This window comes from Lutra lutra, chromosome 4 (assembly GCF_902655055.1).
Source record: "Lutra lutra chromosome 4, mLutLut1.2, whole genome shotgun sequence".
Lineage (NCBI taxonomy): Eukaryota > Metazoa > Chordata > Mammalia > Carnivora > Mustelidae > Lutra > Lutra lutra.
Window position 1 is genome coordinate 65,239,838 of NC_062281.1, and position 537,082 is coordinate 65,776,919.

At 37.9% G+C, this 537,082-nt stretch overlaps 1 protein-coding gene, 1 long non-coding RNA gene and 3 pseudogenes across 7 annotated transcripts; 3 read left to right on the top strand and 2 right to left on the bottom strand.

The window, feature by feature from the left end:
- Window positions 1–19,390: 19,390 nt before the first annotated feature.
- Window positions 19,391–326,485, bottom strand: LOC125097754 (phosphatidylinositol 3,4,5-trisphosphate-dependent Rac exchanger 2 protein). Of its 6 annotated transcripts, XM_047725748.1 has the most exons (40): window positions 325,815–326,485; window positions 260,355–260,426; window positions 258,903–259,025; window positions 256,416–256,520; window positions 249,586–249,687; window positions 245,837–245,998; window positions 227,391–227,524; window positions 222,091–222,194; window positions 213,363–213,512; window positions 210,931–211,075; window positions 206,282–206,382; window positions 198,989–199,092; window positions 198,252–198,301; window positions 195,296–195,371; window positions 192,202–192,274; window positions 189,160–189,302; window positions 188,963–189,055; window positions 186,853–187,001; window positions 181,492–181,577; window positions 173,662–173,798; window positions 170,889–171,006; window positions 168,757–168,941; window positions 166,393–166,554; window positions 155,834–156,053; window positions 155,079–155,286; window positions 148,070–148,249; window positions 145,310–145,404; window positions 144,457–144,539; window positions 143,567–143,657; window positions 142,530–142,658; window positions 135,771–135,812; window positions 122,074–122,291; window positions 114,948–115,050; window positions 110,580–110,723; window positions 101,942–102,056; window positions 70,434–70,500; window positions 69,989–70,179; window positions 37,089–37,191; window positions 30,721–30,788; window positions 19,391–25,221 (listed from the first exon to the last, which is right to left on the bottom strand). In XM_047725748.1, the coding sequence occupies exons 1-40, from the start codon at window positions 325,953–325,955 to the stop codon at window positions 25,176–25,178; spliced, it is 4,818 nt and encodes a 1,605-aa protein (XP_047581704.1). In that variant the 5' UTR covers window positions 325,956–326,485; the 3' UTR covers window positions 19,391–25,175. The 6 variants fall into 6 exon arrangements, with proteins under 6 accessions (XP_047581704.1, XP_047581705.1, XP_047581706.1 ...); XM_047725749.1 differs by lacking the exon at window positions 256,416–256,520; XM_047725750.1 differs by lacking the exons at window positions 260,355–260,426; window positions 325,815–326,485 and adding an exon at window positions 267,774–267,894.
- LOC125099401 (uncharacterized) lies at window positions 21,245–21,414 on the bottom strand (annotated as a pseudogene).
- Window positions 326,486–379,762: 53,277 nt separating the features above from the next.
- LOC125097271 (SLAIN motif-containing protein 2-like) lies at window positions 379,763–387,260 on the top strand (annotated as a pseudogene).
- A 17,520-nt stretch (window positions 387,261–404,780) lies between these two features.
- Window positions 404,781–405,454, top strand: LOC125097759 (selenoprotein H-like; annotated as a pseudogene).
- Window positions 405,455–465,791: 60,337 nt separating this feature from the next.
- Window positions 465,792–488,628, top strand: LOC125097761 (uncharacterized). Its single transcript, XR_007126603.1, has 3 exons — window positions 465,792–465,915; window positions 466,828–466,918; window positions 488,445–488,628. It is a non-coding gene; the product is annotated as an uncharacterized LOC125097761 (long non-coding RNA).
- Window positions 488,629–537,082: the final 48,454 nt, after the last annotated feature.

Consider the following 537,082-nt stretch of genomic DNA (forward strand, 5'->3'; position numbering starts at 1 on the left):
GCATGAAGCAGTTAGGCTCTTCTGTATAAACAGATAACTGGGACAAGATGTGATAGATCTTATGTGTATAAACAAATGTGTATAAAGAAATAAAATAATATGGATGCAGAAACAGAATATTCTGTATGCTGATGAGAGGGAAGAAAGTACTGGGAAATCTATGGGTAGCTTGGTCCACACTCTCTAAAATAAACAATAAAGTTACTGACAAAGGGGCAGCCTCTGTAGTTGCTGATCCTTTCTTCACTCTGCTCCAAGGCTTCTGAAGGCAAAAATAAACAATACCTCACTACGATGCTGCCAATCTTTTTTTAAGAATCCCAGAAACAGAAATTTTGTGTAAAATAGCATCCGCAAAGTATTTCAAATGAAAAAGACATGGGCTCTGTTGCCCAACCCTTCCTTCCTTCAAAACATTCTCCTTGGGAAGGGACAAAGAAAATAAGCTCTATTTTAAAACTCTACCCATTTAGGCTTCCCTGGCTGGCTTCTGCTAGAGCAGAATTTGGTGTCACTTGGTTGAGACAGGTGGTTATTTGCTCCTGGCCAAAGAAATTACAGCTCAATCCAAGCCAATTACTACTAATGATGTCTTTATGTATGGAAGTATATATGCATTTGTTCTCATTTTTCTATTCACCTGGGAAACATAAAATATCCCACGGGTCAAAAGTTCTAATAAAAATAGAACTAGATGGTGGTTTCCCAAAATAAATGGGGTGGGGGTTGGAGAGAGAACATGGCCTCTTGAACCCTGTAGTTACACTTCCTAAGAGTGGAAATCTGAAATGGCTTGAGTTGCTCTCTTGAACTTGTCTCAGAGGAACTGCAGCATTGTTCTGAGGCACAGGAAGTGTTTTCTGGTTGCTTCAGAAATAATGGGAATGAAAACTTGCCTGTGGTTCAGTGCCCACAACATTTTCAGCACCACAGTGAACAAGCATCTATCAAGGCACCATCTGTGAAAAACATAACCATTCACAGGAGTGCCAATCCGACCGCAGGCAGCTGCCTCTGGCCTGCCGCATCATTGTCTTTCTGGGGAACAGCCAGCTCCCTGGACGACATCCCTTAAGTAACCTGGAACTTAGTTTCCATTTCCACATGATGCAGGAAATGTTTTCCATTGATTTCCATTGATTTCAATTCCAAAACTAAATGATGCTTGATACTATTGATGCTATTATAATTGGGGGTAGGGGTGGGGGGAATGGTTACATTTAAGTGTGGTAAGAAATTATATATGCTAGAAATAAATAGGAGAGGAGGGGCTGCCTGGGGGGTTCAGTCGATTAAGCGTGGGACCCTTGATTTCGGCTAAGGTCATGATCTCAGGATCATGAGATGGAGCCCTGTGTTGGGCTCGTGGTCAGGGGTTGTCTGCTTGGGAATCTATCTCCCTCTCCTTCTGACCCCACCCCCACCCCTCCTACCCTGCTCTCTTTCTCTCTCTCTCTCTAATAAATAAATAAATCTTAAAAAAAAAAAAAGAAAGAAATGGGGATGGAGCTTTTGGGCACAGAAATCTTTCAGGGTTTAAATGGCAGCAAAATCTACAAAAAGGGAATGGAATATAATTCATCCCTCAAAGCCAAAAGCTTCGCAGAAAGTTGGGGTAATGATGGCATTGATGAGAAAATAAAAGTAGGATGCCACTTTGCTTGAAACATCAGAAACTGGCAAGGGCTTCACATGGTGTCATAAAGTATTGGAGAGACACTATTCAAATCAGTTAGAAACTGCATAACTGTGGGTCTCAGTTGTGTGGATTGGAGCCCATTATGATATGGACAGTAAACAGAAATGCTGTAAAAATGGAATAGAAACTTCAGACACCCCAAATAATGTGAAAACAAATCACAAATGCATAAATGAGACGGCAAAGGAAGAGGGAAATCGAGGGAATACTATATATACTTTGCTGAGTTAGTATTAAATTGTGTATTATGCTGATTACATTTTCTAGAGTTCTATGCCGATGGCATTCGATACTTGTGTAAGGAGGGATACTTACCACCAGGTCATAGTGCAAGATCACAAAATTTAGAATCTTGGCTCTTGGTTCCAAACAAGAAGGGGAGCATTTGGCAAAACATATAAAAGGCAAAAGAGGGGCGCCTGGGTGGCTCAGTGGTTAAAGCCTCTGCCTTCAGCTCAGGTCATGGTCCCAGGGTCCTGGGATGGAGTCAGGGAGCCTGCCTCCTCCTCTCTCTCTCTCTGCCTGCCTCTCTGCCTACTTGTAATCTGTCTGTGAAATAAACAAATAAAAATCTTAAAAAAAAGGCAAAAGATTTCCTATCATATATGTCATAATTATTGAATGTGTTCTTAAGAATTATGAAAAAATAGATTAATCAGAAATCTCTCATAAATAACTTGTTGTCAATGTATGCCAGTTCTAGCACCAAGATAAGTTTCTTTATTTTACCTTCTTTTCCATTTCTGTACTCATTTCCCCAAGTCAGCTTTTGACTATTTCTCTCCACAATTACTGCTTTTGAACTGAGCAACCTTGGCCTTGCTGCTACATGAATATTTCTGAAAATGTGTATCTTAAAAGCAAACCGGTTTCACGATACAGCATGCAATGTATCCAATTAAAAAAAAAAAGCAGAAATAGACCCATAAATACAGAGAATAAAGTAATGGTTGCCAGAGGGGAGGGGCAGGGGTTGGGCAAAATAGGTAAGGGGAGGTGAAACAGGCCTCCAGTTATAAAATAAATAAGACATGGGGGGGTGAAAGGTACAGTCAATGGTATTATAATAGGGTCGAATGGTGATAGATGGTAGCTACACTTGTAGGGAGCACAGCATAAATGTAGGGAGAAGTTCAGGTCTACTATGTTGTAGATCTGAAACAAATTTAACATTGTATATCAATTATACTTCAAAAAATTTTTTCAATTAAACATTTTTTATACAGAAAAGAATGAAAAATAAAAAACAAGATGCTTTTTGGTCTATTTGTCGTAAATGAACTTGCTAGATTGGACTTGCTAGATTCAAAGGGACCTTGCTCATCGCCATGTTCTAACCCTCACTAGACTTTGTCTCTCCTTTTGGCTTGCGCTTCACTCTTTGGATTTGATTGCATATTCTGTTTTTCCAGCTTTATTCCAAGCATTCCCCAGTAGAGCTCCCAGATTATCTCAGCAAGAAAGACTGGTGTGGGCTTGTGGGAGAACTTCAGAGTGACCACCACAGGTGTTCTGCCTTTTTAGCTACTATGATTTGCTCCCTGATCTCTTAAATCCATGTACGTGGTTATGGGAAACACAGGTTATTATCAGAATAATAAGTCTTGAGGTAAATGCAAATAATTCCAATTGTTCTACAAAACTTCATTAATGATTGGACATTTATCTATTGGCAATTTGTACACACTTGGGCATGTATGATTATTACTATATTTTAATACTCTGTGTCCAGAAAATTTTATATATAAAATATGTATTATGAATTGGAAGTACTATGATGTCATTTGACTTATGAGAAACCATTTGAAAGTTAATTAAATATTAATACATTGCTGTAAGCTAGATGAAGCATATAATTTTACATATATAAATATATAATAAAATTCACAATTTCATTAATATATTATATATAAATATGTATGTGTAAAATATATAATATAATTATGTAGATGTAATAAAATAATTCATTTAATAAATATTCTATATTTTGATTTTTTAAATAAATTCAGTGAGTAACCTTTCCTGTTTTCATTGCTACATTTTTATTATATGGGGCATTTTTATGAGTGAAATGGAAAAAAGAGAAAAGGCTGCAACTGCAAATTAGTATAACTCAATTGATACAAAGAGTTACCATCTGTGGATGCATGCAGTGTTGCTGGACTGGGTGTTTTATATACATTTGCCATTTATTCCTTACAAGCACCATTGGGTGCCCCATATGCCTCTGTTTCTCAGATGGGAGAAGTTAACAGTTAATTTTCCCAAGTTTAGGCAGCTTAGTAAATAAATGAACAGAGATTTAAACCTTCTAAACACAAATCCTACGCCCTTACCCAATGCTGAATCTTTATTTGTTTGCATAATTGTTTTTAAGGCCAAACTTGGAAATATATTTCATAATAGCTAAGCTCATCTCTTCATAAAAGAGGTTAAATGAGGATGGTGCTTTATTGGATTTAAATGACCTCTTTCTGTAGTAATAAACTGTTGTAAAGATCCTGATATATTACTGCAGGATTTTTATTGGAAAAAGTATTTCATGATTACAGCTTCATGGAGCAAATAATTCTTGGATAAAACCAGACTTTAGAAAAGAATTGTCTCCAAAAAGCACATCAATCCTAGTGCATTTCTTAGCTTTGGGTCTGGAAAAACACATGCCTAAGATACCCCAAAGACTTCAAAATAAATAGCATTGTAAGAGGGAGTAGGAAAAGGAGAATGTATTATATAAATTTTCATGTCAAGTATCAAATGATTTGATTCAATGACATTTGAATTTGTGTCATCAAAATGCTAACTCCAATGGGCTTTAACATATCAACTTTGCTGAGAGTTGATAGAAATTAGAACTGATTTTTGTTAAGTTGTTAAGTTAACTGACATTATAAAAACAGAATCTGAGGGGCGCCTGGGTGGCTCAGTGGGTTAAAGCCTCTGCCTTCGGCTCAGGTCATGATCTCAGGGTCCTGGGATCGAGCCCCACATCGGGCTCTCTGCTCAGCGGGGAGCCTGCTTCCCTCTCTCTCTCTCTCTCTGCCTATCTCTCTGCCTACTTGTGATCTCTGTCTGTCAAATAAACAAATAAAATCTTAAAAAAAAAACCAGAATCTGAGTAAAGCATAGAGGTAAACTGAGGTTAATTCAAGAATATTCCATGTTTGCTGAGTTTTCTATTGGAATTTTCATTCACACTATTAAAAAATGTGGTAACTAAAGATGTGCAGTCTAGGAAGGAAACGTTGCAGTGTTTTCTTTTTTCAAATTACCTACCTAGAGGAAATTTTTCTAATTATCAAAGTAGAGGAAATAACTGCATCTAGAAGAATTAGGTCAAAATGATTAAGAATAGGTGGAAGGAAGCATATAAATTAAATTCAGGAAAAATTTCTGTATGAGATAAAGGGTGTTTAACTTTATATATATAAAGTATATTTAACACTTTTAATGGAAATATTTTAAAATGGGTCAGAATTTTGGCTACCATAAGTTTTTTGGATACAATTGAACTTTGGAAGGCAGAAATCCATCCTATTTGGTGGTCGAGGACCTTTCCTGACCCAGACCCTTATTTCATCTCACTAAGATGTTCTAGTTTGTTCTTGCGAAAGCTCATCTTAAAGGCGGTGAAGGGTAGGGGTAGGGAGATGTCTGTCAGTCAGCTTACAAGATGGAAGAGCACAACCTCTTCAGATTGCTCTTGAAAGCAGATAGGAGGACAGGTCAAATGTGTCCACCTCAGGCTTCATTTCCCAGAGGAGGGATGGACTTACTCCTTTTTGGTGGGTATCATATACCTACTGACATTCATATACTGTCTAACAAATCATCTTCGAAGGGCTTGCACTCAAGTGACTTCATTCTCAACATGTTCACAGGCATGATTGGATGGGTCTTGTCCTGCTTCATCACACCCAGTCATGTTATCACAAGGAGATACCCTTGGAACTGTTTAAGGAATTCTTGCCAGATATGGCAGTACTCTGGTTCCTGTATGTATGGCTTTCCATGGCTACAGGAAGTCCTAGTAGCCTGTGAAACCAACACGCTGAAGGACAATTTAGCTTCTCTTTCCACACTCCGGACTTCCCCTTCTATCATGGAGGGTCAATTTGGCTTCCACTCCAGCTCCATGCTGAGCATGGAGACCAGACATGAATTCTAACTGGGATAAACCTGTGAACTCTAGCTGATTTAGCTAATGCCACCCCTGACCCTGCCTGGTAATCTTCAAATAAGGTGCCACTCCTTTTCCAATAAGCCTATTGTGTGGTCATAGAAAAACCCTGAGGGAGATTGTGGTGGCTCAGCCCAGGTGATGCTACCTCTCCACCTAAAGCTGCTGAGCTTTTAAGTCAGGAATTCAGGTCCAGGACAGAGACTGTTGTCTGGACTCAGGTATAAATGAGCACCCCTGCCTGCATCAACAGGGAAACATCTCTTCAACCAGGTTCTAGTAAGAGTTTTGAGATCAGCTGATAACACCAAGGCCTTTATCCCTGCCACCTTTCACCACTATGATAGGTCCAAGCCTTTCCATCCCCTTCACAGTTCTGAATTGTCATCCTAGACCTTGGGTTCCCAAGCCCATCTTTGTTCTTTTGACCCCCTGACTATGTCTTTCTATTTCCTTCCATTGTGCCCACCTTACACCCTCAAACCCCCTTGTCTTAGACTCACACCGAAAGCCCACCATAAGTGTAATCTGACTCTTCTTCAATCCAACTGCCTTACCTTGCCTCTCCTCCACACATCATCATCCTGGAGCAGGTGGTTTTATTCCTTATGCTTGCCACTACCACTTCTAAATATTTTCTTGTTCCTCCTCCATCCCAATGCTTTCAGATGGATTATTGCAGTTGTTATTGGGTTTCACTTCCCTTTTGTTTCCCAAATGGGTAAAAATTACCCATGTTCTTTGAAAATGTTGGCATTAAGGCTTAAAGTTTTGATTTGACTCTTATTCCCCTTATCATCCTAGATGACTTAAATAATGATGGGAGCATTCAATCAAAATTATGGCCTCACGGTCACTTGCTTTTTTCTGTTTCCTTCAGCTCCCACTCCTATGACTATACCCTAAACCTTCCATCCCCCTTTCTGACATTCACATTTCAGTATCCCACTCCCTAGGAAACTTCACTGGTTGTCTCCCCTCACTCCCAATGAATTCTTTAGCCTTACTGAGATTGTCAGTTCCCTTTCCCCCACTGGTCAGCAACCTTCTGGCTTTCTGTCTTTTTCTATGTTGCCCCTACCCTTAGTTACAATTGTCATTAATTCTATTTTCCGTGTCAGATTTTAGCCTTTGATGAATCCAACCATTTTGACTTTTCTTATTATATACTTCAACAGGTTAATCTTGATAAAGAAACTCACAGCTTAAAATTTATAGCCTCCTCCCTCTGGGTTCTCATCAAACATTGAACATAGAATCAGAAGCTGTCTAATCACACGTTTCACGTATTATTTTTTTAAATTATCTTATTTTATTAAAGTTTGGCTAAGCTTGAATGAATAAATTGATGTTCTATTTGTGGATTTTCACGAATACTGTTTGTGAGGTCTTTCAAATTGTAAGTATACTTTTGTATTTGAAAATGAAGAGATGCCAGGCTCTATTTGGTATACTATTTCCTAGACCAGGGATGGTAAACACACTTGTTCTGCATGATAATTTCAATTGCTTGGAGTGCCAGTAACCCATTTGTACTGGTTTCTGGACATATGGCCCACAATTTGATGGTAGGAGTTACACATCAAGGGTTAGTGAAGGCAGATATTCGCAGCCTAGAACAGTCTTCCAAGCAGTATCTGGCTGAAGTTGATTCAACCTTTAGGTTTCAGATTAAATATGACATCTTCAAAGACTCACACTCCAGACTGCATTAGCTGTTCTTGTCATATGCTTTTTTAGCATAGCTGTTAAATAGTCTCTCTTCCCCCAAAAGACTATAAGTTTCCCTAAAGAACCTTGCCTACCCTACTCACCATTGTATCTTATGGTAGGATAGTGTCTGGCACTAAGTAAGTGCTTAATATATGCTTGCTGAATAAATAAACAGTATGGTTCCAATCTGCATATTCAAACCTGTTCTCTACCTGTTCTTCCTATCCTAATCAAACTAGACCACTTGTTATTCCTCTAAAGTCTCCACATTTCCCAATTTTGATACCTATAGACTTATTGTGGATTGGATGGCTCCCCCAGGAATGCAAACTCAACATGACTGATTTCCATTGTGTATCCTTCATTGTTTATTCTCACCTTCTCTAGGAAGCATTTCTTCATCTTCTCTTCCCATTTGGGATTCCTGAACATTGATCACTTTCTTTTATATAGTTTTAGAACTATACAGAAGATATCTTAAACTTAATTTGATCCAACTCTCTGATTCAACATATGAGAAAACAGGGCCCCAAAACATGTAGGGTCTTTCCCGGGGTGACTCTACTCAGTAGAGGACCTCAGCCTACAAGTCAAGTCTCTTGTGTTCTTTCCCCTGGACAATGTTGCCTTCCTGAGGTCATGGTCAACTTCACCATTACCAGCTGTGGATTCTAACTCACCTGATGGATGTATGGATATGCTAGTAAATATAAATGATGATAATGGGGATACTTAGAATTTTTAAAAAGTGGCCAAACTTTCTATAAAAAATTAATTCTGCTTTCTCCCTCTCTGTTTCTCTCTCTCTCTCTCTCTTTAGCTATCTCTCTATATTTACTCACATAAATATATATACATAAATATATATATTTATAAATTAGGGTATTTGTATATCAGAAATGTTTACAGCAAAATGCATCTGTGTTAATGATTATAATATTTGAAGAACATTGCTCAATGTCATGCAATTCAGATGCTGATTCTAGATTTTTTTAAAAAGAGTGTTTAAAGCAGATTCCATCATGGTGATATTAATCTCTAAAGAGACGATTTCTTCCAAACAAAACTACAGCTTTTACAGTGAAAGCATTTAACAAAGGTTGAAGAGAGTTTTTGTAGCAGTATATTTTCTCTATGACCCTACAGTGCCTTCCTGGTCCCCATTACTACCTTGCTGCCTGCTCTATTTTTGGTTTTACTTGTTAACATGTCTTGTTGTTCATATGTCATTATTAGCAAAGATTGATTCAGGGCCCCTTACAGAAGAGAACATAATGACCATAGTCAATGCAACATTGTTCTACCAGAGCTACACTTTCTTATATTTTCTGAACATCTTAGCATAAACCCTGTCTGTTGTTCCTTGTTAACTACAACTAGCAAAATCATACTCACCTTTCAAGGCCCAGACAAGTTCATGACTGACTCAGAATTCCTCTGTAAATCAGTCAGCAGTGATTGCTCCACCTGCCACATCCTAGGAGATGAATGAACCCTTGCACTGGGAACAGTATGAATAAGCATAAATATTTTCAGATAGGCAGAACCTACTTTTGTTGCTACCTCTTGTACTGGAACTTAACTATGCAGAAAAAATAGAAGAAATACTGCTAATACTGTATAACTAGAGCTCTAAAATGAGCAGGGTTGATAGTCTGGACGTTTTTGATAAACAGGCAGTTAGAAACTAGCTGCCACTGGATGAAATTCTAGACTAAGAATTCTTAAAGTTTGGATTTCCTGAAAACACCCCTCATCCAGGAATAAGTAAGGATAAAAGTTACTCTTTCAGAAGCTGACAGAAAAATGAAAGTACCACAAAAAAAAAAAAAAAAAGAGAGAGAGAGAGAGAGAGAGAAAAGGGTTTTATTATAGCAAAGGAGTATGTATTTAGTGCTGCTGTGTGCCAGGAATGACTTTAAGTATTTTAGTCAATTTATATAATCATACTGTGAAAGTGGCCAAAGTATCTGGTTAGCTGGTGGTACAGACTGCTGGCCAATAATTCGCATCAAATGTATATATGTATGTTTGTTCTTTCCACTATTCCACAGTTTCTGTGTGAAGATGCAAAATAGACTATTTTCCTAAAGGACCAACAAATATGGGCAATATGGGAACTGTTGTGGTAACATGCAAGGCTTTTCCTGTGTGTCTGGCCCTGACCAAGTAGATCTGTGTCTTAGTCTTTTTAGGGTGCTTTAACAAAATGCCACAGAATGCATGGCTTAGAACCAGCAAAAATGTATTTCTCACAGGTCTGGAGACTGAGACGTCCAAGATCAAGGAGGCAACAGATTCAATGCCTGGTAAGTGTTGGCCTCCTGGTTCATAGATGGCCATCTTCTCACTCTGTCCTCACATGGCAGAAGGAGCAAGAAAGCTCTCTGAGTCTCTTTGATAAGGGCACTAATCCCATCCATGAGGGCTCCACCCTCATGACCTAGTCACCTCCCTAAGGCCCCCACCTCCACATACCATCCTATTGGGGATTAGGTTTCAACATAAGAATTTTGGAGAGACACATTCAGTTACATAACAAACTACTCTAACACAAGCCCGTCAGCTGGCCTGAAAGGAGAGAGTTGAGATAATTTCACAATTCAAAAATAAAAATTGCAGTGAGTTTTTGTTATTGATTTATAACCCCAACACTATTATTAAGCATAAAATTATATTATATTATAAGCATAAAAGGAAATTAAAATTTGATTCTAACAGCAAATATAAAATTTGGGAATTAAGAGTTATTACATGAGGGCGCCTGGGTGGCTCAGCGGGTTAAGCCGCTGCCTTCGGCTCAGGTCATGATCTCAGGGTTCTGGGATCGAGCCCCGCATCGGGCTCTCTGCTCAGCGGAGAACCTGCTTCCTCCTCTCTCTCTCTGCCTGCCTCTCTGCTTGTGATCTCTGTCTCTGTCAAATAAATAAAAAAAAAAATCTTTAAAAAAAAAAAGAGTTATTACATGAAATAACATGCACAAGATACAAAACCTTATTTGATGTGATTTTAACTCTGAAAGGCCTAAAGTTTTCATATAAAATATTGGTTTAGGACAAGTGGGCACTGAGCACATTTTATAAGTATAAGACTCTAAGGACCATGCAGTAGGTTAGTAACCATCTTCTAGCCCTGAGAAAGGACTTCATTTAAATTCATCCCAATCAGCTTTTCCTCTGGGCTCTTCAAGGTTTCTAGAAAGAGGGAAAGAAAGAAAAGTCTTTATCTTCCTTTGGTGGAGTGTTGGGTGTATTTGATAAAGACTCAGAAATGAAATTTTTTTTTTTTATCATTTGGACAAGAAAGGCTTTTGGGGGGGTATTGCCACTACTCCCGATAGTTTCTTACTTGTGATGCATTTTTAGTGTTTTCAAATTCTCTACCATCTGGTTTGCTTTGCGCACTGTACGGAGCAGTCAGCCCTTGCTGGCTGTTCATCCCCAACCCCACTCAGCAGCACAAAGTGAAGATGCTGTGTGTTACAGTTCTTCCAGGGCCATTAAGGCCTCAGATGTCAAAACATCAGTAGGCAGGATATAAAAGACAGGGTTACTACCGCCTGCTGGGCACCCCACACTCAGCCAGGATCAGCAACATTCCTTCTGTCAATCATAGAATTAGCACCACCTTAAATATAGAAAATCTCCTTATACATCTCTTTTCTGAGATTTTCCATTGTCTTTATGTTTAAACATAATAATAATGATGATTTTGGAAATGGAGGCATGATTCAACTTTAACATTTCAAATGGTTCCTATGAACATTGGCAGGAATTTGCCTGCATGCAGTCAATGTTCCATGTTTTCAGTTTTCTCGAACAGCTGACTTTTTTCAACCATTCCCTTAACTAATGTCCATATAAATGCTCATATAAGATATTCCAGATAACTTTTCACGCTGCCTCTTCCCTACAGGTGAATCAGGCATCATTTGTTGTCTGCTGCCCTAGGCTCAGACGGCTGATAACTCTGTTCCATGATCTCATAGACTTTGATGAAATGGTCCCGGGAAAAATGAAACTTGATGACAGTCTTTTCCCTTTTCTCCTTTGGTTGAAGAATAAAGTGACAGTGGGTTAAAGTTTCTCTATAAGATGCTTGAAATGTATCCGAGAGGCTTGAGAAAACTGCAGGCAATGCCTCTTTCATGTTTTCGTGATTTATAACGTCAGATGCGAAAACACTGTGTAATGGCTTTTCATCTTTCACTCAGAGTGCACAAGATACATTTCTTTCTGGAGTTTGGTGTTAAAGTTAAAATTCAAGGCCACTCTTACTTTTTAACTTATGCAGTGAATTGCTACCCTGGTAATAATCGTCAAGTACTGTTTTTTTATCCTATTCCAAAAGCAATGGTCAAGGATAAGTTCAGAATTACACACTCCATCCCTGGTTTACATATGAATTCAAAATAGTGTGCCAAAGACCTTCTTTACTGTTTACTTTTTTTAAAAAATATTTTATTTATTTATTTGACAGACAGAGATCACAAGTAGGCAGAGAGACAGGCAGAGAGAGAGGAGGAAGCAGGCTCCCCACTGAGCAGAGAGCCCGATGCGGGGCTCGATCCCAGGACCCTGGGATCATGACCTGAACCGAAGGCAGAGGCATTAACCCACTGAGCCACCCAGGCGCCCCTACTGTTTACTTTTTAAGAATGCTTTCATTCTGGAGACAAAAATGTGTGTCATTTAAATGTATTAATCTGCATCATTTAGATAGCCATATTGTCATTTTTAACATTTAGAGGATGTCTGATACAAACATGGAGGTCATTTCCGGATCATCAGTCTGCCAAATATATACTGGGACTCCTGTACCCATTTTCCCACAAAACATGGTCTCTACCAAGGTTAACATCACACTGGAAACTTAGAGTTGAGTAATGTATCTCTAAGGGTCAAAGCCAAATAAAAGAAGTCCAAGACATGTGTATTTACATACCCTAATTGTGAAAAACATTTTACCTAATAGCTCCATGGGGGGGGGCCCAACAAAACAAAACCTAAGCATTTTCTTTCTCAATAGAGAATTGTCCAATGATCCCTTGCCTACAAGCTGGAAAACAAAAAAACTCACTTTGCATAATCTCTTTTTTTCCAAGATTTCATTTATGTATTTATTTATTTAGAGTGTGAGCACAAGCAGGGGGAGGAACAGAGAGAGAGGGACAAGCAGACTCCACACTGAGCCTAAGCCCGACCTAAGGCTGGATCCACAGCCCTGAAATCTTGCATGACCTGAGCAGATATCAAGTCAGAGGCTCAACTAACTGAACCACCCAGGTGCCCCTACACAGCCCCTTATTCAAACTATAGGTCCAGCTCTCTCCTTTTCCTTTTCTACCAATTTTATTTTTATCTTTATTTTTTTTTAAAGATTTTATTTATTTTGTGGGGAGAGGGAGAGAGAGTTTCAAGCCGACTCCAGCTCAGAAACCCCTGGGCCCTATGAGCAACTGGATCTCCCCACCCTCAGATCATGACCTCAACCAAAACCAAGAGTCTCATGCTCAACTGACTGTACCACCCAGGTGCCCTTCTTTTCTATCAATTTTACTAAAAAAAAAAATCATTTATAGTTGCATTGTTTTCCTCATCTGCTCCATACATAACCTACTATAACCTGGCTTCTAGACCAAGTATCTCTTTTAAAAATAACTACTACCGGGGCACCTGGGTGACTCAGTAGGTTAAAGCCTCTGCCTTCAGCTCAGGTCATGATCCCAGGGTCCTGGGATCAAGCCCCGAATCGGGCCTTCTGCTCAGCAGGGAGCCTGTTTCCCCCCTCTCTCTCTGCCTGCCTCTCTGCCTACTTGTGATCTCTCTCTGTGTCAAATAAATAAGATCTTTAAAAAAGAAAAAAGCTAACTACTACTACTATCACGTTCTTATATTAGGTTTAAAAGACCAGGAAATTCACATAAGTGGAAATACCCTGATAAACACGTCAACGCAAGATAAAGCATGTAATTAAAATTGGCACATGAATATTCTAGTACTACTCCTGTGGCCATCTGTTGTTTTTGCCTGCCCAGGATTCATTCCTGTTTCTGGTAATATCACTCTGATTTCCTTTTGGGAATCCTCTGACAACAACTTCTCTTAATCAGGAGACAGAGGATGTAATCCTTGCCCATGACAGTAAAGCATCTACTTAGCTCTAGGGATTAGTTTAGGGGAAGTCACATGACTCTGACTAGACCAATAAGAAGCAAGCAGGAGTTTTGAGGCAACTTTTGGTAAGTTCTCTTCTACTGGTATTGGTAAACTATGAAATAAAAGCTTAGTGATGTTGGTCACCGGTTTGCGGTCATTAAAGTAGAGCTGGTCTGAGAAAGGAGCTAAAACAGAGGAAAGCTAAGTCGAGAGGTAATGAGAAATTTCTGATGACATTATTTTAACCCTGGGAATTGGTCCTGCCCCACAGATCCACCTACAGCATTTATCAGCTTTGCTTCACCTTTTTTATGTTCTGTTTTGGCATTAAAACCAGTCAGGCTTTGGTTTCTATTACTTATATGGAAAGAGCTGGACTAACACAAATATCATCTAGTGTTGGTAATGATGCCAGGCACTAGGTGCTCTTGGTGTCATTGTTAATTGCTATAATTAAAAAAAATACATATACTTCTTGATCTTACAAAAAATCTTGTAAGATGTTTGCAACTAAAGACAAAGGAAAAGCAAAAAAGTAAGTAAATAAAAGTAATTCAAGGGCCGAATGCCCTTTTCATTTCTTATCATACTCATGATCCTTGAATCATTTGACAATTCCCTTTTTGAGCTCTTATTTTCATGACTTGCATGACCACCCAATTTCTTGAATCTCCTCCCAACCACTTCAAATATTTCTTTTGGATTTAATTCACAGCCTCTTTTCTTTTGCTTAAATGTTAGTGTTCCAGAATTTTATCCTCAGCTCTCCATAAGTCAACTGTCCAAGCTAGAAACTTTGGCAACATCCTTAATTCTTTTCTTTAATTTACTTCCCTACATCGTATGGATGAACAAATCTTGCTAATTTATTCCTCAAATATTTCTCAAAATTCCCCTCTTCTCTGTTATTGCTGATACTCTTTTGTTAAGAATTCCATCATTTCTCCTTTAGACCAGAATTCTCAAACCCAAGTGTGCAAAAGAACCACCTGTAAAGTCTATTAAAAATGAAGTCCCTGGGGTGCCTGGGTAGCTCAGTCGGTTAAGCGTCTGCCTCAGCTCAGGTCATGATCTAAGGGTCCTGATATGGAGCCCCACATTGAGCTCCATGCTAAGTGGGGACACTGCTTCTTGCTCTCCCTCTGCTGTTCCCACTGCTCAGCTCTCTCACTTGAGCTCTTCTCTCGCTTAAATAAAAATCAATCAATTAATTAATTAATTTAAAAAAAGAAAGAAATCCCTGAGCATTAACCTTCCAGAGATTCTGATGAATATGGCCTGAGAATCCCACTCTGAGAAAAACTACTTTTGTCATTGTAACAGCCTTCTAACTGCACTGATGTATATGTTAACTCTTTTGATCATCTCATTTGTTTACCTGCTTGAAAATTTCCAAATATTCACCGCAGCCCACAAGATAAACTACAAACTCCTTAACAGGGAACACCATGCTTTCCAATGCAGCTAACCCCTCTAATCTCATCTCTCTCTTCCCCAAATAAGCCATCTGTCTGAAGAAAACATCTCTGTCGTCATTCCTCCTACTTTTGTCTTTTTTCTTTTTTATAGCTCTTATTTATTTGTTTGACACAGAGAGAGGGAACACAAGCAGGGGAGTGGGAGAGGGAGAAGCAGCTTTCCCGCTGAGCAGGGAGCCTGATGTGGGGCTTAATCCCAGGACCCTATGATCATGACCTGAGCTGAAGGCAGATGCTTAACGACTGAGCCACCCAGGTGACCCTCCTCCTACTTTTATCTTAGTTCAACCTCATACAAATAATATTCTATTACCTAGTGAACATTAGAGTGCTTCCAGGTGCCAAGCTCAGTGTTAAATCCTTAACCTCTGTTACTTCATTTAATTCATGCTATTGCCCTGTGAAGTAAGTGGTATTGTTATTACAATTTTACAGCTCTGGGAGTCTGAGGGTCAAAGAAGTAACTTTCCATGGTTACAGAGGTAGTAAGGGCTGGAGTGGGCCTCTAAATCAGAGCCCTAGATTGTATATCTGGCCATGGGTTTGCCACATATCTAAAATATGAGCTGCTCAAGGGCAACAGAGTGGGTGCTCAATTTGAGCCGTTGACTCTCTGAATGAATGGATGCTGGAAGGGAAGAATAATAAAGATGGGAATCACTATATTTATTAGCCACTTTCTTAAAATGTGATTTCATTTTCCTTACTGATACTCCTTCGGGAGCTTGAGGAAGAAACTGGATATAAAGGTGATGTTGCAGAATGTTCTCCAGCTGTGTGTATGGATCCATACACACAGTTTGACAAACTGTACCACACACATCGTGACAGTAACTATTAACGGAGATGATGCTGAAAACGTAACGTTTATAGAGAGAGAGAGTGCATGCATGTGTGCACACACAAGTGGGGACCAGTGAGCAGAGGGAGGGGGAGAGAGAGAATCTTAAATAGGCTCCATGCCCAGTGTGGAACATGATGTGGGGCTCGATCTCATGACGCCGAGATCATGACCTAAGCCGAAATCAAGAGTTGGACACTCAACCAACTGAGCCACCTGGGCACCCAATAAGGCTACCTTTCAACTACCATTTGAAAGTCATCTAAAACTCATTCTATATTTTCAATAGAAATTTTTGAGATTGTTGTAGATTCACATGCAGTTCTGAGAAATAATTCAGAGAAATCTCACATTTATCCAGTTTCCTTGAAAAATAATATCTTGAAAAAGATAAGAGTTTTACAACCAGGATATCAACATTAATATTGTCAAGTGGGAGAAGTCTCCATCATCACAAAGATCACTCTTGTTGACTATGAATAGACATACCCACTTCCTTCTTTCCTGCTCTCTAATCTGTTCTCCATTTCTATAATTACACCATTTCAAGAATGCTATGTAAATGGAATCATACAGTATGAAACCTTTTGCAACTGGCTATTTGCAGAATTCTTTACATGTTCTAAGACACTAATTTGTCTGATATGTAGTTTGCAACTATTTTCTCCTAGTCTGTAACTTGTCTTTTTTGTCTTCACATAGGGCTTAAAACAGAAAAAAAGTTTTAAATTTCAATAAGGACTCATTTATCAACTTTTTCTTTTATGGATCATGCTTTTTGTGTCAAGACCCAGAACTCTATCTAGCCCCAGATCCGGAGAATTTTCTTTTATATTTTTTTCTAAGATATTTGTAATTTTATGTTTTACATTTGAGCCCATGATCTTTTTTGAGTTAATTTTTGTATGAGGTGTAATGTTGGGTTCAAGGATCATTTTTATGCCAATGCTGTCCAGTTGTCCTAGCACCACTGGGTGAAAAGTCTACCCTTCTTCCATTGAACTGTTTTTGCAATTTTGTGAAGAAAATGTCAATCTATGATTACCTTGAAATAAAATTTTAACAAAATAAAATTGTTTGTAGGTGATGAAAATGTTTTGGAATTAGCTAGACTGACTGCTTCATGACACTGTGAATATGCTAAATGTCAGTGAATTGTGTACTTCACAATGGCTGATTGGATGCTATGTGAATTTCACTTCAATCTTAAAAAGCGGGGGGAAAAAAAGCTTATCCTCACTAACCTTCCAACTAACATTTTATGCAATTCAAATAAGTTTTTCAAAGGACATATAAAAGTCTCTTCTCATATCATCATCGAACTTATTTTCTCTATGTTTGTTTACAGTTTCCATATCCCCATCACTAAAGTGAGGTAACATCCTCATGTCTAACCTCTGAGGCAAACAGTTTGAACAGTGAATCCACATGTGGACAATTAGAGCAGCAGCAGTTTTTGTGGACCTAATATTTCCTGGCAATCAATCCCAAACGTCCTTACTTATTCTTTGACCATCTTTTATACCCTCACTTGTCTTCATCCTTCTGAACTAATGTGCCCTACACAGAACACTCTATTATATCAAGTGGTGACCACTGCCTTTTTTCTTGGAGTGCACAGCCCTGGAATAATATATTTTATTACTTTTCTGACAAAGAGTTCACAGATTTCTCCTAAATAAACACAACATAGTGAGTCAAGGGCAGGGAGTCTAAGAACTCTGTGACTTGCTACATTCTAGACAGTCTTATGCTGAAACTTCCTCCATGTATCCTCTTTTTTTTTTTTTAAGATTTTATTTATTATTTATTTGACAGAGAGAAATCACAAGTAGACAGAGAGGCAGGCAGGCAGAGAGAGAGAGAGAGAGAGAGAGAGAGAAGCAGGCTCCCTGTCGAGCAGAGAGCCCGATGCGGGACTGGATCCCAGGACCCTGAGATCATGACCTGAGCCGAAGGCAGCGGCTTAACCCACTGAGCCACCCAGGCGCCCCCTCCATGTATCCTCTTTAATTAATAGTGAAGGGGCCCACACTTACCTCTGGAAAATTCCTGATCTCAAGGAATCTTGAGGTGACTTGGACATTCATATTATCAAGACCTACTTTCAAACAATCAGTGAGATATTTGTATTACTGCATTCGGATCATATTCAAATGACCAATCAATGTCAGTCTGGGAAACTCTAAACTTAGCATATTTCAAAATACTTTCCATGAAGAGAAAAGAGTGAAGAGTGAGAATCTCAACTGACTGAGCCACCCAGGCTCCACATCAAGTCTTTAATAAAATATGTCCTACTCTCTAATAAGTTTGGAAAACATAGCATAGCATCCCTCTCGACCAAAGGCATGATTTTCTTAAGTGTATTAAAAGGTGAGAGAAATTCCATGATAAAAACACCTGTTTAATTCCATGTGTCTTAAGCATATTTTGACTACAAAATACTTTGTGTATGTCTCAATAGCATCTCTAGAATACCAGTGTCTGGAATGTTGTCCTAAAACAAATTGCCTGTGCTTGCTGATTCCATATTTTTCTTATTACTATATGAAGTTCTGCAATCAGGGAATACCAGCAATCTCCAAAAAGTAAAATCTAGTTATTGATTTTTGTTTCCTTCAATGATTATTTCTTTTGACTTTTCTGAAGTCGCCCCCACAATCAACAACATATACATTTTTCAAACTCCTCATGGGATTTCCTAATTCTCCTTCTTTTCCTCCTCCTAATCCTTCCCCTCCACCTCTCCCCATCTCTCCCTCCCCTCCTCCTCCTCCTCCTTCTTCTTCTTTAAGTAAACTCCACTCTCAATAGGATGCCTTCAACTCCCCTAACTCAGGACCCTGAGGTCAATGGTTGCATGCTCCACTGACTGAGCCAGCCAGGTGCCCCTATGATGCTCTATCATTGTTGTAAACTAGAGATATCAAGTTCTTTAACTGCAAAGTTTGGGAATTATGTGCATTTAGAACACCCTCGACAACTAGGACTTGGGCTTATACATAATATGTACTGAATAAATCTTGAACAATTGGCTGGTTAATTCTAAGAAACTGCCCAAGTCTTGTATCCCCCATGAAGCTTTCCTATGCTGTGGCCTTTATTAAACTTCTTTTCCTGTCCCCTTCCTAGCAGTTACTGTCTCTATAACTTACCTTGGCCCATGTTTGTAGATTTGTTTCGTATGTATATGAAGTTTCTCCTATGGAGGCTTGTGATCTCTTAAAGGGGAGAAAGTCTGTGTTTCATGGATTTTTGTCTCCCAAACAGGTGAGAACATAATAGAAATTGGTTAAATAAATTTAAATGCAAAGTAGCTGGTATAGTCTTACTACATTTCACTTTATTATTATTGACATTAATGATACAATGCTATTATTCTAGTCTTTTATGCAAACAAAATTAAATGATATAAAATACATAATACACTTCGACCATTTTAACCATTCACAAAATACTGAATGATTGAAACTATGTTACATGTATCTTTTACAAAGGAAAAATTGACTCCTATAATAACACACTAAGATGAAATTTATCATTATATTTTGGATGTTATACAATGTTAAATATGAATATATTCAAGAGAATTACTATTTATAGAACAAACTTCATATTTTACTATTTAAAATAGTAAAATGATAGTAAAATACTTTACTATTTAAAATAGTGAAATGTAAATTATATTCAAATACATAAAGGAACTTACTCTCAACTGAATACTTATAAAAATATTTTTTAAGCAAAAGCTATGATCTACTCTTACTTGGCAGTTACAAAAATATATATTCATCTGAAACTCTAATAAATTTGCTTGAGGCATTAGATATTCAAATTTAAATGTGTCTTCTAAAGCATTTTGCCAACTTAGTATTCTTGATTTCATACAATATATATACCTACAAGGTATTAGAATAGGTTTGCCTTACACATCATGTCATTTCAAGTAAAAGACACAAGCGACCACTAACATAAAAGAGATACCGCAACGACTTTCGAATCAAACAGAACCAATGCATCAATGAGGCCCACTGACTGTGCCTCGTACAAAGTAAATTCTTGAATATATTTGTGGAGTGAATACATGAATGGAGGACATTTCTTCTGTTATCTGCATGCAAAAGTATCCAAAGTTTTCTATTTCCAGTAGAAATATCATTTGAAAATTCAGTAACTTTATTTTTCATCAGCTACTTCTTGGATGGCAAAGGTAGGTAAATTGGCTCCAGACTGAGTAGGACAGTACTGTCAGTGATCAGAAGATGGCCTACCAGGTGTGCTGACTGTGAATTTAGACAAATCTAATGTCTATAGAACAAACATTTCATATATTGAACAGCCCCATATTTCATCTCTTCATCCAAAACAAGACATGAGAACCTAAGTAATTTCTATAATGTATATCACAAGAACAAAAAGTAGCAAATATATGTATATAGAAACATATATAGAGATACAGTATCTCTATATCTATCTATCTTGGTAGACTTCAGATGTCTCTTCTCAGTGAGAAAAGCAAGCTATCCTGAGTTAAGTAGGCCATGTGTCTATGGAACAATGAGAGAATGCATAGGCCATACTTCTACAATCTTCCATACGTGCACAATGTGGCGATATGAATGCTGAGATCAATGTTAAAAGCAAAGGTTTGAAGCAGTAAAAAAAAAATTTAAAACCAAAGACTAACTGTGATAACAATTATAGAATTACAGCACCTAAGAAGACTGTGGCCACTATAAGTAAAAGGAATTAGTCTGAGTCCATTATTGGCTCAGACTCCTCTCATAACTTCCCCTACCTCTTCTGCCTCATGTAGGGTGAAAGTTTTCTGAGGCTTATCACTAAAACTTCAAAAATCTGAGTGCATACGGAATATTTTTCTTAATCGAACTTCAGATCATTCTAAACCATTGCAAAAGCTTTTGCCTTTATACTTCAGTAGAACAACTAACAACTCATTCAGCAAACTGGCAATTATGTCTTTTTATGTGTACGTGTGTTTATATATATACATTAATGAAATAACTACTGTTGGCTGTAAGAAAGTAAACTGTAATTATAATTAAACTATAATTTAGTACATTAATTCACTTAAAAATAAGTCTTTAAGAATTAAACATAGTTTCTAAAAATTCAGAAGCAATTTAATCACATACAAAACATTAGTTTCCATATTAGTAAATACCACTAGTGAAGAAAATTTAAAAATAACCTGTGAAGTAAAATGACTTAGAGTAGGGTTATTTATTTTAAACTTTAATATTATGTTTTGTTTTTTTAATTAGCAATAATCGCGCCTCGGATAAACCTCATTGGCTACGATACTGCCACTGCGCAAAGCTATGTTTTGTTTTTTTAAATACAAGTGAATAAAAATATGTCCTTGTAATCTGCCCTAAATCATGCTACACAGGAAAAGATCTATATGAACTAATCAGGGAATACTTTAGTACTAAATACAAACACATCATTTTCAAATACATTAACTAAATGCTTTCATATCCCTAAAAATTATTTTTTTCCTAAAAGTTGTTTGTGCACAGAGGGCTAAAAATAGTTTTTCTTTCTTTTTAAAAATGTTTTATTTTTAAGTAATCTCTACACCCAAAGTGGGGTTTGAACTCACAACCCAGAAGTCAAGAGTCAAATACTCTACAAGTTGAGCCAGCCAGGTGCCCCCAAAAGAATTTGTTTTCTTAAATTAGTTAATATCTGCTCAGGATTTTTTTTAACTATTCATTGTCTTGGCTTTTATAGCTAGTGCCAAGGATAATATCATTTCATACTGAACTTAGTTAACTATCACAAAATTTAAATCAATAGAGTCAGAACCAGTATCATTACAATATCATATATATTATACTATCACAAGAAATTAGCCCATTTTAAAATTAAACATTGTTGGGGCAAGAAGAGTGACCACTGAATGCATAGGAAATTTAAGCCATTCAATGGATGTGATTTAAAGAGACAGAAAATACTGTGAGACATCTAAGATTAGGATATTTGTTCATAAAATAAAGCTTACCTCCTAAATTCAACTTTTTATAGCCAATATAAGTAAAAGTCATACAGAAATTCTTTGTTTCTTTTTTGTTAAACAGTAATGGAAATATGTATAAAACTCTAGTCTCTCCAAATTGCTCATTCTGTTAATACTATAAAAAGTTTGGTAATATTTAATATTAGATAACTTTACAAGATATGATGGAATATTTCAGATGTATTGACAATAGATTACTGGTTAGCTATTATATTCGGGTTAGAGCCCATATTAAGGACCAAAATTTCTATGCATGACCTTCCCTTTTAGGGGAAGAGAGGCAAATATCCAAGCGCAGAACTCAGAAGAACTGTTAGTAGGCTTTAGCAATGTTTAAAGAAGTTACAGAGGAGTATGTGAGTGGTTAAGGGGAGGAATATGTGACCATGTAGGTAAACCCATTCTAAAAACTCAAGGCTGGTTAAAAGTTCAATGTTGCGTAGAGGAACATTATGATATTCAAAAATTGTCTTTATTCATTCATTCATTGGACATTTTTAAATTGTTATGACTGTTTTGGAATCACAGCAAATTTTATAGGATATACTTTTTCCAAATTTCAAAACATATCTAAAACTGTTATCTTCAGTGATGAGGAATCTATTTTTTCAGACTGCAACAGCATTGCAATTGCCTCAAAATATGTATCCAAAATGGTAAATGTCTAAGAAATCCTATGATTTACACATACTAAAGACCTCTTTCATGTTTCCATCCATTTTTCCCTCAATATAAAGTGCATAGTTAAATGGCAACATGTGTCACATAACTCCAGCTTTATTAACAACTAATTGGTACTATTCTTCTATTAGTAAGGAGAAGGAGCTTAATGTATGAAGGAGGCAGTCTTGCTGGGTTTAAATCCTGCTTCTACCACTTGTCAGTCACATGGCTGACTTGGGAGAGTCACTGGGCTCTTCTTTGCTTTGGTTCCTCAACTGCAAAATGGGGTGATGTCGTTGTGACGATTAGTGAAGCAATAACAAGATGGGGTAAAGCATGTAGAGGTATTGCCTGGCATATAGTAATCGCTTGACTGTTAGCTATAGTTTTTATTATAATAAGAAAAAAATAACAGTGACTGATGATAATATAAATCACTACTAACTTTCGAGCATTTAGTAAGTACCAAGCACTCTGATAGATGGTACATTGCACCCTTAAAATATTAACCACATCTTATTATACAAAGATTAGATCCTTAAAGATATGCTAATTTATGTATAACATAATAGCAGATAATTTACCCCATGAAACATAGCAAAGTATGGCCAAAGTGTTTAAGTGACCTCTTCATTGTTCTACTGAGAAATAAGGCTTCCAGCATGGTGATTAGAAAACAGTAATGACATTATGAACAACAGTTGCTAGTTGATCAGTTTTGCTCCCTCCTTAGACTGCATTGATGTCATCAATTTTTCAATATGGGAAAATCACAAGATACTAATATCCTGGGCCTTTGGGATCAGTTGTTAATAATATCCAGAATGTTAAATCCCTAGAAGTTAAGATATACTTAATCTAGATATTTGTGTTAAGGTCCTATTTCCATTAAATGCAAAGTGTTCAACTTTTTCTTTGGAAACTTTGGAGTTTGTTTCTTTACTTCTCATTATATATATGGACTTAAGGCAAAAATCTTAAGTGCTTCTGTGACAAAGGACAATTTTTATCAGCTTGACCAGTATATGAATACCTCATACATATGTAACACGGGAGTTTTGTTATTCAATACACAACTGCTAGCAGTGAAGGTTTTTAATGATCATTTGAAATCATTCTCAAATTTCATAAATTAAAATTCAATAATGGTCTGTATATACTTTAGTTATTAAAAGCATTTCACATACTAAATTAGTCTAAATCCATATAATTATCACAATCACAGTAAGGGCATTTTAATTGCTTTGAAAATTATAGATTCAAAACCAATATAACCATATTCATTATGCTAAAAAACAATGTTATTTTATCAACATAGAGATAATAAACATTACACATACTTTAGAATGAAAATAGAACACACCTTGTGCTTCCACATGTTATCAAGGTCTCTAATAGACCTTGTAAAGTTCAACAAATAAAGCTTTATTTTCATATGTTATACACATACCTTGATAGAGGAATTCTCAGCATAGTATATTCTATTACGAGTCTCAGATCTCATATTAAAGCCTTCCTAAAATTGAGAAATTTTAGGTATCTTTCTAAAATAAAGGTTGAATTTTTAAGTGGGCTTAAGTTTCCTCCTTTACCCTACTTACCCTTCCTATACCCTTCTAAACCTGTCTGGTCCGCACTGCTCTCCACCCGTGGCCATCGGGGGCACAGCCCCAGTGCACAAGGAAGTCATGCCATTACAGAGACCAGGGAGAGTGCCAGACTACTGGAACCATCCACAAGCACAAAGCATACCTAGAAGGGGCTGGAAGAAAGTCTTGGTAAAGCTTCCATCTGCTCTCCTCTCTTTTACTGAGAAATAAACCCTTAGGAGAAAGAGTAGAACATGCTCTTCACCTCGCACACATGAACTACTTTCTGTGACGCAGGTGAGGGACTGAATCCCTATGACAGCACCCAGCCTCCACTTTCTGTAACATTTCTGTATAAGGATTTGGAAAGCGTGTCCATATTTCTTCAGTGAAAGGCTTCTTCAAGTGGAAATGTCCATGATTACATGATCCCATTTAGAGAAGTTGAAAACAAACACAATCAAATAATTCTAATAAATGGGAAAGGAGGCACAATGGTTCATTGTCCAACTCTGATTTTTTTTTTTTATAAATTTGAGGGATGAATTTTACCCTAAAAATGAACACTGAGTGTCAATACATACAGAGATGAGTTGGTGAAGCTTCAAATTGTCCAAATGACCTCCGATCTGTGGCCAGCACAAATATCCAAGTACAAGTCGAACACTGGTTAGTTACTCCATGGTGAAGGATTTAGAGAAAAAAAAAAAAAAGGCTATTTCCTTATCTTGAATGGAGAATGTGTAGCCAGCATGTCCTCTGTCTGGTTTGCAGAAGCTTCTGCTTGTTGGTTCCTTGGAGATTCTCTTCATTCTTCTCCCATGGGGGGAGGCGGCTCGCACAGCTTGTAGATCCTAGAAAAGGCATGGAAGAGTGTGACACGGGCCTGGCATATCACCATTATCTGAGATGTTTTTCCCTGGAGGAAAAGGATACTGACAATGATTTCTTGGCCCAGGAATCATGATCATATTGTCTACTTTACTAAAAATCACATATGAATTAGCAAACTCCCAAACTTCGGATCTATTATTCAGAAAACCCCAATGTGTCTTCGTTGCTCGAGATGACCAGCGATGGAGCAGTGCTCCCTTCTCCACACCAGCTGCTTCTGGTCCAGGGCTGCCAACCCCGACTGCTCACCTTGCTGGCAGCAAAATTGATTCTCTCAATTCTAGGAGACGATATTATTATGATAATTACCATCGTGTCTATTATGATTAATTTGTAGCAAAGCAGCACCTGCTCAGAAGGGTATGCTGATTTCCTGATCCATTTTCAAAAGCTGCTTCATTTTGTACCATCTCTTCGGTGCAGTCAGTTGTGAGTTGGGCTGATGTGGCAGAGTCCTGAGGACTGACTCTCCCAGGCACCCTTATCTGGTGTTTCCTGGGGAATACTTGCCCAGCTCTGCCCATCCTTCCTCTCATCTGTCAGCAGAATCAGGTGGAGATTCAAGTGGGTCAAGGCATCTAGTTGAGCTGGTGGAGATGCCTGGAAGTGCTCCTTCTTGGCATCCCATATCTCGGTGTCAGAGGTCACTCAGCATGAAGGCAAGAAGGGGTTGGGGGGAACTGAACTAGGACTGTAGAAGCTCCAGAGCTCCCCATTCTCCCGAATGGTTGTATCACAGCTCCAGAATGAAATTAAGGGGAACATAAATGCTGCAGGACAGCCAGTGACCAGGCAGGGCAAACCCATTATTGAAGGTGTAGGCTGAGTGAAGATCCGGGGACTAAGCTGGCTGGGTATCCGACTACAGACACGTCCACTCCTATAGTTCCGCGGGCATGCTGGCCCTGCTTCAGAGCTTCGTCTGTGATCTAAATGTCCCAGGTACAGGTGTCAACTTTGCTCCTTTTAAAAAGTACTCCAAACTCAGGGGTAGCTATGGTGATAAACTTCTTTTATAGATTAAATCGGACAAAATTTACATGAGTTGTTGACAAACTCAGCAAATTATGTTTCCTCTTCCTTCCCCACTTAATCCCATGCTAATTCTAAATCAAAGTGGGGAAAAGACTAAAAAAGGGCAAATATTGAGTTAGAAACCTAGCTAACAAAATAAACTGTCCATGTTTGGAAACACTCAGAAAAAGTAACTGCCTTTGGAGATTTGCAAAATGTATTTCAAGTCTGAAAGGTGCTTAATACTCTATATGTCACCTCCACGGAAGAAAATGAATACTGAAATAAGGACATCTCACATCAGAAGAGCTTTTTTTCATCCTTCCCAGAGAAAAGAATACATTAAATTGGGCTGATATAGTTCAAAGCTGCCTTTGCAGTTGAAAAATACGGTGTTGCTTCAAAATGCATTCTCAGCACTGGAATAATAGAATGATCAGAAAGTTCTTTTCCTCTTTAATTTCTATCCTTTCATTTCCCTGACAGCGCTGCCTAATGAGTGGAAAGGCAGTGGCCTTACTCAGGTAGAACAGAAACCGTAAGCTGGGTAGCGAATGTCCTACCCCCGTGAGATCTGGGCTGCGCCATTACCTTGCACTGCACGTTTCCACATAATGGAGCTAATGCCACTGGGTAGACGAGTCTTTGAAATGTCTGCCTTACAAATTGGCAAAAAGGCTACTCCCTGTGATCACCTAATGAAATAATAGCTCTGGCTACTGTAGAGCTGGGCAGATTCAGCTTCTGTGAGGTTTCTTGGAAGTGACTCAGGGTTATTTGAGTTCAGACACATTTGTAATGGAAATTGTGGGGCTTGGGGAATTTAGAACAGGCAGATGAAGTTGGGAAGCAAAATGTAATAGTTAAGAGCTGGACTTTAACCCTGCACTGAGGCGTTTGTTTTTCTGGCAGCTAAACCGTTAGGTAATGGGAGGCCTGGTTTTGCCCAACATTTTAGGACACTTGTCCTATTCTCATTCCACTCATGCACACCAGAGCCCCTGCATGAAAAGGTTTGTTCCTGGCTCCACTTTCTTCTTTTCCTGTTTGGGCTCTGGTGCCATCTTGGAGTTGGTATTTCCAGCCCAGTCCCCAACTGCCGGAAGTAGAACTTTCAAACTTCAATCTATAGATCATGCCCTTCACCTTTCTACACGGCATAAATAAAAGCTGTGTTAAGGGAGACCGCAAAGCAAATGCCTCTTTTGAAGGCTAGAGTGTCAATAATCATCTGTCCCAAGGCAATTCTCCCTATCTTACAGATGAGAAAACTGTCTCAGGGAAAATAAATAACCGGGCTAACCACAGTCACAAACAGGAGCTGGGACTCAAAACTATGTTTTTCACTTGTAACCTCTACAGGATGCTGCTTCACAATTAAACAAATAAAGACAATCAAGCTATCATAGCACAGTAGTTTCCAGGTTTTATGACATAATAGAAAACAAGACCAGTGTGCCATTACATCTAAAATGTAATATTTGGTCTTTGATGAAGATTAAGTTTATTCCTCTGAAGATGCAACACATGACAGTGAGGGGGACGAACATGCTTAGTACTGCCCACAGAGACATCTCCCTGTAGGTGTCCCACTGATCCTGAGTCCCAATATTAGTGAGATGAGCTCAGCCTCTTTACCCTATACTTTGCTTCTTTTTCTCAGTGAATAGAACCATTTGCCCCTTGTCACCCAAATCAAAGATTTGGTGGTCATTCTAGAATCTTCCTTTTTCCTAACCTCCTTCATCCAATTAGTGTCAAAGACTATTAATTTTGTCTCCTAAATATCTCTTGAGCCATCCTCTCCTTTTCAACCTTAATGCCATGACGATCTCCTCTCAAGCACCTGCCTTGTCTTAGCTGTCCTCAGATGGATCTTCTTAATGGTGCCAGAGATAAATTTGAAATTTTAAATCTTCCAGACAGGAAGGTTGCATTTTAATGCCTCCCTATTGTCTTCAAGCGAAATCAGAGCTCTCAGTATCTCACACATGTCTCTTCCTGACACAGCCCCTGCCTGTGCCTCTAGCCTCACCTTGCATCATTCTTAAATAACATTCAACCAGCAGTCACAGAGATTTGGGTGTAGTTCCCAGAGCAAGATGTGCTCTTCAGGCTGGTGTGACTGCATCATCTGTGGAGGACATCTATTCCATGCTGACTGGGCCAGGATCACTCTGCAACCTCCCTTCTGTCTTTAGGCTGAGTTTTATGCCCCTTCTCTGTTTCTCATGGCAAGCTGTGCCTATGTCTGCCACAGTACTTTGGATACTGTCCTCATTTTATTCAGTTGTCTCTCTACTGCACCCCACTGACTAGTGGAAGGGACTAAGTCTTTATTTCTAGCTTTGAACACAGTGTCTGACATCTACAAACATATGGGGAAAAAAATCCAACATATTGTTGACTGAGTGAATTTTAAGGAGTGAATGGGGAAAGGAAAACTATGGGAGAGATCGGTAAGGGATTTGAACCAAATATTATCTCAGGCAGAGATAGCAAACTCTATCTCTTCCATGAAGATATTTCCAGAAATATGACCCCAGACTTGTCCATGGGTGGCCTGTCCTTGAGAGCCAGATTTGCTCTTCGATTTGGTATCTTTGGGCAGGAATCCCAGTTCCCAGCTGGGTGGGATCTTTGGCCCTCTGGGCCCTCAGGAGTCTCTCCACACCCCCTCATAGTATGCTTCTCACATTCTGCCTTTCCTTCCAGTTATGTTTGACCCTTTCATCTCTTTACCTGAAATATCTTTGAGGGTTGGAACTGTTTCTATCTCATGTTTATGTTCTCCACGGGGCATACAGGGTGCTATGCATCTCTCAAGTCCTCAATAAATATTTGTAGAATGAGAGAAAGAATAAATAGAATGAAATTTAAAAATTACTCTAGATTTCTGCCTTGGAATTATTACTCTCTTGTAAAAAATGTCAACTTTACAGCTGGCATATTTTGTTGTGTTTCAGTTCAAGTGTTTTAAAATAAAGAAAAATAAAGAAAATAAAGAAAAAAGTGAGTTCATCAGGTTCCTTTCTTGTATTCAGTTTGTGTACTGGCTTATTGATCAGGATGCTGAAGTCTTATCTTAAGCCCCCTGTTTATTAGTGTTTATAAGCTCTAGCTAAGGAGACCTTGCTAAGCCGTTCTCTTGTTTTGTTATTGGGATTTCAACACTTCCCTGGGTCAGTTATCCAAATATACCATGTCTGCTCAAGGTGTTAGAGAGAGAATGACTATGTGAAATGATTCTTTAGAAATAAAGTCTTTTTAACCTAATCAAGTATGAAAGATAACATTAACAAAACTGGAGGATTAGAGTCAGGAGTCAGCACTAAAAATAAACACAATTAGAACATGAGTGCTCCATCCATTTTCAGGGGGAAAATATGTTTTCCCTTTTCAAAGCACTTCCACCACCCACATACTTTTTTAGAATGAAATGTAACTTCATAAATGCTACAGTCATCATTCTCACTCTGGTAACTGCTTTGTAAATGGAAACAAAGAATGTCTTATCTGAGAGGGTGTTTGGAAGAGCCTACTTTTTGTTAAAATGCCAATGTATAAAAACAATCAAATGTAAAAGAAATCATTTAATACTATCCCACTTCAAGAGAGATGGCTAATGTCACCAGGGAAATGAAATTAACATTTTTATGATGGCTGTTCCCATGTTCATTTATTCTAAAGGTGGATTCAAGTCCTTTCTTTTGATGATATGTGAACTATGAATATTTGTATGATCCCAAAGAAAAAGCTCATTCATTCATTTTTTTCATTCATACATTCTTGAAATCAAATATTCAATGTCTACTATATAGCACTATGATGAACAGGGAATAAAACCCAAAAAACATATTTCCTGCCTCCAAAAAATTCATATTTACGCTGGGCAAGGAGTCGTGGAACAATATTTTGTAACACAATATGATAAGGGCTAAAATAGACCAATACAAGATGATAAGAGAGCACAAAGAGGGAGAATACTCATCCAAGATGTTGAAGAGGAAAGAACATCTAAGCTGGTTAAGAAGTTTTTCATACAGACACAGATGGGAGAAGCAATCATGCCCAAAGTAATGGCATGTGCAGGCATAGAAACAGAAATGCAAATGGCATTGTGTTGGTTCACTACAGTTGGAATACAAATTTCAATAGCACCTGTGTGGACTTCTGTCTTCGAATTCATGATGGAATTTGCAACACAGAATAATGTCAAGACTTCTACCTGTTACCTCTAAGTTTGCTTCCCTTAAAGTTCTGAATTCAGAGATCATCGAAGCCTAGTCACATTTTAGCCAGAGTGTTTACAAGGCCAGTTTGCATGTTTACAATCGGGACTGCACTAGACAATGTGCTGGGACAGGTGCGTTAGCTGTGAGTGATGCTGCCTGGGAAATGGTGGCCAGCCCTTTGCCAAAGAGCAGACCTGGGGAGTCACTTACCTTGGAGCAGACTGTGGGGTTCGGTCTCTGATTCCCAAATTCTTTGCTGTGTTCTGAACTCTTGCTCCCTGAAAGAAGCAAGGAAAAAATTTTTTTTAGCTCTACACGGTATTAGTAATTATTTAACATACCATTAACATTTGAGCCTAGAGTACTTATTTCCACATCACACTTAACACCAAGAGAAACTAGACGAAGCAGAAGAGAGAAATCATCATCTGAATATTTTCATAACTAACGCTTTTAGGAATCAAAATATGCTGATACATTGTTCCAAAGGATTGATACTTATTTCAGTAGCCGTCCGAATCATTCAAAATATATTTAATCACAGCTTCCTGTTCATTATCTCAGCTAGGTCTTTATTCCTAGAAGTAAGCGATACTTCAGAGGTTGAAGATAAGAAATGAGCAGGACACAAATACCTGCTGTGTCCCCACTTTCGTGGAACAGAAATCAGTTCTATCTCACTCGTGCACCTGTTTTGTCCTTAAGCTGAATAATTAGCTATTTTAAACTTCACAGTATTTATCAAGAAAACATTTTCTTAAATAGTGCTAAAGTAATTTCAGGACAAGCCATGGGCATAAGGGTCTCTGAAATGTAAGAATTCTGCCTCAAAGTTTAAAGTTCAAAGACAATGTGCTTCCCAACCTGTCAAGTTCATGAATGAAGCTATCATCATTGCTCAGTTACTAATAGGAATCAGTTACTACATAGAACCAAACATCAGGGTTAGGGGCTGAGAAAAGATGAAAGAGAGTAGTTTAAAAAGAACTCTGAAACTCTCTCTCCTGTTCCCAAATTTCTGAGCTGTGGGAAGGAGAGAAAGAAAAGAAGAAAAGGAAGAAAGCAAAACAAAACCCGTTTTCTTAAGATGGACCCAGTAAAGGAAAGCAGATAGGGAAAAGGGGTGGGGGTGGAAGAAAGAAAAATGGAAAGGAAATTAGGAATCACAATTCAACAGTTAAAACAATTAACTATTTTGTAGTATTTTTCAACTTTGAGAAAAGTTATAAAAGCAGAACAGAGAGTTTTCACTTTATAATATGAAGACCAAAACCAGGGAATCAACGTTAGTACAATGCAGCGTCTTATTCAAATTTCACCATTTCCCACACTTGTGTCCCCTTCTTATTCCAGGATCCAATCCAGATCCCCTACTGCATTTTGTTTTCTTGTCTCCTTGGTCCTCTGATCTACAGCACTTCCTCGGGTTCTCTTTGTCTTCCATGACCTTAATATTTTTGATGAGTACTGGTCATTATTTTGTAGGATATTTCTCAATTTGGGTTTGTCAGATCCTTCCTCATGATTAGAGGACATACACTTTGGGCAAGAAGTGATTTGGTGCCTTCTCAGTGCATGAAATCACTGACATTGACTGTTATAGGATGGCTTTACCTCTTATCATTGAGGTTGAATCATTGCTAGATTCAAGTGGTGTATGTCAGATTTTTCCACTGTACAGCTTCTACTTCTCTTTTTGTAGTTAATAACTTGGAGAAGATACTATGAGACTATGCACATATTGTTTCTCTTCAAACTTTGCTCACTGGCTTTAATCTCCATTGATGTATCTTGCTGCAACAATGATAATATAGCATTTAGGAAGGAAAGCTTCTATGAATAAGAGTCCTCTGTTCTTCCCAAAGCCATTATCTACTTATTCAAGTGTTTATTTAAATCAACATGAATTTATAAATATTTATTTTATTCTGAGTTAGTATCCAATATTTCTATTATTAATACTTTTTAAAAATTCAAATTATTGCAGATCGACCACTAGGAACTCCTTCAGGTGGCTTCTCATGTCCTACTGAAAGAATCACAATCATTTTTGAATACTTGTTTATTTTTTGGTACCTCGGGATGTTCCAGGCTCATCTTCTCTGTCTCAGCTGGAAGTTAACCACTTCTCCAAGCATCCTTGGTTCTTTTTAATGGAGAATTATATTTGGAACCCAAGATCTGGACACTGGGTATGTTCATTGCTACTACTGGCATGTAAGTGCTTCTAGGTCTTTGCAGTAGACAGGGCTAGGGTGACTAGGGCAAGCATACTCAGACGTCTATAGTTTTTTCTACATCTATGTATATCTGTGTGTGTGTGTCCATCAGTTCAAACTACTACCTCTGATTCAATCCCATGCCACAGGGTTCATTCTGGATTACAGCCTTCTCCCTTTCCCTATTTGTAACTTTCTTTTCTGACAGTAAGAAACTTTATTCTCATTATTTACAATATATTTACTTATCTATATGAGCCTAATATACCCATAAATAAGTTTTAGAACTTCTGAATCATATCCCTGTGAGAAATAGCTTTGCTATAGTATTTTTATATGATTGTTTTTGTCTTTGGTCCCATAATATTCCATTAAATAATCTAACGAAAGACTTTTGCTTTCTTAAAAGGTTGCAAATAAATTGATGCTTATCATGCTGAACAATTACTGGCATATTCCATAATGAATTCAACTATATAATTCATCATATACTCAACATGCCAGATACTTGTACTTAAAAAAAAAAAAAAGATTTATTTATTTATTTGAGAGAAAAAGAGGGGGGGATGAGAGTGCGTGCATGCACAGAGGGACAGAGGGAGAGAGAAACTTAAGCAGACACCACGCTGAGCACAAAGCCTGATGCGGGGCTCAATTTCATGACCTTGAGATCATGACCTAAGCTGAAACCAAGAGTTGGATGCTTAAGTGACTGCACCACTCAGGTGCCCTGATACTTTCATCTTTACACCCTTGCTCAAGCTCATGTTGCTCCCTCTACCTAAATACCCTCTCTCTCCTATTTCCTACCTGCCCACATCACATTCATCCCCACAGGTTCAAATCAAATACCATCTTGGGCAGTAATTAATTGGTCCTTCATTGTGTCAGGTACTCTTCTAAGTATATTGAGTGTATTGCTTTATTAATCCTCACACCACTATGAGGTAAGTGCTATTATTATCTTTGTTTTAGTAATGAGGAAACTAAGTAAGAGGGAGGCTTGGAATCTTGTCCCATATGATACAGACAGTAAACACTGGAGCTTGGACTAAAACTGAAGTTGTTTAAACTCAAGAATCCATGCTATTAAGCCACTATCATATTATAACTTGTGGCATGAAGGCTTTTCCTGATTATCTTAGTTAAAACTAATTCATTGCTCACATGTCATTTTGCATTTACTCTCTGCTAGGAACTATTCTGGAAACCTGTGACGCCAGAACAAAATATACTCAGTGTCCCAGCCATTGAGGGGCTCACAGTCTAGTCACTCATTTATTCCTGTCTTCTGGCCTAAAACACTGAGGTCGAATACCACTTGTCTGTTGGTGCCTGTGTCATGATGATTTGCCCCCATGTGGCCACCATGAGATAGGGCAAGAATCACATCTTCCTTAGTCTGTTACTGGTGCCCAATATAATGCCCTGATATTGTAGGTAAGGAGACAGAATTCTTTGAAATTCCAGTTTTATTAAAAAGGTCAAAACATTTTTGAGATTGGCTTCCACCAAGTAATACTTGGAATGTATAATTTGTAGGATAGAAAGCTTTGTCTCTAATGTCAATGAGAACTTTTCCCTCAAGCCTTTTATTAATGAGATCCGTTGGTTATGTAAAAGTACTGCTTAGGATTATGACAATCGTTATCAAAAAGGGGCATGGGATCCCGCCTGCTATCTTTTAGCTTTCCTTCTAACAACTCAACCAGGGCATTCAACAAATCTATGAAAAGGACACATACAAAATCTGTACATGAAAATAATACTGCAGTCAGAAGAATAAATCGTGCTAAAGGGCTTCTTCTTCCTAAAAAGGAAACTAAAGATCTTAGAGAATCTTATTCATTAACCTAGAAAATATCCCAACCATTCAGTTTCCAGAGAGTTATATCTAAATGGCTGAAAGGCAAAGGGAACAGAAAAGTTAGATCTTTGATTCCCACAAGTGTTCTAACTACTCAGATCACAGGCAGGGAAAAGTTGGCTTGCTGAGTGGATCCCAGCCGCTAATCCCATCGCCTGTACCAACTAAACCCTGGGGAGAAGATGAGCAACGGAGGGAACACTGCAAAACTCTCTGTGCACCAGGTTAGCCCGGTTTCTCCATCGAGAGGGGCCCCAGGCTCTCTGATCCTTCATGAAGAAGTCAGAAATCAGTTCTTTGTCTCCAAGCCACTTGGAGCAGAGAAACATGTAACAAAGGAGAGAAGCTATCTATTCTGAATGTATTTATTATAAAAATATGGACGGGAGAAGAAGTGATAAACACTGAAAAGCAGGGAAGTTTAGAAATCAACCAGGATTTGATAAGAAACTTCCTAACTTTTCAGTTGCCTTAATATATACTAATAATATACTAATAATACTAATAATATATGTAAATATCATATGTACATTGTATCCTCAGAAGGGTTTGCACCAGTTAAACAAGTCATTAAGGCTTAAAAATGATTTTTACTTTCCCTCTCTATTTTATCTATCTCTGTTTTCAGTTGTGAGAACTTAAAGGTTTTGATTATTGGAGTCAATGTAGCATGAATGTATATCTAGCCAATCCATCATTACTCCTATACTAGATTATTCTAAAACAGGCTAATACCAGTCTCTTAGTCTTGCCATAAACTATGATTTTTGAGATGGTTCCTTCAACTCTTATTGTAAACTTACTCTAACAGCAATAGAATGAAACAGAATGCTTAGTCTCTTTCTGTATTTTTGGCATTCCAAACCCAACCTGATAGGGATAATCGCAAGTTTACCTTGATCTACTTTTTTTAAAACCAAATTTGTATATCCACCCAAAAAAATCCTTCCAAAATCTGCTGGCCTTTGTGTCTGCATTTGCCCTTTCCCAGCTGAACCACCGTGTGTCCTGTGCTTCTTGTGGATCTAACATTTACTTAGCAAATTCCTCTTGGACCTTGTGAGATCTTGGTTTTCAGTCTCTAGCTTCAGGGTTCCCAGCTGGGAACCTGAAGCCTGAAGCTACAATGTATCTCCACTTGTTGTACCTTATTTCTGAATTGCAGACCCTAAACTGGTACTGGCCTCATGACTGTTTCCATGGATTTCTTTTTCTTTCTTTCTTTCCATTCAGTATTATAATCTTGGGAGCAAACCCACAGGAAGTTATCTGTTTGTGTAAGAGTTATACACTAAGTACTGAGTAAATAAAGCAGTTTTAACTACAAAAGCATATCTTAAAAACTAAGTTACTTGGGGTGCCTGGGTGGCGCAGTTTGTTAAGCATCTCTTGGTTTCATCTCAGGTCCTGATCTCAGGGTTGTGGGATGGGCTTTGAGTTGAACTGGGCTTGAGCTCAGCCGGGAGTATGCCTGAGACTCTCTCTCTCTCTCCTTTCCCTCTGCCCCTCCCCCCACGTGTGCCCATGCTCTCTCTCCTTCTCGAAAATAAATAAATCTTTAAAAACAAACAAACAAACAAACAAAGTCACTCACTATCACTGGGCAATTCAAACTAAGTGAGTAAGTAGAGAGATTTGTTAAATTAATTTCTGTGGTAACCTGAGAAAAATGTGACAGAAGAAAATATAAAATTGATCTTTCCGACTTCTTTTGCTTTTCTACTAAGTTGTGTTTTTCTATTAGATTAAATACATTTTCCTAATCAATCAACAAATTGGAGGTTAGTGTATTTTTCTTATCTTTTAAAAGAATTTTATGAGTTAAAAACCAAACTGGCCTATTTCAAATACCACTGGGTATTAGGCCAAAAGTTCATTCTCTTGATAAGAGAGTATATTCTCACCTATAAATACTTCAGTGAACTAAAGACATTCCTAAAATTGCTATTCATCCTCTGAAGGAAAATCTGAGGTATGTGTTTTATCTTCAGAATAGTGCACAAGTTTCTTAGCATGGCTTGGCATTCCCTCTGGGAGCTCCAGGAGCAAGCAGGGTCCTCAATTCTTTCCTCTTCCTTGTCTCCACCCTCTTCCTCAATGTATTTCCAGAGCCTTAGTAAATCACCTGCAATGCCCCGAAAGTGCCATGCACCCTTGACTTCATCCTTTACATAAACCCCAAATCCACTCCTGCCTGATACATCTGGTCAACCCCTTTCCTCCTTCAGGTTACCTCTTCAGACATCTCTTTTTGCAGCTTGGCTACATTTCTTGGAGAACCTTCATATAGATGTCTGTACTGCTTTCATCCCTGGGAGTGTTTCTTGTCCATACTTACCCTCTGAGCCCGGAAAAATGTCCCTCAAATCCAGGCACCCTTGAGACACCTGATAAATGCTGATTATTCTGACGAAAATTGAGAAATCCTGATTAAAAGGAAGCTTCAAATCCAGGTCTTGTAAAACAGTCCCTATACGGGGCATGAGACTTACCTGCTTCCGCATCACGTCAGTGGCCTGCATGATGTAGCGGGGAGGCAGCCCGTGGCTTCGGGCCAGAATGATGGCCTGCTCCAGGGTCACGCTCAGAGTGCACCTGTGTGCAAAAGCAAAAGCAAGTCAAATGTCTCGGGCTCCCATTAAGCACTTCAAGACAGTTTGGGTTACTAATGAAGAGGGGCAGAATATACTCCTCCTACTCTGCTTCCTCAGAGTTACTCATTTTTCTTTGGGTATCCCCCCCCAGGTAGTCATAAGTTTATATGTTAATAAACCTCTGTTTTTCTCTTATTAATCTGTTTTTTTTTTTTTTTTTTTTTTACTATTAGGGTCTCAGCTAAGAACTCAGAAGGATAGAGGGAAACTTACTTTCCCTCCCCTACCCTAATTGCATAATCAAAAAGCGCCAGCCAAAATGGAAGCGGCTAGACAATGAACCAGATTTTTCTACATAGAACACCTGTTTTTGTTTTGGTTTTAAGCAGGATCCACACCCAGCGTGGAGCCCAATGTAGGGCTTGAACTCATGACCCTGAGATCAAGACCCTGATCTGAGTACAAGAGTCGGGTGTTCAACCGACTGAGCCACCCAGGGATCCCTAGAACATCTGTTTAAAAAGAGATTATAGAGCTAGATGATGGGGTCCTAAATTAACTATTTAAATCTAACAAACTCATAATGAACTATGTTTTTTTTTTTTTTTTTAAAGATTTTATTTATTTATTTGACAGAGAGAGATCACAAGTAGACGGAGAGGCAGGCAGAGAGAGAGAGAGAGGGAAGCAGGCTTCTTGCTGAGCAGAGAGCCCGATGTGGGACTCGATCCCAGGACCCTGAGATCATGACCTGAGCCGAAGGCAGCGGCTTAACCCACTGAGCCACCCAGGCGCCCCATGAACTATGTTTATGAAAGAGATTATATACATACAGTTAAACAGAATTATAATAAAATCTATTATCAGATATTATTCTTTACTGGTGTTTCATGTAATTTAAAAGAAGAGACTTCTTAATATTTTTCATACATGTCTGAATGATAGTTAATAAATCTATACCCATTTATGCCCAATAACTTAGAAAAATAAACAGTGAAATTAATATTCATTATGATCAAAATTGATATTTTAAGGGATGCCTGGGTGGCTCAGTAGGTTAAGCGTCTGCCTTCAGCTCAAGTCATGATCCCAGGGTCCTGGGATGGAGTTCCTTATCAGGCTCCTTGATCAGCAGGGAGTCTGCTTCTCCCTCTGCCTCTGTCTGCTGCTCCCCCAGCTTGTGTTCACGCTCTCTCTCTCTGACAAAGGAATAAATAAAAAATAAAATCTTAAAAAAAAAAAAAGAATTGGTATTTTAAAAAGTATGTTTCCTGGACCTAATCTGAAAGACTGTAAAAATTTTAAAAGGAACTTTTAATTAATAATACAGGAATGTGATGCCCAGAGCAACCGTGAGAAAATTCAGAATTCAGCCCCTGAATTCAGGGATTGGCGAGCCTTCATCCTTTGCCTTCCCTTTCAAGGCATTTCCTTTATGTCCTTTCACATTTTTTTTTTTTTCTCTTTGGCAGTTCTTAGATCCTATTTATTTGCTAACATTATCAGGTGCTAGTCTTTGAATTGCTTTTTAGGGACCCTTTACATACATTTCACTAAAATGTTCATTACTTTTTGATGTTTTGTGTAAAATTCATATGAGCAGATTTTGTTTTATTTTACTTTTCCATTTATGGGTATTTTGATTGTCTTTTTTCCTGTTTCTGCATTTACCTACCTGTAGTTTGGTGTTTTTTTACACATGTATTTATCTAGGTCTGTCCAGTTTTTCCTTGCAAATGAAAGGTCTGGAGACCTTCTACCTGAGGAATAGCTAACTCACCTATCCTGGGTTAGTAGTTGGACTACAGAAGTCCAACATGCTTGCCACATTTTGATACTGATGAGTTAAGAAAAAGAGGGTAAGGGGCTTTAAACATTACTGCTTAAATTTTGGAAAGACCCTGATAATGTGTAATTGTATTATTATGCATCATTGGAATCTAAGGAGAAACGTGTTAAGTTTCATTGGCTGTTCATAGACCTGACAAGCATTAACATGACACAAAACTCCTTAAAAAGCATTAGTAAAACGTAGTCAGATGTGCTGAATATTACAATTAGCTTTTGGTAGTATGTGATATTTACAAGTATTAGTGTATGAGTCTGATAACAATAGATACTTGTCGTTTTACATGCTCTCACATGTCCAAGAGAGCCAAGGAGTACAGCTGACAGTTCACGCTGAAAAAAATCAATTTTTCACAAAGCATTTAATTGTCAGTTTACTTGACAGACCATAACATTTTTTTTCCTCCTTACTATCTCCTCTACTCCAATTTTAGGTCCTTATTGATTCTAACATTTTAATCAATAACCCTCATTACACTGGCTGAATGACACTAAGAAAAAAATCTTTATCTTTTTCTAATCAAACTGAAATATGTCTGTTCTTCTAGATAAAACATGACTTGCCCTCATCTGCTTATAACACTGACTTGTGAAGAATATTTAACAAGCAGCCCATAATTTTTATCCATTTTTAAAATCTTTTTAAACGGATTTATTTCTCCCTCCTTCGGGCTGTAATAAACAACAGTAGAGTAGCAAATTATCTGCCAGAGACTTTAAAAGAGTTTACTGTAATCTCCTGATCAATCAGTGTGGCCAGCACCATGCTCTCTGAGAAGGTACCTCAAAGTGTCATTTTTTAAAACCAATCACGCACATATCACCTAATGGAAAAATCTTCCTTATAATGGATGTATGCTTTCTTTCACTACCATGTCCAAAACAGACAGCTTTGTCTATCATATCTGCCCGTCCATACTAACCACTGTGTATGTTTCAATTAGGTCCTAAGATTCATTCAAAAATTTTATAAAAAGTGAAACATTTCCTCTCCCTCATATCAGGGAGATCATATGATAGTTGTCTTTCTCCGATTGACTTATTTCGCTAAGCATGATACCCTCTAGTTCCATCCACGTCGTCGCAAATGGCAAGATTTCATTTCTTTTGATGGCTGCATAGTATTCCATTGTGTATATATACCACATCTTCTTTATCCATTCGTCTGTTGATGGACATCTAGGTTCTTTCCATAGTTTGGCTATTGTAGACATTGCTGCTATAAACATTCGGGTGCACGTGCCCCTTCGGATCACTATGTTTGTATCTTTAGGGTAAATACTCAGCAGTGCAATTGCTGGGTCATAGTTCTATTTTCAACATTTTGAGGAACCTCCATGCTGTTTTCCAGAGTGGTTGCACCAGCTTGCATTCCCACCAACAGTGTAGGAGGGTTCCCCTTTCTCCGCATCCTCGCCAGCATCTGTCATTTCCTGACTTGTTCATTTTAGCCAATCTGACTGGTGTGAGGTGATATCTCATTGTGGTTTTGATTTGTACTTCCCTGATGCCTAGTGATATGGAGCACTTTTTCATGTGTCTGTTGGCCATCTGGATGTCTTCTTTGCAGAAATGTCTGTTCATGTCTTCTGCCCATTAATTGGATTATTTGTTCTTTGGGTATTGAGTTTGCTAAGTTCTTTATAGATTTTGGACACTAGCCCTTTATCTGATATGTCATTTGCAAATATCTTCTCCCATTCTGTCAGTTGTTTTTTGGTTTTGTTAACTGTTTCCTTTGCTGTGCAAAAGCTTTTGATCTTGATAAAATCCCAAAAGTTCATTTTTGCCCTTGCTTCCCTTGCCTTTGGTGATGTTCCTAGGAAGATGTTGCTGCGGCTGAGGTCGAAGAGGTTGTTGCCTGTGTTCTCCTCAAGGATTTTGATGGATTCCTTTCTCACATTGAGATCCTTCATCCATTTTGAGATGCAACATGGGGGGTTAAGGGGGTAGGAGAAGAGTAAATGAAACAAGATGGGATTGGGAGGGAGACAAACCATGAGTGACTCTTAATCTCACAAAGCAAACTGGGGGTTGATGGGGGGAGGGGGGTTGGGAGGGGGGTGGGATTATGGACACTGGGGAGGGTATGTGCTATGGTGAGTGCTGTGAAGTGTGTAAACCTGGTGATTCACAGATCTGTACCCCTGGGGATAAAAATATATTATATGTTTATAAAAAATAAAATTAACAAAAATTAAAAAAAAAAAAGTGAAACATTCAGAGGCACTCGGGCGGCCCAGTTGGTTGAGCACCTGCCTTTGGTTCCGGTCATGATCCCAGGATCTTGAGATGGAGCCCCACATTGGGCTCCCTGCTCAGAGGGGAGTCTGCTTCTTCTCCCTCTGCCACCAATCCCACACATACTCTCTTTCTCTCTCACTCGCTCCTTTTCTCTCTCTCAAATATATTTAAAAAAAAAATCTTTAAAAAAGTGTATTTAAAAAGATACAACAAGGTCAATGTGGGAAATACTGCCTGAGTTTGATTCACAATTTGTCCAATTGAGGCCTACTTTTTCCATCATGGCATCACAGGAGTCCATTTTCCTGGATTAGGCATGTGGGACAAAGCCCAGCAGTAAGCCCGCAACTTTGCTGTTAATATATTCACTATAAGCCTCGTAGCTTTCTCTCTTCTCTCAGCTTTATCAATCTGAATGTCAACTGGGAAAATTCAGCATTTGCAAGAAGCATTTTGATTCTAGCATTCTCAGAAAGATTCCAGATCCAGAGAGTGGCACAGGGTTTTTCAATGGTGCATAAGTGGATACTCAGAGTCAGGTTTTACAAGAGATCATTTCGTTTTATAGGTACTTTGGTGATTACCACTGAGACAGCTCTGCTGACTCTGGGCAAGAGAATGAAGGAGCATTAGGACGGCTAGGAATCCTAGGCACATCTGTTGAGTACAAGAGTTCTTATCTGACTCACAGATTTCCTTTCTAGCTCTATCTGTTTTCACATTAGGAAGTTGAATTAAAATTCAAAGAAATCTATATTTTGGCCCCATCCTGGAAAATACAGGCCTTCACTCTTTAGCTCCTTCTAGCTATAGTGTCATTTTAAAAATTTGGACAGCCTTTTCCCTGGGAGTCACAAAAATGAAAAAATAAAGGTCACAGAGTAGACTTTGTTCTTCCTAAAAGACAAATATAACATATACACTGAAGAAAGTTGCTCCATAATTTGAGCAGTAAGAGTGACAGTGCTGCTTGGGGTATACTCCTGAGAAAATGTACTTGACAGGGCTATAAAATTATGCAGAAACTGTGAATTTCCCCACAGAAAGAAAAAGGAAAGGGTCAATATATCTGTGCTTATAATGAATAAATCTTCTTGACATACTGTGTGTTAAGAATAGATCCCACATGACATCAGAGATTTAGCACATTTTTAATATGATAAATGTAACCTGTGGTCAAGGGGTCCGATTTAATTTGAAAGGCACTTTGATTTAACTGTGGCATGGAAGAATCACAAAGAAGTAACTTTTGTTCATTCATTCACTGAACAATAATTTTTGAGTGTCTTCTTTGCACCTACAGGTGCCATGAGATGCTGAAAGAAGGAGATTGGCTATCAAGCTAAAAACGGTTGGGAATCAGTTTTCCTCACTCGTACGGATCCCTAGCACATTGTTCACAGAGTCACATGCTTTTGTAAATTTGCAGAAACAGAATGTTTTAACTGCAAATGGTTATGACTGCTGTCTTCACTGTGTCTACCGCAACTTCCCTCTGTCGTGTTCTGCAGTGTTCAAATGGCCAGGATTATTTCTGGAACTGAGCTAAAGGACATAGTATTATGGAGCACTTAGACTAGGCTGACTAGAACCTATGTATGTGATTCACAGTTACTTCCATTTCTAATTAGGTTATTATAGTCTCCTGGTGCAGAAATGGAGTCCAGAGTATTCGTACCACCCATTGTGCAAACTCACTTCCCTAATGTTGAAAAGGAGGAGCTGGGCCCAAGGTTGTAATGCAGTGTTCATATCCTGGGACACGCAGGGCTGTCTGTGGTGGAGGGAAAACCAGGCTAGAAATGTGTAGAGACAGAAGCTAGTCTGTGGAATATTCTTCCAAATATCATGGTTCACATGCTATAGAACTTTTTGGAGTTCTCATTTCTGACAATTTAAAAGTTTATAAGCGATTATAGCAACAGTGTTGAAATTAAAAGGCTTTTCTTTTATTTTTTAAAGATTTTATTTATTTATTTGACAGACAGAGATCACAAGTAGGCAGAGGCAGGCAGAGAGAGAGGGGGAAGCAGGCTCCCTGCTGAGCAGAGAGCCTGATGCAGGGCTTGATCCCAGGACCCTGGGATCATGACCTGAGCTGAAGGCAGAGGCTTTAACCCACTGAGCCACCCAGGTGCCCCTAAAAGGCTGTTCTAATCAATAATTTTTCTTTAAAAATTTGATCAGCCATGCTAGAGAAAAAATACTAAATTATTTTCCCATTCTCTCTATAGAAGATTATATCACAAGATTATTATACATTGAAGAGGCAGTCTGAAGAGTCTGTTACCAAAAACTGTAGAGGAAAAAAGTACAGAGGTGGGTCAGGCAATCAAGTAATAAAAACAGTGTTTTGCCTTTCAGATTTTATAATGCTTGTGGTACTTGTTAGCACTTTAAACCTTGTAATTTTTTTTGTATTCCAAATAAATATTAAGTTTCACTTCTATTTTGTTTCAGAAATTTTCTATTCTTTTTCTTGAAAAGGGCACTTAACTTCAGATCCCCAAATCTTTATCCACTCCAATGTGATACACTGGGGATACAACAGTAAACAGAAAAAAAAAATTTGATCTGGAGATCAAATTTCAGGGGGAAGAAGAAAGAAAATAAGAAGCAAATACATATACCAAGTGGCAATAAGTTATTCAGAAATGTGAAAATTTTAAGGGAATAGAAAGTGAATTGGGTGCAATGTCAGAGGGAGATGCTGTTATCAGAAAGACCATTTCAGGGAGAGGAAGTGCAAATGCCCTGAGGTTAATGCATGTTCTGTCTGCCGAAAAGCAAGTGTGGAGCTCAGTGTGCAGGAGCACATGGAGAGGAGAAGGAGATGAAGTTAGAGAAGCAGTCTAGGCCCCAAGATGTATGGCCTTGCAGGTCAGAGTTTAGGACTAAGTGAGTCCTTCATTTATTTCCTTGGCTGATGTGAAAAAAATTTCAACATTTACATTATGTGATGTAAAACAACAATTTGTTAAGCAAATTATCAAACTAATTTACTAACTATGAATCCTTAATATGCTATCAATACTATATTCAAAGCATCTTCAGTTGCTCTCCAGGCAGCATTTGCAAAAGCAAACTTTTCATCCTGATGTTTAAGGATTTCTATCAACTAGTCTCCCATGCTCCACTTCATCTTCCCAGCACCCCAGCTATATTCCAACCCTCCCCAGAACTCCGTTCTGCTTGTGGTCAACATCTTGGTACCACTGCATAAATCTTTCTACAAGTAAGGAATGCCTGTCCACTTTTGGAGTGTCTTTCAAAATACCACAACCTTTCTGAATGTAGAATAGTAGTTGACAACATGGGTATCCCAACCAGAGGTACTGGGATTTGAGGACGCCTTGTAGGGCTTGGGCCAGGTTACCTCTACTCTCTGACTCATTTTCTCATCTATGAAATGACAAAAGCTGGCATACTGGCTGCATAAAGTGCTATAAGAATTACCAGAAGTGGCATGTGTGATCACTTAGCCATGCCTACAGTAATGCTGTTCCCAGCCCTCTTTGCTCCTGAGCTCACACTGTAAGTTCGCCTACATGTGCTCATTATATGCAACATATTACTTGGAAAATCAGAGGAATGTGAGCTTTCATAAATCCTATTTCCCAAACCCCGCTGTATTTTAACTATTTACAGAAGCTCTTTCTGCTTTTTATTTAAAAAGAAAAAGATGTTCATTAAAATGACCTTGATTAATTTTTATAAAATTTTATGATTTTATTAATTTTATAAAACAATGATGTTATATGGTTATGATAAGTTCATGAAGTTAATGATAAACTATTATGAGTATCTCCTTTATACACTGGGGTTTAGTGGAAGTAGGTTCACCTGACTATAATTTGGTACTTGTTAATATGCTTCTTTGTGATTTTTATTTCATATGGTTGTCCCAACTGATTCTAGACCTCAGATATCAATTTTATTTTACATGTCAAACTGTAGAGTAAAGGGTAAGGGATAGTATGTGAAAGAGCCTCCTGTTGGCCAGTCCAATTTCCAGATGGCAAGGTACAAAAGATCAGCATCCAAACCTCTCTGCCAACTAAGTCTCATTGGAGAGACAAACCTTATTTTCCTAAATTACTTTAAATGCAACATATTGTATTTTGACAATTTATTAACTCATGTCTATTACACTATATTTAGTTCACCTTTTAAGACTTCAAATCTGGAAGCAAGTTACATTAGTTGTTTTTTTAAAAGAAAAATGCTAGTCCTCTTTAAGATGAGTCATGACATTTCTATAGTAAATTACATTAAAGAGTCTCAAAACCGAAGGATATTCTACATATTTGGCCATTTACCATGATTCCATATAAAAACATCAATTTTATTCTCAGTTACCTTTTTTAAAAAAAATTTTTGGGTTTTAAAATCCCCAATTACCTTTTAAAACCTTCAGAGCTCTAATGCTTCATTTAATGTTGATTCAAATTGTACTGAACAAGGAAGCCAATTTCCCAAGGGTTGAAATGCATTAAATTGAGCCCTTGGGGACATGTATCACATCACCCCTTTTGGGCCACAAGGGTGACACAGTAACTCACAGGGAAACTGATGTGGGAAACCAGAACCACGTGAGGTTTATGGCTTCGAGCTCTGTTTTCTTTCTTTTTTTTTTTTTTTTAAAGATTTTATCCATCCATCAGAGAGAGAGATCACAAGTAGGCAGAGAGGCAGGCAGAGAGAAAGGAAGGGAAGCAGGCTCCCCGCTGAGCAGCGAGCCCAACGCGGGACTGATCCAGGACCCCGGGATCATGACCCGAGCCAAAGGCAGCGGCTCAACCCACCGAGCCACCCAGGCGCCCCCGAGCTCTGTTTTCTGAGAGTGGATTTATTTGCTGAGACTCTTAGTTCACAGTCAGGACTCTGCTGTTTTCCTTAGTAGCTAGTCATTACATTGTTCTCTTTCGGGAGTGATCCCAAACTTTTCTTTTACTAGTGCAGAAGGGTCATTCAGATTTGACACAACACTAGTGTGATGAAGAGCTCTGAATTTGCAGCCACAACAATTTGCCATAAACTAACACAATGTCGATGATTAAGTGAGAAATATTAAAGTAGAAAATGCAACGTTTAGCAAGGGATGGTTTGTTATTTATTTCCCCATATTTGTAAAATTGAGGCTAAACATTATTTTGAAAATTTCTATTGTACCCCCCAATAATGTTACATATTTAATTACAATGGAAAACTATCCTCCAAACAAGACCCACTGGAGTCACTGGATTTAGGGATACGTGTTGAGACTTCAAAGGCTTCTTGAGTAGTGACTGTAACTTCTTACTGCAAAAATAGTAGAATTGGGGCACTTGGAGAAGTATATTCTCTTTTTTTTGTTTGCTCCTGCAGTATAATTAGCAGAATAATTTCTTGTTCGAAAAAAATAGGATATATGGGAAACACATACCCACATCTAAAGGCATGCATGGGGGTGGCGGTCTTCTGAGTTTAAGGGACCATATGTCAAACTACAGTTTTGACCAGTTTTGCAAATGGTGACATTAGACATGACACTTAACCATCTATAGAAACTGCCTAACTACTGAAACTCTTCTGAAACCTTTGCATCGGTATGAAGCTTGAGTTGATTTTGTACTAGAGAAATATAAAGTGAAGCAAATATCACACAATTCTGAAATCAGTGAGTTTTGTCCTGATGCAGAATTCTACATAATAATTGGAGTCTGATTTTGTGTGTGTGTGTGTTTTTTTTTTTTTAACCTCTGGACTTCCCAGTGTACCACCTCATTTTCACCATCCTTTGTAACTCTGATGATGCCAGTCAGTCATGGGAAGGAGAGGGAGAACATTCCCTTAGGGCAAATGTGTCCCTCAAGTCTCTATAGAAGAACATCCCGAGGAACCTATTATTTTGGTTATATTCTTCACTTGAGCTGTAAGTCTTATTATGGTTATAGGTGTGTACATCTAGTTTTACAGATTGACATTTTTAAAACATGAAATAATTTCCCCCTTTTCTACAGGTCTTCTTTTTTTCTCCTTTAATTAAAAGCCAGACCCATTATACTTGTGCAAGTGACTGTCACAAACAAGTGATTAGGACTCTAATCATCTGTGGTTCTCTGAGATACTCTGCTAAGCTGATTACCTGGGCGGCATTCGAATTTCGCAGAGAAATAATGACTATTTCAATCTCAAGAGAATGGAGTAGGTGAAGTAAACTGGAACACAGCAGGGACTGCTGCTCTTTGCACACTCACAGAAGCTTTTTTTTTTTTTTAAAGATTTTATTTATTTATTTGACAGAGATCACAAGTAGGCAGAGAGGCAGGCAGAGACGGGGAGACAGGCTCCCTGCCGAGCAGAGAGCCCCATGCGGGGCTCGATCCCAAGACCCTGGGACCATGACCTGAGCTGAAGGCAGAGGCTTTAACCCACTGAGCCACCCAGGCACCCCTCACAGAAGCTTTTTATGATAGATGGAAGGCTCTGCTGATCGCCCGATTTTATGCACTCCACAGCATCAGCTGAACTTCTGTCCTGGGTAGCCTAAAGCAGATTAGTTTCAACAATCTTTGAACTAAAGCTACATTTCTTCTTGTTGGAAAAATATAAATGATTCTGCTCAGTTTCCAAGTGACTTTCCTTCTTTGTGCTTTTCTCATGCTCCCCGCCTTATTCAGCTATAATAAAACAAGCAGTTGTGGAAAAATACCCAAGTCTCTCCATGGACAGTGGCCCTCGTAAGAAAGTAGTTAGAAGAAATAAGATGTAGAAATTATCTAATTCCTTAAAGTTGTCTTGTGAAATGATATTTTTAGTATCTTCAATGTTCTTATTTTTACAAAACCTTCCCAGAGTTGAGTGTGGTCAAGATTAAAATCACTGCTTTCCTAAAATCTGTGTCTAGTTATTTATGATTTACCCACTGCTTCACCTCCAGACTGAGAAATGTTATATGCCCCCAGGCGGTCACACTAAATTCATCCATTATAAGAGATGAATATTTTGTACAGTTCCACCTGTTAACGTACCTAAGTCTAGGACCTTTCATGCTAATTTAATTTCCTATTTCTTTCTGTGTCATAAATCTCTCCTCTCTAGGAGCACCACTAATATCTCTCGCCTATTTTGGTACAACCTCTCTCTGACTCTCCTAGTCTTGCCTCTTCCTAGTGTTTTCACCCCTTCACAAAGGTGATCACTTAAGCTAGAGGAAAAAACAACTTTGACAATGGCAAGGCCTCTGGTATCTTGTAGGTCCTCTTTTGCATATGAAAATTCCTTTGAAACCTCCCTTTTTCCTTCCATCCCCCTCCCAACTTGTAGGTATATAATGGGCCATATCTCTTGACCCCGGTGAAGCTCTTTCTGCCCACGGGTCCTGTCCCCTTGCTTTAATAAACCACCTTTTGCTACCTGCCCCCCCCCCCCACAAAAAAACAAATGCAGATGAAAGGGGCTCTTGGGTGGCTCAGCATCCGACCGTTGATTTAGGCTCAGGTCGTGATCTCAGGGTCCTGAAATTGAGCCTTGCTTTAGGCTTTGCACTTAGCTCAGAGTCTGCTTGAATTTTTTTCTCTCTCTCTCCCTGCCCTTCCCCCCACCCCTGCTCACCCTGCTCTCTCACAGTCCTCAAATAAATAAAATCTTTAAAAAAATGCAAATGAGAATGCAAACATTCAAATGCTTCCCACTTCTTAACATGCAATACAAAATGTTCACAATATCACAATACGGTGCCTGGTTTTCCTTCTTCATTCTTCCACTCTACTATGTACAGTTCTCTGAAATCACCCATAGTTCTCACGTAGTTCTCACGTGCTGCTTCCTCATGGACATGATCTCAGAATCCTTGATCTGTGTCACACATCACTCCTCTCACCATGCCGTACCATAGTTGTGGGAAAGGTGTAGAGCTAAAGAACATAGGCATTGCAGGTAAACTTCCCAATTTGGAGCTTGGATTTGCTAAAACTGTGGGAACTTGGATGAGTTACTTAAGCTCCTGAAACTGTTTCCTCAGTTGATTTTCATCATATACACACCTCAGAGTGTTGTTTCCAGGATTATATGAAATAATCCATATCTAGTACTTAACACAGAGCATAGCATGTAGTATATTCTTAAACAAATGTTACCAATTTTTATTAATATTACTACTGCTACCACTGCCACCATCGGTAGGCTGAACTGGTATCTAAACCCACAGTTGCTTTCCTAGACCCTATGTACTTCCCAGGATTCTGTAAGCGTTCCATACATACTTACTGAAAAAAAAAATTACATGAATTCTTAATGTGTGCCAATGGTATTATATATACTCCTCAAAGGTAAGATTCATTTCTTTATATTTTGTATTTGCTCAATGTACTGTATGTGTTTGTTCAAGAAGTGTTCACTGCTCAAATAAACTTGTTGAAGTAATAAATGTAATATAAGGACAATAAATATTAGTAAAAACATAATCACGGATTCCCTTATGGCTTATAAATAGCATATGGCTTTTCTATGAAAAATGGCTTGCACTTCTCTTTCTCTGGGTGTAACCGCAGCTCATACCATGTCTTTTGATTAACAACTCTGGATGAGTTTTGGTAGTACTTGGAAAATATATGTCACAGCATTTCCAATTAATTATTCTTATATTAATTCATTAATTATTTTTTAAAAAATTTAAAAGGATTTTATTTATTTGTCAGAGAGAGAGAGAGCACAAGCAGGGAGAGCGGCAGGCAGAGGGAGGAGCAGACTCCCTGCTGAGCAGGGTGCTGGATGTGGGACTCAATCCCAGGACCCTGAGATCATAACCTGAGCCAAAAGCAGACTCTTTACTGACTGAGCCACTCAGGCATCCCAAATTCGTTAATTATTAATTACTTTCATCAAAATTGTCCAGTTATCATTTATCAATATTTTCTGGGTTCAGAAGAAAACCTCTGAAACCCTAACAGAATGAGTTCTTTCACATGCTCAATGTTATATATTCTTCCTCTCTATTGTGCTTAGAAACTTATAAACCTATTACTTGAGTCATTTCATATAAAAAGTCAATCCTCTGACCATCTTTCTCCTATTGTCATCACTAAAGAGAAGCAGTGCTCCATTGTATGGCTGTCTGGTTTCCAAGGTGGTTCTTTGTCAAGACACCCCCCACTTTTAAAAAAAAAATTTATTTATTTATTTGAGAGAGAGAGAGAGAGAAAAACAGATACCTCACTGAGCAGCAGCCCAATATGGGACTCGATCCCAAGACCCTGAGATCATGACCTGAGCCAAAGGCAGACACTTAACCGACTTGAGCTGTCAGTTGGACATTGTACTGTAAGTGCAGTGACCCAAGGACTCTCTCATCTCTCTGGTTTGGCACAGCACAGTGCATGTCACACAGTGATGCTCCATGGTTTCTTGTTCCCCCCAGTGAATGAATGAATAAACAAGTGCTAGCACCTGATTCTTTTCAAGTCCTAAATATTTGTCTCTATTCTAACACACACTCTTGGTTTTTGACACCAGGAAAGAAAACTTCCTGTCCTTGAATTCAAGGGCATCCTGTTCAACTGCTCTTGAATGATTTTCTATAAGCTACCCAAGGAGGATTCTAAAAATAAGCTCTAATAGGGCCCAGTGTTTTGTGTATTCTATTTCTTACAGATCAGAGGAGTTAACTCTTGTATTTCTCATACTCCTCTTTCATGTAATGGTGACTCATTATTGTTACTTTTTTCTAGCTCTGTTGAGATATAATGGACATATAAGCTTTTGCAAGTTTAAGGTATATAACAGGTTCATTTGTTAGACTTATATGTTCAAAATCATTACTGCAGTAGGGTTTGGTAATACCTGTATCACATCACAAAATTAACCACTTCTTTTTTGTGGTGAGAACATTTAAGATCTACTTTGCAACTACTGTGCTTTTTGAAAGAGTTCTTACAAGATCTCCCCTACATTAGTAGGAATGAGCTAATTACTTTAAACAGATGCATTTCATATTTCTAACTCCATAATGAGAAGACGAATTCACTATCAGAAACACAGAGTAAGAAAGAAAAACTCAGTGTTTTGCAGTATACGCTTTCACACACATTGCTCATTTATTCCTTATGCCATCTTTTTCAGAAAGAAATCATTATAAAGTCTCCGAGAGACCAGATGATGTAATCACGGTCACACAGCAAGTAAGTAACAGGATTCAAAACCATTTTTCTGATTCAAAATCCAGGGCTCTTTCCATCATACCAAAAACACATCATGTGGATTACTGCATTTAGAAAATTCCAGCTCCCCACATCCATAATTCAACAATCACAGTCTTGGTCTCAGCGTTTATACTTTAAATGCATTGTTTTGGTAGAGATTAATTCAGCCAGCCCAAACTGCTTCACTATGAATGTACACCCCATAATATGAAAATACATTCATGATTAAAAAGGATTTAGATTTGAAGCTTGCTAAGCAAGTATATCACTTGTACAGCCATCAAGCAGGAAAAATAAATTGAAGGGAGACTGCACGCCTTCTCTACTACAGATTTGCATTTTTCTGTATAAAACGCACTGTTCTCTGTAAAGCATGTTCATTCCTGCCATGATCTCATTTATTCTGGCTTCTAATTACTTTTAAGTACTGAGCACAGAGCGCCAATGTGGAAAGTCTATTGATGCCTGGAATGAAGCACCTGAATGAAGAAACTAATTGTTTAACGTTGTTTCTTTTCCCGGCTCCCTTTTATTACCTTATCCCGAGGAAGAATTGTATAGCTGAGGGCTGATGCAATACGTTACATTCTGCTCAATTCCCCAGGTGGATGCTATGGTTCACCACACACATAAAGTCTCTGGAAAATTAATATGGAAAGGCCCGCTGCTGTCCTATTGATCTTTCCTACCTTGATCACCCTTAGCCAAGTGTTTGTGACAAATGGAAAGCTTAAGAAAATTGCCACAAGTCTACAGGGGTTTCCAAAACCTAACGCCTATGTCCTTGTTCCCCTGTAACAGAGAAGGCACTTTTTCAAATGAAACACATACATACGTTCACATGAAAAAAAAGCCAACAGGTATTTGTTTTCAGCAAATTCACTCATCTGATACACACACACACATCTAATAAGATATTAAATATTTACATTCTCTATATAAGAAAATGTGAGTGACAATCTAACAAGTGTTGCAATCCAAAAGCCCATAATCGCTCAGCCAAGTGTCCAGGAGATTTTCTAGAAATAACCTCTGGATGTCTATTGATGCTTTCAAGATTATTGTTTGACTCTGGTCAAACGGGCAGTACTGATGAAATCTTCCCACAACCATTCGGGGTTTCTAGGTGTCCCAGCCTGAGAGAGTTGAAAGACAAAGTGTTAATGAGCATTTGAAAAGAAGGCAAAAGGACAGCAGGCAGAGAGGGGCACTGTGCAAAACCACCGAACAGAATGCAGAAGAGATGGGCAACAGCTGGAGCGGGATCCTGGCAGCAGAAGCACAGCCAAATTGAATACTCCACTAACTCCATATATCTTAAGGCAAAAAAGCAATCGAGCTTAAGGGGCACATTTTCAGTGCTGCACAGGGAATTAGCCATGAAAGTCCCATTAAAGATAATGGGACTTTCTATTGCAACTTTCAATACATTCTCTGAAAGTTCTTGGCATATACCTTTAAGCCTAGGCTTAAAAATCAACTACCAGGCAAAATATTCCACATCCTTCATTCCTTTGCAGTCAAGCCCATTAAGGTGTGTTTTTCTCGGACATGGTTTTTCCATTGCTAAGGTTAGTATAGAGGCAATCACGCGGATGGCTAATGAGCACTTAGACACATGAGGATGTATTTGCTATGCTAAAAATGTGTATGATATGAAACATCTGTGTGTGAGTTAGGACCTTAATTACCATAGCCACCAGGTTTGAATCTGCTTTTCTGCATTTTAAATGTTTCAGCCTGGACTGTTTCATCAATGTATTTCATTTCTGTTTTGTGTTGAAGGATTTAACTGCATAGTTTGGGTATCTTTCCCAGCTGCCCAAAGTTCTCCAACACTCCCTCTCTAGTCCCATCTCCTCTAGTTTGCTGTCTGCCTTTTGTCCTTACTCCGTAGATCCTTTGATGACACCAACTCTTGAGGGGGTCCAGCATGTGATTTTCATCTATTTCCCCAATTCTCTGATGCTCTATATAACTATTTTCTCTTTGACCTGTTTACCTGAGTCATTGAATAAAGCTTTGTTTCAGAAAGTTTCATAACGTTCTAAAGGATCCTTCCTTCAGTGTTTTATTCTGAGGCTCCTTCTTGGTTGTTCCTCTTAATCAGGGCTCACAGAGGATGGGCGGTGGAGAACCAGAGAAGATTAAGACGCCACACACGTTCCCTGGTGATCATTTCTCAATGTCCATGGTTGGCAGCTGAGTATTCTTTTCTCACACCTCTGCCCCTTTTCCTGGAATATCTCTTCCCTGTTCCTAACACCTGAAGTATATTCCCAGAAAATTCTTAGTAATGTTTTAAACCTGCTCTCTGGGAAGCCTTCTCTGACATAGTCCCCTTCTCCAATCTCCCTGTACTCATACATACTCCCTATTCTCAAGAGTCACCCCACCTCTTTTGGAACACAACCTGGATCCTCGCCAATGTGACTGGGCATGTGTCGGATCCTGTGAGAAAACTCCAGGAGATGGAGGGCAAAAGTCTCCCTGGGCTGGCGCCCGGAAGACACATGGGAGGATCCCCGGAGTGCTTTCCTGTCCTCCATCTGATAAGTGTGAAGAATCATTAACTTGCTCTCAGCGTTTGAAGCTAAGAGATAATCGTTGTTGTTCACCTGTCACTTGCCTGTAGCCCATACCCTGCACGTAGCTCACATCTCAAACACAGTTCACATCCTGAAAATAAGTACATATTTCTTTCTATAAGTCACTGTAACCGGATCTTGTAAAGTATAAACGAAGTGAAATAAAGTCGTCTACTGATCATCAGTCAGTAGTCCCCTCATCATTTCGACTCCAGTCACCAGGATCCCCACCTCACGAAGGTGACAAGTGACACCTGAACAGGGACTTGAAACTGATGAACTGTCATCCAGTGATCCAGACACCCTCACAGAAGGAGTAAGTGAGAACGATGGGGAAGAATCAAAGTCGTGCCCAGCCTTTTCTAGCATTATTAATAAAACACTTTTTATCTCGGGGAGGCACTCAAATATCCAGACGTCAATTAAGAACTTGCTTGGAGGCTATCTGTGAATATAATCCTTGGTTTCCTGGTGAAGGAACCTTGGAAGAGGCAATTTGGGAGCACGCATGCCATAATATGGAAAAGGCTTATAGACAAGGTGAAAAAACTCCTGTGGAGTTTTGGGTTACATGGGTGTTGGTAAAAACAGTAATTTTAATCTTGGAGGGGAACGTTAAGGAAGAGGATCTTAAGGCTGAAACAGCCGCCTCTCTGCATATGTATGAGTTAGATGATGAAACAACCTGACAAATTCAACCTGAAAGTAAAAAATATTTTTCGGTGAAAACGACAAACGCCATGTTTCTCCTTTGGCCACCGCACCTCTGATTCCCTCCCAAGATGAGGATGAGGAAATAGCAGCAGACCTCTTTGGGGATGAGGAAGATGACACTGGGTTGGATGAGAATTTATGCACATTACAGTTAAGACCAACAAAACCTAGAAAACACAATTCTATTTCTACACTGTCTGGCCTCCATGAGCTGCACTTAGTTTTCCCTGTAACTTTCCATACTAATGGGCCAAATACTTGAAGCCGATGGAGACTGTAAGGGAATTTAAAAAGGCATGTTCTGTGTACGGGCCTACTTCTCCTTTTGTTATGAATATTTATCCATTTGGAGCAATAACACCCACTGGATTCCTTATGATTTTCAACTCATAGCCAAAATGGTACTAACTTCTGAATTTCTACAGTGGAAAATGTGGCTTTCTGAGAAGGCACATGAAAAGGTTAGGAACTTAGGTCAGACAGGGAATGTCGCAGCTGTCACTTATGATACGCTCACGGGAACAGGAGCTTGGACGACTTCTAATCATCAAACTCGTAACATTCCTCCTGCAGCCCTTCCCCACGTACTTGAAGTGGCCCTACAGCCTGGCAAAAAATTAATTTGGGTACCAATTATATTGCCAGTTACAAAAATACAAAAAGGGCCTAAAGAGCCACACGTTGATTTTATCGGCAGGTTAAAAGAATCATTGGAAAAGCAGGTAAGAGAACAAATTCAGGAAATACTCTTAAGACAACTAGCGTATGATCGTGTTAATGAAGACTGCCAGGCCCTGATATGACCTCTTAGAGAATCTGGCAATGTCATGGATTATTTAAAGGCTTGTCGCAATGTAGGATTCTTTAAACATCAGGCCCGAATAACAGCATTAAAAACCATGGCTGTTCAAAAACAATTACAAACAAAATGTTTTAACTGTGGACAAACAGGACATATAAAAAAGCAGTGTCACCTCCCTCCCTATTTGGTTGCTCCCTCTCCTGCCAATCGCCTGAATAAATCCAAGATTCAACCCCCTACTGTTGGTCCCTACTGTCGAAGAAGCAAACATTGGGCTAAAGAATGTAAGTCAAAAACCGATAAAGATGGAAATCCTTTGGGGAGCCCTCATCAGGGAAACTCCCTAAGGGGCCAACCCCAGGGCCCAATAAATGTGGGGCCACGGAACTATCCTATTCAGTTTGTACCCAGTAATGACTCTCAGTAACGGACTTAATCTCTACTACACAGGGGAGCGCTGCTCTTGATATCCCTCTCCCTAAGGCTGGCTTAATACATCCATCTCAATGTCCTTATAAATTGTCAACAAACCTATATGGACCTATACCCCTAAAGTCTCCTGCTTGGATGAAGCAGTGTAACTATGAAAGGAGTTACACTACATACAGGAGTTATCAACTCCAATTACTATGGTGAGATTCAAATTATGGTTTCTGTCACTGTTCCATGGACCTTTTCAGTAGGTGAACGTGTTGCCCAACTTTTGTTACTTCCCTATATTATGCCTACTGAATCTTCAAACTTCAGGGAAGGAGGATTCTGCAGTACTAATAATAATATTCATTTTTCTAAGAAACTATTTGAAGGAAATTGACCTCAAATGAAGCTTTCTATTAAGGGATAAATATGTGAAGGGATTTTAGATTCTGGAGCAGATATCTCTATTATTTCTTGTCAATGTTGGCCATGCCAATGGCCTACAGTGCCTGCTGTTATGCCCTTGAAGGTCTTGGCTATGTAATTACTCAACAATTGAGACAAAGCAGCTGACCTCTGCCCCATAGGGGCCCAGAGGGATTACAAGGTCATATTCAACCTTACATTGCCCTCGTACCCATTAATCTCCAGGGACGAGATCTTTTACAACAATGGGATGCTGAAATTCACATACCTACATCCTCACTTGTAAAAAAACATGATGAAAAACATGGGGCATATTCCTGGGAAAGGCTTAGGTAAAAATTTACAAAGGGTGCCTGAACCTATAGATCTTAACCCAATAATACTTATGCTGGGCTGGGTTTTATATAGGGGCCATTGGGGTTGATAAAGCCCCTTCACCAATTCCAATCACCTGGAAAAGTAACAAGCCTATTTGGACCCCTAAATGGCCCCTCACATTAGAAAAACTGAAGGCTCTAAAAGGCTTAGTTCAAGAACAATTAGAAAAAGTACATATCGAACCTTCTTTTTCTCCTTGGAATTCTCCAATTTTTGTTATAAAGAAAAGGTCAGGCAAATGGAGATTATTAATAAATCTCCGTAATATTAATGCTGCAATGGTAACTATGGGTGCATTACAGCTAGGACTTCCTGCTCCCTCTTGTATGCCTATAAATGACCTTCAGTAGTTTTGGATTTACAAGACTGCTTTTACACTATTCCTATCCACCCCTCAGACAAAAAGCATTTTGCGTTTTCAATTCCAACAGTAAATCAACAGGAACCTTTACAAAGATTTCAATGTAAAGTTCTTCCCCAAGGCACAACTAACTCTCCTACAAAGTGCCAATATTTTGTAGGAAAAATTCTTGAGCCCACTTGACAGTTATATCCCACATGTTATATTATCCGTTACATGGATGATACCATACTAGCAGCCCCAACTCCAGAGGTCTTACATCAATTGTTTTCAAATACACAATAGTACCAACAACAGGCTGGTCTTATAATAGCTCCTGAAAAGGTACAATTTACTCCACCCTTCTTCTATTTAAATCGTATTATAGAACATACCACCATTTGTCCTCAAAAGTTTTCCATTCATAGAGATACTTTAAGTACTCTAAATGATTTTCAAAAATTATTAGATATTAATTGGTTATGCCCAATGTTGGGAATTCCTACACATCAACTTACAAATCTATTTGCCACTCTTGAGGGAGACCTTAACCTTGATAGTCCTCGAAGCTTTACACCACAGGCTGAACAGGAACTTCAATTCCTTGACAAACGCCTTCATCAAATGTTCCTGCGTCCATATGATCCTACATTCCCTTTACTGTTACTTCTGTTCCCTACTCCCCATTCACCTAGGGGGTGACAGCTCAACAAGACTCTCCTTTAGAATGGATCTACTTGAAACACCAAGCTCCTAAGGTTTTAACTGCATATGTTAACCTCCTTGCAGATCTCATTATTCTTGGCCAAACCAGATGTCTTCAAATATAAGGATATGACCCTCACATTATCATTCTTCCTATTTCTATAAAACATTTTTCTTCCCTATTCCCTATGAATGATCATCTTCTTAATGGTTTAGCAGGATACTCTGGAACCATTGGAAACCATTACCCTGCTGGTATATTATGGGATTTCCTAAAAAAGACATCATTTATAATTTCTAATGTCTGTAAAACTAGTCCAACTCCAGGCATTCCCATGTATTATATTGACGGCTCCTCTACTGGAAAAGGGGGCATACATGGACCTGGCTTAAACTTCTCAATTCAAAGCGAGTATTCATCAGCACAATAAGCAGAAATATTCATTCTTACTGCTCTATAAACTCGTATATCTTCTGCACTTTATTGTCTCTGATTCTGCTTATGTAGTTGGTCTCTTTCCCGCCATTGAAACAGCTTAGATACCTACAACACAAAAACACTGTTACACCTTCTCACAAAACTACAGTCCCTTGAACAATCACATTCCCATCCTCTCTATGTCACCCATATTAGGGCCCATTCTTCTCTCCCAGGACCCATGGCAGAAGATATCCTGACCTGATATCCCCCAATCAGATATCCTGACATGTCCTATTTTCACATCACCTGCAGATGAACACCCGGTTTTACATACTAATGCTAATTGACTGCATAACCGTTACCTCATTCCACTTCAAAGGGCACCTAACATTGTTCAATCCTGTCCTATCTGTGCACCTTTGAACTGTCGCCCACACCCTTCAGGAGCCAATCCTCGTGGCTCCCAAGCCAACAAACTATGGCAGATGGATGTAACTCATTTCGATCTCTTCCCTCGTCAACCTTATTTACATGTTGTTATTGATACATTTTCTAAAATTTCTTCGGGCAGTTCCTCAATCCTCCAAGTCCTTAACTGCTGTCCGTTCTACTCTATTGCAATGTTTTAGTGTTATGGGGGTCCCTACTACCACAAAAACTGGTAATGCACCGGCTTACATAATTACTGAATTTACTGCCTTTTGTTCTGATCGACAGATTCATCATACTACAGGTATACCTTATAACCCACAAGGACAAGGTATAGTTGAACGAGCTCATCATACACTAAAACTGCAATTATTAAAAAGCAAAAAAGGGGGAACCCCCAAGTCTGTTTTAGCACTCTCTTTATTTACTCTTAATTTTTTGAATTTACCCCAAGGTGATGTTCAGACAGCAGCAGAAAAACACTTCTCACAATCACAGCAATCCCTTGAAGCATCTATTCCTATTAAGGTTCAAATCTTTTAATGAATGGCTCCCTGGCCTCCTATTAAGGAAAGGCCGAGCATCTGCTCTTATTTCCTCAGATTCCAGTGATGGACCCTCCGAAACACCATGGCTTCCTCTTTGGCTCATCAGGCCCCAGAAGACCCATGACCCAGCAGATAACCACTGCACCCTCGATCTCTAGAGAAGGATCTGGAGACACAAGAGACAAGGATGTCACTCACAAGATGCGTGTGCCCTCCCTTCTTAACAAGAGACCGCAGGTGACCATATCAGTGTAAGACTGATCCACCCATGTGAGGTCAGATTAAGGCTCTGTCAGCTAAAGGGGAAGCAGTTTTACCATCTACCCAAAGCACAGACTCCTGAGAATTTGTTTTTGGCTATGGTTGCTCTCCTGACCTGTACATCAGCGGTAAGCGGAAATTATATATATCTTGGGCATGGATACCTCATCCACCACTCTTATGCTTGGTTGAGTGGAGTGGAAAGGCGTCTATAATATACACAAATGATTCTATACATATGCCCTCTCCTTGGATGCAGGAGGGGCCAAAACATCCTCACGATGAAGGTACCCCTTTCAACATTTCTCTAGGATATAAAATACATCTTATAGGGTACTGTCTCCTCAAACAATGAGTGAACAAACAACAGGCGTTTAGCTTGGAATTGGCTCTTAAGATGTTGCAATTAAAAAACAAAAAAATGGGGAACTGTTGGGACACAACCCAGATCCTCACCCATGTGGCTGGGGTTGTGTCAGATTCTGTGAGAAAACTCCCGGAGATGGAGAGCAAAAGTTTCCCTGGGCGGGTGCCGGGAATAGATATGGAAGGATCCCCAGAGTGCTTTCCTGTCCGCCTTTAGAATAGATGGATCTGATAAGTGTGAAGAATCATTAACTTGCTCTCCTCGTTTGAAGCTAAGAGATAATCCTTGTTGTTCACTTGTTGTTTGCCGGTAGCCCATGCCCTCCACATAGCTCACATCTCACACGCAGTTCACACCCTGTAAACAAGTACATCTTTGTATACGTCACTGTATCCTGTTTGGATCTTGTAAAATATAGAAGAAGTGACTGTAAGAAATAAAGTCACCTACTGATCTCAGTCAGTAGTCCCCTCATCATTTCAGTTCCAATCACCAGGATCCCCACCACCTCTGGAAGGTGACACATCTCTGTATTTCCATAGCCGCTTCTCTGTGTGTGTGTGTGTGTGTGTGTGTGTGTGTGTGTGTGTACCCACTTATATTATGTCCATTTATGCATATATATACCTTTAGTTCTTGCTGACTATAAATCTGTCAAAGGACATCCCCATAGAAGACACCAAGGACATCCAAACTCAATATGAAACAGATAAATCCACATTCCTCTCCACCATGCCCCCAAACAATGCATATTGTCCCTGTGGCAACCCCCATCCCCACCACCTTCCCAAGCTGGATGTGGGAATCATCAAAATCTCTCCCTCTCCCCCTTTCCTCTATTTCTCACCTATTATCTAAGTTCTGTTACTTGGCATTTCATGCTATTCACATCTCCCCTTTCTCTTCTACCTTCTGCCAATGCCTCAGTTTGGGACCTCCTCATTTCTGCTTGTACTATTGTGAAGTTGCAGCTATCTCCCTATCTCCATCCTTTTCCCATCACAGACCATGACAGCCATCTTTAAAAAAAAAAATAACTCTAGGGCGCTTGGGTGGCTTAGCCTGTTAAGCATCTGCCTTGGGTTCAGATCATGATCCCAGAATCCTGGGATCGAGTCCTGCATCTGACTCTCAGCTCAGTGTGGGGTCTGCTTCTCCCTCTGCCCCCCCCACTTATAAATGAATAGGGGATAAAATCTTTTTTAAAAAGATTTTATTTACTTATTTGCTAGAGAGAGAATGAGAGACCACAAGCAGGGGGAGCGCTAGGCTGAGGGAGAATTAGACTTCTGGCTGAGCCAGGAGCCAGATGTGGGACTGGATCCCAGGATCCCGGGATCATGACCTGAGCTGAAGGCAGACACTTAACCCGCTGAGCCACCCAGACATTCCTGAATAGATAAAAATCTTTAAAAAATCTAATCAAATATTATTTTGCTAAAAACCCTTCATTGGCTTCCTGGGGCCCCAGGGAGTGAGTCCCAAATCCTTAACCTAGTAATCAGGACCTTCCATTCTTCTGGTTTCATCTCCCCACCATGCCCTTTCTCACTTCATTGCCCAGAAGTAGTAAACTCCTTATTGTGACCACCCCCATGTAGTACGCTGTTACCCATCTCAGAGCTGTATTTTCATCCCTTTCCTTTCCACTGAGCAATCCTCCTTCATTTCCTTCACCTGCTAAGCATGAGTCATGCTTTAAAACCTACAACAGGTGTAACCTTACATCCTTCCAGCTTAACAGGATTTCAATCTCACACCTCTGTATTCCTCCAGACGATGTTAGGTGACCTACCACCGATTTAAGTTTAACATCATAAAGGCAGAAATTGCCACTTCCTTCTGTCAACTTTCTCCACGCCACCTGCTCCAGGTTCATACAGAGATACCTGTATTTCTTCCTCGGGAGGACAGAAATTTTGGCTTATGACATTAGAGTGGTTATAAAATCACTAACCTTGAAGCCCTCAGGAACACATCCCGGAAAGTGACTGGCATTTTATTTTGCTTTAAATATAATTTTGGAGGTTTAGGAAAAACAATAACTTCAGCTTATTTGAAATAAATTTTGAAGAATCATGCTCTCTTTAACCATTTGTATAGTAGATTTTTATATTTAACACTTTTAAATAGCTAAATACAAATAAAATTTAGTAACACAAATACCTAAATTTTACTAATATGCTCGAATAGTAAAATTGGGTTTGGCAAATACTGATGAAATTTAACTAATAATTATGTATTTAGATTATTTTTATCAGTGTTCCTGGCTGGCTCAGGCAGTTGGTAGAGCACACAACGCTCGATCTTGGGGTTGTGAGTTCAAACCCCACATTGGGTGTAGAGCTTATATTAAATTATTTTTTAAAAAATTCACTCTTCTAGATTATTTTTATCAAGATATGTTTAATGTATTATGATTACCGAGTCTTCCCCAGTTTTTTTTTTTTTAAAGATTTTATTTATTTGTCAGAGAGAGAGGGAGAGAGAGCAGGCACAGGCAGACAGAATGGCAGGCAGAGGCAGAGGGAGAAGCAGGCTCCTGCTGAGCAAGGAGCCCGATGCAGGACTCTGGAATCATGACCTGAGCCGAAGGCAGCTGCTTAACCAACTGAGCCACCCAGGCGTCCCCTTCCCCAGTTTTAATGATGGAAGATAATCATGTATAAGCTCTCGTTTTTATGTACAGAAATTAAGGCGGGTCAGGCCAATATCATGTGGTAATTGGAGGTCAGAACTAGAAATCACTGCAATAAGTCACTCTCATAATTACTGTCTTATTCTTCTTTCACACTAATCTAATTTGAAGAGAACAATGGGCATTTTAAAATTACAGAATAATTTAATATACTAATTTATTAAGGTTCATATCAAGTACAAAGAAAAGTCTGAGTAACAAAACAAAAATATATGCAAATCTGACCCAGCTCTAAGGTAAAGAATTTTTATAAAAGATAAAGAGAGATAAAGAATGAAACTTCTATCATATTTGAAATACTTGAATTTCTTAAAATCTTAAGAGAAAATACCTGTATTATTTTTCTGTTTTTTTTAAATAGTTTTTTTTTTAAAGATTTTATTTATTTATTTGACAGAGAGAGATCACAAGTAGGCAGAGAGGCAGGTAGAGAGAGAGGAGGAAGTAGGCTCCCTGCCGAGCAGAGAGCCGGATGCGGGGCTCGATCCCAGGACCCTGAGATCATGACCCGAGCCGAAGGCAGCGGCTTAACCCACTGAGCCACCCAGGCGCCCCTATTTATCTGGTTTTTAAAATTAGGATAATTTTGTATAAATTGTGGAGGTTTATTTGCCTATTTTACACATCAGCATAATTTGAAATTCTGGGTTTGTTTTTTTCTTGTTTTCCCCCCAGTTTTACTGAGGTTTAATAGACAATAAAAAATTGTGTATGTTCAAGATATATAATTTGATGATTTTATAGATATATATTTACATATGCATATACATTATGAAATATTCATCCAAACACACAATTAAACACACAATTAACACACTCAAAATTTTCTTTTTCTTTTTCCTCTTTTTTTTTTGGTGGTGAAAACACTTAAGATCTACCCTTCTCACAAATGTCCAAATACACACAACAGTGTTTTTACTTACAGTCACACTGTTGTATATTAGATCTTCAGAACTTATTCTTCTTGCATAATTGAAACTCTGGATCCCTTGACCAACATCTCCCCATTTTCCCCTCCTACCTGCCCACACTAACCACGATTCTATCCTCTGCTCCTATGAGTTTGGGAGAGTAATAAAGATTTATACTTATATCCTATCATGAGTAGAATATATTTTATCTTTCTCCCAGAGCTCCATCCTAATAGATTCTGATTTTTTCTCTTCTAAAGAGTAGAGCACAATTTTATATTTTTGTATTTGTTTGTTTTGATACATTAATGATTTTATTAGATTTCAAACAAATGAGAACAATTGAATTGATAAGATAAAATTGTAACTGTTAAAATAATAACTGCAGCTATATTTAATGGCGATTTTAAATGTCATTTCTGTCATTGCTACTACTACCTTTATATAAGAAAGTAGTGTTTTAGACTAATGTGCTTCAGATTCCTACAGAGCATAATTTTAGAACTTCTTGTTGGGATCATGATCCGTAGACCATGAGCCAGCAGAAATGTTTTTCCTGGAGATTTAAAATTCAAATATTTCTACTCACCTTGTTATTGAATCTCTCGAGTCATTTTTGAACAAAAGAGAAATGGGTATGGTTGAAACCAACATTTGTTTATTACAGTAATTTTTTTTCTGTCTGATACCTAGACTCTAATGTACAGATGAAATCCCCAGAATAAATCTACTCATTTTACTTGATGTTTTCACCACACAATGGAAAAAGATGCAGCTTTATCATCTGCCCTATTAAGACTCTGATTACCTAAGTCAGGTTACCTTGAGTGCCCCACTTCTCTAAGATTCTGCATTCCTGAAGCTGGGCCTATTTGTCAATTTGTCCTTTGATGTCACGGTTATGACAGAATAAAATATTGCTAAGAAAGTCCTTCAAAGTTCAAATAAAAGTGGTTTCTAAAATTGCTAATTGATAGTCACCTGAAAAAAAAGTTTGTTTGCTTTTTTTAAAGTGGTTGGGGCGCCTGGGTGGCTCACTGGGTTAAGCCTCTGCCTTTGCTCAGGTCATGATCTCAGGGTCCTGGAATCGAGCCCTGAATCAGGCTCTCTGCTCGGCAGGGAGCCTGCTTCCTCCCTCTCTCTCTGCCTGCCTCTAGGCCTACTTGTTATCTCTGTCTCTGTTAAATAAATTTAAAAAATCTAAAAAAAATTGCTTATATGTTCATCTTCATTTGAAATAAAAACTGTTGGATGAACCAAACTAGTAATAGATTTCTCTTCAGTTTTTATATTTTAACTCCAAGATTTCATTTTCCTAAGAAATGATTATAGTCATACTTTGGGTCCTAGACTGTGGTCACAGGATGGATTATGTAAGTGCTTGTTAGGGAAGGGGAAGAGAGGACTGACTGAAGATTCAAGGACCACTGGTAATATCGTCAAGTGTGAAAATACGTCTCAATGTTCCCACAACCAACGAAGGAATGCATCTTGGGAACAGACCCTGCTTAAGTTAGAAGTTACACATTTTTGTGGCCCTTGAGTTCTAAAACTTTATATATGTTAAAACTAATTTCTACAAGTTATTAAAAAAAAGAGAGAGAAGTCTAACACTGTAATACACAGATAATAGCTAGCTTTATGTTTATCAATATGTTTTTAAAGAATGAGAACAGGTAGGCCTTGCCACAGATTGGTTCCTTCTCACCCCCGTGCAGGGTTCTTCCCCCTCCCGCCCACCTCCCCTAACCCCATGCAGGTTTCTAATCAGAAGACAAGACACTGACTAAGGCTGGTTATTGGAGAATCCCTGACGCAGTGTGAACTTCCTGGTGCTGCTGGTCTCAAATTCCACTAGAGGAGTGAACACGAGGTACGAGGTACATTAAAAACACAGCCCATTGTTTCCTGGAAGACATCTGTCCTCACAACAAAGCATGAAGACAAAGTGTAATTTATATGTACAGATCTCCAAGGTTTGGGTTCAAAGACATCACAGGGTGGGTTAAACACGAGACCTATGCTCACCTCACACACCTTCCAGTGAGGTCGTACCAAGGTTCTGACATCACTAAAAACCAACTACTAAAAAATACTGAGAGTATGAGGACAAAAACTCCTTGGACCAAGTCCTTAGAAGGAAAACCTGTGATCCCAGATTGCCTGCCCTTACTAGAAGTTTCTTTGACATATCCTTTCAGGTAACCCCTGGAAAATTCCACCCACTCGTTCCTAGTGGCAAAGGAAGCAGAAGTTAATGTGGTGGGAAGAAAACAACATCTTTGTTTTGGGACACAGAAAGACTCATGATTCAGGTTTCGAAACATTTGCAGTAGACTGATGTATTCTGGTTAAAGACAAAGAGTTGGCTGTTAAGCTGGGGTGGGAATAAAGAACTACGGCAGAATGAAATACCACGTTGAATGGAAGGATGCTGCAGGGTGAAATAAAAGGGAAATTGAGAATCCCTGTTTGCATGCTTTTGGATTGCCTGCAACCAGCAGCTGGCAGGAGTACAAGAGAGAACTTGAAAAGTCACAGGCCGATTCAATATTTTTTTAGTTCAGTTTGGCAGAAACCAATTCTGTCTATAAAGCATATATCCAGACAGTGTATGGAATAAATCTTTGAAAAGGAAATTCAAAAAAACTATTCAATTCCAATGTTTGTATTTGTTAATCGCAGAACTATAAACTAAAGCACTAGTGACATATCATTGTACATCTAGGAGAGAAGCACCATAGATAAATGGATTCAAGAACCCTCTGCAGACCAGGAAAGGGAGAAAATGCTACACAGCCTTCTAACCTGCTGGTTGTGTAGTCCATGAGGACAATCCTTTCGAGAACCTGAACAAGATACATTATTGACCACAAAGGTTTGAACTCCTTGACATAGTAATTCTAACTGGAGGATATTTTTGTTTTTCTTTTAACTTAATGGAAAATAAAATTGAAATCTGAACAGCTACATAATGAAATCAGCCTCTCTTGCAAGACTTTCAGGCAATGGACAAGGAAGATAAACCACTAACGTGATAATTTCATAAACTACGGCATAGCAACTGCTTGGATTAACCATGTAACTAATGAAAATGATAATGAGAAAGTTTATGTGTACATTTTGAAAATACAGACAGTTGTTATGAGCATAAAGCAGGTTGTTGAACTCTATTTACTAATAAAACCAGGTTCAAATGTGCGTTGTTTGATGGAAGTGGCAAGAGAAGACAGAAAATGAACATGAAAGAAGTCATGTCAGGGTAAGACATTATATAAAAATGTTTCATTTGCTAAGCTACCTTTAATATCAAGTTTACATTGTTTAAAAGGCAAAAACCTGTTTTTAAGAAGAGACAGTCCTATTCTCGCACCGTCCAATAGCAACGAAGATAAGGGATACAAGTGAATTAACAGTGTGGGCTGGGAAGTTCATCAGTAGAATTGTAATACATACAAAGGATTTCCCGAGGGAAAAGAATTTAATAAAAACAAAGACAGGCTAAATGCTATGAGAAGATTTTAATAATTCATCCTGAATTCTATTCCTACTAATCTTGCATTCACTGCTGTATGCAGCTCTGCCATCCAATTCAGGTTGGCATTAAAACATCTAGACATTAATGCTAATTAATCTGCCTTTTCATTCTGAAAAACCACATTCTTCTCTTTAATATCAAACATATGCAGAATCATTCAATACTCTAAAAACATTTTAGATTCTCTGTTTATTTTGCAAATAAAATCAGAAAAGGCAGGAAATTGTCTAACATTGATTTCTTGACCATTTCTTGTATTGATTTTAAACCTAAATTGTAAAAGTGGTATGTGTAATATTTATTCTGATTCACACTGTGAACTTCCCTTTTTCAGAACCTGAAGGCAAGCCTCCATGTTCAATGCTAAGTGCAGGTGTGGATCTACTTGGGTTTCTCTCTAGCTGTCTGAATTGTAATTATGGAAGAATTATTTTAAGAACAGTCTTTATGTGAGATTTCCAAACCCAATATAAGTTAGCACATTTTATTGTCATGAAAAATGTAAGCATAGCCTTTACTGAGAGATTAAAAGATAATATTAAACTCCCATTTTATTCTGCATAACAGAAAAATAAATCTGTACCATTTTCAACTAGTGTTAACTTTAAATTCAGCATTTGTCATGGAGTATTTGTGGCTATACCTCAGTAAATGTTTGAAATGAACTAACTAAAGCTACATTTATTTTGAACAGTAGAAATGGAAAAAATCAAACTACTTTGAAATTTCAACATTCCTTGTGGTCTCAACACACCAACCAGTGATTATGGTAATTATAAAACAGCTGTGGGCCATCAATCTATTTCTCCCAGGAAACATTTGTCAGGTTCTAAAACTGCTCATGGGGTAGCAGAGAGAATAACTGGGACAACCTGATCATGGTTCTAGGATTGAATGCAGATTTAATTGCATTTACTTTCAGCAAATTAATGTTGAGGTAAGAGGGTATGCTTGTAGTTTCGAAGTCTGAAGTGCCCCCTTCGTGGTCATGGTGTATCCAGTCCTCAGAAAGCTATGCTCTTGCACCAGGGTGAGATAAGAACAAATATAATCAAGGAAATGACACTTGACTGAGGCCACGATGGCCTCGATGCCGTTCCTTGAGCTGCCACATTTGCACTGCTGCTCCCTAAGATAGAATGTTCTTTCTCTGAGATATTTGCATAAATATCACTCCTTCATTTCACACAAGTCTCTGATAAAATCCCTTGTTAGATGGTGCTACCCCCCCTTCTACCCCTTTGACTTCTGTTCTTTTTTCTATTTATTCCATTTACCACATTACATATGTATTTATTTACATTATCATCTGTTACCCCCAACAGGATGCACTCTGTTTGAGAACAGAGACTTTAATTTTTCAATCCTGTACCTCCAGCAACTAGACCAGGGCTGGCACATAATTGGTGCTCAATGCATATTTATTGAGTGAATGAATAATGAATACATAAATGAGTGAATGAATAAGTGGGAACAGAAGAAGTGAACACGAGTTGATCAGAAGGGAGTGATCACTTCTCTGCTAGTAAACAAATTATGAAACAATATTTTATTCATTTGGTTGCAGACAATATTTTCAATTAAGCTTATTACAGCTTGCAATAGAGCACAGAGTAGTACACAGCCATTAAAATAAAGGAGAAAATTCTGTATATTTTGTCAACCACAGAATATAATACTCCTTTCAGAGAAATAAGGTCTTGCCATACTTTGTAAGCAAGAACATGCTGTGTAGGACTAGAATCCAGGCATACCAAATCAAAATGGAATTTTACAGATGAGAACCTGCTGCCTCAGATAATTTTTCTCCCTCTTTTTACCTCTTCACCCTGACGCATCAAAACCCAGTTCAAACATCAACTTCTTTAGGGAAAAGTTTACCCATCTCAGAGATCTGTTTTCCATCTGCACCTTGGTTTTTAGCTGTAACTTTCTGAGGTCATTTACATTTTCTTGCAGTGGAGGTCTGTTTATTCTTATTCTGTTATCTTATTATATCTTCTTCTTATTTTTTGTTATCTGTTGTTCATACTGTCATGCCATATTTATGCCTCTAACATGAGCATCATTGCTTTATGATGTTACACAGCTAATAGTCCAACGCAGTCCTTTACACAGGTCCAGTACCAAGTAAATCTGACTAAACAATAACACCAATCTCAAAATCTAACTGGCCCAGTTCCAGGAAGAGACTATGGTGGGTGACAGGACACTATTTGCCTACTCAGATTACAATGAGGACCACATTCTGCTTTATGGTTTCACTTCCTTGTGAAAATGGTGAGGTGACAGAGGAGGAGCATGTGGTCACGGGGAAGGACCTGACACGGGCTCCTCCACCCCCATTTTGTAGCTGATGCAGCTGTATGAGTACCTAAGCCTACCTTGGCCACCCCAGACTGAGCACAGCTGCCTAAGAAAACCCACCTGCACTGGACCGATCTAAGATTTCCTCTTCCATTTCCAGGAATGTATATTGTGTGGGCTTCTGGACCTAATTTTGCCAAAAGTAGAAAGGCAGTGGTAACTTCAAGGCAGCACCCACCTCACAATCACTGGATACAGAAACCCAAACCAGCAAAGATGGAAGGTCCATGAAGTAAAGTGAAAAAAGTTTTGTTTAGCTACTTGCCAGCTCCTACCTGGCAAGTTCCTACAATGAAGATAATGGATGTACAAATTTGTACCTAAAGTATAAATATCTTGTAATATAAATGCCAGGGTCATAAGATTCTGGGCAGATAAGCTACAGTGATATAAATGTGGGATTGCATTCATTTGTATGAATCACCAGTCACCAAACATAAAACTGAAGCCAGAAAACACAGTGTCACCATGATCTGATTTCCTAAATCTTATTCCAAATACATCCAAGTCCTCTGAATGTTTCCAGTTACCATTTCCTGTAACCAAAACGTAAGCAAGAACCTCCAAACGAAATCGGGCCCGAGATAGGCCGACATGGCAGGGCAGGTGACATACCTGTGCACGCCGCTGTTACACATGATGATGTGGCAGGCCCCCAGCCGGGAGCACAGCTCCGAGGACACGGACAGCAGCCCCACCCCCGATGCACTGCAGGCTGTGTTTGCGCAGGCCGCCGTGCGCTTGGATCTGATAAACGAGGCTACCAGCCGATAAAGTTCATCCAGAGCATTGAGAGGCCTCATTAGCTGCAGAAAAAAAGCGACGAACATAAAGCTCCACACATCCCGTAGGAAGAAATGCTTGTCGATGAGCTACAGTCCACCATCGTTAAAATGTTTAATGAAGAGTCTAAAATATCTTCCTCGTGGAGGTAACAGCTTTGGAGGCTACAAATATTTGTCTAAGAACTACACATTATCTAAGAACAACAGTGGAAAAAAATAAATAAGGGAGTTCTGTGAATGGCAAAGCATCAACAAATGCAATAATCTCTTTTTACCTTATCTACATAGGCAGCTTTGGATGTGGAGTTGGGTGGTGAGTTTGACTTGTCCAAGTAGAAGGCCCTGTAAGAAACCAAGGAATAGATGATCATTTATTGCTAGAAACACTAAAATGCATAAAGATGTGCAAGTTTCACTGATTTCCTTTTGAAAACAAATGAATAAACAAGTTGCACACTAGTATGGGTGGGAGTGCAAAAAAAGTCAATAGTCTTCTATTAGTAGAAAATGCCTAATGAGGCACCTGGGTGGCTCAGTCAGTTGAGCATCTGACTCAATTTCAGCTCAGGTCATGGTCTCAGGGTTGTGAGATGGAGCCCCTGCTTCCAGCTCTGAATTCAGCAGGGAGTCTGCTTGAGATTCTTTCTCTCCCTCTCCCTCTACCCTACCCACCCACATGCCTCCCACATGCTCTCTCTCAAATAAATCTTAAAAAATTAAAAAAAGATGCTTAGAGAAATAAGTCAATCGGAGAAAGACAACTATCATATGATCTCCCTGATATGAGGGAGAGGAGATGCAACATGGGGGGTTAAGGGGGTAGGAGAAGAATAAATGTAACAAGATGGGATTGGGAGGGAGACAAACCATAAGTGACTCTTAATCTCACAAAACAAACTGAGGGTTGATGGGTGGAGGGGGATTGGGAGAGGGGGGATGGGGTTATGGATATTGGGGAGGGTATGTGCTATGGTGAGTGCTGTGAAGTGTGTAAACCTGGCGATTCACAGACCTGTACCCCTGGGGATAAAAATATATGTTTATAAAAAATAAAATTAAAAAAAAAATTAAAAAAAAAAAAAAAAGAAAAGAACTAAAGCTACCACCAGCTCCATTATACACTGTGTGGTCTCAGAGACATTACTTAATTTGTGTATGCCTCAATTTCCTCTTTTGTAATTTGGGGATAACATTATCTTCTACTTCACAAGCCTGCTAAGAAGATTAAATGAGTTAATGCAAATAAAACCTTGAGAATAGTACATAGCACAGAGTAAGTGCTCACTAATATTTTCCATAATTAATATTATCACAAAAGTTGAAGAGATAATATTTTCTTGTGACTATTGGTGAACATCATATAGTTTTCATTCATTGGGCAAGATTATAAAAGTAATACTCAAAAAACTAATTTTAAACCGAGTATGGAGGTGAATTCTTTCATTTACTAAGCTAGGCTCAGATTGGAAGTTAGACCCTCTTCAAGCATACTCTTTCTCTTTGTCACCAGGATGTAATGTGGCACCAAGTATTTTAAATACCGGAAATTGAATCTTAGTGACCTGCAATAATTAAACGCAATTTCCAAAGAATTTTGCTGAGTTTTGCTTAGCTCTTGGCTCAATACTAAGCTGAAATTGTAAGGAAATGACCCCTGAAGACAGGATACACTTAGGTTAAATTTCATCTACTATTTATTTTTGATGAAGTGAAATTATTTTCAAGATGTGAACACTTAGTATCAATGTACCAAAATAAGTTCCACAGTATTAGAATGATTATCAGACAAGATATTAGAATAAAACTGATTAGGCTGATGTTTTGGAGCACCATTTAGAACCTCAAAATACCATCCGGTTATTATCAAATGCATGAGTGGTAGTGGGCAAAATCAGTGAGAGAGACCTTTATGTCCAGAGTCCCCTTCTATGCATGCATGCACACGTGCACACTCATACATGGCTATTCCCATTAGCACTATCCCTAGTAACAATGTTTGTTTTTGTCTTTTTAAGATAAAGTAGCATGGCTTAATCAATTTTTACACATTAAATTAGGAAAACTTTAGGAGTCACTTCCAAAATGAAAATCAGGCTCAGTCTTACTGAGAATTAGCTTATCTCTCAAATACAAACTCAAACAAGAACAAAAACTTAAAAACAGTTCTGCATCCAAAGTTGGGTTATTATTCCTTATATTCATTTGAACTCCTAAAAATTTCCACATACCATCTTGGAACAAAGGTGGTGCCTCAAATCTGAAACCCACAGAGATACCTTGACCAGATGTTCCCATGCCTTTCCTCAAGTGTGCTTGGTAGAAAAATCAATAGGGTAGAAAAGAGCACACGAGTTCATGGAAAATTATTCCCTCAGTCTAAATCCCACAGCTACCTGTTGCTACTGAGCACATAAGGCTGCCAGGAGTATGAGGACTCCAGTCACCCCAGGCAGTGTTCTGCTCGCAAGGACTGGGTTATGGTGGCATAAACAATTCTCAGGTGGAACATCATTCAAACACCAAGAAAACATCGTTTCATTCAGCTGGCAGAATCAATATCTACTAAAAGCACTGGACCAAGAGCAAAATCAAAGGCATCTGAGACATTTTAAAATTTTTGACATCTTCTCCAGTATCAGAAAGAGACAGCAAACAGGATTGCTGGTATGAGAAGAGGAAATGAGCCAGACTTGCGTGAGGTACAAAAACATGCAATGGGGCTGGGGTGAAGTTAGAATGAATGAGCGACTGAGAGAGGTCAGAGGGGCAGAGTCTGTAGGCAGGGACTTAACAGATCCTGACAAAGACTTTGGGTTTTTTAAACCTTATTGCTATGCATAAATATTCATGTTCTCCTGAAAGTTCTGAGTGTCTTTTCATTTCAGTTACACACGTACACATTTAGGCTAATACTATGAAGTATGAAAATTCAGGTATGCACCACCATGTTTTAACAGATCCTGGCACTTGGCACTTTTGCTTCACCTTTTAAAGAAATAAACATTATAGATACAGGTGAGCCCCTTCTTGCTCACCCTTCTCCACTCCCACTTTTGCTCTGAACTCTCCCTTCCTAAGGTAAATACCACCCAGAAGCTGGCATTTCCCACTCCCATGCTTTACAAGGTCACCCACACAGTTGGCCCATGTGGACTGTCAGACCAAAAAACAGCTATGATCATTCTTCCACATCCTTGTTCCCATTGATGTCATGAGAAATTCAACCTTTGGTCTTTTTATTTTCAATCTGTATTTATTTTTGGGCCATATTTCTTCTTCTTCTCTTGCATTTTGCATTTTTCTTTTGTGTAGTCTTAACTTCCTTTACATAGAAATTAGTTATTACTTTTTATAGCAAGAGTTAAATTTGGTGACATTTAGAAGTTGCTGTTCCTCTTTACTATTTTTTTTTAATCCACACATTTTTTTTCTAGGCTTGCTTCCTCAAAATATTCGGTTTTTAAAAGTTGGATATTCTATTACTATGTTTGATCAATGTATCAGTGGTATATGGTGGCATTAAATTCTAGAATCCAAATTATAGGACATTTTCCCCCTCAATAATGCTCTTGGTGTCTGCTCTCAATCTAGATGCCTTTGCTTTGGGGCTAGTCTGTATTTTTTCTTCGATGGGCAAAGATTTTCTTTTTATCCTCAATGTTCTGAGGTTTTACCTCAAGTGTTCAGGCACTGATTTATTGTTGTTTATCCAGATAGGTTCTCAGAGTGTCCTTTCAATGTGAGGAGTCTTGTCTTCAATTCTAAAATAATCTCAGCTATTATTTCTTCCCATAATCTGAAGTTCTCTCTCTCTCATTCTCTCTCTTTCTTTCCTCGTACGTACACTTTTAAAGTCTTATTTTCCCGTGACTGCATTTTAGGTGATTCCCTAAGTAATAGCTTCCAAATTGAAAAGAAAAAAAAATCTGTCATTGTCAAGTCTAGAGTTTATACTTTCTTTTTCTAAATTTAATTTTATTTTCAGTGTTCCAAAATTCGTTGTTTATGCAGCACAACCAGTGCTCCATGCAATACTTGCCCTCCATAATACCCACCACCAGGCTCATCCAACCTCCCACCCCCTCCCCTCCAAAATCCACAGTTTGTTTCTCAGAGCCCATAGTCTCTCATGATTTGTCTCCCCTTCTGATTTCCCCCAACTCATTTCTCCTCTCCATCTCCCAATGTCCTCCATGTTATTCCTTATGTAGAGTTTATACTTTCTACTGGGAATTTTATTTCAATGGCTGTCTTTCATTTCCGAGATTTCTGCCTATTCTTATTTCATTTCCACCACCAACAGGTAAACTTCCCATGAGGATATAAACTATGTGGATATGATTTTTATTTACTTGGGTTCATTCCTGCATCTCTGGCACCCATAAGAGTGTGCAGACCACAGTATAATCTTAAAAAAATATTTGTAAATAAATAAAGCATTAGATCATGACTGTTTTTATTTCAGGATTTTCTACCTTTTTACAGATGCCAATCCTTTGTTTATATTTTGAATATCCAAAATATGCTCTCTCAGGCTGTTTCAATATTTTAATTTCTTCCAGTAAAATCTATTCTCAATGGTTGACTTCATTGGCTCTTTCCTAGTGTAAGGCTTTTTCTCATGTGCTTTGGATTTTATTTTATTTTATTTTATTTTGTTTTCAGGTTCATTTGAAGTCAGGAGATTGTTTTAAATTTAGTTTTATTTAGCTTTTTGATATACCTCCAACCCCCATCTCTCATTATCCTTCTCTTACAAATGATTTTGTGCTCATTTGGTGCCCAGAACCACCTAGACATAATCAGTTTCATATTGGTAATTCAAGTATTACATTGTGCTGGCATCTGGACTATTACAATTAACATTCCTGAACCAATGAGTGATCGGATTCAAGCCCCAGTTTATTGGCGGTGCTGCCTTCTTCCTGCCATATGACCCATTCTTGGCATCAAAAGATATAGCCTAAAGTAGTGGCAGCAGGTTTGCTCAGAAGAAGAGTCCTCCTCTACATCCTGGCTTCAACCTATAAGGCCAGCTCTGGATCTCCACTCAGTGTAGAAGGATTTCAATCTCGTATTAACCTGGAAGTAGTCATACCGGCCCTTCTGGCCACCTTGAGAGGCCTCAGCATAGCTCACTACTCATCACTTGCATTTTCTTTTGATTTGTGGGCCACTGAGATGATAAATCATGAGCTCCGCTGTGACTTTGACTTTTTCTGACTTTGCATTTTACCTAGCAGTGCTATACGCTTGGAAAGAAGGTGGTGCTTCAAAGCCAGAACTCGTAGAGGTACCTTGATGAGATGTCCTCAGGCCTTTCCCTCAAGTGTGCTTGGCAGAGAAAGTAAAACAAGTAAAAGAAGTGCCCAAGTTCAGGGACAAATTATTTAGTCTCCCAGGGTCTCAAGTACCTTGTTTTTACAATGTATATTAAAATTGCCTAATATATACATATATATATATATATATGTATATATATATATATATATAGCATAATGTCGAATATTAATCAAAATGAGAAGTACTCAGTACTGTGGTAAGCAAATCGGATGCATTCAATAGTTAATAATAACTGCTATTCAAGTGCACACAGTGGGAGGCATCCTCTGGAGCATTTTTAAGGCATAGCAAGGAATAAAAATAAGACCCAAACTTTCTTCTTTCCCTTAAGTCCACCTGTGATATTTTCTGATACACATAAAAAATGAAAATTTAAGTAGGTACTTGGAAACTACATAATTCCATGATCAGGGCACAAACAGTGGTTCAGTTCTAAAAAGAAATGAATCTTTCTTTAGGTTAAAGAAGACTGTCAGGGCCCATGCGTGGCTCCGTTGGTTAAGCATCTACCTGCCTTCATTCAGCTCAGGTCATGATCCCGGTAGTCCTGGGATCGAGCCTCGCATAGGGCTCCCTGCTCAGTGGGGTGTCTGCTTCTCCCTCTGCCCCTCACTCTGCTCATGCTCTCTCTCTCTCAAATAAATAAATAAAATCTTAAAAAAACAAAAAACAAAAAACCTGACTTGGCAGAAATCTTAAAATTTCCAATGGGGCAAAATCGTTGAAGGAAAAAAAAAAACAAAACAAAAGAGATTTTATGAAGAGAGCCCGTTGAAAAATAACCTTTATAAATTTAAAATGTATACATGCCCATATCAAGTGAAACCTTACGGAAACAATTTAGTCTTTTCCAAGTTGCTATATAGCAAAACTAAAATAGAAAAAGCATCTAATTATATAACTGCACCCTTCAAAACACTCTTAGAAGATAAATGCCTCCTACAAATACAGAATTACATGTATTTACTGATGCAGACTTGTACAAATAGTTAATATTTGTTAATCCATGATTAAAGAAAGCAAGAAATCATTACAAAATAGATCTGTGTGCTGATGAAGTCTAGAGGAGATAACCATGGAATACAGCCACTTTGTTAGTCTTAAGAAGTTTGCCTAGCCAACATATATTTTAAGTCAACCAATTATTTGTTAGAATTAAAATTTAGACTTGAGGGGCGCCTGGGTGGCTCAGTGGGTTAAGCCTCTGCCTTCAGCTCAGGTCATGATCCCAGTGTCCTGGGATCGAGCCCCACATCGGGCTCTCTGCTCCGCAGGGAGCCTGCCTCCACCTCTCTCTCTCTGCCTGCCTCTCTGCCTACTTGTGATCTCTGTCTGTCAAATAAATAAATAAAATCTTTAAAAAAAAATTTAAAATTTAGACTTGAGGTTGCAACTAATTTTAGGTACTCGCTATCAGAAAAAAGTCTGTTCAGCCACCTACTTTACCATCCCTAAGGTTTACAGGTATTTACAGAACTTCAGTATTTTTCAGAATATGACGAACTGTTCACAGGAAATAAATTTCTAATGCACTTCCCTTAATTATGAAAGTCTTACAATGCCCCCTAATCAAAATTTATGAGCAAGTTAATGGCAAAATTGGAAAAATGCCCAAACTGACCATAGTTTATTATGCTTCTGAGGTTAGTAAGAATGAAGTCATGGTCCTTTGTCTCATACAGCAAATCTTATTAAGACCGTTTTGCAACTGCTGCCACTACTTCATAGTGGCTGGACAGTCAGTTTCCTTTCAGGCTAGCATACATCAAACTTGGTTGTCACCTTTGTAAATTAACTCTGCCATATAAAATTGATACATTATGATAATATTTTTTCATTTAGTCCCTGTAGAATAAAATACCAATGAAAGGGGTGATAATGTCATAAGTTATAATATGTAGTGATATAAATATATCCAAATCAAATAACTACAGTGAAACTAATCTTGGGCATTTATCTCATACAATCTAATAGTGGAGACAGGTACACAGGTATCTATAATGAAAGGTAGATCTAACTGACAGGTAAGTTTAAAGGTGAAAAATGGGGGCGCCTGGGTGGCTCAGTGGGTTGGGCCACTGCCTTCGGCTCGGGTCATGATTTCAGGGTCTTGAGATCGAGCCCCGTGTCGGGCTCTCTGCTCAGCGGGGGGCCTGCTTCCTCCTCTCTCTCTGCCTGCCTCTCTGCCTGCTTGTGATCTCTCTCTGTCAAATAAATAGATAAAATCTTTAAAAAAAATAAATAAAGGTGAAAAATGTTATTGGGATACACTTGCATGAGGAAGAAGCAAGCCCATATAAATTAGAATATGCCATAAGCGTTGGACTTTGACAGATGGATGGGATTCTGGACAGGTCAAAATAGGAAAGCAGCATTTCAAATGGAGGCAACACCATGAACAGCGGAACAGATAGAGAAGTGGGTGGAGCCAATCTGGCTGAAGAGCAGGTTCATATAAGGGAGAGAGAGAGAATGTTGTGCAAGTAGGCTGGTTCCATACTGTGAGGAAATTAAATACCGAGCTAAAGAATTATAATTCATTTGTTAAACAGTGGAGAGAAGCACAACACAGTATACACTTAGCTATCATTAAAAAAGTAAAAATAGGGGCGCCTGGGTGGCTCAGTGGGTTAAAGCCTCTGCCTTCGACTCAGGTCATGATCCCAGTGTCCTGGGATCGAGCCCCGCATCAGGCTCTCTGCTCAGCGGAGAGCCTGCTTCCTCCTCTCTCTCTCTGCCTGCCTCTCTGCCTACTTGTGTTCTCTGTCAAATAAAAATAAATAAATAAAATCTTTAAAAAAAAAAGTAAAAATAAATGGAAAGAAATATGTGACACATGAGATTTGAAAATTTAGGGAATTCAGAGCTGCAAGAAATCCTAGAAGAGAAAGAATTATTTGGCATTCAAAATAAGATCATGGTAATGAAAATAGGAAACTGATGATTGCCACAAGAGAAAAACAATGAATTTGGGGGAACACTGAGATTATTTATGTAGAGTTATGCAGGTTAATATACTAATTAAAAAAATCAGGAAAGTGTTTTCTCAGCTGGGTAAAGAATTAAGATCATAGCTCTATAGAGTCAGGCAGGTACTTCAAAGGGTCAGGTTTACACACAAAGAGAGACAATGCAACAGCTTAATGTAAAATATTTAAACCTGCTATTTTTGTCATAAGGGATTTAAACCAGTGACAAAGAATGTCACATTCTTCTCATCTGGTACCTTTTTTCCCAGCTTTTTCTGGGCATGTTGGAGGATATCCAATCCAAGAGAGATTGATTAAGGCATAAGAGCCACTGGTGCTTTATAAATAAGGAGGAACATCTACAGTATTCAGCTCAGCTCTCTGTTATTTTCCTGTTTTTTCTCCAGATCATTGCCTATAAGATCACTATTTATAATAATTTATGAAAATTTCTTACTTGGGCAGACTCATCTATACTGCTTATAACATCATGTCCTATCCCCAAATATTCTAAACTGTATAAGTTAGCTTTTGGATTTTAGCAATTACTCTGCATTTCAAAAAAGCAACTATAACAGTATTTGTTTGGTTACCGGTATTAGTCATTGGTATAGTTAGATCTATCATTATTACAATGGCATGACAGTTGGCTACAGCTGTGACTGGGTGTCTAATGAGAATTATTGTTAAGTCGCATTGGCCTACCGTAGCACTTAAATCAGAAAAAAAAATCCACAGAAAATATTATTGAAAGAGCTTATTTCTTGTAAAAAGGAAAATCACCAGAGAGGTTCAATCTGTGCCCATGGATGGGTAAAAAAATACATGATGAATAAGTAGGTGGGAAATAAGGTGGGAAAATATTAATTTGTGTCTCTATCCTACCCCTATTTGCCTTCCATGACCACAAACTTTAGCCCTGGAATGTGTTTTACTAAAAGAAATATGAAGAGAAGTCCCAGATAATGAGATAAATTTGGATTTGCTTGGATAAATCTGTCTTCTCGCTTGTCAAAAATGGAGCCCCCAAGGTTATAGTCCTTATATAACTTCCCATGTCAATAAACAGCTTAATTTCTAACTTCAGTGTTGGGAAAAAGATTCCTGGAAGGCTAACAAAACAATCCTCATGACCACACAGGGCAAGACTTTCTCACATTAAAAAAAAAAAAAAGGACTTCATTGATGCCCTGGACAGAGAATTATGGTGTCAGAGGTAGTGGGGCTATGCCACATTGCTTTTTATTGCTGTCAACACACTCCTATCCCTCTTTTCCTTTGACACCTTCAATCACTGACTTCCAATTTTTAAAACTGGAAAAACTTCCAATTTATAAAATTAAAATCCAATTGTCTATTTTCCAAACATTCTTCTACTGCATTCTGATTTTTGCTCCTCTTTTCATGAGTCTGAAAGGGTGATGTTTCTTTCTTACACCTACAACATACATATATCATCAGGGACTTAAAATGCTGCGTGTGTACATATTTTCTAACGGTGACACCATACTCTGCTACTACAGGACACAATCTCTGTGGAAATGGACAGAAAAAGTCAATCTCCAAAAAGGAAAACCTTTCCAAAAATAAAGTTTATATTAAAAACAAAACATCTCATTACATCAGGAAAAACAGTAGAGTCAAGTAATATTTCTATTTTTAAACTAAGTCTACTTAATTTGACAACAGATACGTCTCAAGAAAGTTTGGCACCTCAATATTAAAGGATAATTTTTAGATTTAAAATCATAAGTCTTTTTAGGTTTAAAGTCATAAAAGTCTCAACTGAGACTTGACAGAAGTTGAAGTTGAAGTTGACAGATCAGCTTCTCCTCCTCCAGATCTTTCTCTGTATTCCTTATTTGACTCTACCTGGCCTTCAAAATTACCTTTCTAGAGCACAGAGATGAATATTTTATTACCTTGCTTAAAGTAATTCAGATTTACCCAGTACCCAAAACCTACAATTTGGGCCTTCAAGACCTCCCCTAGCAATCTACCAACAGACTTCCCTTCCTATCTCTCATCTCTCTCTTTGCCCTGTCATGTTCATACTGGATTCTCCCAACACACCATCCACCCACAAGAAAACTGCCACACCTTTTCTCATATTATACTATCTGCCTGGAACCTCTTTTCACCTCTGCTGCTTGGTAAGATTCTGTTGATATTTAAAACCCTGCTCAAATATGACATCTTCTTGAAAATTTCCCAAGTGAAAAACATTTATCTCACTACACGGCACCGGGTTACACTCATTCTATCATCTTTGCTAAATTACATACTCTCAGAGAGCAGAGAACCATTTTTTATAAATTTGTCACCCTGGGGTGACTGGGTGGCTCAATCTGTTAAGTGTGTGACTTAGACCCCAGTCATAATCTTGGGGTCTAGGATCAAGTCCCGTGTCCAGGGAATCTGCTTGTCCTTCTCCCTCTGCCCTTCCCCCTGCTCCTGTTCTCACTCTCCAAAATAAATAAATAAATAAATGAATAAAATCTTAAAAAAAACTTGTAATCCCATAACCAAAGATAGTGCCTGACATACACACAAAATTTGTCATCCCATAACCAAAGACAGTGCATCTATACTTGGTATAGTATTGAACTAAATTGAACTCTATTTCATTTGAGCTATAAAGGAGTTGGAGTTAGCATACTTTCAACCAAACAATCAAATAGATATCTGACTTAAAAGAGGAAAAGAAATATCTTAAATTTTTTTTAAGATTTATTTATTTATTTGGGGGGGGGAAGGGGCAGAAGGAGAGAAAGAGAGAATCTCAAGCAGACTCCTGGTTGAGTGTGGAGTCTGACATGGGGCTCGTTCACATGATTCATGAGATCATGACCTGAGCCCAAATCACAAACTGGACACTCAACCAATGGAGCCACCCAGGTGCTCCAAGAAATATATTAAATGTCTTAATTTATAGATAAAATGATATTATGTACATTTTAAGAAGGATTATTTGCAGAAAAGATTCTTCCTAAGCTTAGAAATATTAGGCTACATCTCAATTAACACTGAAAAGCAACACTTAAAGGAAAGTATTTAACAGTCATTGGAACCTATAATTAAAGAGGAAGGGTGTTTCAGTGATCCATCCTCAGTGAGAGACAGCTATGATCAAGAGAAAAATATACACTGGGTCCCCTGCAAGACTCACACACAGTAGTGTTGTTTTACCTCTAAATGACTAGCAAAAAGGATCCAGCAAAATACTTGCTCAGTTATAAAGAAGAAAAGATGAAAATAAATATGGATGAAGCACAATTACATTGAGTTTTAAATGTCTAATTCTTAGCTTTTATACTTTTTTTTAAATACTAGAATCCATAAAAAGGCTGTGCTTCCCTTTATTTTTCAAGGCCCTTACTACAGTACTTAACACAGAGCCAGTCACTCAATATTAGCTAACATCATAATAGAGCTGTTATTCATTCTTCAGAATTTTTAAATTATATATATATATATATATACATATACATATATATTTAAGGCATACACTATGATGATCTGATATAGACATATATAGGGAAATAATTACTACAATCAAGGTAATTAACATATCATCTCCTCAGTTACCATTTTTTAATAAGTGATGAATGAGCCTAAAACTTATTATTTACTCTCTACTAAGCATATTCCCTTTGTTCAACATAGTATTATTAAGTACAGACACATGTCCACACATTATTTCTTCTTCCTTTTCTTCTCCTTCTAGATTCCATATATTCTAGATTTCTGTAATTCTTTTTGACCTATTTCTCTTTGCATAATGTTCTCCGGTTCACCCCACTCTCTTCTGACATGCAAGGTCTCTGATGAGATATCCACTGTACTCATGGGCATCTTGTACATGAGAAATATTATTTCTCCTGTTGTTTTAAAATTCCTCGTTGTCTTTGACTTTAGATATTTTTATTTTAATGTATCTTGGAGAAGATCTTTTTTGTATTGAAACTTCTGGAAGGCCTATGTGCTTCATAACCTTGGATGTCCAAATCTCTCCCTGGACTTGAAGTTCTCAGCAACCTCTTTAAATAAGCTTTCTGACCTTTTCTCCATCTCTTTTCCTTCTGGGACCCCAGTAATGTGCAGGTTGTTTCTCTTAGTGGTATCCTATAATTCATGTTGGCTCTCTTCACTCTTTTGCATCTTTTTTTTTTTTTTTTTTTTTTGGCTTTGTTTTCTTTTTGTTCCCCTAACTGGATAATTTCAAATGTCCTGTTTTTGAGTGCACTGTTTTGTTTTGTTTTTGTTTTTGTTTTCCCTGCTTGGTCGAATCTGCTGTGGAAGCTCTCTATTAAATTCCAGTTAAGTCATTGCATTCTTCAACTCTAGGGTTTCTGTTTTTGTTTTTTTTTTTGTTTTGTTTTTTAATGGTTTTTATTTCTTTTTTGAACATCTTATTTTGTTCATGTATTGCTTTCCTAATTTAGTTGTCTGTGTTTGCTTGCACTGTGATTCACTGAATTTCTTCAAGAGAATTCTGAATTTTCTGTCCAACAGTTTATAGATCTCCATTATTTAGGGTCAGTTATTGGAGTTTTATTAATTTACTTCTGTGGTGCCATACTTCTTTGATTATTCAAGATCCTTATGGTCTTGGTGTCTGTGCATTTGAAGAAGTAGACAACTCTTCCAGTCTTTATAAACTGCCTTCAGCAGGGAAAACTTTTTACCAGCTAGACCATCCAGAGATTCTAGGGTAAGAGGGGACATCTGGTAGGGTCCATGGATGAATAAGTCTGATGCCTTGGTCAGCAGGCAGGCAGGCTTGGTGCTTGGGTCCACAGGGTTCCACAGGAGCCCACCTGGAGCCTGAGGTCATGGGGATTGGTCTGGCACTGATGTAGGCCTGATTCTTGGGATTATGGTGAAGTTGGGTGCTCACATCACTCTTTTTACTCCATGGGGAGTGTGTATCTCTTTATCCTGGGTTAGCCAGGTTTAAGGGAGGGCTGATGGGGGTAATATAATGCATATCTTCTTATTTCCGTGATCCACGCAGGTGCTATAATCCTTCACCTAGTATCTTTTGCTCCTGTTAAGGTTTTGTTCATGGATATTTGTTCAAATTAATGTTTCTGTAAGTGGAGGGACACTGGAAACTACTGTACCATCATCTTGCTGGTATCACTTCCCATTATTATCATTATTTAAGACCCATGTTGAACATCACCTCCTCTCTCATACTTCCTCAGTATCTTCAGAGTCAAAGGCGCTTCCATATCTCCAGCACCTAGTATCTTCCCTAATGTTGATATCTATTGTTGTGTACTGCGAGGATTTGTTTACATGTTTCTTTCGTCCCAACTACTAGCACCTTGAAGACAGAGCCAATGTACAGTTTATCTTTATTACTCAATTACCTTGCATAGCACCACCCACAACTATGAGTGTTCAATATATTTTGGTACAGTAAATAAACTTCCTAAGGTACCTAAATTAAATTTCCTAAATTTATTGATAAGTGACAGCTCTAAATCATTTCCAAAGAAAATGGGTCTTCTTTCAAAAAAAGGAAGTGTGTGTCAGAAAGAATTGGAAATCATCTATCATGAATGGTAACTACTGGTCAAGAAAAAATTGCCAAGCATAAGTTTCCTCCATTACAAAAATATATATATATACTCACTATTTTGTTTAAGAACCTTATAATAGGAAAAAGACAACTGTACGAAAAAGACTGCCCCATCTTCAACTTCCAAAGTACATAATTAAAATCATTTGAGGCAGTGTGGAACTGTTACTGACTTCTAAGATATTAAGGCAGACAACTATTCAGACGTGAGTCTCCTCTTACAAATAACTGTAGACATCTGCTTCAGAGAGAAGGGGTGGGAAAAGGTAATAAAACTAGAAGTATGGATACACAGAAATTAGAAAGACGTCATTAGCAGAATATGGTAAGTGAAAAATGCATTAATTAATTAAAGCTCCCTTGGGACTGTCTTTTTGTTAATTTCATTCCTCAGATGCGCAAAATGATCAAAGGTAAGTTTTAAAGAACTATTTGGAATTGAATATAATCTCCATGAGGGCAGGGACTACATCATTTCACTTATGACTTGCACCTGAAACACTGACTGACCCAAAGCAGTTGCTCAGTAAATATTTTTTAAATGAAGCATAAGTAAATAATAAAAATGAGGATCAGTTTTGTTTAACAAGGAGGACTCTCATGCACTACTGAGTCCTTCCCACAAAGAACAGTAAGTTCGATCAACTTCATTCTTAACTAGATGAACTAATGAGAATAAATTTGCACTGACTCTTAACCTTTTAGATACTGTCTGATAACCTCCTTCCTCTTCCATTTAAATTTCTCCTAAAGAAGTCTCATTTGCTAATCCCACTTCCAAACCTGCAACCCACTCCCCTCAGTTGATTGTAGCCAGACCTCTACCCATCACCCTTTACAAATCGTTCTGCCTAAGGATGTCAATGACAATGACTTTATACTGTCCAATCCCAGACATTGTTTTCTCAATCTCTTCTTATATAGGAGTCACCCTCAATTATCTATTCACTAAGTCTTTTAACATTAGCCTTGTGCTTTGTTGGTTTTCACACATTCACTTAAGCTTGCCTTTTCTGCCTCCCTCCATGCACTTGTCTTCCTTACCTATTCCTCCAACACCTGTTTTCTGTCCTACCTCACTATTCTCACTCTGAACACTCTCTTTAGTCTTTTTTTTCCTCCAAGATACCCAAATATGCACATCTCTAAACTCCAGATTGTGTGTTTCTTCATTTGATCAATAAGCAATAATCATAATTTATTTATTTGTTCAATAGACAATAATAATAAATAATAAGATGGGTACAGTGGCAGGTATTGTGGATAAAAGGGTGAAAATAAGACAATTATTTACTTGCAAAGAAGCTACATTTGAGAGAGGACAATAAACAGGTAATTACTGTCAGCATGATAAGTGATCTAAAATAAAAAGGTCTAGCAGAGTGCTAAAGTGAACATTATGACAAGTGGCCCTTAGGCAAAGGGAATGAAGGGTCTTTATAGCATAAGGAGAATCTTAAGAGTGGAAAAAAAGAATAGTCCATTCAGGCCATGGAATTTAAATCTGTAGAAAGCTACTTATCTTCTGGAGAGAAGGGAAGACATGACAAATGGTCTTTCTCCCTAATCTCCCAACTGCCATTGGGAGATTACTCAGCAGATATAAGCAGTAGTTGAATGAATAAATGAAAGAAAATAAAAGGAAGGATAGAAAAGAAAGAAAAGGAAAAGAGGGTAAAGAAAGGAGGAGGAGATGGATAAGACAGACGAGAGAGAGGGTAGGTGTGAGGGAGAAGGGAAAGAGAGAGAGGGAGGTAGAGAGAGACAGCTCTATCCCTTATTTGTCATGGATCTGCTATGTTGTATTAAATAGAAGAGAAGAAGTAAATGATGTGAAACTTAGAAGACCTCCCTCTTGTCCTTATTGTTGATAAACTTACTGTAAATCTCCCTAAATCTTCTGAAAACGTTATGGCATTTAGGGACTTGAGAGTAAAAACAACAACAAATCAAAACAACTCATCCTACATTATGGTTTTCTGTACATAAGAGAAATGTGTGGTCAGTACTTTCACTCAGTTACTTCGAAAATATTTTTTGAACATCTTTTGGGGTATAAAGCAGTGTTCCATGTTTTAGTGATAGATCCATGAAAAGGTTCCTTTAGAAACTTGCATTCTGGTACACATGAGGTGTGAACTTGTCTTTCCTTCCCTGGTAGGGTCTGAAGGACCTGACTACAGCAGGCCTTCTTTATGGGAAAACAGAAGCTCTCAACGCTGGCTCTTCCTATATCTGCTTCTCTAATATAGTCCAACCCTGGCCCCAGTGTTGACTTCAGCAACATTTCTTCACCCAGACACAAGGCAAGCTTACTCTCCTTCCTTCGGAATCTGCCCTCAGCTCCCTTTTCAGTTCTCATCCTTGTTTAGGGAGCACACACAAACATATGAAAGGCCAAAGCTACATCTCGCACTAGTAACTATTTATTTGAAATCCCAGCCTATGTCTTCTAGCTCAGTGCTGCTCAAAATGTGGTCTGAAGACTAAAGTAAATAATTTGTCAAGAAAAAGTTAGAAATTGTGTAGCAGTTTATATGGTATCAACATCCAAAGCATTTAAAAGCACTTGTTTTATTGAACAAGGTACAGACTAGTACAGTGCAGTAAGTCACATGTGCTGTGAGTCACAAAACAATCATGCACAGGAGGGCCCCACTGCACTAAGTGATATTTGAAGGTTAGTTGGTCAGTTATGAACCAAAAGTGTATAAAAATTGAATACAAACATAGGAATTTGTTTTTATTTAAAACCCATCACCTCTACAGTCATTTTATTAATCAGAATTTTTTAAATTGATGGTTTAACATCATCTAAATTAGAAAAATAAAACTGGTAATATTTATCCATAATTTATAGGTGACAATATAATTTCATTGGATTTTTGTTAAGAAATTGCTCTTGACTTTTTCCTTCCCTTCCCATCAACATATCTCAGTAAGATTTGTTTTCTTCTATTATATGAGTTATTAAAACAGGCATGGAGAGAGTTTAAGTGTACATCTCCCCCTGCAAACTATACTGACATCCTAACCTAGATAAGTTACTAAGCAAGAAACTAGCTCATTTCTCCTATTAAAAGCTTTAAATATTGGTATACACAGTGTTGTTCAAAGTATACATAAAGAATTGAATATGGGGAATCACAATTTCACTCATAATTTGTATTTATTTACTTATTTAAAAATATTTACTTATTTTATTTAGAGAGAGAGTAGGGGGGAAGAGGAGAAGGAGAGAGAGAATCTCAAGCAGACTCCACACTGAGCACAGAGTCTGATGCAGGGCTCAATCTCACAACCCTGAGATCAGGACCTGAGCTGAAATTAAAGTTGGAAGCTTAACTGCCTGAGTCACCCAGTCATCCCTCATAAATTTTATCTTTGAGTGCAGAATAAGATGAATGGCTTTAATGACAATCTTTCATTAATTGCCTAAAGAATCTGGTAGTATTCATGATGCTGCGAAGCAGAGCTGAATGCCACTATGTTCCATTTAGCTTTTATTTCCACAGTGTACAAAAAAGTTCCTGCTCCTAGGGGCGCCTGGGTGGCTCAGTGGGTTAAGCCTCTGCATTCGGCTCGGGTCATGATCTCAGGGTCCTGGGATCGAGCCCCACATTGGGCTCTCTGCTCCACAGGGAGCCTGCCTCTCTGCCTAGTTGTGATTTCTCTCTGTCAAAAAAATATTAAATAAAAAAAAAAAAAAAGCTCCTGCTCCTAGTACTCTCATTTAAGGTGCTTCGAAGTGTTCTGCTACCTTATCCATAGTGGAGCTGGGCAGCCATCTTTTCTGCCTTTGGGCTAAATCCAGGACTGGAAGCACAGTGAGGGCTATACATCCTCTGGATAGTTTTCCACCATCATCTCTTATCCTCTTAGCTTTCTGGTATGAAATCAAACACAGTATCTGGCTTATTCTCAGGATTATTTCTGTGCACAAATAAGGATCTTCTAGCTCCATTTTGCATAGTTTTTTAGGCAAGTTCCCTCTCTGTCTCACTGGAAGATAGTTCCCCATTGCCACTGGGCAATGAGGTTAGCTGTCCCAACACACAAAGACCTTGGAGAAACCAATGTGTTTTCTTCCACGAACACCCATCTTCAGATACAAGTTTTCATGATTTGTTACTCTTCACATTAAGCAAATATTGAAGATTGTACGCACCTCCTCTCAGCTAATACTCACAGCAGCTTATGAAGCATCACTAGCTCCAGTGGACAAATAAGGAAATCAAGGCTCACAGTTATTAAGAATTTCACCTAAGTTGTACAACTAGTCAAGGTAAGAGCGGGGAATGGAATCCAGGTTTGACTGACTCTCCATCCTCTGGTGTAATAATGAAGCAGGCAATTCCAGATCAATAGTGCTTTGTTTCTTCTTATTCATTTTACTGTAGAAATCCCATATTTACAAACAAACTGAAATTTTTTCCCCTGACCTAAATCCACCTGGTCTGTTAAGAATGTTTCTGCTTTTTCTCATTTGGCCCATAAGAAATGCGAATGTCATTAGATCTACTAAAAATGCTTCTCCATAAGACTAGCAAGGGATTTGTTCATCTATTATCCTCCATTGTGTTTTCTGAATGTGTCTAATTTTACATCTGAGTTCACTAATATCTCAAGTAGGTGAAGTTCAAAGCTTTCACAAACTGAAGCACATCTAAGAGGCTTTTAACTTACTAATGTATACATAATTATATAAAATATGCTATGAATGGAATAGAACTGTGGGCTTTTAATCATACATGACTAAAATATTAATATTTGAATAGGCAAAGGAAAATATTCTAAGTTAGGTATTATTCTATCCTAAGTTGAGTATTATCCTATTTAATATTTAATTATAATGTATCATTACATAATTTTAATTATATAGTATTATATGTAATGTTACATGGTACATATTTCAATACTTAATTTTGGAATTTGATGCAAAGAACATGGCCGATAATCCATTTTGATGCCTTTTAAAATGTATGCAGATGATTTCTCCTTCTCTGACAGTGTGTAATATTCGATGCGGTACATTCATTACAAAGACAAAAATACATTAGTGAGTTTGATTCACAGCCAAACTCTAGAGAGATACTTTCTTTTGTTTTCAAGTAACAGTGAGATTCAACAATTTTAGTCCCTTTTGCCTTTTTCTTCTGCTCTGGTCTTTGTCGGATCTTCTTCTCTAGTTCTACAGCTGTGGAAACCTCCCTTTTCAGAGAAAACAAACCAGAATTCTTCTGTGTCCTTTAAAACACTTCAAAATTCTCCTTTTTTTCAAAGAAGATTTCACGTGTTTGTGTTGTACACAACTATTCTTCCATAGTAAGTAATTAAAATTCCATTAAATCATTTTCCCAAGCCACACCCAGGATTACTGGGATCATTTGTTACTTTGGAGAAGCAGTGGAACACTGTAACAAAAGCATACATTTTAGAGCTGGAAATAAGTTTGAGCCTTTGCCCCTCATTGCCAGTTGCCTGACTTGGAGCAATTCACTTCACCTCTCTGTATATGTGGCACTATCACCTGGGAAATCTCATGTATGATTTTGGTTTCATCTATTTACCTCTATATGAGTGTCTCCAGCCTACTGCATAGAGCCTCCTGAATGTAAATGCTCCATCTGAAATCCAGTTCAATTCCGTATGTTGCCACTCCCCATCCTGAAGACCCTTCTTCTCTTGTTCCCTCACTATATCAGACAATGATCCAGGTGTTCAATCCAGTGGGTCTCCTTTTCCCTCCATATGTATTCAATGAGGGAGACTTTCCAGATATTTCTAAAATCTATGCCTTCCTCTCCATCTTCATTTTTGTCTTCTCAGGGTTATTATCCCTTGCCAGAATGATCTTAGTAGCTTCCTAACCAGTCTCTCTGACTCTAGTCTTGTTCTCACCCCTAATTTGCCCCCACTGGTATCACCAAAGTGCTCAGTTTAAAATGCAAACTTCCCTCCCCCCAACCCCGGCATTGTGGTCTCCCTCCTGCCCACCACCCCTGCTTCCTTTTTGCCCGCCTCCTGTATTGCCCTATGTGTTTCTGCAGGTCTTTGCTCATAATGTTCCCTCCTCATGAGATAGCTTCTCTCCCCTTCTTCTCCTGGCCCACTGGCCATCATGTGTCAGAGCATCCCATCCCGAGCTCCTCGGTCTTCCCTAGGTGTTCTTCTTCTGTGTTTCTGGGCATCCTGTTACCTCCACCATGGTGTTAGTAGGGTATTTTGAAATAGCCTGTTTACCACATTCACTCTTCCTCTCCTTTCAGATTCTCAAGGACGTACTGCCTGATTTATCTCTGTATTTCTCATGCTATATCACATTCCTGCATTTGCATATAAGGGTGCAATAAATATTGTTGAACCATGAAGAACATACTCAAAACAGAATGGGAATGGCTAGGAAGATTCTTTCATCATTGACATTACAAGTCCATACCATTCTCCAAATATTATGTTGAAGTCATCATGATGTAGGTCAGGAACCCATTGCTGTTTATATTGTTTCCTAGCTGGGTTGCCTCAGCTTTTGACACATACAAACATTTATTAGTCATCTATTAACAGATAACTTATCAGCAATGATAAAAGAAAAATACAAGGGAAAAAGAGAAACAAACACATAAAAAGAATAAAATGCATGATATGATAAATGTTAGAGGTGTACAAGGAAATATAAAGAAAAAGACTAATTTATGGGAGCTGGTGAGACCTTTTGGGGCATGAATTTGGGGGTGTGTCAGGAAAAATGGAGAAGAAATGGCCAAAACAGCTTAGCTAATTAGAGTCATTCTGGCTGATTTTCTTCCTGTATGACCGACAGAATGACACAAATTTGAATCTGTAGAAGACAGAACTTTGCCCTCAGTTGAAGTTGGGTGGTCCATGTTACTAGACAGCTAATTTTATAAACATAATGTTCTGTGCTTCACACAAATAATGATCTTTAGTGAATCTACCTAAAATTCTTTTAAGTCATGGTTATGTCTTTTGAATCAAAAGTTCTAGACCCAAGCTAAATTTCCTGACTGGTATTGGGGCAAAGTTTCCACGGTACATCTGACAGACAAAAGAAGTTTGAAATGTCAGCAAAAAGGCAATGAACAAAAGGAATAGGAAACAATTCACAGAAGAGCTTGACTAAGATGACTTGAATATAATTTTTTAAGACTGTCCTTGTGATGAGCTAGAAACGTCAGCAGAGTTAAAAATAAAAATCAATCTTGTTTCCATAAGCACTGACAATTTTTCCTCACAGAGTATATTTCCCTGATTCTTCAGGGTATGCTTTGTGACACTTCTAGCTCTCATTTATTCCAAAGGAAATTCTAAGCAAAAAGAACTTTGATCTTCCCTTTGCTTTGATGAAAACAATAGCTTTTTTTTTTTTAAATTTTATTTATTTATTTGACAGAGAGAGATCACAAGTAGACAGAGAGGTAGGCAGAGAGAGAGGGAAGCAGGCTCCCCACTGAGCAGAGAGCCCGATGCGGGACTCGATCCCAGGACCCTGAGATCATGACCTGAGCCGAAGGCAGCGGCTTAACCCACTGAGCCACCCAGGTGCCCCACAATAGCTTTTTTTTTACTTTGAGATAGAGGCAATTTTCTTCAAAGGTTTTTTTTTTTTCTTTTCTTTAAAAGATGATTTTGTTTTATCTTTCTGCTTTCACTACTAACCTGCATCTTTTTTATTAATATTTTTATTAACATATGATGCATTATTTGCCCCAAGGGTACAGGTCTGTGAATAGTCGGACTTACACATTTCACAGCACTCACCATATCACATACCCTCCCTAATGTCCATAACCCAACTACGCTCTCCATACCAATTCCTCCTACAGAAACCCTCAGTTTCTTTTGTGAGATTAAAAGTCTCCCGGGTGGCTCAGGTCATGATCTCAGGTTCCTGGGATCAGGCCCCACATCTGGCTCTCTGCTCAGTGGGGAGCCTGCTTCCCCCCTCTCTCTCTGCCTGCCTGTCTGCCTACTTGTGATCTCTGTTTGTCAAATAAATAAATAAATAAATAAATAAATTCATACATACATACATACATACATAAATCTTAAAAAAAAAAAAGAGTCTCTTATGGTTTGTGTCCCTCCCGATCCCATCTTGTTTCATTTTTTCCTTCCCTACCCCGTAAACCTCCCACCCTGCCTCTCAAATTCCTCATATCAGGGAGATAAAAGATTGTTTTAAAGATGATCTGCTTCTCCTTGTCAATCAGAATATCTATTCATCCTTGATAAATATTATCACAATGAAAGATTTATCACAAAAATGTGAAAACACATAATTAATTTGAATCACATTTGCTGTCCTTATTTAAAACCTGCATTAAAAATTCCCTTAAAGTAACATAAAAATAAATATTAGACATAATTACAGCTTCTCAAGAACAAATGAATTCATCTGAATGCAGACAAGAGTAAGTACAGTCCAGATAAATTAAAGACTACATGCATAAATGTATATGCAGCCACATCTCAGTCTCAGAAAGCAATGGTGGCAATGTTTAATAGAATTACAGTATTTCTCAAATAAAGAAGATATATGTTGTTCTGAAAGTGTCATTATAATTTCAACTTTATCGGATCTTGTCCCATGTGAAATTTATGAACCTTTGCTACACTGATAATTTTCTTGAGAGAGAGGTATCCAACAGAGTCAGCATCTGTACCCTTCAAATAGGACTTAATCTTCTGGATATAAAAAGAAATAGCCTGGATACTGGAATAAATTCAATGAAATGCTAATAGCACAAAAATAGAAGAATCATTACATTGCAGTTAACCTGATTTCCAATTCAATTCAACTATTTTTATGGTACTTACTACGTACCAAGCACAGTGGAGAACTAGGGTCTGGTTGCCCTCATATGTACTGAGCAAGACAGGTAAATAACACTCAAGTCCAAGTAAAACAAACGAAATCAAAGAAATTATTAAGTCTTAAAAAAGAAAGTAATTAATTTCAGCTAAGGCTATAACTGAAGGCTTCCTGCAGGAAGATAAATTTGAGATGGATCTTAAATAATTATACTCTTTCAGCACATGGAAAGAGCTGAAGCATGCCCTGGGTGACAGCTGGCTTAAAGAAATTGAGGAAGAACTGTTAGTGAAGGAAGTATAGGAAGGATTCTGTTCACACATCTGTCTCACGCCCCTCTTCCTCTTGAATTCTAGTCAACTCACACTTTATAATTTCTCCTTTCCCCTTTAGGATTTTTACACATGCTCTTCCCTCTGCTAGGAAATACCCCTTCTGCACACCTTCATCTCCCATTCCCTGTCCCTTAAACACTGCAAGCCCATGCAAGCCCATCTCCTTCAGATCTCTGCATAAATGTCACTCCCTCAAAGCATTCATTCCCAAAACCTTCAACAGTCTTCCCATCCCACCCCCAATTAAGATTGATCCCCTTCTTACACACCTACATAGTACCTTACACATTCTCTACATACATTTTTCACATATTGTTGTAAATTATTAGTAAAATTTTTGTTTAATATTTATCATAACCCACAGGCAAAATTTTCCTGTGTGACAGCATCATCTTGTGTATTGCAATGGCCCCAATGTGAAGTGTGATCCCTGGTGTTTGGTGAGCATGCAGGGTTTATTTCTCTTTTTCTTTTTTTTATTTAAACTTTATTTTTCCAGTGTTCCAAGATTCATTGTTTATGCATCACACCCAGTGCTCCATGCAACATGTGCCCTCCATAATACCTGCTACCAGGTAGGTATTACCTACTCCTCACCCCCCTCCAAAACCCTCAGTTTGTTTCCCAGAGTGAATAAATATCAGTATCCAGCAGTTCCTTTAGATTTACACTGTGTGAGAATTTGGCACTTAAGTATAACTTGTATTCTGTAAATGTTAAATCCTTTATATAATTCATGTATAGAAAAGGATTCGAGAAATTTTTAAGCCTTATAAATGAATTCAAGTTTTTTGTAGACTTAGATGTTTTTCTCTTGCTATTGAAGAATCACTTCTAATATAAAACAAAATTTACAACCTGGAAACTCTGTGTTCCTGGTTTGAAAACAGAAAGAGATTGAATACACACATTGAGTTTACAGCTTGTCTTACAGAAACAGAAATATGGATGCATCTTAAAATATAAAAAAAAAATGAAACTCAGCTGAAGGACAGAATGAGAAACAAACATAAAACTGCTATAGAGGAGATAAATATGCATCTGGAATGTTTACAGTTAATTAAAAAAATCGCATCATTTAATAACTCAAAAAGCTGCAGCTTTATAAAGAAAACAATTGGAGGACAAAGGCATTATTTATATTCTTTTTAATGTTCTCTCTGTCTAGTTCTATCTCCTTCTCCCTCTCTTATTGTCTCTCTCTCTCAGATTTCATTAAATCCATCCTCTTGTTGATTTAAGGTAGCTTTCACAGTTCCTCATCAATAGAACAACCAAAATATGCCATTTCAAGCTTGGACATACTGTTTGCCATCCAAGTAAGGACTAGAAAAGAGTATTTTTATGGACTGAAGACTCTGAGGGAAGACAGAAACAGGAGTGGGGGTATGATCTCACAAGAGGAGACGGATGCAAAGGCTCAGGTCCTGGTGTTCTATTTTTCTTATGCTGTTTGATAGCTGTACTTAAAGACAAAAAATGGCAGTGAATCCATGCCACCCTTGATATCTATCTTATGCCAGGAGAACATAGTCACTGACATTTCTCTTCCTCAGAAGTAGAAAGAGATGACACATTTCATGGAGGTGCTATCATGGGAATACCCAAACACAGGCATACTTCTGGCTAGACATTTCTCAGTTGAAAAAATGGTTCAAAATATATGCCTCTGAGATTGGTATCTGTATAGCATTTCTTGTTAACAAAGATAAGATTTCCATCTTCCTTCTGCTTGTTATATAAACTACATTTTGGCTTTTAAAAAACTTTCTTTAAAGAAAATTCTGTATCCACAAGGGTATACCTTAAGAGAATATATGCTTTGAATATTTTATTGGTTTATTTCTGTAAAGAGATGGATTTATATTTAGATATCCAAAATTATAAACCCTAAAAAATTCAGTATGAAGTTATCACTTCACAAAAATAATAAATGATCTCAATAACTAATATACAACTTGCTTCCTTTAATTTTTCTGTTATATTTTACTGTTGACTTTATACTGAAAATAATATTTAAAAAATAACCATCTAGACCCCTCAAACTGAAAGGAGTATTTTAATACACAGGATACTGTTCCCATTTACATTACATTTTGTCTCACTGATCACCATGCAGTGTTATTTTTTTGCCAATAGGCAGGATACATTAAAATCAAAGGGTGTGGTAATGATAAATTACAACCATGTAGGGCAGGAAAAAATGATGCTAATGGGAAAGATGGCTCATGGCCAGAAGGAATAAAAAGGAAAGCCTGAGGTAGAGGATAGAGAATAAAATTGCATGAGGATGGTGAAGGTAGGTAATAAGAATGCCCCTTCTCCTAAATTTCTGGATTAGAAAATCTGAGTTAAACACTTGACAAGCAATTACTTTTTTTTTCCTTCTCCAAATTTTTATTTAAGTTCCAGTTAATTAATATACAGTGTAATATTAATTTCAAGTATAGAATTTAGTGATTCATCACTTACATGCAATACCCAGTGCTCATCACAAATGCTCTCCTTAAAGCCCACGACCTTAACCCATCCCCCTGCCCACTTTCCTTGCAGTAACCATCAGTTTGTTCTCCAGAGTTAAGAGCCTATTTCTTGGTTTGCCTCTTTTTTTCCCTGCTATGTTCATTTGTTTTGTTTCTTAAATTCCACATGTAAGTGAAATCATATGGCAGTTGTCTTTTTTTTTTTTTTTAAAGATTTTATTTATTTATTTGACAGACAGAGGTCACAAGTAGGCAGAGAGGCAGGCAGAGAGAGAGGAAGGGAAGCAGGCTCCCTGCCGAGCAGAGAGCCCGATGCGGGGCTCGATCCCAGGACCCTGAGACCATGACCTGAGCCGAAGGCAGAGGCTTTAACCCACTGAGCCACCCAGGCGCCCAGCAGTTGTCTTTTTTGACTGACTTATTTCACTTAGCATAATACTCTCTAGCTCTAACCACATCATTGCAAATGGCAAGAGTTCATTCTTGTTTTTAATGGCTAAGTAATATTCCATTGAATATATATACCACATCTTTATCCATTCATTGGTCAATGGACATTTGGGCTCTTTCCATAATTTGGCTATTGTTGGTAATGGTGCAATACACATTAGAGTGCATGTATCCCTTTGAATAAATATTTTTGTTCCTTTGGGTAAATACTTAATAATGCAATTGCTGGATCATAACATAGTTCTATTTTTAACTTTTTGAGGAACTGTCATACTTTTTTCCAGAGTGGCTGCACCAGTTTTGCATTCCTACCAAGAATGTAAGAGGTTCCCCTTTCTCCACATCCTTGCCAATATCTTGTTTTCTGTGTTGTTAATTTTAGCCATTCTGACTGGAGAGGTGATATCTCATTGTAGTTTTGATTTGTATTTCCCTGATGATAAGTGATGCTGAGCATCTTCTCATGTATCTATTAACCATCTGTATGTCTTCTTTGGAGAAATGTCTATTCATGTCTTCTGCCCATTTCTTGATTGGATTATTTGGTTTTTTTTGGGGGGGTTGAGTTTCTAAGTTCTAATACTAACACTTTATCAGATATGTCATTTGCAAATAACTTCTCCCATTTCATCAGTTGCCTCACTGGATTTGAGGAAGCATAGAAGACATCAGGGAGACCCTTCCATGGTATTATTTCTTAATAATCAAGAACTTTGTCTGATTTGGCATAGGATGGTATATTTTAGGCAGAGCTGTTAAACATTTCTGCTGGCTGAAACTCGTTCATTGGGGGTAACAGCTAAACCAGAGTGTCTTCAGGCAACCAGTGTCAGGGCTATGATGCATATGGCAAAGACTCCCCAGATGTACTGCATGGTCTGTATTTCGACAGAGACTGGAAGAAGAGTTGTCAGACCAGCCAGCTGGTCTCAGCTCACTTAATGAAAACTTCAGCCATTTTGGGTGTTATTTGCAGTAGAAGATACAAATGGACAATGTGTAAGATACAAATGGACAACAATAATTTAACAAAAACTTTCCAATAGCTTCTGCATTGTACTTACAATAAAATCTATACCACCTATAATGGCCTACAGACCTATATAACCAAGTGTCTACAAATATCTCTCAACATGCATTATCCTTAATGTCTAGAATCCTCTTGGCCTTCTTCGTCTTCCTTAAAAATGATAAGCTTATTCTCATGACTTATGTACATCAGTTCACTGTTTTGGGAAAGAACTTCCCCCCAATTTTGGCAAGGCTGTCTCCTTTTGATTCAGTCTTTTCTCCAAATACCACTTAATAATTAAGTCATTGTTAACCACCTCCTCTAAATAACCAGTCTACTGGTATGATAACTTGTTTTAGTTTTTCTTCATTGCACTTTTCACCATCAACAATAATTTGTTTATAGATTTATTTATTTGTTCTTTCCCTGTTTTTCTTAATTTCATAGAAATGGAAAATTCATGAGCACACTGAATCAATGAATAACTGATGGCCCAAAATCAGGGCAATTGTCTGACACTTTCGTAACAGATAACATACTTTCAGTATATTATGTTCACTCCAGTAACTAAGATGGCCTAACATAGTACAAAAAATATAGATTCTAAAGAGAAAAAAGTCTGTAATTTAAATCCTGGTTTTACTAATTATCTGGGTAAGTTTGTGTAAGTTTCCCTTCAAGTGGAGATGATAATATGAAACTCACTGGTTTGTTAAATAATCCAGATTACTCACCTAGCATTATGACTGACTTGATATGTTCTTAAAAACTGATAGATATTATAACTGTCATCATCTTTTAAGTAGCAAATTATTTCCAACTATTTGCTGTTCTGGAGAAATCTCTATAACTAGAATGGAATCCATTGTTCCCTCTTGTCCAGCATCCTTACTTTGCACATTTTGTGATAGCCCACTGATCTGTGGTGCTAAGCCTACCCAAGAATGGGCACATGAGTTGGATCAGGCTAATGAGTGCCTCCTCAGGTCTTTTGCTGGAATTCTCCATGGAGGGGTAATGGGGTTAGACACTTTGTCTTCTTTGAATCCAACACTGGTCTTCACTGACCATCTCTACTCAAATGTGAAACAACCTTGCCTAAAAATGAATCCCACAGAGAGGAAAGAAGTACCAAGTGACAAGGAAAGAAAGGGATTCTTGACATCCATACCCTCGGATCCAACTTTGCCTAATGCAGACACACCCCTGGATATACATGTTATATATGCTTTGAGTTTGGTTTCTGAAATTTGTAATCTAAAGAATGTTTTCTATTAAAACACTAGTTCATTTATTTACGTTTTTTAGTCTCTTTTAAGGCTGAACGGCTAAGAAGGCCTTTTCTGAGGTCTAATTAGCAAATAAATTGACACCCAGAATGAAGTGGTTTTCTGTGAAAGTGTTAAAAAAACAAAAAAAAAAAAACAAAAACCAACTCTGGGCTATGAAGAGCTAGAGACACCTGAGAGCTATTTTTCTACAATGGATAGTAAAAGGCCCTTTAAAGAAATGGTCACTGTTGGCTTGTAGCCCCTCAGACCAAGAATAGATGGCCTAAAAGCAGTTTCAGAATATTTGTGGTTACACAGTAACAGGATTAATTAAGGAAGAAATTAACATCCTATTCAAGAAGTAAGCAGGAAGAAAGGCATTACTGGAAGTAAAGAGGAAAATAATTGTCTTCCTGTGTAAAGGAAATTAAATATGCAACAAGTAGTATACAGAGCAGCTAATTACTGACAAGGATACTAATTTTTACTGAGGAGTTTATTGCTTTTCAAAATATTTCTCCGGAAAAGATACATTAAAATGTTTTCTTATGTGAAGAAGATAGCATGCATTAGTATAATGCCATTTTTTTCTTAATAAAGAATCTTAAACATCTTATCAGGTATCTGTTATATATGAGTATCTATTATATTTCTGCTTTAAAAAATATCCAGGGGTGTGAATGCTAGGTTACATCCCTATTTCTGTTATACCTAAATAATTTGATGCAAATGATCATACATTTTGGAGAACATCTAATGCAAAATACTTTGATAGACACCACAGGAAACACCAAGATAAAAGTATTCCTCATCTTCTTCTTTTTTTTTTTTTAAGTATCCCTCATCTTAAGGAGCTTATCATAGAATAAAGAAGATGAGAAATCGGTACACATAACTATATCCTCAGGGAGAAAAGCTAAATTCTGTAGTAGCCATAAATGAAGTAAAATGAGAGACTGGCACAGTGATTGGACATTCACTTAGCCTAGTGCAGTGGCTCTGAAATTTGAGCGTGCATGAGAACCACCTGGAAAGCTTGTTACCATACAGATTGCTGGGCTCACCCCAGAGTTTTTTTTTTTTTTTTTTTTTTTTTTTTTTTAAGAAGTTTGCAGATGGCATTGACCTGCTAGTCTGGGGATCATCCTTTGAGAGCTCCAGGACCTAGGGAATTGATTTGCAATACGTGCCACACATCAGAATCTTCTAGGGGACTTCTAGAGAACCTAATGGATTCTTTTTAAATTACTTACAGATTTTAGCTTTTATTTTTAAAAGAAAAATGTTCTTGTTCTACCCTAAGCCTTAATAATTCAAAAGTACTATTGTGACATTTTTCGGTTTGCCCACCGTATGGGTAAACTCCGAAGATAAATTAATTCCTAAAATTCTTGATATGGGGAGATTTTGCTTCTTGTATCTCATCCCAGCCCAACAGTAAAAAAAAAATATTTTATGAAGAAGACTATACTAGAGCTGGACACTGAATCATATGAATAGCACTTTTATAAACTGCTGGAGAGAAAGGACACGGATGCTAGGTGGACAGTGAAAAGTCATGGGAGAAGGAAACTATGGTGCATGACTAGAAATGAGAGTAGAGCATGGCTGGAGCATAGGTGGAGAAAAGAAATCTCAGATCAAGTCATGAAAAATATTTTTTTTTTTTTAAAGAGTCATTTATTTATTTGTCTCAGAGAGAGTGCAGGCGTGCACATGAGAGCGTGAGTGGAGAGAGGTGGGGTAGAGGGAGTGGGAGAAAGCAGACTCCCCACTGAGTGATGAGGGAGGGACGGAGGGGGGGGTTCCCAACCCAGGACCCTGAAATCATGACCTGAACTAAAATAAAAAATCCAAGGCTTAACAGATTGAGCCAGCCAGGTGGCCCCAAGTCCTGAAAAATTCTGACTGCCATGCTAAGAAGGTCTTGACTCCCTTTTGGGGCAATAAGAAATCACCATATCCTGTGAGCCAGAGAGTGACATAGTAAGATATGACTTAAAATTATTATCTGGAAGCAAAATCCTGAGTAGTTTAAAACAACGCTGGGTGGTACCGACAGGAGATGGTTAGGATGTGACAGCAGTGGTCTAGACTTTTTGACCATTTAGACCAATGGTCAAACTGGGCTCTGGGAATGTGTTCTCAGGGCCCATGTGTTCTATACAAATGTTTTAATTTTGTGTCTTTATTTCAAAGATAGCCTAAGAATGTATTTGATCAGTTAACAAAAGCCAAGGTTGTCTTTTGTGATGATGGTCTTCAACTGAAGATTTTCACAAGACTGAGCTTAAGCTTATTTAGTCAGTGTTTCTTAGTCAGTGGACACACTAAGAATTCAAGATTAACTTTTTGGTTTTCCCTGTGAAAGAAGTCAGTACATTATATACCTTTGGGAAATACTGATCTGGACTAGGTAATAAAATGGGCATAGTCCAAGGTCCAAGAGACATTTTAGTCAGATTCATCAGGATCTCCAACCGACATTTTAGGAGGAAGAGAAAATGGGAAATCAAAAAGATATTGGGGGCTTTGAGCCTGAGAGTTTCACAAGTGATGAAATGGTGGAACAGAATAAAACATGAAGGAAAAGGGACAGGTTTGTGTGAGGCAGGAGGAGAAAGACAAAGCATCTGTAGTGAAAGAAAGCCTATTGGTCACAACTATGAGATCCAGCACCTCCCCGTATATACAGGAATTTTAGGAATTAATTTATACTCAGAGTTTAGTCATATTGTGGACAAAACTGACAAATGTCACAATAGTTAATTTTGAATTATTAAGGCTTAAGGTAGAACGAGAAATTTTTCTTTTAAAAATAGAAACTATAAACTGTAAGTAATTTAAAAAGATGACCTGCTTACAGAATAATTCATAAGGTAGGAGGGAGATATATATGCTAATAATTTGTCGAAAATTAAAACTTTGAATTATAAGACATTTTCCTTTCACTTACTGTATATAATTTTCCCTGCCATGATCATTCTGCCAATACACTATCTTTAGAGAGAAAAAACAGCAAAATCCAAACATTAATGTATGTATTTGAAAGTAGATATTTTTCCAATACCAAGTACATGCTGTGTCATATCTTCTGTGTTAACCATATTCTTCTCTCTATGTCAAGGTGCCGGTGTTTAATGGCATATAAAGGAACCTATTTTATTTATCCTTAATCCACCGTAACCTCTTGGGGATACCTAAAAAATATCCATGCTTTCTGTACCCCTGGAGATGGTGTAATAAATATTTAATGTTTGATCTTCTTCAGCAATTAAGACAATAGCACAAAAATTTCCAAACATTTTTTCTATTTTATTTTTAAAAAGTGTACTCATTAGAATATTTGAAATATTAAACCCTAAATAAAAAGACTTTGTATCAAAAAAAATCATCATCCATCATTTAATAATGAGTATGTCAAAAACATAATTCATCTTGTCCCTGACAAAATATAAAAGCTTATTTTTTAAAAACATTGAAAAATTACATACCTGAGCTTTTGGTTGTATTGTTTGACTTTTTCCAATGAGGCTGCATTTATCTGGGCTTGAAATTCTTCCACTGAAACACTGTCTCTATAATAATATCCTTCCATGCTTTCCAGTGCTGTGTAAAGAATTAAATGTTCTCTTTCACATGGTCTCGTAACTCAATTTCTCATTTAGTGTAATCTTATTGATTATTAATAAATGTATTTAAAACACTGAATATGACCACACATGCAAGAAACAATCTATCACCAGTCCAGAAATAAATGAAAATCATTCCTCTGTTCTCAAAATAAATATCAAACATTTTGTGATTATATCTAAGTAGGCAAAGGTAATTTCTAATTTAAACTGTCTTCTATTTTGGGGGCACCTGGGTGGCTCAGTGGGTTAAAGCCTCTGCCTTCGGCTCAGGTTATGATCCCAGGGTCCTGGGATCGAGCCCTGCATCAGGCTCTCTGCTCGGCAGGGAGCCTGCTTCCCTCTCTCTCTCTTTGCCTGCCTTTCTGCCTACTTGTGATCTCTGTCAAATAAATAAATAACATCTTTTAAAAAAATAAAAAATAAACTGTCTTCTATTTTTAATGTGTATATATACACATATACATACATATATTAGATATATACATACATACGTATGGGAGGAAGAACTGTGTATCAACATACATAAGAATAAAAAAGAATAAAAAAGTTGAAATTGCTGCTTTCTATGTATACATACATTCCCTTGTAGCCACAGTTAAATTATGAAATATGAGTATAATAAATTTAAAGTATAATCTTAGAATATTACCCTTATTATAATTCTTAATTTAGTTGAAAATAAACAAGTGTAAACATATATATAACTTCCCATTAATTTTAAACATCTTTTGATTGAAATGGATTTCCTTCTTAACTAACATCTTTGGTTAAGTATTTCTTTTTCCTTCAAACTTTATGTGATGGTACTTTTAACCTTTTGGAGAGGAAATGAATTACATGAAGTGCCTAGAAATACAAGATCTCTTATGGAGAGGTTGCCTGCAACAGGAATGGCAATGAAGCCTATTTGGAAATGTAAATTATTTCCCCTTGAAATTATTGCCACTAATAAGTATCAATTTTCAGCAGACTATTTCAAAATTGATAAAAAAAATTAATCTTGTTTCAAAACTATTAAATGCAATAGCTTCTAAACTAATAAGTTTCTTCAAATTGACAGAAACTTCATTTTAGGGGCAAAAATAGAAAAGTCATTGCTAATTTTTTTTATTATTTCCAGTTTTTACTTAAATTCCAGTTAGTTAACATATAGTGGTTTCAGGAGTAGAATTTGGTGATTCATCACTTACATAAAAGCACCCAGTGCTTATCACAAGCTCATTACTAATATTTGTTGTGCTGCTTTCTTAACTAGTCAGATTTCTATAGCACTGAAGAAACAAACAACCTTTTAGAGTATTGCTCAATTTGAAATAAAAAAATGGCATTGGCTTATAATTGAGAAAACCATTATGGAAAATTAGAGAGATGCTTACTACATTTACTTCAGTACATGATATCAAATTTGTGGGTTTGTTTCAAGGATTGTTTGTTTATTCCTTATGACTTCTGCATTAATTAGAATATTTGCAACTGGTTTAGCAAGCTTCTGGTCCTGAATACATACAAGAAACAAAAGGAATTCTTCCTGATAAAACAATCCTCAAATAAATGCTACATTCACTTTCATTAATGAGCTGTTATTTGTGAGAGGCAAATATTCAGAGGATACAGTGTATCAATAGTCATCCTTCAATGTGAATTCCTCTTACTAGTTGTAAAGCTAATAATGAAAGTCCTTGCATTGGAGTAAAACCACCACTTCCGCTCCTTAGGCATGTTAATTAAAATCCAGGGTCTTCAGGTTCCTCATTTGTGAAATGGAAAATAAGAGTACCTACTAATTATGATTCTTGGGAAATAATTAAATCAAATAACAGCATTAAGAGACCCATTACTCCTCTTTCCATTTATTGAGTGTGTTTTATATATGCCCAATGCCCTACAGGCATTATCTAATTCAATTTCCAGGAGATAAAGAATATGTGTAAGTCTGCTTAGCCAAACAGGAAGTTCTGGGAACTAAAAAGGAGAGTCAATACAAAGATACTTCAGTTTGTAATTTAAAATCATAAAGACCAGATAAATTCCAGGAAGGAGCTACAGGGCAATCCGGGGTGAGGGGTGGGGTGGGGATTGGGGTGGGGACAGACAGGAAAACACCTGGGTCTAATTTTTATAAAAGTCTTGTTGACCTAGTTTTGGCCAAAATATCCAGTCCTGCTCTAAAAGCTTGTTGCCATACAAAAACAAACTGACATTTTTATGACATTCCTTGACAATATTTCCAAATTAACAGCAATTAAAATACAAATTACATAGAAATTTTTTTAAATGGGGAAAATGTCTAACAATCAGCAAAATGTTATGGTGCATGTGTTGGGTTGTGAGGAAATGAACAAAAACATGAAAGATGAGTTCTATATTTAAAAGTAAACTGTGTGGCAAAGAAGAGGAAAGAGAACAACATTCCTGATCTTAGAAAGTGGGAAAATATTTCACCAAATTCAATTTCTACACTGAGTGAAAGTAGGTTAAAATATATAATGTCCAAATTTCCAAGTTTGGCTCTCAGCATTTTCTTGTCTAGTTTCCTTATTTCTCATCCGGATAATATTATCTCATCCAGATAATAGATAATAGTGTTAAAATATATAATAACGTCCAAATTTCCAAGTTTGGCTCTCAGCATTTTCTTGTCTAGTTTCCTTATTTCTCATCCAGATAATATTATCTCATCCAGATAATAGGTAATAGTGTTAAAATATATAATAACGTCCAAATTTCCAAGTTTGGCTCTCAGCATTTTCTTGTCTAGTTTCCTTATTTCTCATCCATATAATATCATCCAAATGATAGATATTATCATTCAGATAATATCTTTATTCAGATAAAAGTAGTATTGACATTATTGGTTGCATATAAATATTTAATAGCATTTAATTAAAAGCAATATTGAAAATACAATGAATTTCTTTGCTTGTTTTCCTTCTACCACTTTTGAATTTGAGGGAATAAATCACCCCAACAAATGTAGGTAGTCAGTGAAAAAAAAACAAAACAAAACAATGACTATTAGAGGAAAGTAAAGGTTAAATTATTCTAAGACTGAAAATGAGTTGCATTTCCTCTTAATCAAAATACCATTTCAAGGTTTTTCCAAGAAAGGGATTGATCAGAAAAAATATAGATATCTACAGAATAATTTTAAGAGGAGTTTCAATCAACTAACACTCTTTACTGATAGCATGGCAACACTTAAATGGTTAAATAAAACAAAACGTCTGCACTGGTCACGACTGGTCAGAATTCAGAAGTGGTCATAATTTCTGTGACGAAAACAAGCTTTATCAATCCCAATGTGACCAGTATGTGGGAAAAGTTGTTCTGCCTTTGGAAGAGGGGTGGGTTCATGTGTTCATAGACTGAGGCTAACATTTAGGAAATCTCAATTCTGGGAACTGTTCCTTCTTTTTTAAAAAGCTATTTAATGCTTCAATTTCAAATACTGTATAAAACCCCATGGGAAAACCAAGGGCTTCATCTTTTAAAGAACCTAGAGTTTTTGCAAAATCTCGAAATGAAAAATAAATTCTCAAATGAAGGAACCTTAGAAAATGGCAATGTTTATCTCAAAATGTTCCCTTCTGTTTAAAAGAGAAAATGCCCTATACTGGGATTTTTTAAAAATTTTAAAAAATAATAGAAGAGAAAATGCTCAAGTTTCTGGTCAATTTTAATTATTCTCTGAAAATAAAAAGACAGCTTATAAAAAGACAAGAGTTAGGATTTATCATTTGTGGTGCCAGCTTTTTTCATAAGTGCTGAAAAACAAATATACACAAAAGTGTGTTTGTGGACAAAGGACCAGCATTGCATGTACTAGTTAGTGTAGGGAAAACCACCATAAGAGACCCAGGGAACAGGTGCTTAACAATACTTGACAAAGAAGGGATGCCATATTCGAGGAAACAGTACAACTAAAATCAAAGACCTTTAATGATGCCACATCCCTAATGGGTAGAATACGTGGGTCCAGGAACCAAGGGTGGAAGCCAGAAAGGTCCCTGCTTAACCTCTGTTGAGGACCTAATTGTGTCCTCCAAAAAGATCTAACAAATGACCTAACCTCGGGTGGGTGCAAATGTGACTTAGGTTTTATAAAGGGTCTTTGCAGAGACATCAACTTAAAATGAGGTCAAACTGGAGTAGGGTGGGCCCAAATCCAAGGACTTCTGTTCTCCTAAGAAGAGCGAAATCTGGACAGAGATACAGAGACACACACACAGAGCGAGGAAGGTCATGTGAAGATAGAAGCAGAGACTATAATTATGTTGTCACAAGCCAAGGAATGCCAAGGACTGCAGGAAAGCACCAGCAGCTAGAAGGTAAGGAAGGATTCCTCCTTAGAGCCTTCCAAGGGAGCACACGGCCTTTGTGCATCTTGATTTCAGATTTTTAGCCTCCAGAACGATGATAGGATACATTTCTGTTGTTTTAAGCCACCCAGTTTGTGGTAGTTTGTTGTGGCAGCTCTAAGAACCTAAAAAATATCAGTGCCAATGCCTCACTTGGGGATGTGTGCTTTCCATCCCTGAAATTCTGGCTCTATGGGTTTAAAAGGTACTGATCACCAAAGAGGCACACTTTCCCTAGGAGACGAGGCAGGGGTCCCTCTGAACGTAAGTTATCCTTGCCATGGGGGCACTGGAGGCCCCTGTGCCAAGGCACTTAGGGGGTGTAATCACCGTCTTGGCAAGGCTAGTGGACCCCGGTCTTCATAAGGAAGTAGGACTATTGTTACATAATGTGGGCAGGAAGGAACAGGTTTGACATGCAGTGAATCCACTCAGGTTCCTCTTGGTACTTCCTCTTCCAGATTTGATGGTAAATGGACAAAGCAGCAACCCTGTCTTGAGAAGGGCAGAATAAACAGGGGGATCAGGCTCCTTGGGGACGCAGGTTTTAGTCATGCCACTGAGACTGGAAGGTTCAGGCTGAGAGCAAGGCTGATTTAAACAAATACAGAAGAGAGAAGATGTACGGCAGCATGGGCTATGACTTGCCCCCTTACCGTGCTTCTTCTAGATGATCTCCCCAGGAAGGGAGCCATCGGAGTCATGAAGGAGATGCTTTTAGTCTTGACTTGAATGGAGCTAAAGTTACAAGGTGTGGACCATGGCATGTCGCCAGTTTGGATCTCCTTCCAGAAAGGAGGGCTTATTGTCCAGCTGTTAGGATTCCCAGAAGATATCTCTCGGCTGTCAGTGCTTTGGGGCATCTTCAGTCTTTGCTGAAGAAAACTTTCCCACCCAAATCACCTCTCCTAGGGGCAGCCAGCATCCTAATGACCTAATGAGGTCAAAGTGAAAACACCCAGCCCCCTTGCCCTGGCTGCTCCAAATCTACAAGTGTCAAGCTTTTGTGCAACGGATTAATCTAATTAAGTGAAGATTAACTGGATAATTGCACAGTGTTTCCTAATCCACACTGACCTGTGCTTTCTCACTCCTGGTGGATGTTAGCGTCACCTGCAAAACTTCTGAAATATACTGGTTTCTTGGTCTTATGTCCTAGAGATTCTGACCTAATCAGTTTGGTTTGGGACCAAGTATGGGTATTTTCGAAGACCTCCCCCAGGATGATTAATGTGCAGCCAGTATTGAGAACCACTGAGACAGCCTGAAAATGAGTCCATGGGGAGTAGGTGGAGGAAGAGGCCCAGAGTATCTATCCTCCTTACTCCCATTTTCAGTTTATACTGACCTGCTTTATCTCACCAAGGGCTTGGGGATCCCAATGAGGTTAATTCCCTGACCTGTAGCAAGCACTGACAGAGACTGCTTTCATCTGTCAGTGATTTTCACGTTCTAGCATTTTGATCATGATCTGTGCTGCCTTTCCTGTCTGCCTGCTTCTGTGATTTTTACCTCATCAATCTGTACTCGTTCCGTTTGCCTAGATTCCTGCTCTCCTGTAGGTCTGGCCTTCAGAGACACATGTTTCCTAAAGCATAACCTACTTGCCACCGGCACTGGGATTCCTGATCTCACTGCTGGCGCCATCTCTGTGGGCACCCCTCCACACCCCCCAAATTCCCACACCCTCCTATGTGGACGGGTCCATTTTGGCAAGAAAAATGGGAAGAAAGCAGTGTATTTGCTTCCTGTTCTAAGTATGTGGTCCAACAACTTTATAAGGGCTGACATAAATAATTTTCCCAGGGGACTTTCAAATTCATCTCATTTTCTATTTTTTTTTTAATTTGCCAGCAAAGATGCATGTACATATGTACGCCTAAAACTGAAACCCTTTGAGTAAACGTTCATCTCCAGAATAGACACCATTTGGAGTCTCTTCATTTACCACCATGTTCAGTTACCAGATGGTAATCTCTACTCCAGCTAAGGCTCACTTTTCTGGGCTTCTCTCAATCTGAAGAGTAGTAAGAGTGAGTAATAATGAGTCCTCCTGGGAGTCTGGGTGAGTGCAGAGGAACTTCTGCAACCCCTCTACGGAAGCAGCCTTATCACTGCCACGGTGCTAATGAGACAAGCTGTTTCCCAGTCATGTTTCCCTCTTTGTGACCTCGACTGCAGAAATCTTTCTGTTGTGGCTTTTTCACATTTTATTGCTGTGTGACTATTAAAACCTAATGTTATCTACAGTTTTTCTTTACATTTGATAAACTGATATTGTATTCATTAAAATAATATACAGTTAGGGATTTTTTTAATTAGCTTTAGCCACAATTATAACATAGAGGTTATTTGGAAAATACTCTTCCTTTTCCTATGAACATTTGCTGCTGGGTATGAATATTTAGCTATTTATGGCTGATGTGTCACAAATGTAATAATTTTTTTGGAAAAGATGCAGAATGCCATCTGTCATCTCAGTCATGATTTCAAAGACAGAATTTTTAAATAGGGGAATAAAGGAAAGGAAGTGAAGAATCTTTAATAACCCTAAACTCTGGTTAAACCCTATAAAAGTTAATATTCCAGACCAGCATCCTTTCCGGTCTTCTAAAACTATCTCTCTGTGTAATGGCTTTTAACATATTTTAGGCTAAACTGTTCTCCTAACATAGCTCCAAAGGTCTATTTTTGCTGTTTCCTTTTTTTTTTTTCATTCCTTTACAGACTCTTGTATTATCTATATGGACCCTACCAGAGTCCTGCAAAGAAAAATGAAAATAACTTCTAATAACTCCTAAGATCTCTGCACCTTACATTTTCTTCTTCCGAAATGTATTCTTACAAATATCTGAGGTAGTCATTGTTTTTAAACCATGGCAATCGAAGGAAGGGAAATTTATCTTTTAGAATTATAGTAATATGCATATGGTATAAGCATTTTCACTTGGCAGTGGATTTTGATTTCATAAGCTTGTCTGTTCTTCAGTTACAGAGGTTAATTTTATTCCTCTACTCTTCTCATTTTTTTATTAGAATATAAAAATTCCACAGCAAAGGGACGCCTGGGTGGCTCAGTTGGTTAAGCAGCTGCCTTTGGCTCAGGTCATGATCCCAGCGTCCTGGGATCGAGTCCCACATCAGGCTCCTTGCTTGTCAGGGAGCCTGCTTCTGCCTCTGCCTGCCATTCTGTCTGTCTGTGCTCGCTCTCTCTCCCTCACTCTCTCTCTGACAAATAAATAAATAAAATCTTAAAAAAAAAAAAAAATTCCACAGCAAAACCAATGCACTTCTTGAAAACTCCACAGAAGAAAATATGAAATGCTCCGTGGAATTGCTCAGAGAAATTGATATAATCTTGTGACCACAGCATGAGTTAAAAAAAAAAAAAAAAGAAATAAAAAAAGAAATCATAGGCCAGAAGAAACTACACTAGAATAATCCAGACTTTCGATCAGCTTGAGGCTGCGTTTGTGACCCCAGAAATAAAAAAGATCCAGGACCTTCCCTTGGAAACCAGTTCACCACAAGAATCTTCCTACCCATGTTAAACTCAATTTCTTCTATTGCATTAAAATTCATTGTTCATTTTCCAAAACAAAATTTTTTTATTTACAAAAGGAATCTATTTTTACTAACCAAAAATGGCATAATACAGGAAAACTCAAACAATAAATAAATCATCAATTTAGTCACCCAGTGATCCCGAAAACACTTTGTGTATGTTAAGTATATTTAAGATAATGGATTGCATTATTTATAACAGAAATTCTTTTTTGTAACCTGCATGTGTATATTGTCAAATTTTTTCTATCTAGTAAAATATCTTTAACCACATAATTTTAATGACTGTCCCATAATTTATTTAAGCCAAATTAATTTATCTTTACTATTTCAACCACTCAGGTCATGTTTCCCCATTATAAATACAGTTACAGTCCTACTTAATAAACATTTAAACCTTATATTATTGTTTTCTTAATAAACATTCCCAGAAGTAAATATATTACCTAGATACTATGAAGGAATTTTTGAATTAATGGAAAAAAATCCCCACGATGATAACAATTACATGTATTTTTTAAAAATCAAGAGATAAAATAGTTTAAGTACACGTGTAAAAAAAGAAAACAGGTTACCTTGTGCAAAAAGAACGGGATGAATTTTAAACCCTCCTCCATTTTTCAAACGTTGAGGCAGTTGTTCAAAATGGTAACCATCAATGTAGAAGTAAACCTTCAGAGCCTGCCGGCTTCCCTCTACTTGATACGTAAGAGGAATATCTAAAATGACATTTAATGTTATATTACTTCCAAAAATCAGGATATGTTATAAAGTACATTTGCTAACTTTTTAAAAAATCTTGAAAATCACTAGAAACTAATACATTAAAAGTACCCATGTTTGTCACGTTCAGGTTAGGCAAACTTTCTGTTCAGTGGAAAAGTGTTAAATCAGATTCCTATTAGCTAAAGCAACAGATTTATTACTGTACTGTATATAAAATTCTACAATAGGAAACTTTGTTATACTTTGACACTCCAGATGTCTCACTTAACTAAATGAGAAGTTTAGTTACACATGGTTTGGAATCAGAATCTCCCAAGGCATCTGCCTCATTCATATTTTAGTCAAAATGAGTCCGTGGGGGTACGATTCCTAAGTAGTGTACAAGAAATTGGGTACATAGCAACCATTACCAAAATTAGCATGGGTTTTCCAAGTTCCATTCTCTGAGCACCAGATCAAAAGTGTATTACCTCTGTTGATGTCCTGCAGTCATTAGAAATTATCTGTCGAAATTCCTTGTTTTCACAAAGATCCTAAATTTAATCACCCAAAAACAAAAAATAAAAAAAAAACAACCCAAGAAGCAACCAACCCGCGAAGCTACAATGCTGTAGGAGTATTTCACAGTGCTATCACAAATCCTTTTCATTTTATGTCATTTATCCATGGCAAATAATTTCCAGTTCATTAAAAAAAAGAATGCAAAATCTTCCTAAAAAGCTAGAATAGTTCTATTAACCAGTTAAAAATTAAGGCAAAAATATAGTAGACATTTAATACATGTTCTTGACTCAATATTTATTAGTTCTAACCTGCTTCTTAAATAAAATTATTTGTAAAAGCAGAGTTCAAGTTTAAATACCATTAATGAGCAGAGATTCCAGGTTTCTTATTAAATGTAGCTAATTAGGTCTATCAATAGCAGAGGTATTGTATTAACATCTACAAGTCAGGGAGGTATGAAGGATTTGGGTTTAGAAAAGAGAACACATTTCTCAGTTGAAGAGTTGGAAATTAACTGGATTTTAATGATTGGGAAAATCCCATTTTTCCCTGGCTCTATAATAAAGATAAAGGATATGGACACTGAAGAAAATCCTGATGTGTACATAACTAAGTATTTGTATCTTTTAGTTCCCTTTTTCATGCAATATCTTTCATTTTTATTTCAATTTTTAAAATTCCATTCCTTTACTTTTTGACACCAAAGTGGCCAATCTCTGTTATCAAATGGATAATGTTTTTGAAAGGAAAATAATAATGCAGCAGTTGGAGTTCTGCATTGTAGGACTAACAAAGAACATATAAAGATGCTCTACTAGGACCTAAGGAACTGAAAATGACCCAACATTATCAAGCATATTAAATTTAAAATGAAGTTAAATCTAAGAGTGAAAGAATGAAGACTTTCTCTCAAAGTAATTGGCATACTTATAAAAACGCACAATAACGTGGAGCTGAAAATTGTTGCCTTTTATTTGTGGAAATTCATATGCTATGAAAAACAAACTTGATTATTAGGACTGTGTAATGATTAAAGGCTTCAAAAACATTATCGCATGAGGAAAAGTTCTCTGGTTCCACCTTACAGAGAGATTCATTCTGGAGAGGAGTTTCAACATCCCATCCCTGTAAGCATGGCCCTCCATCACTGAGTGGGCCCATGAGTTTGAAGTTAAGTCTCTAAGAAGTAGTCAGTTCCCTTTACCTAAATTGTTCTTCCTTGACTCTCCGCAGGGTTGGGTCTTGCTGGCCCTTTGGATTTCAGCATAAAAGCAACTCCTGCTGAGAGCCCTTCCTTGTGGACCCCTTAAAGGTCACCAACTTACCCTTATTCATTATGCATTGCTTATTTCCTGCATAGGATTTAGTTAGCATGATCCTAATCACCTTTGTTGTTGATTCCTCATTTGTTTTCTCCCAAGTAGGTTGTGAGCTTCCTGAAGATAGGGACATACCTGTCCTATTCACCATGACATCAGCAGTTTCAGGCATAATGCCTAGCCCATAAGAAAAGAGTGGAAGCTCAAAAAATGTTAATTCCCTTAGTTATTACAGTAAAATTGCCTGTATCACCACAACAGGGGGGAGATCTGCTATCATATTATTCTCCAAAAACATGAAGACTGTCCATAAAATATATTTAGTTTTATACAACCTAATCATTTAGCTCACTTACTCCGCCTTCACTAAGCACATAATATGGCATAGGAAAGATCTCTTACTTTCCCTAGACGGTAATGGGTTACATTGCCCACTTTGTGTCTCTACTAGTTTCTAAGTTGCAAAAGCAGGGTGTTTACTTAGTCACTACTATAACTTCAGAACTTAGTTTGGTGTGGTGTATGTACTGAGTAATTATTTCTTCACAGAAGATAAAATGTCTTAAATCCAGACAATTGAGTTCTACCTGCTTGGCATGCCACATTTCTTCAGAATCTCATTATTTTTTAATGCAAAAATATGACTATGAGAAATGCTAAATACAGCTTTTGAAAAACAACACAGAGTAATAAAGTAAGGAGGATTGATTCAAGTATTTACTGAATGCTACCACAAACCTCACACAATGCCGGAGACTTTTGAATACATTATCTTATTTAAGCCCCATGGGTCTAGGAAAGCTTGTACTCTCATGTTTGTGGATGAGAAGAGCACAGGGTTGGAACTCAAGTTTCTTATCTTCAATATCATTCTTCATATTAGAAATATGAGAATAAAGAAGAACCTTTCCCAGCCCTGAAGAAACTCACATCTTCTACCTTATGTAATACAGACCCTCACCCCTACGAAAAAACAAGAAACAGAAAAACAACAAACTGCTAAAGATTTTTTGCATTGATAGATACATTTTAAACCTATTCATGATAATGTTGAAATGGTAGATACATGATGATAACTTGCAGCAAAGATATAGAGATTAAAGCCTACGTATTGTTATTTCTCTGAACGTATGCTTCTAAAATATTCCATTTGTGAGACTTAATGATGGCAAACAGCAAAATTGAAGGGATACTTTTCAATCCTTCAATTCCACTCATCAAGTAACTTCTTTGCAACATTAGTTACAACTCTGTTCTGTTGAAATTCTCTCCTTTATTGCTTACACCTGTTTTTCCTTCCATTTTTATAACTGTAAAACCATTTTGCCTACTGATTGTATATACTTAATTAATATTTGTTCATTAATTTCCTTGAAAAAAAAATTGCCTTTTTTATTCCAGGCACTCTCTTGGGTGCTGGAGATATGACAGCAAACAAGACGGGAATGGTTTTGCCACCCTGGAAACCATACATGATGAATAAACAAATCAAGACAGTTAATATAATTGTATTTATACATGTTAAAATTTGACACTCAGATATAATGATTATGTCTTTCTTGGCTGGTTTAGATCTAAATTTATACAATGTGAACATAACTTTTATTTCTTCTCCTTCTCCTTGGCCCTAACTACTTATATTCATTGCCTGCTAATACATTCTCTATAGGATCAGCTGGAATAAGGAAGGAAACTCAATTCAGTCAGCTTTGCTATATAATTGTTATATATTTGCATAAAAGTCTTGGAAGGCATTGAGTTTATCCACTAATAGAGCCAGAAATATTAGGGCAGTCCTTTTATTTTAAAAAATTGACATGAGAAAAGCAGCACAAAGGACAAATATTCTATGATCCCTCTTATGTAAAGTACTCTAGGCACCTGCATAGAGACAGAAGGCAGAACAGAGGTTACCATGGACTGGTGGAGGAAGAATGGGAAGTTATTCTGTAATAAGTATGGGGTTTCTGTTCAAGGATGAAAAAGTTTTGGAGATTGGTGGTGGAAAAGGTTGTACAACATTGTGAAGGTACTTAATGCCACAAAATTGTACACTGAAAATTGGTTAAATGGTAAACTTTGTTATTTATATATTTTATTTTAAGAAAAAAATCTTGACTAGCACAAAATTTTGATGCACACACTCAAGAAAACTTTTGGAAGCCAAACTAATAGATAAAAACAGAGTTTAATATTACCTATGGATTTAAATTATATATATTTTCTAACACTCCCCTAGTTGGCGATTATTAGTTATTTTACCCAAAATATAATATTCTGTTTAAAATAATTTTAATAATATATCAAATATATTAATATCAAAGTTATGCCATATGTTGTTGTTTAATGCCAAAAATATTCTATGAAACACCTGTGAACCATTTAACTACTTACTTGCAACCAGTGGTTCCTCTTCTGATGGTTTAAAGTAAAAAGAAACTTTTTCCAAATCAAATAGCGCAACCAGTGTATCTTCTAGCATTGCTTGTTCATCTGTCTGAAGGAAAAGGAAATAATACATGATATGGTAGAACTGTATAGGATAGAACATAACATCACATCACATCACCAAAACTTAAGTAGCTTCACTTGTGTTTTGTTTACATGCAAACCAAATTACCAACACTTATCTAAGAATTTACTGCCTAAAATGAAATCAACAAATCCCTCAAAGTTACAAGTCTCTTTTATAGTTTTAGATTCTTCCTTTTCTAGATTATCTAAATGGTTCTATACAATTTTTTGGTCTATTTTGTAGCTAGGTTCAAACCATACTGATTTTTAACATTTACTCGTGTGTACACAATAAACATCTATCTGCCTCTAAACTTCTATAATCTTAAAAATGTAAGAGCTAAAAGGCAAGAATATCATTTTATTGAAAAGCTACAGTACACAGTTGCCATCCTGTTTTACAATAATAAAAGTAATTTGCATGTATGCAATGATTTTTCTTCCAAAAGTCTTGGGGACAAGAATCGTTTTTATCTTACTTGCCTTTATAGGGCCTTAATCTAAAATCCTGTGACTATGCAGTTTGGTTCGTTTTAATCACTGCTTTCATTCTAATGGCATATTATTTACAGCTGAGGCAAGTAAGGGCCAGATGTGGTAACAAGGTCAGTGTATGTCTCAACAATATCATTTTTGTAGTACTATATTCTGGCCTTCCTATTAGCAGTTATGTGCATGATGAAAGAATAATTAGCTTTATCATGTACAGCTTATCTTTTAAACATTTAAACATTTGTTTTCTTAAGAATATCAATGATCCTTTTAAATAATGATTTTTAACATGATTTATACACATTTTTTTTTTTTTTTTAAAGTAAGCTCTAACCCCAGTGTGGAGTCCAACACAGGGCTTGGACTCATGACTCTAAGATAAGACCTGAACTGAGATCAAGACTTGGAAGCTTAACCAACAGAGGTGCCTATGTGCACCACTTTATATGCATTTTTAAAAGTTGCTGTAAGCTTATAGCCATATTTTTCAGGCAGCACGAACAGAGGGTGAAGGAGATAGTAAAGAATGTCCATTGTATGAAAAAGGATCCACAAGGCAACTCCAGATCCCAAAGATCTATAGCATGGAGACCAAAAAGTTAAGAGAATCAACTCCTTTGTCCCTTGGTTTGGTACTATTGTGATGTATGGTATACAGTAAGTGCTGGATAAATGTTTAGCAAACTTATTTTTTAAAGTCCTTTGAAGTAGAAAGAGTATGCCATGAATCTAGAATCAGAAGGACAGGACTGAAGAATCAGCATTTTCCCAATTAAGAAGAATACACACAAGGAAGAAATGACCCAAACAGGTCAGCTACTGATTGCTATAGTGCAAGCCATGATGCTTCAGCAGATGTGGCTAAAGTGATACCCAAGTGATAACAGACTGTGCTCAGAGTTCAGGGACATACACACTGCTGACGCCTGCAGCTCCCAGAGAACCTTCCACATTCGTAGGAGGCTTTTATGCACTTGTTACAGAGGCAGAAGAAAAATACAGGTTTCTTTGACTTTCTTTTTTAAAGCAAACTTTGGATTTTTTATCAACTCTTTAAATGAAGTTATGGGTTTCAAAAGACTAAGAAAAAAACAGTTTCTTGAGATCTAATTCACATATTATAAGATTCGCCATTTACAGTGCATAGCATAGAGGTTTTTAGTACATTCACAGAGTTGTGCAACTATCACCATAATCTAATTTTATAACATTTGTACCACCCTACAAAGGAACTCCATACATCAGCATTTACTCCCCACATCCTTTTCCCTACTCGTTAGTGCCAGGCAACCATTAGTCTACTTTTAATCTCTGAAATTTGCCTGTTTCACACATAATAATGGACTCAGATAATATGTGGTATTTTGCAACTGGCTTACTTCATTCATATACACACAAATATTACTGAGCCATAAAAAAGATGAGATCTCGCCATTTGTGACAACACGGATGGATCTAGAGGGTATAATGCTAGGTGAAATAAGAATGAGAAAGACAAATACCATATGATTTCACTCAGATGTGGAATCTAAAGAACAAAACAAATGATTAAACAAACAAAAGACAGAATCAGATCTATAAATACCACAATGAACTGACAATTGCCAAAGGGAAGGATGGGTGAAATGGATAAAAGGGAGTGGGAGATGCAGGCTTCCAGCTGTGGAATGAGTAAGTCATGGGAATAAAAGGCACAACATAAAGAAAAATAAGTAAATAAAAAGCACAGCATAGGGAATATAATTAATGATACTGTAATGGTGTTGTGTGGTGACAGATGGTAGCTACACTTGTGAGCATAGCATAACATATAGAAAAGTTGAATCACTATGTTGTATATCTGAAACTAACGTCACATTGTGGGCCAACCGTATTCAAATTAAAAACTATATATATGAAATTTTAAAAAATGGCTGCCCTATTTTACATTCCTACCTGCAATGTACAAAAGGGTTATAATTTCTCCTTACCAACACTTGTGATTATCTTTTGAATGACAGCTATCCCCCTCACAAGTGTCATAATATCTCACTGAAGTTTTTTTTTTTAAATAAACATATATTTTTATCCCCAGGGGTACAGGTCTGTGAATCGCCAGGTTTACACACTTCACAGCATTCACCATAGCACATACCCTCCCCAATGTCCATAACCCCACCCCCCCTTCTCCCAATCCCCCTCCCCCTAGCAACCCTCAGTTTGTTTTGTGAGATTAAGAGTCACTTATGGTTTGTCTCCCTCCCAATACCATCTTGTTTCATTTATTCTTCTCTTACCCCCTTAACCCCCCATGTTGCATCTCCACTTCCTCATATCAGGGAGATCATATGATAGTTGTCTTTCTCTGATTGACTTATTTCGCTAAGCATGATACCCTCTAGTTCCATCCACGTCGTCGCAAATGGCAAGATTTCATTTCTTTTGATGGCTTAAGTTGCATTTCCCCAAGGACTAACAATGTTGGTCACCTTTTCATGTGCTTTTTGGCCATTTTATATTTTCTTTGGAGAAATACTATTCAAATCCTTTGTGTGCTTTTTTTCCATATTTTATATGTTTATTGATAAGTCTGTAAACTTTATTATCTGTAAGCTTTTAGATCCTAAAATACACAGCTGAACAATTTTAGGGCATACAGCTACATTTCCAGTATTCCAAGGATATCTGAATATGTTTGCCCATTCTTTTTTAAATTTCTTAACAGCTTTATAGAGATATCATTTACATACCAAGCAATTTACCCAAAGTGTACAATCTCATGGCTAGGGGTGTATATTCACAAGTTTGTGCAATCATCATAACATTCCATTTTATTTTTTAATTTTTTTAAAAGATTTTAGGGGCACCTGGGTGGCTCAGTGGGTTAAGCATCTGCCTTCACCTCAGGTCATGATCTCAGGGTCCTGGGATCAAGTCCCATATCGGGCTCTCTGCTTGGCAGGGAGCCTGCTTCCTCCTTTCTCTCTCTGCCTGCCTCTCTGCCTACTTGTGATCTCTCTCTGTCAAATAAATAAATAAAAATCTTTAAATAAATAAATAAACATTATTTATTTATTTATTTATTTATTTATTTATTTAAGAGAGAGAATATGGGAGAGAGAGAGAGAGCATGAGAGCAGAGAATGTCAGAGATAGAAGCAGAATCCCCACTGAGCAGGGAGCCTGATGTGGGACTCAATCCTGGGACTCCAGGATTGTGATCTGAGCTGAAGGCAGTTGCTTAACCAACGGAGTCACCCAGACACTGCACATTCCATTTTAAAACATTTTCATCACCCCAAAAAAGAAACCCCGCAGCAACATCTTCCTAGGAACATCACTAAAGGCAAGGGAAGCAAGGGCAAAAATGAACTATTGGGATTTTATCAAGATCAAAAGCTTTTGCACAGCAAAGGAAACAGTCAACAAAACCAAAAGACAACTGAAGGAATTGGAGAAGATATTTGCAAATGACATATCAGATAAAGGGCTAGTGTCCAAAATCTATAAAGAACTTAGCAAACTCAACACCCAAAGAACAAATAATCCAATCAAGAAATGGGCAGAGGACATGAACAGACATTTCTGCAAAGAAGACATCCAGATGGCCAACACACATGAAAAAGTGCTCCATATCACTTGGCATCAGGGAAATACAAATCAAAACCACAATGAGATATCACCTCACACTAGTCAGAATGGCTAAAATGAACAAGTCAGGAAATGACAGATGCTGGCGAGGATGCGGAGAAAGGGGAACCCTCTTACACTGTTGGTGGGAATGCAAGCTGGTGCAACCACTCTGGAAAACAGCATGGAGGTTCCTCAAAATGTTGAAAATAGAACTACCCTATGACCCAGCAATTGCACTACTGGGTATTTACCCTAAAGATACAAACATAGTGATCCGAAGGGGCGCGTGCACCCGAATGTTTATAGCAGCAATGTCTACAATAGCCAAACTATGGAAAGAACCTAGATGTCCATCAACAGACGAATGGATAAAGAAGATGTGGTATATATACACAATGGAATACTATAGAGCCTTCAAAAGAAATGAAATCTTGCCATTTGCGACGACGTGGATGGAACTAGAGGGTATCATGCTTAGCGAAATAAGTCAATTGGAGAAAGACAACTATCATATGATCTCCCTGATATGAGGGAGAGGAGATGCAACATGGGGTGTTAAGGGGGTAGGAGAAGAGTAAATGAAACAAGATGGGATTGGGAGGGAGACAAACCATAAGTGACTCTTAATCTCACAAAACAAACTGAGGGTTGATGGGGGGAGGGGAGTTGGGGGGGTGGGGTTATGGACATTGGGGAGGGTATGTGCTATGGTGAGTGCTGTGAAATGTGTAAACCTGGCGATTCACAGACCTGTACCCCTGGGGATAAAAATATATTATATGTTTAAAAAAATAAAATTTATTAAAAAAAAAAAAAAAAGAAACCCTACATCCACTGGGAGTCATTCCCATTCCCCTTTCACTCCAAACCCCCTCAGCCCTAGTCAATTGCTACTCCACTTCCTGTCTCTCTGAATTACCTTGTTGTGGACATTGCATATAAATGGAATCATTCATATTTGACTTTTTTCACTTAGCATGTTTTCAAGATTAATCCATCTGTTATAGCATTCCTTTGTTCCTTTTTATTACCAAATAATATTCCATTCTATTTGCCCATTTTTCATAAGCGCTTCTGTTTTTTGTTTTCATAATGTTGCTTTCAGCACTTGACTGAATTGAGTGGTTCTTATGTCTCCCATCTGTGTACCCTTTAATTATTCTGTTGATTATTTCTGTAGGAGTCTTTTATTTTTTAAGATTTTATTTATTTATTTGACAGACAGAGATCACAAGTAGGCAGAAAGGCAGGCAGATAGAGAGGGGGAAGCAGGCTCCCTGCTGAGCAGAGAACCTAATGTGGGGCTCGATCCCAGAATCCTGGGATCACGACCTGATCAGAAGGCAGAGGCTTTAACCCACTGAGCCATCCAGGTGCCCCAGGAGTCTTTTTAATTGAATTGTCTTTCTATTGTTTTAAGTTTTAAGAATTCCTTTGAGAGTATGGATATAAGTCACTTATCAGATATATAAACTACAAATTTTTTCTCCCATTCCTTGGGATTTCAAACAAAATTAAGTTTAAAAGTACCAGCGATTGATTAAACAATGGTGGTTTTAAGGTAGGAGTAGAATAGGAATGAAGCCACATTCATTCACTCATTCAACAGGCACTTCATGCTACCATGTGTTATGTGGTCTTCCTATCTTATGTAATTTCTATTTGGTAAGAAATGATTAATTAATATATTTTTAAAATTTTTAAACTTTTCCCAAAGTGCCTTATTTCAAAAGTTTCATTAGTTAAACCTTTCATAGTTTTATTAGCAGCCAAATAAGAAACTGATCACCCACATGGGATACATGAGTCTTTTCAAAAGAAACTGTTTCAGGATGCCTGGGTGGCTCAGTCATTAAGTGTCTGCCTTCAGCTCAGTTCATGATCCCAAAGTCCTGGGATCAAACCCCGCATTGAGCCCCTGCATGGGATTCCCTGCTCAGTGGGAGGCCTGCTTCTCCGTCTCCCACTCTCCCTGCTTATGTTCCCTCTCTCGATGTCTATTTCTCGGTCAAATAAGTAAAAACCTTAAAAAACAATTTCTTTGAAGTACATGGAGGTGAACTTCCTTACCTTTTATGATTGTGCAATACTGCAATTACTTCCCTATCTTCATTATCATTGTAGAAAAGCATTTTGATATGTAAAGTCACATACATCTGCTTAAAAACTCAACCATTACTTGGTAGCCACATGTTCTATATGTAATTTAATGGGTGACACAGCATCTCATGTTTAAAATCACGATTCTATTTAAGGAGTACCTTAAGTTTATACACGAGAGAACATATTTGCCTTTAAACATCGTGACAACCATCAGAACCACAGAAAGGATATCTTAAAAGACAACTTTTATTTATCAAATACTTTGAGATACTTTCTTCATAGGCACTGTGGGAAGTGGATATGTAAATACGGAATATTCTTATATTTAACAGGACAAACATGCCTACAAAGAAAGGAAATAAAATCGTTGAACATAGCAAATTTTAAACAGACTGTCAGACAGTATGGCAGACAGGTTGTCCGATCTTGTCTATCAAGCACATTCCTGATATCAACCTCAGTGGGAGTTTGGGTTTCATGCCAGGCTGTTTCTTCTGGCCTGGAAATAAGGAACCACAGCAGAAAGACCCTCTTCCCTCTGATGATCTTTCTGAGTTCGTGCTTAGGGATACAGAAATTAGTAACAGATGGAGGCTTTCTCAGCTTTCGGAAGCCGGAGAATAAATAAAAGTCAGGAAAGAAGGAATACCTTCTATATACTTACCCAACTGTATTTGCTCATAGCAAAATACATTCTTCTCAAGTAGCTGACCGACTGCTAACACATAATGAATAACCACTTCTTATTTGGGAATATGTTACAATGTATGTTCCTGTGGGAGGCACTGGGATTCCTTACCAGGTTTGGCGACAGGAGCGACTGAAAGTGAAAAAGAACACCCGCATTTGCTATCTGGTCCAGCCACCTTCTGCTGGCTTCCCCCGTGTCCATCTCATTGTCTTTGCTGTTGTCAAACATCTGGTTTAATGCTGCCATGAGTTGCTCAGAGAAGGCACACACGGTGGCCACAAGACTCTGGCAGAAAACCATGTCTCTTCGGAGCTGTGTTTCACTGTCTGTAAGCCAGGAGGACATAAAGACAGCTTTGAAAAATGTCACAGGTAAATAAAACCAGACCATTAAGCATTTATAGTTTTTGTTATTTCATCCTTTCACCAAACTCAAACCATGTGAAAAATGTCAATTTCAACCCCACTAATGAGCACAAACACTTGAGCAAATATGCTTTATAGAAAACATTAAACACCAAAAAATGTAAAAAAAAATTAACTTTTTCTTAACTAGTATTGTGATTTTAATTTTTGCGATCATTAAATTATTTTATAAAACCCAAGGGAAAAAATAAGGCTTTATTTAGTATTTTTTGATGGAACACAATTTGTGTTTGTTGAATGATACTTCCTAAAGGAAACTCGAAGTCTAATTTTTCAGTTGTTGGCAATGAACTACATTATTAATACTAACTTTTTAAAAATGACCTAACAAACGTACTCGAATATTAAGTGACATGCACATGGGGAAACAGTACTGATGTCCGATTATAACAATAACCAAATCTGTATTTCTTGGATTTAGCTATTAAACTACATGAGTTATAAACATGCCCAGGTTATAAATTTTTATATTTCTTTGAAATAAGGAGTGTATTTACAGTTTTAACATACACCAATTTTCACCTGGGTTTGTATTCTGCAATTGCCTGTTTTTTGTTTTTTTTTTTTTTTTAATCCCTAGGGGTACAGGTCTGTGAATCGCCAGGTTAACACACTTCACAGCACTCACCATAGCACATACCCTCCCCAATGTCCATAACCCCACCCCCCCTCTCCCTGCCCCACTCCCCCCCAACAACCCTCAGTTTGTTTTGTGAGATTAAGAGTCTCTTATGGTTTGTCTCCCTCCCAATCCTATCTTGTTTCATTTACTCTTCTCCTACCCCCTTAACCCCCCATGTTGCATCTCCTCTCCCTCATATCACGGAGATCATATGATAGTTGTCTTTCTCCAATTGACTTATTTCGCTAAGCATGATACCCTCTACTTCCATCCATGTCGTCGCAAATGGCAAGATTTCATTTCTTTTGATGGCTGCATAGTATTCCATTGTGTATATATACCACATCTTCTTTATCCATTCGTCTGTAGATGGACATCTAGGTTCTTTCCATAGTTGGGCTATTGTAGACATTGCTGCTATAAACATTTGGGTGCACGTGCCCCTTCGGATCACTATGTTTGTATCTTTAGGGTAAATACTCAGCAGTGCAATTGCTGGGTCATAGGGTAGTTCTATTTTCAACATTTTGAGGAACCTCCATGCTGTTTTCCAGAGTGGTTGCACCAGCTTGCATTCCCACCAACAGTGTAAGAGGGTTCCCCTTTCTCCGCATCCTCGCCAGCATCTGTCATTTCCTGACTTGTTCATTTTAGCCAATCTGACTGGTGTGAGGTGATATCTCATTGTGGTTTTGATTTGTATTTCCCTGATGCCTAGTGATATGGAGCACTTTTTCATGTGTGTTGGCCATCTGGATGTCTTCTTTGCAGAAATGTCTGTTCATGTCTTCTGCCCATTAATTGGATTATTTGTTCCTTGGGTATTCAGTTTGCTAAGTTCTTTATAGATTTTGGACACTAGCCCTTTATCTGATATATCATTTGCAAATATCTTCTCCCATTCTGTCAGCTGTCTTTTGGTTTTGTTCACTGTTTCATTTGCTGTGCAAAAGCTTTTGATCTTGATGAAATCCCAATAGTTCATTTTTGCCCTTGCTTCCCTTGCCTTTGGCGATGTTCCTAGGAAGATGTTGCTGCGGCTGACGTCGAAGAGGTTGCTGCCTGTGTTCTCCTCGAGGATTTTGATGGATTCCTTTCTCACATTGAGATCCTTCATCCATTTTGAGTCTATTTTCGTGTGTGGTGTAAGGAAATGATCCAATTTCATTTTTCTGCATGTGGCTGTCCAATTTTCCCAACACCATTTATTGAAGAGGCTGTCTTTGTTCCATTGGACATTCTTTCCTGCTTTGTTGAAGATGAGTTGACCATAGAGTTGAGGGTCCATTTCTGGGCTCTCTATTCTGTTCCATTGATCTATGTGTCTGTTTTTGTGCCAGTACCATGCTGTCTTGATGATGACAGCTTTGTACTAGAGCTTGAAGTCCGGAATTGTGATGCCACCGACTTTGGCTTTCTTTTTCAATATTCCTTTGGCTATTCGAGGTCTTTTCTGGTTCCATATAAATTTTAGGATTATTTGTTCCATTTCTTTGAAAAAAATGGATGGTACTTTGATAGGAATTGCATTAAATGTGTAGATTGCTTTAGGTAGCATAGACATTTTGACAATATTTATTCTTCCAATCCAGGAGCATGGAACATTTTTCCATTTCTTTGTGTCTTCCTCAATTTCCTTCATGAGTACTTCATAGTTTTCTGTGTATAGATTCTTTGTCTCTTTGGTTAGGTTTATTCTTAAGTATCTTATAGTTTTGGGTGCAATTGTGAATGGGATGGACTCCTTAATTTCTTTTTCTTCTGTCTTGTTGTTGGTGTAGAGAAATATAACTGATTTCTGTGCATTGATTTTATATCCTGACACTTTACTGAATTCTTGTACAAGTTCTAGCAGTTTTGGAGTGGAGTCTTTTGGGTTTCCCACATATAGTATCATATCATCTGCAAAGAGTGATAGTTTGACTTCTTCTTTGCCGATTTGGATGCCTTTAATTTCCTTTTGTTTTCTGATTGCTGAGGCTAGGACTTCTAGTACTATGTTGAATAGCAGTGGTGATAACGGACATCCCTGCCGTGTTCTGACCTTAGCAGAAAAGCTTTCAGTTTTTCTCCACTGAGAATGATATTTGCGGTGGGTTTTTCATAGATGGCTTTGATAATATTGAGGTATGTGCCCTCTATCCCTACACTTTGAAGAGTTTTGATCAGGAAGGGATGCTGTACTTTGTCAAATGCTTTTTCAGCATCTATGGAGAGTATCATATGGTTCTTGTTCTTTCTTTTATTAATGTGTTGTAACACATTGATTGATTTGCGGATGTTGAACCAACCTTGCAGCCCTGGAATAAATCCCACTTGGTCGTGGTGAATAATCCTTTTAATGTACTGTTGAATCCTACTGGCTAGTACTTTGGCGAGAATTTTTGCATTTGTGTTCATCAAGGATATTGGTCTGTAGTTCTCTTTTTTGATGGAATGCTTGTCTGGTTTTGGGATCAAGGTGATGCTGGCCTCATAAAATGAGTTTGGAAGTTTTCCTTCTATTTCTATTTTTTGGAACAGTTTCAGGAGAATAGGAATTAGTTCTTCTTTAAATGTTTGGTAGAATTCCCCCGGGAAGCCATCTGGCTTTTATTTTATTTGTTTGGAGATTTTTGATGACTGTTTCAATCTCCTTACTGGTTATGGGTCTGTTCAGGCTTTCTATTTATTCCTGGTTCAGTTGTGGTAGTTTATATGTCTCTAGGAATGCATCCATTTCTTCCAGATTGTCAAATTTGTTGGCGTAGAGTTGCTCATAGTATGTTCTTAAAATTGTCTGTATTTCTTTGGTGTTCGTTGTGATCTCTCCTCTTTCATTCATGATTTTATTTATTTGGGTCCTTTCTCTTTTCTTTTTGAAAGTCTGGCCAGGGATTTATCAATCTTATTAATTTTTTCAAAGAACCAGCTCCTAGTTCGTTTATTTGTTCTATTGTTTTTTTGGTTTCTATTTCATTGATTTCTGCTCTGATCTTTATGATTTCTCTTCTCCTGCTGGGTTTAGGGTTTCTTTGTTGTTCTTTCTCCAGCTCCTTTAGGTGTAGGGTTAGGTTGTGTACCTGAGACCTTTCTTGTTTCTTGAGAAAGGCTTGTACCGCTATATATTTTCCTCTCAGGACTGCCTTTGTTGTGTCCCACAGATTTTGAACCATTGTGTTTTCATTATCATTTGTTTCCATGAATTTTTTCAATTCTTCTTTAATTTCCTGGTTGACCCATTCATTCTTTAGAAGGATGCTGTTTAGTCTCCATGTATTTGGGTTCTTTCCAAATTTCCTCTTGTGATTGAGTTCTAGCTTTAGAGCATTGTGGTCTGAAAATATGCAGGGAATGATTCCAATCTTTTGATAACGGTTGAGACCTGATTTAGGACCAAGAATGTGATCTATTCTGGAGAATGTTCCATGTGCATTAGAGAAGAATGTGTATTCTGTTGCTATGGGATGAAATGTTCTGAATATATCTGTGATGTCCATCTGGTCCATTGTGTCATTTAAGGCCTTGATTTCCTTGTTGATCTTTTGCTTGGATGATCTGTCCATTTCAGTGAGGGGAGTGTTAAAATCCCCTACTATTATTGTATTATTGTCGATGTGTTTCTTTGATTTTGTTATTAATTGGTTTATATAGTTGGCTGCTCCCACGTTAGGGGCATAGATATTTAAAATTGTTAGATCTTCTTGTTGGACAGTTCCTTTGAGTATGATATAGTGTCCTTCCTCATCTCTTATTATAGTCTTTGGCTTAAAATCTAATTGATCTGATATAAGGATTGCCACTCCTGCTTTCTTCTGATGTCCATTAGCATGGTAAATTCTTTTCCATCCCCTCACTTTAAACCTGGAGGTGTCTTCGGGTTTAAGATGATTTTCTTGTTGGCAACATATAGATGGGTTTTGTTTTTTTATCCATTCTGATACCCTGTGTCTTTTGATTGGGGCATTTAGCCCATTAACATTCAGGGTAAGTATTGAGAGATATGAATTTAGTGCCATTGTATTGCCTGTAAGGTGACTGTTATTGTATATTGTCTCTGTTTCTTTCTGATCTACTACTTTGAGTGTCTCTCTTTGCTTAGAGGACCCCTTTCAATATTTCCTGTAGAGCTGGTTTGGTATTTGCAAATTCTTTCAGTTTTTGTTTGTCCTGGAAGCTTTTAATCTCTCCTCCTATTTTCAATGATAGCCTAGCTGGATATAGTATTCTTGGCTGCATGTTTTTCTCATTTAGTGCTCTGAATATATCATGCCAGCTCTTTCTGGCCTGCCAGGTCTCTGTGGATAAGTCTGCTGCCAATCTAATATTTTTACCATTGTACATTACAGACTTCTTTCCCCAGGCTGCTTTCAGGATCTTTTCTTTGTCACTAAGACTTGTAAATTTTACTATTAGGTGACGGGGTGTGGACCTATTCTTATTGATTTTGAGGGGGGTTCTCTGAACCTCCTGGATTTTGATGCCTGTTCCCTTTGCCATATTGGGGAAATTCTCTCCAATAATTCTCTCCAATATACCTTCTGCTCCCCTCTCTGTTTCCTCTTCTTCTGGAATCCCAATTATTCTAATGTTGTTTCGTCTTATGGTGTCACTTATCTCTCGAATTCTCCCCTTGTGGTCCAGTAGCTGTTTGTCCCTCTTTTGCTCAGTTTCTTTATTCTCTGTCATTTGGTCTTCTATATCACTAATTCTTTCTTCTGCCTCATTTATCCTAGCAGTGAGAGCCTCCATTTTTGATTGCACCTCATTAATAGCTTTTTTGATTTCAACTTGGTTAGATTTTAGGTCTTTTATTTCTCCAGAAAGGGCTTTTTTATCTCCCGAGAGGGTTGCTTTAATATCTTCCATGCCTTTTTCGAGCCCGGCTAGAACCTTGAGAATCGTCATTCTGAACTCTATATCTGACATATTACCAATGTCTGTATTGATTAGGTCCCTAGCCTTTGGTACTGCCTCTTGTTCTTTTTTTTGTGGTGAATTTTTCCGCCTTGTCATTTTGTCCAGATAAGAGTATATGAAGGAGCAAGTAAAATACTAAAAGGGTGGCAACAACCCCAGGAAAATATGCTTTAGCCAAATCAGAAGAGATCCCAAATCGTGAGGGGGGAGAAAGGGGATAAAAAGGGGTTCAGAAAGAAAAAAAAAAAGAAACAATTAAAAAAAGAAAACTGATAAAGAAAAAATATAAAAAGGAAAATATATATATATATATATATATATTAGATAAACTAAAAAACGTTAAAAAAGAAAACGGTAAAAGTTAAAAAAATTTAGCAGAAGAGAAAAAAAAATTGAAAAAGAAAAAAAAAATTAAATTAACTGCAAGGCTAAAGAATCATGGGGAGAAAGCCATGAGTTCCGTGCTTTGCTTTCTCCTCCTCTGGAATTCCGCTGCTCTCCTTGGTATTGAAACTGCACTCCTTGGTAGGTGAACTTGGTCCTGGCTGGGTTTCTTGCTGATCTTCTGGGGGAGGGGCCTGTTGTAGTGATTCTCAAGTGTCTTTGCCCCAGTGGAGTTGCACCGCCCTTACTCGGGGCGGGCTGAGTAATCCGCTTGGGTTTGCTGGGTTTGCTTTCGGGAGCTTTTGTTCCTTGAGCGCTTTCCGTAGATTTCCGGAGGGCGGGAATGAAGATGGCAGCCTCCCGGTCTCCGGCCCGGAGGAGCCGAGAGCCCGGGGCCCCACTCCTCAGTGTGCCCTCAGAGAACAGCGCCGAATTACTCCCTTCACCCTGGCCTCCGGCTGCGCTCCGATCTGACCGAGTCTGCGACCGGTTCAAGGTAACCCCGAGCTTAGAGCTCACTCCTCGGTTCTGTCTCTGTAGCCGGCTTCCCAGTTCTAATATCTGTAAGCTCTGCGACACTCAGACACCCCCGATCCTTCTGTGACCCTGCGGGACCTGAGGCCGCGCTGACCCCGCCTGGGCTTCACCCCGGTTAAGCCTTTGGAGCCATGTCCCTCAGCAGAACAGACTTTTAAAAGTCCTGTTTTGTGTTCCGTTGCTCCGCCGCTTGCCGGGAGCCGGCCCCTCCCCCCACGGTCTATCTTCCCGTCGCTTTGGATTCACTTCTCCGCCTGTCCTACCTTTCAGAAAGTGGTTGATTTTCTGTTTCTAGAGTTGTTGTTCTTCTTCTCTTCGATCTCCCGTTGGATTTGTAGGTGTTTGCAATCTTTAGATAAGCTATTTAGCTGATCTCCCGCTACCTGACATAGTCTCAGCCTGCTACTTCTCCTCCATCTTGACTCCTCCCCCTGCAATTGCCTGTATTTTTGATTGACCCACAGAGAAGACGTATTTACCCTATGAATGGCCACTCCTGGGCCACAGCTTTCTCAAGTGGAAAGAAGTTTGCCTTTGATGGTTTTGATTTGTATTTCCCTGATGCCGAGTGATATGGAGCACTTTTTCATGTGTCTGTTGGCCATCTGGATGTCTTCTTTGCAGAAATGTCTGTTCATGTCCTCTGCCCATTTCTTGATTGGATTATTTGTTCTTTGGGTGTTGAGTTTGCTAAGTTCTTTATAGATTTTGGACACTAGCCCTTTATCTGATATGTCATTTGCAAATATCTTCTCCCATTCTGTCAGTTGTCTTTTGGTTTTGTTCACTGTTTCCTTTGCTGTGCAAAAGCTTTTGATCTTGATAAAATCCCAAAAGTTCATTTTTGCCCTTGCTTCCCTTGCCTTTGGTGATGTTCCTAGGAAGATGTTGCTGCGGCTGACGTCGAAGAGGTTGCTGCCTGTGTTCTCCTCGAGGATTTTGATGGATTCCTTTCTCACATTGAGATCCTTCATCCATTTTGAGTCTATTTTCGTGTGTGGTGTAAGGAAATGATCCAATTTCATTTTTCTGCATGTGGCTGTCCAATTTTCCCAACACCATTTATTGAAGAGGCTGTCTTTGTTCCATTGGACATTCTTTCCTGCTTTGTCGAAGATGAGTTGACCATAGAGTTGAGGGTCCATTTCTGGGCTCTCTATTCTGTTCCATTGATCTATGTGTCTGTTTTTGTGCCAGTACCATGCTGTCTTGATAATGACAGCTTTGTAATAGAGCTTGAAGTCCGGAATTGTGATGCCACCAACTTTGGCTTTCTTTTTCAATATTCCTTTGGCTATTCGAGGTCTTTTCTGGTAGCAACATGGACGGGACTGGAAGAGATTATGCTGAGTGAAGTAAGTCAAGCAGAGAGAGTCAATTATCATATGGTTTCACTTATTTGTGGAGCATAACAAATAGCATGGAGGACAAGGGGAGATGGAGAGGAGAAGGGAGTTGAGGGAAATTGGAAGGGGAGGTGAACCATGAGAGACTATGGACTCTGAAAAACGATCTGAGAATTTTGAAGGGGTGGGAGGTTGGGGGCACCAGGTGGTGGGTATTGTAGAGGGCACAGATTGCATGGAGCACTGGGTGTGGTGCAAAAATAATGAATACTGTTATGCTGAAAAAAAAAAAAAAAAAAAAAAAAAAAAAGAAGTTTGCCTTTGAAAACCTGATCACAGAGATTCACCTTTTTGAGTTTTTGGATATATACAAACTCTATAAACTCTATAAATGTCAAGCCATACATTCTGTACACTGAAAAATCACTTGTACTAGATAAACAACAAAAGCAAAAATGTTCATTCTCTCAAAAGTGTACTGAATATTTCAAGGGCTCAGAATTTTCTGAAATGAAGCACTGTCAATATTAGTTCATAGACATATTAATTCATAGACATAAATGTTGCCATAAGTTTTTGCTTTATTGATAAAAAGGCATAATTTTTAAATTGTTTACTAAGAACAATGAACATATGTCTTTAATAACCATCAAAAGCATGTGAATACATACTGTAATTGCTGTGTTGCCTAGTTTCACTGTTAGTAAAAGCTACTCTGAAAACTTTATTAGAAAAAGGATTAAATTTTAAAACATTTAATTTTATAATGAATATTCATTTATTACATTGATGTATACAAACTTGTTGCTTTCCTTGGTCAAAATGGTCCAAATATGGCAACTCCATATGGTTCAACTTATTAATTTAGTCAATAACATGTGTTAGTCATTTCCCTTAAGTAATTATATACTATGGCCTCATTCAAATAGACGGAAAATAGCATTTTACAGGTAACTGTAAAACACCTAAAGTAGGAAAAATCTTTGCCCAATTCTTGATTAAGAAAAAAGCAAAACACCTATTTTTTGTTGTATACAATTTCTAACAAAGTATAGACATTCCATAACAGTTTATTGAATTAATTAATGAAAACAATGAACCAGTATAGCAACTAACAAACAAAGTAAGTGAAATGAAAATGTATGAGCTCATTCTCTGACTTCTTGAAATGTCTGGATTTAGTTTGACCTAAAAGGGTAATTCACATAGCTTGTTAACCCAAATGTTTAGCTGCGGTGCTGAGATTCAAACAGAAACTAAATAAAACTGTCCTGTATCTTTCTTACACAGTCTTGCTTTGGGTTCCATTGTTCTATAGCAAAGCAGAAAATCTAGGGAAATTTAAAAAATACTTCAATAGTTTTGGCAGAAATACGCCCACTTATAACCTGAGAATAATTTCATAACCAAAACTGAATTGGAAAGAAATGCCTTCTATCAAGAATGGAAAGCCAAAGTCTATAGGAGGAAGGATCCAGTTCCACTGAAAAACTTTAGATCACAAGGGTTAGTAACTTTGCCACTAGTAGAAATAATTATTTTCAAATCACTTTTGAGAAGAAATGCCCACATTTCTTCCCTTTTTTTAGCCTTAGAAAGAATACATAAATGTTTATTCTACATTCCACTACTATATTCTATATGCATCTTAAGCCCAATAGAATTTTCATTCAACCTCATTATCAAGTCAGAAGTGATCACACAAAAGTTTTATTTCTCTATTACTTCAAACTCTTCACGCTGAATACACCACAGGAATTAAACATGGCACCAATTACTGGGGATTTGAAGGTATCCAAGTTGAGGCTTGGGACATGTGTATGCTCACAGAATTTGATACACAAGATGCTCTGGGCCACACTGCCATTTAAATTTCAAATCAACATATTTTCGAATAAAAAATACTTTATAACTCCTTACTACTTTATGAGGTGATTTTCAGTTACACTTTCCTATTTCCCACAGAGTAAATGACTTGTTTGCATAGACTTCAATAGACCCATCATACTGAGTTTTTCAAGTAACTCTGTACACATTATCACCTCCCAGGGAGTAAAAGTAAAAAACTCAGAGTGGCAGAAAGGGGTCTATACAATCTATCCTCAAGTTATGCTGACAGCTTATAAATACATTACTTCCCTTCATTTACCCCCCACACCAACAATGATCTTCCCAGGCTTGTTATGAGAATATAATAAAACAACGTATCTGAAAGTAGCCAGAAACCTGGCTGTACAGACCTCTCCTCTTGGAGCTGCACACCACCGCTCAGGTTCCTCAAATGCTAGATGCCCTTATAAATGCTATTATAGCTCACACTTTTGTCCCTATGGAGGCCCTCTGGCTATGTGTGGGTACTTTCCCATTCTCTCCACCAACAAACTTTAAATCATCCTTCCACATTTCGGCTATCATGGACTTGCCGCTATGAACATTGGGGTGCATGTGCACTTTCTTTTCACTGCATCTGTATCTTTGGGGTAAATACCTCGTAGTGCAATTGCTGGGCCATAGGATAGCTCTATTTTTAAAATCTTGTGGAACCTCCATGCTGTTTTCCAGAGTGGCTGCAACAGCCTGCATTCCCACCAACAGTGAGGGTTCCCCTTTCTCCACATCCTTAACAACATTTGTTGTTCCCTGTTTTGTTAATTTTTGCCATTCTAACTGGAGTAATGTGGTACGTCATTGTGGTTTTGATTTGTATTTCCTTGATGGCTAGTGATGTTGAGCATTTTTTCATGTGTCTGTTGGCCATTTGTATGTCTTCTTTGGAGAAGTTCATGTCTTCTGCCTATTTTTTGACTGGGTTATTTGTTTTTTGAGTGTTGATTTTGAGAAGCTCCTTATAGATCTTGGATATCAGCCCTTTATCTGTAATGGGAATATGCTAAGTGAAGTAAGTCAAGCAGAGAAAGATAATTATCATATGGTTTCACTCCTGTGTGGAACATAACCAATAACATAGGGAACCATAGAGGAAGGGAGGGAAAACTGACGGAAGAGAAATCAGAGAGGAAGATGAACTATGAGAGACCGGGGACCCCAGGAAACAAACTGAGGTTTTCAGAGGGGAGGAGGGGTGAGGGATGCGATAACAGGGTGATGGATATTAAGGAGGGCACATGTTGTGATGAGCAGAGGGTGTTAGATGCAACTAATGAATTATTGAACACTACATTAAAACTAATGATGTACTATTCAGTGGCTAACTGAACGTAATAAAATAAATCGTTCTCAAGAGTCGACTCCTAGAACTACTGGGAACTCACTGAACTATTGAAATATTATATTCCCTTGCAAAATTTCCTCTCTCCTTCCGTAGGTATCATGGACTTCCTGCTCTGCCATCAGGGGCCTGAGGACCTCCCTCTACTAGATGGCTAATTACTCAGCATTGTGAAAGTTTGTTTACATGTTTGGGTTCCCCAAGAGACCATCAGCACATCAAGGACAGAGGAAGGGGCATATAGTGTGAATGGCGCTCATGCACCTAGAGACATATAATCTGCTTTCATCTACTCATTCCACTCATTTTAAATCATATAATCCTAGGTATCAGATTCTTTTATAGAGTATGGGTTATTTCTACTCAGTCCTGCAATAAACATAAATGAGATACAAAGATAAAGCACTTAGTTAGCAAGTGAAATTGCACAGCATTGTTATTCTTTTCTCCAGCATCTAGCAGGGTACCTGGCACTGAGTGGGGCTCAGTTCTATTGCTGACCAGGGAAGGAACCATAGGATGAATAAAGACACCAAAATAAGCAAACTCTCAAGAAAAACTGACAAGTCTTAATTACACAGCTGTTCGAAATTCACGAGTGTCTGTCCTTCCTCAAAACTATTCTCATTCCTCATTTTTATCAATAAGAACTACGACAGGATCAACAACAGCTGCTTTCAGCTTCTAGCAAAAGAAGAAAGGCAGGGAGAGCTGTTTTTTGGTTACAGTTTGTTTATTGTTTATTGTTTTTGCAGAGTTAGAATTCTCTTGTAGCGGGAATACACTCAAAAGAAATGGATGTTTAACTTATCAAAGGCTTCTGTCTCATTCCAGTATTTAAGCCCCTACTCAAACTCACTGTCTACAAGCATGTTTTAAAATAGTAATACTTCATTTTCTCTCCCTGGTTTAAAAAGCTCAAATTCCATAGCTGGTCTAAAAAGAATGAGATGGTTTCTAGGCACACAAGTAATCACAGTCATTATCCTAAGACTGTAGGGAAAAGAAAACAATAATAGAAAAATAACAACAAAGAAATAAAAGAGAGATTAGAGAGAGAGAAGGATAGGAATAAACATGAATTAAAAATATTTAGCAGGGGCACCTGGGTGGCTCAGTGGGTTAAGCCTCTGCCTTCGGCTCAGGTCGTGATCTCAGGGTCCTGGAATCAAGCCCCACATTGGGCTCTCTGCTCTGCAGGGAGCCTGCTTCCTCCTCTCTCTCTGCCTCCCTCTCTGCCTATTTGTGATCTCTCTCTCTGTCAAATAAATAAGTAAAATCTTTAAAAAATATATTTAGCAGACACAATCTACCCTTTTCAAGTGGCGAGCATAACTCTGCAGCCAACAATATGGAGTAATTGGGCTACATTCTGGTGCCATCCTATATTACAGAGGGGAAAAAAGAGTGAGTAAATAAAGTAAGAAAAAGGAGGCTTCTGGCAGGAATAGAAAAATAAAATTGAAATCAAAATAAAGATCTATAAGAATAGCTGTTTGAATATGAATGAATAAAGCAATGCATTCCAGGACCACTTCTAGAATTGGCATAACTAAGTTTGAATTTCATCTGCCATCCACTACTTATGCCTTTACTCAATCAAGCATCTAATTAATCTTCCAGATACTCAAAAATATGTGTTGAATGAATACCATTTCTCCTTATTATTATTAATTGGCCTAAATGTTAATTTCTTCATTTTTAAACCTGTGGAAAGATAATAACATTCTCATAGAGTGATTGTGAGGACCCAAGGAAATCCATAAATATGAAGTCTATCAACTGGTTAGTTATTAGTGAAACTTAAAAAAGTAAGACACTTTTGTTTATTATTATTACTCAGTCAAAAAACAACACAACTACTTGTTTAATTAAAACAAAAACCAGCCAACAAACAAACAAAAAAGCCCTGGTTAACTTGACTTAGTCATTCACTTTTAATTTAAAATTTCCAGGTTTGGTAGATTATAAAAGACTCCTCCTTTCAAAGTACAGGTCTGCTTTTCTATCCCTTGAATCTGAGCCCACCTACAGCCTTGATCATAAACAAAAGTTAGACATAGTTTGACAATAAATCCCATGTACAATTCGCTTTACCAAAACCTGCTTTCCTTCTCCTTTTTAATTATATTCTGTATAAACATATACTTATATAAGTTTCCACTTTGTACCTATAATTGAAGATGAGCATGTTTTTATGCTTTTATTAAAATTAAGCATTTTCTTAAATCTTTGCCAGACTTTAGAGAAAGTAGGGATTGTATTTCCATCTAATTTGTTGAAAGCACTGCCTTGATATCATGAGACTTCTAAGGTCATGGACCACAATAATTTCAAATCATAAAAATAATGAAAAATAGTACCTGAATATTCAAGAAGAGCCAGGAGTATCCTACACTTGACCTCTGCAGAAAAAAAAAAATAACAGTTAGTTAGTCTTTTTCTCCCACTAGCACCACATTTTAACTGTGCAGTAAAAATTAGCACAATCTTACTATATTAGATAATAAAAATCCCATTTACTTGACATGCTGTTCTTCCTATCTACCTATATAAATTCTATCCATCGCTCTAGATGTTACAATTTCTTACAGTTCTGATTTAAATTAGCTTGTGCAACACAATTCAAATTGTGCTATATTTGTTAAGTCACCCTTAACTGCTGTAGTGTGCATGGTGTTCTCTAAACTCCTATAGCGATTATGGTCTTGATTAATAAGTTCTCAAACAGCATTTTTTCTTAGTTACTTACACTTCTGAAGATTATATATGCATTTAATAATCTTTATATATAATTATACATATCATATTATTCATTACATATGATAATAAATTATATGTAATTATACAGATTATACTTACAGATTATATAGTGTGTGCATGTGTATATATGTGTAATATGTACAGTGCATATCTATCTATATCTATATATATATATAAAATCTCTCTCTCTAGACTTCCTTTCCTACCTATCTCTATGTCAAGAACCACCCTAAAGAGCAGAACAATACTAAATAGTTTCAAATACTGTTCTCCCCAGCCCATCTCCAAACAAGGGCAATCACAACTGCTTATTGTGTATTAGCTTCATACTCATTACTTTACTTCTAATTGGTAAATAGTTTACTCTCAATGAGTAAATACAAAAACATACAGAGCTTCTTCATGTCCCCCAGATTATGGGAAGTTAAAAAAAGTTTAAGTTGCATCCTATTCCAAACAGGTTCACAATAGAGTCAGAGTGACAAAATTACCTGATAAGAAGTACAGGAGATATTTGAGAGGTTATTACATTTTAAAAGTGATAACACGAGAACAAGAGAATTTCAGAGGCAGAAAAGTATCCTGGACGAAGATTCCACAAGACACATCTGCTACAGTCATCCCCCTTTATTTATGAGGGACATTCCAAGACTCCCCCACCCCAGTGGGTGCCTGAAACAATGGGTAGTACCAAGCCCAGTATACACTATGGTTTTTCCTGTACATCCATATACCTATAACAAAATTTAATTTACAGATTAGGCCCAGTAAGAGATTAACAAGAACTAATAATAAAATAGAACAATTATAATAATACACTGTATTAAAGTTATGTGAATCTGGTCTCTCTCTCTCAAAATATCTTATTGTACCATACTTTTCCTTCTTGTGATGATGTGAAATGATAAAACACCTCTGCGATGAGATGAAGTGAAGGAAATGATGTAGGCATCATGATGTAGAGTTAGGCTGTGACTGACCTTCTAAGTCAAAAAGAGGATCATCTGCTTCTGGACTGTGGCTGACTAAGAGTAACTTAGTCAAGGAAACCAAGGAAAGCAAAACATAGGATAGTGTGGTATATCCGTACCAGCTTTGTGGTCTTCAGAAAATGGCTCAACCATAGTTGACCCTTGAACAACACAGGTTTGAACTGCATGGTTCCACTCATACATGGAATTTTTTCAGTCAATACAGTATAGTACTGTAAATGTATTTTTCTTTTCATGATTTTTTAAACACTTTCTTCTCTCTAGCTTTCTTTATTGAAAGAATATATGATACATGTACTGTACAAAATATGTATTAACTGATTATGTTATCAGTTAGGCTCTGGTCAGCAGTAAGCTATTAGTAGTGAGGTTTTGGGGGAGTTAGAAGCTATATGCAGACTGATTGTGCAGGAAGTCAGTGCCCCTAACCTTCATGCTGTTCAATGGTCAACCATACTTTGAGTTTCAAGGTGCTCATTTATAAATGATGATAACACCTATCTTATCTATTTTATAGGCCTGTGTAGGAAAAATAAACAGGGATATATATTAAAAGCCTTGAGAAATTCTTTAACATGCTGTGTATCTGTGAAGCACTGCTATTATTCTAATCTGAATCCAGCTAAAAAATTGGTATAGAATTCTGTGTCTTGAAAAATTTTTTTTAATTTTATCTATTCATCTGAGAGACAGAGATCACAAGTAAATGTTTTTAAACATTTTTTAAAGTTACAGTGTCAAGGGAATAGGTTCATATCCTAAAAGTGGGGAAGAGTGCTAGCAAGAGAGTACAGTAAAGAAAGAATACCAAATATCCAACAATCTAGCATAGAAAAGATTTTATTATATCATTTAGAGACTGAAATTGGGATACAATTAGAAAGCCTCATTTAAAAATTGGATCCAACACCAGAATGATGAGTTTAGACTTAGCTAACAAAAATCATGTAAGGTTCTGGGCAGGGTTCTAAAATGAACATAATATTTTAGGAAGTTGAATATAGTATATAGTAATATATAAATCAGAAAAGATAGAGATGGGGGATTATCCAGAAAACTGTTCCAATTACTGCAGTAAGAAGAAAAAGGGGGAAATTCGAGACTTTTGATTAAAAAAAATGGAAGAAGTTCTTTGGGATATCTGGGACAAAGGTAGAGGAAAAAAAATGAAAAAAAAAAGTTGCTGAAACAATGGGAGATTTTGAAAAAAGAGTACAACTTTTGTAGGGGACAAGAATTGAAAATGTGTTTACTAATAAACATTTGACTTTAAGGGGATGGTGGGTCTAATTCTGTCACAAATTCCAGTGTGTGTTTTTCCCTCATACCACCCAGCAATTGTCTAATACTATCTGGGTATCCTACAATTCAACTCAGTTCTGGCATTATCTACCTGGAGATAGCATCAGATCTCACAGAGTAAGGGCTCAGTTCCACAAGACTGCCCCCGGCCCCAACACACACACACTTCATGTGCCAACTGCAAATCCTGGCTGCCACCTATGCTTCTGACTAATTGGCTGCAGATTGGTGGTTTCAGTGACTCTCTCTTGGGTTTGATTAATTGGCTAGAGTGGCTCACAGAACTTTGAGAAACATTTATCTACTAAATCACCTGTTTATTATAAAAGGATATAGTTCAGGAGCCAGATGGAAGAGATGCACTGGGTAAGGTATGGGGAAATGGTGCAGCACTTCCATGCTCTCTGAAAGCACCACTCTTCTAGAACTAACCCTGAAGCTCTCTGAACTTGTGGAGGTTTCATTACATAGGCATGATTGATTAAATCATTGGTCATTGGTGTCTGAACTCAATCTCCAACCCCTCTCTGCTCCCAGAAGTTGGGAGTGGTGTTCAAAGTTCCAACTCTCTAATCACATGGTTGGCTTCCTTGGCAAATCAGCTCCCATCCTTAGAAGTTTTCCAAAAGTCACCTCACGGGCATAACAAAAGACACCTTTCTAGCTCTCATCATAAGAAATTCCAAGAGTTTTAGGAAATCTGAGCAAGGAAAGGGGACAAAGACCAAATATATATTTCTTATATAAATCCCAGTATCACTGTGTGCTAATCATGTAAAAACATCTTCAGTTGGCTGATAATCTGAGACCATAATTTAGTGTAGAGATGAAGTAGGAGGCAGGCATCACCTTAGTGCTTAGTGACACGACAAAATTAATCTATCCCCCACTTAGTCCACTGTGTTTTCTGCTCTCTTCTGCCCTGTTTGGCAAACTATGATTTGAACACATGAATGATACAGTGTGATGCAGCTTAGGAATGGTATTGTAACAGTGTTCCCTATATAAAGATCATAGGATTATTATATTCTGATATATACTTGATAGGATATTTTGAAATCAGAGATGAACAAATGATGAGGTTCAGAACATGCTACCCCAAAATATGGCAATTTGGCATACTGAAAATTTTAAGCTGAAGGAACTTGATAAACAGCAGGTGTATGGAGGACTCTCTGATCTCCCCCTACTCCCTTGAAGCTGGTCATAAAACCCTCTTGTGAGAAGTGCCCTCCCAATCCCAGAGGAAAGGAGCATCCTTATTTCCAAAGACAGAGGGACACTGAGAAGAACAGGCCTTGTTAAGTTTCTCCAGTTTGCTACCTTTAGTGCATACCCTTTCATCCTATCACATTTTTCCAAAGCATTCTACTCTTTATCAAACCTAGTGTAAAAGCACTCAGGTTTAACTATTTCTTCTGGAATTCATTTCCTTACAAAGTCTCCTGTATCATATAAAACATATTAAATAAATTTATATGTGTTTCCCTAGTTAATTTGTCTTTTGTCTGACTGACCTATAGGGCCCAGCCAAAGAACCTAGTAGGGTAGAAGGGGGAAAAATTACTTTTTTCCTCCCTTACAGAAACATGAGAATGGGGTTATCCATGCTGTATAATAAACCATGAAATTCTGGCAAGGTGACATTATATTGAATTTCTAGCCAAGACCTAACCCTTAGGTTAAATGATCCCCTATATAAAGACAATTGGGAAATAGAATGAAAAGTACTTTAAGTTGAATAGAATAAATTCATAATGAATCAGTGAGGTTACATCTTGTTACACATAACAAGCAGTTGATTACAAGAATCTCAATGCTGCTGCTTCCATTCTGTATAACAGGACCAGACAACAAACAGACGAGCAGGAAATGACAGCTTGACCTCTTTCTTGACAGTCCATTGGACTGAACTAGTGATTAATCATTCTTTAAAGATTCACTTAACATGGTGAGAATCACAGAACTTAGCCAAAGAAGTGCATCTCACTAAAACTTGCAAACAGGGATATAACTTAAATTCTGCAAAGAGCCCTTCCCACACCATTCACTGGAAGACAGTCAGCACACCCAACCATACTCAACCAGTTGTTGAGCTCCCCTGACCAAGACTGGCACCCATATTCACGACACACATCAATCAATATATGTAAATAGTTATCATTCCTATAGCTGCTTCATGTGATATGAGTGAGGTATTGAGGTTATAAAAGCAGAACTTATGATGAAAATGTTAAGATTTTTAAAATGAACACCATTAAAATTAAGCTTTTTATCTTGCATTAGATAAAGTTTATATCTTAAAGATAAAGCTCCTCAAAAAACAAAACAAGAAAAGGTTTAAAGATTTCTCTGTTTTAACTGATATTGCATTTACTCTGAAAACAACTATAATGTAAAAAAAGAAATCCTCAAAGATGATGAGAACAAATGCATTAAATATTTTTAAAGATTTTATTTAAATTCAAGTTAGTTAACACATAGTATATTATTAGTTTCAGGGGTAGAGAGAACAAGTGCATTTAGATTCATGAATTATAATTTCTAGGAGTATTATGATACTGGCATTTATGCTGCAAAAAGAAAAAAGAAAACAAAAACCTTCTACTCAGTAAAATACGTTTGAATTCCTTAAACCAAACAGTCTTTAAAAGATGTATTTATCATTTCTGCTACTCATTACTTTGGGAGGTTTTAAATTCAGACTTTTCATCAAATATGATGTTATAATCTGCCACAAATAACCATTATATGTAGCTATAAAATAAAAATGTAGCCAAGAAATACAGCTGTCAAAAACAAAAGATTTTATCGCACAATAGAACTGCTGTGATTTATTTGGAGCTTTCCATATCTGTACAAACCTTTCCTCCACTGAACTCTAAATGAGTATCTAAGCTGTTATATTTGAGTATATTTCTAGGCAGAAGACTTAGTAATCACAGAACATATACACATCTTTTTCATTTGGTAAATGAAGAAACTGAGGCCCAAAGGAGTTATGCCACAGGCCCAGACTCTATCAGATTTAAGAGCTGTCTTTTGTCAGCAACTTTCTCTAACTTTCTCTACACAACTTTCTCTAACTCTCTCTAGCAGTGACTGGGGGATATGCTGTAATTCTGCTGAGTGTTATTTACCATATGCAATTGACATTCGAAGACTGAGGAATAAAAATGTAAACATAGGCATATACTTATTTATTGTGGAGGTTTCTCAACCTTAGCACTATTGACATTTTGGGCCAAATAATTCTTTGTCATGAGGGACTGTACTGTACATTGCAGAACATTTGTCAGCATCTCTGGCCTCTACATGTTGGATGCCAAGAGCACCCCCACAATGGTGACAACCGAAAATATCTCCAGACGTCGCCAACCGCTGGTCTGATGTTGGGAAGAAAATCACCAAATTAAGCATTTAAAAAAAACTTAAACAAATTTCTCATTTCATCTTTTCTACCATACTTGTTTTGGAAATGCTCAGAATTTTCTACAACCTGACCCTAAACCACACGTAATCAGATGCACTAGAGCTGTCCTGAAATGTCCTATCTCCAACTGCAGGTATCAGTCACAGGAATGTTGAGTAAACAATGTCATGAGAGTTAATAACAATAAACTTAGACAAATATGAAAAAGAAACTTATAAACCAATGACATGACCTATCTTATTATTTTGATTCTTGCAAGTTCACAATTAACTTTTTAGACTTCCTATAAAACTTAGCTGCGTGACTTTGGTGAATCTTTAGAAATTTTGCTGATATTGTTTCATATTTTAAAATATGAAACTCTTCACATTCCATGTCCTCCCAAGTATGAGCCCTTATTTTATTCACCGAGAATATTCTTCGTGATACAGTGTACATCGTTTAGATCCTTGGAACATAAGGCTCTATAATCCTATTCCTCCTTTTGCTTCCTCCCTCCCTCACCCTTTCCAGGTCTTTGATTTTCCTCATAACATGAAATACTGCAAAAAAGTAATCAAGGTATTACTGAACTTTTGGTTTTAAATCATTATTGCTAATGCTATGCAATATTCTTTGCTTTTCGTCCTGACCTTCAACAAATTTTCTGATGTTCTGAGCAAGATTCCGGACGCTGCTGGGAAGATTCCAAGGGTCTTGCTTGATGTGAAGTCTTAACCTTTTTGGACAACTCAACTTTGGTTCCATTTCCTGCTGAAATTCTAAATAAATACAGAAGTCTCTTTTAAGTTTCAACCATTTACCAAACAGTTAACAAATCTGTGAGCTTCAGAATCATCTTTCATTCCTGTTGTCCTGGGTTATTAGCACGGTGGTACTTTCTCTAATTATATTTCAGGAGAAAATTGGTTAAATCTAAAAAAGAAAGTCTAACCTTATTATTTTCTTACAAACATTTAAACAAAGGAGCAAATTTAGATAAAAACTCTCTTTTCAATGTCTGAAACTAGATGTCAGAAAGTGGCAGCTCTAAAGCTTATTCTGTTTGGCTATTCTTTTTGTCAAAGCTCATTCCTGAAACCCCTTCCCCCAACAATGAATGGGCTACAACCAAGTAGGCATGCTGGTTTCAGCAAAAGCTGCAACACTTCACACTTATGCGACACTTACATTTCTTCAATTAACTCATTCCTATTTATTCTAGTCCCTATAGGCATTGCACATTTTAAATTTGCAAATAAATTTAAAACATCCTATACTGACTTTTTATCTATATTCCAAAGTTATTAAAATAGAATTAATATGAAGGGGATTATGAAACATGAGTAGCCATTTTCTTCTTACACTATGCCTTTACTTCATGACTGTATTATTTCCCACCTTTGTTTCCCAATTGTTTCTCATAGTGACTTTTTATTTCAAAAAATTTGTTACTAATTAAATATTTATTTTTTAAACATTATTTATTTATTTATTTGATAGAAAGCGATCACAAGTAGGCAGAGAGGCAGGCAGAGAGAGAGAGGGGGAAGCGGGCTCCCTGCAGAGCAGAGAGCCCGATGCGGGGCTTAATCCCAGGACCCTGGGATCATGACTTGAGCTGAAAGCAGAGGCTTTAAGCCACTGAGCCACCCAGGCGCCCCTCTAATAGTGAATTTTTAAACCTTACCTTGTAATCCTTGACCTGGTGTGAGGTACTTGGTTTGCTCAAAGGCCCTTATAACAGCTTGCCCTTTTAGGAGATTGGTAATTGAATCCACCTACCATAACAGCAGAGATTTCTGAAAGTTACATACTTCTCATAATACATAATAAATGTATTTCTAAGCGTAAATCTTATAAAGTATTTTTTTCTTTTTCTTTTTTTTTTTTAAAGATTTTATTTATTTATTTGACAGACAGAGATCACAAGTAGGCAGAGAAGCAGGCAGAGAGAGAGAGAGGAGGAAGCAGGCTCCCTGCTGAGCAGAGAGCCCGATGTGGGGCTCGATCCCAGAACCCTGGGATCATGACCTGAGCCAAAAGCAGAGGCTTTAAACCACTGAGCCACCCAGGCGCCCCTAAAGTATTTTTTTTCTTAAAGCCATAATTATTTTTGAAATCACATGATGCTTGCAAAATCCATGTTTAAATAAAATATTGGAATAAACTCACTGACAACAATTGCAATATTTCTTATTATCCCACCATATATTAATATAAGATATAAATATGCTCAACATATTCATTTCACAAAAGAAGATTTCTAGGGTTATTTTTAAAAACCCTAAAAGACATCATAATGTTTTTCAAAGCAGTAAAATCTTCTACTCTATGAATTTGGTTATTGATATAAATTTTCTTAAAAATGCAAAACACCAACACAAACACCAAGAGAATCTTGTGCTTCTTGAAATTAGGAATAAAGTCAAGCAAGAAATGTCATGAAGAATTCTGAAAACCTACAGAGAAGCAAAGTAAAAAAAAAAAAAAAAGAAGCTTTTTTTACTATGTCTGAAAAAGGGATTCCCAACAGTCTGATGTGTGGGAAAAGAAGACTTCTAGTTGTCCCAATCATACCTGGCTGAAAAGATGCTCAAGACAGCTATGTATCTTGTCCTGCTTATCATGAGAAATGCGAACACTGAGGGGAAGTTCATCACCTAGAAATAAAAAATAAGTCACCCATCTTTGTTTAACATACTAAAATATTTTAATATAAATACACCAAAAAAAAAAATTAAACACGTAGTCTTATTCCATCATGTTCTTATGATCAGATAAAGAATTCCAAAAGATTTAATAGCAGTTAGGATGTCAGATGATTGCTCTTTGAAACAGAGGTGGAAGCAGAGTGCCTCACAGGAGAAAACACTCTATACCCTATGTCAATGATTTTGTCAAATAGTACAATTCCTAACGGCTAAATAGTTGAAACAAACTACGTATTTCAAAATGAAGAAGTGTCCTAACTGGGTGAAAAGTCTCTGTTCTTAACATACCCCAGATAAGACATTTGTAAGATATTTCTCTCAGTCAGTGTTTTCATCATTCCCCTCCCTGTGCATCTACTATCTCAGAAGTCCTCAGGTTCAAACCCCTCCACCTCCTCACACAGTCAACACCACCTCATGTTTTAGGATAACCTGTTTCCTGTGTACCTAGCTTCCCTCATAGTACCGCAGAAAATCCTAAAATATATATTAAGATCAGACTTTGGACTTGTTTCTTTCGTCTCTTTTTAATTCACTCTGTTCACCACAGGATTGGGACGTTGATGTCACCCAGAATGTGTGGCGGCCAAGGACAACTGATCCAAGGTGAAAACGCATGTCGATCACACACTGTCATCCCCAAAAGCACAAGATACAGACACACTGTATCTCCCTGAGGACAGGCAGCAGAAAAGGTCACATGCCTCCACCAAACGCACCTGAGTCCATTTCATCGCTGTGGAAGTAGGAGCTGCACTGGCTGCTGCAGATGCTGGTGAAGGAGGCTATGGAATTCCTGTTGCTGTTGCAGTCACTGGGGAGAAGGAGGAACACAACATGTCGTCAATTTCAGAGTGAATTTGCTGAGCAGAGAGCCTGATGCGGGACTCAATCCCAGGACCCTGAGATCATGACTTGAACTGAAGGCAGAGGCTTTAACCACTGAGCCACCCAGGCGCCCCTATCTTACGGTTTAAAAAATTTTGAATTCAATTGTATTTCAAAATCTCTTAAGCCGTGTAGACTGATCCTGAATGAATTTTTTTTTTAAAATCTGTAGTTAGAAAACTAGGAGTCGGGGTGCCTGGGTGGCTCGGTGGGTTAAAGTTTCTGCCTTCGGCTCAGGTCATGATCCCAGAGTCCTGGGATGGAGCTCCGCATAGGGCTCTCTGCTCAGCAGGGAGCCTGCCCCGCCCCGCCGCCGCCCTCCACCTCGTCCTCTGCCTCTCTGACTGCTTGCGATCTCTGTCAAAGAAAGAAAGAAAGAAAAAGAAAACTAGGAGTCAAAGTGCACTTAAAATTCGTCATTATCTATTTGAGGCGGTGTGTCCGAGTTAACGTGCTCATAAAGACAAGGTCCTGTTTGGTGATCTCTGCCTTTGGAGTTTTTCTGGTAGCTTTAAATTATGACTCATCAGCTGCTCTCTGAGCTTTCTGGGAGAGGATGGCACCCTGTCTCCACCCCAGAGCTCAGCACTGGCCGCCACATCTGGTAAGGGCTCGATAATGGTCAAAGTGGAAGGAAAGAATGGGTAAAAGCTTTGTGTGTGAATATGGACACATTATAAGATTTCAGAAAGAGTATCAGAGATGGAATATTTTTTCCCCCTCAGAATCAGTAAGAAGCACTTATTTAACTTTAAATTTATATTTAAAATTTCTAGTTTAGCCTAGAGGGAGACTCGGAGGGTAATTTTAATTATCTGAGAACTAGAAATTGAAGTAAGAAATATTTTTAGATCTGTAATTTCTCACTGGAGAAAAACCACAGGTTCCTATTAGTCTACTGGTATCCTTTGAAGCTAAAAGTAAAGGAAATGGTCAAGATGGTTAATCTGTGTTATATACTATTAAATCTCTAGGAATAATTAACTTATGTATTTGTTAAAATCCTTTTCATGTAGAAATTAGGATAGTAAGGTGGTTAAGAGAGAAACTGTGAGCCGGCCCACCTGGTTTCACATGTATATTACGTAACTCCTGTGGCCTCAGTTTCTTCACATGTAAAATGGGGTTAATGTCAGCATGTACCATGTAGGACTGTGTTGGGAATTATGTGTTGGGAATTAAAATGTTTTTAACATTAGCTATTTGTGCTAAACATCTCCGAGGAGAATAGCTTTAATGGTAATTACTTAGTATTTTCTCACTGTAAAATACTGTATAATAAATAACAGTGAGTAAGAGAGTTTTTGCCCTTGATTAAAGTAAATAAGACAGGAGGCACACAGGGGTGCAGTCCACTGGGCATAAGACTCTTGGTTTAGGCTCAGGTCATGATCTTAGGGTCATGAGACTGCCATCGTTGGAAGGATGATGGTAGGCAGATGACAACAGACTTTGGAGGGAAGCTGTTACAGGTTGATTGCATCTCCCCCTAAAATCCACAGGTAGAAGTCTGACACCCAGGACCCAGAAATACAATCTTGTTTGGATTGAGGATTTTTACAGAAATAATTTAGTTAAAATGAAGTCATTATGGTGGGCCCAAATTCAGTATGACTGGTGACTTCCTGAGAAGGGGAAATGTGACCACAGGGAAACACTTAAGAGGGAAAGGACAAGAAGACACAGCAAGAAGATGGCCATATACAACCAAGGCAAGAGGCCCAGATCTGATCCTTCCTCCACAGACCTCAGAAAAAAACAGCACTGCTGACACCATGATCATGGACTTCTGGCCCCAGAACTGTCGGATAATGAATAAATAAACGTCTGCTGTTTAAGCCACCCAGTCCTTGGTACTTTGTTACAGCAATCAAATCAAGATTGTACAAAGTGTGCAAGAGAGGGGCACCTGGTGTCTGAGCTGGTTAAGCATCTGCCTTTGGCTTAGTTTGTGATCCCAGGGTCCTGGAATCGAGCACCACTTCGGGCTCCCTGTTCAATGGGGAATCTGCTTCTCCCTCTCCCTCTGACCATCCCCACTGCTCCTGCTCCTACTCGCTCACTCTCTCTCAAATTAATGATAATAATAAATCTTTAGAAATTGTGCAAGAGAGGGAAAGAAAGAAAGCTGGTCATGGAGGTAAGCAGGAAAAATTAGTCCAATTTGTTCGGAACACAGAATATAAGGAAAAAAAGGGGAGAAACAAAAAAAAAAAAAAGAACTCCTGTTCACCCCACAGTCCAATAATCAGAAACAGATATCTGGAAAAAAATGTTAATATAGGCTCAATTTGCTTATTTGCTATACATGTTACAGAATTTGTAACAGGAACAAGTTTAGCTTCACAGACCTGGAGGGGAAAAAAACGCTTTTCCCAAATTACTCAGATTATGAAAAAAGAATAATTTGAAAGATTCTGCAGGATCACTATGTCTTATCTGGGGTTGGTAATAGCTGGCAGTTATGTTGTGAGGGTGATAAACAAAAATGAAAATCAAAACTTTTTTTCAAGACCTCTGTGGAAAATATTCAAATAAAGGAATCATATTTGACTGTGTTGATGATTGAGTTTAAGGAATTAATGAATTACCTGTAAGAATCTCTGTTGCTGAGGGTGTCATGACCCGAGTCTTCCTGCTCGTCTCCCGCCATATTAAAACAGACCCGTTTGCTATTTTTCTCTCCCTTCTCGTTGTCACTCTCTGGTGGTACTATGCACTCTGGTGTCTTACGTTCTAATTTAGGAGAATATGTTATGGAAGACAGAAGGCTGCAATGTGATATTAAAAAAAAAATAAGTGCACATTTTCAAACTGGCTGCTACAGAGAACTACCTTACTTGTTGAATATGATAGGCTTAGAAATATTTTTAGAGTGTTTGTTTCATGTAAAATTAATTTTTGATTGCATTAAAGAACAGTTGTATGAAGTTCACTTTTTCCTCTCAGAACAAGTAATAGAAACAGCGCCCCATTTAGACTAGGAAACTGTGTTGGTAATCCGTCCTGCCACTTACTGGTTTTGTTATCACAGCAACACTATGGCATCTAGGATATGGGGATAATAATAACTAGCCCATGTGACCCTGTGACAATGAAATGAGAATATACTCCAGTATATAAAGATTGTCACCTCCCTCCCCTAATCATTATCACTACCATCTAAAAATACTTGGAGAACTTTAAAGAGCTACCCAAATATTAAAATAAACACTAAATGTGCTTAAATATCCCCACTGGTTTACCCTCAGATATTAAAAATCCATCTACCCATCTACCCCTGCCTTGGGTTTCTCCCAAGCGGTCTTTATTTGACAGGAAGAATATCATGTGGTCAGTCCTTTCTCACTGCTCATATAAGCAGGTGTTCTGGCCATCACAATAGTAAGACATTAAAGAGAGTCGCATACAATGTGAGGACAGGAGACAACAGGCACCATGCCTATGTCATCCACAATCTAGTCACGATGGTATGTAGCGAATCTGCCCAAATTTAAAGCTCTTCCACTTGGGCTTGAGGCAAAAACACAACCTTTAGTTCTAAATTGGTGCCACACTTGGTATGGACTCTGGGTAGCATGAATTTCATCACTCCAGATTTGACTCTTGGGCTGTCAAGAGTTTCTGTTAGTACTCACTCAAAATTATGCCAACATGGAATCAGTCTTTGCTATCATACAAAATCTGTAAAACTTGCAAAATGAATTAAATCATAACTTAACAAGGGCCCTTGCATGGCTTCTGCAGCCAACAATCACCTTCTCATTTACCAAGTACAGGAGACACTCTGTCCTAGTCCACGCTCATTTTTCTAGTGCAATGTCATGTTTGTTTCAAGACTCGGAGACTGTCTTATACCTCTTACGTGTAACCCACCATGTCAAACCCAATACTGTGCACTGAGTAAATATTTGTTAAGGGATTTCACTAATTAGTTCATTAGAGACATCTCTTGTACCATGCACTGCTTTACTGTGCATACGGAAGTTTATATAACAAACGTAAGCCCCTGTCCTCTTGGAACTTACGTTCTACTAAGGGGAAACAAACCACAAACAAGTAAACTGTATAGTATATCACATGGTGACAAATATTAAGAAGGAAAATAAAGAAGGGAAGGGAGATGGAGCTGTGACTTCAAACAGTATAGCCAAGGAAGGTCTCACTGTGAGATAACATTTGAATAATATTTTGGTATTTTATACCTTTTAGATACCAGTGAAAATCAGGGGGCTGTGTTATGCTGCTCAAGGCCCTATGAAGCTATAAATTATTTTAAGCAGTTTTTCTGTGTGCAAAGACACTTTTACATTTTTGGAAGACAGATATGTATTTATTCACTCCCTCCACCCAAAAGCTTAAACATTAGATTAACTCCAATTACCCAAGCTCTATACTGCATAGACAGATGAACTCTGAATGCCAAAGAGGAAGGAGATGCAGAAGTTCTCATTTTGCAAGGAGTACTCTGTGCTTTACGTATCTTTTAAATTAGAAGTCATGGGGACGAGCATACTCGTTTTGTTTTTTGTTTTTTTTTAAAGTCATATGAATTATATTCACATATTTGCTTTTCATTTTAAACAGCTGTAATCAGGCTTGCACTGACCCTGTGGGAACAAGTGTTAGGCTTACAAACAAATGATAGAAAAGCAGTATTTTTGATATCATGTTTTTTGCATAAAATTTCTAGATTCTTAAAAGTAGCAATAATGCATAAATTTAGCTTTATAATATTTATGCATACAGAAATAGTTTTCCTTCACTTTTGTTCATGTACAATATTAAGCTACCTACTCTAGGTCTGCTAATTCTCTGTTAAAACCCTGAGCAGCCCAATCTCCTTCTCACACCCTTGATGAATAAAGATTTTTGTACACAGCATCCTACATCCAACCTGTGTTCTTCTACTAAAGTGAGACTTAAATATCATCATCTTTACCATTTTCATCATACCTAACATTTGTTGAGCTGTTATGCCAGTCACCATGCTAAGACAATTCATCCGATCCTAAAGCCTCCTTAGGAAGTAGCTATGACTGTTATTATGGTGGTGATCCTCATTTTGGAGATGGGGCGAGTGAGACACACTCTTATATACATATACTTTGCAAATGATGCAGAACAGCCCCTCCCTGCATATCATTTCTATACTCTGGAGAGAGGAAGGAAGTCATTAGTGCTATCCACCACATCCCAGTTCTCCTGGGCGCATTGCTGGGTGGCCTCCTTCCCCCATGCGGCTAAGAATGACCATCTAACTTGTTTTCACCAGTATGACATAAGTGGAGGTTACCTGAATCCCTTCTAGGTGCAAGCCTTTGAACAAATGTGCAGCCTACATCATTTCCTCTTGCTGAGGGGACAACCAGAGACATTCCAGCTGACAGGGGGTCTGTCAGCCTGAACTCTGAGTGAGGTCAGTGTGGAGCAGAAACTCTATGACACAGATGGGCATGGAGAACAAGCAAGAGAGAAAGCCTATTGTTTCAAGTCTGTAAGGCTTTAGGGTTTTGTTAACATAAAACAAAAACCAGCTGTATAGAGTAGGGTACCTAGAAGGATGATGTATGTGACTGGGCTAGAGGAGTCGCTACCTTATTCTGGGGAAGTAGGCACGGCCTCTCTACAGATCAGTATTAGCCTGATACCTGAGTGCCTAGAAGGCTAGCCGCAGACCTCAGGAGCAGCACTGACAGATGGAGGTTTGTCATGTTCTAGGTTCAGAAAAAGACAAGTGCAGCTGGAGCTCAGAGACATGAGACTGGAAGGATGACAGGGGTAGAGTGTATAGGGCTACACAGGCCACAGTAATGTAGTTGATATTATTTTAATGGCATTGCAATGCCATGGAATGGTTTTAAGGAGGGAACAAGCATGATTTGTACAGATTTGTACAGATCCTTCTGGCTTGTACAGATCCTTCTGGCATTAGCTGAATGTAGAATGCATTGGAGGGGCATAGCTGGTGAGGGGACAATGCTGACCCAGCCAAAGGTGATGGGGAGGATACATTCTGATGTATACTTGACTAAACTTGATAAGGTCCTGGAGGTGAAGGGACAGAACCAAAGGTAACACCCACTGTCTGCCTTGCAGAACTGAAAATATGGGGAATACTTGACTGAGAAGAGGGAACATGTTCATGGGGGAGGAGTCACAGTAGCTTTCTGCGTAAGGAAATCTAGAATTCAGTTTTAGAAACAAATTTTAAGTTTGAGATTTAATGTGTTATGTCCCTGTGTTTCATAACCCACATCACAGAGGGGCTGCAGGAATGAAATCAAGCAGTACTTATATTAATAAAACCATGCCTGGCACATAAACCCCTCTGATACACATTAGTGCTTATGAAGCTAAGCCCTCTTTTCATACATTTACCAGCAAAATGCTCAAAGATAATTCCACCAACAGCCCTACCATTTCTACCTGTAAGCCCAGGTCACTAAGTGTCTGTCTCACAGTGAGGTTTGCTCATGACTCAGCCCGGGGCATCTGGCCCCTATAAAAGGCAGGTCTGTTCTCAGCTTTCCTATCTTCACCAGCCCCCAGGACCCTTTATTCATCTCCTCCCTGAGAGAATACACAAATGCTGTATTTTAAAGTCCTGTCAATGGTTTTGGATTATCCACAAAATTTTGCCCTTTAATTATGTCTAGTACCTAACTGTCATTACCCAGAAAGTAGCCCGTCAAAGGACAAAAGTGTTTAGCTTCAATGAGATAAGAATCATAGAATGTTGAATAAATTCCCAACATCCCCTTATTTCATGGTAATAGACAACAAATGTGTCTCTAGTCCCATCTTTGGATCTGAAGGAAGTAGAAGCATTTAGTGGAATGTCTATGTGTTGAAGGAAATGTTATTTCTAGGAGAAGTGTTCCCAAGGGGCAGGGTAAGCGGACAAGCTCAGGACCAGGCCCTTTCCCAGGAATGAAGGATTTCTAGAAAGGCCAGCCATGAGACATTGTGAAGCAATTTCTCTTAAAACTTGGCAGAGTATCCGAGATCTGCTTCTCTGCTCTGCAGAGGCATCTATGTCTGACCAAGAGTAATTACTACATGGTGAGAAAACTGTTTGGTAACTAGCTTTTCAAATAATTCGTCAAGCTCGACTGCACTGCAGTATCTCCGAATGGGGCAAAAGGGAATCCAGGCACTTGGACGGCTGCACTGTTTTGAAGGGACTATATTGCACATTGAATTATGTGGAACATATTTATATTTAGAATTAAATTATATGGTGCACACAGAGAAGACCAAGGAAGTTTCTCAAATCACTTGCTCATTTCATGTCATTTTCCTAATAAACATGCACAGTAGGGGAAAGGCTTTTAGAGTAACAGAGTGGGAAACTCTTAAGTAAAAATAGGTAATTATTTTAAGTAGTTTTGGTTAATAAAAATAGCTTAACGCCTTTCTTCAATGAGGGCTTCAAATACAAAGCATTTGAAGCCAAATAAAGGGAGCCCTTTGGCTCTACCCATTTTCTCGAAAATATATCTACATCAGCTGAACTTAAAAAAAAAAAAAAAAATCAATAAATTAACAAAGACAGCCAAATCTGGACAACTGCCAGGAAGTGCTGAGTAGTCAATGCATTAGAGTCCTGGTCTCTGAGGTACTATGCGCTCAGGCACATCAATAATCCTGCCATTGGTAAAGGACTTGTCTGAAAAACAGGAATAATAACTCTTGGCCCAACTGGCAGTGTGGGATTGGTCCAGATGTTCTCCTAAAATCCCTCCGAGAGCTAGGATACATGATTCAGTGCCACTATTTATTGCCTTATTAATAAAGATTCTTACTCTGTGCACTTCCTAAATACTTGAGGGAGAAAAAAAAAGCTAGTTTCTAAAATAGAACATATCATACAATAAAATTCCATTTATTAAATGAAACAAAATATTATGCCTTAAGATATTACCTTATGTGTCACAAGGTCATTCTCAAACAATCCAAAGTATCATACAATTGCCTAAAAATAGCCACCTGTTCTCTTAGCAACCCCAAACTATTTAATTCATCTGTAAATGGGGCAGTCACAATATAGTAAACTGATATAATATAAACAATTTTTTAAAACTAATGTATTAGAACCCATGAAAACAGAATTTCAATTTTAAATTAACTGATAAAAATGTCAGAACAAATTAGCATAATAAATAGTAACTATCTAAAGATAACCTTAGAAATATGGTACATCTAATATGGTGATTTTCAGCACTAAATTTCAAAGACATGTAAAATAAGAGATCATGTCAGGGTGCCTAGGTGGCTCAGTCAGTTAAGGGTCTGCCTTCAGCTCAGGTCATGATCTCGGGGTCCTGAGAGCAAGTCCCACACTGGGGGTCCCTCCTGAGCAGGGAGCTTGCTTCTCCCTCTGCCCCTCTGCCCCTCTGTGCCACACGTCCTCGTGGTCTCTCTTTCTCAAATAAATAAATAAATAAATAAGATTTAAAAAAAAAAAAAAAAAGAAAAAGTTTTAAAAAGCAAAATCCTGTCAGTTAAGATTTTATTTGTATAATGTCTAATTACCAAAAAGGCTCAGAATAAGTTCTAAATATTTTATGTCAAAACTGAATTTTCCAGGGAAGTATGGGATGATGTGTATGTGGGCGGAATTAAACAATACACAACCAACAGCAATCTAAATGTGTAACTTCATAAAGAGAGCATGACAAAAAAGGGAAAATAGTGTCTATACCATTTTCAGATTCTACCAACTTCAGTTATATCCACCAATTTCAACCCCTTGAATGAGAAGTAAGCATAATGTTAGACATCGCACTATTTTTTGTACTGATTTTTATAATTTTCACCACAAACTTGTAATTTATTATTCTTCATCCTGCTTAATAGGTGAGAGACCAAGTTCCCCCAAAGCCCATGTTTTTGTGACTATACAGAGTTGCCTTGACTGTCCGTGACACACAATCACAACCATGATGTGGCAAAGCACGCCACAGAGTAGAGGCAATTGGCCAGCCATCAATTTTTTAAGTAAGAATCAGAGTCGACCTCTTTGGAAAAGTTTTAATTAACTCCCTCCTCTTCTCCGTTCTTGATAAAAATTTTCAAGTGACTGGCACAGCTATTTGGGTTATTGCTTAGTAAACCATAAATTCAATCAGGGGAAAAAAAAAAGAAGTTCATTCGTCTTTGGTCTTAGAGATAGATAATTTTACATTTACTCATTTAACAAGTATGTTAAAGATTTGCTATATTTTATATTTTTTATACACATCTACTGAGTGTATATACATTTACTGTGTTCTGCTCTATAAAGGATACCAGGAAATCTGCATACCTAGTTGGTACTCTATCCATTATATTTTTGAGTTTAATAGTTTCACATTGAGACTTTCTTAGTGTTTTCTATAAGAAAGAATTTTGCCACTCTCTTCCCTGGCATTAAATGCTTCCTTAAAATGCCATGTTATATCCCTTTTAAGGTGTTAGAAGGAAGAGGATCTGTATGGTTCACACTCATGAAATTTTACATTTCTAAAAATGAAAGAATGATGGATGTTCAAAAGTCACATTTTCTATAGCTATTTTGTTAGGCACATTGAAAAGTACAATAAATAAAATACTTACTCATCAATTTGACAAACACACATCTCCACCTCCTTCAGTGCAGTCTGAAGTTTGCCCAACAGTTTCTGATAAATATCTTGAGTTTCCAGGTCTTCTTCTTTTAACAAGTACCGGAGCCCACGCCCATCCTGCTGTCCCAGAGACAGGCCTGAAGGGGCCGCCATGGTTGTGATTGTGTGCTGAATGTACACCATAGGGCTCAGTTTCCCTGAGGAGGTAAGATCATTCCAGAATAATATTTATGACCTTTAACACACAGTAATGATCCAGTGCAATTCATTCTAGTCACCCAGGCTTATATTAAATAAAATGCCAATCCAATGCTGAATGTAATTCAGGAATTAAAGCTTATGGGAATTGTGATTAAAATATCCTTCCATCTCATGCTTTACTGTGATGGTATGGAATGGCACTGTCAATCCCTGAAACTGCTCCTCCTATATTTTTCTCATCATTATAGGGCCATTTCAGACTAATGGCCTGCACAATAAGATAAGCTGTGCCTGTCATACATGTAAGGAAGGAAAGAACAATTGTTCTTCTTAGAGGAAAGATAATAAAAATGCATAACTCTATTTTTATTCTATAAACATTTATGTAGAATTATCCAAATGATTATAGAGAGGAATCCTGTCTTTATAAAATTCAGACTTGTTCAGACACCAGGAATCTATCTTACTTCAGGGATGCTGGAATAGTTAACAATTGCCTAAATTATGTTTCATGATTTGAGGAAGTTTCAAAAGCTAACATACCTTGCTCAGATTTATTTTCCTTATCATGAGAATTATGCTTCCTGCTATCCAGCTGAACACCAAAGGCACTCCCAAGGGAGGTTGATGTTTTGGGATAGGAAACTTCCATTATGTTGACATGGCAGTTGGTGGGGCAGAAATCACTGCTGTGTAATGGGGAGATTTTAGATTTGGCCTGTTTGAAGGTGGGCCAGGCTCTATTCTTCAGTACGCGTGAAAACTGTAAATTAAAGGAGAAACAAAGAGCAGTTGAACACACAGCGTTCATCACTTCCACCACCCATAACGAAATATTAAAAAATTAAATTATGTCAATTGGCACAAGTGAAATAAATGATAAGTTGTTGGAAATTAAGTCATTCTTTTAAAACCCACACATTCTAAGTAAAGAAAAGCAATAAAGGCAGCAAATGCATAGGATTCTTTTGAAACTCTGATTACAAGTTAGATGCTGAAAGACCTAACTTTAAGTGACCAGTACCATTACTAAGACTCAAATCCATAGGCTGCTAGGAGTTGAGAGTCTGACAGAGAAATCCAATTGGCATCCTCGGATACTGAGGTAGGAACACAACATTTCAAGTGAGGCCAAGTGGCAGAAGTGGGTAGCTGCCAGATCAAGAGGGGACTATTCCAAACACTGTCAGAAAGCCAGCCCAAACCTGAGTCTATGAACAGGTTGGACAGCAATGGCATGGCTGTGCTGATCCAGAAGGGCAGGACAACAAGCAGAACCAACTGTACCTTCCATGCCTCCTGTGAATCACTGCTGAGCATCTGGGTCAGGATCAGCCTGAAGACTGGTATGGACTCTGCTTTTATGTCACTGGAAATAAACTGATACTCAAGGCATCTGCATAACTTCCAAGAATGACCACTCTACTACTTTGAACCTTACGATCAAAATCCACCTAATCCTTGTCATGGTCTAGATGGCTGCCCAAAGTCTGATCTGCACCTAGGTTATTATCTTAAGCTCTCTTCCCCTTGCCCCTTGGGCTTCTTCTTGCCTTCTCTCAGGTCCTGTCACATACCATCTACTCATTCTAGGTCTTTGTATGGGCTGTTGGTGTGCCTAGAATGTTCTTCTTCCCTCATCACCACATTTACTCCTTTGCATTCTCAACTTCTATGAAATCATCACCATTCTTATCGTGAGCCTTCATCTAGGTCCAATTTCCTTGGTTATGCAGCACATTGTAACCCTCATTATAATTATGAATGATTTTCTTATCTCTATCTCAGTGGATGGTAAATTCCATGACAGTAATACCCATGTCTATCTTGTGCACCATAAACAGCCATCTCATAGAATTGAACTGGATTATAGTTTCAGAAGCAAAAGACTGAGAGCAACCAGCTACATGTGTTTTAGTTGTGTTTAATTTAGTTATAACTGATGTGATTCCGGGCAGGTCATGTCTTTCTACCATTCTTAGTAAAACAAGGAATATGGATGGAATGATCTCTGTGTTCTCTTTTTATTTGAAAACTATAAGCAGATCCTTACAGTTTTTACTAGCAGGGAAGTAATGTGGGCACTAAGAGATTAAAAATTCAGACTAACACTGGTTACTATGTAAGTTTTCTAGGCTAAATTAAAAAATAACGATGTGATATCAAAAAAATCATGTTATAAACGTAAGCTCACCATTAGAATATGAAATATTTTATCTGTATAGGAAACTGTACCTTCAAATCACATGTCTGAAGCTACATAGCTCAGTAAAGTGAAGCACATAGTAGGAAATAAAATGAGAGTGGGTTGAAATGCAGGAAATTGTCAACAAAATTACTAACAAATTTGATAATAATATATAAGGAAAATATCCTAAACACTAAAAGAGTGGGAGTAATTTAGAGAATTCCTAGTCTATGCTCTCACCTAACTAATAAAGAAACTGTGACTTGAAGACTTATCTGGGAAAGACCCAGAATTTAAGGCCAGATTCAAACTTGCAGTCAGATGATCTTTTCCATTGTGGTTGCAGGACAAAAATCTCAGATAAAGCTTCATGGCACACACAAAGGCACAGAAATTACTTTTATTGTGGCACAGCATTGGCCATAATAGGTAGTTTGCTTCTTTTGCTTTCTTTCAGTTTATTTATTTATTTATTTATTTAAAGATCTTTATGTATTTATTTGAGAGAGAATGCAAGAGAGAGCATGAGCAGGGGCAGGGGCACAGGGAGGGAGAGCAGCAGACTCTCTGCTGAGCAGCAAGCCCAACTTGGGGCTTGATCCCAGGACCTTGAGGTCACAACCTAATATGAAGGCAGATGCTTAACCAACTGAGCCACCCAGCCACTCTGCCTTCTGTCATTATAACTTTTTACCTGTTTATTCAAACATATAAAGAGAAGCATCTATTCCAGACTCTGCACTAAATGCTTGAGATACAGCCCTTGCCCTCACAGAATTCATGGTCTAGTAGGACACAGGTAAAAACAATCTAATATTCTTATATCTAACAATTATATTATTACAAGTATATGTAATGTATGTATATAAATATATGACCAGCTATGTGCATATATGACAATTATATAATAAATATAACAGCCAGATAATTAGTAATTTGGTAAGTGCTAAGAAGGAAATGAACAGAAGGATGGGGTGTTACCAGAGTGATCAGGTAAGGGAGAAGATTCCTTTCCCAGTGTGATCAGTTTCCTATAGCTTTCCAACATGTATATCAATACAAATGTCTGCGACCATAGTATGTTTCCTCTCCCCATACACCCAGACGAGGTGTGTAACCAGGCTTAAATGTGCTTGAACTCTTTCAAAGAGTGTCAGAGAGGAAGCTTCTCTGCTAAGAGTCTCTCTTGCAGAAGAAAGAGGCTTATGAAAACAGTGCTCTCTTCCATCTTAGGTTATCCCTAGGAAAGGGGGAGGCAAAGGAAGGATCTTAAAGTCATGGGTCCTGGAAATTTACTGAATACATTTTGAGGATCAAAAGTGTACTACTAGGGGGACTTGGGTGGCTCAGGTGGTTAAGCATGTGCCTTCTACTCAGGTCATGATCCCCGGGTTCTGATTGAGCACCAAGTTGGGCTCCCTGATCTGCAACAGTCAGCTTCTCCCCCTGCCCCTCTCCTGCTTGTGTAAATAAATAAGTAAAATCTTCAAAAAAATTTACTCCTAGACAGCATGCCCTAATATGTAATTATGCCACCTTTCTGTAATGCAAACCTAAAATGAAGTAGGTACCGTTCTTGTATCAGTTATAGTACGTGCATGAGAACACACTCTGGTACGTGGCGTCTTTCTTAGAAACATCAAAAGAAATACAGAGTTCATTGATCTGCTTTGGAGAAGCTTGCAAGGAAAGACCAAAAAAATAAACAAACAAACAAAAAAACCAAAAAACAAAACAAAAACTATTTTCTGTAAAGGAGAATTACAATTTTGTGATAAAGAAACGTACAGGGTATAGGGGAAGGTGAGCTGAAACACAACACTTTAAAGCTATTTTGGATAGCACAGTCCAGACTTACTCCACCTTTATTGCTCTACCCAACAATCACACATCCAGGGCTCTCTAAACCATGCCCTGTTCTAGGCATCTTGGGAAACATCAGTGAATGAAACCGATTTCTGCTTCTGGGAGGTTACATTTTAGTGAGGTGAGAAGCCAACAATAAACATAAGTTAGTTTCATCAGGCTAGAAGATGATAAATGCAGCTGAAAACAAAATGCAACAGGGAAAGAGGTCTGGGAGTTTCAGAGGATAGGTGAAGAATGCATTGCCGATTGCAATGTTCACTGAGAAGCTGGCATTATGTAAAATCTTGAAGGAAGGGAGAGCTGGGAATGTGGGCACAGGAACAGAAGCCTTCCCAGCAGAGTGAACATCCAGTGCGAAAGTCCCAAGGACGGTATGCTTCTATGAACATCAAAAAGACCAGTGTGACTAGAGCAGACAGAGAGGGGGAAGGAAGAGGAGATAGGAGTGGGGAGATCGTGGGTGGAGGGAAGGCACAGATCATCTAGGAGCTCAGAGGCCTTTGGAAGGATTTAGCTCTTACTACGATTGAGACTCACAACCCCTCAGAACAGACTGCCGGTGGGCAAGGAAGGAAGCAAGACTACTTGTGGGAGGGACAACATCGGCTCACCCTAGGCAGTCAGTAATCGAAGCGGTGAGAAAAGGCTGCACGGGGTGAAGGTGGAACCCAGAGAATGGTATCTGAGAGCCAGGAGTAAAGAATGCAAGCAAGGTTTCTAGACTGAGCTATGTGGAGGGTGGGTCTCATTCTCAGGTAGAGAAAACAGCGGCTATGACAAACTGTGCAGGGGCAGGATCAGAAGTTTATTTTGGACACATGAAGTCTGAGATAACTATTAGACTCAAAAGGAGAGGTCAGATGGCCCAGGAGATTGAATGTGATCACCAGGGGATGGAGGGTGGAGCGAGAAAAGGGGAGGGAGCAAATGCTGAGCTCTGCTGCAAGAAAAGGTCAGAGAAAAAAGAAGGAAAAAGCATAGAACACTCACTGTGACTGAGCCACCCAGAAAAGACAAAACCAGGCAGAGGTAGAAAAAGGCTCAAGAGAAGTACAAGGTTGACTGCATAGATGCCACCAAAGCAAGGAATAGGATGAGGACAGTGAATGAATTTCGGCAAAATATAGGTCTTCAGTGAGCCATCCCAGTTACATGGAGGGGACCTGAGCCCATCTTGAGTGTGTTAAGAATGAAAAGTGAGTGAGACAGCGGGTTTAGACAGCAAGTATAGGGAGCTCTTTTCAGGACAGAGTTCAAGATGGGAAACAAGAGGTAGAGAAAAGTATGAGGCTCAAGAGAAATAACTGATTTTATACTCTAGGTGATATTAAAGCCTATTTGTATGTTGATACAAATAAATAATTCTCAGAAATGGAGCTACGGGTTTCTACTGCATTGGTAGTTAATTCATAAATCATTAGCCATGACAACACATTAATATCCAGTTACAGTCACTTGACTAAACATAAAAACTAAGACAAAGGTAAGCTACTATTTTACAGATAGTCTCCCATTTCAATTACGTGTTAAACCCCATTGGCATGGAGTTACAAAAATTCTGTATTGAGGGACAGAGACATGGAGAAAAATTCTGGCCCCAATTTTCCTGATCCACAGGTTAACTTGAGTATTATGTGGCATTGGTAATTAAAGGTACTTGGAATATTTCAAGTAAGACTGTGGATTCCTACCTGTAATAGTTTTGGGTAAAGAGGAAGTACCTCTTGAAAGCTCATTAAATAGTTATATGGAAGAAATATCCCTAAAACACAAAATAAGCCCAATTATGGAATTATTCTCCAACAGGGAATGAATCTAGAATTTAAAAGGGATCTAAGGACAACACAGGGTAAGAATGTTTCTCCAAACAGTGCATAGTTTTATGTCTGGATCACCCACACATCCTGCCCAGAGAAGATGAAAAGCTTGCTTAGGATTCATTCAAGTTTCCAGTATAAGGTCTGAACTTCTCTCATACATGTGTTAAAAAACATCTGTGGCCCTGTACAGCTGGCCAGAAAATCAATTATGATTGCAGCAGCCTGGCTATAGAAACGGCAGAAATCAACTTGTTTCTATTTTTAAAACCTAAAACTTTTAGAGTCAAAATAAAGGAAAACCAGCCTTCTTGAGATTTTAGTTTCTATGGATACATTTAGTTTTACAAAAAGAGGGGTGTTTGAAGCCTTCATCTGGAAGAAAAAAAAATATGTTACTAATAATAGTTTAAAAGTAAGTTTGTGGAAATTAAAAATATATATTCACAAATGCTATAGTTTCTGTGGACATGCATTTGCTACACAAACGGAGCTAACCTTACATAACCTAGTATGGCTATTATTGTCTTCACTGTTTGAATTTTGTTCGAATAAAAAATATCCCTGAAATATTTTCCTGTTAACCTCATTTCTCTATCTAGTGAGAAAGACAGTCAATTATTCTAAATATGCGTAGTCAATAAGGGATGACGAAAAGGACACCTTACAAAGTGCTTAAGTCCTAGCTGACTGCAAGATTCTCCTTATTTCTAAAATTAAAAATAAAAACAAGTGAGACAGCATTCCATAGGATGGATACCCAGTCTGCTATTTGCCAGCTAAGTGACCTTAAGCAAATTCTTAATCTCCCTGTGAAAGGAGCAGATGGTATGAGTATTCAGTACATATGGCTGTTTCGAGGCTCAAACAATAATGTACATACACGAGCCTTCCACATTCAGTGATATTATTTTTATCATCTAAAATCACTGCCCATTAACCTGTCCATCTCTGCTTTAAAAGCTTTCTAGGCTCTTAGTTACTTCTGAGAAAATGGAAGATACTTTTTACTCCCCAGGATGATGTTTTGGAGAATTCCCAACATTTGGGCAAAAACCTTGCCCCTTCTGCTTCTAATCCTACCCCCAACATACTCTCCAGTTTATCACAAGCCAGATTTTGGTTGGAAACCAAGCTATAACACCATTTTCCATCCACCATGACCCATCCATCATAGAACCAGATGTATCCTACCTCCTATGCTCCACTTGAATTGATTCTTTTCTCTCCATCCCTAATGCTTCTACATGAGACCAAGTCACCATCGACTTGCACTCTTTTACAAACAAATCTGATTATTATGCCACTCTAAAATATCACCCGAAAAATCAGATTTTGTCAGTTTTCTTCTTAATGGTATCCAACTCGAACCCTCCTTTCTAGTCTAGGCAATATGCCAGTTCTTCATCAATAAAATCAGTCTCATTTCTACATCTTTGCCTTCACTTATGAGATCCCTCTGTCTTCACTTACGAGATCTCTCTTTCCTTGAGTCCTTTCTCTACTTCTCTTCTCTCTGACAAATCTTTCCAACTTGCAACAGCTAGCAATTGCTGACTACTCCATCCACAATAATTTCTCCTTAACTGAAACGCTATTGTCCTCGTAGTTGAACCCATACTGTTTAGCTGTATAGTGGGATTTAGCTGTGGAATTGGAACAATACATATGCTATGTAGCATAGTGTCAAATGCAGGTAAGCAAAGAAAAACCAAACTTACAATAAAGGGGAACAAGGTTCATAATCCACAGCTGTGCCCAGCTGCGTGCCTTTGGGAAAGTTACTGGACCCCTCTAGCTTCGGTCACTTCGTCAATAAAATAGATGTTTCATGTGATTGTGTTGATAAAATTATGTAAAATCTTGGTGCAATGCCAGACCCTGTAGGGGATTGCTATAAACTGTTGTGTGCAACAGAACTCCAGGGAGCACGTTCCACTTGTCATGGTGGGACCTCCTAGTAGGTTAAGTAATCAGTATTATTACTTACTTCATGTATTTTGACCTTTCTTACGATGCAGATCATAAACATGGGGGGGGGGCAGACATCCTCAAGTAATTATGGACAACCTAATACGTACACATTCAGTAAATATTTTCCTATTCTTCCTGCCCCATCCTGCAGCAAATTTGCTTCTGAGAAGTTGAGTTTTTGACTTGTGCCACTGGCTTTCATTAACGATATTATGTTTTATGTCTGTCACATAAAACAAATTGCTATTTCTTTTTCAGGGACATGTTTACGGGCACTGCCCTGACATTTCCTGGTGCCACCTCTTTGAAATTCAGTGTGAGAGATTTCTTTTGGAACTCAGTCTAAGAAAAGCTTTACTTCTCTTGAGAAACACATATAAATCACAGGATTGCTGATAAATATGTAATATACTGTGTTTCTTCTTTTATTTTGGTTATCAGGAAACTGAAGTTCAGATATTATATCCCACATTAGCAACTAACTAGAGTCTTAGGACTTGCTGATCTCATCACCCTTTTCCCCTGGTGGGTCTATACATCATCAGTGTAATATAATTTTACCTATAAATGTACCTGCTAATTTTTCACTAATATCCATACTCTCTTTTTTCCTTTTATTAACAAAATTCTGTGCGGTTTTTTAAAAATTTGTATTTATTTATTTTTTAAAAGATTTTATTTATTTGTTTGACAGACAGAGATCACAAGTAGGCAGACAGGCAGGCAGGGAGAGAGGAGGAAGCAGGCTCCCTGCAGAGCAAAGAGCCTGATGCGGGACTCAATCCCAGGACCCTGAGATCATGACCTGAACCGAAGGCAGAGGCTTAACCCACTGAGCCACCCAGGTGCCCAATTCTGTAAGTTTTAGTTGGGCACATGGATGCCTAGTTGGGGACATTTCTCAGCCTGCTTCCACTAAATGACTAATCTGATGTGAATAGGAGCGTGGCTTCCGGGTCATGCCCTCAGCAGGAACTCTTTACTTTCCACTTCCTCTTTTCTCTTCTGAGGACTGTAGCTTAGACATGGTGCTGATGAGCCAACTTTGACTTTGTGGAAAGGGCGATGTCTTAGGGGAGAGAGCAAAAATAGAGAAGGATACCTAGAATATCATCAAGCCCCACCCCACTGGACTCCTGTCCAGTTGAACTTCCATGTGAGTGAAAAATAAGCTTTCAGTTTTAAGCCTGTGTTATCTTGGTCCCCCTCACAGCAGCTGAATCAATACCCTACATAATATACCCTCATCCTACTGTTTTGTTTTTTCTTATATAGTTTACTTTTGTTCATGTGTATTTCTTTTTTTTTTTTTAAGATTTTATTTATTTATTTGACAGAGAGAGATCACAAGTAGACAGAGAGGCAGGCAGAGAGAGAGAGAGAGGGAAGCAGGCTCCCTGCTGAGCAGAGAGCCCAATGCGGGCCTCGATCCCAGGACCCTGAGATCATGACCTAGCCGAAGGCAGCGGCTTAACCCACTGAGCCACCCAGGCGCCCTCATGTGTATTTCTTTAAGCTATTTCTACTGCATTTGTTGTTTGTATGAATGGAAAAAGAAAAAGAAATGAGACACACTGACAAGTTTGACAACCAAAATCGGCCCCAACCCCTGTCATTCTTCATACAAATCCATTTATGAAATAGAATTATTCTCTCTTCAAAATGTGCTTAAAGGAAAATACTAATTTGCATTTGTTTAGACCTTTTAAATTTTACTTCCAAGCACTGTCCTCTCTTACACCGAAAGGAGAACTAAAGAGAATCTTCTGTCCTTCAGCTTCAACAAGGCATATTCATGGCATCTTTCCCAAACTCAAATAGGTGACCTGACCTCAGCAATCACAGAGAGAGGATTAACAGATGTGACAGTTAAGCAGTGATCTTGAGTATCATTTTTCTTCATGCAAATGGACTTATAAAAAAATAAAATAGCAATACATAGTCAACCTCCCAAGCTAAACATTTTAGGAAGTCTTAAGGAAAAACACGGTGATTCTTCTTCCCCTTGTCCACATCCCACCTGAGGCAACCAATGCTGAAGTATTCATTCTTGCATTTCCCTATTCTCCCACAGCCATATTTGGACACATATGGGCTTATCTCTCACTTAATTTACCAGGAGCATAAAACATACACACTTAACTCACATTCATAAAAACTGTGGTAAATAATACTTCCTAGTATGGCTGTACCAAATTTTAAAAAACAAACCTCATTTTGAAGGAAAAAATTTAATTAGCCAATCTCCTATTGACACAAATAGAAAAAAAAAATAAAACTTACTAGAGGATCTATTTTGGAGATCAATTTCTACTAATTCTACCTCTAAATTATGTCTTCTACTCTTCTTTATCTCCCCCACCTTCACCATAGGCCAAGCTATCATCATCACTCACTGGGACTATTGCAACAATTTCCTCCTCATCTCTATGTCTCTATTCTTGCCTCTTGCAATCCATTCCTACAGAAGACACAGCACCACCTTCTTAAAACCTTAATCAGATGAAGTCATTCCCCTGTTTAAAAGCTTCTGATTGCTTCTCGTTGATGTGAGAAGAAAATCCAAACTCCCTCCAAAGTTCCTAAAGGTAAAAAGCTTCCACAGCTCTTCACACTGGTCCCTGCCTAAGCCTCCATCCTTATGACTACCTGAACCCCCTCAGGCCCCCTCCCCCACCACCCCGTGTTTGTTGCTATTGTTGTTGTTTTTGCGTTGGGGCCTCTGTAAAGATTTATTTAATTCTTTGCTGCTTTGCCTACTCAAATGTAAGTACCCTGAGAGGGAAGATCTTCTCTCCTTTGTTGCTATATTCTTAGCACCAAGAATAGTGGTTGGTATATAAAATGTGCTCAATAAATATGTCAAATAAATGACATTTCAAGGAGACTGTGTTCCATGTACTTTCTGATTGAGAGTTTGAGTCCCTCTGTTAAGAGAAAAGGAAAAGAACTACTGACTCATAATTAAGTGGCCTGGCTTTACATCCCAACTCTATCTTTTGCTAGTAATTTAATTCTTTAGACTTCAGTTATTATAGTTGGAAAATGTGGAATAATGATAGCTTTCAGATTTATAAAGATCAAGTAAGACTAATGGATGTAAAGGCCTATTAAAAACTCTAAAATGTTATATAAATGTTACTATTTCAATAAACTGATACATAAGTAATGAAAATATCAAGAATTGAATTAAATTGGACATTTAAATAATTTAAACAATAATTCCATGCAAAATATATACATAAACCTCTTACCTTTTTATAACTGGATATTCTCTGACATATGTGCTCAATTTTTTCACTACAAATCGCACTGAATTTACTCTGAAGGTCAGTAGGAATCACTTCATTTAGAGAGTTAAGGCTGGTACAGTTTTGTACAAAATGATCATCACTTTTAGCCAGGGCTTCAAGAATCTGGAGTAACACACACGCACACGGAACAAGAAAAGAAAACCTTCAAAATTAGCCAAATAAAATTTTCACAATTCTAGAACGCAGGGTGACCCTACCCGGCACACTTCCCTGAGCTGCTTGAGATTTCTGTGTTCAGTAAAACCATCCCAGTGAAGTGATGGGCTTGTGTGTTTGGCCTCTCATGCTTTGCCTTCTGCCAGCTGTTAAAGGTTGCCTGAGGAAAGTGAGTGGACTTCAAAGACTCCCTGCTGGATAAGTCAGTATGCTCTGATGTGGTAGCACACTGCCTGTATTTTAGTCGCAGTCACTCAGAACTTTTTTTTTTCTCAGTTTGGTAGTAGAACAACAAACACTTAAGGAAAACCAACAGAATGGCATCCTTACTTTCTACTGAGAGGCCAGTACAGAGACTGCATATAACGAATGTTTGCTGATGAAATGAATAAATAAGAAATTGTTCAGCTAAAGTAAAATCAATGATAGTTGCAGGGTCTGAGCTCCATCTGATAAAAGCATCCCTATGATTTATTCAATTAATAAATCCCTTTGGCTACTTGAATCAATTGTAAGACAGCACTTGTGTGTATTTGTGTGTGTGCATACTACCGATCGCTGAGAATTTCCAACGAGTTGAGTTAATTACATGTCATACTGATGACTGTTCAAAGATTGCAAGGACTGGTTACACCCTTACCTGACATTTTTATAATATTGGATGAGGGATATAATATATAGATGCTATGTTTACTTGAGCTCCCTCACCACCTCTACTTCTCTGACTTATAGAATATAAAGTGTAAGCTTTTTGTTTAATCGCTTCTCTAGATAGTAGAGTTCGCTTTATCATTAGCCATGTGATCTCGGTTAAATTTCTAATTTCTTTTATTTTCTTTTCTTCATGTGTAAAATAGAAATATTTGCAAGACTTATACAGTTCTCATACACAAAATAACCCATGTAACTTTGAAAATCTGAAATAGCTAGGAAAAGGAGATAAAATGATGCTAATAACCTGGTGCCAAACTTTTACATGGATTGCCTTAGTAATGTAATAATAAGTGGTTGCATTTTGAAAACACAGATTCTATATCAAAAGATATACAGTGGGGGAGCCTGGGTGGCTCAGAGGGTTAAAGCCTCTGCCTTCGGCTCAGGTCATGATCCCAGAGTCCTGGGATCGAGTCCCGCATTGGGCTCTCTGCTCAGCAGGGAGCCTGCTTCCCCACCCTGCTCTCTGCCTGCCTCTCTGCCTACTTGTGATCTCTGTCTGTCAAATAAATAAATAAAATCTTTAAAAAAAAAAAAAGATATACAGTGGTAGGACATCATCAGAATAATGGAATTTTTTTTGAGGTTGACTTTCAGAATATAAAACAAAAACATAAAAGAATTTTTGAAATAGTGCATGTCTATCTCAACTACTCATATATGAAACAAGGGTTAACATGAAAAAATAAAAGTAGGGAAGCTATATGTCATATTTCTTACTTGGAATACCTGAATCCTCACCAAGTGATAGAAAAGCAGATGAAATACTAGAGCTTAGGCCTAGGGAGGGTCTAATAGGAGCTTTACTGATTTACTTAGCGGAAGGATCATGAAAAGCAAGCACACGGTCATCTCTCACTTACAACATTTTATCCATTTGATGAAAACTCCCTTCCTCCCTATCTTGGTTTAGTCTGAAGACTAAAGATGATATCCTTCCCAGCTAAGAATTACATAAATGTCTGAGGGTCTATTCATAAATGGATCTCTACGCCTTGTGAAATTTTATGAAATAAACATGAGACTTGCAGAATTTGAAGTTTCTTATAATACATTTCCAGACTTCAAATACTTTTCAGAGGATTATCTACATTTAAAAAAGCACCACCTGTTACAAAAACCATCTAAAAGGTATTCATGATACTGAATCAACAGATGTAGCAAACTTAACTAAATGCAGAGAAGCCTTTGCCAAATCAACTAACATTTGCCTGGGCAAGAGTCCCATCTAAGATCACACTGTACTCCAAAAGAGATCAATAAAAAGGAAGGTTGTACGCATACCGAGTAATGAGGGAAAAAAAGAAAAGAAAGTTGAATGAGCTGACAGCTGAAGCACATACAGCTATTTACACATTTTAAAGTGGAGGTGGGGGGTGGTGTCAGGGACTTTATTTAAAACAAAATCCCTTGTTTTCCCGGGATCGCTCATACCTTGGCAGTGAGGCTGAAGAAACCTTTGGGCTCAATCATCTTCTCTACCACGTTGCACTTTATCCCAGCTGTGCTGTCGTACTCATACACGACCCCATATTCTAGGTGCACATTATCCACTGTCAGACTCACGTGCTCCTTCTTCCCATCGATGATGGCCATGGTGTTAAACTTGTCAATTACCTCTGGAACAAAGACACTATGAATTCAGCAAATTCAGGAAGGGTTCGCTAGTCTCTTCAAAGAATTTGAGCCTCTCCGAATAATTTTTAAAGATTTCTTTAAAGGATGGCTATATCTGATGTCTCGTTAACATTTTTTAAAAACAAGAACACTTAAAAAGAAAAAAAAACATATGTTTGAGTGGTCCGAATCTCACCACTCTAACATGACTAGTCTTTGCACATCCATTTTGATCTATGGACCATATGTATGCCTATTTATACCATTATAAACGTTACACAAGCAATTTTTTTTATTAGAACCATGTATGACTTAAAGTAGGGCTCCTAAAATTGCCTCAAACATCGAATGAATATTTGTTCAATGCAGAAAAAAATATAAAGCCATTCTGAAGAAGCAGAAAGGAGATCCAATAATAATTTTTTTCAGCAGACAGGATGCATGAATTTTCCCCAGACAGCATCTTCTGCAGATAACTCACTGAGAAAATGTCATTGTTTGCTATAATAACGTTTTCATCTGGGCTGTCTTCCTATTGGTTTTTGGCCAATGGTCAGTCTGCTGGCATAAAAACACCTAAAATCTGAAGCAAGAAAAACCCCTGAGAAACCCAACAGCAAATCTTAAATTAGCAAAAATAGAATATTAGTTAACTAAAAACAATTAAGTCCCAGAATAGCAGACACAGCAAATATAACATAGGAAAAAGCAGAATAATGGTTTATCTTAGAATAATTGAGTCCCAGAATAGCTAGAAATAAATTATCAGAGCATCTCATCAACCTTTTCACTGTGGCACTAATGATGATAAGCAAAAAGAGCTAACTCTAAATGAGGAATAAAGGCCTCAAGACAAGGTCCTGAGATTTGTCCTAGTTTAAATAAGTAAGAAAGTTGGTACGTCATAACAACCTTGGTGCTCCAGTATGGTTGAAATATTTCTAATATCGCCCACGATCTTAGTGGCTCCTACCCAGTGGCCTTGTAGGAGTGGAGGAAACACAGCTTTTGCTGAGTGCCCCGCCCTTATGATCAGTGTCTATAGGGGATTGTGTAACTGCTGGTCTGGAAGAACCTAGTAGTACAATAAAGATGTCCAGAGTTATCTACTAGTAATGTGAATGTAAAGATACCAGGAAAAGGTAAGCGAAGGTTCAAGGACTTCTGTGGAAAAATGTTGAAACAATAATTCAAGGTATTTGTCCAATGCAAATATAATTTTAATTGCCTCTCTCCCTTTACTCTTGAGGAAGAGGCCACTAATACAGCAATCTGCTGGTTGCTTCACGGAGGAAACAGAAATGGTATGAGTCCTTATCAAAAGATCTCTCTCTTTCTCTCATTTTTACATTGTCTCTTGCATTACAATTAATGTTAGAATACAGTAAAAGTTACTGGAATCAAGAAAGTATTTTCAAAGGGACAATACACTTTCTTTCTAAACTCAGGCTTCAAATTTTAGTGCACATACAGATCAGCTCTTGTTAAAATGGAGATTCTGTTTCAATAGGTCTGGGCAGGGGCTGAGATTCTGCATCTCTCCAGGGGATACTGCAGCTGCTGGTCTGTGAACCACATTGGATTAGGAAAGTCTACACAGCATTTAAACTCAAAACAAGGAAGCACATTATAACTTGGGTTTGAATCCTCATTCTACCATTTACTAACTTAGGCAAATCCCTTAAGCTAATAAGCTTTAATTTCTTCCATAAAATAAGGATGATGACAATAACACTATGGAGAGATTTCCTTTTTTGATGAGTTTTTACAACAATGGTATGTTAGTGACTAGCTATTATTACATATGTATTTGACATAACATCTATTTGGTGATAATGATTTAAGAAAGTGGCTTGAACATAGAAGATATTCAATACTTGGGATGAGACACACAGGCACACTGAAAAAGAATACTACTATGACAAATGAGGAGAAAAAGAAGAACCCACCTTCTACTTTGCAGTCAAAAGCATCCCCTACTTCATCTCCAGGAGGTTTGGAGTTAGACTTTTGAAGGTCTTCTTGAGCGCTCTCAATGCTATTATACACCCATTGTATGGAATCTTGCTGGAATGAGGAGGGGGAAAGAAACCTCAGAGGTATTAGTGCTTCTAAAAATGTATATCCATTTCACAAACCCGCTTTAGGAGAGATGATAATCTTATTTATTCTTCTAGTTTATTTAAAGATAATAAAATTTGAAAGAGAAAGAAAATCAACATCAGAAACTAATAAAAAGTCAATAGCAAGTATATTATTTAGCAAATTGATTTTTTTAGGCTTAGAATTTTATCTTCCAAAGATGTTTCTAAATAGGCTGCATTTCCCAAGTATCTTACTTAAATGCCTCAAGTAGATCTTAAATTATAAATTACATTTTTAAATAAATAAATGCCAGATGGACAGTTTTCTGAAGAATCAATCATGTATCACTATACAAATCACTTAAATGCTCTCCTGACACATATATTTAATACAGTTAATGCTTTTTTGAAGCAAACCAATAAGAAAATTGGAAGAACATCTTTCATTTCATTGGGTTCCCAAGTGATGTAACTTTTTTAATCCTTCCATATCATTAATCATCCTATATTTTAATTAAAATAGCAATTGCATGCTCATCTAAATAAATGAGAAAGAGGAAGTGGCCACCAAGCAAATGCTTTCAGGTCTGCGTTATTTACTTTAAAGTTTATACCTTTCCTAGGTCAGATGATGAAACTGAATTGCACTACATAAGTGAGATATCATTTACATCATCCATTTTTCTCTTGTATTAACTTCACAGTTGTGTTTCATTACTATATTGCCAACCATCATTAAAAGGCTAGTTAACATCGATCATTCAAATACCCCTTGGTAACCTGTTGTGACTCCTAAGGAACCACATGCTCTGGTGTCCACACCTCTGTGTAGCTCCTTCTCACACTGAGCCAAGGCTTAGTCAAGGGATCTGATTTTTCCAAAGGGATATTAGCAAGCATGGTTTAAATAGAGTTGATCGCTTTATCCCCTCTTCAAAGGCAGACACCGTGCAGAAAGGACAACTCCCTAGACTGGAAAGGGAGGCCATGGGGAGGAGCTCTGGAGTGAGAGAACACAAGGCGGGGGGAGATGCAGAGCCCAGACATTCCCAGCAAAACTCTGCCCATCAGCACCTTCATAGGAATCAACACTCAATCGATCTGCAGATGCAGAATCAAGGGAAATAATCAATCATTGCTGTTTTAAGGCCAGTAAGTTTTGGGACAGTCTGTTTTGTGGCAATGGATATTTGATGGAGCAGGTGACTCGCCTAGTGAATTTTTCTAATTATTGCTTTTCTTTAAAAAAAAAAAAGATTTTTTTTATTTGGGGAGTAATTTATCAGTTGCCTATAACACCCAAATAAAAATCTTTAAAAGTGTTCATAAGATTTTATTTATTCATTTGAGAGAGGCAGAGAGAGAGAGAACAGATGGTGGCAGGACTGAGGGTGGGGGAGGCAGAAGGAGAAGCAGACTCCCCGCTATCAGGGAGCCTGATGCAGGACTCAATCTCAGGACCCTGCAATTATGACCTGAGCCAAAGGCAGGTGCTTAACTGACTGAGCCACCAGGCACCCCTATTTATTGCTTTTCTTAATCATTTCACTAACCACTTCTTCTCTAAGAAGGCAGTCAAGGAAAATGAAAAGGAACCAAACTCAAATCACTTTGGTCACTTATCAAAATTCCAATTGAAGGAAAAAGTTTTGATAATTTCAAAAGTGTCTTTTTAAAAAATTCATTCAATAATACAGTTCAATAAATATTTATTAAACCATTATCAACCATACTCTGGTTTCTCTTTAGATTGCATAAATCTTTCGCCTTTTACCATTATCAACCAGAATAACTATGAGTCTATGCATGAATTCCAATATGCTTTCCTACTTTGACCTTATTAATAAGCAAAATTGATGAGCTATTTTCTTATAGGTTCAGTATTTTATAGGATGTCAGTCCTGGCCTATGAGAAAATAACCACTCCACTCCTCTCTCTGGTTTGGACATAAAGTCATATTCTCAAATCCAGAAGAGTACTTGGCTATGCATGAAGGAAAAAATACAAAGCCTCTCCTTTAAAGTTCCTTTTACATTTAGTTGATTAATTTGAGAGAATTTTCTCTTATAGCCCAATATGCACTTGTACCTCATGGGATAAGCTTTGCTTATAAATTAGCACTCTAATTTTATTTTTCTACAGCTCTTGAAATTTAATCAGAGGATAATGCTTAGAATTTTAAGTAATAAGTACATTTTGGTATTTTCTTTTAAGAGCTAAATCCAGTTAAATAAATATATCCAAAACTTAATCACAGACCCTATAAAACCCACACAGATGTACAGTGACCATTATATATCCCAAAGCATTCACAAGGGTCAAGAAAACAATTCAAACCTTTGGATTTCAATTTGATAAACAGGTCTTTGAAAACTCCTATCACAATGCAAATGAAAATACCCCAGAGCACTTTTAAAACTATGATTAATACTGTTAACAATAAGATGCAATTACTTAAGCATAATTGATTATAAATAATTATGCAGATAAAACAATCATCAAGAGATTTACAATGCTGTGCTTAAATGTGAACCTAAAGGTAGAAAACACAGACATCTCTGGCACTATCTTGTGTTGACCTCTCGGCTTTCTATGCAAGTTTGCAATGAGATCTGGGTACACTGCAGAGCAATTTACCTTCGTTGGTCTTCTGTATTTCCTGCAGGCTGTAACGTGCGCAATAACACTGGCATGGGTCTCTTTGCTGACATTGATTCCATTTACTTTGATAATACACTGTCCAGGGTGAAGACCAGCTGCTGCAGCGACAGTTCCTTCAAATACAAATGAGAAAATTGCCAAAAATTTGAGGAATGAGATTCCTTTTTATCACATAGGCAATAAGGAAAGCAATTTTAAAATATAATAGAGATCTAGCTAGTAAGTTCTTGATAAATTTGGTTCTGATAGCAATGCCCTCTCAACATTTTTCTACTTTTCATCTGGCCCTTCAAACTGTGATTAACAGAATATTCTCCCATCTCTCTGAGAATGAATTTGAAGGGATATTGTAAAGTGACCTTTATAATGCTGATCAGTTATTTTCCCTCTCAACTGTCTAGTCAGTCTTAATTTTCTACATATGCATACATAATGGCAAAATGGAAACCCAGAAATGTATGCCTTATTTATCTTTCTTTAGTCTATGAAATATCTAAATATTAAAATAGTATTCACTTTCATTTGTTTTTCTTAGTAACTGTTATTGCAAGGACATTTTTGAAATTACCAATAGCTTGTAAATTTCAGTCTTACTTCTTTTTGTTTTTTAAATTAAAGTATAATTAACATACAGCATTATAGTAGTTTCACGTGTACAATATAATGATTCATCAATTCTATAATCACTTTCATTTTTTAAAATGCAAACAGAAGAAATTCTTAAGAAAAAAAATCAAGTCAATTAGCAACTACAAGTAGATTGGATTTGCTAAGTAAAATAAGCATTCGGGATATCCACAAAGGGTCAGAAACCACAGAATTTGTGGAGAATAAAATGAATCAGATGACACCAACTGTCCATCATTCATTTGCACAGATATAGACTTAAATAAGCAAGTGAAATATCCAGTGAGTTAAGATCTTCAGAAACTTTCAAGTCATTATTATTTGATATTCTGAGCAAGTCAACATTTATATAGCACCATTAATAAATACAATGAATATAATTAATATGTGATTATAAAACTTATGTTAGAAGAGCCTTCTTTTGTAAGCAATTTCTCTCATGAAAGAATTATTAAATATCTTAGAGAACATAATTTACATCCAAGAAGACAATATATATATATGTTTTTTTCTCACTAAAATTCACTCCCAGAAATTCCAAGTGGTTTTTCTGGATTGAAGTAGGTCTTGGAGGGAAATGGGACATTCCCCATAGAAAGAATAGCCTGAAAAAAGGCACTGAGTCAAGAAATAACCTGGACATTTGGGAGCACATGAGCCGTTGGTGAGAGCTTAAAATGGGAGTGGTGGGTGAAGACCCTGGAGAGCCAAGCAGAGCCAGGTTGTGAAGTCCTTGCCTACTCCATTTGAAGTCCTAAGATCTTAACCTTACTATATATGCATGAGGAAAAGCATTGAAGAATTTTAAGCACAAGTGAGATGACCCTCCCCTCACCCCCAAACAGGGAGTGGATCATTTGAGTTTAAGTAAAAAATCAAAATCACAACACACATCTACTGCAATCGAGATCGAGTATTTGATATTTGATGACAGAGTTTGTGAAGAGGCTACGGTCCCCAGGATGACACCTCTACCTTTGGGCTCGGTGGCTGAGTAGATAGTCATTCAAATAAAGAGAATACAAAAGGCAAAGCAAGTTCAGAGAATGGATGGGAAGTTCAGTTAGAGAGAATGCTGAGGTCTGAGGTGGAGACAGAGATTTAAACATCTCCAGCAAGAGAATCAATAAGATTTCTTACAGAGAACAAGGAGGCAGAGAAGAAAAAAGATGAAGGGAGATGATGAAGGGAGCTGCCAGAGGACAGGTAGGAGAACTATCTGAAAAGCATCATCTCAAAGTCAAGAGATGAATGTTTTCCGCAAACAGGAGTAATCGGTTTAATCAAATGCCATGGAAAGTTCAAATTAATACAAATGTTATCAATGTCCATAGTATTTTTCAGTCAAGGCTGTGATAACTCTTGTAAGACCAACTTTGGAGACATGGATGGGGAGAGATCAGGATGGATGTCTATAGCACTGTCCTAAAACTCAAATAGGAAGAGAAAAAGGGCAGCTGAAAATACAGACAGCATTTCAGGAAGTTTGGTCATGACAAAAAAAAGTTCTTAGAGCATTATTCTAGAGCTGAGCTTATCAATCTTGGATGTGCATACAGATCATCTGAGGATCTCATTAAAATGTAGATTCTGGCTCAGTATGTCCTGGGTGGGTCCTAAGATTCTGCATTTCTAACTGGTCCCAGGCAATGCCAATGCCTTGTGGATCTAAATGGGAAAAGAAGGAAAAGGGACAAGTTCTGTGTTTGCTGTTCTAGTTTAAGATCATTTTGTTTCTTTGTTTAGTTTAGTGGGAAAGAACTGAGCATGCTTACAGCCTAGAATAATCCAAGAAATACTAGAATACTAGAATAATCCAAGAAAAAAGGCTGAAATTCTGGAAGGGGATACCGGACAGCATGACACCCCAGAGAAGGCATAAGATCTAGAATACTTATTGAGAAATTCACCTTGAACTCTAAAAAGAAAAAGAAAAAAAAAAAAAAAAAGCAAAAAACTCTTCCTCTAGGGTGGGAGGAAGCTGGTGATGGTGGTAGATCCAGCAAAAGGTGTGGGTGTACAGAAAAAGGTGTGGGGCTCTGAGGGTTTTATACTTAGGACCCTGAATTTATCTGTGGGGTGAAAAAGGAAGTTCATCTTGGGAGACAGGAGAGAATTATGAGGAGAGAAAGAGGGAGGTGATGAGAGACATGAAAAGATTGCTGAATAGTAAGACAGGCCCAGTAAAAGATGGCAAACTGGGATAATGCTAATTCCACATCCATGATAGTTTTTTTCCCACTCAGGAGAAAAAGCAAATAGGATGATTAAGTTCATCCAAGGCTAAAGAGGTGATTTAGTGCATCTGAAGAATAAGGACAAGAGGACCCTGGTGATGCTAGCAAGAATGACTGAGGTGACCTGCCATGGGATAAGGCTGGCTAAAGAAGGGAGGCTTTAGGGGAAAAGGGAGAAGGATCCAGAGCCTGGAAGTCCCAAATGAATTCAAAACAAAACAAAATAAAATAAAAAAGCAAGCTGAGAATACCAGTGATGAGATTGCAATAAGAAATTGGCATATTTGAATTTTAGATTCCAAAGGTAAAATTTCAGTTATAGATGTACTATAGTATGTGGACATGGGAAGGGACTGAAGAAGAAAAAGGGAAGTAAGTTTTTCCTTCTTAAAGCAAAATTACAGTGCAAAAAGAAACCAGTGAATAGTATCTTTCCCTTTAATATGCATCTGAAAGGAAAAGCACATAAGCATTTCTTTTACTCTTCAGAAGCAAAGAGCATAGGAACCAGATTTGGGCATATCCTACAACTACTTTCCAAAGAAAGAATCAGGCTCTTTAAATGACAACGTAATAAGGACAGAAGCACACGGTGATTCAATCAGGTTTTCAGTTATTTTATAGTACTGATAATGTGACTTGCTTTTTTTGTTCAGTGAAAATGAAGATCTTGGAAGTACCGACTATCCCCTTTGAGTATTAAATATATCCCATTTCTGTTATATAATAAGTTGTTGGAAATGTTTTAAATGTCTATTAGTCTATATGTTTTAAACACCTGAGTGAAAAGACAGGTTTTTGAAATAAGATTCATTTTTGTCATATATACACTAACAAAGGCAATTTTATAAACTAATAATGGTCTAGCTCATATGTTCTTGATCAATTTGATTCTGATAGCAATGCCCTCTCCAAATTTTCCAGACTAATATTTGGGTGATCACATGAAGGTACTTTACATTTTATGTTTCTTGGTAATGAAAAGCATGTATGTCTCTGGTTAAGATGAACACATGGCTTCTTTGCTTATAATATAGCAAAGTTATAGATATATATATATATATATATGGTCTATAGCAGCAAGTTATACACTATGTGGGCTCTAAAAGTCATTCCCTTAAATCATTACTAGTGTTAATATACTATAAAATTTAAAATACATATAAAAAGAGATATCAATGGTTTATTCACCTGTCAAACAAAAAAGAATAAAATATAAACATGTTATTATTTAAAATACATAGAAAAAAGAGATATCAATGGTTTATTTACCTATTAAACAAAAAAAGAATAAAATATAAACATGTTATTATTTAATATAAAATGCATTTTATGGTTTAAGAAATGTTATTTATAGAAACACCTGAAGTAATCTTAGAGCAACAGGTTATAAAGCACACAGATCATTCTTAAACCTGAAAACTTACATCTTTGAGTTATTGACAAAAATACAGCTATTTGCCGCCAGAGAAAAATACAAATAGACAACCTTAAAATCGTTACACCCTTTGGCTAAAGTGAAACATGCAGAAAAGTGAGATTGGCAGGCATCATTCCTTCATCAGTTATTGTTGGGTTTTTTTTAAGTTTTATTTTATTTCATTTTTTTCAGTGTTCCAAAATTCATTGTTTATGCACCACATCCAGTGCTCCATGCAATACATACCCTCCATAATACCCACCACCAGGCTCACCCAACCCCCAACGCCCTCCCCTCCAAAACCCTCAGTTTATTTGTTTCTCAGAGTCCACAGTCTCTCATGGTTTGTCTCCCCCTCTGATTTCCCCCAACTCACTTCTCCTCTCCAATTCCCAGTGTCCTCTGTGTTATTCCTTATACTCCACAAGTAAGCAAAACCATGTGATAATTATCTCTCTCTGCTTGACTTATTTCACTCAGCATAATTTCTTCCAGTCCCATCCATATTGCTACAAAAGTTGGGTCTTCATGCTTTCTGATGGAGGCATAATACTCCACTGTATATATGGACCATATCTTCTTTATCCATTTGTCCTTTGAAGGGCATCTTTGTTCTTTCCACAGTTTGGCAACTGTGGCCATTGCTGCTATGAACATTGGGGTAGAGATGGCCCTTTTTTTCACTACATCTGTATCTTTGGGGGAAATACCCAGTAGTGCAATTGCAGGGTCATAGGGTAGCTCTATGTTTAATTTTTTGAGGAATCTCCACACTGTTTTCCAAAGTGGCTGCACCAACTTGCATTCCCACCAACAGTGTAAGAGGGTTCCCCTTTCTCCACATCCTCTGCAACACATGTTGTTTACTGTCCTGTTGATTTTGGTCATTCTAACTGGTGTAAGGTATCAATGTGGTTTTGATTTGAATCTCCCTAATGGCCAATGATGATGAACATTTTTTCATATGTCTGTTAGCCATTTGTATGTCTTCTTTGGAGAAGTGTCTGTTCATGTCATCTGCCCATTTTTTGACATGATTATCTATTTTGCATGTCTTGAGTGTGAGGAGTTCTTTATAGATCTTGGATATCAGTCCTTTGTCTGTAGTATCATTTGCAAGTATCTTCTCCCATTCCGTGGGTTGCCTATTTGTTTTGTTGACTGTTTCCTCTGCTGTGCAGAAACCTTTGACCTTAATGAAGTCCCAAAAGTTCATTTTCGCTTTTGTTTCCTTTGCCTTTGGAGACATATCTTGAAAGAAGTTGCTGTGGCCGATGTCGAAGAGATTACTGCCTATGTTATCCTCTAGGATTTTGAGAGATTCCAGCCTCATGTTGAGGTCTTTCACCCATTTTGAGTTTATCTTTGTGTATGGTGTAAAAGAATGGTCGAATTTCATTCTTTTACACACAGCTGTCCAATTTTCCCAGCACCATTTATTGAAGAGACTTTTTTCCACTGTATATTTTTTTCCTGCTTTGTCGAAGATTATTTGACCAAGACTTGAGGGTCCATATCTGGGCTCTCTACTCTGTTCCACTGGTCCATGTGTCTGTTTTTGTGCCAGTACCATGCTGTCTTGGTGATCACAGCTTTGTAGTCAAGCTTGAAATCAGGCAACGTGATGCCCCCAGTTTTTTCTTTTTCAACATTTCCTTAGCAATTCGGGTCTCTTCTGGTCCCATACAAATTTTAGGACTGTTTGTTGCAGCTCTTTGAAAAGTGGAATTTTGATCAGGATTGGCAATGAAAGTATAGATGGCTCTAGGCAGTATAGACATTTTAACAATGTTTATTCTTCCAATCCATGAGCGTGGAATGCTCTTCCGTCTTTTTGTGTCTTCTTCTATTTCTTTCATGAATGTTCTGTAGTTCTTGAGTACAGATCCTTACCTCTTTGGTTAGGTTTATTCCCAGGTATCTTATGGTTCTTGGTGCTATAGTAAATGGAATCAATTCTCTAATTTCCCTTTCTTTTTTTTTCATGGGATGCAAGAGTGGTTCAACATTCGTAAATCAATCAATGTGATAGACTAATCAATAAGAGAAGAGAGAAGAATCACATGGTCCTCGTAATTGATGCAGAAAAAGCATGTGACGAGATACAGCATCTGTTCCTGATTAAAATGGTTCAAAGTATAGGAATATTTTTGAGGGAACATTCCTCAACTTCATAAAATTTATCTATGAAAAACCCACAGTGAATATCATCCTCAATGGGGAAAAGCTGACAGCCTTCCCTTTGAGATCAGGAACATGACAAGGATGTCCACTCTTGCCACTGCTATTCAACATAGTACTAGAAGTCCTAGCAACAGCAGACAACAAAAGAAATAAAAGGTATTCATATTGGCAAAGAAGAAGTCAAACTCTCTCTCTTCGCAGATGACATAATACTTTATATGGAGAACCCAAAAGACTCCACCCCCAAACTACTAGAACTCATACAGCAATTCAGTAATGTTGCAGGATACAAAATCAATGTACAGAAATCAGTTGCTTTCTTATACTCTCGTCAGTTTTTTAAAATTTCTTATTTAAATTCAACTTAATTAACGTATAGTATATTATTTGTTTCAGAGGTAGAAGTTAGTAACTCATCAGTTGCGTATAATGTCCATTTCTCATCACATCATGTGCCCTCCTTAATGCCCATCACCCTCTTACCCCATTTCTCCACTCACCTCCTATAGCTCTAGCAACCCTCGATTTTTTTTTCTTTAGAGTTAAGAGTCTCTTATGGTTTGTCTTCCTGTTTTCATCCTATTTTATTTTTCCTTCCCTTCTCCTATGTTCATCTGTTTTGTTTCTTAAATTCCACATATGAGTGAAATTATATGGTATTTATCATTCTCTGACTGACTTATTTTGCTTAGCATAACACGCTCTAGTTCCATTCATGTCATCAGTTTTTAACAGTGATAAATATGCCTTACAATTTTTAAGAGTTTTTATTTTTTTAAAGATTTTATTTATTTATTTATTTGAGAGAATGAGTGGGGGTGGTGGAGAGGTCAGAGGGAAAAGCAGACTCCTCTGCTTAAGCAGGAAGCCCAATTCAGGACTCCATTCTGGGACTCCAGGATCATGATCTGAGCCAAAGGTAGCTGCTTAATCAACTGAGCCACCTGGCGTCCCATGAGTATTTTTAGGAATGTACTGTCATTGAGCCAATAAAGTAAAAATACTTTTGAGAAAATACATGACAACATGACCATGCACATTTTGAACATATTCTTTTTTTTTTTTTAAAGATTTTATTTATTTATTTTACAGAGAGAGAGAGAGAGAGAGATCACAAGTAGGCAGAGAGGCAGAGAGAAAGGGGGAAGCAGGCTCCCCGCCGAGCAAAGAGCCCGATGCGGGGCTCGATCCCAGGACCCTGAGATCGTGACCTGAACTGAAGGCAGAGGCTTAACCCACTGAGCCACCCAGGTGCCCCCATTTTGAACATATTCTTATTCAGCAGGCAATATCCAAATATGCTGAAAAGCTGTTTGCCATGCAGGATGGATTCCTCACCTCTTCCTACTGCGTGGACAACCGATGGGCCATATCCTCGTATCTGGAATCCAAGTCCCTCAGCTGAATCTGGGATTTTCACTGTCCTAAAATCAGTCAGAAAATAGGGTAAGATGACGTTAAAATGCCACAGTTGGTTAATATAATAGTGTCCACTTTTATTCATTCTTTTAATAAATGTGTTGAGAGTCTACTGTATAAAAGACACTGACTGAGCTAGAAACAGGAAACAAATAGGGTGCATGCCCTCACATAGGCATCCAGTAGACCTGCATGACAGACTTCCTCAATGGAGCACGGCTAGTGCACGGTATATGCTAAATAAGGAACAGGCTCCAGGATCAGGAAACACTAGCTTTGAATCCTCATTTAGTCACTTGATAGTTGAATAACTTCCATGAACTCCTCAACTTCTCTGAGCTTGACTTTCCACAGAAAGTTAAAACTTACTTTGCAGGGTGTCAGTGGAGATTAAAAAAGGAATCTTTGGTCAACTGCCCTACATCATGCTATGAATTATGTAAGCACTTCAATAAAATGGAAGCTTCTCTCCTTAGTTGATTTTTTAAAATTAATTTATTTATGTTAAAGAGAGAGAGAAAAAGTGTGAGCACATGAGCAGGGAGGGAGAAGGAGAGAACCCTCAAGCAGACTCCCTGTTGAGCTTGGCGCCAGACTCAGACTCAGCGCTACATCTCACAACCTGAGTTTATGACCTAAGCCAAAATCAAGAGCTAACCACTTAATGGACTGAGACACTCAGGCACCCAACTCCTTAATTTACTGTTGTAAAGAAGACAGCGCACTGTGAAATTTCTTTGTGAAAACTAATAAAAGAAACATAGAGTTAATACATCCTAGCTGTTGGGAACTTCATCAAAGAACAACAAAAAAAGCTAGTAATAAAGAACAGATCTGTCAAACACTACACCAAAATAATTTAAGAATGTGATTAACTTCAGTATTTATTCAGTGAAATTTTGAAAGAATAATACATCAAGGGGCGCCTGGGTGGCTCAGTCGTTAAACATCTGCCTTCGGCTCAGGTCATGATCCTAAGGTCCTGGAATCGAGTCCTTTGTTGGGCTCCCCGCTCAGCAGGAATCCTGCTTCTCCCTCTCAGTCCCCCTGCTTGTGTTCCCTCTCTTGCTGTATCTCTCTCTGTCAAATAAATAAATAAATTGGAAGGGGAGGTGAACCATGAGAGACTACAGACTCTGAAAAACAATCTGAGGGGTTTGAAGGGGCGGGGAGTGGGAGGTTGGGGGAACCAGGTGGTGGGTATTAGAGAGGGCACGGATTGCATGGAGCACTGGGTGTGGTACAAAAACAATGAATACTGTTATGCTGAAAATAAAAAAAAAAAGCTTTGAAATTCAAACCTAAAAAATAAATAAATAAATAAATAAATAAATATTTTTTTTTAAAGAAAAAAAAGAATACTACATCAAAAGGGAAAACCTGAATAAGAAAAGAAATATTTTCAATGAAGCCATGCAGAAAAGAAGCTGAAGGAAAGGAGAGCCTGTGTAAGCTGCTGCTATGACAGACCCGTGAGGGATGTCCAGTTTGGCACTAATAAGTGAGCCACTCCATAGAAGGAAGCCAGGGATCAGAGAGCAACAATGAAAAGCAGAGAACATGAGATAAGGTGGAACATCATAACTATAAAAATGAGTATCATAAATTGCAGTACAGAACAAAGACAAATGAATACAATGCAATAAATTTTGATGGATAGCCCTAGATGCCCAAGAAACAAAAGTGTTCTCCAAAAGATGATGAATTAATCATGAAGTAAATGTCAGTGGCACTTCAAGGGCACATTAGACAGAGTCTGAAGTTAGGTACAGCAGCACTTACTTACAGTTTATTAAAAAAGCTGCTAGAACAATTTGAGCAACGCTGTACCTAGAACCCTTGAGAAAGCCCTAGACAGCATTAGTGTCTGACGGCAGACAGCTGGTCCTTTGATCTGGAATATACATGAGTCAGGCATTCCAGCATTTGGTGACTGAAATATGAATTATCTGTTTTAGGGAAACTTGAAAGCCATATTATGAATTAGGTTACACACCATAGGCTATACACTATAAAGTGATCTAAATATTGGTGGAATAGAGGTCACAGGACAAATTTATCTGTTATCCTTAATTATATACTTTTTGGTGTATAAGGCTGTATTTGTTTCCTTTGAATAGCACCTTGTTATTACTATCTGTCAAAAAAAAAAAAAAAAAAAGATACCTGAAAATGGAAGATAACTAAGGGAAAGAAAAAGGGAATAATAAATGCATTTTCTGAGCATGAACCAAAAAAATAGAAGTAGCTCATGCTTCTATGTATTACAAATGAGAGTTCACTTTTGTTGAAATAACTTCAAGCTTTCAGGCCATGGTGAGCCATTGTTGCTTTTGTGGATTGTGAGGAATTCATAGCAGCCTTCTTGGTTCTTTCTGAGCAAGGTCTTCTGTCCTTCTAATATTGCTAGGGAAGGCTGACCTTACTCTAATCTTCAGAAGATTATTATAGATTTCTTTAAAAATTAAGTACAAACACCATGAGGTGCATTTTGGTCATAATACTGGGGCCCTCTTCGTCAAAGGATCTTTAGAAAACATGTTTCCCTGCTGGGACCACTATATTATCTATTAAACGAAGAATTAAAATTATACAAAAGGAACATTCTCATAGAATGTAAGTGCACTAAATAATCTGCTACAAAGCCTTTTGAAAAATTCTTTGATGCTATCAAGTGTAAAATACAGCTAGATTCAAAAGAAAACTTCTATTGGATTAACTTCTCATATTTCTGCTTTCCTCCTTAACCCCAGACAAGACAATAGATCAAGTATAAGTGGGTACTGTAAGAAAATATGAAAGAATGATTTATAGGAATCATACATTAGAATAAGGACATAAAGGAAAGGCTATAGATTTCAAGCAAATTAAAAGTAAAAGATGAGGGAGCGCCTGGGTGGCTCAGTGCGTTAAAGCCTCTGCCTTCAGCTCAGGTCATGGTCTCAGGGTCCTGGGATTGAGCCCCGCATCGGGCTCACTGCTCAGTGGGGAGCCTGCTTCCTCCTCTCTCCCTGCCTGCCTCTCTGCCTACTTGTGATCTCTATCAAATAAATAAAATCTTTAAAAAATATATTTAAAAAATAAATAAAAGTAAAAGATGAAAAATGAGTAGTCTATCCTCAAAACTGTTTTGAAATACAATATAAAATGTTTCTGATAAAGAAGCAATGAAAAATTGAAATAAGAGAATAGACAAGTATCACAGAAAATATCACTAGAGCACACACTATGTGCTGAACAAGTCACTAAGTTCTTTACAAACCTAAATTTATTTAATGTTCTTAGCAGCTCCACAACACAGACACTCATCATCTCCATTTTTTTATGGATGAAGATGTTGAAGCAACACAATTAGCAAGCAAGCAGTGGAACAGAAGCTTGAACCTGAACAGGAAATAGGGGGTTCCAGATACTGTGTGACAAACACTGCAGGAAGAGTCAGGAGACACAGGTTCTAATGCTGCTCGTCTAGCAGTTAGTTCCTGGACTGAAGATTTGCCCCTATCTATTTAGTCTTAAAGTTGAGGACTTCAGAATGATCCAACTGTTGAAATGTCTATGATCAGTGAATCAGTAGTTGCAGGGTTAAATCAGGGGCAATAGGGCCAAGGGGAGGATGTTTTTGTTTACTAAGGATTGATTTGGGCTATGACCCCCTTATTTTTTTTTTTTAAAGATTTTATTTATTTATCTGTCAGAGAGAGAGAGGGAGAGAGAGCGAGCACAGGCAGACAGAATGGCAGGCAGAGGCAGAGGGAGAAGCAGGCTCCCTGACGAGCAAGGAGCCCGATGTGGGACTTGATCCCAGGACGCTGGGATCATGACCTGAGCCGAAGGCAGCTGCCCAACCAACTGAGCCACCCAGGCGTCCCTGACCCCCTTATTCCTTTCCAGTCTGTCCTTTTCCTTTTAAGTGTCCTCAAAGTGACCAGAGGTAGGCACCTAGGTAAGCCTTACCCTCCTTACGGTTGGGTTAATAGAGAGTAATAGATGAACAATAGGTTTAGAGAGAAGACACTGTTATGGCTACTCTCTGCCCTCTAGGCCAAAGTCTTCCTAAATGAGTAATTTTAATGAGTCACACTCACTCTTTCCCTGGTACATTTTAACATCCACCTTGATGACTTAATGCCTTAGAATCTAGCTCATTACATTGCATGCTTGCTTCGACAGCACATATATTCTGGCTTATTACATTGCATTTCAACTCCTAAGTTAAAGAGTGCACCTAGTTATTGCTGAATATATATATTAAGGCAGGGAAGAATACTATGCTATATATACTGAGAATATTTTCCTAAGTAGTTAAAATAAACCTTTTGTTTTTAAGTGGTAACCTTTATTTACCTTAAAATGAATAAAGTTGCTTATTACAATTAAGAAATGATAAAATTAAATTTTAAACAGCAATTTTGATATAATCATAGTACATTAAAACATTACATGAAGTACTTCACATAAATTATACTAATTAACTTATTGGTTAAACAAATCATAGAAATGTGACACAGAAACACTAGACCATCAATGATTTGCAGAAGAAAAGCCAATGTCTACCAAGTATATCCAAAATCTCCTATTAATTAAAAAAACAGATTATAATGCATGATCCCATTTTATAAATACATGGTTGTGTAAATCTGTATCAGCACTTCAAAAAATGAACTATCACTGAATTTCAGAAAAGTAATGGCTATTTATGGATGATATGATTATAAGAAACACATCTTCATTTAGAAAACCTATACCCTCTGAATTGGCTATAATAAACATGAGGTTTTTTCCTTAATCATAGGTAGCTAGGTAACTAGGCATTTTTTTAAAAGAATTGACATATCACTAAGTACGAGAAAGCATGCAAGTGTATTTCACATAATTGCGCTCCCATTTCTTATAAGCATTTAATTATAAACCTAATATCTGACCAAATCATAGACCTGAAATTCTTAGAGCTGAACATGGGGAATACAGTTCCTTATTACCAAATGTTCTACCAGTTTTCTTCACTTATAATCAGACTCAACCTAACCCAGACCAGGAAAATTTGGGCAGCAAGGAGGAAGTATTATTTCTGCTGAAACTACCTGATTTGAGGAGCAAGCATTAGCAGCATGAGCAATGTAGTTTTTTTCCCATCATTAAAGACCAGTATTAGTGATTTTGGTAAGGTTTAAATGTCCCAAGCAATGAGATATTTAATTCTAGACATGTACTTAGTTAACTTTTCTATTATATTCACCTATGTTTAATTTTTAAAATCCCACATAAAATATAACTTACTCCCTTGGCTTTGTGCTCACAAGAACTCTTAGAGGCTTTCTGCTGTTTAAGCATGATTTCAGGAAGCAATCCACTTCATTGAAAGGTCTCATAAAAACTAGGTCACCATTAATAGCAAAAATCTTTTTCCCAACTTCCATGCCAGCCATCTAAGAGAGAAATAGGGAAAAAAAACCAAATTATATTTTAATAAGGAATCTATTTTTTTTCCACAGAATTAGAAGAATGAAAAGACCTAGAACTTACAGATTTTTGACATTTCAAAACATCTGCAATGTTTTTTATATAATTTCACACAACAGAACTGTGGGGGAGATAACACAGTTATTCTCTTTGACCTAGTTTTAAATTTGATCACCCATTTGCACTGAATTTCCCTGCCCCTTCTTTTATGACTTAATTTTGTACTCCTCCTGTGGCCCTCTTTTTGATTGAATCTTATAGTTCTTTTTCTTATTTCATCCTTAAACTACAGTCAAACTCCATATTAATTTTTTTTTTACTGTTTTCCATTTATACCCAATTAATTCAGAGAGATTCAACCTCTCTATAGCCAACAATGACAACCGAATATGCATTGCTAACATGACACAGCATAAACATCTCCAGGGCAGGAGAGAGGAATGGCCTGGAACCCAAGGAAAAGAGCTCCAAAAAAGCACAGATTGTCAGGGGCTGAAAAGATTGCAAAGAAGACATTATCTCTCCATACCAACTAGGCCACCATTCTTAACCAATCCCACTGCCTCTGAACTACATGCTGTTTTGGTTATCAGAGAAATGATGAAAACCTGAGAGAGGGCACTTAATCAGTGACATAGTCAGATGAAGCTATGCTCTAAGAACCCCCACAGAAAATGTCTGGGAGAAACATTTCCTTCTTGCAGAAAATTACTAAAACTAGTCATTAGTTGGCCCAGCCCACTAACAAAGTATGAGCTGACCAGAGTTATTTCATTTGAAATTAATGTGCTGTACCTAAAACACTGTCTTGCATGAGTTTGTGTTTTGGTAAAAGATGGAAACCTTGGGTATTAGCAGATAGGAGAGTGGATGGAAGTTTGCTACTAACTTTAAATAGGTTCAAAGCAAAAAGTCATACTTTACTTATTCTCACAGTCTTCATTTAAGATTTCTATATTTAGAAGTTTGATTGAGGATTAAGGCATGTTTACAAGCCAGGTAGCAAGGTGAGAATACTTTAAATCTCACATATTTGGGATATAAATCTCCCAGTAGGTTCCATGAGAATAGGAGACTTTTTCTCTTTTGTTCATTGCTGTATTCCCAGAACCTAGAACACTGCCTGGCATATAACAGGTAATAAATAAATAATTCTGAATAAATGATCAGGAGATTCTTTTGTTTAAAAAACTGCTGAGGTGAGAGAACATCAATCAGCATTAACCTAATGAGAAAATAAGTCAAAGCATGCACTTTACTGATTATATAAAATATAAATAAATAAAATAGAAAAAAAATTATATTTTTATAAGACAGTCAAAAGTGATAGGAAAATAAAACACATAGACTTTGATTTAACAGAACAGTTATCTGACATAGAAAATGTAGTCCCACTATACACAGTCTCCACAGGGTTCCAGACTAGAATGATGATGAACAGGGAAGTCTCAGGGACATGGAATGAGCCATGTGACCTCCAAGGAGGTCAAGAAGTTCCCAACTATATAGATCTTTACACTACCTCCCTCCAACTATCTTTGAGTACATGAACTCTGTCACAAATTCCAATAGTGGAGTAGGAACTCAGAATAAGATTATTCAGAAACACTATTTTCTTTTTTTTTTAAAGATTTTATTTATTTATTTGACAGAGAAAGAGATCACAAGTAGGCCGAGAGGCAGGCAGAGAGAGAGAGGAGGGGAAGCAGGCTCCCTGATGAGCAGAGAGCCCGACGTGGAGCTCGATCCCAGGACCCTGGGATCATGACCTGAGTCAAAGGCAGAGGCTTAACCCACTGAGCCACCCAGGTGCCCCAGAAACACTATTTTCAATAGAGATACTTAAAAGCTGATTTCAATTTGTTTAGAACTTTTATATTTGTATGTTATGGACAACAAATTTAAATAAAATGCTAATTTACATTACCTCAGCATTAGACCCCTTTTCTACCAACTTTATTATTGGAACTTTATTTTTGTCTTCTAACCCAAAACCATAGCTGCCTTCATTGGATTTAATCTGAAATGCAAAATATTAATGTTACTAATAAAGAAACTATGAAAAAAGGTACATATCAAACAGAATAAATGAAGAAAACTTATATAACATATTGATGATCTTACCAATAGTGATTTGGCTATAACATTTTCCACAACTTTTAAATCATGTTTCATAAGTCGATGCTTCATATTTGATCCTTCCATTTCCTCATCCGCAAAAAAACGGAAAAGTAGGGGTTCATCTTTGAATTCACTTTTTTCAAGGACTACAAGAACAGAGATCCAAATTGTTCCAATTAATCCGAAAACCGAAAACATTTTCCATACTAATAGACATTAAAAAACTAATACCTGTCCTATAACCTCAATGTCATACTCTTAGAAGAAGTTTCATTCACAAATATCCCTATGATATTATTCTATTTCTTTCAACAGCTTCAAGCTGATGTTTCCTTTAAATTACTATTAAGTAAAGAATTTTGAATTTTTAAGTATTTTTTCAATGTTAACTTTTTTGTACTCACCCAAATTTAATAAAAGATTATACTGAATCAAAAAAATGTATGTAATTCACAACATAGAAACCTACATTGTTTTGAATTTGTAGTAAACATTTGAAGTGTGTTTTTAATATCCTGAACAATTATGGGAAAATTCAAATGGGTAAGTGTTGCTCTTATGTGTGTGAGCAATTCCCATGGTGGTTACTTGTGTTCTAATACTTCAAACCAGAAATATATCATCTGTGTGAAATGTGATTTTAGTTTCCACTAATTCTTCTGGTTGGTTTTTTTTTTTTTCTGTTTAAAAACATTATTCTCAAATAATCTTATTTCAATAAAGGTCATTTTCCCCTTTTATCTGAATATTAATATTTTTGCCCAAAGTCCCAAAGATTAACCTTTTTAAAAATAAAGCTAAATACTGATAGAATTTATATTCAGTGAGATCCTGACAGCAGTCAAAATATTTTAAAAGAGAAATCTTCTCTTATTCCTATTTATGTATCCTTGGTAGGTTGAAGCGTACTTGTTGGAACAGGGTGATTCATTGAGCAGGGTAGCTAAAGGGAAGACGCTTGTCCCATGGAGCTGTACGAGGTCTGGCTTTACGACGAGACAGACCTCCAGGTGTGGGGTTGATTCTGGGTGTGACTTTGGGAAAGTTACTTAAACTCTTTGAACTGTAGTTTCCTCATCAGAAAATGGGGGCAATAAAATATTCTTCATAACATACAGAACTAAAAATGAGGTAATAAATATGATTAATTTGGCATATAGAAACCAATACAAAATTATTTTATTTCATTATTTTTACAGAGTTCCAAATAATAACTGTTGACCAGATGATACACGTATTGATCTTTGCATGGAAGACTGACCAGCAACTTGGGTTAACAAATGAAACTATCAAGCACAAATTAAAAAGTAACATGTTACAGTTGACGATAGAAATGAGAATATATTTGAGATCAAGTTAGGCCTTATCTACATGACCCAAGCACTTCCCCCAAACTTGTATGGTGTTTTGCTACTGCTATTTTCCTCCAAAAAATAGTCTGCTTAACCGGAGTGAGAAAGGATATCAATACGGCCAGGGAGGGGCCAAACTGGATGTGCTCAGACTTTTTCTAACTTACACTTTTGTAGGGAAAACTTTTGTTGTTAACTCAATATTTTTAACTCAATACTTAATTTTTTGTTATTTTATTTGTTTATTTATTTATTTATTCATATTTTTGAGAGAGAGAGAGAAAGCATGTGCATATGACTACAAGCATGAGAGGGGCAGACAGAGAGAAAGACTCTCAAGGAGGCTCCACATTGAGCATGAGCCCAATGTAGGATTGATTTCATGATCCTGAGATCATGACTTGAACCCAAATCAAGAGTTGGCTCCTTAAATGACTAAGCCTTCCAGGCACCCCAAATCAGTATTTTAACATAAATATTTAGATAAAATGACTGCTTGTTGATGCTTTAAAAAACAACAACAACAACAACAAAATATTTGAAGGTTTTCAGCCTTATATTATAGTTTTAATTGTCTATAATAATATTGTTTCTCCTATTCAATAGTTTGTTCATCAGGGACTGATATTTCTCTATCACATCTCACACAGTGCTCTAGAGATAGTGGGATGTAATGGAATCCCAAGTGAACGTATGCTAACTAAAGATGCTCTCAACACAACTGAAGGTTTTGATTTTGTTTTTGTTTTTGAAGGTTTTGCCTTCTTCAGAGAAAGGTGATAGATAACATTGGGGGGCCTGAGTGGCTCAGCTGTTTGAGCAATTGACTCTTGGTTTCAGCTTAGGTCATGATCTCAGGGTTGTGGGATAGAGCCCAGGCTGGGTCAACCCTCATAAGGGAGTTTGCTCTAGATTCTCTCTCTCCCTCTCTCTTTGCCTCTCCCCCATTCTCTCTCTTTATAAAATATACAAATCTTTTTTTAAAAAGGTAATAACCTTCTGAAAGCAATTGACAAATAGGTTGAAGTGTTATCAAATATGTGTTTATAAGCATATATATGTTATATATATGTAAACAGTGAAAAATATGGGTTTGTGGAATCTATAAGATGCTATGAATAGAGAGGGAAGACTAAGTCCCATTATTTTTAAAGTTTAGGTGAAATGAAGTTCATCAAACAAGAAAGAAAATCTTTAATTAGTAGCCAAAATGAAACATTTTTTCCAGAGATTTATAATTTTATCTCTGATGAAATTTTAAAATCATTTTTCTAAAAAGAACAATGATTTTCCAACCATAATATGCTCTCACTTAATCATTTTAACATATACTGGCATTAAAAAAAACCGTAAGTCTGATCGAAAGTAATTCCAAAGGTTTTTTTTCAAAGCTACTTAAAAAAAAAAAAAAAAGAAAAGAAACGTCTAGTTCAAGCTTTTGCTCTTCTGGAGTCAGTCTAGAAAAATAAAATAGAAGTTATGGCAAGTGGTAGATAACAGCAATAGACATAGGAATGGCACCAGTGGTGAAATAAAATGCAGATGTGATCTGGCCTGGGCACATGGCAAGACCCATACAGTTTTATTGGTTCATCTCTAAATGAATTCACTAAAACAATGAGATAGTCCCAGTGCCCTAACAAAAACAAAACAGAAAAATACATCTGTAAGCTTCCAGATTAAAAATACCTACCATGGTGCATGAATCCATTGTCACAGAGTCCGACACCAAATATCATTGCCTCTTCTCTGGTGCGACAATCCCCCTGTTAACCACAAAAATATGGCACAGCTTTATAGGCAAGTGAAGGCTTTGTTGTGTCTTTACTGCATTTGACATTCCCAGCACCACACTGACAGAAACATTCTTTTATTAGGGCACACACTGCTTTCATAAGCTCATGAGGCACCTAATTGCTATAAAACATTCACTTAAGAAAATATCTTTTTTTGACATTAAGGGAAAAAACAAAGATATATTTCTTGAGTAAAACCATACTGTATTAAACATGAAAATAAATAAATAACTAAAATTTATTGCTACCACAAGTGATCCCTTTCTCTTATTTTTTCAATCTTGTATCCCAATTGTGTAGCAAGAAAATATCCTATGTATTGAAAACACACTAAAGCTAATGAAAAATCATTATGCATAATCTCTACTATCACATTCCTTCTACCATTGGTCTTGCTCTTTAAGGACCCCCTAAAGAGACCTACTAATACAGGGTGATTTATAAGACCCTAAAAGTAAATTGTTCAGCTGAGCCTATAAATGCAAGCTTCTCTTTCACTGTCTTGCAGAAAAAATAATCAGATCATATAACTGAAGCAAATATGAAAGCCCAATGCAACCTTCTGTTAGGTTTTTATCCAGAAAACTTCTATTTTATTCATCTAAGGACTTATATAAAGGAACAGGCATCTGTACATAGGCGTGTTTAAACTTAGAGTTGTAGGTTTAATGGTTAAGAAGTACTTTCTCATTTTACTTCTTCCTAGTCGGGTTGCTCCCCTGAACTCTGAACTCTGTGCTTATTTTTATCCTTGCTTTCACTCAAAATCGATTATTCATACCTACAATGCATGTTTTACATGTTTTGTCCACCCACTTGTTTTAAAGTATCTGTTGTTAGTCCTAGCAAGTTATTCTAATGTCCCTGTGCTGTTTTCTCTGTTTGATCATAATTCCAGTAAGAAGTAGACAGTTGTGAACATAAAATCTGGAGAGATGAAGGGACTTGTCCAATTTTGCATACCTACTTATCAGAAGAACCATCATGAGATGTTAGGTTACCTGAGTCCCATTCCATCACCCTAATTTCTACTACATATAATTTCTAAGACATTGTTGTAACAGACCACTAAGAAAATCTGAAGAAAAAAATAACTGCAACATGGTTCAGTTTTTATTCTGTTTTTCTAATGCTCATATTTGAAAAGTAAAACAATGCCAAAAAAAAAAAAAAAGGTGCTCACTGATTTCCTGAGTCAGGACTTTAAATATTTATTAGGCACCAACTTTCACTTCAAAAAACCTTTCTTCAGTTTTCCTACATGGTCAATATATAGTATAAGATCGTGTGAATTCAGTAAGATTTTGCTATGTGAAATGCCAACTCTGATATCAAGTACAGAACCAATTGTAATGACACATATTTGACCATAATGTTATAAAAGTCTGACTCAAGTAAACTCATTGCATGTATGAATTAGTTTTTGTTTTTGTTTTTGTTTTACGATTTATTTATTTATTTGACAGACAGAGATCACAAGCAGGCAGAGAGGCAGGCAGAGAGAGGAAGGGAAGCAGGCTCCCCGCTGAGCAGAGAGCCCAATGCGGGGCTTGATCCCAGGACCCTGGGATCATGACCTGAGCCAAAGGCAGAGGCTTTAACCTACTGAGCCACCCAGGCGCCCCTGAATTAGTTTTTATCTAAAAATAATTGCTTGGTTTAATCTAAAATCTTAACTTCTAAATAGAATACATTTAAGTGCTATAAATACAAAAGTAGGCAGTCTTGGATAGTCTAGAAATTAAAATTAAATAATAAAAAATCTCAAAATTTATGTGCTCAGGTGAGTTGAATACGAATTAAACATTGATATTTGAAACAAAGAACATTCTAGGATTATCAAATGTAGGCCACTTTATTTAATTACAAAAAAGTAAAACTGCTTATGAAATTGACTCAAAAACCTAAGCATAAGAACATTTCAACCAAGCAATATCCCCTAACAAAACAGTAAGTTCTGTCAAAGTGTTTTGTAACCAGTATTAAACATTGATTATATATTAGGTGACCTAGAATGATAAAACATTTAAATTTATATTTGAATATCTAGTATGTTGGGGGTAAATGTCCTAATTTGCAAATAAGATTTTCTCAAGTACCTGCTGTCAGCTCCCACGTTCTGAGAAACAGAGCAACAATAACAATAAATTTCATACTTTCCTATTTAAAATGTATGTAGATAAATAGTAAAGCTTATATTGTCAAAGCACAATTACTATCTAACAGAAAGACATAGGGAGACTAGAGTAACTTGCTAGGACTAATAAACAGATATCTTAAATTACGAACAAAACATACAAGAAATGTTAGTGTCTGTGAATATGTATTCTTCAGTGATATATTCAAATTACACTTAGGGTTTGTTTTTCTTTTTTCCATTTTCTTTTCTTTTCTTTTTTTTTTTTTAAGTCGGCACCATGCCTAGCACAGAGGCCCATGCGGGTCTTGAACTCATGACCCTGAGATTGAGACGTGAGGAGAGATCAAGAGTCAGATGCTTAACTGCCTGAGCCTCCCAGGTGCCCCTACACTTAGTTTTTCGCTGGATCTCAGTTGATATATTTTTTTAGGATTTTATTTATTTACTTGGTAGAATTACAAGTAGTCAGAGAGGCAGGTAGAGAGAGAGGAGGAAGCAGGCTCCCCGCTGAGCAGAGAGCCCAACATGGGGCTCGATACCAGGACCCTGAGATCATGACCTGAGCTGAAGGCAGAAGCCCCAACCCACTGAGCCACCCAGGCGCCCCTCAGTTGATATTTTAAAAATAGGAACATCTTGCTCTTAAAAGACCATATAGCATAAAAATTAAGTTTGAAGACTGTGAAGTCAGAGTACCTAGATTCAAATCCTAACTCTGTATTACCTGTATGAACTTAGTCAAGCTATTTCCCTGTGTCTCCTCTGCACATGGTGACCAAAGAAGGTACCTAAATCACCTCAAAGCTTAAAGCAGCAGCAAATGTAACTCAGCAAGTTCTTTTTCTATTTACCTGTGCAATTAACCAGTCTATCAGCTTGTTGGCCATGACTACAGACTTGTAGGTTCGGAGATGGTAATCTTTATCTCTATAAGGAAAAAGAAACCAAAACCAGTGAGAGGATAAGTAAGAGCAGGAAAATGTTTCATTTAATATCAGTGTGCAACAGAAAAGTCTACTAAATATAATCTGAATCTATTATCCAAATTATGTGCAAATAAGAGAGGTTTACAAGATATATATAACACCTGAAAATTCCTTCATCAGCTTATATTGGAAGAGAGCCACAATGATACCAAAATAGGATATTTCCCCTTTGACATGTTCATATACACAAATAAATTATTGCTTCTATATTATCTGACAATGATTTAGCTAGAAATACAGTATCTTATTAATAAAAGAATAATAAAAATAGAATTTCTTCCCTTAAAATCAAGAAAGAGCCTACAAAAACAAAAACAAAAAGCAACAACAACAACTCCTCAAAATGTGGAGAATAAAGCAACCCCTTTTATTCCTGAATTCTCCAGGAAGGCTGGATTGGCACTGGAGGATTATTTGTTTGGCTCAGCTGCAGTGGCAGACAGCAGGTCCGTCCTAAGGTAAACATGCTGAGAACGCTGTCATTCATCTTGTCTGATCAGAGCATGGACAAGTGACACCCCGTCCCCAGGGAACCAAGGGAACCAGCTGACTCTACATTAGCCTCTCCTTTCAGTAGACTTCCCAGATCTGGGAAATCATTAAAAGTTAAGTTATATACCAACAAGTGCTCCTGATCAGAATGGGGCCCCCAGGACAGAAATCTATAATTCATTCATTTTGTAGGCCTAGATCAAAGAGAAAATGACAGTCTTTTCAAAATGTCAAAAGATCGGAACTGTAAGCAACTTGAAGTGATAAATAATTACTAGCTCTGTTCACAGTTCTTTAGCCCCTGTCAGCAACTGACAATTAATACTGACATCATTTTATCCACCTTCATAAAAAAAAGTCCCTGAAAAATAGTTGATATTACTAAAAGAGATTTTAGTAATAAATACACCAGGTTAGCCAGTAATCAATAGCAGATTCTTTTTTTTTATTTTTAAAAATTAATTAATTGATTATATCTTTTTATTTTTTATTTTATTTTTTTATAGATTTTATTTATTTATTTATTTGACAGACAGAGATCACAAGCAGGCAGAGAGGCAGGCAGAGAGAGAGGAGGAAGCAGGCTCCCTGCTGAGCAGAGAGCCCGACGCAGGGCTGGATCCCAGGACCCTGAGATCATGACCTGAGCCGAAGGCAGCGGCTTAACCCACTGAGCCACCCAGGCGCCCCTGATTATATCTTTTTAAATCTATTTCCATGTTTCTGATACCTCACTGCCCATTTCATCTTGGTTTCCATAAACACCAATAAGAAGGAGAAGGATAGTCAGCATGTTACAAAACACACGTGGGTTAGTGAATTCTTCACCCAAGTAATTTTTCATTTTGTAAGCTGAGTTCACACATATTAAAAGCATGACTATCATACATTCCATCTGTAATATGGTTTTTTCCCATAAATTTTTCCTTGACAACTCATAAACAATTGTCATTTCTAGCCAAAGAATAATCCCTTCTTATCAGTTCTTATGGAATGTAATCTTCTTGATAAGAAATCCCATATGGCTAAAATATATTTTCAGAGCACATTTTCTCACATACAAAATCTACATATACACAGGTAACATGAAAACTGTAACCATGATCGTTTTTATGAGTTTAGCAGAAAAAACAGATTTAAGTACCAACTTACTATTGAGTGAAGTAACCATCTTTTAGTGTTAGATTATCCAAAATATTTTCAGGGAGGCTATGCTAGAAATCTAGTAGGGAATCTATAAATATAGCTTCATTTTCACTTCTTTTCACTTTAGGAAGTCTGTTTGTGAAAGTGGACAGGGCAATTTCAGGAGTGATGGGTAAATTTTCTTTCTTCCTCTAGGATCTGCACTGTGTTCTCTATAAAATATTAGTGAGCATTCCAATACACTTAAACAGCCACTTTGGGATTTTTTTTTCCCTAAGTTCTGAGTTTCCTTGAAATTGGAAACCAGAATGAAAAATAGAAACACAGCACATCAAACATTTGGATTCTATAGCCATGACTGAAAAAAAGATTTTTATTCCTTTTGGAAATAGTACATCCATTTTTTTTTTGTCCTGAATATGAAGTTTCAGTCAATAAACTTGAATGATAGCTGGCCATCTGAAATTAGTGTAACATCATACTACATTCTATCAGTGTATATCAGTGTAAATTTTATAAAAATACATCACTTCAATTAGTTATCATAACACAAAACTGAGTTTTCTGCTGTCTTTCTACAGAGGTAAACCGAAAATTATGATTCCACTTCAAAAAAAGGGCATATCTTTTCAGAAGGAAAAAATTGGTAGAGAATACAATTATACTGTTTTACTTATAACTCCAAAGTAATTCTGAATTTTCAAGTACAAAATCTTTCCTTTGGATAAAAGACTATTAGGCATATTATAAAAATACATATCCAAGAATTGATTACACAATTTACTGAGAAAGGAAATCATCCAGTAATCAGAGTAGTATTTATAGTAAATAGTATTTTCAAATTCTCTCCCAGTGAACTATTATTTATTAAATATTAACTGAATGTGGATTATTTCATTATCAATTCTATAATTTAGTATGAATTAATGACTAATAATTTTAGAAATCAGAATAAAAAAGTGGAAAAAAATGCATAATTAGAGTCTCAGAAAATTTAGAAATATTTTCAGGTCAATTATTACTTAAAATAATCTTTAAAAGTAAAATTTCCACTTATAGAATAAGTGAAATAATAAAATAAAACAATAAAATAAACCAAGAGGTTCCAGCTGAATAATAAGTACCTAATATGCAATACAAATATTGCCACGTAAGTTGCCCAGAGCTTAGAAACCAGACTTACCTTATCACTGGAGTAAACAGACTATGAAGACGGCAATATAATCTCACTCCCTATTATAAAATAAAGATATGTCAAAAACAAGGAGGATCATTCAAAGTTCAGACCAATGAAATTTTGAGACAAATCCACTGTCAACATTCTGGAATCATTATATAATCTCTACCAATTTAAAAGTTATTCAACTACTGCATTACATCAGAAAAACAATGTAACTTAAATAATTAAAAACAGGATTAAATTGTACTATGAATTTGTCATATACATATGACATATACATATATACAAAGAGTTAAATTATTTTTCTTAAAATGTAGAATTCCAAAGTATTAGCAGAAAATAAATCTATGCAGCAACACTTCACACTATGTGTTCATTTTATGTCAGTATAAATCTCATCAAGTGTGCAAAGAAAACTGATGTTACATACATTTTATATATCTTTTTTTTTAATTTATTCGCGTATAATGGCCACTTGTTGCCACATGGGACATACTTTTCAGTGGATATAATCTGAGGATGCAATTTCATTAGTTCCATCGAGAACTACACAAGAGAATGAAAAAAATGATCTAACCCTAGAATTCTTTAAATAGCAAGAAAAGACTGAGAGGCTTGCTTATGAATGCCATTTTCTATACTAGAATTTTTTTTTTAAGTCTCTCAATAGCATTTTGTCTTGGTGCAGTATGACAACATGAATTCTGCTATTGATAAAAGGTTCTGGGAGAGGCTGTTACCTTCGAAATCACGTCCTGCATTTCATTTCTTGGATAAAATGTTCCATCATCATAGCGGAATCTATATAACATCTGCTCTGGCTTGAACTGATGTTTATCAGTAACTAAGAACACAGAAACAATATGCTAAAATATCGACAATCTAAAAATTGGCAAACAAAAACAAATAAATTTATAAAATACATATTCCCTAATGCTAAAACATGTAGTTTTACCAAAAACTTTTGTTTCCCTAACACAGTAATACTAATTCAGTATTCTGATAGGATTCATGTTAGGATTTTGTTATATAATACTTTTATGATTTCCATATAATGATTAAAGAAATAAGTTGAGATTGTAATACTGGGTTAGCACAGTACAAGGGTATGTACAGTGTATTATTTTATTTATATAAATATACAAAGTTGTGTTTTCTATTTCTTCACAGTGCCACAAAGTTGAGCGAAAAGTGTCCTTCAAAGAGCAGATAATCTAACTAATGAGTTATAATTCAATTCTCAGTCCTAGAAGTGAATTTTAGTATTTATCTGTTTTATCCCACAGCAATCAGGCCAAGACCACCCATACACCAATCTTGACCATTTATTCTATGTTTACATCTCTGGAGTAGACTATATAATTTCAATATGCAACTTACTCCAAAATTTCAACAGTTTTCTGAAACTGAGAAATGCTTTTCTCACATGTCACTTAATATTTTTTGCCCTTAGTAGAAATGAGAATGGTCATCCTTTGCTTTTGTCCTTGAGACAAGAGTTTCATATTCATAAAGACTCCTATTTAAATTCCTCTCATTTTCTTTTGATTTCCAGGAAAAGTATATTGCAGACACTTTTAACCAAAAAATGATTGTGGAGGGAAAAAAACCCACAAATTAAACCTTGAAGAGTTTATATGTAAATGTTTTCTTTCTTTTTTTTTTTTTTTTTTAAAGATTTTATTTATTTATTTGACAGACAGAAATCACAAGTAGGCCGAAGAAAAAGTGGTCAGAATTAATTTTCATGATCTCCATTTGATGAGGGGTGTCCAGGAGGCTCAGCACATTGAGCGTCTACCTTCGGCTCAAGTCATGGATACAGGGTCCTGGGAGGGAGGTCCAAATGGGGCTCCCTGCTCAGTGGGGAAGCTGCTTCTCCTGCTGCCCTTCCCCCTGCTCATGCTCTCTCACTCTCTCACTCGTGTGCTCTTTCTCTCTCATAAATACACAAAATCTTAAAAAAAAAAAAAAAAAGAACTACATTTGTTGAATCCAGAAGAAAGCCAAAAGACTTATCACACATACACACACGGATGTGAAGTTTCAGCTATTTTACCCCAATCTACCCAAACCATGTGCATGGCTTGCAGCCATCAGATCGACACAGGACGGCTGCCAAAGAAAGATAGAAAACACAGCCTTTTGGCATCTCCTTTTTTCCAGATCAAGCCAAAAAGAAAAAACATGTGTGAAAGAAAAATAATATGGCAAGAAATATTTTGCAATCCTATGGCATGTTTCAAGACCAATTACTTATTTCTTCTCTACAATCTACCTATTCTAATTTTTATCCCCTAAGAGTCATTGAAATAAATGATTGTCTTGATATTTCAAAATTCAAGGAAACATTGGCCCCAAATGTCTCTTGCCACAATAAAACAAATGGTGGTTTAAAATCCCTATTCAAATTGGAGTGCTTAGTTGTAGGGCAAACTCTTATAAGACTTTGATAATTCATCTTGGGTTAATCTGGAACTCTTAGCTATTGCTTTGGAAAAAATGGTGAATAGCGCTGCACTCAAATGCACTCCCTCAAATTCCTGAATGTGAAAAATTGGTTTATTAACTCTTGAGAGTACAGGTCATGTGAGAAAGGTTGCTTAACACTGTCTTCTAAACAACTATGCAATATTGAGATATTACTAGGGATACAGCTGGCTTTCTACATGGTGGGGTAGGAGTGCTGACCTATAGTATTCACCAATTTCTGTGGTATTAAATATTCCCAGACCAGCCAATTTCAAGCTACCAAAATAAAGTCACTGAACACCAAGTTAGACAAGCAGTGATACATTATTATTTCATATTTCCATAAAGAAATAATAGATATAAGTAACACTAAGGACCCGGAGAACAATAAAATATAGTAAAATAATTAGAAAGTAATGAGTTTTAATAATATATGAACTTTGTTTATAGTATAATTTATGTACTATCTCTACTATCTCTTCATATAATTTTTAATAATAGCTGTGTCTTACAACTAGCTTGCAAATTTCTAAGAAATTTAATTACCAGCTCTCTCAAGTTTGCATAAACCAACTTCAGCACACTACTGGATATAATAAATGAGGTCTCTGAATTGCATAAGCATTTATAATGTAAATAGTAGACCCAGACAAGAAAATGTATCAGCATATCATATTGAAAACATATGCTGTTTCAACCCAGTAATTCCTGGTATAGCAAGGCTTTGCTTTTATGAAGTTCTCAGCAATATTTGCAATGTGAATAGTGGCAGCAGTAACAGTCAACTCTTCAAGTTTTCTCTCTTTAAAACAGATGGTTCATCCAACTTTATTTTAGGAACTCTATTTTCACTAAATGCAACTGGAGCCACATACCAATAACACTAGCATGTTTAGCTCATATTTCTACATTCAAGTAAAATTATTAATGTGAAATTGCATAATATGTTCTCCTACTCCTAGTTCAGGGGAATCTGTACTAGTTAATCTTGGGCACTTAAAGAAGTGATTACTTTTAGCAAGAAAAATTCTGTATGCCAAATCTGACATTACAACTGAGCAAATCCTGATAACAATAATAGTACAGGACACTAAAATCAAACTGACAAATAGAACGATACTAATAGAGAGTAGTCAGTGCTTTATCAGAAAAGGAGTTAATTGGGTTATAAATATCATTGTTCAAAAAGATTTAAGTTCTTATAAGTTAAAAATCAAAGGGTTTTTGCATTTGAAATTTCAAAATAAATTTTGATCCAGAATTTATCTCTTACTTCCTTTTCAAAATTGTATTGGAGAAAAGTGGTGTCTGAAGTTGGAGGATAAGTTGATTAGGACTGAAATTCTCCCATTCTGATATCCCTTACCGAAAAAATCTTATGTTGTTGTTGTTGTTGTTTTTTTTTTTCTTTTTAAAGGAAGGCAACTGGGGTGACTGTGTGGCTCAGTCGTTAAGCATCTGTCTTTGGTGCAGGTCATGATCCCAGCGTCCTGGGATCAAGCCCCTCATCGGGCTTCCTGCTTGGCAGGAAGCCTGTGTCTCCCTCTCCCACTGCCCCTGCTTGTGTTTCCTCTCTCACCGTCTCTTTTTCAAATAAATAAATACGATCTTTTAAAAAATAAATAAATAAAGGAAGGCAATGTAAAAATACAGTGAGAAACATCTTAACAGAATAAATAAGGGTGGTTCTCTCTCCATGGAACTCTCTGATTCCTTCAAATGCTTTCAGCAGTTACAAACTGAAGAATAGGTCAGACTCCAAAAGACTATTCATGAAGATACTTAACAAATATTATTTAAACTCTGCTTTGTACTAACTTACAATTGACTTGTAAATGTTTGGCTAGCTACTCATGATTTCAGTCAAAGTCATAACAGTTTTGACATTGTAAGTCAGCATAATGTCACCCATAATAGTTATGTTTTTGGTTTTCAGAACCCAATGCACTATGCAAATAAGTGACTAGTTCTCATAATTCTTAGGTCACCTTATATGAAATACAAAAGCAAGAGTAGAAGTAGGGCTTGAAAATAACCTAATATCCCCTTCAAAGGACATTCTCTTCCTCATGCCCTGACTCTTCTCAGCTCTGGAAATACAATTTTTGTAATTAACTTTTATCTATTACAAGGTACTTCATATCAAAAAGGAAATATCATAACAAACTTAGCGTGAAGGTCTTTCTAAATACAGTAAGCAATCCCATACAAGTACCAGAAGTCACATTTTTAAAATACTCTTTTAAATAATTTAAATAACAGAATCAATTTTTGACAGCTTTAAAATCTTTTTTCTTTTATTTCTAATTCATAATAGTTTGAAATCACTCAAATTAACAACAGAAGTTATGAAAACCTCTACTGAAATGTTAAAAGTCATTTTTATGACTATTATATGCTGATATCACTATAAAACATCAACAAGTTTATATAATGATTACTCTGGCTTTAATATAATTCCATAGATTTTATATTGACCTGAGAACTATACCTCAGCAGACATTGGATCGTTGTTTACCAAATTGGTTTAGCTTTTATTTTCCCTGGGCATGAACCTACACTACATTTCTAAGTTTCTCTTGCAATAAGGAGTGGCCATGGAACTGAGTTGCAGCTAACGACATGCACACAAAAGTAAGGCAAAACATGGAGTATACAGGCCCATTTAAAACAAACAAAACCAAAAACTCCACCATTCCTTCAAAATGACTGGTAAGGGCCTTTCCCAGGACTAAAACCCTGGTGCCTCCAACATCCTCCACCAGTGACTGGATTTTACCTGAATGAAAAAGTAGCTTCTAGAATGGAAGCCACGGTACTGAGGTTTAAATTTGTTAGAGCAGCTATTGTTAACCAATACAGTTTTCCTTCTCAGTGTTCCCAGCAGAAAGGTAATTATCCCATCCTGGCAGATTTCTACCTTTCTGAAAGGAAATATGTCAACACCTGGATTGCTTGGTGAATAAGGTAAAAAGATAGGTTTAAACTATTAGGCCATAAGAAATAAAGGCCATAACATGATAATTTTACACTAGGTAGCATAATATTTTACACACAGAATGGAGGAGAGAGTCAGTAAGGAAAGGAATAAACAAATAGTTCATAAATAGATTTTCCCTTTTTTGCTCTACTGGTAAGCCATAGTTCCTGGAAGTATGTAGCCTAAATGAGAAAGGAATCACCTGATTTCTGAAGGTCTATGATTGTATGTAAAACCTCTCTATAGTCCACCTACTTGAGCTTCCATAGACTGCAGGACAAAACACAACATATTCCCTTCTTGACTCAAATATACATTTGGGCTTGGGGTTAGAAGAAAGGAAAGAGATGCATCCAAGAGGAAAGTCATCTAACTCAACATCTTTTCATTTTTACTTATAAGTTTTTGGATGATGTGTTTTAGCACACTAGATGCCATGTGGTATGTTTTCACAGTGCTAAAGAATCAAGAACAAAATCACCTACAATTTATCACTATTATCATCTATTTACTAACAATATAATTACTCCTTTATTCATTCACTGAGCAAATATTTATTGAGCACCTACATGTGATGGGCACTCCAGGTATCCTGTTCCTATAGTACTTCTGTCTTGACGGGGGGCCAGAAGCAATATGGGAGGTAAAGAGAGAAATAATAAATAAATAAAATAGCATGATAATTTTAGAGAGTGCTAAGTTCATGAGGAAAATTTCAAAAATTAAAAACACAGTTTATGGTAATAGAATGAGATTCTAAAAGAGTGTCACTGAAGACATGAGTCACGAATACTACGACTCTTGTCATTTCATTCACTGCTGTCCCTCCAGCACCTAGAAAGGTCCCTGGTATATACTAGGAATTAATAAATAATAATTGAATGAGAATTGCAAGAGCAAAGATCCTAAATGCAGAGTCATTCCAGAGTGTTTAAGGAAGAGACAGAAAACCACAGGGGCCACAATGTAATGAGCTGGGTACAACATTATTTGTCAACTCACAGAGGAAGTCAGGAGCCCTATTATGTAGGGCCTTGTGGGCCATGGTAAGAGATCTGGACCATAGTAAGGAAGAGGTTCCAGACTTTTCTTTGAGTTTAATGGGATGCCAGTAGATGATTATAAGCAGGACAATGCTTTGCTCTTACATTTGTTTTAAAAGGTCTCCAGCTGTTTCCTGGAGGCTGTGTCATAGGGATGGTGGACAAAAGCAGGAGCAAGGAAGGAGAAGTTGTAACTGAGAATAAGGTGGGGATCCTGGAAGTGACAGAAGTGGTCTGATTAGCGATCTATTTTGGTGGAAGAATCCACAGGGAACCCAGGATGGTGAGGAAAAACTGGGAGAATCTAGTTCAGTTTCATCCCACTCTAATGAAAAAAAAAAGAACACTGAAGTAGCTTAGCCAAATACCTATGTTTATTCATAATTCCCTCTTTTTCTCCTCTCCCACATTCAGCATTAAAAATTCTTCACACTTTACTTCTCAGTCCCATTATCACTGCATTCTTCTTTGTTACTGATCTCCTCAGGAAACTGGTGCTCTCTTGAAATGATTCCCATGACTGTATACACTGAGCTTTACACATACATTTTCAACCTCTTGCCGGGTGTTCCCCTGTGGATGTCTTATAACGAACCTGACAAAAACCCTTTATCCTCTCCCACCCTGCTCCTTCTCCTGAATAGTCAACCCTGTCAACCAGACAGAAATCTCACAGTAACCTGATCTTGCTCTTCACTTCTCATCTCCCACAGCCAACAGTTTTCAAACAGGCTGCTTCAGCTTCACCAAAGTCTCCCAGATGGGCCACTGTCATCACGCCCTAGAACATAGCCATCATCCTCCTACTACAGGGAAAGGCGGGGGATGCCTGATGGACGGGGCTCCCCCACAGTGTCTCCAACGTCTCCACTCCACATTCCACATTGCTGCACCTAAGCTCTCTGAAAGCCATGTTCTGGCCACTTTTCTGCTTAAAAGTGTCCATCATCTCCTCATCTCCTTCAGAATAAACCCAACATATTACAGCCAGAGAATTAAGATCTTGTAGGATCAGATGTGCCTACCTCTCCCATCGAACCCTTCCTCTCCAGTATATTCATCTGTGAAGGAGACTGTCTTGCCTCGTGAGAGTTTGCCTAGCTCCTAAGAGGCCACCATGAGCTATCCCACTCCCATGCCTCAGGGAAGGACGTCCTTCTTCTCTTCTGCCCTGTCAGAGTTCTACTCATTCTACAATGCCTTACATGAGGCCCTTTCCCTCATAATGCAGCCCCAAATACTCCAATTAGAATTTGCCATGTCTTCCTCCACTATCCCAGGTAAATACTTACCTGTATTTCTAATTTGTGCCTGTTTCATAGCCATTCACATTAAAATTAGCAAATATATCACCATAAACCCATACTCCACAAAATTCCCAGAACTGCAGTTCTATATATATTAGGTACTTGAAATGTTAAAAATACATAAGCATCCTATAATGTAGACATTTACTATAAGCCAGATTGATTAACGGAATCAAGATGCTTCCAATTGGTGGCCAAAGAGAATAACTTAGTAATTAACAAAATAATTACCATGGTGGATGATTCCATTTTCTAATAATGCTTGTCCTAAGTGTACACCTTCCTCAGGCCTGTGAATCTCTCCAATTTCCAAGAGCCATGACACAAATTCACTGCAATAGAAATCCAGTGAAACAATTAAATGGTTTTCCCACCCCTGCCTCCCCAAGAAGACTATTTCTACCTTGCTTCCATCAAGCAGCCTTGGAAGGAGTCTCAGATATAAAGAAGTATTTGCAGTGCATTTAAGCTTGCATTTTTTCACATGTGCAAAGCCCCAAATTATTTAAATTTTACCCTATTCTAGAAAACCCATGTCTATTCATTCATGTTTACCTAAAACCTATATATAATACCTATTCAACTTACTGAGACCTCTAATGAACACAAAGGGAAAATTTTAGAGTAGTTTTAACTATAAAGAGAATATAACAAGATCCTAAAGATAGCAAACAGACAAAATAGAATAATAATGACTTAATATAAGAGATAGACTGGAATATGGCTTTCCAGGCACAGAAAACCAGTGTGTTTGAACTCTAAGAAGGCAAACTCAAAAAATCTGCACACCCCATACGGTAGATGGAATTCTAAACATGTCCTCTTACCCCACTATCAAGAATCCCATCCCTTGGTTTTGTAACCAAATCCTAATCTAGGTAGTGGTATGAATGGATTTTGTATACGAAACTAAAATTCCAAGTCAGTTGACCTCAAAATATGTAAATTATTCAAGTGAGCTTGACCCAGTCAGTTGAGCACTTTGAAGCAGAGAGTTTTCTCAGGCTGGTGGCACAAGACTAAGAGAAAAATTAAAAGCACAAGAAAGATCAGTGAGCCACTGCTGCCTTTGAAGACAGAGGGGCCACGTACCAAGGAACACAGGCAGCTTCTGAGAGTGGTCCTGGCCAACAGCTAGCACAGAAGAAGGAATTATTCTTACAATCACGGGGGACTGAATTCTGTCAACAACCTGAATGTGCTTGCAAGTGATTTTTTTCTCAGACCCTTAAGATAAGGCCAAGCCGCAGCTCAGCCCTTGATTTAGGCCTTGATTTTGACCTTGTGAGACCCTAAGCAGACAGCCCAGCATTGCTCACCTCAACTTCTTTCTGATGTATAGGATGATGAGCTAATGCATAGGTGTTGTTTCAAGGCACTAGGTGTGTTGTTATTTATTCTGCAGCAATATAAAATTAGTACACACCAATAGTTTTACTACACTGTTTTCAAATTTTGAAGTTATTTAGTGGGGCACATGGGTGGCTCAGTTGGTTGTTTTGGCTCAGGTCATGATCTCGGGGTCCTGGGATCAGTCATGCTTCCAGCTCTCTGCTCGGCAGGGAGTCTGCTTCTCCCTCTCCCTCTGCCCCTCCCGATGCTTGTGCTCTCTCTCTCTCTCCTCTCAGATAATAAATAAAACCTTAAAAATAAATAAATAAATAAGGTTTTTAATAAATGCATTCTTGTATTTAAATGTCATCTGGGAGGTGAGAGCGGGGGGACCTGGGTGGCTTAGTCGCTTAAGCATCTGCCTTTGGCTCAGGTCATGTTCCTGGAGTCTGGGAATTGAGCCCCACTTTGGGTTCCCTGCTCATTGGGACATCTGTTTCTCCCTTTAACCCTCCAGCCTGTTGTGCTCTCTCTCTCTGACTCTCCTTCTCTCTCAAATAAATAAATAAAATCTTTTAAAAAGAATAAACTGTCATCCAAAAGGAATATTCCAGCACAAAACCACCCATCAGAACTGTCTACCACATCCATCTGCTGTGGCTGTGAAAGGCCAGGGAGGATGAACAAACCACATCTTTTACCATTTTGGGGTGGGGAGAGGAGCCCCACATCACAGATAAGTAGGATGATATTTTATAACACAGGAGAGCACCAGTTCGGTCCTGTTTTTTTGTCCATGTAGTATTAGTAAGAGAACACTAAATAGAGAAACATTTTACAATAAAATATTTTATTGTGCTCATGTTATAAAAATATAACATTTGAACTTTTACATAAAGTAATGGATACATTTTAGAATGATTTCAACTTTGCGCAGAGCTCAGAGAAGCCAATCTATAGAAGGTGTCAGGAAATTACTTTTCCATTTATTTCAAAACCAAAAGCAACACCTATGGCTGAAATCAAATAACCGAGGGGCATGGAATTCTAAAAATGGATATCTAGTCTATAAAGTACATTTTAAGGCAGAAGAAGTTGTTAAAGCCATCCAAAAGAAAGAAAATTTAAAAAGAAGTAAAACTTCAGTTTTTTCTTCAATAGCACAAAAATAATAATACCAACTCCAGGGATGCCTGGGTAGCTCAGTCGGTTAAGCAACTGCCTTTGGCTCAGGTCATGATCTCAGGGTCCCGGACCAAGCACCAAATCAGGCTCTGCACTCAGCATGGAGTCTGCTTGTCCTTTTCCCTCTGCTCCCCACTCTCTCTCTCTCTCTCTCTCAAATAAATAAGTAAAATCTTGGGGGAAAAAAAAAAGTGAATCAACTCCACAGTGCTGTCACAGGATTAAATGAGCTGATGAATGTCAGGAGCTCAGCACAGTGTCTGGCACATTTTGAGCACTTATGAAACGTCAGTGGTTGACAAATGGGTTGAGCTGGTTGGTATATAGCAAAGGCATCATTCTCTGTTCTGATGTCAGCAGATTCCTGAATATGCCAAATTAAAATGAGGAAAAGAACACACTGTAAGTATTGCTATTAATTAGGAGCATAGGGGAAGGGAAGAGAAGGGGTAAGAAAGGAAGTTATTGGGTGGCTTTATCATGGACCTACAGAAATCACAAGATCCCATTAACACTCTGTGAAAGGATCCTGATCCAGTCAAAAACAATCTCAAACTTGGTCTATAATTAGTAACTAGTAACTAAGCTAGTGTGCTGTTACGGAAAAAGCCACAATGAACACAAAATTTACCGACTCTCTCCTGTGTATCAGGCACTGTGGAGAAGGCTCACATACCATTGTAACTAATTAGCACTTTGGCCCTGTAAGATCGTGTTAACCCTTTTTTTATTTATTGTTTTTATTAACATATAATGTATTATTTGCCCCAGGGGTACAGGTCTGTGAATGATCAGGCTTATGCATTTCACAGCACTCATCATAGCACAAGCCCTCCCCAATGTCCATCACCCAGCCACCCTCTCCACACTCCACCCCCGTGTTAACTCTTTAGTTAACAAGACTCCTGCCCCTTTAATTAGGAAAACTTGACCCTGGGTCAGCCTTGGAGCTCTGTTTCCCTGGAACCTGATGGAGGCAGGGCATCTGCTGGGTTACCAGGCAGCATTGCTCATGGCCAAAATGACTCCTGATGGCTAAATGGAATATGAATACATTCTTGGTGAGAAGCTATAGCTTGAAGGGACTCCTATAAACAGGCATGTCCCTCTGAGAACCCTGGAAGTTATGCCCCAGAGGTGGTTCTAAGAAATTGGGTCTTCTTTGCAACATGGGGTTTCTAAGCCAAGGTGGGCTCGCCTCCACTCTTTCTCTCCCACAAGAGCCGTCAGCTGGGGGCCTACCAAGGACAGCACCAGCAGCTTGCTGGCAGCCAAGTACTCTGCTGTGAGGACCCCAGCGCCTGAGGGAGGGACCACAGCTGCCCTGCAGGCCAGGGTTTCTTGGCTTATACTCTTCTAACTGGGTTGGGAGCTGGTGTGGCCTATGGTAGTTTTATGGTATCTGCATAACTTATTGAGAAGACATTCTGGTAGGCATTACAGGTAAGCACTATAATCATCTTCATGTTTAGAGAGGAAAAAGACGTTTAAACTTCCCACATTGCTCAACTAGCCAGAGGTAGGACCAGATTTGCATGGAGACAGTCTGACTGAGAAGTGTGGGTTTTGAACTACCACTCCAGTCTCCTACTGAGTTGACATTGGCATTCACTGGTTGTATGAAGTTGGGCATGGTAAACTCCCTGACTGCTGGTTTCTGAATCTTTAAAAAATATAAAGATTATAAATGCAAAGTATGCATCTGAGGATTAGAAATATATGGAAACAGCCAGCACAGGGCATGGCTTAAGGCAGCCGCCCTTCCCTTTGGTCCTGCACGCTTCACCCAGCAGGGACTTCCACGTGCAGCTGCCCGCAGACCCCAGAGGACTGACAGTGGGTCTATGCTCGAAACCCAGGAAACCTCTCGGCCTGTTGCTCTGCGCCAGGCCCCTTGCAGGACCCTCTTTTTCAGATTCCCCATCGATGGTCCTTCAACCTGAGCCCAGGTGTCAAAGTGCTGATTAATCTCAGGTTTAGACTCTGTGTCTTACATTCTTTGGTTCTCTGACTTGTAGGCCCTGTACTCACATCCTTGCTAGACTTTGTCCCACTTCAGTGAACCTGCTGCCTGACAGCCCCGCCTGACCCCAGTGTCTGCTTCGCCCTCAGAACACCATACATCTGAAATGGTTGACGTTAGGGACGGATGGATAGATGTCTAAAATTTTCTATGATGTCGGACTCTAGGTCCATTCCTTCACCTCAGTATCATCCAGGAAATGTTGACAGTAAAAAGATATTAAAAAATGCTCAGAGGAATTTTTTTTTAAAAGAAAAACAAATCGTTGAAGGAAGGGTAGTTGATACATGACATACTGAAAATATGAAAGAAATCCATGCACCCAGACTATGGACCTTACCTTCCAAGGAAGCATTTAGGGAATGTGGTCAGTTTTCTTTTTCTGTCTTTGATCAGATTCCCTTGTTTGCACATCATCTTGTAGAGTTTCTCGCCCTGTTCGGAGATCATTACCCAGGTGTCTTGCTCCATTCCTAATTTTAAACCTATCGAAAAGGAAACCAAGGACGGGTAACTGAAAAAGTCTCCTCACTCATGCCTGCATGAAACCAAAATTTATTGCACATCAAGCATGGGCAGGGGGTTGCAGATACAGAGCTCTCTACCACGGGGCACCTGGGTAGCTCAGTCGGGTAAGTGTCTGCCTTCGGCAGGTCATGGTCTCAGGGTCCTGGGATGGAGTCCTGAATCAAGCTCCCTGCTTAGCAGGGAGTCTGCTTCTCTCTCTTCCTCTGCCCCTCCCCATGTGCATTAGTTCTCTCTCTCTCCCTCTCTCTTTCACATAAATAAATAAATAAAACTTTTAAAAAAATACCTGAATTTGGAGCATAGGGGAAGGAAAGAGAAGGGGTCAAAGGGAAGTTAATGGGTGGCTTTATCATGGGACCTACATAAATCACAAGATTTCTGTGATTTTTATTTTCAGTCTTCTAACTATAAAATTTTTTACTGAATTTTTATTTCTTACAATGGAGGAGGAATTACCATTTGTCAGTAACAGAATAATTTTTATTAAGAATAGAGCCTGTTAACATAAACAAATTAATAGAACATGCTTGTTTGCTTGCTTTGCTTTCTTCCTTTTTCTCTTCCTTCTTTCCCTCCTTCCTTTTTCACTTCAGATTTATCTATATGCATAGCTATTCTGAAAAAATAAATAAAGGTTCAACTTGATGAAACATTTATTTAACCTTTGAAATGATTTGCTATGCTATTTGAATTGATTGCTGGATTCAACAAAACTTAAAGAATCAGCTATGTATTCATAATCTTTGTTTTAAACTTTTCTAACAGGCTCTCCATCCCAGATCAATCAAAGAAGTTAAGTATTTAAAATGCTTTGGAAATTCTCAAACAAATGTGTACTATGGATATTTTAATAGAAGTAGAAGCTTTGCATGTTCTTCAAGGGAAAATTTCTGAAGGTGGAAGAAAGGGTTCTTTGTGTCCTGAAATTTCATCAGCAATGAGATATTTTGCTCCTAAATCTCTGGGGAAAAGGAATAAACACTGCTTTTTGTCTTATCAGTTATTTGGTAAAGAAATTAGTAGTAACAAAAGCATTTCTGTTTCCTAGCTGAATTGCAGAAATGTGCTTAATTGCAGATAAACTTCACATAACTGAATATTGCCAGATCAAGTACCTTTTGCAAATCTTGCTAAAAACGTGAAGCAATTTTGAGCCAGTCCTCCTCATATGAACACACTCCTGATTGGGCTGCATTATATTCAATGGCATTGTAATAATTTTAAAATGTTAATGTATATTCAGAGTGCTTTATTCTATAATTAGGATACTAACATATTTGGTCTAGAAATGTTCAATGTACTGTTAAAGATATAACTGTTGAAGGCCCTACAGCACTGCACTGTACTACTGAAGTCTGTCTCTTACAGGAAAACTCCATAATGATGTTTTTGAAATAGCAAGAATAAAGTGCAAAGAAAACTGAACAAATTTTCAAGCAAATGAAATTATCTGTGTAGAATGAACGTTTGCATGCTTCCCAGATTTGTATGTTGAAACCTAACACTCAACGTGATGGTATTAGGAGATAAGGCCTGTGGGAGGTGATTAGGTCATTAGGCTAGAGTCCTCATGAATGGGATTGGGATTAATGGCCTTATAAATAAGACACAGAGAGATCTCTTGCCCCTCTACCATATGAGGACACAGTGTGAAAATGGCCATCTATGAACTGGGAAATTGCTGTCACCAGACACTTAATCTGGGACTCTGGCCTCCAGAAGAGTGAGCTACAAACTTCTGTTGTTTATTAGCCACCCGGTCTAGGGTATTTTGTTATAGTGGCCTCGACAGACTAAGATACTATTTAAAAGACACTGCTGGCCACAATATATTATTTTACTATTCAACATTTTTCTTTTCTTTTAGTAATAATATTAGAAGTATTCAAAATGTATTTTAGGGGTGCTTGGGTGGCTCAGTCAGTTAAGCATCTGCCTTTGGCTCAGGTCATGATCCCAGGGTCCTGGAATCAAGTCCCGCATCAGGCTCCCTGCTCAGTGGGAAGCCTGCTTCTCCCTCTCCCTCTACCTGCTGTTCCTGCTGCTTGTGCTCTCTGTCTTTTTTGCTCTGTTAAATAAATAAAATCTTTAAAAAAATTATTTTATCATGAGTCTTACATCACATGGGAAATCTAAGTGAACATCATATGCCTTTTTCCTTTCTCATAACTTCTGCCCATTATCTGCTTTCTTGCTAAGTTAGAATCTTCATAAAGTATAATAGTGCCCAATTCATACACCCACCTTTTCGCCGTTCTCTTTCTTTCAAAATAGCTTCAAACCATTCATGTTTCTCCTCAGGTGTTTTTGCCATACACACAAACCATTTATTTTTCGCTGTGTTATGTATCTTCCATCCATTGACAACAATGTGTCCACTGCTATGGAAATCAGCTGGAAATTAATGGGTAAAGTTGAACAACAAATATAATATTATATCAATATAACCATTCGATTCATGACAGGTCCAGGATCACTGAATTCTTAAAAGTATCTTTGCGTTATATGTGTAAATTGAGAACATAAAAACCAAAAAAATTATGTGTTTATATGTTAAATGCAGTCAGTACTCAGGAATGGAACATTCTAACTCATAACATTATTATATTACATGAAATCGAACTTCTGAACTCATTAACATTCCTTTCCTCTATGTCCAAAAATGTTGTTAAAGTCCCTAAATAAAAGAAGAACTTTTAAAACAATTTTCATCTCAATAATCAAATATCCAAAGTGTCACATTCATTTTGTCTTTTTAATATTCCTTTGAAATATTATTCTAGGTTTCAAAAGCAAACAATACTGCCACAGAACAATTCTCAGCTGTTTAATGAACCCTACAATAAGAATCAGAACAAATGAAAAAAAAAAAAAAAAAAGAATCAGAACAAATGAAGAGAACATACCAAGAGTACATTTACCTAATCTTCAATAAATGGAAAGATACAAATGCCAATCCATTATCATTGCTCACGGCTGAAAAATACACACTCTGTAAAACCACATCATTCCATATAACTGGCATGAATAGAAACAAAAAAAAAATTTTGAGTATGAATTCACATTGTCTTTACTAGGTCTCACCATAATTTTGGCTACACTGTCATGCTGGATTTGAAAATGTCAACAGGAACCCCTCTATGGCAATTTTCTGTCTAATAACAACAGGTAGAGAATAGTGATGTTACTTGGATCCAGCATTTACTGGCATGACAGCCTGCAAAGCAAAGATCCAGAACGAAAAAACATATGACAAAGACCCGAGTCAGCACCTGCACCAATTTAATGTGACAATTTTCATTCATCTCCTGGAGAGTCACCAAACAGTAATGGTGGGTAGACAGGAGGTGAGCCACAAAATGTTAAGGGTGGTTTAGAGAAATAACTTTATCGCACTGTGCTATTTTTTGTTTCTTTAGGTTTTCTCAAATGCCCTATTTGGTGAGTTTTAAGTAGAGGCAGACATGGTTGGCACTCATTCTCCCAAAATCTTGTCCCCATTATCTTTTTAGCTCCCAAATCACCATACAGTATCTTTGATCAGATTAACTATTCCAAAAACACATTTTCAAACGATTCTGTATAGTTCGGGGTCTTTAAAAATTCCAAATTATCTATGAGTCAGAATAGACTTTTATTAGATGTTAGTCTATAATACACACACACACACACACACACACACAAACAAACACACAAACACACACACATACATATTCACATATGCCATAATCCCATTAATAATAACAATTTATGATAAAATAGGGAATAAAACTACCAGAAGATTTCCCCCATCAGGAAATAACAGTATGTTTTTAAAAGGAATTTTTACCTTTTCCTTCTTACCCTTACATTTTTAATTCATATTCGTATCCTATACAAAGTAGCAGCACCTAGTAATACATGTCAGATAGGTATCAATGGCTTTAAACCCTTGTTACCTCCTACAAAAAAATCACTAAGTGAGAAATCATGATAAATTGGTGGGGAAAAAAGATCAAATTGTACATGTCTACACACCCTCCTCCACAAATGTGTCACCTTACAGGGCCAGTATCACAAACAAGCATCAGTTTTTCAGACTTGGGATCCCCCCTTCCACAATCAGACCGAGATTAACTGAGTGAAGCCAGCACTGCTGCTTAAAAGATCCCACAGTCCCACTAGTGCTACTCCCCTTTTAATCATACTCCAGGTAAAGCAAATCACAAGAACCACACGCGACCTGCAGGGATAAAATATTGGGCTTACCTTAAGATGAACATAATGTATTCCTCCCATAGAATAACCGAGGAAACACAAGTTCATGTGCCAGCCTGATGCTCTTGACCCTGCACACCGAATGTCCTGGGCCAGTCACCCCTGTAAGCTGGGTCTTCCTTCCTTCCCTTCCTCCCTGGATTACTTGATCCTGGCCTTGCTCTCTCCACACCCTGCTGACTCTTCCTCCAATATTTCATCAGACCATTCCTTACTTCAAAAGCCTTTGGTAGCTCACCACTGAACCAAGTGAAAACATGGAAGCTTGCTTTTGTGCTCCTCCTTAAACTAACCCCACCCTATTGAACAATGCCATTTTCCACTGCGTTCTTCTGTGGCCCTGCCACCCTTTGTGGCTTTCTTCCTTGTCCTGTGAATACTTACCTGTTCTGCAGGCTGACGCTCCCATCAAGCTACCCAGCTCTGCTCTCTGCCTCAAGCAACTCTTTCTTCCCTTTACAGTGTACCCAGATCCTTCATGAAGCCTTGCCTAACCATTACAACCCATGCATTCAGACTTCCCTTGGAAATGAATGATTAAACTCAGAACTAGACAAGTCAGGGCGCCTGGGTGGCAGTAGGTTAAGCCGCTGCCTTCAGCTCAGGTCGTGATCTCAGGGTCCTGGGATAGAGCCCCGCATGAGGCTCTCTGCTCTGCAGAGAGCCCGCTTCCCTCTCTCTCTTTGCCTGCCTCTCTGCCTACTTGTGATCTCTCTCTGTCGAATAAATAAATAACATCTTAAAAAAAAAAAAAAAGAACTAGACCAGTCAGCATGAGATTGCATGTGGCCATTGCTTCATGAACAGAAAGCGAGACTGCTAACTGACTGTTAACAATCTGCCAAGGCAAGTAATAGGTTAATTGCTGCACCAATATAATATTTTGAAAGAATAGTTTATATCACCTAATAATTTAAATTGGAAAGACAGGGGATGCCTGGGGGGCTCAGTTGGTTAGGTGTCTGCCTTCGGCTCAGGTCATGATCCCCGGGTTTCTGGGATCCAGCCCCACATCAGGCTCCCTGCCCAGCGGGGAGTCGGCTTCTCCTTCTGCCACTCACCCTGCTCATTTTCTCTCCCTCCCTCTCTGTCTCTCTCTCTCTCTCTCTCTCGCTTGCTCTCTCAAATAAATAGATAAAAATCTTTATAAATAAATAAATAAATAAATAAATCGAAAGGATAATGTTCCTTTTTTAAAGTTTATGTGCTAGCCACTTTCTATCACTAATTTTAAAAATCATAAATATTTTTAAACATATGTGTAAACATGAATGTATATATACATACAACAGGCCTCAAAATGTATAAATATCACAATGATATCCGTTACCAAATTACCACTTATTTCAAAATAAGAGTTAGTGATATAAAAATGGCTTCATAATTTCAATCACAGCACTTTTAATAACTTGATTCTAAAAATAAATTTGAATTCAACTTATTTATTAAGAACAGTAACATACAGAGCATGGAAGGGGTGTGTGGGTGGCTCAACTGGTTAAGCATCTGCCTTCATCTCGGGTCATGATCTGAGTCCTGGGATCCAGCCTCATGAGCCCACGTCAGGCTCCCTGCTCAGTAGGGAGTTTGTGTCTCCCTCTGCCCCTCTCCTCCATGCTCTCTCTCTCCCTCTCTCTTTCTCTAATAAATGAAATCCTAAAAATACAAACAAAAACATGGAAAAGCCCAACAGTGCTTTTCCTTAGTAGAAATTTAAAAATATTTTTTAATGAAAGAATATTAATGCCATATGCAGGAATTTGCAAACGTCAATGGATCTAAAATATAATTCTACAGGAAGTGTTAAAAAGGAATGGAATTAAAATTGTCATTCATTAAGTGTAGAATATCCAAACCGAACAGTCTCCAGGCACTAATGTTTTTTCCAAAAAGAGAAAAATCCAAGGGGCAGCCCTGAACAACTCACTAATTACTTTGAAGCTATACAGTTTGCAAATTCTTCACTGTTAATTCTGCATAGTTTTACATAATGAGATGAGGTTTTTCTAAAACTGATAATACTATAACTCTCAGTGGAAATACTGGTATCTTTTCAATAGTGTGAGTTTTAATGAGATGGAAGCTAGCCAAGTACTGTACCTCAAGCTAGGAAACAGAAGAAACTGCCAAAAAATACTATTCAAAACATCAAGAAACTGATATCTAAACAATGTATTTAACCCTTATCCTGATGATCAATGGTGTGAATGCATAAATTTCTCAGAGAAATTTTAAAAATCACAATTTACTCACATTATGAATAATTAATGATGAAAAAAATTACTTTCTGGAATAAATCTTTGATTCTATCAAATAACATAAGAAGATTTTCTGGCATCCAAAATCATTTGAAATTATTTATGGCAAAAAAAAATTTTTTTTAAAGGTTGTAACAGATTTTTCCTTTTAAAACTAGAAATAACTCCACTGACCTTTTTTTCAATTCCCAAGACCACTCCTTTAAATTAATAACATTGAAAATTTAAGTGTATTAGGAAGGAACTAATATATCTTGGTAGTCTTTTCAACATTGTAAAGTTATGCTACTTTTTTATTAAGGAAGTATTCAATAGTGCTTATGCTAGAGTAGTATGGTTGTTAAGGTCATTATGGTTTGTCTATTTTGTTGATGATTAAGTAACAATAAATATATGTTATGTGGATGATAAAACAAGATAAAGATGACTACAATTCAAAAAATGATTCTACTTAACTGAAAAGAGGATACAAAGCTACAGAGTTCATGTTTTTATGCATCTTAAAAATCTATGCATAAAAAGAAAATGGAAATATTTTAAAATTCTCATTTCTTTTTAGGTGATGAAATTATGAAATATTTTCAATTTATTTCTCTGTTATTTCCAAATTTTCTCTATTAAGGAAAATTTAATTTAAAAAACTCAATGTGTTTAATATCTTTAAATGGACTAAAATATTTATATTGAAAATGACAGCTGAAATATTTCCTTAAAAAAATCAATTCACACTAAAGAATACCTTAAAGAATAAAAAATTTCCATCTTATTCAATTCCATCAAATCAATTCAAATTTGACCATTGTATTGAAATTTGTGGTTTGCTACTACAGATCACATTTTCTAAAGGTCACCATTTTGCCCTCTATCCAACTACACAAATAAACTAGTTCTTAAGAGAGAATATACATGACCTGTTGTTACTTTCCTGAATGAATTTCTAAGCATATACTATGAAAATTAACAAGGAAGTTAATTGCAGAAATTTCAACAGCTTTCCTACTTAGGTCTTAATTTGGATACTTTTTATGCATCATGTTCAAACTAATATCTCAGAAAGAATCTTCAAAGAATAATTAAATTAGAATTAACCAAAATGAGAATTGGGTCTAGAGAATGATGGAATAGAAATGTGGAGACAAACTCAATGGCTACCATCTTCCTTCAACATAAGCAGTAATGGATAACATGGATATATGAAAACAAACAAATTTTCACATTTCTACATGTCATATCATTGTTGCATTAATTCATTGTATACTGAGATATAATTGATGTAATTCAATTCATAAAACATTATAAGTGAAAGTATAATCAAGTTTATTTTTCAAAAGATTTAAATAGTTACACACTGGCTAAAAGCTTAGTCTCATTCCAAACGCAATTATTTCTTCTGCAAGTTTTGAGCTAAATCAATGCAATCAGTGACTGATGGAGTCCTTTACTTAGAAAAGTATTTTCCTTATACCTAGAGTATGCAAAAATACCTAGTATTTTTATAATATATTCAAATAGACGGGGGAACATTTAAACTTTTCATCAAAAGTTTTAAGCATGCTTAAAAATATACCTTGATTAATCAATTTGTATTATTTACAGCACAACATAGTATAGTCATTGTTTGTTTTGGGTTTTGGCAATGAGCAGATGAGCCTGACAGTGTTTGCCATCCCTCATGTAACTTATCCAGGGTCCAAGGGTGGGAGGGACTTGGCATATGGACATGGGTTAGCTCTGCAGAGACCTATCAACATCAGAGCTCCCATTCATAGAGTTTAAAGTAAGAATACTTAAAACCTGAGCTCATCAAAAGAAATGGAGATTTTGTGATGGAAGTGACCAAGAAAACAAAAAAGGAAAAAGCTGGTATAGCACACAGATAATTTCTTAGAAGAAACAAACAACAAAAGTTCATCTCTATATACTGATGCCTTATTTCTTCACCGCTCTCCAGTTGGTCCCCATAGATTTAAAATCCATATGGAACCTCTGCTCCATATTTCTCAAGGCATGGCTATGGTCACCAAGGAAACCTCACTCCAGTCCCAGCTTCATAATAAAGAGCTGGGTAAACTTGGACATGACTTCAACGTGGCTTCATTTCCATCTGAAATGTTAACAAGGTATATTAGTTGATATTCAAGATCCTATTCATCTTCAGAAATTCTATCTTTGAATTCCAAATCCTGGCTGAGGATATATACTTATCCTAAGGACCTAGTAGTCACAATTACTAGAAAACTAAATTTTCTTTGCAGGAAGCAAATGGGAGGTATCCAGCTGCAGCCTAAAATTTCTTTAAGTGACCTTGTAACAAGTATTTGTAGTCAGATTCCTGCAACATGCTGTGTATATATGTTTAAGGGCAAATTAAGGCCTTAACTGTGTACTACAAAGTATAATTAAATTCTTCATCATATTTCAATGAAACATGAACCTTGGAAGTTTGTGCCAAGAGGTGTCATCAGACAATTTATGACTAAACATTCTGAAATGTCCTGTCTTTCCCACTAATTCATATCTACCAGGGTCTGAAGGCTTGTTTCCCTAACATCCCTATCCCCCAGGAACCAAAGTCCTGAAGGTACACAATCTTACCAGCACTAAAAGAACATTTTCATGGGATTGAATCCAAAGTCCATTTGCGTTAAAGTTCCATCACCCCACATAGGCTCTCACTCCCCTACATCAGACACAGATACGCTGAAAATGGTATTCTATGCAAATGCCTCCAAAGGCCCTAGCTCCTTAGGTTAATTTAGTGCCCCTGTTTCCCAAAACATAGGAATCAGTGTCAAATTCATCAAAATTTACCAAAATTCACTTAGATTACCAGTGCAAATGATACAAATGGGCATGATCACATCATATGGGGGAAGAGAAGGAAGTAAGACCCAGGAGCTGTGTGCTCACAGAAAGGTATAAAAAGAGGAGAAAACAAAGAGAAGGCTAAAGCAACAGGGGACAGGTGGTTCCACCAGGGGGAGACAGGGCCAAGAAGGAACAGAGTGGAGGTCTGAGTATGCCTTCCTCTACCTTACTTCCCCCCACCTCAAGAACAACAGGGGCTTTTGGATATTCTCTTGAGGAGTCAGGTTACTGAAGCAAGACAGCTGTTCACATGTAGACAGACAATATTGCTAAATGTCACTAGTGTCCTCTCAGAGCATTAAAATGAATTAAAATGTCACCTTCTAAAAAAATATCATGCGCATCCCGACATGGAAAGGTAGCCTACTAGGTCCCACATGCTAGCCTGTGAGTATTTGCAACTGTATTGATGCCTATAGCACAGAAAGGGATTTTCAGCTGTGCAGGTGGTCAGACATTTCCACACCTCCATCCCTCCCTTAGACCATGAAGAACCTTGCCACAAGATGACTTGCTTCCCAAGAGAGTACACCTGAGTTCTGCTCATTGCACCTCTTTTCCCCTTACCTGCAGCAATCATGCTTCACTATTTATGTTCTAGATCATGTTTTAGGGTGGTAACAATGGGATAGAGAAACAGCACACAGGTGAGCATCTGAAAATTTGTGCGCCTACAGATGATAAACATTGTTCTCCCCTCTGGGACTTAGAGATGGCAACAAAGGTATGTGGTAGTGGGGAGCTGACCTGTGCTTCATCCCATGTTTAAATGGGGTATTATTAAGGCATTTCTCTATATGGGAACTAAAGTCACTTAGCAACAACGAATATATTTTATTTCATCTTGTCTTTTCTTCTAGAATTTCTTTGAAATTCTAATTAAAATCATTGGGGAGAAAATGTGATCCAATTTACTAACCATTCATATTACAGACTATTATATTGTCATATTACTCAATATGACCCATTTATTTTTGCAAATACAAAATAAGTTATTTAACCTCATTTTATTTAATGTTTGTGACTAACCGTGATTTGGTAAGTTTACTTTTCAAAGTCCGTACCTTCACATCTGCAGTGTGAAAATGCACTATCTTTAAGTAATAAAGTACTTAAAATGTACACTTAAAATACACAAAACACCCTTCCTCTACAAGCAAATCAACATGTTTATATGCATACTGGCTTTATAGTTAAAACAAATTTAGAGTTTTCTATATTCTACAGTGAGCATATTATATGAAAAAATATCACATATATACATAAAAAAATAGTATAACTTGAAGAAAATAAATGAATCCCTTATTTTCTGCACTCATGCTGGTGATACCAGGAACTGTGAGTGTGTACATCACTCCTACTCAGCTATTTCTTTGTATCTCTGTGTTGAATTTTACTGTGTTTCAGCCAAATATAATTTTCTACTTTGCCAATAGTCTTCTCCTTTATCTTCCCTTTCTCCCCCAACTGTTCTACCCAACAAAATACTTCTAAGCTCTAATGCACCACAGATGAATTATTCAGGTGAAAAGTCTGTCTTATGAGGGAGTTCACCATTGGTCTTTCTTTCTAAAACACAAATTGCCTACCCGTGCCATCATCCACATTCTCCACTTCCATCACCTCTGTATTGATCCGGCCACGAAAAAGGTACCGATGTCCGTCTGTAGATGCCTTGCTATTCTTCAACCGTCTTGCAATAGAATGAAATCACAAAAACATTGTTACTAAACTTAATAAAAAAACAGCGTTGAAGTAATATGATGTAAACTAGCCATAGAAAAAAAACAAAAAAGACACCAATGCCATCAATGATATCAACTCTGAGGCTCTTGGTGTTTTTTACTTGTGTCCTCCCAAATGAGGCTTATGTCCCAGCTTTTGTAAACAAATGGAAGCTTCAGACTAAGAACAACATACAGTTGGGTGGGTAAATAGGTGCTTTTGCTCAATTTAAAACATAAAATGTACCAAATCAAAGTCTGTACACATTAAAAGTTGGTTATTTTAAAATTTCCTTTTATTTCTTTCACTTTCATTTCTCATTTTTCAGTAACTAGCTGGTAATTTCCATTTTTTCAAATTTGGATAAAATTCAGTTAGTACTTATGACCCCTTGTGAAGAAACTGTGCTGGAAATTCTTAAGTTCAGTGTTACACGGCTGAAAATAATTTTCCTATATTATTTCTATGATGTGAGACCTATGTACTTGTTGAATAAGTCTCTTAATACATGTATAATGCTTTATAAAGGTCTTATTTATTTTTAAAATAGTCTAAAACATTCCAGAACTTTGGTATAGTATGTCTAATACTGGTCTTTAATCTTAAAATGTTTGTAACACAAAGTTAAAATATCCAGGTTTATAGATGAACATTTATAATAATGAATTATGTGGCTAAATGTGTTTGTAGTTGAATCACTGAACATTCAGGAGAGATTATTTTAAAAACAGGTTTTTTTTAATTAAAGAGGAAAGATTCTAAGAAATGATTCAGGAGGATTCAAGAATACCTAGCCACTCAAAAGATTTCAATTAACTGAACTATTCCATTTGACTCATTGACAAAAGTCTGCCTAATAATTTAATATACTGAAATAATTATTCATTTGTTACATTTGTTGTACAGACACATCTGGCAAAAGTGAAGGCATAAGTATTCACCAACTTCAGTGTCCTTCTCCTCCCCACCCCTGCAGTTAGATACCTGCCCTGAAGCAGGAGGAGTAGGTGCAGGGAGGGGTCACAAGGTGCTGTCCCTGTCCGGGAGTTCCTTCCTTGAAGGAGAATATATATTCCTAGCTTATCTGTCTAAAGCCTCATCAGAACTTAGTAGTCCTTTATCCCTACTAAAAGAAACTAATTAAATAGATTAGTTAACCTGATTAGGGATTGTCAGCCCCAGGCCTTCACCATCTTGCACTCCTATGTTCATTATGAAAGTCACCTCTAAATGTCCTTTGCTAATAACCCTAAATAAATGCTACCAATTAGGGATTCAGGCCATATAGTATGCAAGTTGGCATCATAGAAAGCCAGGATACAGAAGAATGCCAAGAAGTTTTGTATATAGGTAAAGTAACTGCATATTCTCCCAGGTAGGACATATTATTGTGGTCTCTTGCAAAACAGAGTTGCTTGTAAGTTGATACATCATACTTCAATCATTTTTTTTAAAGTTTTATTCACAGGCAAAGAATCATGGTAACAGTTTTATTCACAGGCAAAGAATCATGGTGTGGAATCTATCACTGGTTCCTATTTTCCAAAGCATTAACTTACTTTGTGATCTTGTGAGTTCTGTATAGGCTTTTAAATTTCTCGGGGCACCTGGGTGGCTCAGTGGGTTAAAGCCTCTGCCTTCGGCACAGGTCATGATCCCCGGGTCCTGGGATCGAGCCCCGCATCAGACTCTCTGCTCAGCGGGGAGACTGCTTCCTCCTCTCTCTCTGCCTGCCTCTCTGCCTGCCTCTCTGCCTACTTCTGATTTCTGTCTGTCAAATAAATAAATAAATAAATCTAAAAAAAAAAAAAAAATCCTTTAGGTCTCATGAAACCTTTCCGAAGAAGAGGAAAGGACTAAGAAAATATTTAAATTTCTCTTGACCTGTAGATAGTAACACTCAGTATGAAATTCCACTAAGTATCTGATCAATATTGTTAACACTTGGCTTAAAAAGAGAGATCTTCAGTCCCTTCAGCAGGTGGTTCTATTAAAGTTTATCAACTGAAAAGCTTCTGCTTTGAAAATAATCTTGCTCTATGTTTTAATGTAGAATATTTAATATCCCAATTTCCTGATTTCCCTCCTAATTAATTGTTTTAGTGGTCATCACATACACGTTGCAGGAATCTTCATAATGGCAGAAAAATTAAAACAAACAAACAAAAACCTAAAGTCCACTGATAGGAGATTGAATAATTAAGTTGTTATCAATTTAATTGTGATAATATTCAACCAATGGAATATTAAGCAACAGTTAAATGAATAAACTATTCCTATACATATGGATAAATAATCTACAAACTATATTGTATACAAAATACAAAGTGCAGAAAACAAAATACATTATAATACTTAAAGAGCTCATTAACAAGCCAAATTAAGCCATATCATGTTTTATGTATTAACTATTATACAAAACATTATATTTTTAAATACTAGTTTCTCCTGAGATTAATAGCATTAGTAAATTCCAGAGCTGAGATTCCTTAAAGATGGCTTTTGTGAATGTAACTCTAGAATTCAATTCATCAAGTCCCCAGGTTTTGCAATTAAAATACTGTGGAAATTTTTAAAAGGTTCAGTTTACTCATACTCACTAAACAATCATTAGAGCTTCAATAGTACTTGGTTAAGGGGATGAAGTATCCTAAAATGACGGGACTTGATGGTATATTCTTACTACTTCAATTCAGGAAGGGAATAGACAATCATATTTATGCAGTATTTCCATTTCTAGTCACTATGCATTTTGTCCACATTATATACCCATTAAGGATATTTGCTCAAAAACTAGGATTTTAGGGGCACCTGGATGGTTCAGTCAGTTAAGCATCCAACTCTTGATTTTGGCTCAGGTCATGATCTCAGGGTCCTGGGACTAAGCCCCATGTCAGGCTCTGCACTTCAACAGGGAATCTGCTTTCCTCCTTCTCCCTTTGCCCTTCCTGCTGCTCACTCTCTCTCTCTCTCTCAAATAAGTGAGTTCTGTATAGGCTTTTAAATTTCTCTTGACCTGTAGATAGTAACACTCTACAGGTGTAACAAAATAAATAAATAAATCTTAAAAAAAAAAAACCCTTCAGGATTTTAATTTTACAAAATCTTTTCTGTTGTTTACCAATTTAACGAGGAAAGTCGTAAGACCATAAATGATATCATTATTCTACATTGCTAATTTTGCAAAAGCTTTGCACTTGAAGGCAGGCATACATATAAATAAGTATGAGATCAGTTGTAATTTAAAAAAAAAAGATCTCATTCTCAAATGGATGCCTTTAATAACTACACCTAGATGGATGTGTTAATTGACTTCATGGGCAAAATCCTTTCATGATGTATATCAAATCATCATGTTTTACAATTAAAATATATTACAATGTTATTTGTCAACTAGTCCTCAATAAAGCTGGAAAAAAAATTGTACCTAAACAACCAGAAGTACATTATAATTTTTTAATGAGTTATATACAAGTAAATTAACAACCTTTTCTACATCTTCCTAAAACCTATTTCTATGAATCCCAATCTTGCTGCAAAACACAGAGAGTTTAGAAGAGCATAGTAAAAAAAAAAAAAAATAGACAATTCATTTTAATATGTGGTAAACCATCTTTTTTTAAAAAAAAAAAGCTCATTAAGGCAGGGATTAACAACAACTATCTTTTTTGAAAGATTTATTATTTCTTTCTTTATTTAAAGAGAGAGAGCATGTGTGAGATTGGGAAAGGGCAGAGTGAGAGAGAGAGAAAGAGAGAGAGAGAAACTCAATTTGAGTGCAGAGCCTGATATGGGGTTCAATCTCACAAACCTGAGATCATAACCTGAGTCAAAACCAAGAGTTAGACACTTAACCAACTGTACCACCCAGGCACTCCATAACTATCTTTTAACTTTAACCCTAACCTGTTCCCTTTCAGCAAGACACATGGGTAGTTCTATGCTTTCTCAGCATCACTGTCCCATGCTAGGGCATTCTGATACTATAATCCAAGAGGCAGAACTCCCGTCATCAGCATAGCTGCCAACTCAGAGAACTTGCTCTTGACATCTTGTTCATTGACTTAGGAAATCCCATTTTAAGAGATGAAGAATGACGTTCCCTTAATCTTGCCTCAGAAATCAGTCAGTTTTTGAGTTTCTCATTCTCATGCTACCAAAAATCTTTGGTTACATTGTCCTCATTTCTGAACCTAGAATAAACACTCGTGCAAACCCTGCATCCTCAACCCATCTGTTTTACCTTTAAATTTCATGATGCCTTTTAGTACCTTTTCACTGAAAATAATGTATCCTAGATATGGTTAGGAAGAAGTATATAAAGGCTCAGGAAATTTCCCAATTAAGTTCAGCTTTATTATTTTGCTTAAACAATCTGTAAAACGTTTCACCAGGAGTTCAAGGAAACATCCTATAAGTACCTCCTAAAGAAAAAAGTATATCCCTACTTTAAAACAATTAACATATATCAGTAACACTGCTACATTAAATTACTTAAACTAATGATAACTAAGCTATACCAGGAACTTGCTTGGGTTTCATTCATTCACTTATTAGTTCATTTATTCACTTATTCAACAAATACCTCTTGAGTGTCTATTACATGGCAGATCCAGTCTCTGGGGAAATAGCACAGAATAAGTAGCAAGACCAGTATTCTCATGGACTTTACAGTCTAATCCAGCAAAGGTGGCAACAAATAAATAAATAATGAAGAAAATATTAGCAAGAATTTTCTAGATATTGATATAAAATTGCTGGGAGGCTATATTAGATGGGGCAGCCGAGGAAAATATTTCCAAGGAAGGGGAGAAAATGACTGGGAAACAGCACTGGCAAATATGGAAGACATATTCACCTTTCCTACCGAGCCTGAAGCATGTGGGTTAGCAAGAGAAAAATTTTTTTTTCCTCCAAAAGCTTCCTGGGAAGGTAGTGTTATTGAATAATAGGCACATTTCAGTCAGGTTTTACAAGAAGGTAATGAGAAGAATCAGAAAACAGGCTAAGAGTATGTAAATTTTACTGAGGAGATCCTGAGTTCCCAGGAGCACAGAGGAAAAGGTTGAAACTGTGAGATTGATAAATAATTTCTTTTTTCTTAAAACATTTTTTTCCAAGGTTAATAAGTTATTTCTGAAGTAGTACCTTTTTATCACCTTACCTGTGTTTCCTTTTGCAATACACCAGAAGATTATCAAAAAGAAAGAACACCCGTTCTTGAATATTTCCAGAAGAAATTTTCAGCAAGACGCCACACATTAGCATCTCAGTGCAGGTGTCAGTGATATTGGATCCCTAGGTTTAAAAAAAAAAAAAAAAAAGAGAGAGAGAGAAAGAGAGACAATGATCACTTAACAGAAACTTTTGTATGTAATTCTTTTTCTCATTAAAAGTCTGTTTTTATTTCAAGATACAATATATGGACAGGATAAAAGTTGAAACACCATAAATATTTATACACTGGATGGAGGTCTCTTTACCTCCCAGACTCCTCCTCATCAGTCTCAGCAGATACAACTGTGGTTAGGAGACTCTGGGTCATCTTTTAGCATTCTTACACATGTAGGCATATATAAGCATGGATGATACATGTTACCTATGCTCTTTGACAAGGAGATGATTTCAAACTGATACATAAAATTCATGTCTCTAACACTCCTCTCCCCCTCCTCTCTTCCCTTGGTATGGGAAAAGAGTTCCATGGATATATCACAAAGTACATGAAATTCTCTAAATTTTTAATGGGTCTCAGCTTATTTATCCACTCCTTGGATGGATAGAAGAAAAAAGAAGAAATTAAAGGAAAAAAAAAAAAAAAACTAAAGAAAGCAACCTTCCATAGAGCTTTAACCCAAGTTGAAAGTTAGCATAGGCACACTCGTTCCTTAAATAAACAGTGTTCCTTAAACACTGTTCACTGAGTGCATGCTAAGGTCAGATGACTACTGACAAAACTAAGTCTTAACACAAGAACTAACCACTGAGAGGAGCCACAGATGGAAAGAGCCTGAATCATGAACAGAGGAAAGCTGCCCAATGAAGCAGAGCACAAGCATTGGATTGTTGTGTGAGCTGATCAAAAGTCTGTCCTTTGAGCCATTATAAAAGTGGCAGTGTATTTGTTTCTACAACCTAAACTATCACAACTAATGCACTGAATTAGACAAAACAAAAAACAAAAGTTTTCAGTAGATAGCTAATAAGCATGCTCTGTTCTCAATATGCCTGGTCTCTTTAAATCTAGGGATAAATTTTTGATTCTTTTTCAACTCAATGCTTTTATTTTTGTTTTTGATATTTAAAAATCAGACCATGAATTGTAAATTTCATATTTCCACAGAAATCATTGATACAGTTTCTCTGATTATAAAAATTCAAATTACAATGATAACTCATACATGTCAGTAAGAAACTTCCCAAATGGAAAGTTAGGAGAATGTGACTGTGCTGAGTATCTGCATTACAAACACATTTTATTTATTTATTTTTATTTTTTACTAACTTTATTTTTTTTAAGATTTTATGTATTTATTTGTCAGAGAGAGAGAGACAGAGAGAGCACAAACAGGCAGAGGGAGAAGGAGGCTCAGTCCCAAGACCACAGGATCATGACCTGAGCCAAAGGCAGGTGCTTAACTGACTGAGACACCCAGGCATCCCTACACACATATTTTATTTTTTGTTTTTATGTTTAACTTAATTTTTTAAATTTTTTTTAAAATTTTATTTCTAGGAGAGTTAACATACAGTGTTACACTAGTTTCAGGTGTATAATATAGTGACTCAGCAAGTCCATACCTTATTCAGTGCTCATCACAATAAGTGCATTCTTAATCCCCCTCACCTCTTTCACCCTTCCCCTGACTCAAATCCCCTCTGGTGACCATCCATTACAAAATATTTTAGATTTAAGACATTTCCCTTTTCTTTGTCTTTCATCATAAAGGTGGAGATATAACTAGAAATCTATCAAACATTTATACAATTTCATATCCTTCCTCATGTGATAATTAAGTAAAAACTATCATCAAATATAAATATAAATCCCAATTACAGTGGCAATGATTTCTTACTTAAGTACTATTCCTACCTCAGTAAAAAAATTAATATAGAATACTATTAAAAATGGAAATAAGGAAACATCACATTGATTCTTGCACAAGGACATATACAATGTTATGAAAGTGGTTTTATTGATAACAATTTTACAAAAGGTACAAAATACTTCACCTTAGATTATTTCTCATGGTAGCCCAAAGAAGTAAAGCAAAGAAGCTAAGTTGTTATCTAATTAAATGGTAACTGCAAGGGAGGAGCAAGATGGGGGAGGAGTAAAAGACTTAAATATTATCGGGTCCCAGGAGTTCAGCTAGATAGTTATCAAACCATTCTGAACACCTACAAACTCAACAGGAGATCAAAGAGAAGAAGACCAGTAATTCTAAGAAGAGAAAATAGACCACTTTCCAGAAGGTAAAACGTGCAGAGAAGTGAATCCAAGGCAACATATGGGAAGACAGACTGTGGGGGAAAGGCCAGCTCCCAGCAAGAGAGGGAGGAGCAGAGCACAAAAAAAGGAACTGTTAGACATCTACTCCACTGAGGGATGTCACTGTAGAGGCTAAGTGGGGCGGGGGCGGGGGATCACTCGTGGGGATAGTATGGTCTCAGGAACCACGGGATCAAAAAAAGACCAGGGGTGTCTGACTATGGCAAAGCTCCCAGGTACAGAGCAGGGAAGCCAGCTGCAGAGGAGCCAAGGAGGGAGAACTAAGCTCAGGGTTACCTTGCACCATGATCCGAGGCATGGGCGAGCCACTACTCTCCCAGCAGGAACCCCACAAGGGGCAGATCAGGGGAGAACACCCACTTCCTCCTCCAAGAGGAGCTGCGCAGGAGCACAGAGCTGGAATCAGCTGGGTTTGGAGACTCCAAATGGGAGTGACAGGATGGGTGAGCTTGAAGTGCAGCCGGAGACCAGGGAGACAGAGGGAGTAACTGCTTTGCTCTGAGGGTGCACTGAGCAGTGGGGCCCCCAAGCTTTCAGCATCTCCAGGGCCAGAGATTGAGAGGCCACCATCTTCATTCTTGTCCTCCAAAGCTATACAGAAAGTGTTCAGGGAACAAAAGCTCCTGAAAGCAAACAGGAGCAGATGACTTAGCCTGGCCCCTGGCAAGGGTGGTGCAATTCCACCTCAGGCAAAGACATTTGAGAATCACTGCAATAGGCCCCTCCCCCAGGAGATTAGCAAGAATATCTAGCCAAGAACAAGTTCCCTATTCATTACAGAACTCCAGAGGTAGGGGAAAGCAACACATAGAATTCTTGACTTTTTCCCCATGATTCTTTAGTCTTTGAAAGTTAAATTTTTAATTTTATTTTTTCTTATTCTATTTTTAAAAATTTGTCCTCTATCTTATTTTACCATTTTAACTATTTTATCTTATCTATACCTTTCTAAAATCTTCTTAAATTTTCATTGTTATAGTCATATTCTATCCCTTCATCATATTTAACTTTTTTTTTTTTTTTTGCATATATACAGGTTTTTTTTTCTTTAAAATTTTGGGACACAGATTCTTCTAATAGATCAAAATATACCCTAAATCTAGCACATGTCTTTGTTCTAGTTTCCAGCCTGATCACAATCTTTCCTCTTTTTTTTCTCCTTTTTCAAAGAACTTCTTATCTTATCAATTCCTTTTTTAGAATCTTTTAAAATCTTCATCTTCACACTCATATTCCATCCCTTCATGATGTTTACCCTTATTTTGTCTGTTCTATTCACCAGTCTAATATATATATATATATTTTTCTTTTTTCCTCCTTTGTTTTCCTCCCAGTTTCAGGTCTCTTCTGACTTTGTTAGTATATAATTTTCTGGGGTCATTGCCACCCTTGTAGTATTTTGTTCTCTCATTCATCTTTTTTATCTGGATAAAATGACAAGGTGGAAAAACTCACCACAAAAAACAACAACAACAACAAAAAAAACAAATAAGCAAAACAAAACAAAAAACAAGAGGCAGTACCAGTGCCTAGGGACCTAATCAATACAGACATTAGTAATATCTCAGAATTACAGTTCAGAATGATGATTATCAAGGTGCTAGCTTGGCTTGAAAAAGCATGGAAGACCCTAGAGAATCCCTTTCTGGAGAAATAAAATCCCTTTCTGGAGGAATAAAAGAATGAAAATCTAACTAAGTTGAAATTGAAAAAGCTAGTAATGAGGTGTAATAAAAAAAAAAAAGGAGGCTCTTACTTCTAGGATAAATGAGGCAGAAGAGAGAATTAGTGATATAGAAGACCAAATGATGGAGAATAAAGAAGTTGAGAAAAAGACAAACAACTACTGAACCATGAGGGCAGAATTTGAGAGATAAATGATACTATAAGATGAAATAATATTAGAATAGTTGGGATCCCAGAAGAAAGAAAGAAAGAGAGAGGCAGAAGGTATATTGGAACAAATTATAGCAGAGAATTTCCCTAATTGGACAAAGGGAACAAGCATCAAAATCCAGGAAGCACAGAGAACCCCACTCAAAATCAAGAAAAATAGGTCCACATCCTGTCATCTAATAGTAAAACTTACAAGTCCCAGTGACAAACAGAAAATCCTGAAAGCAGCCCAGGACAAGAGGTCTGTAAACTACCACAGTAAAAATATTAGATTGGCAGCAGACCTATCTACAGAGATCTGCCAGGCCAAAAGGACTGGCATGATATAATCACAGCACTAAATGAGAAAAATATGCAACCAAGAACACTATATCCAGCTAGGCTGTCATTGAAAATAGGAGGAGAGATAAAAAGCTTCCAGGACAAACAAAGACTAAAAGAATTTGCAAACATCAAAGCAGCCCTACAGGAAATATTGAAAGGGGTCCTCCAATCAAAGACAGAGCCTAAAAGTAACAGACCAGAAAGGAACAGACAATACACAGTAACAGTCACCTTACAGGCAATACAAGGGCACTAAATGCATAGCTTTCAATAGTTACTCTGAATGTAAGTAGGCTAAATGCCCCAGTCAAAAGACACAGGGTATCAGAATGGATTTAAAATAAAAAGAAGAAGAAAGAAAAGACCCATCGATATGCTGTCTGCAAGAAACTCATTTGAGACCTAAAGACACCTCTAGATTTAAAGTCAGGGGGTGTAAAACAAGTTACCACGCTAATGGACGTCAAAAGAAAGCTGGCATAGCAATCCCTACATTAGATAAATTAGATTGTAAGCCAAAGACTATATTAAGAGATGAGGAAGGACACTATATCATACTTACAAGGTCTGTCCAACAAGAAGATCTAACAATTTTAAATATCTATGCCCCTAGCATGGGAGCAGCCAATTATACAAACCAATTAATAACAAAATCAAAGAAACATATTGATAATAATACAATAATAGTAGGGGACTTTAACAACCCCCTCACTGAAATGGACAGATCATCTAAGGAAAAGATCAACAAGGAAATGAAGGCTTTAAATGACACAATGGACCAGATGGACATCACAGATACATTTAGAACATTCCATCCCAGAATAACAGATTACACATACTTCTCTAGTGCACATGGAACATTCTCCAGAATACATCACATCCTGGGTCACAAATCAGGTGTCAACTGGTACCAAAAGACTGGGATCATTCCCCACATATTTTCAGGCCACAGTGCTTTGAAACTAGAACTTAACTACAAGAGGAAAGTTGGAAAAAACTCAAATACATAGAGGCTAAAGAGCATACTGCTAAAGAATGAATGGGTCAGCCAGGAAATTAAAGAATTTAAAAAAAAATCATGGAAACAAATGAAAATGAAAACACAACTGTTCAAAATCTTTGGGAAACAGCAAAGGGAGTCCTGATAGGAAAGTATATAGCAATATAACCCTTCTCAAGAAACAAGAAAGGTCTCAAGTACACAACCTAACCCTACACATAAAGGAGCTGGAGAAAGAACAGCAAAGAAAGCCTAAACCCAGCAGGAGAAGAGAAATCATAAAGATCAGAGCAGAAATCAAATGGAAAAAAAAAAAAAAAAAACCAAAAACGGTAGAACAAATCAATGAAACTAGGAGCTGGTTCTTTGAAAGAACTAATAATATTGATAAACTCCTGGCCAGATTTATCAAAAAGAAAAGAGAAAGGACCCAAATAAATAAAAACATGAATGAAAGAGGAGAGATCACAACCAACACCAAAGAAATACAAACAATTATAAGAACATATTATGAGCAACTATACACCAGAAAATTTGACAATCTGGAAGAAATGGATATATGCCTAGAGATATATAAACTATCACAACTAAATTAGAAAGAAACAGAAAACCTGAACAGACCCATAACCAGTAAGGAGACTGAAGCAGTCATTTTAAAAAAAAAAAAAAAAAAAAAAAAAAAACGACTCCCAACAAACAAGAGCCCAGGGCCAGATGGCTTCTAAGGAGGTCTACCAAGCATTTAAAGAAGAATTAACACCTATTCTTCTCAAACTGTTCCAAAAAATAGAAATGAAAGGAAAACTTCCAAACTCATTTTATGAGACCAGCATTACCTTGATCCCAAAACCAGACAGAGACCCTATCTAAAAGAATTACAGACCAATATCCTTGATGAACATGGATGCAAAAAATCTCACCAAAATGCTAGCCAATAGGATCCAACAGTACATTAAAAGGATTATTCACCACAACCAAGTGGGATTTATTCTTCGACTGCAAGGTTGGTTCAACATCTGCAAATCAATCAATGTGATACATTAATAAAAGAAAGAACATGAACCATATGATACTCTTAATAGATGCTGAAAAAGCATTTGACAAAGTACAACATCCTTTCTTGATCAAAACTCTTCACAGTGTAGGGATAGAGGGTACATACCTGAATATCATTAAAGCCATCTATGAAAAACTCACAGCAAATATCCATTCTCAATATCAGTTCTCAGGAAAAAACTGAGAACTTTTTCTCTAAGGTCAAGAATACAGCAGAGATGTCCACTATCACCACTGCTATTAAACATAATACCAGAAGTACTAACCTCAATAATCAGACAAGAAAAAGAAATTAAAGGCATCCAAACTGGCTAAGAAAAGGTCAAACTCTTACTCTTTGCAAATATGATACTTTATGTGGAAAACCCAAAAGACTCCACTCCAAAACTGCTAGAACTCATACAGGAATTCAGTGAAGTGTCAGGATATAAAATCAGTGCACAGAAATCAGTTGCATTTCTATACACGAACAACAGGAGAGAAGAAAGAGAAATTAAAGAGTCAATCCCATTTACAATTGCACCTAAAACCATAAGACACCTAGGAATAAAGCTAACCAAAGAGGCAAGGAATCTGTACTCAGAAAACTATAAAGTACTCATGAAAGAAATTGAGGAAAACACAAAGAAATGGAAAAGTGTTCCATGCTCATGGATTGGAAAAACAAATTTTGTGAATATGTCTATGCTACCTAAAGCAATCTACACATTTAATGCAATCTCTATCAAAATACCATCATTTTTTTCCAAAGAAATGGAAGAAATAATCCTAAAATTTATATGGAACCATAAAATCCCCCATATAGGCAGAGGAATGTTGAAAAGAAAACCAAAGTTCACAGAATCACAATTCCAGACTTCAAGCTCTATTACAAAGCTATAATCATCAAGACAGTATGGGACTGGCAAAAAACAGACACATAGGTCAATGGAACATAATAGAGAGCCCAGAAATCGACTCTCAACTCTATGGTCAACTAATCTTTGACAAGGCAGGAAAGAATGTCCAACAGAAAAAAGACAGTCTCTTCAATAAATGGTGTTGGGAAAATTGGACAGCCACATGCAGAGGAATGAAACTGGACCATTTCCTTACACCACACAAAAAAATAGACTCAAAATGGATGGAATACCTCAATGTGAGACAAAAATCCATCAAAATCCTCGAGAAGAACACAGGCAGCAAAACCTCTTCAACCTCAGCCGCAGCAACTTCTTCCTAGAAACATCACCAAAGGCAAGGCAAGCGAGGGCAAAAATGAACTATTGGGATTTCATCAAGATCAAAAGCTTTTGCACAGCAAAGGAAACAGTCAACAAAACCAGAAGACAACTGATAGAATGGGAGAAGATATCTGCAAATGACATATCTGATAAAGGACTAGTACCCAAAATCTATAAAGAACTTATCAAACTCAACACCCAAAGAACAAATAATCCAATCAAGAAATGGGCAGGAGACATGAGCAGGCATTTCTGCAAAGAAGACATCCAGATGGCCATCAGACACATGAAAAAGTGTTCAACATCACTTGGCATCAGGGACATACAAATCAAAATCACAGTAAGATACCACCCCATACCAATAAGAATGGCTAAAATTAACAAGTCAAGAAACAATAGAAGTTGGAGAGGATGAGGAGAAAGAGGACCCTTCCTACACTGTTGGTGGGAATGCAAGCTAGTGCAGCCACTCTGGAAAACAGTATAGAGGTTCCTCAAAAAGTTTAAAATAGAGCTACCCTACAACCCAGCACTCTCACTACTGGGTATTTACCCTAACGATACAAATGTAGTGATCTGAAGGGGTACATCCACCCAAATGTTTATAGCAGTAATGTCCACAGTAGCCAAACTATGGGAAGATCTGCAAGATCCTTAAAGATCTCTTCTGAACCTTCTCTAGTTTGTGAGGGTCTCCCTTAATATGGAACATTTCTAGAAGTGAACACTACCACTCAGATGCAAGCTGGCGAATAAATCATGTAGTGATATCAGTATTTCTCCAGTCCCCTACAATATATATCTTGATTCTATAAGATTGTATTAAAATATTTATGGCAATCCCATCTTACAACTAATTCAAAGTGCTCCATTAGTCAACAATGACTTTAGATCATTTTCCTCTATTGTATGCTTAAATAGTTCTACTTTTTTTTTTCCAAGATTTTATTTATTTCTTTGACAGACAGAGATCACAAGCAGGTAGAAAGAGAGAGGGGCGAAGCAGGTTCCCCGCTGAGCAGAGAGCCCGACGTGGGGCTCGATCCCAGGACCCTGGGATCATGACCCGAGCTGAAGGCAGAGGCTTTAACCCATTGAGCCACCCAGGTGCCCCTAAATAGTTCGACTTTTGATTTAATCTAGATTGGTATCATAACAAACTCTCAAACCCCTTACTAATATACAAATACATTATGTTTGGGGGCACCTGGGTGGCTTAGTTGGTTAACAGTCAGTTTTCAGGTCAGGTCATGATCCCAAGGTCCTCGAATGGAGCCCTGTGTCAGTCTCCCTGCTCAGCAGGGAGCCTGCCTCTCCCTCTCCCTGCCCCCCCCACTTGTGCTCGCTCTCTCTCTCTCTCTGTCAAACAAATAAAATTTTTTAAAAAATCTTTAAAAGCTACATTATGTTTAAGTCATTACCACAAGTTCCCATTAGCTCCTAGCACCTGATCAAAAATCAGAATAATATTAATTGAACTCTGTGAGGTAAAACACTTCTTTTCAAAAACAGCCCAAAGCATCTGTTTAATAGTCTATTAATGAAACTTTGTGGGGTAATGACATTAAGCCCAACAATCTTGTTATGTTTTAAAGTATATCTCACACTATAAACATAACATCACTCATATTATATTTTACTAAATCCTACTGAGACATTTCTATCACTGAAGTGATATGTCTGTAATATTTAACAGCAAGCTTTAAGAATCAGAACACTAGGTACCTTTACCATCTTCTACCATAGTAGAAGAGTAATATAGTAATAGATAATAGTAATCTACTATGATCATATGAAATCTTCATTAAATAATTCCCAGAGGATTGCTTACGCACTTAAAGGAATCTGTGTTGAACATACACATTTGTCTAAAAAACTCCTTCTAAATGAATGGCCTATAGCATTTCTCTTTATACCATGTGTATAAGCTGTAAATGGTAAAGAATCATTGTGCTCTTGATTTACCATGACTGAATCTGTGCATTATTACTATCACAATGGCAACTAGAAATCATTAAGAATCTTTTAACCACAGAGATGTACAATGTTAGAAATATTAAAAATTTGACCAAGTGGATATACAGTCTTCCGTATAGTCATGATATGCCTCTCACTTCAAATCCATCCCATGTACAAGTAGACACTTAATAAGTGTCTCTTTTTAAATAATGTTGTGGTTATTTTCCCCTTGCCTACATGATAAATCTACCTTTCTCTGTAGCTAAAACAAAAGAAAACAAAACAAAAACCTCACAAGTTTATCTTTAAAGTAGATGAAATTTATGATATTTTGAAATTACGTGCAATTTTTTTTTCATTTACCTAGAAATCCCAGGAGAGTTTCTGGGGTTAGGAATAAAGTCAAGCTACAAAATTCACAGAAGAAATTGAAATAAAGTATGGCTATGAACATCAGATTACTAGGTAAGAGTCAGGTGCACTAAAATCTATCAAAATGACAACGTCAGGCAAGTGAACTAGAATATAAAAAATGTGGAAGCAGTAAAACAAGCCAGGCAGATCATCAGAAGAGAGCAAAGCCTCTAGGGCAATGGTTCTCAAAGTTTAGAGTTTGGGAGACACACCTGATATGCTTCTTGAAATTCCCAGGTTCCCTGGTTCTACCTTCGGAGATTGAAACTGAGTAAAGCTGAGTTAGGTCCCAGGTCATTCCAGTAAATGCTGATGCATGTGGAACACTCTACGTAAAATTGCCTTGGAGGCTTTGAGTATCTGAATCCAGGTGCTCAAGTGCATCGGATGGCAACCCTGCTGACAGGGAGATAGAGGTGAGCACAGGTCTCTGCCTGAGGTAGTCCTGACTGCTTCCTAGTCCCAGGGCAGATAGGCATTGATCGTATTTCCATGGTCGCAAATATACCAGAGTCACCTCTGGTATATTTCATCACTGGTGAAAATTCACTTACACCTAAATAATGTTACATAACCTAGTTAGTGTTTTATCTTAATTTTGAAAATTGATGCTAATTTTTAAATCTAGAAATCTGTTCTTTGGCAATTCCACATTTAGTCATTGAACAATCATGTATGATAAACACTTTTCTCTAGATGAATACTAAAGTCAGGGTTTTAACATTTCTATAACATGCCAGACAATGTGTTAAACATTTTTTCCTGGTATAAATCTCTAGCAAGTTGGCTTCTCTGTTTGTAAAGTTTTAGAAAGCAAGAGGGAGAGAGGGAGAGTAGGAGACGGGAGGGAGGGAGAAAAGGAGGAAGGGAGGAAGGAAGGAAGAAGGAAAGAAAGATGGAGGGAGGACAGGAGAAAGGAAGATAAAAGAAATGGAAAGATGTTTGGTTAAATTAGTTTTGTACAGTCTGTCATGGGTTACCATGTAGATGTTGAAGGCGGCAGATTATTTCACTATGGGGAAAAAAAAACCAAACCTATAGAAATACTTTTACAAAGATGGAATTTCATGTGTCTGTGAAAAAAATATTGCCCATGAAAATAAGCTATTTTAATAGTACAGTGATATATCATAGAGTCATAAACCAACATTTGAGAGGCAAGGTATAAAAGAATTATTTTTAAAAAGTAAGAGGGCTTGTATAAATCATTAATTTTGAACTATCCTAAAGCTATTACCCATAATGTAATATGTATATGTACACACCCAATACAGATTTTTTTTAAAGATTTTATTTATTTGACACAGAGAGAGAGAGAGAGAGATCACAAGCAGGCAAAGAGGCAAGCAGAGAGAGAGAGGGGAAGCAGGCTCCTTGCTGAGGAGAGTCCGATGTGGGGCTCCTCAATCCCAGGACCCTGAGACCATGACCTGAGCCGAAGGCAGAGGCTTTAATCCACTGAGCCACCCAGGCGCACAAAACAGATATATATTTTTAAAGATTTTATTTATTTAATTGACAGAGATCAAAAGTAGGCAGAGAGGCAGGCAGAGAGAGAGGAGGGGAAGCAGGCTCCCTGCTGAGCAGAAAGCCCGATGCGGGGCTCGATCCCAGGACCCTGGGATCATGACCTGAGCGGAAGGCAGAGGCTTCAACCCACTGAGCCACCCAGGCACCCCAAAACATATATTTTAAAATAATGTGTTTACCCATATAATTCAGAGTTTTGCTGTCTCAACAATCCCTTAAAAAATAAATAACCAAAATAATGTACTTTTTTTATCTAGACGATTTATCCTTTTTAACATGCATTTCCCTTTAAGAAGCAACATTCATCATGTAAAATCACACCTGTGATGAATTATATATATAGAACTAAATACAGCAAAGCCCCAGCAAGGAAGTTCCATGGATGGTTCTAATCCTGACCACTTTTATTAAATCAGGAAAGGAAGGCTGAGTGGCAGTTCAAGGGGAGAAGTAACCATCCATTAATAACTGCACTGGGTGGGAATCTACTCATCCGGTGCCTCTCCTTACAAAAGCTTCTTTTTCTAGTCCAGTCTGTGGAAAGCTATGTCATCCCTCCTCCTTCACCTTGGTCCCAGCAGGTGCAAAGGCTTGGGACATGACCCCTGTTCCCAATACTAGTGGAAGAAACAGATATGAAAGCAGAGAATTAAATGCAGTGTGATCACTGCAGTAACAGAGTATCAACAAAATGAGAGCTGGCATGAATTAACACTCTTAGAGATAGCTGTGTGTGTATGATTATTTGTTTATCATTAACTATATAGTTCATTCCATGTCGTGGTTTCAGGTTTCAATCATGCTTTAGGGATTTTCTTTATCAGACTTACAAAGTACACCATTTCAGTATCACTTTCTGACAGGGTGAAAAGATCAGTCTGAAATGGATGGAGCAAACCATGACTTCAGACACTAAAGCCAGGACCCATAGGCAGTCCATGTTGGCAACACTCCTCACCAATGGCTCCGCTCCCCACTGTGGATGTCTCATGGTCAAGATCCAGCCAGAAAATGGTGACAATTCAGAATCTAATTTGTTAAGAAGCTGAATAATTTTGATTCTATAATTTGAGGTATAATCAGGTGTGAATTATACAGTCAGCATACATGAAAGACTAGTAAATTCAAAGCGTCATTACAGAATTTAATGTAATATAATTTAATTTAATGTGGAATATAATGAATTTCCATAGATGGACACTAGTTAGGTGCCAAAGTATGCTTTCAGAAAATGACAACACCCAGAAAAGACAGTCAGGAGTGTGTGTATTTATTTTATGGCTCCTTTTCTAATTTCCAGTGTGTCTTCAAACATTAAAATGATTTATGAAGCACTGCAACAATAGAACAAAGCCCCACCTCTGAAAAAGACCCAATGAAAATAATATTGCTAAACCACATCTGGATTATTTGAAAGGTTAAATCTTTTTATGTTAAATTCTCTTAATATGTTATGTAAGGGTTCATTACTGATTCTTTGTAGCTATGAGGAGGCAAAAAATCACTATAATAAGAAACTAGTCACTAATTATCTGACCCCATTGTCAGTGCTCCCTGCTTAACACCAGAATCTACCCCATTCATCTTGTCAACTAAATGTTGAATGTCAATACCAGAAAAATGCAGACTGCAGAGAGAAGGCATAATCTTGGCAAAGAAGAAGGATGACAGGAGGCTCTGAAGCTTCCCCCAATCACATACAAAGGACTGACAGATGAAGATCTAACAAGAGCTAGACCCACTCACTGTGGAAGAAAAGAAAATTGACAAGAATGACAACTAGGTGGGCGTCTCATAAGAGAATGGTTTCAATATCAAAGGAGTGTCTCAAGAAAATGAATGAAGCATTTGAATATTCGTTCAAAAAATCTTTTAAAACTACTACAAAAGTTAAACATGAAATGAAGAATATCACATCATTTTATCATATAATGTCATAAAATGTATGCCCCCCAGTAAGATTCAGCATTTGGTTCACTCTTTTGAGATTCAATTTATTAACTGATGTTTAACCTAGATTCTGTCATATATTAGATAAAACTAACAACATAAATGTTCATTTTACTGAAATGAAGTCCCAATCAAGCTTCCCCCCTCCCACTTAGGAAATTCTGCTTCCTTTCTACATAGATTGACTTTCAATGGCCTTCTTCCCAAACCACCTATCCTTAAGTAACAAGGGCCATCTATAAATCAATTCTGTATCAAGGCAGTAGACAAATTTGTATCTACCAAATCACCTTTTAGAAAAGAAAAAAAAATTCTCATCACAACCTCTGTTAGACTCACACCCATAAAGTAAGAGAACATGACTTGAAGTCAATATACTGTCAGACACAGACTTAATCATATGTAAAGCAGGAAATGGATGTTAAAATGGTTTTGTGCCATTATATTTCTCCATATAGAAAGCCAAGAGGTATCAAATTTCTATTGTTTCTATGTCGTAAAATGCAGTAACTATTTTGATCTTATTTTTTCCAGCACCTTCATATATTAATAATTCTCCCTCTTATCTTTTAATATGATTTTTTTCAGATTTGAGAAATCTATTCCAAACAAGGCTATCACAGATATAAAGCTGAATTACCAAGTGATATAATGCTTTTTGATACTCCCTTGTTGATAGACTTCATTATGACTCCAAAGATTAGAGTTACCATTACAGTACTATCAATCAGCCAAAAAGCAGACCAAGACAGTGACTGGTCCTGTTCTATGAAATGAATCAGTGACTCTGATTAAACAACTAATGAACTTCCTTTCCAAGCACACTGATCATTGCCCTACAATTACCTTTGGTAGAATATCCTGTGCAATGCTCTGAATGTTGGATAAGACATAAAACGGAGATATGATAAATTATACTAATAAAAGGCAGAACTTCAAATATGAGCAATTAAACTACAGATCTTCTGTAATGGCAGTCACTATGTAAATGATGACGAAAACCTAATTTCCAAAGTCAATTTACTTCTAAATGGCAAGCAATCAACTTAATCTAAAGAATTAGCTTAATTTTTTTCTGAGTAGATACAATATTACATGGTGACAAGGAATATAGGTTTAAACTCTGCCATCCATTAGCTGTAAGCACTTGGGGTAAATCATATGGCCCTCATTTTTTAAATCTGTGTAATGGGGATTATAATACCTCAGCAAACTCTTAAGGGCTCACCAAGATTGCATACAATGGAAGATCAGCCTTTCCTCAAAAGGAAAGTGGCTGACTGGCCAACAAGGACCTCTGTCCTCCCCTAGGCAAGACTACAGGAATCTTAGATTTTGATCTTGAATCTTGAGTGATGTAATAGAATGGTAGAAAAAATTATTAGAGTCTATCCATTTTAGTCAGGGCACTGATGAACCTACCTACCAGCATTGGCTGCCTAGACACCCTTGAGAGTGCAGCTTTTCTACTGATTCTGTGAGCTACCCCATATCTTTTTTTTTTTTTTTTAAGATTTTATTCATTTCTTTGACAGAGACAGATCACAAGTAGTCAGAGAGGCAGGCAGGGAGAGAGGGGGAAGCAGGCTCCCTGCCGAGCAGAGAGCCCCATGTGGGGCTTGATCCCAGGACCCTGAGATCATGACCTGAGCCGAAGGCAGAGGCTTAACCCACTGAGCCACCCAGACACCCCTACCCCATATCTTTTTAAATTAATTTTTCTTTTAGTTTCTGTGACTTGGAACTATCTAACCTTAACTGAAGTGATATAACACCTTCAGTAGTCAGGAGCATGTATTAGACAAATAGGAATTTCTCAAGGGTAAAATCCTACCATTGAACCAGAGCTTTAAAATACTACTCATTTGCATAGGATATTACAGTATTCAAAGCACTTCTACTTATTTCGTTTGACTCCTATAATAACCCACATAGTATGTGGGAGAGGTCTGATGCATCATCCCCAAAGTAAGGGTTAGAGTCCAGACTAGAGCTGAAGTCTGCTTGAAAATCAGGCTTCAGCTCTATGTCATCTAATTTGGGACCATAGATTTCAATCACTTGTTTACCTAAATTCAACATAAAGGAATGTAATGATAATTTATAGCACAGAATGTTAGACAGGCAAGATACCTGACAGATTTCACTATAAAAGGTCTTCATTTGATTAATGGGAAAATAAGACTGGATAATTAAGTGACTTACTTGAAATAAATAATCCACCTAAGGTGAAAATAATGCTAATTCATGGTGTATCAGATTCAGATCCCATTCAAGAAATTTTAGTTACTGGAACAAGGGTATCATCCCTCAGGTGGTCCTCAAGGGTCTGCAGGAGCTTGGGGAAGGAACTAGACAGGGAGTTGTTTCCCAGCCTTCTTAGCTCAAGACTTCTCACCTCAAAGGCTTTTTAAGGAACTCTCCGTTCTTGGCCAGCATGCCACCTGACATCTGCCCTTGGCCATGTCCTAAACCTACTAGAGCTACTCTAAACATACACAAAGCTGTCTGCAAGCTGAGCAGTAATCTTTGTTTGCAATTCAAAGAGAGCTCTGTAACTATCCCCCCTCCCATCCTGTAAGACTACCCCTCTCTCCTGGACAAATCGGAGTCCTATCAGCAGTTTCTCCAAAGATTCCAGAACAGACCAGGTATGAGTATTATAAGACCTTTCCCCCTCTCTCCAAGCTGGTGGACTGAGATGAGGAATCATGTTCTTATCAAAAGTTGCCAACCAGTTAGCTGGGCCTTCCTCCAAGCTGCATTCCCTCAACGTCCCAAAACCCCCCAAAGCAGCCTGGCTGTGTCTTACGCAATTATATTCAAATTCTACTCAGATAGAATCTGTACTGCTGCCCTTTTTTGGGACCCGACACTCATGATCTCCTCTGTGCCTGCTGGAACTGTAGTCATATCTGATTTCCTGCAGTCAGTTTCCTCTGTCCTGATGCTGCATTTTCCTCTTGCACTTCAACTGTTTGTTGTAAACACAGAGAGCTGGTGAGATTGAGGCACCCCCTGTTAGAGGCTGTAAGTAACAGAACATGATCCATACTCATTCCTCATTTGAGTAACTGGCAATGCCCAGAGCAAGAAATATCAACTTTTTAAAGAATCTCTTAATTCTGCAGTAGATAAATTTTTTTTTTAGAATATACAAGAGGAGGAACAAAATTATGACAGATTCCATTCCCCTAGAGTACGGAGAAGAATCTGTGAGGTTTTGTTTTGGGAAAAGGCCTGGCAGATATCAATGAGAAACCCTGCAATTTAAAGCAAGTTCAGTTTTTCTTCCAATGCTTGAGTGACAACAGAACGACAAAAGCAAACTTTAGTCCATTTTTCTCAACCCAGCAGGACAACCGCTCCCGAGGAAAGGAATTATCATCATGAATCAACTGTAAAACATACAACCATTTTAACTGACTGAAATAAGTAGCATTCATGCTGAAATGCGAGGTCACCCTGGACACTTGAAATGAAAGAATATAGATGAAGAGAAAGCTTCGATCCCAGCTGGATTTGAAAAGTTTCATGGTGAAGAGTGGATAAACTGGGGAATTCCCGGAGGTCAATGTTTGAGGTTTCTTTGCAAATCTGAGTGGATATAATTTTAGATCTAAATGGAAACCAACATATTGAAGAAGCGAAACAAATCAGTCAATTATAAGGTCCTAAAGATAAAAAGCAATCCACTCGAATTTGTGTGATACATTATTTGGTTGGGAACATTTTAAATCTTCTCTATACCTTTAAAAAATGTCTTAATTGCTTTATTTTATAAAAATAAATGATCCCAGTTGAAAGCTCATCTCATCTCAATTAAGTCAATTTAAAGACAAAATTTTAGTTTATGCTTTTTTTTTTAAGATTTTATTTATTTATTTGACAGAGAGAAATCACAAGTAGGCAGAGAGGCAGGCAGAGAGAGAGGAGGAAGCAGGCTCCCTGCTGAGCAGAAAGCCCGATGTGGGGCTTGAACCCAGGACCTGGGATCATGACCTGAGCCGAAGGCAGCGGCTTAACCCACTGAGCAACCCAGGCGCCCCTAGTTTATGCTTTATATAGCACTAAAATAACATAGGGCTCCAACCGCATGAAATAATGGGGATTCAAAGTTGCCATGGATGAAAACATATAACAGAGTCTGTATATCACTCTTTGTTTGCTTTTTTTATCATTTAAAAAAATCTTTAATGAGTCATAAATCCATATGACTTTTCATATTGAATGGGCCTTAAAAACCACATCATAGACGTTTCTTCATTTAGAAATGATGAAATAATTGCAATGAAATACAATTTAAGAGATTAAGTGACCTTAAAATGAAATTCATCATCAAACACCTAATTTAGAATCTGAAAATAACAGTTAACATAGAACACATACAGAGCGTTACTCCCCATCCTTACTCTCTCAGGATTCAGGCTATGTACTTATTGACCAAAGGAAGGCAGGGAAAAGGATAATCAAGATGCACAAATACTGAAATACCAAAGCTTATAACCCACACAATATTAGATGGCTATATGACAAAGCTTTCAGGTTGACGTTAAGTCAATTAACTGCCACTCTAAAGATATTTAAAAATAATAATGACAGCACTTTGCAGAAATGGTTACAGCCCTCTGGCATTATCTGGGAAAATGACCATTTATGGCTCCATCCAGTGTCAACAATCCTACACGTAGCATGAGACATAACAAAACTATTTTAAGCTCCATTGTTGAGTAGAATGAATGTACCTCCCAGCCTTCAATGTGAGACTGCCATTCCTCTAAAACTTCTAACTTCTCCATCTGCCTCTTGGCCTCGTTTATGTTGGAACAGACAGCTTTCATGGCTTGGAGGGCTTCCATTACTGCTGTGTAGTCACTGTGTTTCCTTGGAGTCCGCTTCAGCAACTCCTGTTTATACACAAAAAAACAAATCGCCCTTTGATCTTCAGCTTTGTGGTACAGCAGGTTCAGAATGACCAGGAAATGAGAACTGCAGAGATCGTGAGAGCCACTTTCAGAAGGGACATCACAAACTCCACTAAAATTCAGATCAAAAACGAAAGGTTGAATCAATGAATATACGTTACCCTGACACAAATTTTGCAGCTCCTTTAATTTTTTTGCCTTAAAATTATTTTGTTTTAAAAACTAAATTAGATTTCTCCTTTCTAATTGTCAAATATCTCACCTGCAGCATGTAATTTGTTTATAAGATTGACCTCTGCTCCAACAGAAATAGAACTCTGTATGTCTTCCTAGACTCTTAGCAGAACAGTAAGTCTTTAAATAAATATGTCCCATAATTTCAAAAATAATTTCAATGCCTTATTTCCTAATACACTTTTGAGAAACTATAAAAACATGCCATAAGTAAAGCAAAATTTTTAAATAACGTCTTATACTCTAGCAAAATAAATAACTTACAAGTTCCATGATACTCCATCACTAACGGAGCAATTTATGCTATTTTCACCAATAACTCGGTTTCACTTTCTGCAATGAATGAATTGCCATATGTCCCTCAATAGCTTTTTTTGTTGTTGTTTTGATTCTGGGGTTTTTTTTGGCATTTTATGGTTTTTTCCATTCAGGATATCAGAGCAAGTGTGATCTTTAATCTTTTAAATATATTAAAAGGTTTTGTTTGTTGTTTAGAAGCACAAAATTAAACATCTTCACCCACTGTCTAGACAGTTGTGACCACATTGCTTTTTAATTAGTCATTTGTTTCTTTACTACAGTTGCCATCATCACGTAACTAACACAATTACAGAAATCCTGGGGCAAGTCTTTAAAATAATTTTCTTAATTCTTAACATCCAGTGGGAAACTATGCAGTTGTTATACTCTCTTGAGGTCTGTTACTGTTGAAACTTCTGCCATAAACTTTGACCCTGCATTCAGTATGTTCACACTCCGTTCGGCAGAGCTAGCACCAGAAGAATACACATTACATCACTCCCAAGACAAGATTTAAAAACTTATGTTGGGGGGCGCCTGGGTGGCTCAGTGGGTTAAAGCCTCTGCCTTCAGCTCGGGTCATGATCCCAGGGTCCTGGGATCAAGCCCCGCATCAGGCTCTCTGCTCAGCAGGGAGCCTGCTTCCCTTCCTCTCTCTCTGCCTGCCTCTTTGCCTACTTGTGATCTCTCTCTCTGTCAAATAAATAAATAAAATCTTTAAAAAAATAAAAAATAAAATAAAAACTTATGTTGGATTACAAATCCATAATAGAGATATGCTGGCTTCTCTAAAAATTCTAAAGTGCAGAAGTATTTGTAAATTATGTGAAGTGGTCAAGTCAGTCTGCAGACTGTGATTTCAGGTCCTATGGAATTGTGCACAGCACGTATCTGTGAAGTTGAGACATGAATGTAGACAATGTGAAATAGCAAGAAAAATGACTAGTAATAATCTTTTATCAGTTACTTTCTATGAACACTGTATTGGGTGGCCACACCAATAATTTCAAGTTCCACAAATATGACTGATAGATTGTTTAACACACAGCGTAACCCCTAATGTTTTTCTCTGAATAAATAAAACCAACCAAAATCAAAGAGACTATCAGCACAATGGTACAACAACGAAAAATTATCAACACTAACATATCTACTACACAAGTAAATAGTTTCTTCATGTTTCTTTGTGAAGATTCATCCAAAGAAGGGGAAAGATGTCATCTTTCCACTTCTCGAAGGAGCTCTGAGTTGATCTTTTTCTTCCTAAGTAAGGAGGTGTCCATTATTCTATCTTTTGAGAGGTCAGATCAGCCAACCCTATTTGGTGGTCATCCCCATCCAGAAGTGATTTAGAACAACTACTTAGCATGATATCCTTCTCTTAATATCACTATCCCTTCTGACTCTTAAAACAAACAAATGCCTGGGATTCCAAAATCAGGTCCAGGAATAGCTGATGTGATCTGAGTCACCAAGTCAAGAGTCTGAAAGGACTCTCAGAAAGACAGGAGTCACGTTTGCCCCAATCTTCCTGAACTGAAGACCATATTGAAGGTCTGCAGAACTGAAGATCCCCATGTTAGCTTCCCTCTGTGGCTTAACCAAGCAATTTTAACTTGTTTTTTTAATAAGGAGAAATTGTTTTCAAAGAAATTTTACACAAAAACCCAATTATGCAACTCATGGAAGTTGTAGTCAAAATAATGTATTTTAAGTTCAAATCCCTTACATTTGTTTCTCAAAAAGTAAATCAATAAGAACACCAGTTAATATGTGCATAACATACTGAAATATTTTAAAAATTTAGAGAGCAAGCAGTAGTTCATCTATTAAGATAAATCAGAATCAAATATATATGAATAATAATAGCTAACATATACGGAGTACATACTGTGCTAAATGATTTGCATAACAGTTTAATTACTATTTTTATGTAATACATTTTCCATATGTGTATATCTATGTATGTATATACACACATACACAGACATACACATCCATTATACACATCCTTGCAGACATACGCTACAATTTCATCATCATTATTTCTGCTTCATTAATAAAAACCCAAGGCTTTAAGAAGTTAGATTATGGGGCCGCCTGGGTGGCTCAAGTGGGTTAAGCCTCTGCCTTCGGCTCAGGTCATGATCCCAGGGTCCTGGGATTGAGCCCTGCATCAGGCCCTCTGCTCAGCGGGGAGCCTGCTTCCTCCTCTCTCTCTGCCTGCCTCTCTGCCTACTTGTAATTTCTATCTGTCGGGTAAATAAATAAAATCTTAAAAAAAAAAAAAAAAGAAGTTAGATTATGTGTTCAGTCACACAGCTAGTAAGCAGAATACTTAGGATCTGAACTCAGAACTCCTGTGCCCAAACTGCTGTTGTAGTTCCAAGAAGCACCATTTCCAGAATTGTTATTCTAATCTATTCACATATTCTTACAGTACAAGCATAATTAGCACATTAAAATATGTTTTTCACAATAACACTTTTAATCATTGTAATGAGGCAATGGCCTACAACCATTAATGCGTCCAGAGGCAGTACTTGCTTAGCACGGTCGTTCTACATCCTACCATTTATTGTCCCATGTGACCCACAACATCCCCTGTAATACTGATTCAAAAACCAAACTGTGAAATTATGTAACCTTCACTTTAAGTACATTAGCATCAAGAAGACACCAGTGTAAGGGGAAGTCAAAAAATACAACCATAGTAGATTTACTTAAGATAACGAACCCTGTAGATAATATGCAATATAAACTTGTCATAAGGTATTTAATGGGATCTATCTTGAAACTAATGCATTTACTCTAAATAAAACTCAAATGGATAAGTTTTCTACAAAGAGCACTAAAAGTCTCTTTTCCTAAAAGATTTGTTTCCTAATCCATATATATGTGATCAAATAGCTATTTTCCTAGTAACTATGATCTGCCCTTTCTTTAGAAAATCAGATTATTTAAAAGAAAAAAATTTTAAAGCAAAATATGCAGATACAAGGAAGATACTGCAGTGAAATAAACACATAAAATACCTTCAAAAGGAGAGGGTATTTGCAAATTCTTTGTATTGGTGTTACTAAATATCCTTCCAGGGGAACATCTGTATTCTTCCGTCCTCCAAGTAGCATGCAGTTCTGCAGGGGAAATAAAAATAATTAATCACAATTTTTTAAAGCTGGAGCCATGACATTTTCTTCTATCATAAAATTTTCTGCTAAAAACTTGTGAAAGCCTGTCTTTATACCTTCTTTCTCTGAGATGAGCCTGTGAAATCACAAAGAACTTTTACAGAAGACAAAGAGAAGTATTTTCATATCATGTTAGTTATAGAAACCAAAATATGTTTTAAAAACATACCTTTAAAATTAATTTTTATGTACTATCCTCTGAAGTCTGAGGAAAAAGAAATAGGATAGAGATGGAGGAATAAATGATGGGTAGGTGGATGAATGGATGGATGGACAGGTGGGTGGATGAGTGGACTGATGGATAAATAAGTAATAGACACAAAGATACACAGATCAATCCTGCTTTTAAAGGGAGTTGTGTTGTAGCTGAAATGTGGTGTTGTGCTGTGTTATAAAGAGCAGGGCCTGGAGACAACTGGGTTCTATACATCCTCACCATTGACTAGTGATGTAACTTTAGGTTAATTCCAGAATGCCTGCTTTCCTGCCTATAGAACTGTCATGTTTTAACCAAGTGATTGCTAAGTCACTTTTAGCTATAATACCCCACAAGTGACAATGGCCAGCCAGTCTCTGAGAAGGAGGTCAGGTATGATCACCAGAGAGGCAAGATGAATGGAGAAATCTCAAAAGCAGCAATCAGAATAAGATGAAATAGAAGAGAAAATCAAATATGATTTAAAAAAAAAAAAAGCCTATATCCTCTGAAGCATCTGGTCTTTATTTTATAGTTTAAGCATCAATTTAAAAAAGAAAAAGATTAGAAACTTGTGCCAAATCATTTTCCTACAATGCCTATCAGAGTGGCTGGCAAAAAGAAAGTAGTCGATAAATATGTAATAAATGGAGAAAAGGGCTCCCCAAATATCATACTGATAATTTAGCAACCTTTATACCAGCATTTTACAAGGGTTGAGACTACTGTCCTACATTCATTGAGAAGAGACCAAGAGTTGAGCACGAAAGGATGAAAAAGAAAAGACTGGGGGTAGCAGTATATGCCCCCACCCCCGACTATCATGAGAACTTGGCTTTAGCCAAGTGTATTCGAGTCAGCAAAACTAACATCATGACTTTAACTTCACCCAGACACTTTAGAAGACAGGGGAGCAAAGAAGTGTTCTGACTCAAGCATGCTCTTTGAGGGCTTCATCCCCCATTGCAATCAGTTTATCAAAATATTTTTTTCCAGCCCCGCACGGTGTTGTCCCCAGAGGAACCGTATGAAACACATAGTTGTGTATTTCCAGTGATGTTTCAGCATCCCTACATACGTTAGCACCCCTTATAAACACAGCCACCCCCTTCCCTAGCCCTGGATTGAAGTACTCTAAGAAATCCATGACTGCTTAACACACTGTTATTTCCTTGTCTAATAGGACTGTACAGATCATGAACTGTCTTCATAATAGCAGAGGTGGGTTGTCACTTTAGACTGGCTTATGAAAGCCAACTCTCTCTCCATGCATCCAGAAAGAATATCTTCTAAATGAGCTCCCAGAGATCTCCCTGATCATGAAAACTGTGGCAGCACATCCAAGAACCCAAATAATAGCATCACCAAATCTCTAAACTCTTACCTGTATTCCCAAGGGTGACTGTTATTATCCCCCATTTTATGGAGATGGAAAATGACACCAGCGATATAATGAATTTCTTAAAGCCATTCAGGTAATTAGAGGTCACTTAGTACCAGAGCAGGAATTATAAAAGCCAGGTTTCCTACCAGACTGTGCTGCAGGATCATCTAAAAACCAGCACTCTTCGGACTTTTCTGGTATGGCTTGACACAATTCAGTCAATAAACTAGATCAAGGGGATCAAAGAGTCAACTGTGCTGAGAACAGACTGGATTCACTAAGACAATGAAGCTCTAACACCTCCTAAAAAGCCCTAAAATTTTAGTGGCATAGAAGCCTCTTCTGGCTGTGGCAGAGAAAAGGGATCAGTAAATCCTCTTTCTAAAAAAAACAACTGTAACCTCAGCAAAATTGTCAAAAATATCTTCAGGGCTCTGGAAATCAACTAAAGTCAAACAAAAAACCGAGAAGTGTTTATTCATGAAAAACTGCAGAAATTTCAGGTAAGAAAGGGGGGAGTCTATAGCATTCTCACAAGAGCTTCTCCCACCTTCCCCCTGCCTCCTCATGCCCCCACTCTCCTCAGCTCACCCTGCACGGTGGCCCTATCAAAATGGTGCTTCCACAGTGGCTCTCCTGCAGTGGCCCCATCAGAGGGGCCCTGACATAGTGATAGACCCTGAAAACCTGCTTTCAGGTGGGGCTGCAGAGAGTAAATATCTCACTCCTGAGGGCGTTGTCAATAAAGTTAACACACTCTATAAGAAAAATGGAGAATGCCCACAATTCTGTTGGCCTGAGATTACAGCCCTCTTTCGAGCAGATATCAGGCTGTGCATCTGTAGAAGAGACCCGAGGGGGAAGGGGTGTCCCCATGGAAAGAAAAACCTAGATCTGACTTGAACACTACCTACCCTTTGAATGTCTCCTCCACGCCCCCCAAAGTAACACCTAGATCCATAGACAAGATGATTAACGATGTTTGGTCACCTCTGACAAACCACCGACAGAACTAAGTTAAGAAGTTACTGGAGTGACCCCCTAAAAAGAGAGGCTAAATTATAAAACAAAAAAATTGAGTAGACATAGCAGCTGTACATACAAGAGTCACAGGTTCTTAAATCAAGTCCAGGAAAGTTACAAAAAAAAAAACAAAACAAAACAACACAAACAAAAAACAACAACCAACTTCAGGAAATAGACTTGATAAATTAAGATGAATATTGTTCTTAGAGCAATCACCCCCCCCAAAAAAATAGTTCAAAAAAAATCAACAGAGGAAATAAAACAGTCCACTAAGGAAAGTAAAGGAGGAACAGAGAGACAACAAAAACACAGACAGAAAAAACAATAAAACGGTACCTGTCAATACAACAATATCAATAATTCAGTTAAAGATCAATGAATGGAACACTCCAATCAAAAGTTAGAGATGATCAGGCTGGATAAAAAAGCAAGATCCATAATGATGTACTATAGTTGGCTAATTGAATTTAAATAAAATAAAAATTTTAAAAAGGCAAGATCCAACTATATAATGTCTCCCAGGGACATGTTTTAGATTCAAAGACCTAAATAGTTTGTAAGTAAAATACTGGAAAAAGATACACAAACAGTACAAGAAGTGTCATGGCTATAATAATATCAGCCAAAACAGACTTTAAGAAAAGAAATATCCCTAGAGACAAAGAAAAACATTTTATGATCAATAGAAATACAAATACAAGCACTTTCAATGAGTATATATTTAACAACAGAGCCCCTAAAACATATAAAACAAAACTGACATAATCGAAAGGCAAGACAGACAATTTAACAATTATATCTACAGATTTCAATATCCTACCCTCAATAACTGACAGAACACCTAGAGGAAAAGACAAAGAAGAGAAGAACACTATGAACAAAACTGACCTAACATTTATAGAACATTCCACCCAACAGCTACAGAATATGCATAGTTTTTAAGCACACATGAAGCATACAGAGAGGGGGAAAAAACAAAAAAACAAAAAACTCCAGGACAGACCATATGCTAAACCATAAAAATGTCTTAATGAATTTAAAGAGATTTAAATGATTTAGTTATGTTCTCTGACCAAAATGGAATTAAATTTAAAAAGTCAACTACAGGAAGAAATCTGGAAAATTCCAACATTGGGAAATAAAATAAGGAATATTAAAACTGAAGTTTCTAAGATTTTACCCTACCGACAAGCTCAAAAGTCAACCGGCCAGAGATTTCTGGATGCTGGAAGAACACATGAAACTCCTAGGCCAGAGCTACATGACTTTTTTTTTCCTTAGAGCAATAGCAGTAGCCAGAGTATCATTATTTTGGGGCCAGTTTGCCAAGGCTCAGCTCCCAAATCGCAACACAAGGAAGACCAGGTGGCCCCGTGCACATGGACACCAGGAAAGGAGACCTGAGGCCAAGAACCATGCATCTTTCATGAGGGCAGCAGGCGTGACTGCCCGCCGCTTAGGAGGAAGAGAATATCTCTACCTTCTGATATAAACATCCTTTATATCGTGATATAAACATCCTTTAAAAGATCAGCCAGAACAAAGGCAGTCAGTTCCTCTGCTCAGAAAATGTGCAAGGACACAGTCCCAAGAACTGCCTTCCAAGACAAACTCTAAAGAATAGACTATAGATATTACGAAGGAAACTAGACCTTTTCAATAACTGAATGAAACTGAAAACACATGTAAAATTTTATGGAATAAAACTAATGCAGTGTGTAGGGCAAAATTCATAGCTTTAAACACCTACGTCGGAAAAAGCAAAAAGGTCCCAATAACAACTCTTGACAGACTATGAATAGAGTGGAACTTCTTCAACTGGAAGAGGACATCTGCAACAACAGTTAGCATCACACTTCATGATGAAAAACTGATTATTTCCCCCAGGATCAGAAACAAGGCAGGCATGTCTGTTCTTATCACTTCTATTCAATAGTAAACTGGTTCTAACCAGTGCAAGACCCAGGGGGAAAAGAAAGACATCTATATTGAAAAGGAAGTAATATAACGGTCTTTACTCTCAGATGACTCCATTCTATATGTGAAGTGTCCTAAAGAATCTATCAAAAAACTACTAGAACTAATACATGAATTTAAAGCACACGACACAAAAATATACAATAAACAAAAATAAATAAAAGTCAAATGTTTATATGGTAGCAATGAACAGTCCAAAAAATGATATTAAGATCATTCCGATCACAACAGCATCAAAAAGAGCAAAACAGGGCACCTGGGTGGCTCAGTGGGTTAAAGCATCTGCCTTCAGCTCAGGTCATGATCTCAGGGTCCTGGGATCGAGCCCTGCATCGGGCTCTCTGCTCAGCAGGGAGCCTGCTTCCCCCCCTCTCTCTCTGCCTGCTTCTCTGACTACTTGTGATCTCTGTCTCTGTCAAATAAATAAATAAAATCTTTTAAAAAAAAAGAGCAAAATACTTGGGAAAAAAATTAACAAAGTAAGTATAAAACCTGAATACAGACTTCTTAAATAAAATGAAAATATGTTCATATGGAAAAAATTTAATAAATCCTACTTCACAAAATATAAGAATTTTGATTTCCAAATGATAACATTTTTAAACAAACCACACTGAGTGGAAATATTCACAAATTATATGTCATATACAGAAGGTGTATTCCAAAATAAAGAACACTTATAGCTCAATATAAGATAAACATCTCAATTTAAAGATGGAACAAAAGATCTGAATAAGCATTTCACCAACAGGATATATGAATGTCTAATAAGAACATTGAAAGCATGCCTGATATCAATAGTCATGAGAGAAATGCAAATAAAAATCATCTTGAGATAAACTACACATCCACTAACCCAGCTATACTTGCAACTGATAATACCATGTGTTTGCAAAGATATAAAGAAACTGCAAACGTACATTGCTGGTGTATATGGCAGTCATTTTGGCAGTTTCTTAAATATACACTTACTATGACCTAGCAATTCCACTCTTAGCATCCATCCAAGAGAATGAAAATATCCACACAAAGACTTGTACATGAATGTTCATCTCACCATCATTTATAAAACAGTTCAAACTGGACACTTCCTGACTTTTTCTATAATAATACCTCTCTCTGAAAAGATCTTCAAGGCCCATCATTAATCATACTTGCTTGCTGACCCAAAGTCCATACTCTGGCAAATGGATAAATAAAATATGGTAGAGCCATACAATGAATACTATCCAGCAATAAAAATGAATGGCATATGGATATCTGTTACAATGGGGATGAACCTCAAAACATTTTACTCAGTAATAGAAACCAGGTGTAAAATATGACATTGAAGGATTCCATTTGTAAGAACTATCCAGAAAAGGCAAACTACGGAGATTAAAAGTAAATCAATGATTGCCTAGAGTTTACAGGGGTTGTAGAGATGTGCCATGAGCAAGCATGAGGGACTTTTCAGGGTGCTAGAAATCTCTATAACTGGATAGTGGGGATGGTTCCTCCACTCCACAATTGGCTAAATATTATTGAATTGTACACTTACAATGTGGTCCTCACTGGCAATTAAATTGTCCAAATTACTACCAAAATATGCATTTCTTTGTGCTATCCTGAAGAAATGAAACATAGATTCTTATTCTTTCTGTGGAAAGTGAGTAAGGAATTTATGCAGGAGAAAGGTCAATCTTTAAATTTCTTTTCTACCATACCCAGGATCTGCTTCCTTCCTGTGACTGCCCCACTTACAGCTCTCTTAGCAAAAGCAAATGAAACCCTAGTGAGCTGAGGAATAGAAAAGCAATGATGAACTCTGGCATAAATGTCTTCTCTCACTAAGAATCTGTGGTTCTCACAAACAATTCATAGTCAGCCAGGAGAGGGCATTATCAGTGTTTTCCCATACATGAGTTTCTGCCAACTCTCCCTTCTTACGATTAGTCTAGAGTCCTTTGGGACTCTATTCTCCTAGCCTGGACACATTTAAAACATTGTCCCATGAGTAATTTTTAGACCACGCTGACGCTAGTCCTTGGTTCCTTAGAGAGCCTATCAATAAATCACAGCATATGGTAACACTCATATATATATACTTACCGAAAGAAATGGGCGAATTGTTCTTATTTTGTTAAGATCGAGAAGCAATCTCTGTGCCTTCTCATGGTTACTACAATATTCATCATAGATATGAATCTTGTCTTTCTGTGAATTCGAATAAGGATAAGTTAGAGTCATGGTAGTAGCTACTTGGAAAGATTAACCTGTGTGATGTTTGTGAACATACTTTATGTGTCCAAAGTGTTTACTATATTTTGGGAGCTCTACTCTATGTATGTATCTAAGCACACTTTATTTATCAATTTTCTCTGATTCAAGAAGAATAATCTAGGAAAAAAGGTTATATTAACTAGAGTCCAATATGATATATGCAATGCTAAGTAAATGAGCCAAATGGTAGCAAATTACAGAGAAGAGAGTACTTAGCTTTCCTGAGAAGGTTCAGATACAGCTTTAAAAAAAACAAAATAGTATCTGAGCAAGGTTCAGAGAGATGAATCCATCATTCCCAGGCAGGGTGAGGGAAGAAAGCATTTTAGGAACAGGGAAAAGCATGTGCCCGATCATGCAGGAATAGAGAGACCTAGTACCCTGCCGTTCACATGCACCAATCTGGACAGCTGTGTTTAGGATGGACACGGACAAACAAGAGAATAGTCAGCAACAAGTGACTAAGATAATGATGGACTTTGGAGACTCTACTCTGATATGAGACTCTCTGTGACAAAGTATGAGAGGTCATTTCAAGTAGAATGATTTGTTAGTATAATAAAGTAAGGAAATGGTAGCTACTTTCAGACAGTGTCACAGTGTAATGGGACTTACAACACTGTGTAGCTCCAAAACACAACACTAAGACCACTGGGTGGAAATTGCAAGGGCAATCCATAATGGGCAGTGGTAGGCAGATTCAGGATTAACATAAAGATCTTCTAGTGTTTATAGCTCTCACTAAAAGTGATCAAGTAGGAACAAAATAAATAACCTTCATCTTTGCCACAGAAGGGGTACTTTCAAAAAGGGAGTAATTTCCCCATCATGGCCTCTAAGCATCCTTCCATCATTAGATTTTTCTCTCAGTGGCTAGGATTAGTATCTACCAAAGCAGCTCCAATAAGAGGAAGACACAGAAAATGTATTGATCAAATATTAGAACCAAAGTACACCCTCTGGAATTTCCATGACATACATTTGGAAAGCAACACTGAGTGCTATTTTATATATATAGCCAGCAAAAAATATATTGAGTTACTTATTTCAAGAGATGGGATGACCCAGAATGAAATACGCTTCAGAAATAGTTTAGCTAAATTCATAGATGACAGATTTATAGTGTGTTACTGAGGAAATGGATGTCAGAGTGCAAGATTCCCATGTGAGGGCCTGGACTAAGGCAGCAAATGCTCCAGCTGGCAGAAGATGTGAATTCCTTCATGAGGAGGAACAGTCTGGATTAAGTGGACACAAACATGCGTGGTTTCCAGTCATACCCAAGGAAAGTACGGCTTGATCTTCCTACGCCAAGGAGCCTCTCTCCATTTAATATTAATTACCTTTATGAAATATTTCCTGATTATAAGAAGAACATATGCAGCTCTGCCCACTCCACACAGAATTACAGACCTAGAAACTACATACCGTTACCTTTCTAAAGGCTAAATAGAAATAAAAATAAACAAAAATTGACTTCTGTGACAAAATACTCTTATGCATTTTTAAATAAAACATCAATTATATAGCATTTTGGTATAGAAAGGAATTCAGGTGGGTGTTCTGAAAATTAGCATCAGTGGAATGCTATAAATAGCAGCACTATTTTTTTTTTTGCTATGAATGCCCTTCATTCAGTTCTGAAAATAATTTTCATTTTATAGGTGACTTCTTACTTTATAAATCAATGGCACAAATAATTTCAACTATCCTGTCCAAGAGACGGAAATGATTACACGAGCGTGATGTGTAATTTCAAACAACGGAGGACTGACTGGTTATTCTTCTGCACCACTCAGTACGACCTTCTGAGAAACGACCCTTGAGAAGAAACACCGGGACTCCGGCGTCTGTGTACCAAGAGTGACACAAGCTTGTTCACCTGCAGGCTTGTCACCAGCCGATTAACAAGGGAACATTCTGACTCACAAAAGGCTCATCACACCATTATAAGAGTAAGGATTTTCTGCCTCAAAAGGGAAATGCTCTGTTTGGGAGAAACCTAAAAATCCATTCATTATGAACAGCCTGAATATTCATTAGGATTCAAAACTACAGAGGATGCTAAGAACTAATTTGTTGAGAAAAAGAAAAGGCTGTTTGTTCTTCACTGAATAAAATGGATGATGTGAGGCCCTCACCCCTCTTCTGGCTCTCAGTGGAAGATTTCATTGGCCTTAAAAGCCCCCAAACTTTCGGTCTCACATTTTACTTCTACACTGAGTTCTCACATGCTACTGGGCCAAAAGCTAAACCTTATAATCGGGGGGGGGGGGTGTGTGCAGAGCTTCTAAAATAAACAGAAATTGATCTTACAAAGTGAAGAAAGTGGGTTCCCACTTCTTGTTGAGCGTTAGGTTCTGGATGCAGGCATTCTTCCACGACTTTTAAAAATTCCTTAGGTACAGCAAGGATATCTTCAATGTTTGAGAACAGCATCTACAAAGAAATAGAATAAGTGCAATAGTGAAGCAGGTCAAACAAAAGTCCATGAGAGGATAGTATTCTCTTTCCAAGCTGAAAATTTCAGGGCATGCACCCACCCAGAGGGCAGAGGACCAATTTTGTCTGGACATCCTTTCTACTCCTACACAGCTCTGGGAACCAGGAACCCATGCCTGGCTCTCAGGAAAAGCCCGAGTGACTAAATCCAAGCGTGACAGTCCCCAACCCATTAGTGAGAATGGGCAGCAGGTAACAGAGTGCAGGCAGATTTGCTGGCAGGCTTTTGGGGGCAAAGGCTTCTTTGATCTCTGGAACGGCATCCTGGAATGGACAGCTTCCCCTCTGGAAAGGTGCTATGTCTGGAAGTGATAGCTTGGACAGCTACAAGGTCATTTTGCAGGGATGAGAGGAGCCAGCCCTGGAGCAAATTAGATAACCTGGATGGCAAAGTGAAGAGCTAGACAGAAGCTGGCAATCTTATTGACCTCCCTGAGTCATAGGTCCTGAACCTTCTCTTCTGCTTGGAGTCCCCAAATGAGAGCTGAAGTGTCTTCAAGTCATTTGAATAGTAAGTGTCTTTTGCTTGCGACCTAAGCACACAAACTAAGATGCTCCCATGTAAGAGAATTTGAAAGTTCGTTTTTAATTTATGAAAAAATAGTCAGAAGAGCCTATAAAAATCCTTGGGAATTTTTTTTTTTTTGGTAAAATAAAACAGCAAATCAGCACCAAAAATAAACATCAATAATAATTTAGGCAGCTTAAATGAATAATAACAGTGGTGCAATTAATTTTCATTTACCTCCTCCCCCTTTATAAAACTCTTCATCATTTTCCCTTCCTGCAGCCTAAAAGGAAAGGCTTATACATGTGTTTCTGAGTTGAAGACATTATGCAGACATTTTCTGCACCACGGAACCACCCAAATCACTTACTCTTTGGTGACCAAAGATCAGAAGTCACATTTGTCCATATCTTGCCTTCCTAAGCCACCTCTGGCAATGATCCCACTTAGGGCTATGTTCCCCCCTGCTCGCAGACACTGAAGTTCTTGGTCGGGGGTTTGTTTTTCTTCCTCTTTTCAAACTGTCCAAAGGCCTCAACAAAAAATTGTTCCATGTCTTTTTTGCCATCCTCGTCACTCTCTGTTTCTTTTCCCAAACCCTCCTTCCCTTTATCTCAGGGTCGCCCACACAAGTGACTGGTGCAGAACTTATAGTGGAACTGAGGAGAAGCTGAAAAGCCTAGAGTAACATCCCACAGAAGAAATTTTAAATAAAAGGGAATGTATGCTTGGGTTGAGGGCCGACTGTGCCTCCTCACCTTCACTGTTTCTTCTGTCACATTTTTATCAATTTTTGATGCAGCACACGGTTTCATTCGGTGTAAGAATGCCTCCATGAAACGAACAAAAAAAAGATATTGTGAAGGCAACATTAGGTTAATATAATAACAGGGTGTTGATTAGAACTAAATTTTTTATAGGAAACCAGAGTTTAAAAACCCAATAACTACTGATAATAACAGTTTTGTTGTAAAAGTTGAAACCCTGGTTCACAGTGGTTTCTCCCTGGGAATTACATCCTTCAGAATTTGGGCACAAGACCAAAAGTGATCATGTATATATGAACTAAATTTACCCACCACGATCTCAATGTTCTGTGGTAAACAGTTAGGAGTCAAATGTTTCCTAAACTTCTAAGTCTTGTGAAGCACAAAACACCAAAATCTAATGAAAAATGGGACTTCTGATTTAAAAAAGGGGAGGGGTCAGAAATTCCAAGGTGATCCTTTGGAACTGAGATAGACTGAGGGAAGGAAGTAGGGAGTCAAAGATAGAAAGAGAATGAAAGAGAAAGAGAGAAAGAAAGTGACTCTCCAAGAAGGAATGAAACGATTTCCCCTCCCTTCCTAACTACCCCCTCCCAAGTTTTAGAAAGCCAGATTTTGTATTTCTGGGATCAGGTCAGGGCTCTCCAAAGCCCTATGGTAGGCAAAAAAGTTCCTTAGTATTTCAAAAATCTGGACTCTCCTTAATAAGTCATTAATTAAGCTTGGACCCATGACCAAGTAAGCTATTATTTTGCAAAGGAAGAAAAGAGTAGAAAGAGCTATTTATATTGGGTCTTAAAAGAGAAAGTTTGGAAGGAAAAGGAGAAGTGACTTTCCATCCAGCAAATCTGGCTTGTGTCTTCAAGACATTGCTCATCAACCACCTAGTAACCAGGTGAAATCATTGCTTCCCTTGTCTGTCTTAAGAACTTCAAGCACTACCAGCCAAGTTGGAGTAGGACTACACAGCCCATCAATCCCAGGGCACAGAGAGTCTCCAGGGAACCTCTGGATACTCTATCAAACAAATGAAGATTAAAGTAAGAATCCCATTTTTGACATGCTATATTGACAAAGACTTAAGAGATTAAGAAAACCCAGTATTGCTCATAACGTTCCAAAGTTATCACCCTCAAGCACATTGGAGTAAGAGTATGAAATGGCACAGGGGTGCCTCGATGGCTCAGATGGTTAAGCATCCAACTCTTGATTTCAGCTCAGGTTCTGATCTCTGAGTTGTGAGACGGAGCCACCCATCAGGCTCTGGGCTGAGTGTGAAGCCTACTTAAGATTCTCTTTCTCCTTCTGCCTCTGCCCCTCCCACCTCCCTCTCTAAAAAAAAATGGGGGGGGGATAAATGGCACAACATTTCTGGGAACAACTTGACCATGTATCTCAAATTTTTAAATGGGCATACCCTATAACCCAGAAATTCTTACCTCCATAAATTTATCCCAAGAAAACTTTCAGACAAGACAAAATATTAATTACAAAAGTGAAAACATTAGAAACCTAAATGCCCATTAATAAGGGAATTATTTATATTATGGTACATGGAAATTACAAAATACTATGCAGAACTATCATCATAAATGGAATGTGATAAAAATTTCATAGAAATATGTGTAGACAGAGGTCTATAAAATAGTTTCATGAACAAATTTATCAAATAGCTTTCTCGATAGGTACACACATATATGTATGCACATATACATATTACATACAAGCATATAGTCATAAATATACTTGTGTAATGGCAGTGTGCATTCATACTAAGAAAAAATATGTAGCACATATCAAAATGCAGCAGTGGTTAAAGTGACCTTTGTAAACCTCCTTATGCACAGAATATTTGGCTGTGAGCATACTGAAACATTAGTAAAAAGAATAGCAAAACTATTTAAAAGAAACAAAACAAATAAGCCATAGGACCTCATTCCTAGCATTAGCTTCACACACATCTCTATTGCCGATTCAATCAGTTCATGTTTCAGTCTATAACTACAAAGCCACATCAATACTAACAGCTTCAACAGAATGAAATAATTCAGCTGAATTAAATAAACTTAATAAAGTAATGGATGTCACCTTGTTTTTTTTAATTGGAAACATAGGATATGATTTTTGAACTATTATCTAGAGTTAAATAAAATTGCTCATGAAAAGAGATTTCAAATTTTCTGACTTTGTCCATTTTAATCACTATCGGTCTCATTTTTAATTTTAGATTTCGTTTTGTACGCTCATATCAAAAACACTCCATCAGTTCTTTCCACTTAGTCTTAAAATAACATGGTGGTGTAGTCGCCTAGTTTACATTTCGTATTGACCACATGGTAAACAGGTAACCTCTCATGCAAGCAAAGCGAAAGTTCACCTCTATCTACATTTATAAACCTTTTCTTAGGAGCTGAACTCAGTCACATTCTGAAGCCCATGAATTAAAGTAAGGAGACAGTATGAATGAATCAAAATATGAGTTAGAAAGGCACATACAAACTAAGAAAGTAAACCGTATCTTCACCTTTTTATCTTCTTCGCATCTGTGACAACATGGAACTTTTTGTTTAACTGTATATGAAAGAAAACCTGGAAATTGTTAACATTTCTGATGATCATTTTATATACACAGTTCAGTCAGATTTCAGATAGTTTGCCTAGAGCACAAAATCACAAAAACTGACATTCCTGACAAAACATGTAGTCTTCCTTCCTTAAGATAAAGAAAAATAACGTGTTTTCAGAATGCTCTAGTAACAACCTGCATTTAACGAAGTCCTTTCAGACTTTGTAATTGGAGCATTTAATTTTTCTCCAATCAGTCAAAGAAGCATTAATGCCCTAAATACAAAAATACATGAGGGATTTCATACGCTGTTTTATCTCTGCATTCATTAATTCCCTTTGGTCCAGAGTTTCATCAGAACTAGGTCATCTTCACTTTGATATGAATACGTTGAAAATAAGTACTGGAAAAAGCCTGTAATGCCAGTGGTTCTCAAGCTTTTTATTGTGCATGAAATTTGGAGAGTTTCTTCTCATTGCAGATTGCCCTATCCCCAGAAGGTCTGACTCAGCAGACTAGTTGAGGACCCAGAAATCTGCACGTTGGGTAAGCTCCCCAGATGATTCTGATGCAGTTGGTCTAGAGACCACATCTGATGAACGCTCCTGTGAGTTCATTCTTCCAAAGACTAAAGAAACAGACTGTGGAGAAACAAGTAAGTGAGTCTCAATAGCAAAAATGGGTTCAGTCATTTCTTCTTCATTTCCAAACCCTATGTCAGCTCCCTCTATGCACAATAACCTCTGGATCTGCCACTTGGTGTTCCTGATCATCACACCAGAGGATACCCTTTGGACCATGAACCTCAAATGTGGGCTTCATAAACGGGGCACAATAATGTCTGAAGGCTAGGGAGATGCAGAGACCAGTGAGCTAAGAGACTATGTTGCATTTGGAAGAGGTGAGGCTCACAGTTGCCCCTTCTTGTACCTTCCAGCTTGCAGGTGTATTAGCATGAACTCCGTTTGCCAGCATTCCCCTAACAATGATTACACAACACATTCCTAGATTCGCTACAGTCAGGGTCTTCTCTTTCCCTACACCAAGAACAGAACTCTTCATCTCCTCTTCAATTTCTTCCATATTGTTTTCTTCCTACCACATATTTGGTAAAACGGGGTAAATGCCATATATGAATTAAAGCTTAAGAAAGCTGAAAATGTCACAAATGTGCTACCAAGAAAGTAAAAGAAGGAAGAAAACTCATGAAGATATAAGAGAGAAGACAGCAATTCCCTTCCTCCATGTCTGTCCATCTGGGCCACTGCTGGTTCAAAGGGTAAGGCAAACTCCACAGTGAATTTTATCCCCAGAATGTACCACTTTACTTTACAATTCTGACGTACTAATTTATCTCCTTCAACTCATTTTTGTCCTCCCTACTCTTTCCGTCAGGCACACACAGTAGATCACTCTTAAAAGTCACACAGACATGTTCATTGCTGTAACATTTTCAGAAAGCTGTGGATATTCTTCTTTAATACAACACCAAACCTCAGTAAGTGGTCATTTCTTAAAGGGTAGTCATGATTTTTAATCTGAAACCAACCATATCAGTGAACTCTCCACACTCTGTTGCATTAAAACCAACTGATCTATCTACAGTTTGAAGCGATCTATTACATATGCTTGATGCTATACTTTTTTTAGCAATGATTCACTGGGAGTTAAACATATCTTCAAGATATTAACACATTTTGGGGGCGCCTGGGTGGCTCAGGGGGTTAAAGCCTTTGCCTTCGGCTCAGGTCATGATCCCAGGGTCCTGGGATCGAACCCCGCATCAGGCTCTCTGCTCAGCGGGGAGCCTGCTTCCCCCTCTCTCTCTGCCTGCCTCTCTGCCTACTTCTGATCTCTGTCAAATAAATAAATAAAATCTTAAAAAAAAGATATTAACACATTTTGTTATTAAATATTAAAGAAAACCCACATCACAATAGTTAATATCAGTATCCAACTCATTAGAAAAATCTGTAACTATTAGGAAAGTATGGAGCTCATAGATACAAATTTTCCAAAACTCAAAATTCACTTGCAAACTTGAATTTATCATCATCAACAAATACTATCAGTTGTTTTCCTTGAGGTGACAAGCTTACTTCATTCTTTTTTTGAAAAAGACTATCTGCCAAATGCCTGAATTCCCTGAAAATGAAACATAGTTTATCTCACAGTTGTCATTTCAAGTAAATATAATGTTCCATAGCAACTCAATCACAAATTCTAGTCCCTGGAAACAACCGTATTTTTGAGTATGCAGCTGAAGTTACTAGGTATACTTCCCATTTCATCACACAGAATATTTAAAAGGCACATGGCTCAAGAGTCAGGACTTAATAAAACTCATAATTTTTACAGCTTTAAGTGAAATTGGCATCCCCTTGTCATTCCCTCCTGAGTGAGGACCAGGAAGTATGTAGTGGCTACTAGTAGAGTTTGGTGCCACTGCTCGATTCACACTAATACATCAGCAGTTTTACACATGACTGATTTTCCCCCACCAGTGTAAGCAACAGCACAGTGGGGGGAAAAAAAGCAAATAAAGTCTTAGTATTACCACGAGAATAGCTTTGACCTTATATATTCTCCAAAAGGATTTTGCAAAACCCAAAAAAACTGCAAAGCACATGTTGAGAATTACTGTTTTAGGCATATAAAACATATCAATAAACAAAATAGTCAAGAATTTCTGCTCTTACTCTACTGGGAGGAGGTAGACAATATGCAATAAACATAATAAACATATTCAGCATATGAGAAGCTAGGTGCTAAAACTGAACAATGAACTTACTGTAATAATAAAAACATATCTACACACATTTGAAAAAAAATAATTATTAAATTTTACCAAACATTTAAATTATACCAAGTCTCTACAATCTCTTTCAGAACACAGGAGTACAAGAAACATTTCCTAACTTGTTTTATGAGGCCAGCATCACCCTAATACCAAATCCAAAGACTTCCAAGAAAATAACAGACCAGTATCTCTTGTGAGTATAAAAGTTCTAAGCAAAATATTAACAAATAAAAGCCACAAATGTCTAAAAACAATTGTACTCCACAACCAAGGGGAATTTACCATAGGTATGCAAAGCTGGTTCAACATTCTAAAATCAGTTAATGAAATCCATCACATTACCAATCTAAAAAGAAAAATCATATGATCTGGTCAAAAGATGAAGAAAAAAGCATTTGGCAATTCCATCACCCACTCATGACAAATACTCAGTAAACTAAGAATACAAGGGAATGTCCTCAACATTATTAAAAAAAAATCATTTAAAAACACCCTACAGCTAACATCATATAGAATGGTGAGAAACTAGAAAATTTCCCATTACAATCAGGACCAAGGCAAGAATGTCTCCTGTCACCACTCCTTTTCAGCATTGTCCTCTATTTCCTAGCTAATTCAATAAGACAAAAAGGGAAGTAAAAGGCATATAGGTTGGAAAGGAAAAATAAAACTGTCTTTGTTCACAAATGATAGGATTGTCTATGTGGGAAATGCAAAAGAATCAACAAAAAAACCTCCTGGAACTTAGAAACAATTATAGCAAAGTTGCAGGATGCATGGTTAATATACAAAATTCACTCACTTTCCTCTGTGCCAGCAATGAACAAATTAAATTGAAATTAAAAACACAATACCATTTACATTAGCACCTCCAAAAGTGAAATACTTAGGTATAAATCTAACAAAATATGTACAACAGGAGGAAAGCCACAAAACTCTGATAAAAATATACCAAAAAAGACTAAATAAATGGAGAGAGGTTATCCACATTAATGGATAGGAAGACTCGGTAATGTCAAGATGCTAGTTCTTCCCACCCTGATTTAACACAACTTTAATCAAAATTCTAGCAAGTTCTTTTGTGGATATCAACAAAATGATTGTAAGTTTATATGGAGAATGAAAGACTCAGAATAGCCAAAACAGTACTAAAAATAAGAAAAAAGTCAGAAGACTGGCACTACTTGATTTCAAGGCTTATTATAAAGCCATAATCAAAACAGTATGGATTTGGTTAAAGAACAAATAGATAAATGAAATACAACAGAGTGCCCAGAAACAGACTCACACAAATATAGTCAACTAAGCTTGGACAAAGGAGCAAAGTCTATGCTATACAATGGAGAAAGGATAGTCTTTCTAATAAACAGTGCTGGGAACAACTGGACATCCACATGTAAAAAGACAAAAAAAAAAAGGGACCTAGACACAGACCTTACATCCTTCAGAAGAATTAGCTCAAAATGGATCAGACCCAAATATAAAATACCATAAAGTGCCTAGAATTAACATGGGGGAAATTTCTAGGTGACCCCACGTATGGTGATGACTTTTTTAGATATAACACCAAAGGCATGATCCATGAAAAAAATAATTGACAATCCAGACATCACTAAAATGAAAAACTTTTCCTCTGTGAATGACAAGAGAATGAGAAGACAAGCCACAAACCAGAAAGTATTTCCCTAAGAATTATAGGACACATGTGATAAAGAAGCATTGTCCAAAAGGTACAAAGTAAAACTCAACAATAAGAAAGTCAACAATGAAATTTAAAAATGGGCAGAACTGAACAGACAGCTCACCAAAGAAGATATACTCATGGCAAATGAGCATATGAAAAGGTGTTCAAATCTTGTGTCATTAGGCAGCTGCAAATTAAAACAACAATGAGATACTACACACCTATCAGAAAGGACAAAATCCAAACTACTCAGAGTGCCAAAGGCTGGCAGGATGGGGAATAATCACAAACTCTCACTCATTGCTGGTAGGAATGCAAACTGATACAGCCACTTTGGGAAACAATTTGGCATATTCTTACCATAAATGTTCTCACCATGCCAACTCTGCGATCGTGTTCCTTAGAAGTTACCTAAATGAGCTGAAAATTTATCCCTAACAAAACCTGCACCTGGAAGTTCATAGCAGCTGTATTCATAAATGACAAAAGTTGGAAGCAGTCAAGATGTCCTTCAGTAAGTGAATGGATAAATACATCAAACAATGGAATATTCTCAACCTAAAAAAGAAGTGAGCATGATCTGGCCCCTCCCTCCTCTCTTATTCTGTCTCATCCCAGCTTCCCCATTCTGGACCACTGCCCAACCACAGCCACCTCTCTGTGCCTCCCCAACAAGCCACGCCTACTTCCACCTTGGCATCTTTTCACAGCCTGCTTCCTCTGCCTAAAACCCTCTTCATCTGGCTGCCTCCTGCTGTCACTCCCTCCTAAGCTTCAGGTCTCTCATGGCCATCCAGTCTAAGTGTTCCCTTCCCCACCCCGCATCATCACCTACCTACCCCATTACTCTACTTATCTACCCTATGGCACTACCTGCTCCTCCATGCCCACCACATTTTTATAAAATTATTAGGCAGAGTTTATATTTAAAGTTCCTTTCAAACAAAGTGGAATTTTTAAAGCTCCCTTTGTTGTGTAGTTTCAACTCAGACACAATGAGCAACAATTATAAAATACTTTGAGTTTGCATGTCTGTTCTCCATCAGATTATATCATGCTACAGAAAATGTATGGGTAGCATGTTTTCATCTTTTGGAACAGATATTAGTTTGTCCCTAGACTGCCATGACAACATTCCACCCATACAAATCTCCAAAAACTGATAGAATAATAAATCACTTGTCACTAGTTCAGTAGCACTGAAGACTAACCCTCTTGGGCATCTATCTCTCTACAAACCATTAAAGAAAAATATATGCCACCCTGGGTTACTCAGATAGATGCCTAAAAAGATCACAGTGATACCAAACACTATGTCAATATCCAGAGAAAAAACCCTTGGAATGTTGGTGTTTTTTCATGATTCAGAACCAAAAGGATTTATTAGGTCATATTTGTTGAGAGCCTGTTAATATGTACTCAATTTCCCACAAAAAGAGGCTTTATTCTTTCTCAAAACAACTATTATTTCAAAATTAACATCAACATCTAGGCGAAGGTAATTTTTCACCATACAACCATACTTTTTAAACTTCCTTGGCTGAAACTTCCCCAGGATTTGAGGATAATTAAAACATTATTTAGTGTCTTCTGTTTGACCTCAATGTGTTAAAAGGCAGCATGACAGAATTGTGCTTCTCAGGACTTCTCAGGGGAAAGAATTCATGAAGGATCAGCATGTAATCAGTACTCTAACTACACACAAGGCACAAGATTTTAAGGATGGTTAATAGGTGGCTAAGAGCCACTCGTGAAAATGGACAGAAGATGAAGGAAAAACCAAAACCAAAACCAATTGAAAGGAGAGTAAAAATCAGAAAATATATTAAGTGATTTCAATAACATACCAAAATAAAAGCAAACTTTTCTGAAGTGTGTTTTTAGTCAATTTTTGTTATTTTGTTAAGTTTTTGTTTTTCTCATGTGGGTTTTTGTGATTTCAATTCCTACCGTCTCATTCCTCACCGCTCAGCCCATAAAAGTAGGTTAATAACAGCCATCGTTCTCGCATATTTAACTTCCATTGACTTAAGGCAGTGAGTTAAGTCTAAAGCAGAGATCGAAAGCAGTAGAGGTATTTTTGAACCTAACACAATTGGTTAAAGTATTGTTTCAACTGCTACCATTTAAGGAAATAAGAACATTTACATAAAAATCAATCATTACAGTCCCTCTTCAAACACTAGGGGAAAAAAAAAATCAACCCAAGTTCCACATTCCTGAATGGTAGCAATAGCCTGGAGCAAAAGCAACCTACAAGTTCCCTTCACCCGCTGCAGTCATCACTATTCCCTGTGACCCCAGACCAAAACTAAATGGCAATTGCTTTTTATTCTCAACACTAATATTGTTATCTAACTTACATACAATTCATTTTACTGATTTTTGTGACTTAGAAATCTCTGTGGCCCTTTAAATTTTCAGCACATAATCTTGAGGTTTTGCCAAGGCCCTGTTGGCTTTTATAAGGCTTTCTTTAATAGTAATCATTCTGTTAGAGTCCATGATCAAAGGAAGGAAACCAACACAAAGCAAAAGTCATGCAAAGCTTTACTCCGCACCAAGCATCGAAAATTAAACCAACCAGTCGGGGCCATCTCTTACAAAGAGGCAAAGACGACCAGGACACCAACCCTGGCAGTTCCCCTTACCTGGCGAGGGGAGGATGTTCCCCTTACCCAGGCGAGACCAGGCCAGGCCAGGCCAGGCCGCTCCCCTTACCCGGCGAGGCAAGGCGAGGCCAGGCCAGGCCGCTCCCCTTACCCGGCAAGGCGAGGGGAGGCAAGGCGGCTCCCCAGCGAGGCTCATGACGCTCCCCTTACCCGGTGAGGCGAGGCGAGGCGAGGCCAGGCCAGGCCCCTTCCCTTACCAGGCGAGGGGCCAGGCCAGGCCAGGCCGCTCCCCTTACCCGGCGAGGCAAGGCGAGGCCAGGCCAGGCCGCTCCCCTTACCCGGCGAGGCAAGGGGAGGCAAGGCGGCTCCCCGGCGAGGCTCACGACGCTCCCCTTACCCGGCGAGGCAAGGGGAGGCAAGGCGGCTCCCCGGCGAGGCTCACGACGCTCCCCTTACCCGGCGAGGCAAGGCTAAGCTAGGGCAGGCCGCTTCCCTTAACCAGGGAGGCGAGGAGAGGCGGCTCCCTTGCAAGGCTCATGATGCTCCGCTTACGGGGCGAAGCAAGGCCAGGCCACTCCCCTTAACCATCGAGGGGAGGCCAGGCGAGGCTGCTCCCCTTAACCGGCGAGGCGAGGCTAGGCCAGGCCAGGCCAGGCCGCTCCCCGGCGAGGCAGCTCCCGGGCAAGGCTCATGACGCTCCCCTTACCCGGCGAAGCGAGGCCAGGCCGCTCCCCTTACCCAGCTAGGCCAGACCAGGCCAGGCGGCTCCCTGGAAGGGCGGCTCCTTGGGGAGGCTCACTAAGCTCCCCACACATGGACGCTATCATTACTACCCAGAGGACTATCACTATCACTACTCCCCTGCCTCACAGACTAACCTTTATAGAGATGGTTGAGCCCGGCCCACACACAGGAGGCCAATGAGACTGCAACACACAGGGAAAACTGCACAGTCACCCTCGGTCAGCAATACGGGTGGCCAATTAGAATTCCAACTCACCACAGCAAATATATGCGGGCCCCACTGATTGGATGTCTCCATCCGACCTGGCCCGCCCCCATATCCCAGGCCTGCAAGCAAGCTCCTCCCAGAGGGGCAGGGTCAACCCAAACCCACAAGGAAATGGCTCTCTCTGGCCAACCGGGCCCTTATAATTCCACACTTCTAACTTCTAATTGATTTTATTTTCAAAGTTTGCTTATTTTTAGTAATCTCTACTCCCAACGTGGGGCTTGAACTCAGCACTCTGAGATCAAGTCGCATGGTCCCCTGAAGGAGCCCCCAGAGTTCTAAGTTTTAAAATGGCACTTGGTCTTAAAGTATTAGAGTTAAAAAGTCCCCAGATGAGAAGAGAAAAAGCTTGAAGAAAAGGCACAAAGAAAATTGGAGCCTATTTACTTAACGTCTGTTTTTCCAAGGCATTAACAATTACATTAGATGTTAATTCTAACATAAAGTTTACATTTTTTTTTTCAGATGGGCCTGTCATTTTACATTCTCAGCCTGTGTGAGTTCTGTCCATACCAAGATCATGTAGCAGATCACTGAAATCAAAGCCATCGTGTGGCCTTACTCCACATACATTGTTCAACTTTTATTAGTACTTTGTGCTCTAAGTCCTCTCAAGGATTATAGATGGGCTGCGGTCTCTATAAATACCTTACAGTTTGATCTTGAATTAATTTTTTCTACCTTCTTTGCATTTGTTAGTTTTTAAAATTCTGAAATGTTTAGAAAATATGACTGAAGAGATTGATTGACATGAACCACATTTGAGGGCAAACCTGGAATTCTGAGCAGAAAACATCCAATATTATATGACAATATGGAATATACATATATTTTAACAAATAGTCAAATAGTCCCCCACCAACAAATACCTTGAGTTATTTGTTTTGAAACCAAGGAATTGTCTTGAAGTTAGCATTAGTTGGCTTGATTTACTGTTAAGAGAGGAGCAAAAATGGGAGGTGGGGGTTTACGTAGTGGCAGAAATACCAGTTAGCATTTATTTGGCCCTGATCATGCACTGACACTGTGCAAAGTGCTGACAAAAATTACCTCTGTGAATTCTTTTCACCTCTGTGTGAGGTAGGTACTATTACTCTTTTGAAAAGATTTATTTATTTATTTGAGAGAGAGCAAGAACGAGACAGAGAGAGAGAGAGAGAAAGCCAAAGAGCATGCACCCATAAGCAGGGGTAGGGGCAGAGGGAGAGAGAGAGAGAATATCAAGCAGATTCTGTGCTGAGTGCAGAGCTGGATGTGGGGCTTACCCCAGGACCCTGAGATAGTGACCTGAGTCAAAAGAGAGAGCCAGAGACTCAGCCAACTAAGCCACCCAAACATCCCAAAGTACTATTATTTTTAACCTAATTTAATGTGTGAGGAAACCAAGGCTCAGAGTCTTGGCTGCATTCCCTGCCTATGAGACATCCTGTATCTGCATAGGTGTGTGGTAGGTATTTATAGGTGTGTTGAGGAGGATTAGCTCTGAGGGGTTTCCAAACAGCAGGCTATAAACATTGGGCACTTCTTAATCTTATTTATTTAGTTGGTTTTTTCCTGAAGTTTGGTGTCTCACTGACCATTCTGGAAAAAGACATCCATCACCCAAAACAATACAAGGAACACAAGATCATCATGAATCAAATGATACTTGGAATATATAAGCCAAGGGAAATTTATTGCCAAAAAGTCACTTTATTAAAAAAATATTTAATAGTTTAAAATAAAGTAAAATGAGAGGCCAATCTGAGAAAAGTTCTATAGAAAAGTCAGGCACAGAAAAGAAGACTAATATTCTTGGAGTTGCCTTAGCTCTTCTGAATGCTATCAACTCTTTAGAGCACCAAGAGAGCCATTAAACAAACATGGTGCATTAGGCGAGATTATAAAACAAAAATAAAAATCTATTCCTTTATGTATTACAACTCATAATATTTGTAAAAGAGCTCAAAGTCAGATGAAAATAATGAACCTTTCATTACATTCTGAATTAATAACAAAAAAGGGTCTTCCAAATATCTCAGACTTTTGGGTGACATTTAATAAGATAAAAGTATGTTTCCGGTGTTGGTGATCGATATGGGATAAAATGAATTTCCAAGGGCCGTTCATAAGCTTATACGAACATACTTGTGAAAATTTTTTCTCAATAAAATGCCGGCTCAATTAACTTATTTTTAATATTGCACAAATATTTATTCAGAGATGCCAGGAGACTATTGTGGTTCTAACATAATACTTCATATTGTGCTGCTCAGGAATTCACAGTGCTATCAGATAACTTAAAAAACACAGCACAATGAAAGAAAAGGCTAAGCAGGAAGTACAAAGCACACTATATAGATAATATTCACAAGCACAAATTTTTCTCTGGCACAGGAAACTGGTCATTTCCCAAATTTAAAGTGCAGAACACTATTCCTGTTTAAGTCATTATTTGAGAATTCAGTTCCCATGAAAAGGAAACGTAGCAGTGAGGGTAGGAAAAGTATTTAATGCTGGAAAACAACCCAGAGAAATGACTGAGGATCCCAACACGAGGATTCGTCTCTCTGCCTGGTATCCAGACCTCTTTTTTTTTTTTTTTAAAGATTTTATTTATTTATTTGACAGAGAGATCACAAGCAGGCAGAGAGGCAGGCAGAGAGAGGAGGAAGCAGGCTCCCCGCTGAGCAGAGAGCCCGATGCGGGGCTCGATCCCAGGACTCGGAGATCATGACCTGAGCCGAAGGCAGCGGCTTAACCCACTGAGCCACCCAGGCGCCCCCAGACCTCTTTTTTTTTTTTTTCCCACACTCTGTTCAAGCTCAGTATAAAATCCCACAACGTAGAGAAGAAAGGTTTTTTAAATTTGCTTCATGATACATGTATGCTTGAACTAATTTAAAGAACGGTTTTTATTTAGAAATTTCTGTATCTATTTTACCTTTTCTTCAGAACTCCTAAAATTGTTCATTCCTATCCTTAAGATACATGTGACTTTTCTACCAACATCCTTTTGCCCCTTCTAACTTGCTATACTCCCTTCTCTCCTTTCTTCATGTCTAGATATTCAACATACCATCCACTTCTCAGTCTGTAGTTCTGTTTCCTTTCCATTTTCATTCTATTTGAACTCTATTTCTAAAAGGAACTAATATATAGTAATGTTAACAGTTAGTTTGGGGCTAGTACAGATCAGTGGAACAGAAGAGAGCCCAGAAAACACTCTGAGTAGGAGGGAATTCTATATTTGAAACCGGTGGCGCTTTATTTTTTTTAATTAATTTATTCATTATAGAGAAAGAGAGCACTTGCGAGCATGCACAGGGGAGAGGAGAGAGGGGCAGAGGGAGAGGAGAGAGAGAATCCTCAAGTTGACTCCATGCTGGCCCACAGCCCCACGTGGAGCCCAATCTTACAACCTTGAGATCATGACCTGAGCCGAAATCAAGAGTCTGAGGCTTAACCACCTGACCCACCCAGATGCCCCATGAAGCATGTGGTACTTTATATCAGTGGGGAAGGAATGCACAGGTGTTGAGACAACAGTCAGTCCAGTCTGCAGACTGTGTTAACTTAAAAAAAAAAGAATGTGAAGTGGTTTAACGTTTGAATTCAGGAGCCAGTCTGCCTGGATTCAAACCCCAGGTCTACTAAATGCTAGATATAAGACAACTCACCAGTAAATTTACATCCCTGATGCAGTCCCAACATCTGTAAAATAATATGGTATTTATTCTTATAGCCTTCATGCAAAGGTTAAATAAATTAATATTTGTGAAGCAACTATTACATCAAAAACCAATATATCACTGTTAGCTATAACTACTATTTTTTCCTATTTTGTTTTATATCACCAAATATACTTGCCAGATGTTATTCTCATTAAATGACAGTAGATTTAATCTCTGAAAGACCTTCAAGAAGAATCAGTCTTTTATACAACATGTGATAATCAATGCATTAACAACAGGATTAGCATCATATAAGTATAAATACGTAAAATATTTTTATTTTGTCTTTAAGCCATTTATAATTTTTATTCATAATTTGCTTTGTAAAAATACATTAACAATCTTTAAAAAGGCAAATATCTGAAAGATTTTGCTTATGCACTCAAGAAATATGAGAAAAAATAACTGAAAATCTGGGATAACAATTATTATCAATAATCCCACTATGTTTCAAAAGCCAAGAGGAAAATGAAATAGGAAATATCATAAATAATCTGTATACTTCATGAACCAAGTAGGAGCCAGGAAAATGCTATTAATGAGATCATTTCCACAGATATTAGCTTGCAGCTCCATCAACAGCTGAATATTCATGAAGCAAGTTGGATGCAGGTAAACGAGAAAACTTCCCTTAGAGGAAAACAGCAATTATAACAACAACAAAAATTTATGCATTTTTTTCTGGCCTGGGTTATGTAAAATAACAAAGAAAAAGCTAATGTCCATTCAAAACCTTATGAATTTTGTTATATAACCACATGCAATAGATTTGCTTACTGCTCCAAAACAGCAAATACCCTTTAATACCAGTACTTTCTTTGTTTCAGAACACTTAAATCATCCTAGATCCTCAAGAAGCAGCCTTAATGGGATGTAAATGAAATTGTCCCTAGGCTGAGTGCACATTACTAACATGGCTTAGGGCGATTATTTGCAGAGCTTAGAGCTTGAAAATGCAAACAATATAAAGAACAAACTAAACAGTAAACTAAAATCTAATCAGAACTACACCCAATATTTGGGGGTTTGTCTGGAAGTCCTAAGTGCCCCCAGCAAGAAGACTTCGGGCAGCAATGATATTATTCAGGGAGATGGGAGCTTGTGTCCCGCTGTCATTAGTCTGAAAGTTATATGTATATACAGATGCTCTTTGAGGTGGAGTGGGGAGAAGAGGAGGTGGGAGGAAGGGAAATGGCACCTACCGGGGAATAATTTTTATTGTCATGGCCTCTTCCAAATGCAATAAGATTTAGATTTGGACCCTAGAGCTGATAAAGAACTGGAATAAAATTCAGAAATGAAGTAGCACGTGACTTTATAGTGCCGAGTCACACTATAGAGGTGGGTTGTCAGCTTGAAACTCAGGAATTGGTGTCCTTGCTCATCCCAGTTCCCTGGACCTGAGACAGTAAACTAATTCCAGACCCTGCTTCCCAGGGTGGAAGAGGCGATGCAGTCTGTTTATCGCTTATTGCCTTGTGTTGAGTTTATGATCCTGAAACACCCGCCATCTCCCAGTGTCCATTTACCACCTTGTTTCGTACTCTGTGCCTGTGTCCTCACCATGCCCTCTCCCTGGAATGCCCTCCTCCACTCCAAATTTAGTCAACTTCTACTCCTCCCTAACAGTGTTCAGGGTCCTCTTCTGTAGGTAGCCTTGCATTATTTCTCTAGGTTGGGGTTGGTTCTGCTCTTCTGGTTTCCAGAATGCCTTGTGCACGTTCTCATGATTGTACCTCATGTACTATTTGATTGTATTAAATTTATGCACCCCTCTCCCCCACTAGCTTGAAGCTGATGGGGACAAACACAATTTTTTAACTGCCTTTATACCCAAAACAACAGGCCAATGCTGTGCACATAGTAGAAATTCAATGTTTCATAAATGAACAATGGACTGAATGCAAGCTAGATTAAGAAATCTCTGGGTCTCTGTTTCTTCATGGGTAAGCAGGGGCCAAAAATAGTATCACCTTATAGAGAAGGAAAAGAGGTAGAGGATGAGAGCAGAGAGGTAAGGAGAGGGGAGAGTATAGGACCTTGTTGACCATTATGAGAACTTCGACTTTTACTCATAGTGCAATGGGGAAGTAGTGACAGGACTTGGCCTATGTTTTAGATGGAGTCTGGTACCTTTCTGATAATAAAAAATGAGATGCAAGCTCAGAAGCAGGAAGATGAGTGATGAAGCCCCTGCATCTCTCATTTGGTGAAATGAATTTTGTTAGTACCTCCATAATTACAAATGTTTTTCACACGTCCATATGCACACACACACACACACACACACACCCCATTTTAATTAATAAACACAGATCCAAGTAATCCCATTTTTTATTTCTCAAAATCATTTAAAATGCCAGTTAAGGAATAGATGCATGGCTATTTCTTCTGTTCTCTGTTTCTCTTTTTCATTTAAATATTCCTTTCTGTTCTGTAGACTGAATTAAGGAAGCCATCAAAAACTATTACTTATAAACAGTGTCAACAATTGCTTTCTTACGGATCACTTCATTAAGTTCAGAATAAATGGGATGTGGCCATACTAGGTTCTTTCTCATTCCAAAGTGATAGAAATGAATGATGAACTCCCCGGGTCAAAAGTCCACACTCGCTGGAATATTTGTTCAGAAATGAGAAATGTTATATATATTCTCATATATGGATTGTGACTGCTTGAGAAAAATATGAAACATTATTTTAATCAACAAGTAAATTGCCTAAATACTAAACTAAAAAATCTAAAATAAGAGTATTTCATATAAATTGGCATGGCCCTTTCCTCAGTGGCAAGAAATATAAACAACTCTGAATTCTCAGTTGGCTAAGTAAAGACAGACATAACTGCTTTGATGCCTATTCACTAAAGAATTAATTAATAAAAACACATATGAATAAAGGGACATGAAATAATTAGCCATTGCCCCATGACCAGAAAAAGAAAGGCAGGTACAGAATAATTAAGGTTATGGTCAAACTTACTATTTCTATCACAGATAGAGCAATAATATTTAATTTATTAATTATTTAATAATAAAGTGTCCATTTTTTTCACCAGTTATATAAATTAACTCAATCAATGTTTCCATAATCCTCTAAGTTTGGATATAATCTTAGCTGAATTTTAACAATGGAGAAACTGAGTCTCAAAGAAGAGAAGAAGTGAAGCAACTTCTCCAAGGTCAAGCAGCCAGGATCTGAGGGAGCCTGGACTAAATTCGTGCTTGACTCAGTACCAACTCTCCCACAGCTCACTGGGTTATGAGACCCACACTCCCCTCACAGGGAAATTAAGAGTCAGGTCAGGAGACCTCATGTAGAGGCTGAAACAGAAACCAAATGATGTTCAGTTTCTAAATTTGATTTCTAAAGTTCCTAGCCCTGCTTTGGAAAAGGATGGCACTCCCTCATATCTTTGAGCACAGAAATCTTCCATTTAAGGCTATTTGATTTGATTGTAGGGACTTTTTCCTGAAATGAATAAAAAGCACAGAATTTGAGTAAGCTTTTATACCTGTAACAGAATATTGCTTACAGAAGAAAATTTTCTGAAAATCCTGTCCTCTTAACCTAATGATAGCATGTAAGTTAAGACCACATTAAAGAGCACAATACAATTGAGTACCTACTTTCAGCTAACGAATTCCATCAATTACCAGGGGCAGACCAAAGTCTGCCTGGTTAGATACTACCCACTAGTTTCACCTACAAAATGTAGGAAATGGCCTTTCACTATTTGAGGAATTTAGATACTTAGAGTTACCTTGTTTTCATCCAAAATTATTGTATTACTACTACAGAGAGAAATACAGGAGCTTATAAGGGTTTAAGGACATAGGATACATCCCAAACCCTGAAACCCTGAATCAGTCTTCAGACATCCAAAACAATGTACTAATGAATTCAAAACAGCATAAAATCTCCTTTGAAGATGACCAATGGAGTGAATAACGATAATAATTATCCTAAGCATTCATTCTCCAGAAAGCTAACTGTTCCTTTTATGATGTTAAATCTAAGTTTTGCCCCCATGGAAACACCATTAATTAGGGAAATTAAGAGGCAAACCACAGACTGCGGAAAAAATATCTATAATACGTAAGTTCTGACAAAGGTTCCTTATGTAGAATATACAAATATTAAAATCAATAATAAAAAAAGAAATACTTGACAATTTTTTAACGGGTAAACATTTGAACAGAAAGAAGATACAAAAGTGCCGATAAACACTTGAAAGACCAGCTTGGATCGTCCATTATCAGGAACAATCAAATTAAAATGAAAATAAGATACACAAATACCAGGAACTAAAATAATAAAGACTAACAATACCAAGTGTTGGGGAGAACGTGGTTTTATCTAGGACTACAAATGACACTCTAAAAATAAGTTAAAGTGCCAATTCTCATTCTCAATCATCTTCAGGTGAGCAATTTCTATCATAGCCTGTCTGTGATACATAAGCAGTGAAAATTAAAAAATTAAAACCCAAAATAAAAGGCTTATTAAGAAAATGTTATGCATTATACTAATTATAAGGAATCTAAGCATGAAAAGTCATGTAATTCTATTCGGTAGCTTTACAATAACTCTAAAACTTATACTTCCATTATCTGTAAAACTTCATTATATATCATTATGAATGGAGAAGAATCAACATAAACAGTGTACTAAGTAAACTGTCTAAAAGAAGAGGAGAGGGGCGCCTGGGTGGCTCAGTGGGTTAAGCCGCTGCCTTCGGCTCAGGTCATGATCTCAGGGTCCTGGGATCGAACCCCACATCCGGCTCTCTGCTCCTCTCTCTCTGCCTGCCTCTCTGCCTGCTTGTGATCTCTCTGTCAAATAAATAAATAAAATCTTTAAAAAAAAAAAAAAGAAGAGGAGAAAACTATGGAGCAGGAAGAAGGGAAGAAAAGAAAAAAGATGAAACAATTCTTCCCTTCAAAATGTTTAAAATTTAGTTTTAGGATAGAATTATGCACCTATCAAATTATATTCAAATTGTATAGACTCCTTTGCATATACTGTCTTCTCGGGTCTAACCCCTGTGTCCTTTCCAGGCACAGCTCTTACTCTTAATGTGTCCTGGATTTTATACGGTCTGACACGTAGCACAAGCTCCATACACATGTGTTAACTCATTATCTGGACTTCATGGTGAAGCAGTTCTCCTGAATACTGAGTCAGCAATGGTAGTTACTGATAAAATTCTTAAAGACCAGGATTAAATCTGTTTCCCTGGTTCTCTCACAGAATCTAGCCCAGAATCTCACGCATAACACATGTGTAACGAAAACATGTTAAATTCATTGGGTATAACGATTTCATTTCTCCAGTGTTCTTTTTTGAATTCCAATTTTCCAACAACTGCTTCATATATGATTATATGTAAATAACTCATAGTCATCTGTATTATCTTCTTCAAGTACAGGTAGATATTTCAAGATTTAAGAGAAGCAATTAGTCGACATCCAAAGGCTGTAATCAGTGAAAAAATCTGCTCTGTTCTCTGCCAGAAAACTTAGAATAATACACTCAGTGACAATATTAAGGCAATTCCAACTGAATTTTTGTTCTGGTATCTATGCCATGTCAAATAATTGTCAAAGGCAAAAGAGAAGATTCCTGGGCTGGCTAATGCAGGTTTTTTCCTGTTGGCTGTCAATAGCTACCTGCTTGATGACCCATGCTGTGGGTTTCTGAGAGTACGTGTAGTCTATAGCCTTGGGACAGAAGCAAGCATGAGGGGCACCTGGGTGGCTCAGTGGGTTAAAGCCTCTGCCTTCAGTTCAGGTCTTGATCCCAGGGTCCTGGGATAGAGCCTCGCATCAGGCTCTCTGCTCAGTGGGGAGCCTGCTTTTCCCTCTCTCTCTGCCTGCCTCTCTGCCTGCTTGTGATCTCTCTCAAATAAATACAATCTTTAAAAAAAAAAAAAAAAAGAAGAAGCAAGCATGATCTGGCTTGCACTAGATGTATGCTTTAACCAGTGGAATCACCCAGGACCAGATGATAGTAGATGAGCAACCATCAGTTTAAAATTATATAAATCATTCCTACAGAACTTCATTTAGCTTTTTAAATATTATCGCTCAGCCATTCCTCATCTCAAAGTCATACTCTAATTCCAATCATTTCCCTTCAATCACCAGTGTCATTGATAAGAACTGCAGCCACCACTGCAGTGGTGGAGGAAGGTTTCAATCCATCCTCCAGGGCCTAGATCAAAGCCCACTTCCTTCCAGAAGATTTCCTGCAATCCTTTGGCCCATATATTTTTCTTTTCTTAATTAAATAACCAATGGAATTACTAGATAAAATACTCAATAAGTAGCTACCAAACTGAAATAGCAATTCTAAATTTTTAAAAAGTTAGACATCGTATTCTTTCTAAGAAACTAGAATTTTATATACAAATTGAGCATTTCATCTTCAATCATATGATTACAAATGGATGTTACTATCTGGAAAAAGAACACAGTCCAATAAAATGTGCTGTATGGTTAGAAAGTCGGGTTGAAGCATGGCATTAATTTGAGGACCTACCTGTATTTAAAAGAAACAGAATTCTTAAACAATAGAACACCTATCTCTAAATACTTATAAATCTAGAACAAATTTTAATAATTATTTCCTCATCATTAAAAGAAAAAAAAAAACGAATATTTTGAAATCTGCTTGCAAACTTAAGCCAAGGATAATTTTGAACAGTTCAAGTTCTGAAATAAACAATCCATAATATTCAAAACTTATTTTTTAAAATAAACAGTGCAATTTTTTTCATAACCTTAGGTTTTCCAAGAGAAATGTATTCATCTGAAGTTTTTCCTTAAGAATAACTAATTACATTGCCCCTGTTTTTCTAAGATACCAGTTATGACCCCCTACATCTTCTAAAAGAACTCAGTTTGGTTCCTCTAACAAGAAGACAGTTCCTATTATGTTCAGATGAATAACTCAAACTAATGGAACCCAAACCGTTGCTATAGAGGCTATGAAAAATAAGCTTTTGACTGTTTCTAAATCAAAGTGCTATCATTCAGGTCCCATGGTTATACTGCCATTAACAATGACATTTCTTGCAAAACACTGCGCTGTTTTAAGAATGTCTACACTATTGTGCTGTATTAGAACACTAAGGGAGAAATCTATGTCTCAAAAGTTGCTTATAATTAATGTTCCTTAATCTTAGGTATGATTTAGAAAGGCTCAATATCTGACCAAATCAGATTTGAAGCAACATTCCTTAAATTATAAAACACTTTATTTTTCCAAGTTCTTAAATACTTCTCAGCCTGTATTCTTGTTGAATGAATAAATATTAAGAAAATGTTCATCATACTTCTCAGCTGAGACTAATTAATGCACATGCACAAAAATGAGAAATTTATACGTGAAAATTAAGCAAAACCAGGATATTAAGTTGATGGGGGGCAGGTTATATCTTAACACCTGTGTTTATGATATCATGATACCCTCATCTGTGCTGAACCACAGACCACAGAGATGACAAAGAAACTGGAGAGATGTCCTTGATATGACCTTCAGATCAATAAGACATTCCCACCCTGCAGCCTAGTTTAGTGTCACAAAGAACAGTATATACCAGTTTCAGAAGAGTAACACAAAGAGCTTGTGTAGATCAATGCAGGTCCTGTCTGTGGAAAGACCAGTCCCTCCCCAAAAGAATCTACATGCTTTCTTTTCACACAGCTTAATGCATTGCTCGTATTGTCTTTTCAGTATCTCTGTCCTTGACTAGGGCTTCCCTTAATGAGAACGAAGAACAGTGAAGACAGCATAATTTGTAACAGAGCTTTGCTAGTTTAAAAGTTGAGGAAGATTCATATTAAAAATTCCAGATTTGGGGGGCGCCTGGGTGGCTCAGTGGGTTAAAGCCTCTGCCCTGGGCTCAGGTCATGATCTCAGGGTGCTGGGATGGAGCCCTGCATCGGGCTCTCTACTCAGCCCGGAGCCTGCTTCCCCCTCTCTCTCTGCCTGCTTCTCTGCCTACTTGTGATCTCTATCTGATAAATAAATAAAATCTTTAAATAAATAAATAAATCTTAAAAATTAAAATTCCAGTTTTTTTAGAGTGCCTCTTAAAACATCAGATGTGCCAACTATACTTGGGGCCACACACCGGCCTGGCAGCAATTGGCTGGAGCAGAGCAGTGCTGCCCTCCCTGCGCTCCCCAGTCCTCACCACTCCCTAGTGTTTGCCCCTGAGCAGCTTTGGCCATTTTTGTTCCCTGCCTTACCTCATGAGCATTTTATTTGAACCCTTTGGTTTAAGCCTGTGAACTCTGCAGTTAGACTACCAGGATTTAAATCCCAACACTTCCTAGTTGTATGACCCTGGGCATATTACTTTCTTCCCTCTCCCTGCTCTTTTGGTTTCTCCTTGTAAAGTTATAATAATTTTCACTACTTTATAGAGTTGTTGGGGAAATTAAAAATAACTTGGACATCAAGTACAGAGCCCAGTGAATCCATAAATGTACTTACTATTAAGGAAAACACACAGACACACACGAGTGGGGCTAGATTAAACCCCTTCTGCCCCACTGCATTAGTTGTATAGAGCTATAACCTCGGAAGCTTTCAGCCTTAGGCCAAGGGAACACGGGCCACAGCCCCGGTAGCACCATCTGGGTAGGCTGCTGGGGACCTTGAGTGAGGTGGACCCAGGTTGAAACTCAGTGCATTGTATCAGTTATGGCTGGCATTCTCCTTGAAGTCCCGGGACTGTTCTTATACCTAGCTACGCTTTACAGCCACCTGGGGAGAGTTTCAAAACTAAAGAAAACAATGCCCAAGCCCTACACCAAACCAAGCAAGTCAGATCTATTGAAGTGGATCTAGATATATCTTTAAAGCTCCCTAGGTGATTCTAATGTACAGACAGGCTTGAGAACCACTGTACCATGGCACAGAGAGCACCAGCCCTCCCCAGCCACGTCTAGGACTCTCAAAAGATCCAAGACAGGGGTTCACATTTTTAAAAATGAGCAGCTTAGGAAGCATTAAAATCCAGAAATTATGATTCATCTGGCAGAAAATATTCATTTTGTAAACAAGTCTGCATTTTGGATTAAATGAGTTACATTTTTAAAAAATAGGAAGATCATTGTTTACAAATGTGGTATTTCTTCAAGTGTATCCCCACACAAGTGATTTTAAATGCCTCTTTTAAGTGCATTCCACCAGACTGAGGGACAATAATTTTGAGTCTTCGGAAAGTGACTGAATTTAGCAATACCACATTAAGTAATTAAAGGTTGACATCTAAAGCTAGTTTTACTTAATAGTGAGACAACTTTAAATTTTTATAATGAAGTCATAGCTTTCTACTGAAAAATAACAAAATCATCAATAGTTTTGCAGGAAATATAGAGCAACTTTATTAAAATGTTGCTAATATATGTGTAAGTTCTATGCTAATTTGGCTAAACAGTTTAAATGCTTATCAAACTACATGTATAGAAAATAAAATATTAGTATTATATTATTCTTTAGCAGTCTTTAATTAGATCTGGAAATTTTTAATTATTAAAATATCTAAGATTTAGATATTTTTAAAATACATTTAAAGATCATTCTTAGGCAAAATTTAGGTAGAGGGATAACTAATTTGGGGAAAACTCTATTCTGAGGAAATCTAATATTCTTTGTAGTCGCTAAATTAGGATGCCACATGTGTTTAAATGTAAATTTAGATGTGCCCCACTTATTTTAGCATGAATCTTTTAAATCAAATATTAACACTTTTCGAATGTCTTTTTCCATATCTGTATCTCATGTGCTAATTTCCTTCTCCATTCCCCCAAACAAGGTCACAAACCCAGATCTCTACTCAGTGCATTGACTGGGTAGGGAAATCACACAAAACAGCAAAGTAGTGTTAGGCAGTCAGGTCCCCAGGCAGAGGCCACAAAACAGCAGCCTGGAAATCTGGTCCATACACATGATTGGTTCGCTTCTTCTGCATTTTAAAAATTTGGAAAACTCAGATAAAAATCCAGAATTCCAGCTTTCTCTGGAAAAGCAGGAGCTCCTGGAACATTGGGGTCAGAGTCTTTAGCAACAGTTGACTGGATGTGAGTATCGCTGCCCCTTTGGAGGGGGCACAGGCTCCCTCCACCTGACCAGTTATCACCACCTGCTTGTTATGTATGCGTTGCCTGCTTTACCTCTGGAAGCTTCTGAGTTTCCAATAAAAGGATAAACTAATCAAGTAAGAGACCCCTAACTCAGGCCCAAGACTCCACAACTAAGGTGGGGGCCTAGAAGACAAAAAAAGAGTGGCAGGCAACAACCCTGGGAAACAAAGAAGACACATAAAGTCTCCTATATATATTTTGGGAAGTCAGGAGATGCTGTCGTTAATGGAAAGAGAAGAGTGGGGAACATCTGTGCTTGAATCATGGGCTCTTCCAATATCATTGATGGGACCTTGGGTGGGGCTCACTCTCTGTGGATAATGGGGCTACCAATTTCTCTCTGAGTAAAGAGTCACTAGGGTGATGAGTGCACCGTGTCACGCACATTCAGGGCTTAGGAGACTTAGGGAGTGGTAGGCGAAAGAACATGGGATTTGGTAGCAAAATCTGGCTTTGAATCCCAGCTGCACTCCACCATCTCCGTGTGCTTCAGTTTCCTCCTTGGAAGCAACATTCCTAGAGTAATGACAGAAGGGTTGCCAGGAGAATGTCTGCTATGGAGTCCATTGACTTTCACCAAACCTCTATCATCATCAGTCCTACTGCTCTGATTCCAGTCCTCGTCCCACTGCAGGGGGAAGTGGAGGAGCGCTGGCTAGAACTGAGGCCAGGTAGATGCTAGGTGGCTGTGGACTCTGTAGCATTTTAGAAATTAAAAGAATGGGAAGAGAGACAATCCAAAAACTGTATGACTAGAAGGCAGAAGTGTTCAAATATTTTCTGTGGTATCAGAATGAGGCATCCATGATGTGGAGGCAAAAGGTGAACAAGAAGACGGAGGGTGGTCATTCAAATGGAAAAAGTATCTTTGAGTACCTGCTATTCTTCCTTATGGGACAGCAAAGACATTGGGTATATTTATGTACGTGGGAGTAGCCACATGTATACACACACACCCACACACACACACACAATTTCTGGTCCTCCAAAATTCCCAATGAAAAAGACAGACACATTCAAATACCTAATATGAGGCTTGTCTTAGTAAGAACAGCCTAGAAAGGAGGATGATCAGAGTAGGGAAGGAAGAAGTCAAATGCAGGTGGGGAGATCCTGGACAGATGCTTAGAAAAGGTGGAGTTTGAACATCACAGACCGAGAAGGGTTTCCAAAAAGAGGAAGAAATGGGGTATCGGGTATCTCGAAAAGGCAACGATCTGAGGCCAGACCCAAGGGCAGCAGCTACCAGATCTATGTGGGAACAGTCAGTCCAGTTTATGAGATGGGGGCTTGGGGGAACAAGGCAGGAGATGAACTTGAAATATACCTGGAGAGGAACTGTCAGTCTGAGACTTCATTCTGGACACATTCAGTAACTGAATCTTTGCTCCAAATGCACACGGCTTGCCCCAGAGATAACCTCAGAATCCCTGCAGAAGTACAGCATGTTGGAAAGAAATAATAAATATCTTAAAGGTGCCCAGCCAGGACAGAGAAAAAGAATCAGGCTTTATAATGTCAGTAGTGGCTCTGAATTGATCTATTTAGCATTGCTAGCTAACGGTCTCGCTAGTTTACCTTCCGGGGAATGTTGACCAGCTTTACATAGTTCTGGAAAGATGAAGATATTGATAATAAAAGGAGAGCAAACATAAACACATCAGAAATGAGTGATTCTATTCATCTTTAAATTTGGTTTCAGTGACTTCTAAACTCTGACACATTATCTCTATTCCCCTGACCAGAGCTGGAAAGGCCACAGGGTCACTTGAATTTCCCAGCCTTGCTGTTCTTCTTGGACCCCAGATTGCTGGCACCGTGTTCCAGAGTTTCCTAAGGTGCCAGGGATGCAAAGTCAAACCCCTGCCTTTGGAAGGTTACAGAAGGAGAGAAGTAATATAAATGGAAATCAATGGCTTAAACCCAGTGAGATAAATCAATGCTCCATGAAGTGTTACAGAGAGTTCAGAGACCAATTCAACTATTGTATCTACATGCTCCCTGCATGCTCAGGCAGTACAGTGTCCTGACAAAGAGCAGAAGCTCAACTCTAAGATGTGGTTCAAATTCCAGCTGTGCCACTGATCAGCTGGGTGATTCTGGGGCAATCACTTAATCTCTCTGTGCTCAATGTCCCAACCATAAAGAAGGCAGAATAAGAGCACCTACCTCATGGGATTACTGTGAGAATTAAAAGAATTTACACACACGGTGCACTTAACACTGTGCGTTGCACACTAAAATATTTTCATAGTATAACCTGATTAGCCCAAAAGAGAGCCTAGAAAAATGTTAATCTTTCCTGCATTTCTCCTGTCTCCAGACAAAAGAAGCATTATGAAAATGAACTTTTTGCTCAATACACATTTGCCAACCAAGTGAAATTAACCTTGAACTTCCATCTCCCAAGTGACAGCTGCCTGAGATCTTTCCACCACTACATGAGTCTTCTTATTCATCAAGCTTCCTGAAAGCCTCCAGCAGAGCTGTTCCCTGCTAGAAACCTCATGGTCCTGATAACAGAATTAAAGAGACATCATTCTGGATACTTCTGGTGGGAAGCTCTGGTTGTATGCGAGGTTGGAGCAGCTCCACACCCCAGATAAATTGTGGACCTTGGCCAAGCCCAAATGCCCTGTCTGGACATTGCACTCAAATTGCCTCCAATGGCCTAGTTGCTCCTCTCCCTTCCAAATGTTTGGTCATGGTAGGGAAGAGAGATTCCTTCCCGATTCCCCTTCAGCCCCCTACACTTAGCACCCTCCCCAGGATTCTCTGCCTCTGGTTTTGCGATTCTTAGGCTTCATGGCTTAGCAGTGAGAGGCCTGCTGTTCCGGACTAAAAAGTTGTTTTCCCATCCCTGAAAAGAAGGAAAAAGAAGTTTTGTCAGCGCACAAGTAGACTTACTTGTCAGCTGCTCTGATCTTGGCATTTAGATCCAAAGTGGTACCTTCTCAATAACTCATCAGGTTTTTAAAAACATAACTTGGGGGTGGTGCCTGGATGGCTCAGTTGGTTAAGCAACTGCCTTTGGCTCAGGTCATGATCCCGGAGTCACGGGATCGAGTCCAGCATCTGGCTCTTAGCTCCATGGGGAGTCTACTTCTCCCTCTAACCTTCTCCTCTCTCATGCTCTCACTCACTGTCTCTTTCTCAAATAAATAATATCTTTAAAAAAAAGATAACATGGTAATATCCATCACAAATGTGTCAGTATCAATGGTCAGCATAATCTGAAAACTGTGTGTGTTCAAATTAAAGCAAACATGGCCAGTGGAATTAATATTTACAACATAATGTCCAAAAATTAGAAATAACCATCCTTAAACAGAAGAGAAAATTCAAATTTCCCACGATGGTACTTCTTTCCCAAAAGCATCCCCTTTATTCTCATCCCTCTAAATAAAAATCTGTTGATTAGCTTGGCAGCAAAGCTGACCAAATGCTCATGAGTGTTCAGGATGCTATTGTGTTTGGCTTTGAAAACAAGTCATGATTAGGAAATCGACATGGGAAGCATACTTCAAACATCCAAAAGCATCTTCTCTGCTTAGCAACAGGCAAGAACTTAGTGTGTTTTCTCTGCTTCTGTGTCATGTTGCTCTGGTCCCTGCAACTATGTGGGGGCTGCAAAAGGAAAGGGGGAAAACAAAACAAAACAAAACAAAAAAACTTCTGCGTTGAAGCAGCGGCACCAGTTTAGCCTGAAAGCTGCTGTGTGGGGACCTGTGCGACCGGGCTCCATGCCCACCAGTTACTAGCCAAGGAAAGGCCAGGCGGTGGGGCCCCTCCCGCTCGCAGCCCTTGGTTTCCTCCTCGCCCCACAGTGCAGCGAGGGATCTTCAGCATTTCCTCTTCTGGGATGGCTGGGAACTGACTGTTTTTATGAAATGAACATGACCTAGAAAAGCATTCAGCATGATCCGCTTGTGCACTTGAAAGAGTCCTCAGCTGTAGTTCCCATCACAAAGTGTTTGAGCTCCTGTTTATTAAAGCACAGCTTGAACCAGAGGACGCGTCAGTCTTCCAGGTGAACAGCAACAGATCTTTGGCACAGAATCACCATAACTCCCAGCTTGCATTTTTACATGGGAAGTCAGAAGATTAATTTCTTATAAACTACCAAAAGTAGTTAAATAAATGCAAACTGGCAGTAATGATTGTACTTAATCAGGCATACACTAAGAAAACTACACATATGCAGATATGTATCTATACCTATCAGAATCACACAAGAACACCATGCTCTGGACCAAAGTCCAAACAAAATCTTGAAATTCAATACTACCACCACCACCTTCTGTTGTAAAATGCTTTGCTGTTCAGTCAAAAATAAAAAATTGTCCAATGATTATTTATTAAAAATGATGTGCTTGACACTGAACTAGCTTCTGAGGAACCAATGATAAGTCAATAATGACCTCATGATTTGATGATCCAGTAGAGGACACTGATACATATAAAAATATTTGCATTACACTGTGTTCCATATAAATTTATTTTCAAGGTTCAGAAGTAGATGGAGTATCAGATCTTTCTCAGCATGTGAAGGGTAACATGGAAAGGCTTTTACTAAGAGACTGATGTCTTAGAGGAGGGTTCTAAAGAAATGGATAGAAATTCTTCAAGTAGAGAAGAAGAACTCTTAAGATAGTGGGAACAGCAGGGGTGCTTGAGTGGCTCAATTGGTAAAGCATCTGCCTTCGGCTCAGGCCATGATCTCAGGGTCCTGGGATCAAGTCCTGCATTGGGCTCCCTGCTCAGCTGAAAACTTGCTTCTCCCCTTCTCTCTGCCCCTCCTCCCCCCATTCATGTGTATGCTCTTTCTGTCAAATAAATACATAAAATCTTTTGAAAAAATAGGGAAAACAGCAGGAACAGGAATAAAGGCATGATGACACACATTCCCAAAGCAGGGCAGAGCACAGAGGTACACTGATGTACTACTTTACACATATTAACTCAATCCTCATAATAATCCTATGACTTAGGCACTAACATAATCCCCATCTTACAGTTGTGAATGTTGAAGGAAATAAAATTTGGATGTAGAGCCCACATCCCTAATAACTACAATAACATTTAAGGGGTTATCAAAGAGTGAATAACACAACAAAAAAATACCTATATTTCTGAGCATAAAATCCAAGGGGTCTGGCAGAAGGGAAAGGACAGGGAAAGACTGCTGCTAGAAATCTGTTGGGGGGAGGGGGGGATCTCGGAAGGACCCTGAGGCCAGCTTCACTGCTTGAAACTCCTGTGGCATTCTAGGTCCATGAACATGGTCAGCTCTGTGCATAGAATGTTCACGAACATGGAGGGTGGGGACTTACCTGAGTCCAGAATGGTGGCAGGCACCTCAATGAGGAAGCTAGTACAATAACTCAGGTGTAAGAATTTAAACGAAGTTGACAGTGAAGATGGAGAGGTGGAAGGTATTGCAAAGCATGTGCAAATTCGAGCATCACTGCACCAGCATGGCTGGGTGATGAAGGGGGGCATATGCATCCACACATCTGTGCAACTGAGTCAGTTAAAGGGAGCATTTAGTCTTTTTGCATGAAAGCCCTTTGGGGCCAGAGTGAAACAAAGTTTCTTTCCTCCCCCACTGATTCATAATCATTGGTATGCAGACACCAGATTCAGGATCTATTTTCATTAAAGTAATGTTTGTTTTTAAAGAAGTACACAAACTTAAAATTTTAGGAATTAGCCTATCTGCTTTAAAAAAACAAACTCTATGGTCTACAGAAAGTAAATGTTCTGTGGATGCCTTTTAGTATTGTCTAAAGGAGTCAGTAAAAAAAAAAGGGGATAAAAATGAAAACTTAATAATGAGGCTCAATTCAAATAAAGACTGGAGTACCTGCATACCAGAACTGAGGTATTCCAAAAAATACCACAGAGGAGATGCTAAAGGCCAGGCCAAAACTGAGCTTCAGGTTCTTTGGAGAGTATGCAAGTAACCATGATATAAATCAGGAAATAATAAGCAAGTAAGAACATTTGGGGTGGGGGGGTGGTGTGTGCAGGGGTGGGCAGTTAAAGAAAACATAATCTCATCCCAGTTTGAGGAATGGACAAATTTTATAAAGTAAGTAGCATTTTGGATTGGTGTCGAGAGGTTGTTTACCTGAAGAAGGATATATAGCCCCAATACTGTACACCGTTCTTATACATAAATATACGAGACTACTCATGTAATCATCAACTGCTACCTGGCTCTCTCCCAAACTCCCAAGTGGAATGATATATTTTTATTTTATATATGATATATATATAATGTATATATGAATATGTATATATGTATATATGATATATATAATGTATATACGAATATATGAAATATATATATAATGATATAATATAATAATATTATATATACATATATTTTTCCCCTGTAAAGAATGAAGATTCTAATATTTTTTCATATTTCTTTAGCTGTGACATTCCTTCAACCCATTGCATCTCAGGGAAAACAGCATGAGCTTTGGAGCCATACTAAAAATTAAAGTATGATAGCAAACTCATACCAAGCATCTACTATTTACTAAACACATTTAACCCTCATCTATGTGGCAGTCACTCTTACTATCCACACTTTTCGATGGGGGAATGGAGGCATGGAGACACATAAGTCTCCAAAGTGACACAGCTGGCAAGTGTTGCAGCTGGACTCAATTTAGTCAATCCTTTCTTTGTTCATTGATAAAACAAGGGATAGATAATAAACTCCACAACCCAAGTCTGTTGTGATGACGAAGTCAGATAGTGTGTATAAAGTACCCAGCTGAGAATTGGGCACTAGCAGGCATTCATTTCCTAATGGCTATAATTGTTATTTCATCTCAGTTTAGCAACTAGGTCATTTCCCACCAGTCAGATGCCCAATGAAAGCTCGCACACAGCCCTACCGCATGCCCAAGGCTCGCTGGCATCGGGGCTCCTAAATGCATCCAGCTGAGGCCATCTGGTCACATACATCTTAAGGCTATCAAGAGTGTCATATTTTACATTCTCAGACATCTAATGACACTGAAGGTCATTAGTCAAAATGCCTACAAATCACAACATTACTGACAAGTTGGCACCCATCACAGCTTGAACATTCCCAATACACAGAGAACTCATTATCTTGGAGGTATTTATTCCAAAGTTGTTTATTTCCCTATTGTCAATGAAAGTCATAAGAAAAATCATAGAACTAAATTTCTTCATAGAACTAAATCTACTCCTCGGACTTCCAGTTGGTTGTTGCCTTCCCTCTAGACAATTCTTGTTTTGACTATCTTGCCTCCTTTATTCAATGGGAGGGTTGATCAGCTTCAGGTCCGTTGTCTCTTTTGCCTGCAATATTCTTCCCAGACCGTTCACCACCCTGGTTACCTCCCCTGGCCATTCTCTTCTCTGTAATTATCTCTAAAAATATGGCCTCCAGAACAAAGGGAAATGCACTGATGGAGGTGACACCTCCATCCAGTGTCACCTGTCTTTACCAACATCTTCCTGGTAAGATCACATTTACTTTCCTAACAGTCTCCTAATACTGTTCCCTTCTTTTAGGGGCTTGTTTAAAACACAGAACATCTCTTTCCCAGTAATTATAGAATTGCAGAAATTCGGACTTATGCCTTTAAACTTTACTTTCTCACTCTCAGGCCAGCATATCTCCCTATCATAATCATTCTGTTGCCTATTTCTGTTATCAACCACATTAGTGTCTACCTAATTCCATCCAGTTGTCCTCTGTGGTTTCACCCAGGTTGATGAAGGAAGACAAAGAAATAAAGAAAACCATGCCCAGTGCTCAATGGCACTCTAATGGAGGCTTCCTTCCCTCTTATCTGTAGCATCTCTACTTTGGGAATGACCACTGATTACTTATTGCTCTGAGACTATGCTGGGGTTTTACTCTCATTTGTCCTTTTTACACTTTTTTAGAAAACTCAATCTTATTTACTTTGCTGATCAAAAGCCTACTTTTTATTCAATTCCTGCCAATTGTACAAAGGGTTACCAGTTCCCATATTACTGTTCTATTCCAAGATAAAAAGGAGGGGGTCATTCTGGGGGAAGGCTGTGCTTTTCATGTCTGGCAGTGGAAATGGTAACCTTCTTCATCTCAAGTCTTCCCCCTCTTCTTTATCCCAGTGTGCTTTAAGCTCTAAAAAAATGGCACTTATCATTGTTTCTTGAACATGCCAAACCTCTCTCATATCTGTGTCTCTGTATTACACTACTCTCTCTGCACAGAAGATCCTTCCTTCCACTTTTTTGCTCAAATTACTATACATCCTTCATGTCTCCCTTCCAATATTATCTCCTGTGTACAACTTCCTGGACTCCCTTAGGCAGAACGAGTTGCTCTGATCCTACTTTCCTCAGGTTTACAGATAGTATATTGTATCCGACTATATAGCTGGAATTCCCAGTACACTTGACCTCCTCCAGGGAAGAGCCAAGTCTCTGAAAATGGAAGGCCCACAGTAATGTTTACCTCACAAAAAACACTCGGTAAATGTTTGCTGAATAAATACATGAATGTGAAGATGCAAAAGACATCATGGTATTAAAAAAAAAAATACTAGGAATTAAAGGAACAAGGATAAACCAAGATAGAAAATGCATGGCATTTGTTCATAAACACGCATATTTTAAGCTTGGTAGTAAAAAAAGATTCTTTAATCTTTTTATATATCCTGATTCTTCAGTGTTAACAACCACAAACCACAAACTATAAACCATCTGAAATTAATTTAAATCACCAAGTCACTCATTTTTTTTTTTTTTTCGTTCAAGAGCTACATTTTACCAAAAAAAAAAGTCTGGTATATCAGAGTCAAACTTTTCCATATGGTATTGGCACATAAAGTAAATTTGCTGGGATGGAAAGTAATCAGAGCTGGCCTATTTGGAATAGCTTTATCATTGTAATGTTTAAAATAAATAATCCAAATGTTACGGCAAAGAGGCAAAGAACAAGACAATTCCTCAAGTTGATTATCTGTGAAGGAAAAATTATTGCAATTTTAGTACCCATTAATTTATACTACAGTAAATGATATGATGCAGCTCTAAAACATAGATCATCAAATAGAAAATATGTACTCTAACACTATTCTCAAGTTACACACACTGATAATTTATGAGCTCTATCCTAACAAGTGATTCATTGAAGCTTAGAACCCTAAGGTCTGATAATAGTACACAGAAACTTCAGTTGTTTATTACTATCCTTTCTTTTATCATTATGAGAAAAGTGATTTTCTTTCTCATGCTATTTGTAAAACAATAAATAGCAGCTCTGGGCAGATAAAATATTTTCCAACAATCTGCTATTTATTCAACAGGAATGTCTAATTAAAAAGATATTCCCTATTTTTTGTCCTTAAACACTGGAGTACAAACTCCATGAATAATTCAGAACTTTTTTTGAGCAGCCAAGCATATGTGCTTTAAAATTTCTAAATGAACAATCAAGGTATATTTCTTGAATAATTAAACTATAAACTCTGCTTGGTAGGCATTATGATGAGAAAGAGAAACACATACACCCTAGTCATTACACTCTAAAATGGCATATAGGCTACTACTTGTAGACACAAAACTAATGCAATGCAAAATAGCCATAAAACAATTCAAAACCACCCAACAGAAACGGCTACCTACTTTTATCAAAGACATTCACAAGAATGCTAACAGCAAGACTATCCATATTAGTCAACAAGAGGAAACTACTCCAATGTCCATCAGGAGTAGAATGAATAAATTGTGATACACTCACAGAATGGGATACAATATAGCAATTAAAAAACTACAGGTAAATTGCACAAACAGTGGTATGTGAAAAATAGGAGACACAAAACAGTTGACCTTAACATGAGTTTAACTGCATGGCTCTCCCTACAGGTACATTTTATAGTATAGTACAGTGACTGTGTTTTCTCTTTCATGTTATTTTCTTAACATGGCTCAAGCTTCTCATGGCACAGTGGTCTCAGAATAGGTACACTTCCTTCATGGTGGCTGGCTTCAAGGCGAAGCATCACAAAAGCAAATCTTCCTTCAAGCTGCACAGCTTCTTATGACCTAGACCTAGGAGTCTTTGGTCAACAGCAACTTACAGGGCCAGCTCAGAGTCAAAGAAAGGATGCCACAAAGGTGTGACCACTGGGAGGTAAAGTTCCTTGGGGAGACAACTTTGGAAACCAGCTGCAGCAGTGCATTATTATTTAAGCAAATACTTAAAAATATATGAGACACAATTCATGTATTCGTTTCACAAAACCAGTTTTGAATTCCTGATAAATACTGAGAACATTAAATGAATAAGATATGGTTGAAAAGATATAATTACATGCTAAAATATAATACTTACTTAGGCACTACTTCCTTGCCCTACTTATCGACAATAATCTCCATCCAACACTTTGTTCAATTCCATTGCCCTCATCTTTTCCTATATTTAGTTTATTCAGACTATTATGTACTTGGAAATGTAAGAGATTTTTTAAAAAGATGTATAGTAACATTTATTTGTTTCACTTTAAATGCATTTGGTCATTCATTCATTCTCTAGGTTCGCTATAGGATTGGCAGTGCATTATGAACTAATTATAGAAGATAAAAATAGGAGTAAAGGCACAGTTTCTGCTTAAAGACATGTAGAGAAAACACAATGAAAAGGACATAGAGACAGAAAAGCACAGGCTATGCACTCGTAACATCGACCAGATCTATCAGTTCATTTCTTGTTATTTTTTAAGGATTTTATTTATTTATTTGACAGAGGGAGACATAGCGAGAGAGGGAACACAAGCAAGGAGAGTGGGAGAGGGAGAAGCAGGCTGCCTGCTGAGCAGGGAGCCTGATGTGGGGCTCAATCCCAGGACCCTGGGATCATGACCTAAGCTGAAAGCAGACGCTTAACGACTGAGCCACCCAGGCATCCCAGTTCATTTGTTCATAAGAGTTCAAAAGACTAGGAGGCTCTAACCACAAGAGGCCGTGAGTTTGCACTGGTTCTCGGTACGTCACTGAGCTAACATACATTTTTTAGAGCGAAAAGAATAAAGTAAACGCCGTACATTCATTAGGAAATTTAATTTCTTAACAAGGAAAAATTGAGAGATAATAAAAGCCAAAACCAGTTCAGAGAGCTCCAGAAAGAGGAACAAACGTGGAGACCAGGGAGTGGCAGAAACAGCCAGGAGCAAAGGAATCAGGAGCTGATTCTGAGACACAGCAAATAGGATACAATAGAGACTGGCCTGAACACAAAAACTGTCCATTTTTATACCTGTTTCTACAACTAACTTAATATCCAATTGTTATGCCATCACATGAACAGGAGAGTAAAACTGAAAGAGACCTAAGCAATAAATGGATTTGAAACAATTATCTTTAAAATGGCATCATTATATTGTCTCTGATTAGAACAGGCATAACTATTCACTATAGTAAAAGCTAAGTCACTTCTTTGTATTAGTTTTGTACAACCAGTCCCAAACAAATTCTCAGAATTTGCATGATTAATAATGGGAACATTTAGCCAACCTCACGGGTGACTAATCACACTATTTTAACCTACTACAAAAACATTATTTTAAAAAATCAACTCCCTTTCATTCATCCTTTTGTTATTCCTTATTTGGGAAAATTAACTCCAAACCTTAATAAAATAGAATATTTCTGGGTAATATTGAAGCTAACTGATTTCATGCCATGTTCTAAGATACATTTATTAAAATATAAAGTGTATATATTTATAGAGATATAGTAAATATATTTTAGAACATGACATAAAAATGCTCATAAATTTATACCTTCAAAATGTATACCTTTTACTTTTTCAGCCTAGTAATCATGCTTTTCCTTCTTAACCAAGACATAAGCAAAATTCTATTTCAACAGTATAAGTCCAGAGTAGTATCACAAAAGCAACTCTCAGAGAGGAGTTTTCTCAAACATGAGGTTCTTATAATTTCAATTATTTTAAGAAAGCTGTTTATCAGAACACAGCAAAGCAAATTTTAGTAATATTTGACCTTTTCTCCAATTGTTCCTTCTCCCTAAATGCACAAAGGTAAATTTTTAAGTGCGATTTTATAACTCAAGAGAACATTTTCTTGATTACTTATTGCATATATTACAACCAGCTAGTAAGATACCTAACATCTACTAGGTAACAAACATAAGCTAGGTTCTGTGGAAAACATAAAGAAAAAAATGAGTTAAGTTTTACAGTAAGTGCAAGCACTTTGAGGGGCGCCTAGGTGGCTCAGTAGTTAAGCATCTGCTTTCAGCTCAGATCATCCCAGGGTCCTGGGATGGAGCCCCACATCAGTCTCCCTGCTCAGTGGGAGGCCTGCTTCTCCCTCTCCCACTCCCCCTGCTTGTGTTTATTCCCTCTCTTTCTGTGTATCTCTCTGTCAAATAAATAAAATCTGAAAGAAAGAAAGAAAGAGAGAAAGAAAGAAAGAAAGAAAGAAAGAAAGAAAGAAAGAAAGAAGAAAGAAAAGAAAAGAAAGGTAGGAAGAACGAACTTTGAAAGAGCGATGGAAAAAGTGCTGCATTTAGCATTAATCCTTACATCCCACTTCTATTTCACATTTTACTCTCATTATCTCTGTGTTCTGAAGCTCTTACTAGTATTATTGATCCCAAATATAAAATGTCTGATTTGCCTTATTGTCAGGCACAAATACGATAATGATTTGTAAACTGTGATGTCCAAACAAATAATTACTACCGAAACCACATAAATGATGATGCAAGACAAGTAGCATTGAAATGATGAAATTTGTGATATGAACAACAAAACACTGGGAGGTGATGGAAGGCAAGAGTGCTATGGGATGTCTTTATAGAAATGTGATATTTGAATCGAGTCTTACAAGGCAAGTAGAATATGGATATCCAAGAAGAGAGGAGAGTTTATCCCAGCAGAAAGAAGAGCATAAGCAGAGGCAATCAGATAAGTCAGCAAGATAACTGATTGGATTACTTGAGAAACAAACTAACCCTATAGGAGAGATTTGTTAGGGGTAGCCACGGTAAGTGTGAACAGATATGGCAAGGGGATTTTTATGAAGGTTCTAGAATGTCAACTGGAGAAATTAGGATGTGTGAGCCTCAAGGAGGTGAGGTCTGCTTAGGAAAATAAATAAAGAAATAAAAAGATGAAAACAGTATTTTAGGAAAACTAACCTAGGCATGTTTGTTGGATGTTATCACTCTGCCCGCTCTGTCATTGTTACATCTCCCCTGAACAAAGGGAGATCAATTCATTACATAAGTAGCAGCATCCTGGACACATTTAGAAATATCTAAAGACAGTCAGAAGAGGGAGTCAATAGGGCATTGAGACTGGTTTGATAGGGGATAAAAAACAAGAAGACCAAAAAGACACCGAGCCTTCCAGTCTAGGGAAAGTGGAAAATGCTAATTATAAGAAGGTAGTAGGGCCCAAGAGAGGAAAAATAATGACCGAATTGGAGGCAAAAGTGAAACATACGGTGCAATGTCCTGTATATAGAAGACATGACTTTGGGACTTGACATCTTAACTGGAATGATATATTTGACTTTAGTTTTATTTGTGTAAAGGTAATTGTAGAGGCCATGATGAGTTGATAAGTTTATTAAAAAGACAGATAAAATTTATATAAAAAGGGGAATGAAAAGCCAAGAATGAGAGTTGAAAGCAAAGGGAGATATTATAGACTTTCATCAGTGAACTCCATGGATGCTACCCAGGGAGGCAATTTCAAAAAAGTAACACTGATGAGCAATGTCAAATGCCACAGGGAAGCAAAAGGAGATCCTACTGGGGCAGAGTTAAAATATATGGTTAAAAGATGGTCATGGGAAAAGGTTAGGGGTCTTTCTTCTGAAAAGAAGGGTCAAGAAGCCAGGTTGGGAAAGGCGTCAAAGAAGGCAAGAAAACATTTAGTGCCACAGTAAATACGTTCATCAGTGTGGTCAAGGAGTCTGAAAGCATTGAGAGAGAATTTCCACAGCAGCTACAAGAAGCAATGGAATCCACAGGAGGTTTCACTCATATTTTTCAACAAAAAAGACCTGCCTAATCTGATAGTGTAAGGTATTTCCATAGAAAGATATAAACTAAAAATGACACTTTTTCTGCATCTTCATATATAGTAATAGCCAACATTCTGTGGAGATCACCAGTAGACTTCATTTATAAGAATTACTGTTACTGGAAATCAAACTTCTACTATGACAGCCAAAAGCAAGGACATCTGAGCCTCTCACAATGGTGAACTTTAATTGTGTGTTTAGACATAGGGATGGGATGAAAATAAAACCAAATCATTAAGGACATCACATCAAGCAAGTGGTTTCATATAAATCAGTTTCTTGAATTTCAAATCTCCCTTGGCATATGTATGCTTATGTTCACAAATTGGTACTTAGAAAATAACCTCCCATATTTCATCATAACAAAGGACTTTGGAAAATACATCAGCCCCCTATGGGAATCCTCTTAAGACTTTAAAATATTAATTTCTACAACATCCTTATCTCCCAAAGTAGTATACTTCCTTTCCCACACCAAAAGTACTTTCCACTAATCACTGTTGTCTTATTACACTGCTCAGACACATGGAAAATAATTAGTTGACTGCTTTCCAAGACAAATCGAAAGTTTAACAGTATCTCTTCCACTACAGTATTTTTCAGTAATTTTAAAAAGTATTATTGGGTAATCACTGAATGACATCTCCTTATAAATGCAGTCCCCTAGCTCATTTCATTTCTCTTTAGCTTCTTTTTCAATGTTTACTTGCCTCTTAGTTTTATGAGTTAATTTTGTCAGTGTATCCCTTCTCATCATCCATTTTATTATCAATATCTACTTCATTAAACTCTTAGCATTTATAGACCAGACTGAAATTTGTAACCCTTTACTAGATTTCTAATACCTTTCCAATGCATTGTGTATGTTTTAAGAAGTTTTCTTAACAAATGGTTTAAATACACACACACACACACACACACACACACACATATGTCTTATATGACATTGAGTATGAGTCACACCAATCGATTCAAAAAATATTTATGAACACCAACTATGTGCTAATCATTGTTTTAGAGGATGTGCAAATAGCCATAAACAAACAGTCATGGATCTCTTTCCTTTCCTAATGAACTCGCTTCCTAGTGGGAGAAGAACAAACAAGATAACTGAGGTATTTATAGGTCAGCAGGTGCTTTAGAGAAATTAAAGCAGTAAAGGTGGGTGAGGAGTGTTGGGCTGAAAAGGGAAGAGATACAACTTGGTATACAGTGGTCAAGGTGGGCCTCACTGAGAAACAGCATCCGAGCAAAGATCCGAAGAAAGCAAAGGACCTGGCCATGAGAGTACCTGGGGGGAGAGCATTCCAAGCCAAGGGAACAATAGAGCAAATTTCCACCCAGCATGTTGAGGATCAGCAAAGGGGTGACTGTGATCAGAGGAAGGCAAGTTGGAAGAATAGCAGGAAATGAGATTGAGATGTAACAGAGAAGACTGCAGATCACAAGGTCTCATAGGTCATTGGTGGGACACGGCTTTTACTCTGAAGGAGATGAAAAGTATTTGGAGGGCTTAAACCAAAAGAGTGAAATGATTTGACATGCTCATAAAGAATTACCCCAGCTACCCTGGTTGTAGGAATCCAGAGAAACCAAGCAGGAAACTGCTGTATCAGGATAACAGCAGTGGACAGAGGTAGTGAAAAATGGTTAAAGTTTGAATTTTTTAAAATCTTTATTTTAATTCCAGTTAGTTAACATACAGTGTTATATTAGTTTCAGGTGTCCACTATAGTGATTCAACACTTCCGCATGTCAGGGCGCCTGGATGACCCAGTTGGTTAAGCATCTGCCTTCAATTCAGGTCATGATCCCAGGGTCTTGGGATTGAGCCCCGCATTGGGCTCTCTGCTCTGTGGGGTGGGGGTGGGGGGCTGCTTCTCTCTCTCCTTCTGTCACTGCCCCTGCTTATGCTCTCTCTCTCTCTGTCATAGAAATAAATAAAATCTTTAAAAAATAAATAAACTCTTCCTTACATCACCCAGTGCTCATCATAGCAATTGTACTCCTTAATCCCCATCACCTGTTTTACCGATGCCTCCCCACCTCCCCTCTGGTAACCGACAGTTTGTTCTCCATAGTTATGACTATTCCTTGGTTTGTCTCTCTTTCTCTCTTTTTTTAGGCCCTTTTGCTCATTTGTTTTGTTTCTTAAATTTCACACGTGAGTGAAATCATACAATATTTGTCTTTCCCTGACTTATTTTGTTTAACATTAATACTCTCTAGCTCAATACATGTCCTTGCAAATGGCAAGATTTAATTTTTTATGGCTGAGAAATATTCCAGTGTTTGTGTGTGTGTGTGTGTGTGTGTGTGTGTGTGTGTGTGTGTGTGTTTATACCACCTTTTCTTTATCCATTCAACAACCAATAGACTCTTGGGCTGCTTCCATATCCTGGCATTGGTAAATGATGCTGCTATAAACATGGGGGTACGTGTATCCCTTTTGAATTAGTGTTTTTCTATTCTTTGGGTAAATACTCAGTAGTGTGATTGCTGAATCATAGGGTAGTTTTATTTTTAACTTTCTGAGGAACCACCGTACAGTTTTCCACAGTCCCTGCAGCACTTACATCCCTACCAACAGTGCAAGAAGTTTCCTTTTTCTCCACATCCTCACCAACACCTGCTGTTTCTTCTGTTTTTGATCTTAGCCATTCTGAAAGGTCTGAGGAGGTATCCCATTCTGATTTTAATTTGCACTTCCCTGATGATGAGTGATGTTGAACATTTTTTCATATGTCTGTTCGCCATTTGGATATCTTCTTTAGAGAAATGTCTGTTCCTGTCTTCTGCCCATTTCTAATTGGATTGTTTGGTTTTTCGTGTTGAGTTGTATAGTTCTTAATACATTTTGGATACTAAGCCTTTTTTCAGATATGTCATTTGCAAATATCTCTTTCCATTCAGTATGTTGTCTTTGAGTTTTTTTGTTCCTTTGCTGTGCAGATGCATTTTATTTTTTTAGAAGGTTTTAAAGAATATTATTCTTTTCACAGTAGACTTTACACTTATTTATGTGATTTTACAGTAGTTTAACACATTGTTGGATCTTTTTTACTTTGGAGTTACATTTATATCCTCCATTGCATTTTGAAAAATTACCCACAGCTGTGATGGACCTTTATTTTTCTGTGCGGGGATTTTACTTTTTTATTTTTTTTTCAGTGTTCCAAGATTCATTGTTTATGCACCACACCCAGTGCTCCATGCAATACGTGCCCTCTTTAATCAGATGCACTTTATTTTGAGTAAGTCCCACTAATTTACTTTTGCTTCTGTTTCCCTTACCTCAGGAGACATACCTAGAAAAAAAGTTGCTATGGCCAGTGTCAGAGAAATTATCACCTGTGTTCTCTTCTAGGATTTTTATGGTTTTGGATCTCACAAATAAGGTCTTTCCTCAACTTTTAGTTGATTTGGGGGTATGGTATAAAAAAGTGGTCCAGAGGCACCTGGGTGGCTCAGCGGGTTAAGCCTCTGCCTTCAGCTCAGGTCATGATCTCAGGGTCCTGGGATCAAGCCCCATGTAGGGATCTCTGCTCGGTGGGGAGCATGCTTCCCCCTCCCTCTCTGCCTGCCTCTCTGCCTACTTGTGATCTCTGTTTCTCTCTGTTAAATAAATAAATAAAATCTTAAAAAAAAAAAAGGTGGTCCAATTTCATTCTTTTGCATGTAGTTGTCTAGTTTTCCCAACACCATTTGTTGTAGAGACTTTTTCCTATTGCATACTGTTGCCTCCTTTTTCATAGATGGATTTCTGTGCTTTCCATCCTGTTCCATTGATCTATGTGTCCATTTTTTGTACCAGTACCATACTGTTTTGATGACATAAGCTTTTTAAATAGGTTGAAATCTGGAATTATGCTACCTTCAGCATTGTTTCACATTTTCATGATTGCTTGGGCTATTCAAAGTCTTGTGGTTCCATAAAAATTTTAGAATTGTTTGTTCTATTTCATCAAAATATGTTGTTAGTATTTTGATAGGGATTACATTAAATGTGTAGATTGCTTTGGGTAGCATAGACATTTTAATGTATTTGTTCTAATCCATGAGGATGCACTGTCTTTCCCTATCTTTGTGTCATCTTCAATTTCTTTCATCAAGGTTTTACAGTTTTTAGAGTATAGGTTTATTACTAGGTACCTTATAATTTTTGGTGCAATTGTAAATGGAATTGTTTTCTTGATTTCTCTTTCAGTTGCTTCAGTATAGAAATGCAACAGATTTCTGTACTTTGATTTATATCCTGCGACTTTACGGAATTCACTTATTCATTCTAGCAGTTTTTTGTTGGAGTCTTTAGGACTTTCTATATATAATATCGTGCCATCTGCAAATAGTGAAAGTTATACTTCTTCCTTACCAATTTGGATGCCTTTTATTTCTTTTTGTTGTCTGATTGCTGTGGCTAGGACTTCCAATACTATGTTGAATAAAAGTGGTGAAAGTGAACATCCTTGTCTTTTTCCTGACCTTACGGGAAAAGCTCTCAGTTTTTCCCCATTAAGAATGATGTTAGCTGTGGGTTTTTCACATATGTTGAGGTATGTTCCCTCTAAGCCTACTTTGTTGAGGGTTTTTATCATGAACGTATGTAAAGTCTGAGTTTTCTTTTTTTTTTTTTTAAATAGAGCTAAAAGGATTTGACACTATTAAATGTGATCAATGAGAAAAGATTAAGTTGTTGTTTACTGACAAGAGTAAGATCCCAGAAAGATGAGGTTTGGCTGGGAGAAAGTAGAATGAGGTGAGGGGAGGTGTTAAGCAGTTTGATTTTGGCCATGTTAAGTTTGAGACATATATTGGACATCCATGGAGAGACACAGACATTCAAGACTGAAGTTCACGGTGACCACCAAAGGAATAAATGTACATAGAGAAAAAAATGGTCAGAGCAATGAATCCTGTGTCTCCAGGATAGATACCATGTGGCTCCAACAGCTATATATCATGGAGAAGATGAGCAACCAGCAAAGGACACTGAGATAGCGGAGCACAGAGTCAGAAACAAAGTCAATATATACTGTCCTGGAAGGAAGTGTTTCAACGAGAAGATCAACATTCCTTTAGGTCAACCAATGGCCACTGGATTTAGCAACGTGGATAGCACTGGTGACTTGGATAAATATATATTTGGTGGAGTGATGAAATAAAAGCCCATAGGGTTGGGTTCAAAAGAAAATGTGAGGAGAGTGAAGTGAATTTCCTTGCCTCTTCAGCCTAAACCTTCTTTCTGTACTTTGGGTATAGTCATGAACTCTGCTTTCCTCTGCATACCTTCTCCTTTGTCATTTACTTTCACATAACCTTGAGTGAGCCATCCATCTGGGTTATCTCTTTAATAACTGAAAATGACAATAATAATACTAACCTTTGCACTCACGGTTTATCTCCACTGTTTCTCATGTCTGCTGAGACAGGACAGGTAATAAGAAATAGTACAGACTTGGGAGCAAGAGCAGGTGTGTGCTCTCTTAAAAGCTAGAGCCTCCTTTTATTTCCTATAAAACTGGGAAGTTAATCCCTACATCACAGGACTATTGGGAAGTTTAATGATAATGTGTATAAATTCCCACTCTATGGGAATTATTTGGCACTCATCAATTACTTTCTCCCTTTTCCTAATAAGTAGCGGAAGGGCCAGAAGTCAGATTTCATTGTACCAGGTAGCCAACTTAACTATCCCACTGCATAGCACTTTAAACTTAAAACCAACACACAAAAAACTCCTTTTTTTCCCTCAGAGATGCATGTATCTGGAGAAATAGATCAAAGCATGAAAAGGGAGAAACAAAATTCCTAAACAAATTCAACTGCAGAAAAAGCTTGTTCTGGGTCATGATTGTGATCATTCTGCCCCATTTCTGATCATTTTGGCTAATGCAATAATGTCTTTCTGGTGGTGGTTTTTAAACTAATCCATAATGCATACCAGTCCTCAATTCAACATCTTGTCTCTGTCATCTCAGGGCTCTCTCTCTTTTCAAGAAAGCATGCCCACAACTTAAACCACACTTATCAGCTTCCTAGCAGCATATTGGAAAAAACATTATTCATCTCAATCCCTGATTGATATATATGTTAATGCTATTTTATTCCTTTCCTTTTATTATTTGACTTTACCTACACATTCAAATCAGCTAGGAAGCCTTTTAAAAATACTAATTCCTGACTCTCCACTCTCTCACCCCATCCAAGATTCTAATTAAGGTGGTCTGGAGTGGGGCCTCATCATATTCTCCGCTCATTTAATCTTTTGACGTTCATTGGGCTTCATCGGTTGGTCTCTTCCAGTCTCACCTGTGCCCAATGAAGCCATTCCTACAATCTATTGTTAAAAGACTTTCTGCCAGATGACCCTTCTTGAATCAAGGCTCAATTCTGTGACTTCTGCTCCAAAAACTCCCCACCTCTCTACTGTCTACCACTAGTTCTAAACTAATCTGGCATTCGAGTCCACTTAACCATCTGACCCTAGGCTACCTTGACCACCCACGACTCCCTTACACCAATCCTTTAGTCAGACCACTTTAATTCACTGTTCTACAAAAACAAAACCATATAATGAGACAGTCTTTCCAGCAATTTCCATCAAAAGTATCATCTACTCAAAAACAATAGGCCTTTCCTCTTTGGCACTAGCATGACAGATGAAGGAGAATCTGTTTGCATTAGGTAAATTAGTATAAGAACGTAACTGATAAATCCTTCAGGCAGTGGAAACTCTGCTAGGTCAACAGGTGGAGGAAGGGAGCCTGATCCATTGGTCTCTGTCCTGACCCTCCAGGCTCTAGTCTAGCAGGTTCTGAGGATCCTTGCATCAATTGCATCACAATCTGAGAAGAGGAGAATGGTCTTCTCTTGATGCATTGCGCATTTCTTTCTTACTCTGAAATCAAAAGAGGATTACCTCCTGATCAAGAAAACATGAGTTTATAGCTACTAGTGTGAGAACTCTTAACTCCGAGTTATTTTTAGTGTATTTTCCCAAACTGGCAGGCCAGCACAATTGCCAAGGGGGATTGTCAAGGCTGAGAACTGCAAAGTAAAATGTCAGCCTTTATTTGTAAATTGGTTCCATCAGAGACATAGAAGCGTGAAAATAGATTAGGGGTATTGTTCTTTTTACTGGGATAATTTATCCCATGTTGTTGAAAGGCTGATGATCATTATAGTATTTCTTCATGTGAACAGGAATAGCTCTCATTTGAGGTTTTGGGGTTTGGGGGTTTTTTTACTCATTTTTGTTTTTAGTTTGGGGTGGCAGTTTGAAAACTAAATTGTATCTGGACCTTATACTGCCTTATGTGAAATTCAGAGATTATGACTCTGTGAAAAAGACCTTAACCTCTCAACAACTGTTACTCAAACATACAACATTAAGTTAATAAACAAAACCACTTTGCTCTCTGGTTTCCCAAAATGGAGATAACTGATTTCTCTCTTAAACTTTTCTTCCATACTTCCTGAATTTCTAAACAAATTATAGCAACAGTATAAATAAAAAGGAGAAGAAATATTCCAGGTCCTGGGAATTAGAACAAATCAAGCCATAGAAACTTGACATTTAACATTGTAAAATGTTAAGACAAGGCTGGCTCAGATGATAGGTGGAAGATTCTCTAACTCTGTTGCTTCTGTTTGGAGCAACTCACTTCATCTCTGTCTACCTGGGACCAAAAATGAACTGAAAGAAGACCCTTCTAACATTTCCACAGGGGTAGCCAAGTGAACCTGCTGATCAAAATAAACAGCAAACTTCAAACAAGTGGTCAGGAAGGTTTTCAAGCTTTTCCAAATGGCACAGTTTGTTGCTAAGACCAGACTCGAGTTATCAGGGAAGTTCTTCGAGTCTGTTAAATATTCTTCAAAAATATACAAGAATCATAAAACATTAGTAAAGCTTTCTAGGTGAAAAAAAAATGCAGTAAGGGAGTAACTATGACCCAAATGGTTTAAATGATTATTCTAATAATCTAATGAAATAAGTTTAATGAAAGCAGTCAAAATCTAGCTCGTCTTGGATTACAAATATTGATCCTAATCTTTATCATTATGGGATTATCCACCCCTCAAAAGTTACCATAAGCCTAAAGCCCATACTCAAAGCTACCTGGTCAGTCTAGGAAAACTGTCTGCTAGAGGAACCTGAAAGTGAAGGGGGAGAGGGCATGAATAGACCAGAGGGCATGGGAAGGGGCTAAGGAGTAGGAGCTACATTTCTCAAGTGTAAAAGATGGCGGAAATCACCCGAAGCTGCTCCTTGGCTCTGTGTCACAGACTGCAGACCTCAGCTGTGTTAACCCTTGACCCCAGCTCCTTTTGGGACCTCTGAAATGTCCAGATGTTATCTTAGACCTAATTCTAAACCCAGCCTTGTTTCCCAGGGATCACCTCACCCACATTCACTGTATTCTTGATTAAGGAGCCCCATCAGCCCTCAGCTCCTCCTCTGGGGGCTTCAGGACTGGATGAGACTAAGAAACTGAGCAGAGTGGAGCAGAAAATCTCAAAGCCCCCACGGAAGAGCTACTGATGGCATTAACATTCTGTTACAGAGTTAACGGAATGTTCATTCTGTATCTGATCTCCCTCCTTGCATTGTATCTTGCATTATCTCATTAGACAAATGTACTTGCCTTTAAAGCTCACTGAGTATATTCTGTAAACATTCTTGTGATTAGTTTGGTACAATGCTGCTAGCATGAAGGTTGATTTTGTCCCAGTTTTGTCAGAACCACACCACACACTCAAAACCAGTGCCACTGATAATGATAGATAAGAATCCCAAGCTTTTTCTTACTTTGAAACAATCAGGCGACAAGTCACAAACAGCATAAAGAAGTAAATGGAAGAGATTTCGACTTTCTGTGGTAATTGTGTTTGCACTTCCTTTTCATGTTTATGATGTATTAGCCATAGAATGGTCTCAGAAGAGAAACGGAAGAGGAAAGCACAGAACCTTATCAAAAAATACAGCCAGCTGAATCCCTTTCCCTCAGTTATACTTTTTAAAAGTCTAATGTAAGTATAATTACTCACCAGTTTCTATTCTGAAGTTGGTAATGACGATAGCAATAAATCTCTTTCCATTCTTTTGTGCTACAAATTCAGTGAACTAAAGAATGAAACTCCACAAAAGGTTGCTTTAAAAATATCATTTATAGAACTAACCCGGAAAAAATTTCAGCACCAGAATCCAAGCTCCCAGACTCTATTAACAATAACGCAAGAAACAAGGCCTCAGGATGCTGAGGGGAAAGGGAGTGTTTTCCACAGTCCTGAAGTGACTCTTCCCCTCCCCCAGAGTCTCTGGCTGTGGCTCCCAATGACACTTTATAGGCCACAGAGGGGCTGCCTCCAGCTGTCCACACTTCTCCAGGGAGTCACTTCTATAGGGCCATAAGGGAGCTAATACTATCAGAACAAGGAATGGGGAGGGGTTGCAAGGTACACTCATTACTCTTCCTTTTTCCTCTCAGGGGAAGAAGACCTTAATGGGTAAAACGGAAGAAAGAATTCCATACCTTAGCTTTTAACTCATCTGAGATTACCTAAGGTAACAGTTATAAAACTGGCTTGAGATCCTGCTGCACCTTCAGGATACCCAAACTGTCACCCCCACCCTCGTTGTTTAATGCTTCAGTCCACTCACAGCTGAAGGACACTTCATTTCCAGCAGAAGCGTCCCCGAGGTGGTGCACTGCTCAGCTGGCTGGTTCCCACCAGTGATGGATTCTAACCCTGGCTGCAATTCCCACTAGACACAAAGCTGCCAGGATGTGAAACCGTATTGACAAACACTCTACAAAATAAGCTTCTTAATGGCATAAACATGTAACAGTGACAGGGTGAGGTAGATATATTGTTAGTTTGCTGAACCTCCAAAAAAACATGTGCCTACTCTATTAAAGTCAGTATACTGAGAAATGACAGCTGAAGAATTAACTAGTTAAAGCCTTAAGTCTTACACTCACTAAGCTATTGCTAATCTGTTCCATTAAATTTATTAGCAATGTATATCTGGGTTTAATTCCATCATTAAATTATAATTATACTAAAGAGCTGAACAAGAGACCTGAGTAGCACTTTCCTCTTAGGTACTGCCTGAGTTCAGAGTGTAAAAAAATAAAAATAAAAAGTTATTTTTAAATATTCTTAGAGCCTTGCAGAAAGGAGGGACTTTCTGCCTTTCCAACCTATATAAAATGTAAAAACATACACAGATTTTTAGTCTCTATCTGCTTCCCTCATTCTCATTGCCATTTAAGCTAGCTAATATACCAAACATTTCACTCGTTTATCTGGTATCTACTGTTTTGGAAAGGGAGCTCCATGAAACAGGGGATTTTTAACTCCTCCTCCCAGCCTAGAACAGTGATTGGCATGCAATATATGCTTAATGAATATGCCCTGGAATATTAAGAATCAAAACTGGGGCACCTGTGTGGCTCAGGTGGCTAAGTGTCTGCCTTCGGCTCAGGTCATGATTCTGGAGTCCCAGGATCAAGCCCCACATGGGGCTCCCTGCTTCGCTGGGAGTCTGCTTCTCTCTCTGCTCCTCACCCCGCTCATGCTCTCAACCTCTCTCGCTTTCTCTCGCTCTCAGATGGATAAATAAAATCTTAAAAAAATATATCTGGGGGTGCCTGGGTGGCTCTGTCGCATAGGCATCTGACTCTTCATTTCCTCAGGGGTGGTCTCCATTGATCCTGGAATCAGGCTCTGTGCTCAGTGGGGAGTCTGCTTAAGATTCTCTCTTTCCCTCTCTCAAATAAATAAATAAGTCTTTAAAAAAGGAATCAGGGGTGCCTGGGTGGCTCAGTCGTTAAGCATCTGCCCCGCGTCGCATTGGGTTCCCTGCTCAGCGGGAAGCCTCTTCTCCCTCTCCCACTGCCCCTGCTTCTCTTCCCTCTCTCGCTATGTTTCTCTCTGTCAAATAAATAAATAAAATCTTAAAAAAAAAAAAAAGAATCAAAATACCTGAATCTTATGCTTTTAAAACAATTATTAAAGAGACTAAATCATAAGGCCTAGTATAAAAGAGGTTATTTTTTAAATTGACCTGAGACATAAATTGCACTGTTAAAAGGTTTTTCACATGTAAGTTGGTTTTGAAATAAATTTAAAAATCACTCCAATTCCATTCCGTAGTAATTTTTTTTGTTTGTTTTTTGTTTTTTTTACTGATTGCTTAGTTCTGTCTTTACTTATTACAAAATTACTACAGATTTCACTTGGCAAAAATTAAATTCTAGAAAAGAAAATTCTAGAATATCACAGAATAATTGGAACTTTAATACTGACAATCTGGAAAAGAAATGGTTTGTAGAAAGAATATATAATACAATATAGTAAAGCTATAATTTTCTCTTTAAATCTAGTTAGCAGACTTTTTCTTTTTTCAGATTTTATTCAAATATCCTGGCTGACTTCCTGGACCTCTCATTTAGGTTGGCGTATATTTTTCTGATGCCATTAAAGTTGAATCTGAACCAAATACTCAACTATAGAAATGTGAATGTTGGGGCGCCTGGGTGGCTCAGTGGGTTAAGCCGCTGCCTTCGGCTCAGGTCATGATCTCAGGGTCCTGGGATCGAGTCCCACATCAGGCTCTCTGCTCAGCAGGGAGCCTGCTTTCCTCTCTCTCTCTGCCTGCCTCTCTGTCTACTTGTGATCTCTGTCTGTCAAATAAATAAATAAAATCTTTAAAAAAAAAAAAAAGAAATGTGAATGTTTAAAATTAAGAATCTATTGAAGTTATCAACTAAACTTTCAAATTTTCTGATAATCTAACTCATTAAATTCCTTATAATTAAGTCAATTTTAAATATAAAATATTTTTTTAAAAAACAGCCCTAAAGCCCAAAGAATATTTGCTATCTTCAGAAAATTTCACCATACAGAGGAAGTACAATTTATATGTGAGAATTATTAGTTCAAAATATACATGAGAAACATCAACTTCTCCTATTTTACTTGAAAGCTATATTTATCTATCCATAGCATGATTCCCTTCTGGACTCCAAGATTACACAGCTGTGCTAACTGTCCTTGCTAGAAGCTAAGAAAAATGTCCCCACCTATATAATATGGCTTATTTATCAAACGTCATTCTGGGATTACCACAATGCCTGTTCCTCTCCCTTGTCTATCCCATCAAAAGAAGTAGTCCTGGCAAGGGGCACCTGCGTGGCTCAGTTGGTTAAGCAACTGCCTCCAGCTCAGGTCTTGATCCTGGAGTCCTGGGATCGAGTCCCACATCAGGCTCCCAGCTCCACAGGGAGTCTGCTTCTCCCTCTGACCTTCTCCTCACTCATGTTCTCTCTCGCTGTCTCTCTCTCAAATAAATAAATAAAATATTAAAAAAAAAAAAAAAGTAGTCCTGGCAAATAGAGCACTTCCAGGAATAACAATCATTTGAATTATAGTTCACTTCCTCTGTGTTTTAATTACATTAATGCTTTCTACCAATGCCAATTATACAATATCCACTGAATGCAGAACAATACATACATTTTGAAGAGTGAGGATGTGTGTCTGTGTGTGCGTGTGCGTGTGTGTATTTAATCCCTGCTTCAAATAGCATATGATTTAATCATATAGAGGACACACATGAGCCACTTTCAACACATAAAACCAATAATAAATAGTAAGTAATTAAGCACATAGAGATCCAAAAGTATCCACACTGAAATCACCCTTAGCAATGATGTACACTAACAGATATCCAACAGTAGAACTAAGGTTGTCTATTTTTAAATGATTCATCGCATTTCCTCATTTCTGTCTTGGAAACTCTTGACTTCTGGGTAATCGTTGGCTCCTGAGTGCTTGCCTGGCTCTGACCCCTGTCTTGGATTGACCAGGAGATTCTTGTTGCTCCTTTGCTCTTGTTCCTTTGCCTGAAATGAACTACTGTTCCTTCCTGACTTCTAGCTTCTGTGTATTTCCGGAGTCAACAAGTTCTGCGCCCTGATCCCAACATCTGCCTTGGTTTTCCGAGTCCTGATTAATCACAGTGCTCCCACAATCTAGAAATGCCTGGGCCAGTAAATCACCAGCAGAACCTCTTAGAATAGCTGCATAATGGATTGGATCAGAATCCCCCCTCTCCCACTGAGGAACCAACCAGAGTATACTTAGGTATTTGTTACAATGATACAAGCCTTGAAAGGAGTTGTGAGTTATACATGAATATCCAGTGCCTGACATACAACAAAGTCATATTAAATGATCTCCATATTTTCCTGGGACAGTTTTATCATTTGTTTGAGACTTTAGGGAAAAAAAAATGTTTAATTACACAAAATTTCCAAACCCTCTCTTCATTCTTCCTATAGTGAAAACCAATGGGAAAATAAAACATCAAAAACAAAAATAAAAACCACGAAAACCAAACAAACAAAAACAAAAACAAAAACCCTTTATGTTGCTCTTACAAACATATGTGAAGAGATAGATAAATATTAGATAGATTTCTATGTGGACAAGAATATATTAGTTTAGGGGGAAATAATCCAAATTATATGTTAAGTAGAACAGATTCTCATAGTAAAGGAACCTAAGAATTAATATAAATGATGTTCTGAGATCCAAGCCAAGGAGCACCTGGGTGGCTTAGTCATTAAGCATCTGCCTTCAGCTCAGGTCATGATCCCAGGGTCCTAGGATTGAGCCCCACATTGGGTTCCCTGCTCACCTGGAAGCCTGCTTCTCCCTCTCCCGTCCCTCTCTCCCTATGTCTCTGTCAAATAAATAAATAAAGTCTTTAAAAAAAAAAAAAAAAAAGAACCAATCCTAAGGTTTCACTGGAGCCTAAAGTGTGGCAGAAATTACACCTTGCTCCTCAATATTTATTTTCTACTTCTTTATGTTAGTGCAGAACTCCCCAAATTTCAGCCGTACACACGGCCACCCAACTAGATAGCACCTTTCCAGTCTCCCTTGCAGCTGGTTCAGCCATGTAATGACGTTCTGGCCAAGGGGATAAGAGTGAAAGTCATGTGTGGAATTTGCTTCTGTCCCCTTACAGCTGAAATGAGAAAGGGGTCTGTAAGCCAGCTTCGACCCTATGGACAAGAGGACCTTCGTGTATTGGTTCTCCAACCTTCTGCACACTGGAACCACCTGGAGAAACTATATAAAATACTGATGCCTGGCTCTCTCTCCTGCAGACTTTGATTTAATGGGTCCTAGGGGATGGTGGAGCAATAATATAGAAGGAAGGGGATACTCAGTGACCGGATAGAGCCCAGCTGCTTACTCTTCTGAAATACTGGTAGGCAATCGAATTGAAAAATTAAATAACCAGAGCTCCAAGACAGAACCCACACAAAAAAGCCATGTTGATTACATACGGCTTTCACAGTCACAAACAATCCGTGTTGTGTAAACTACTGTTGTTTAACCTCAGTGAAAGCAGCTGAACAAATGTATATTTGTTATGTATAAATACACATAACAAACACACAAATTCTGGTCTTCAGGAAAAAAAGTATAGAAGCATAGGTTAAAAATAAAACTGTTCTTTTTCTAACAACAAAAAAAGAAAGTTTACCAAGAGCAAAAGAGAGTGTAGTTTTAGTGTAATCCAGGGAAATCACTGGTGAGCTTTCATTAAAGAAAAGCTAGAAATAAATTTAAAACGTTGGGATTACTCAGTTAAGACAAAGGCAGAAAAATAGATTAAAGTTTGCCAATTCATTAATAATTTGCATAAATCAATGAAAAATTGGAAGCACAATGTAAAAATGTCAAAAAAGATGATGTTAGGACACAGTTAAGTAAATACTGACTTATTTTTATAGGCCCATTTTTGATAGGATACCAGTTAGACTGTTTTAATAAAGAAATGGACTCTTTCTGTTTTGTTGTTCTGTTATCCTCAATATGTGACTCCATTTCAATGAAATCATTGTCCAAAATAGCTGCCTCATTTCCTACCATCACATCCTCACACCACCCAGGGAGAAGGGAGAGAGTGCATACTCCTCCATTATCAAGGTACACCTTGGAAGTTACCCATGCCACTTCTGCTCACAACCCACTGCCCAGACCCTATTCATAGGTCCACACTTAACTGCAAGGGAGGCTGAGACATGCAATCTTAAGTTAGATAATCATGTCCTGAGCTAAAACTTTTATCACTATGGAAGAAAAGAATATTGGACATGGGGAGCAATTAGAAATCTCTGCCAGACATCTCATTATTCAAGAGATACTAGAAAACCTGACATAAAGTGTTTAGAATATTCAAAAATTTTTAGGAGAATAAATATATGAATACAAAAATATTCCTATATAACATATAAAAATACATTAAAGTCACACAAAATCCAACACACAGATACACAGGGTAGAAAATGAAAATTCCCTTTGCTTCCATAATTTTAGTTCTAGGGAAATAATGAATTATTAAAGCAATCTTGTAATATGCAAGTATGGGACTAACATCTAGGTGATAAAATGTCTTTCCATAGCTCTCCCCCAAGTGCTACTGACAGAAAAAAAAACTTTGGAATGGGAGATGTTATTTCTGGAATCCTAAGATTTCTTTCTTTGGGGCAATAGTCTCAAACAAGAAAAAAACTAGAAACCAAAGGAGCATGAAAGCAAGGCCAAGGTGAAGCATTACAAGGCATCAAAGGAAAACATCCACATTTCTTGCATAATCACTGGAAATGTGTCACCATCTATAATGCCTCTTCTACTGTCAAGAAGACAACTTAAATAGATAATTAAAATAACAAAAGTAGCAAAGCAAAGTCAAACACAGACATCAACTCTTAGGCGACTCTCCCAGAGAAACAAAGTTTTAAAATAAATAAAAATGTTTACTCATTCATATTCTATATTATTGCATTTTTGCTATTAACCCAGAGAATATTTTTATGTCAGTATTCTAAATTTAACCATGCCGTCATTTCTTAAGTATTACACCATTTAACCTTTCCAAGTGAAGGGGTTGTCTTTTAATGGAAAATACTCATTTCAGGTTGATGACAGAACATAATGTCCTTGGCTTAGCTATTCTCTAACACAGGTCCTTTTTCATACAGTATGCTTAGCTATATGGTAAGGCTAGAATACTACAGATTTATGCATGGAATCAAAGTCTGAAGTCATCTATACTAACTGGAGATGTTCAAAAACCATAACCTCAACTTAACATATCAATTTTTTTTAAATTACAATCATCGAATTTTATCTAAAATTCAATGATTATTCATGAGAATGGGAAAAAACTGAATAAACGTTTTTATAAGATGTCTCAGGATTTGAATGATTATACTCAACACCATTTGAAAAGCGACCCAACCATAGTTTGAAGCAAAGATACACTTATTAAGGGGTGATTTTGAATTTGTTATTGTTTGAGGCAATAATATAATAAGTCAAAGAAATCTTGGTTTTAATACAGCTAATGCAATTATAATACACTGAGAATAAAAATTCATCTATTATGAAAAGTAAATATTATAGATAAGAATTTTAAAGAATTCATGTAAACAGAAACAACTATTTTTAGGTCAAACTAATTGTACTCAAAACTCAAACATAACAATTTTATTTGGAATTAAAGTATAAACTAGGAATATAATAAGAGAACACTCAACAGAACAATGCTAAAAGTACTGAGAAAAGATGTAATGTTATCAAAATGTTGTCAGATAAATCAATGTTTCTTTTCAAAGAGTGTGCACAGTAATTGCTGTGTGCATTAAATGTAATAATATAGAAGTTCTACACAATTTGTGTCATGGTTTAAAAAAATGATTATGTCATTATTTCCAAGATTTGAACCTAGTCATAATATAAGAAATCAGGTGAAGCCACTTCTCTATTTTGACTTCTAAATTGATATGTTGCATTAAGAAAGTCACATTTAAAAGAATACATATGGGGCGCTTGGGTGGTTCATTCAGTTAAACAGCTTCTGTCTTTGGCTCTGGCTCAGGTCATGATCCCATGATCCTAGGGTCCTAGGATTGAATCGTTCCCCCTTCTACCCTCGTTGAGCTCCCTGCTTAGCAGAAGAATCTACTTCTCCCTCTCCCTCTATCTTGCCCCCTTCAGCTCATGCTCTCTCTCTCCGCCACTTTCAAATAAATAAATAAATAAAATCTCTTAAAATAATAATAAAAATAAATAAAAGAATGATTACACAAAGACAGTCAGACATCCAACCTCAGATACCTGAGCTTAGTTCCCCTTACTGTTCTTGAAAGTGTATGTTTCAAATGTTTATCACTGTCTTCATAGGCCTTATCTCATCAAAAACAAACAGAACACAAAGAAAACAATAGTTCAATTTCATAGAAAAGTAAAGGTCATCAGGCAGAAACCTCCAACTCCCCTCTCCTCTAAAATAACTCTGGGCATTGCATCCTTTGTTCCTCCCAGAGGCAAACTACTCTGCACCTTCCACAGCACACACACCCACATCTCCCACACCCTTACCGCTCCCTCTCCTCCTCTAAGACCACACCTCCCCTTCATTCCTGAAGGCCCCTCCAGCCTCCTCAGGACCTTTCTATTAAAACTTATCTATTAAAACCTCCAGTATGCTTCCAGGCTGGAAGAGAAAGGGCCCAGAAGCAGGCTAGGTGGCCTCAACAACCACCAGACTCTGTCTGTGAGGCAGGAAGAGAAAGGAAAAAGAGGAAAGCCTTACTACCTATCAGGACTGTACCTACAGAAGCTGATTTGAACTTGAGGCCAGCCTGTGAGATATTATTAAATGTGTTTTCCAAATATGAAACCAAGCATAAAGAGGCTATGTAATTTGTCCCAAGTTACACACAGTTTGCAGGTTTCAGTGCCAGAACTTTAACCTAGGTCCTCAGATTCCCTAAACCCATGCTCTGTACCATGCACCGCACCCTACTGTCCCAGCAGGGCCGCTGGTGAGTGTGCAAAAGGAGGCACAAAGGCCATCCCAGCAGTTCCTCACATGCTACACTAGAGAAGAGGCAGAAATTTAAAAGTATCCAAGACAGCCGGCTCACTCTTGGCCTTATAGTCTGCAACGATGTGTTGTTGTGGGTGTTTCATGGCAGTGAATCTTGCCAAGGATCTTCTTTATCTCCTGGTGACATGGCAGTTCCTCAAACATCCCTACACAAAATCACCTGCTTCTGATACTAACCTATTCTCCCCTTGCATTTACTGACAAAGTCTCAGGATAGTTTTTCCACTGGTCTTCATCCCTCAGCTTCCAATGGGGTCTCAGCTCATTCTCTGTCAGTCTTCTGCTCACACATCCTCCTGAACTAAAGCCCAATGACAGGTATTTAATTGACAAATCCAGGGGCCTTTCCAGTCTTCCCACCACCTACTTCTCAAAAGTTCTAAGGAAGACTTTCTTCTGGGTACTAGGTCCTTCCTTGGATTTCAAGAGATCACTCTCTCCTGGTTCTTTGTTTCAACCTTTGATGGTTCACTCTGAGTCACCAGCACAGTCTACTTCTTCCTCCACCCTTCAAATGCTGGCTTTCCAACAACCTACCCTGGGTCTATATGGCTTTTTTCCTCAAGTTCTTCCCCTTAGGGCATCTCATCCACCTGATCACTTCAAAAAATATAAGTTAATTTCTAGAACTCTAATTTTTGCCCCTAATTCTTTCTTAACTTTCATATTCATATCTTCAAAAAGCAGCAGAATTTGCAGCCCAGCGGGTCCAAAACCAAATTCACCTTTTTCCTCCTCCCGATGCTCTTCTGTCCCTTGTATCCATCTTGTTTTCAAACTACAGGCTGAAGTTCCACACAATGTTTTCCCTTCTACAGAAACCTCCACTTCCGAAGGAACACACATAACAAAAGCTCCACCCAAGGATGTCTCCTAGTTGGTGGGTGCTTGTTTGCCTGTTTGTGGTTTGGTTTGGTTTTTATTCTGTTTTGTTTTGTTTATCTTCTTCATTGCTTCTGTCTTAAATCAGACATTCCACATTTCTTACCTCGACCAATGCAATGGCAGAAGCTCCCAATGGGTAACCAGACTCCAGTCTTCATTCCTCAATCCTACTGACAGAATTATCTTGCTGAGAAACAAAGCTAATCTCAGTAGATACTATTCTTATATTAATGGCATTATAATAAGGTGCAACTATGCAGATGAAACCATAAGACTAAAGATACATTCCTCTGTATAGGGAGTAGACTCTGGCCATAATGATTAATATTCCAAATACCTGAATTATGAATGAACTAAGGTGTATTCACTATGAGACTCAAGACATTCTAAGGGCAGTGTCCTGAGGCCATCCTCATACATACATGTTCAAGTTAATGTTTAGAAAACAAAGCACTCCCCAAGTCAGCCCAGGAGTATTGCCCAGCCAAGGGGGTCAGTTAGGAACTACCTTGGGGCTTAGGATAAAAATAGGTCCAAGTCTCTGGGCCCTGAAAGATCACTTTGTTAGGAGCAGGAATCTGTATTATATAAGTTGGACTATGTTTGTGTTTCATGTTGTTTCTAGGATTACTGGCCTCTGTTCTTCCCTACTCAAGAATAATGTTTTGAAGATTATAACATGTCCCAGATTAAGAGAAGCAAGGAAAGGTCTTCTCTGTATGCTTATGTGGATTGCTGAGGACCAGAGAGGTCGTAGACATAGGGAACGAAGAGAAGGAATCCCAAGGTGAAATTCAGAGACAGTGATTCAGGAAATCTTGGCCTAGTAACTTTATCCCACAAGACATCCCTTTCCAGTGCCAACTTTGGAGGTCTCAAATTTGTTTATTACTAACAGGACAGTAGGTGACCCCTCACAATTGATTTCCTACTACTTTTAGTTAAAGTCAGGATTCTTCAAATCGGGGTGCCTGGGTGACTCAGTTAAGTGTCTGCCTTTGGCTCAGGTCATGGGCAGTGGAGAATCTGTTTCTCCCTCTGTCCCTCCCCCTGCTCATGTTCTCTCCCCACTCTGTCTTTTACGTAGATTAATAAAATCTTAAAAAATAAAAATAAAAATAAATTCTTGGGGCATCTGGGTGGCTCAGCTTGTTAAGCGACTGTCTTCAGCTCAGGTCGTGATCATGGAGTCCCAGGATCGAGTGCAGCATCGGGCTTCCTGCTCAACAGGGAGTCTCTTTCTCCCCTCCTCATACTCTCTCTCTCTCTTCCTCTCTCATTCTCTCTCTCAAATAAATAATAAAAATAGAAAGAAAGAAAGGGAGAAAGAATTCTTAAACGTACAATCCTTCTCAAACTAGACTGAACTTACTTCACCTCCTACCAATACCCAAAAGCATCCGAAGAGCATATAGAACTTATCAATCTCCATCAACAAAGAATTGTCAGCATCGCCTATGCAATGACATGCCAGCAGCCCCAAAATGTCATATGAAGGTCACACAGAACACGCTGCTCTTTCCGGATGGATAGTTAGGTGTTTTCCCAGCCTGGCATATTCTCCTCATCCCTCAGAAGCTATCCATCACCACTTTCCCAAAACTTCCCTTGACCCTGGACTGAAGGGGCCCCTTAATGCCTCCATGCAACTCTGCTTATTACTCTATCATTGCCTCGCCCACATGGCATTGTAATTATTTGTATACTGAGGGTTAGGATGGCAGCATATGAATTTAACGGTCACACAATCAGCCGGTATAACACAAACCTAAACGTAATGTGTTGAATTAGTTTATCCTTGCCTGGAAAAAGTTAGATCGTGACTGATGGAAGTTGTTTTTGGACTCATTCAAACTGTGTGCTTGCTTTTGTTTGATTTGTTTGTTTCCCTGTGCACCTATTTACACACCACTATATTTAGGCCAAGAAAACTGTACCTAAGAGAAAAATGCACCACTCCTGTTCTCTTGGAGTTTACTATCTAGGAAAGAGGCTTTTCTAACTGCTTTAGCAAAGGCACAAATCAGAAGAAGGTGGGGCTATGCTAGGAGAGGTTGGGTGGAAAGCCTGAAGCCATCCAATTCAGTTCCTGCTCACCCTCTATGAGGGCCAAACCACAGAACCCTGAAGCCAAACCACAGAACCCTGGAACCCTAGGGAGCATCATTTGAAAGAGTAAGGGGCACATATATTAACCCAAATCAGATAATAAATATGCAACTGTTTACTGTAAACTGTAAAATAGCATACTAACTATGGTTGTTGTTTTATAGACTACAAAGTGTTCTCTCAGGCTTAAGTCAACTGAGTATGTATAAGAATATCACGGGGCACACCTGGGTGGCTCAATTGGTTAAGCGTCTGCCTTCAGATCAGGTTATGATTCCAGGGTTCAAGTCCCGCACTGGGCTCCCTGCTCCGTGGGGAGACTGCTTCTCCCTCTGCCTACCGCTCCCCCTGCTTGTGTGTGCTCGCTCTCATTCTCTCTCTCTCTGTGAAGTAAATAAATAAAATCTTTTAAAAAATAAGAATATCATGGGAAGAAGGACTGCATGAAAAGAAGGGGAAACACCGGGGGAAGAAGTAAAGAAGAGACTCAGAGACAAAAAGTGTAAAGAGGAATATCACACATGCAAAAATTAGACACTAAGGCTGACCAGTACGGGTACCTCTGCGTAGCAACTGTAGCATCAGAAGAAATAACAGTAGCCATATATAGGGCTCTCCTGTAAGTCAGGGACTGGGCAGAGCCCAAAGCATCCATCATCTCATCCTTACAGCAACCTTGAGAAATGCTATTGTTTCCCCATTTTACAGATGAAGAAAACGGGGCTTGAAAAGTTTAGGAATGTGTCCAAAGTTAACTAGTAAATTAGAGACAGGACTCAGATTCTGGGCTATCTGAGGTCAACGCCTAGACAGGTAACAAATTTCAACATCTTTTGTTTATGACAAGACATGTAACTCTAAGTCTTTGTCTTCATGTGCCCGCAATGTGGAAGAACAGCACATTCTGATTTGCCAGGAACACTCCAGGGTTACATCTGTTTCCCAGTGTAATTATTAACAGCATTCCCTTTCACCCTCAGAAGTGTCCCATTTTAGACAAAAATGTTCATAGCCATCCGGCCACAATGCCATAGTGAAATGTGTCTACAAGATTTTCAAGGCCCAGTGCAAAAAAAAAGTGTGAGGCCTTTTGCTCAAAAAGCAGGGGGAAACGTGTTATTAAAGGTACTGAAATAGGGGCACCTGGGTGGCTCAGTTGGTTAAGCCTCTGCCTTCAGGTCACGTCATGATCCCAGGGTCAGGGGATTGAGCCCCACATTGGGCTCCCTGCTCAGCAGGAAGCCCGATTCTCCCTCTCCCTCTCCCCGTGCTTGTGTTCCCTCTCTCGTTGTCTCTCTCTGTCAAATAAATAAAGTCTTTAAAAAAAAAAGAAGAGGTACTGAAATATAAAGCTTTTCTCTTTCTTTCATATATTAGTTCTACTCACACTCTACTTTCCCAATAGACTTCACTTGTAAAACACAAGTTCAAAGATAAAACGAGCACAAATTTCGAGACAGTGCTAGCAGAGCTCTAACCCAAGTTCCAGGTCCTTCTGAGCACAAAGCCCAGAGCAAAGTGCACAGCATGCATACCCATGAAACTGGCCCTGCTCTGCCCTTCTTCTGTTCACTCAGATGGGTCTGGGAAGACATCCTGAACTTGGTATGGCCTATGATTTCAAAAGCACTGCACAAAATTCTGGGGAAAAACAGACAAATAAAATATGGGCCTGTCCTCAAGAAGCTTACATTCTAATAGAATGAGACCAAAGTAAACACATACATGTATAAGCCTCCTTTGGTGCAGGGAAGAAGAAACTACAAAGTAGTGAGCACTGTAGCCTGGGATGGAGTAGGGAGGACAGCAGAGAGGACAGGATTATGAAGTTTCCTGAAGGAATTGAGCCCTGAAACCCCAGTAAGAATACAAAAGGATAGAAGGGCTAGCAAGAAACAAAAGAAGCCAGAGATCCCATGGGAAGAGAGAATCACTCTATATACCAGCTATCTGTGGGGTAGGAGTGGGGAAAGTTGTCCTCGCTTTAAAAAATGAAAGGGCTGGAAATGAGAACAAAAAGGAATTAGAAGTATAAAAGATCTTAGGGGTACCTGCGTGACTCTGTCAGTTAAGCATCTGACTTAAATGCTCAGGTCTTAATCTCAGAGTCCTAGAATCAAACCCTAGTCAGGCTCCCCTTAGCAGGAAGTCTGCTTCTCCTTTTTCTTCTCCCTCTGCCTCTCCCCTGGTTCATGATCACGTGCTCTTTTTCTTTCTCTCTCAAATAAAATTTTTAAAAATCTTTAAAAGAAAAAGAAGTATAAAAGATCTTAGTAAGAAAAGTTTTCTCCTTCAGGTCATATGATCATTTATTCAAGAGAAAAAATACCATTTTGTTTGATTATTTATGGGCTTGTAAGTAAAAAATATGTTCTTGATAAAACTAAAAATATGTTTTCTATCTCTTCATAATAAAGATAAGAGTTACCCTTCATGCATGTTAATGGCTGAAACAATGACAGAAATCTAAAACAATGACTAATCTAACAAATATTTATATTTGACTTAGAAATGCACTATCAGATTTTTTACAACAAATGTACCCTTATTTAATACTAGTGCTAACTTTTTTAAAAAATCACTGTTATGGTTTGTCTACATTTCTTATCAGTCCTTCAAGATGGACTCCTAGAAAAAGAATTGCCAGGCCAAAGAGTTTGAATATTTTTTTTTAAAGATTTTATTTATTTATTTGACAGAGAGAGATCACAAGTAGGCAGAGAGGCAGGCAGAGAGAGAAGAGGGGAAGCAGGCTCCCTGCGGAGCAGAGAGCCCGATATGGGACTCGATCCCAGGACCCTGAGATCATGACCTGAGCCAAAGGCAGAGGCTTAACCCACTGAGCCACCCAGGCGCCCCGAGTTTGAATATTTTTAAAGCTTGGTATATTATTAGCTTACACTAAAGTTAGAACTAGATTGACTACATCAACAGAAGGTGACCAAGTAATAATACATGTATATTCAGTGTTACTATAAATAATAATGAAAAAATAAATACTCAGAAAAGAAAATCTAAACGTGTATTACAAGTAGATCTGAGGCTTTCAAGGATTATGATTAAAAAGAAGTCAGGGTAAACTTTTGTTTAGGATGACAGGCCAATTAGTGTGTTTGTGTGTGTGAACATGTTTGTGCATAAGTATTGGATGTATGTGCACAAAATAATGGGCAAAGAAAAAAAAAAGTGGAAGAGTCCATAATTTCTGAATGAAATAAGAAGAATGAAGTCATTAAATGAACTACTTGTAAATAGGTACATATAATTTATTTTATAGCTCTCACAATTTCTTTTTTTTTCTTTTTTTTTTTAAGATTTTATTTATTTATTTGTCAAAGAGAAGGATCACAAGCAGGGGAAGCAGCAGGCAGAGAGAGAAGCAGGCTCCTTGCTGAACAAAGACTCCAATGTGGGGCTCAATCCCAGGACCCTGGGATCATGACCAGAGCCAAAGACAGATGCTTAACCAACTGAGCCACCCATGTGTCCCCTCCCACAATTTCTTACCCAACTCTATCTAGCAATAAGTTTTTAATTTTAATAATCAAGTGCTAAGGTTAGAGGGAAAACTCATATATTAAATAAAGATCAACAAATTGGTTTTTGATGTAGATTAGGTTAGCTATTTCTACAATTCAGGACTCTGCACAGTACTTTTTTCAAATACCTCTAGAAAGAAGTAACTAATACAGTTTAAGAAGTGGCTCAGATTTTTCAAAAGTCAAAGGACTTTGTCACCAATGAAGTTTCATGAAAGGCAAATCTGAAGCTATTAAAAGTCAAATCTCCACCTCAGATCAGTCAGAATGGCTAGTATCAAAAAAACAAGAAATAAGTGTTGGTAAAGACATGGAGGAAAGGAAACCCTCATGCACTGTTGGCAGTAATGTAAATTTGTGGAGCCCTTACGGAAAATAGTACAGAAGTTCCTCAAATAACTAAAAATAGAAGTATTATATGATCCGTAACTCCAGTTCATGACATTTGCCTGAGGAAAATGAAAACACCAATTCAAAAAGATATATGTACACCTATGTTTGTTGCAGCATTATTTACAGTATGTAAGCAAAAGCATCCATCTATAGATGAATTGATCTAGAAGATGTGGTATGGAATAGAATATGAAATTCACAATGGAATATTACTCAGCCATTAAAAAGCATGAAATCTGACCATTTGTGACAACACAGATAGACAGTATTATGCCAAGTGAAGTAAGTCAGACAGAAAGACACCATATAATTTCATTTACAGTGGAATCTAAAAAAACAAGCAAACAACAACAAAAAGAGAAACAGATTCATAAATACAGAGAACAAGCAGTTGCCAGCAGGGAGGGGGATAGGGGGATAAGTGAAACAGATTAAGAGGATTAAGAGGTACACACTTCTATTTATAAAATAAGTCATAGAAACGTACAACATAGGGAATATAGTCAATAATATTGTAATAACTTTGTAAAAAAAAGTCAAATCTTAAAAACATGCTTTTTTGACATTGCTGCGTGAAAGTGTACAACAATCCAATTTATCACCAATTACCCATATGTTCTCAAATATCTAAATATTTCCAAAGAATGTGGCCCCAGGGGCTCAGGTATACTGATTATAATTTGAGAAGTCAACCAGAAGTCAACCTGTGTTGAAATATTGTTCTCTCCTTCTTGACATAGCAAAGAAGTGAATTCCTCTACCATAATTATAAGCAGAAAGTTTACATCTTACAGAACACTGAGCGGGAAGTTTTGGCCTTTGAAACATTTCCCTTTGGACCACGAGGGCATGCAACACGGAGGTGGAAGGAGCAGAAGGTTTGAAGATGTGAGTTAGATTGCAAAGGCTAAGAGCTCCTCAGTCCTATGCTCTCCCAGGCATCTGGGTGGAAAGGAGCCAATGCTCAAACTCTTTTGTCTTTGCAACAATGAATAGAAAAAATTCAATTTCTGAGTGATGTCTCAGAAGTTTCTTTCACTCAGTTTTGCCCCTTCTGGCTCTAAAATGAATGAAACGTTTCCAGAGCAGGCTTCCAATACGTCAAGCTGAAACTTTGAAACAAAGTTCCTGCCAGTTCTTTCTATGAAATCTTGAAGTTTTTTGACACGAGTTTTATTATACTGCCTCCTGGGCTCAGTGTGAACAGAGAATCCAGAAGCTGAGCGGGGAGCAAATTTAAACCCGGGATGGAGGATGGGGGTAGGAGACTGCAGAGCTAGAACAGGGCGAGCACCACAGGTGGCTTTAATATCCAACAGCTGCTAGAGATCATAACCCCGCTGCTCATTCTCTACCCCGCGCCAGAATCCTGTGTTTCAAAGATTATTCTAAGTAAAGGGACTTCGCTGCCATCTAATCTGAATAAGGAACTCAAGCTCCAAAACAATCAAGGATTTTTTTTTTTTTAACTAAATGTACCTGAATGTAGTAGACTGACTTTAATCACCAAGCCAAAGTCTTAAAATCCCAGGGAAGGAAGAGAAGAGGGTAAAAAAATTACACAAGGCAGCCGGGACGGGGTAAAGAGTGAGGAAAGATGGGGTAGGCAGGGATTCCCGGGACAAGATCCTTCTCCCATTGGAGCTAACTTTTCAAGCCCGCATATCTCCAAGGCCCTGGCAAACTTATTGCTTGTCCAGGCGTGAAACAGTCCCGCCCGGGGTCCACGCGCGGGCGAGCATGTGTCCGTGCGCGGGTTCATGGTCCCGCGACGCCGGGAGCGGTGCCCCATCCTCCCGCAGACAATGCCGCGCCCGCTTCCCGCGGCCTCTCCGGGATCCGCGCCCCGAGCCGCCCGCCACCCACTGCATCGCCGCGCGGGGACACACTCACCGACACCAGGAACTCCAGCGTGCCCACATAGTCCCGCTCGGTCTTCTGGAGCTCGCTGAGCACGCACACGCGCAGGCGAAGCTGTTTCTCCAGGTCCTTGGCGCTCTCGGCGCGGCCGTCCCCGCGGCTCTCGTCGGTCATGGTGGGCGGCGGGACGCAGGGCTGCTGTGCTGCGCGCTATTCCGCGCACCAACTGGTGCCCGGCCCCACACCCGCCAGAGGGAAAAGTTGCTGCCTCCGAGAAGTCCGAGGAGGTACGGGTGACTTTACATGCTGGGGAGAGGCTAGGGTGGTGGGAGAGGAGAGGGCGCTCGCTGGAACTCCGGCTCGGTAGGCGCGAGGCTCTGAGCAGACAACTCCTGGGAGAGGCGGCTCCGGCCGGGGACCTGCACGCGGTGCCCCGCGGCTCCGGCCTCACGCGGCCGGGGCTGGAGGGGAGGCAGCTCCGACAGCCACAGCGGTGACTTGGACATTAATCAAATGCTTTGTATCCATGTGACTCCGACCCTTTACCCTTCGCCAAATCTCAGGAAAAAGGAAACAACCCTGGGGAAGTGTGTTGCATGCCCGCTAACTAAACACACACACACACACACACACACACACACACACGGAGTCAGCACTTGAATTGGAACTAATTGAAGATTCCCAAACCCAGGAGGACGTACTCCAAGACACAGCTCGAGGGTTGCTTCTATGACTCCCGCCTATTGTTTAGCCTTAATGTGTTTTGTACAAATCCTGAAAACAAAGACACAAGTCCCCACGGTTACATAACTGGATGGGAACAAAACAACCATGGTATTGACCCTCCCATCTTTGAAAAGAAACACATTGATTTTTGGTTTTGTTTGGGCACAAAATAGGTTTGCTTTTAAAAGCCCCCCAACCGAGAATAATTCACAGGGCAGATACCCTCCTGCCTGCGCTTGGAAAGTCAATTAGCATAATAAATGAAGACACTATGGGAAAGTGACAGCCCTGGCCCAAACAACAGACTCCAGATAGAATGAGCACCCCCATTGCACTGTGCTGTTTTGGAGGGATGCTTTGCATGCCTATGACTTTTTTTCCATAGCAAGAGAGTATGTAAATTCAATCACAGGCAAAAATACTTGTGCCAATTTTGTTTCTAAGAGCTGCTATGATTTAAACAGTGTCACTAAATGAGCAGCTTTGTCTAAAGCTGTTATTGAGTGGTTATCAAAAGATATGTAGATACACATAAAGGTATATAGATAGAGATATATTCTTAGGATTTGAAAAAGGAGAGAAACACAGAGCATGTCCTGATTGGAATGTGTATGTTTATTGCCTTTTCTCACTTGGAAACAGAATCAGAAGCTAATGAGCACTGAACATTTACTATTCCAAGCAGAATAATCCATATATATTTTTGTCTTTATATTATCCACAATGATTTTTCAGTGTCATTTTTTTCCTACTTAGAACTTGAAGCACTCCACACTAATGACATTTAAATAAACTGAAGAGTGAATGGCTTTGATGAAAGAAAGTAGCATGTTAATTTTTTCCAATAGTTGAAAGCATTAGCAAAACTCTCAAATTAAAAGATATTTTCCACATTACTTACATTAAAATAATGATCAGAGATATCTTTTCAGAGCATGATGAATCCCTACGTCCCTCAAAGAGTAAAGAGGGAGTGAAATATTCTTCTTTTATTAAGGGCACAGCTTTTGAATGTGTGAGGAGCTGATGGACAACATATGATTTTCCTTTGTTTTGTGCATGCCTATCTACAGGTAGCTCTGAGCAAAGGACAAATAAGCAAATGGCTTCACACCTTGTGGCAGAAGAACAAAAGAGGAGGAGCATTAAAGAGTAGATCTCATAACCCCTAGTAAACAATAGACAAAAGAAACCAGGGGAGGACAAAGGAAACACACTCCAGCAATGAATGGGAAAATCAAACATGGTTTAGCTTTTTCACAATGTACCACAAGCAGCAAGGAATGAATGCATTTCCTCCTCCTTACATCTACCCTTCTCCAGTGTAAAGAGTAAGTAAATAAATCACGCTTTCCATTCAGGCACTCTTACAGATAAAAATATTTATATATATATTTCTAACCAATTGCCCCCCCCCCCCCAGTTTGAGAGCTGTTTATGCCATTATCCTTCTATCAAAAATAGTTTATATAGAACCCACTAGAGCTTCAGCCTCACCTCTGAGAGTAATATATTGAGTTTGAATCTCCAGTGGGGTTTTACCTACCCAAACCATTTGCCTTGAGTCTACAAATGTGTATTGAGTACCTCTATGTGCATTGCATGGACCTATGGCCTGAGACCACAGAGACTTGATCTCTAGGCAAATATTTCTGAAGGTATTTCACAGACCATTACACTGAGGTCTTGTTAAACATTTCTGGGCCTTATCCTAAATGTATTGAATGAGAATCTCAGAGATGCAAGCCCTAAACTCTTTTGACGGGTTTTCGTATTATTCTTAGCCCCACTAATATTTGAGAGCCACCATTCTAAGGAATTGTAATTGAGTAAGAAAGTGTTATAAGTATAAGTAATTCTGTTAAAAAGAAGCTGCAAGTCATGCTTTGAAAAAAAAAAAAAGTGCAAGGATGTTAACAGAAAAATATTCAAGTGTGCACATCCAATTGTCTCTCAGAAGTGCCCATGTAGAAATTATTATGATATTAACAGTTTCTCCCCATTCTTCTGTTCCTCAGTGTAGTATTCCTCAACACCATTTGTAATTAATGAACAGCTTCAGAACACCATGTAATGCCTTCTGCCAGGCACCTCTCAATGTCTTCTGTAGCCCTGGCAGGAGTTCCTAACTCCTTATCAAAGACTTAGGAACATAAGAAAACAGGATCAGAGTATCTGGAAACCTTCACTTTGATGGTAAATAAGGCCTTTCATAAACTCTGAATGTGTTGTATCCCTCCCAACTTCCTCTATTGAAACTTTAAGCTCTGTCTGCCAGGAAAAGGAAAGCAACAACAAAAATGATGGACAGGATCCAGTTTTTTCCTGAAATACTAATGAGGTTGAAGCATCCAATAAAAAAGAAGATAGTGAGAAAAGGCTAAGTGGTAAACTAGCCCAGCCATTAAGTTTATTTCATATGCATGCACTTGTTCGGGTTAGAATCTATTATTATAAGGTTCAAAGAGACAAAGTAGAATGCACAGTAGGTTTTCTTTGGTCAGACTTAGAGAAGAACAACTCCTGGACAGAAGAACCCAAGATGGTCTCTTTTAAAAAAAAAAGAGTTCCCAGCTTGTATTTCTGATAGAGATCATTTTAGCTTGCCTGCCATTCCGGTACTAGTGTTTGCCCAGGTGAGGTAATAAATCAGATTTGATGTGGAAGTCATTAAAAGACAATAGCACTGGCTAAAAAAAAGAAAGAAAGATCACTTCATTGCACGGCCATCTTGTTAAACAGAGAATTCTAGGAGTTAGACTTTTTTATTTACAAGTAAAATTGATTCTGGTGTTTCCTTTACTACTCTACCCGATAATAGATGATTCTAGACTACACTCATATAAAAATATAGATATGTTGGAGCTGTATAAAGCATAATTAAGAGCCTTGGACAAGAAATAATTCTAAAAATACTTATTTCTTTAGGATTTTAGAATGTGTATTACCTAAAAGAACAAATATAGTTTCACAGCCATATTTTAATTTTAGATACAATGTTCATGGCATAGCAAACTAAATAAATGTTTGAATAGGATTCCTTTAGGAAGACTCTCAAGTTCTTAAAAGTGTGGTCCTTTCTACACTAGCTTGATCAACCCCAAATCATCCTCACAGCCATAATCTAACATGTAATGGATAATCACTTTCCTCATTATGGAAACTTAACCTACAACTGTTAGGTTCGTAATCAAAGGAGCATGACTGATACAAAGTGAAAGTCAAGCAAAGCTTTTTTTCGCGCCAAGCATCGAGAATCAAACCGATCGTTCGGCGCCACCTCTTACAGAGAGGGCAGCCACCCCCAGCCTCACAGACTAACTTTTATAGAGCAAATGCTATGTGGTTGAGTGTGGCCACACACAGGTGGCCAATGAGATTGCAACACACAGAGAAAGCTGCACAGTCATGCTAGGTCACACACAGGTGGCCAATTGGATTGCAATTCACCCCATAGTAGCTATTTGAACTAGTCTATCTCCTTGGTCAGAATTGGCACCCAAAAGGCACCCAAAAGGCGGGGCCCACACTCCTTGGTAGCTAGGAGACAACATGCATACTCCACTGATTGGATGTCTCCACTTGACCTGACTCATCCCTGCATTCGGGCTCTGTTATCTCCACCTGACCTGACCCACCCTTGTATTTGGGCTCTGTTATCCGGAACTGGTCGACCATATTTTACTGGTTTCCAGGACTTGCTTTTAAGTAAGTTCCCCTTGGTGGGTGGGGGGGCAGGGTCAGTTTGTTTTACTGCATAAACAACAAAATGGCTATTCTACCAAGGTGGAGCCGCTCTGGCTAAATAGGCCCTTACACAACCATGCCTGCAAAATAAACAGCCAGTTTTTGTCTATGGTTAATCTCAGAAGAATATCATTCTTACATCGTACCATCTGCCTGCTTAGCTCCCTTTAAAAATCCTCTCCAACCTCATAAACCTTAAGCTATACCTTATTTTTCTCCTCTGCATAAAAACTTCTACCCAGTTGTCTCGTTGCCTCTATTATCACCCTCTCCTGTGTCCTCCAAGGTTTTCATTCTAATATATATAAATGTACATGAGGTATATAATATATTATATGTAATAATATTTTATTATTATCAATATCTATATGTAATATATGTAATTTATAAAAATTATATGTCTTTCATGTCATTGCCTGTGTGTCTTATCCTGGTTTCCTTAGAAAGCAGAGAGGAGACAATAGCTAACGTGAAGATAATATATATGGTAATGTGATCCTAGGGGAGTAAGAGTGAGGGAAGAAAGAGTGAAACAGAGAAAAAGGGAAAACCAATACAAGAATACAAAATAGAGTTGACCATCCCAGTGGGAAACTAGATGCTCTCTTCTACAGAACCTTCTGAGTAGTCTTATGAAATATATCTCAGAACTATCCTGGGGGGAAGAAAGAGGAAAGCATTTATTCATTATTTCCTATTCCCAGGTGGTCAAGGATTGCTTCATAAGGTATTCATAGGACTTTGTACTTGCATGGTACCCTTGCATGAATGCTTAGAGGTTTGCACAAATAAGACTGGAGTCAGAAAGCAAGAAGTGTGAGGCACTCTTAGCTTGCTCCTGTTTCAAGGTGGTGAGAGCATTTGAGGAACTGCATCCATGGTCATCAAGAATAAGAGAAGAGGTCAAGAGAGTTTTTCCTGGAATACAAGAAGGGTTTGAATCTGCTTCAAATCCCTCAGGATAAAGGCAAATGTCATTTATGACCCAGCCTCTCAGGGTTTATTTCATGCCACTACCACCTTGGCAAACGAACCCCAGCCATGCAGGAGTACTTTCAGAATTCTTGAATGCCAAGATCCATAGCACAGTCCTTTTTCCTTATCATAACATCCGTTATGTTCATTACAATTGCCAGATCAATTGATGGAATTCTTTACCGGACCACAGTATCTTGAAGGAAAAGACAGTATCACCACAGCTTCTCCAGAATCTGGCATACAGTCTTGTTAAATATATATTTGTTGATCAAATGAATGAATGAATGAATTGCACTGGAACTCTTTAATCCTTCTCTCTAAACAAATATGGTCTTTGTTTAGACTTGGCTTTTTGCTTCTCCTCTAACATTCTTCAGGAGAAGGCAAGATAGATACCCTTTTATTTTCTCAGAGAAAAATGGTGTATATGTAAATAACTGTCACTGTGAATTATGAGCCTGTTTAGGGAACAAGAAGAAACTACAAATATATTTCTTGTATTCTCAAAGAAGTATCATTCATTTCACCTGAAATGTGGCAATCACATAATTAAAATCCATATACTCTATTCCTAAACCAATCATGGAAAACTGAAAGAAATTCATGATAATAAATTCAGGAAAGAAATCACATTAGCAAAGCAGAAAAGCAAATTTACTGAAAACAGATATATAATGTATTAGGCTAGAGAGTTCCTATAAACCCCCTTATATTCCACCTTCCCAACACAGATTTTCTTATTGTGAACATCTTGCATTAGTGTGGCACACTTGCTACAATTAATCAGACAATATGTATAAATTATTATTAATGAAAATCTATAGTTTACATTAGAATCCACTCCTTGTGTTGCACATTCTGTGTGTTTTAACAGATGTATGATATAGGGGCGCCTGGGTGGCTTTGTCTGTTAAGCATCTAACTCTTGATTTGGGCTCAGGTCATGATCTCAGGGTCCAGAGATTGATCCCTGCATCAGGCTCTGTGCTAAGAGGGGAGTCTGCTTCTCTGCCTCTCTCTCTCTGCCCCTTCCACCATGCTCTTTTGCTCTCTTTCTCTTCAATAAATAAGTAAATCTTTTTAAAAATGTATGACATAAATCCACCATTACAGGTCAGAAAATAATTTCTGAAAGTGCCCTGGTCTCTACGTATTTACTCCTCTCTCCGTTCCCCCATCCTGGCAATTACTGATCTTTTTACTGTCTCTGTAGTTTTGTCTTTTACAGAGTGACATATAGTTGGAATCATACATTATGTACATTTTCAGACAAGCTTCTTCCACTTAGCTATCTGCATTTAAGTTTCCTCCATGTCTCTTCATGGCTTGATAGCTCATTTCTTTTTATCACTGAATAAAATTCCATTATCAGGATGTACCAGCTTATCAACTTACCTGTTGAAGGACATCTTGAATGTTTCCAAGTTTTGGCAATTAGGAAGAAAGCTACTATGAACATTATTGGGCAGGTTTTATACAGATAGAACATTTCAACTCCTTTGAGTAAATACCAAGGAGTATGACTGCTGGATCACAGATGAGAGTGTATTTCGGCCAAACTGTTCTGAAGAGACTGTATCATTTTTTATTCCCATCAGCAGTGAACGAACATTCCTGTTGTTCCACATCCTCACCAGCCTTTGGCGATATCGGGATTTTGGATTCCAGGCATTCTAATTGGTATGTAGTTGCATCCTATTGTTGTTTTATTTTATAATTCCCTAGTGCCATACAAGGCAGAATATCTTTTCATATGCTTACTTGTCATCTGTATATCCTCTTTCATAATCTGTCTGTTAAGGTCTTTGGTCCATTTTTAATTAGGTTGTTTTCTTATTATTGAGCTGTAAGAGCTATTTGTATACCTTGTACAATAGTCCTTTTTTTTTTTTAATTAATTTTTTCAGCATAACAGTATTCATTATTTTTGCACCACACCCAGTGCTCCATGCAATCCGTGCCCTCTACAATACCCACCACCTGGTGCCCCCAACCTCCCACCCCCCACCCCTTCAGAATTCTCAGATCGCTTTTCAGAGTCCATAGTCTCTCATGGTTCACCTCCCCTTCCAATTTCCCTCAACTCCCTTCTCCTCTCCATCTCCCCTTGTCCTCCATGCTATTTGTTATGCTCCACAAATAAGTGAAACCATATGATAATTGACTCTCTCTGCTTGACTTATTTCACTCAGCATAATCTCTTCCAGTCCCGTCCATGTTGCTACAAAACTTGGGTATTCATCCTTTCTTTTTTCTTTTTCTTTTTTTTTTTTTTTACAGCTTTATAAACATATATTTTTATCCCCAGGGGTACAGGTCTGCGAATCGCCAGGTTTACACACTTCACAGCACTCACCATAGCACATACCCTCCCCAATATCCATAACCCAACCCCCCTCTCCCAACCCCCTCCCCCCATCAACCCTCAGTTTGTTTTGTGAGATTAAGAGTCACTTATGGTTTGTCTCCCTCCCAATCCCATCTTGTTTCATTTACTCTTCTCCTACCCCCTCAACCCCCCATGTTGCATCTCCTCTCCCTCATATCAGGGAGATCATATGATAGTTGTCTTTCTCCGATTGACTTATTTCGCTAAGCATGATACCCTCTAGTTCCATCCACGTCGTCGCAAATGGCAAGATTTCATTTCTTTTGATGGCTGCATAGTATTCCATTGTGTATATATACCACATCTTCTTTATCCATTCGTCTGTAGATGGACATCTAGGTTCTTTCCATAGTTTGGCTATTGTAGACATTGCTGCTATAAACATTCGGGTGCACGTGCCCCTTCGGATCACTACGTTTGTATCTTTAGGGTAAATACCCAGCAGTGCAATTGCAGGGTCATAGGGTAGTTCTATTTTCAACATTTTGAGGAACCTCCATGCTGTTTTCCAGAGTGGTTGCACCAACTTGCATTTCCACCAACAGTGTAGGAGGGTTCCCCTTTCTCCGCATCCTCGCCAGCATCTGTCATTTCCTGACTTGTTAATTTTAGCCATTCTGACTGGTGTGAGGTGGTATCTCATTCTGGTTTTGATTTGTATTTCCCTCATGCCGAGTGATGTGGAACACTTTTTCATATGTCTGTTGGCCATCTGGATGTCTTCTTTGCAGAAATGTCTGTTCATGTCCTCTGCCCATTTCTTGATTGGATTATTTGTTCTTTGGGTGTTGAGTTTGCTAAGTTCTTTATAGATTTTGGACACTAGCCCTTTATCTGATATGTCATTTGCAAATATCTTCTCCCATTCTGTCAGTTGTCTTTTGGTTTTGTTCACTGTTTCCTTTGCTGTGCAAAAGCTTTTGATCTTGATAAAATCCCAAAAGTTCATTTTTGCCCTTGCTTCCCTTGCCTTTGGTGATGTTCCTAGGAAGATGTTGCTGCGGCTGACGTCGAAGAGGTTGCTGCCTGTGTTCTCCTCGAGGATTTTGATGGATTCCTTTCTCACATTGAGATCCTTCATCCATTTTGAGTCTATTTTCGTGTGTGGTGTAAGGAAATGATCCAATTTCATTTTTCTGCATGTGGCTGTCCAATTTTCCCAACACCATTTATTGAAGAGGCTGTCTTTTTTCCATTGGATATTCTTTCCTGCTTTGTCGAAGATGAGTTGACCATAGAGTTGAGGGTCCATTTCTGGGCTCTCTATTCTGTTCCATTGATCTATGTGTCTGTTTTTGTGCCAGTACCATGCTGTCTTGATGATGACAGCATTGTAATAGAACTTGAAGTCTGGAATTGTGATGCCACCAACTTTGGCTTTCTTTTTCAATATTCCTTTAGCTGTTCGAGATCTTTTCTGGTTCCATATAAATTTTAGGATTATTTGTTCTATTTCTTTGAAAAAAATGGATGGTACTTTGATAGGAATTGCATTAAATGTGTAGATTGCTTTAGGTAGCATAGACATTTTCACAATATTTCTTCTTCCAATCCAGGAGCATGGAACATTTTTCCATTTCTTTGTGTCTTCCTCAATTTCCTTCATGAGTACTTCATAGTCTTCTGTGTATAGATTCTTTGTCTCTTTAGTTAGGTTTATTCTTAAGTATCTTATAGTTTTGGGTGCAATTGTGAATGGGATAGACTCCTTAATTTCTCTTTCTTCTGCCTTGTTGTTGGTGTAGAGAAATATAACTGATTTCTGTGCATTGATTTTATATCCTGACACTTTACTGAATTCTTGTACAAGTTCTAGCAGTTTTGGAGTGGAGTCTTTTGGGTTTCCCACATATAGTATCATATCATCTGCAAAGAGTGATAGTTTGACTTCTTCTTTGCCGATTTGGATGCCTTTAATTTCCTTTTGTTTTCTGATTGCTGAGGCTAGGACTTCTAGTACTATGTTGAATAGCAGTGGTGATAACGGACATCCCTGCTGTGTTCCTGACCTTAGCGGAAAAGCTTTCAGTTTTTCTCCACTGAGAATGATATTTGCGGTGGGTTTTTCATAGATGGCTTTGATAATATTGAGGTATGTGCCCTCTATCCCTCCACTTTGAAGAGTTTTGATCAGGAAGGGATGCTGTACTTTGTCAAATGCTTTTTCAGCATCTATGGAGAGTATCATATGGTTCTTGTTCTTTCTTTTATTAATGTGTTGTAACACATTGATTGATTTGCGGATGTTGAACCAACATTGCAGCCCTGGAATAAATCCCAGTTGGTCGTGGTGAATAATCCTTTTAATGTACTGTTGAATCCTATTGGCTAGTATTTTGGCGAGAAATTTTGCATCTGTGTTCATCAAGGATATTGGTCTGTAGTTCTCTTTTTTGTTGGGATCCTTGTCTGGTTTTGGGATCAAGGTGATGCTGGTCTCATAAAATGAGTTTGGAAGTTTTCCTTCTATTTCTATTTTTTGGAACAGTTTCAGGAGAATAGGAATTAGTTTTTCTTTAAATGTTTGGTAGAATTCCCCCGGGAAGCCGTCTGGCCCTGGGCTTTTGTTTGTTTGGAGATTTTTGATGACTGTTTCGATCTCCTTACTGGTTAAGGGTCTGTTGAGGCTTTCTATTTCTTCCTGGTTCAGTTGTGGTAGTTTATATGTCTCTAGGAATGCATCCATTTCTTCCAGATTGTCCAATTTGTTGGCGTAGAGTTGCTCATAGTATGTTCTTATAATTGTCTGTATTTCTTTGGTGTTCGTTGTGATCTCTCCTCTTTCATTCATGATTTTATTTATTTGGGTCCTTTCTCTTTTCTTTTTGATAAGTCTGGCCAGGGGTTTATCAATCTTATTAATTCTTTCAAAGAACCAGCTCCTAGTTTCGTTGATTTGTTCTATTGTTTTTTTTGGTTTCTATTTCATTGATTTCTGCTCTGATCTTTATGATTTCTCTTCTCCTGCTGGGTTTAGGGTTTCTTTCTTATTCTTTCTCCAGCTCCTTTAGGTGTAGGGTTAGGTTGTGTACCTGAGACCTTTCTTGTTTCTTGAGAAAGGCTTGTACCGCTATATATTTTCCTCTCAGGACTGCCTTAGTTGTGTCCCACAGATTCTTAACCGTTGTGTTTTCATTATCATTTGTTTCCATAAATTTTTTCAATTCTTCTTTAATTTCCTGGTTGACCCATTCATTCTTTAGAAGGATGCTGTTTAGTCTCCATGTATTTTGGTTCTTTCCAAATTTCCTCTTGTGATTGAGTTCTAGCTTTAGAGCATTGTGGTCTGAAAATATGCAGGGAATGATCCCAATCTTTTGATACCGTTTGAGACTTGATTTAGGACCAAGAATGTGATCTATTCTGGAGAATGTTCCATGTGCACTAGAGAAGAATGTGTATTCTGTTGCTTTGGGATGAAATGTTCTGAATATATCTGTGATGTCCATCTGGTCCAGTGTGTCATTTAAGGCCTTGATTTCCTTGTTGATCTTTTGCTTGGATGATCTGTCCATTTCAGTGAGGGGAGTGTTAAAATCCCCTACTATTATTGTATTCTTGTCGATGTGTTTCTTTGATTTTGTTATTAATTGGTTTATATAGTTGGCTGCTCCCACGTTAGGGGCATAGATATTTAAAATTGTTAGATCTTCTTGTTGGACAGTTCCTTTGAGTATGATATAGTGTCCTTCCTCATCTCTTATTATAGTCTTTGGCTTAAAATCTAATTGATCTGATATAAGGATTGCCACTTCTGCTTTCTTCTGATGTCCATTAGCATGGTAAATTCTTTTCCACCCCCTCACTTTAAACCTGGAGGTGTCTTCGGGTTTAAGATGAGTTTCTTGTAGGCAACATATAGATGGGTTTTGTTTTTTGATCCATTCTGATACCCTGTGTCTTTTGATTGGGGCATTTAGCCCATTAACATTCAGGGTAAGTATTGAGAGATATGAATTTAGTGCCATTGTATTGCCTGTAAGGTGACTGTTATTGTATATTGTCTCTGTTTCTTTCTGATCTACTACTTTTAGGGTCTCTCTTTGCTTAGAGGACCCCTTTCAATATTTCCTGTAGAGCTGGTTTGGTATTTGCAAATTCTTTCAGTTTTTGTTTGTCCTGGAAGCTTTTAATCTCTCCTTCTATTTTCAATGATAGCCTAGCTGGATATAGTATTCTTGGCTGCATGTTTTTCTCATATAGTACTCTGAATATATCATGCCAGCTCTTTCTGGCCTGCCAGGTCTCTGTAGATAAGTCTGCTGCCAATCTAATATTTTTACCATTGTACGTTACAGACTTCTTTTCCCGGGCTGCTTTCAGGATGTTTTCTTTGTCACTAAGACTTGTAAATTTTACTATTAGGTGACGGGGTGTGGACCTATTCTTATTGATTTTGAGGGGGGTTCTCTGAACCTCTTGAATTTTGATGCTTGTTCCCTTTGCCATATTGGGGAAATTCTCTCCAATAATTCTCTCCAATATACCTTCTGTCCCCTCTCTGTTTCCTCTTCTTCTGGAATCCCAATTATTCTAATGTTGTTTCGTCTTATGGTGTCACTTATCTCTCGAATTCTCCCCTCGTGGTCCAGTAGCTGTTTGTCCCTCTTTTGCTCAGCTTCTTTATTCTCTGTCATTTGGTCTTCTATATCGCTAATTCTTTCTTCTGCCTCATTTATCCTAGCAGTGAGAGCCTCCATTTTTGATTGCACCTCATTAATAGCTTTTTTGATTTCAACTTGGTTAGATTTTAGTTCTTTTATTTCTCCAGAAAGGGCTTTTATATCTCCCGAGAGGGTTGCTTTAATATCTTCCATGCCTTTTTCAAGCCCAGCTAGAACCTTGAGAATCGTCATTCTGAACTCTATATCTGACATATTACCAATGTCTGTATTGATTAGTTCCCTAGCCTTTGGTACTGCCTCTTGTTCTTTTTTTTGTGGTGAATTTTTCCGCCTTGTCATTTTGTCCAGATAAGAGTTTATGAAGGAGCAAGTAAAATACTAAAAGGGTGGCAACAACCCCAGGAAAATATGCTTTAGCCAAATCAGAAGAGATCCCGAATCGTGAGGGGGGAGGAAGGGGATAAAAAGGGGTTCAAAAAGAAAACAAAAAAAAAAGAAACTATTAAAAAAAGAAAGCGGATAAAGAAAAAATATAAAAAGAGGAAAAAATATATATATATATTAGATAAACTATTTAAAAAACGTTAAAAAAGAAAATGGTAAAATTTAAAAAAAATTTAGCAGAAGAAGAGAAAAAGAAAAAAAAATTGAAAAAGAAAAAAAAATTAAATTAACTGCAAGGCTAAAAAATCATGGGGAGAAAGCCATGAGTTCTGTGCTTTGCTTTCTCCTCCTCTGGAATTCTGCCGCTCTCCTTGGTATTGAAACAACATTCATCGGTAGGTGAACTTGGTCCTGGCTGGGTTTCCCGTTGATCTTCTGGGGGAGGGGCCTGTTGTAGTGATTCTCAAGTGTCTTTGCCCCAGGCGGAGTTGCACTGCCCTTACCCGGGGCCGCGCTGAGTAGCTGAGTAATCCGCTCGGGTTTGCTTTTGGGAGCTTTTGTTCCCTGAGCGCTTTCCGTAGAGTTCCGGAGGGCGGGAATGAAGATGGCGGCCTCCCGGTTTCCGGCCTGGAGGAGCCGATAGCCTGGGGCCCCACTCCTCAGTGCGCCCTCAGAGAACAGCGCCCAATGACTCCCGTCACCCTGGCTTCTGGCCGCGCTCCGAGCTGACCGAGCCTGCGACCGGTTCAAGGCAACCCCGAGCTGAGAGTCACTCCTCGGCTCTGTCTCTGCAGCCGGCTACCCCGTTCTAATACTGGTAAGCTCTGCGACACTCAGACACCCCTGATCCTTCTGCGACCCTGCGGGACCTGAGGCCGCGCTGACCCCGCCTGGGCTTCCAGTTAAGCCTCTGGGGCGATGTCCCTCAGCGGAACAGACTTTTAAAAGTCCTGATTTTGTGCTCCGTTGCTCCGCCGCTTGCTGGGAGCCGGCCCCTCCCCCACGGTCTATCTTCCTGTCGCTTTGGATTCACTTCTCCGCCAGTCCTACCTTTCAGATAGTGGTTGATTTTGTGTTTCTAGAATTGCTGTTCTTCTTCTCTTCAATCTCCCGTTGGATTTGTAGGTGTTTGCAATCTTTAGATAAGCTATTTAGCTGATCTCCCGCTACCTGAAGTAGTCTCAGCCTGCTACTTCTCCGCCATCTTGACTCCTCCCCCTACAATAGTCCTTTTATCAGGTGTGTCTTTTGCAAATAATTTCTCCCAGTCTGTGGCTCGTCTTTTTATTCTTTTGATGTTGTCTTTTGGCAGAGAAGATCTTGATTTTAATGAAGTCCAACTTATCAAGTTTTTCTTTCATAGATCACATTTTTGGCACTCTATCCAAAATATGTTTGGATTTATCATTGTCACACCCAAAGTCGCCCAGATTTTCTCTTAGGTTGTCTTCTCAGATGTTTAGCTTTGCATTTTACATTCAGGCCCATAATCCATGAGTTAATATTTTTGAGAGGTGTAAGGTGTTTGTCTAGATTTGTGGGGATTTTTTGGTTTGTTTTTTGCATTGGTTGTCCAGTTGTTCCTGCATGACTTGATGATAAGATTATCCTTTCTCCATTAAATTGCCTTTGCTCCTTTTTCAAAGATCAATTGATAATGTTTGTGTGGGTCTTTTTCTGGACTCTTTATTCTCTTTCCTTGATCTATTTGTCTATTCTTTCCCCAGTACTGCACTGTATTGATTACTCTAGATTTATACTATGTCTCAAAGTTACTCCTCTGACTTTGTTCTTCGCCGTATTGAATTGACTATACTGGGTCTTTTGCCTCTCCATATCAACTTTAGAATAGTTTTTTTTCAATATTCACAAGTTAGCTTGCTGAGATTTTGTTTGGAATTATGTCGAATCTATATATCAAGTTAGAAAGAACTGACATGCTTACAATATGGAATATTTCTACCCATGAACATAGAATATTTTTCTTCATTTATTTGGATCTTCATTGATTTCTTTCATCAGAGTTTCATTATGTTTCTCATATACATATTACATATACTTTGTTAACATTATACCGAAGTATAATTTTTGGTACTAAAAATAAGAATGAAGCTGCTATAAACTTTAGTGTGCAGGTTTTTGTGTGGACATGAGGTTTACCAAGTAAATGGTCTTGTGTTTTTTATTTCAAATTTTAATTATTCATTGCTAGTATAGAAGAAAGCAATTAGCTTTTTATTTTAGCCTAGTATCCTTCTAGCTTGTTTTAATCACTTACTAGTAACAGGAGGTCTTTATTTTTATTGTTTTGGATTTCCACATAGTCATGTCATCCTACAGCAAGGACAGTTTTATTTCTTCCTTCCTAATCTGTATACTTTTTATTTCCTTTTCTTATTTTATTGCATTAGCTAGGATTTAATACAATATAAAATAGAAGTGGTGAGAGCATATATCTTTGCCTGATTCTTGATCTTAGTGGGAAAGCATCTAGTTGCTCACCATTAAGTATGATTTTAGCTGTAAGTTTTCAAGGATGTTCTTTATCAAGTTGAGCGAGGGTATGCCCATTTTTGATAGTTGTTTTAATTCTTATATTGGCAACATCTGTAAATAAGCAACACACTTAAAATACTCCTTCCTGTTACAGAAAAGTTATGCAATGCCTCCTGACTATCCACTGTATTACATGAGACTATTAACAATTCTGCCTTTCTTTCTCTGACTCACCACCTTCCACCTTTACCTTTTAATCAGTATCTTTAGTTTTGTACTGTCAGGATTGATATATTTATCTTGTATTCTGTAACTACATTTAAGACATCCACGTTTCTTTTTAAAAGTTTAAAATCAATTAGCAGTGTATATATTATATGACTACTTAAATAATGCTTATTGCATAAATAAGTAGTACAATAAAATTGTACTTCCTTCTCTTTAGGTCCAAATTCATAACACTCAGGACACTCAGGGACCTCTTCTAGGTTAAATGGGTTCTGTTTCATAACACACTATCGATTGCTGAAAGACATGCATGACATTGGGTTTCTTTCATATCTGAACCATGACTTTATTACACAGTCTGTTAGGTTTTGGTTTTATTTTCTATTTTTGGTAGAGATTCTAATTTTCTGTGAAGAGAAGAAATATATCCTTTCTTTGGAAAATCACTAATATTCTCCAGCCACTTAGGTCCTACCTGTTGCTCTTTTTTGTTTTTATTCTGTTCATTCTTCTTGGAGCCCTTGATTTCATTCGCATACTGGACTGATTGATTAAGTACTTGATCAAAAACTGTCATCCTGGGATTGTTTTTCCAAGGCCTTCAGGTGAATTCCACCATCTCTCTTTTCAGAGTCTTTTCTCTTGGTATATTCATTTTCTAGGGCTGCCATAACTAAGTTTTAACATCTCACAGTACTGGAAGCTGAAAGTATAAGATCAAGAGGTTGAAAGGGTTGATTTCTTCTAAGGTCTGTGAGGGAGAATCTGGTCATCCCTCTCTCCTATTGCTGGGTATCCTTAGATATTCCTTAGCTTGTAGATGTGTTCTCCCCATGTCTTCACATTGTTTTTCTTCTGTGCTTGTCTGTGTTCCCTTTTTAGAAGGACACAGTCATATTGGATTATGGTCTCTCCTAATGACCTCATCTTAAATTGATCTGAAAAACTTTGTTCCAAAGAAGGTCACATTCATAGGTACTGGGGACTAGAATGACAAAATCTTTTGGGGGCATACAATTCAACTGACAACACTTGATATCTATACCCATTTTACTGGATTATATCTCAAATGACTTCCTTTAGAAGAGTGAATGAGATATAAATTTTCTGAGTCCTGGGATCTCTAAAATGTAGTTATTTTGCCATAATGCATTTGCTTCAGAATTATTATCCACTAGAACTGTAAATACCATTCCTCATTTTTCTCTTATCAGTTGTGTTGGTGATTAGAAGTCCAGTGGGACTTTGACTCTCTCGCCTTTGTAGATGACCTGTTTTATCTATGTGAAAGTTTTTTAGAATGCTCTTTCTTTTGTGTTCTGACAGAAAGATTTCAGGCATATGTTTACATGAGGATTTTCTCTTAATTTACTAGGAACTTGATAGACTCAAACAGAATAGTGTTTTCTGACCTCTGGGAAAGTTTTTTTGTAGTATTTCTTTAAAATTTCTTTCTCTTAGTGGTGCACCTGGGTGGCTCAGTTGGTTAAATGTCTGACTCTTAATCTCAACTCAGATCTCGATCTCAGGGTTGTGAGTTCAAGCCCATTGAACTCAATGCTAGGCGTAGAAATTTTTTTAATTAAAATTAAAATTTCTTTACCTTTGTTAATATATGCCCATTTTTCTGGAAATCCTGTTAGTTGAGTTGGATCTCTTAGAATTATACTCTGAATATCTTATCTATTTCAAGTGTTCAGTCTCCTTGTTTTGTTGTTGTTGCCTCTGTCTCATTCAATCTCTTTGTTTTTTTCTTTATGTTGTGCGAGAACTACTCACATTATATTCTAACCCCTCTTTAAATATTTCATTTGGCATATAATTAAATATATAATAAATGTTCCAATTTGTTCCTTGACTGTTCTTTCTTGTAGCATTCTGCTCTTGTACCCGGGGGTACTACCTTCTCAAATATTTCTCTGAAATTTCTTTGTTTCTTCTAGCAACAATTTTTCTGTTGTTGTTGGTTTTTTGGGTTTTTTCTTTTTCTTTTTCTTTTTTTTTTTTTTTTTTTGGTCTTGTCTTTCTTTTATCGGGTCCTTTTGTGATGTTGACAGTATATTCATTCCAATTAAGAAAAGGGAATGGGATTGTTTCTCTCTGTAGCAGGGATGTGTTTCCTCTTTTCTGTGGGTTTGTTTTTCTACTTGGTTTCTCTCATTAGTAGACATTTACTGAGACCTTTATGTAGGTGTCTAGGACTTGTCTAAATGAAATGAATTATTTAATGGGTACAGGCAGGTAACAGGTCTTTAGCTGTGGAGGTTCCAACTGCCAAAATGGGAGAACTTTACTCTGGGGTGCTGGCACCAAAAGTTCCAATTTTGCCTATATCGATGCTTGCATCTTATTAGAGAAGAATCCTTAGGTGTTTTTAGTCTGAGACTGATGCTTGATTTTTACACTAAGCATCAGAAAACACAGAGAAGGGAAGCAAAGAAATTAGCATGTCAGGGAGAAAACATTAGGCTGCTGTGCAAATAGCCTTCTCAGATATGCCACTCTTCTCACTCTTGTTGCCTTTACACCCTCCAACTTTCCTCTAGGTCAACCTTCTCCTGTTTTTTGCTCTACACCTGCCTCACTCTCTTTTCCTTGTTGAAAATCTTCCATCCTCTTTTTATCTTTCATAAATGTGTTGAAATCTCTCTCCTCCTCATGTTTCTATTTTATTCCCTTTGCAGCAATGGGTGTTTTCTTTTACTCTTACCTAACGTTGGTAGGGGGGTTGAAGGGATTAAGGAAAAACACACACCCTCTGCCCATTATCTTGTACCATCTATATATACAAATTTCAAATTCTATGTAACACTGCTGCCAGTGGAACATTTAAATTAAAAAGTCTGTATTACCAAAAAGAGAAAACTAGTGGTGACTTCATATCTTGATTAACGACATGTATACATACACTTAAATAAGTGTACACACATAAGATGTGGTAGAACAAATAGCCAGTTCTAAGAGGAAAGTTATGGAAATGAAATACACTAGATGGAAGAGTTTACATAATTTTTTAAAAATAGTAAATGGCTCTTTGTTTTAAGATTTTGTTTATTTGTTCGACAGAGAGAGAGATCACAAGTAGGTAGAGAGGCAGGCAGAAAGAGATGGGAAGCAGCAGAAAGCCCGATGCAGGGCTCAAACCCAGGACCCTGAGATCATGACCTGAGCCAAGGGCAGCGGCTTTAACTCACTGAGACACCCAGGTGCCCCTACATAAGTTTTTAAAGATAATACTAGATAGTGGGTTACACAACATGTGGTATTTTACAGCATAACTGACCTCATTCAACCATTATAGGTACATAATGCCCCTTAATGAATTCCCTATATGCACATCATTTAGTAATTTCACAATTTGGTTGCTCCCACTAAGGTATAGAGTCTTTTTTTCCCACTACCTTAAGTCTTAACTGACCTTATGAATTGCCTTTTCCAAAAGAATGTGATAGAAGTGATGATCTATAAGTTCCAGAGAAAAACTTGTAACTTCCATTTTTGCCCTCTTGAAAACCTGAGATCATCATCTAGACAAAAGCCCAGAGTAACCTACTGTAGGATTGGAAGCTACGTGGAGAAGAGCCAAAGTACCTTAACCAGCAGTCATCATCAGTTGTCAGACATGAGTGATACCATCTGGGACTCTAGTTCCAAGTGAGCTGTCACATGACTGCAACCATATGAATGAGCTCAGGCAAGACCAGAAGAAGAAACACTCACGTGGTCTACTCACAAAATTAAGAAAAATAATAAATATTGATGTTTTAAGTCACTAAGTTTTGGAATTTTTTTTTTTTCTTGAGCAATAGATTTTTAAAAACAACCTCTAACAGAAGTTCTGAACTTTGTGTCTAATTGAACATCTTTTAGGGGTAGGGGAGGGGCAGAGGGAAAGGGAGAGAAAGAATCTCAAGCAGGCTCACGCCCAGCATGACATGGGGCTCTGTCTTACAACCCTGAGGTCATGACCTGAGCCAAAATCAAGAGTTCAATGTTTCACCAACTGAGCCACCAAGGTGACCCTCTTATTGGGCCATTTTAATGGTACAGATTCATTTCTTCAGCAATCAATGTGACTGAAGGAATTCTGTATACTGATTGGCTTAGGTCAGAATTTTTGCTTTTCCTCGAACTAGTTAGTGTAGCAAGAAGTTGTCATGAGTGGCTTAGGTCAAACCAGGTCATCCCTAGCACTTAGGATGAGTTCAGTCTCAGGGAAACCAGTGGAGTAGGAGTAAAGGGGATGCTACAGAGGCAATTACAATGTCTAGGACAGGTGGGAGGAGGCTAGTAACTCACCTCGGAAAAGTTTCTGTTCATGACCATTATTCATTGTTGCTTCTCTTGAAACCAACATTATCACTATGGAAACTGCTGGCACCTTTGCCCAACTTGCAACTATTAGAATCGTCACCTTGGAGTCTACCTAATCGCTGCTGCCATTAGTTCAAGCCATTGCTGCCAACATTATGAAACTACTCCATAGCTTAGTAATCATGACTTTCAGCGTGAGCTGCAGCTACTGCCAAAGTGCTGGACTGCGTTCCAACCTAAACTGAACTGAGAACAGGGTATAGAGAAGGTCTAACCAAGAAGGTAAAGTTGGAAAGACAGAAGACATGAGGCAGAAATAAAGGACAAAATGGGGAAGAAGAGGAGAGTATCTGGCCCCACCTTGGTTGCAAAGGCACAGAATTCACAGATGGTCTGGAAAAGGCTATGTATCCCTGCCATTAGAAACACAGCAGCTTTGGGGGTGACAAGAATAGCTTTGACTGCAAAATCATCTATAAAAGAGAGAAAAGTCAATGTCCAGTGGAGGAGCCGGAATTTTAGGAAGTACTCTGAGTTCTAGGACACTCGCCACAGCTGCCACCCAGTATGATCTGTGGGCCTGCCTTGGAAGTCAAACATCTGGATCCCTGAAGAGTGTCTCATTGCCTCCAGGATCTCATTCATATGTTCCCTCAACAGCTGCCAGAGAGGATTTTCTCACTTTAACAACTGTGAAGCCCTAGGAGGTTCTGTGTATTCCCACTTCTTATGTTTGGCTGCTGCTTTGAAAGTGCTCTGCAGCTGCACCCCAGGTCAGGTTGACATGTGTAGTCTGTGGGATGAGGGGAGAGTGAAGAAGAAAAAGCTGGAAGGGAATATGCATATCCCAGGCAGATTTCTCTCAGCTCTTACATTCTGTCCTCTCACATTTGTATGCATTTGAGTCATATTTTACTTTTTAAAATGTGGTGCCAACTTAATGGGTTCTACTTGATCATATTTTCTTTTTGAGTGTGCATCCATATTCATAAAAGCATTGGATGCCTAGTTTTCCTTTTTTGTGCTCTCCTTAACAAGTTTTATTATTAAAGTTAACCTGAATTCTTCCCATAAATGAGAAATCATCTAGAAAAATCTGTGGTCTGGAATAGTTTAAATAACATTGAAATTATCTGGATTAAACATGTGAGCTGGAAGTCAGTTATAAGGCAACCCATCCAATTGCAGTCCCTATTTAAATAGTAGTGATTAACCTAACTTGCAACATCTATTTATATTCTCTTGTGAAAAAATTTGGTAGTTTACATTTTGCACAATAATCTTTATTTCTCCCCAGCTTTTCATTTCGTTGCCATATAATTGAATACAAAAATGCCATATTTTAATCTTTTCTATATCAATGTTGTGTCTTTTTTATTCCTAATATTTTATTTTATTTATTTATTTTTAAAAGATTTTATTTATTTATTTGACAGACAGAGGTCACAAGTAGGCAGAGAGGCAGGCAGAGAGAGAGGGGGTGGGAAGCAGGCTCCCCACCAAGCAGAGAGCCCCATGCGGGGCTCCATCCCAGGACCCTTGAGATCATGACCTGAGCCGAAGGCAGAGGCTTTAACTCACTGAGCCACCCAGGTGCCCCTATTTCTAATATTTTATATATTTGTTTTGTGTCCTTTTCTTCTTAACCAGGTTTGTGAGGAGGTTTAATGTTTTACTGGTCTGTAAATTGATCTAGCTTTTGGAATTTCTAGTCTTTATACATTTTTTCCTCTTTAATTATTTTTACCTCTTTATTAATTTTATCGTCTTATTTTCTTCACATTTCTCTTGCTGCTGTTTTTCTCATTTCCTAAGATAATTACTAAGATCCTATACAATTAATAATTTTTCTTTAATGGTGAAGCTATTTAAAGCTATACATCTTCCTATGCACAGTTTTTTTGTTTTGTTTTGTTTTTCACATCTCAATAATTTTAACTCTCTTCTTTACCCTGCTTCCTTAGCAGTTTGTAATTTCTATTTTGAGTTCTTCTTTGATCCAAGTGATTTAAGAGTGAGTTTTTTTAATTTTCAAGTCACTAGTTTGGGTCATATATTTCATACTTATTTTTAACTCTTTTTTTTAAAAGATTTTATTTATTTATTTGACAGACAGAGATCACAAGTAGGCAGAGAAGCAGGCAGAGAGAGAGGAGGAAGCAGGCTCCCTTCTGAGCAGAGAGCCAGATGCGGGGCTCCATCCCAGGACCCTGGGATCATGAACTTAGCCTAAGGCAGAGGCTTTAACCCACTGAGCCACCCAGGTGCCTCTTTATTTTTAACTCTTAAAAAATTATAATTAGTGATCTCTGCTTTTAAAAAATACATTCAGGGTGCCTGGGTGGCTCAGTGGGTTAAAGCTTCTGCCTTAGGCTCAGGTCTTGATCCCAGGGTTCTGGGATCAAGCCCTACATTGGGGTTCTCTGCTCAGCAGGGAGCCTGTTTCCTCCTCTCTCTTTCTGCCTGCCTCTCTGCCTACTTGTGATCTCTGTCTGTCAGATAAAAAATAAATAAATAAAAATAAATCTTTAAAAAATACATTCAGTATTTTTTTCTTGATTTTATTTATTTGCCAGAGATAGAAATAGTACACACAGCAGGCAGAGAGGCAGGCAGAGGCAGAGAGAGAAGCAGGCTCCCTGCAGAGCAAGGAGCCCAATGCAGGACTTGATCCCAGGACCCTGGGATCATGACCTGAGCCAAAGGCAGCAGCTTAACCAACTGAGCCTCCAAGGCGTCCCTACATTCAGTATTTATTTGTGGCAAACTTATTTGTGGCAAAACTTTTTATAAAAGTCGTGCCCTAATCATGTGGGAGAAAAGCTTATTCTCATTATAGAGTGTTATATTATATATAAATAAAATTAAGATTTTAATGGATTATTTAATTACATTATATCTTTAATTTTTGTTTTCTCATTTTATCAGATTCTGAAAGAGCTATATCAAAATTCCCACTATAATTAATTATATTTTTATGTTCTTGCACCCTTTTGCACTCTGCAGTATTTTTTATTATTGGCTTTAAGAGTAATTCTTGAAATCAACCTATTTCTAGGCTTTTTTTCAATCCAATCTTATAGTGTCTGACTTTTAATAATAGAATTCTATTTAATAATAGAATTTAATATAGAATTTAAAAATAGAATTTAATAATAGAATTTAATAATAATTAGAATTTTAATAATAATAACTGTATCAAAATTATCAAGTAGGATTTATTTTAGGAATGGAAGGGAATTCAACATCAGAATATCCCAATTAACATAATTCCCTAATTAACACATTAAAGAAGAAACTGTTTTCATCATTTCAATACATTCTGAAATAGCACTTGATAAAAGGCAGCCAAAATTGTAATAAAAACTCTAAGAAAGCATTGAAATAAATGGCTTAAATATGGTAAAGTCCGTATATTCCAAACCAGCAACAAATATTATTTCAAATGGTGAAATGTTAAGCAATTTTATTAAAATCAAGAACAAGAAAGAAATGCTCTCTCCTATCATAATTAAACTTTAATTCTACAATGCTAAGGAATATGTTAGGTAATAAAATATTGGTAAATATTGAAAGAAGAGATTATCTTTTTGCTAAATGATTTATGCTATTATTAACAGGAAGATTTAATTCCTTTTTAAAAGATAAACATACAACAATTAGTAGCTTTATTCTGTATTGGGAATAATAAGCAATAAACAGAAATATGAAATATGTTCCATTTATAATGTGGTTAAAAACCTTAGATTTATTTCTAACAGTAAGGATAAAGTGCCAATTAGTTGAATATAATTAGAAGTTATTTGAGGTCTAAAAAGGGAAAGTGTTTCTATCATTAAAAAATATCTGGGAGCAGTAAAAAAATGTATGAAAAGTAGGGGAGAGATTTGCCTTGCAAATATTACAACTTAACATAAAGCCACCATAATCAAAAGAATGCTATTAGCACATGAATAGGCAACTTTAACAGAGAATAGTCAATAGATACATATAATATATGTAGAAATTCAATATCTAACATAGGCAGTATTCAAATGTAATAAGGATGTTAACTAACTGGAATTTAAATAAAAACTTGTGAATTGAAAAAGAATGTAATAGGAAATTTAGGGTCTGCTTCTGGCCATTATGGAATAATAGGGACTGGATTTAACTTCTTTCCCACAGTTCTGGAGCCTGGAAGTTCAGGATGGTTAGGTTCTGGTGAGGACCCACTTCCTTTGTTGTGCAGAAGCTCTATTTTTGCTTTTATTTCCCTTGCCTGAGGAGACAGTTCCAGAAAAATATTGCTAAGGCTGATGTCCAAGAGATTACTGCCTCTATTTCCTTTTAGGAGTTTTATGGTTTCATGTCTCATTTAGGTCTATAGTCCATTTTGAGTTTATTTTTGTGTATGGTGGTCCAGTTTCATTCTTTTGCATGTAGCTGTCCAGTTTTCCAAGCACCATTTATTGAAGAGACTGTCTTTTCCTGATTGTATATTCTTGCCTCTTTTGTTGTAGATTAATTGACCTTATAAGCTGAGGCTTATTTCTACTCTTATTTTAAATTTTCTGAGAAGCAGAATCAGAAAGCATTCAGGTCAATAGATAAAGAAATTATGTTTTTTGTATTAGAAAATCAGAACTTCTGAGACAAATAAGGGCACAACAAATAGAGTACTTGAAATCGGAAAAATCTAGATGGTTTGGACTCTGAAACAGTTATGAACAAAAGTGGCTACCCTACACTTAAGATGTGTTGAGAATCTGAAAATTCTATGGTATTTCCAGGGATTTGATTTTTATTAGGAATGATAAGCAAAGGGGTGCCTGGGTGGCTCAGTTGTTAAGTGTCTACCTTTGGCTCAGGTCATGATCCCAGTGTCCTGGGATCGAGCCACACCGGGCTCCCTGCTCTGTAGGAAACATGCTTCTCCCTCTCCCACTCCCCCTACTTGTGTTCCCTCTCTCACTGTCTCTCTCTGTCAATAAATAAATAAAATCTTAAAAAAAAGAAAAAGAATGATAAGCAAACTTGAGAACTCCATTAAATCTATCTTATGATTTTCCTAATTGATAAGTGCAATGAAGGTGTCTTGATATTCGTAATGAACCCTTTTCAAACACACCTGAGTTTATATTTATGAGATGACTTTTGAAAAGCTCCTGAGGAAAAGGACTGGTTGCCAGGGGAACCAGCCATGTGATTGGAGGGCTAGAACTTTCAATCCCACCCTCCTGACCTTCCTGGAAGGCAGCTATGCTCACCACTATACCACCAACGCTCCTGACCTTCCTGGAAGGGGAGAGTGTCTAGAAGTTGAATGTCTTGCCAATGGCTAATGATTAAATCAAACGTGCTTATATAATGAAGCCTTCATAAAAACCCAAAAAGTGGGGTTCAAAGAGCTTCTGGGTTGCTGAACACTTGGAAGCTCTGGGAGAGTGGCATGCTTGGAGATGGCATGGAAGTTGTGCCCCTTCTCTGGACCTTACCCTATATATTACTTCCATCTGGCTGTTCTGAGTTATATCCTTTTATAATAAACGAATAATATAGTCGGTAAAATTTCTCTGAGTTCTGTGAGCTGCTCTAGCAAAATAATGAAACCCAAGGAGAAGGAAGGGCCTTGGAACGTCTGATTTATTGTAGGTCAGAAGCACGGGAGACAACCTAGGCTTGTGATTAGCCTTGAGGTGGGGGTTGGTGGGTTCTTGTAAGACTGAGCCCTTAACCTCTGCGACCGGACACTGTCTTCAATTAGATAGTATCAGAATGAGTTGAATTGTAGGACATTGAGCTGGTATCCCAGAATTATTTGGTGATGTGGGAAAAGACATGTACACTGGAATTGGTGTCAAATCATAGACCCTATGTCTGCAACCGTAGATCTTAAGCTGAAAATTTGCCCTATTTATAAGTAAAATGTTCTTATAGTGCTTTAAATTCAAACTATGCTTTAACTGTTGCCATAGGAAAGATATTTACTTATTAATATTGACCTTATTCCCTAATCTTTATGAACAGAGCAAAGTATTTTTCACTTTATATTTCTTTTCTAGAATTCAAAATAATCTGCTAAAACAGAAAGCAATATTTTTGTTATGATTGACATGGTCTTTAAAAATTTAAAGATATTGGAGAATATATCTGATAATTTCTTTTGAGATGTTTGAAGAATAGCTAATACAAGCTTTCCTTTTTTAAGAAAAAATTTAGGGAAAATGTAGTCAAATTAGATGCCCTGGAAAATTTGCCCTTGATTTTGATCAGTAATTTCCAGTATACCAGTTTTCCTAGGAGTTATTGCTCATGTTGTAGGAAGGAAAGGTTTTTTAAATGCTCATTTTAGAAGGAATACTATTTTTATTAGACTCTAAGAAAAATTTTGGATGGATGAATGTGGGATTTTAAAAATGTACTTGTTTGTTTTTAACCAAAAACGATGTCTTATGAAACTGCTTTAGTCCTTTTTCTGGGTTTCTCACTAAAGCAGAGATGAAAGCATATTTGGGAAGTCCAGACAATTCTTATGTTTCAAAAACTGACTAGCTTGGCACAGAAGCCTCCTAGTTAAGAAGAAAATAATGTTCTTGACACTTAAATTTGCCAATCTTTTTATACCTCTTACCCTCTTTCTATATTAGCTTTACTGTAACTATAATCTCTGTCATCCTATCACCAGCCCCACCTTACCCCACATGTTCTGTTCACCACCCCCATTCTTTGTGACTTTCCATTGACTTTTCCTCAGCTTTGTGAAATGTGCAGTCCAATTTCAGCTTCTAGGTGGGTCCCCAAGCTTTTCACTCCCTATTCGATTCATCTTCTATAAGCTTTCCTTTACACAAATGTAAGGCTGTTGCTAGGGTCTTCTGAAGAGACCTCAACCGACTTGCATTACCTGGCATAGTCTTCCTTGCCTTACATTTCCTCTGTGATGAGAAAATATTATTGGTTAGCCACAGGTTTTAACTTGGTAAGTATTTGTGGAAAAGATAAGATAATGGTAGGTCTTCCCTCAAGTCAAAATCAAGTTTATTAATGGCAATACTGACACCACTAAAGACAAAAACTGGACAAAACAAGCAACCTCGAAATCAAATTTGCAACCCAAATCTTAAGAGACACTGGGGCAAAAGATATATTAATATACATACATACATACATACTAATTATTAATATACTTACAAATTTGGTGGATATTTTATTCAGACTAGGTTGATGATATAAACACATCCATTTGCAATTAGTGATTGTGTTTTAAGTAAACGAACTAAAAATATTAATTTCATTTCAGAAACGCAGTTAATTCAGAACAGTGTGGTTTCATAATGAATGACATCTCATTTGGATTTCAATGGTCCTGGGTGTGTGTGTGTGTGTGTGTGTGTGTGTGTGTGTGTTGTTATGACAAGACATGAAATATGTTCCTGATCATGATATATATACTACATGATATATATACTACATAGGAATACAAGCAAATAATCTTACCTTCTAATTGGGAGAAATAATGAAATATTTATGGTAATATGTGTTTTTGACATAAACTGAACAGTCTCATTCTCCTATCTTAAACAAATGATAAGCTTTTCATTCCCCTTGTGTCAGCTTTTGCATGATCAAATCTCTATGTCAAGATAAGTCTAGTCTAGTCAAACTTCAAGCAAATTACATTTGTTAGGGAAGTTGGATCAGAAATAAAATCTCTTTTCCTTCAGATTGATGAGTTTATACCCAGAATTAACATTAGTAGGAATTCTTAGACTTTTCAAATGGAGAATAGCCCTCTGCAGAAATGGCAGGGATATAAACCCAGAAAATCTCAGTTGTGCCACTTTATATTGTTTTCTTCAATTAAAGGCTAAAATTACATATCCAAAATAATGGGTTTGGGGAAGAAAAATTTTTATACTATTCTGTATTCTTTAGCTATTCTGCTAAAGGCAAGTAGCCTAATTTTCATTGTAATGTAGTAAATAAGACTAAGAATAAAATTGTGGTTTTATGGATACATGCAATGTAAGGAAGGTAAGTGTATTAAAATTAAAATATCATTTCATGGAAATGAGCTTCCTGAACTGGTAAATGTGCTGTTCAAAGGAAAATATTTCAAAGGCATATTTTTTCTACATGATTAAGATTCTTTACAATTAAAACCCTCTCTTGTAAAATATTCTTCAACTTCAAAGGCATTGCTAGTCAGGAAATGCCCCTGGATTCCTTGGTGACACTTCTCATTTTTTTTTTTTTCCAGTAATAGGAAATTACAATACTGAAATACAACAGAGCCAACACATCTGTTTGCCACTTTTGCTGTAGGTACTCAATTGATGCAAGATGTGTCTGTTGAAGCTTGGGGGAGGTGGCACAAAGCAAAGGAATGCCACCAACAAACAGAGGCACCAATTCCAGGGACAAAATCATAAGAGAAGAGAAGAAAAATAAAATAGTCAATTTGTATTCACTTTAAAGTTTATATGCATATATGAGTATGTCTGTGAAAGAGTCTATTTTGTCTGAGAACAAAGGTCCTCAGTAATTATTGGTTGACTGATCAATTTTTGTTTTGCAAAATAGGAATCCCTCTTGAGAAATGGCATTAAAATAGTCACCTCTAATTCAAAAGGTAGTTTTCCTATTAATGTTATCAGGATCAAAATATTCAACCTCTTAATTTGCTCAATGTATCTGCTATATGAATTAAATATATGTATTGAGAAAAGCATAACACTTTTTTTTCATTTCATTTTATTTTATTGTATTTCTTTTCAGTGTTCCAAAATGAATTGTTTATGCATCACACCCAGTGCTCCATGCAATATGTGCCTTTCATAATACCCACCACCAGGCTCACCCAACCCCCCAACCCCGTCCCCTCCAAGACCCTCAGTTTGTTTCTCAGAGTCCACAGTCTCTCATGGTTTGTCTCCCCCTCCAATTTCCTGCATTTCACTTTTCCTCTCCATTTCCCAGTGTCCTCCGTGTTATTCCTTATGCTCCACATGTAAGTGAAACCATATGATACTTGACTCTCTCTGCTTGACTTATTTCACTCAGCATAATCTCTTCTAGTCCCATCCACGTTGACATAAAAGATAGGTCTTCATCCTTACTGATGGAGGCATAATACTCCATTTATATATGGACCATATCTTCTTTATCCATTTACTGGTTGAAGGGCATCTTTGTTCTTTCCAGTTTGGCCACTATGGTCATTGCTGCTATGAACATTGGGATAGAGATGGCCCTTTTTTTCACTACATCTATATCTTTGGGGTAAATATGCAGTAGTGCTATTGCAGGTCATAGGGTAGCTCTATTTTTTATTTTTTGAGGAATCTCCACACTGTTTTCCAGAGTGGCTGTACCAACTTACATTCCCACCAACAGTGTAAGAGCACTCCCCTTTCTCCACACCCTCTCCAACACATGTTTTGTTCTTTACTACCTTGTTAAATTTGTCCATTCTAACTGGTGTAAGGTGGTATCTCAATGTGGTTTTGATTTGAATCTCCCTGATGGCTAATTTTGATGAACATTTTTTCATGTGTCTGTTAGCCATTTCTGTGTCTTCTTCTTTTTTTTTTTTTTTTAATTTATTTGTCAGAGAGAGAGGGAGAGAGAGCGAGCACAGGCGGACAGAATGGCAGGCAGAGGCAGAGGGAGAAGCAGGCTCCCCGCCAAGCAAGGAGCCCGATGTGGGACTCCATCCCAGGACGCTGGGATCATGACCTGAGCCGAAGGCAGCTGCTTAACCAACTGAGCCACCCAGGCGTCCCCATTTCTGTGTCTTCTTTGGAGAATTGTCTGTTCATGTCTTCTGCCATTTTCTGATGTGATTATCCATTGTTTGTGTGTTGAGTTTAAGGAGTTCTTTATAGATCTTGGATATCAGTCCTTTGTCTGTAGTGTCATTTGAAAATATCTTCTCCCATTCTGTGGGTTGTCTCTTTGTTTTGTTCACTGTTTCCTTTGCTTGTGCAGAAGCTTTTGATCTTGATGAAGTCCCAAACGTTCATTTTCGCTTTTGTTTCCTTTGCCTTTGGAGACATGTCTTGAAAGAAGTTGCTGTGGCCGATGTCGAAGAGATTACTGCCTATGTTCTCCTCTATGATTCTGATGCATTCCTGCCTCATGTTGAAGTCTTTTATCCATTTCGAGTTTATCTTTGTGTATGGTGTAAGAGAATGGTCAAGTTTCATTCTTCTACACATAGCTGTCCAATTTGCCCAGTACTATTTATTGAAGAGACTCTCCTTTTTGTATTGTATGTTTTTTCCTGCTTTGTTGAAGATTTTTTTTTTTTTAAAGATTTTATTTACTTATTTGACAGAGAGAGATCACAAGTAGACGGAGAGGCAGGCAGAGAGAGGGAGGGAAGCAGGCTTCTTGCTGAGCAGAGAGCCCGATGTGGGACTCGATCCCAGGACCCTGAGATCATGACCTGAGCCGAAGGCAGCGGCCTAACCCACTGAGCCACCCAGGCGCCCTTGTTGAAGATTTTTTGACCATGGACTTGAGGGACCATATCTGGGCTCTCTACTCTGTTCCATCGGTCTATATATCTGTTTTTATGCCAGTACCAGGCTGTCTTGGTGATCACAGCTTTGTAGTCAAGCTTGAAACCAGGCAATGTGATTCCCCCCAGTTTTGTTTTTCTTTTTCAGTATTTCCTTAGCAATTTGGGGTCTTTTCTGGTTCCATACAAATTTTAAAATTGTTTGTTCCAGCTCTTTGACAAATGCCAGTGGAATTTTGATCAGGATTGACACTGAAAGTATAGATAGCTCTTGGCAGTATAGACATTTTAACAATATTTATTCTTCTGATCCATGAGCATGGAATGCTCTTCCGTCCTTTTGTGTCTTCTTCAATTTCTTTCATGAGTGTTCTATAGGTCTTCGAGTACAGATCCTTTACCTCTTTGGTTAGGTTTATTCCAGGGTATCTTATGGTTCCTGCTGCTATAGTAAATGGAATCGATTCTCTAATTTCCCTTTATATATTTAAATTGTTAGTGTATAAGAAAGCAACTGGTTTCTGTACATTGATTTTGTATCCTGCCACATTACTGAATTGCTATATGAGTTTTAATATATGGGGGTGGAGTATCTGCTATATGAGTATCTAGTATCTGGGGGTGGAGTCTTTGGATTTTCCATATAAAGTATTATGTCATCTGCAAAGAGAGAGAGTTTGACTTCATCATTGCCAATAATACTCTTTCAATGATGCCTTCATTATCAAACACTCAAAATAGTTTCACAGCTTCAATGTATTGGATTTATCCTGTGTTTTAGACACTGTGGCAAACACTTCATGGGATTCTAGAAACACACGGTAGCTATTAATACTCCATTTTATCTACTTGCTTGTTTGTTTGTTTGTTTCAGAGATAGAGCAAGTGGGAAGAGGAGCAGAGGGAGAGGGTCAAGCAGACACATGCTGAGCATGGAGCCCAGCATGGGGCTTGATCTCACAACCCTGAGATCATCACCTGAGCTGAAATCCAGAGCTGGACACTTAACCAACTGACCCACTAAGGTACCCCAGTATTACATTTTATAGATTAAAACATTAAGTTTGTACCCAAGTTCTCAGAGTGAATTGGTAGCAAATCTTGGTTTTACTCCAGTGTGTCTGATCTGAAAATAAATTTGTTCATCTATGCAAGGAGTTTTCAAAGGGTGCTTCTCTGATCAAAGATAATAGCATTATCCAGAACCTTGTGAGAAATGCAGATTCCCAGGCCCTATTCAGGGTCTACTGATTCAGATATAAAGGTAGGGCTCAGCAATCTGTTTTTTTGGTTTTTGTTTTTTGGTTTTTGGTTTTTTTTTTAAGCCAACCCTCCTGGTACTTCTGATGCCTGTTCAAACTTGAGAATCACTATTTTATTCAGTGCTACCTTTTAATATATACTATTATAATGATTGTTATAATATGACAAATATTTTTTGCTTGGCTAAACTTTAGTTAGGTTCTTTAAACTTCTCCTAGGTTCATCTGTGCACTTCTATATAAAATCCAGTTTTAGTAAGAACCCTGCCAAATGGTTTAACCCACTTGATATCTATATATCCTTGATATCTCCATCATCTTCAATATAGGATCAGATTCCTCCTCTTTCTCCATCCTTCAGTTGATGTTTGATCACTCTGGCCTCTCTTTAACAAGAGTCTTGTTAGGTTCATTTACCCAACCCCTGCCCCCTTACTTCTGGTGTTTCCTCTTAGTAATTTTCCATCCACTGATCCACACCCTGCTCTTTGGCTATAAATTCTCACGTGCCCATGCTGTATTTGGAATTGAGCCTCGTCTTTCTCCCACCTTGTGCAATCCCATTATCGTGGTCTCTACACCTATCACAATGGTCCTGAACAAAGTCTACCTCACTGTCTTTAAAAAGCCTCATTAAATATATCTTTATTAACAAATATACACAAATGTATTAAGCTTTAAAACTATCTGGAAGTTGTAGTGTTAAGTCATAGATTACATCATATCACAAATATCCTTTTAAGTGGCAGTAAAATAATTTTAAGAGTATCAAATCTATAACTGATTCCAATAATTGTATTAGTATTTTAAATGTGAAGAGATTGTGGCACCTGAGTGGTGCAGTCACTTGGGCATCCAACTCTTGGTTTTGACTCGGGTCATGATTTCAGGGTCCTGGGATTGAGCTCCAAATTAGGCTCTGCTCTCAGTGCTGGTTCTCTTTGAGATTTTTCTCCCTCTTCCTATGTCCTTTCTGCTCTTGTTGACACTCTCTCTCTCTAAAATAAGTAAACAAATCTTTTTTAAAAAGTGAAGAGATTGACTCTATCTGTATTTGTCAAAACTGAATTATAATATCCAGGACCTTTTTTGTTAACATAAGATATAAGAGAAACTTCAAAGATAATGTTAATAAAGAATAATTCTAAAATTGAAATTATCTTTGCTGACCATTGTTAATCAATTTGACTTCTGATTGATACAGTTATTATCATTAGCATGTAGACTGCAACTTATGTATAGAGAGTTAAGTTTCTAAACATTGATTATAATCAGTCATAGCTACTATATGTAGCCAATCATTCTACAATTTTTAGATATGTTAATGAATTTTGAAATAGACTATTTTTATATATTACACACAAAAATACCTATGTCCAGACTGATAAAAGAATGAAAAACAATGTACAACTACCATGAAAAAATAAATAGTAAATTTTTAAAAATCATGGAAATCATAGAGACCAATACCAGCAATTTATAAATAGGAAAAACTAATTCTAATGGGTTAACATGGACTTTGCCCAATAGCATAACCTTTACTTGCATGTAGTAGATGCCTGTAGCTAATCTCCAGAGGTATCCTCCAAACAATTTCTTCTCTCCCTAATATGCACAGGATGCTTTTTATATCAAGAGTGGAAATTATTTCCTCTCCCTTTGTTTGAGGAAGACATTATTTTTCTTTCACTTTTGAAGACTGCTTTCACTGGATATAGAATTTTCCTTTAACCTTTGAATGATGTCCTCAACTTTCATCTTTCTTACATTGTTTCTGACAAGAAGTCTGTTAAATCTTATTACTGTTCCTCTGTAGGTAAGTATTCTTTTTTTTTTTTTACATATTTTATTTATATATTTGACAGAGGGAGAGAGATCACAAGATCAGGATTGGCATTGAAAGTATAGATGGCTCTCGGCAGTATAGACATTTGAACAGTATTTATTCTTCTGATCCATGAGCATGGAATGCTCTTCCATCTTTTTGTGTCTTCTTCAGTTCCTTTCATGAGTGTTCTGTAGTTCTTCCTGGTGAATATGGATGCCAAGATTCTCAAAAAGATCCTAGCTAATAGGATCCATCAGTACATTAAAAAGATTATCCACCATGACCAGATGGGATTTATCCATGGGATTCAAGGGTGGTTCAATACTTGCAAATCAATCAATGTGATAGAACAAATCAATAAGAGCAGAGAGAAGAATAGCATGTTCCTCTCAATTGATGCAGAAAAAGCATTTGACAAGATACAGTATCTGTTCCTGATTAAAATGACTCAAAGTATAGGGATAGAGGGAACATTACTCAACTTCATAAAATCGATCTATGAAAAACCGACAGCAAATATCATCCTCAATGGGGAAAAGCTGAGAGCCTTCCCTTTGAGATCAGGAACATAACAAGGATGTCCACTCTCGCCACTGTTGTTCAACATAGTACTAGAAGTCCTAGCAACAGCAGACAACAAAAAGAAATAAAAGGTATTCAAATTGGCAGAGAAGAAGTCAAACTCTCTCTCTTCGCAGATGACATGATACTTTATATGGAGAACCCAAAAGACTCCACCCCCAAACTACCAGAACTAATACAGCAATTCAGTAATGTGGCAGGATACAAAATCAATGTATAGAAATCAGTTGCTTTCTTATACACTAAGAATGAAAATACAGAAAGGGAAATGACAGAGTTGATTCCATTTACTATAGCACCAAGAACCATAAGATACCTGGGAATAAACCTACCCCAAGAGGTAAAGGATCTGTGCTCAAAGAACAACAGAACACTCATTTAAATTGTTTTAAAACATCATGAATGGGTACTGGATTTTGTCAAATGCTTTTTCTGCATCTATTGATATGATCATGTGATTTTTCTTATTTAGTCCACTGATGTGGATTGCATTAATTGATTTTCAAATGTTCAACCAGCCTTCCATATCTGGGATAAATTCCACTTTGTCCTGGTATATAATTGTTTTCACATTTTTTTAGATTTCATTTGCTAATTTTTTTAGGGATTTGTATATATGTTTATGAGAGCTTAGATCTCTAGTTTTCTATTGTACAATTTTGGTATTAAGGTAAGAGGCTGGGGGTGCTTGGGTGGCTCAGTGGGTTAAAGCCTCTGCCTTTGGTTCAGGTCATGATCCCAGGGTTCTGGGATCGAGCCCTGCATCGGGCTCCTGCTTGGCAGGGAGCCTGCTTCCCCCCCAACCCCCGCATGCCTCTATGCCTGCTTGTGATCTCTGTTAAATAAAGAAATAAAATCTTATAAAAAAGAGGTAAGAAGCTGGCTTCATAGCGTGAGTCAGGAAAAATTCCCTCTGCTTCTATCTTCTGAAAGAGATTGTAGAGAATTGGTAAAATTTTTTCTTAACTGTTTAGTACAATCCATTAGTGAAACTATCTGGTCCTGATGGTTTCTGTTTTGGATAAATTGGCTTTAATTATGCTTATGTCATAGGGTTATTGTAACCATTAGATGAAATGATGTATGGAAAATAACTGGCGGTAATAATAATTATACTCCTAATAATTAAGTCCCCAATCAGGATCGAAAGTTTCCTCTAGATATCTATGTGTTCCTGAAATGGACATATTTCCAGTTAGACATAATAATAATTAAAATATGGACAAGATTTTGTGACTCTTTGTTCATATATTATACAGTTTTATTCCTTAAAATAACCACCTGTTTGATGGACTTATCCCTATTTTGGATGAGGAGGTAGAGTGTGGGAATTGCTAGATACTTCTTCATAATTCTCTTCTTAGGTTAGTGCCAGAGGCAGGTGGTGAAATCATAGTCTCTCATTACCTTACAGTGTATTGACAGGGCTAGACCTCCATAGACTGAAGATAATCTTAGAGAAAGTGTAATAATACTCAGTGTGATGTGTTACACCTATTAAAATTTTCATGATTGTCAAATGAGTCCACCTAGAAATACTACAAAGTGAGGTAGAAACCTAATACTTCTTTTACTTTTTTATTTACAATAGTCAAAATAATTAAATATTAAGCCTATTTGCAATACAAACTGAAGGAAAGCTGGAAGATAGAGTGTTAAATTATTTTCTTTAGAGTTGGTAATAAGTTATTTTAAGATAACCAAGAGAGTTTTATATTATGTCCCATGTGATGACTGTTTCAACCTAACTTTGCATTTCTGGTAACTCAGATGGAGTGTTTTAGAATTTTGATCATTGCAATATGCCATTCACATACTCCTATGTTCTTACGTTAGTGTTTTTATTATTTTTTTTCACCATTTTATTTATTTACGTGAGAGGAAGAGAGAGAGAGGGGAGGAATGGGGGAGAGACAGAGAGATTGGAAGAAGCAGACTCCCCCACTGAGCAGGAAGCCCCATGAAGGGCTTGATGCCAGGACTGAGATCATGACCTGAGCCAAAGGAAGACACTTAACCACCTCAGCCAGCCAGTCGCCCCCCTATTTTAGTATTTTTAATACCAAGTGTGTAATCGATTTCTTATTTTTTACCCCCAGCACGTGCACACACACACACACACACACACACACACACACTCAGAATTAATTTCTCATTAACTACTTAGTGGAGCTTTAAACTTTTTGTTTAGTACATAGAAAATGAGAACATAACTGAAATCAAAAGCTTTTTTCACAAATTAAATTACACTATTTTTAACTACTATTACAGTCTGATGAAAATAACACAAGTAGGAAATTGATTTGATTCAGATACTGTAATTTGGAATCACAGTTGTATGTTACAGAATTTTTTTTAAAGTGAAATCATGCTTTTCATAGAAATATAAAATGAATATAGGTCAAAGATTTTCTCATTAATTAAATGAGGAAACAAAAAAGATGTTACAACTAGTTCAAACATCAAAAGGCAGAGACAGTTAGGGATCAGGAATACTGAGTAACTCAAATGGATGCAACATAGCCTTCCTCCCACGGCCCCCCACCCCACCCCTGCCCCTCTCTTGTCTGGGAGTGGGGTTATGGGGGTGGGGCTTCCCTCCACTGGACAGAATTTCTTCCTATATTAATCACCACACTCTTATCAGTGTTTTATAATACAGAGTTGTAAAATACCCTAAAGACAATGAAGGCCAAAGAGAGTCTATGGAATCAGTCAGTTAACCCTGAAGATTGTGCTCTGAAGCCTTAAACTGTACATAGTTTTCTGTTGAACCATATGTTTTTCCCTACACTTAGAAAATGGTGATAGGACTTTCCGCCTTATGAAACACTGCAGTCAGGTTTGAATAGTCTCTGTTTTAGTGTAGCTTACCTTGGGACAGAAATACTTGTTTATTTCTTAGAGCAAACCTGAGTATCAAAAGAATTCATGAGATTCCATATTAGCATGAGAGAATGGGCATAGGGTAACTTCTAAGCTTCTGTTTTGACAAAGCCTCTAAAAAGTTAAATAAGCCATTTGGACCTTTGGACAACCTTTATGGTCTCTTCCAAATCTATAATTCTAAAAATTTGTAGCAAAGAAATAATTTATTTGCCCCTCAACCAAGCCCAAATATACTGAATCAGTCTTTGCAAGATTAGTGAGAGGTTTCTAGAATTGGGCATTTTTCCAACTCTCAAAGAGGAAGTGAGGTCCTGAAAAGTGTGTTCTAATTTGAACATTGCTCCCCGTTGTTCATAAATTTGATACAGAATCTCATCTTGAATTTCATCTTGAAACTCAGCAAGAGAACATGGCTTTGATTTTTAACAAGCTTAAGTGATTGGACCTGGTAATGCAGTGACCAGAGGTGTTCCAACATCAGGAACTGCTCACTGTTGGTGTAAAAATCCTCCTTAGCAGCCTTGTTTGCAACTGTGATCCAGGGGGAAGGAAAGCAAAAATAAAAGGGAGAAGAAAAGGAAAATGGAGATTTGCTACTTTTTGGAATGTCTGTTATTTGAGGAATGTTGGTATCCTCATTTTTGAGAGCTTTCAAAATTGTTGAGTTTCTCACTGTGATCAATGTGTTCGAATAGCTTAGCTTATACCATTTGATGGAGTTTGTATTTTTCTTTTAGTGAGAATGAAGTTCTCCTTAGCATTAATGACAATTTCACATTGCTCTTGTCCCAATTTGCCAACTATCTTTTTTCTTTTGGAAAATGGATATTTTCTTTCTATCTCTCCTAAAACTTCTCTAGTCTTAAATATTTAGGTGGATTTATTTATTTATTTATAAAGGTTTTATTTATTTATTTATTTATTTGAGAGAGAGAGAGAGAGAGCATGAGATGGGGGAGGTGTGGGGGGAGGGTCAGAGGGAGAAGCAGACTCCCTGCTAAGCAGGGAACCAGATGGGGGATTCAGTCCTGGGACTCCAGGATCATGGCAAGCCAAAGACAGTAGTAGCTTAGTCCACTGAGCCACCCAGGCACCCCAATATTTAGGTGGATTTAAAATGTGTTTCAAAGCCCATTCTTCTATAACTTCCAAATATTTGCAAGTTACATCTTCATGCAATTTAGTGAGCATATCATGGTAAATAAGTGATGGAAAGAAGTATTAAAATAAGTTTAATTTCTTTAGTGGGATGTTTAACACATTCTTCATTAAGAAAGAAATATACAAGGGTGCCTGGGTGGCTCAGTTGAGCCAGTGCCTTCAGCTTGGGTCATGATCTCAGGGTCCTGGGATTGAGCCCCGCATCGGGCTCTCTGCTCAGCAGGGAGCCTGCTTCCCCCTCTCTCTGTCTCTGCCTGCCTCTCTGCCTACTTGTGATCTTTGTCTGTCAAATAAATAAAATCTTTAAAAAAAAAAAAAAGAAAGAAAGAAATACACATTTGCAACAAACTCCTTTTGTGTGTGTGTCTGTGTGTGCACGCACATTTGTTTTCCTGCATCTGTTGTAGACTCCCAAGATTATTTTAGTATAAACTGTAATTGTCTGTTTTTGGAAGTCAATACAGCGTAATGAGGCATATTTCCTCTAGATAATAGTAATTCTTTAAATGGAAAGTACCTTTGGCCATTGTTTCATTTTTTAGAGGCCCAGATTATTTTACTATGATTAATGAGAGCAGTGGTTCCCTGACATTCTTCATAACTGTATCCTGTTAGTTTAAGACCTCACTTTGCCCAATTTATGATTAAATGATCCAATTATACTTGTAACACAAACAGTTCTTGTGTTTGACTATGACAGAATTTGGAAACTATAGCTTTGATCAAACCAGTATCCTCATGGATACTAGAGAATATAAATAATTACTGTGGTCACCTTATTATCTTGCTGGTGCTTCAGCTTTATTGACTAATCTGGAGTAATTTTCCAGTTTAGTTGAAACTCAAAGCCTACCATATAAATCAGTAATTGATGGAATCTCAAAATGTCCTAATAATACTGATTTCCTTAAAGACAATACCTCCCAAGGTCTTACTCCCGTCATCCTTGGTATTCTGAACATGGCTAACCCTTCTGAGGAGGAATAAAAAGAACTTGTTCGGGTCATAGCCAAGACCTTTGTGCCCTCTCTCCTTACTTGTCTCTGTGATTCTTACATTCGTGGAACCTTAGTTTGGTGATGCATTTAGAGTCACCTCTCTGGCCTTCTGGACTCAGCTTTGATTGTAGTTCTTCCCAAATTTCAAATAAAAAATTCTCTGTGTTCCTGCAATGACATACATCTTGCCCCTGAATTATTGTGAAGACCAAAAATAATCTTCAGTCTTGCAGTTCTCCATTATTTTCAATGAATCCAGAATAATCTTTCTTAAAACTCAGATTTCAACCTATCATTCTCTGCCTTAGAGTCTTCAGTGATATCTCTTTCCCCTCAGCTCTTTTGGGAAGGGAAAGAAGCCCAATTTATGGCTCCAGTCATTGCTCATGCCTTGACTCACCACACACTACGTTCTAGTCAAGGTATTTTAGAGTGGGATGCTCTGGCCAGCAGCAACAGCACTACCTGGGAACTTGTCAGATAAGCAGATTCCTCAGGTTTCTACCCCACACCCACAGAATCAGAAACACTGGGATGGAGCCCAATGATTAGTGTGTTAACTAAGCCCTCTAGGGGATTCTGAAGCAGGCTCAAGTTTGAGAACTACTGTTTTCATCCCAAACACTTGGCAATTCTAAAGCATGATTTCTCTTTCACCTTTCCAGAATTAATTATCTGCCTTCCAACCCCCAAACTCAGTTCCCACTGCTCTACCCACATCATCATTCATTCATTCTTCTATTTGTTCTTCAGTACAAGACAAAACCTGATCTGAGTGCTCTGTATCTTCCTTACGTCCCACATCCCTTCTTTGTGTCCCCATGCAAACTCTGCGCTATCTTTATGCAAGTCCTTGTCAGCTAATAGCCTGATATTTTGCCATCATGCTCCCTTCTCCTCTCAAGATCATAATTACTACAAGAGTAGGGCAGTAAGCTGATGGTTCATGAAATTTCTTTTTTCTCAGGCGAGCATAATGCCTGAAGCAAAATAGATCAGTAAGTATGAAACAAATGTTTACTGGATGAATATGTTAAAGCTATTTGCTTTATTCAGCTTCTAATTGTCATTTAAAATGACTGATATCGGGGCGCCTGGGTGGCTCAGTGGGTTAAAGCCTTTGCCTTCGGCTCAGGTCATGATCTCAGGGTCCTGGGATCAAGCCCCACATCGGGTTCTCTGCTCAGTGGGGAGCCTGCTTCCTCCTCTCTCTCTGTGCCTGCCTCTCTGCTTACTTGTGATCTCTCTCTGTCAAATAAATAAATAAAATCTTTAAAAATAAATAAATAAAATGACTGATATCATGTCATACATATATATGAAATACATATATATTCATACATATATATGAAATCCTTAGTTTGATTTTAAGATTGAAAAAAATCCACAAGTGTAAAGGTCACTCTTTTGGTACGTCCTCCTTTTCATTCATCAATACTAAAGCAATATCATCTGTATATAGAATTTTATTTCAAAGCATTACCTGAAATGGCATACCAGTAAATGCTTAGAATCACTGATTATTGTCAGGAGGAGGATGGATGTGTATCCAGGAAGATGTCTGTACCAGGACTAATTTTGAATGACCCCTCATTATTCTTTTTTGTTCATGCATGTTAATGTATGTTGATTCACAGTATGTTGATTCACAGTCTTCTGGAGTTTTCTTGGAATACTAGACTTATTTATCTGGGTTTTGAAAGTATGTTCTCCTATTGCCAAGCCTATAGTTTTTCGTATAAATAATAACATTTATTCCAGAAAAAAGGCTGACAGATAATCAAGAGCTAATGAATTCCCTAAAATCACTGAATGACTTCTACTGAGAAGTTCTATCTCAACTGGCACTCCCATGGGTAAGTAAAAGAGTAAACAGAGATATCTCTAAGGTATATCCTAATAATTTCCAGGTTCATCCTTAATAAAATCAGTGGATGAGTTGAGTCAAGGTCCCATCTTATGGAATAGCTTCTGAAATTCTATGCCACAAATGGTTAGTGAAGATAATCTAAAAAGTATTTCAAATATGGAATTGCTGGTAATGCCAACGCTGTCAAATATCACTAATCACTTTACTTGTATCTTAAAGCAAATAAGAACTGAATATTGAATTATATTTCCTTATGTGATCCAGTGTCAGTCCCTGGAATATGGTGTTCAATGTATGAGAGAATAAACTTATAAGAATATGGGTATTTTAAAAGGATTAAAAAAGGTTTTACTCTCTTCTTTCTGGAAAGAATTCTCTCCTTGCTAACATTTATAAACTACTTTTGAAGTTCATATGGTGTAAGATAAAGCTAACTTATTAAGATACTTGCTGGGAAGACACGTGCCCTGGCTATTTCTAATTGGAAATATAGACTTTGTTGTATGAGTCAGATAATTAGCTATTAATCTTCAAGAACGGATTGTTTCTAAAAAAAAAAAAAAAAAGAATGGATTGTTTCTAAGTTTTTGTTCTTTTTTTTTTAAGATTGTATTTATTTATTTGTAAAGGATATAGTGGGAGGGAGAGAGAGAGGAAAGGGAGGAAGATCAGAGGGAGAAGCAGTCTCTAGTCAGCGGGACTCCATCCTAGGCCTCTGAGATTATGATCTGAGTGGAAGGCAGAGGCTTAACTGACTGAGACACCCAGGAGCCCCTAAGTTTTGTATAGATTCAGAAAGTCCCAAAGATGAGATGACTAAACCTCAGGATCATGAAACTGAACCACGGTCCTTCATACTTAAAATGAGAGTGTAGGACATCATGTTCTCTAAGGATCCTTGAGTTTTCTAAACAGGAGGATTGTCTAGTTAGAAAAGACAGGCTTTGTGGTCAGGCAACCCTAGAGCTACCATCTGCTGGCTGTGATCCTAAAAAGTTTTTCGGTCTCTATGAGTCCCACTTTGTAGACCTGCAAACTGAGAACAATATGCCTATATCACAGAATTACAGCACAATTTCATTCATGGTTAGTGAACCCAAAGTACTCAGGACTGCACCTGGCATGGTAAAGATGCTCCTTCACGAGACGTTATTAAGCAGGTATGCTTCCACCACGGTCAGTAATTATGTGTGTAACTTTAGGAAAGCCACTTAAACCAAAATTGCTACCATCAGTCAAACCCGGACTCTGAGGTCTAATAGGAATGACAGTTGTGAGTCTCTCACATCTACAAAGAATCCTTGGGTGAGAATATCAACTATTTTCAGGCTGACCTATTCTCATGGGAAAAATATCCCATGGTTATTATTACTTTCGGGTGATTTACTATTTAAAAATAGATTGCCTCAGGGTGGTGGGAGAAGTGCTGAAAGAATGCATTTTCACAAAATTTGAAAAACAGTTTCATGGCTCTACACACACCCCCTAAAGCAGTTTCTAAAAATGGTGCTTGGTATTGTATCCCTTGGCTCAGAGCCTCTCATTCACTATGGGCACACTGAAAATAATACAGGAAATACTTTATTCAAGAGAAGTTAATTTATCCTTTCTTCAGACGGCCTCATCTGTGCCAGATCTAAGCCACTCTTAAAGGTCTACATATGAAGCTGTATTGGTTGTGTTTTAAGTTAAAAGGAATATATTCCTTTGTTGCTGGGTTCTAAGATGCAAATGTATGCAGTTGAGTCAACAGTACAACTGAAGTCCAAGCATGCCATCCCACTACTCAAAACCAACCAATAGCCTCCCAACCACGCAAATCCTCAGTCTAGTTGACATAACCCAGCACAACTGGCCCTCTTTTCCCTGGGACCTCACCTACTTCCATTCTCTCCAATCACCAGCTCTAGCCACAACAGCCTCCCCAGATTTTCCTGCCTCAGGGCCTTGACTCTCACTCCATCTCTGCTCAGAAGGCTCTTTGCCCAGATACTTACCTATCTTCCTTCTTTTCCCCTCACACTTCCTTAAGGCTTTTACTGATATTGTCATCCTCTCACTGTGGACTTCTCTGGCTACCCTGTTATTGCCACCCTATCATTTACGTATTTCTCCTTAGTAACTCTAAGTAACATTCTATACACTGTATTCATTTATCTTGCTAATTGCTTTCTCCACTACCTTATGGGTTATAGTAAGTTATAATGAGTTATGAGTTATAATAAGAGAACAGTATTTTTCCCCTTTATTCTCTACTTAAAGTATTTAAAATAGGAACTGGCCCAGGTTCCCAATACATTCTTATTGAATGAATGAATAAATGAATGTTGGTAGCCTCACTGAGGAGAGATAATTCATCAGAACAAACCATCAGAGATCTTATGGCATAAACTCTCAAAGGAAAAAACTAAGTTTTGCTAATTGTCTGCCTCCCCAGAGCTTTGCGAAGCTCTGGCATACAGTGGGAATACAATAAGTATTTATTTATGAATTAATTAATTTATTAATTAATGATGTAAGCTTAATTATCATCACAGAGTATTCTGAAATAAAACATCATGCTATGAGTAACTGGTTTCATATCATAATTTGGCTATCAATTTTGTTTTAGAAACTGAAGTAGGTTCCTAATATTTTTGACACTTGAAGTTCATATTTTTGGGAACAGTATCAATTTTTAGTGGAAGTATCTAAGAATTAGAATAGCTAGACTCTATACAATGTCTTATAGATAATTATAAACACTATATATTATTTTTCTTTTAAAAAAATCACTGTAGCTCAAAGGTGATTCCTATGATACAATTTATATTTACATTGTTCTCTTTGAGAAAGAATTTAAAATCTCAGCAACAACACAATCAACTGTAATAATAAAACAAATTGTAGATTCATATTCTCTTAAGTTCCTCCCTAAATTTCAAGTTACACCTGTGCAGGAAGTATTACAGCACATAAACAAAGTCTTTTCATTGATTACCATTAAAAAAAAGCAGGGGGGGGGGAATCTACATCCACAGGAAATTCCAAGCACAAATTCTCACAGCTGCCTCTGTTCACTTGTTGTTACTGCTTTGACCATTGTTTTAACTAAGGATCAAAAAGAGTGATACTTTTCATGGTACTTTTACTACTTAAAATAAAATACTATTGTTACTCTCCAGCCTTGTTGGTTGTAATACCTGCACTTATCAGCCAGCTGAATTAAGCTAGGCAACCTAGGAAGTGAAAGATTAAATTCTGGAAGTTAAATTTAGAGTGTAAAAATTTTTTTTATTCCATGTGCCATAAAGTGTGTATATAGATCCTTCAATTGTAGCCCCAGAAATCAGTCTCTGTTGGAAGGCACACTTTATTAGCTTTCAGGTTCATAGACTGGGGCTGACAAGAACATCATCTTATAAAATTAATAGTATTATGGTTATAATTTTCTTCTTATCATCAGGAGTAGAAAATTTATAAGAGTAATTGTTTTAAGGGAAACTTGATAAGGGAACTAATATTATACTGCAGAGAGGTTTCTAAATTTATCCCAATTGTGAACTTGCCCTATTTATCTAAATTCCTGGAATTTATTTTTGTTTTGCGCTGACCAGTCTTTGACTCATTCATCTCATTAGTCCTTCTTTGTTAAACTTTAAGTTCTAAGAGAGGCTATGGTTAGAAAACAGCACTGATTGTATGTGGTATAATTTATTGTCTGAGTTGGAAAAATTATCTGTTTTGGCAATTTTGGGTCATTTTCTGACTCTTCAGAGGGTTTAAAACTTTAAACAAATATTTTTAAAAGTAAATCAGGCAAGTTAACAATTGGAATAAGTGTGGAAATTTTTTAGATATTATACATTTTGGGGGGTAATTTGCTTGGAATATTAATAATATCTCAATATGATCTATAAAGATTGGCTTTGAAAGATCCTGAAATTCAAATAGAATGGCTCTCAGTTCCACCCAAATTAATTTTGAGCTAATGTTGGCTACTCTATGTTGTTTGCATGCTTTGGTCAAGACAATACATTGATTCTCCATCTCTATACAGATTCTTGATCCTCTTTTAGATCCAGTAGCGAAAAACAACAGTTTTCACTCACTAGATTCTCTGGGTTGATTTTTTTTCCCTCTGAATAGTCCTCTGGCTACCAAATGCTTTTAGAAGGAGGAAGATGTGATATTTAGAGGCTTATGGTTGAGGTAACATGTCTAACATTTTCATTTATTTAATCTACAAATATTTACTGAACATGGCTTTATTATCTATTGCTAAATAACAAACCACTTCAAAATAACAGTAGCTCAAAAAAACAATCTCATTATTTTGTAATGATTATGTGTATTGGCTAGTGCTCAGCTAGGTAGTTATCTTGCTGGTCTTGCTTGGGGTCTCACACATGAGATTGCAGGGGTTGGATCACCAAGATGGATTCTTCACTCACTGGTTGGGAACCTTGGTGTTCTAACATGTGGCCTTTCTCTCCAGTGGGGCTGGCTAGATTTCTTACACAATGGCTCATGATTTTAAGAGGTAGTTAGTGGAAGCTGTCACACTCCTATAAACCTGATCTCAAAGTCCAAGGATGTCACTTCCACTATGTTCTATTGGTCAATGCCAATCACAAGATAAAGCCATTTTCAAAGGATTTTTAAAGGAGAGAAATGAGTCCTTCAGCTCAGATTAGAAAGCTGATAAAACATCTCTCCAAATTCCATGATAAGAAGAAAGGGCAAACTATATACGAATGACACTTTGTGAGCCCTTCTAAGAATTAAGGTCACTGGACAAAAACTACTTAAAATCTAGAGAGATAAGCACGTGCAGGGCAAAATAAAATTTGGGCATTTGCTTACCTTGGACAGACCCCACCAAACACCATATAAGCTGGTCTGAATATTCAGCTAGCAATGAATTGCTAAAGACCAAGTATGAACTTGAAGGAGAAAATGAAGCCCCTGAAGCCTACAGACATGTGGCAGGGGTTGGGGTGGGTGGGTGTTTCATCCTCTTGCAGCTTTTCCCTGCAAGAGCTCTTTCAGGTACTGACAGGGAAGACCAAAGATAATCCTCAGAAAACTTCCGTAAAGGGCTGGTTTGGGCAGAGAGTAGCAGCCACAGCCATAGCTTTTCCAGATTTATCTCCCTTATCTCCTTTATGGAACAAAAGTCTTAATCCATCAGGAAAAGGGCAACAAAAACTATAGCTTGAGGGTAGTGGTAGGAGCCCACTATAGCTGGGAGAGGCAAATAAGAAAACAAAACAAAACACCTTTACCCCTGGTGGAGGGAAGGAATATGTGCTAGGTCCAACTTTACATATGAAGAAGATGTAGGAACACTTGTGAAGGGCATACTCCCCTGCACTTGCATTCCATTGAGGCTTATTCAGAACATCAGAAAACAAGCCCTTCTCCCCACCATCACATTAACAACTGTTGAATACAATTAATAGTGGAGGGTACAGTGGGAAACCAAAACAAAGGAAAGACCTGAGGCCAACCAGGGAGAAGGTGTTAAGAAAACCCACTGGCAAATTAACCCCTACCCTAAACGTAAGATATCATTAGAAGAATTTGGAGCATTAGTGCACTGAGGGTAATCATAGCAACAACAAACTTAAAATGCTGCCTATCTCTGGCGATATTAACATAAAACTCCAGTCTACAAGCCTTACAGAAAAAAGAGGCACGCTTAACATTAAACTTAAAAAAAACTTATTTACTTCATTATCTAGTATTTTGTACAACATGACCAGATTCCAACCATAAAAATTATGAGGTTTGCAAAAGGGCAAAGAAACAAAGTCTGAAAAAATAAAGCAGTTCTCAGAACCAGACTCAGATATGACAAAGATACTGGAACTATCAGATGGAGAAATTAGAATAACTATGATTAATTTGTTAAAGGCTCTAATAGAAAAGAAATATGCAAGATAAGACAGGCAATTGCAGCAGAGTTGGAAACAATAAGATAGAATCAAATGGAAATGCCAGAGGTAAAAAACACAGTAACAGAGATAAAGAGTGACTCTGATAAAGTGATTTTGACTTCATTGGTGGCCTTGACATAGCCTAGAAAAGAATCAGTGAACTGGAAGATAGGTCAATAGAAATTACTCAAGTTGAAAAACAAAGAGGAAAAACTGAAAAAACTCAAAGATTACCCAATAGCTTGTGGAATAATATCAAATGGTATAACACATGCATAATTGGAATCTCAGAAGGAGAAGGAAGAGAGAATGGTACAACAATGGTATATCAACATGGGTGGGACTGGAAGAGATTATGCTGAGTGAAATAAGTCAAGCAGAGAGAGTCAAGTGTCATATGGTTTTACTTACTTGTGGACCATAAGGAATAACACGTAGAATGTAGAGGAGATGTGAGTTGGGGGAAATCAGAGGGGGAGATAAACCATGAGAGACTGTGGACTTTGAGAAACAAACTGAGGGTTTTGGAGCGGAGGGTTTTGAGGAGTTGGGTGAGCCTGGTGGTGGGTATTATGGAAGGCACATATTGCATGGAGCACTGGGTGTGGCGCATGAACAATGAATTTTGGAACACTGAAAATAAAATAAAATAAGATAAAATTTAAAGAAAAAAGAGTTGGATGCTTAAGTGACTGAAAAAAATTAAAAAACAACAGCAACAACAAAAACCAACCCTGAAAATCTCTCAGTAAATTAGGAATAAAGAGGAACTTTCTCAACTCGACAAAGACTATCTACAAAAAACCTATAGCTAACATTATACTTAATGGTGAGAAATTAGATTTCCAATTAATATCAGGTACAAAGCAAGGATGTCCCTTCTTATCACTGCTTTTCAACATTGGACTGGAAATTCTTACTAAAATAATAAGGCAGGAAAAGGAAATAAAACATACATAGATTGGGAAGGAAGACATAAAACTATTGTTGCTCACAAATGACATGATTGTCATATGTTGAAAATCTGAAAGAATTGATGAAACTTTCCTGGAACTAATAAGCAATTAAAGCCATTTAATTGGTGTAGGATACAGTGATGTAGGATACCAGTTTAATATACAAAGCTCAATTGAATTCTTATATACCAAAAATGAACAAGTAGAATTTGAAATTAAAAACACCATGTATATTGACTCTCGAGAAAATGAAATACTTTAGTACAAAACTAACAAAATAGGTACAATGTCTGTATAGGGAAATGATAAAACTCTGATTAAAGCAATCAAAGAAAAGCTAAATTAATGCAGAGATATTTCATGTTCATAAATGGAGACACTCAACATTGTCAAAATGTTTGTTCTACCCAACTTGATCTGCAAATTCAATGCAATCTCATTCAAAATCCTACCAAGTTACTTTATGGACATCAACAAACTGATGATCTAAAGTACGGAGAGGCAAAAGATCTAGAATAGCCAACACAAATATTGAAGGAAATAAAAATATATTTGGAGGACTGATTCTACCCAACTTCGATAGATACTCTAAAGCTTTGATAATCAAGACACTCTGGTATTAGTGAAGCAATAAGCAAATAGATCAATGGCAGAGAATAGAGAGGCCAGAAATACACCAATATAAAATCAGCTTGTCTTTGACAAAGGAGCAAAGGCAATACAATGGAGAAAGTTTCTTTAACAAATGAAGCTGGAACAACTGAACATCCACATACAAAGAAATTTACTTAGACACAAACCTTTATACCCTTCACAAACATTATCTCAAAATGGATCATAGACCTAACCATAAAATGAAAAATTATGAAGTTTCTAGAAGACAACATAGAAGAAAACCTAGATGACCTTAATGTGTTTTTAGCTATAGCAGCGAAGACATGATCCATGAAAGAAATAATTGATAAGCTGGACTTCATTAAAATCAAAAGCTTCTGCTCTATAAAAGACAATTTCAAGAGAATTAGAAGACAGTTACCTACTGCAAGGAAATTTTTGCAAAAGACACATATGATAAAGGATTGTTATATAAAGTAGGGAAAGAACCCTTAAAATTCAAGAGGAAAAGAACAAACTACCTAATTTAAAAATGGGCCAAACATTCTTCAGGCTCTTCTTGGAAGAAACTTAATGAGGCAGAAGAAGATTCGCGATGATCATAAGTCCTACTATGCGATCAACACTGTTTATGTATATGGACAAGAGAAATACTTGTTGTTACATGATATCTCCGAATCAGAATTCCTAACTGAGGCTGAGATCATTTGTGATGTTGTGTGCCTGGTATATGACGTCAGTAACCCCAAGTCCTTTGAATACTGTGCTAGGATTTTTAAGCAACACTTCATGGACAGCAGAATACCTTGCTTAATCATAGCTGCAAAGTCGGACCTGTATGAAGTTAAACAAGACTATAGTATTTCACCTGCTGATTTCTGCAGGAAACATAAAATGCCTCCGCCACAAGCCTTCACTTGCAATACTGCTGATGCACCCAGTAAAGATATCTTTGTTAAACTGACAACGATGGCCATGTACCTGCACGTGACACAAGCTGACCTCAAGAGCTCCACGTTTTGACTTCGAGCAAGTTTTGGTGCTACTGTTTTTGCAGTTTTGGGTTTTGCTATGTACAAAGCATTGTTGAAACAGTGATGATTAAAAAAAAAAAAATGCCCTACCAAAAACAAATACTTTTATGTATTTATGTATGCTTTAAATTCTGCTAGAAATATTGAGATATTTATACATGCAGAGTTACTTTATTAATATTTGTAATTCATGCATAAGAGTATTTTAATGATAGTTATAACTGCAGTATTGGCTAGCATATGGAAAGAAAGAGCTTAACAGCCAAACTCAAATGGCTAAATTTCAGAGGCCAAAAGGGAATATTTTGTAAATAATGTACATATTCAGGCAAGATATGGTCTCCCAACCTGAATTCTAGAAATGATGTTTCTAGATATTTCTACGTGGTATTGTTAGTGTTCGGTTGGCTCACTCTCCTAGGTCTAAGTCAGCTCCGAGATTGTATTTACTCATGGATCACTTATTTATTTCACATTTTACTCAGAATGATCCTTTGGGTTCTTTAAAGAACACGAGGCACAATTTGCCATTTTCTCTCCATTTTTAAGAACGGAGGAGTCCTGGTCAGCTCACACCTCTCTTTCAGTCACTTGTGGTAGGCCAGCCTCGAAGCCGTCGTGCAGTCTAGAAAGTTGCCTAGCTGAGTGAAGTGCTTCTTGAAGGAAGGAGTGAGTTAAAGGCAGTTAGTGGGGGCGTGACCTATATGATTATGTTGCTTCCTTTGTCTGTATGTAGAATTTTATAGCCCTTTCAATCAAATGAGAAAAAAGATTTGTATATTATCAATGTTTTTAGTTTAAATAAACAGTCGCCATTACTACTACTGAAAAAAAAAAAAGGGGCCAAAGTCCTTAAAAGACACTTCACCAAAGGTGATATACAGATGGCAAAAAGTTTATGAAAAGATGCTCCACATCATACGTCATCAGGGAAATGCAAATTAAGACAACAAGGAGATATCACTCTATACTCATTAAAATGACCAAAATCCAGAACACCGACAACACCAAAGGCTGACAAAGGGGTGGTGTAACAGGAGCTCTCATGCATTGTTGTTGGGAGTGCAGAATGGCACTTTGGTAGAGAGTTTGGCAACATCTCACAACACTAAACATATTCTTACTGTGTGATCAGTGATCACATTCCTCGGTATTTATCCAAAGGAATTGAAAACATGCACAAATGTACAATGGCTGATTCTAGCAGCTTTGTTCATAATTGGCAAAACTGGGAAACAACCCAGCTGACCTTCAGTAGGTGAATGGACAAATAGTGATAAATCTGTGAAATATTATTCAGCACTAAAAAGAAATAGGTATCAAGCCATGAAAATATGGAAGAACTTTAAATGCATATTACTAAGTGAAAGAAGCCAATCTGAAAAGGTTTCATGCATACTGTTTGATTTCAACTACATGACATTCTAGAAAAGACAAAACAAGAGATAATAAAAGGATCAATGGTTGCCAGGAGTAGAGGCGGAAGAGAGACAGGGAATGAATAGGCAAAGCACAGAAGATTTTTAGGGCAGAAAAATACTCTGTATGATATTGTAATGATGGATATATGTAATCGTATTATATATGTAATATACTTGACCAAATTCACAGAATGTATAACACCAGGAAGAAACCTTAAAGTAAACTATGAGCTTTGGGTGATTATGGTGTGTCAATGTAGTTCATCCTTGGTAAAATGTACCATTCTGATGAATGGTGTTAATAATGGGGATCACTAGGCTTGTGTACGGGGAGGAGGCTTATGGGAAATCTCCATACCTTCCCTTGTTTTGTTGTAAATGTAAAACTGTTCTGAAAAAAATGTAAAACTGTTCTGAAAAAACTGTTTATGGGAAATCTCCATACCTTCCCTTGTTTCGTTGTAAATGTAAAACAGTTCTGAAAACTGTTCTTAAACTAATTTATAGGTGATAAAGTGAGAATCAGGAAAGTTAAATTATCTCCTAGTAAATATTATAGGTAATGGGTGGCTGAGTCAGCATTTGAACCAAGGCTGCCTGAGTGTCAATGTACACACCTTTCTGCTATTCTACATAATTGCTGGTTATAATGAGAGATTTTAAACTGGTCAATTAAACTGGTTAATTGAAGAAGTCAGTATTCCTTGGCGAAATTGCCCACCAAGGATCAAATGAGATATATAGTTAGCATGTCATAAAACTAGGACTTTCAGTCTGATTGTTTCAGCAACAAATATTTCCCACAGAGAAGGACTCTTTCACCGTGCTGGCATTTCTCAATACTCAAATACACAGGATTTTAAACAAAGTTTCCAGTTAGGTAAGGTTTTCTGAATTAATTGAAGTAACCATTCCACTTAGTCCATTCAGCTACAAAATATTACATTGCACTAAAAAAAGTTTTAAGGCATTTTCTACAGTAAATGTTTTAAATAGTTCTTCCAATAGAGAGCTAATCTTGATTCAGTTACGTCTGAGAAAACTAAGATGATTATCAAGTATCCTGGTCATAAAAATAAGTCATATTATCAAAAACCTAGAAAAATGTGCTCTCCTTGGGAGGAAATTAGCAATGATCCAATGTAAGAAATAGTCTTTTGAAGCTAAAATAAGAACTTTAAAAACAAAGATCCTCTGAGTGCTATCACACTGAGACCTGAGGAAGGACAAAATTATGGATCTATCAAAATTCTCCAAAGAGCTCATGATCTGTTAAAGAAGTCCCCATGTTGATTATTTGTCAATGTGGGGATTGCAAAATGTCAGCTACTGCACATACCCATTCCTGTGAATGTTTCCCTGACTTGAGAGAGAAAGGCTTTCTAGAAACAGCAATCACCAGAATCTTCCTTTTATTCACTGGCATATAAATTAATCTTTTGAGAAAAGATGGGAAGTAAAACCTTTGCCAATATATGAATGCATGAGGAAGAGTGTAGGATTATGAGAGGAAGAAGTGGGGCGCCTGGGTGGCTTGATGGATTGAGAGTTAGACTTCAGCTCAGGTCATGATCTCAGGGTCCTGGGATTGAGCCCCACATCAGGCTCCCTGCTTAGTAGAGAGCCTGCTCCTCCTTCTCTCCTTCTCCTTCCCCCCACTGGTGTACACTCTCTTTCTCTCTCAAATAAATAAAGATCTTTTAAAAAATTTTAAAAAGGAGAGGAAGTAATTGGACCAAGCCCTAGGCAGCTGCCATGACTAGTTTAAATTTAAAAAAAAAAAAAAAAAGGAAGAAAAATCCAGAGAAGGAGGCTGAGAAGTAATGGCCAGAGAAGTAGAAAATCAGAGGAGTGGGTAGTGACGGAAGCCCCAGGTGTCATGTTTTACAGAAGAAAACATGGTAATCTGTGTCAAATAAGGAGAAGCCAGGTAGAATGAAAGCAGCAGACCGTGAGTTTATCTTAATAGAAAATGTCTCTGGAGATTTTAGAGAGAGTCATTTTGGTTGGAATCATGGGGAATGGAAGCCAGATGGAGAGTGTGGAGGGACAAAGGGGATGTGATAAAGCAGAGGCAGTGAACATTGAGAACGCTTTTGATAAGTTTGGCTGTAAAAAGGAGAAAAAACCTGCTAAAATGGTTGTGGGAATAGAGTGCAGAATTGAAATTTTTTTTTAAGATAGGAAAGATTAGGACATATTTAAATGTTGATGGGATAGGTCAAACCAGAAAACGTAGGATGAGGAACTAATCAATAGAGTAGATTTTTTTTAGAAAGTGAGACAGGATGGAATATCAGGTACACCTGGAAACACCTTGAAGAAAGAAACGCACCTGGGAACAAGGAGAAGAGGACGAGTGAAGAGGCTGGCAATTCTACTGTTCATGTCGGAAAATGAGTGTATTTCTTCTGGTGGCTTCAATTTTTTTAAGGAAAACAGAGAGTAAGGGTATTGTTGACAATGCAAGAACTAGAAAAGTAGCAGTATTCTTTTTCCTGATCCTTTCTCATCGAGTACCCCCATGATGCGTATATTCTAATAATTAACTATTTAACAACATAACCTGGTGATGGTCTGATGGGATTTTTGTGTCCTGATTTGCCAATGAACTAAACCTTGAAATAGGAGGTTATAAATTACGCTTGACATCACACTCTAGGAATGGATTCAGTGTGTTTAACTTTCAAAAAGGTATCTTCCAAATAAATTGTGGGTTAGAAGAGAAGATGTCTTTTATCAGAGGCATGTTGTTAAAAGAATGTGCCCTGATATTGGAGATAAAGGAAAATAAAACAATGCCTCTGGTATCTTTAAAAATCAGCTAATTATAACAGAGATGAGTTTCATTACGGAGACCAATTTAATAAGAAGCACAGGGGAGCAATGTTAACTATGGAAAATCTTTGAACTAACACAGAGGAGCCTTTTAAATTAATCTGTGAGGGTCAGCAAAAAGAAAATTAGTCTGGTTAGAAAAAAATGACAGTGAACAACAAGTAGGAAAAGGAAATGGAAGATTTTCTTTCGCTTCTGTTAATGAGGGCAAGATGCCAAGAGGCAAAATTTCTAGCTACAAAGATGAGAAACTGGATGATGAACAGGTAAGGGGGAAAAAAATTATCCATCCATGCGGAGAGGGGGAAAGGGACAGACAGTGGAACAAATCTGGCACATATGTGCAACACAGTAACAGGGCTTTTAAAGTAATACTAAGCATCACAAAATAAGGGAAACAATGAACAACTGTGAATAATGAAATGATTTTTCACAAAAACCTTATTTAATAAGAAGCTGGCCTCCTTTTTTATTTATTTTTATTTTTTTAAAGATTTTTTTTATTTTTTTATTTTATTTATTTGACAGAGAGAGATCACAAGTAGACAGAGAGGCAGGCAGAGAGAGAGAGAGAGAGAGAGGGAAGCAGGCTCCCTGCTGAGCAGAGAGCCCGATGCGGGACTCGATCCCAGGACCCTGAGATCATGACCTGAGCCGAAGGCAGCGGCTTAACCCACTGAGCCACCCAGGCTCCCTGGCCTCCTTTTTTAAAGCATGGGACACACACACACACACACACAAACCATACTGTTCATGAGATGTAATTAACTTCACACAGGGTTTTCTGAAAGTAACTAAATGAAAACCGAACTGTGGCTTGCACTGAATATGCATTAGGTCAAAATAACATGAGAGGAGATCAGCCATTATAGAGAAGAAAGTCACATTTAAGACTTTGTCTTGTTAGTGAGTCATTACTAGGAATATAATTTACATATCAGCGGGAGTCTTCTACTCTTGAGATCTAAACAGGTCTAGACTTGAACTCTCATTTTGCGCAGTATGGAAATCCAAAGTCTTCCCATTCCTGGGGGTCAAATCTGTTTCTGGATCTGCTGTCTCTAACATCAGGTTGACTGAGGCATAAAAATCATCTCTATCGTCAGGCCAATTTGTCCATCCATTGTGAGTGTTCGCTTTAAGACAGTATGGCATGGGGAAGCCAAGGAATGTCTTTAGTGTAGAAATGCAGATAATTTATGTTGAGACTTCAATATATGTCTTCACAGAAAATCCTTCAGGCACCTTAATTTTTCCACTGGCTGTTTTACTTCCTATTCTGCAGCACATATCACAATTTCCTCTTTCTACTCTCTGCTCTCCTCCCTCCCTTCTTTGCTTCCCTATCTTCCCCACCTCTCCCTCTCAGAAACAAAAGAAATTCCTCTATAATTCTCCTAAGAGCAATTTGACCAGACTCTTTTGTGGCTTTCATTTTGCTGAACACCACACACCACAGGGCCCCGCCTTCTACCCAGTGGCTAATCAAGTCATTTCCTCAAAGGTAGTTTCCTCCCCAAATGGCATACTGGTGCCAATTGTTAAGAAAATAAGCCCAATACATAAATTCCATTAGGACTTCAAAAGTGTGCCTTTGTCACAAAGGAAAACAACCAATTGCTTGAAAATCCCATGTCATATAAGGTGTAATATCCATGTAACCTGTAATTATGGAGTCTAAAGGCAGTTGTGGAATAGGTAGTTCCTATGAGGGAATTTTTCCACCTTAGGAAATTCTTGGTGGCATTGGCAATCATATATTAGAAAGCTTTCAAAAATAAGACTTGAGAGAGGATTGTATTTCCCGGTGGGGATAATTTCCACTGGACAGCTGGAGCTTACACTTTCATTAGCACAGAGTCCCCCTCTATCAGCCTCAGTAGAGATGCAGGAACAAACAACAGCTGGCCAAGGCCCCGCCATACAAAGGGCTATATCAGGACCAGGCTGATTGCCCATTCTATTGCCGGTGATGAGTTCTTCATGCCTTTTAATCCTGCTTACCTCAGGTTTCACAGCAATCAAGACTCCTGACACATTCTATGTCCTTTCTTTCCTTATTATATGGCCTCCATGAAGAGATTTCCCTGTCATCTAGAAATTCTATATTGGATGTGCTCTTCCTTAAGTCACAGGGCTTCTCGATGCTGCTCAGAATTCTTATGAATGACATTCAGAATCTATCTTTTGTATAGGACCTGATTTTTTTTTTCTTTCTCAAATTTTTAAGATTTTTTTTGGTTCTTATTTGCCTTTCTTTTTTCATATGGCTGCAAATTCAATGGGTCTTTTTTTTCCTTTTCCTTTTCTTTTTTGGGGGCGTGGGGGAAGAGAGGAAGGGAGGGCCAGAGGGACAGGAAGAGAGAGAATCTCAAGCAGACTCGATGGCCAGCGCAGAGCCTGATGTGGGCTCAATCGAACAACCCTGAGATTATGACTTGAGCTGAAATCAAGAGTCAGATGTGTAACTGACTGAGTCACCTAGGCACCCTCAGTGAGTCATTTTAATCTGGAAAACTGTGTCCCTCAGTTCTAGGAATTTTTTTCGTTTAAGGCATTTTCATACTTTCCTCTGTATTTCTTTCTGGAACTCATATCATTCAAATATTGGACCTCCTACACAGATCTTTAAATTTGTTTCAATTTTCATCTATTGTCCATTTCCTTTTTATCCATTTTCAGAAAGATTTTCCTGACTTAACCTTTCACGCCTCCTATTGATTCTTCTAGTTCTCATATATTTTCCATGTCCAAAAGCCCATTCTTAGGCTTGGTAATTCCTTTTAATAACATTCTATTTTTGTTTTGTGGATGCAGTATCATCTTGCACCTCTGTGAAGATCTTATTAAAATATCTTTTGAAGTTTCTTGATCCTCCTTGCATTTTCTATTTTATTTTAAAGATTTTATTTATTTATTTGACAGAGAGCACAAGCAGGGAAAGAAGCAGAGGGCTCTTGATCCTAGGACCCTGGGATCATGACCTGAGCTGAAGACAGATGCAACTGAGCCACCCACGTGCCCCTACATTTTCTATTTTTTTTTTAATAGTTTGTTTGCTTTTTTTTTTTTTTTTCTTGTTGTATTTCATGTTCAGAGTTCTATTTGCATGAGCAGAATCAGTCACTGGTGGACTTAACAATAAGCTGAATTTTTCATTGAAGGGCACACAGATATCAGTATTTCTCTGGGTTTTTTTCACCATTGGCTGATTTTTCCCTGACAGTGATTCTCTATTCTCCCACCTGGTTATGTACAAGTGAAGCGGGGAGAATTTTCATATTGTTTGGGGAAAGATGTCAACATTCTTAGATAGGGAAGTTCCAGTCTTCTGTAGTATGAAGACAGGGTATCGATTGGCTAAAGACTGGAGAAGATGTGAAAAGCTGTTTCATAAATGAATTGCCAACTGATTTTTCAGAGATCCCTAAGACTTAAAGTTACCAAGTTCTTCCAGGGTTCTGAGACATGAATCATCTTGTTCCTTGTCTGCTTGCCCCTCACACTTTCAATTTACCTTTTCTAGATTGCTAAGTCAACAACCACAGTCCGTCCATTTCTCATCTTTCAAAAGCTTGTTGGAATTTCATCATTATTTTTCTGGGTTTATCACTCTTTAGAAAAAACTTATTTTGCTATCTTTTCAATGGTGTTATAAAATGGACAGAAGTTACCACTTGTGTCTGATAGACCTCATTAACTAGAGATATAATTTTCTCTGCAGTCCTTATAATCTGACTTCATTCCTATCATTTCAGTGAAATTACTTCCATAAAGGTCACAACAAACTATACTATATTGCTATATACATTGGGGATTGCCTTGACCTCATATTCCTTGATATTTTGGCATTTAATACAACTGGTTACTCCTTGAAATTCTCCTTTTAGGGGTTGAATGATCCCACATTCTCCTGGTTTTCTTTTACTTCCTCATCTGGTCCTCAGTCTTCCTCGTTTGCTCTTCCTCTTTTTGCCATCACCTTTAAATGTTCAAGTACAAGTCACCATATCTGTAGTCAACAAGATGGAGACCCAGAAGAGTCTAGGGCACAGTTCCAATGTGAGTCCAGGAGAGCTGATGGTGTAAGTTCTAGGCTGAAAGCTGGTAGTCTTGAGACACAATGAAGTTTGATGTTTTAGTTTGAGTGCGAAGGTTGGAAAAGACTGATATTCCAGCTCAAGTAGACAGGAGGAATTTCCTCTTACTCATGGGAGAGTCAGCCTTTTTGTTCTGTTTAGGCCTTCAACTAATTTGATAAGGTACACCCACATTAGGAAGGGCAGTCTCTCACTCAGTCTACCTAATCAAATATTAATCTCATCCAAAAACACCCTCACAAAGTCAGAATAGTGTTTGACCAGATATCTGAGCACATCATTGCCTAGTCAAATTGACATGTAAAATTAACCATCACAATTGGTAAATCAAGAAATGCCAGTCATATTAGACAGTCATAAAATAGATACATATTAAACTGGAATTTTGAATTTTACATCAAACATATAAACACGTATTTACTTACCTTCCTTTTATAGTAGACCCAAAGGTTTGTTTTTTTTGTTTGTTTGTTTGTTTTTTTAATATGAATCTGCTGACTAGAGTTCCAGATAGTCTTTTTCACAAAACTATACTCATAATTCATCTACATTTTCATATACATCGACATAATTCATCTACATTTCCTAGTGTGTATCAAGTGAGAAAAAGATCTTAAAGCTAAAGGCGAAATTTTTCTAGGCCTTAAAAGGTTTTTTTTTTCCCTAATTCCTTATAATTATTTGATTTGATCTCATTTTAAAAAGCAATTTGCTTTCTGAAGTATTTAATTTAGTTTTCACAGCAGCAACATTTTTCTTTTATAACCTGTCATCTTGGGTAATATGTAGTTGTCAAGTTGTATTAACATGTAGTTGTTATAGTATTACAATGACAAGGTTTCAAATCAAACACAATTGAATCTAGGGAAGCATACAACTCAGCTGATGGGAGCACAGGTACAAGGATAGAATGGGGACTAGTATGGCAGTGCTGAGGGTCAGTTTGCTGTGGGAATCAGCCAGTATAATTCACAGAGAGAGGGTAGAGAGTCTGTTAATCCTGAGAGTCCCCTCAGTGGAAGCCTTAGTGAATTGCTCCCCATATCATCAGACAAAATGACATTAAACATTAACATCTGTTTACATCAGATTTATTTGAGAGTTCCCAAAGGACATAGGTTACCAGAAAAATAAAATAAACAAGAGGAAGACAATCTATTTCCAGAATTTTCTAGGAACTTTCTTGACTCCTTTGGTTTATTCATCAGTTCCTATTTTCATAATTGCTTTCAAATATGTAATCTAAAAATGATAATTCTTACTCAAGTCTCTTGAATTATTGCCTTTGGTATCTCAAGAGTAAAATCATATGCTGTTTTATTGAAATGCCTACTTTTATTATAACAACTACTTTTTTAGAACAAATAAAATTCTGCTCTATTTCATTCAGATGATAAAATAATCAGTGAATACAGTTCAGAAATCAGTACTTTGATGCATAATGCCATGTAACGGCAAGTCCCATTTTTACTTTTATGTAGTGATAAAACACAGCTCAACATTTTCATATGACAAGTTGATATATAAAGAAATACTATTAGTTTTGCTAATTACCTTGATATATTTGTGAATCTAAGTAACAAAAGTCTTAAAAAGTTATGCTTTGGGAAATGATAAAAGAAAAAGACTAATTTTTTTTTAAGATTTTATTTTTTATTTATTTGACAGACAGAGATCACAAGCAGGCAGAGAGGCAGGCAGAGAGAGAGGAGGTAGCAATCTCCCCACTGAGCAGAGAGCCTGATGTGGGGCTTGATCCCAGGACCCTGAGATCATGACCTGGGTTGAAGGCAGAGGCTTTAACCCACTGAGCCACCCAGGCACCCTGAAAAAGACTAATTTTTAATAATTTTTTTCTGAATACCTGAAAAGATAGTGCTCTGTTATACAAAGCCATGAGGGACTGTGTTAAACACTCTAGTGACCAATTAGTAACATTTATGCTAAGTGATTTGTCACATTTTTTTTTTTAAGATTTTATTTATTTGACAGAGAAAGATCACAAGTAGGCAGAGAGGCAGGGAGAGAGAGAGGGGGGGGAAGCAGGCTCCCTTGCCGAGCAGAGAGCCCGATGCGGGGCTTGATACCAGGACTCTGAGATCATGACCTGGGCCGAAGGCAGAGGCTTAACCCACTGAGCCACCCAGGTGCCCCTCACATTTTCTTTTAATAGTATAACTTATTAGAGGCAAAAATGTGTGCTATTTATGGGAGGGCTCCAGGGTCAGAAGGCCTCAGTTTGAATCTCAGCTCCACGTCTTCCTATCTAGCTGAACTTGGGTGATTATTTAAGTCCCTAAAGTGTTAGTGTTGCCAAATGATGGATCCTCAAAAATTCCACCAAAATAACCTGTTGAAAAGGTAAATCTGAATTTATTGCTTACCTCAGTAAGGGAGAACACTGCTTTGACCATGAATTAGTAGCATCTTGGAAGGAAGAGAGAGCAAAGTTGTGATATGAAGTTTCGGTATTTGGTTTAAAGCAAGTCTTTCAAGGCAAGGGGTGGCTTTTCATTAGGATGGGATAAAGATCACAGCAGAATGCTTTAGGATTTGTGGGTACAGCAAAATGAGGGCTTTGAGGTAAAGGTATGGAAAAATCAGAAAACAAAGAATTATTTGATGCTATCTATTGAAAAGCCAGTCTTATGTTCATTAAAAATGGATTTTTTTCAGGAAGTTCCTGAAAGGAACATTGAAGTTATTTTTAACTTTTATCTCTCTGGACAAAAATTTCCTGCAATAGTTAAGACATTGTGATAAAGACAGTGGCAGAGTAAAATCACGATAATGTGAATAGTCAAGTATGTTTGTGAGGTGGAGCGAGTAGATGGTTTTGATTCTTAGTTTCCATTTGCAAAGTGGGAATAATAATAGCATATTTATGGATGATTTGCTAAGTATTAACAAACCTTCTAGAAGGAAACTGTATGAAGTGGAGGGAGAAAGGCTCAGAGTTGGTCAAATGTAGATTTACTTCTAAGTTACAACTTTGTGGTAAGTATGATTCTGTTTTGGTGATCTTCAGAGTGATACTTCTAACAGGGGCATTGTGGGAATTATATTAACTAATGAATGAGAGTCCCAAACATCGAACATGCAAGTTGACTCAGTGAAAAGCAGCAGAAGTGACTTCAATTCTCAAGTGTCAAATGGAGAAATACCTCATACGCAACCTCAGGCTTCAGCCATATCTCTCCAGGCAAATTCTGCTTCCCTGCAGTATCTTCTCCTTTGGCTTTCCAGCAACCAGTAAAAGCATTTAACAACCATGGCTCTAGTTCTCCAGGTACCAAAAGAAACCATGGCTCTCGTTCTCCGGGTACCAAAGAAACAACAGCTCATACCAACCACCTCCCCAGCCGGGCCCTCCCATGGCTCAGAGTACACAGTCCCAGCAAATCTTCCCAACAATATCAACAGCCCGACTTCAACCAGATCTGCAGGAACAACCACAGTGAGAAGTGGCTTGCAGAGACCCACTTCCCCTTCTCCTGGGGGTATACCAGTGCCTCATAGTAAACTTGCACAACCTATTCGTGGACCCTTGCCAGCTCCTAAAACCTGTGGTCGCCTGAAAGAGGACAGTTGGAAGGATGGCTGTTATTGACGAGCAGGGGCAAGAATGCAGAGGTCCACAGCTTCCTGGATACCCCTTCACTAAATTAAAAGACAACTTTTATATGCACACTGTTCAGATAAGGTTTTTAATTTATAAAATCCCAGCCCTCTCTGTCATAAGTAGCACAGACTGACAGAGATGATCAAGAAACAGGGTTTTTTTTTTCCGTTTCTGTTTGTTTTTTGTTTATTAAATTTTGGTGGGGGTTTTTTAAGTTGTTTTTTGTTTGTGTGTGTGTGTGTGTGTGTGTGTGTGTGTGTGTGTGTGTGTGTTTAGATTTTATCTGTCGGGAAAAGAAAGCACAAGCAGGGGGAGTGGCAGGCAGAGGGAGAAGCAGGCTCCAGGGATCCTGATGCAGAACTGGATCCCAAGACCCTGGGATCATGACCTGAGCCAAAGGTAAATGCTTAACAGACTGAGCCATCCAGGCATCCCAAGAAACATTTTAAATGATATTTGACATCAGATGTATTTGGTTACCATACCGTCACTGTCACAGAATCACTTTTAGTTTTGTTTAATAGAAACTAAGCTAATTTTTAAATATTTGACAGAGGCCAATATCTGGACAAAAACTAAAGGATGGCAAAGAAAAATGTTCATTAATAAATAAGAAAATACCTTTGTGCAGAAGCAAATGGTGACTTCAAGCTATCCAAACTCCACACTCAACCTATTTTGGTGTATAAATAGTGTTAATAAATATTTGTGTTAATGAGAAAAAAATAATATATAAGAAAATAATACATGGAAGATATATGTTTCAGGCAGGAAGCCATTCCAATGGGGAAATCAAAGAGGGTTTGATGTAGGGACTGATTGTCAAGGATAAGGAAGGAACAGAGGATGTTGAGGAGACAGCAGGAAGTCCCAAAGGAGAGCTCTACTGGAGCATGGTAAGGGCTGTAACCCTTGGAGGAAAGCCACCCGATGAGCACGGAGGCCATCTGTAAAGGAACACAGGTGCTCCTGAACCAGGCAGAGAGCAGCAGGAATAAATCCCTGACCTCTTCCTCCTCTCACTCTCCAATCTCCTGCATCGCATTTGTCAAACCCAACCAAATGACAGAGGGCAGAAGAGTCTGGACAGTTCAGACTTCTAGGTTAGCTTCTTGGGGCATGGAGCAGGATGGGGAAGAGCAAAAACTATGTCACAAGAGGCCCACACACAGAATAACCAGCCTCAGTGGGGACCTTACAAAGTCTGAGTTCCCCCACTGTGACCCATTTAGGAATGATGATAATGTTGACATAGAGGTATGTATCAGTGTAGTACTAAAGAAACCTCTGTATGTCTATTTTGAGGGAAACAAATTTAAGCACTAACCACGTATAATCCTTGGTTAATGTAAGGATGTTTACCAAATGGCCCTGCTTACTCTATAATGGGACTGATACTCTATCTACTTGTGAGCAAATCAGGGTGTTAAGAATATACAGTGTCCATTTGCATCAGAAACATAATGTCCTTTCAGTTTCAGAATCGCCCTTAATAAAACCTTTCGGTTTTTTTTTTTTTTTTTTTTTTTTAAACTTGGGACAAAAAAGAATTGGTTGAACACAAAAGAACCCACCTTATGGAATAAACATACCATAATATACAAGTGGGTTTGATGGCAATGACGCTCTTACTAAAGCATTATCATAGGGCACTCTGAAGAGCCTGGTCAGAAGCTTTTAGAATGACTTTCAGGAACTCCTTTGTGTCCTGATTCAGTGTTATTCTCTATCTCACTTAATTAGAATCTTGACCTGTTTCATATGGGGTGACCATTTACATGTACCAACGCTTATGTTTGATATTGCACACCCCTCTCAGACACACAAAGTTCATTAACCTTACTTCTCTCTTTTTTTTTTCTTAAGATTTTATTTATTTATTTGAGAGAGAGAGAGCATGAGAGTGAGAGAACATAAGCAGGGGGAGCAGCAGAGGGAGAGAGAGAAGCAGACTTCCCACTGAGCAGGGAGCCTGATGTAGGGCTTGATCTCAGGACCCTGAGATCATGACCTGAGCTAAGACAGCGACTTAACTGACTGAGCCCGCCAGGTGCCCCTAGCCTTATTTCTCTTGCTATATAAACTCCTTTTGAATATTCTTATATGTCCACGAATATCCTCTGAAAATGCTTGTTTCTGCTGTATAGGAAGGTATGAGACTACGCTTTACTCCCACCATTGCCTCCCGGCAACAGTTTTAAGCAAGAAAAAGAGTATCTTCTAGAATGAGTCTATTCACTTGGTATTCAAAGTCAGTTCCTTTTGTGGTTGGTTGTTTCTCATTGCAAAAATGTCCACACCGTTGGATCCAAGCTTGACCTACTTTCCTGAATGGGACTTTAACAATTGAAAGCTCCTTTGGATCAGCATTTCTGAACCTTGTTCTAGTCTTATGTAGAAAATGTTGAGGGGCACCTGGCTGCCTTAGTCTGCAGAGCATGTGACTCTTGATCTCAGGGTCATGAGTTCAAGCCCCATGTTGGGCATGGAGTCTACTTAAAATAAAAATTAATAAATATATATACATATAAATAATATATATTAAGAATATAGATAGATAGATAGATAAAGAAAATGTTGAAAGGAGAATAGATCATGGAAAGATCCTTAAGAATAGTCACCCCTTTAGAAAATTCACTTATCTATGTTCTGGGCATTTTATATCCTAATGCTTCTCTGTGATACCATTCCCATTACTTTATCATCATAACTTATCTTTCAATCAAATAAGTTTTTGAGAAATGACAGTGTATACTTTCCAGGGGAACTTTTTAAAGGAGATAACTGTAGTTTTGGTGTATAAACTCAGATATGCTTATTTGTTTTTAAAAATGTGGTCCTATTTCTTTATAATTTACATGAACTTTTACATTCTGCACATTCTTATGTACAGATCTATTCATCTTCTCTAAAAACGTGCAAGTTCCTTCAAGGTTGAGGCTATAACTTACTCAGCTCTTATATTCCATCAATGTATTTCTTTGCTTAATGATTTTACTTCATTTGTGAAATGCTGCCACCATGTGAAGAACAATTAAGTGAAAAAGAAATCCATTAAATTTATCTTTTTTAATTTTCAAAGAATGCAGTTTGAATATCTCATATACTTAATAACCATTTTAATGTATAAATAAGTGTGATTTATTATTATTATTATTTAAGATTTATGTATTTATTTTAGGGGGGAGGGGCAGAAGGAGAGTATCCTCAAGCAGACTCCCCACTGGTCACAGAGCCCCATGTGGGGCTCAATTCCATGACCCGTGAGATCATGACCTGAGCTGAAACCAAGAGTCATATGCTTAACTGAATGAGCCACCCAGATACCCCAGGAGTGATTCATTAGTAACACAACATTTACCAGTAAATAAATAAATGCTGCGAAAGTGCTCGAAACTATTTACTCATGATATTTTTAAAATTAATTAATTATTTGTTTATTTTAAAACCCCGCAGCACTCTCAGCACCAGTTTTATTAATCCTCTTTTTGATGAAGAAAGGAAGGCTCAGAGAAGTGAAGCAACTTGACCATTCAATAAAAATCCATTAAATTTAACAAGGAAATTTATGATTTTTTTTTTAATCAATACCAAAGGAAAGATACCCAAACAATCTTCTTAGGAAAATATATGAATTGAATTATAAGAAAATAATTTCTTGTAATTAATAACTAGTTTAAAGTAAATATAGTTTATACTTACAATGTAATAAAAGACTATAGTGAATGGTGGGTTTTAGAGGAGGGGTGTAGGAAACATATTCTTTGGAGGGTTTGTTCTTCATCATTCACTTTGCCAATTTTTCAACCATTCTTAGGTACATCATTGTCTAGCACACAAATCTACACTCAAAGTTATAGCCCAGAAATATACCTTTAGGGCAAAATAAGGACTAAATAACCATGATAATACTTCAGAACACTTCAAAATAATCCATGTGACTAACTAGCTAAAGATGCTGTGTTCTCATCTCTTTCACTTGTCTTGTGTACACAGAGGAAAATATTTTGGGTGCATCCTTCACAGTGTGCAATTTAAATTTGTTCCACATGTTGTACTCTGTCTAAAAACTTGTTTTGAATGAATTGATAAGCATGTCTTTGTCTGAAATCATAATGTTAAAATACCACTTTTTTTTCTTAAGATTTTATTTATTTGACAGATCACAAGTAGGCAGAGAGGCAGGCAGAGAGAGAGGGGAAAGCAGGCTCCCTGTCGAGCAAAGTACCCAATGCGGGGCTTGATCCCAGGACTTGGGATCATGACCTGAGCTGAAGGCATAGGCTTTAACCCACTGAGCCACCCAGGTGCCCCAAAATACCACTTCTTAAGAGCATGTTTATCCAGTGTGCTTCATGGTGAAAATTGTGCTATTCTGGGGGGAAAAGGTAATTGTTTGAAAAGTAGATTAACTTTCCAAGATATGTCAAAAAGTCACTAACTAGGTGCATTTGGGTGGCTCAGTCAGTCAAGCATATGACTCTTGATCTCAGCTTGGGTTTTGATTTTAGGGTTGTGACTTTGGGCTCCATATTGGACTCCATATTCAATATGGAGCCTACTTTAAAAAAAAAAGTCACTAGTTAAGCACTCATAAGGTGAGGTGTAGCAGCATGGTAGCATCAATCAAGGAATGAGTCAATGACAAAACACTACTCCCATAACAGTCTTATTAGAAGATCATATAAAGCAATGGTCAAATTGGTCATTTGCTTCTGATGGAGAAGTTGTTTTTATTGTAACAGTTAAAATCTCTTCTGAAATGTTTAAGTTGCTACAGAGGCTATGTATCCCCAGGTATCTGAGGAGTTTTTCACTTAGAATATGGTGGAGTCCTCATTCTGGCTTTCAACAATTTTACAGCAGAAACTAGAGGGACACAAACATGAACACCTATACCCCCTGAATATGTGGGGATAACAAAGTGAAGAAACAGTCTTGAAAAGCAAAAGACCAGGTAATCTAACACTACACATCCTGGCCACTTGAAAGTGAATGAGAAAGTCACCATTGTCCCCACTCCCACTTATTTTATGTAGTTCTTCCAAGAATCCCATTTTTTTGGATTCATCTTTCTTTATCCGTCCTTCTTTTCTGCTCACTATAGCTGTTTTCTTTCTAGGATTAATCAAAGTCACTGAACTCTGTTTATCCTACCTAATTTCTAATTTCTGACATCATAAATACTTTATCCTTAAGTTACTTAAGTATCCTTTATGTTTAAAAATATATCCCCCTCCCTCTCTTTCCCTCAGGTCCTTATCATGTCCCAGAAAATCTGGGATTGTGATGTGCCTATATTTGTTTCTGTGTGTGTGTGTTTATCTCTAGATACCACTTTATATTATGAAACTTTTATATGATTACACAAACTTGAGCTTACAAATAATTTTTGACTTCCAGCAAAAATTTTATTGCAAATCCATACTAAGGGTATGTTGGCATCAAGAAGCACAATTTTGGAAATTTTTTTAATGTGTTGTCAGTTGCCATGTAAGAGGATAAAAAGTTAGGTATTGGCTGCTTCTTACTATTTCTCTCACTTCTTGCCATCTTCCTTACCCTCCAAAAACGTTAAGGTTACAAAACAAATTAGAATGGAAATAAGTCCAAGGATTTAAGATTTCCCTGAAGAAAGGTGTTATGCAGTTAGAAAGTTTTAGTCCTAATCCAGGTGGTCATCCAAGCAGAAATAAAGTAATTATTTAAAAGTAGTAGTAGATCCTATTACTAATTTCATACAGGAAAAAAATAAGAAGAAAGAAAAGTTGACTAAAGACTTGCCTTAGTGAAAGTTCTTATGTTTTGTTGATACTGACAGACTATAAGATTTAGTAACTAAGACAAGCATATATAAGAATTTTAAAGGAAAAAATTTATTTAAAATTCCTGTAGAAAAACTCACACAAAGTTAATGGAAAACTCCACCAACCCAAATATCCTCTAATGTGGGTTGTCTTAATCAGATGTCAATGACAACAAGGTTTAAGGAAACTTCTGTCCCTCTTTCAGAGAATTCTCTTCTACAAACAGGAAACCTACTGAACAAAGGGTGAAATACTTATTTTTTCTCATGATTCTTATGAAACACTGCTGTTTCTACTCTAAATTATTTTTCTGGGAATAAATATCAATTTTCAGTAGCCTTAAACTAATATTTAAACTCATCTTCCAAATTTGGCTTGTCTATTTGGTATAGGGTAACAAAGCCATGTATTTATTTATTTGCTGCCATTTTAGTCATTTTTAAGTGTATGATGTAGCAGTGTTAGTTACATTCACAATATTATGCAACTCTCACCACCATTTATTTCCAAAACCTTTTCATCACCCCAAATAGAGATTATAAAATCAGGTTATAACTCTCCAGTGTCCTGTCTTTCTACATCCTGGTAAAACCTAGACCACTTTCTGTATATGAATTTGCTTATTCTCGATATTTCATGTTAAGTGGAGTCATACAATAGTTATCCTTCTCCATCTGCTTTTTGTCACTAAGCATAATATTTTTAAGGTTCATCCATACTGTAGCATGTATCAGAACTTCATTCCTTTTTATGGCTTAATAGTATTTCATCATAGGTACAAACTGTATTTTATTTATCCTTTCATCTGTTAATAGACACTTGGGTAGTTTCCACCACTCAGTTATCATTAATAAATTTCCAGCGTACATTGGCATACAAATATTTGCTTGAACCCCTGATTTAATGATGTGAGGTATATACATAGGAGCGTAACTCCTGGGTCTTATAATTCTGTATCTAGCTTTTGGAGGTGCAGAAAGCTGCACCGTGTACATTATCATCAGCAATGGAGGAGAGTTTCAATTTCCCCAACACTTGTTATTTTTCCATTTTCTTGAAGTTATGGTAGTATATCCTAGTAAGGTGATGTGGTATCTCATTAAGATTTGTATTTCCCTAATGATTAGTGATGTTGAGTATCTGTTCATGTGTTTATTACCCATTTGTAAATATTCTTTGGAGAAATGTCTATTCAAGTCTTTGCCCATTTTTTAATCGGTTTTTGTCTTTTCTCTTGAGTTTTGGGAATTCTTTATATACGCTGGATATTAAACTCTTTTTTTTTTGAAGATTTTATTTATTTGTCAGAGAGAGAGGGAGAGAGAGCAAGCACAGGCAGACAGAATGGCAGGCAGAGGCAGAGGGAGAAGCAGGCTCCTGCTGAGCAAGGAGCCCGATGCGGGACTCGATCCCAGGACGCTGGGATCATGACCTGAGCCGAAGGCAGCTGCTTAACCAACTGAGCCACCCAGGCGTCCCTGGATATTAAACTCTTAACAGATAAATGATTTGTAAATATTTTCTCCCATTCTGTAGGTTATCTTTTCACTTTCTTGATAATATCTTTTCATGCACATTTTTTTTTAATTTCAATGAAATCCAATTTATCTATTTTTTTCCTCTTACTGTTCTCTTATTGCTTTTGGTGTCAGATCTAAGAATCCATTGCCAAAATCTAAGGTCATGAAGATTTAACACTGTATTTTCTTCTAAGACTTTTATGGTTTTAGCCCTTATATTTATGTTGTTGATTCATTTTGAATTAATTGCACATGGTATGAGTTACCTGTTTATTTTTGAATATTATATCTTGACATAGGCAAGGTGACATGTGGATTATTATAGGAACTCCCCCAAGACACAAAGTCATCTCTGTTCAGTGAGCTACCAATAATTGCTCTAAATTGGGAAGAGCAATAAAGGAAACAGGGAAGAAAGCAATAATTCTGGCTATTTAGGCAGAAGACTAGTTTCAGATGAAAAAGAAGAAAAAAAAATATTGCAAGTTTCAGTTGGGTAAAGCTTACATTCCCTGTCATCTATAACCCACCATTTCCCTGTACTTGATAAAATGCTTCTAGCTCAATAGAGTAGGGAGATTAATGAGATTTTAGATCAGGGAGGGTCTCAGAAAAAGGAAACCTATGCTCACCTCCAGGCTAATTTCTAGCAAGAGTGAGATAGAATTCTATATTTTGGGGGTCTGAAATCAGAGGGACGAGTATTATGCTTGCTACCTCTCTACTCATGGTAACTACAGAACCCAATGAAAGTTTCATGCATTCTCACACTGAAAAATAGTAGAGTAGATGACTATATAGGGTATCATATATATACAGACATATGGGCCAGAGAAGAACTTCAGAAATATTTGCTGAGCCTCCCTTACACAGTGCCTGGGTTACTGCTGAACTACTTACATGAAACATTGTAAATCACCCTAAAAATATAGTTTCTATTACGATGAATGAATTTAAAAAATCAAGCTCAAAACGTATTCAATTATGCCTAATACAATTTTATACATTCAACAGAGAGCTATTGCATTTTTTGGGAATAGAGAAGACACAGGTGAAGTTTCTTTTTGCTTTGCTTCACTTTATGGCTGAGAGTTTCTTACCAAATTTCACCATTCTCTAATTTGGAAGATTAGCCCAATTTGAATTATTGTACAACAGCTGCCAACCAAATACAGTTGAATGCGCTCACTGGGGGTTAGATCATAATATTTTAAAAGAACACCAATATTTTCATGTGATGTTTTTACAAAGCCATAAAACAAAATGGTCATTTGAGACTGTTATATGCAAATAAATTCTCTAATCTTCTGTATCTCCAGTGCAATTTGACAGGCAGATGTAGGCAAGAGGGAAGAGACTGGAGAATAACAAAAATTTGACAACAGTCAGAAGTCTCTCTCTTCACATCCCAGCTTTATAGATGTCCAGATGAAAGGATGGAACCTGATCTCTGTTCTGACTTCAAAGGGGTCCAGATATTAAATCTTTAACAGTCTCCGGCCTTTAGCAGAAGGCTCATGAAAACTGATGAGAATCTCAGGGGAGGAAAGGTGATTTTCTCCACAGAAACACAAATCATTCTTATGGCTCCTAACAACTCCAGTATGAGGGGCAGTATATTGAGATAATATAGAAAATGCTGTACCATTTTTTAAAAAGATGTATTTATTTGAGATAGAGAAAGAGGCAGAGGAAGAGAGAAAGAGAGTTCTGAAGCAAACTTCCTGCTGAGCTGGGGAGTCGGACTCAGAGCTTGATTTCAGGACCCTGAGATCATGACCTAAGTTAGACCCTTTACTGAGACACCCAAGTGCCCCCAAAATGCTGCAATGTATTGAAGAGGATAACAGAATATGGAGTTGAGCATTCACTTTGGAAGCAATTAGAGCGAAAAGTCAAAGGTGAGATTTGTCTGGCTCATAAAAAGTAGTTATAATTTCAAATTCAAAGATTCGATTGACTGGTCTTAAATCATTATTGTCTTTTAAAAAAAGTATCAGTACAGAACATTATGTAACTTTATAATTAACATTATTTTTCAGCAGTCAAGAGTCAGGCAAAAAAGGCAAAAGCAGTCCCCAGTGGTGGGATCTAACTTGCAAAACTTTCAAGTGCTTCTCTATTGAATAGCCATGACTGAGAAAGTAGTTACACTCAGATCTGTGAGTGTGCACAGAATGTGTCCTGATCTTTCTCCTTGAAAGGAGAGGGACCCACATATTCATAAAATGCAACCCACTCAAAAGACACATCCACATCAAGAGATAACACAAGGATCTCATGGTAATGTAATAAATATGACAGGAAGTGACTATAATCTGTAACATACTAAATAAAAGTCCTTTGTAAGCAAGGAAAACACAGAGAAATACTCTGCTTGGGAAGAGGCTGCAAAGGCTTCACAGACAGTTGGAACCAATCTTAAAGGATGAATAAGACAATAAGGATTGAAGACTGTAGGGAGAGAAAGCAAGTGGATTTGGGACACACAACCTCTGTAACCAAAGGAATTGTCTGAGAAACCAAGGATGCATTTGGGAGACCATTATCCTGATAAATATAACTAGCGTTAGAATAAAAAATTTAAAACTGCTGAAATACTAAGTACACAGCATAAATACCATTTTATTATAATTTCCTCCAAAATTCCTGGAACTTTCAGAGTCTTATTGTTATAAATGAGCCCAATATTCATAATTTCAGATTACATTATGTTCATCTTAAAGCACTCTAAGAATCTCCATGCTTTCAACAAATAGCATTGTTAATTTCTAAGGCACATCAGTTAGTCCATCTTTCGAAAGGCCAATACCAAGACAGGGTTGAACATGCTAGAAATTTATTAGGGCCAATGCCCCTAAGGAGAAAATAGTGAGGGAGCTGGGGGAAGGTAGGAGAGCTATTAGACTGTGGTGCAAGTCTGACCACAAGAGAAGAACAGAAACAAGGAAAGACAGTCGTGTAGAAGTTCACTTGTAAGGGGAGTTCCACAAGGTTGCTGGGACATCTTGAACCGAAGTCACCCATCAGAACAGTAGCACACATCCAAGGAATGGACCTGCTATAATATTCCTGCCACACTCCGTGTCCAAGAACAAGGCATGAGTAGCATGGGCTTTGTCCAAATGGAGAAATGGATTTCAAAGCAAGGTGGCTGGGCTTTAGGTCAGTGATGTTTCCTGCCATGGGAGATAGGAGACACAAATTGTTATGGTGGTCACACCAATGAGTCTTCTCTCCTGGGAACACCTTCCAAGGCATAGAATCAGTACAGCACATTTACCGGTGCATCATTTAGCATTACAAATATGTGTGTTCAGGGGCACCTGAGTGGCTCACTCATTACGTGTCTGCCTTTGGCTCAGGTTGTGATCCCAGGGTTCTGGGATGAAGCCTTGCATGGGGCTCCCTGCTCAATGGGAAGCCTGCTTCTCCCTCTCCCACTCCCCCTGCTTATATTCCCTCTCTCCTTGTTTCTCTTTGTCAAAGAAGTAAATAAAATCTTTAAAAAATAAAAGATAAACAAGTATGTCTGGTTAAATGAGAAGGAAATTAGTTCATATATTTACTTGACAGGGAAATGAGTACTTTCCTACCTCAAAAAGATAAAGGAACTTATTGCTCAGAGAATCTTTGCACCTACTGGACTCCTTTGGAAGCCATATGATGGTTTTCAGTTCAAAGAAAGCTGTCAGTTCCTCCTCAGTAAGTGGTAAAGAGAGAGACAAAGATTTGCTATTGTACTAATATAGAGAAGAAGCAGCTCCATTCCCTGTCCTCCTCCTCCTCCTTCTTTTTTGTTTTCTTATTGTGCCTTGTTTTTTCCTGAAGTGAGCTTTTCTTTTTCATGGCAAATGACTGTTCTGCTGAAGCTTTTTGTTACTAGGGTGGGGACAAAAGGGTGGAGTAACCATGTCTGTGATATTCCCAGCATCTTTCCATTACAGTCTAGTTCCTCACATCTGTTTCCTACAGAAAAATCTCTCCACAACATGGTATCATCTACTTCATGAGTTAGGATGAGTAAGGGGAAAGCAAGGAGTGGCATCCTCTTATGGCATTACAAGTTGCCACAATGATATCCTTGTTGTGTTGATATCAAAATTCCATCCCCTCATGATATAAGTTGATATCACCATAGCCACTGAACACTTCCTGAATGTTTATTGAAGTTTATGAAAGGCAGTGCAAAGAGGACTCAGACTCTTGATCTTGAAGGGCTTACTATTTGGGGGCAAAAGCACATACATAAAAGCAATCCAGTTGGTATAGACTGTGGATATGGATTTGGTTTTATTCCATGTATAGGCTATAAAGTTAGCCCATAACAGTTTCCCAGGTGCTTAGCAGAAAACACAAGATCTTGGGTCAGAAACAAAGGACTTTATTATTCACAACACAGCAAGCATCAGTGGAGCTTGAAGAATCCATTTCTTTTTTAGCAAGAAGCAAGCTACTATGCTCTATGCCCAAATATAACCTCATCTTGCAGCTTCCCAGCTGCATAAACAAACATCAGAAATGGCCTGGGTAATAGGGACTTGCAGTTTTGGCTCACCCAGCAAGACATGTAGAAACTCAAGAAGCTCAAATAAGACTATCTCCCATAGGCAGAAAGCCAAATGATCAATATAGGTGATAACACACTGAAGTTTGGAGGTCAGAAGTAATAGGACACTCATGACCTAAGGTGGGGAATTGATACTGACACTGGCTATTAAAAAAAAAAAAGGAAAAAATGATTGCTGGCTATAACAACACATTTATTACCCGCTTAAGTCTATAGGCAGCAGTGGGTTTCTCACAAGGATAAACAAAGCGAGAAGAGGAGGAGGTGGAGAAATGGGTCTTCGGGAGTTTTATTTTTTTTTTTTTAAAGATTTTATTATTTGACAGAGAGAAATCACAAGTAGGCAGAGAGGCAGGCAGAGAGAGAGGAGGAAGCAGGCTCCCTGCTGAGCAGAAAGCCCGATGTGGGGCTCGAACCCAGGACCTGGGATCATGACCTGAGCCGAAGGCAGTGGCCTAACCCACTGAGCCACCCAGGCGCCCCAACTTCGGGAGTTTTAATACTTAATAACGATGATGAGATTGGGTTAACTACACTGAGACATACAATGTAAAACTATCAATCTGAACAATTGTCCTCAGTGATTTGAAGGAAGGGATGCAGGAATCTGATTATTATCAAGTCAGTTGAAGTGTTATCTCCATCCAGACATTTCTACGTATTTTCTATTAAATAGCTATCCTAAGCAACAATAGGGGGAAAAAAATGCCAGTGTTTTAAGTTTCAGTTAGTTGCAAAGGAGTTGATGGGAGTATGGGGATTTAAAACCTTTTATGCTCCCATCAGATAAAAATCTATGACATATAAGTCATTATTATTCATCAGCATGAGGCCAAGTAAATTAATGACAGGCCGATTCCTGCTCCACACCCATGTCTGGTTGGACCAGTTCCCTCAGAGAGTTTCAGAGCCACTCAAGAGGTTGTAGCCAATAGTGACCTTTTGTACCAGAAGCTCAACTGATTCTAGCAGGAAATGGGGTTTCCTCCACTTCATTCCAGAGGACACTGTACATGACCTTGAAGTATTTTGTGATCCTGCTGTGAGGCCAACAGCGATGAAGCAGCAAATTTCCCAGAACAAACGTAGCTGACAGTTATGAAGCAGACGAGGACTCCTTGCTTCAATTACAACCACTGCCTCTCTAAACTGTATCACTTTATGGAAAACAGTACATTAAAAGGTAGAAATCATTGGCTAGCACTAAGACACAGTTAATTGTGGAAAAGTGGCCCAAATAAACATGTGAACATCAATGCTTTTTTTTCCCCCAAAAGTACTGTTTATCAACTTTCTTGTTCATAGCATACATGCTGTGTCTTTGATTATGAAAAAAGTTCTCCTCTCTTTGTCTCTGTCTCTGTCTTTGTGCATCTATGTGTGTGTCTGCCTCTCTCAGGAATTCCAGAATCCATTTGCACATTTTATATGAAAATCTCATTTTAGGAGAAAAAAGATTAAGTGTTTGTCTGTGTAGGAAGAACAGAACTTTGAGAAATTTCTGTGTCACTTAATTTGAAGAGCTCTTGCTTACTTCCTGAAATTGCTTTTCCCCTCTTCATATTTTTCTCTAATTACCCATTTCCTAGTTTACAGCTTACTCTAGCCTAAACGCCCAGACAACTTTCCTTCCATGATTTGCATGTATATATTTTAAAAATTTTATTTATTTATTTGACACAGAGAATGGAGGAGAGAGAGCACAAGCACGGGAAGCAGCAGCTAGAGAGGGAGAAGCAGGCTCCCTGCTGGGCTGAGAGCCCAGTGTGGGGTTTGATCCCAGACCCTGGGATCATGACCTGAGCCGAAGGCAGAGGCTTTAACCCACTAAGCCACCCAGGCGCCCCTTTGCACGTATATTTGACAAATTGTTGTGACCACCTCTGTCATATTTGCATTTTAAGAGAGAGAAAATATTTATTTAAAAAAAAGAAACTAGTCTATTATTGACAGTGGACTTTTAAGAGATATCTTTTATCAGGAGAGCAAATCTCCCAACTTCTAGGCTACAAAAGCATTTAACAAAACATCTAATGCTTCTGCTTCTGCTTATGTCTATTTCTTGTTCACTTCACCAAACAGAGGATTTCTATGCCCAAACTCAGACTGCATTATTGACTTTAGTCCTATTTATGGACAATGCTAAATATCCACTGCAAAACATTCCAGTTCAGCAGTCGACCAGATGTTTTGTCTGATATGAAGGATCCAGATACTATTTGAGGACACATAGATGTTTGATTGAGTTTTTCATTTGTTGTCTGGCAATTTTTCATTTGGCACTAAATACACATGGTTTAGAAATCACAGAAGGAAATCATTCTTTAGGCATTTTCATGTAATCTTCTCTACTACAATATTGTGTACTGTTCTAAAAGAAAGTTCCACTGTCCACTGAAAATGGCCACATCATGGAAATCTGTCATAATAGAAAACTTGGATATTTAGAAGGCTCTTTTGATATTTGGGCGAGCCAGTGTCATTAAGGAGCTCAAGTTGCTGTCCCTGTCATTTAGGATAGGCTAACTGTGGTAACCATGAACGCTCCAAATCTCAGTGGCTTAAACAACAAAGGTTTATCTTTCACTTACGTTAACATGTCCAACATGGGCCTGGGGTGGTGTTAGGTGGGGGCAGTAGGAGGGGTTGAAGAGTCTCTGCTCAGTAGTCACTCAGGAACCTGAGTTGAAGGAGTCTTATGTCAGCACATATTTGCCTCACACATTTGCCTCACAAGGACAAGCAGAGCGGGTGGGTCTCTTACTGGCATTTTGTACAATCTGAATCAGAAAGGATCCTCAGCATTGGGCAGAACTAGGCCCAGGGACACACCTAACTATAAGCAGTCAGGAAAGAATAGTTCCCCTGAGTGTGCTCCAGAAGAAGAATGGAACCAGAACATTGTAGTATCTGTCATATCCATTCAAGGTTCAAAGGAAAAATTCACCAAAACAGAATTTTCTTGAAGCTGGATTTCTTCCAAAGATAAAATCTGACATTCCTTGGTTTTCTTAGACAAAATTCCAGGTAATAATGTATTAATTCATTATTACACAAATAAGACCACTGAGAGCATGTTTTATTTATAATTCATTTTTTAAATTTTTAAAAATTTTTTGTCTGAATGTTGATTTCGTATCCTGCAAGTTTATTAAATTTGTTCATTAATTCTTTTTATTTATTTAATATAAATTTTGTTAGTTAACATGTGGTGCAATATTGGTTTCTGGAGGAGAATTCAGTGATTCATCACTTATATAGAACACCCAGTGTTCATCACAACAAGTGCCCTCTTTAATACCTATCACCCATTTATCCCATCTCCTGCCCACATCCCTCCAGCAACCCTCAGTATGTTTTCTGCCTCATTTATGGCTTGTTTTCCTCTCTCCATTTTTTCTTTGTTTCTTTAAAAAAAAAAAAAAGATTTTATTTATTTATTTGAGAGAGAGAGACAAACAGAGATAGTGAGAGAGACCATGAGTGGGGAGAAAAGGGAGAAGCAGACTCCCACCAATCAGGGAGCCTGATGCAGAGCTCAATCCCAGGATCCTGGGATCATGACCTGAGCCAAAGGCAGATGCTTAACAGACTGATCCACCCAGGTGTCCCTCTCCATTTTTTCTTTTCCCCTTCCCATGTATTCATCTGTTTTCTTTCTTAAATTCCACAAGTGAGTAAGATCATGTGGTATTTGTCTTTTTCTGACTGACTTATTTCACTTAGCGTAATACACTCTAGCTCCATCCACATCATTGCAAATGGCAAGATTTCATTCTTTTTGATAGCTGAGTAATATTCTATCATATATATATGCTGCATCTCCTTTTATCCACTCATCAGTAGATGGACATTTGGTTTCTTTCCACAAATTGGCTATTGTTTTTTGTTGTTGTTGTTGTTTTAAATTAGCAAAAATATTTTATTGAATTTCAGGAACTTGGTAATTTTAAAATGTCAAATCTTTGCACACAAATTACCACTACACTTTCTAAGGTTGTGGAGGTCAGGACTGGAAGATTGTCACTTATCGCCTTGTGTCACACAGCACAGAGATCCCAAGTCCTGGCCCTGCCCTGCCCCTTCTGACCATGACTCAGGGTCTGTGCTGTTCTAGGTATGACGGCCAAGGGGGTGGTGTCTTCAAGAAGCTCAGCTGCTCACGTGGAGACTGACGCTGCCAGAGTGAAGATGGATCCAAAATCATGCCCAGACTCCTCAGAACGGGCCTGTCATGTGGCTCACACGTGAGTTTTTTCGTGGTTTTGTTTGGTTCAGGGCAAAGCTGTTGAAGTTCCTAGTCCCTCGGGGGCTCAGAAGTTAGGCAAAGATCAAAGCAGAAACCTCTTGAAGTAACACATTCAGGAGCAGCCAGCGAATCTGTTGAAGGGCCCCAGGCACCAAGCAGGGTGGGAGGGACACGGACTCAGTGACCTGGGGTGTTGTGAGGGCGCTCGGAAAGTCAGAGCTAAACGGAACATTTTTAAGTGCTCTAGGCTATGGTTCTGTTAATCCATGGTTTTTCCTGCCCTTTCTTTGATATTCTTACATTTCCAGGTGCCAGTGGATGAGCCAACTGAACAAGGCAACCAGAGCAAAAAGGCCCCCAAGCCCTCTGGAAAAGGCACACGCCAGCTACTTTACACCAACAAACTAGCCGCCTCTTTATCAAAATTTGAGAAGTGGAAGCCTTTTTTTTTTTTTTTTTTTTAAACCTACAATCCCAGCCTCCAGACCCATATAGTGTCTTGTGTTTTAGGCTCGGAAATGACCAGCTGAGGGAATGGGCTTCCTTAGGGAGCATCTGCCCGTCTTTCTGGATATTGTTGATAATGCCGCTATAAACATTGGGGTGCATGTACCCCTTTGAATTTGTACTTACAACTTTAATGTTTGTTCTCTCAAGGACCTTCACCTTACTCCCTACCCCATCAAAACCAAAAAAAAGCAACCAAAAGAGAAAGAATACATGCTAAAACTGTTGTTCCTCTTTGAAGCATGCAAAGGCTCTAAATGCAAATTCAAACAATGGAAAAACAAGTCTACTTGTCTCCTGGCAAAAACATTATTCTTTCTTTACCTGTTTTTTTTTTTTTTTTAAGATTTTATTTATTTATTTGTTAGAGAGAGAGGGAGAGAGAGCAAGCACAGGCAGACAGAATGGCAGGCAGAGGCAGAGGGAGAAGCAGGCTCCCTGATGAGCAAGGAGCCCGATGTGGGACTCGATCCCAGGACGCTGGGATCATGACCTGAGCCGAAGGCAGCTGCCCAACCAACTGAGCCACCCAGGCGTCCCTCTTTACCTGTTTTTTAAAGATTTAATTTATTCATTTGACAGAGAGAGAGAGAAAGTACAAGCAGGGCCAGCAGCAAATAGAGGGAAAAGCAGACTCCTGCTCAGCAGAGTCTGATGTGGGGCTTAATCCCAGGACCCTGAGATCATGACCTGAGCCAAAGGTAGCTGCTTAACTGACTGAGCCACCCAAGCACTCCAAAACATTACTCTTCAATGAGAACATCTTCTATGCTTCAAAATCTCAATGTGGTATATAATCAACTTTCCTATGCATGGGAAAACATGCATTTGTTTTATAAAATAGGGGTCCCGGCGGCGGGCCTCCGGGCCTGTGACTTGGAGCTCGGAGCGGTGTTGGCCGGACCCCTATTCATGCCCAGGCCGGCTCGGCTCCCGGCAGGGCTCCGGGCGCCATGGCTTCTCGTGGGAGAAAGCGGAAGGCCGAGGTGGCGGTGGTCGCGGCGGCTGCGAAACAGGAGAGACCGGCGAAGGCAGCGGAGGCGACCGTCGTGATCGAGCATTGCACGAGCTGACGCGTCTACGCGCGCAACGCCGCGGCCCTGAGCCAGGCGCTGCGCCTGGAGACCCCGGAGCTTCCGGTGGAGGTGAACCCTGCTAAGCCCCGGAGGGGCCGCTTCGAGGTGACGCTGCTGCGCCCAGACGGCAGCAGTGTGGAGCTCTGGACTGGGATTAAGAAGGGGCCCCCACACAAACTGAAGTTCCCGGAGCCTCAAGAGGTGGTGAAGGAGCTGAAGAAGCACTTTTCGTAGGGTGTTTTGGATAGAAGTCCTCAACGCTGAGCTTCCTGTCTCTGGTGATGTTGGAGCATTTATGATGGAACATGGCCAAACTTTAGTCATGTACCTGAAGTCGTGGTTTCTTCCCCTCCAGAAAGGATGGTTCACTTGTGAGGCAACCTGCTACTAAGGCATTGAACAGTTGTTGGATTTGGTTCAATAAAAGTTGAAATAAAGTGTTTGAATAATAAAGTAAAACTTAATCTTGTGATAAAAAAAAATAGGGATTATATCCTATACTTTTATGTCTCACTTTTAATTTTTAAAGATTTGATTTGAGAGAGCGAGCGAGTGAGAGAGAGAGAGAGCAGGAACACAAGAGCAGGGAGAGAGAAGCAGACTTCCTGATGAGCAGGGAGCCCAACTCGGGGCTTGATCCCAGGACACCAGGATCATGACCTGAGCCAAAGGCAGATGCTTAACTGACTGTCACCCTGGTGCCCCTTGTGTCCCATTTTTAAATATCCAGTGTATTGTAATCATTTTACATTGTTTGAAACAATTTCCGTGGTTTCATAGGTGAAGTCAAACATACTTTATTTCACCATTTAGGTTGACATTTAAGTTGCAGCATTAGTTTGGGCATTTAGGTCACTTGCCATATAAATTCATATTTATCTATGTGCTGATTTGATGAATGTTTATTTCCCTCCTTGTGTTTGTTTTTGGTTACCATCGTATTCTCATTTGCAGCAGTACCTGAAATGTAATAAGTAGGCTCTCACATCTGTCAAATGAGTAAGTGAACCTGTTCTTCAGTTCTTGACTCAAATCAGCCTCATCCACAAAACATTTCTCATCCTCAACTCAGGTAGACATAGACCCCCCCTTTCCTAAAAATTCCCTGTAGTTCTTTTTTTTTTTAATAAGTTTCGTGCAGGAAAAAGAGGAAAAAATACTATTTCTTGAGCTTTATTACATGTCAGGCACTCTGTTAGAAATATTTGAAAGGAAAGTCCATGTCAAAAGGGTTGCTGCTTGTTCTAGAGCACATGCAGAAAGAAAGCATACCACAAAATTTTCTGCCAAGGACCCTTCCAAGACTGTTCAGTGACCTCATCAACAGTCCTACTCTTGAAAAAGCTCAAAAGTCTCAAGCTAAATGAGATCTCTGTGCCCTCCACCTGGGGACTGTCTGAGAGGACAAGAAGCCTGGCACACATCAGAGCTCAGGGGGTCAACTGCAGTGTCTGAACCCTGCATAGGGAATGTGAGCCAGCATCTCAGGAGTGGGTGCACTCAAGTGACATCTATATTACTCTACCAAAGAGGGGCTCTGACTATCAAAGAGGGGATAATGCAAAGGAGAAAGCCCTAAATGATGTCATTAACCTATTCTGGAGAAAAGGGAGAATGTAAGTATTCTGAGTCTGTCTTGCCTTGTTAACATATTGTACTTATTCTTAGAAATACATGCTCTAAATAAAAACATTATTCCCATCCCCTCAAATTACAAGCCAGAAATACATGTGTGAATTATCACTCTCTTAAGAGCAGAGTCTCTATGTTCTTACCCTATAAATGACACTTTTAAAACTAATGAATGTTTCAGATCTTTTACTTCACATCTGGGAGACACCAAAAAACTGCAATGCTTCAACACCAAGTTACTTAAAAATAATGCAAGACATTTCTTTACACAATAAGTGATGAGTAGCTATATTTTTTTGTGTCTTAATACACATATCTCAGCAACCAAGGAAGTATCTAATTAATCTTTACTACCAATTCCAGGACAATATTACTTCACTTCTCAAGGATTGTTCAATATATATGAGAGATTTTAGGGGATAAGGGAGGAAGGGTTGGTAGTTGAAGGTTTCAACATTCATCCAGATTTCGTTTTCAAGACAATGTAAATTTCATTTTTTAAATTATTTTGCTATGTTAATTACCATACAATACATCATTAGTTTTTTTTTTGTTTTGTTTTAAAAGATTTTATTTATTTGAGAGACAGAGATCACAAGTAGGCAGAGAGGCAGGCAGAGAAAGAGGAGGAAGCAGGCTCCCTGCTGAGCAGAGAGCCTGATATGGGGCTCCAACCCAGGACCCTGGGATCATGACCTGAGCTGAAGGCAGAGGTTTAACCCACTGAGCCACCCAGGCACCCCCCATCATTAGTTTTCGATATAGTGTTCAACAATTCATCGTTTGCGTATATCACCCAGTGCTGCATGCAATACATGCCCTCCTTAATACCCATCACCAGGCTAACACATCCCCCCACCTCTTCCCCTCTAAAACCCTCAGTTTGTTTCTTGGAGTCCATAGTTTCTCATGGTTCCTCTCCCCCTCTGATTTCCCCTCCCCTTCCTTTTTCCTTTCCTTCTCCTAATGTCCTCCATGCTATTCCTTAGGTTCCACAAATAAGTGAAACCATATGTTAATTTACTTTCTCTGCTTGACTTATTTCACTTAGCATAATCTCCTCCAGTCCCATACATGTTGAGGCAAAAGTTGGGTATTCATCCTTTCTGATGGCTGAGTAATATTCCATTGTATATATGGACCACATTTTCTTTATCCATTCTTCTGTTGAAGGGCATCTCAGCTCTTTCCACAGTTTGGTTATTGTGGACATTGGTGCTATGAACATTGAAGTGCATATGGCCCTTCTTTTCACTACATCTGTATCTTTGGGATAAATAACCAGTGGTGCAATTACTGGGCCATAGGGTAATTTTTTGAGGAACCTCCACACTGTTTTCCAAGGTGGTTTTAACAACTTGCATTCCCACCAACAGTGTAAGAGGGTTCCCCATTCTCCACATCCTTGCCAACATTTGTTGCCTCTTCTTTTGTTAATTTTTGCCATTCTAACTGGGGTAAGGTGGTATCTTAATGTGGTTTTGATTTGAATTTCCCTGATGGCTGCCAATAACATTTTTTCATGTGTCTGTTAGCCATCTATATGCCTTCTTTGGAGAAGTGTCTGTTCATGTCTTCTGCCCATTTTTTAACTTGATTATTTGTTTTTTGGGTGTTGAGTCTGAGAAGTTCTTTATAGAACTTGGATATCAGCCCTTTGTAGTGTCATTTGTAAATATATTCTCTCATTCCACAGGTTGCCTTTTTGTTTTGTTGACTGTTTCCTTTGCTGTGCAGAAGCTTTTTTAACTCGATGAAGACCCAAAAGTTCATTTTCACTTTTGTTTTCCTTGCCTTTGGAGACGTGTCGAATAAAGTTGCTGTGGCCTATGTCAAAGAGATTACTGCTTATGTTCTCCTCTAGGGTTTTGATGGATTCCTATCTCACATTGAGGTCTTTCATCCATTTTGTTTATCTTTGTGTATAGTATAAGAGAATGGTCAAATTTCATTTTTCCTTATTTAGCTGTCCAATTTTCCTAGCACCATTTATTGAAGAGACTGACTTTTTCCAATTGTATATATTTTCCTGCTTTGTCAAAGATTATTTGACCATAGAGTTGATGGTCCATATCTGGGCTCTCTATTCTGTTCCATTGGACTATGTGTCTGTTTTTGTGCCAGCAGCATGTTGTCTTGGTGATCATAGCCTTGTAATATAGTTTAAAATTGGGCAACGTGATGCCCCCAGCTTTGTTTTTCTGTTTCAACATTTCCATGGTGATTTGGGTCTTTTCTAGTTCCATACAAATCTTAGAATTGTTTGATCCAGCACTTGGAAAAATGCCATTGGTATTTTGATCAGGATGGTGTTGAGAGTATAGATTCTTCTGCACAGCATAGATATTTTAGTAATGTTTATTCTTCTGATCCATGAACACAGAATATTTTTCCATCTTTTTGTGTCTTATTCAATTTCTTTCATTAGTGTTCTGTAGTTCCTAGAGTATAGATCCTTTACCTCTTTGATTAGGTTTATTCCAAGGTATCTTATGGGTTTTGGTGCTATTATAAATGGAATCAATTCTCGATTCTCTCTTTCTTTCTTTTTTTTTTTTAAAGATTTTATTTATCTATTTGACAGAGAGAGAGATCACAAGTAGGCAGAGAGGCAGGCAGAGAGAGAGGAAGAAGCAGGCTCCCCGCCAAGCAGAGAGCCCGATGTGGGGCTCCAACCCAGGACCCTGGGATCATGACCTGAGCCAAAGGCTGAGGCCTCAACCCACTGAGCCACCCAGGCACTGCTCAATTCTACTTTCCACAGTTACATTGTTATATATAAGAAAGCAAATTATTTCTGTGCATTGATTTTGTATCCTGCTACATTACTGAATTGCTATATGAATTCTAGTAATTTGTGGGTGGAGACTTTTCAGTTTTTCACACAAAGTATCGTCATCTCTGGAGAGAGAGACTTTGACTTCTTCTTTGCCAGTTTGAATACATTTTATTCTTTCTGTTGTCTGATTGCTATTGCTAGGACTTCTAGTACTATGTTGAACAATAGTGGTGAGACTGGGCATCATTGTTGTGTTCCTGATCTCAAGGGAAAGGCTTTCAGCTTTTCCCCATTGAAAATGGTATTTGCTGTGGGATTTTCATACATAGATTTTATGAAATTGAGGAATGCTTCCTCTGGCCCTACACTCTGAAGAGTTTTTTTTTTTTTTTAAAGATTTTTTATTTATTTATTTGAGAGAGAGAGATCACAAGTAGACAGAGAGGCAGGCAGAGAGAGAGAGGGAAGCAGGCTTCTTGCTGAGCAGAGAGCCCGATGTGGGACTCGATCCCAGGACCCTGAGATCATGACCTGAGCCGAAGGCAGCGGCTTAACCCACTGAGCCACCCAGGCGCCCCACTCTGAAGAGTTTTAATCAGGAAAAGATGCTGTATCTTCTCAAATGCTTTTTCTGCATGGAGAGGACCATGTTGTTCTTCTCTCTTCTTTTATTAATGTGTTCTGTCACATTGACTGATTTGCGAATGTTGAACCACCCTTGCATCCCAGGGATAAATCCCACCTGATAATGGTGGATGATACTTTTAATATACTGTTGGAGCCTATTATTTAGGATCTTGTTGAGAATTTTGGTATCCATGTTCATCAGGGATATTGGTCTGAAATCCTCCTTAATGGGATCTTTGTCTGGTTTGGAGATCAAGGTAATGCTTGTTTCATAGAAAGAGTCTGGGGGCACCTGGGTGGCTCAGTGGTTAAGCCTCTGACTTTGGCTCAGGTCATGATCTCAGGGTCCTGGGATCGAGCCCCGCATCGGGCTCTCTGTTCAGTAGGGAGCCTGCTTCCCTTCCTCTCTCTCTCTGCCTGCCTTTCTGACTACTTGTGATCTCTGTAAAATAAATAAAAATCTTAAAAAAAAAAAAGGGTCTGGAAGTTTTCCTTCTATTTCTATATTTTTGAAACAGCTTCAGGAGAATTGGTATTATTTGAATGTTTGGTAGAATTTCTAGGGAATCCATCAGCCCCTGGACTCTTGTTTTGGGGGAGGTTGTTGATCCTTACTTCAATCTCCATACTGATTATTGCTCCAGTCAGGTTGTCAATTTCTACATGTTTCAGTCTTGGTAGTTTATAGGTTTCCAAGAAAGCATCCATTTCTTTTAGGTCACTTAACTTATTGGCATATAGCTATTGATAATAATGTCTTTCTTTCTTTCTTTCTTTCTTTCTTTCTTTCTTTCTTTCTTTCTTTCTTTTTTTTCTTTTTATTTTTTTTATTAATTTATTAATTTTTTTTATAAATATATAATGTATTTTTATCCCTGGGGTACAGGTCTGTGAATCGCCAGGTTTACACACTTCACAGTACTCACCATAGCACATACCCTCCCCAATGTCCATTACCCCAACCCACTCTCCTGAACCCCTCCCCCCAGCAACCCTCAGTTTGTTTTGTGAGATTAAGAGTCACTTATGGTTTGTCTCCGTCCCGAATCCATCTTGTTTCACTTATTCTTTTCCTACCCCCCAAACCACCCATGTTGCATCTCCACTTCCTCATATCAGGGAGATCTTATGATAGTTGTCTTTCTCCGATTGACTAATTTCACTAAGCATAATATCTTCTAGTTCCATCCACATCGTCGCAAATGGCAAGATTTCATTTCTTTTGCTGGCTACATAGGATTCCATTGTATATATATACCACCTCTTCTTTATCCACTCATCTGTTGATGGACATCTAGGTTCTTTCCATAGTTTGGCTATTGTGGACATTGCTGCTATAAACATTCAGGTGCACGTGCCCCTTCAGACCACTATGTTTGTATCTTTTTTTTTTTAAGATTTTATTTATTTATTTGACAGAGAGAAATCACAAGTAGGCAGAGAGGCAGGCAGAGAGAGAGGAGGAAGCAGGCTCCCTGCTGAGCAGAAAGCCCGATGTGGGGCTCGAACCCAGGACCTGGGATCATGACCTGAGCCGAAGGCAGCGGCTTAACCCACTGAGCCACCCAGGTGCCCCAACTATGTTTGTATCATTAGGGTAAATACCCAGTAGTGCAATTCCTGGGTCATAGGATAGCTCTATTTTCAACATTTTGAGGAACCTCCATGCTGTTTTCCAGAGTGGTTGCACCAACTTGCATTCCCACCAACAGTGTAGGAGGGTTCCCCTTTCTCCGCATCCTCGCCAGCATCTGTCATATCCTGACTTGTTCATTTTAGCCATTCTGACTGGTGTGTGGTGGTATCTCATTCTGGTTTTGATTTGTATTTCCCTCATGCCGAGTGATGTGGAACACTTTTTCATATGTCTGTTGGCCATCTGGATGTCTTCTTTGCAGAAATGTCTGTTCATGTCCTCTGCCCATTTCTTGATTGGATTATTTGTTCTTTGGGGGTTGAGTTTGCTAAGCTCTTTATAGATTTTGGATACTAGCCCTTTATCTGATATGTCATTTGCAAATATCTTCTCTCATTCTGTCAGTTGTCTTTTGGTTTTGTTCACTGTTTCCTTTGCTGTGCAAAAGCTTTTGATCTTGGTGAAGTCCCAATAGTTCATTTTTGTCCTTGCTTCCCTTGCCTTTGGCGATGTTCCTAGGAAGATGTTGCTGCGGCTGAGGTCGAAGAGGTTGCTGCCTGTGTTCTCCTCAAGGATTTTGATGGATTCCTTTCTCACATTGAGGTCCCTCATCCATTTTGAGTCTATTTTCATGTGTGGTGTAAGGAAATGACCAATTTCATTTTTCCGCATGTGGCTGTCCAATTTTCCCAACACCATTTGTTGAAGAGGCTGTCTTTTTTCCATTGGACATTCTTTCCTGCTTTGTCAAAGATTAGTTGACCATAGAGTTGAGGGTCTATTTCTGGGCTCTCTCTTCTGTTCCATTGATTTATGTGTCTGTTTTTGTGCCAGTACCATACTGTCTTGATGATGACAGCTTTGCAATATAGCTTAAAGTCCAGAATTGTGATGCCACCAACTTTGGCTTTCTTTTTCAATATTCCTTTGGCTATTCGAGATCTTTTCTGGTTCCATATAAATTTTAGGATTATTTGTTCCATTTATTTGAAAAAAATGGATGGGATTTTGATAGGGATTGCATTAAATGTGTAGATTGCTTTAGGTAGCATAGACAGTTTCACAATATTTATTCTTCCAATCCAGGAGCATGGAACATTTTTCCATTTCTTTGTGTCTTCCTCAATTTCTTTCATGAGTTCTTTATAGTTTTCGGAGTATAGATTCTTTGCCTCTTTAGTTAGGTTTATTCCTAGGTATCTCATGGTTTTGGGTGCAACTGTAAATGGGATTGACTCCTTAATTTCTCTTTCTTCTGTCTTATTGTTGGTGTAGAGAAATGCAACTGATTTCTGTGCATTGATTTTATATCCTGACACTTTACTGAATTCCTGTAGAAGTTCTAGCAGTTTTGGAGTGGAGTCTTTTGGGTTTTCCACATATAGTATCATATCATCTGCAAAGAGTCATAGTTTGACTTCTTCTTTGCTGATTTGGATGCCTTTAATTTTTTTGTTGTCTGATTGCTGAGGCTAGGACTTCTAGTACTATGTTGAATAGCAGTGGTGATAATGGATATCCCTGCCATGTTCCTGACTTTATCGGAAAAGCTCTCAGTTTTTCTCCATTGAGAAGGATATTTGAGGTGGGTTTTTCATAGATGGCTTTGATGGTATTGAGGTATGTGGCCTCTATCCCTACACTTTGAATTGTTTTGATCAGGAAGGGATGCTGTACTTTGTCAGCCTGCTACTTCTCTGCCATCTCGACTCCCCCTCTTGATAATAATTTCTGATAATAGTTTCTATTTCCTTGGTGTTAGTCATGATCTCTCCCCTTTCATTCGTAATTTTATTGTTTTGGGTCCTTTCTCTTTTCTTTTGGATATAAGTCTGACCAGTGGTTTATTGAACTTATTAATTCTTTCGAAGAACCAGCTTCTAGTTTCTTTGATGTGTTTTTCTGTGTTTCTGGTTTCTAATTCATTGATTTCTGCTTTAATCTTAATTATTTCTCTTCTCATGCATGGGTTAGGCTTAATGTACAGAGTTGAAATTATTGACCACAACCTGAACAACATGCACCTGTTTTATAGGGACTTTAAGGTTGTAGGCCTCTTCTTCTGGGACTGGAACTGGGAACTCCATTACTCAGGCAACCCTGTTTGGGCAGAGTTGAACAGGCTCAGTGAAAACTGGCTTGGGAGAGCTTTTGTTCTCTGCCAGTTTTCTCTGGCAACTTTCTGCATCTTTCCAAGAGTCAGAGCAGAAGTGACCATATCCAAACTTCTGTCTCAAAACAGAGAAATTGCATTCTGTTCTCCAGTGAGCTCTCTAGGCCACACTGTTTCTATTTTTGTCTGTGCTAATAGAAGGGGCAACATCCTGGGTTGTGCACCCCATAGCACAACTCCAAGTGCTCACTTCCAAGTCCAGACAAGTCTCTGCCCTTTGTGCTTCTAAAACTGCCAGCCACCCCCTGTTCGCATGTGTGCCCCCATGGCTCCAGGGCTTTAGGGCCACCCTAAAGTCCTTTCCCCACCACTAGCTAATGGGTCTTTGTGCCTGGTCCCCAGAGGAGAGGATTTTGTGATCCAGAGGTGCAGGATCCTGGAGGCTCCTTCTCCCATCCATTTATCTTCCAATATTTGCCCTCATAATCATGGCTTCCTGCTTCATACCTCAAAACCAACCACCAGAGATATTCTGTTTATAGAGATCTGGATATATCTTCTTACATCTCAGGCTGATTCTGTGGGTGTTCAGAGTGGGCTGGCAGATATCCAGCTCAATTCAGTGGACTGGTTGAATTAGGGTCCCCTACTCTACGATCCTTGTCTCCTCTCCCACAATGTAACATTCAAAAATTAAGCATTTATATGATAAATTTCTATATGGATGAAAAATGATGCTAACGGTATAAGCTAGACATAGCTGACACCTAACACAATTGCCGTGAAGTAGACATAACATGCTTAATATAAAATTTTGCTCTCTATACATTTTCCTGTGTGAATGTTCTCACCCTATCACTGCTGCACTGTCCTAACCTCATGTCCCACAAGGCACAGAGTCCATGGTCAATCATGAGAGAAAGGCAAACACAAGAACTACTCCCCTCAACATATCCCAAGTGCCTCCATCTCTACCATTTCCTTCTCTTATATGTAGATCCTCTGCATCCTAATAGATGCACAATAAAGGCTGCCTCTACAAACATTGGAAGAACACAAACTGAATGTGCTGTCCTCTGTGATCTGTAAAGATCTTTTTAAAGATAGGATTTTACACATCTATAAACATAATAAAAATATGAATAGCCTATTGAAATTAACTCTTGGGAGATACATACTGACATCAGGAGAGTAAATGGAGCAATTATTTTATGCAAATGATGTAAAACTAAGGCTCTGTGGAATCAGGACAAATTTATTATTTTTTCCCCTTTGATGTCCAAAAGTAGGTCAGATCCTCTCTAAGAGACCAGCCCTTGCCAATTACCCTGATGTCTCCAATATAGATGAGAGATAACTCTTACATAGCTTTCCTTTAGAATTTTAGCTACCTTCTTTTGACTCTGAAAACTGGACTTTTTTGGGCGGCACAATTTTCTCAAGTGTCTAGGGACCAAAATAGATCAAATTATTTCCCAATCAACCTTTCCTATCCCTATCCAGAATTCCTACTTTCTCTCAACTAATAGGTTAGCTATAAAAACAAGTGTTAACTCTAATATCCATGTGAGTCACTATACTGCCTAAAGAGGTCAGAAAAATACAATGAAGTGAGAGAAGACAAGAGGAAATGCTTCTTGACCATAGCAGAAAGCTGGCACTTTGGAGAGCTCTTGAAGGACCTGATATATAGCACACAGCAGCTGAGCAGTGAGTTAAGTCAAAAGCCAGTTATCTAGACAACTTTCACTCTGCATTTTGGGGTCTTCCCATCATTAATGTATCTATAGCTGCCTCCCTCCACCCTGTTTCTAGCTTGAATGATCTCAGAGAGTCAGCTTGTCTTCAGGAAGAATGGGATCTATTACACTAGCCAGGTAGCATCCATGTGCTGACATGTCATTTCCCAGTGTGTATTCTGAGAACAAGTTTCTCAAGATGCTCAGGTGAAAAATTATCCAAACCTTCTGGAAAACTGTAGACTTTGTCCCTTCTTAAGATTCACAATGAATATTTACATTTTCCCAACTGGTTTGACTTTGGGACCTATTTATTAAGTGGTTTTTATTAGTATACCAAACATCTTATATTCTATAGAACATCTTCTGGAAAGAGTTGAGTTTATGCACTTGAAATCTTCTTATTAATGTCTATGTTTTAGGTAACTCCACAAAGTGGTGAGGTAGACTTTCTGAATTTATTAGCTCCAACAGCTTAGAATTTATTTCTTCTGCTCTACCTTTCTGAATGAAAGGAGTGCTGTTTTCACCACATACACAGTGTTCACTGCTGAAATATACCCCTGAAATGTATACTCTGTTGTCTTTCTCAGTGCCAGCACTCTGAAGGTCTACCCTACCCTCTTTCCTTAGCCAGCTAACTTCCACTCATCTTTAAAGACCATTCAGTCATCACTTCTTTTGGGTCCCGTAGGATGTCTCACCTTCTCTACTTCCCACCAGCCCTAAACTCTCTCCTCCCCCAGGATGGATCAAGTGTCCCTCATCCACACTTATCTCCACCATTCAGCAAATAAAGGTAAATAGATACTTCTTTATTACTTGCTTGGTGCTTAGAACTTGAAGGTAATTCAACAAATGCTAGCACCATGCAAGAAGATAGTAGCTATCCAATAAATATATTAGTTTCAAAAATACTTTTTGTGTATATTCTATACATATCCAGCTCCTCACATCTGCACAAGAGTGAAAATATTAACTTTCTGGATAAATTAATTTATATATTAATAGAAAGGGATTGGGATAGGGAAAGGTGAATCTTCCAGTATAATAAGTGAATTTGAGAAAATATGAAATGTTCATCCTCCTGACATTATTCCACTTTTGCCAATTAGTTCAAAAGAAATTTTTGATATGAAGTGGGCGAGGAGGAAGGATACCATTTTTCTAGCCACTGTCCTCTGCTTTAGACCTGTATTAGGCTTCTGCTAAAGCTATAATACCAAGAAGGCCAACCTGTGTGCCAAAGAGCCCCTAAAGTTAAACAGTGTGGGGTTCTACATGCTGTATACATTTCCAGCACTCTGGACAGCTGCATTTTTCTTCCACATGTTCAAAGTAGAAGTTGTACTATGTCCTGCCTGTGCAGAGGACAACCTAGGGGACTGCAGGCAAATTAAATCACAAAGAGCACTAAAAATTGCTACACAAGGCAATTTGATTGTTTCATCTCTCATGTGACTTTGAAGTGTCCATTTGAGAGACACAATTATAATTAACCTTAAAACAGAACTCTAGAGGCCTCTAGATCTGAGTCGAGGAAAACCATATTAGCACTGAGGTTGAGAGAACAATCACACAGAATAAGCTCAGTCACTCACCAGCTGTGTGATTTGCAAAAAGGTCCTCAGCTTCACTAAGCATTTATTTCCCAGTCTGAAAAATGGTCATTTGTGGCTAAAATTAATTGGAATGGTATAGAAGTCTTCAGACACTTATTTCTATAGAACCATCTCCCCTCTCCCATAATATGAGCAGTAGAGGATGGAGGTGTGCAAATTGTTGCTTTCTCTCCATGGAGCTCAAATTAAGGTATCCAGCAACCCATGGAATTTAGAAGCATTGTATCTAAAAGAAGCTAAACTTAAGTTTAAAGAATTGACAGGAACCTATTGGGATACAAAACACCAGCCATTCCTAGCTGCAAGTCAGTCATTTACCACTGGCTAGGTGAAACTTCAGACAATGGACTATTTTTCCCAGGGTACTTCTCCCTTCACCTATTCTTCTTTTCTCTTCCATGTTTATGGGAGAGGGGAGATGGTTCTATAGAAATAAATGCAATAAAACTATTTAATAGGGAAGCATTTGCTATCTTATTTTCTGAGTTGCTTTTAAGTGTTGAATTAGTTCTCATTTGCATTTGTCTTAGAGAACACTGGCCATCACTTTCTTGAGCTGGTTTTATAACAATAGTATTAACATCAACAAATTACAATTTACTATTGCCTAAAGACTTCTATACCATTCTAATTAATTTTAGCCAAAAATAACCATTTTTCAGACGGGGAAATACATGCTTAGTGAAGCTGAGGACCTTCTTGCAAATCACACAGCTGGTAAGTGACTGAGGTTATGCTGTGTGATTGTTTTCTCAACATCAGTTCTATATGGCTTTCCTTGACTCAGATCTGGAGGCTTCTGGAGTCCTGTTTTAAGGTTAATTATAACTGATGATAAGTAACAGTGGTTTTCTCATTTTGGGGTTTTAAGAACCTTTTATTCTTAAAAGAGTGGGGAGGTGGGGAGAAGACCCAAAGGGTTTTTTGTTTATGTGGGTTATAATGACTGGTATTTACACTATTAGTAATTAAGACTTACAGGATGATGCTTCTGTGGCCTTTTCGTTTCTAGTTTAAAACTAATATTTGGCTTTTAAAGAGTTCATAGTGTCTGCAGTATAAATATTCAATTCCCTTTTCTTTAAATTCTTAATGATTGATCTCTAAATAATGCCACAATTTAACTAGGATTACAATTTTATAACAAAATGTTCTGTTGCATAAGACAAAAATTATTCACATTTGTAAAGCAGAAAGTAAAATAACTTTCATCATATTTTTGTTTTTCTTTTACATTTTTACCCAGTTCCTTCAGAGTAGATTCTTCTAGGAGTTGGAGAACTCACCATGTTCATTTCAGTATCTTCAGCATGAGTCAGGGGAATAAGTCCTCTATTTTTTCTTTTTGTCAACAATCCATGGTGCTCCGTGTCCATATTATTCAGCATATATTAGGAGGGTGCAGGTGCTGGATGTGCTGCCATTACCTCAGGGAGGGAACAGAGAAGGGTCTTCATTTATTCCTTCTCTAATATTCTCCTTTATGTAGAAAGGAGTTTTTAGAGCACCTGGGTAGTACACTTGGTTAAGTGTCCAACTCTTGGTTTCAGGCTCAGGTCCTGATCTCAGGGTCATGAGACTGAGCCCTGTGTCAGGTCCTGCGTTCTTCATGGAGTCTGCTTAAAACTCTCTCTCCCTCACCCTCTGCCCCTCCTCGCTGCTCCGTCTCTCTCTCTCTCTCACTCAAATAAGTAGATAAATATTTACCAAAAAAATGTTTCTGACCTATATCATTTTCCTCCTCTCTGAGGAACTTCTCTTAACATTTCTTGTTTGGCAGAACTACTGGCAACAAATTTCCTTAATTTTTGTTTGTCTCAGAAAATTTTTATTTCTTTTTTACTTTTGAAGTATAATTTTGCTGGAAATAGATTTTTAATTGGTGGTTTTTTTCATACTTGCTTGCATGGTTTCTGAAGAGAAGTCTGATGTAATTCTTATTCTTGTCCCTCTGTATGTAGGCATTCCTCGACACCCCCACCTTCATTCAAGATTTTCTCTGTCTTTGATTTTCTGAAGTTTGAATAAAATATGCCTAAATGTAGATTTTTTAATATTTGCCTACTTAGTGTTCTCCAGGTTTCCTGGATCTATGTATTGGTGTATGTCATTTATTTTGGAAACTTCTCAACCATTACTTTAAGTATTTTTCCTGTTCCTTTCCTTCTTCTCTTTTTGGTATTCTCATTACACATTTGTTCTACATTTTTAAATTGTCCCACAATTCATGAATACTCTGTTCTGTTTCTTTCACTATTTTTTTCTCTTTGCTTTTTAATTTGGGAAATTTCTATTGATGTATCTTTGAGTTCACTGATTCTTCCCTTGGCTATGTCTAGTCCAATAACGAGCCCCTCAAATTTATTCTGCATTTCTGTAACAGTGTTTCTGATTTGTGCTGTTTTCTTTGGATTTTTTTTCAGAGTGTTTATCTCTCCACTTACGTTACTTACTTATATTTGCATGTTGTCCACTTTTCTACATGAAGCCCTTATTTTATTAATTATAGCTATTTTAAATTTCCAGTTTGAAAATTCCAAAATCTCTGTCATATGTGAGTCTGGTTCTGATGGCTCTATCTGTTTAGGCTGTGTTCTTTTGTTTTTAGCATGTCTTTTAAATTTTTGTTGAAACCTGGACACAATGTTCTCAGTAAAAGGGTCTATGTAAATAGGCCGTGAGCAGAAGGTTTTATGTTTACCTGGCTAGGAGTTGAGCTGTGTTTGCTATTTGCTCTAGCTGTAAGTGTTAAAGGTCAAAATTTCATCAGTGTCACTTTTTTTTTTTTTAATCCCTCACAGTCTTTGTGTTTTCCTTGAAATTTCTTAAAATAGGACTAAGGCTTATAGTCTTCTCTTTGTAATCTTTTGTGCAAGAGCATTATTGAGGTGGTGGTAAGGAGTGGGGTGAGGAGAAGTGTTTTATAGTCTCATGATTAGGTCTCAATCTTGTAGTGATCCTATGCCCCTGGGCTTTGACCTTCACAAGTGCTTCTCAGCCACTTCCTGTCTCTGCTTAGGTGAGACAGGAGGACTAGAAGAAACTGGAGTTCAATAATTCTCTTCCCCCAATACTGTCAAGTCTCTGGTAAAACCCAAAGTGGTTAGGTTCTGGTGAAATAGTTTCCTTTGAGGGTAGGCTTGTGTTAAGAAGTACAAAATGCTTTCGGCATATTTCAGAATGGTTAATTCTCCTTTCCCCAAAGGAAGCTCCCTGATCTTCAGTCAGAGCTCCTGATGGGATTCATAGAGGTAACTCATGGAAGTGTGGGGCCCCCAAGACTCCCAGTCCTTATTTTTAACTCTCCATCATTGTGCATATTGATCTTCCAGGAATTTGTTGATTATAATTTAACTTTTCCTACCTTGGTTGACTCCAGCAGCCAGCTTCTCCAGGGCTTTTTTTCCCAGTAAGCTGTGATTCTCTATATTCAGCTGTCACCAATTTGGGAGGCATTGATCAACCTTGTGACACAACTCTTGGATCAATCTAAGAAAAAGTCATTGGTGTTCTATTTATTTAGCTTTATTCTTCTTGGAAGTGATGACTTCCAAGTTGGAAAACAGAAGCCTCATTTAGTTTTCAAGGTATTTTTTCTCTAAGACAAATAAGAACACACACATTCTTGTTCATGTGTACTTTTGATGTACCTATGCATTGTTTTCCATTACCAAAAGAGTAGAATAACTGAATACTAAGATATCATAATTTTCTTTAAATTTTAATTCCAATGCAGTTAACACACAGTGTTATATTCATTTTAGGTGTATAATTAGTGATTTGACAATATTAGTGCTCATCAAAATAGGTGCACTTTTCATCCCCATCACTTATTTCACCCATCCCAACAGCCAACTACCCTATGGTAACCATCTATTTATTCTCTATAGTTGAGTCTGTTTTTTTGTTTGTTCTTAAAGATTTTGTTTATTTGACAGAGAGCACAAGATGGGGGAGCAGCAGGCAGAGGCAGAAGGGAGAGGGAGGAGCAGGCTCCCTGCCAGGCAAGGAGCACAATGTGGGGATCATGGCCTGAGTCAAAGGCAGACATTTAACCAACTGAGCCACCCAGGTGCCCAAGAGTATTTCTTTGTCTCTTTTTTCCCCTTCGTTCATTTATATTGTTTCTTAAATTACCATGTACCAGTGAAATCATATGATATTTATTTCTTTCTGGCTGACTTATTTTACTTAGCATTATATACTCTAGATCCATTTATGTTGTTATAAATGGCAATATTTCATTCTTTTTTATCCCTGAATAATATGCAATTGTATGTATATACACACCTTCTTTATTCATTCATCTGCCAAGGAACACTTCCATAATTTTGCTATTGTAAATAATGCTCCAATAAACATAGGGGTGCATAGATCCTTTCAAGTTAGGGTTTTCATATTCTTTAGATAAATACCAGAAGTGGAATTATGGATCAAAGGTAGTTCTATTTTTAATTTTTTAAGGAACCTTCATACTGTCTTCCACAGTGGCTATACCAGTTTACATTCCTCCTAACAGTAGATGAGAGTACTTTTCTCTCCATATCCTTGCCAAGACCATTTCTTATTTTTTGACGTTAGGCATTCTGACAGGTGTGAGGTGTAATTGTGATTTTGATTTGCATTTCCCTGATGATGAGTGATGTTGAGCATTTTATCATGTATCTGTTAGCCCTTTGGATGTCGTCTTTGGAGAAATGGCTGTTCCTGTCTTCTGCCCATTTTAAGTTGGATTATTTGTTGTTGAGTTGTATAGTTCTTTGTATATTTTGGATACTAAGCCTTTATCAGATATGTCATTTGCAAATATCTTTACCTATTCAGTAGGTTATCTTTCAGTTGTATTGTTTTCTTTGCTGCATAGCAGTTTTTTTGCTTGTTTTGTTTTGTTTTGATGTAATCCCAATATTTTATTTTGCTTTAGCTTCTCTTGCTCAGGAGACATATCTAGAAAAGAAGTTACAATGGCCAATATCAGAGAAATTATTGCCTGTGTTCTCTTCTAGGGTTTTTATGGTTTCAGAGCTCACAAATAGGTCTTTACTCCATTTTGAGTTTATTTTTGTGATGGTGTAAGAAAGTGGTCCAGTTCCATTCTTTTGCATGTAGCTGTCCAGTTTTCCAAAAACCATTTGTTGAAGAGGCTATCTTTTACCATTGCATATTGTTGCCTCCTTTGTCATAAATCAATTTACAATATAATTATAGATTTATTTCTAGGCTTTCCATTCTGTTCTATTGATCCTCTCAATTTTGTTCCAGTATCATACTATTTTGATGACTACAGCTTTGTAATATAGCTTGAAACTGAAATTGTGTTACCTCCAGCTTTGTTTTATTTATTTATTTTTTTCATGATTGCTTTGATTATTTGGGGTCTGTAGGAATTCCAAACAAATTTTAGGTTTGTTTGTTCTAGTTCTGTGAAAAATGCCGTTGGCATTGTGATAGGAGTTGCATTAAATCTCTAGATTGCTTTGGGTGGTATGGACATTTTAACAATATTTGTTCTTCCAATCCATAAGCATGGAATGACTTCCATTTGTTTCTGTTTTCTTTAATTTCTTTCATCAGTGTTTTATAGTTCTCAGTACAGGTCTTTGAACTCCTTGGTTAAGTTTATTCCTAGGTATTTTATTAATTTGGGGCAATTGTAAATAGGATTGTTTTCTTAATTTCTCTTTTGATTCATCACCAGTGTATAGAAATGCAGGGGATATCTCTATATTGATTTTTTTATCCTGCAAATTTACTGAATTCATTTATCTGTTCTAGTAGTTTTTTTGTGACATCTTTAGGGTTTTCTATATATAGTATCATGTCCTTTGTTAAATGGTGGAAGTTCTATTTCTTCCTCACCAATTATACCCCTCTTATTTCTTTTTGTTGTCTGATTGCTTGGGTATAACTTTCAGTACTATGTTGAATGAGTGGTGAGAATGCACATACTTCTGTTGTTCCTGACCTTAGAGGGAAATTTTTCTGTTTTTCACCATTGAGTATGAGGTAAGTGATGTGTTTTTCATTTATAGACTTTTTTGAGATATGTTTCCTCTAAACTTACAAGCTTTCTATCATAATTGGATGTATTTTTTCAAATTTTTTTTCTGCATCTATTAAATCAATCATATGATTTGTGTTCTTTCTCTTATTGATGTGATGTATCATGTTGTTTGATTTGCAAATATTGAAATATTTGAATTCACTTGTGAATTCACTTATGAATCCCTCTGGTTCTGAACTTTTGTTTGTTGGAAGTTTTTAAATTACTTATTCTTTCATTGCTGGAAATTGATCTATTCCAATTTTCTAACTCTTCCTGATTCAGTTTAAGGAGGTTGTATGTTTCTAGAAATTTACCCACTTCTAGGTTGTCCAATGTCTAGACATGTAATTTTTCATAATATTCTCTTATAATCCTTTGTATTTCTGTTGTGTTGGTTGTTATTTCTTCTCTTTCATTCTGATTTTCACTCTCTCTCTTTCTCATCTCTCTGCGTCTCTGTCTCTCCCTCTTTCTTTCTTTCTTACTTTTTTTTTGTGTGTGATGAATCTGGCCAAAGTTTTATCAATTTTGTTGAACTTTTCAAAGAACCAGCTCCGGTTTCATTGATCTGTGCTATTGTTTTGTTTGTTTGTTTATTTGTTTTCAGTTTCTATTTTGTTTGTTTCTGGTCTAATCTTGGCAGTTTCCTTTCTTCTATTTGTTTTCAATTTTGTTCTTCTTTTTCTAGATTGTAAGATTAGGTTGTTTATTTGAGATTTTTCTTGCTTCTTGAGGTATGCCTGTATTGCTATAAACTTCCCTCTCAGAACATCTCTTGCTGCATCCTAACGATTTTGGACCATTGTGTTTTCATTTTCTTTGTCTCCATGTAATTTTTTATTTCCTCCTTGATTTCTTGGTTGATTCATTCATTGTTTCATAGCATGTTATTTAACCTTGATATGTCTGTGCTCTTTCTAGATTTTTTTCTTGTGGTTGATTTCTAGTTTCATAGCATTATGGTCAGGAAATATGCATGGTATGACTGATATTTTTTAATTTGTTGAGATTTATTTTGTGGGCTAATATGTGATATATTCTGGAGAATATTCTATGTGCACTTGAAAAGAATGTGTATTCTGCTGTTTTAGCATGAAATGTTCTGAGTGTATCTGTTAAATCCACCGGTCCAATGTGTGATTCAGTTCCCTGTTTCCATGTTGAATTTCTGTTTGGATGACCTCTCCAGTGATTTAACTGGGGTGTTAAATCCCTCTACTATAATCATTTTATTATCGATTACTACCTTTATGTTTGTTATTAATCATATTATGCATTTGTTTATTCTTGTGTTGAGTGCATAAATATTTACATTTGCTATACCTTCTTGTTGGGTTTTCCTCTATATTATCAAGTAGTGCCCTATTTTGTCTCTTATTATCATCTTTGTTTTATTTTTTAATTTTTTTAAAGATTTTATTTATTTATTTGACAGACAGAGATTACAAGTAGGCAGAGAGGCAGGCAGAGAGAGAGGAGGAAGCAGGCTCCCTGCCGAGCAGAAAGCTCAATGCAGGGCTCAATCTCAGGACCCTGGGATCATGACCTGAGCCGAAGGCAGTGGCTTTAACCCACTAAGCCACCCAGGCGCCCCATCATCTTTGTTTTAAAGTCTGTTTCATTCAATATAAGATTCTCTACTGCGGCTTTCTATTCACACTTATTTGCATTATGAATATTTGTCCATCCTTTACTTTCAATTTGTGTGTATCTTTAGGTATATGAAATGAGTCTCTTGTAGGCAGCATGTAGGTGTTTTTTTCTTTGTTATCCATTCCATCACCCTATGTCTTTTGATTGATGCATTTAGTTTATTTACATTCAAAATAATTATTTGCATGTATGTACTTACTACCATTTTGTTGCTTGGTTTATGGTTGTTTTTATAGATCTTCTTTTTTCCTTTCTTCCTTGTTCTCTTCTCTCACAATAATTTTCCTCTTTTTAGTGATTTACTTGGATTTTTCTCTTCTTACTTTTTGTATATCTATTACTGTTCTTTGATTTTGCATTACCAAGAGGTTTGTATATAACATCTGCATATAGCAGTCTATATTAAGTTGATGTTTGCTTAAGTTTGAACCCATTTTTGCCTCATCTCCCTGTCATGTTTTAGGTATTTAATGCCGTACTTTACATCCTTTTCTTTTGTGAGTCCTTTGATTAATTTTTACAAATATGCTTACTTTTACTGCTTTTGTGCTTCCTGCTTTTCTTAACTTATGACCTTTCCTTCCCACTAGAAGAGTCACCTTCAACATTTCTTGTTCGATTGTTTTAGTGTCATGAATTCATTCAATTTTTATCTGGGAAATTCTTTATTTCTCCTTCTATTCTGAATGATAGCTTTGATGGATACACTAATTTTAAGTTGCAAGTTTGTTTTTTTTTCTTTTTTCAGCATTTTGAATATATCATGCCACTCATTTCTGGCTTGCAAATTTTCTGCTGAAAAATCAGGCTTACAGGGTGGCTCAGTCATTAAGCATCTGCCTTCAGCTAAGGTCATGATCCCAGGGTCCTGGGATGGAATCCTGCTCAGCAGGGGGCCCGCTTCTCCCTCTCTCCTCCCCACTCCCTGCTCCCTCTCACTATCTGTATCTCTCTCAAATAAATAAATAAACTCTTTAAAAATAATCAGGCTGACAACCTAACAGGGTTTCCATTGTATGGGACTGTTTTCTCTTGTTGCTTTAAAACATTCTCTCTTTACTACTACCTTTTAGCAGTTTTAATTACTGTGTGTTTTGGTGTGGACCTCTTTTGGTTGATTTTATTGAGCCGTCTCTGTGCCTTCTCAGTCTGGATTTCTATTTCCTTCCCCATATTCAGGAAGTGTTCCGCTATTATTTCCTCAAATAAATTTTCTGCCCCTTTTTCTCTCTCTTCTCCTTCTGGGATCTCTATAATGTCAATGTCATTATGCTTCCTGGTGTCACTGGATTCCCTAAGTCTATTCTCACTTTGCCTAATTTCTTTCTTTTTTTTTTTCACCTGCTCAGTTTGCTTATTTTTCATCACTCTGTCCTGAGGCCATTAATTCATTCTTCTGCTTCCTCTAGTCTGCTATTTATCCTATCTAGTGTACTTTGAACTCCATTTATTGTGCTCTTTCTTCATCTCTGATTGGTTCTTCTTTATCTGTTTGGTGAGGGTCTCACTAATGTCCTCCACTCTTTTCTCAAACTCAGTATCTTCATGATCATTACTTTAAATTCTCTATCAGGCATATTACTCATCCCTATTTCATTTAGCTCTCTTGCTGTGATTTTGTCCTCTTCTTTGATATTTTTTCTGTCTCTTCATTTTGTCTAACTCTCTATGTTTGTTTCTCGGTATTAAGAAAGTTAGCTATGTCTCTTTTTCTTGAAAGTAGTGTCCTTATGAAGAAGAGGTCCTATGGTGCTCTGCAGTGTCCTGTCCCTTGTTCACCAGAACCTGGCACTTCAGGCTTGTTTCCTATGTGTGTTGCATGTACCCTGATGTTATGGCTGAGCCATTTTTCCTTTAGTCCAGTTGTCTGTAATGGCTCTCTTTGCTTGTTGTGGGCAGGTTTCAGTCCCTGTAGTGTTAGTAGGCTAGTCTGGGGCCACCTTGGGCTGAAGTTGAGTCAGCCCAGTTGTTTGTCAGAGATGTAATAACACAAAATTGCAGAGCGTTTTCCCCTGAGAAGCTTTCAATGGTGGGTGGGGCTACATTCAGACCAGCTGTTTGCTACCAGCCCACTTCTGGGTTGGGTGGTCTTACTGTTGTGTGTAGTTATCTTTCACTCTCCCTTGGGCAGGACTCAGTATGGAGTGGTGCTGGCTCTTGTCAAGGCTGCTTGCACATTGCCAGTTTTGTGATACTGCTTTGGTTAGTCTGTGACCAAGAGCGTATTGGAGGAGACGGATCTGCAGTGTGCACGGAAGCAGGATGCATGCTGATTTGCAAGGCCTTCACACTTGTCTTCTAGGGGAGGGTATCTGCAGTGCTGGGACAGAGGCCAACCTGGGTGGAGGGAGTGGGGCACATTGTTAATCAAGTTAGGTAGTGAGGTGGCTGTGTGTTTATGCTGGGAGACATGGGGACTGAAATGGTGCCTGCCATTTCCTTTGTCCCTGCAGGATTCTGCCAGTGACCTAATCCCTCTAGGACGTGCTCTGAGATGAGTAAACAACTCTCTCACCCATATGCCTCACACGTTTTTTCAAGCTGCTACTTCTATGTTGTATCTTGTGGGACTATTTGTTGTGTTGTCTCTTTAAGGGTAGGGATTCTTTCCTATGGACCTTCCACCTCTCCCAGAGCCAAGCCCAGTGATTTTTTAAAATCCCAGGTTAAAGTCCCACTGATTATAAGTACTTATAAAATTTGGCCCCTCTGGTTTTCAAAGCCAAATATTATGGTGATTTGTCTTGCCCTTTCAGGTTCCCCATTGTGAGGTCCTATTTCTCTCTCCTCTCTTTACCTGTGACATCCCTTCCCGCTGTGGATAATCCCAAGGGACTGTTTAGGAGCTGTGTCTCTGCCCTTCCTCGGCTCTTCCATGTGGCCTCTCTTCTACACTTAGTTTAGTGGGGTTTGTTTTGCCAGTCTTGGAGTCATTTTCTGGGCTATTTACATTGATGCAAGTGTTATTTAGTATTATCTATGGGTTTAGGTGTGCTTAGGGTCCTCCTACTCTTGTCATCTTCCCAGCTATCCCAGGGTATGCTAATTTTTAGATTTAGTATACACCACCAAACTCAGTGTGCCTCCTCCTGTAGCAAATGAGTTGTTGCTCTGCATCCATGTAAATACTGAGGAGTTGTCAGTCTCTTCAATTTTAGTTAGTGTTGTATGTGTGGTGGTGCCTCATTATTGTGATTTTCATTTGCTCTGATATATTTATTAATGAAAGTAAATACCACTTACATACTTTCTTTTGTAAGTTACCCTCTCAGATCTTCTATCCATTTTTCTCTTAGATCATTTGACTTTTTCTTATTAAGTTTTAGGAGGTTTTTACATATTCTGAATGTGAGACCTTTGTCAGTTATATATGTTGCATATATTTACTCACACTGTTACTTGCCTCTTCACTCTCACCATGGTCTTTTTGATTAAATAATCCTTGATTTGAATGTAGTCTAGTCTATCAATCTCCTCTTTATAGCTATTGCTTTTTATAATCTGTCCAAGAAGTCATTTCTAGGGTGCTTGGGTGGTTAAATTATTTAAGTATACGACTCGTGAATTCAGTTTAGGTCATGGTCTCAGGGTTGTGAGATCAAGCCCTGCATTGGACTCTGCACTCAGCACTCAGACTTTAGATATGCTTGAGATTCTCTCTCTCCCTCTGCCCCTCCTCACCTCATGCCTCTCTCTTTCTCTCTCTCTCTCAAAATAAATAAAATCTTTTTTAAAAAAGCATACAACTCTGGGTTTTGGCTCAGGTCATGATCTCGGGGTCATGGGATTGAGCCCTGTGTGGGTTCCACATGCTTAATAGGGAGTCTACTTCTCTCTCTCTGCCCCTCCTTTTTTTCAAATAAGTAGATAAATCTTAAAAAAAAATGAAGAAATCATTTCCTACCTCTCCTACCTCAAGGTCATAAAAATAATTTATCTTATGAAATATTTACTTTTTACAATTCCAAGCTAATTCTTTCAGGAATAGATTTTTGTAGGTGGTATAAGACAGATCTCAAGATTTACCTTTTACATATAGTTGTGCAATTGACCTAGCACCATCACTAATTTTTATCACTAATCTTTAGTACTTCCTTTGTCATAGATGATGTGTCCTCTTATGCATGGGTCTGTTTTTGGACACATCTTTTCTATTGGTTTATTTTCTATTCTTGTTTCATTCTTACTGTCTTCTTATTGCTTTATATTAAGTTTTGATATCTGTATAATACTTTCTCTTATTTAATTCTTCTTTAAGAATGTCATTTCTTGGCCTTTTGCATGTCATACAAATTTTATAGTCAGATTATCAACTTCCATTTTGAAAACCTTGCTGGGATTCTGATTTATTTAGTGTTAATTTTTGACTGGATTTTATTATATTTTAATTATAATTATAATGTAACATAGATTAACATAGATGGTGGCAGTAGGATTGCTAAATATCAGAAAGAGGGGGCAGTATTTTATGTAATCTTTTAAATATTAGCATATCCTGCCAGAAGAAAGACCTTTCAGTAAAGTTTATAGCTGGTAATTGCAAAAGATTTGTAAGCTTGTGCATCCAATCAAGATTGTGGATCAGTTTGATATCTTATGGGAATCTCTCAATCCTGGCAAGGTCAGATGGAGCTCTTGATTGTTTGTGCAGAAATAAACTATGGAAAGGTTCTCAAAATTTGCAAGGATCTCTACTTATATTCTCAATGAGTCCAGAAGTCTCAAAAAGGTTTTTAAATATTTTGTTTAGATAATCATCTCAAAAAATTGAGATCAGCATATTCTGGGCCTTCTAGATGGCCTTTGTTTTGATAACCAAGTTGTTTGATTTCTATGCACAAAATTACAATAAGGAAACCCAGAGATTGAAACATAAATTTCTTGATGAATTCATTTCAAGAGTCACAGAAACCTGCAAGCTTCAATTCACCTGGTTGACTTGAAATGACTATTGTCTGAGGGCTTTAAAAGTTGTCTGAGGGCTTACTTTTCTGTATTAATAAACTATAGAATCACATCATATTTTAATAATAATTGGCATTATTTGTAAATATGAGGATAGATTATTATAATAAAAGTGAATATGACCTTAGAAAAAAATCGATCCTAGTTTTATAAATTTACTAGTATGACAAGATTTCCATTTCATTTCATAATAAATGTGTTATCCTGAAACTGAATCCGACAATCATTCTACCAAAACAGGCATAATCTGCCCAGACACTTAAGTATTCCTGTGAGTCAGTCAGTGCGCAAGATTGAAGTGTCTAGCAGGCAGTTGAACTTGTGTGGCTTCTAGGTGAATCTAACTGCTGCTTCATTTTCCAGGAGTACAGGGGATCAGAAGCGTCCTTCTCCCAGTGAAACTACTTGTGGCCCAATATCGCAGGGTGCTCACATTTGCTCTTTGGGATTGTAATACCATCTGAATTGGGAGCATTTAAGGTGGAAGTGGAGGGCAAGGGTATATCTACTAATTACACAGAGTAATAGTTGGGGGGCCAAGCATGGGGAGAGACTTTGGTTGAGGAAGCAGAGTATTCAAACTATATAAGAATACAAAGTGGAGTTGGGAGACAGCTCAAAGGTATAAATCTGTGCTCCACTTTAAGTGAAGTGATATTAAATATGAGCACAGTATGAGATTTGACTTTAGGGCCTAATATTCTTTTGTTTGGGGGAATGATGTGGTCCATATCTGTTGACCCTGACCTGAGTTTCACAGTTCTGGGTAACAGTGTCTTCCCCCAGGAATCCAGACATTTTCAATTCCAGGAAAGGAGGGGTAAACATGGAGGAATATCAGACTTATTCTTCAGAAATCTCCTGCTTGATAGTCCACTGCTGGCAACATGTCTTTTCTGGTACTGAGATTAACAGCAGGAAGGAGCACTCCATGCATGAGCCTATACTTCTGGGGTTTTAATGGGTTGCAGGAAACTTCTTTGTGAGCAGTAATGAATCTGTTGGAAATCAGAGCTGGAATTAAGACAGATTCTTTACCATTGGCCTGGTGCTGAATGACTTGGATGGACACTTGCTGAGGCAATAATGAGTCTTTAGTGATGCAAACTGGTAACTGCTCAAGGCTACTGGGTCTGAGATTTATAATCCTACATCATTTGGTTTTTGAAAGCTTAAAATCAAGCCAATAATTAAGATGTTGACTACTAATATTTGTTGAGAGATTTTTGGTTTTGTTTTACTTTCTTTTTAATCAGGGGAAATGATAGTAGGGGGAGAAGGAAAAGGAAGAAACCCTAATGAGCATCAGAGACATTAATTTTGAAAATATCCTATGGGATTATTCTGACTCACAATTTTGGTTAAAATTGGAGACAAATTGTCACTTTGAAAGTTTAGATTTCTATTTTGGTTGCTTAAGGTTATTCATTTATACTTTAATTAGAAAACTGTGGTAGAGTACTCTGTATGACTTAGTTTTAAACCCTCATTCCATCATTTGCTCTACTCCTCATTCTAGAAAATGGGTCTATTGAATATATATTATGATGCATGAGAGCAGGGACTGTATCTTCCTTATTCACTGCTGATTTCAAAGCTTAGTACAGTGTCCAACACATACTTAGTTCTCAATAAATATCAATTAAATGAATTTCTACCTTCCATATTACCTTGCTTCCAACTTCTAAACCAAATACTAAGAGCTTCACATAACGGCAGCTCTGGTAAGTTACACACCAGTTTTCCTTGTTGTGTGACATTTATTTTTAGGTACCAACTCATTTATTTAGATTAAAGTTAATGAAAACAAATGAAATGACAAATGAAAATAACGTGTTATAGACCCCTTTAGTCAGTGTTTCAATTATATCAGCCATTCTTAATTTTTTTTTAAGATTTTATTTATTTATTTGACAGAGAGAGATCACAAGTAGACGGAGAGGAAGGCAGAGAGAGAGAGAGAGAGAGAGGGAAGCAGGCTTCTTGCTGAGCAGAGAGCCCGATGTGGGACTCGATCCCAGGACCCTGAGATCATGACCTGAGCCGAAGGCAGCGGCTTAACCCACTGAGCCACCCAGGCGCCCCAGCCATTCTTAATTTTTTTAAGACAATTTTTAGAGCAGTTTTAGGTTTAAAGCAAATATGAGAGAAAGGTACAGAGATTTCCCTTCTCCCCTTGCCCTCCCCACATTATCAACATCCCCCCATCCACATTAGTACATTCATTACAACTGAGGACCCCAGATCATTACCACTCAAAATCCCCAGTTTACATTAGGGTTCACTCTTGGTGTATGTTCTGGGGGTTTGGACAAATGTATGATGACATGTATTTACCAGTGTAGTATCATACAGCATTGTTTCACTACCCTAAAATCCTGGTAATTCACCTATTCATCTGTCCCCCAACTCCTGGCAACCACTGATCTTTTTTACTGTCTCCATAACTTTGCTTTACCCAGAATATCCTTACAATCATACAATGTATAGTCTTTTCATATTGACCTTTTTCACTTAGTAATATGCATTTAACTTTCCTCTGTGACTTTTCATAGCTTGATAGCTCATTTCTTTTTAGTGCTGAACAATATTCCATGGTTTGGATGTATCATAGTTTATCCATTCACCCACTGAAGAACATTTTAGTTGCTTCTAAGTTTTGGTAATTATGAATAATGTTGCCATATACATTTAAGTACAGGGTTGTGGGGGTATAAGTTTCCAAATGCTTTGAGTAAATATCAAGTAATGTAATGACTAGGTTGTGTGGTAAGAGTATGTTCAGTTTGAAAAAACCAAAAACAAACACCAAATAGTCATTCAAAGTGAATCCACTGTTTTGTATTCCCACCAGAATAAAGAATTCCTGTTGCTCCACAGCCTTGCCAGCCTTTGCTGTTGTCAATGGTTCAGATTTTGGCCTTTCTAATAGGTGTATAGTGGTATCTTATTGTTATAATTCACATTTTCTGATGACATATGATGTGCAGCACTTTTTTTCATGTTTATTTGCCATTTATATCTTTTCTTTGGTGAGGTGTCTGTTAAGGTCATTGGTCTATTTTCAGTCTCTCTCCCTTTTTTTTTTTTAAAGATTTTACTTATTCATTTTACAGAGAGAGATCACAAGTAGGCAGAAAGCCAGGCAGAGAGAGAGAGAGAAAGGAGGAAGCAGGCTCCCTGCTGAGCAGAGGGCCTGATGTGGGACTTGATTACAGGACCTTGAGATCACGACCTGCGCCGAAGGCAGAGGCTTAACCCACCAAGCCACCCAGGTGCTTTTTTTTTTTTTTTTTTTGGTTATTATCCTCTTGAGTTTTAAGATTTTTTTAAAAAGAGTTCTTTATATATTTTGGATAATAGCTCTTTATCAGGTTTATCTTTATAAATATTTTCTCTTAATGTATAGTTTCTTTTTTCATTCTCTCAAAAATATCTTCCATAGATAGACCAGAAATTAATTTTATTTCATCTTTGATTCCGTTCATCAGAATTTTTTTGTTTCCTCATGTAGATTTTGTAATTTTTATATATTTATATCTAAATATTCATTTTTGAGATTTGTAATGTAAATGATGTTGTATTTTCAGTTTCAAATTTCACCTGTTAATTGCTGCTGGTATATAGGAAAGCTATTGACTTATGTACATCAATATTATATGTTAAAACCTTACAGTAATCATTTATTAGTTCCAGAATATTTTTATGGATTCATTTGGATTTTTTATATAATAATGCCAAACAAGTCATTTTTATTTCTTCCTTCCCTATCTATATACTTTTAATTTCCTTTCATTATTATACTGCATTAGCTAATACTTCTAGTGCAGTATTGAAAAAGAATGGTGAGAGGGGATATCCCTGCCTTATTCCTGATCTTAGTGGGAAAGCTTCTAGTTTCTCATCATTAAGTATAATGTTAGCTGTAGAATTTTTTTTAATAGATATTCTTTATCAGGTTGAGGAAATTTCCCTCTATTCCTAGTTTACAGGGAGTTTTTATCATGAATGGGTATTGGATTTTGTCAAATACTTTTTTTTTTAATCAATTGATATGATTTGATATGATCATGTGATTTTATTTAGCCTGTTGCTGTGAAGTATTACATTAATTGATTTTCAGATGGTAAACCTATAATAAATCCCATTTGATCATGGTTTGTATTTGGTTTAGCATGTGGTCTATCTCGATTATTGTTCCATATGAGCTTGAGAAGAATGTCTATCTGCTGTTAGATGAAATAGTCTATGGATGTCCATTATAGCCAGGTGATCAATAGCAATGTTGATTTCATTTGGGTCCTTACTGATTTTCTGCCTGCTAGATCTATCCATTTCTGATAAAGGGGTGCTGAAGTCTCCAACTATAATAATGTATTCATCTATTTCTCTTAGCACTTCTACCAGTTTTTGCCTCATAAATTTTGGCCTCCTCTATTTTAATGATCGTTTATTAAGTTCACACACACTAAGAACTGTTATTTTCCTTGGAGACTGATTTCCCTTGCTTCCAAGTTTGCTCAGTATAATATTAGAATTATAATCTTCATTTCCTTCTGATCAATATTAGCAGTATATGTTTCTTTATTCACTTACTTTTAATTTTTGTATGTCTTTATGTTTTAAAGTTGCACAATATAATGAACATAGACAATAATATTGTACTCAAATTAAGTAATCTAATAAATATCACTACAATGGCAATCATATTACAATATGTAAGTGTATCAAAGTAACATGCTGTACACCTTAAATTACACAATATGTCAAATTTATTTTTTTAAATAAAGAAAAACAAAAAATTTTTTATAACATTTAATAGTTATTTTATTTTTTTTAATTTCTTTTCAGCGTAACAGTATTCATTGTTTTTGCACCACACCCAGTGCTCCACGCAATCCATGCCCTCTCTAATACCCACCACCTGGTTCTCCCAACCTCCCACCCACTGCCCCTTCAAAACCCTCAGGTTGTTTTTCAGAGTCCATAGTCTCTCATGGTTCACCTCCCCTTCCAATTTCCCTCAACTCCCTTCTCCTCTCCATCTCCCCATGTCCTCATGTTATTTGTTATGCTCCACAAATAAGTGAAACCATATGATCATTGACTCTCTCTGTTTGACTTATTTCACTCAGCATAATCTCTTCCAGTTCCATCCAGGTTGCTACAAAAGTTGGGTATTCATCCTTTCTGATGGAAGCATAATACTCCATAGTGTATATGGACCACATCTTCCTTATCCATTCGCCCGTTGAAGGGCATCTTGGTTCTTTCTACAGTTTGGCAACCATGACCGTTGCTGCTATAAACATTGGGGTACAGATGGCCCTTCTTTTCACTACATCTGTATCTTTGGGGTCAATACCCAGTAGTGCAATTGCAGGGTCATAGGGAAGCTCTATTTTTAATTTCTTGAGGAATCTCCATACTGTTCTCCAAAGTGGCTGCACCAACTTGCATTCCCACCAACAGTGTAAGAGGGTTCCCCTTTCTCCACATCCTCTCCAACACATGTTGTTTCCTGTCTTGCTAATTTTGGCCATTCTAACTGGTGTAAGGTGGTATCTCAATGTGTTTTTAATTTGAATCTCCCTGATGGCTAGTGATGATGAACATTTTTTCATGTGTCTGATAGCCATTTGTATGTCTTCATTGGAGAAGTGTCTGTTCATATCTTCTGCCAATTTTTTGATATGATTGTCTGTTTTGTGCGTGTTGAGTTTGAGTAGTTCTTTATAGATCCTGGATATCAACCTTTTGTCTGTACTGTCATTTGCAAATATCTTCTCCCATTCTGTGGGTTGCCTCTTTGTTTTGTTGACTGTTTCCTTTGCTGTGCAGAAGCTTTTAATCTTGATGAAGTCCCAAAAGTTCATTTTCGCTTCCTTTGCCTTTGGAGACATATCTTAAAAGAAGTTGCTATGGCTGATATAGAAGAGATTACTGCCCATGTTCTTCTCCAGGATTCTGATGGATTCCTGTCTCACGTTGAGGTCTTTTATCCATTTCGAGTTTATCTTTGTGTATGGTGTAAGAGACTGGTCGAGTTTCATTCTTCTACATATAGCTGTCCAATTTTCCCAACACCATTTATTGAAGAGACTGTCTTTTTTTTTTTTTTAAAGATTTTATTTATTTATTTGACAGAGAGAGATCACAAGTAGACAGAGAGGCAGGCAGAGAGAGAGAGAGAGAGAGGGAAGCAGGCTCCCCGCCGAGCAGAGAGCCCGATGCGGGGCTCGATCCCAGGACCCTGAGATCATGACCTGAGCCGAAGGCAGCGGCTCAACCCACTGAGCCACCCAGGCGCCCCAAGAGACTGTCTTTTTTCCACTGTATATTTTTTCCCGTTTTGTCGAAGATTATTTGACCATAGAGTTGAGGGTCCATATCTGGGCTCTCTACTCTGTTCCACTGGTCTATGTGTCTGTTTTTTTTTTTAAAGATTTTATTTATTTATTTGACAGACAGAGATCACAAGTAGGCAGCGAGGCAGACAGAGAGAGAGGTGGAAGCAGGCTCCTCGCAGAGCAGAGAGCCCGATGTAGGGCTCGATCCCAGGACACCGGGACCATGACCTGAGCCGAAGGCAGAGGCTTTAACCCACTGAGCCACCCAGGTGCCCCTATGTGTCTGTTTTTATGCCAGTACCATGCTGTCTTGGTGATCATACTTTGTAGTAAAGCTTAAAATCAGGTAACATGATGTCGCCAGTTTTATTTTTGTTGTGTAATTTTCATTTATTCCTTCTCTAATACTTTCCCTTCTTTATGTAGATATGAGTTTTTGATATCCATAATTTTCCTTCTTTCTATAGAATTTATTTTAGTGAATGTTTCTTCTAATGTAATTCTATGGGCAATAAAGTCCTTCAATTTTTGTTGCAAAAGCCTTTATTTTTCATTTATGAAGTATAATTTTGTAATGTGCCAAATCCTAAGTTGGTGGTGTTTTCTCTCAAGCCTTAGATATTTCACCCCACCCTCTTCCTACTTTTGTGATTGCTGAAAAGAAGTTGGACATAATTATTTTATCTTTGTCTTCAGTAGGCAAGGTACTTTCTTCTCTGTCTTGTTTCAGGATTTTATCTTTGACTTTTTTATAGTTTGAAAATGATATGCTTAGGTGTAGTGTATGAAGTTTTTTTGTTTCGTTGTTTTGGGTTTGGGTTTGTATTTATCCTGCTTGTTCTCTGAGCTTCCTGGATATGTAGTTTGATGTGTGACATTAATTTGGAGAAGTTCTCAGTCATTGTTGATTCAGTTTCATTTCTGCTCCTTTCTCTCTTATCCTTTGGTATTCCCATTGCACATATGTTATATCTTTAATAGTTGTCCCACGTTTCTTGGATATTCTGCTCTGTTTTTTCATTCTTTGTTCTCATATTTTTTACTCTTGGAGGTTTTTATTTTTACCTCCTCAAGCTCCAAGATCTTTTCCATGTCCAGTCCTTTAATGAACCCAAAAAGTCATTCTTTGTTTCTGTCACTGTTAACTATCTTTGGCATTGATTTTTTTCTTAGGATTTCAATCTCTCTGCCTATATTGCCTATCTGTTCTTGTATGCAGTCTAATTTATGTATTGGAGCCCTTAGCATATTAATCATAGTTGGTTTTTTTAATTACATTTTAAAAATTCCAGTATATTTAACATACAGTGTTATATTAGTTTCAGGTGTACGATAGAATGATTTAGCAATTCTATACATTACTCAGTGCTCATCGTGATAACTGTACTCTTAATCCTGGTCACCAATTCCACCCATCTCCCACTCACCTTCCTTCTGGTAACCTTCAGTTTGTTCTATATTAAAAGTCTTATTTTTTGGTTTATCCCCTTTTCTTTGATCATTTGTTTCATTTCTTAAATTCTACATATAAGTGAATTTGTCTTTCTCTGACTTATTTCACTTAGCATTATACTTTTTAGATTCCTTCATGTTGTTGTAAGTGGCAAGATTTCATTCTTTTTATGGATGAGTAATACTATAGTATATTATATATAGAGATATATAATGTAATATATATATAATATAATATACATATACATATATATATATATATATATATATCGCCCACTTCTTTAGACATTCATCTATTGATGAATACTTGGATTGTTTCCATAATTTAGCTATAATAAATAATGCTGCCATAAACGTAGGGTACATATATCTTAGCAAATTAGTATTTTCATATTCTTTGGGGAAAATACCCAGGAGTGGGATTACTGGATCATATGATAATTCTATTTTTAATTTTTTAAAAGATTTTATTTAGTTATTTATTTGTCAGAGAGAGAGAGAGAAAGCACACAAGCAGGGAGAGAGGCCGGCAGAGGCAGAGAGAGAGGCAGGCTCCCCGCTGAGCAAGGAGCCCAATGCGGGACTCGATCCCAGGACCCAGGGATCATGAACTGAGCCGAAGGCATCGGATTAACCCACTGAGCCACCCAGGTGTCCCTATTTTTAATTTTTTTGAGGAAACTTCATTCTGTTTTCCCCAGTGACTGCACCAGTTTACATTCCCACCAAGGGTGCATGAGGTTTCCTTTCTCTCCTCATAAGTGTTCATCAACATTTATTTTTTATGTTTTTGATGTTAGCCATTCTGACAAGTATGTGTTCATATCTCATTGTAGTTTTAATTTGCATTTCCCTGAGAGTAGGTGATAATGAATGTCTTTTCATGTGTCTGTTGGCTATCTGAATGTCTTCTTTGGGGAAATGCATGTTCATGTCTTCTGCCCATTTATAAATTGGAATATTTGGGGTTTGGGTGTTGAGTCTTACAAGGTCTTTATATATTTTGAATACTAATCCTTTATTAAATAAGTCATTTCCAAATACCTGCTCCCATTCACTAGGTTGCCTTTTAGTTTTATTGATTGTTTACTTCACTGTGCAGAAGCTTTTTATTTTGATATAGTCCCAATAGTTTATTTTTGCTTTTGTTTCCCTTTCCCCAGGAGACATATCTGGAAAAAAGTTGTTATGGCCAATGTCAAAAAGGTTACTGCCCATGTTTACTGTAGGATTTTTATGGTTTCAATTTGCATTTAGGTCTTTAATCCATTTTAAAAGTATTATTGTATATGGTGTAAGGAAGGGGTTCACTTTTATTCTTTTGCATGTAGCTGTCCAGTTTTCTCAAAACCATTTGTTGAAACTTTTCCCCATGGCAATGTCTTGCCTCCTTTGTTGAAGATTAATTGAGCATATAGTCATGTATTTAATTTGGGGCTTTCTATTCTGTTCCATAGGTCTGTTTTTGCACCAGTACCATACTGTTTGGATGACTATAGCTTTGTAACATAGCTTAAAATCTGCAATCATGATACCTCCCGTTTTATTTTACTTTTTCATAGTTTCTTTGGCTGTTCCAGGTCTGTTGTGGTTCCAAACAAATTTTAGGATTGTTTTTTCTCATTCTGTAAACAATGTTGTTGGGGTGCCTGAATGGCTCAGTTGGCTAAATGTCTGCCTTCAGCTCAGTCATGATCCCAGGGTCCTGGATTCAATCCCTGTATTGGGCTCCCTACTCGGCTGGAGTCTTCTTGTCCCTCTACCCTCCCCTACCACTTGTGTTCTCTCTCTCAAATAAATAAAATCTTTTTTAAAAAATGTTGTTGGTATTTTGGTAGGAACTATATTAAATCTGTTGATTAATTTGGGTAGTGTGAACATTTTAACATTGGATTTCTCCCAATCCATGAACATGGAATGATTTTTCTTTGGTGTTTTCAGTTTTTTTCATCATTGTTTATAGTTTTCAGAGTATAGGTCTTTTACCTCCTTGCTTAAGTTTGTTCCTAGATATTTTATTTTTGGGGGGCAATTATAAGTTGGATTTTTTTAAATTTCTCTTTTATCCAATTTCATTGCTGGAAATCAGTCTGTTGAAATTTTCTACTTCCTTCTGCTTCAGTTTCAGGAGGTTCTATGTTTCCAAGGATTTATCCTTTTCTTTTAAGTTGCCCAATTTATTGGCATATAATTTTTCATAGTAATCCCATAGAATCCTTTGTGTTTCCATGGCATTAGCTGTTATTTCTCGTTGCTCATTTAAAATTTGTTTATCTCCTAGTTTCACCGATCTCTTCTATTGGCTTTTCGTAGTTTCTATTTTGTTTATTTCTGCTTTAATCTTTATAATTTCTTTTTTTCTACTGTTTTGGGTTCTGTTTGGCCTTTTTCTAGATCCTTTAGGTGTTAAGGTGAGTTTTTTGTTTGTTTGTTTGTTTGTTTAGTTTTTCTTTCTTCTGGTGGTATGCCTGTACTGCTATCATCTTCCCTCTCAGAACATCTTTTGTAACATCAAAGAATTTGGATCATTGTGCTTTCATTTTCATCTGTCTCCGTGTATTTTTTTTTGAATTTCCTCTTTGATGTCTCGGTTGACCCATTCATTGTTTAGCAGCATGTTATTAAACCACTATATATTTGTATTCTTTCCAGATTTTTTCTTGTGCTTGATTTCTAGTGTCATAGTGGTGTGGTCAAAAGGTGCATGGTAAAATTTCAGTCTTTTATAATTTGTTGAGACTTGTTTTATGGCCTAACTTGTCCTCTCTTCTAGAGAGTATAAAATGGGCACCTGAAAAGTGTATTCTGCTGTTTTTAAGATGGAATGTCTTGAATATATATGTTAAATCCTCTAGTTCTATGTGTCATACAAAGCTATGTTTCCTTGTTGATTTTCTATTTAGATGATCTATCCATTGACATAAATGGAGTGTTAAACTCCCCTAGTATTGTACTGGTGTTGATTACTTCCTTTAAGTGTGTTCTTAGCTGCTTTATGTATTTGGGTGCTCACATGTTGGCTGCATAAATATTTACAATGGTTAGAGCTCCTTGTTGGATTTGTTCCCTTTATGGTTATATAGTGTCCTTCTTTGTCTCTTGTTACAATCTTCATTTTAAAGTCTATTTTGCCTGATATAAGTTTTGCTTTTATTTCATTTCCATTTGCATGATAAGTACTTTTCCTTCTCTTCCCTGTCAATCTGCATGTGCTCAGAAATGGGACTCCTGTAGGCAGCATATAGATGGTTGTTTTCTTTTTTATCCATGCCATCACCCTATATCTCTTGATTGGGTCATTTAGTTTATTTACATTCAAAATAATTATTGATAGGTATGTACTTACTGCCATTTTGTTACTTGTTTTATGGTTGTTTGTATAGTTCTCTCTTCCATTCTTCTCTTGCTCTCTTCTCTCAGTTTTCTGGCTTTGTTTCATGATGTATTTAGATCGTTTCACATTATTTTTTGCATATCTATTACTAATTTTTAATTCTCAGTTACCATTAGGTTTGTACCTAACATCTCATGCATATAGCAGTCTATATATATATTTTTTATTAATCATTTTTTAAATTTTCAGCATAACAGTATTCATTGTTTTTGCACCACACCCAGTGCTCCATGCAATCCATGCCCTCTCTAATACCCACCACCTGGTTCCCCCAACCTCGCACCCCCTGCCCCTTCAAGACCCTCAGATTGTTTTTCAGAGTCCATAGTCTCTCATGGTTCACCTCCCCTTCCAATTTTCCTCAACTCCCTTCTCTCCATCTCCCCTTGTCCTCCATGTTATTTGTTATGCTCTACAAATAAGTGAAACCATATGATAATTGACTCTCTCTGCTTGACTTATTTCACTCAGCATAATCTCTTCCAGTCCCATCCATGTTGCTACAAAAGTTGGGTATTCATCCTTTCTGATGGAGGCATAATACTCCATAGTGTATATGGACCACATCTTCCTTATCCATTTGTCCGTTGAAGGGCATCTTGGTTCTTTCTACAGTTTGGCGACCATGACCGTTGCTGCTATAAACATTGGGGTACAGATGGCCCTTCTTTTCACTGCATCTGCATCTTTGTGGTCAATACCCAGTAATGCAACTGCAGGGTCATAAGGAAGCTCTATTTTTAATTTCTTGAGGAATCTCCATACTGTTCTCCAAAGTGGCTGCACCAACTTGCATTCCCACCAACAGTGTAAGAGGGTTCCCCTTTCTCCACATCCTCTCCAACACATGTTGTTTCCTGTCTTGCTAATTTTGGCCATTCTAACTGGTGTAAGGTGGTATCTCAATGTGTTTTTAATTTGAATCTCCCTGATGGCTAGTGATGATGAACATTTTTTCATGTGTCTGATAGCCATTTGTATGTCTTCATTGGAGAAGTGTCTGTTCATATCTTCTGTCCATTTTTTGGTATGATTATCTGTTTTGTGTGTGTTGAGTTTGAGGAGTTCTTTATAGATCCTGGATATCAACCTTTTATCTGTACTGTCATTTGCAAATATCTTCTCCCATTCCATGTGTTGCCTCTTTGTTTTATTGAGTATTTCCTTTGCTGTGCAGAAGCTTTTGATCTTGATGAAGTCCCAAAAGTTCATCTTCGCTTTTGTTTCCTTTGCCTTTGGAGACATATCTTGAAAGAAGTTGCTGTGGCTGATACAGACAGATTAGGTTTTAAACCAAAGATGATAATAGAAGATGAGGAAGGACAGTATATCATACTTAAAGGGTCTATCCAACAAGAAGATCTAACAATTATAAATATTTATACTCCTAATTTGGAAACAGCCAATTACATAAACCAAATAATAACCAAATTAAAGCAACAGATTGATAATTATACAATAATAATAGGGGACTTCAACACCTCATTCACAGCAATGGACAATCATCTAAGCAGAAGATCAACAAGGAAACAAGGGCTTTGAATGACAATGACACAATGGACCAGGTGGACTTCACGGATATATACAGAGCATTCAATCCTAAAACAACAGAAAGCACATTCTTCTTGAGTGCACATGGAATATTTTTCAGAACAGACCACATACTGGGTCACAAATAAGGTCTTTATGTGTACCAGAAGATTGGAATTATTCCCAGTAATTTTCATACTACAATCCTTTAGAACTTGAACTCAATCACAAGAGGAAATTTGGAAGAAACTTAAACACTTGGAGGTTAAAGAACATCTTACTAAAGAATGAATGGGTCAAGCAGGAAATTAAAGAAAATTTTTAAAAATTCATGGAAACAAATGAAAATGAAAACACAACTGTTCAAAACCTTTGGGACACAGGAAAGGTGGTCCTAAGTGGAAAATATATAACCATCCAAGCCTTTCTCAAAAAATTAGATAAGTCTCAAATATACAATCTAAACTTATACCTAAAGAAACTGGAGAAAAAAACAACAAATAAAGCTTAAACCAAGCCGAAGAGAAATAATAAAGATTAGAGTAGAAATCAATGAAACAGAAACCAAAAGAAGTAGAACATATCAATAAAACTAGAAGCTGATTCCTTGAGAGAATTAATAGGATCGTTAAACCCCTAACCAGATTTATTTAAAAGAAAAGAGAAAGAACCCAAATTAATAAATTGAAAATTAATAAATTGAAAAATGAAAAAGGAGAGATCATGATCAACATCAAGGAAATACAAACAATTATAAGAACATATTTTGAGTTACTATATGCCAAAAAATTAAGCAACCTGGGAGAAATGGATACATTCCTGGAGACTTATAAACTACCAGAACTCTAAGAGGAAGAAACAGAAAATCTGAACCCTTGCCAGCAAGAAGATTGAAGCAGTGATAAAAAAATCTCCCAACACCTGAGTCCAGGTTTGGAGGGCTTTCTGGGGATATTTTGCCAAACATTTAAAGAAGAATTAATACCTACTCTTCTGAACCTGTTCTAAAAAATAGAAACAGAAAGAAAACTTCAAAACTCTTTCTATGAGGCCAACATTACCTTGATCCCAAATCTAAAGAACTCACCAAAAAGAAGAATTACAGACCAACATCCCTGATGAGCATGGGTGCCAAAATTCTCACCAAGATATTAGTAAGGTCCAACAGATACATTAAAAGGATTATTCACCATGACCAAGTGGAGTTTATTCCTGGGCTGCAAGGGTGTTTCAACATTTGCAAATCAAACATGACATATCTTTTTAATAAAACTAAAGGCAAGAAACATGATCCTCTCAATTGATGCAGAAAAAGCATTTGACTAAATACACCATTCTTTCTTAATTAAAACTCTCCACACTGTAGGGATAGAGGTAACATACCTCAGTATCATAAAAACTATCTACAAAAAGCCCACAGCAAATATTATTCTCAATGGGGAAAAACTGAGAGCATTTCTGTTAAGGTCAGAGACACAACCGTAGATGTCCACTCTCAACCACTATTGTTCAACATAGTACTAGAAGTCCTAGCCTTAGCTGTCAGACAACAAAAGGAAAAAAATAATTCAAATTGGCAAGGAAGAGGTGAAACTCTCACTCTTCACTGATGACATGATACTTACGTGGAAAAATCCAAAAAACTCCACCCCAATTGAAATTCCTTATTCTATTTTTTGCATATCTATCACCAGTTTTTTATTTGTGGTTATTGTTAGATTTGTATATAACATCTGCATATAGCAGTCCATACTAAGTTGATAGTTGCTTATGTTTGAACCCATTTTTTCTCCTCTGCTTCCCAAGATTTATGCATATGGTGCTTTACTTTACATATTTTAATTTTGCGAATTCCTTGACTGATTTTTGTAAGTATACTTAATTTTACCACTTTCTGCTTTCTACTTTTCTTAATCCTTCTTATGGTCTTTCCTTTCCATTCAGAGTCCCTGGTACCATTTTTTTTTTTTTAGGATTTCTTTGGTGGTGATGAATTTCTCTGATTTCTTTTTTTGTCTGTGAAACTTTTCATCTCCCCTTTTATTCTGAAGGATAGCCCTGATGTATAGAGTATTCTTGTTTGCAGAGGTTTTTTTTGTTTTTTTTTGTTGTTTGTTTGTTTGTTTTTAGCACATTTAATATATCATGACATTCCCATTTGGCCTGCAAAGTTTCTGTTGAAAAATCAACTGATAACCTTATGGATTTCCTTGTATATAACTTTTCTTTTCTCTTGCTGCTTTTAAAATTCTCCTTTTGCCATTTTAATTAATAAATGTCTTGGTGTAGAACTCCTTGGGTTGATTTCATTGGGTTTCTCTGTGCTTCCTGGATCTGGATATTTGTTCCCACCCCAGATTCAGGGAAGTTTTCAGCTATTATTTCTTCAAATAATTTTTCTGCCCACTTTCCTCTCTGGTCTTTTGGGATCCCTATAGTGTGAATGTTATTATGCTGAATGTATCACTAAATTCCCTTAGTCTATTTTCTTTTTTTGTTGTTGTTGTTATTTTTTTCTCTCTGTCCCCCCACTTCATTGTTTTCCATTACTCTGTTCTCCAGGTCACTGATCTGTACTGCTTTCTCTTGCCTATTATTTATTTCCTCTAGTTTATTTTTAACATCCATTACTGATTTCTTCATCTTTGATTGGTTCTTTTTTATGTTTTCTATCTATTAAAGGTCTCACTGAGGTCCTCCACTCTTAAGTCAAGTATCTTTTTGACCATCACTTAAAGTTCTCTCTCAGGCATATTATGTATCTTTATTTTATTTAGCTTTCTTACTGTGATTTTGTCCTGTTCTTTCATTTGGGACATATTTTTCTGTCTCATATTTTCTAACTACGTGTGTCTGTTTTTTTTTATACTAGGAACATCAGCTACATCCTTTGCTCTTGCAAGTAGTCCTTATGATGAAGAGGTCTTGTAATACCCTTCAGTGCCATGTCTCCTGTTCCCTAGGACCTGGCACTTCAAGGAGTGACTCCTGTGTGTGGTGTGTGTCCTGTTTTGTTCTAGACACTTTTTCCTTCAGTCCTTTTGTGGCTTTCTTGCCTGTAGTGAGCAGTGTTTGGTCCATAGCTGATGTAGAGTGGGTTTTAACAAGGTACATGCCCATTTACTTGCTAAGTGAGACCTGGAGCCCCTGCTTCAGGACTAGGCTGACCTAGCAGAAGTGCTGAGAGTGCATGGGCTGTCACTTCCAGGAAAGAGGATCCCACAAAAGGCAGGGTTTGTGTTGCTGTGAAGATTTGCACTGGTCTTTTAGGGGCATGAACTGACAGCACCAGGACCGAGACAAGTGTGACTGGGAAAAGTGTATCTACTGAAGTGATGGGGACAGGGCTTGGTCCAAACAAGTTAAGTAGGGAGTGCAGGCACTGATCTGTTCTCTGCAGATGGCAGCGTGTTTATGCTAGGAGCTGGGGGCAGGGAGGAGGGGAGGGAGAGGGGAATGGTGCCTATCAGTTCCTTTGTTCCTGGAGAAGTCTCTCTGAGATCCTTGTATCTCTAGGACATGCCATGTGATGAGTAAATCACTCTCCTTCCAATCTTTCCCTGGTGGTTTTTCAAATTGCTGGTTCTATGTTCTATCTGCTAAAGTTGCTTGGCATGCTATCTCTTTAAGGCTGGGGATTCAACTTCCTAACATTCTCAGGGCTCTCCTAGAGCTGAGCTTACTGATGTTTAGAATTCTATCCAGGTACTAACCTGGCCAAGCTTTAAGGCTGCTTGTTGTTAAGAACTAGTGAAATGAGTCCCCTCTCAGCTTCAAAGCCAAATGTTATGGGGTTTGTCTTACCCTTGCAGTTTCCTCTGTGTGACAGTCTGTTTCTCACCCTTCTCAGCACACCTGGCTCCTTCCTCTCCACAAGTAGCCATGGCCTTTTTAGGCTTCAAATCACCTCTCCACCTTTCCTACCTTCTTCAAGATGGCCTCTCCTTGCCAGTCTTTGGTAGTTTTCTGGGTTATTAACCTGATGTGAGTGTTATCTGGTTGTGTCTGTAGGACAAGGCAAGCTTAGGTTCCTCCTACTCCACCACCTTCCCAGTCTCCTATATATGTATATACTTATCGACTTAAAATAGGATGACCACTCTGGAGGTTTGCAAAACAAGCACTTGCCAATATTGGTTAAAATGTTACTTGGCAGGACAGGGAGGGAGGAAATAGAGGTTGAAACCCATGCCTATGGGTGTGCTTTTTGACTGTGCCCAGCCCATGAGTCAGACATTTGAGTTATGAAGCCATCAGGATGTCTCTAGTCCAGCCACTCTCTGCCTATACTACAGGAGACATCCTCAGTGAAAAATACTTAACTGAGTCCAGTCTATCCTCAGATCTATGAGAGATCATAACAGTAAATGATTCTTGTTGCAGGACACTAATTTTGGGGTAGTTCGCTTACAGAAATAGGCAACTGAAACAGGTAGTAACCACTACCATTACTCATACTCAACTTTACTTTTATATTTTTCCTAATAGATGGGATTTTAATAGTTACTTGGGTTACTTAACTAATTTAGATTTTTTTCACTTCATCTATGGCAGAAATAGCTTTTGACCCAAAGGCTTTACCTTTGTCTTATGGATTAGTTGAACATATTTTGATCTTTTAAAAACTCTGCTTCTGGGAACACTCTGACTAACACCGTGATCTTTTACAAGTCACCTATACAAAAGTCTAGAGGAAAAAAACACTCTTGAAAATAACTTTATTTCCAAAGTTTGCGGGGCGCCTGGGTGGCTCAGTGGGTTAAAGCCTTTGCCTTCTGTCCAGGTCATGATCCCAGGGTCCTGGGATCAAATCCCGTCTCAGGGCTCTCTGCTCAGCAGGGAGCCTGCTTCCTCCTCTCTCTCTGCCTACCTCTCTGCCTACTTGTGATCTCTGTCTGTCAAATAAATAAAATAAAATCTTTAAAACAAAACAAAACAAAAACCAAAGTTTGCATGACATCTTTACAAAAGAATAAAAGAAATACACCAGTAGGATAAAATGAAGGCATATTATAACAATCTTATAATGGTAAAAAATTTGTTTTTTATTGCTTAATGTTATTCACTTAATTGATCACTTCTTCTGTTTAGTAAGCATTAAAAATAGAACTTGCCTTCTACATTCTCTGTCGAGCAGAACTTTTGCTTTGTCCCTTCCTCTGTTCAGACATGAAACAATTAACTTCTTAAAATTGAAAATAGCTTTCAAATGTCATTATCCTTTTTTAATTTTCATGGGCACTTAAAAGAATGCTAATTAAGTTCAACTTAAAGTTTTCATATTTTTTCATTAATTGATGGAGCTGCATTATTTTGAAAAGAGAACCTCTTTAACAATATTGTCATAATTATTTTTTGAGAACTCTACATTATAAAATGATGAACACTATTTCAGTGAGGTACAGAGGTTTTATAACAATAATGTCTGAATATACATCCATCAAATTTTGATTCATTGCCTGTTTGGGGGTTCCTAATGATCTGTGCTAGAGGTTATTGCCCATCCTCTAATCATTCATCTCCCAACTATATATAAAGAATTTTTAAAATAACCTATTTGTCAGCTGATGCCACAATAATTCTGCTCACCAGCTACCCTAAAATTCCGTGGCACTTTACAATAAGCATCTGTTTCTCAGTAATATATCTGAGATTCAGCATGGGTGGCTCTGTTCCATGTGTCTCTTCTGGGGCCATGTGTTTCATTCTATTCTCATGAGAATGGCAGAAGAATAAGAAGCCTTAAAGTACAAGCATATTTCAAGCCTCCTCTCTTTTACATTGAACATTACATTGGTCAGGGCAAGTCACATGACCTGAAGTCAAGGGGCAGAAAGATGAGGCCATGGCAACTGCATAGATGTCTAACTCTATTACAACAGAGTTACACATCAGAACCAAAAGGTCATTTGCCATAAATGGTAGATGAGGACAGGTATGCTTCCTTAAACCCTGAATCCTATTCCTGGACCACCAGGATACACATCTAGGCCCAAACCCTAACGACCAGCCAGGTTAGTTCTTCAGCATTCGCTCTACTTCTTGTTCAGGTTTCATTCCAGTTCAAAAGTCAATTTTCTTCCTTGTCCAAACTGATTCCAAAATGTACTAGTAGAGTGATTGTCATGCCACTATCCTCATGTCATGCCACTATATTCTAAAGGAGTGGCCTAATACGAACTTTTTCCAGGACAACATACTGAAATATTTTAAGGAAATATAAAAGCCATAATTTTGGAATGACAAAAGCTTTAGTAACTGCCGTCATTTATTGATGGCTTAATATATGACCAGTATTGTGCTGAGTACTTTACAGAATTATTTCACAAGATAGGAGATATCCATAAGGAGTTACCCTAAAACATGAACTATCCATCTCATGAATGGGGGCTTTGAGTAGCCAAGTTTTATATCCACTGCCAAAGCCTAACTGAAGGTGGTAAATATTATGGTTTTTGCTGCCTAGCATCAATTATCACCATTATTCTGGTAAAAGAAGAATTGATGAATTTATCAAGACAAAATGATTTGTCCTTCTTAGCCTGATTATTTATTTCCTAGGACTTTACATTTTTAGGAGAGAGACAAAGAGAGGGAAAAATTATGGAGCTGATTTATCGAAATTATAGATTAGTCCCTGCTATGGGATGCCCAGAGCATCCCATCTTTCTATCCTTTCCAGCCTAGTTCTTCAGCAGCTGTTTTATTTAGTGAACCATGCCAGATCCTTCCAAAAGTTATCATTTTCCATTCAGAGCCAGTTTTTTCTTGCTTTTCACCAAAAGCCTTAACTGTTCTCCCACATGAGTGAGCTAAGTAGAATCATGCAAATTGTCGACACTTACTAAATAGCTAAGGTCCTTGAGTGTGGAAAGACACTTTTTGTCTATATATATTTTGTGCCTAAAACAAATTCCTGAAACATAACATACTATATACTGAATGTGTGTGTTCTCCCACAAATTCATATGTTGAAATCTAATCCCTAGTGTGCTGGCATTTGGAGGCAGGGTGTTGCGAGGTGCCTAGATCGTGAGGGTGGAGTCCACATGAGTGGAATTAGTACTCATATAAAAGAGACTCCAGAGAGCTCTCTGGCCCCTTCCATCATGTGAGAACACAGAGACAAGACAGCTGTCTACAAACTAGGAAGCAGATCCTCCCCAGATCTGCTAGCGCCTTGATCTTGGATTTCCCAGCTTCCAGAGGGATGAGAAGTAAATTCTGTTTTTTATAAGCCACCCAGTCTATAGCAGTTTATTATAGCAGCCTGAAAGTACTAAGACAATACATAATTTATTTTTTCCAGATTTCCATGCAGAGTTCTGACTCCTCTTATTTAAAGATGACCCCTAGCTCTCTCCTCCATCCTACCCCCATGTTTCAGCTTCTCTAATTCCAGCAAGTTTTACTAGAGAAGATCAAGGATCTCAAACTGTCTGTCAGCAAATATTCAATAATCAAAACTATTTTGTGAGCATTTATGTTAAATATAGTGCCTCATATTTAAAATATGCATACAACTACTTATGAAGAGTTATTTCAAAAGAAAAATATGTGTCATAGTTCTCTTAGTCTGGGATGGAAATCTGCATGGAATGATAAATGTAGCCCACAATACATTGATATAGCTAAGGAAAACAAGGTTTTCTTAAATATGTTAGCTTCAGAGAAAATAAGAAGATTATTCTGAAACCATTTTGGGTATTGTCAGTTACCAAAATAGCTTGAACAAGATTTAGGAATAAATATTTCTTTAAGGAAATATATTCCTTATCTGCAAAATAAGATTCAGATATAACATTAAAAGACTAAAATTTTAACACCAAAAATAAGGGAAAGAATTTGGTAATACTATTTTGGAGAATTAAAAATAATTTTGTAACCCTTGTGGGTCATGGTGGGGGGATTCTATTTATAACTATTATGTATATCATAGAAAAATGGAAAATACAGAAAGATACTAAGAAAAAAAATCCATAATTTATAACTGCTAGGAATCTTTATACTCTATGTAACATGAACACCCAGTTAAACTTGCTTAAACAAAAAGGAGATCTATTGGTTCCTAGTACTGAAAACAGCAGGGATTGAACTAGCTTCAGTTACCAGTTGACTTGAGGTCAAAGGATGTTATGAAGACTAGATTTCTGTCTCACCATCTCTGACTTTGCCATGCACGAGGCTGACTTCATTCTCAGGTGGGCTACCTCTTGAAGGCTGCAGCATGGTTACACTCCAACTATTCTAAAGTTCCAAATCTATGGGAAAAGAAAGAATTGCAATCCTGAAGACTGAAACCAAAGCTTCAGATTTGAGTTGGCTCCAAATGGGCCTGGCTTTGAATCCTCACAGGTTCAGCAGTGACTAACTCAGGGAACCATGGGTGAAGCCCTATCCCATAGGCCTGCAGTAGTGGAGAGCACAAGGCCTGCAGTAGTGGAGAGCTTGACACTGTAATGAGAACTGTGGATCATGATTGAAGGTGAAGGAATGGGAATGGGAAATGTCTGCTATTAGGCTACCATCACTTAAAGATAATAACCATTAAAATTTGTTACATGTGTGTGCACACTCACGCACATGCATATAAGAAATTAAAGCATTTAAAAATTGATTTCTAGGGGTGCCTGAGTGGCTCAGCTGGTTAAGCATCTGCTTTCTGCTCAGATCATGCTCTCAGGGTCCTAGAATCGAGTCCCCACATCAGGCTGGCTCCCTGCTTTAGCAAGGAGTCTGCTTCTTCCTCTCTCTCTCCCTCTGTGCTCTCTCTCAAATGAATAAACAAAATCTTCTCAAAAATGATTTCTAGAAACCAGAGAGCAAAATTAAAATTCCGTATTTTTCCATTTATATGAAATTAAAAAAAAATAAATCTAAACAAGGTTAGTGGGTGCCTGGAGCTGGAGGTGGGAAGATGATGGATATGTTTTATGTCTTGATTATCATGGTATTTATGACCATACATTGAAATTTTTCTCAACCAAAACAACTTTAATATAATAATACCATACTGGTCAGGGACCACAATAACTGATACCAAGTATAGCACGAACAGAGTTGGTTAGAAAAGTCAGTTTCACATTTACATGACAATGTAGCAAATAAATATACATCTGGTTCAGATTTATTAAGAACAAAATATGTGGCATAAGAGAAAGTTTCTACCAATGCCACTAACTGTTCATATTTGATTTCTTTTTTCATTTCATAATAGCTAAACTGCATTTATTACTTAGAAGGTCTCAGTACTCTTTACTACAATCCCCTCTTTTAACTGAATTTTGTGATCCTATACCTCAGGGCATATAATACTCACAAGATGCTACAGTGAGATGTACTGGACACAAACATGAGAAGTGTGCTCTGTGATCAAAGAACAAGATCTGTTTCTTCCATGTATTGCAGTAAAGGTCATTTCTCAACTGTGTTTCCTTGGGAACAGGGCTATGTTTATTGTTGGTGGTACAAAATATTTATGTGACATTTGAAATGATCAAAGCCTCCAAACAACTTTTACATGCCATGTCTCTCAATGGCTTGAGTACATAGAGGGTCATTTTAATATACACTTTGGAGATAGAGGGTATAAGTCAGCATCAATGGCTATCTCAAAACAATAGAGGGCCTTGACTCCAGGACAAGGAATTATTAATGATTATTCATGATTACTTCCAAAAGATAGAAAAATCATCGTGGACTTGGAATGAGACAGTGTTTTCAGTAGAAATGTTTTTCTCTTTAAGAAAGATAACTTTGGGCGCCCGCCCGCGCCTTCGTGGAGGGATATGGGAGTGAAGCTTCGGTGTGGGCCTGGGTCGCATAGATGGATGATGTAGCTACTCCAGATCGTACTTGCACTCCTGTTTACTAGGAAAAAAATATATATGTGAGATCTGAAGGAGAGATAGTGAAGAATTTTTGCTGTGTTGGGCTCCACCCAAAATGCCTGTTCTACTAACCTCCTCACAATAAAATCTAACCCTCTGTTGAAAGTCCAGTTCAAATGCCAAATTCCCAAACATTTCCGCACACCCTCCCTCATCCATCATAGTGGCCATGTGAACTACAGAAGCTATAGGAGCTGCTCTACATACAGGATTTGGTTCCATTCTCCCAGAAATTCTGCAAGGTCAGAACTGTAAATAAACAACCTCCACCCCTCACCTCTGGCTCCATCCCGCCGAGGAATAAATGGATCAAAGAATGTGCCCAGTGTTCCAAGTAAATGGAGCAACAGGAATCTGAAGGTGGGTGTCGGCAACTCGAAAATTTTTGTACCACCTCAAGCTGCACATCTGGTTTAAAGCACAGTGACATGCATGGCTGGTTGATGACGCCATCTGCGTCTGTGCTTTCCTTGTGGCACTTAGCATCATTATCTGCCTTCATGCCTTACCACTGACACACAGCTCAGTCTCTCTGCTTTCAACTCAGGTGGCTCCAACTGACAGCTTTCCAAACCTCACGTAGTAAAGGAAAGCACCATGTCCTCTGCAGAGGAGACAAGTGTCACCAGACTGAGTAGAAAGCCACAGGCAGGAAGTAACCTGCTCTCAGGCTGTGGCTGAAGCTGGAGCCTCCTGCTAACTGGAAGCAGCTTCTCATCACCATGAGGCTGAGCTGTCCCTTAGGTGAACAGAGCTGCCAAGTCAGAGATGCTGCTGTGTCAGTATCTGGAAGTTTCTTACACACAAAATACCCCAGTAGTCAGCAATGGTTTATTACACTGAGGAGTCGGTACAAAGAATTCACACAAAACAAAGAACCTGTGTTCAAGTCCAACCAAACTCCATATACACAGATGGACTGACAATAAGGATATCTTACTGTTTTACAGGAAAAAGCCTCTCTGAGAGGGTGGGAAGGAGAAGGGGTCACCTCCCATAAATATGCTCACAATAGACAACCCCACACTTGTTCTTTACTTTAAAACCTCTTGAGTGCTCGCTTCGGCAGCACATATACTAAAACCTCTTGACTGTAATTTTGGCCCTTTCTCTATTTTATTTCTTAAAGATTTTTATTTAGTTATTTGATAGAGAGAGAGTGTGTGTGCGTGTGCACATGCACGAGCAAAAGGCGGGGCAGAGAGCCAGGAAGAGAGGGAATCTCTAGCAGACTCCCTGTTGAGTGGTGAGCCTGACATGGAGCTCAATCCCATGACCCTGAAATTAAGAGTCAGGTGCTCAACCAACTGAGCCACCCAGGTGCCACCTCCCCTCCCCATTATAAAATGAGACCGGGGACAAGACAAATGATCCAGTTTCTTCAAGTGAAATGCAAGGAGTGAAAAGACAGGGGAATCTTAGATGAAAGGAGATTTAAGGGGCAGATCGTTTAAATGCAAAATGTGGATTATAAGGAGTATGAGGTTATGTCAGACAAGAAGGAAAATGTAAACAGTCTGGATTTGGTTATACTAAGGAAGTAATATCAATATTTTTTGGTACAATAGTGGTATTGTAGTTATTTTATTATTTAATTTTTTAATAAAGGCCTTCTGGGAAAAAAAAGAAATGAAAGATAACTTTGACAGAGTAGCAAATGGATTGGTGTGCAGGGACAAAAATAAAAGATGGAGAAAACAGTTGGGGTATATTCCAATAGGTCAGGCTTGAGGTGACAAGGGCCAGAACAAGGACTTAGCATTTCCAAGTGTAGGTGTAAATAATAATGGTGAAGAACAGTCTGATCTGAATGCATCAGTACAGACAAAGGTTTTATTCTGTACTCCTTGTTCACTGAGTCGGGCAAAAGTTACAACTGAAGTGGGACAAAGCAATGGCATCACCATGGGAAAGCCAAGTTTCAGTTATAGGAAAGGGAAAGAAGGTAGAGAGCATGAATGCATTCTTTCAGAAGGTTGGACAAAACAGAAAATTTCAGGTCTGGAGCTAGAAATACCCATTTGGTGGCCAGACCCACTTTCTAAAAGGTTCAGAATTTTAGGTAGTTGGATTCCAGAGAATGTGATGACAGCCAATGAATGGAAATCTAAGTTGGGGAGGTGACATCAGCATGGTTGAAGAAAGTAAAAATTGTTGTCAGGATTAAACCCAAAAGGTGAATGTGGGAGCCAGTCACATGTGGAGATCCAAGTAGCAGTCCACGAGGCAGATGTGAAGCCTGATGGGGCAGGACCTATTCTAGGTGACAAGCACACTTGGCAAGTATTTGACACAGGAATTTCAGCAAGAGGAACAGGGCCCAAGTTACTGGAGCTAGAGGGAAAAAAAAGTGGAAAGTTGGTTAATGCTCAACTATGAAAATTTAGACACAAAGTCAAAGTGGGGTTGAATCAATGCTAAAACATTTGAATATTGAAGAAAAAAGGACAAATCGTCCACAGAGTCTGGAGCCAGTGGTCAAGTGGTCCTTTCCATGGATAGAGAAGGAATATAAAGGCAAAGAGATACTAGAGTGCTTTCTGAAGTATTTCAAGGAGTAATTGAGATCAAGGGATATTTTGTTCAAAATGGAACAGTGCTTCTAAAAGCATGATGAAAAGAATTAGATGCAACAACTGTCTAAAGTCTAATTTAAGATGAAAATATAACTTTCTCAGTTGTATTTGAATATAACTTAATAACTGAAAAGAAACATCTCCTTTCTCTTCACCCCATAACATTATAATAGGAAGGAAGGAGGGAAGTGGGGAGGGAGTGCAGAAGAGAGAGAGAGGAAGCACGGACAGGGAAGGGAAAGTGTAAGGGAAGAGGCCTTCTTTCAAGAAAGAGGCTCAAGGAATTGCATTGATGATACTGTTGCTGTTACTATTGTATTATTGGTATCACATGACTTATCTTTATCATAAGGACCACCCAGTGTTTTAATCATACAATTTTTGTCAAGTATAATTAATTCTCTTCTTAAAGACATCTTGAAAACTTTTCCATTTGAATTTGAATCAACAAATTGCAGATTTCTGCATAGAATCCATTCATCATTCTAGATTCCCTTTTGTTATACTTCTGGATTATCCCCACTATTTTGGGTCCCTTGTCTTTCTTTTTCATGTATACTTGTTTTTTTCATTTTTCAGGTACTTTTCTTAAAGTAGTTGTGTCAGTAACAAATTTATGAAATATTCCAAATCTAAAACTGTTTTCACTCTGCCCTCATTCATTTTTTTTCATTCTTTTTTTTTAAATAATTTTTTATAAACATATAATGTATTATTAGACCCAGGAGTACAGGTCTGTGAATCGCCAGGTTTACATACCTCATGCACTCACCATAACACATATCCTCCCCAACGTCCATAACCCCACCACTCTTTCCTTACCCCACTCCCCCTGGCAACCCTCAGTTTGTTTTGTGAGATTAAGAGTCTCTTATGGTTTGTCTCCCTCCCAATCCCATCTTGTTTCATTTATTCTTTTCCTATCCCCCAAACCATCCACGTTGCATCTCCATTTCCTCATATCAGGGAGATCACATGATAGTTGTCTTCCTCTGACTGACTTAATTTTGCTAAGCATAATACCCTCTAGTTCATCCACATCATTGCAAATGGCAAGATTTCATTTCTTTTGATGGCTGCATAGTATTCCATTGCACATCTTCTTTATCCATTCATCTATTGATGGATATGTGGGCTCTTTCCATAGTTTGGTTATTGTGGACATTGCTGCATGTGCCCCTTCATATCACTACACTTGTATCTTTAGGGCAAATACCCACTAGTGTGATTGCTGGGTCGTAGGGTAGCTCTATTTTCAACTTTTTGAGGAACTTCCATGTTGTTTTCCAGAGTGGTTGCACCAGCTTGCATTCTCACCAACAGTGTAGGAGGGTTCCCTTTTTTCTGCATCCTCACCAGCATCTGTCATTTCCTGACTTGTTAATTTTAGCCATTCTGACTGGTGTGAGGTGGTATCTCATTGTGGTTTTGACTTGTATTTCCCTGATGCTGAGTGATTTGGAGCACTTTTTCATGTGTCTGTTGGCCATCTGGATGTCTTCTCTAGAGAAATGTCTGTTCATGTCATCTGTCCATTTCTTGACTGGATTATTTGTTCTTTGGGTGTTGAGTTTGATAAGCTCTTTATAGATTTTGGATACTAGCCCTTTATCTGATATGTCGTTTGCAAATATCTTCTCCCATTCTGTCAGTTGTCCTTTGGTTTTGTTAACTGTTTCCTTTGCTGTGCAAAAGCTTTTGATCTTGGTGAAGTCCCAATAGTTCATTTTTGCCCTTGCTTCCCCTGCCTTTGGCGATGTTCTTAGGAAGAAGTTGCTGCGGCTGAACTCTGCCCTCATTCTTGTGTCTGCCTTTTTTTTTTTTTTTTAAGATTTTATTTTGCGGGGTGCCTGGGTGGCTCAGTGGGTTAAGCTGCTGCCTTCGGCTCAGGTCATGATCTCAGGGTCCTGGGATCGAGCCCCGCGTCGGGCTCTCTGCTCAGCGGGGAGCCTGCTTCCTCCTCTCTCTCTGCCTGCCTCTCTGCCTACCTGTGATCTCTCTCTGTCAAATAAATAAATAAAATCTTTAAAAAAAAAAAGATTTTATTTTGCCCCCATTCTTAATTGGTGATGTGGTTAGGGTCAAAATGTAGTATTAAAGTAATTTTTCCTTGGAACTTGTATGACATCATTACTGTCCTAGTATTGTTGGTTCTCACCAGCAGATCTCACTTTGAAGGTACTGCTCCATTTTCTTTAGAATCTAGTGACACTGATGACAAATTTGATGCTGATTGGCATCACATTATAGTGTAAATAACCTGCCTTTTGCTCCCAAGTCCTTTTAGATGTTAGTGTTATCCTTAAGGTACTGGAATTTCTCACCGGTGGAACTGAGTGTGGATCCTTTTTAAATTATTATTCATTCTTCTTGATGCTCAGTGAGACCCAATAATATGGGTCTTTCTGGGGCACCTGGGTGGCTCAGTTGGTTAAGCAACTGCCTTCAGCTCATGTCATGATTCTGGAGTCCCAGGATCCAGTCCCATATCAGGCTCCCACCTCCATGTGGAGTCTGCTTCTCCCTCTGACCTTCTCCCTTCTCATGCTCTCTCTCTCTCACTCTCTCTCTCTCTCTTTCAAATAAATAAAAATCTTTTTAAAAAGATTTTTATTTATTTATTTGACAGAGAGAGATCACTAGTAGGCAGAGAGGCAGGCAGAGAGAGAGGAGGGGAAGCAGGCTCCTTGCTGAGCAGAAAGCGTGACTGGGGCTCAATCCCAGGGCCCTGGGATCATGACCTGAGCTGAAGACAGAAGCTTAACCCACTGAACCACCCAGCACCCCAATAAATAAAAAATCTTAAAAAAATTATATGGGGCTTTCTTTATCTCTGGGAACACATCTTCCTATAATTTCTTTGAATATTCTCTTGTAATTCTTTCAAACATACACAACTCTGTATGGATTAGACTTAACCTCTTTTCTCATCTTTTGTGTATTGGCTCATACCTCTTGGTCATTTTGCCTAAATTCTGAGATTTCCTAGATCTTTTCTTACAGATTTCCTGCTGATTTTTAAAATTGCAGCAATTTGTATCTTTCTTAACTTTCTCTTTAGAAGTAACTTCAAACTTATAGAAAAATTTGCAAAAGCAGTATAATAAACACCTACATATCCTTTACCCAAATTCACCAGTTGCTAACATTTTGCCCCATTGGCTTAGTCATTTCCATGTATGTATGCATAGTATCTCTGTGTGTGTATGTATGTATAAACCAAGGAGAAAGGCCTGGGACAGATTCTTTTCCTACAGCACTCAAAAGAAACCAACCTTGCCAGGGCGCCGGGGTGGCTCAGTGGGTTAAGCCTCTGCATTCGGCTCAGGTCATGATCTCAGGGTCCTGAGATTGAGCCTTACATCAGGCTCTCTGCTTAGCAGGGAGCCTGCTTCTGCCTGCCTCTCTGTCTACTTGTGATCTCTCTCTGTGTCAAATAAATAAATAAAATCTTGAAAGAAAGAAAGAAAGAAAGAAAGAAAGAAAGAAAGAAAGAAAGAAAGAAAGAAAAAGAAAGAACCCTTGCCAACACCTTGATTTGGACTTTTAGCCTCCAGAACTATGAGACAGTAAATTTCTGTTGTTTAAACCTCGTAGCTTCTGTTATTTTTTCTAGCCAACTAATAGAGCACTCAATGTCCATTTGCCCCTCAACTGGAATGTTAGTTTTGATTATCCAGTGAAGATGTTGTCATTTCTTCACTGTATAGTCACTGTTTCTCTCTAGCAACTAATAATCTGTAGGATTTTTAAGACCACATAAATATCCTTCCTCTCAAAAATAAGACCTTCTCAGATTTAGCATCTATTCATGATTATTGTCTGAATCAAACTTTACCATCTTGGTCCCCCCAAAAATTTTCCTGTTCCAGTACTTTCTCTACATTTACTGGTTGGAAGTCTTTCTACTATAAATAAGAGTTCTCTTTCCTTCTGCGTGTTTTTATCTACGTAGAAAGGATACATAGAATCTTGTTTTTTTAATCTAGAATTCATTACAGTCTTCATTAGTTTAATGACCAAATTTTCCACATTTCATCAGTTGGAGCACCTTTATGTGTGTTGAATCTTGTGTCCTCTTAACACATCTCCAGCATTTAAAAAAATATATTTTCTTGCCTCTGGCTTAACAAGACATTCTATTCATTTTGTACTTTCCTTTCCCTGGCTGTGGAATCAACTGCTTCTCTGAGGATCCCCAGTACTTTTAGTGGGTAATGGTATTACAGAGCAAGATCTGAGTACTAGAGGTAACTGTTACTATTAGAATGTCTCTTTTTCTAGGATCTTTCAGCAGATAAAGCTGAACACACACACACATGCACATGCACATATATGTACATGCACACATACACATACATAAACATATTTTAGAATTCATGAACTTGCATCAACATCCCCATTCTAGTTTATCTCCTTAAGGATCTTCCTTGTCTTCTTTCTTTCCAAACATGTGATCTTTCTTCCTGGCTCCCAGAAACATCAACACACTTAGTTATTTGCTTGATCCTATAATTTAGCTAAAATAGTTACAGAATTGCTTCACCCACCCTACTATAAAAAATAATCCTAATAAAAGTAATTTTGTGTTTCCTTGTCATTTTTCACACCATCTCCACCACTATGAGGGGACATGGTTAGACACTGTGTTCATAAATTACTGAAATATATGTAGACTAACTCTTATTTTATAGATCATTATCTTTCCAATCTCTCAGAGCATATTAACATTTCTTTTAATTTCTCTTCTGATCTCTCAATTGTCTGTTTTATCTAAGGTCAGTTCTCCTTTTCTTTTGTATCTTTAATGTCCTTGAAAATGAATGATTGTTAATTGTCTATACTCATTCATGGATAAAGGGCTGAGTTGTTAATGTACTATACAGCATGGATGTTCTGAATATGTACATTCTAATTTTCCTACTAACTTCCTCACCTGAATGGGAAGGTTAACTCTAGTCTCCATGTACATGAATGCTTCCTTTCAATTGGCAAGAGAGAATACCCCACCAAACTCCCATCCCCACCAAACAGCAACAAAAAGGACTTTATTTTGGAGTGCCTCTATCTAAGCTCAGATACCTAGCTCTTCCTCACACAGATCAGCTGACATTTTTAGAGATCACTGTTACCATTTTATCTTAGAAACTATCAGAATATATTGAGGAGATGATGGCAAGTGATGGGGTTGATAGCCCAAGATCAAAATACTTCTTTAGATAACTCTTTAATAAATCACCTACCCATTCTTGTCTTCCTTCTTACCAGCTCTTGGTCTGTAGTTTCTTTCTTCCTTCCTTCTTTCTTTCTTTCTTTCTTTCTTTCTTTCTTTCTTTCTTTCTTTCTTTCTTTCTTTTCTTTCTTTCTTTCTCTATCATTTTTCCATGGCTATGGCACTAGTTGTTACCTCTATCATAGACATTTACCTAATATTCTTTAGAAATTTAGTTTCTGCTCTAGTTAATTTTTTAATATCACTGCTTTGGTTTTGCATCTTTAAGAAACTGTTTTGGTGCAGGTGCCTGGGTGGCTCAGAGGGTTAAGCTTTTGCCTTCAGCTCAGGTCATGATCTAAGGGTCCTGGGATCGAGTCCCGTATTGGGCTCTCTGCTCAGCGGGGAGCCTGCTTCCCCCCCCCCCCCTCTGCTGGCCTCTCTGCCTCCTTGTGATCTCTCTCCATCAAATAAATAAATAAAATCTTAAAAAAAAAAAAAGAAACTGTTTTGGTGTTTTTTTAATTAAAAATTGAAGTATAGTTGACCTACAATGTTAGGTTAGGTTCCAGTGCACAGCATTGTGAATCAATGCTTGTACACATTGTACCATGCTCACCGTGTTGAGTGTAGCTGATCTCTGATCTTTGGTTGTTCTCTCCTCTCCTCTCAGGACCATCATGAATTAATTCTAACTTAAATTTCCTTATACTCATTTCAGTATAATATATAGAGGGGACAGAGGTCAATGTAAATATTTGGTTGAATAAGATTGTGTAATTTTCTTTCTTGAGCATAAATAGCACCATGAACTCCGCATGGATGATGTAGAGTGAGATCTTCCTACTTACACAAGTGTTAGTGTACATGAGGGTTTGTACCTTGAGTAGGAATTGTGGCTCATAGGAACCCTGTTGTAAGTTCTGCTTCAGGCTGTAGGCACAAGTCATTGAAGGTAGAAGAGCGAATGGAATAAAAGATGTGCTTGGTTTGTTGTCCTGGTCGGTGCAGAGATTCCTAGTGGAATGTTTTGCTTTTTCAGCAAACTCATCCCTTTGTATATCACAACATGCAATTCCATCGTCCTAGAACTTAATAAAGGGGTTTTATATGGTGATATAATCAAGTAGGTGCCAGAATTTTATTCCTAGTCTTCCCACTTTCTAACACTTCTATACATCAAGGAACCTGAAAACTCTTGTTCATCTCACTAGGCCAACAATACCCATCTTCCATACTAGATTATATTAGATACAAAAGAGAGTTTCTTGGACTGAATCAACCTCAGGATTCAACTACCAAGAAAAGCCAAACTGTGTTTCCTATTTATATATTACTTCTGCACACTGTCATTTTATAACAGTAGCAGTAATACTCCATTTTTAAATATGATTAGATTAAGGATAAGGTTGAATATTTCTCAAAGACTATTCGTGGTAATGGCATTCTACTTTTTGAACTAAACTTTAAGGATTTCATGAGAATCACTTCAATTTTTAACATTAGCTGTGAAAACTGAAAGATCCTAGAAAATGAAAGCTATTTTTCTTCATAGACATAGGGAGAGGGAATTTTAACATTTGGTAATGACCCAAACTCATTTAATTGCTGGATGATTCTGCATTCATTGTACAGCAAGAACTGGAAAGACTTAAGCTCTGCTCAGGTTCTCCTATAGCATTTTTATCTCTGCATGTTACTTTATGCCTGCTGCAGTGATTAATCAACAATATTGTCCATTCTCCATTTCATATTTTCTTTTTTAAAAACCCTGTATGAAGTTTCTAAATATTCATTCTTTATTTTTTCATTTGTTCTTGAGCCTGGCTTTCTACTGCTTTGCAGATTTTTCATTAATGATTACAGCGGTGGTGGGTATTATGGAGGGCACATATTGCATGGAGCACTGGGTGTGGTGCACAAACAATGAATTTTGGAACACCAAAAAAATAAAATAAAATAAAATTTTAAGTTGATGAGAAAAAAAAAAGTTTGCTGCAAGGAAACTAAAACTCAAATTAGGAATAATTTTTTTAAAGAATCTGATTCCCATTATCCTTATTCAATGTCTTTTGTAAGGTTTCTTCGTGTTTCTTTTGTTTGTTTTTGATTTGCAATGTGACATATATTAACTTGAATTCACATTCATAGAAAAAAGATTTGTCACAATCATAATCATACTTTCAAAAAAGTATGCTAAGGAGAGGGATCTCAAGCATCAGTTGCTAATTGTCATCTAAAATTCTGTTTGATTTGTCATCTCTTTCTTTTTCTTTTTCTTACCTATTTACCTGACACTTAGCATGCTTTAAGGGTAAGAGTTTCAAAAGACCAAAAGAACAGATAAGGCAGATATGAAGTTGATGGGAGCTTCCCGGACTCCAGTGAAGTCTTCGATATGAATAGAGTTCAGAGAAAAGTGGAATTTAGAATTTTGAAATTTAAAAATGTAATAAATAACCTTCTGACTCAAATAACCTTCTGTAATGTTTTATGATGACTACTTGGATGTAGCACAGCCCACTCATTCTATTATGTATGAAATTTTACAGAAATATGGTTAAAAACATGGATTTTATAGTCAGAGAGTCCAGGGTTCAACTGCATCTCTAACACTTATATGTTATGATTTGTAGTATGTTACTTAATATTTATGAACTTCATTTTTCTAAGGTGTAAAATGGGGTGATGATAGTAGTAATAATAATACTTATTTCATGGAGTTGTTACAAGGATTGAATTAGATAATGTATGCAAAGTGCTTAGCAGAGTGTGATGCATAGTAAGTGCATAGTAAGTGCAGTAAAATGTTAATAAATACAAAGAAATAGCTTTTGAATAGTATTTCTATACTATTTTTTAAAAGTTTGTGTAATTGCTTCCCTTATTTGTTATTTCAATATATTTTATAACTGGAATTTTTACATTCTAGATATAACTTCTAAAAATATTTAATAAAATATATTTTTCAAATTCTGGGGTGGCTTAGTGGGTTAAAGCCTCTGTCTTTGGCTCTGGTCATGGTCCCAGGGTCCTGGGATCAAGCCCCGCATCAGGCTCTCTGTTCAGCAGGGAGTCTGCTTCCCTTCCTCTCTCTCTGCCTGCCTCTCTGCCTACTTGTGATCTCTGTCTGTCAAATAAATAAATAAAATCTTTTAAAAAAAATCTATTCTGACACCCTATAAAGGGACACCTGGGTGGCTCAGTGGGTTAAGCCTCTGCCTTTGGCTCAGGTCATGATCTCAGGGTCCTGGGATCGAGCCCCACATCGGGCTCTCTGCTTGTCAGGGAGCCTGCTTCCTCCTCTCTGCCTGCTTCTCTGCCTACTTGTGATCTCTCTGTCAAACAAATAAATAAAACCTTTAAAAAAATAAAATTTGGGGCGCCTGGGAGGCTCAGTGGGTTAAGCTGCTGCCTTCGGCTCAGGTCATGATCTCAGGGTCCTGGGATCGAGCCCCGCATCGGGCTCTCTGCTCAGCAGGGAGCCTGCTTCCTCCTCTCTCTCTGCCTGCCTCTCTGCCTGCTTGTGATCTCTCTCTCTGTCAAATAAATAAATAAAAAATCTTTAAAAAAATAAAATAAAATTTAAAAATTAAAAAAAATTCTTTTGGAATTTTAAATAAGCCTATGAGGAAATGTGGGGGAAAAAAACCATATAGACAAGGGAGCATGAGATGCAGGAAGAGAATGGAGCACCAACTCTGTGAGATGCTTAGGAGCAACCTCCACCTTGAAGCCTGGAGCTTCAGCGCACAAGTGCGGCTGGGGACAAAGTCTTGTGCCTTTGTAGAGGAGGGAGCTGGATCAAAGGCCATTGACTTAAGGTCAGGATTCTGGAGGAAATAGACTCCAATGAACAAGACAAACTAGGAGAAAAAATAAAATGGGCAAATTCACCATTACAGAAAAAGATTTTTGACACATCTCCCATAATGGATAGAACAAGTAGTTTTTTTTTTTTTTTTTTTTTTTTTTTTAACATATAATGTATTATTAGCTCCAGGGGTACAGGTCTGTGAATTGCCAGGTTTACACACTTCACAGGACTCACTGTAGCACATACCCTCCCCAATGTCCATAACCCAACCACCCTCTCCCTACCCCCCCACCCCAACCCTCAGTTTGTTTTGTGAGATTAAGAGTCTCTTATGGTTTGTCTCCCTCCTGATCCCATCTTGTTTCATTTATTCTTTTCCTTCTCCCCAACCCCCCCATGTTGCTTCTCAACTTCCTCATATCAGGGAGATCATATGATAGTGAACAAGTAGATTTTTAAAATAGGTAAAAATAATCATGAATGTCAGGATTAACCAGCTTGATCTAATGGACATACATAGAACACTAAACAAAAATTGGAGAATACCCATTTTCCTCACATATGGAACATTTCTGGAAACTTCTACATCTTGAATTATGAGGTTTCCGCAAAAACACTGCTCTGCAGGATTCTATGGTTTCTATCAGTTTGCTAAGTTGTTTCTACTACTCTGTGGACTGAAATGCTAGGGGCCACCCTGGTTCAATCCAACTTGTTCAATATTTTTCAAACTGTCATGCATAATATCTAATCTCCCTCAGTCTCTGATGTTCTCACAGATACTGAACAAAGTTTTCCTCTGCCCTTCCTTTCATAAAGCTCCTCTTGATGGGGCACCTGGGTGGCTCAGTGGGTTAAGCCTCTGCCTTCGGCTCAGGTCATGATCCCAGAGTCCTGGGATGGAGCCCGGCATCGGGCTCTCTGCTCAGCAGGGAGCCTGCTTCTCCCTCTCTCTCTGCCTACCTCTCTGCCTACTTGTGATCTGTCAAATAAATAAATAAAAACCTTTAAAAAAATAAAATAAAAATAAAGCTCCTCTTGAGAGAAAGCTAAGATTGCCCATTTTAACTAGATTCCCAGGAAGTCTAAAGCAGCGTTATTCCTCAGTCATAGTAGATGCATCTAGAACATGTTTACTTGCTCTTAAAATCACTTCAATTCCCCACCCTGCAAATTCAATGAAAACCAAATTAAAAGATGATCTTCTGTTTAGTAATTTGCTCTTCATGCTGACTCTAAAATTTTTATAAGCAACAAATGTGTGGGGTTTTTTTTAATCTTCAAATACCTAATCATGTAGTACATAAAAATAATAGTTTTGAATGATACAAAATGTCTATATAGTATCTGATGTTTTACAAGCCAAAACTCTCCTAGGGATCATGCCATCTGTCTATGTGTATCAGAGTTCCATGGTCAAAGAGGTGATGAAGCAAAGGACAATAAAGTAACAAGGTTGAACTTCATCTGAGCCCTGTGCTTCTGAGAGCAGTGACAGTGAGAAACCTGCCTATCCCTTTGTAATTCTTTGTTTGAGAAGTGACAAAATGGCCAAACAGCTAACCAACTAACTGCAAAAGATCACCATGCCCCTTCATACTCTGAATTAAGACTCTTCCTGAAGGACTCTCGTGTTTTATAAAATCTCCAATTTTGTCCATCTTCTTTAAGATATTTATCATAATGAATGTTCTCTCTGTTGCAATGGCTTGAATAAAATTATTTCCATAACTGTCTGGAACATTTTGTCTTTCAGAATTTGGTGCTACGACCCAGGTAGTATTTGTCCCTGCTTCAGGATCCTGTTTACTCCTACCAGGTAATGAGACCCCTTCAGAGCTCTTGTGCTTCATTCCTGTGTGATGATCCAGGGACCCAAAAGTGAGCTCAGTTCCTAATCCTGTGTTCTGGACTCCTGTCCATTCATAGCATGATAAAGATTTGATTTGATACCTTTTGAGTACTTGCTTCATATATGGTGCCAGATTCTTCTGGTTTCATGGTCTGATCATTTTTGTGATTCCTGTAAATGTATCAGTGGTTTATAGAGATCTTGTGTTTTTGGCTGAAAGACAATCACCAATCTGGTGTTAGTCTTTTCTATTTATCTTTTTCCCTGTCTTGAGCTAAAAACAGCTAAGAATTTGTACCCTCTACTAATAAAACCTTATTTAGACCAGTGATATTTTGTTTCTGTGTTTTATGCTTGACTCATGGCTGAATGTTTTACAATAAAGTTATAAGCTCTCCATTTGTGTCTGTTTGTATGTTTATATATTTGTAACTCAGAAGGGTCTTTACATCTCATTGTGTAAGTGTATAATATTTTCCTACCCTTCATGGTATTAATAAACTAGATCATAAAATCTCTTATAGGAGCCCTACTCTGATTGACTTAGTGATAAAAATCACTTAAGCAAGCTGAATATTTCTAAAATTTCCAGATACTAAGGAAATTAAACCTCAAATATTTTCAAAGTAAAAAAAAGAGGTATCCTTATAGAAATGAACCCAGAAATGTTTTAAGAATTCAAGTGCACATAATTTAGGTAAATCCTTGGCAAATAAGATTTGTTTTGATTTAATTAAAAGCAGCTACCTATTTTCTATTAGATCAAAGTTAAGTATAATATGCATAGAGTGTTTTTTCTATTTTGGTAAGGTTTTCCTAAACATATACACATAAACAATTTAAAAAAAGATATGACTTCTACTAAATGTTTAAGATTATGAAAAATATGAATATGCTTAACCAAAATTGAATCATAATTTTGACAAATTTTATTTCAACAGTGTTTTAGACACTCTTGCAAAGAAAAGATGGACATCCACCCAAAATGTGGTTCAGATTGGAGACTGATGTTGCTACAGGAACACCAAGAAGGTAGGAATATTGCTCACATTAGGGGACTTCCTGGAGAGAGCAGGGCAGGCCTGCCAAACAGGTCCAAAGTGTCCTGACAGAGAAAAAGGAGACTGGCATGGGTCTTTTATGGTGGTTTGGGGGAGGGGCTGGAGTGAAGTTTCCTCCAAGCTGGCAGGGACTTGGCATGGTTTGAACTTCCCACCAGTAGCAAAGGAGGAAGCACTTGGTCTTTCCTATCAACTTGCCTAGAGTAGTCAAACATCAACTTAGGCAGACTCCTAATTAAAAACAGTGTCAGTGTTTTGTAATATGTGAACTTGAAGATAATTTCTAAGATTTTTAGGTAACTTAAGCCCTTGTATTGATATTAAATTGAGTTAATCAGTCAATATTTACTAGATGCCTAGATCATTTCTAAGTAAGACAGAATACTGAAACATTAATTACTAAGCATAATTTTGTTTATAGTTTTGCCTCTTATTTCTACGGTATAGAGAGAGTATGTATTTGGGTCCGTTAACATGTTCATTTTTGCTACTTTGAGAAGCTATACTATAAGGGATGTGTTCGTGTAAAAGAGATGAGAGTAGTTTTGCCTTAAGGTAAAATGACTTTCCAGAATAAGAGGAAAATGTAGGACAAAACCCAAATGAATACAGATAGCTGTGGAAAGTGTGCTGGAAATTTTTTTTTTTTCTTGTTGTAATGGTCAAAGCTGACTAAGTTTGATGGGTGTATTAGTTACCTTTTGCTTCTATAACAAATTACCACAACGAAGTAGCTTAAAACAGTTCAGAAAAGTCCAAAATGGGTCTCACTGGGCTAAAGTCAAGATAACAGGCTGCATTCCTCCTGGAAGGTCTAGGAGGGAATCCATTTTCTTTCCTTTTCACCCTTGTAGAGGCTTCGTAGAATCCTTGATTCATAGCCCACTTCCATCTTCAAAGCCAGCAATAACCAGTGGGTCTTTCTCACATTATATCATTCTAACACTGACTCCTCTGTCTCCCTCTTCTACATTAATTAAACAGCCATTGTGATTATGTTGGGTCTACCAGATAATCCGGGATAATCCTGTTACTTTAAGGTCAGATGATTGGTAACCTTAATGCCTTCTGCAATGGAATTAATTCCCTCTTGTCCTGTAACATAACATACTCAGTTTTCAGGAATTAGGAAGTGGGCATCTTTGAGGGGCCATTTCCCACCTACCACAATGAATTAATTATAAAATTTTCAAAAAGTTTCATAACAGGGACACCTGTTATGAAACTTTTTAAACCCGAGTGGTTCAGTCAGTTAAGCATCTAACTTTTGATTTTGGCTCAGGTCATCATCTCAGGGTGGTGAGATGGAACCCCATGCTGGGCTCCATGCTCAATGGGGATTCTGCTTGAGATTCTCTTTCTCCCTTTCCCTCTCCCTCCATGCACTCTCACTCTCTCTCTCAAATGATAAGTGAATAAATCTTAAAAAAAAAAAAGATTTCTGATAAATGTTGTATTGGTACAAAGACAGAATTTGGTCTTTTTTGTTAATGTTGAAAATTTTTTCTTGGATTATTGGCCTGCTCTAAGAAGTGGTTGTAAAAGATTATTCTGATTTTATGTAATCTGTCTAGATTACTGCCCAGATCCCTATGAGGATTCTAGGTTGTCTGGCAGCTGGCCCTTTCCCTCAAATTATGAAGAAGCCCTGTGAGCTGTAGCCCGAGGACTTCATATAAACCTCAAAGCACTCAACACCACAGCAGACCTGGGTCATGGGTCACAGCAGACATGCATCAGAGTTCCTTATGGATGTCTGGGCCAATAAGTTCTCTCCCTCTTCTTTGAGACATTCATTAATGAACATTCTCCCTACTGCAATAGCCTAGGTAAAACATTTCCTTAATTGTCTAGTACATTCTTTCACAAAAGCAAAACACCATCCTTAAATTACCTGTTTTCCAAGCTGACTTTTGCTTCACCTGAAACTCTTGCTCTGAAGAAGAAATATAGCTTGATCAGCTGTTCAGAGCATGGAGTCTGCAGCAAGTCTCAAATTTTGGCTCTGCCATTCATACTGTATGACCATGGGCAAGGGACTTGATCTTCCTGTGCCTCAATGTACCTATCCATAAATGGGGATGAGGAGGGGGATGATCATGGTGGTGATAGTGATTGGAATGTTGATGATGATGATGATGATGATGATGATAGTGATGAGGAGGAGAAGGAGGAGGAAGATGGTGATGGTGATGATAATGATGGAACCTACCTCCCAAGGATATTATGAAAGGAGCTCAGAACAAGTGCCTGGTTCAGATGGCTATACATACATCTGCTATTCTTATTTGAGGAACATCTAAGGCTCACCATGTCCTAATATTCTGAGAAAAGTTTATCCATTCTAATTTACTGAAATTTCATGCTCACCTTTAACCTCAGGGTTTACATGGCACATACATTGTAAAAGAATAATAAATATTGAGTAAGTTAATGGAATGGTGAATGGGTGGATTTTGGGAGGAAGGAAGGAACTATAGGTGAGGGGCAGGTATTATTATAAGCAAAAGATGCCTAGTTTTCATCAACTGTAGTATTTCCTTACAGTTAAATGAGCAATTTGAATTCTAAATTCTATCTCACAGATGTGTCATTTACTCTCAGAAATCAAATTAAATACATTTCTTCAAGGAAGTGTGTGCTACACAGGCAGCTGATAGGATCAAGACCACTGTACTCCATGTTCTGGGGTCAAGGCGTGTGAGGCAGTGTGACCTAACTGCAATTAATGACAGCTGTCTCTGGAAACCTGGTTTCTTTCCTAAGGTAGAGAGTATAAATTAAAATCTAGCCAGACTGAAATGCATCACTGCTCAACTGAGTAGAGAAACTTGAATTCACACTTTGATTTGTCAGGAAGACAGAAATGCTTTCAACATATAATCAGCCCCATCATTCTTCACACCAAATGGAAATACGCAGACTTATCCCGGCACCTAATGTGGGAAATCTTTTTAAACTTTAAAACAGACAGTAGAACTGTATGTCATTTTAAAAAATTAAGCTGTAATATGATATTCAGGTTATATTCTCTGAAACAAATCAATATTCCAGGCAATCAGCGATAACACTTGTTATATACTGCCCTCTAGTGGATTCCTGTAAGAATAATGTTCCTCAGAACGTTATTTCAAATAACCTATGCATAAGCTTTCTTTTCAATGGGATATTAGATCTTTGACATAAACTTTAAAAATGCATTTGAAAATACTAGATGATAATCCTCAAAACTATTTTTTGAAATCACCTTGTTTTAAAATTATCTGATGCCAAGGTAAAGTACTTATTTATTTCCCCCAGAGCTTGGCTCCCCGTTAGGAGATTGCCATAGTATTGGTTTATTTCTCTTTTGGCCCATGTTTTTAGCAGTCCCTCAGCCTACTACTACTTCTGAATTCACTCTGGGCAAAAGAGCGTTGTCTTTATACTTGTCAGAAGAAGCTCACATAGCTCCTTTAAACTGCCTTGACACTACGGGGCAAGCAACCATTTCTTCTCATTTTGCAAACAAAAGTCACAAATCAATGCTAAAGTTGAGAGTAATACTGAGATGCTCCCATTTCTGGTGCCGCCGAATGTGTGAAGTTCTGATAACTGGAAAGTCACACGACTTCCAGCATACTGTGATTTGACTTGTTCCATCAGAATTTGGTTTGAAGTGTCTGCCTTCTGCTTGGGTTGTGATCCCAGGGCCCTAGGATGGAGCTTTGTGATGGGCTTCCTGATCAGCAGGGAGTCTGCTTCTCCCTTTGTCCCTCTCCCCACCCCCGACCCTGCTTATGCTCTCTCCCTCACTCTCTGTCTTTCTCAAATTAGAAAATAAAATCTAAAAAAAAAAAAAAAAAAGAATTAGTTTGATGAAATATTACCTGTCTTTTCGTGGCTACTCAATTTCTTACTGCCTCCATTTCTGTAACATTTTCTGTTGTCTTAAAAAACATAAACAAAAAAAAAAAAAAACACAAAAAACCCTCACAGTACAGCTGTTCCTCATAAGGTAATTTTCTTCCTCATTTTTTTGGTGAACATTATACAGCAAACATTGTGCAAAATTGGGAACTTAATGTATGAGATTTTTTTCAGGGCAGGAAATTATGACGAATACTAACTAAATAACAGGACTCTCACAGGTTACTAATTACGTGGAAAAGATAATGACCAGAAAGACCTTTCTGGAAGAAAATTATTGTTTTTTTTTCTCTTTAAAGTAAGCATGACTGAAGCTAAGCTCAATTTAGTCCTCTAAATATACACATAAAATATGAAATCATTCAGCAGAAACTAGCCTCCTTCTAGCTGGTAAAAGACTTCTTTAGAAGTGGGATTCGAAAATATTGCTCTAGCAGTCATTCACCACCAGATTGATGAATACTGGAAATATGTTTGCAGTCTAATGAAATTTTGTGATAACACAGCACTTCAAGTCATGCTACTTGAGTTTAATTTGAATGCATTTCTATATTCTATTTGCTTATAAAAATAGTCCTTCAATCTTCACAATAATAAGTATAGGCAATTGTCTGGTTAACCTATAATAATATCCTCAATTACATTTTAAATATGCTATAACCAAACTTTGAGATAAAACTCTTTACAGAATGCCTTAACAAAAAAGATTAAGAGATGAAGAGGAGCTCTTGAAATTGACTGATTAAATTTGACTCTAGTGTAATTTGATATATTCACCATTTACTTATTCACTCTCTTCCTCTAAAAATATTCATTGAGCATCTACTATATACCAGAATGTAAAATGCAGAGTGTTCAAACATGATCAGGAAGGTCCTGCCGAGGAGGAGTTCAAAATTTAGTGGACAAGTCAGATGGGTAAATAGATTAATTAAAATACAATACAGTTCAATATTGTAATAGAGGAATGTATGGGTTAATATGGGGCATTTTACAGAAGGGGATTATTTGCATTTTAAAAAATAAGTGAGTTTGTTGGGTACACAGTCTGCAGTGAGCCTACTCAAAATGCAAATGGAGCCAGACACCAAAAAGGCTGGCTTGTACAAGAAACTACAAATTGTTCCATTTGGCTTGCATTAGGGCAGCCTGGAAGAAAAGGGGGGAGTTTGTTGGGTGGGTGGAGGTCTCCACATATTTCAACAGGTGCTTTGAAAAGTTTATGGAAACTTTTCCATTCTTTTTGAAGAATTTTAAGTAGAATAATGATATGATCAAATTTAAATTTTAGAAGGTGTACCCTGATGGAGGAAAAATGTGAGGGACATTTCATGAGCAGCAGGCAAACATGTTAAGAGGATTGGGGGTATTCCAAATATGAGATGATGAGAAATGCAAAGCCAAAAAGACCATAAATCTAATGAAATACATCTTAAGAAACTTAACATTTATTTTCCAGATTTACAAATTCTGTAAAGTGAGTGTTTTATAAATCATATCAAATCCTTTCTCAGGTGAAAAATGTATAGAAGTAAAATTTCTAATTGGAAATATAGCTACATATTATTAATACAAAAGGTGTTATTCATATTTGCTTATTTATTCTTTCTCATTGGGTATCATTCTGTATACCTTTTTGTTACTTATTTGTCCAATATGTAATCAGACCTGAATTTTGCCTTCTCAAATACATCCTGTCCCTTTCTAGGCTATTTTGGTCATTTAAAAAGCATTATTCATGGACCATTAGAAATCACTGAAATAAAATCAGTGGGGGGGAAGGAGTTAATAGGAGAAAGATGACAAGGGACACTGCTAGACACCTAGGATACAACACTGGCATGCCACAATGATGGAAGACAGTCTAGAAAAAAATGCACCGACCCTTAATTAGACAGAGCTAATCTAAGAATCATCTAAGGCACCTCAATCCTGGGCTGAAAATAGAATAAAAATGAGCCCAATTTCAATGCTTAAATGAAATTATACTGGGGGAAAAATAAGCAAAGCTCTTTATACTCTTTATGACAGTTGAACTCAATTTTAGTAGGGAAAAATTAAGAGTGCTTAGTTTAAAGGGGGAAAAAAGCAAATTTATGTGCGTTGTCATGAGTCAGGTACCCTGGAGCCTTCACTCCAGACTGGATGCAGAAGGCTCTTAGTTCAGAGCCCTCTAGGTGCCAAGTACTACGTAGTCATCTGCTGGCTGTGGGTCCTTGGACACATTTCTTAGCCCGTCTAGGCAGAGTTTCTTCATCTATAACCGGGTGTCATGGCACTATTGACATTTTTAGGTCAGATAATTTTGTTGCAGGGAACTCTCTCGAACATAATCCCAGACCCAGGAGATTATGAGCAAATTTCCTCATGTGAGGTGAATTTCCTGCCTGTGTACAGCCTCGTTTCCCCAAGATGACTGCTTACACACACATCTCCATATTGTGGGTCCCATACACCCAGGCTAAATCTTTGAAAAGAGCAATATTTCCCAAAGAATTAAAATCTACAAGAATGGCGTCCTGGCTAAAAACGGAAGGAGTTCACATTACCAAGTAAACATACAGGTTTTTAACCTTACACATCTGCATTTTATTCACTTTACAATTTTCCTTAAGAATCATGGAGTGAACTATTAATATTTGGGTAAATAATCTGTTGTTGTTCATAAAAACACAAGCACAGTCTGAATTCAAGTTTTTCTTTCTTGCTAGATAGAAATCATTTGCAGGCACATTTGAAGTCAGAATTTGCTGTAACTTCTACCATCAACAGAATGTTATGTTCATTTAGTTCATTGGTTGATTTTAGGAACTGAGTTCTAATTAGAACCTCTTGCTACAGATAGGAATTTCATCCTTTTCTCTTTCTTTTTAAATTTTGACTGCTAATTTTAGCTTGTTTTTAAAATATTTTATTTATTTATTTGACAGAGAGAGACAGTGAGAGAGAGAACACAAGCAGGGATGGGAGAGGGAGAAACAGGCTTCCTACCAATCAGGAAGCCCAATGCGGACCTTGATCCCAGGACTCTGGGATCAGTGCCCGAGCCAAAGGCAGATGCCTAAAGACTGAGCCACCCAGGCACCCTATCTTCTTTTTAAATCTTATAAGTTACAGAGCCACATCTGATGGCCCATTTAATGTAAGAAAGGTCTAGACTTCACTGTTAGAGGATTTCTTTTTCTTCTTATAGTCACACTTGCTAACTTCAAAACATCTTGAGCTTATCTTTTATTGACACATCTTCTCTATCATTACTTGCTCTGGATGAATAGTTGAACTTCCAGAGCTAAACTGTGGGATAAAAAGACATGTAGAGAGGGGCACCTGGATTGCTCAATTGGTTTAAGTATCCAACTCTTGGTTTTGGCTCAGGTCATGATCTCAGGGTCCTGGTACTGAGGCCCACATGGGGCTCTTCTCTCAGTGCCATGCAGTCTGCTGAAGATTATCTTCTTTTCCCTCTGCTCCTCCCACTGCTCTTTCTCTCACCCTTTCTCTAAAATAAATGAATAAGATCTTTTAGACAAAAAGACACGTAGAGAGAGAGAGTTACATACGAGATAAACATCGAGGATTTTATGGTTTTTTAATATTCAGCAGCACTTTTAATTTCTAAAGCAGATTTTAAAATAAAAAACGTGGAATTTAAAGCACAAAATTAAACATGAGTTGGGTGGCCTAAGACGCAGCTGAGGGATTCCAAAACTACCCAAAAAATGGGATCTGCAATCAGTATTAGTTCTCCAGCCATTGCTTCAAGTGTTGAGGACAGAGAAATCACTCCTGACCTCACTTACAGAGAGCAGAAGTCCTATAGGAAGCAGAGGAGGGTATTTAAATATCTTTTGTGACTTCTGTCATTTCTCTAGGCAGACCACTTTGAACATCTCCACGTGGTATGATCAGAGGCAGAAATAGAAAACTCTCAGGAATAGCTATTCCTCTTTCTGCTCTCATCAAGAATAACAGTATTAACAATTATAATCCAGGGGTGCCTAGTGGCACCTCTGCCTTCGGCTCAGGTCATGATCCCAGGGTCCTGGGATCAAGCCTCACATCGGGCTCTCTGCTCAGCAGGGAGCCTGCTTCCTCCTCTCTCTCTGTCTACCTCTCTGTCTACTTGTGATCTTTGCCTGTCAAATAAATAAATAAAATCTTTAAAAAAATTATAATCCAGGGTCCACTCCAAACTTTATGTAATATTTTGATAGTCTCAGTAAGCAGGCTAAATGACCCTTGCATAGTTACTTATCTGTATAATAACATGCTGATTTTGCCCCCAAATTAGAAATGCTTAACTTCCAGCAAATCTAACCAGGTGCGACGTCTGTATGTGGGGAGTCACTGCCAACATGGTGTGAGTTTATGGGTAATGGGTACAAAGAAAAATCTTCCCAAATACCTCTGGAACCCTTTTCTCAGGCATTTGGGCTTCATGTCTTTTTTTTTTTTTTTTTAAGATTTTGTTTATTTATTTGACAGAGAGAAATCACAAGTAGGCAGAGAGGCAGGCAGAAAGAGAGGAGGAAGCAGGCTCCCCGCTGAGCAGAAAGCCCGATGTGGGGTTCGAACCCAGGACCTGGGATCATGACCTTAGCCGAAGGCAGGGGCTTAACCCACTGAGCCACCCAGGTGCCCCGGGCTTCATGTCTTTGCGATAAAAGTTTGCTTCATCTGCAAAGTGGGAGTCATAGTCAGTATTCAGCTCTTTTAACAAGATAGTAAAATGAGATACACCTGGCAGGAGCCTAATGGGCTGAGCACTGCCATGGGAAGGAAGAAGGAAACTTAAAAAGGAATGTGGGCAAATGTTGAAGGCAAGCTTGCTCATGACACAATTTTTCCAAGGCCCACTCCATTCCAGTTCCCATGATTGCCCTCTTCTCTTCTCATTATTAAAGTTAGAATTGTGGAATATAAAAGGTCTTCTTGGGGGCGCCTGGGTGGCTCAGTGGTTTAAGCCGCTGCCTTCGGCTCAGGTCATGATCCCAGGTCCTGGGTTCGAGCCCCACATCAGGCTTTCTGCTCAGCAGGGAGCCTGCTTCCTCCTCTCTCTCTGCCTGCCTCTCTGCTTACTTGTGATTTCTCTCTGTCAAATAAATAAATAAAATCTTTAAAAAAAAAAGATAAAATAAAAGGTCTTCTTGGACAAGTTCCCAGGCCACTCAACCAAACTGACAATGTTCTACTGATCAGGTCTTTTGCTAACTCCAGAACTCATTGTTTGAAAGGAATAATTAAAACAATTTTATAGCCACCAGCCACACTGAGGATTTCAGTATTCTGCAAAGCAAATATGTCACCTGGAACTGCTATACAGCTTGAAGTGTGTATAACACCCCAATAAGTTTCCAAAATGTCATTAATTATTATTATTTCTCTGCAAGGGAATATATGAGCAAAAAAATCATTTTATAAGGACAATAACACTTCCTCTTAGCATTTGGTTCAAGATCTATTTCACAAGCTTGATTCAGAGACAAATAGTACTTCCTAAAGTGTTCCGGTAACACAATTCCAAACTATTACCTTTACAACTGAAATCTGAAATAACATTGTCTCTGGGAGATAAAAGACCCTAAGTCAATAAAAAAGAGGATGTTAATATTACTGTGTATTATTACTGCACATGTACCAAGTGCTTAGCCCATGTTATCCCATCTGGGGCAGAGACTCCTAGTCATCCCGTACAGCCACAATAGCTTTCTTACATACTATTAGTAATAAAGATAAACCTTTTTCAAGTTTTTATTTTCATTCCAGTTAGTTAACATACAGTCGTATTAATTTCAGGTGTACAATCTAGTGATCCAACACTTCCATACATCACCTAGTGCCCATCACAACAAGTGCCCTCCTTAGTCCCCTTCCCCTAGTTACATTCAAAGTAATGATTGATAGATATATATTCAGTAGTGCCATTTTATTACTTGTTTTGTTGTTGTTTCTGAATAGTTTCTCTGATCCTTCCTTGTCTTTCATGTATTGCTGATTTGGTTTTCTTTAGTGATGTATTTGGCTTTCTTTCTCTTTATTCTTTGCATATTCTTTAGTGGTTTGGGATACATGGTTATTATTAGGTTTGTATATAACCTCTTTGAATATAGCAGTCAATAAAAGTTGATCAGTGAAGTTTGAGCCCAGTTCTTTTCTCCTCCCTGTACTTTAGGCATCTTTTATTATATTTTATGCCCTCTTTTGGTGAGTTTCTTGACGATATTTTTAAGAGAAATATTTATTTTTTCTGTGTTTGTGTTCTTGAGCTCTATACTGTCACTTTGGGTCTCTCCTTTCCATTCAACGAGTCCCCTTTAGTATCTCTTGCAGGCCTGCTTTACTGGTCATAATCTCCTTAGTTTTTGTTTGTCTGGGAAGCTCTTTATCTCTCCTTTTTTTGAATGGTAGTTCTGCTGGATAGAGTATTTTCAGCTGCACATTCTTCCCATTCAGCATTTTGGATATATCACACCACTCTATTTTGGCTATGGTTTGGTTTCTATGAAAAATCTCCTGCTAACCTTATGGGTTATCCCTTATAAGTTACTGACTTCTTTTGTCTTGATGCTTTTAAAATCTTTTCTTTATCACTCTGTTTTGCCAACTTAATTATGATATGTTCTGGTATGGACCTGTTTTTGTTGATTTTGATAGGGGTTCTCTGTACCTCCTGGGTCTGGATATCCGTTTCCTTCCCCAGATTGGGCAAGTTTTCAGCTATATTTTCTTCAGATAAATTTTCTGCCCATTTTTCTCTCTTCTTCTGGAACTCCTATAATACAAATGTTACTATGTTTGAAGCCACTGAGTTCTATAAGTCTATTCTCACTCTGTGTAATTCTTCTTTCTCTCTTTTGTTCACTTTGACTACTTTCCATTACCCTGTCATCTAGGTCACTAACTCATTCCTCTTCTTCTTCCAACCTGCTATTCATCCCATCAAGTGTTTCTCATTTTATTGAGAACTTTATCTCTGCTACATCATGCTTCATCTCTGTGTTAAGGGTCCCACTTATGTGTTCTACTCTTTTCTCAAGTTCAGTGAATATCCTCATGATCCTTGCTTTAAATTCTCTATCAGGTATGTACTTATATCTGTTTCGCTTCAATCTCTAGCCATGGCCTTGTCCTGTTCTTTCATTTGGAATAAATTTTCTCTGTCTCCTCATTTTATCTGCCTCTCTGTGTCTGTTTCTATGTGTGAAGAAAGTCAGCTATGGCTTCTGCTCTTGCAAGTAGTGACTTTATGAAGAGGAGGTCCTGGAGTGCCCTGCAATGCCCTGTTCCCTAGAGCCTGGCACTTCAGGAGGGGACCCTGTGTGCGATGCTTACACTCTACTGTTGTGTCTGAGTCAGTTTTCCTTTCAGTGGGTTGTCTTCCCTCTCTGCCTGCTGTGGGCTGTGCTTGTTCTCTGTGGTGTTAGTGGGACATAGGCCAGTTCTGAGCCGTTGTGCCCTCTGGGGAACTTGGGAGTGGAGCACCTGTCTTATCAAATTTGTGTTGGGCCACTAGTCCTATGCTGGATCCCCCAAAGCCCTTAATGGCTGGGGGCTGCATGTTAGGGCAGTCAGAGGCATGAGGCTGGGGGCAGCAAATGACAGTGGTTGGGGGCACAAGGCTAGGCATGGGGTGTGGCAGCAGCTGCACCCAATAGCTGTGTGAGGTGTGCACACAGCTTTAACAGAGTTTACCCTGAGCTATGAGTGGAGGCTAGGAGGCTTGGAGTAGGCAAGGCCTCAGGACACCTTGTGAGTATGGTCCACTGCTTGCAGGTTAGGTAGCAAGTGTTTGTGTATCCTTGCCTCCTGTAGGTAGCTCTGTGTTTATGTTTTGGGATGGGGGAGGAAAATGGCCCCTGCCAGATCCCTCATTTTTAGAGAAGTTCCCCAATGTGCTCTGAAATCAGTATGAACAGATCTATCTCCCATTTGCCCCGGGCGGTGCGTAACTGCTGTTTTTATTGCCTGTTCATGCAGGCTGTTGTCTCTTTGAGGGTGGTGCCCCAGCTATCCCTTGCTTTCCCAGCTCGTGAAGCGCTGAGTCAGCTGACTTTTAAAGCTTCAGGATCTAAGTCCCACTGATTTTACACATACATGTAAATCTACCCCTCTGGGTTTTAAAGCCAAATGTTATGGTGATTAGTTTTCCCTGGGTGAGCTCCCCGGTGCCAGGGCTCATTTCTCAGTCCTCTCTGCCTACACAGATTCTTCGTTCCTGCCGGCAGCCTCCCTCTCCCTTTCTGACCTTCCTAATCTTTCAGATCCAGCTTCTTCTCTATGTTTCATTGTGGAGTTTGTTCTGCCAGTCTTTGGATCACACTCCATTTATTGACTTGGATGCTGATGATACCTAGTTATAGACATGGCACAGGGTGAGCTCAGGGTCCTCCTACTCTGCCGTCTTCCCAAGCTTTGAGTTAAAAATGTTGAGACCATAACTGCCTAACTGATGGCTGCAATTTAAAGATGACACTTCATCAAAAGTGTGAAAATATATCTAATTGCCAGACAAGGGGGTATGAGTGGAATGACGTGCACAGCTTCCAGGTCTTGTCCTCAGAGGAAAGGACACACTGATTACTTCCCTTTCGCCCAGCTCCCACTGCTAGGATGTGGGAATAGGCATCTTAGAGCACTACTGAGTACTAAATATTGATAAATTTTAAGCAACAGGGTAGGAGCCTGGATTCTGAGGATCAGACAGCTGCAACCCAAGACTGAACTGTGTATTGGGACTTTTGCATTATAGAGAAACAAACATCCATCTTGTTTAATCAATTGTTATTTTAGATCTGTCATTAGCACCAAAGCAACTCCCTGATAAATCATTCCATCTTCACAACAATCCTAAAAAGGAAGGGTTATTATCTCCATCATACAAATGAGGAAATTGTAAAAACAAAACAAAACAGAAACCTACCAAGTTTCCAGAACCAGCAAGTAGCAAACCTAAGTCTAAAACTCAAACCCCGGGGGTGCCTGGGTGGCTCAGGCAGTTAAGCATCCAATTCTTAGTTTTGGCTCAGGTCATGATCTCAGGGTCCTTGGATTGAGCCCCACATTTGGCTCTGTGCTCAGCCGGGAGTCTGCTTGAAATTCTCTCCCTCTATTCCTCCCCCTACATGTGCACTCTCTCTCCACCTCTCTCTCTCTCTCAACCTCTCTCAAAATAAATAAATTTTTAAAAATCTTTAAGACCCAAATCCAGCTTTCTACTGTATCACTAAAACTGCAAACACAGTTTTATGCTAGATCTGGCTTTTTATGGCCTTGGAATTGTCCTACTTACCCCATTTCAGCCTCAGTTGAGTTGTTGTGAAGATTAAATTAACATAAAAATATGTAAAATATTTAGACAGTGAATGACACATGGTATTATATAGTTTATCTATTATAACTGTTATCATTATCATTATTAAGCTTCTTCTAATTTCAAAATCCTCCAATATTTATTCCTGGAGAACATAGGTAACCAACTTCAAATTCAAACAAACTGAGCTAAAAGTATAGAATTTTAGAGACACGTGTACCTTCAGTTTAAGAAATTGCAAGAACATGGGGGCACCTGGGTGGCTCAGTGGGTTAAGGCCTCTGCCTTCAGCTCAGGTCATGGTCCCAGTGTCCTGAGATCGAGCCCCACATCGGGCTCTCTACTCTGCAGGGAGCCTGCTTCCACCTCTCTCTCTAGCTGTCTGCCTCTTTGCCTACTTGTGATCTCTGTCTGTCAAGTAAATAAATAAAATCTTTAAAAAAAAAAAGAAATTGCAAGAACAGTCACCCAGTAACCTCTAATATTAGCTGTGTGAGGAACCTTTGACTGTTGGAGCAGGCAGGTCTGTGATATATCTTTTCTGCTGAGATTTCTAAGATCCTCTTAAATAAAATTCACTGAGATTTCTGGTTGATTTTTTGCTATAATAGTATAGAAGGGGCTGAGTTTTTTTTTCCCTCCAATAAATATTCTTTATGTCTCTTAGAGATCAATTGTCTGATTCTTTGGCTAGCTGTATGCTGACCAGAAGAAACACGGCATTTCAGCCTCCTTGCAGCTAGGATGAACATGGTCATGAACAGAAATGAAACCTCACTTTACCATTAAACAGAAGGCTGTACCTTCTCCTTCCTCTTCCCCTTTTTTCTGTCTATGGTATGCTTCTTCCAACCAAAACCACCTTACAAAAGTCGACTGTTAAACATTCAAGAATCTAGCAAGCCAGTTATTAAACTGTTGGTAGTTTATTTTTTTTTTAACTGTTGGTAGTTTAATATCAGCCATGAGAGAAGTGTTTACCACATGGAAATCCATAAATCCAATCAGAGCCAATGTCCCCCAGCTGGGGACTTTTTTTTTTTTTTTTTTTTTTTTTTTTAACAGAATAAGTTTACCAGCACCGTTTTCCTTGCTCTCTTAGAATCAGGATACTTGAGTAAGATCGGTGGGCCTGTATGATGAGGGCAGGTTCCAGAGATGAGAAAACAAGGAGGAGTCAGAGGTCCTAATGCGGAACAAAGCCATTGTGCCCGCTTAGGCTCTCTGGGTGAGTCACACATTTATATCTAGCTCAGTGATTCTCAGTAGGGGACAACTTGGCCCCCCGACCCCAAGAGGACATTTAGGAGACATTTTTGGTTGTCATTAACTGGGACAGTGTGGTTACTTCTGGCATCTGTGGGTAGAAGCCAGTGATGTGGCTAAACATCCTACAATACACAAGAAAGCTCCCACTTCCAAGAATTATATAGTCTAAAATGTCAACAGTGCCAAAGTTGAGAAATCCTGATCTAGTGCAAGCCACTATTTTGTTGGATTTCTATTATAGCCAGAAAACCTGTAGCCTAGATAATAATATAAATATACAACTAAAAGCCCCAATATCCTTTTGTATAAATACAAATGCATACATACACTCATACATAAATATATATGTACATGCCCTTATATAAGAAACACTTTTTAAAATAAAATTTGAAGGAAACCACTTATATAATGGGTTTCTTAGCATTTTTCTACCTTTGAAGCATTCAGTCCTTGAAATCTCTGAACACTCTTCTGGACAACAGAAGAGGTAATTTACCAAGTGACTGGAGAGGTCTAAAAGAGTTAATCCTTCTTCAGAAAATGAGTAACTCATTCCTACCCAGAATCTTATATGGGGAGCAAGAGGTGAGGGTGTTAATATTTTCCTTCCAAGAAAGTGGTAAACCTGAGGTGCTCCCTGGAATTTCCTCCTGAAATTACACCAAGGATGTTATTGAATTTGACCAATAGAGCTCTTGGGATCACATAGAAGTAAAAATGGATTCTGCAGAAATGTCCACTGGGGAAATAAAAATGTTGACAAAGATAAAGAAATAGAAATTTAAGCTATCCATAGATGTTCTGTTCAAATAAAACTGAAAATGTATATTCCATAAGACCAGAATGAACCTGAGGAAGAAAAAGCAGTAAGTACTTTCCAGTCTTTATGTAAAGGGGAAAGGGACAGAGTTCTGATTTCTCCAAAGCAAATAGATTCTTTTTGGGATTAAGTATTAACAAAAGTTATATCATTTATATCATGTGAATTGTATATCTATAATGTAAATTATATAAGTGTGTATGTATGTGTATGTGCATGTAAACTAAACTGATGAGTTCTAAAATTTCAAACATAATTATAATAAAAATCAGTTTAACCTGATTTTATCACTCATATTTTACCTCATCAAGGAATCATACTTCTTCAAATAACAGTAACCTTTTTCCTGTCATTCCAGACCCACCCTCTGATTTCTACTCCTTAACCCCAGCTGACTTTTTTCTTTCTAACTTTCTTTGTCTAAAATTCATCCCAGTCTGTCATTTCATCTATCCCTCACCTTCTTGAGTAAAATTAACTGGTGTTTAAAGTTGTCATGTGTACTGTCTCCCAACAATGTCTAATATTCACCATCATTATCATTTATAATCGAGGCACTTCCTTCCCAGCCCCTCAATTCAAATCTTTTTTTTTTAAAGATTTTATTTATTTATTTGACAGACAGAGATCACAAGTAGGCAGAGAGGCAGGCAGAGAGAGAGGAGGAAGCAGGCTCCCCGCAGAGCAGAGAGCCCGATGTGGGGCTGGATCCCAGGACCCTGGGATCATGACCTGAGCTGAAGGCAGAGGCCTTAACCCACTGAGCCACCCAGGTGCCCCTCAATTCAAATCTTTTACTGATTTTTCGAGTTTTAAGGTTTTTATTAATCTCATCACCACCAGACATATACTTATTGAATAGCTTCTATGTGCTGATGTTCTGGAGGAAACAAAAATGAATCAGACAGGCCCTTCTCTACAGAAACTTAGTCTATTAAGGGAGTTCAGACATTTTAAAGAAATTAAATTTCATTACATCATGTTTGAAGAGGACATCATTATGGCTTAATGAATCAGCATTATATTAAAGTGACCCATCGTGCCTTATGTACATATATTCTTGAGTTTTTATGCTAATTAACTCTCTTTAGGATGCTTGCTTCTTCAAAGAAAGGGAAATATTTAATTTTAAAGAATCTCTAATTCCTCTTCATAATTTTCTATACAGTAATTATGACTATTGGTTTCCCCCATGTATGTACAAATTCAGCCTTATAAATGTTAACATATACGTGTAAAGAGCAAACAAAACTGCAGCCTGCATTCCACTTCTGACTCAGAGATTGCAAACTGGCACCCGAGTCACTTCTAAGCCCATATATGGTTGAGCACATACTCTCATGTTTTTTAAAAAGTATTATTTTCCATGCTATAGGCAATTTATCACGCACATTATTAGTTCTGTACCTTTTCTTCTGTTGTTCCTCTGATCTTCAGGTTTGGGCCATTACCTTGGCCCTTTCAGATATGCAGATTCTTCCCATTCTTCAAAACCTGGAGACCCAAGCACTGCTATAAAGCTTTTCTCAGTTGCACCAGTTCTCCATGATCTGACTCTACTCCCTTTCTGTTATCCGTATCATTTATTTATACATCCTCTTTTTATATGTGAGGTCATTCATTGAAAGATTCATTCATTCTTCATCTCTAGAAGTTGCTTCTCCTGCAGAGACAAACTGACCAAACTCATAAAACCATATACACACATATGGTACCTGAAATAGCAACAGGTACGATATCTGGGTAACACCCCCACCACGTATTAGTATAGGAAATTTACAACACAAATGGAGCACTAAGACATTTTTTCCGTCATGCATAATTTTAATTATTAGCATTATTTATGGTGCAGTTTGTTGATTCTTTATACACAATGCATCACTATTATTCCCAAATAATTCTAGAGGTCTTGCTCCATTTGTATTCTTAATTTTCTGAACTAATACATGACTTGGATACCACCCAGATATCATATCTGTTGTTAATTCAGGTACTATATATGTTGTGTATGGTTTTGTGAATAAAAAAACATCATGATCAGAATAATTTTTCTTGACTAAAAATGATAATATTTGTTTCATTCAAGCTTTCCTATAAGAAATTAAACTAAGTGATCACCAGTTGAAGGCATTACCAAAAATATTCTTTTTAAAAAAGATTTATTTTTTTATTTAAGAAAGAGGGGGAGAGAGAGATTGCCCTCAGGTAGGGTAGGAGCAGAGGGAAAGAAAGAGGGGAAGCAGACCCCCACAGAGGGTAAGAAAGAGGCAAGCCTGATATAAGATTTCACCTCCAGACCCTGAGATCATGACCTGAGCTGAAATCAGAAGTCTTATGTTTAACCAACTGAGCAACCAAGGCACCCTAACAAAATTATTCTTTCTTTTTTTTTTTGAACAAGGATATTTCTTTATTTAAGGTGACAGAAACTTGTCTGAAATTTAATGTCAAACTGTAGCCTAAAAATGCCAAACACTCCCATACAACCAGTAGTTGAAGATTTTGAGCAACATCAATAAAATATATCCTACAGATCACAATATACATAAAAAGTGTGAGCCACACACATTATTAAAATACACAGCCTAGGGGCACCTGGGTGACTCAGTCTGATAAGCCTCATACTTGTGATTTCAGCTCAGGTCATGATCTCATGGGTCATAAGAGTGAGCAGACCACTGGGCTCCCCATTCAGCAGTGAATCTGCTTGAAATTCTCTCCTTCTGCCCCTCTCCCAACTCGTGCATGCTCTCTTTCAAATAAATATTTAAAAATAATAATTAAAAAAATAAAATACACACCTTATTTCTAAATCAGCATTTGTTTTTTTTTCTTTTTTTAAAAATTTTTATTTCTTTTCAGCGTAACAGTATTCATTGTTTTTGCACCACACCCAGTGCTCCATGTAATACGTGCCCTCTCTAATACCCACCACCTAGTGCCCCCAACCTCCCACCCCCCGCCCCTTCAAAACCCGCAGATTGTTTTTCAGAGTCCATAGTCTCTCATAGTTCACCTCCCCTTCCAATTTCCTTCAACTCCCTTCTCCTTTCCATCTCCCCTTGTACTCCATGCTATTTGTTATGCTCCACGAATAAGTGAAACCATATGATCATTGACTCTCTCTGCTTGACTTATTTTGCTCAGCATAATCTCTTCCAGTCCCGTCCATGTTGCTACAAAAGTTGGGTATTCATCCTTTCTGATGGAGGCATAATACTCCATAGTGTATATGGACCACATCTTCCTTATCCATTCGTCCATTGAAGGGCATCTTGGTTCTTTCCACAGCTTGGCGACCGTGCCCATTGCTGCTATAAACATTGGGGTACCGATGGCCCTTCTTTTCACTACATCTGTATCTTTGGGGTCAATACCCAGTAGTGCAATTGCAGGGTCATAGGGAAGCTCTATTTTTAATTTCTTGAGGAATCTCCATACTGTTCTCCAAAGTGGCTGCACCAACTTGCATTCCCACCAACAGTGTAAGAGGGTTCCCCTTTCTCCACATCCTCTCCAACACATGTTGTTTCCTGTCTTGCTAATTTTGGCCATTCTAACTGGTGTAAGGTGGTATCTCAATATGCCTTTAATTTGAATCTCCCTGATGGCTAGTGATGATGAACATTTTTTCATGTGTCTGATAGCCATTTGTATGTCTTCATTGGAGAAGTGTCTGTTCATATCTTCTGCCCATTTTTTAATATCATTGTCTGTTTTGTGTGTGTTGAATTTGAGGAGTTCTTTATAGATCCTGGATATCAACCTTTTGTCTGTACTGTCATTTGCAAATATCTTCTCCCATTCTGTGTGTTGCCTCTTTGTTTTGTTGACTCTTTCCTTTGCTGTGCAGAAGCTTTTGATCTTGATGAAGTCCCAAAAGTTCATTTTCACTTTTGTTTCCTTTGCCTTTGGAGACATATCTTGAAAGAAGTTGCTGTGGCTGATATCGAAGAGGTTACTGCCTATGTTCTCCTCTAGGATTCTGATGGATTCCTGTCTCACGTTGAGGTCTTTTATCCATTTTGAGTTTATCTTCTTTTTTTTTTAATTAATTAATTTATTTATTTATTTGACAGACAGAGATCACAAGTAGGCAGAGAGGCAGGCAGAGGGAGAGAGAGGAGAAAGCAGGCTCCCTGCTGAGCAGAGAGCCCGATGTGGGGCTCGATCCCAGGACTCTGGGATCATGACCTGAGCTGAAGGCAGAGGCTTTAACCCACTGAGCCACCCAGGCGCCCCTCGAGTTTATCTTCTAATAAAACTATTCTTAACATTCTTTCACATATCCCTTCAATGCTCAGATAAAGGAAAAACTTACCTGAATGAAAGAATTAGAATGACCATCCTTACGCTGGGTTTATTTAGGTATGTGGAGAAAAAAACAAATCCATTTAGTTTAGACAAAATAGCAAATGAACTTTTCTGTTCCATACAGGTGATGGAAATCCCACTGGTGTATTTAAAATTTCTAAGAGTTGGGGTGCCTGGGTTGCTCAGTGAGTTAAAGCCTCTGCCTTCGGCTCAGGTCATGATTGCAGGGATCTGGGATCGAGCCCCGCATCGGACTCTCTGCTCAGCGGGGAGCCTGCCTCCTCCTCTCTTTCGCCTGCTTCTCTGCCTACTTGTGATCTCTGTCTGTCAAATAAATAAATAAAATATTTTAAAAAATAAGTAAATAAATAAATAAATAAAATTTCTAAGAGCTCTCAAGACCTAGGGATCACTGTGCCGCAATTATAGAGCAACCATAGGTATTCCCAAATTCATTGCCTTTTCCCTTAACTATTTTGCAACTAAAAGAGGAAAATGGAAGCAAAATACAATTTCCCTACTTTCATGTCAGTGTCTTGGCATTCTTTTTGTGGGAGCTGATTTCAAAAGAGGGATACCTAACCCATGGCATGTAGGAGCCCATTACCAAACTTCTTGTGAATGTAAATATCACAGTACCAGAAGACGTTGAAATTATCTGTTTTGAAAAATACATGCTAAACTTTTACTAATATGCCTATAAATGGCCATGAAACAATACAAATCATTTTCTCAGTCATATGCCCAACACACAGGAAAACTGTAATAAACTAATTACTCATGCATAACTTTAATTATTATTTATGGTGAAATTTGCTAATTCTTTACATAAAATACATCATTATTATTCCTAAATAATTCCTTAATATAAATGCAATATTTATAATGGATATATATAATATATTATAATATATATAATATATAGGATATATAATGGATCAATATATATATATATAAACATTTGGTGTAGAACCAAGAAAAAAGAATGAAACAAAACAACCTCACCTTCTCAAAAGTAAAATGAAACCTAATCCCTAGTCACATTTTAGATTAAAATTTTTATTGAAGGATTTTCTTTTTTTTTTCATTTTTTTAGATTTATTTTCAGTGTAACAGTATTCATTGTTTTTGCACCACACCCAGTGCTCTATGCAATCCGTGCCCTCTCCAATACCTACCACCTGGTTAACCCAACCTCCCACGCCCCGCCCCTTCAAAACCCTCAGATTGTTTTTCAGAGTCCATAGTCTCTCATGGTTCACCTCGCCTTCCAATTTCCCTCAACTCCCTTCTCCTCTCTAACTCCCCTTGTCCTCCATGCTATTTGTTATGCTCCACAAATAAGTGAAGGCAATGGATAAGGAAGATGTGGTCCATATACACTATGGAGTATTATGCCTCCATCAGAAAGGATGAATACCCAACTTTTGTAGCAACATGGACGGGACTGGAAGAGATTATGCTGAGTGAAATAAGTCAAGCAGAGAGAGTCAATTATCATAAGGTTTCATTTTGTTTTTATTGTTTTTAATTAAGCTTATTTCTTCCTAAGCAATATATTTGTAAATCTTTCTCAGGAGGACAATTACTCATATTGACAAAGTGCATTATGCTAACTACAGCATGAAAGGTATGCTCTATGACAAATGCTCTGATTTAACATTGGTAAACCAACTAGGTCAAGCAGCAACAGAGAGACCAGATTCCATAGGCATTTAGACTCTCTTTTTTAAAGTAGAGTTGAGGTGGAGAGGCAGGTGTGCAGAAGACTCTGTAGATATACACAGAGTAGGTGTGACTTTGTGGTAAGATCTTACCCATGAATGTACACCAGTACCAACTGGGGTGGTTCTATACTGCCTGTTCCTTCTCCAGCAGCCAGAGGAAGACTGAAGACCATGTGGGATGTTGGGACCTCAAAATTGGAAGAGCTTCAGTGCCTGAATCATTACCTGGAAAAAGCTGCTTCCTGACTATGAACACAAACCCTCACTTTTACAGGAGCAAAAACATTCATTTTGCTCAGCCACTAGATTTTGGTTTTGTTGTTGTTGTTTCGATATAGAAAATATAGTTAACTAAACTGTAGCCCCCAGCCCCTTTTAGACAGCAACTGGTCATCTACAATAGCAATAATGTTCATACTATTGGATTATATTATAAAGTCATGACTTTCAGTGAGCCTGGGTGGCTCAGTTGGTTGAGCATCTGACTCTTGGTTTCAGCTCAGGTCATGATCTCATGGGTCATGAGATCAAGTCCTGTCTCAGGCTTCCTGGTGAATGGGGAGTCTGCTTGAAGTTTCTCTCCCTCTGTACCTGCCCACAACTTGCTCTTTCTCAAACAAATAGCTAAATCTTTAGAAATAAATAAATAAACAAATAAATAAATAAACTCATGACTTTCAATGAACATTACTATTATGTTGATATTATATCATGATATTGTCAATTACAACCGAAGTTTTTATTAAAATGGAAGTGATTTACCCTTGTGAAAACTCACCATTCTCTAGTTATTTAGTACATAATTTAGATATGCACAGATGAATATTTTAGTATATCTGATGTGAAGGGTTCTGTTTTCTTCCTATGTCTTCTCATTTGAAATATATTGAGCATATAATTCAAAGAATCAAATTTTTTTAAAGATCTTATATCTTAGATTATATATTTATATATATAAAATCTTACACATAAGATTATATAAATAAAATAAAGATTTTATTTATTCATTTGAAAGAGAGAGAGTGAGAGAGAGCATGAGAGGGGAGAAGGTCAGAGGGAGAAGCAGACTCCTCATGGAGCTGGGAGCCCAATGCGGGACTCAATTCTGGGACTCTGAGATCGTGACCTGACCTGAAGGCAGTGGCTTAACCAACTGAGCCACCCAGGTGCCCAAAGAATAAAATGTTTTAAAGCGGTTTTTCACAAGTATGGCTGTGATGGTTAATTTTATATGTCAACCTGACTGGCCATGGGGTATCCAGATTAAACATTTCTGGGTCTATCTGTGAGGATGTTTCCAGACAAGATTAGCACAATCTCAGGAAAGCAGACCGCCCTTCCCAAGGTAGGTATGCATCACCCAACCTATTGGCAACTGAGATAGAACAATAGTCAGAGAAAGGAACAATTCACCCCTTTTTCCTGCCTCACAGTTTGAGCCAAGACATCTTATCTTGTCCTCTCCTGCGCTGGGACTGGGAGTTACATCACTGCCTCCCCAGGCCCTCAGGACTTTGGGCTTAGGGCTTTGGCTGAATTATACCACAAGCTTTCCTGGTTCTACAGCCTGCAGATAGCCACCTTGTGGGACTTCTCAGCTTGCATAGCTGTGTAAACCAGTACGTCATAATCAATAAACAAACAAACAAATAAATGCACACTTCTGATCTGCTTTTCCAAAGAACCCTAACAGAATGATTTTTCTTTCTTACATTTGTTCAAATGAATTGAAAACAAAATATCATCAGATGTTTTAGAAATACATTTCACTAAATAATATATTTGTAAAACTGAATGTAATGCTTAACTAGTTTTTTATGTCACGGAGGAAAAATAATGTCAATAATCATATCAAAGATACCCATAAAACAGTCATTTTATAAAGTCTTTTATAAAGTTACCAAATTATAGAGAATATATTTTTCTTTAAGTACTATATAATTCTTATTTTTTATTCCAATATAATATTCATTTTTTTGTAAAAGACTCATAGTTTTACTCAGTAGTTCAATTTTTAAGTTTCCAAACACAGATAAATTAGGAACAAATTTTAACAGATTAAATAAATTACAGAATAAAGATAACATTTAGATTAGTGTTGTCTGAATATTCCTATGTATTAACAAGTGATACTAGTGATCAATGACTTACTAAAAGTTTATCTTTCTCAGTCACTTCTCTAATTCTTGCTATGGATTTAATCGGTCTCCTTGAGTGTCCTGAAAACATTTGACATTGCTTCCAGAAGTCTCTGAAATGGTTCAAGATATTATTTCAGTGATATTTACTCCAACGCCACACCAAGTAAAAGCTCATGTTTCCTAAACCTGGATGTGCATCAGAATCATCTAAAGTATTTATAAATGGTTTTATCCTCATATGTTCTGGCTTAGTAGATTCAGGAAAGTATAAACTATTTTGTAATCTCAAACAAGTAATGCTGAGACACAAAGAATAGGGTCTAGAATCACAGTTGCCCAATATATACTCAGATGGTACAATGAGGAGAATATCAGTGTGGGGTTCATTATGCCAGTAGGTGGTTCAAGCCACTCACATGCAAATAGTGCACAATGAAGGACTGCCTACCAGTGGGATGAGTCATCTAAATGGTGTATCACTGTGCTTGCTGAAGAGGCTACCTTCTTTACTTCTAGACTCACTCCCATTCTATTTCCCAATTTAAATGAGGAATCATGTCTTCATCCCACATTAGGCATATCCCCTTACAATGGGCTAAACGTTTGTCTTCCCAAAATGCCATGTTGAAACCTTAACTCCCAACGTGATGGCATTTGGAGGTCAGCTTTTGGGGGGTAGTTAGGTTTGGATGAAGTCATGAGGGTGGAGAAGGGATATGGCTTACAAGAAGGGATATGGCTAATTTACTCTTCTCTGCCATGTGAAGATATACAAAGGCAAAGCTGTTTGCAAGTCAGGAAGAGGACTCTCACCAGAACCCAACAACCCTAGCACCCTGATCTGCTCCCGCTAACATTCCAAACTCCATTGTTTTGCTCTATTTTTTTCTGTAACATTCATTGCCCTCTACCATATTTCAGAATTCACTTACTTTTACATGTATTAGTCTCACAAATTTAACTTCATAAAAGCAGAAATATTTGTCTCTTTTTAATTTAAATCCAATTTAAATAAAATATACTGTAGTATTAGTTTCAGAGGTTGAATTCGGTGATTCATCAGTTGTATATAACAGCCAGTGCTCATTACTTCAAGTGCCCTTCTTAATGCCCATCACCCAGTTACTGCACCTTCACACCTATCTCCCCTCCAGCAGCTCTCAGTTTGTTCCCTATAGTTAAAAGGCTCTTATGGTTTACTTCCTTCTTTGTTTTTTTCTTATTTTATTTTTCCTTCCATTCCCCTATGTTCATCTGTTTTGTTTCTTAAATTCCACATATGTGTGAGAGCATATGGTATTTGTCTTTCTCTGACTGACTTATTTCACTTAGCATACTCTCTAGTTCTATCCACATCATTGCAAATGGCAAGATTCCATTCTTTTGGATGGCTGAGTAATATTCCAGTGTGTGTGCGCATGTGTGTGCGTGTGCCACAACCTCCTTATCCATCCATCTGTTGATAGACATCTGGTCTCTCTTCTGTATTTTAGCAATTGTGGACATTGCTATCCCCTATAAACATTGGGGGAGCATGTGCCCTTTCAAATCATTATGTTTGTATCCTTTGATTAAATACCTAGTAGTGCAACTGCTTTTGTAGTGTGGATCTATTTTCAACTTTTGAGGAGCCTCCATCCTGTTTTCTGGAGTGCCTGCACTGGCTTGCATTCTCACCAACAGTGTAAGGAGGGTTCCCCTTTCTCCGCATCCTCACCAACATCTGTTGTTTAGTGAGTTGTTAATTTTACCCATTCTGACAATCCGAGACCTCCTCCTCAAAGCCAGAAGACTTTTTGGACTAGAATCTCTATCATTAATTTAACTGTTTGATAGCTGTTTAAAAAGTTATCTCCCTGCCTTACCATATATAACTATCACCAAAATAAAATACTATAATTTTCTCATCGATTAGAGTAAGGTCTCTGAATTGCCTTATAAGCTCAGCTTTTCATGTTTTGAAAATCGGTGATATCAAAATATTCTGGGCCATAGAGACAACTGTTATGGGGTCTTGGATGCCCACCCCACGCCATTCTCATGTTTCCCAGCCTTGACTCTCTATAAACTAAAGATAGTAATGCATTGCAAGACTCCTTGGAAATGTCCCAACCTATAATTAGGATATCACCTTGTACTTGGGAAGATTTCTATGACCCTTCCTATCTAAGAGTGACATGTGGGGAATAGGTAGCATAGGAAAGTGGCATCATTCATACCACTGGGACCTGCCTCATCTGAGCAAATCCATCATGACATTCCCAGGTGCCAAATTCACCTAGAGACTACAATGGCTTTAAGGTCCAAAGCCTCAAAGAAAAATAAAATGTTTCCCTATGCATATCCTCTGTCCGAGGACGTTCTCCTGGTCCTGGCCATTAATGTATGGGTGTCCTTTCTCCCTTTTGAATCTACTAGCGCACTCAGTAGCCAGGGGAAATGCAGCGTGTTCTGCGTATTGGCTATTTCACTCTACCTGCACACCTGTCTTTACCTTGGAATTGTGACTAACACTTATTACTGTACAGCTAAAAGAGTTGAATTGGATGAAGGTGAGAATAGGAAATATTAGCTAAAATGGAATGTGAGATTATCTTTAAATTCCAGTGATGTGTGCTTTTTCTCTCCTGTTTGCTTTGGTTTTGGTTTTTACTCTGTTTGATTACTACTGGTGCAAAGTAGTGTATAACTGTAAGAAGAGAAAAAAAAAACTTAACCACTAAGATACTCATAATATTGCCGCCAAGACAACACCAAAACCTTATTTCAGTTTTGAAATAACAAACAGATATCTTGTCTTCCCTGGCCATGATCTCTCTGTTGTGAATGCCAGTTAGCACACCATCTTGTTCTGGGGTAAAGCTTCAATGACGCTTGTGCTCATCCCCAATGCCCTTTCACCTCTTGCCCTTATCATGCACTTCACCAGCCCCCAGAAATATGTAACCTAGAAGCCACTGAATTTATATTTTCTAATTTCCCTGCAGTCAAAAATAAGCCAAAGCCATTGCCCGAAAATAATGATCTGAAACTGAGTCCTATGCCTTCTGCTAGGGATAGATCCAGGGCATTCTAAACAATCCAAATGGTTTCATGCAATATCAGTGCATAAAAATTGCATAATCAAAGCTTAAAGAAATATGAGGGGCCTCCTGGTATTTAAAAAACAAAACAAAACAAACAAAAAAAAAAAAACAAAAACCTGTCCCCTGGTATTAAAAACACCAAAGGACTCCCATACAGCTGAGTTTAATAAACCACTTTTCAACGTATGCTTCATAAGAGACGTTTCCAGTGTGTGTCTCACGCTATAATGCTCAACAGCTGCGACTGTAGCCCTCAATGTGTTCCATATGGGGCTGTGGTTATAATCGGCTCTTTCTGTGAAAGGCTCTCTTGGACTTCTTCTGTAATTAGGATTAAAATGTGCTGAGGGCACACAGGAGATGTGAAAGAGGCCTTTTATTTCAGTCATTAACATTTCTCTCAGGCAAGATCAACTTTCAGAAAAAAGCTGTGTAGAGTCTGTCTCTAACCTTCACCAAAAGAGGTCCAGCCTGTTAAACTAAATTCCTTCTTCTTCTTCTTCTGTTTTTTTTTTTTTTAATCTGAAAATGATTTTGAGGCAGCAAGCTTTAGCAGAGTAACAATTGTTCATTGCTCCTCAAAACGATGCTGCTAGGACAATAGGGAGTTGGGGAATTATAAGAAAATTAACAAATGTGAGTTTCATTGATAAGAACAGACACAGGAATCTTAGAAAGAAAACTGACAGGACATGAGGCTAGATCTCAGGATCCAGGGATCATGACCTGAGCTGAAGGCAAATGCTTAACCGACCAAGCCACCCAGGCAGCCCAAAACAATTTTTTTTTTTAAAGAAGCACTTCTGAGGAATTTTCTTCAAAAGACGTGCTTTGAGGAACTAAAAAAAAGAAGTACTTCCAATGCGATAAGAATGTCAGGAAGAAAGATTAGAAGGAAAGCAAATTGTTAAGAAATTTTTGAAGGAAAATTTGACAATATTTTAAAAAGTAAAATTTTACCTACCTCCTTATTGAAGGAACGTGACTGCTGACTGAACTATGAGCTGGACCCAAGCAACTTGAGGTCCCTCACCATCTCCTATGTCCTTGCAGTGTACATTCTGCCACCGTTTCCATTGTAAAAGCCAGTTTCAAGGATGCAAACTCAAGCAATGTGGTGTTGAGACCATCTGGACTAAGATAAATGACTGAACCTAGGTAAGGTCTTTATATAAAGTTTTAAGATCTGGCAGGTGGGTGTGGAGATCTACTTATGGTATGGCACCCAAGATGAGCCCCACATGCAAGTTCCCTTGCTTATTGAAACTGCCAGCTACCAGTCCGGTTTCTTCAGTCTCTCTTTGCCCTCCGGTGCTGGGCCAGTTTCAGATTTCATTCAGGAAATTCACACATTTTCAAACCAACATTCTTTGACCCAGCAATTCCACAGCTAGGAATTATTTGCCTTTAATTTGAAGTTAAATACTGAAATTTACATAGCTGATATTTAAATCTTTTTATGTTTATAACTTAATGCATTATTAGCATTTTAATAAATAACATTCACGTTCATTTAAATGGATTCAAAACACCTAGACTGTCAATTTCTTAATACAATGTCCATATTTTCTTGAAAATAATATGAAAATGGAAAAAATTACCTCATAATCTTTCTCCACCTGATCCTGTTCTCATTGTTAGGTACTTTCCATTTCTTCCCTGCTAAGAACTCTGCTTTGTTATCATCAAGGCAAGGAAAGACAGCATGATAGTGGCCCAAATATTAGGTGATTTGAGTTAGCACCTGACACTGCCTCTTACTACCTGTGCATCTGGGGCAATTGTGTAGCCAAAGTTGACCAACTTTGGTTTCCTTATCTGGCCACTTGGGAATAATTATCAAATCTATGTGCTAGGACAGGTACAAGGATTACATGAGATATCATCCTGATCACTTAGCACAGAACCTGCCTTAGACTGGACACCTAATGAAGGGTAGTTCTTATATAAAATATGTATAAGTAAATATTATGCATTTTATATGTTGCTGACATTGATGCCTTAACTGTGGCATACTAAAATACCATTGCTAATATAATATTGACATTCCGGTCCATCACAAATAAAAATTGCACTGTCTCATTTCTCTAATGAATAGTAATATGGAAAATTGCCCATAACAGTGAAATTTTGAAAAAAAAATTAAGTTCCTACAAGATAGAATTCATTAAATAAACTATTATATCTACATATGCAATCAACACTATGCACCTATTAAAATTATGTTACAGACAAGTCTTAAATGTATTTAATGGATGTTTCTAGGCACTTGTTTTCTCATCTGTGAAACCAGACAAGTGAGAGATGATTCTTCATCACTTTGAGCTCTTTTCTTCCATTTTTGCTATAAATTTTCATTGTCATTTAATGTTTAGTTTGCTACCAGAGTGGATTTGAAGATCTTTTACTCACACTGAAAGACAATAGGTGAGAGTGAATAAGCGAGGTTATAACAATAACTAGATTTTCAGGAAATAGTGAAGAACGTTCCACGTGGAGTATGGCAGCAATGTGGATGATGCCTCGGAGTTGTGCAGTATGGCAGCCCTATGGTGACTCCCCTTGCTTTAGGTAGGAGAGGCTCTTCCACAGTACATGCAGCTAATGCTGGGACGGATGGGTCCAGTCAAAATGGTGTCAACAATCCACAGCCTGTTCCAGCAACCAGCAGCAGAAACTCTATAGCACTTCCCTATCTAGTGGAAGAGAAAATAATTTGTTTTAGAAATATGTATCGAATCTTGCCAGTATCTGGAAAATCATGTAGGAAAAAAAATACAGAAAAAAAAAACCCACATGATCTTGTAACAACCACTTCAAAATTCAGAAAATGATACCAAACAAATCACATAAATACCATATAGTTAACATTGGTTTCCTCTTCAACTGTAGAAAGCGCATCCTGAGTAGGCATCCAGTCCCTTCTCCCTGGATCTCTCTCTCCCTCTTTTACCTCTTTTCTTTTATCTGGCCCCTAGGCCCCAGACTCATCCTCCCACAGCCCCCTGTGGTGAAGGTAGAGGAATGTCCTAGCTCTGGGGAGAGAAAGCAACATCTGCAAAGCCAGGCAGTTTAGAGCAGTCAAACTTTTCTAGAAAAAAGTCTGAATTAAAAATTTAAGATCATAAATTCTGGGATGGGTCCTGGAATATGTGTTTTCACAAGCCCTCCATGTGACTCTGTTGCCCTTAAAATTTGAGAACTACCCATCTATTCCATTCTGTTTCTTTGCTACATCTCCGGCTCAGTCAAAACAGGTACCTTCACAAGGATGTCATCTCAAGAGCATCCTTTGAAAGTCTCCCTACTCAAAAGAAAAAAAAAAAAAAGAAGAAGAAGAAGAAAAAAGAAAAGAAGGAAAAGAAAAGAAAAAAAACCTCTCCCTACTAATTTTTCTCTTTTCTCTGCTTATGAGAGGCTATCCTCACCTGAATAATTTAAGATATTAAATTAGACAGTGACATTTATTCTGCCACTGTTGTGTGTGTATATGTGTGTTTCTGTTTTACTCAGACAGAGGGAGTGAACTAAAAGCCTGAAGGTTGAGACTTTAAATATGCCATCTTTTTGAGTGTTTTGAGTGTCTGATTAAGAGATAGAGTACTTACTTGGCGTTAACATGTTCTGTTTCCTTTCTAAAGCTCGTTCCAGCAGTTCACCCCTCATTCCCGTATTGTAGTTCCTACAATAATTAATTCAGCATCTATTTCATTATACCTCATTCCAAGAGTACATTAAATGCATTTTCATAATTCAGGGTTGATCTCTCCCTTCTTTATCTGTTTAGTGCCAGTGAAACTCAGGTGTGATCTCCTAACAATGAAGGACCCCAAGGTGTGCTTTATTTTTAAGAACCTAGTAACTAAAAGTCAGAGAGGGAAATAATCCTTGGGTTTTTGACCCACTGTTGTGGCATTTGCTAACACGTCCCATTATCACATTTGTGTATGCCATCATCTTAGATGTCCTGGTCACACTTTAAGGTACTTTGTTTGCTCAGGGATAGGAAGAGCAACATTTAATACTTTAGTGATAGCCTTAGTGAGAGTTGACACATTTACCACAGGAGCTAACATCAGACTGATACAACGGAGTACTGAAGCCTGCTTTTATTAAGTGAATGCCATACAGGGTTTGCAATTAGGTTCACAGAAAGAATTTATCCATAAGGAATTTGCTTCCCTTCTGATGGCATTCTGTCTAGAAAGCAATCTCCAGTTAAGTCCCATGGAAGGTTGCAAGGAATGACATAATTCACACTCTGCCCTCAAGGAAGTACACACTGCTTCTTCACCCTGGGAATCATTTTCCATTTCAATCTAGGAGCAAAACATATGGGTCTGCGTGCTTTCCTCTCCAGATCACTAAAACCTAGAAGCACAGGGCTGCTTTCTGGCTTTTGCTTCAAGAACTAATAGATTGGGGGATGCCTGGGTGGCTCAGTGGGTTAAAGCCTCTGCCTTCGGCTCAGGTCATGATCCCAGGGTCCTGGGATCGAGCCCTGCATCGGGCTCTCTGCTTGGTGGGAAGCCTGCTTCCTCCTCTCTCTCTCTGCCTGCCTCTTTGCCTACTTGTGATCTCTGTCTGTCAAATAAATAAATAAAATCTTTAAAAATAAACAAAGAACTAATATATTGGGCTTAAACAACTCTCCACGGAAATATATGCTTTATAGGTTGCTCATAATCATGATTAGGAGGCTGAATAACCTGACTCAATTTCACAAATGTCTAAGGCGAGGGAGCAGCTTCCAGGCCCGCCAACAGGACGGTGGTTCAGCGAATTTCACTGCTACCTGGCATCATTTATCGGTTTAACTAATGTGCCCCGTGGATTAGAATTTAGGGCTTTTGCTCTCTATCTCCAGAGTCACCTACTTCCCCTCATCCCAGTTTTCTGCTGCCATCTCCCTAAACCTCATGGTAGAATTTCACAGATCAGAAGATCAATGGAGAGGGAGCATAGACACCGGAAGCTTGTTCTCTGCCCCGTTTAAGGACAGCTGGCAATTTTCAATGTGCTCTATCATGCAGCCTTTCCACCCTACCTTTGCCAACCACATAGTCACATAGCAAACACACGGATTTGACCCCAGGACTTCAAATTCACAAAAAATAGATGGTAAGAATATCCATGCTGGTGTATGACCCAAGTTTAGCATTTTCTTATACTTGAAGTAAGTGGACTTCAGAGGTGACAGTTTTATGAGGTATTATTTTATCTCTGCTTTCAATGTATATTAAAGTACCCTCCATGACTTTTTTCATACCTTTTCACACCAGGAGAAATAGGAGGTGGAGGAGGGCAGCCCAACCCACCTCCTCAAAGCCATCCAAGGGCCGGCCATCTGTCCTACCTTCTTGCCTGCCACCTTAGTCACTTTATTTGAGTACATACAAGCACAGACACCAGATGTCATCATCTTCTATGCCTTTCTGACCAACTATACCCTAAACAAAACTTGGCAAAAACAAAAGCAAGAGAAGATAAAACTTTGAAGCTGATAAAGGCTTCCTTGGTTGCCTTTTCCCACTTTGCATTTCAGTGGGAAATTCTGCATTTCCTGCATTTCCTCCTTCCATCCTGGTCACCCACACCCTGCCAACCCACTCTGCCCTCACGTTATTTCCAATAGCTGAAGGTGGCCACTGGGGAATCCCATCTGGACTGTCCTTCCTGAAGGACAGGTAATAGGAATAACCTTCCGAGTTATACGGATAAGAAAGGTTATCTCTTCTCACATGTGCAATCAAATAGTATACATTATATTTCATTTGTATCTCTTAGAACCCTGATATCTTCTTGTTTCTCTGACAAAACCAGTAATCCAATTAATTGGACAAATGCATTAATATTACCTTTCTTGGAAAATAGCATCTTTTATTTTTCTCACTTAACTTACACATTAAGTAGTTACTGTGACACAGCTCCATGCTACAAAAAGGAATAAAATGTGTTTTCTGCATTTAAGAAGCTTGCATTCTAGCTAGGAGGAAGGGTACATACCTAAACACTATTTACACACAAAAAACCAAAACACAGTGTCATTAAGTACAATGATCATTTTGTGCAAAATCTCTTATGGAGACATTGGACAGAAAAAAGAATTGAGCACAAGAATGGACAAGAACATCTGGAAGTGAAGCTAAAAATAATGGCTGAAGGCCAGTGATGAAAAACTCTGTGTTGTCCTAACAAGTTAGGGCCTTCTTTCTGACTGTAAGGGAAAATCTGAAAATTACTTTCTGAATATAACCTGACCCAGTGAAGCAACTGTAAATGGAAGACTTCAGGTACTCCCCCATGGATGATATACTTTAGGTCCCGTAAGTCTTTCAGAATTACCACTGCCTAGCATAGCCTTGACCTTCCACTGTCCTGACACTGTATTTGGGAAGTAGTTTTTAGGGTATCATTTTAAAACATCTTCCTGTATATATAACCCTGTCTTCTCAGAAGATTTTGGAAAAATAAAAAAAGACATTTATACTTCCGATAGAATGAAGTACAATGTTATCTAAATGAAAAGGTTTAGAAGAACAATATTCTTACTTGTTTGGAAACAGCAAAATCCATCAAAGTTAGCACTAAAAGAAATCATATGATTTAAATTTAATTGACAATAAATTATCGACAGAAGCCAGATGAAATAGAATAAAAGTGCATGGAATAAAAAGTATATGATAAAAACTATGGTTTAGAAATCAGCAACGAATCTTTTGTTTCTTTAATATAATGCTTAAAAAACCAGCATGTAAATGTGACAAAACATAGCTTTTAACATTATCCATCTTCTTGTGAATTTTTAAAACCACAACACATGATTTTGACCACCACAGCTATGTACTATGGGAAAGTCGAAGCCAAAAAACACAGGAATTAGAGCCAGTGAGTGAGAGGAGGGAGCATGAGATTGATGTATGGTAAGCTTACAAAGAAATAAATTCAGGACTTTCCGAAAGCACAGAACTAAAGTCAGTCCCATAGCTACATAAAGAAACTCTTAACTAAAATAGACATGCTATTCAGTATTGTGAAATTATAATTGGCCTTCTAGCATTATTTTGCATGGAATTAGTCTCCTCTATTAATCCAGAAATACCAGCCCCAACCAGTGCATCTCCCCATACCCCTAAAATTTGATAAAGATCATTACTTTCTTTAGTATACATGAATTTCTCATTTTTGCTGAATGATTTCTTAAACTACATCCTAAAAAGGATTACAGGCATTGGCACAGAGGAATGCTAATGAGGAGCTATAGGCATTTCCCAATTTAAAACTTGATTGCATTCCAAAAATGTATCAGAAAGTTTGACTAATTGGAACTCAGAATGTATCTTCTTGTGGAAATAAATGGTGGATAATTTCCTGAACTGACCCAAGCCAGGCCATGAGATACCTAAGCCATCATTTCTAACAGCACAACCTAAATTCTGGGTCCAGACAACAGGATCTTTTGGGGAGAGTAGGAGGAAAGGTAATACAGTGAGGTTTGCCCCTCTTTTACTTAGCATTAATAGGTTAAAAGTGTCTTGGCTATTCTCTCTCCTCCCCCTTCAATACTACTTCAATCCTCCTATCCCTGCTAGTGAAATACTCCAAGCTCCAAAGGTATCTTCCCTACCTCTGCCCCAACCTTACCCCACAGTCTTCATGTCAACAGTTCAACAGAATGGGAGGCAGTGATAGAAAGACACATTTGTCACTCTTGAGATCTGCCACTTACAAGCTTCCTCACTGGCCAGAATTATATTGGTAGCAGCAGTTCCTCTAATTGCTTGTTCTGGCTTTTGGGAGCTCAAATTGTCATTAAGAAAAAAAAAATCCATAACTTTTCCCATGTTCTATTCTTGGCAGGAAAAGAGCCTTGGGAAATGTCCATATAGCAGAAGTCCCTGCTGCCATCATTTCTTGCTCCTGTGCCAGTTTTGAGTCGATTTAAGAAAAGCTGTCTATGGCTTATGTCTCTCCTTTTCTCTTTCCTTGAATCTTCTTCAGCACAGTTTCTCTAAACATTCAGTGCTCCCTTCAAGGGAGATCTTTGTCTTTTGGAGCAGGTACATTTTCCACTGCCCGATTCTGGTCATGAATATCCTTACTCAAGACCACGTGTCTTTGCATCCAGTGTGAACTTGGATCATGGGGCAGCAGGTGAGGAAAGGCATGGCAGGGAAGGTTTGGCTCAATGCAAACTCTAATGATCAATGAGGGCTGCCTGGAAAGTGGCAAATGGGGGCTGGCAGAAAGAGAAGGATTCCAGAGAGATCCCAGCTCCAGAGCAAGAGGGTCATAGTTGATTGTTGACTCTGGCAAGAGTACTGGCCAGAGGACAGTGAGGGAACCCACACACTTACACTCTCAATCCTTGGCAGTATGGATTCAGGATGATTTGGATTCATATCTGGTTTTTCCATTTGGTAGCTATGTGGCATGGGGCAATTTACTTTTAGTTTCTTCTTCTGAAAACTTGAGATAAAAATATACATCAAAGAATCCTTGTGATAAAGTTAACATTTGTAAAGATACAAAAATTCTAAAATATGAATTCTTATCCCCTTCACTAACACTGTCTGCCATTCTTTTAATCGGCTGAATTAATAAATGTTGGTCTTGGCCCTCTTTAGACATTTTCTCTTAAATTATTGAGTTGTTTTGTTTTGAAATTTTTTTTAAAGGTTTATTTATTTATTTATTTATTTGACAGAGAGAGAGAGAGAGAGAGAGAGAGAGATCACTAGTAGGCAGAGAGGCAGGCAGAGAGAGAGGGGGAAGCCGGATCCCTGCTGAGCAGAGAGCCCCATGCGGGGCTTGATCCCAGGACCCTGATCATGACCTGAGCTGAAGACAGAAGCTTAACTCACTGAACCAGGCACCCCTTGTTATTGAAAAAAATTTTTTTTTATCCACAGTGATTACTTGGAGCAGATCATATGTCTTTCTTCCACATAATCCCTCACTTCTAACATGGCATTAATTGTATGATGTCTTGCATCAAGTTTATAAAATAGCTTTTTGATGGGGGTGGGGTGTTACACATTCAGATTAAATGCACATTTTATCTGTTAAGTCAAAAATTCCTCATTTTTTAAAGGCCAAAAGTAAGATTTCTAAACATTGAGTAAATAAGGTAGATTCCTCTCTATTTTGTTATCTATCAAAAAACAAGTCATTTAAAGTAGTGCAATGTTGGCCAAGGTCTATATTCTTCAAGGTGGTTAGTTATAGCTGGCACAAATTCCCTTGAATTTATGCAAATACCCAAGTGGTCACTTTCTCGTAGTGCTATCTACAGCCCGGGCACCAACATGCTTGAGCTGTGTCTGCTCTGTCTCTCTTTGACTCCAATGTGAGCATAACAGGGCAGGAAGACCCAAAGGGCTGCATACCCCAAAGCATGCAGAAGCAACTTGGACACACCACAGCTTTCCTAGGGGAGTCATAAATGGAGACAATAGGCACCCGAGATCTCACTGCTCTTCAAACATTGGTTGGTCATCCACTACAGCAGAGTTTCATCGTCCCTTCTGCTCATCCTAGACTTTGTCTTAACAGCTCCACACCCTTACTCTTATTCTTCCTGTGTCTTTATCCTTTCCAAGAGCAACACAGAAGAATTCCTGCCCAGTCTCAGAAGAGCTACATCCACTCTTCTGTGAACTATTGTTTCTGCCATTACTGGGAAATCCTCTGCCCCCTGCATTTACCAAGACCTCCAACAAAAACAATTGTTTCTTATGAAGAATCCTCCTCTTCCCATCACCTTCTAAAAAGAGGGAGTGGCTAACAAGACTGCATTCTAGAGGAAGCCCCAAATAACTGAAGAGGTGAACAGAACAACTACTTCTACAAGTCTTTCAACCAGAAGGCATGTCCTACTAAGATATTTCCCCATCTTTGAAATACAGTTATGGAAATTGTTCAGAGAGAGAGAAAAGTCAGGTCGAAAATTTCTAAAACAAAACAAACAAAAAACAAATTTATAATTTTTAGTTTTTTAAAAATCGTACTAAAAATTATTTCATTTCTTCATATATCCTAGAAATTAGGCTATGCCTACATTGCTATTTAAGATAAAATACATGTGGTGTAGTAGAAATGCCGTAAGTATAGCCAAACCTATGTTGGGCCCTGGTTTTGCCATTTAACAAGTGATTCTGAGACCATACTTTTTACTATCTCCCTTTAAAAAGTTATTCTGAGCCTCAGTTTCTTTATCTCTTAAATGGATATAATAAATCTTGCTTCAAATGGGTTTTTTTCCTAGTGTTTTTTAAAATACTTTTTCTAGTATTTTTTTAGTTGGAGAATGTTAATTCTCTTCTTTGTCTTTCTTCTTAAGTTGTGCATTGTGTTTTCCTCTATGCACTGCGTATAATACCATTGGCAATTTCTGTCTCTAAGGCCTAAAATGAAGCAATTACTATTTTCTGCTTTTAAAAAAGTAACAAAATCGGTATTAAGTGAAAGATGTCAGGTTTAGAAGCTCAGTAGACATAAGATCCAAAAGTAACCCCCAAAAGTTAGTCTTTCCATCAGTTAGCTCCTCTGCACATGGGGGGATAACACCCATCTGACAAGGCTGTTGTAAGGAAGAGAGAGGCTGATGCAGAGTTGGTCATATAGGTAATGTACAGAGAGTGAGAGCTCGCCTTGGGGTGTACTGGTCCCAAACTCATATCCTAACACCTCACATAGGATGCCATCCCACTCAACCCTGTTTTCCACACAGGGACAGTCACATGGAAGTTAGTGGAGAGCTCATACCCTTTCAAGGGACATTCTGGCTTTGCCTGGAAAAGCAACACTGTAATGGCCTCAGATGGTGGCCTCAGAAATAGCTGGCCCTGCAGTACCCACTTCCACCTAAGACCTCCATCCCTGTGAAAATGAGTTCCTGTCTGCAGCCCTAAACATATGTCCTATGAAGTAGGGTAATGGATTTTAAAGAACCTCTACAGATGCAAAGCATTGACCCAGTTTGTATGACATCAGAACATAGTGTCACCCATTCTGGATGCAAGAACCCAGAGCTCCAACAAGACCTGAGAGTATGGTGTGATGACCGAGCTCTTTCACTTTGAATTTAGTCACCAGACAGCAAAGATGGGTTTAACACAGACACTCAGTAAATTTGTTGGTGAAATTCATGGCACAAATGCCACATATATTCCTGGGCCCAGGAATGCCAAAATGTTCAGGCAGTGAAGCAATGATGCAGTCAGTAATTAGAATAGCAAACAATGTTAACATCGTACTTAATCAAATCGAGAAGTTCTACCTTATTTAGTCCTATTATAGCAATCAACTCTTTGATTATTTCTATCTCAGGCTTAAACTCCCAGGCAAGTTATCCAGCTTACTACTGCCTAGACTTAAGATTCAAATGAATATAGTATTGGCAGTCACTTTTAGGGTTAGTAAGGTTTCTTCACTTCTGATACTTCAGATTAAAGATATTAAATTACTGATTTCCTGGTTGTTACCAGGTCGTACAGTACATACCCTGTAACTATAGATACAGGTCAAAGATAGCCAAGTGAGAGCTAGCAGCAGCATATTGACTTTTACTTAATGATTTTAATGTCATGCACCAAACTCTGAATAAAATAAAATGCCAAAATGGTATTTGTTACACTAAAGTTTAACACATCAATGACAGCCAGAATTTCTCAGATTGTCTGTCCCCAAATTCTCTAATATAATTTTATTTCCTGATACTAAAGCATGCACTTTGTTCACTGGAAAGGCATGAGTGTGTTATTTTTGTCACTAGAGGGCAGGAAATTAAAGTACATTATTTCCAAAACCCGTTAAAGATACAGGTCATATTTAGGGAATCTTAATGATTTTCTGAAAGGAGAAAATAATCTGCTAAATACATATTTTCCTAGCAAATAATTCATAAACACTAATAAATATAACAAATAATAAGCTCGATTATTTTTGTTTTAATCATTTTTATAGGAAAGAAATAAGTATTTCTATTGGATAATAATCTCAAGAATGAACATTTCCCTTAACATAATATGTCTTCTGTTTAATAGTTTTCATTTGATGTTAAAAAAAAAAGTCCTTCCTTTCTGCTGTGACTATTCATATATTCAATGTGTTTCTTTTCTCAGAAGTTTATTTAATCTTGCTAAATGTTCATGGTTTGTCTCCCGCTCCGATTTCCCCCAACTCACTTCTGAGAGACTGTAGATTCTGAGAAACAAACTGAGGGTTTTGAAGGGGAGGGGAGTGGGGGGTTGGGTGAGCCTGGTGGTGGGTATTATGGAGGGCACGTATTGCATGGAGTGCTGGGTATGGTGCATAAACAATGAATTTTGGAACACACACACACACAATTTAATTTAATTTAATTTTTAAAAAGAATATATGCACATAGATATAGCATCAGCTAATTCAGATTCTTTTGAAAATTTGGCCTGAAGCCAATAACAGTTTAATTCATATGAAAGAACAGGCCCATTAAGAATATTTATGTTATAATCAAACATAATTGTAAACAAATGTTTAACCTAATTAAAATAAAACTCAATTGTTTTAATAATTTTAGTTGCAACTAGAATGTTAATAATGAAAAAAATTATTTTTCATAATGGCCCTTTCCATGAAATTACTTGATTATTTATTACTTTAAATGACTGTTTTTTTTTTTTGTAATGGATAATCCTAAGTTTATTTTATAATAATTTAAAATTTTAATTTCCAGCTAGTTCAATTTAATAAAATACAGAAAATTTGGAAAAAAAATCTTGTTAAATGTTCAGTTTATGACTTAAATTTCAAATGATGGAACTCTGTTCATTGATTTCCAATCATCTTCTGAACAGCCTTCTGGGTGCTCTTCCATTACTAGCACACCTGTCAATGCCTTTTTGCACGATACCTCGACCTAAGTGCCCGGAGAGATGTTTATACACCTAACATATCTGGAAGTACCCACTAAATGAGCCAGACAGAGCTCGGTCCCTTCCTATATCCCTTGGATTCAAAACACAAAGCTAAAGTTAGAAATTCAAATAGCAAAACAAAACAAAGAAAAATGATCAAATCATGAGGCTTGTGGACAGAGAACTCAAGTTAGGTGATCTAAGGCTTTCACTGATCATTTGTCTCAAACCTGGTGTGGTAGGCCGAAAAATTGTCTCTCAGAACCTATGAGTATATTACCTTCCGTTGTAAAGAGACTAGCAGAGATTATTAAGATTAAAAATCTTAAAATGGAGAGCTGTTTTGGATTATCTAGGTGGACCAGTCTAGTCCCAAGAACTCAAACTCAGAAGAGGGAGGCAGAGGGAGGGGGCCCCAAAACATGAAATGGAAGGCAGAGGGGAGATAAGAAGTGTAAAAGGGGACTGACCATTGCTGGCTTTGTAGAAGAGACAGGACCACAGGCCAGCAGAACCTCAGTGCTCCTCAACTGAGAGCTATAAGAAAATAAAGACCATGGAACAGAATTCTACCAATCACCTGAAATGAACGAGGAAATAGATTCTCCCTTAGAGCCTCCAGAAAGGAACACAGCCTTAAGAAACCTTTTGTTTAGCTCTGTGAAACCTGTTGTGGTCTTCTGATCTACAGAACTGTAAGGTAATTTATTTTTGTCATTTAGCTGCTACATTTGTGGGAATTTGTTAGGACAGCCCTAAGATGCATCAGGCCACTGCTGATGGGATGGAAGAATTGTCTCTTCCAGGTCCCATTCAATGCCTTCCTTAGTTTTGCATGGTGCTCTTAGATTCTAGAACATACCCCAAGTTTTTCAGCTCACGCACAACTCAGCTAAGTCTTTCTGCAGGAGATGGTGCCTGAGTCTTGTAGGAAAAGTTAGCCAAAAGAAAAGGGAGTTGATCCAGGTGGGAGCCATTCATAAACTGTTAGGTAGAGTTCTAGACAAAGTTTAAGTTTGTGCTTCATTGGGGACTATTCTTACAGCTATTAAGAAAAAAGATGCATGAGAAATGAAGTATTAGAATATTTATACAGAAGCCCAGGTAAGAAAGATCATGACATAAGACATTGTAGGAAGGATGGCTGTTTGAAAATGAATCCAACAGGTACTTAGCTCATGAAATCAGCAAAACTTAGTGACTGATTAGATATGGGCTTTGAGTGAGAGGTAGGGCCATGCCTAACTCCCAGAGTCTGAGTAAATGATAGTGTCTCCAACAGAGATGAAAATATACAAAAGGAGGGGGTGTTTAGTGGAAAAGAAGGTAATGTGCTATTTTTGGCAAATGTTATGGAATTGGAGATGTCTTTGGTATATCAAGGATAAGCTATCTAGCACTCAGCTGGACTTTTGAGTCTGAAATTCAAGGGAGATGTCTATTTTAAAAGTATGAATATGGAAGTTATCAATATATGGCAGCTAGGGAGTTGTAAAAATCACAAATGGCAATGATTCCCAGAAAGATTATATAGAATAAAAAGAAATAAGAATCTCAGGTTAAACCTTTGAGCACACAGTATTAGAGCCATGGAGAGAAAAAAGAACCTACAAAGAGACCAGAAAAGGAAAAGTCAGGGGTAGAGTGTGGAGTAAACAAAGCAAAGAGAGAAGAGAGATTCCAGAAAAAGGAAATGGCTAGCAGTAAGGTGAGACCTACAACATGTCCTCGAATCCAGCATTTAGGAAGCCATTGGTGATGGCACTCCCCATAGCACAGGCGAAGTTGAAGCAAATTACAGAGAAATGAGGAGTATATAGCACATGATGAAATAAAGAGAGTGATATTTCTTCCTTCATAGGAAGATAACATTTTCATGTCTTACCAGGAAATGGAGTCTTGCCTGTTTCATTAAAACTAAAGCTTACTGAGCACCTGCTTAATGCAATACTGTGGTAAAGGGAACTATGGAGAAGACAAAGATACATGAAGATGTAGGGTTTCTCTTAAAGAACTTATAATTAAAATACAAAATAATGCATAATAAAAACAATAATTGGTCTTTATTGAACATTTTCAATGTGCTAGGCATTAATTTCATAAACTCTTTTAATCTTTATAACCATTAATGGGTCATGATTATGACCCTTGGTCTTTCTTTTGTTTTGTTTTGTTTCTCAGGTGAAGAAACTGAAGCACAGAAAAATTATGTAACTTGCCCAAGGTCACTCACTTATTGAATATTCACATAAGAATTCAACTCTGGGAGATATGGCTTCAGAATGTGTGTACTTAACTATTATGGACAGCAACTATGAGGAAATGTCGAACAAAATAAGAGTCAGGAAGAGAGGAAGCAGGAAGCACTTCAGGGGTTCTGAAGAGAGTAACTTCTGCTTGGAACCAGGAAGGAGTCCATGAGGATGTGGGCATTTGGGTAAGCCTTAATGGACACATGAGGCATGGTGTGATGACAACGAGGGCAACTAAGCTAAAGAAGGTAGGTGATCAAAGGTCCAGAGGTGGAGATGTATTGCATGTGGGATGCACAGTACAGAGGTGTGCCTGGTTTGGTGTAAAAAGACAAAAAGGAGCAGTATGGCTAAAAAGGTAGTGTGGCCAGAATGTAGAGGAAGCTAATTAGGCTTTTTAAATCCCTCCGGTGCGCCTGGGTGGCTCAGGGGGTTGAGCCTCTGCCTTTGGCTCAGGTCATGATCTCAGGGTCCTGGGATCGAGTCCCGCATCGGGCTCTCTGCTTGGCAGGGAGCCTGCTTCCTCCTCTCTCTCTGTCTGCCTCTCTGCCTACTTGTGATTTCTGTCTGTCAAATAAATAAATAATCTTTAAAAAAAAATCATCCCTCCACTAAAAATCATCATCATCATCATCTATGATTTTTGAAAAAGGTTAGGAATATGATTGGTATTATATTTTTAGAGGGATTAATTCAGTAGCAGTGCTTAGGGAGAGCTAAAATATCATCTCTTTTTAATCCCATGAACCTCCCCGAATTGTCTTAGAGGCTATTCAAGAATTTGTATTATTCTTCTATGGCTGTGATAACAAAGTACGAAACTTGGTTTAAACAACATACATCTATTCTTTTATAGTTCTGGAGGCCATAAATCCAAAATGGGTTCCACTGGCCTGAAAGTGTTAACAAGGCCATGCTCCCTCTAGAAACTAGGGGAGAATCTGTTTCCTTGCTTTTTCCAGTTTCTAGTGCTGCATTTCTTACATTCTTTGACTTGTGGCCGCTACCATCTTCAAAGCCAATAGTATAGCATCTTGCTTCAGTGGTCACATTGCCCTCCTTTTCGGTGTTAAATCTCCCCAAGATGTTATGCTTCCTTCTTATAAGAATACTTGTGATTACATTTAGGGCCCACCTGGATAATCCAGGATCATCTTCTCCTAGAACACTTAGTTTAATCACATCTGTGATATCCTTTTTGGCCTTAAGAGGTTCTAGAGATTAAGACTTGGATACCTTTGGAGGCCATTATCCAGACTAGAACAACATCGTTTAGAAAAACAATTCCAAATCCTTTGACCTCTTTTTCATTCTTGTCCTCGAGTGCTTGAATGGTGACAAAAAACATAATCATTCAATTGGAAGATTGGTCTGGAATTGGCAGTGGGATATGGAGAATATGCCAATCCTTCTATCCACCCCTGTGGTATTGAAGGAAGGAAGGAAGGAGAGAGATACTAAAACATCATTTGACCAAGAGATTAGTGAGATGCCCTCTACAGTTCATGTGGGCAAAGTGTGTGATTTACTTACAAAAGATGTATTCTTTTCATGGAATGTTGGATAAGACCAGCGTACAGGTATACTGGAATAGACACTGCATCACTTAGGATCAACCTGGTTGAAGACATGGAGTATGAGAGGAAAAATCAGTGAGGAAGAGCTAATACTAGGGCATGAGTCAGTTATAAGGACCAAGTACAGAGCCCCTAGTTGCAGCTGAGGTACATGGAAAGGAGAGGAGCCCTAAGCTGAAGGAAGTCCTGAAAACTTGGATGCAATGAAGAATGGATTTACAAAGGAGAGGTTGGTTCAGCCTCTGTCATAATGATCAGAAATTCTGAATGTAAAATAACTAGTTCCTGAAATTTTGCAACATCATTGGCTCATCTTTTGCTCTATTACAGTTTTCTGCAAAATTTGGATTTTTATCTTCTTTTTATATTGTTCTATGCAACATAAGTACACAATGTTAATAATCAAATAGGCAATTAATTTGTATTAAGGAATGTTTATTAGTGAAAAAGTATTGCTAAAGGAGATCAAACCTATGGGAATTGAATTACAATGATCTTCCATAAGGCATTCATTTCATCTGGGCCAGAATAAAAACTGGAAATAAAATAGTGGCTTTTTATAAATACACAATTAAAAATCTGAAGAAATTATTTTAAGCTGATAAACATAAGATGTTACCATATTGATAAAACTCCAGAATGGAAATGGGAGTTATCTACTTTGGGAACCCATGGTAAGATATTACTTTGAAGATGTTTGCATACTACATGTTTCCATCAAGGTCCTGGAATTGGACAGACAACACCATCAATTGGTATGTTTGTGGAAGCCTTTTTGGTGAGGAATTGTTTGCAGTGGTGTAGATAGGGTTAAGGAAACCAACAGGAGGTGCTGAAGCATGCTTGAGGACTGGCAGCAGCTGAAAACCATTACCACCCACAGGCCTGAAGGGGAAGAAGAGGAAGGCTTTCCTACAACCAGACCTGGCCAAGGCCTCGGGAGATAAAGAATAATCATCACACCAGACAATAGCATATACTTTGGTAAGACTGGGAAACTTCAAGAACTAAAGTGTAAGCAACTCTACCCCTTCTCCCACCAGTCACAGCATGTAAGATCTTGCCCTGAGGTGTAAGAGTTGGTCATAATCCAGAATAAAGATAATCTTTTTTGGAGATCGCTTTTGAAAGATTGAGTGTATCCTCAATTTCAGGCGAACACAGGAACTAAGGTGCCTCTTAGCAGCCTTCCGTTTCTCAGAGCTTTGATTGGTTTGACACATACTGGAAAAGATTAGAATAGCCTGAAGCATGGACTGTTCCATCTTGCCATCAACGCTGTACGAAATACAGAGCCTTACTCAGGCCCGAAGCCACAGTTTTAACTTCACCTAAGAGAGGAAGAGAATGGACCTTATTTCTCACTTGCATAGCCCCGTGTAGGGGAAACTCAATACTGAGCATGGCTTAAAGTTAGCCTTGAATACAGAAGCTGGGAGGAGCATGCTCTTCCCTCAGGGCAGGCAACGATTCCTGTAGGACTTGACCCCCAAAGAGATATCCCTAGAAGGTGATATAAAGGCTTTGAACAGGAAAGACTCTTGCTAAAGGATTCCATACTTTCTAAATGAGAAATGTCAAGACTGGAATATTATTTTGAGTGTCATTATTATCATTTTTGCTGGAACAAACAAATCATCTCATATGGACTTTACAGCTGAACAGTATTTTCCAGCTTTTTAGTTCCTCTGTCAGTCCCGAAGTAGGTAATTACAGAAGCAAATGAAACCCTTCATACAATCCAACGGTTTGGAGGGAGCCATCACCACCTATGCACTGGGCAGCAGGTCCTATGGGAAACATTCATTGTGAGCCACATGTGAATCAAAGTGGAAACCAACAGCTTTAGTTCTGGCTTTGGAACATATGGTGCGGTAAATTATCAGCAGGCAGTCTATAATTAAGGACAGAGTTTCTCAATAATAACACCTAAATGTGCATGTACTCAGCTGCACATTACCTTCTGGAATGGAGTCAGATATGGTTAAGCTTTGGTCTGAGGAAACACTGATGCTTTGGGGAGTGTAATGAACAGTCCCTGAATTATAAACGCCTTCCTCACCAACCCTCCCACCCCCAGCCTCCAAGCAGCCAGCAGAACTTTCTCACCCACATGTTTCATATCTTGTATTGTGTGACCCATCATCTTGGCCACAAACAAATGGGATCAGGGCCTGGGGTCTGAGCCAACACCCGTGATCAGCAGCCAATGGTCCAGTTTAGCCTGAGAACCCCACAGAGGCACGCTGCACTCAAGAGTGTCAGCGCAGTCCAATAACATATTCTCTCTAGAAGTCTCAATGGAAGCAGAAGCCAGGCAGCAGAAGCATCCAGGAGCAGACACAAACTGTGCTATAGAATGCAAGAGAACAGAGAAGAAGGCAGTAGGAGGTGACAGAGAAGCTGTAGCTTGGCATAAAGTGCAGCAATAGAAACTGAGGGTCCAGAATAGCGGTGTAATTAAAATAGAGAGCGGGGCGGGGAGGCGGATGGAGGCCTGGTGTTGGTACAGCTCCTGCAGTGGCCCGAACAGCCGAGAGTGACACTTCACTTCCTTAGGTGCCTGGCTGTGAAATTGCAGGTGTCATTTCCCTATGTATCCCTACAAAAATTCCTATCCCTGATGTTGTTTTTGTGAGATCACTGAGCAGGTGCTGTCTCTGAGTGTGTCTCTGTTCTTGCAACTTGAAAACAAAACAAAACAAGATAAAACAAAACACAGGTTCTGTGTTGAAACCGCATTGGTACAAAGAAAGGTCATCCCCAATAGGGACGTTCTTTTTGCACATATAGGATAATGACAGAGGGATATAGGGCCTGGAGAAAATTCAAAACCAAAGCAGCATTCCATTTCAGCTCTGCCAAACGAACTGAATACGGACCATGTATCAGAATTGTGCTAAGACAAAATTGGTCACAATTTGGGAAAATCATTGCAAGTAACTTTTAAGAAACAGGAATGCTTATAGATTTTAATTCCTGCTGAGCATAGCACTACAATATTTGCATCAACACAACCTTGAGCACCAGAAATGCATTAGTGATCTTTGTACTTATATAGGGCCTTACAGGCTTATTGGACTCTGTGACGCTGATCACCACTTCTTAAGTCTAGGTTGTCAAGGTGCCTGGTCTGGCCTTTATGTAGATGCACACGTGGAACTGCATTGTCTTAGATTTATGGTTTTGTGTGATTTCCCCACCTGTAAATCAGTGAACTAACCAAAAGTAATCTCTTCTGACTATAATTGTTAACAAATACCTCATTATGAAGAACAAGCAAAAGATAACTCTACCAAATCCTAGGTAAAAACTCCCTGTAGTTTGCAATGGAAGCACTTCTCACTTCCCAGGAGAAGGCCAGCTAGTTGACCAGTCACTCACAAAATGGCAGTGAGTGGTGAATTCCCCAACAGGGCCAGGCTGGGCCTCAGATTTGCAGACTCACATAGATGAACATCTGGACTAGAATGCTGGCTTCTAATAATTTACATTAACAATGTCACCACCAGGTGGCAGGCAATTCACATCTGCTTGAGTGAGGTCTCCCAAGAGGCAGGGTGCATGAAAGGCCATATTCCAAGGGGTTCTTCATTTGAACAGATCAAAGGAAAAGGGGTAAAGTGTCCATTTTTAAATTCGTGGCATCAGGCTGTGTTACCTCACGACATCCATCTCTAGCATGGGCAGGTTTCTGCCTGGATATGGTCCCTTTCACTGGCCTGACAGGACACACTCTCTTGTAAACAGGGTTAGGATGAGCACCGTCACCTAGTTCTGGCCTTCCGCATCCCTTTTTTATGTTACTGGTCTGAAATTATTAACTTTCTTGGCCACCAACTCCTTTCGCTGTCCGACAAAGCCCATGAATCCCTTCTTAGAATAGTAATTTTAAATGCCTACAACAACACATAGGATTATAAATGAAACCATTATAATGAAACATAGTTCAGTCCACTCAGGTTAAGATCTCCTGCAACCTGACCAATTCATATAGTCTGTCTCCAAATCTGGTATAATAAATTTGACTAGATTTCCTTTTGCTGAAGTAAATTCCTATTTCTGCCTGGCCTCTTAATTATTGCTTCGATTGCCTTAGTTAGAGTTTGGTAAATTTCCAACTCTTTTGTTCTCGTGCTGCACAATCACACACCATTTCCTGGTCGTGTCAGCACATGGCTCAACACATGGCTGACAAAATCCACCATTTCTTCCATCTCCAAGTCCTTGAGATTTAAAGTGGTAATGAGAAAGCCTCAGTACCCTCCTGAGTAATAATACAAAGGTGAGAACTAGTAAGAAGCAAAGCAGTATAGTGAGACAGCCTAGAGATGGAATCCCCTAATTGTAGCTTGCTTTATATATACCAAGCACTTACTATGTTTCAAATTCTACACAGAGACCCACTCCCTGCTCTACTGTAAGTCTGGAGTCAGAAAACTTGTTTTGCAATTCAGTTTCATCTCCCAAGCAACTCTGGGCAAATCACCTAACCCTCTGGGGTTCAATTTCCTCATGTGTAAAATATGTAAATAACAGCGATAGATTTTTTTTTTTTAACAGATTTCTGGGTGTTTTTTTGTTTGTTTTGTTTTGTTTTGTTTTTTACAAATTTCTGTTTTGGTTTTGCAGATTTCCTTATCAGAACTTCTGGAACAATCTATCTGCACTTGTTCTATAGGGCTGATGTTGGGTTTTCCTTCCTAGTCATCCTTTCAAATTGCCTCCCTACTTCATCTCCAGGTCATGGATGGGTTACAAGATACACTCACATGTAGAAGGAAAGGCACAATGACCCAGGACTTCTTCTTCCTCTAAACCTGCCAAACACATACCAACTATGTAGAACTTTGTCACTGAAGTCTAGACCCTGCTAATATTAGAAAGGACCTCCAGGGACGCCTGGGTGGCTCAGTTGGTTAAGCAGCTGCCTTCGGCTCAGGTCATGATCCCAGCGTCCTGGGATCGAGTCCCACATCGGGCTCCTTGCTTGGCGGGGAGCCTGCTTCTCCCTCTGCCTCTGCCTGCAATTCTGTCTGCCTGTGCTCACTCGCTCTCCTCTCTCTCTGACAAATAAATAAAATCTTTAAAAAAAGAAAGAAAGAAAGAAAGGACCTCCAGCTCTTTTTCCTGTGCTCACCATATCGAAATTCTTTTGAGGAGTGAAGAGGGAGCACAAGAAATTTTTTTTTTCTTTTTATTTCTCTCTCTGAAATACAAGAGAAGCCCTGTTATTAGCCCTCATAAACATATGACAACCTTTCTACAGTCGTCACCACTATCTTACTGAGAGTGAGGAAAATTCTCTCCTATTTGACATCAGTTCACAGGAAATAAATTCTGCTAGCTACGTCCGACTCCCAGAAACTACACATTTACTAGAAATGTTGTTTAAAGTCAGAAAATGTTCTTGTCTCAAAACTTGGAATACACCAGAGTTACTTTTATGTCATGGAGCAGAAACACCTGTTCCCACATCAGCATTTCCACCATAGTTTATCATTGGACTCCTATCCCCCAGTGTCACAGCATTTACGTCTGCAGCAGGTGTGTTTGAAGTTAGAGCAGGCCATATGAGGATTAGTGAGACAAAGTCCTTGCCCTCTAAGAATTTACTATCTTGGTGCGGGTTTTAATACTGGCATCATCACACATCAGTTATAAAGTAATTTCTTACCATCCATGGTACCATTACTGACCTACTAAAGAGAGTGGATAATTTCCTTTTTTCTTTATAAATTAGACCACATTTAAAGTCATCCCTATAGTTGTATGTGGATTATTCTGATTTGCTTTCTTGAGTGAGATAGAAATGGGTAGAGTTACAGTAACACTCAGATTTTACACAAGGGATATGCAAACATCACATTTCACAGAGAGAAAGAGGGCCCTGAGAACAGCTGCCCTGGTACATGCAATGATGTGTTGACTTTGATAATTACAAGAAAGTTAAGACATGGCTCCTGGCCTTAAGGAGCTTATAATTAGCAGTATCTATCAAATAACCATATGGATAAGATATAATTAAGAGCTAAATTATGGAGTTTAGACAATGGACCTGGGGGAGAGCAGGATCCAGGGAGGAATGACTTCACATCAGTCTTGGAACATTTTGTAGAAGTGGGGAAGTTCAGTGTTGAGGAGGTTTTGACAGGTGAAAGTCATAGAGACAAGCATATCAGAGAGAGGAGGCTTCTCCAAAGTGAGACTGACTGATTGCTGCTCCTGGTGTCTTCAAGAGTCTTCCTACATCCCTGCGAATGTACTCAGAGCTATAGCTCTCATCAGGAGGAACATCAAATCCACCCACTTCTCTGCATCCCTACCCACCTCCACCTTAACTCAGAACCTCATCAGGGCTCACCCCTATTTCTTCTACAGCCAGCAAATCGCTCTCCCAGACTCCACTCTTGCCTTTCTTGAATCCATCCTCCACAGAATGACCCTCTCCATATTAAATTGACCAGATACTAATTCCTCTGCTTAAAATCATTCAGTGACTCACCTGCTACCTCCAGGAAGAAGCCCAACCATGGGATACAAGACCTTTTATAGTATAGCTGTCACTTAGTCTTCAGCCTTATCTCTTGCCTTTTCCCTGCTTCCATCCTTCTCCCCAGCTATTAAATTACTTATCTCAGTTGAGTCAGGTTGCCACAACAAAATACCATAGGCTGGGTGGCTGAAACAACAGAAATACACTTCAAGGGACTGGAAATCTGAGATCAAGGTGCTAACGGGATCAGTGTCTGGTGAGAGCTCTCCTTGGGTTGTAGATGGTGGACTTCTTACTATGACTTCACATGGCTTTTCCTTGGCACACATGCATGGAGAGTGAGAAAGAGATGAGTAAGCTTTCTTATGTCTCTTCTTGTAAGGACAGTAATCCTATTGCATCTGGACTCTACCCTTATGACTTAATCTATCCTTAATTACCTCCCAAAGGCCCTATTTCCAGATACTACAATATTAGAATATCTGGAGATAGGGCCTTATTCAATATGTGAATAAGGGAAGGAACACAACTTTGAATCCATATGGTTGCTATTCCCAGAGCACCCCATATTTTCCCACATAACCCAATGCCTTTGGACCCAAAGCTGTTCCCTCTACCTGGTATGCCCTTCTCTGACCCACTCCCTAACACCCTCGTCTTCCACCCCCTCTACCTCTTATCTTTGTTTTGATAATTGCTTTTTCCTCTTGAGGCTCAGTTCAGGCTGGGCCATGTTTTCTAGGGTGGGCTCCAATGGGGGTCTCTGTGCCTCCATTGGAAATAAAATATAGTTAACTAATGCAGGACTGCAAATTCCTTCAGGGAGAAACTATGTCTTATCCTTATCCATCATCGTATCCCTAATGCTTAGCATAGTGGCTGGCACATGTTTGTTGCACGCAGGCATGTGTGAATAAATTAATGAATGAATGAATGATGAATGCTAAGTAAGGCAAGGCCATGTTATGCGAAAAAATGAGGCAAAAAATTTAGGCTAGATTAAATAAGTAGTGTGAAGGCCTTATGAATCATCATAAAAATATGATTCAAGTGGTTTTAGAAGGATGATTGGGAAGGTTTATTCAAGACTAGAGGATGGGTAAGGAAACCACCTAGGAGAGTATCATAATAATCCTATAGTAATGTAATGATACTAGAAAAAGTAATGGCAACAATTATATCTAACATTTATTCAATCCTATATGCCAGGCCATGGGTATTTTTTGTTTTGTTTTGTTTTCAGTTTTTTGGTTTTTTTAATTGAAGGATAGTTGACACACAATGTTACCTTAAGCTTAAAGTGTACAACATAGTGATTCCACAAGTTTATACATTATGCTATGCTCACCACAAGTACAGCTACCATCTGTCACCATACACCACTTTGACTATATTCCCTATGCTGTATCTTTTATCTCCATGGCTTTTTCATTCCATAACCAAAAGTGCCAGGCACTCTTTTAAGTGTTTCAAATATATTAACTTATTCTCACAAGAACCCCAGACTAAGTGATTAAAAAGGATATATGTAAAACACACATTATTTTTTATCCCAGTTCACACATAAAGAAGCTGAAATAGAGAGAGATTGGGTAACTTATCCAAGGTCATAAAGCTAGGAAGTGACAGAGATTAAAGGAAAACTATGAGATATTTCAAAGGGAAAAAGAAACACAGCTTGATAAAAGTCAAGATATAATGGGATGGGAGAGGCAAAGGCCTTTAGGTTTCTCACCCAGGAAAAGAGAAAACTGAAGAAGTTAGGGTAAGAAGTCAGTTTGTTAAGAGATGTTATGGTTGTTGGGGACAAATAAGCCTTGATGTCATGACTGGACATCTCCATAAATATTCATAGCAATCCTGCATAGTCCTACTGAAAGTCTACTATAACTGACTTGTCTAGGTCTAAGGAGTTGCAAACATGGATTTTATAGGACATTTTTAAAGGTATTGACTTTGTATTCTGTTGGCAAAGGGGAGTCAGTGAAGCATCGTAAACAGCAGGTAAATGTGATTTTAGTTCATTTGAGCAACCAAGTGAAAGCTGGAATTGAGAAGGACTTAGTGAAGTCAGGAACACGGGTTAAGAGTTAAAGGGTTTCTACACTTAAAAATGATTGAAGTGGTAAATTTAATATTATATATATTTTTCCACAATAAAAAAGTTAAGAAGCTGTTTTAGGAGTCCAGATGAGAGATGATAAAGGCGTGATCTGGGGAAGGGTCAGGGGAAAGGTAATAAGGAAGAGTGACTGAGTCATCCATCCCCCCAGTTATTCTAGCTAGACTCATAGGAGTTATTTATTATTTAACGTTTATTGACCTGTACTAAATGCCAGGCACTGTGCTGGGGCACAAAGGTGAATAACAATCGCTATCTTCAACTGCATAATGCACTCAATTGTCTAGTGAGATAAACAGATACATATGCAATATTCATAATACAATATATCAGGGCAGCATTGGAGACAAGTCAAAGGCATTATGGAAGCACAGAGGAGGGCAACCTATTGGTTGTGGCAAACAGGAAGGAGTTCTGAGACATGGTGGCTCCTGAGTTGGGTCTTAAGACAATAAAGAAGATTTTGCCAGGAGAAGGAAAATTGGAGGGAGGAAGGGCATTCTGGGTAGAAAAGAACACATGAGGTGTTGTTGAAATATTTTCTGGGATGCATAGAGGCACAAAGGAAGGGACTGAGAGGCCCTGGCACTCAAGGGACCCATGTTACTCCAGCACACCCACTCTTATCTTGACAGGACCCATTCCCTTTGCCCATAAATGGTGGTGGAGCCCAGAATCCCAACCACTCCAGGTGGGAAGAGCAGCCCTATCAGGCAAGGCAGACAGCCTATTGCCTTTGGAGGCAGTGGGAGACAGCCCCTATGAAGTTCCTGGGTCCCACTCCAGAAGGCAAAGCAGGGGAGAGGGTCTTTCGGAAGATTTGGAGGACAGCGTAAACCTCAGGAATGGTGTAGTTATCACCAAGAGAAGATTATGAGTGGGGAAATGGAAGATTCCTTGGATTAACTTTAGAATTATATTAATGAGTGCTCATGGGACACAGCTTAGAGATTCCCAGAATTACTATAGTAGTCACCTGAGGGGAAACGAACTTCCAGGGGTGTCTCTAACAGTGGCTAAAGGCAGAAAAATGCATTGTGTACTGGATAAAAGCACCCCTCTAAGTCAAGCATACTTGCTTTAAAATTTGCTCTACCAGCTAATAACTATCTGAACTTTTGTTACGCTTTCTGAGCCTCTACTACTTTTTCTATAAAATGAAAATTATAATAGTATCTGCTACATGATGCTTCCATGACAACTAATAATAAGAACACCCCTGTTCTTTGCATAGTCCCTAACACACGGTAAGTAAGGTTAGTCACTACAAACATTAGTACATTCAGAAGAATGAGACATACAGAAATGGGGAGATCAGTGGTAACATTTTCATATTTATAAGGTAAATCAGCTATCTTTTTAAAAGAGTTAGTTTTCTAGATGTTTCCCTCCCATGGAGTGAAAGATACTTATGTAATTAGTCTTTTTAATGACTAAATATCTATTTATGAAGCAAAAAATGGGGAAGCTATAGGTTATTGAGAAATTGCTTTCAGTTTACTGGAAATACAAAATAAAATATGCCAACTATGTCTCAACATTAACTTTGGAGTGAACTAATTGACAATAATTTTCCATTTCTGTTCTTATTTTCATAGTTTCCTCATTTAGTAAAACCAAGTGGTCCAGTTAATGAAGTTAGTTCCATTAATGAAGTGACGTCCTCAGAGATTCTTGCAGGGGAAGGGCTGATGTTTCACAAACAGGGTAAAGGAGCACACAGCAGCTATTTCTGGAGCTGAAAAGGGAACATCAACACATTTCAGTTTTTCCCCTTGGGAAATTGTGCCAGGTACACATTTTACATTTTCACATATTAGGAAGCTAAATATCTTAAAATATAGGAACTAACTCAGTTCCAGTGCTATATATTAACAATCCTAAATCACTCTTATCCTATAAACCCAAAAGTTAAGTGAAATGAAGCTTTCTATTTTTTTTTTTTATAAAAAGAAAAATAAAGCCAAGGAGGGAAATGATGCCTGCCTTCATCAGAAGTAGAATTCTAAAGAATAAAAATATAATTTATAGGGAAAAACATAAAATTCATCTATGTGAAACTCAATCTTGTATTCATTTTGGAAAACAATACTCCCAGTACTGTAATGAAACTGATGCCTTAAAAAAAAATGGAGAGTACATGGGGTGGCTCAGTCGGTTGATCATCCAACTCTTAATCTCAGCTCCGGTCTTGATCTCAGGGTTGTGACTTCAAGCTCTGCTTTGGGCTCCATTCCTAGCCTGGAACCTACTTGAAAATTAAATACATACATACATACATACATACATTCTGGGGGTACAAAATTATCTGACAATGTTAACAATTTCCACCTTGTCCATTGAAACAAAAAATCTTCAAAGCATGCAAACAAGTCAAATATAGTTAAGAGGGAACTGAATTCCAAGATATGGAGAAGAGTAAAAGACCACAGTTTATCGGTCACAATAAATATTACCATACTTTCAGACCAAGATATATCACAGGATACAAAAGGAATGTGCAGGTGCAGTCAAGGACCCAGATAGATTATTAGTGAGAAATCATAGAGAAATAAAGAATCTTAAGACTTGAGAAAAAAAGACACCTCTCTCTTCCATAAAGTTTAGCCTAAGAAACTACCGACAAATAAACTTTGTATCTATACCTAACAGAATCCTAAAATTATCTATGACTTGCCAATACTTCGGACACAAAAAAGTGGTCACAATGACTGACAGAGACCAGACGGGTTCACTAAAGGAAAGAATTGCTCAACTAAGCAGCAGTTAGGGAATTTCACAGATACCAAATACCGGGATTTTAGCAATGCAATTTAAAAGCGTCTCAAAACCCTCATGAACCAAGGACATATTCACATGCTTAATGTAGGTGAATGCACAGGTGGTTGAATAATGTTAAATATGAATGAGAATCTCCTTAGAGGCTTAAGGAGTTTTGATCTGGTCTAGTTCTTTTCTGTAATGATGGTGAAAGGACACCAAGAAAGCACATAAATCTCAATTGCATGATTATTTCATTGAATTAGAGAATAAAAAGACTTTTTTAAATTATAAAATAAATACTTCTATAGAGGCAAATAGATCTTTGCCTTTTTTCCAAGACTGGTGAAAAATTGGGTCCAAAATAACTAAGGTGAGATTTATGAAATATAAATAGAGAATTTTACCTACCAATTCAGAAGGCAAATATGTAAAGTGTTTCTAACCTTATCTTTAGAATGACCCTGTGAGGTAGGTATTATATTGGTCGTGTTGTAGATGATAAAACCAAGGTTTGCTGAATTAGTAATTTTCCCAAGTCATATTATAATTTCTTCCATTGTCACATCTGCATTTATTCAGTCTGACTTCCTCTTATCAGGAATCTTGTGATTACATTGGGCCTACCCAGGTAATCCAGGATGATCTCCTCATCTCAAAATCTCTAACTTAATCCTATCTGCAGAGTCTCTTTACATATGTATAAAGGAACATTCACAACTTCCAGAGATCAAGACATGGACACATTTGAGGACGATTATTCAGCCGAACCAAACTGTGCATAGTGAGCAAGGTGAGGAGTGGTTGGAGGTGACTAAGAACTAAATTACATGGGCCTTGAAAGCTGTCATAAGAATCTTGGGTTTGGGGCACCTGGGTGGCTCAGTGGTTTAAGTCTCTGCCTTCAGCTCAGGTCATGGTCTCAGGGTCCTGGGATCAATCCCCGCTTCGGGCTCTCCGCTCGGTGGGGAGCCTGCTTCCCCCTCTCTCTCTGCCTGCCTCTCTGCCTGCCTCTCTGCCTACTTGTGACCTCTCTCTCTCTCTCTGTCAAATAAATAAATAATCTTAAAAAAAAAGAATCTTGGGTTTTACCATATATTAAATGGAGAGCTATGCAGAGCAGTGACACAGCTGAACTTGTGTCTTTAGAGGATCACTGCAGTGGCTGTATTGAGAAGAGATACAGGGACACATGATGCAAGAACAGTGAGAAGGTGCTTGTGGTGGTCTAGGAGACAGAGGTGGCAACTCATACCAGGCTGGTAACACTGAAAGTGGTCAGAAGTGGTTGGATTCTGGAGATAACTTTGAAGAATAGATCCAACATGACAGATTCAATGTGCTCAGAGAAAGAGTTGTATAAGGATTATTTCATTTCAGTCTGAGCAACTTGAATTGCCATCAACTCAAATGGAAACTTCTGTAAAAGGCCTAGTTTTGGAGGGGTGGTTGAAATAGAACCACACATTCTGCTTTTTAGTCAGTATTATTATGACTATTAGACATCTAAGTCGAGATATTGAATGGAGAATTGTATTTAGGAATCTGGAAGTTAGAAGAAAATTCAGAGTTACAAATATCAATATGGGCATATAGGAATTGTCAGCTCATAGATAATGTTTTCAGCCATAAGACTAGATGAGATCATCAAGGGGGTAAGTGTAAGATAAATAAGAAATGATCAAGGATACATTCTGGAGCACATCCTCATAAGGAGGATGAGAAGAAAGGAAGCCATAAACAGGGGCTAAGAGAAAATGACAGTACAAATGCAGTTTCCTGGAAGACAAGTAAAAGAATATGTATTTTAAGGATGATGAATTATTAAATGTAACCTGTGAGATGAACCATGAGTACTGGATTGACCAACCCACGTGATCTGGGATAATCTGATAACTCAGAGTGGTAATGGCCAAGACTCTGAACAGATATATAAATAAATCACTTAGAACAATCACTGCATTTTTGGAATCAATCGCTTGAGAATCTATTTAAAATAGTGATACCTAGGCACCCCCCCCCCAAAAAAACCCCCACACCACTCTGATTAGCATTTTGTAAGCTCTCCAGCTGAATCTAATGGGCAGGAAAGTTTGATACACACTAGTTTAGAACAATGCCAGCATCTAGAAAACTTTTTTGGTATGATTAAGTTGAGGAAGCTTGGTGGGAAGGGACAGGGTTTGTGGGGGAAAGAGAGTGGAAATTATTGTGCAATTGACAAATTGTAAATTTATTGCTCATTATCCAAGGGTTACCTTGGCAAGTATAATTACATCACGTTTTCCTCATTCAGCGCATCAAAACTTTCGGTTCTTATACCAAAATTAAGTAGATACTTAGCTCTGCTCAGCAAATGTTGGACAAAGGCAAAGAAAATGTGTCTAAGAGTGTGACTATACCTCCAAATAGTGGGCAAAGCCAGAATGCAAAGACTAAATAAGAGCCAATGAAGAGTTACCTTCAACCCCAGTGACAATTTGTAATGACACTTTCTAAGCAGCTCTGAAAACAGTTTATACCGTCACTTCAGACTGCCTGCAGAATTAAGATCACAGATAGGTTTTATTTCTTCTGTAGCTGATGTAACCCTACCCAAACTATTTTTTCTCCCTCCTAGAAATCTTGCAGCTGTGAGTTTTATGCCAAGTCGCATGTTTCAAATAAAGTTCAATAAAGAAGGCCTAATTCAGATAACAAGAGACTCTCTGAGATTCTTTATACACCAGCTGTTAACTTTTGTGTTGAAATGCTGGTTGGATATTTGATGCTTTCCTTTAATTCAGAAAAGCACTTAAAGCACTTAGGGAAGCACTGGATTGATTTTCAATTTGGGAATCCCATGTCTGCAGAGCAACTCAGAAATAGCTCAATAAAATTTTGTGAGTAAGTTTTCTGCTCTAGCAAGCAGGTAAAATGGAGTTCAAATGCATTCTGGAAAGACAAAAGTTTGCTTATGATGCAGTAAGAAGTTCACACAGAAAGAAACGTGCATGCAATCAGGAGGGAAATCGATGCAAGCCCCCTAGAAGGAGGATTCCAAGGTTACTCGAGGGAGTCAAAGATTAAAAGTTGGGTGGCAATTTAAAAGAAAAAGGAAAAAGGAATGAGAGAGATCCCTGATCAGACAGAACGGGTAGATAGAAGAATAAAGAACTAATGATTAGGAATAGGAGAGACAAGAAATGAAAGAAACAGGCAAAAAAGAGAGTCCCCAAACAAGAGAGAAGAGGCATAAGAAGGTCAATTAACATGGCAAACTTTGGGGCAGGAAAAGGAAAAGGGAGTGTGCCTGGAACTAAAAGGGACAGTGGTTATGCCAGCAGCTGGGAGAAAGCCACTCATATCCTGATTTTGAAGGAGGAAAGAAGGTCAAACTCCCTGTTTTCTGTCATTGCTGATGACTTTTCAAACTGTTATCCCTACAGCAAAAAAGCATCAGAATAAAACAAAACTATCTGCAGATGACAGAAATTAAAACAGTTGTGGCTGACTTATTACTGATCATTTTCAAATGTGAAAGGTCTGGTGAAAGTTCATAACAAGAGTGGTGTAACTGACAAGCAAATTTGACTTATATGTGGCATGAAAAACAAGATAATAATGTCCTTTCAAGACGCTTCAGTAAACGTCCAAAAGGACCACGCGTAAGCCTATTTGCAAAGAAGTCGATGGATGTTGTATCTGATTTGTAAAATTAAATGAAGATACGGAAGAAATACTTTTGAGATAGAATAATCCTGAGACATAACACACATACCAACAGTATGCAAATAGTATGTTAAGAATATCCTAAGATTATCGAGTGAAGAGATCTAGTAAGTCTGGAGTACATCATAAAACTTAAAGCATGAATCTGATGTACATCCTCAACTGAGAGTCACTGGCCTAGAAGATATTAGATCCAAATGAAGCATGCTTATAGCCAATAAGAATTTTAAATGATAACTGAAATCTATGAGTAATAACACTTTAGCATTTAGTTTCATGTCTAATATCATCAGACAAAATAGCACCAAGCAGAAACATGTCATGGATAGCAAGAGCATTGACAAATCCCTAGGAACTTCATATACAGGATGCAATTTCTGAATTATTTATATTAACAATATTTTGTTTATAAAAAATTTTACCTCGGGGAGAATAAACATCTCTTTTGATTCAACAACTCTTCTCATGTAACACATTGATAGGAATACAGATTTCTTTCTAAACCTAATCATTTCTAGTATTTTTTACAAGGTGAATGAACAAGTCTTTGTGATTCTGCAGGGACCCCCTGGGAAATCACAAATAAAGTTTTAGGTGCAAAAGATATCCTGTAAGTTTTACTCTTTTTTTTTTTCTGATACTGAGAGCTTGGTTTGGGGAAGACAAAAATAAGTATTATTGGAGGAGATTTGGACTTGATTAAGATAAGATCATGGGTGCCTGTGAATAATACTAGCTACGTATTTAACTGAAGTGACAAAAGAATTTTGAAATACACATAGAATGTAACATAATTGTAAAAATATGAACTCTTTCAAAAGTGAAGTTTCTTTGTTCTTCTCTTTTTTTTATTGTTTTTAAAAATAATACCGGATGTAATAAAGTCAACATAAAGCACAGAAAGTTACTCTGACAAGACAATCTTTGTTAGGTAAGCAAATAACACAGAAAGATTAACCCTTCATATCATAATGAAAACAATAAACAGTAAACCAAGGAATCAATCCCATCAACACTGAGCAAACTTTGCCAAACTATTAAGGCATTCCATAGCTTTTCAGACTCAGTTATTATAAACCAAGGCAAATAAAATTTACATCCCAAGATTTGCCTTTCATTGTGCTTTTTAATATTCTACAACATACTGGGACTTTAGGACAAATCTTGCAAGACCATGAGAACCAATTTTATAAGAAACAGAATACAAGACTTTTACCATTATTACCCTCAAATGATGAACCAATAAATAAGCATTTTTAAAAGTGCCCATTTTAGTTGTCAATACAGTTAAATATCAGTAGATATAACCCACATGAACAAACTCTTTGGTGTCCTTGATAAATCTTCAGGGTATAAATGGGTCTGAAGAACCAAAAAAAAAAAAAAAAAAAAGAGGAAAAGGAACAAAGAAGTACTGTGTTAGGGAAAAAAATATTATTTCCCTTGAAAATAGAAGTACATATATTGTTACATTTTCTGTTACTATTGCTCTTAGTAGTCTCAATCAACAATACAAATGATAATTTTTTTTCAGTGTTCCAAGATTCATTGTTTATGCACCACACCCAGTCTTCCATGCAATATGTGCCCTCCTTAATACCCACCAACAGGCTCACCTGTCCCCCCATCCCTCTCCCCTCCAAAACCCTCAGTTTGTTTCTCAGAGTCCAAAGTCTCTCATGGTTTGTCTCCCCCTCTGATTTCCCCCAACTCATTTCTTCTCTCCATCTCCCGATGTCCTCCATGTTATTCCTTATACTCCACAAGTAAGTGAAACCATATGATAATCGACTCTTTCTCTCTGCTTGTCTTATTTCACTCAGCATAATATCTTCCAGTCCCGTACATGTTGATACAAAACTTGGGTACTCAACCTTTCTGATGGCTGCATAATATTCAATTGTATATTTGCACCGTATCTTCTTTATCCATTTGTCTGTTGAAAGGCAACTTTGGAGCAAGGGGAACCATCTTACACTGTTGTGGGAATGCAAGTTGGTGCAGCCACTTTGGAAAACAGTGTGGAGAGTCCTCAAAAAATTAAAAATAGAGCTATCCTATGACCCTGCAATTACACTACTGGGTATTTATCCCAAAGATACAGATGTAGTGAGAAGGGCCATAGGTACCCCAATATTCATAGCAGCAATGGCCACAATTGCCAAACTGTGGAAAGAACTAATGATATTTTTATTCAAAAGAAGCCTTTAATTTAATTTTTTTTTAGTGTTCGAAAATTCATTGTTTATGCACCACACCCAGTGCTCTATGCAATACATGCCCTCAATAATAACCACCACCAGGTTCACCCAACCTCCCACCCCCACCCCTCCAAAACCCTCATTTTTTTTTTCTCAGAGTCCACTGAGAAACTTCTTATGAGACTTCTCATGGTTTGTCTCCCCCTCCAATTTCTCCCAGCTCACCTCTCCTCTCCATGCCCCAACATCCTCCGTGTTATTCCTTATGCTCTGCAAGTAAGCGAAACCATATGGTACTTGACTCTCTCTGCTTGACTTATTTCACTCAGCATAATCTCTTCCAGTCCCGTCCATGTTGGTACAAAAGTTGGGTATTTGTCCTTTCTGATGGAGGCATAATACCCCATTGTATAAATGGACCATAACTTCTTTATCCATTCGTCTGTTGAAGGGCATTTTGGTTCTTTCCAGTTTGGCAACTGTGGCCATTGCTGCTACGGACATTGAGATACAGATGGCCCTTCTTTTCACCACATCAGTATCTTTGGGATAAAAACCCAGTAGTGCAATTGCAGGGTCATAGGGAAGATCTATGTTTAATTTCTTAAGGAATCTCCACGCTGTTTTTCAAAGGGGCTGCACCCACTTGCATTCCCACCAACAGTGTAAGAGGGTTCCCCTTTCTCCACATCCTCTCCAACACTTGTTGTTTACTGTCTTGTTGATTTTGGCCATTCTAACTGGTGTAAGGTGGTGTATCTCAATGTGGTTTTGATTTGAATCTCCCTGATAGCCAATGATGATGAACATTTTTTCATGTGTCTGTTAGCCATTTGTATGTCTTCTTTGGAGAATTGTCTGTTCATATCTTCTGCCCATTTTTTGATGTGATTATCTGTTTTGTGTGTGTTGAGTTTGAGGAGTTCTTTACAGATCTTGGATATCAGCCCTTTGTCTGTAGTGTCATTTGCGGTTCTCTTCTCCCATTCTGTGGGTTGCCTCTTTGTTTTGTTGACTGTTTCCTTTGCTGCACAGAAGCTTTTGATTTTGATGAGGTCCCAAAGTTCACTTTCGCTTCTGTTTCCTTTGCCTTTGGGGACATGTCTTGAAAAAAGTTGCTGTTGCCGATAATGATAACTTTTAACCTAAGTAACTGACTTCTATTTCACAGAGAAAATTTGGTTGTGGATAATGGAGAACAGTCTGCCACAAATCAGCATTTTAGCCACAAGCAGAACTCATAAGTATACATAACACAAGTTTCTATAGACACATGCTTGCTATAGCCTAATACACATTCTAAAAGTGGCAGAACTTAACCAAAGATAAAGCCTATCTGTAGCATAATAAAAGCAAAAGCATATAAACATAAAAGTGTGCTCAGTCATCAGTGTTTCTGTGTTCTTACTTAGAAATGATTTAGGTATCCAGGATTATTCACTGATTAGCTCATTTTAATTAATCTAAGGTTTCAAGTTCCCAAGATCTATTTTTTTAAATAATTGAGATATAATTTATATACCATAGAATTCCCCATTTAACATGTACAATTCAGTTGGTTTTGGTATATTTGCAAGATTGTACAACCATCACCATTAAACAATTCCAGAATATTTTCATCATTCCCAAAGAAAACCCCATCCCCTTTCCCCCACTCTCAGCGATTGCTAATATACTTACTGTATGTCTATATGTTTTAACTATTCTGTACATTTCATATAAATGGAATCCTACAACGTATGACCTTTTGTTTCTGGCTCCTTTCAGTCAGCATGATGTCTTCAAGGTTCATTCATGGTGCCATATATATCAGTATTTCCTTCCTTTTTATGGCCAAATAATATTCCATTGTATGAATATACCACATTATGTATACCTCCGTCAGTTGACAGATATATGATGTTTTTTCTACTTTGGGCTATTAATAACACTGCTATGAATGTATGCATACAAGTCTTGATATGAACATATGATTGGATTTTCTGGAATGGAACGTGGGAGTTGGAGTTTCTAGATCATATGATAACTCTGCATTTAATTCTTGAAGAAAAACAAAACTATTTTTCACAGCAGCTGCATTATTTTGTATTCGTATTAGCAATGTCTGAGAGTTCCTATTTTTCTACATTCTCACATATGGTCATTATTATCTGCCTTTGATTATAGCCATCTCCATGTTTGTGAAGTGGTATTTCATTGTGGTTTTTAATTGCAATCCCCTAGTGACTAATGATGTTAAGCATCTTTTTCATGTACTTACTGGTCATTTGTATATATTTATTAAATGTCTATTCACATCCCTTGTCCATTTTTCAATTCATTATTTGTCTTTTTATTGTTATGTTCCCTAAAGATCTTAGAAATTCAAGCTGGCATACTACAAAACACAATTCTTATGGAAATAAGGTGTTTTCTAGTATGCCAGGTGTTTCAAGATAGTGTGTTGAATGTTAATGAATTTTAAATACACAGAATCACATTTTTATAACCAATCTGAATAGGTTTACAGAAAACATACCCAAATAGAGTTTAAAAAGCACTTTTATATTATATTTAACATTGGTAAATTAAATATCGCTGTTTTTTATCATACCAAAATTACTCAACTAGTCATATCTGCCAAAATTTTACCTTAATTATTTGAACTTGGATTTTTTTTTAAGATTTTATTTATTTATTTGACAGATCACAAGTAGGCAGAGAGGCAGGCAGAGAGAGAGGCAGGGAAGCAGGGTCCCTGCTGAGCAGAGATCCCCATGCGGGGCTTGATCCCAGGACCCTGAGATCATGACCTGAGCCGAAGGCAGAGGCTTTAACCCACTGAGCCACCCAGGCCCCCCTGAACTTGGATTCTTAAAATGTTTCTTAGTTTCTGTATGAACATCTTAAAAAATTATAGCACATTGGAAGTATTAGTCAAGTTCTGTATATTCTTGGAATTTGGGGGATATCCAAAGTACACATTTCTCTCTATAAGTTCATTGGAATAGAGCTCCTTTATTTTTCTATTTACTCTTTCTCTCTGTCTTTTAGCATCAGGAGCACATTCTCCTCCTTCTGCCTTTATGAGTAGTCTGACCATGAAACATTGCTGCCTGCCTGACTTCCCTCATTCCTCACAGCTTTTCTTTCTTAGGACAGGTTCCATCCCCTATTTTGCTGATCATTGTTGTATCAGGAACTCCCCCTCTACTTAGTCTTTTTTTTTTTTTTTAAGTGTTGTTTATATCTGAGCCTTTTCTGTCATTACTTTGTTTCCACGCTTACTTGTTTTTGTCTTTTTTCACCTCCCACTGCCATAGGCAAATGGATGGAAGGGTAGTTCCTCAATCATTTGCTTAAATATTGCTTCAGACTTTATTCTAATCAAACTTTCTTAATCTCACTTTCATGCTCCATCAGTCTCAAATTTCTCTTAATTTTCATTAAAACACTTAATGTTACAAACGGTATAACACAAACACCCATTCTCTGTCATTTGAAATAATATTTAAAGTATTTTTTATTTACTATTTTTCCCTACCTTCTTTCTTCGTCAGAGCCTTGGAGACCGATATCAGGAAGGAAGGGGAGCCAGGAGGGAGAAGAGAAGGGAAGGAGGGAGAGAAAAGAACAAAAAGACAAAGAGAAGGAAAAAGAAGGGAAGTCTCTTCTGCTGTTTGGAATCAGCAGACCAAACTCCTTGTTCCCACCTTCCTGAATTAAAATACTTTGGCTTTGCTCCATAAATTTTGTAATACATCATTGTGACATAATTACAAGAGTTTAAAATGTAATGATAGGTTTGTCCATCAATAAAGCTTGCTCCTCAAATTGTTCTTTCATCTGAGCGAGCAAGATTCTCTTTGTGAGAGACCTAGCAAAGGACAAGGGTGATGTCTGGAGTTCTAGAAAAGGTCTCCCCTGACAGCTGAAAGGTCCCATGAGTACTGGGCTGAAAGGCAAGCCAACAGCTTTGTTGTTAATGGATGTTAATTGTGGGCCCAACAGAATTCTAGGCACTATGGACCATGAAGATGTACACAATAGAGTACCTGCCCTTGAGCAGTTTATAGTAAATGGTGCTACTGAATTAAGTGTCAATACACACTAGAACATAAGGGTATACAAGAATGGATGTATCAGTGCCGGGAAGGTGAGGACTGTGGACAGAAGTGGGATTGGAACAGTTTCACAAATGAGACTGACCTGAACTGTGTCTGGAAGGGATGGAAGGATTGGCTGGAATGAGGACATGAAGGCTGGAGAGAGGTGGTCATTATTATCAAAGAAATATAAACCAACCCAGAGGAAGGAAAAGATAATACAGAGTATTAAGGAAATATTGAAGAAGATAAAAGTGGAAACATTCTCAAGGGCCTTGAATGCCAGACTGAGGACGCTGAATGTCCCTCTCTTTATCCTGTCTTGACATAAAGAAGGACAGTAATTTCTGAACAGGACTTCTTTGTCTAAGCTACAGCCTGAGCTGCAATGGCCTTGTTCCTACCCATACTCCCTCCACCACCCTTTTCTTGCTACAGCTATTTCCTTCTCATATTTGCTTTAAATGTCCACTTCCTCATAACACCCTGTACATGTAATCCACTCCCCTTTAATATTCTATCATAGCATCTCTGACTTGTTTGCATATAATTAATTCAACCACCAAGTGCAACTCTATGTTTATTTATCTGCCCAGCCCCTCTGGCAGTAGTACCAAGTATCACAAACTCAAGGTCCACATCCTCTGTATTTGCTTACATTGTTTTCTTGATAATAATGGCCACATTTATCCACCCCTTCTTATCTCAGTCCAGCCAAATCTTTCCTTCCCTTCCAGACCCAGCTCAAGCCAGTCTCATCCACAAAATTGTTCCAGCCCATTTCTGTCCACAATACATCAAGAAGAGGAGAAGGCCAGCACTGCCATGAATCATCAACTTTGTAAGCAGTCAAAAAATAGCAAGTAACCCTAGGAAAGAAAGGAATAGGAGAAACAATGTCCCCAGTCACAGAAAGAAGAGTTTCAAACAGGGGGTGATAAATAGTCTTAGAAAACATACAAATACAGAGTGACAACAAAGGGTTTCTCACTTGGAAATAACCATGGATCTTTAAGAGACAGTTTCATTGGGGTGGTAGGGATGGAAAATATATTGTCAGGGTTAAGAGTGTGCTTTTGAGAAGCCTGAAAAAAGAAGGGGGTCAGCTTGCATTTAAGGAAGGGAGAAATATGGAGAGTTAACAAGAGAAAGATTAAAAGCATAGGGTCAAGAAGAGATGGCTGATGGTGCTGAAAAAGACAGTTGTGAGGGAATCATTAGCAAGGCACTGTTAAAGGAAGCTTCAGAACATTCCTCACAGAATTGCCAAGACTGCATAAGGCAGACACTTAACATCACATTTGCTAATTCCTCACATGTTGGAACAATAGCAAAAGGCCATAAAAGAGACCTGACAAGCAATAAGTCTATGTTAATAAGACACTGAAGAATGAGCATGAAACTGCAATGGGAGTGTTTTCTGTATCACAAAGCCCAGCCGTACCCATTTATCTTCTCCTCCAGATATCTTTACAAAAATAAATCTACATGGCTTTCATTCACATACATAAGAAAAGGTTTTGCACAATCTTTCCCTACAATATCATATAATTTCAGATATGGAAGGTACATTAAAAATGTCTAATCTACAATTCAATAACAAAACCCCCGAGGAATCCAATTTAAAAATGGGCAGAAGATCTGAAAAGACATTTCTTCAAAGACATATAGATGACCAACAGACACATGAAAAGATGCTCACCATCATTGACCACGAGGAAAATGCACATCCAAATCACAATGAGATGTCACCTTACACCAGTCAGAATGGCTATTATCAAAAACACAAGAAATAACAATTGTTGGCAAGCATGTGGCAAAAAGGGAACGCTCATAGTGTTATTGGGAATGTAAATTGATACAGCCACTGTGGAAAAGAGTATGGAGGTTCTTCAAAAAATTAAAAATAGAACTATTCTATGACCCAGTAATTGCACTGCTAGGTATATACCCCCCAAATACAAAAACACAAATTCAGAGGGATACATGCACCACTATGTTTATTGCAGCATTATTTACAACCACCAAACCATGGAAGCTGTCCAAGAGCCCATCAATAGATGAATGGATAAAGAAAATGTGAGCCATAAAAGGAATGAAATCTTGCCATTTGCAACAACGTGGATGGAGCTAGAGAGCATTATGCTAAGTGAAATAAGTCAGTCAGAGAAAGACGTATACCGTATGATCTCATTCATATGTGGAATCTAAGAAACAAAACAAACAAGCAAAGGAAAAAGAGAGACAGACCAAGAAACAGAGGGGAGGTGGACTGGGGGACAAGGGAAGTAGGGGATGGGGATTAAAGTGTGTACTTTGATGAACACTAAATAATTTGTATAGAATTATTGAATCACTATATTGTACACCTGAAACTAACATAACACTGTATGTTAGCTATACTGGAATTAAAATAAAAAACACAATATAAGAAAAGAAAATGAAAACACTAAGTCAAAAAGGTATGTATACCCCTATGTTCATTGTAGCATTATTTACAATAGCTGTGATATAGAAGCAACCAAGGTGTCCATTGATAGATGAATCAATAAAGAATATGTGGATATATATCCAACAGTAATAACTTGAGCATAAAAAGTAATGAAATCTGGGCACCTGGGTGGCTCAGTTGATTAAACAACTGCCTTCGGCTCAGGTCATGATCCCGGAATCCCAGGATCCAGTCCCACATCGGGCTCCCAGCTCCCTGGGGAGTCTGCTTCTCCCTCTGACCTTCTCCCCTCTCATGCTTTCTCTCACTCTCTCTCTCAACTGGATAAATACAATCTTTTTAAAAGATGAAATCTTGCCATTTGTGACATTAAGAACCTAGAGGGTATTATGCTCAGTGAATAAGTCAGACAGAGAAAGACAAATGCTGTATGACTTCACTTATATGTCGATTCTAAAAAACAAAACAAAACAAACAAACAAAACCAGACTCAGATAAACAGAACAGACTGATGGTTTCCAGAGGAGAGGAGGATTTGGTGGCGGAGGGAGGGGGAGTGAAATAGGTGAAGGGGATCAAGAGATACAATCTTGTAGTTATAAAATAAATAAGCCATGGGGATATAAGGTACAACAGAAGGAATATAGTCAATAATACCATATTAGCTTTGTATGGTGACAGATGGTAACTAGACTAATTATGGTGATCATTTCATAACCTATATGAATGTTGAATCACTATATTATACATAGGAAACTAATACAATATTGTGTGTCAACTATACTTTAATAAAAATTTGTCTATTCATGGACAACAATGGACCCAAATCAAGATGACATTTTCCTTTCCCAATTGTAGTTTCCTTTTGTTTCTCTGCAGGTAATAATAATTTCTTTTTTAAAAGTTCACTCTTCAACTAAAATATGACAAATGCATAGTCGATAAATAGAAATTCTCATCTTTCCATCTCTAAATATTCCACTGGTTTAATAATTCACTCCTTCTCAGTAGCTTAAAATGGGACTTTTATCTTCGAATCCGTCTGTAAAGCCATTCTATTCTCCTCCCATTTACTAAATGGACTCCATTTATCACTCATTTTATGGGAGCTTATCTTCTCCAGGAGAAGTTTGATCAGATAACCTGGTCCTTAGAGAACCAGAGGAAGATTGTTAGGAATGACTTCTATTGTTTGAGAACTTCTCTTTGATCTGAAATATTGAGGGAGGCTATAGGATGTCCCCTGGGTCTCTTGTGTTTTTGATAGTCCAGGAAATGATTACCCTGGTCTGAGTCTGGAGAGCCTTTGCTGAACATGCTCACTGGATCCCATTCTTCAGAATGATTTGAGGATGAGCTTAATCCCTAGCCAGAGACTGAACATTCCTAGTTTAATGTTGTGATAGAATATGACAGATTTATACATTATTCTGACATAATAAAATGTAAAGAGATGAAGTGTTTTATTTACACAGTAACCTCTTATTTCAACAGTTCAGTCATGGTTACATAGGCTTTCTTGGCCTTGTCAGAATTGGCCTCAGGATGCACGGCCATGCCTTGCAGAGCAGCCTCACCCCTTCAAAGACAGGAGATCCAGGCCATAAAATCATGAAGGAAAAATTGACAACACAAACAAACAAGAAACAAAACCAGGAGACCTGGGACTGTCCACTGCTCTAGGGCCTCCATCTTCCTCTGTTTGGATACAGGAGTCACAGAATAAATGTTGAATGAACTCCTTTTCAGGTTCATCATTCACTCAACAAACATGGCTGATTATTGCTTCAGCAAACATTGTGTTCTCTCTAGGAGATATAAGGAAGTGACATAAAGTTGAAAGGGGGTGCTGTTCTGCACTCAAGGAGAAGGCAGCCTTGGGAAGGAACCACACAAATACTTAAATTTGATGTGCTATGCCCTTCAGTAGACAACACACTGGTTATTAGAGAGGGGGACACAGAGAAGAGATTAAATTAACCTTGGGGTAGTCAAGAAAGCTTTAGAGAATCATTCTAACTGAAAATCATTACCGCTCTCTTACACCAAACTTATGACTTCAGTAGAGAAAATAAGGAAAGATATGGTACTTTCTCTTCTAACCAGTGTTCTGGACGTAATATTGGAGGGCACAGAATCCTTGGCTATGAATCTTTGGGAAATTTGAAAAGTGTGTGAGTGTACAGAGAGATGCTGGCTCCTACACCCTTCCAGAATAGGACCAGGCCTTGGCATGGGGCGAAATGGGAGTCACCCTAGATAACGCCATTCTTATTTATTAGAGCAAAGTATATCCTTCCAGATGGATTTTCTGGTATATCTGGATAGGAGCACGTAGATGAAAAAAACACCTTCTTCATCACCAACGTGGAGAAAATGAGGAGATGGTTTGCTCCAAGGATTTTTACCCACCCCCCTCCAGTTTTGAGAGGAAGGAGAAAAAGCAGACCTCATTCTAAAGTGAGGCCTCACTCCTCAAACTGTGATTGATGCACCAGCAGCATGAGTGTCACCTGGAAGCTTGTTAGAAATGCAGAATCTTGGGACATCTGGGTGGCTCAGTTGTTAAACGTCTGCCTTCATCTCAGGTCATGATCCCAGGGTCCTGGGATCCAGCACCACATCGGGCTCCCTGCTAGACAGCAAGCCTGCTTCTTCCCTCTGCCCCTGCTTGTGTTTCCTCTCTCACTGTGTCTCTCTCGGTCAAATAAAATCTTTAAAAAAGAAAGGAAGGAAGGAAGGAAGGGAGGGAGGGAGAAAAAGAAAAGAAAGAAAAAGAAATGCAGAATCTTGGGCCCCAGCCCCAAATGACTTCATTGGAAGAGGCAGCTTAACAGGATGCATAGGTGATTAGATTTGTACGCATGTTAAAGTTTGAGAAGCCCCACTTCAGACCAGCATGGTGGCTGAACATTGGAATCACCTGAATATCCTTTTAAAGCACCGATCCCACCCCCAGGAATTCTGATTTAAATGGTCTGGCTTCCTAAGTGATTCCAAATGT

Coding starts and splice junctions, on each gene's coding strand:
- LOC125097754 (XM_047725748.1), bottom strand. CDS start 325,955: ATGACCGACGAGAGCCGCGGGGACGGCCGCGCCGAGAGCGCCAAGGAC. Junction 189,303..192,201: donor CAATGGATTCATGCACCATG/GTAGGTATTTTT, acceptor CTGTTCTTGTAG/TCCTTGAAAAAAGTGAATTC. Junction 148,250..155,078: donor TGTGTTTGTCAAATTGATGA/GTAAGTATTTTA, acceptor ATCACATTGCAG/CCTTCTGTCTTCCATAACAT.